The sequence below is a fragment of the Schistocerca gregaria genome, chromosome 1 (assembly GCF_023897955.1).
Source record: "Schistocerca gregaria isolate iqSchGreg1 chromosome 1, iqSchGreg1.2, whole genome shotgun sequence".
In the NCBI taxonomy this organism is placed as follows: domain Eukaryota; kingdom Metazoa; phylum Arthropoda; class Insecta; order Orthoptera; family Acrididae; genus Schistocerca; species Schistocerca gregaria.
Window position 1 is genome coordinate 515,494,848 of NC_064920.1, and position 439,910 is coordinate 515,934,757.

Genomic DNA, 439,910 nt, shown 5'->3' on the forward strand with positions numbered 1-439,910 from the left:
CATGTTCTGAGGCATCAAGGGACCACAAATTTAGTATTGGAGGGCAGTGTGGAAGATAAAAATCACAGACGGAGACCAAGAGATGAATCCACTAAGCAGATTCAGAAGGATGTAGGTTGCTGTAGCTACTTGGAGATGAAGAAGCTTGCACTGGATAGAATACCATGGAGAGCTGCATCAAACCAGTCTCTGGACTGAAGATCACAACAACAACAACAACAAGGGCTTATTGCACAGTGAACTTCTACACTGAGCATGAATATGTAGATCTGCAATATTTAAGTGAAGAGAAATAACGAATCTGTTGATTAAATCAGAAACTGGATCAGCTATTTTCCAGACGCCATATTTAACTGGCTTTCCAAACCCGCTTCAGACCTTAATATGTAAACGTGGCAGCGAAAAACTTTTCTCGAAATTCGATTTTCGTCTTTCTGAAGATGTGTCGCATGTAAATGTAGTGCATGCTTACATGAGCTCCCTGAACCGGATTTCGTAAACCGTTCTACCAATACCACTTTCTGGTTGGTCACAGTAGGCTTAGACAAGCCTTAATCATGAGAGGGAAGCCTAACATTGTGGTCCAGAACCACTCGGAAGTGACGTCAAAATGAAGTATATGCAAAGTCGCTGCACACATGTCGACTGATCGAGATCCTTGGTCGAATAGAGTTAGCGGGAAAACCATCTGCTATTTTCTTCTCAGTTCACTTCTGTACTGTCCGTTTATTGTGCTAGGTGTTGTTGTAGCCAGCGAACAGAATGTGTCATATATTTGAAACCATCTTTGGGGAAGCTCTGAAAGATTTCAGAGTTTTGGAGGACGGCCAGATTACAGGCTATTGTAATTTGTTAGAGGAGGTAATAAGAAATTTGTTTTATGTTGTCCGCTAAAATTGGCTGGCAGAAGCATGCGACTGTAGAGACCCTCAGAAGTTCAGAAAATAACTTTTCTCTGCTGCCAGTTGCGGTTTTATTTTCATATATTTTTTATATATCGCTTTCTGGGATCTGATTCCAATTTTTAAGTGTTTGTTTTATAGTGTATTATGCAATATTTTTCGATGTGGCATGCTGCATTGTTCCATTGTTATGTTACCTTTATTGTAACATATACATGTGGAATATTGTAATTAACGATCGCTATTTAGGGGGCCGCGCGTTGTGGCCGCACAGTTGGAGGCGCCATGTCACGGATTGCGTGGCCCCTCCTGCCGGAGGTTCGAGTCTTCCCTTGGGCATGGGTGTGTGTGTTGCTCTCTGCATAAGTTAGTTTAAGTGGTGTGTAAGTCTAGGGACCGTTGACCTCAGCAGTTCGCTCCCTTAGGAATTCACACATACGCTATTTAGGAAGTTAATGCCAGCTTTGTTCCAAAATTCGCCGTTTGTGTGTTTGTGATCTGTGTATTACAGTTAAAGAAACTGAACATTACATCAGTTCTCACACAAACATCATCTCGAGTAAATGGCATAACTTAGAAGAAACACACATGAAAATGGGACTCTGCTCTCAGGAACCATTGTGCAAAAGCAAAATAGAAAGCAATCATATTTGCAGCCAATAAGATTGCCAGAGTGTGGGCATCCATATATTACATAGATGAATCCTGTATTTTCCCAGGAATTTTACATAGTTCTTTCTAATCGCAGTATGAGTTCCAGTGGACAGTTGCACAAATCCATTATTACTGTTTTCTTAGTGCTGTCACCACAGTCTAACATAACAGTCGTGACACTCACTGCTGTAAAAGTTATCATCGTTTGACAGCACAAGAGCGCTCCAAGTGGCGGGAAAGGAGATCTTCAGATGCGTCTAAGCATAGTGTTTGTTGTGCAGCACTTTCCTACGTAATTTACGAAATATTTGAATGGTTTTTTTGCCTCCAAGAATTTGTGTAATGTCAGAAGACATAGATGTTTCTAAAAATGATTCTAAAATACGCGCAAGTTGGGATACAAATCATGAATCCAGTGGTAAGTTGCAACACATTCGTGAAAAAACACTTGTGATATTGGATAGAACTGCAGATTACCACGTTGATATCAACGGCATATAAACACACAGATTCACACATAAGAAGCACAGATATGGATCTCTGTGCAAAACGGATCACGCTTCATTTATCATTCCGTAAGCCTACTGGTTTTACTCATTGTCCGCTGTTGCCACAAGTACGATCTTCATCTTTATATTATCCTAAGTGGGACAAGTAAGGCTTACTTCACATCTACCCAGCAGCCGACAAGCGGGCATTCTTCCCGGGCCGACACAAAAGCCGTGTCTCTTCACACTCGCCCGACAGCAGCATGGCATGCCGTGCCGCGCCCTCCTTCCGCCAGCAGTTGCTTTCAGATTACAAATGGAGGCCGACCAGTTATTAGCGTTGCTCGTCGTGTACAGACGTTTGAAGAGAAGAAGAAGGTTGCATTGGGTTCATCTACTCAGTGTGAGAAGAGACGAAGTGGGTTCATTCTTAGTTCTTTTCGAGGAATTAAGGGGAGATGAAGATAATTTTTTAAATTATTTTCGGGTGAGTTTACGCACTTTTGACGATCTACATGATCGAATGAAGAGTTCCATTCAGCGTCGCAACACGTCTTTGACATTGTTAAGGCATGTGATGCTTTGCACAATTTTGTTCTTAAAAACGAAGGCTACAACTATGAGGATACTCTTTTCATAACTGGACTTGAAAGTATAACAAGAAGTGAACGTGCACGTGGGAGGATTTCTGCCAATAATGTACGAAAAATCATGACAGACTATTTTATGACACCTGAAGGATCTGTGACATGGCAATTATCTAAAATTTAATGTGACAGTGATTGAAAGAAAATGTTGTCGATGAAGGATGTATGAAATGACAATTTTATGTACCACTGATTATAGAAAATGTTGTGGATTTAGCATAAAAAATAGAGATATATACGTACCATAGTTGTCTCTATCCTTGTCACAAATCCGTTCAAAACCTTCGTTCAATACTTTGCAGACTTCGATCCATGCATTCCTGGTTTGTATTCTGTTCTTATAACTACTTAAAGTCTTGTCTCATAAAACTGGTCGATCCTGCACTAATGTTATCAGAATTTTGACATCCATTTCCACCATGGCACACTAGAAATATTCAGAACAGGCTGAACCACCAGAACAAAGCAAAACGCAACTGATCGGCAGACGACAATAGATATGAAGCCCTCTGTTGCTTGCCCCACTACACGCGCTGGGTGTTCCCAAGACAGCCGGCACCAGGCTGACACAGTGGGGGCCGCCGGCATCCCACGGCATCGGTCCGGATTAGATTACATTAGATTAGATTAATACTTGTTCCATAGATCATGAATACGACACTTCGTAATGATGTGGAACGTGTCAGGTTAATAAAAGATGTCTGTACAAGAAATTACATTACACAAAAAATTGCATGACACTAATGATTAAGGTTTTTTTTTACTTAGTTTATATCTAAAAATTCAGCCAATGAGTAGAAGGAGTTGTCATCTAGAAATTCTTTTAATTTATTTTTAAATGTTAGTTGGCTATCTGTCAGGCTTTTGATGCTGTTTGGTAGGTGCCCAAAGACTTTTGTGGCAGCATAATTTACCCCTTTCTGTGCCAAAGTCAGATTTAACCCTGCATAGTGAAGATCATCCTTTCTCCTGGTGTTATAGGTATGCACACTGCTATTACTTTTGAATTGGGTTGGATTATTATCAACAAATTTCATAAGGGAATATATATACTGTGAGGTAAATGTGAGGATCCCTAGATCCTTAAATAGATGTCTGCAGGATGACCGAGGGTGGGCTCCAGCAATTATTCTGATTACACGTTTTTGTGCAATGAATACTTTTCTACTCAACGATGAATTACCCCAGAATATGATGCCATACGAAAGCAGTGAATGAAAGTAGGCATAGTAAGCTAATTTACTGAGATTCTTATCACCAAAATTTGCAATAACCCTAATAGCATACGTAGCTGAACTCAGACGTTTCAGCAGACCATCAATGTGTTGCTTCCAGTTTAACCTCTCATCAATCGACACACATAAAAATTTTGAAAATTCTACCTTAGCTACAGACTTCTGTTCAAATTCTATATTTATTACTGGAGTTGTGCCATCTACTGTATGGAACTGTATATACTGTGTTTTATCAAAATTTAAAGAGAGTCCGTTTGCTGAGAACCACTTAATAATTTTGTGAAAAACATCATTTACAATTACATCACTTAGTTCTTGGTTTTTGGATGTTATTACTATACTTGTATCATCAGCAAAAAGAACTAACTTTGCATCTTCATCAATGTGGAATGGTAAGTCATTAATGTATATCAAGAACAGTAAAGGACCTAAGACCGAACCCTGTGGGACCCCGTGCTTGATAGCACCCCAGTTTGAGGAATCAGCTGTTGTTTTAACATTACACGAACCACTTATTTCAACTTTCTGCATTCTTCCAGTTAAGTATGAATTAAACCATTTGTGCACTGCCCCACTCAAACCATAATGATTTAGCTTATCTAAAAGAATTCCATGATTTACACAATCAAAGGCCTTTGAGAGATCACAAAAAATACCAATGGGTGATGTCCGGTTATTCAGAGCATTTAATATTTGATCAGTGAAAGCATATATAGCATTTTCTGTTGAAAAGCCTTTCTGAAAACCAAACTGACATTTTGTTAGTACTTTATTTTTACAAATATGGGAGGCTACTCTTGAACACATTACTTTCTCAAAAATTTTTGATAGAGCTGTCGTCCAGCAGGCCACGTCGTCTATCGGGTAGGTGTGAAACGTCCAGTAAGCTCTTCACCCCCACAACTGGGTAGCCAGTGTCGGCTGCCGGCTGCCAGGTATATGTGAAACAAGCCTAACTTCCAGATACTGGGAGAAATATACTGTGAGTGTAAACCCCAAGTCCTCAAGCCAGAAGTGCTGCCATATGCTAACTTTGCTCTTAGAGATTCATCATCCAATGACATATGCACTACTTTAACAATATCGGAGAAATGCTGGAACATATTGTCACTTATCTCACATTTTATTTGTATGCCTTCCACATACCTCTGTAATGTATGCACTGATGGAAACATAAAACATTCTGACAAAACCTGTCTGCTTGTGTGCTGTAATACAATAAATTTACAGTAAACAGCTTATTTTCGTCTTTCCACCTTGCAGATGGCATGCTAATCTGGCTTAACAAGAAGTCAAGGGCATCTTTTTTTTAAATATCGGAATCCTATAGTTTTCAAAATTTGTTTGTCCTTCTTCACTTTATCCTTCTGATACAGTTTCTGTTGCTGTCTGTACTTAAAATGATAAGCACTTTCCTTGTCCTGTAGCAGTTTCGCATGACGTGTAGCAATATGCACATTCTGATACTCCACACGCTTTTTCTAGGCACAAATAACTGTGCTTAATGTTACCACTTTATCGCCGAAGCATATTGGTGCTGACGATTCAGATGAATCTGACACTAATATATGGAGAGTTGAACTGGCTGCTTCTGTGCAATAGGAGCATTTTACAGCTTTAGGCCGATTGTCAAACCTTTGTGGCAGCTTCCTCTTCATCGTCAGTTTTAGTAGCTTATTCCAAATGTCAAACAACGTGGTTAACTGCACTCCATAATTTTTTTTAATAAGATCTTCTCATTTGCTATTCACTACCCATTTTCTGCTCCTAAAACGAAACATTAATCATCAATATACATGTACTTCGCAAGTGAAATCTCACCATACAGTTTAGTAACATGATAGTATAAACCTCTAACGGTCCTTAGGAAACCTAAAAAAGATGTGGTATCTTCTTCGTGTTGTTGCTATAATTTATTGCACTGCGCTACGCTTCCATTTGTAAAAGCCATTGTAAAAAAAAAAACTCAATATAAACAACTGCTATTCGCTTCCGCTTTCACGATCGCGCCGATCTCAGCAGTTTAACTTACTGGATGCTTGGAACGCTTCTGGCGCAGTAGGCAACAAAATTGAGAAGTGTCGCGACTGTTATGGTAGACTGTGCTGTCACTGAGTTGACTTTTAACTCGATTCGACCACAGATCTCGATCAGTCGACAAGTGTGCACCGCGTTTGCGTATATGTCATTTTGACGTCACTTCCGAATGGTTCTGGACCACAGTGGAGTGTATGTGTCTGTTAGGTCAACACCAAGGTCACAAGGCCTAACACCTCTCTGCCAATAGGTGAGTGACCTACCGGTGGCAGCGCGACCTAGATGCCTGTAGAAATGCTATGTGGAGCTATGTAAACAACTGTTTTGGAGCTGTACGTTAGTAACTTGAATTCCCTTGTGAAATTGTTTGCTTTTCTGCTCTTTGAAGTGTATACTGCCTGTAGCAGTTCCGAAGTGATCATCGCCATGGTGAATAAGTGTTGTGTTCCTGGTTGTGACGGTAATTACGACGAGAAGAAGAAGGTTCACATTTTTAAATTTCCAGCCGATGAGAATACGCAAAGGAAATAGTTATCTGCAATAAAAAGAGAGAATTTCGTTCCTAGCAAGCATACTGTGGTGAGTACCTTTCATTTTAAGCCGTACCTATCAACAAAGGTATATGACAGTTGAAATTTGAGAATCAGTACAAGTTTGAGCGACATGCGTATAGTATATTACTTTTTACTTTGTAGGTCTGCCATTTGCACTTCTGCGAAGATGATTTATTGTGGGAAACACAAGCAGTGGACTGGAAAACTGGGGCCACGTTAACCGCACCACTAAGCAAGCCACAACTCCAACAAAACGCAATCCCATGCAAATTTCCTAACTGCCCTTCATATATTTTCAAAGTGATGCCAAAAATCATAGAATGTCCTTCTGAAAAACAGTATAAAAGGGAAGCTGCTGCACTGAGAGCATCTGTAGAGGACAGTATTAAATATCTAGTAGAATATAATAAGAGGTTTTCCTTCAGTTCGCTTCAAGAACTGATCAAGAAGCTTGATTGTGTTACTTGTAGTGAGAAGCGGTCAATAGCAGTGAAAGATTCATGTGTACTGTTTTTTTATGTAGTCATTGAAAGAACACCACATCATATTTTGTAAATAATTATTAATTGGGAACTCAGTGTACACATATATGCTAAGGGTTATGAAATCACTTCCAAGAAAGTTGAAAAAACTGTAAGTAATATCCATGATCTAGACAATATTATAATATTTGTTGAAATTTTAGTGTGTTAAAAAGAAGAAAAATATCTTCAAGAAATCATTGTTGAGTTGTTATATAACTTAAAATGTGAGGGGAAAACTAAACTTTCTATGGAATTCATAAGAATCCAGTTTCAGTTAAGCTTTTCGCCTCCTGAGAGACATAGGTTTCCTCCTCATGTTTTTGCTTCTTCGTTATTTTTTATGTGAATCCATGCTTACAGATTCATATGAAGCACTGGAAATATTAGTCTGCCTCATTCTAATGCTATTAGAAATATCTGTTCCAATACTGATGTTGATCCTAACAATCCAAACTTTCTAGCTCACATTAGGGAGAAAGTATCAAATCTGAATCATCATGATCTTTTTGTGATACTCATGTTAGAAAAAAATACACATTAAGCCAGCCATGGAGTACAAAGGAGGAGATTTAGTTGGTATGGGACCTGATACCACTACCCTTGCAACAGCTGCTCATGTGTTTATGGTGCATGGTGTAATTTCATCATTTAAAGATGTTGTCCACATCTTGCCGGTAAATAAAATGATTGCTGACCAGTTGTTAAAAGTAATAAAAAAAACGTATTGTTCTGACAATAACTCAATTAATAGAAAATCTGTTAGTAATCTTGCATATCCACCACAAATTAGTATTGCTTACCCACACCCTTCAGATCATTCCAGTAACCTTGTTTTATGTTATAGACCCAGTACACATTTATAAATGCATCAGATATAGCTGGGTGAATTTGAAACATGGACTTCCGACATTTTGCTTCCTCAGCTTCGAAAACACGTCTGTGTGAAAGCAAGCTTCATTTTCTGCAGTTAGGCTCATATTTGACATTGTAATGAACAAATTATTGAAATTTGGGTATGGTTTAAGTATGAAAGCTCTGTGGCTCTCTTCATTAGGAAAACAAAAACTAAAGCTTGTATGTCAAATTTTCAATGACACCATCAAGTGTAGTTTACTGGAGTTGGGTAATACAAATAACATTAAAAATTGTGAAGGAACTGCTGAATTTTTTAAAATAATAAGCACATGGGGGAAAATTGTGAATGTTAAGTCCCCTTTCAAAGGCTTTAGACTTAGAGAGGAAATGGAAAAATCTCTAACAAGCCACAAGGATGATGAGAAATGTAAATTTCTAGAAAATTTTCTAAATTGGCTGGACAACTAGAGCTCCATGGATTCGTCAAGTGGTAAGCTCACAAAGGAAACACACTCTGCACTCAAGCATACAATATATGCATCATTGGAACTGAGAATGTATTGCCCATCAGAACATAAAATGTTATACACGGCGCCTCAAAAATTTCAGACTGATGCCTTGGAAGCCAGGTTTGGATTGTGTGACAGCTATCTGGATCCCAGTACCATGTGTCAATGAGGCAAATATTTGAAGCAGATAAACAGCTGAGGTTATCAACATATTAGAGTTATCTGTAGAAAGTAGCTCAGCTAAGAAATTTGTAATTAGATCTCTACGTAGCTGTGATCAGTCTCAATGTCTTGATATTGCTTGTGACATCTCAGCATCAGGTATTTGTAAGTTAAGTGTTAGTCAATATTGCTACTCACCATATAGTGGAAATGCTGAGTCGTGATAGGCACAACAAAAAGATCCACACATTTATAGCTTTTGGCCATTCAGACCTTTGTCAGCTACACACACACACACACAGTCTCAGATAACTGAAACCAAACTGCAAGCAGCAGAATCAGTGCTTGATGGGAGTGACGACTGGGTGGGGGTAAGCAGGAGGCTGGGGTGGTGAGGGGGAGGGATAGTATGGTGGGGGTGGCAGACAGTGAAATACTGCAGTTTTGACGACAGGCAGGAGGGGAGGGGGTGGGAAAGTAGCGGCAAGGAGAGAAATAAAAAGAAATTAAAAGACTGGGTGTGGTGGTGAAATGACGGCTGTGTAGTGCTGGAATGGGAACAGGGATGGGGCCGGATGGGTTAGGACAGTGACTTACGAAGGTTGAGACCAGGAGAGTTATGGGAATGCAGGATGTATTGCAGGGACAGTTCCGAACTGCACAATTCAGAAAATCTGGTGTTGGTGCGAAGGATCCATATGGCAGAGGCTGTGAAGCAGTCATTGAGATGAGGGATATTATATTTGTCAGCTTGTTCAGCAATACGGTGTTCCTCCTGTTTTTTGGGCACAGTTTGTTGGTGGCCATTCATGTGGACAGACAGCTTGTTGATTGTCATGCCTACATAGAATGCAGCACAGTGGTTGCAGCTTATCTTGTAGACCACATGACTGGCTTCACAGGTAGACCCAACTTTCATGGGATAGGTGATGTTAGTGACTGTACTGGAATAAGTGGTGGTGGGAGAATGTATTGGACAGGTCTTGCATCTAGGTCTATTACAGAGGTATGAGCCATGAGGTAAGGGATTCGGAGCTGGGGTTATGTAAAGATGGAAAGTATATTGTGAATTTTAGGTGGATGTCAGAATACCACAGTAGAAGGGGTGGGAAGTATAGTGGGCAGGAGATTCAGGCAATACGAGAGGTAATCGAAATCCTGGTGAAGAATCTAATTCAGTTGCTCCAGTCCTGGATGGTACTGAGTTACAAGGGGAAAGCTGTGGCCAGACTGTGGGACTTTGGTAGGTGGTGGGAGACTGAAAAGATACGACACAGGAGATTTGTTTTTGTAGAAGGTTGGGAAGCTAATTACGGTCAGTGAAGGCTTCAGTGAGACCTCCGGTATATTTAGAGAGGGACTGCTCATCACTGCAGATGCGATGACCCTGGGTGGCTAGGCTGTATGGAAGGGACTTCTTCATATGGAATGGGTAGCTGCTGTAAAAGTGGAGATATTGCTGGTGGTTAGTTGGTTTGATATGGATGGAGGTACTGATGTAGCCATCTCTGAGGGAGAAGTCAATATCTAGGGAAGTAGCTTGTTGGGTTGTGTAGGAACAGGAGTAGCAAATGGGAGAGAAGTTATTGAGGTTCTGGAGGAATGTGGATAGGGTGTCCTCACCTTCAGTTCAGATAGCAAAGACGTCAACAATGAATCTGAACCAGTTGAGGGGTTTAGGATTCTAGGTTTTTAGGAAGGATTCCTCTAGATGTCCCATGAATAGGTTAGCATAGGATGGTGCCATGCGGGTTCCCATAGCTGTACCACAGATTTGTTTGTAGGTAATGCCTTCAAAGTAGAAGTAATTGTGGGTGAGGATATAGTTGGTCATGGAGACTAGGAAAGAGGTTGTTGGTTTGGAGTCCATAGGGCGTCTGGCAAGGTAGTGTTCGATAGCAGTAAGGCCATGGGCATTAGGAATGTTAGTGTACACGGAGGTGGCATCAACAGTGATGAACAGGTCAGTGTGTCGTAAAGGTACAGGAACTGTGGATAGTCAGTGGAGGAAATGGTTGGCATCTTTTATATAGGAGAATAGATTCCAGGTAATAGGTTGAAGGTGTTGGTCTACGAGAGCAGAGATTCTCTCAGTTGGGGCACAGTAGCCTGCCACAATGGGTCATCCTGGGTGGTTGGGTTTATGGACCTTATGAAGCACGTAGAAGGTGGGGGGTGCGGTGAGTGGAAGGGGTAAGTAGAGAGATGGACTCTGGGGAGAAATTCTGGGATGGACCTAAGGATTTGAGTAGTGACTGGAGATCCTGCTGGATTACTGGAATGGGGTCACTGTGGCAGGGTTTATAGGTGGAAGTATCTGATAGCTGACAGAGTCCTTCCACCAGGTAATCCTTGTGATTCAAAACAATGGTGGTGGAGCCTCTGTAGGTAGGATTATAAGGTCAGGATCAGTTTTTAGATGGTGGACTGCAGTTCTTTCTGTGGATGTAAGGTTAGTTTGTATGTTGAGAGATCATGGTCAGGCAAGTTTCGAGGTTAAGAAACTGTGGAAAGTTAACAGGAGGTGGTGTGGAGGCAGTGGGAGCGGATCACGGTTGGATAGAGGAGTGAACTGATTTAGGCAAGGTTCAATATTGGTATTTGGTTGAGTGTGGCTGGTCGGGTTGGTGGCGAAAAAATGTTTCCACTGTAGGGACCAGGAGAAGGAGAAAAGGTCTTTAACAAGTCCTGCATGATTGAATTTGGGAGTGGGGCAAAAGGTGAGGCCTTCGTAAACGACTGATATTTCTGTGGGACTAAGGCTTCTGGAGGAAAGCCTGTTTAGGTTCTGGGTTCTGTGTGGTGGTGGGAGGGAGTTTCAGAGGGTGGGGTAAGTGTAGTAGGTCTGCGAGACAGGATTTGTCAGCTATGAGGGGACTTGGGGGAGGTTTAGAGGTTGTTGTAGAGTTTGTGGGCAGTGGTACTCCGAGGCCGGAATAGGAAGTGAGCAGGATGGAGACCTTTTTGATGTGGGAGAGAAGGTACTGCAAGCAGGATCGGGTGTGATTGACGCAGTTTTGCAGGTCTATGTTGATGAGGGCTAGGGAATGGTGGAATCAGAACAGCTGGAGGCCATTGTGGAAGAACAGGTGACAGTTGGAGATGGGTAAATTGATGGTAAGGCCATTTGGGGGCATTCCATGAGCCAAGCAACAATGCATGGACAGCATATGGAACTGTGCTGTGGCTAGGGATACGGAAAATTTTCCGTATTGACACAGATTGGAGGAGCAAGGATCCATGGTGGAGGAAAAAATGCGTAAAAATATGTAAATAATGTAGAAAGACATCTAAAAATTTTTTGAAAAGTACACCCAAACTATTGGGAAAAATCACGAAAAGAATGAAACGGATAAAGTACGAGAAAACAAGATGAAATCAGAGCAAATAGATAAATAGTGAAATGCGAAAACCAACTGAAATTGGCGTGAAGACATATTGCGATCAAAGAAAAAATAAATGAAATGATTGTAAAGTGGGTTGCGGGTCTGTGTGTGGATAAGTGGGAAGAAGGGGGCAGCAGACGTGATTAGATTAGGTGAAGTTAGTAGGTGCGAACTGGAATAGAGAGGAGAAGGAGTGAAATACGAGTTCATGTGCGACAGGAAGGTACAGGTCGTTGTGGAAGAAGGGGTGGCAACCAGAGATGGGTAATTTGATGGTAAGGCCATTATGGGGGATTTCATGAGCCAAGCAACAACGCAGGAAGAGTTTGTGGGACTGGGATCTGGCTAGGGATAAGGTAATTTTTCTGTATTGACGCAGATGGAAGGAGCATGGATCCACGGTGGTACAAAAAACGCGAAAATTACGCTAAAAAATAGACTTACTTCCGAAAATTTACGCAAAAATACACCCAAATACGCGTGAAAAATCACAGAAAGGACGAAATGGGTGCACGGGGGGAAAAAACGAGATGAAATCTGATGAGGACGACGATAGCGGAAGGCGACGACTCACTAAAATTGGCGAGAAGTCACAAGGATGAAAATAGAGAATAACTAACAATTAATAAATATGTGAATATTACTGTGGGTGCAGGTTTGAGGATGGATAAGCATGAATAAGAGGACGGCAGATTTGACTGGATGAGGTGGATTTAGTGGGTGCGAACAGAGATAGACTGATGAAAGGGGGGGGGGGGGGGAGGAGGGTTTCGTAGGTAGAGATACAAGATCGTATGACATCAGAAAGGTGCGGGAGATCACACGCAAAAATACGGGAACTGACGCAGGGAGTGTGATTAGTTTCAAAGTATAGGATTAATTATATCGGTGGGAGTAATGTGGGACAAAAGATGCTGCACCAACAATCAGCATGGTCTCGAGGCCGCCTTTTGGGCGCGGCCGAGACGGTTGATACAGTTGGCGCGTAAGTAGAGTGTGCAGAACCGTTTGTAAGGCAACAAGAGAAACACAGGACAGAAAAGAAAGAAGGATGAACTTCGAGTATAGCAATTCAAGAGAAAATAGTGACACAGGAAAACAGCACAGAGTTAGGATGGAAGTAAACCCGCCAGGCAAAAATCAAGCAATGGAAAATCCAGGATGGAATGTAACAATATTAGGGAAGGAAAGTTGCTACTGGATTATCCATTGTTTGATTAAGTGTTAGGAAATGTGATTTGGAATTTATCGGTCCAGAATTACCAGTGCATTCATTGGTGGATACTGTTGCTACAGCACAATAAAGAAGGTAAAGTGTGCTAACTGTGCTGAGTTTCTAATAATAGATAAGCACCTGGCACGTTGTGTTGAGCACTAACTAATTACAGATCTGTATAGAGGTGGCTTACGATATTCACAGAAAATGCCATTAATGATAGTAATGTATTCCTTTTGTTTAATGCGAAAACTACTATGAACACTGTGATTCCTTTGTCAGGCTTCAAAATCAATGGCAAACATCATGAAAATTAATTCTTGATTGTGTTATGGCCAATGATGGTTTTGCAGTAGATGTCTGTGACAAACATGCAGCACATGAATTGTGTAGACCTGCTGTTTGGACAGTTATTAATATTTTGATTAATAACTGTTGTAAAATGGAAAATGACCAGATGTGTAGGTCATTAAACAAAAGGAAACTTAAACTGTGGTGGAAGGACATATTTTAAACAAAGGAGTATAAATAAATGTACATAATTTTCACTAGTAGTTATCCACCTTTGTTAACTTCACTAAGCAAGTTTCGGTACTAACTGCAGCACATATAAGCTCTCCCTGTACGTATTTATTTATTCAGCTCAGATGTTACAAAATTTTCACCATTTTCAATATAGAGAGAATATACTTAGTGCCTACTATGTTACTGTAATGAGTATTACTTAGTGGAGTGTATGGTGGTGAGTGAGCTGTTAGGTGTTAAGAGAAAGGACTGATAAGTGTATCTAGTCCTAACTGTTTATCATGTTCCTCCTATTACATATTTTCAATGTGTTTTAAAAATATTGTTGTACTTGTTATTCACATACCTGTGACTCATGTCTCTGATGTAAGATAGTCTTATTTTAAATACTGTGCAAATGTCAAATACTTAGTGTGGAAGCAGGATGGTGTGGGTGTGCAGTTAGGTGCTAAGAGAAGGGGGAGATAAGTGTCATTAGTCATAATTTCTCCCCTTGTTCATCTTATAATTTTTAATGTGTTTTGAAAATATTTGTTTTCTGATATCCAATAGGTCATTTAACAGTTTTCTAATTTCTATAGTTCTTTGAGTGCTGCTTTCCTTAAGAAAGAGGTGTGTGCTGTAGCTGACACTTCTTATCCAATTTGTTTGACTCTTATCATTGATGTCACGTGATGTGGTTTCAGATAGTATGCAAATGTCAAGTAGCATGGGTGTGGGATGGTGTGAGTTGTTAGGTGGTAAGAGGAATGGAAGATAAGTGCATCTAGTCATAATTTCTTGTCTTATTCTCGCTATTGTTTTCACTGTGGAATATTTGGTTTCTGATGTCCACTAGGTTATTCACAAGATGACGTTATAGTTGTGTTGTGAGGCCTTGCCGCTTAGGTGGCGTTGGTTAGTCTACGCTTCCCTCGAAAGTACGCCGTGACGTTACAACTATTTCATAAAATACTCACCAGAGGAGCTATTTCGTCGTTCATCGCAGATCGTCATGAACTGCCGAAATTTAGTTTAAAGCTGTTTGCAATGATTGCTATTGTACTTGATGATGAGGAACAGTGAGAAAAAAAGTCTGAGTTAGAAAAAATGTTAAAAACTCACGACAGTGAAGGAGAGTTTCACACTCATTACAAGGCATTAATGTGGAATTAGATTCTGAGCTCTTTGACGGCTGTATTTATGGTACTGCACTTTGGCTTCCATTTGGCGCCTGGAAGGAAGCTTCTGAACTAGGGGAGCTGATTCATATGCTTGTCTGTGGTCCTTTCCAAAAGCTCAAGTCTGGATATCGCTACTTTGTTTTATACATACCTCAGAAAAATTTAGCAAAACACCTCGGTTCCGAGAACCTGTACAGAACACTGGAGTAGAGATCAATATAAACATCATTTCCACCCTTTTTTATTGCTCATGAAAACCACACATTGCATGTTGTGTCACAATACAGCGAGACCTTCTGAGGTGACGGTCCAGATTGCTGTATACAGCGGTACCTCTAACAACCAGCAGTACTTCCTCTTGCAATGATACATGCCTGTATTCGTCGTGACATACTATCCAGAAGTTCATCAAGGCACTGTTGGTCCAGTTTGTCCCACTTCTCAACGGCGATTCGAAGTAGATCCCTCAGAGTGATTGGTAAGTCACGTCGTCCATAAACAACCCTTTTCAGTCCATCCTAGGCATATTCGATAGTGTTTATGTCTGGAGAACATGCTGGCCACTCTTATCCAGCGATGTAGTTATCATGAAGGAAGTCATTCACAAGATGTGCACGATGGGGACGTGTATTGTCGTCCATGAAGACGATTGCCTCGCCAATATGCTGCCGATATGGTTGCACTATTGGTTGGAGGATGGCATTCACGTATCGTACAGCCATTACGGCGACTCTATGTCCGAACATCGCTCTGGTTCACTCTGAGATTCCTGCACACTTTCCTTGTTTAGAGCCCTTCCTAGCTTATGCGATCGAACCCCAGTATTGATCATCTAGGCATGACTGAACTACAGACAAGACGATCCGTGTACTCCTTCATGATGGAATGATTGTAAATGATCGGCTGTCGGTCGCCTCCATCTAATAGGTGCTGTTCATGCGTGGTTGTTTACAACTTTGGGCGGTTTAGGGGCATCTCTGAAGAGTCAAAGAGACTGTGTTTGTGATACAATATCCACAGTCAATGTCTGTCTTCAAGAGTTCTGGGAATTGATGTGAAGCAAAACTTTTTTTTATGTGTATGTAAAGAAATTGCTGCGGGACACTTTGTCAAGAAAATCAGAAGTTCCTATAAACTAACGCAATGTATATTTGAAACAAAGGCTGCTAGGTGTACAATAAAACAATAAACAACAGTAAACAGAAAAGAGAGATTCTTCAGAAGGACGACATAATCCAAAGCATCACTATTCCATACATTCCACAGCAAATGAATACAATGAAAGAGATAATCGTACTCCTGTTGAAACAGCAGGGCTATGATGCATGCTCATGGAAACGTTACTCATTCGTTTTGAGCTGGAGTGACAAATTCTGTACATACATCCTGAAACGAATTCAGCCCTCCAGACGGTAGGGAGATATCCACAAGAAATATGGTATCGAAACAAGCCTGGTTTGAAGCATCTACGTATAATAGGTTCTAAATGTTATAGTTACAATCCAAAACGATTAGGGGTGAAATTCTATTGAAAAGAAGTAAAAGAGTTTTTGATTGGCTATGACCATTATGATGATTGTTGGATCTGGTGTGAAGAAATTCGTTAGACTGTGTGATTTTTGAAGAGCAAATTATGCGAAAGGAAAGTACATTAGTTCCTGTGGCTGTTGTTCTCCCTCGTCGGAAGTCTCTTAGAGTCATCAGACGAAATTGAGAGCAAAGTGAAATTTAGGTTTCCATGAGAAAATAAGTTGTGTAGATATGGTGAGTTAAGCGATAAAACTGTAGAGAAATTAGAACAAAATGAGTTTATGGTTATGATGATTTACAAGATGGAACTGTTGAGTAATTAAAATTATCTGATGATGAAAGGAAGAGGCCACAAATGCATGAACAAAAAATATAAAAAGACCTCAACACTACATAATACAGTTAATGACCTTTAAAGGCTCAGAATGTTATTGTGATGTTGTAAATTTTAGTCAGCAAGACAGTTGGAAAGCAGCAATTTGCATTTGCATAATAAAACAAGCGTTCAGTGCATAGTGCTGTGGAATGTGGAAAAAACCGCAAACTGGCGTTCATAAGAAGAAGAACAACATCAAAAATTCAACAGGAGCGTAACATGTAAGAAATTACCCACGCAACATGCCACTCACGATATCTTGCAGAAAGTAAAGGCGAAACGCGTATGGCACTAAAATTGTGTTTTATTCAGTTGCTGTCAGACGGTCCATACGTAAAAAATTATCAACATACCGTAATATTACACGCACCTGAGGAAGACAGGACTACAAAAATTGAAGATTCCGGAGGAGTTTTAGGGACTTGACAGTCTACCTCAGGTTTTCTTTGCCTGTAATTTGGTACTCGTGTGACTTGGCTGAGTCAGTGCCAACTTCAGTTCCAATTTCTACTACAGGAGCTGAAGTTTAGCAGCTAGTGAAGCAAAATGAGATATTGTTTAGATCAAGAGACTTTTATCTGAACTTTTCCAGCTAAAGGATTTCAATCCTTGCCTATGAGTGCACAATGAAGTGCTGTTTGATTCACACACAATCCAAAATTTCACCAACTGGAAAACCATATTCGTTTTAGATACTTCTCTGTTTGAGAGTTGGTTTCAGCTAGAGAAATTTGTATTTAGGTAGCAAACACAGAAACTCTGCTTGTGGATTTATTAACAAAATCTCGTTGGGAGAATTTCCTTCAGCTTGAAAGGCATTGGTGTACTAGGAGATGCCTGCATCTACAATTGAAATGTAAGAGAGGAAGTCCATGGTCCTATTTCATAAGATTAACAGAAGTATAAGAGCTTTCAGAAGACGACAAATATAATTAAAATGTATATAGTAATGGACACATACACAGAAAAAAAGAAGCTACACAATATAAAGTGAATGAAGAATAGCACAATTTCAAACATGCAGAACATTTACTAATAATGCAATTGTGCTATCCATCATTTTTTCCATTTTAATTATATCATTTTATTCTTATTATTATTATACAAATGTTGTCTCAGGTCTCAACATTTGCCATTGTAAATCGCTCGCAAACAAACATTATGAAATATTTCTTAGGACACGAAGGAATTTTTTGTTGTTAGTTCCTCAATTGCGATACTTAACGTTAAGAAAATTGATGTGGTGTGATGGACAGCGTGAAAACATTCTGAAGTTATGATGCTGTGCTGTGATGTAATGTGACAGTCTATATTGATTGGCCTGAATATGGTAATTTAGATTTTACCACCATGGAACGATAACTGCTTGTACATTCTGGGACACAGTACATATCTACCAACTAAAAATATTATTTAATGAATACTAATACACATTTCCTATAGTTAACAAACTACTCTCTGTTAACATGTCACTTCAGTTCTATTTATTTTGTCACTTCACATTCTCATTTATCGTTCATTTCTATAATAACAAATCAGCACGAAAACTCCTGTTTCGACGTCTCCAGAATGGGTTTTGGTTCACTATTTTTATTTTCCCGAACACATAACTGGGAGATATCAGGCCATTTTCATAGTGTGGTCATTCAATCGATGTTAACATAAAGTGTAGTGCTAATGCTTAGGAATTACTCTGACCATCGACGTTAAAAAGGTGACGATGAAGTTCTGGCATGTGTGAATCCACCTATGTGTTCAATCTCTGGTTAGCAACCTGTTAACCTCTATTCTCGGAATAGTGCAAGAAACTCGTTGTGAAAATCCGGAAAAATGCCTAACCGGAGAAAAACTCGAGATAACTTAACCGGATATTCCTGGCTGGTTAGCGAGCTTCACTGCGAAAGAACAGCAGTGATAGTGACAGATGCAGCCAGCAGTGACGAGATTTTGGCTGAACTGTTCTTGAGGATGAGGAAGGAAAAGGAAGAGTAACAATCTCGATTCCGAATTTATATCAAGATTTTGCTTATCAAAGGAAGCTGCACTTCGCCTTGTCAGTCTTTTACATTAGGAACTGTAGCATATGACAGACAGGTGAGATTTTTTCTCTGTTTCCTTAAATAATATTGTTTATTTGTAGTAATATGCGTTCAATTTCAGTACTACGTGAATTCTGTCATTCGATTTACGTAAATCAGGCACAAGTAAATGACGATTCATAGAAAAATAGTCTTTATTTTTAATTATTCCTGTTTTCTGATGTAATTAAAATTCAATAAACAAGTGTATATGGATTAATACATTTTTATTCTGAAATCATTTGAATTAATTTTTCTTTTCTGATACGAATTTTGAGCTTTATATTGCTTTCTCAACTAATACAGTTCTTTCTCCGTTCTCTGGTTCTCGTTAAGGTACTTTTGAAGCACCACCATCTGCAACTCAGCTAATTCTTTCACATTATATATGTGATATTTTTACTCTGATATTTTTACTCTGCAAATAAACTGACAGTTCTAATCTGAATGGCAAGAAAAGAAAGAAGAACACAGTGAAGGTGCCAGGACTCTGGTTACTTTCCCTCCCCCACCCAGATTACATACAGGTGCTAGAGATGATTGCACAACCCAAAATTCTATATGAAACAGTTTCTCAACCATTTATGGTGAGATACAATAACAACAGCCTCCAGTTTGGTATCTGCCATGGGTACATTTCCACCCCAAGACTATAGAGAAGATAATGGATGCTTATTGTAAATATTGCATCATATTCTTAATATAAACCACCAATATAATTAATAATCATCACACCACAGAAACATGAATTATATAGGCTCAAGAATTGCAAAAGTGGATGCATGAAAAGTGTTCAATAATTTAGCAAGGGTATTTTCTGTATAACACTCATCGCTGCTGTAATAAGTGAATCATTCTAAGACGAAAATACAACAGCAAGTTAGCCAGTAATACCTTTCAGAGTTTTTAGTCAAATCATTCTCAATGATGTCTATGTTATCACAGTTTGTTGGAGAGACTATAAAGACCAAGTACTTCACAAAGCTGACCGCATTCCACAGTTACTTCTATTTATGTGCCCACTTACAATCCACCATCTACCCTACAGCTACATTTGATGGGATACTATAGCACAGAAATGTTCCATCTGAATTGAACTGGCCGTGGCGTCCTTCTGTGACGATAATCGTTTATTCTTGGAACTTGCATAACATATATTGGGGCCATCAATCTACAGCCCCTGCTACCTTTTCTGTGCTCAATATTTACATGTTGCTTTCTTTAAATGATAATAATCGTACATCTATTGTACCCGCTCTGTCGATCTATGTGAAATTGTTTGTGAATGGAAACAGTAGCATATTTTTTCGTATACTTTACTCGGAAATCTAGAAAGATATCTTACTGGTCAAATAACAAATGGTAAATCATTTACATAAATTCAAGATAGGAATTTATATGTATATGTAAGCTACCCATTTAGTTAAATGTTTACCACTAATATTTTCACTGAATGAGACTGCAACAGTTTTCATGTTTTCTACTATACTCTTGAACACATTCACAGTATCTACCAGCTTCAAGGTACCCTCAAATGAAAAGTTTTGCGACCTGAAACGTTTATCACTCATATTTGACACACTATTTCTGTAGACGACGACAACGTAAATCTAAATATAAAATGACATACACGAAAATACCCAGAGTGCTCTTCAGTCATTGCCAACTTAAGTTGACATGAACGCTATTCTAGGTATAACTAACTAAGGAATAAAATGGCGGTGCACAACGCTTACTCCAAGGAACCAGAGGTTAGTCGATTCCATAGACCATGCCTGTTCCGCTAGCCCTGGATTTATCCCGAGATTCTACAACTGGCCCTGTATAGACTAGAACTTAGATAACATAGACTGCGCATTACATTATTACACTGAAACCATGTGGCGGTATGCCACATAATGTGAAAAAATACCGTAATATTAAAGAATTTTATCGCAGAAAAATCGAATAGACTGAATGATCTGTGATTGTTATTGTAATCTCTGTTCCTTTTGATAATGGATCTCGGACTTCCCTTTTGTTTCTTGGTGACATAAGAAGCCATTTTGAGATGAGGCACAAAAACATGTAAGTTTCATGTAATATTTAGACTAAATGTTATCAAATATTACTTTAAAGTGTCACTAATGTCTTACTGTAACAGATACTATGCTCATAAAGTGAGTGACTTAAATCATTTATGCAAATTTCGTAGGGGAACATTGGTGCAGAGGTCAACACCATTGTTGTAAATGATAACGAGGTAGAGTCGTAATAATTGTTTTAATATTTGCTAATTTTGACAAATATTAACATAAAAGTAAATCTTGGAGATTTCTCTTGATTAGAGGTTCTTCTTATGAAACGGTAATTGTAGTCAGTTTTTCTAATATTGAACCATATTCATATAACATGATATCAGTAATTTTTTTTATCCATGCTTAACGGAAATCGCCAGAACCTCCTCAGCACTGAAGTTTCACAAAAGTAAAACAAATTATTATTTATAAAGCTGTCTATCTGGAAGACTGTTTGTTGGTGGTGTCTTTGCTATAAAAACAGCATGTCGCTCAAACAAGAGAAGTACCATAACAGAGTTAATGACATGAATAATTTTTCAATTGTGAAACAGGCAGAATAACACAAACTCATTCCAACTTTACATAACAAACAAATACCAACAATACATACATAAAAAGAACCACTAAAATAGTGCCCAACATGTGAGCATGAACCACCGATTTATATAAATATTTCAATTGTGGAGGTACTTAAAGCAAAGAAGGGTAAAATAAACTGTTTCACATTCCACTTCCATTAAAATCGTACAAGCAACCTACCCATGTGTCAGAAGTGGCTGCACTAACCTATACTTGGGCTGCAGCTTTGAGGAAAATAACCAGAACAATAAACCAAAAACTACAAAAGGTAGGAGTACAGTTGCAAGTGCTGCTGGCTGGTGGACGAAAAGACGAAAAGCAGGAGGAGAGGCACTCTGCATAGTGATACATTTTAAAATGTCTACATATTTTAATGAATTTGCATTTGCATATTTTTACAGTCAAGTCAAAACGATTCATTTACTAAAATCAGTAATGACAGTGTTCAATTGGGTGTCTGACATAGACAGTTCAGTGCAGTGCATATTTCATACGAATTTGTTTGCCACATTAGTGTAATGTAATTTAAAGTCAAGAGTGCACAAAGTTAACTTCAGAGCATAGATCACAAGACAATTTTGCAGTATTTTTGATAATTGATGATTCAGTATAAATAAAACTTGCACTGCAGTTGCAGAAAGTTCTGTATAGGTGTACTAGCTCAACTCATTTACAGAGTTAAGTTTTGAGTGAATTTGAAGAATTTTAGTTAAGGATAGTATTACATAACTAAAAGATAGTGAATTTAGGAAAAATTTTCTAATTTTTATGTGTGTCTCTTTTGGTATATTGTGACACAATTTCACTTATAGTGTCTGTTATATTTCTTGTGTTTTTGTGCATGTCTTGTGAACGTTGTCATTGAATAAGCATGAGTAAGGCATGTAGAGAGAAAAGTACTGAGAGTGAGGCTTCATCTGATGCAGAAGTGGACGATAATGTCCATAAGCTCCAAATAACAGACCCATCGTAGAATACCTAATCGCAAATTCCTCAAAAGGAACCAGAACAGGAACCAACATCTCACGATTTTACTGCAAACACTGAACAAGCTCAAGTAAGCACACATGTTCATGAAATTAGGCCAGAAACGATGACTGATGTCGCAGCATCAGCTGATGGTGCATCAGTAACAGCAGGTCCTAGGCCTAATTTTCTTGCAATGTTGTTAGCACTATTAGATATTCAGGATAGACAGCGCGAACAAGCACTTTTATGTAAGGTAAAAGACGTGTTACAATCAGAACGTAGCAAACGTGAGGAAAGGGACAGGGTACTAGCCAAAGCCCTTGAGAAAAGAGAGAAAGCTGAAGCCCTGGCAAGGGAGAAAAGAGAGAAAGAGCGTGATGCCTTTCTTGTTCAAATATTTAACGACCTTTTAGAAGAACGAAATAAGGCTGTCTTGTCATATAACAACAAGTTTCGGAACTTATAGAACAAAACAAAAATGTTAAAGAAAAATCAATGACCTTGACGACAGAGTAAATAATCTTGACAATGCCCATGACGTGCTCGAAGGGCAAGTAAAGATTATCAGCTGAACAGTTGATGACGCCACATAAGACTTGGATTAACGCATCGACGAGCGTACCTCTGAAGCCGTGGGCCGGTTGCTGGTCGATGTGCCCATCACATAACGTGTTGCTGTAGAGCAACACCTGAAACTCGATTCATTGCAGTAAAGAGAGTAATAAGGCAACTTTCCAATTAATATGCGCCGTGATGAGAAATTTGTCTGGAGAGTTGCCAAAGCCAGACTCCACCGACTTTTACGGGCATTGTTGGTACCGTGGATTCAGGCGTACCAACCGTTGCCCAAGTAAAACTTTAGGAATTGTTGATAAAACGTAGACAGTTTCAGTCATACAATGATGAGAAAAAGGCTGTGCATCCTGTCGTCATTATAAAAAGTTTAAAAACGTTTTGCTTCTCGCTTTGACACAGAGGCAAAAGATTTAGTTTGTCACATGCGTTATAACAGAAGATGCAGCGCTGTGGACGCTAGAATCGGCTGAACAGTGCGCGTCTTTTTCTGATTTTGAAAACAAATTTCTTCCAAGGTTCTGCTCCCAAGCTGTACATGAACGTTGAAGACAACAGGTCTACAACACTGAACTGTTCAACCCCCACTAGGGGAATTTAAGAAAGTATTTTCAGAAATATCTTAATAAGACGCTCTATTGGGATGAAGCGATGTTGGCAAGAGATGTATTGAGAATTCTTAAAGGAAAACTACTCACTGACATCGAGAAAACTCGTGCATGTCCCAGACATGGAGATAGAACAATTTATGTCGAAACTAGATTCTTTGGATTTAATCCAAGAAGATATACGTAAAAACGAATATGGCAATGTGGGGTGCAATCAAAACAACGATAAAGCACGACAGTCGAATAGTAGCAACCCCAGAATGAACGAGTTTGCGAAGGATAACGATTCTTCGAATGATGGAGCGTACAATAAAAGGCAGGCGGAGTGTAACCAGCAACCGAGTATCAGTAATTGGCATCCTAGCCATGCGGAAGGAAACCAATATTAATCTTGTACTTACTCACCGACTAAAAACGGCGATAAACACTACGGCCGTAAAAGGAGAGATTAAGGAGGGGGTAATACCAACTTCTCACAGAAAGATATGCGCACTTCCAATGACCCGCTGGCAACACCGAGGGCCAGCAAACTGGCAGGCATAAAGTCAAGTGAACTTGATGTGCTGAAGCAATACTGATAAACTGACAAAGACTTTTGCCTTATATGAAGGCCTATTTCAATAGTGGTACAAGTCCATTTGTGTTCATTCTGAGATACAGGATCCTTAAGTTAAATGAGTGCTGAAAAATCTGCAGTTGAGATACCAGAAATATTCAAGCATATGGCTTCTTGCTAGAGATGAACCTTTCTTTCAGTTTGTTTCGACCATTAATTTCAGAAGCATCATAGACAGAAAAGTGGAGGTAATGGACTTGTACCACTATTGATGTAAGCCCTTCATATATGAAACTTGTAGAACTTGTTATGGGCTTGAACCTTAAGTTACAAAACATGTCATGTACATCCTTAAGCAGCGAATATGAAAAACCTTCTACAATAATTTGTACTATAACCAATTTGTACATGAACTTTATCCTTTTGTTTTGATGTAAATACTGTTTTATCATAATTGTTGTATATATGGATGTTTAAATGTCTGTCATTCGAAAAATCATTAAATACCACAGGAAAGTAAACAGTTCGAAGATTCTGAGCGGGGTTGTTTTCGACGCGTTTTTTCCCATGCACCTGTAACCCGAATGGGAGAGTATAAGTCTTTTGTTATTAGGTTATAGGTTATTCCAAGCTGTTCGCCTTCATGTGCAGACACAGGTCAAAGAGTATGTTAAACACAAGCCCAGACAATATAAATGTAAAGCTGAAAATACATTATAAAGAAATACTGTTGGTGTAAGTTAAAGTGCAGTTACAAGTGTGACTGATGACTTTAAAAATCATGTGAAGTGATAGGGTCTAGTAGTGAATGAGACACTAGAAATATTTGGGTACATCCTCACTAGGGGGCCCATGGGACAGTACGCCACAAATGACAAAAAATAATATTGAAGAATTTCGCAAATTTAACAAAACTGACATTGTAACAAAATAAATACTATTGTAGAAGATCGAAAGATATGTAATCAACTGATATGTGATTGTTATGTAATCTGTGTTCCTTTTGATAAAGGATCTCGGACTTCCCTTTTGTTTCTCGGTTGTGTAAGAAGCCGGATGTTTCATGTAATATTTAGTCTAAATATAATCAAATATTACTTAAAACTGTCGATAATGTTTTATTCTAACTGATCCTATACTCATGAAGTGAGTGACTTACATAATTTACGCATATTATATAGGGAAAAGTTGGTGCAGGGGTCAACGCCATTGTTATAAATGATAATGGCCCAGCGATGCAATAAATATTTTTAATATTTGCTAATTTTGAGAAATAATAACAATAAATGTAAATGTAGGAGATTTCTCTTGATTAGAGGTTCTTCTTTTGAAGCAGTAATAGTAGCCCATCTTTTTAAATTTGAACCATACTTAAAAACGTGATTTCAGTAAATTTTTTTGATCCCCACTTAATGGAAATTGCGAGAATCTCCCCAGCATTGCAAGATCACAAAAGTAAAACAAATTATTATTTATACAGCTGTATATCTGGAAGAGTGTTTGTTGGTGGTGTCTTTTACTATAAAAGCAGCTTCTCAAGCAAACTAACTGTGAGAAGAACCATAACAAAGTCAATGACATAAATAATTTTTCAGTTGTGAAGCAGGCAGAATATCACATACTAACTTTAACTTTACATAACAAACAAATACCAACAATGCATATGTAAAAAGAACCACCACAACCAACATCTAAGTCACGTGAGTTGGGGCAGGAAGTTTGCCGAAGTCTAGTTTCTGCTATTGCAGTTGCTTTGTATATGTGTTAGCACACAACTTCTGGAATACGTTCAATTTATCGCAAGTGTAGTATTTTCATTTACAGTTCTGTATTGCAAGGTGAGATCTTGTGCAGCATTTGGTTGCACCAAAACATGTGTGAAAGGAACCAATATTTCGCTCCATAGGTACATTTCTTTTAACAATACAAATATCTTATGAACACTTTTGTAAGGCTGACTTAGTATATTTCCAGCGTGGAGTATTTATTTGTGTCTAAATATAAGATAAGAATCATTATACTGTATATCATTCTTGTGAAGATACGTGTTTTACATAGTCTCAAAATTGATCACGGTTTTCCCAGTGATAAAGTACAGAAAAATATTTGGACCCTTGCTCTGGAAATAAAAAATTTTTAAACAACCAACCACGCAGTGCTGTAGAGAAAACTTTCACCGGAAAGTTTTGATGCTGAGACCGGTATAGGAATGAAACTCAAACCACATGTTGTACCATCAATTTTTTATAAACCTCCATGCTTAGCACCAAAAAAAAGAGGAAACCACCAACTCAGAGAAATGCGCAAGAGGCATCCGCTAGTTCACAAAATGATGTGTAAGATGCATTTTATTTGTACTATTATCAAAATGACTAAAGAAAGTGGTTGTGCACACGTTTGGTTGACTTAAATCTATAATTTCTTTCCAACTGAAATTACATTTAGCTCAATATTGGTTTAGTTTGTATAAAAACACTGACTAGTGTTGCTGAGGAAGATTTGTTGTTATTAGAGAATTGATAGGGTACTAAGATCAAAGCATTTGATTTATTTATTTTTCTTTGTTTCCATGTCATTACATTATGTACGGTATGTGTACTTGTGATATAAGACATATCAACTCGATCCAGTATCTTAAAATGCATAGAGTACATGTTACAATATAAAACTTAAAATTATTGATAATGGTAGTATATAGCATAGATTTTTCTCTTGATTGATATGTAGGTCTTAAAGCTATTATTATATTCCTTAAGTACAGATCAGACAGCCAAACACATATGATGCATAATTTTTTTCCATTAAATAATCCTTTGGCTCTTTCTAGAATACCTTTTCACTCATACTGCCCTGTAGACTCTTAAAAATTGTACAACTGGGTACCAAGGACTTTTCTCAGCAGCTCTCAGTTTGTGTGGCATACTTTCCAGTTGACCTTTATTTCATTTCGTATGAATGAACACATATCTTTTTTATGGTGTTACACTGGCTTTGATTCACAAAATTGTTCTCTTTATGTACATGGTAATTTCAATATTTTTAGATTATGGTAGGCAGTTCTGCATGAGATTTTTTTTATTGAAGATGGTCTTAATGGTCTTTTTTCGCAATTCATAAACTCTTTTAGTATTATTGCTGCTGGGATTTTCCCAAGCAGTGATATACTACTGTAAGTATGGTTCAAAAAGAGCATGATGTACTATGCACAGAAATGGTTTGTTAGCATAATGTGCAAGCTGTTTAAGGACAGTGTAAGTAGCTGACTGTGCGGTAAGTTTTAAAACTGTAGTTGATAGCAGTAAACTGTTAAATTTGTGTTCAAAACCAGTGTAGAAAATTTTGTCATTGTATTGCTTTTTTTTTAGTCGTGTGACTGATGGCCATCAACTAAAATGGTCAGGAACATTCAGGAAATCCTATATATGGGATTATGCGAAGGAAGCAGTAATTGTGTCTCCCAATAAAGTAACTAATCTTGGGGAAGTTGCTAAGAGTAGACTTGAAGTGGCAAAGAAAAAGATACGTTTAGAGAGACATAAATGCCATTGTTTAACAAAGTCAGTACTGGTGAAGCACTGCTGTCAGAATTAAAACAGAAGCAGATGACCACTGGAAGAACAGCTCACATGTTGGAGGTAAACTAATATTTATAAATTCTGAGCCTTATTACTCATACAGCACTGCAAAGTTAAGAAGTCTACAAAGTAAATTAGTAGTGTTAACAGTGATAACTGTTTTGTGTGTTGTACATTTAATCTTTCAAACGCAAGTGTTGGATCTTAAGGGCACTGGTATGCACCTACCATACTCTTGATTTTACTACAAATAATTTGTCCATTTTTCTACTTTTGTGCAAATATATTATTCAATCGTTAGTAAAAGTTGTTCCTTTTTTTTGTTGAATCTTCTCCCATCAGTTGTTATCCATCTTTTGAGAAGCTTTAATGGAGAACATGGAAAGGAGTATCTGGAAGAGCTACATAAATTTGAAATTACTCTCAACTTTTTTTGGTGGTGGTTAAAAACAGTCTTTGTTGTAATTTTAGTTTTTTATTTTTCTACTACGCATTTCGCCTTATTTAGGAATCTTCAGGTTATCTTAATTTGGTATTTCTTGGAAGGATCCTTTAGTCAGTGTAGCCAAAGGGTATCGTCAAATATATCAGGCAACATCGCCTTCGTTAAACTCAGTAAAAACTTTTCTAGATGGACGCGAGTGACATCAAAAACTGCATAATGCATTCCCGTTCACAGGAGCGAGTAACTGTTTATTCCGTTACTCGCTCCTGTGAATGGGAACGCGTTATTTTGTGGAACTACAAAAATTACAGTTGCAGAGGGATTGTATTTGGGGACAAAACTGACGAAACGCCATATTAATTGGCACAAAGAACCTGTGAAGGTTAAATTTGCTGCACAGACATTTAGGTGTTTCCAGTGCCCTTACATACTGTGGCAAACATTTGGGTCTCTCCCAGTTTCTGGGTTGTGATGCAATGGAGAAATCTGTCACGTTGATGAATAATTTACTTGACATGTTAAACAGTAGGAAGCTATTTTGCAAGGGATTCAAAGGAGGTATGGTCCCAATTACATTCAGTGATGTACGCAAATATGTAAAAGAAGCGAAAGATGGGGTGTTTACATTTTAAAAAACCTGTGGAGGTTCTTTACTGGTGCATTGCACAAGAAACATTGAGTTTCTAGGCATGATCATTAGTCTGTAGTCATCCTTAGCTGTGTATGAGGATATTACAGATTGATTTGCGCCAGGAATTACATTGTTGTTGACTCACAAACTTAGTGAAAACCACTTGGAAGTATTTTTCAGTGCTGTGAGGAGTCATGGGGGGGGCGAATAATAAACCCACAGTTCGGAAATTTGAATCTACATTCAAGAGACTTCTGGGTCATGTCCATATTCGCACACCTACAAGTTCAAATTGTTCTACCATTGATGCTACCACAATTCTCAGTGTAACATTATCTACTGTCAAAATGAGAATGTTAAATGCAGTGTGTTGCCTACTGTTCCAGGACTGGCATTAATAAATTATGACCATGGTTATATATTACATCCAGCTTCCCTCACGTTATATGTGAATGATGTTGTTGAATATATTGTTGGATTTGTGGCCAGGAAACCTGTCAAAAAAGTGCGATATTAGCCAATTGGCACCATATTCCAATGTTTCAGGTTAAGGGCTGTTGAACATAAAGAACGGAGGTGGCTTGTCTCTTGCATCGGATGATGATTCTTCTGTTTATAAAATGGGCGAGAGGGTAAGAGGCAAACATCAATTTTAAATGTGAAAAGCGCCTTGAATAAACTGATCACAGCAGGAGTTAAAGAATGATAGTTTTCCTCAGTTGAATGAACATCTCAATTTGTCCATCCCTCGACAATCATATCCACCAGTTAAAAAAAAATGTACTCACTTAAAATAACGCTGCATCATGAAGTGAGACTCTGCAGCGAGAGACTTCATGTTGCTCGGATCAGGATTGTATAAGAATCAGTGATTGTGTGTTTTCAGAATGGGTGTATGTGCTGATAGTGACAGAAGTCTGACCCCTACAGACAAACTATAGTTTTTGTTTTTGTGTGAAATAAATCAATTTTAAAACTGACTTAAAGTATTTGTCTTTCTTCACTGAAGTTGTTTCTTACTAACTTACTTTGTTACAATGTTTATTTCTATTGTCTTTGTTGCAATTATTTCTTGTCACTTTCCTTGTTGCAATTATTTCATTTCACTTTCTTTGTTGCAGTTACTTCATTTCAATTTCATTGTTGCAGATATTTCTCACACTTTGTTGTAATTTTGTGTCAGTTCTTTGTCATGGTTCTTTATTGGAGGTTTCTGTATTGTAGTTGTTGAGTGCTAATTTGTTTACTAAAGAGGCTTCTAAGGAATCCGAGACCGTCCAGTGGGTTTGTATTTTCGTGAGGAATTTGCCAGCTGACGGAGTTGCAGTGTGTTTTGGGAAAATTACTCTTTGAAATGTCTTCTGATTGGGACCACAGGAAAGTGAAGTGTGCTGACTATTTACATATCCACATACAAGACAAACAAGAAAACAGACTTTGTTCAGGTTTGGAATAAGTGTTCTCATTTGAAGACTGTTTCAAAGGGAAGATGTTTCCAGATACGACTTTTTGTGTTCTAAATGTTTTGACAGAATAACAACACTGATAGCACCTAAAAAAGGTGAAGCCTCCCAGGGTGCAGATGATGATTTTGCATAAATAGAGGAAGCATTAAATACTCTGAATCTGTTATCTACAGAGGTAGGTGTTAGTCCTGTCATGGTCAGTGAGGTTGAGCCACAAACTCTATGTGTCAAGAAAGTGCAGAGAAATTACTAAAGCTATGGATGAATACACTACAGCAAAACTGACCACACTCTTCAAAGTAGAAATTCCATCTTCAAAAGAAAATGAACCAAAGCACTTTTCACAAATATCAATATAGCTGTTGAATATTGTGCATCCTACAGTGAAAAGAGGCAAGTTTTAACTATTATTTCACAGATATTTTCAAAGACAACATTTTGAACCACGTTTCATCAGTATCAAAGTACATGGCAGACCAATCAAGAAATGTGAGATCTGTGAAAGGAGTCTTTGGATGACCAGATCTATACTATGGTCACCCTCCAGAAGTAGCTCAAGTTCAGATAGTGCAGTCATTTTATCTGGAAGATAAATTGCACTGTTCTCGCCAGAGTGCCAACAAAAAATGCAATACAACTGTAACAGTTGAAGGTCAAAAAGTTGAGAAAGTGAAGAGGCAGATGACTTGCAGTATTAAAGAAACTTTTGCAATTTATAAAAGCAACTACACAACTTCACGTATTGGAAGATGAAAATTTTATGCACTACAACCTAAGTGAGTAGTTCCACACCCACATAGAGATGTCTGTTTATTTGTGTACTGTGTAAATTTTGAACTATGTGTGGTAACTTTCAACAACCTACTGGAGTACATGCCATACGACACATTGGTTGCGTGTGTGAAGTTATTAGTAGTCTTTGACGTAAATTGAGAAACTTGTTGTTTCAAAAATGTGGTGACTGTCCTGGAAAGGGAGGACTGTCTTTATACGCTTGGCCTGGAAGACATAGCAGATAACTCTGCAGAAATTACATATGAGACATGGGAGGTAAACAAACTATTTAAGAAAACTTTTGCCTTTGACAGTTTCATTGAAGAACTTGGAAAATGGTTAGTGAAATCAGTAGCACACCAGCATCTGAAGAAATTGCAACAACAACACATTGCAGAAGTTAAAGAGCGTGTACATGCTGATGAAATATGTTTAGTACTTAGCTGTAATTTTGCTGAGAATTTGTCTATGGTTCTCCCACAAGAAGTACAAGGGTATGGTTGGAGTAATGACCAGGTTTCAATTTCTACAGGAGGGACATATTTTCAAAACGAGACAACAAGTGTTGCAGTTATAAGTGATGACACAGGACATAACTCAGCACATGCTTAGCTAGCGATTCGCGATATTCTTCAACTGCAAAGGTGCTAATAGTCATTTTAAAAATCGTTACCAGCTGTTTGAACTGGGTAAGCCGCTTCTGCCAACTGACTGGGTATACGGTGCTACTGGTCATGGCAAGAGGCCTTGTGATGGTGTAGAAGGCCTGCTGAAGCACTGTGCTACAAAACATAATATTTCCAGACCAAATACAGCTGCGATTCTTTTGTCAAAAGAGGAAATCGAAGAATTCCATAAGCAGAAAAAATAAGAAAGTTCCAAACAAATTACTCCTGTGAAAAGAATTCAGACGACACATTTTTGGACTCAAAGTGATGGGTGAACACACATTTCACACAGGAGCAAGAAAGAAGAAATTTCATTCGTTCGGCCAACACCTCAGAAAGAGCAGGATAATTTTCAGATTCAAAAACCTGAGAAGGAGGTTGTTTGTGGTGTGTTTGTGTGTGTGTGTGTGTGTGTGTGTGTGTGTGTGTGTGTGTGTGTGTGTGTGTGTGTGTGTGACACCGACTGGTGGCTTCCAGAGATTATAGATACCAGTTATGAGTTAAATGAAATTTTAGTGAACTTTATGCTCACACATGGACCAGCTGATGGGTATAGGTTTCCAGCTGAAGTACAGCAACAGCGCCATCAATGCTCATTTCCTGTTGACAATGTTTTGAATATTCTAAGTGCTCCAGTTCCTGTTGGTTCAGCAGAAAGGCTTCAACAAGGAAAGGATAACTCTATAGCAAAGGAAGATATTGAAGCAGTGGAACATGTTTTTACTTCATTGACTGGCTGATTTCAGTACAAAACAGAGTGCACAGAAGTTGTATAAATTGAAACCTTTAAGTCTTTGGACCTTTCACATATATATTGGACCCATTTAAAATCCTAGAATAATGAGTCTCTTACTCATCTTTCAAAACTACAATTATGTTAAATAAGGCTAGTTTTTGATTTTAATGAGCCCCTTATGAGATAATGTGGTAATAAAACAGGTTTACGTATGGAAAAAATTTCAGTTGTCTATAAAACCTGTTCAACCTGAAAGTTGAAGCTCTCCTTTTCAAGGAATGTAAAACTATATGGCACTAATGAACAGAAAAAGTCAAAATTTTATAGTTTGGCATTTTCGAAAACAAAATTTTTTTCCATAAATTAGGAAAAGTTCAGAACGCTATAGTAAAAGAACTTAGACACAGGGTAACTGTGTTGCGGAATGTCTCCATTCAACAATTTCCTTTCGAACAAATATTTGGAAAGAAATCTCTGTTTATCCGATTATGCACGCTCTAACATCTCAAAATCAGAGATTCTATCACAGTCTAACAAAACAGTCGCGACACTCACTGCTGTCAAAATCGTTACGGTTTGACAGATCGAGCGACACTAGTGCTCCAAGCGGCGAGTAAGGTGAACGTCAGACGCGTCGTAAGCATAACGTTTATTTTGCATCCATTTCCTCCGTAATTTACGAAAAATTTGCATTATTTTGTTGCCTCCAAGCGTTTGTGAAGTATCACAAGGCATATATGTTTCTAAAAATGATTCTAAAATAAGCACAAGTATGGACAAAAACCATGAATCGAGTGCAAGCTACAACACATTCGTGAAGAAACACTTGTGACGTTGGACAGAATTACAGCTTACCAGGTTGATATAAAAAGAATATAAACACACATATTCACACGTAAGAAGCACAGACATGTACCCTTACCTTCAAAAGCGATCAACATCTCTTTTATTGTTCTGTAGGCGTGTAATCTTTGTCATTGCTGCCTGTTGCCACAAGTACGACCTTCCTCTTTATATTATTCTAAGTGGGACAAGCAACTCTGAAATAGTGGGAGAAATATGTTTGAAACATTACAATGAGCTGATTACATTTGGGATGTCAAACAGTGTGGATACTGCATTCCACACGGGTTTATTATTTTCTGTGTTCATGAACTGATTTTGATCCAAATGTAGCAAACAAAACCTAATATTATTATACAGGTAAATTGGGTCTTTTTTCGTAAGGTCTTCTTGTCTGCCATTAACTAACACTAATCATTAATACACATGTAGTTTACTAGTGAATCCTGGCGATACAGCTTAGTAATATGATGGTATGTACCTTTCAGGATCCTTAGGAAACCTTTAAAGACAGCTGTGGTGTCTTCTTCCTGTTGTTGCTGCAATTTATTGGGCTACAAACGCTCCCGCTTGCAAAAACCATTGTAGAAATGAAAATAAACACCCATTATTCGCTGTCACGATCGCGCCGAACTCACAATTTAAGTTACTGGTCGCTTGGGGCGCTGCTGGAGCGGTAGGCAACAAGACAGAGGCGAAGTGTCGCGACTGTTATGTTAGACTGTGGTTTCTATTCTGATTAAATCTGTATCGTACTACTTGATCTTGTGTTTTATCACTGATCTCCCAAAAGAAAGAATCTTTATCAACAGTAGTGTCTGATGAAACTTCCCCTTGCCCCAACTGTGGTTCACTTGCTGTGGAGTTATTCGTTTGTTTGTTATCAGTTTCAGAGTCACTATTGTCGAGCCTTCTATCGGATAATGCACCAGTGATGTCTAGCAACGCTTTCTAGAAGGCGTTGTCTCTGGACTACACATTAACGCTGAACAACGATAATAAACTCTTCCATTACGGCAAAGAGCGTAAAACAATCTCTGTCTGATAAGACTGAGCTATTTCAATTCCATTGAAGTTATTAAATAAAACTGTTCACAACAGCAAACTTAAGAGTACTATATCCCTATTTTTGTACCGTTGGTAGGTGTGATATGGTTTTACTGTTCGCTGCTAGGCAGAGCGAAACGACGACGCGCTGACATTTCATCGTGCTTAAACACACCTCCATTTGTCGTTGATGCCACGATACGTTCCATTAACATCCATCGTATATCGAAGTTATAGTTCTAATTAAGTTCTTTCAAATTTTTCAGTGTCGAAAAACCGTATCAACTTTTGAAGCAGGCGCATGCGCAATGTGTTCATCGTTCTAGCAAGTGCGAAACATGGGTGTGTGACAGATAGTATCGATTTTATTGTCTACTAGTAAAGTCGTTGAAGCTGCATTTACTGTAATTTATTGCCCTGTTTAGTAAAATCTTTGATATTATTCATGTGGTGTTTACATTGATCGAAGTCATATCAAAATGTAAAAATTAAAACTCATGTTTAAAAATGTTGTACGTTTGAAAAATCTGGTGCCACTCGTTTCTAGAATAACCGGAATGTCTAAGAGAGTGGCCAATGACGGGAATGGACATAACCTCCCAGGTCCCAAAATGTCAAGACGCGATGACATTGTTGCCAAAAATGAATCATCGACTAATGAGATTTGCAATACCAACGGAAGTGTCAGTCAGAAGTTCATTGTTCTCCCTACACCAACGAAATCGGAAAATGATAGTCGGGAATACAGGTAACGTTTTACGGATTCTGTAAGTGACATATGTGTATTCGGAAGCCACTGTTGCTACGGTTTAAATGACAGGTTAGAAAGGCGTCCTTGCACACGAATGAAATTGTGATTTCGGGTTTTTTATCCATTGACTAACCATGAATTGACTGTTTTTGAGTACGCTTTCCAATTGTAACATTCAGTTAATGTAGTGTAACTGCCACATCATCAAGTTCGATGATTATTCGAGCAGATTCGTGAATTCTAACACACACAGAGACACACAGCAGTATTTATAATTTTCATCTCTCCCTTGTCACAATACACAGTATTTATTTTTGATCTTATGTGCCCTGTATTAACTTAACCGTATATAGGTGTACGTGTGTTACAATGTGTCTTTATTTTACCATGTGAAGAATTTATGAAATGGCATAGTTCTCCATTTAGGAAACGGTTTGGATGTTGTATATTCATTAACTTAGAAGTTTCTTTCATTCCTGATGTGGTAGCACTTCCACATATTACGAGCATGCGAACTAATGGCTGTACAATGTTATACGGTGCTACAGAAAGCCTTGTATGTCTGGTAGTTGATACTGCGTGAGTAATAAAATACTCTGAACGTATTCTCATTGTAAACATCATTGGTGTCGCATGCAGGACACAAACTTTAATGGAGAGAAATATTTGTGACAGCACCTCTAGAATTTGACCACAAATGAACAATGCCTTGGTGACAACTATTAGGCGATCCCATGTGAAACAGCCTGAATGTTTTTTAAATTTTATTCTTCATTTAAAGTATGTCATAGTTTCCTGAATTTGCAGAAGTTAAATTTTTCTGCGATGGAAAAATAATGTCACAATATTTGTTGAGGAAATACATACAGTGTTGACACTGCTAAAGGTGTGGATGGAGTAAAAGAATATTAGATTTTATTTTGAAACTATTTAAATTTAGTTTACAGCCATTATTGATTCAGTGGTCAAGTTTAAAAAACAGAAGCTTATCTTTCATCATTAGGGAAGTGTCCCATTCCACCCATATGCTTCGACCCTTGATTTATTTTGTTTTTCATTGATATGTGTGTCTAGTTCTGTAGGACCAAATTGAGGAATAAATTTCTATGTCATGGAATGTGTCAGTACATGAAATTACAACATAAAAGTGTAAGAGAGAAAATAAAATGTTTATGAACCCAAAAACATCAAGCCATAAGTTTAATTAAATCCAATCAGCACTGTAATGTAAGAATCAGCTTGATTTTTCAAGGAACTCCTCAGCAGAATAGGAAAAGTGACCCATGAGATAACTCTTCAGTTTCGATTTGAAAGTACATGGGTCACTGCTAAGATTTTTGAATTCTTTGGTATCTTACTGAAAATGGATGCAGCAGTATGCTGCACACCTTTCTGCACAAGACTTAAGGAAGTGCGATCCAGATGCAGATTGGATTTCTTCCAAGTATTAACTGAGTGAAAGCTGATAATGGTTGGAAATAAGCTGATATTGTGAACAAGAAAGGACAGTAAAGAATATGTATATTGAGAGCCCAATGTGAAAATACCTAGACTAGTGAACAGGGGTCAACAAGAGGTTCGCGAACTTGTACCACTTATTGCCTGAAGTGCCAGTTTTTGAGTCAAATATATTCTTTTAGAATGGGTCGAGTTACCCCAAAATATAATAGCATATGACGTAAGTGAACGAAAGTAAGCAAAGTTGACTAATTTTTGTGTTGAATGATCTCTTACTTCAGATACCGTTTGAATAGCAAAAATGGCAGCATTAACAAGATTCTGAATGTGGGCTTTCCATGATAATTTACTATCTCTCTGAACACCTAGAAAATTGAGCTGCTCTGTTTCACTGATCAAATGCTCATTCTGTGTAATTAAAATGTCGGGTTTTGTTGAATAGTTTGTTACAAACTGTAAAAACTGAATCTTACTGTGATTTAGCACTAGTTTATTTTCTACAAGCTGTGAACTTATGTCATGAGCTGCACTATTTGAAACAGAGCCAGTGTTGGTCACAATATTCTTTACTACCAAGCTAGTGTCATCAGCAGACAGAAATATTTTAGAATTACCTGTAATACTATAGGGCATATCATTAACATAATAAGGAGGAGGAGTGGCCCCATCACTGATCCATGGAACCCCCCCTCCCCCCCCCCCCCCCCCCCCATTTAACTGTACCTCACTCAGACCCCACATTACAGTCATTCTCAACACTGTGAATAATGACCTTTTGGTGAATGTTGTTGAAGTAAGAGGTGAACCAGTTGTGAGCTACTCCCCATATTCCTTAATGGTCCAACTTCTGGAGCAATATTTTTTGATCAACACAATCAAAAGCCTCAGTTAAACCAAAAAATATCGTTAGTTTTCAAAACCTTTTGTTTAGTCCATCCAGTACGTCACAGGGAAATGAGAATATAGCATTTTCAGTTGTTAAAACGCTTATAAATCCAAACTGTACCTTTGATAGCAAATTATGTGATATTAAATGATCCATTATCCTTACATCATAGCCTTTTCAATAACTTTAGAAAACACTGGTGGCATAGAAATAGGGCTAAAATTGTCTACAATATCCCTTTCTCCATTTTTATAAAATGGCTTTACTACTGAGTATTTTAATCGTTCAGTAAACGAATCATCCTTAAAGGAAAAATTATAAATACAGCTAAGTACAGGGCTAACATGTGCAGCACAGTACTTTTAATATTCTGCTTGGCACTCCATCAGATCCATGACAGTCCTTAATTTTCAGTTATTTAATTATTGACTCAATCTTCCCCTTGTCAGAATCACAGAGGAGTGTTTCAGACATCAGTATTGGAAAGGTGTTTTCTAGGATAGTTAAGTTTTTTATTTAATTCAAGAGCAATGCTCAGAACCTTATTGGTAAATACAGTACTATATCTTACTTATCATAACAGACATATTTTTACTACGAACTGACTATATCATCGACCTTGTGTTGCTGACCAACACTGTCTTCACAACTGGCCATATGGTTTTAAATTTATCCTGTGAATTAGGTATTCTATTTGCACACCACATATTCTTTGCCTTCGTAATAACATTTTTCAGCACCTTACAATACTGTTTGTAATGGGCTGCTGTACCTTGATTGTGACTACGTCAAACATTTTGAATAATTCTCACTTTGTTCTACATGATATCCTTATCCAACTAGTCAGCCATCCAGGCTGTCTTTTACTGCTAGTACCCTGTTTAGAATGTTCTAATGGAAACCAATTCTCAAAGGACATGGGAAATGTTTTAAGGAAAGCATTATATTTGTCATCTGTTTTATCAGCACTATAAACATCCTGCCACTCTTGTTTCTTAATGAGGTTTAAAAAACTCTCTGATGCCATTGCATTAGCTTTCCTGTATAGCTTGTAACATATGTGACATTTGTTTGAGTACAAAAGCCTTTTAGTGTTAAAATTTGTGCATCAAGGTCTGAAAGGCCATTCATGCTTTTACTAACAGAATGCCCTTCTAGTGATTAAGAATGAATAAAAATATTGTCTGTGCCTGTGCTACTGTTCCCAGCACATCTGTTGGAAAAAACACAGTCTGCATCAGATCATATGAGTTTAGGAAACCTTCCAACATCCTCATTCTTGCACAGTCATACATAAAATTAATATTGAAGTGATCACATATAACTGATTTTTGGTATTTCCTATAAAGTGAACTAAGAACCCTCTCTAGCTTTAGCAGAAATGCTATGATTTCTTAGTTAGTGGACCTATGAACAACAATTATAAGCTTAGTTTCACTAAATTCAACTGCTTATGCACAATATTCAAATATCCGTTCAGTGCAGTGCCATGGTATATCTATGTACGCAAACATTTTATGTATGAGGGGCACTTGAAAAGTCGGTGCAAAGTCCGAGAGATGGCACCACCGGCATGTATTGAGGTCATGTTTAGATAGTAGCATCTTTGGAAAGAACACACACCAAGTTTCAGCCACATTGGTATATTTCTTAGTGTTTGGCATTTGTGTGAATCAAAGAAGTTGAGTGACTGTCAAAAAATTGACGAAAAAGAATTTCATGTGGTGATTAAACATTACTTTATGAAAGGCAAAACATGTCAGGAGACTAAAGAGAAGCTTGATAAACATTATGGTGACTCTGCACCTTCCATTAGAACAGTTTATAAGTGGCTTCAAATTTTTTGGAGTGGCCTTATGGGCACAAGTGATGCTGAACGTTCTCAACTCCCTGTGGAGGTTTTGACTCCAGAAATCATTGATAAAATCAGTTATGGTGATGGATGACAGAAGAGTTAAGGTGCATGATATTGCTAGTGTTGTGGGCATCTAAAATGAATGGGTACATAATATTTTGCCTTAACACTTGGACATGAGAAAGCTATCCGCGAGATGGGTTTCGTGTTTGCTCACGCTTGACCAAAAATGGAATCGTGTGAAGTGTTGCAAGATTGGTTTGCAGCTGTTCAGGAAGAATCCGCAGGGCTTTAAGTGTCGTTTCGTCACTGTGGATGAAACATAGATACATTATTATACTCCTGAGACCAAACAACAATCTAAACAATGGGTTACCAAGGGAGAATATACACCAAAAAAGGCGAGGACCAGTCCTTTGATTGGAAAGGTTATGGCAACTGTCTTTTGGGATTCGCAAGGGATAATCTATCTGGAAAAGGGTAAAACTATTACAGGTGAATATTATTCATCATTATTGGATTGTGTGAAAACCGAGCTGCAAGAGAAACACTGGCAATCAGACCGCAAAAAAGTCCTTTTCCATCATGACAGTGCACCAGCACACACTTCAGCATTTGTGGTTGCAAAATTATTGGAAATACGATTCCAACTCATTTCACATCCCCCCCCCCCCCCTCCCTTATTCTCCAAACTTGGCTCCCTTGGACTCCTATTTGTTCCCCAATTTGAAGAAATGGCTGGCGGGACAAAGATTTTATTCAAACGAGGAGATGATTGCAGCCACTAATAGTTATTTTGCAGACTTGGACAATTCCTATTATTCGGAAGGGATCAACAAATTAGAACAGGATTGGACAAATTGTATGTCTAAAAGGAGACTACGTCAAAAAATAAAAAAGTTTACCCCAAACAGGTAAGTAGTTTTTATTTTTGCAAGGACTTTTCAAATGCCCCTCGTACATGGCCGCTCCACTACTCCACAAGGAACCCCTTGGCGTCATCAGTATGTGGCAACGCCTACGTCTAGTTTATATAAAATGGTGACGATGTCACCACTACATACTCATACCAACAAATGAGAACAAAAATAAAAGTGTCACAAAATGTCTCACTCCAACAATAAAATTAAAGTAATGGACAACTGCAGCGGGAAATAGGGGGTTTGTGCTGGGGAAATGTAAAATATATAACAACACAAAATACTGCACCATCCACACCGCCGCCATCCTCCTCCCCCCCCCCCCCCCAAAAAAAGGAAATTCGGAACTTACCACATAATGCTACAGTCACAATACCAACAGGAATCGTACAATTCACCCGACATTTATAGCACAAATGAAGCCCATGATACAAAAAAACCCAACATCTGCAGTTCCAAAAACCGGAATCTGATGTATCCTTTGACCAATGAAGCTCAAACAAATTCCTCAATACCAAAAGACCAACACCTACAACTCTGAAAAGTGGAATCACACATTTTTCTTGAATTATATAGCTCAAACGCAACTCTTGATACAGAAAAACCAGTACCTATAACTCTGAAAAGGGGAATCGAACATTTCCTTTGACCTACACAGCTTGAACACAGCTCTTGAAATGTATAGGCTAACCAGTAATTGAAAATCACAATGACAAACCTTACACACCTACCATACATAACTCACAAAACACAACCGAAAACACAATAATTCGAAAACCCAAAAACCCCATATTCACTAGATCAATTAAAATGCAACTGAAATTCTAGAAGTACGAAACAGACGCAACATTACATTTACTATAGAATGAAACGAAAACAAAAATTACTTAGCAACAAAAGACACCAAAGCCTCCAACAAAATCACTTAGGTCCCTCCCCCTCAAAAGAAAAAAAAATGGGGCAATAACTCACTGAACACAAAGCAAGTACTTCAAGATCCACATTACAGCACTCTTCCCTGCAGGTCTGGGGGTTAGAATAGGCTCGAGGTATCCCTGCCTGTCGTAAGAGGCGACTAAAAGGAGTGTCTCACTTTTTGCCACAGTAAGTTCAGGTTCCATTTTATACTTTGACCCTTCACTTTCCAAATTCTACTAAAATGCGGGCCTTACAGGGAATGCCGCCCTAGGTGGTGCATGAGTTATCTATAGTGCCCTTAGATTTGATATCCTGAACCTTTCGTCATGGCTTTGCATCTCCACCTGCAATTCAACTATTTGCGCGAGGACACTTCCGGGGTATCTCATCTTCCATTGTCTCCTGTCCTCTTTCGCAACCATGGCAATTTTACTTCTCTGTGCTCAGTATCCAGCATGGTAGCCAGTGCGTTGTGGTGGGGCTGTCGTGTACCCATTTGGTGGTAGCTCCCTGACAACACAGGGATCACACTGCTGAGCACTGAGCTGTAAACTCCCCACGAATGCCAAGGAGTAGATGCCTGTATTCCTGGGGCATCAGGACTCTCGGAAACAGCCATCGTGCCCTGATCAGAGTGGGTGGCACCAGGGCGGATGACCTGCAATGAAGCGGACTAAGTCATCTCTAGCTGGTGACTGTACGGCGCCAGCAGTCTCTAAGAAGGGTAAGATCGAGTACAATGCTAACAGATATGACCCTGAATCGTTTTCATCCCTCACAACACCATGGGAGGAACATAGGGTTACAGAAAGAAGAGAGCCATAGTATTTAGTTTGTAGCAGAATGGACGGGGTCTCCTTTCTACCAATGAAGCCTCAATTTTTTGTTGAACATCTTGAGAATAAGCCTTGGGGAAGTGACAGTACTGTCCAAAATGAGAAGCAGTGGTCTTCATTCAGACAGGATCCTCAGCCCAATCCTGGGCGTTACTTTCTTATGACTGGCTGGGTGATATTCCTGTTTCCACCACTCCCCGTAATTATTTTCCATCGCGACCTGCTCTTGTAGTCTGAAGACGAGTTCTGCGCCAATCTAGAACAGCGGGGTGTTCATTTCATCTGGCGCGTTTACAGGGGACCCAAAGATACCAGGATTGCTACCAATGCCTTCATCTTGGCCTTTGAGGGTGATTCATTGCCTGAAAAAGTCAAGGTGATGGTTTACCACTGTGATGTTAAACCATACGTCCCACCCTTTATATGGTGCTTTAAGTGCTGGAAATTTGGGCATGTCTTCCTGCTGCACATCCAGCACCACATGTCGAGACAGCGGACATCCACTGCATCCAGGTACTCCATGTGCGCCTGCTCCCAGTTCTGTCAACTGTGGAGAGCAGCACTTGCCGTGCTCGCCAGAGTGCACAGTACTCCAAAAGGAGCGGAAAATCGTGGAGTACAAGACACTGGACCGGTTGACTTACCAAGAGGCTAAACATAAATTTGAACGATTAAATCCCATTCGGTTGATGTCCACATATGCTGCAGCTACATTACCATTGCCATCACAAGTACCAGTTGTACAATACGACACGAACAGTGGGCCCTCTGGGCCTCCAGAATACGTCCACCCCCTTGGTGGTTGGGGGGAAAATCTCCTTTCATTGCTCCCAAAGTACCTACTTTGGGAACAAGCCCCCCCCCCCCCCCCCAAATGCAGGGGACATCGGTCCCCTTCCCCCAGCTCTTCCGGCTCCTCTAATGCGGAAGGGGTCCCTTGGGACCCTCTCTCCCAAGGTTTCCACTAATGCCACAGCGTACACTCGCCAGTGGCTAAAGGAGCCAAAAGCTGCTGTACAAAGAGCTTCATGGTCTTCCTCTGTGCCTGAAGCTATTTTGAAGAAGCCCTTTCAGCAAGCCCCTAAAGAGAAGTGAGAGGTCAAGCAAACAAAGAAGTTTGCTAAGAAAAAGGACACTCTGGCGGTCCCAACACCACCACTCCCTACCAATTCTGCACCTGCAGATGAGGTGGAGGTCTCAGTGTCCCCTGAGGACCTGGATCTCACTGATGCCTAATCCAGAATAGGAATTGGATACAAATACTCAGTCAGTGGCAGCAGGTGACCCTGAGGCGTAACCTGACTCCTTGTGTGCTTCATGCCGTCCCAGCCTCACAATAACCTCATCCTCCAGTGGAATTGCTGCAGTTTTTTCCACCACTTAGCTGAGCTAGTGCAACTGCTTTCTGCATTGCTCTCCAGGAAACCTGGTTCCTGGCAATGCGGACCCCTGCCCTCCGCAGCTATAGGGGATATTACAAGAACTGTAGTGACTATAAGAGTGTCAGGTGGAGTTTGTGTCTATGTTCTGAACTCAGTATACAGTGAACCTGTGCCCCTTCAAACCCATCTTGAAGCTGTGGCTGTCAGGATAAGGACAACACAGGTGCAACGTATGTCTTCCTCCAAATGGTGCAGTACCCCTGAATGCATTGGCTGCACTGATTTATCAACTCCCTAAACTTTTCCTACTTTTGGGAGATTTTAACGCCCATAACCCCTTGTGGGGTGGCCAGGGCTTACTGGCTGGGGTAGAGATGTCGAAACTTTCCTGTCTTAAATCAACCTCTGCCTCTTAAATAGTGGCCCCTCACACATTTCAGTGTGGCTCACAGCACATACTCAGCCATTGATTTATCCCTCTGCAGCCCAGGACTCTGCCCATCTGTCCACTGGAGAGCCCACAATGACTTGTGTGGTAGTGACCACTTTCCCCTTCTTCATGTCACTCCCCAGTGCCATTCCTCTGGACGTCTACCACAATGGGCTTTAAACAAGGTAGACTGGGAAGCTTTCACCTCTACTGTCTCCATTAAATCTCCCCCACATGGTGCTATCGATGTTGTAGGGTGCCCCTGACAAAAGTCAGTACCTTGGCAGTGGAAATCACTGAGGCCATTGAAGAGTGTTCGCAAGCTCTACAGTGACATAAGCAGCACCCTTCCCTAGAGCACCTAATAGCTTTTAAACAGCTCCTTGCCTGCGTTCGCCAGCTTATATAAAGACGGAAACAGGAATGTTGGGAGAGGTATGACTCGACCATCGGGTGCCATATGCCACCTTCCCAAGTCTGGACAAAGATCAGATGTGTTTGTGGGTACCAGACCCCGACAGGTGACACTGTCATTAACATCAATGGCATGTTATGTACCGATGCAAATGCAATTGCTGAGCACTTTTCTGAGCACTATGTTCAAGCCTCTGTGTCTGAGAATTATCCCCCAGCATTTTGCACCCTCAAAACGGTGGATGGAAAGGAAAGCCCTCTCGTTCACTGAACGTCACAGTTAACCTTATAATGCTCCATTTACAGCTCCTCAGCATCCTTGCACATTGCCCCAACACAGCTCCTGGGCTGGATCAGATCCGCAGTCAGATGATCAAACATCTCTCATCCAACTACAAGCGTCATCTCCTTGTCATCTTCAACCAGATGCAATGGCATCTTCCCATCACAATGGCGGGAGAGCACCATCATTGTGGTGCTTAAACCCGGTAAAAACCCACTTGATGTGGATAGCTATCAGCCTCACCAACGTTCTTTGTAAGCTGTTAGAATGTTTGGTGAGTTGGCAGATGCATTGGGTGCTGGAGTCACATGGCCTACTGGCTCCATACCAGGGTGGTTTCCCCCACGGTCACTCTACCACTGATAATCTAGTTTCCCTCGAGTCTGCCATCCGAACAGATTTTTCCAGACGTCAACACCAGGTAGCCTCTTTTTCTTTTTCCTTTTTTTTTTTTAATTAAATTTACAAAAAGCTTACGACACGACCTGGTGATATCATATCCTTTCCACATTATATGAGTGGGGTCACTGGGGCCTGCTCCCAATTTTTTTCTAAAATTTCCTCTTGCTCCATACTTCCCTAGTTGGGGCATCCCGCAGTTCCCCTCATATCCAGGAGAATGGGGTCCCGCAGGACTCTCTATTGAGTGTATCTCTATTTTTAATGACCATTAACGGTCTAGCAGCAGCTGTCGGGCCGTCCATCTCACCTTCTCTGTATGCAGATGACTTCTGCATTTCATACTGCTCCTCCAGTACTAGTGTTGCTGAGCGGTGCCTACAGAAAGCCATCCCCAAGGCACAGTCATGGGCTCTAGCCCACGGCTTCCAGTTTTCAGTCGGAAAGTCATGTGTCATGGACTTCTGTCGGTGTTGTACCATTCATCCAGAACCTGGACATTACCTTAATGACTATCCACTCACTGTATTGGAGACATACCTATTCTTAGGGCTGGTTTTTGACACCCAATTGAATTGGCTTCCTCACCTTTGTCAGCTGAAGCGGAAGTGCTGGCAGCACCTCAATGCCCTCCGCTGCCAGAGCAACACCAACTGGGATGCAGATCGCTCTACGCTGCTGCAGCTCTACAGAGGCCTTGTTCAATCCCACCTTGACTATGGGACTCCGGTTAACAGTTTTGTGGCGCTGTCAGCATTGCATTTACTTGACCCAGTACACCACTGTGGCATTTGACTGGCAGCGGGAGCTTTTAGGACGAGACCAGTGACCAGTGTCCTGGTGGAGGCCGGAGTCCCTCCATTGAAGGTTAGGGGTGTACAACTGAATGCCAGTTATGTTGCACACATTCATAGTTCTCCTGAGCATTCTAATTCCCATCTCCTTTTCCCACCCACGGCAGTTTATCTCCTACATCAGAGGCCAAGGTCAACGCTTACGATTGCGGGTCGCGTCCGATCTCTTCTGTCTGAAATGGAGTCCTTGCCATTACCATCTGTACTTGAGGTCCATCCACATACACCTCCATGGTGTACACCTAGGCCAAAGTTTTGCCTCGACCTTTCACATGGTCCTAATGACTCAGTTAACCCCGCAACTCTCTGTTGTCATTTCCTGTTGATTCTTGATGTGTACCAGGACCATGAAGTGGTTTGCACCGACACCTCGACGGCTGATGGACATGGTGGTTTCGTGTATGTTCATGGAGGACATATTGAACAGCATTCCTTGCCACATGACTGTAGAGCTAACGGCCATTTCTAGTGCTCTTGAGCGCGTCCACTCATGCCTTGGCAAGTCGTTTCTTCTCTGTACTGACTCCTTGAGCAGCCTACAAGATATCAATGAGTGCTACCCTGTCCATCCAGGAGTCCATCTATGCCCTGGAATGGTCCACTCATTCTGTGTTGTTTGTGTGGCCCCAAGGCCACGTCGGAATCCCAGGAAATGAACTTGCCAACAGGCTGGCCAAACAGGGTACACAGAAATTGCTTCTGGAGATCAGCATCCCCTTAACTGACCTGCGATCATTATTATGCTGCAAGGTTTTTCAGCTTTGGGAGACTGAATAGCATAATCTCAATATGCACAACAAACTTTATGCTATTAAGGAGACTCCGAATGTGTGGAAGTCCTCCATGTCGGCCTCTCACAGGAACTCTGTGGTTCTTTGCTGGCTCTGCATTGGGCATACTTTGCTAACACATGGCTATCTTCTCTGTCACGACTACCCCCGTCGGTGTCACTGTTGACTCACATATGACTGTCATCCATATTTTTCTGGATTGCCCACTTTTAGCCCCTCTGTGGCGGACTTTTAACCTTCAAGCACCCTACCTTCGGTTGGGTGACAGTGCCTCAACCGCAGATTTAGTTTTATATTTTATTTGGGGGAGGGGGGGGGGGGGGTTCTCGTACCATCTAAGCGTGGCATTTAGCTATCTCTCCAAGGCTGACACCCTCCCTCCATTTTAACTCTGTTGCACTTTCTTTGCATTTGTTTGTCTTGTTCTTCTTTTCCCTACATGTGTTCATCTCGCCTTGCCTTTTTGTGGTGGGCATGTTAATGTGTTGCAGAGTGACTGGCTCATCCTCTTTTTATTATTGTGATCAGCCAGCCCAGACCATCTGCTCTATGGTTTTAATACCTTCTGCATTTCCTTGTGGTATGTTTTTCCCATTTTTTGCTTGTTCCATTCGTTTTCATTTTAGTTGTGGTTACCCATTCCTTTTCCCCCTTTTACTTTCTCAAACGTACTTTGGCTGTTTTTGTACCTTGAGTCTTGCTGGTGTCTGGAAAAAGGGACTGATGACTCTGTGCTTTTGTCCCTTTATACCCCAAACCAACCAACCAACCAAACAAACAAACAAACATTACAGCACTGACTACCTAGATTCGAATAATCCAATGTTACCATAGTGATACATATCAACATCCATCACCATCAAACACAACAAGACATCTACAAACATGAATCAACTCAAAAGCACCGCGCTGTAGTGACGTCACACACTACAGCACTATTACGTCATGGGTTAAAGTAGACAAGAAGAAAAGGTGCTTCCAATGACCCCATCTTTTCAGAAGAACTTGAGCTTTCAAGGAAAGAAGAAATATTTAGTATGTAGCTAGACTGTCAAAACAGTTATGTATTTAGTGGGAAATCTAGTCTTGTCAGTTTTTAAGCTATTTAGGTTAGTATAATTAGAATCTTAGTGGTTTACATTAATATTGGCTTATTGTTTATTCAAAGATTGAGGAAAACAATGTCAGCAGAGTGAATGTGAAAACTTCGAGAGAAGTTGCAGAAAGATATCAGCAAATGCAACACGCATAAAGAAAAGAAAGAGAATGAGATTAAAGAAGATTGGAAAACATGAAGATAAAGACATCCTTGTATGAAAAATATTTACTTTGGGATTATAAGAAGGAAGCTGAAAGAAAAAGAAAATAGAGGCTTAAGCTAAAATCTGTACCAAATCAAAATAAGTGAGAGTCTTGTGCTTCCCAGATCATATAAATGTGTTTAATGCTTCAGCAGATCTGTTTCTCGGGTAAAGATAGTAATAATAATAATAACAACATAACTTCTAGTTGTTTTTCTTTTTCTTTTTTTTGTCTTCAGGTGAAGACTGGTTTGATGCAACTCTCCATGCTATTCCATCCTATGTGAGCCTCTTCATCTATTGCAACATATATCTTTTTGAATCTGCCTAGTGTATTCATCTCGTGATCTTCCTTTATGATCTCCCCCCAGCCCCCCACCCCCCAACACACACACACACACACACACACACACACACACACACACACACACACACCCTTCAGAATGTGTGCTATCTGCCGATTCCTTCTTTTGGTCCAGTTTTGCCCCAAATTTCTTCTCTCCCCAGTTATATTCAGTACTTCCTCATTACTTATGTGATCAACCCGTCTAATCTTCACTATTCTTCAGTAGCACCACATTTTGTAAGCTTCTAATTCTTTTTTTTTTAATCTAAGCACTTTATTGCCCATGTTTCACTTCCATACAGTTCTACACTCCAGACAAATACATACTGAAGACTTCATTATACTTTAAATCTATATTAGATGTTAACAGATTTCTCTTCTTCAGAAATTATATCTTTGCCATTGCCAGTCTACATTTTATATCTTCTCTACTTTGGCCATTACCAGTTATTTTGCTGCCAAAATATCAAAACTCATCTACTACTTAAGGTGCCTCATTTTCTAATCTGATTCACTTAGCATCACCTGATATAATTTTATTACATCCATTAACCTTGTTTTGCTCTTGTTGATGTTCTTATTATATTCTCCTTTCAAGAAAATATCTATTGCATTCAGCTGCTCTTCTAATTCCTTTACTCTCTCTGTCAGAATTACAATGTCCCACCTCAAAGTTTTTATTTATTCTCCCTGAAATTGAATACCTACTCCACATTTTTCTTTGATTTCCTTTACTGCATGTTCAGTGTGCAGATTGAACATCATCAGGGATAGGCTGTGACCTTGTCTCACTCCCTTCTCAGTCACTGCTTCCTTTTCGTGCCCCTTGACTCTTATCACTGCTGTCTGGTTTCTGTACAAGTTGTAAATAGCCATTCACTCACTGTATTTTATCCCTGCTACCTTCAAAATTTCAAAGAGCGTATTCCAGTCAACATTGTCAAAAGCCTTCCCTGAGATTGCAAATGCTATAAATGTTGGTTTGCCTCAACTTAACCTATCTTCTAAGATAAATCATAGGGTCAGTATTGCCTCGTGTGTTCCTATATTTCTTCAGAATACAAACTGATATTCTTTGAGGCCTGCTTCTACTGGTTTATCAATTCTTTGTGTTAGTATCTTGCAACCATGACTTATTAAACTGATGGTTTGGTAATTTTCACACCTGCCAGCAACTGGAATTGGAATTACCACATTCTTTGTGAAGTCTGAGGGCATTTTGCCTCTCTCATACATCTTGCGCACCAGATGGAACAGTTTTGTCATGGATGGCTCTCCGACGGATATCGGTAGTTTTGATAGAAGTTGTCTGCTTCCGAGATCTTCTTTTGAATTAGGTCTTTTGAATTAGGTCCTTCGGTGTTCTGTCAAATTATTCTCGCAATATCATATCTACTGTCTCATCTTCATTTACATCCACTTCCCTTTCTGTAATATTGCTTTCAAGGTGATCTACCTTGTATAGACCCTCTATATACTTTTCCATCTTTCAGCTTTCCCTTCTTTGCTTAGGACTGGTTTACTACCTGAGCTCTTGATATTCATACAGGTGCTTTGCTTTTCCCCAAAGGCCTCATTAATTTTCCTGTAGGCAGTATCTATCTTTCCCGTACTGAAATTTGCTTCTAAATCCTTGAATTTGTCCTCTAGCTATTCCTGCATAGCAATTTTGCATTTCTTGCCAATCTCATTTTTTGGACATCTTTATTCCCTTTCACCTGCTTCATTTGCTGCATTTTTAAATTTTCCCCTTTCATCAGTTAAATTCAGTATGCGTTGTGTTATCCAAGAATTCCTACTAGGTATTGTCTCTTTTTATCTATTTTATACTCTGCTGCCTTCACTATTTCATCTCTTAAAGGTACCCATTCATCTTCTACTGTATTCGTTTCCCCTGTTCTAGTCAACCATTGCCTGATGCTCCCTCTGAAGCTCTTAACAACCTCTACTTCTTTCAACTTACCCAAGTCCCATCTCTTTAATTTCCTAACTTTTGCAATTTCTTTAGTTTTAATCTAAAGTTCATAACCAAGGAATTTTGGTCAGAGTCCATATCTGCTCCTGGAAATGTATTACAATTTAAAATCTGGTTCCTAACTTTCTATTTAACCATTATTCTGAATCCTTCCAATGTCTCCAGGTCTCTGCCACATATTCAACCTTCTTTTATTATTCTTAAACCAAGTGTTAGGGGTGATTAAATTATGCTCTGTGCTAAACTTCATCAGGTGGCTGCCTCTTTCATTCCTTTCCCCCTGTCCATAGTCACCTACTATTTTTTCCTTTTCCTACTATCCAATTCCAGTTCCCTATCATAATGAAATTTTAATCTCTTTTTAACTATCTGAATAATTTCTTTTACTTCTTCATACATTTCTTCAATCTCTTCATCATCTGCGGAGGTAGTGTAAACTTGTTTTGCTGTGGTAGGCATGGGCTTTGTGTCTCTCTTGGCTATGATAATGCATTCACTATGCTGTTCATAGTAGCTTACCTGCATTCCTGTTTTCTTATTCATTAGTAAACCCACTCCTGCATGACCCCTGGTTGTATTGTGCTGTATTGTATTGTCTTGTATTCACCTTACGGGAAGTGCTGTTCTTCCTGCCATCGAACTTCGCTAATTGCCACTATATCTGACTTCAACCTATCACTTTTCCTTTTTAAATTTTCTAACCTGCCTGCCCAGTTAAGGGCTGTAACATTCCATGCAACAATCTGTAGAATGCCAGTTTTGTTTCCCCTGATGATATCATCCTGAGCAGTCCACGCCCAGAGATATGAATGGGGTACTATTTTACCTCTGGAATATTTTTCCCTAGAGGATACCATCATCATTTAACCATACAGTACAGCTGTGTGTCTTTGGGAAAAATTACGGCTATAATTTCCCCTTGCTTTCAGCCATTCACAGTATCGGTACAGCAAGGCCATTTTGGTTGATGTTCCAAGGACAGATCAGTCAATCATGCAGACTATTTTCCTGCAACTACTGAAAAAGCTGCTGCCCTTCTTCAGGAACCATACATTTGTTTGGCCTCTCAACAGATATCCTCTGTTGTGGTTGTACCTATAGTTTGGCTATCTGTTCCTTCTAATAATACTTTATGTATATATAAACTTATAGCAGTAATTAAAAATATTGTTTGGGAAAATTTTCCTAAAGAAACAAAGCAAATTTTCTGTGTAAACAAACAAACTTCATCTTGTGGACTTATAGATGATGATCTGCCCGAAAATACAAAAATTTTTCACGAATGATAAAATCTGCAATTATCTTTGAGAGTAAAGGAAATATTCCAGATATGGGAATACAGTTTTTGAACTTAGACCCAGTTTATATTTTCTCATCTGTACAGATTCGAAAATGAGTAGTTAACAATCATATCTTGATAATGTGCAGACAAAATTTCAAACAAGTTACAGGGTCAGAACTAGCTGTGGAAAAGATCAAGGTTGCAATTCTGGAAAACCTGGAATCCTCAGGGAATTACATTCTATCTGAAAAAAACAGGGAATTTCATAAAATCTCAGGGAATGATGCATTTTAACATGATATTGAAATGGAATTTTATTGAGTTTTATAAATCACAAATTGTAAAATACATAAATCTAAAAGTGTGCTAATTAAATGAATATTATTCCATATAAATTATTGATGATTAAAAACTGTGGTTAAACTGCTGCATATGGCTGGTATATGGCCCAGTCGAGAGGAAAGAAAAGTTGGTATTGTTGTATTGCGCCCTCTCCCGTATTGTCTCACCATAAATATATCAGAAGCTTCTTGAAACTATCTTGATCCTCACATCTGGAATTCTCAGGGATTTTTTTCCAAGTTTGAATAGCCATCATGAAGATCATGCCAGGAAATTTTTCTGGTGAAGTTTCAATTGCAAGAAAGTAATAAGCTGAGCACAGGTATGCTGCAATTGCCCAGAGAGCTTTTGAAGAAAACAGAGAAATACAGATTATCTGTGTGAGAACTGTAAGACACTCAGCAAAGATGAAGTTAATGAGAAGGATGTGTCATATATTAAGTGTGAATAAGTTCTTTCTGTTCTTCTGAATCCATGCATCAGCCATGTTGTGAACACCTTAAAGTATGAGTTTTCAGGAATTCAAGCATTTTTGAAAGTGGATGAGTAATCAGCTGCATAGCCTATTTTAGTGGTTGATTTTTTTAAAGTGGGATACTATAACTTAAAGTAACATTGTATTGAAACTTACGTTACTTTACAATAACAAAACTTTCCTACAAGATTATTTAAATAGAATTGATATAATAAAATTTCTTTTAACTGATAAAAACAGATTGTACTTTGTGAGGCTCCCACCCGTGATAATTCCTAGTCAGACTGGTGAAGATCTTAATTGCAATTTTTATAAATAAGTATTAATAATGTAACATTTATTGATATTTCATCATGTAGAGAATTCTTGTAACAGTGTGAACTCAATGTTTTCAAAAAACAATATTTGCAAAATGTTGGTGAACTTTCAATACTATGTCCCATGACTAAGTTTTTACAACTCACTTTTTGAACTTGTGATATTTAGATTTAAAGGGAGGTTAAAACAACTATTCATGCTATCACCATCCAATTTTTAATGTATTTCTGTGTATAATTTTTGTTTCATTAACTTTTCACTTTTGAAAAATGTAGTGCAACTATCCCACCTGTGACAGTGGACTCCCCCTTTGTTTTATGTTGTCAATTGAGCCAACGTGTTCAAATACAAAAAGTAAAAATATGAAGGAAATTGTGGGCTGTAGAGACTTTGAGTGTAAACAAAGAACATTAAATTATCCCTGCCCATCACTTCCCAATGACCATCCCCCAAAGCATTTTATTTAAACCATTTCTGTACTTGTGCAGCGTAGTAATATGGTGTATCAGTCTTTATTGGGGGAAAGAAAAAAAATCCTACTAGAGGACCATTGAGAATTTAACCCATTAATCCATATATGACTTTTTTGTTGATTTTTTCCATTTCTTATTATTACATTGTTTGTTACATTGGAAAAGAAACATTTACAGGGAAAAAAACACAATTTCACTTGTATAATTATTATACAGGATGGTCCATTGATACTGACCAGGCCAACTATCTCATGAAATAAGCATCAAATGAAAAAACTACAAAGAACGAAACTCGTCTAGCTTGAAGGGGGAAACCAGATGGCGCTATGGTTGGCCCACTAGATGGCACTGCCATAGGCCAAACGGATATCAACTGCATTTTAAAAAAATAGGAACCCCCATTTTTTTATTACATATTCGTGTAGTACGTAAAGAAATATGAATGTTTTAGTTTTAGTTTTTCACTTTGTGATAGATGGCACTGTAATAGTCACAAACATATAGGTACGTGGTATCACGTAACATTCTGCCAATGCGTATGGTATTTGCTTCGTGGTACATTACACGTGTTAAAAAGGACCGTTTACCAATTGCAGAAATGGTCGATATTGTGTTGATATATGGCTATTGTGATCAAAATGCCCAACGGGCATGTGCTATGTATGCTGCTCGGTATCCTGGACGACATCATCCAAGTGTCCGGACTGTTCGCCAGAGAGTTACGTTATTTAAGAAAACAGGAGGTGTTCAGCCACATGTGAAACGTCAACCATGACCTGCAACAAATGATGATGCCCAAGTAGGTGTTTTAGCTGCTGTCGCGGCTAATCCGCACATCAGTAGCAGACAAATTGCACGAGAATCAGGAATCTCAAAAACGTCGGTGTTGTGAATGCTACATCAACATCGATTGCACCCGTACCATATTTCTATGCACCAGGAATCATGTACAGTTCTGCCACTGGGCACAAGAGAAATTACAGGACGATGACAGATTTTTTGCTCGCATTCTATTTAGCGACGAAGCATCATTCACCAACAACTGTAACGTAAACCGGCATAATATGCGCTATTGGTCAACAGAAAATCCACGATGGCTGCGACAAATTTAACATCAGCGACCTTGGCGGGTTAATGTACGAGGGTCAGTCAAAAAGTAATGCCTCCTATTTTTTTTTCTACGTTTAATTGTCAGGAAATTTAAATGCAATTACCTAGGTTGAAAACCACAACATTGAGGATCATTTTGTCATTTTTCAATGTAATCTCCGCCCATCTCTACAGTTTTGGTCCATCTTTGAACAAGGGCATGTATCCCAGCACGGTAAAAATCACAGCTCTGCTTCCTAAGCCATTGACGCATGTTTTGACGGCCTCCTCATCTTCAAAATGAATCCCACGATGAGCTTCTTTTAGTGGCCCGAACAGATGGAAGTCTGATGGTGCCAGGTCAGGGCTGTATGGGGGATGAGGCAAAACTTCCCATCCAATTTTGACAATCTCGTCAGAGGTGTGACGACTGGTGTGTGGTCTTGCATTGTCATGCAAAAGAAGAACATCTGCCATTGATTTTGTTGGGCGAACTCGCTGAAGACGTGCTTTAAGTTTTTTGAGGGTTGTGACGTATTGAACAGAATTTATTGTGCATCCCTGCTCCAAAAAATCAACCAGAATCACACCCTCTGTATCCCAGAAAACTGTTGCCATAACTTTCCCTGCCGATCACACAGTTTTGAATTTTTTCTTCCTCGGCGAGCTTGTGTGACGCCACTCCATTGACTGCCTCTTTGATTCGGGTTCAAAAAAATGCACCCATGTTTCGTCCCCGGTCACAATTTTTTTCAGAAACTCATCTCCCTCCAAACGGAAGCGCTGCAAGTGTTGGGAGGCTATTGTTTTCCTTGCCTCTTTATTCTGATCGGTTAACATTCTTGGAACCCACCGTGCACAAACTTTTGAGTACCCCAATTGTTTAATAATCGTGATCACACTGCCGTTACTAAGAGAAATAATGCGACACACTTCATCTGCAGTCACCCGACGGTCACCACGAATGATGTCATCAACTTGCTGAATGTTGTGTGGAGTCACTGCACTCACCGGCCTGCCGCTCCGCTTTTCGTCAGTCAACGGTGTTTGCCCTTCAGCTTCCTTACAACGACGAACCCATCGTCTAACAGTGCTGACATCCACTGTCACAACACCATACACCTTCTTCAGTCTTTCATGAATGCGTATGGGCGTTTCACCTTCTGCATTCAAGAATTCAATCACACAACGCTGTCTCAAACGAACATCGATGTCGGCCATCTTACAAACTTCTGCTGTGCTGCCACCTGTTGACACAGAAAGTTACTACTGCAGTGGATTGCAAAAGAAGGTTTGAGGAATGGCGCCAAATTCAAATTTTTCACTTAACTTAATTTTTTTAAGTAGAAAAAAAATGGGAGGCATTACTTTTTGACCGACCCTCGTATATTGCGGCATTATGGGAGGAAGGATAATTGGTTCGCATTTTATCAATGGCAATCTAAATGGTGCAATGTATGTTTATTCCCTACATAATGTTCTACTGATGTTACAACAAGATGTTTCACTGCATGACAGAATGGTGATGTACTTCCAACATGATGGATGTCCGGCACATAGCTCGCATGCGGTTGAAGCGGTATTGAATAGCATATTTCATGACAGGTGGATTGGTCGTTGAAGCACCATACCACGGCCCACAAGTTCACCGGATCTGATGTCTCCTTATTTCTTTCTGTGGGGAAAGTTGAAGGATATTTGCTATTGTGATGCACCGACAATGCCTGACAACATGCGTCAGCACGTTGTCAATGCATTTGCGAACGTTACGGAAGGCAAACTACTCACTGTTGAGAGGAATGTCATTACACGTATTGCCAAATGCATTTGGTTGACGGACATCATTTTGAGCATTTATTGCATTAATGTGGTATTTACAGGTAATCACACTGTAACAGCATGTGTTCTCAGAAATGATAAGTTCACAAAGGTACATGTATTACATTGGAACAACTGAAGTAAATTGTTCAAACGTACCTACGTTCTGTATTTTAATTTATAAAACCTGCCTGTTAGCAACTGTTCATCTAAAATTGTGAGCCATATGTTTGTGACTATTACAGTGCCATCTATCACAAAGTGAAAAAAGTGGTCCAACTAAAACATTCGTATTTCTTTACGTACTACACAAATATGTAATAAAAATGGGGGTTCCTGTATAAAAAAATGTAGTTGATATCTGTTTAGCGTATGGCAGCACCATGTAGCAGGTCTTCAAGCTAGACAAGTTTTGTTCTTTGTAGTTTTTTTCGTTTGACGCTTATTTCGTGAGATATTTGGCCCGGTCACGATCAGTGGACCACCCTGTATACGGTATATAATGGTAAGCACTACTGAGAGCAAAACATACATTTATATGAAATGGTTATACATTTATGTGCTGAAAGAAATGAACTAAACATTACTACAAATTAAAAATCAGAAACAAAAATAACAAATTATTTGGCATGATAAGCAGCAAAACATCTGTCACAGCCACACTACATTTGTTACACTGCCTAAGTGCTGATGTCTTACAGCTTATTCCAACATGTCTTGTTTTGAGTTCCTGTATTTCCACACACAGGTGCTTCATTCCATCCAACAGGAGCTCATCTGCTACAGAACTTGAGCAAGGGGTTCGTCCAGGTCCTTTTGGTGGTGTCGTGTACCTCTTTATGTATACTGTCACAATTTCTCTCCGAAAATTTAAATGAGAGACTGTTTCTCCATATGTGCAGTAGAGTACCTAGGCATTGTGTACAGTGACATCCAGTAACCAACTGAAAAGAACCCAGTACCATTTCCTGTTATCATTATTTATCTTGTACTGATTCAAATTTTGATCCATTCAGTTGTTTCCACCCCTTTGTTTGCTGTATTCTGTCAGAATGGAGGTTTATGGAACTGCAACATGTTCCTCACAAACAATTTAGGTATGATGCCATTTACACAGAAATGGGCCGTTGCCCTTTTGTGTTGCAGAATGAATAGTCCTCATTCCACCTTTGTGTTGCCCTCCTATGGGAGAGGGCTATTTTAGGGGATACAATTTTCTGTCAGAGTCCCAGTGCCTTCAGAATATTACAGAATTCCAACAGCAGTGCTTAGTGTCACCTTTATGTAACACTGAACTTGTAGCCGATGTCCTTATGATACAAATAATAGTGATAAATTTAAATAAATGGCGTGTGGTTGTTGGTGTATTAGGGAACTGTCCTTAGCTTTTGAACTCGAAAGATAAAATGTTTTATACTTACTCTAAATGCAGGGTGTATTAGATTCAAGCTAAAATAAAAATTTTAAATTGAGTTGACTGTTGGTCCCATTAATGAACCAGTTCTCACAACTGCTTACACAGAAATGGAGGAACAGACGTTCAGTTGTTAAGTAAGCATAACAAGATTACAGAAGTTCATCATTGTCCAGAAATCGCTAAAAGTCTAAGGTGAAATTAAATTGAAACAGTGCATGTCTCCCCATCTTTTTCTATTCCTGTTTTTAGACCTTCTACATCCGTTCATGAACGGGGGGGGGGGGGGGGGGGGGGGGGAATTAATGTGAATAAAGGCAGACAAGCATAAATGAAAGCAGACAACAGAATACCAGAAGAGTGACTTTTTAAACCCTATAGGAATAATATTGTAATGACTCTGAATATTCATATAGAGTTGAAACAGAAAGGTGTGCCAATGCGTCACTAACCTATTAGAAGGTTACTCTGTGTTACTGTAATGATCGATGGAGGTTAGTGAACTGCTGATCCAAAGAGCAGTTCAGTAAGATGCATATACCACATTCACAGCGGATGATGAGCTGCTAAACTAGTTATTTGTGTAACAATTATCCTTTTTTAAAATAATTAAATGTTTCTTTTTAACAGGAGTATAATTGACTACTTATTTACGTTCTAACCTATTTTTGTGATTGTCAAGATATATATGTGTAAGCTTCCGTTTAAAAAAAGTTTCTGACACCAGTCAGAAATTTGTAATTAAAAATATATCACTTTTTCAAACCAACAGCGCAGCACATGGAATCAGTACTAAAAATAAGAATAGTCTTTACAAGGATTTAAAGTCACGTACTCTTGTACAAAAAGATGTGCATTATTCAGGAACACACATTTTCAACATCTTGCCAGCAGCCATAAAAAGCATAACATCCAACGAAATCCAGTTTAAGAGAAGCCTAAAGGATTTATTGGTGGCCAACTCCTTCTACTCCATTGATGAATTTCTCAGTAGAGCCAACTGATTTTGTGTGTGTGTGTGTGTGTATAAAAACAAAGATGATGTAACTTACCAAACGAAAGCGTTGGTATGTTGATAGAGACACAAACACACACACAAAATTCAAGCTTTTGCAACCCGTGGTTGCTTCATCAGGAAAGAGGGAAGGAGGGGGAAAGACGAAAGGATGTGGGTTTTAAGGGAGAGGGTAAGGAGTCATTCCAATCCCGGGAGCGGAAAGACTTACCTTAGGGGGAAAAAAGGACACACACACACACACACACACACACACACACACACACACACACACACACATATCCATCCGTACGTATACAGACACAGGCAGACATATTTAAAGCCAAAGAGTAAGGGCAGAGATGTCAGTAGAGGCGGAAGTACAGAGGCAAAGATGTTGTTGAATGACAGGTGACGTATGAGCGGTGGCAACTTGAAATTAGCGGAGGTGGAGACCTGGTGGGTAATGGGAAGAGAGGATATATTGAAGGGCAAGTTCTCATCTTCGGAGTTCTGATAGGTTGGTGTTGGTGGGAAGTATCCAGATAACCTGAACGGTGTAACACTGTGCCAAGATGCGCTGGCTGTGCACCGAGGCATGTTTAGCCAGAGGGTGATCCTCATTACCAACAAACACTGTCTACCTGTGTCCATTCATGCGAATGGACAGTTTGTTGGTGGTCATTCCCACATATAAAGCTTCACAGTGTAGGCAGGTCAGTTGGGTGCTTTCACACGTGGCTCTGCCTTTGATCGTGTACACCTTCCGGGTTACAGGACTGGAGTAGGTGGTGGTGGGAGGGTGCATGGGACAGGTTTTACACCGGGGACAGTTACAAGGGTAGGAGCCAGAGGGTAGGGAAGGTGGTTTGGGTATTTCATAGGGATGAACCAAGAGGTTATGAAGGTTAGGTGGACGGCTGAAAGACACTCTTGGTGGAGTGGGGAGGATTTCATGAAGGATGGATCTCATTTCAGGGCAAGATATGAGGAAGTCGTATCCCTGATGGAGAGCCACATTCAGAGTCTGATCCAGTCCCGAAAAGTATCCTGTCACAAGTGGGGCACTTTTGGGGTTCTTCTGTGGGAGGTTCTGGGTTAGAGGGAATGAGGAAGTGGCTCTGGTTATTTGCTTCTGTACCAGGTTGGGAAGGTAGTTGCGGGATGCGAAAGCTCTTTTCAGGCTGTTGGTGTAATGGTTCAGGGATTCAGGACTGGAGCAGATTCAGTGCAGAGGTTGCATCAGTTACGTTTGGCGCGAAATAGCATTTAGTCATAGTGGCGTGCTGGACCCCACAGCATTGTGTGTACACTGTCAAAGCATTTTATCAAAATGTCAAAATGGTACTTCATACAAGCTAGCATGTTATGCATTCCGAAACCACTTCTACATCAATCAGGATTGGCCGATGCCATTTGCCTGCGTGATGAAAAAGTGGGTTAAGAACATTGAGGAGATGACGTCAACGATAAGGAGAAAACTGGGAGCAAAAAGTTGTGCACATACTTGAAAACATCAAACGTGTAAGAGGTGCCATTGAGTGAAGCCCTCATCGCTCAACTCGCTGGCACAGCACTACACTTGGGATTTCAAACAGAATGGTAAGAATAATTTTACACAAAGATTTGCACTGTCACCCCCACAAAATCTAAATGGTCAGGCCCCTAAGGAAACAGATTATGTGAGCTGAAGCCACTTCTGCTTAGAATTTTTGTATATGATTAATCAACGCGAGGATATTGTAAACTGTTTGTAGATGAGTGAGGAAGCTCACTTCCATCTCTCCAGTATTGTGAACAAGCAGAACTTTTGATTTTGGACTCACGTTAATTCTAGAGAACTTCATCACCAACCATTCCACTCCACAAAAGTTACTGTATGGTGCGCCGTGTCTTTATTAGGGATCGTAGGGCCATACTTTTCCAAGATGGCCTTGGCAATGCTGTAACAGTGACTTCGCGGAGATACACAGATGTGCTGGAAAACTTTTTTACTCCACAACTGGCACACTACATAGTGAACGATGAGGCATTTTTTCAGCAGGACGGAGGAACCTCCCACATTGCTTGAGTAAGCATAAATATTGTCAAATGTTTCTTTCCAAATCACGTGAGCTCCTGAAATGGGGATACTGCATGGGCCTCTCATTCACCTCACAAGATGTGATTTTTTCTTGTTGGGTTATCTGAAAAGCAAAGTTTTCCAGTATAACCCTCTTTGAACAATTGAAGTGCTAAAAGAGCGGATCAGTCAAGAAGTTGTTCAAGTCCCATTGGCAGTGCTGCACAATGTGATGAGTCACTTCAAGGTCTGGCTGGAGGAGTGTGTGCGTCTAAATGGATGCCATCTTATTGGAGTTATCTTCAAAATATAAATGATGTTTTACTGTTACAGAAAATGCTTTTTCTAGTATTTTAAGGTTATTAAATTTAAAAAAATTAAAGAATTTTCTAAAATCGCTCTTTATTATGCCTCACCCTGTAGTTGGAGGAGTCAAGACTATTAGCAGAGACATTGTGCCAGGTATTCACTGTTATTCATAACGACAGTGGTGATAAGGTCAGGATCATTTTTGACACTGTGTATGACTGTTCTTTCTTCTGTTGAATGGATGGTGCTTTTAGGAAGGAACCTGGGGAAGGATGGTGAGGTTAAGTTGGAGGCCAGAAAGCCGTGGAAAGTGACCAGGGGGTGGTTAGGTGGGAGGAGGGAGGATCACTGAGATCAACTGAGAGAGGCAGGGTTCAATGTTGGGATTAGGTTGACTTTAGTTGAAAGGATTGGTTACTAAGAAGTATTTTCATCTTAGGGATTGGGAGAAGGGGAGTAGGTTTTTCACAAGTCCGATATGGTTAAACTTGGGTGTAGAACTAAAGGAGAGGCCTTTGGATAGTGCTGAAAATACTGTGGGCCTGAAGATTTTGGTGGTAAGGCTAACAATGGTGTTCTGAGATTGTTTTGGCTCAGGATTTAGTGATGTGCTGGAAAGGAGGTTTGGGGGATGTGGCAAGTTGAGGTGGTCAGCTAGGCAAGGTTTATGTGCTGCGAGGGGTTGATGAGGTGGAACACTATGGGTAGGGTAGGGGTTAGATAGAGGTGCCCCAAGGTGGCATTGGGAAGCTAGCTCGCTGGATAACTTATGCCCTTCCCAGTGTTGGAGTGCAAGGGCTTCAGTTTCGGAAATGTGGTGTATTTAGTTAAGTTTTGGACAGAACAATATCTCGAGAAGGGAGTGGAAGTGTTTCTGGAATGCCTGTGGTATGGAGTGGTGGTTCTGCAGTACCATGTTTGTAAGGGACAGAGACTTGGGAGGTCCATTGTGGCAGGATGATGTAGGGGAAACGGGCACTGATGTAGAAAAGGGCAAATGAAATCATTGGGTGATTGTGAAGGGAGCTGAATAACAAGAAGAGATGCATAAAATATGTACAGATATGCAAAAATGTGCACAAATATGTAAAAATGCACACAAATACATACAAAAAGTGGGAAAGAAGGATGGAACAAATGGATATGGAAGAATGTGTGTTGGGCTAAGGGAAGAGGAGAGGGAGATTGTTTAGTTTCAGATGTTCACATGACACAGGTAAGTGTGTACAATAACACACAAAAATACAAGACAATGAGGGAATAATTGTGATCATAGGAATAATTATAATATAATATAATATATGGTAATGACACCCAGTGGCCTACCCATAAAAAATCCTTTCCCTGGATCCAACCCCTCCTTTCATAGTGACCTTCACCTTTTCATATTCCGCCAGTCCCTCTCCCTCACAAACCTGGTACTACAAAAACACATCTTTATGGTACAGGCATCCTAGAAACATGTCTGCTCTCTCCACAAGATATTGCTACTGTGCAGTCCCTAGTACATACGTCACATACGTGAAACTGAGTCCCTTCTTCTCTAGTACCTGGAAGAGTAATCCAGATACCATCTCCATAAGTTATCCAGCCAGCTGACATCCCATTGCCGCCTTGGGGCACCAATACCCAACCCCTATACTACCCACACTGTTCCTCCTCATCAGCCTGTCATAGCATCCAGAATTGCTTAGCTGACCTATTCAACTTGCCACAGTCCCCAAACTTCCTTTCCAGCACATCACTAAATCTTAAATCAAAACACTCTGAGAACACTATTAATACTACCTCTCCCAACATCTTTCAGTCTCCAAACCGTCTACCTCATTCCTCATACGCCTCACTAACTATATCATTTAGTGGTGCCAGAAGGCACACATGATAGACTGTTGTGATTGGCAAGCTTTTGGAGCCAGTGGCTCCTTCTTCAGGCAGAAGGGTTGAAGGGGAAGGAAGAATGGTGAAGTAAAAGGAATGGAGAGGTCTAGAAAATGGGATAGGTTTTGGGGAATTCACCCAGAATTATGGGTCAGGGGAGACTTACATATGGCATGAGAAGGAAAGACTGATTTCTTTTATGAATAATTGATTGTTTACTGACTATATCTTAACACACAACTACTACTCCTTTGAAGGGAAGGAAGGTGGCAATTTTTGGCACAGCCATTGGCACCCACATAACACCCTCCTATGGCAACATGTTTATGGGCCCTCTAGAGGAAACCTTTCAAGCTTCCCAAAGCCCCGTACCCCTGGGCTGGATCAAGCACATTGATGTACTTTCATGATCTGGAATCACGTCCAGGACACCCTACCCACATTCCTTCACAATATGAACACCTTCTCTCCCATCCACTTCACTTGGTCCTCCTCAGTCCTGGGTGTCACATTCCTGGATATTGATCTCTGATGGATCCACCAACTAAGCTGTCCGCATTAAACCCATCAATACCCGCTTTTCAATAGCCATCATCCTGTCTTCACAAAACAGAGTTCTCCTTTACAGCGTGGCCACATGGGGACGGTGTATCTGCAGTGACAGGTGCTCCCTTTCCCAGTATGCTTAAGATCTAACAAAGGCCTTCAGAGACTGGCTCTGTCCCCCAGATGTAGTCTGCAAACACATTTCCTGTGCCGTATCCCCTCACATACCAATCTTCTCAGTATCCAGAAGAACAATTACAAAGGAGCAACTCCTTTTGTTACCCGATACCACCCAGGACCGGAAAAGCTGAAACACATCCTCTGTCATGGCATTGATTGTCTATAACAATGCCCTGAAATTAGGGACATCTTACCCAGTATCCTTCCCACTCCCCCTAAGACGTGTTCCATTGGCCACACTACCTCCACAACATCCTAATCTGCCCCATGCCACTCCCTATACCAAACTTGCCATAGGGCTCATGTCCCTGTGAAGGATTCAGGCACAAGACCTGCCCAATCCACCTACCCAACACATATTAAATCAGTCCTGTCACAATCTTATCCTAGTTCATCAGACATCGGGCCATCTGTGAGAGCAGTCATGTCATATACCAGCTCTTCAGCAGCCATTGCTCAGCTTTTGCTATTGGTATGAGTAGCAACCAGCTCTCCACCAATATGAATGGCCAAACTGTGGCCAGCGCAACAAAGTGGCCCAACCTGTGGTTCTATATGTAGCTGTACATAATATGCTTGATTTCAATGGCTACTTCACAATCTGGACAATCTGGATCCTCCCTCCACCACCAGCTTTTCTGAACTGTGCAGATGGGAGTTGTTCTCATGACACATTCTCCGTTCCTGAAATCATCCTGGCTTCAACTTAATGGTAACCTACTGACCTCACACCCTCAACCCATTTCCACCCCCTATGTCCTATCACCTCCTCACAATTTGCCTCCCCTCATCCCCGTTGTGCGCTGTTCTTTGCTGTCCACCCACCAGTCTTTCCCCTTCTCTTATCCTCTCCTTCCTGCTCCCCATTTCTCCCCACCTCCTCTCATCCCCGTAAAGCCTCCTTTTGCTGCATCCGGCAGCTCTGTTCTGCCACCTGTAGTCGCTGCATGTTCCGCCAGACAGTGCTGATTCCTCTTCCTCCACTCGTACTCTGCTTTCCTTCCATTTCTCCACCCCACTCTGGAGTTTGCTTCCGTTCTGTTTATTTCAGTTGCATCTGACTGGAGATAGTGGTTAAGTGTGTGTGTGTGTGTGTGTGTGTGTGTGTGTGTGTGTGTGTGTTTCTTTCTGAAGAAAGTTTCGGTTGAAAGCTTATTTGTAACAGTCTTTTCATTGTGTCTATCTGCTATTGAACCTGTAATCTTTACAGTGAGTAACAATCTATTCTTTTCATAAACCTTTAGGAAACTCTTTCTTGCGGATGCTCCACAGAGATTGATGAAATGAAAAATTTTATCGCTTTTCATACAGTAAACCTTCAGCATCCGAAATTATGCTTTAGTTTATTACTTTTCTACTACCAACTCTATTCGCAACACAGTTTGCAGACAATATCCGCATTACCACAAAATTTACCTGCAAAAGTGCTTCCTTGTACAGCACGTTTTCAGAAGATATGAAATCATAAATGTTTATATGTGTGAAAAACTGCCTTCTCCTAAAAATGGCATGCAATAGAATTTCATCAGGCATGACTTTTACTAGTTAATCTATTCCCAACACACGTTGCAGACAGTATCTGGATATACCACTGAATGTACGCGCAAAATTATGTCATCGTAGGACACACAGTTCAAGAGCTACGACATCACAAGCATTGAGATATATGAAAAACTTGCTCTTGCTTAAAATGGAGCACAAATTTTTCAGATGGGCTACATCTAGTTTTTCATAAAGAGAGTACTTATTCACTTCCAACAAACTTTAAGCATAATTCCAACCCCATTTCTAAACTTTTTCTCACTTACATGCTTAATGTGAGATATTTAACACATTAACTCATTTATAAAGCAATCAAACCCTTGGAGCTGTTTTATATGTGGGAATCAGTTTCAATAAAGAATCAGGGGTTTACTGGTAAAATACTAAACCATTAATTATATAAAAATGCAGCTTCGTTAGCAGAAAGTTTTGAGTGACAGTCAGATGACTTGGAAAATTTGCAAGCTATAGCAAACAGTGATATTTCATCATGCTCTAAAGATCAGTGTTTATTAACATATGTAGAATCATTTATATTTACCTACAACATATCCTGCAGACAAGCGTGAAACGCATGACATAGGGTATGTAGCATAGTACCACATGTTCGGGTTTCTTTCCAATCTAGCCACCTACAAATTCTGTGGAAAATAACTTTTAAAATGCCACTTTGCATACTGTAACTAATGTAATTTTGTCTTCATGGTCATTACAGGAGTAATACATAGAGAGCTGAACAATGTCTAAAGTTTTTTCACTTAGTACAGGTTTGTGAAATTTTATAATAAGGGTTTTTTTTTGGGGGGGGGGGGGGATTATTTGCATGTACCTTCAAGAATCTATCAATTCAAGTTTTCAAAATTTCTGTAAATGTCATCAAACAAATCTGAAACCATTTGTGCTGCCCTTCTTTGTATATGTTCAGTATCCCAAGTTAGTTCTATTTAGTTTGGATGCCACACCCTTGAGCAATGTTTCTAAGGCAAAACACACAAGTGATATGAAGGCAGCCTCCTTTGTATTTTTCTAGTTTTCTGACATTGAACCGTAGTTTGCCACCTGACTTACCTACCCCCGAGCATATGTGATCTTTCCTTTTATATCCCCACAAACTGTTACACCTTGATATATGTAAGAGGTGACTGTAATTGTACTCATTGGTTTCATTGTCACAGGATATTACCTTTTTGCATTTGTAATGTGTGTAATTTTATATTTATGTGCATTTAAAGCAAATCACCAATCTTTACATCACTTTGAAATCTTATCAAGATCTGGCCAGATATTTTTGCAGCTGTTTGAGACAGTACTTCATTATAGATAACTGCATCATCTGCAAACAGTCTGAGGTAGCTGTTGATACTGACTAGCAGATCATTAATATACAACATGAACAAGAAGCGTCCCAACATGCTTCCCTGGAATTCACCTGATCTTAGTTCTACTTTCGCTGCTGACTCTCCATCAAAGATAGTATTGTGTCCTCCCCACCTATAAATTGTCAACTCAGTCAGAAATTTTGATGGATACCCCACATAACCATATTTTTGTTAATAATTTTTGTGTGGTACAGAGTCAAAAGCTTTTAGAAAGTCAAGAAATAATCTTTCTCATACATAGGCCAATTAATTATAATATTTCAGTTTGTCTGGGAAGTTACACCAGAAGTAATGTTACCTACACATACACATACATGCATTCGGTGTAACCACAAACAGTTGTTGAGTTCCTTACATAAGAAACAATGGAAAAATTGAATGGAATAATAAGAGTATTATGAAAAGGACAGATAGCTTCTCACGAAATAGAGGAGATGGTGAGTCGCAGATAGGCAAAACAAAAAGACTACTATACGTTTGAGCCTTCAGCCCAAAAGGCCTACTTCTAAAGTATCATCCAATCACAACTCATACACACATGACCACTGTCTCTGGCAACTGTGTGTTTCCTACCTTAGATGATCTTTTGGCCAAAAGTTTAGATGTATAGCAGTCTTTATGTTGTGCCTGTCTACGTCAACGTCTCACGTATATGATGGGTAGTTATCTACGCTTTTCATAATATTGATTATGAACATAAAATATTCTGGGATTGGAAATTTGTAGTATTTCAGTACAAATATTGCTAACCCAACAATATCTTTTACTATTACTAGAGTTGATAACTCACCTTACACGAGAGAAGAATATAGAAGAAGCATAAATTTAAATGAATTCCCTGCTTGTTGTGGCTTCATTATAATTGTCAACTTTTGCTATAAAACAATTTGAACCAATTTTTCCATTCGTATTTGAAAGGTAATAATTAAAAGAATTGCTTACATGAAATTTCATGTTGCTATCATCTGTAGAAATGCTGGTATTAGTTCTCTCAGTTAGGGAATTTGAATTTTGCAACTGGTTGCATTCTCTCCTGTTTGTTAACAGTTTCACATAGGAATTTAATTCCAATACATCTCACACATACTATTGGATTTTTAAACTTGCCTTAGTGAGATACAGCACTACTTTATTGTGAAACTACTTAAAAAATCATTGCTCTTTATATAGATTTCCTTCAGATTATTAGGCACTGGATGCCTTGGTGTTATAAAAGGTGGCTTAAAGGCTTTCATAATTCCACACGCTATACATATTTATTTTTTGGGGGAAATTATTGCAAGAAATAGAAAATCTGTCTCATGGAGGATCTCCTTTTTTGCAGAGGATATCACTACTGCAATTATGTCAGAATGTGCAATGGGCAATTCTTTGTTTGGTTGCTTTTATGGACACTTCTGAATAATGGCTTACTGTCTGTGGGAGAGTGGGGAATGGACAAGCTGTGTTCAGATTTAAATGCAGGAAAATGCAAAGCAGTTTGTCTTGGGAAGCTACTGAAGCTTCAAAAACTAATTCTGAAATAAAGGAGGTATTGTGAGATGGACTGTATTATTCTTCTTGTGTCCAAAGCAGCTTTATGCACGGGTCAAAAAACATTGCTCTAAAAATAAGGCCACTAGACAGAAATGCTACAAATATTATCTAGTGCAGTTGGGTACTACAAACTTTGATTTTTCACACATAGGAGATAATTTAGAACAATAAAAATGTAGTCATCTTTCTGCTTGTGAAAGTTCCTCACGAACCTATGTGCCAGAATGGAATATGAGCCTGGATCTGTGCCTTTCAGGGGACAATGTAAGATCGTTCTGGACTTTTAAAAACTGTTATCCAAGAAGAATGAGACTATGTTCACATTACATATTATTCATGTATAGAACTGCATATAGTAAATAATAAAATCCTCATGCAGAGATATAGGGAATTTGATTTTTTTTGTATGTGAGAGTTTGAATATTCATAGTTTTGGTGAATTAAGGAAAGAGAATTTAAAAAAAAAAAAAAAAATGTTGTGAACTGCACTGAAATAAATTGTACATACTAGTGAAAGAAAGAGAGGAAATAAATTTTTGTTTCATTGTTATACATGAGATCAATTTGTATATGGCTGTGGGGCACTAAAGACATGATTATTGTACTAAAGATGTCAGTTGTTTTATTATGCCTGTTTTTTTAAACTTAAGCACTTAAAATAAACCATATACTGCTCGACATGCCATATTGCAAGTTGTCATTCTGCTGGACACTGAGGCTTATAAAAATTAGGTAGTTGATAGAGATGTGGATGTTAGAAGTGAGAAAAGTGTATGCTTGAACCATGCATACTTTCATTACTACTGTATTGTTGAAGTAAAAATGCAGGGTGTTTTTCCCGATAGACTAAAATATGCCATTGTAAAACCATTGCATAAAAAGGGGGATACGTCGGGTGTCAACAACTATCGCCCAATTTCTCTTCTGACAGCTCTATAAAATTTTTTTGAGAAAGTAATGTATTCAAGAGTAGCTTCCCATATATGTAAAAATAAAGTACTAACAAAATGTCAGTTTGGTTTTCAGAAAGGCTTTTCCACAGAAAATGCTACATACGCTTTCACTGATCAAATATTAAATGCTCTGAATAACCGGACATCACCCATTGGTATTTTTTGTGATCTCTCAAAGGCCTTTGACTGTGTAAATCATGGCATTCTTTTAGATAAGCTAAATCATTATGGTTTGAGGGGGGGCAGTGCACAAATGGTTTAATTCATACTTAACTGGAAGAATGCAGAAAGTTGAAATAAGTGGTTCATGTAATGTTAATACAACAGCTGATTCCTCAAACTGGGGGGGGGGGGGGGGGGGGGGGGGCTATCAAGCATGGGGTCCCACAGGGTTCGGTCTTAGGTCCTTTACTGTTCTTGATATACATTAATGACTTACCATTCCATATTGATGAGAATGCAAAGTTAGTTCTTTTTGCTGATGATACAAGTATAGTAATAACATCCAAAAACCAAGAACTAAGTGATGTAATTGTAAATGATGTTTCTCACAAAATTATTAAGTGGTTCTCAGCAAACGGACTCTCTTTAAATTTTGATAAAACGCAGTATATACAGTTCCGTACAGTAAATGGCACAACTCCAGTAATAAATATAGACTTTGAACAGAAGTCTGTAGCTAAGGTAGAATTTTCAAAATTTTTAGGTGTGTCCATTGATGAGAGGTTAAACTGGAAGCAACACATTGATGGTCTGCTGAAACGTCTGAGTTCGGCTACGTATGCTATTAGGGTTATTGCAAATTTTGGTGATAAGAATCTCAGTAAATTAGCTTACTATGCCTACTTTCATTCACTGCTTTCGTATGGTATCATATTCTGGGGTAATTCATCGTTGAGTAGAAAAGTATTCATTGCTCAAAAAAGTGTGATCAGAATAATTGCTGGAGCCCACCCTCGGTCATCCTGCAGACATCTATTTAAGGATCTAGGGATCCTCACAGTAACCTCACAGTATATATATTCGCTTATGAAATTTGTTGTTAACAATCCAGCCCAGTTCAAAAGTAATAGCAGTGTGCATAGCTATAACACCAGGAGAAAGGATGATCTTCACTATGCAGGGTTAAATCTGACTTTGGCACAGAAGGGGGTAAATTATGCTGCCACAAAAGTCTTTGGTCACCTACCAAACAGCATCAAAAGCCTGACAGATAGTCAACCAACATTTAAAAATAAATTAAAAGAATTTCTAGATGACAACTCCTTCTACTCATTGGCTGAATTTTTAGATATAAATTAAGGGAGGGAAAAAAACTAACTTAAGCATTAGTGTCATGCAATATTTTGTGTAATGTAATATCTTGTACAGACATCTTTCATTAACCGGACACGTTCCACATCATTACGAAGTGCCTTATTCATGATCTATGGAACAAGTATTAATCTAATCTAATCATTTAGAAGAGTATCAGTTAAAAAGCGAGGAACGGAAAATTATGATCAAGCAGTAGACTCGTCACAAGAAGTGAGGATTGCCTTGCTTGAGTTAAATGTTTATCCATGGATTGACAGTGAAGTGTGTCTGTGGGAGTGCAGGACATATGTTGCTTTATTTTATTTGCTGTACTTAGTTGATATTGAAACTGCTTACAAGTTGAAAGAACTTCTGTTATAATAAGACATTTTTGTTTTTAAGAACTTGTCTATGTAAATATGAAACAGGTAATTTTTCATGAACTGCACATCCCACAATTCTGATGAACAGCTTAGTACAACAGAGGAAGTAGTTGTCATTTATCTTTTCTCTCTTTATTTTTCAAAGTAGTTGTAAGATTTTATTATTTTGTTTATAAGTACAAATATAATATATGACCTTAATGGTAATGGGTAGTACTGCCCACAAAATTGGTTTGAGAGTTACTTCTCTCTGTTAATTTAGACTTACTTTGTGTAAATATGTGTGTGTGTGTGTGTGTGTGTGTGTGTGTGTGTGTGTGTGTACAAGTAATGAGTCATAGCATCATTTTAACTGTCACTATACATGCTTTGTATTTTTTGTTTGTTTCCATTATACCTAAGGAATATTCTTTTGCAGAGTTATTAAACTGAAGAATGGTGTGACAGCCCTATTAATCTCCGATGTAGAGAATTTAACGACACTTGACCAGGAACCGATTAATGAGGGTAATGTGTATAACAGTTTCAAAAATATTAGAGAAGTAGTATAGACTACCATATTACTTATATGTTCATATAAGCTCAATAAAAGAGGTGAGAAATGAACAAATCCTCACTATATGGACTTCCCCAAGTGTAATATTTATAACAATAGAGGACTGTCTAGGAATCAGGAAGTTCTTAATTTAACAATTTAACAAGGTATTTGCCAATCTAACCTGACAAATAGGGACTCCTATTTCAAATGATGTTAATACTCATTCAGAATAACATTTACACTCTCAATGGTTTCTCTTAATTTTTCCTCAGAGCTGCCTCATTTAACAATGTAATAGTGCTTTTATAGTGGAAAAACAAACAAAAAACAGAGATCAGTGGTTTAGGAGGACTATTATACACTTGCTTAGGTCTAACAAACCTCATCATATCGGCTACACACAACTATTAATAAAGGAAATCATGTTCATTGTGTTGGGTCCAGAAAGTTTTGATACTTAGAATATTGCTTCTTACCCATTCCTAAAACATCAAGAATAACATCTGTATGCCGCATGAGCCAACTTTGACACTAATAAGATGCCTATTATGATGGCAAAAGCTTCAAGACATTGGATTCTTAAAACTGATATTCAGCATCCCTCGTTCATTACCCACTGTGTGCAAATTATTGGTTCCCTTAGGAGTTTGGACAATATTAGTGCATTTTCACTGAAGCAGACATTGTTTGAACTCCTACAGGAATATTATTTGCAAGTCAGGGGATAATGGGCAAGCGATGCATTGCACTGTGCAATAAGTTGAAAATTTGAGTTGGTCAGGGACTGTGTCCGGATGGCCAGTGGTTGAGGCAACTGCTCATGAGAAATGGTAAATCCAGATTTAAGTCCTAGTCCAACACAAATTTTCAGCTTTAGCCATTGTGTTAACACAATACCCAGTCACAAATTCCCACCCATCCCTTCCCTTTCTTTCCCCAATCTCTGTTATATAAATGTATGCATCAGCCTTACCATCATTAGTGGTGCCTGCTCTGTCGGACATGTCCGACATGTGATGAAAGTAAAAAAATTTATCGCTGACTACAGTCTTGCTGATCGTGCTGTAAAACTTGAGTAGCAGGCATGATGTTTCAATTATTACTTGTTTACTAGTAGTTGTTTTCCCAGGACAGTTGGAGACGACAGTATCCACAAATACCACAGAATCTTCCTGCAAAATTATATTATTGTACAACTCACAGTTCGGGAGATATGAAGTCATAAACATTTACATGTGTGAAACACTAGCTTCTGCTTAAAATTCAACTTCAACATCAGGCATGGCATTTTAAGTACTTCTTTACTCCTAACTCTATTTGCAAAACACTTTGCAGACAGCATCTACATATGTCACTGAATGTGCTTGCAAAATTATATAATTGTATGACACACAGATCAGGAGATATGACATAATAAACATTGAGATGCATGGAAAACTAACTTTTAATTAAAATGGATTGCAAATTACCCAGACTATATTCATCTGGTGCTTGATAATTAGAGTACTTAGTTAGTTCCAACAAACTTGGAGCATAATTTCAACACTACCCTAAACTTTTTGGTGCTTACTTTCTTAAAGTCAGATATTTTAACACATTACTCATTTGTAAAGTGATCAGACATTTGGAGCAGTTTTATACATGGGAGTTTGATTCTTTAAAGAACCAGTTTACTGGTATACCCTAAAATTATTCTGACCGATTGTTCTTTATATCTGTTCTGTGTGTACTTCTTTCTTTGTGTTTTTAAACAGGAGGTAGCTATGTTATGGTAGTTTCAGTTTGTGGATAACTGTAAGATTCTCTCTCTCTGAACACAGTGTCATGATTTAGTAGTATTTCACATTGTTCTATCCTTTGTGACTGTTCTTTGAATGTCGTCAGCATCTTGACGTACTAATAAAGAATAATGGTATAGTCTTTCATTTGGAAACAGTTACAGTTCATCTACTTCTTAAGAAAGTAAGGCTATTTTATCATAATGCTGAGTGACTACTTTACTTTTAGCAAATGATGACTATATTAAAAGTTCTTAACATTTGGATTTTGTTTTGTGTTGTGGGTGTTACCAATGTTTTTAACATTTGTCATATGTGCTGATAGACTTATTGTAGAAATATGAACAATGTTATGACTTTCTACATGCTTGCATTTTTGTAATTTTGAGAAGCTCTTCTGTTATTATTATATGTCATGGAAGTACTGGAAAAGTCGGTTTAAATACTTTGTCTGTCACTTTCAGAGTTTTGAATTCCTCCTCGTTCATTAGCAAGGCATAACTGCCATGGAGGTAAGATACAGGGATATGAATTTGGGAGGAATGCTTGTAAATGAGATAGAGGGATAGGAATTTAGGAGGAATGAGGAGAGGGCCACAGTTAGTACAGAAACTAAGTTAAGTGCTACGGAAATTAGAAGGAAGCAAAGCAGGAAATGGAAGTCATAAGAATAGACATTACAATTGGAATGTGCTGAATCAGGATTGTTGCAAAAATGTAGATGAAATGTTAGCTCTTACTGAATTTTGTGATAGCCAGCTATGTTTCCTTGCTGTTTATCATTTGTGTTTGCATTTTTTCCTTCTTAGATTTCTGTATGCTGTTAATGCTAATGATTCATGTGTAATAGTTGGTATTTTTCAACTTTTATCACTGAAGTTTATTAAATTTATTAAAGTTTATTATTCTCCTGCTGAGTCATTCATGAGTCTTCAGATAGTGGAGCATGTAAAGCTGAGGTTAAGGGAGAACTTTTAGCTAGGATTTCATTTGACATAGCTTTAGTATAATGGCATATAATAATTACTCTGTTGTACAGATGAAACTGTGGAAAACCAATCTCATGATGAATCTGATTTTTCATCTGAAGAATCTGAAAATGAAGGCAACTCTTCTGGAAGTTTGTCAGATGGTGAAGGCAGTGAAGTGGAGTCTCTGAAACAAGAGGAAAAATTGGTGAGAAAAAGGGTTACATTTTACAGTTTTAACTATGAATTAGATAATCCCAAGAAAATGGAAATGCTCTAATGAGCCAAATCATTATGACCTCTACCCACAACAAGATTGAATGACACCTGGTGGTCTTGCAGGCACGGGACAGTAAAGAAAGTATATGAGTGGCACGGAGACAAATGAGGAATCATTATAGTGACTATACGTGCTGCAAATGGGGAAATCAGCTGTCATAAACAATGATAATAAATAGTGGATTGTTGTGGGCCAGCACCTGCGAATGAGCAAATGAGGATCATGTACGGGTGTGAGCATCAGTGGAAAGTGGTTGAAGGGCAGTGCAACCACTAGTAGGTGACAAAGTGTTGAGTGTCCACACTTCATCACAAAATGGAAAAAAATGGACTAGCTCACACACTCTGTAAAGCAGAACAGGTTGTGTCCTGTGACAAATCTGCTAACAGAGTACAATGATAGTGCAGGAACAAGTGTTTTAGAGCACATTGTTGAACATGGGACTCCACGGCAAATAATCTGTAAATATTTCTGTGTTCACTCAGTGACACTGTCAATTGTGACAACAGTGGACATGAAATCGTTGAGACTGGTAGTGTGGATTAATGGAAACATGCCATTTGGTTATGGTGTCTTCCCGCAAGACAGCTGTCCCTGGCACAAGGCCAGTATCATGATACAGTGGTTTGAGGTTCATGATAGTGAATTCACACGATGCCTTGGCCACCACCATTCACCTGATCTGAACTTGATAAAACATATCTGGGACACCACTGAGTGCCAGCTCCACACCCATGAATCACCGGCCTATAATTATGGAAATTGTGTGCTATGTGGGTGGATTTCTGATGGCACATACCTCTGGAAACCTACCAAAGACTTGTCAAATCTGTGGCATGCATTCCTAGGTGGACCAAATCTCTATTGAGCAGGTGGTCTTAATGCTTTGGCTTGTTGGTGTATAATTGTTTGATTGTCTTGCTTTAGCTCATTGGTGTATAATTGTCTGATTGTGCAGAAGTTGACTGTACATTAATCAGAAACACCGTGAGACATATTGACATCTGTTTGTCTGTGACTGTGACAGAAATGTAGCTGTTGGCTTCAACCAGTCATTTAAAATTATTAATTCACATGTTTACTTGTTTATGTGGTCATAGCACCATGCGTTGCAGACTTTTGTTCATTGGCAGATCTAAAAAATAAAATAAAAAAAAATAGGTTGGATTTTATTTTATACTACACTGATTAACAAGAAATGAGAAGAAGAAAAGGATACAAAACTTCATGAATTGTGAGCATATGCAATGTTATTGCAGTGATTACAAAATTAAATAAAACTGAAAAGGAACTTATCAGTATGAACCCACTTATCAGTGTGATATTGCATCACCTCTAATCTGTATGCATGCATAGATTCATTTGGGAGGTGTCATAAGGTGTTGCATCCTTTTCTGAGGCGAGCTGGCCCACAACTGTTTTAACATGTCCTTGATGTCCTGGATGCTAACACAGGGTCTGTATTGATATTTGAGCGGGTGCCACACATTTGAACAAGGGTGGATTTGGGGATATTGATGGCTGTGGGAATACATCAAAATCACTGTCACATTCGAATGATCCACAAATCTGCATAGTAGACAGCTGGTCAAATGGAAATTCACGTTGAGACCCATTTCAGACTTTATCAGGTGCTGATAATGCTGTATCATGTGAGTTTGTGGCACCTTTGTGACCTTCATAGTGTTCACTCAATATCTGACACTGTTCTTACTCCCTATATATCCTTCCAGGCCTGGTAACAATGCTACACACAAACAACACTAACACACTCTGGTGGTGCCTGTTCTACCTGTCACAGAGAATTGCAACTCTAATCATTTACCTACCCACTGATGATGTGTAAGTGTATGAAGGTACAGTGACATACATCTGTGTCTTATGGGTGCTTCACTTTTTTATCAGCCATTGTGTATATAGGATGCGGCAAATAAAAGTGACCTGGAGAACAGAGTTCTAGGGTACTAAGAAGCACAGCAGAGAAAAGGAAATACAGCAGTAATCTGACTATAGCAGATGTTGAAAGTGGCCACCATTCATATCTTGGCACTTCTAGTCCCTGGTCAGCAAGCTGCTGAAGGCAGATGGAAGCTGGGCTGCTGGAATTGCTGCTCTCTCATGTGAAATGTTCTGCAGTTTTTGAAGAGTATGAGGGTTGTTCTATACTCCATACTTGAGGGCTTCCTACACAAAGTAATCACACACTGACAGATCAGGTGGCTTGGGTGGATGTCTATGGCTGCAACCAGACTGTCTTCCGCCAACCACTCTGTGTGAATGTGCTCCAAGGTTTGGCTGGTTGTACAGGTAGTTGCTCCATCCTGTTGGAAATGACTGTAGGTCTCTTCCTCCTCTGTTAATGTTCCCACAAATGGTTTCAAAATGTTGGCAATATAACATGCTAAAGTCACCGTCTGATGAAAGAAGATGGGACCTCCAATATGGTGTGCAGGCACTGCACACCAGTCTTCTGATCATAAAACAGTATTTCGTGGAAGTTATGCAGATTCTACACTGCCCAGAATCTGTGATTTTGTGAGTTGACATAGCCACTCAGGTGAAACAAGGCTTCATCAGACATAATGAATGTGTTTTGGCTTGTTCAAAACAGATCCTGTCTGATGCCATTTGCGTGTCACTCTTTGCTGACACCTTGTCACCATTAACATCTCAGCAAACAGCTGACCCGACTGCCCCATGTCTTTATCACTTCCCACGAGTACGTGCTGCTCCACTGAGAGTACCATCGCCCCCTGTGCACTGCTTCACTCACACGGACACAGCCTGCACTACACTCTGAACCAGTGTGGATCATGTGGTAGGTGTACATGTGGTGGCGCATCACAGGGTATGGTTGTATGCGCGCACTCATGTCAAATCGCATCCATCTGGGCCACTGCAGACACGATTTGTATAACAGTAATTGAAATTCCTACATGGATCAGTATGTAAAATAAGGGATTAGCAACACCTGTAGTGGACTGATGAGTGGAGCATAGAAACAGTATTCAGTCTAGATTTCAAGTTCTTGTTTTTTTTTCCGCACTGTGGGATTTGGGGGTGTATGTGGTTGTGTGTGTGTGGTTGTATGTGCTATTACTATCAAAGCAGCAAGAGTGTGAAAGCTAGTGTGAAGTGTATACTCTACACATCAATCCACTGTAGGTGAGTGGTTGCTTTTCCCTTATTCTATGTAGGTATGTTATGTGTTAGAGTTTAGCATAATAAGGCACAAAAGATGAGCAAAAGTTCTTAATGCATCATTCTTTATCCTTATATGCAATTAAAACATGTTAATTGTTAATGCTATTGACTGGTTGTAGCCTGCACATGCTGGTGTATACATTCATTTTTGTAATACTAGTATCACTGTAGTGTGAAATGTAAAGATCAAACACATAGAAAACAAGTTTTTATTCTTGTCCAAACATTATGAGAGTGGATTGAAATAGAGGATGGAAATCAAAAATAAAAAGTCTGAACAGGTGAATTGATTAGGTGTAGTGATGTAACCTATGTTATGATAGATGAAAGTAATAGCAAAAATGTTACAACTCTTAATTTACTGTGTTGAGCAACATCTAGGCTGAAACACATTAGGTACAACATTCTCATGAGAGACAGAATGTTAGAGAAGGAAGACAAAGATTAAAGGGTTTTTCCAATCAAAAGGAAAGAACTGATTGAATGTCGTAAGAGTATGGTTACTGTGAGTTTTGTCTCAGAAAATGAAATGAATTGAGGATGGAGTCATGTGAGCAGTTACACTGTTATTGAATAATTTATTTACTTTCAATTGTTATTGTAGAGATTGTTGAGTTTCAGATTTGTGTTGGATTTACTGGCCTCCCAGAAGAGGAGTATGTGTTTTTGGGATACTCTTGTTTGGGATTTATGTAGCATTAAGCCCATTTTGCATGATAAACTTTCTTGTTCCAATTGACTTCTTGAGACAAGTAAGTGTAGTGAAATGTCCCTAACTTTTTATTCCTGTACCGAGTCTCATCTGTTTTGAGTGGTCATTTTTGTTTACACCTCAGCACCAAAATTGCAGGTGTTGTGAGAGCTGTCTATTATGCAGTTTGACTTCAGATTGGTGAAAGTGAAGCTATCAGGGACTACCCTTTTCATGAAAAAGTCAAAATATAGGTACAAAATGCAGGAACAACCACTGATAATAGAATTTATTTATGACTGTAGCAGAATTAATAGTTGAAGCTCTTGTATAAATGAAAGAATAGGAAAGTGTCATCTGATAGTAGGACTAGTAGTAGCTGTAGCAGTAGTATATGACAGTGGATCACTTGTACAAAGATATGTCATGGTATTACAGTTTAAGAACAAGAACTGTAATTCATATATACAGGAAGTTATATACTTGCAGGTTTAATTTGACAAGGGTGGAACAGGTCATCGTCTGTGATCTTATAGTAGGAATCACCCTGACATTTGCCTGAAATAATTTAGAGAAACCATGCAAAACCTACACTAGGATGGCTGGATGCCAGTTAGAGTCTCTATCCTTGTGCATACAAGGCCAGTCTATTTAACAGTACAATATAATTCAGATTGTCCCTTGTGCACAGTAATGTTTTCCAAATAAGTTAGTTAATACTGTAAAATGACTGATATTATTATTATTATTATTATTATAATTTAGCCATGTTACATTTTTATCAAATTCCTGCTCTCTTATTATCTAAGTAATCCTTCACAGTATGCAATGAAAATTGCTTGACATGTACATTTAAATGCCTTTTTAAGTAATATCATTTTAGTAAGCTCTTTAACCTGCTCACTAGGTAATTTATTTTACAGTTATTTGCTTTATAGAAAATATTGTATGGTGTCATTTCATTTTATTTTATTTTAGCAAATGTAAATTCAGTGTAGAGCTTATTCTGCAGTCTTGGATAATGTAAAGAGTTTTTTGGTGCAATAATTATTAAGGTTGTTTTCGATGTGCATAATTGTTTAGTAAATGTACTTATTTGGTGTAGTGAAAATCCGTAGTGTTTTGAAGAGCTCTTCATAATGAGCCAGACTACTGTTCCTTGTTATTATTCGTATGGTCCTGTTCTGCAGTTTGAAAACTGTATTCATATTTTATGTGTTTGTTCCCCTGAAATTAATAGTGTAGATTGAAAAGCACTGGCTGTTACAAATTGATTACAGTATTCTAAGGGTGTAACATACTGATTATATTTTGTTTGCAAATATGGTTTGGGTATCACATCTTCAACTGAAACTCAGTATTAATTTTTGGAAATTTTGTGCTTGTTATGCAATCTCTAAAAGCAATATCAACATTTATAACATTGCCTTTTACCCTCTTCAAACTAAAAATCGTGGCATTTGTTTCTTCATGTTCAGTGCAACTTTATGGCGTGTTGACCAATTGTTAACATTTTCAAGGATTTCATTTGCTTTCTCTACAAGGATTTGTTTTGTTTTTTTCAATGATTATAATATTAATGTCATCAGCAAAGACAATTTTTTCCCTTTCACAAACACTGTTGGGAAAGCTATTGATGTGTATCAGGAACAGCACTGGTCATTATAGACTACTGGGAGGAGATCTTGTATTTCCATATTTTCACCGTAATAAGTGTTTCCTTGCAGGTTTAGCCTTGTTAGAGGTTTGTGTTCTCTCTACATTTTGTATGCCATTTGCTAGATGTGTTCAAATGCTCCATTAGCTACACCTATCATATCCAGTGATTCTAGCTTACTTAATAGTATCTTATGATCAGAAATATTGAAAGCCATAGAAAGCTCTAAGAATATGCCTGTGACACAATCACCCTTGTCAAGAGCATCACGTCTGGTTCTGTACTTCTGCCACTTCGACTCAAACTGTAGGATATATTAATTCAAATGGTCTATTAACGTGTTGATCATAATTGAGTCTTTTAGTTTTGAGTATGATGACAGAAGAGAAATGGACCTGTAGTTTCCTACATTGTGTGCCTTATCTTCCTATAGTAGCAGCACAGCTCTTCCCTGTTTTAAATGCTGTGAAAAGTTCCCCTATGTGAATGACTCATTGGTGATGTTTGTTAAGGTGACTGGTATGCCTTGTTTTATCACACAGACTGATACCTCATCTAAAGCAACTGACTTTATTTTGATTTAATACAGTTTTTTTGACCTTATGTTCTGTGGTTAGTAATAAAATTATTGTACTTTGTGCATAATTATTTACACATGATATATTTGTTTTGAGGTTTTTGTTATAATCTCTCTCTAATACTTGTAAATTGCTCATTCACGAAGTTTGCCAGAGTGTGAGGATCATTTGTTACTTTATCCCACTACCTTACCTGTAAGCTATTGTACTGTAGTCTGTCTCCCCCAGTTTCCATTTTAATGACATCCCAGATTACTTTGCTTTTATTCTCTGCATTATACAGGGTGTCCCTCCTGGCACATTTTCCATTGCGTTTCACCAGATATTTGCAGTGTCATTTTTTCAGTGGGGAATACTTGAATAAGTAATTCACAGTTTGAGTCGAAGTGGCAGAAGTACAGAATCAGTTATAGTAAAACTTACAATTCTTGCTGCTCTTGACAAAAGTGAGTGTGCCAAAGGCACATTCTTAGGTCTTTCTACGGCTTTTGGTACTGCTCATAACATGTTTCAAGTGGCACCCAGTGTCAACGGAAAGCATCGGTTTTGTTTTTCATAACAAGCAAATTGATTTTCAAAGCAGAATGTTATGTGCCCATGTGAGAGGGCAGTTCCAAATTAGTTTATTTATTTTAGTTTATTTTAGTTTATTTATTTTAGCTTATCAATATGTATTAACAGTGAAAGTGAGGCATGAAGTGAAAGCACTGCCTCTGCCCGCACTGACTGCTACCACAATGCAGCAGTACTGCACAGTTGCTGCTGGAGTACTGGCTTGATTGGTTGATGTATGCAGGGGACAAAACAACAGTGGTCTTAACATACTGTTGCCTGTGCCAAAACTAAGTTAATTGCCTGGCTTCTCTCCTTGTATTTCTAGTAAAGCCAGGCGGCCTTTTACTAGTTCTGTATTCAGTAATTAATGACCTGAATATCCAGTATCTCTTTAGCCTCCAATGTGAACAGTTACAAGATTAAAGATGGTGCTGTTGCAGCCCACTCACCTTATAGTCTGCCCTTAAGAGATTCCTCTCTCTGTATCCATTGTGTGCTGTTAAAGTTCCTATTTGTTTCTGTCTCGGGTTCTTTGGCCGACATTCATCTGATGTTTTGCCAGCACGAGTGGCTTTCATTGTCAAAGCTTCACCCTCCATTGCCGGTGGTGAACTGGAGCCGAGCTCGCAACCGCAGACTATATGTACCTGGCGCACCAACATCCGAGGGCTTCTCCGTGGTCATTTCTGGTGCTGTTCTCCTCTTGCTACCTGCGACGGTCATTTGCTGCAGTACGGGAAGCCAGGACCGGTTTACCTTAAAAGCTTTCTTCTCTCTTGTTGAAGCTATTCCCATATTTGTGTATTTCTACAGTTTCTCTGAACAAGCGGGTGTGATAGTGCTTCTCTACAGCGAGAACTTCCATGTCGCTGAATTTATTACATGGTCGGTCTCACTCAGCATGGCCAATTTCTCCACCTGCTCCAACCTGCAATGTCACTTATGTTCTTTGATCCTAGTGTTGATTGGTTGTCCAGTCATTCCGACATAAACTTTATGTGATCGGTATATTCCCGACATTGCAAGTGAGTCCCTTTTTTATCCTTTGCCGATCTAAGACAGTCTTTGATCTTCCTTGTCAGTTTGAAAATTGTCTTTATGCTGTGTTTGTGCAATACATGGCCGATTCTGTCCGTCACTCTGGGAATGTATGGCAGAAAGGCTGTAAACGACATTTCTTTCTCTGACTTCTTACTTCGCTGACTGTTTGGCTCTGTTACACTTCTAATATAATTTGTGGAGCCACCATTGCTCCTCAGAACACTTACCAGGTGTTGCATTTCACGTTTGAGGTGCTGCAGCCCACATATTCATCCTGCTCACGTTATGTGTGCATGAATCATGCCTCTTTTCTGGCTTGGGTGGCGGTTTGATAGTTTGTGCAGGTATCGGTCTGTGTGTGTTGGTTTTCAGTACACGCTGTGTCCCAGGTTATTGCCATCCCTTGTTACCATCACATCTAGAAATGGTAGTTTTTTGTCCTTTTCTGCTTCCATGGTAAATTTTATGTTGCCGTGGATGCTGTTCAAGTGTCTTAAGAAGTCACCAGGCTGTTCTTCACCACGGCTCCACACAATGAAAGTTCCATCGACATATCTGTACCACACCTTAGGTCTAAAAGTCGCCGAATCCAGTGCCTGTGCTTCGAAATGTTCCATGAAGTAGTTGGCCACCTCTGGAGTAAGAGGACTATCCATGGCAACGCCTTCCAGCTGTTCATAGAAATTGCCATTCCACATGAAATAGCTCATGGTAAGACAGGCATGGAAGAGCTTTGTGATGTCTTGCGGGAAAATGGGACTGATGTGATCCAGAGTGGCACTTTCGTGAACAAAGAAACAATATCAAAGCGGACCAGGATGTTGTTTGGTGCAAATTTTAGTTTCTTCAGCTTCTGAAGAAAATGTCCTGAGTCCTTTATGTATGTGTTGGTCTTCCCCATGTGTGGCAGGAGCAGAGAGGCCAAGTGTTTTTCCAGTTTATACGTCAGTGAGCCAGGAGCGCTAACAATCAGTCTTAGTGGAACTTAGTTCTTATGAATCTTAGGTAATCCATACAGCCAAGGTGTTAGGGCTTCTGTGTTGTGCAGGTTTCTCTGTATGTCTGCCGGTGGAGAAGACACTTTGATTAACCGATTAGAAACAATATCAAAGCGGACCAGGATGTTGTTTGGTGCAAATTTTAGTTTCTTCAGCTTCTCAAGAAAATGTCCTGAGTCCTTTATGTATGTGTTGGTCTTCCCCATGTGTGGCAGGAGCAGAGAGGCCAAGTGTTTTGCCAGTTTATACGTCAGTGATCCAGGAGCGCTAACAATCAGTCTTAGTGGAACTTAGTTCTTATGAATCTTAGGTAATCCATACAGCCAAGGTGTTAGGGCTTCTGTGTTGTGCAGATTTCTCTGTATGTCTGCCGGTGGAGAAGACACTTTTATTAACTGATTTGTATTCTGTGTGATACACTGCGTCTGATCTGTGCTTAGTTTTTGGCACGTCGTCAAATGTAATAGGTGTCGGATCTTTTGCTTATAATCTTCGGTCCTCATTATGACAGTCGCATTCCCCTTATCGGTAGGCAGTACCAATGTACTCTTGTTGGCATTAAGATTCTTAATAGCTTGTACCGCTTCTTTCTTCAGATTTCAAGCTGGTGGTTTAGCTCGGTGCAGTATCCTGGCTGTTTCAGTGTATATTTCCTCTGCCCTTTCACAATGAAGGGTATGAATGGCTGCTTCGGTGTTAGCAATGATGTCCTTCATAGGTATAGTTCTCCGGATGATTGCAAAATTCCCTCCTTTTTGAAGAACAGACACTTCCTCTTCGGTCAGTTGTCGTTCAGTGAGGTTGATCACTGTGCGTGACAAGTCGGGAATTGCTTTGTCAGTTTGCTTCCGGCATCTTTCAAACTTTTTCTTCTGTCACTCAGTGCAGCGCTCGAGTTCATTCTACATGCTCCTGTGAGTGATGCTGTCGATCTTTTCCCAGTCGTCTCAGTGCATTCTGCTACTTAGTTCATAGAACATGTCCAGAAGTTCCTGATCCGTTCTTGCCAAGTCTCTCCGTGTTGTATGAATTCACTCATGAAGAAAAGTTCGTTCCAGTCTGTCATAGATATGATATGTGCTTGGGTGGTGGTGAATAGGTGCTTACATTTCAAGGATTTTGGTGTAGCATCTTCATCTCTGCACCGTGAAAGGAAGGCGAGAGAGGACATCAATCGTGGTTTCTTCTTCCATCGTTGGTCAAGACGTCAATACGGTCTGCAAATCTCCTCCCTGTAGAGGCATAATACAAAACTGTTAAGGCTTTCGTGGCCACTTGTTGACAAACTTGCCTAATTGCTTCTGTCTCGGGTTCTTCGGCTGACGTTCGTCTGATGATTTTAATGACATTTCGCCAGCATGAGTGGCTCACCCTCCATTGTCGGTGATGAACTGGAGTCGACTCGCAGCCGCAGACTATATGTACTTGGCACACCAATGTCCGAGGGCTTCCCCATGGTCATTTCTGGTGCGGTTCTTCTCTTCCTACCTGCGACGGTTGTTTGCTGCAGTACGGGAAGCCAGGATCTGTTTACCGTAAGGCTTTCTTCTTTCTTGTTGGAACTTTTCCCTGTTTGTGTATTTCTACCACTGCTCGGAACAAGCTGGTGTGATAGTGCTTCTCTACAGCCAGAACTTCCATGTCGGTGAATATTATTAAGTGGTAGGTCTCACGCACCGCATGCTCTGTGACGGCTGATTTCTCCATCTGCCCAACCTGCAATGTCGCTTATGTTATTTGATCCTGGCATTCAGTGATGGACATAACTGGCTGTATATTTCACAAACATGGCATTAAGACAATTTGCAAACCGACAAGGAAGATCAAAGAATGTCTCAGATTGGCAAAGGATATAAGGGACCCATTTGCAATGTGGGAATATACCGCTTACCATGCACATGTGGAAGAGTTCACGTCGGAATGACTGGAAGATCAATCAGTTTCCAGTTCATCACCAGCAATGGAGGGTGAAGCTTTGAGAATGCCTGCCACTCGTGCTGGTGAAACATCAGTAAATTCATCAGACGAACATCGGCCGAAGAACCTGACACAGAAGCAAATAGGCAGTTTGTCAACAAGTGGCCACGAAAGCCTTAACAATTTTGTGTTAAAGTTCCAACAGACAGTCATATGTCGCCTGTTCAAAGCCCAGGATTATAGAACTTAATTAAGATGTGGCTTTGGCGGCACTAGCTTGTCACACTTCTATTTTTTGATCTAATATTCTGCATGCTCCTCCTATTCCAACTACATAGTTTTGTTCTTACCATCACCTAAGTGATAGGACAGGTTCTGGCCCGACAAATGGAGTCATTATACCTGTCCTGGTGGTTCCTGAGTGATCAGGGACCCGCAGCTGATTCTCTGTTGTATTCCTCTAGCCTCATAAGGGCTTTGTGGCATTCTGCAGTGGTCCTTGCTCTCGTTACAAGACTGATAGTGATTTCAAAGCTATCTAAATGAATGTAGGTGCTACAGTCCTTGCAGCGTCTGCACAAATTCTCCTCAACGCACACTGTATAGCAGATATTTCTGCCTACAGAGGTTGCTGTCGCTAGTCTAGGTTGTAACCTGTATACCAAGACCCCAGCACCTTTGTCTGATTTTGGTCCATCGGTAAACTAGACTGTATTTCCTGAGCATTATCAAAGTTCATTCTTCCACTGCTCCCTACTGCCAGTTATTACATTGAAAGGTTTACTGAAGCAACTGGAAATTGTTGTACAGTCAGTTGTCATTTGCCCGACTGCTCTTATATTTACCACATCCACTATATTGGTATGAGATTCTAGATTTTCTAAAGGTTTCCAGCTATTTCCAGTTTTTAACCTGTATGCCCTTGCTGCTGCATCCATTGTAACCCAAAGATGTAAAGGGAGACATGTCCAACATGGTCTCCATTCAAAGCTCAACAATGAAAAGGAGGTAGCCTACCAGAATCCAAAAGGGCACAAATAGGTTCGCCACCTACTCGAGAACAAGTATAAGGCAGTGGGTGTGATGATTGAGCAGCGACACATCAGGGTTCAAAGGCTCGACTCTGGAGTCGCTGCCCAGCTGGGCGGCATTTATTGACTCTGGGTGTCCGCGGCTGAATGCAAGTACGAACTAAATGTCCTGTTCAACTGTATCTGAAACAAAGCCACGATTCCCCTGTAGCAAACTCAGCTGATGTTGGTAGTCCAGAGTTCCCCTCGGTGGCATCCACGGGCTGAATTTTAACTTCACGGTGTCTATCGTCCGAGAGCAGCAATGCGGATATTGCTACAGCGGCGGCACAAAGTTCTTCCCAAGTGGAGGAACGACCACAAAAAACAAAATGTGACCTATCCGCCGCTTTCATTCCCCTCAGGACAATTGAAACTAACTCCCGTTCTGGCAAGTTGACTAACAAGGCTAAACAGGCTGTCTTAACCCTTTCCACATATTGATGCAACTCCTCCCTATCTTGCTGCAGCTGTCGAATATAGCGACACGTGAGCTGTTTACGAACTCCCGTGGTCAATCTTTTGCTGATCACAAGCTCCCTCAACTACTGCAATGAAAACTTTTCTGCCATAGCCCTGGATACCAGTGTCCTCAATTCGCTTCTAGTTAAAGGATACACTAGAGACAAAATTACCTGATGCGAAACATCAAATGCATCAGCGTGTTGCTCAGAGTGAACCAACACCCTTTCAATCTGCTCAAGTCGGTCTATAGCTAATTCAGTAATGTCTCGAAACAGATGCACCAGGGATTAGGCACTTTAGCAAATGCCCCGGCTAACCCCTAGGAGGACATAAGGTTGTTATTCCTGGGTTCGCTAGTGCACCGCCTGGAAGATAACAAATCCTGCTTTCCCGTCCTCTTTCCATCAAGCTCTAAACACATGACCTTAAACTGCAATTTATTAACCAAAGACCCCAAATCAGCCGTTGATTCCTTATCACGATCCTCTAACTTTGATGCCCTTAAATCAAATATCTGGTTGGTTAAATGTGTCATCTGTGCGTGCACCCTGTCTAACTGACTGCCACTAGGTTGAGTGCCCTCTAAAACCCCGATGTTGTCCTCAAGACGCCTAACAGCTTTAAACAAAAACTCAGCGGCTGCCTTTGTCTCACCCACAACATCTGGTGTGATGTCAACCGGCTGAAGAACAGTAGCACGCAAGCGGGCTGCTAAGTCCGGAACACTACTCTCAATATGCTGGTGTCTTATTGCCAGCTCATAAGTGAGGTGGTCCTTCTTCAGTTGGCTGATCCTGGGGCACTGCCTAACCGCCATTGCAGTGTTGATCACCTAAAACAGAACACAATACCGAAGGCAGAAATCATTCAACACTAACAGAGTTAAACAAATCAAATAGACAGTAACTGAAATGGTGATAATACAATCGTAACCATGCCCTGCTATCAGTTGAAACCTAGTATTCAAGGAAGGCAGGATTCGGTTATGATTGTGGACGGGGCTGTAATCAGTTACTATTGGTTTCCTTTTTGCAATTACACAAATTTATTTTAAACGGTAATTCCAGACTTAGCATTAATACAGATATCACACGTTATTAATGAAAGAATAAACAACTGTGTAATTAACAGTGCTTAAAAATTTACCAAATTAGCATAAAATACAGACACAGCAAATAATGTTTTAAAAACAAGCTAATGTGATCTCAATTAGAATTTTAAGGCAAGTAAACATAGTCATGGCTGAAGGCCTTTAATGCCAAGAATGACAATTATGAAAAATTTAACAAACACACTGTAAAACAGCAATACAATAGCAAAGGTTAATTTAAAAAAACAGACAACTGATCACCATACGGGTGAGACAAAATGATCGTAAATTTGGTTGCACAACCATTTAAACCTGCTGTAATGCCAAGAATAGCAATTATATAAAAATTTTTAGAAACATGCAATAAAACAGCAAATACAGTAATACGACACAAGTGCCAGTCACAGAAGATGCACCAAGAATCGACCTCTGAGTAGGTCTGGCAAAAAACACTTTCGTGAGCGATGAGATAGACTGCCAAGAGTTGCATTCACTTCACACAATGGTTACTCAGATTAGTGGCAGTCTAACAAATGACTAATGATAACCTTGCTGAGGCTACCTGATGTCCAATAAACCAAATGCAAGATGTAAAAATATGTCAAAGCTGGAACTGGCAGTCAGGACTCTGTCCACAGAATACTGTGCTTAGAGGGCCTGGAACGAGAAAGGAATCACTACAACCGGAGTAGAAGAATCGTCAACCAACCTACAATCAAGAAAGCTGTCAAAACTACATGCCTCACCGGACAGCAGTGGCAAGGTGAGGAAATGTACACTGCCATTACATACAGTAGCCCTTAGGGCATGTAACTGGGGCATTAGCGCCCACGAGGCAGGAAAAATACCGCTGGTTGAACTGAACAAACTGAACACAATAAATAGTAATTAGAAGTCCAGGGAAGCTAATCAGATCTGCCTTCTCCAAGCACTCCACTGCTCTTCGCCTCAGCAACACTACAGGCAGCAACACGAACCCATCACTGGAGTATCGAAAGATGTCACAGTGGTGGAGGTTTCTCTACTTGAATCCGAATTCTCTCAGCTTACAGCTTACAGGATCTGGTTTATGATGAGGTCGTGCACCGTCATGACCACAAGCCTTTGACACAGCAGTCCATGCACACTGCCAGCGGTCCCAATGTGTTATCACACTGCACGTACCTGGCTCCTCCTGAGTCCCCAACCTATTTGCACACTGTCACTACTTGGAAGAACCACAACATCACCCCAGAGATAGGGCCACAGTTACTACATATCACCGAGCGAGGTGGCGCAGTGGTTATCACACTGAACTCTCTTTCGGGAGGACGACGGTTCAATCCCATCTCCAGCCATCCTGATTTAGGTTTTCCATGATTTCCCTAAATCGTTTTAGGCAAATGCCGGGATGATTCCTTTGAAAGGGCACGGCCGATTTCCTTCCCAATCATTCCCTAACCCGAGCTTGCGCTCCGTCTCTAATGACCTCGTTGTCGACGGGACATTAAATACTAACCACCACCACCACCACCACCACCACTACATATCAATAACCACTGCTGCTGCCACTAGTGGACAGGCAACACTTGCAAAACCAAGTGGCACCAGTCAACACGAAAAGAAGACAAACAACCACAACCATGTCAACTAAACGATATGGTCTGGCCTCCAACAGAGGACGGAAACCTACAAAAAGCACCAATGTGAGCCACAGTATGGCTTAGTGTCCTTGACGGAAGTAACCTATAGTATTTAACTCTTTGATGAGTTCGCTGACCACTAGGTTTCACAGTAGTGATGACAGAATCCCTCCTTGTGGACAGCCTCTGGGGGTGTCGATCACTATTTTCTCATTCAGTGTGGTAGCTTCTGTCTTTTCTTTACTCAGTATGGTCTAATCGACCTACTGCAGATCTATCCACAGATTTGAACGTTGTATTGCTAAAAGCCCCTTCGGTATCTGGGAAAGTGCAGAGAGCAATTTCCTGAAACTGTAGTGCTTTTTCCATCTTATGAACATGTTGATAAAGTGCTGTATCACATGATTGCCTGATTGATGTGCATGTTGATTTACAAATAAAGGAACCTCTGTCAACCTCACTTCTGCAACATGTGCATTAACTAGTTTTCCTTATGTCTTTAATAGAAAGGAGAACTAACTGATCAGTCTCATATCCTTCGTCCTGGTATGATCAGTTCTCAGAAGGTAGGTTTGCTGCTTCTATTCGGGATTTCTAGGTTACAATTTATCATTCAAGAAGGTAAGCACCTCTGTTATTGGTATCGCTGCTTCTCCATGCCCGATTATGGGCACTGGCATCACAACCAATCAACAGTTGTTCATTCAGCTTTGAACAGCTGTCTACCAGTCTCCTCACTTCCTGGAAGGAGGTGAACTGTCCATATAGTGCTTCCCTCCCTTTGCTGGTTCATCCAGATGGTTGCTAATCCTTGGAACAAAATTTCACTTTCAGAATGAATGAAATTCTATTCTTGACGTAAATGCGTGTTCTAAAGTTTTTGAGATTTCCAGCACTAATCAACTTACATCCAGTTCCTCTGAGGCTTGAAATGCCTCCTTTATATAAATAGGGTTTCTGGCCCCCTTTATATAAATATGGTTTCTTGGGTCAGGGCCACATGTTCCTTCTTTGTTCCCAGAAGGCAACGCAGCTGAAGTTTATCTGTAACACTTGCAGCTGCTGCCTTGCCACCATTGTCCTTTTTTGTGATTGTAACCTGTGAGATATGTAAGTAGTTTGGGTTCCTGTTCTTGCTTTGCCCTCAAGGATTCTTCACCAACTTCTGCAACAAGAGTTTGGCCGTCCGATAAACCCTCTTGTGTGATTATACTCCATTCCTCATCGAGACCTTCTGGCTTTGCACCCATTCTGTCTTGAACAGAGTCGTTGGAGGAGTGTACGTAAGAAGTAGTGTTTCCCAAATTAATATCGTTGCGGTCTTGAAGAGCTAGGGCAGTTTTGCCTCCTCCCAGGGAGATATCTTGGACACCATCTTCTTAAGCCAATCCACTGTTTTTCATTCCCTCACAGACAAAGATTAGAGCATCTTTGTCCAAATAGACCCTCGTGAATTTGGGACATGGACTTGTGTCTTGCCTCAATCTTCTCAAAGGCGGCTATCTGAACAATCTCCACCTGCTGCGAGGTGATGTTGGTCAGTGGATATCCCTGTTGGATAACTGCCATTCTGAAAACCAAGACTGCAGTACTATATCTCTGTTTCCCTGTTTCTTGCCTGGGATTTTTCTCAATCCATTTATCCTGCTCATTGTGAGGTAGAAGGTGTCTCCCTTAGACAGTATTTTTTAGGCGATCTTAGGTTTGAGACCTTTAAATTTCCTCCATTTCTGTTTAGGAAGCAGTTCTTTGCCTTCCTTTTCTTAGAGGAATTTTCTCCTTCAAACCTCAAGATTTTATCTTGACCTGATCCAACTTTTCAGTGATGATTCCAGCTCTAGGACTGAACTACTGCCCAGTCCACTTGTGGAGACAGCTTCCATTGTTTCCAAATCCGATACTGGGATATTTGAGATCTTATCATGTTCCTCAGTTTTTTTGCTTTGTTCTGTATTCTCCATTTTGGTCCCACAAGAATTGAAGATTTATTGGATTGACACTACATAGCCCCACATGGTGCAAAGCTAATTGAATACCTGCTGGCAAAAATGTTGTAACTATCAAAAAGCCAAGTTTTCAGGAGAGGAGAAAAACAAGGAAACTAGTGAATTGTTTGCAAATGCTTATTCTGCCATTGATAATCTGTTTGAGTCCAGTAGTTATTAATGTACAATAATTGCGACAGTGTGTGGTTTTAAAATCAAGTTATGAGAAGTGATCATTGGATGTATTTGCAAACACATTGTAACTCTGAAGTAAGTAGCACATTTTTGTTGGTTACAGCTTTGTGCCACTGAAAGCCCTTAATACTATTTCTTGGTTTTCCTCTGTATACAAATAATGAAATAGAAACCATATTTGCAATTTGCATTATTTGTTGTTAGAGCTTCCCATTATTTAACAGAATTCACTGAATGCTAGAAATATTGTTGCAAAAGAATGTTTTGCAATGATTAAGCGTTACTTTGTCACTTCACTTTATCCTTAGATGCTCTTAAAAGGTTCAGTACTTTTCAGGAATCTTTAGGTTCTCGTAAAAGGTTCAGTGCTTTTCAGGAGTATATCTACACATGTCTAGCAGATTAGCTCTCTTTTCCACAGATATAGGCAGTGGGTCTCCATGCAGTCTGGGTAGACTATTCATGCTGATTAGCACAGGTGGAACTGTAGTAGTGTTTTTACATCTACAAAAAGTTTGGCCAAGTTTGCGGAGTACTAAGGTAGCTGTGGCTCTTGCAGTTCTGAAATAGCATTCTAGAGTCTGAGGATACCTTCATCCAAACATAATATTTTATTTTGCATTTTGAATCTTTGCAGATTTGCTTTTCTGTAGTACTCAGATCAATGAAATCTTCTGGCTGCTTGTAACGGACCAAAAACAAGTTGTCTTGTCTTGCAGTTGCTATTACCTGGAACCATTCAAATGGCTTATACATAAGGTGGGTCTTCTTCTTTCTCTCAATTAAAGCAAAATCTCGATCACAAGGCAAAGAGCTGTGCCCTGTGATTAGAAATTTTTGCTCCACAGATGTGAAGTACCTGTACAGCAAGAACAAACATGTTTTATGGAACATAGTACTTTATAGAGCAACACATAAAATACAGTGAAGTACAGGTTGTGTGTACCACTGAACACATTGACTGGGCAACAGTAATACAGGTTTCAAAATAGGCCGAGCACACATCTGCAATCACTTAAATAATAACTGCTTCTTTGGCAGCTTACAAGAGTGAGCCATGGGGACTGACCCAGGTGACCTCTATAAGTGGGCATGTGAACTGTATGGACTGCTATCTCTGAAATTGCACATGGGACGAGTGAAGGTGCATCACTACTCCCTTCTAGGAGGTGGGAAAACCACATACTTACATATAAACACTAGGCACAGAAAAATACGTGGTGCAGAAAAAAATGGATGGCACAGAAAAAAATGCATGATACAGAAAAAAGCACTGGTATCGAAAAAACAGAAACTGTGAAAAAAAAGAGGGGGGGAGGGGGGGTTACTGATCTCACAAGGCTCTGAGAATATGAGTCCCAGAAAACACCAGTGCCACGCTGACATCCATTTCATTGCTCGACGACGGCAGCTGCTGCTAAGTGAGGTGGGCGGTCACCAGCAAGTAGGGGTGGAAGTGATGAAGGGACTGGTTGGTGAGTCTTCCGTGCTCTCCTGAGGAGTAAGGCAGGACCAGGGACTGCATCTCCATTGCAATATCCTCGCCGAGGTCAGCGGTTGGTGATGGAGGCCAAACCTATGTACTCAGTGGATGACTGAAAATATTTAGATTGCACTTGAGACCCACAGACTAAAAAACAGGAAGTAACAATCAGAGATTCGGTGGAAGAACCCAAAACAACGATATTGTTGAGGTAATTGATTTTTGAGGTTTTCAGCTGTTCCATAAAAACAGTGAAAAATTGCGGGTACATTAGCGATGCCAAAAAGCAAGCGTTGATATTGGTATAGGGTGGAAGATGTAGTGAAAATGAGAAGGCGCCTGGTGACCTCATCCAAGGGGGTCTGGCGGTACACTTTTGACAAATCAATCTTGGAAAAAAAGTGACTGCTTGATAATTTCATGAGCAACTTGTCAGGGCGGGGCAAAGGGTGCGTATCAATCATGGACTGTGCATTAATCTTGACACTGAAGGTGCTGCTGAGATGAAGCTTACCCATCAGCTTCTTGATGACGACCAGTGGTGTAGCCCATTCATTGTAAGAAATATGCCGAAGGACATCGAGCAACGTCAAACGATCTAATTTGGCCTTAACAGATTTGCCCAATGGGACAGGCACTTGCGGTGGCCGAAGAAAATGAAGGCGAGCAGACACTTTCATGATAATATGTATAATGGCAGCTGAGCTTGGATAAATCTGCAGCCCAAACTTTGTCAGATTGGTTTGGGCATTTCTGACAATGGTAAAATTCTACATGCATCACGATGACATGCGTTGTGTCACAGTAATAAGTTGAGAGAAGGTTGAATGTATCATCAGAAGATTGGCTGGTTCATGCAAAGGTGCAAGTTGGCACAACAACTGATAGATGTGTGGCAGAAGACAGGGAAGAAAGAAAGCCTCACACTGGTTTGCATCGCCAATGTGAAAAATCTGGAAATGTTGGCATAACTATGTTTGTAGGAGTCCCAATCTTCAGCTGATACGCCATATGCTGGAAAAGAGTATGGTTGCACTAATGGGAGGGTAACCTGCCACATACACACAGATGTCACTTGATTAAGTGTGTTGAGAAGAACCTGCTGCTGTTCTGTGAAAACTTGCTGCTGGGCAATGATTCGTTGGAGTACTTCTTCCATCAAGATGTTTGGCAGCTGACTGAACAGTGACACTAACATGCAGAGAAAACTTAACCCTCACTAGTTGCCAAGTTTGCTATAGCAAGAACAAACACATTACTTTATAGACCAACACATAAGATACAATGAAGTACAGGTTGTGCATAGTACTGAACACATTGACTGGAAAACAGTAATACAGGTTACAGAACAGGCTGAACACTGGTTTTCTATCGCTTAAGTAATACTGTTTCTTTGACGTCTCACTTGTTTGCTGGGCTGACCCAGGTGGCCTCTAAACCCGGCCTCTGAACTTTATGATCTCTGAAATCATGCACTTCATAAGTGAAGGTACATCAACTTCAAGTTGATACAAAACAGTTGTTTTTCAGTTATTCTGATCTTTACATCGATTTCAACACACCAATAAATTTCTTTCTTCACCCAAGTTTAGTACTGAAAATTCAGATGTCATATACTTCAGGTGGCAAAAGGTAATTTCTGCTGATCCCCAGCTGGCTATATTTCCAGGCCATACACACATCCTCACCTTGCTGTCACCAACATTATGTGTTGCTTGATTGTAGGTTGACAGCTGTTGTTTATAGCATACTGCAGAATGGTAGAACATTACACCTGCTGGACGTCTGTGCAAACAGCATAGGGTTTTTTTCATTTTAACCTTCACTGTGTCATTTTGCAGCATTGAGTACACTGCTTCTGTTCAAAGATGGTGCAGTTTGCTCTCTTCTTTAATTTTCTTACCTTCTGTTTCATTTTCACAGTTAATCAACTGCAAGAACAGTCTGTCATATCTACTTGAGTCTGAATGTGGTAATCCAAAGTGTAAATTATATTCTCATCTGAAAATAACTTTGTTCTGTCGTTCACTGCATTGTACAGTAGGATTCTCTCCTTTAAAGAGTTGGTGAAGTTTAGTAACAGTCAAATCAGCAGAGATTTCCATTATTATGTCTCGAGTAGTGGCTTTCTTGTTTTGGTAACTTCTTCGTGGTTTCTTATCAAACCCTTCACATCATCCTACAATTTGTGAGAAAGATTCTCATGCTCACCCCTTCTGTCTTCAAAGGGCATGTCACATTTCATCTTCCCAGGAGCATTTGCAGATAAGTGATTCTATATACCAAGCACAAAGTTTTTTTGATATACAAGAATGTGTTTTTGCATTTCTTCTCAAAAGGTCCTTAAATGTACAGTGTCTACATGAAATCGACTCCTTAGTATCCCCATTTTCGATATCTGCTATTTCAGTGCATGATAAATATAAGTGTGTCATTTGTGCATTATAGCCTAAATGTGTTTTGTTGTCTTTCAAGCCTAGTGTTCTACATCGGTATTTAAAATTTCAGATAGCAATCTGTAAAAAGAGCAAGACATATTTATAAGTAAATTTACTTGTAATACAGGTGCAATAAAGGATCTGATTAAAGCATTAAAATATAATATATGCAATTATAGTTATGAATCTCTTGTTAAACACACAAATTTTGTCAGTTGGCTTACAATGTTTTTGCACCCACCTGCTCAGCAGGGACTTCCCCAGGCACTGCTCTGTTTAATTATTATTATTATTGTGGGTGAAACATGATAGCTCCAAATTCTGTTTGTGTTTCTTCTCATTCCTTATCCATTTATTCTACTTAATTTTGTGTTTCTGTTCGCTGTTTATATCTTTGCAATTACTCCATCTTAGCAACACACAACTCCCTTCCTCCATTGTTACAATATTTCTGCACCTGAGTGACCTGCAGCGAAATTACAACAAAAGAAAAAGGGCACTAAGTGTACATGTTGGCCGACATAACTTCATACACCCCTCACTCTTACCGGATACACCGTTTATATGTCAAAACTCAGCATTCTAGAAAAGTGTGGGCTACAACATTTTTACCAGAAGGTATTTAATTACTCAGGGAAGTTGCCCCTGAGGCTCCATTCATATTAGAGATGGGCAAAGTTGTTCTTTTCAGAGATCGGATCAGAAGTGTTCACTCCCTGAAATGAACTAGCTCTTTTTCATGACTCACCACTCATTCACAATAGAAAATAAATGGAAGGCACACTGCCCTTTAAACTTGGTTTATTCCAGTACTATACCTGTAGTTTGATCTTATTTGATCCTATTTTGAAGTAACACATATAATGAGTAAGAAGTTTGTATTGTTCATTGAAATTTCCACGATGTGACAAAGTTTCTGTTTATTGATTTATTTTGCAATATTTGGTTTTTTGCGTGATCGGAAAATGTTGTAACTTGAGATTTAAATTAACAATATATTTGGTTATAATGTATTAAAATTTCATTAACCTCGTACAAATACATCGCAAGCCATATATTTTTAAAGTGAACGTTTCCTTCCGAAGACGCCTAAAATCGCAAAATCCGTACTAGAATAAGAAAAAAATATATATAAATTACACTGTAAGACTAAAGTGCTGCTTATAGCCTTACGCAGAATAAAACAAGGAAAATATTGGTGTATCACATTTTGCAATACGTTTATCGGTTCGCTTGTAATTAAAGCGTAAATTCGAGTGTCCATAATAAAAATCCTGTAGTAAGAGGAGTCGTCAGAAACCTAATCTGATCAGTTTAAACAAGAAAAAATAAAATAAAAACAAATGATGTATACATAACATAATAATGTAATATACATAGCGGTATTACTACGAAGAACAATATCCAGTAGAGACGAACTCCGATGCAGAGGTGCTGAGTCAAGCAGGTTGAGCCGCGAGCTGTATTACTGCGTGAGCTAAGACCGCAGAGACCAGAGTGACACCTGAGTTGCTCTGCTCAACACTCTGGTTAGAGTCGAGAACGGTAGGATGAGTCTTGAGCGTGAAGTTCCGAGGGTGGGGGGAGCGGTGAACGGCCACCAGTCACCCACTCCGAGACAATTCATCCATTCTCTTGTGAGCAGGTTGTTACAAGTAGTTCTTATGTTCTTCGCTAGGAGGCTCTCTGTCCTGTTGCTCGCATCAACTGCTCAGAGGGCAGGACGTGCGACAGAAACGATCGCCGACGGAGTGCAATGCTAAGTTAAGGTGTGCCAGACACTGCACGCGGCGGAGGAAGCACAGAGACGGCACGTGGCATATGTGAAACACAAAATCCAATGGGGCACTGCACAATGCAGGCAGCCAAGGTAAAAGCAGGGCAGAGGCCAGCGCTGGCTGTGTTATGTGGTGTGCAGTGTGCTCTGACCAGCAGAGGCCCCGCTGATATGCTCTCTCTCTCTCTCTCTCTCTCTCCTCTCTCTCTCTCTCTCTCTCTCTCTCTCTCTCTCTCTCTCTCTCTCTCTCTCTCTCTCTCTCTCTCTCTCTGCTGTGGGAAACGTTTGGAGCTACCGTTATTTTTTTCTGAATCACTGATTGTTCACTCCTTTGAAAGATTCAGCTCTATGAATCAGTTCAGGAGCGGATCCCCCATCTCTAATTCATATCATACCTTTCCATGTCCCATGCACTCATTGGTGTGGTAGTTTCACACTTAGGGTTGGGTACCTGGGGAATTGGGGAAGGAATATGGGTGTGGATGTAGGAGAAATTGGGCATTGATCCACCAAAGTTCTCTCCAGCCCCAAGGCCAGTACTTCGGCAAGACAGTGTCCCTCGGAGAGGGGAGTTCTGGTCATTTTTCGTAATTTATTGTCCCTTTTAATTCTTATCAATAAAAACATTGCACTAAACTACTTTAGGAGCACTCTTGTCAAATAGACACATACAATTCTGTTTAAAAGTAATTTTGTTTTAAATGGGTAACAAATAGAGACTTTCTGTTGACAGCAGGCATCACTTGAAAGAGGTTATGAGCATTATTTGTTTTGGCTGATTAGATACACATTGCAAAAACAAAATTCCAATTATCTGCCAAAAACATCAGAGAAAATGCACCTGATGACTCATAGGGGTGACACCCAGTATGTTAGTTGATCATTGAATGACTGTTTTGCAGCAGTCAGGACCTCCCATAAATATTTATGTACCTGTAGCAAAAAATAGAAATAAAAATTAAGACCTCTGGCTCATTATGACTTTCTCCATGGAACTGTGAAGACTTTTTAATAGTCTAGGTCAATACAGTTCAATTCAGTTCGAAGTATAGCTTTGCTGGATGGAGTTCTTTATGTATGCAGCCATTGGGATAGTGAAAGACGGAACCTCTGCATCCTGCAGAAAATGTGAGCCTAAATGGTGTACTGCAAAGTGCCTAGTGATTCATAGGCAGAAGGTACACTTCAAGAATATCGAGTTAATCACATCAAACAATTGGCAGAATGCATCCTGAGCCAGAAAGCTCAACCAGCAATGGAAAGGCTTACATATTTGATGCTGCACATCACTCCTTCCGTCCCAAGGGAACTTATGTAAGTTGACATTGTGGGGAGTCCCCAGTAGATTGAGTTGGAGCTCAATTTCTGTTTGTGATACTAGACATATTTACAAAATACATTAACACTGGAAGGACCTTTTTCGAACTTTGCACTTGTTTTCTGAGCAAACTGTAAACTGGATTGACTTGATATTTTGTGACTTTTCATCAATTATATGAAATATTAACCACCACTTCTTGGAGTGTCCTATTTTTAATAGGGTGTGAAATATGAAGCTATTCTACATAAGACGGTAGGGCCAACTTGGCCCTTCACAACATTTCTCTGTATTTTCAGGCTACTTGTTTGCAGTACTGCATATGGAATCACATCAACTGTAGTCCCTTTGTTGTTCAGATACGCATCAACAATGCCATTCAATGCAATGCTTATTTGTGGTTAGCTGAAGCAAGGATTTCAGTTATTGCCTGTTATGACGGTACCTGATAGCAATTCCTGCAGTCACGAGCTATGAGTACAGGCAGTCATGAGCTATGAGTACAAGAAGCACCTAACAGTTGCCGAAATACTAGAAGAACTGAGAAAAATAGAAGATGAAAGCTCAGGTGAAGAATTTCAGTTTTTTAACAGCAATCAGGACAATGAAGAAAGTGTTGTGGTTCCAGTATCTGCAGATGAAGAATGTGATTTGTGCAACAAAAATGATGTAAACGTGGTTCAGAATAGTTTTCCACCAAATTTGGGGAAAAAATGAAGCTTCTACATCCAACAAGCCTTCTGATGTGCCAAGTTCTAGCTCTATAAGATCAGCAACCCAGAGAAGAGTTATCTGCCCCAAAGTCAGTCAAAAACTGATACAGGCCAACAAAAACCTTCCGAGGAAAGAGAGACAGCAAAAGATGGGAAGGTGTGGAAAATTGTACCAGTGGGTTCTAATGCAGGTCAGTAATATTTCTGCTCTTTGTGAACAGTTTTAGTTTGTAAAATTACAATAAAGGCTAACACAAGAAAAAACTTGTACAATAAATAGTAGTAATAGCAATTTAGTGTGCTATTGTGTAACAAAATAGGATATTGTACTATACAAGAACAGATGCACTCATATAATATCGGTGCATTACACATAAAAATTCAGTAATTTTTCATATGTTTTTCAGGTCACCTGCAAAATCATAATATTTTGCAGGACATCCCAGGACCAACACCACACACTAAAAGGAAAATTCAAAATGGGAAACTTCTTAGTGCTTGCTGATTAGTTTTCAGTGCCTCCATGGTGTGCCACATCAGGCAGTGCACTTGTCATCGAACCCAAGACAATACCTGGACAGTAGACATCGAAAAATTGGATACGTTTTTTGCCATAATGTGTGCAAGAGGAGTATATGGTGCAAAGAATTATCTTCTCAAAAGCCTATGGTCAATGGTATGGGGATTCTGCGTTTTTCAAACAAACAATGGGGTGAAACAGAGTTATCAAAATAATGAAATGTATCAGGTTTGACACCAAGACCACTAGACCTGAACACCTCATAACTGACAAATTTGCTCTTGTGTCAGATATTTGGAATGCTTTATAGAAAACAGTTCATCATTCTATAAAGCAGAACATTATCTTACAATTGATGAACAACTTTTGCCATGTAAAACAAGATGCCCATTCACACAGTACATTGCAGGCAAGCTAGACAAGTTTGGTATAAAATGCTGGTTACTTGTATGTGTTTGTAGTAAATACATATTGAGTGGATTCCCTTACATTAGTGCTGATTCCCTTCAACTAGCTGACCAAGACGTAGATGGAAATGTTATACTTTGGCTTGTGGAGCCATACTTAGACAAAAGTTTGAATGTCACTTTGCTAACCTTGCAAACTGACTGAGTGCAGCAGCCACAATTTTAGTAGGTACTTGGAATCATAATTGAAGGGAGGTACCTCCTAATGCAAAGACGGGAAAACAACCAGTTCACTCGGCTATTGTGTATAAAAATGATGATGGAACAACCTAACAGTTTATCAAGGGAAAATTAATAAGAATGTTTTTTATTGAGTTCACTTCACTCTCATGTATCTCTGTCCAAAAGCCTGAACTACACCCCTGAAACAGTGCGGTTTTACAGTGAAAAAAATTTGCGGTTGACATTGTGAATCAAATGGCAAGGATGTAATCCACAAAAGATGGTACAAGACATTGGTCAATACACGTATTTTACAACACTCTTGATTTTTCTGACATAAATTCCTGGGTGTTGTGTAAGAAAGTGACTGGTAGGTGACTTATCAGGCAGAAGTATATTTTTGATTTGTGTGAAGAGCTTTGGGCGCCGTATGCATCAGCAAGAAATAAAGAGCTGGACCAGGAGCATGCAGACACTAAAGACAGACTACAAAGGGCAACAAAGGGAGAGAAGTGTAAAAGACGTACCTCATGCAAAGGAAATCATACTGCTACTGTTTGTTCAGGCTGTGAGAAAACAGTATGTGACACACACACACACACACACACACACACCATGGAAATGCAACTCACACACACATGACTGCTGTTTCTAGCAGTTGTGGTCCTGTGTGTGTGTGGACTGCGTTTGCGTGAGTCTGCGTTTCTGTGTTACCTATTTTTGAGGAAGGCCTTGTTGGCCAAAAGCACACTTTCCAACAGTTTTTTTGTTGTGCCTGTCTGTGACTCAGCATGTCCACTATATGGTGCGTAGCAACTATCCTTTTCAAAATATTGTTACATTCCATCTTGGGTTTTCTCTACATAATGTATTTATTTTGTTAATAAAAATCAACAAAAACTATATAAGTGTGTTACATTCAATTACCTGTCACAATCTGACCATACAAACAAAGACAAACTGACTTTACAAGCAATAAAAAAGCATAGGTCCAATTTGACCATAGTGGTCCTTATAGGTAGTAGCTTGCATGCAGTCCTTTAAGTTTTTATTTCTACCCAATGAGAACCACTTGGAGTATAATAGGTTTTGATTATGATGTGTTCCAGCAATATCTGTCACTCTGCTGTTATGTGTGCCAACGCTTACCATACGCGTATCTTGCGGTCGCCGTTCTTGAAATTATTTGCTGTAGTGGACCTACTATGCTGTGCCAATAGATTATGATGTGTGACTACTTCACCTTTTGCAATGGGCGGATGCTGGAAGAGAGCTGCAATCTATTCAGGCCAATAAATGGCATAAACAGTTTTATGACAACTAGTATGTATTATTATTACAATGTTTCCACTGTACAATTTCATTTAAAATTGCAGGGATACAGATCGCTCATAACTTGTAGCTCACAATAGATCATAACATGTACTGCTGTGCTCATTTGACATTACAAAATGATTTTTCTGATTTATATTCTCAACTGTTCTGGTGTTGACATTATTGCCCATGCCCTTTGCTCCACGGCTTACAAGGCACCGCCAAGCTACGACACCAAACAATAAGTGGACCTACAACAGGTGGAGACACACACACACACTGCCGCGTCCTGTTGATGTTCTGAGCTGGTGTGCACCAAATCTGCACATGTGGCAGACCAGTGTGTCCAAACTGGGATTTTTCGGTTTCCACGAACTTCTTTTGTCAGGCTAAGTAGTTAGAAATGGAACATTCTATTCTGCAGAATTGACATGTTACACTACACAGTTCAGCAGTTGTTCTTGTGAGATGCCTATGACGTTACACCAAGACATTCAGGAACCCCAAATGTGTCTTACCTGACAACAGCCCACAGTGTGTTTCATGTGCTTGGATCACTGAGATGTGGCAGTGAGGAGTCACTATCGACAGGATAAGTGTGTATCATGCTGTGGCAAACCCAGTCAAGTGTTGTTTCAGAGAAGTTGGGAGACTAATAAGAATTCACTGCTCGACTAAGCATACAAGATGGCTTGAATACTTTCTGCAGTTTGAGGAAGTTATGAATAGTAAAATGCATGGCTTCTTGGGTTATGCACTGGCTGAACTCGTGCTAGAGAGGCCAGTAATCACGGCAGTGAGAGGGGCAGCGCAGTTACCCCATTCCCCCGAAGACAATTTGCAGTGAAAGTTGTCAGTTGCCTTGAGAAGAATTAAATGAAAAGAAGCATTAAGGTCACACTGTCTAATAATACACATCTCTTGGCTAGCAACCTTCAGTTTTTTATTTTTTCTGGTTAAACATTACTCGCTTTCTCTAGACGAGGCTGTATTTAGATTTTAATTATGTTTGATGTATGTATTTTCTTTTTTTTAAAGTTTTGGTCCGTGTTCTACAACAAGGTGGCACCTCACCAAGTCGTGCACAATTGTGAATGCCTGCCATAAAATGCTATGATAGGCTACCTTGCTTTTGTGTGTCTACCGGGGTCATGGATTTTCTCTGCCTCGTGATGGCTGGGTGTTGTGTGCTGTCCTTAGGTTAGTTAGGTTTAAGTAGTTCTAATTTCTAGGGGACTGATGACCATAGATGTTAAGTCTCATAGTGCTCAGAGCCGTTTGAACCATTTTGTGTGTCTACCTTCAGTACATAGGTGGTTATAATTACACTAATTATATTCTGAGCACTGCAGTGTGGGTTGTATACATCACAGTACGCTGAAACATCATAGGTGTGTTCATTAATCAGTGTGCACATGGAGTATGCTGAGAAAAATAATAGTTCTGCTGTCTGCCACCAGGTGAAAATATGGCACTGGAAGCAGTCAGAATGTGGCATGGCTGCAGAAAAAGGGGAGGAACGATCAAATACATAATAACAGTGGTCCTGACACACTTCATAGGATATGGTCACAAGTTGCAACATGTGTTCAGTGTTGTCTCCTGACTCGGCATCATACTGCATCCATTACACAGTATGTTGCCAATCAACAAACAGCATACTAACATCAGTATTTCACATTCTGACTTCTTATAATGCCATATTTTCACCTGGTGGCAGAAATTGGACCTGCAAATTTTCAGACCAATATCCTTAACATTGGTTTGCAGCAAAATTCTTGAGCGTATTCTGAGTTTGAATATAATAAATTTCCTAGAGAATCCGTGAATGAGCATGGCTTTAGAAAGAAACACTTGTGCAAAACCAAGCTTGCTGTTTTCTCACACACTGTGAACTATGGATGAAGGGCAACAGGCAGATTCCATATTTCTAGATTTCCAAAAAGCATTTGACACGGTACCCCCTACAGACTGTTAAACCCAGTATGTTTTCCTCAATGGTGAGTGTTCATTGCAGACAAGGGTAACAACAGAGGTGCCCCAGGGAAGTGTGATAGGACCATTGCTATTTTCTATACACATACTCGTAAATGATCTGGCAGACAGGGTGGGCAGCAATCTACGGGTTTTCACTGATGATGGTGTGCTGTACAGGAAAGTGTTGAAGATAAGTGACTGTAGGATGATACAATATGTCCTAGACAAAATTTCTAGTTGCTGTGATGAATGGCAGCTGGCTCTAAATGTAGAAAAAATGTAAGTTAATGTGGATGAGTAGAAAAAACATACTCGTAATGTTCGGATACGGCATTAGTAGTTTCCTGCTTGACACAGTCATATCGTTGAAATATCTGGACTTAACTTTGCGAAGTGATACGAAATGGAACTAGCATGTGAGGACAGTGGTAGGGAAGAAGAATGGCCAACTTCGATTTATTGAAAGAATTTTAGGAAAGTGTGGTAAATCTGTAAAAGAGATCACATATCGGATGCTAGTGCGACCTATTCTTGAGTACTGCTTGAGTGTGTGGCATCCACATCAGCTCAGATTGAAAGAAGACGCCTAAGCAGTTCGGAGGCAGGCTGCTAGATTTGTTATTGGTGGGTTTGACCAGTAAGCAAGTGTCACAGATATGCTTCGGGAACTCATTTGGGAGTCCCTGGAGGGAGGAAGACATTTATTTTGGACACTACTGTGAAAGTTTAGAGAACCGGCATTTGAAGCTGACTGCAGAACGATCCTACTGCTGCCAAGATACATTTCACATAGGAGCCACAAAGATAAGATACGAGAAATTACGGCTCATGTGGAGGCATATAGACAGTCGACTAGTAGTGTTATAGTGTACCTTCCACCAAGCATCATGCAGTGGCTTGCATACTATATATGTAAATGTAGATGTAGATATAGGTGTGAAGTCTGGACAGTAGTATATGGTAATCTTCCACCACAGACTTCTCATGGAAACAAGATGTTGTGTGAAGCCATTTAACAGCTGATACTGACTTGCATCATACTATTCTTTGTATGTTTTCAATCTCTTATGTGAATAAAAAAAAAGTACAACAGATTGCTTAGCGCCTGGTTGACAATGTCAACATACTTGATAAACTTGCCAAGTCAGGTGGCAGGAGAATTAAAACAACCATATAAGATCTAATGATGGCTAGTTTGCTAGACAAAACTAGTAATCCATCCAAATAAACAAGATTTTGTGTGCAATCTTGACTTCATGCGTTTGCAGACACTAATATAAATCAGAAAAAATTACAAAAGATTGCATATCTCCTCATTGAAAATGTCTACAAACTCCTGTAACAACTTGCCCAGCTGTTCCTTTGATTTTTTCATCCTCTGAGGCCAGCTAAGATTCAATTTTCAATGAACACTACCTCTAGTACTTTGCCCAGTCTCTGTAAACCAAAGCCTGATAATCTATGAATTTAGAAAACTCATTGTTACACTCCTGGAGGATGTTTGAAAACAAATTTTTGGCCCCTTCTAAAGCTCTTGGCTGCTGATCAAGTTTTACTGATAACTGAACTAATTTTGAACTATGAACATCTAATGGTAATCATAGTTTCTTACTACTTTGAGCTTGTAGCTTGTAACTTGGAACTTTTCTCTTTTAATTTCTTATCCAGCTTATCTTCATTTTTGCACTCTGTGCGGCAGTCGTGGCCAGTTACTGACCCAACGTACCCTGTGTCGTGTCAATGGCAACATCTGAATGTGGAGCAGTACCTGGTTTCTGTAGATTTGAATATGCAAGTGCTGGCATCAAGGCACATGTGCTGAATCCCTTGTCATCCATGTGCTGGAACAGAGTAGCATTGCCCTGTGTTGGCAGTGGCTTCAGTGTCCGCAGCTGCTGTGATGGTGGTGTCAGTGCTCGTCTCGTGGCTGGGGAGTGTGCAGGCCCAGCTGTAATGTTGCCAGCCAGTGCTTTGTCAGCTGCTAGGACATTGGGGTGGCTCATCTCCCCTTCCGTGTGGGCTGCTGACCTCCCACCATGCGGTATTTGCCACCACATAGGGGCAATGTTCTGCGGCAGTGGTGTAGATCACCTCACCTCACCTCATAGGGCATCTGTTCATTCTCCTTCCTCTTTGACAGGCCCATCTGCCCTGCTCCATAAACGGCCCCTTATGGCTGAGAAGTTTCAATAAGCAATGGAAAATAATAATAATAATAATAATAATAATAATAATAATAATAATAATAATAATAATAATTACTCTTGCTAAAAATGTCGATTGAATCTAGCAAGTCGCTCGCCGCCTACAGTATGTGGCTTGCAGGAATAGGACAGTACTACCATCATCAGTACTGTATTGGCCAAGGGTGACCAATGACAACTGAGGTGAACTTTCAATAATTAGGATAGAAAACACATGACCGTAGAGGATTTGGTGACTGTGAAACATAGTCGAGTCTTATCACAGTTTTACCACATCTGTAGTGACTGGTCTGTAGCTGATGAATTATATGATAAAAACTAGGGAAATCACTGCCTATAACCATTTTCCTTTCAGTCAGTGTGCTGTTCCTGAACATGGAGACTTCTTCACTTGGCAAGTGTTTAATTGCCTAATTGACAAATTAATTTAAAGAACAGGAACAGTGGGGAAGCTACAGAACAGTGATAGTCATAAATGGTATAAAATTTTGTTAAGGTGCCGCCTTGCTGCAGGACGAGGACTTAGACTAAAAAATACAAACATCAAATGTAGTGAAAATCTAAACAGGACCAGTTACTAGAGAGAGTGAGATATCTTTAATGAAAACAAATTGGGAAACTGAGAGTTGCTAGCCATGATTTGCGTGTCATTAGCACAGATTTGAGGGCTGAATAACAGGAATTACTCCAATGCGATCAGTGGAGTCGTGATGCTGAATACTTGTGGTGAAAAACAGTCTGATTGCGTGAAAGCAGTTACCATAGTTGCTGCACTTTTCCTAATAAGAAGCATACTGACCAAACCTTCGATCTTAACAGGAGCCTGCTCCCAGGGTGGTGGAAGTCAAGAGTTGCACATCAAAATGGTGGTAACTGCCGCATTACTGTCTGTGAAGTATACTCGTCCGAGATTGTTAACTGATGGGGGTTGGAAAGTGACTCTTCATGCTATTTGGGAACTTGGGTGCTGTATTGTCGTGTGTATATGCAGTTAACAAATGGGTCCCCACAGCCAATGTGACTGGGGAAGGAAATGAACCATTGCTGTGGCCTCACCCTGGTGCTCAGCTTGATCTCTTTGACTCATAGGTTGGAATATCTATTTGGGTGTAAATGACATGATTGAGGAAGAAACTGATAAGCTTCTACCATTGCATGGCTGCACTTAAATTCAAACATAACGACCAGGAACTTCTACAGAATTTCATCCTTTTCTGTATTTCCTACAGTAAACAAATGGAAAGCATGTAAATTATTTTGGCCTCATAATGGATCTAGGAGATGTGTTATTTTCTACCGGATTTGTCTATACCAAATTGTGAATGTTTTCTTATATTCTTTGTCAGAAACTTTTTAAATTGTAATTTGCCTTATTTTTTGTTAATTTACTTACATTTATGAGAGTGAAAGCATATTGATTACTATTAGTAAATGTGACAAAGAATATCAAAGAGACTGATTACAAGTGGAAGCTTTTGTGTTGTGTAAAATGTCTTTGATGCTGGAGACGTGTTTGACTGTAGTCAGTTGGCAGCCGGCAGTGAACTCGCGGTGTGTGTTGACGGTTGAACAATGTGCAGGTCGCCGTCATAATAATTTGGAAGTGAATTAAAAAAAAATATGTTATTACTTTTTATATATAAGTTTTAAGAAGAAACCACATTTGAAGCACCAAAAAATGAGGCAAACGCATTGAACCAGGACATTTCTGCAGCCAACAAAACTGCATAGTGGAATCGTACTTCCACTAGACAACTGAAGCCAAGACAAATATCGCCTTGTAAACATTTTACGGAAAATGTAATGTCACGAAATATGCCAAATTTAAGTAAATGAAAATAGTGACCATATTTCAACTGTGGTCCTCAGCCGGGATAGCATATTTCAGCCTCTCCATTCAATGGTCCTCCATGCAAGCAACCCATCAGTGATGCCGCTTGGCTGGGGAAAATTCTAATTTTATAAATTGATTAATTAAGGTTTATTGATTTTCAATTAATTAACTATCTGGTCTGAGATTGTTACCAATAATCTCAAAATTTTGTAGGCAATGTTAATTTTTGTTTGGAATTAGGAAATTAATTTTATTTGGCTGTATTTCTTCATGATACAACTGGTGTGGCCAGCGATTGTGGCAGTGCAATGCATGTCGTATGCCCTCTGAAAGTCTCTGTGCTATAGTATGATGTTCTATACTTTGATCACATTTTTCATGCCCCAGTCACTACGACACCATCCTGTAATGTGCCATGATACCCAATTGATGTATCCCAAGAATCACCAGTAACACTTCAGTTGAAGACAATGTGCTCAGACACTGACACTGAATAACACTCAATGTAATTTATTGTCAGCAGTCATATGCAGGAATATTGTTCACAGAATTTTGATCATTTTCAGAGTAACAGGTTTTAGCTGTTCTTGAAAGTTAATTTTCTCATCTAGAAGAATGCCTAGATACCTGCAACAGGGATTCCATGAAGCTTCAGTGATGCATATCTGGTGAAAGAAAATCTTCCTACGTGGGGTTTAATGTATGGCTATAGCCAGTTCGTTGCCCATGCAGCACCACTGCATTTGAATGAACTTGTAATTCATCTTCTTCTCAAGCCTTGCTCTGGAGTCTGCAGACACTATTACTAGGATATCATCCACAAATTAAACATCATCTTCAGCATTACCTGTTCTTCTAACAGATGTAAGTGAGGTTCAACATTTAAGATCTGAGGGAACAATGGTCCACTTATGGAACATTGAGGACTGCTAATGGAAATATTTTTGATTACCTTGCTGTAACCCACATACCAGAGGGGGCAGGTATGTCTACTCCAGTTACTGATACAACTCTTGTACAGACCTACAACTCTCAAAGCAGTTCAAACATCACAGACTACAAAAAATTGTTGAGTGCACGTGGAATGTCAGTTATGAGTGCGGTCACATATTTCAGACTTGAATTTTCTACAATCTGAAGAGCTCTGTTGTTGTTGTTGTTGTTGTTGTTGTTGTGGTCGTGGTTTTCAGTCCTGAGAGTGGTTTGATGCAGCTCTCCATGCTACTCTATCATGTGCAAGCTTCTTCATCTCCCAGTACCTACTGCAACCTACATCCTTTTGAATCTGCTTAGTGTATTCATCTCTTGGTCTCCCTCTACGATTTTTACCCTCCATGCTGCCCTCCAATACTAAATTGGTGATCCCTTGATGCCTTAGAACATGTCCTACCAACCAATCCCTTCCTCTAATCAAGTTGTGCCACAAACTCCTCTTCTCCGCAATTCTATTCAATACCTCCTTGTTGGTTATGTGATCTACCCATCTAATCTTCAGCATTCTTCTGTAGCACCACATTTTGAAAGCTTCTATTCTCTTCTTCTCCAGACTATTTATAGTCCATGTTTCACTTCCATACATGGCTACACTCCATACAAATACTTTCAGAAATGGCTTCCTGACGCTTAAATCTATACTCAATGTGAACAAATTTTTCTTCTTCAGAAACACTTTCCTTGCCATTGCCAGTCTACATTTTATATCCTCTCTACCTCGACCATCATCAGTTATTTTGCTCCCCATATAGCAAAACTCCTTTACTACTTCAGATGTCTCAGTTCCTAATCTAATTTCCTCAGAATCACCCGACTTAATTCGAATACATTCCATTATCCTCATTTTGCTTTTGTTGATGTTCATCTTACATCCTCCTTTCAAGACACTATCCATTCTGTTCAGCTGCTCTTCCAGGTCCTTTGCTGTCTCTGACAGAATTACTATGTCATCGGAGATCCACAAAGTTTTTATTTCTTATTAGTTTTTAATATCTACTCCAAATTTTTCTTTTGTTTGCTTTACTGCTTGCTCAATATACGGATTGAATAACATCGGGGAGAGACTACAACCCTGTCTCACTCCCTTCCCAACCACTGCTTCCCTTTCATGCAGCTCGACCCTTATAACTGTCGTCTGGTTTCTGTACAAATTGTAAATAACCTTTTGCTCCCTTTATTTTATCCCTGCCACCTTCAGAATTTGAAAGAGAGTATTCCAGACAACGTTGTCAAAAGCTTTCTCTAAGTCTACAAGTGCTAGAAATGTAGGTTTGCCTTTCCTTTATCTATTCTCTAAGATGAGTCATAGGGTCAGTATTGCCTCATGTGTTCCAACATTACTACGGAATCCAAACTGATCTTCCCTGAGGTCGGCTTCAACCAGTTTTTCCATTCGTCTGTAAAGAATATGTGTTAGTATTTTGCAGCCATGGATTATTAAACTGATAGTTCGGTAATTTTCACATCTGTCAATGCCAGCTTTCTTTGAAGTTGGAATTATTATATTCTTCTTGAAGTCTGATGGTATTTCGCCTGTCTCATACATCTTGCTCACCAGATGGTAGAGTTTTGTCAGGACTGGCTCTCCCAAGGCTGTCAGTAGTTCTAATGGAATGTTGTCTACTCCCGGGGCCTTGTTCATATCACCCATTTCATCTTCATCTACATCCTCTCCCATTTCCATAATATTGTCCTCAACTACATCGCCCCTTGTATAGACCATCTGTATACTCGTTTCACCTTCCTGCTTTCCCTTCTTTGCTTAGAACTGGGTTTCCATCTGAGCTCTTGATATTCATACAAGTGGTTCTCCAAAGGTCTCTTTAATTTTCCTGTAGGCAGTATCTATCTCGCCCCCTAGTGAGATAAGCCTCCACACCCTTACATTTGTCCTCTAGCTATCTCTGCTTAGCCATTTTGCATTTCCTGTCGATCTCATTTTTGAGACGTTTGTATTCCTTTTTGCCTGCTTCATTTACTGCATTTTTATATTTTCTCCTTTCATCAGTTAAATTCAATATTTCTTCGGTTACCCAAGGATTTCTGCTAGCCCTCGTCTTTTTACCTACTTCATCCTCTGCTGCCTTCACTACTTCATTCATCAAAGCTACCCATTCTTCTTCTACTGTATTTCTTTCCCCATTCCTGTCAATCGTTCCCTTATGCTCTCCCTGAAATCCTGTACAACCTCTGGTTTAGTCAGCTTATCCGGGCCCCATCTCCTTAAATTCCCACCATTTTGTAGTTTCTTAAAGTTTTAATCTACAGTTCATAACCAATACATTGTGGTCAGAGTCCACATCTGCCCCTGGAAATGTATTACAATTTAAAACCTGGTTCCTAAATCTCTGTCTTACCATGATATATTCTATCTGAAACCTGTCAGTATCTCCAGGCTTCTTCCATGTATACAGCCTTCTTTTATGATTCTTGAACCAAGTGTTAGCTATGATTAAGTTATGCTCTGTGCAAATTCTACCAGGCGGCTTCCTCTTTCATTTCTTACCCCCCCCCCCCCCCCCCCCCCCAAAAAAAATCCATATTCACCCACTACATTTCCTTCTCTACCTTTCCCTTCTATCGAATTCCAGTCACCCATGAATATTAAATTTTCGTCTCCCTTCACTATCTGAATAATTTCTTTTATCTCATCATACATTTCATCAATTTCTTCATGTGCAGAGCTATTTGGCATATAAACTTGTACTAATGTAGTAGGCGTTGGCCTCGTGTCTATCTTGGTCACAATAATGCGTTTACTATGCTGTTTGTAGTTGCTTACTCGTACTCCTATTTTTTTAAATTCATTATTAAACCTAGTCCTGCATTACCCCTATTTAATTTTGTGTTTATAACCCTGTATTCACCTGACCAAAAGTCTTGTTCCTCCTGCCACCGAACTTCACTAATTCCCAATATATCTAACTTTAACCTATCCATTTCCATTTTTAAATTTTCTAATCTAGTTGCCCAATTAAGGGATCTGACGTTCCACGGTCCGATCCGTAGAATGCCAGTTTTCTTTCTCCTGATAACGACATCCTCTTGAGTAGTCCCCACCCGGATATCCGAATGGGGGACTATTTTACCTCCAGAATATTTTACCCAAGAGGATGCCATCATCATTTAACCATACAGTAAAGCTGAATGCCCTTGGGAAAAATTACGGCTGTAGCTTCCACTTGCTTTCAGCCATTTGCAGTACCAGCACTCCAAGGCTGTTTTTGTTAGTGTTACAAGGCCAGATCAGTCAATCATCCAGATTGTTGCCCCTACAACTACTGAAATGCTGCTGCCCCTCTTCAGGAACCACATGTTTGTCTTGCCTCTCAACAGAAACCCCTCCGATGTGGTTGCACCTACGGTACGGCTATCTGTATCGCTGAGCCACGCAAGCCTCCCCACCAATGGCAAAGTCCATGGTTCATGGACTGTGTTGCCTAGAGACCTCAGTTTTATGAACCAATTTTGGCACTTCAAGAGCTCAAAGGAGACACTCCTGGACGTTGGCCAAGATGTTTAATAGGCAAATGTGTCAATAACTCTTTGATGCTGGGTCTTTACCTTTTCCTTTTGTAATCACTACTGCCTGAGCTATGAGATAGAAATGAGAATTTTTGACCAATAGGCTATTTATACCAAAATGTACACAAGCCAAGTACTTATTAAAACAGTATTGACTTCTGGCTACAAGGACAGTAAGAAAAGGAATCAATGAAGCTTTACAGTTCATTGCTTGCTGTGTTTTAAAAATAATAATGTATGATTCGTATGTAAGTAGATGCAAATAATTACAAATGTTGCATACTAACTATTGTTTGATGAAAAGTATATTCAGTATGGTTGTAATTAAACATTGATTACTTGAGCCAGTCCAGGTGGAAAGCTATATACTGTATGGGTACCCAGCTTTATAGGAATGATGTTCAGACTGTGTGATACAGTGTTTGTGTTGTTAGTGGTATTAGTGTCATGACTTGCCATTAGGCACCAGTATTGGTGCTGTGACGGGGTTGAAACACAATCATAAATAAGTGTGCATTACACTTGCAGACAGACTTCATGGGTCTCAACAGTGTGAGAAGGGCTTTATTCGTAAAACCATTTTATCAAAACAGCAGCCAGTTGTGCCACAAATTGTTGAAGATGTTAGTTTTTCTGTGGCTGTGGCAGTGGCAGTGTCAATCTTCAAACAGTCCACGATCTGTGTCATGAAAGTGAACATTCCAAGGTCCACTGTTGTTTCGGGCAGCAGTAGAGTAATCTCTAGTGCAATTCCGTTTATGCAGATGGTCGTCACATTGAGCAATGTTTGGAACCTAGAAAGTAAACATGGTATGCAATTAACATATGTTCCCATCCAGTGTTGAAATGAAAGTGTGTTTCTTTTAATGGTCTGTTCATTATTTCTCTTCTGCATGCTCTTACAAGTGTTCCCACAAAGTTTCATTGTCCTATGATCACTTGTTTGTCATGGAGGCCCTCTCAAGTAGCAGAAGTTTGATTGTAACCACCCTGTATATAATGTTCTTTTGTGGCAGCAATATTTATTCATGTTTGTGTTGCATGCATTGTTTATTACAATTTCTCATGTTTTTCAATTTATTGCAGGCTGCTGTTGGTTTGTGTGTTGGAGTTGGCAGCTTTAGTGATCCAGACGAGATTCCTGGCCTTGCGCATTTTCTGGAGCACATGGTTTTTATGGGCAGTGAGAAATATCCTACAGAAAACAGCTTTGATGAGTTCATAAAGGTCAGTGTGTCTTTAAGTAATTGGTGGAATAAATGCTCATTTTACATATAAAGCGATGAATATGAAAACATACTGTGTACAATCAACATAAAGATGATAAGTGCATGAAAATATTTTGTATGTGTATGATGTGAAATAAAATTGGTTTACACAATATGTGGAGCTCCTACTTCGTGGTTGAATGAAGGAATTTTAAGTTTTGGCCAGGTGGGTTTCAGTTCATTTATTTTTTGAAGTGTCATTAGCAGCTTTTGTTTATTCGTTTCAGTCTCTTGGTGAGGTGCCACCCTGATTCACACATCATATCTTTTATTTCAAAAGTACATGGTTGAAGTATCCACTTCGCTAACTGATTATAAGTTTTCCATGTTTGTTGTACATCATTATAGTGAATGCCAGACTAGCTTCTTCAATAAGGCCATCACTAACTCTTTCTTGCACCTCTCTCCAACTAAGCAAAGCACTCTATTTCAGATAAGTTCACTATCAACAAGCCAGTTCATAACCTCCCTTCCTTCCAGTTGTGTGTTACAGGCCACTGAGAATTTTTCAAAAATCAATGGAGTGTGATGTATCTGGCTAAAATGCAAATGTTTTTCATTTAATTGTAGAACTTAATCTTCCAGGCAAAAGAAAATCACAATGTCAACATGTACTCAGCCTGCTGACTGTGCTAGAGAATTGTGCAGCTATTGCTGGAAAATTAAAGAAGGTAGTCATAGTTACTTCCGCAATGAGCAAAACTGTGTAAATTTTTGTGATTTATTGGCAGTTCTGAGACATAATGATATATTCTTGTAAAGGTTCCATTTAATGCAGGTGTCTACGGTGGTGAATCTATCACTGCCACAAACTTACAAAAAACTTTTAGTTTCCGTGTTTCAAAGGTTGTGTAATTTGTTATCAATAGCCTCTCAGCACTCTTGTCAGTAAATTTCGAAATAAATATGAGGATAATAGCTTATACATCTTTACTCTGCAAACCACTGTGAAGTGCACATGAGTCTCTATTTTCTGTCATACCAGTTATTACGACTTTTTCCCCTTCCAGTCACATAAGGAGCACTGGCAGAATGATTTTTTAAAAGCCCCTATGCCTACTGTTGTTTACATGCCCCTGTGCATACCATCCCCCATTTTTCCTAACTGGTACGAGTACCATACACTTGAACCATATGCTAGGATGGTTTGGATGAGTGTTTTGTAACCAATCTACTTTGCACTCTGATTACGTTTGTCTAGTATTCTGTCAATGACCTGGATCAGACTCTTAATGTGGCTCTCCAGCAGGGATACGACTCCCTAAAATCCTGCCCCGAAATGAGATCCATCCTTCATGAAATCCTCCCCACTCCACCAAGTGTCTTTCCGCCGTCCACCTAACCTTCGTAACCTCTTGGTTCATCCCTATGAAATCCCCAAACCACCTTCCCTACCCTCTGGTTCCTACCCTTGCAACCGCCCCCGGTGTAAAACCTGTCCTATGCACCCTCCCACCACCACCTACTCCAGTCCTGTAACCCGGAAGGTGTACACGACCAAAGGGAGAGCCACGTGTGAAAGCACCCACGTGATTTACCAACTGACCTGCCTACACTGTGACGCTTTCTATGTGGGAATGACCAGCAACAAACTGTCCATTCGCATGAATGGACACAGACAGACAGTGTTTGTTGGTAATGAGGATCACCCTGTGGCTAAACATGCCTTGGTGCACGGCCAGCACATCTTGGCACAGTGTTACACCGTCAGAGTTATCTGGATACTTCCCACCAACACCAACCTATCCGAACTCCGGAGATGGGAACTCGCCCTTCAGTATATCCTCTCTTCTCGATATCCGCCAGGCCTCAACCTCCGCTAATTTCAAGTTGCCACCGCTCATACCTCACCTGTCTTTCAACAACTTCTTTGCCTCTGTACTTCTGCCTTGACTGACATCTCTGCCCTTACTCTTTGCCTTTAAATATGTCTGCTTGTGTCTGTGTATGTGCGGATGGATATGTGCGTGTGTGCGAGTGTACACCTGTCCTTTTTTCCCCCTAAGGGAAGTCTTTCTGCTCCCGGGATTGGCATGACTCCTTACCCTCTCCCTTAAAACCCACATCCTTTCCTCTTTCCCTCTCTTTCCTTTTTTCCCTCTCCTTCCCTCTTTCCTGAAGAAGCAACCATCGGTTGCGAAAGCTAGTAATTCTGTGTGTGTGTGTTTGTGTGTTTTGTTCATTGTGCCTGTCTGCCGGCGCTTTCCCGCTTGGTAAGTCTTGGAATCTTTGAGTGTAACTTGTGCTTTTTTTCCAACCATTTGGCACAGTTCCCTCCTCCCCCAAAGGCTAATTCTGCTCTAAATTCAATATACAATCTGATAGGGGTTCCGTAAAGACCTGGAGCTTTGTTGATTTTAGCAGTTGCAATTGTTTATCAATGTCACTGACACTAGTCTGTGTATCACATCGTTTTGCTATGGTGCATGAATTAAATTGGGACAGTGCTCCTGAATTTTCCTTTGTAAAGAAATGTTTGAAAACATAGTTGAGTATTTTTACTTTTGCGTTTCTACCATCAATTTCAGCTCCTGTTTCGTCCATGAGTGGAGTGAATGGACACTATGTCTGATACCAGTAAAACCTTTACATATTATCATAATTTCTATAGGTTTTGGGAAAGCTGCTCTACAGAGCTAAATGGTTTGAGTTTCTTATTCATATATGAAAATATTTCTTTATTTAGTTTGCTGAGTGTATAAATAATTTTGCTTGTGTGTTCTTTGTACTTTGGTAATTATTGTTGCTACAGATGCCTGGTGAATACTGATTACCGGTAAGCTTCAGTGTGGACATCCTTAAATCGCTTAGGTCTATTTACTGCTGTTAGATCCAATATATTTCCATCATGATTTGGCTTCTAAAATATCTGCTCTAGGAAGTTTTTGGAGAAGGCATCTAGTAAAGATTTGCAGGAGGCCTTGCCTTGCCTTGCCTTGCCTTGCCTTGCCTTGCCCACCACTTCAAAACTGTAGTTTTCGAAATTGATTGTTAGGTAGTGATGAGTGTATGGTTGGGGTGTATGCACTACTGAATTTTGCTTTTCTCTTAAGATATCAGGATAAATTCATGGGCAAATCCCAAAATTTATAAATGCCCTGACATTTATACATTTTAAAGATTAATTGACAATTGGCACATATAACAAATGTAAGCTGATATTTTTTTTATTGGAAAAGGTGTTTTGGAACACTGCTGCCTCAGTGACTGGGTAACTAAGTTGCATAAGCTGCTTGAGAGTTAGGGGAGAGTTATTAGGGGAAATAAACTGGACTGTAAACATAACTTTTTCCATATTGAATGAGGTCAGTTCTTGGGGTGGCACATAATAATAATAATAATAATAATAATAAAAGAAAAGAAAATTACTCTCAAGCTTAAAAGTAATTTTTGGACTAAAGTGTAGTTTATATTGAATATATAGGTAGTATTTTTACTTATACTACACTACTACAATAAATAAATAAATAAAAAGCTGTTCTCATTCACTCTACCTAACTCAGGCACTTTTTCAAATTCTTAGGGCACTTGATACACTTCTTGATATGTCATATGGTATAATATTTTGGGGTAACTCTTCAAGTCAAACAAAAGTTTTCAGAGTCCAAAAGCGTGTAATACGTATTATTTGTGGAGTAAACTCACGGACGTCTTGTAGAAACCTCTTCAAAGAACTGGGTACACCAACTACTGCCTCTCAGTATATTTACTCCTAATGAAATTTGTCCTAAATAATATATCTCTTTTTCCAACAAACAGCTCAGTTCATACATACAATACCAGGAACAAAAATGATCTGCACAAGGACTTAAAAGCACTTACCTTAGTTCAAAAAGGGGTCCACTACTCAGGAACACTCATTTTCAATAATTTGCCAGCAAACATAAAAAATTTAGTTACAAATAGAGGTCAGTTTAAAAGGAGCCTGAAAGACTTACTAGTGGCCAACTCCTTCTACTCCATTGACGAATTTTTTAATAGAAACAAATGATGTGTTGTATATATTTATACTATTAGTATTGTTATTTCAGCTTAAAAAAATAAAAAAAAAAATAAAAAGAAGGTGACATGTTCCACATCCACGAGGATCTCCTCAACACGGATCTATGGAACGAAAAACTAATCTAATCTAATCTAATATGCTTTTCCATTTTTTTGGAATGTGACTGTTTGTATTCCGTAAAACAATATTTACAAGGTACTATTTTCCTTTTTAAATTGAAAAAGTTCCAAACTGATCCTCTTTTCTTAACCATCTTGCAACTGGTCAATAGCATGTTGTCTATAACACTGTAAATAACACAGATGAGGTTATATAGCTTTTCACTCAGCCACATAGATTTGAATGACTGTCTGATGGTTAGACTGGTGTTGCCAATTCCAGATAGCTAAGTAACCCTCAGAATGGCACAAATTACCTGAAATTATCAGCCACTCATTCAAAATTTCATCTACTATATACTTGCAATAATAGCAATAGCTCTAATATTTACTTAGAATAACTGGAATTAGAGCAAAAAAAAGTTTATCCATAATGATTTTAGTTAGGGATTTGTCACGCACTGATTCTGATTCCACAATTCCATGAATACAGATTGTCTAGGAATCTACTTATATTGGAATTATCTGATTCCAGTGTCTTGGGCATCAATTCTTTGTTATTAAATCTTTTTTATGTTAGTGTTGCTATTTTATCTTCACAGCAGTGCAGTTACACGAACGTAGATGAAGAAAGGGACAGAATAGAGAACTATAGTTTGTCTCAAATGCCACTATATCTTACGAACACCCCCCCCCCCCCCCCCACCGCACCCTCCCCACTGAAAATAGTTAAACATTTACAAATACATTTATCATGAAAAACATATAGCTAGCAGCTATTTAATACATTCAGTAATAATTTTGTCATCAGTAGTTGTTCTTCAATAATATTTAGATATTTACGAAGAATTATAAAGTGTGTTACATTATAAAGCAATGACGTAAGGACAGTGTTTGTCATACCAGCTTATCACTACACAGCTGGTCAATGCTGTGTGTGTGCGTGTGCGTGTGTGTGTGTGTGTGTGTGTGTGTGTGTGTGTGTTTGTGTGTGTGTGTGTGTGTGAGAGAGAGAGAGAGAGAGAGAGAGAGAGAGAGAGAGAGAGAGTGAAGTGTAGAACTGGTAAAAATAATGACATTATAGATGATAAACAGCTGTCAGAAACTTACACCCTTTCTTGGTACCGCAAACTGGAATGCTAGTAAAAGAAGAAGAAGAAGGCTATTGACAGTTTCATCCCATTCCCCTATTTTAATTAGCAGAAAAATACTGAAAAAATGGCTTTTTTTATATAAATGTCATGATTTTGGACAAACTTTTAAAAAAGTACTTTTTTAGTAAATGTTGAGATTTTTGGCGTTTAAAACTATTTTGGGCATATGCCCATTTATAGATGTCTGCTGACATCACTAATACTGAGTTCTGCCAAAACAATCTCACATGCAGCTTGAATTTCTATTTATGTGATTTTCTTGTCTATTGCAACAAAAACACCGCCTCTACCCCTGTTTCCTTAATGCATGAGCAATACAAAACCATGACATACTCATAAGCAGTGGTGCAAAAGTAAATTCTCTTACCGATGATATGGCATTATGTTCCTTTCACAAGATTAGATAGTTTTGATAACATTTGAGTATAAAGTAGATGAGGGTGATGATGTGTGTGTGATGTCAATATGTAATTAGTGGCTGCTTGATAGCATTGCTTGGCTTGGGATGAAGAAATTGAGTCACTAAATAAAGTCCTGAAAAAACTAAAAATGGAAAAAACTCTGAATAAAAGTCAAGCAGTCATCAACCTTAAGATCACTCAGTACTCTTCAATGTGTAATTGGACATGACCCTATCGAAGGTGATATACCCTTGTCTTACCATAACCTGAAAATTGAGTTATCCAACCAATTATAGGCAATGTACAGTTCACATTAACCATGATGCAATATCGAATTTTTTGTGTGCACGCACATAGCATCACTAGATGTGGAAGTACAGTAGTGTTGTATGACAGAAAGAAATACTGGAACTAGCTGGATATTGAACTCCAAACCTAGGATATACTCAATGACCAGTCAGTGCTAACAATAATATAAAATATAAGAACAATTTAGATATTGGAAGTATATCATACTGGCTCTGTAAAACCAACATTTCGAAGAGAGTTGGACAAGTTGTGCAATTACCCCTCTGGCAGTTTGCTTATGAGGCAGTTTTAACACAAATGTTTGGATATGCATGCTACTTTTAATGTCATTATCTGCAGTCTTAGACAGCATACGAGCCACATTATGGATTGCCCTCTCACCATCAAACTCGTACTTTTATTGAGTTATACATTAACTGTAATCGTGTCAGAATCTTGAGTACTTGAAAGCCCACAGTGCCCCGCGACAGTAAAGTCAGTTCGTGTCAGTGGGCAGTACATTGTGCTGCATTGTGAGTAACATAGACCCTTCAATCACAGTATCTGGCAATTTGTTTCACAAAATTCCTGCATACACTGGTACCTAGCTGTGTGATACCCCTTCCGCAGGTTTTATAGACAGAGAAAGCAGCTTAGAATGGTAAGGTCTTCTTTCCGTTTTGAGTACATGGGCACTACATAGCTGGAAAACCAACTAAGGAGTCATAATCAAGAAGAGTTCACATCTTCACCTTGTGCTCTTGATTTGGGTTTTATTTAATTTTTGTAAATCACTGTGGGTGAATGCAGGAATGGTACCTTAAACTGTCCATAACTGTTTCGTCTTCTCTCATCACTGCTGCTCTAACCAAAATTGATGAGATGCTTAACTCTACAATTACTTACTTAGGTAATCTGTGCAGTTATTGCATGTGAAAGTCCAGTACAACTCATGTCCTCCAAGTGCACTTGAGATTGCATGTTTCCATAGGTTGATCTTGTAGGTTTATTTAATTATTTAAATTTTCTGCCTGTGGCCATTAAGCTGGTGACTTTTGCAGATGTCGTATGTAGTAATAAATTAAACAATGGAAAATCCAGGATGGAATGTAACAATATTGTGAAAAGGAAAGTTACCACTCACCATATAGCGGAGATGCTGAGTCGCAGATAGACATAGCAAAAAGACTGTCACAAATACAGCCTTTGGCCAATAAGGCCTTTTTCAAAATTTGTCAACAAAGAAACACATACACACTCATGCAAACATAACTCACACACACATGTGACTGTAGTGTCAGGCAACTGAGCCACTTTACATACTGTGCATTGACACACAATTTCACTTCGTACTTTGAGTTTCATGCAAACTTTGCACAGCCTATAGGGAATTGGATCGATATGTTTTGAGAGTGGGCCCAGTATTGCAGTTGGAGTTGAAGAGGTGTTTCACCTAGTGATGATCTTCCAGCCTTTTCGTAGTCCGGCAGTTGGATATTATTTGTTCAGCAATCAACGTATGTTTCCTTCCTCTGACTGTGTATTGTTTTTCTCGCTTGTTTCAGTGAGTTGGGCTCGTCAAAGTACAGCAAGTGGTTAATATATTATGGGTTGCAACAGGTGTCCTTTGGCTTTTTTGTGAGGAAAGTTTTTCACTCCCCGTGGGGCACCTTTGTTTCACAAGTTTACAAAGTATATATATATTCCTGACATTGTATCAGTGTGGGGCAATTTCTATTGTGTAGTCTCTGAAAACAACTCAAGGGACAATATATTACATGTTGCAACAGAGTTCCTGTAGCTTACAATTCACTAAGTGAATACCAACAGTTATTTACTAGGAAAGTCTTCAACTCCTGTGAAACAGCTGTTGTCAGTGCATTAGTATCATGTTTGTACATAATATTCCTTATATGTTTGACGTGCTTATTTACAGTGAATTTTACAACACTTGTACGTGTGTGTGTGTGTGTGTGTGTGTGTGTGTGTGTGTGCGTGTGTGAGTGATGTAACACCACTTACCATAGTGAAACAAAAATGATACAGTGTTATAAAGCATAAGATTCAAACATGCCAACATAGTCTTAGTTATCTAAATTTAATAAATGCTTTACTAGCAATCATGGCATTTGGAAATTTATTCAGGGTCCAGTTTTCAAAGTGTGTGTCAGCTTGTTGAACCATATCTGCCCATTAATATAAAGGAATGTTGTCAGTTACCTTTAATTTTGTTCTCTGCCTGAAGTAATCATCCTTATTCCTAGTTTCATAATTATGTAGCAAACCCAGTACTTGATCTATCTAAACAACACCCTAGAACCAAACCACCTTCATTGTTTGGATGGCGTTATGACCTCAAAGAAGGGATGGATTACCGCTGAGCTGAACAGGGATTTCATGACGTGGTGCTGGACCTTAATCCATGTGTTGTGCTGTTTTCTGTAATACCTAAATTCTCTGGAGGTCTGCCAGACAATCTCACTGTTGAATACTGTAATTAAGAGATGGATAAATTGTTCCCTACTATACAATTTGTAAGATTTGATTTGAAACTGTTTTTACCTATTGACTTATCAGATACAAGCTACTGCTGATTTTCTTGCATACAGAATTAATGTAGCTAACCCAGCAAAGATTTTTCTTCAGGTATGGTCTGGAAGAACAGTAGATGTCCCACCAGCTTAAAATTATCATTATATACCAGGTATAACTGTGGTGGTCATTCGAGATTTCAGTGAAGAGTAATCGGTGAACATAATCTTGATTATAGTTTCTCTTGTACTTTAATCTAAAATAACCCTTGGACTCTGGAACAGTGACAGTGACCCTGTGTAAAGACCCAAATATACCCTACACTGTCACAAGAACTTGTTTTGCTTGGGTCACAAATAATCGTGGGACTTTGAATGTTTAGTCAGATAGAATTTCGGTGGTTGTGGAGTACTCAAAAAACAGCAGAAGGTGGCCCTGGATTAAAAGCAGTGACACTCCAGACTCAGTGAAAACAGTAGCTATGGGCCTGTTCCTGTAAGCACCCGTGACCCCCTTTATCGCTTCATGATAGATAGCATCAGTGATCCACAAGCATGTAGCCTTGTTGTTCCTTGTGCTGTGCATTTTTTTAATGGAAAAGCAGCTGCATCAGAGTTTTATAAAACTGTAGCAGATGTATTCTGCTGTGTGTACGAATTTTTTTTCCAATGAGATCTGTGTGTCAGGGATCGGCGTTTCAAATCTAGTTAGAGTGAAACCACTTCTTTTTATTTTTTGATTCATATTCCCTGGATCTCTAATGCAGTTGTGTCACTTCAGTTTGGAATGAGTCAGCACATACATTATAATAGTTATAATATTTAAAAAGCTATAGTAACAACTGCTGACAAAAATTCTTATATCTCATTTACATTATAAAAGTTAAAGCTAAATATAGTCACTTTTTGAAGACTATTATCATTAGAGAAATGGCAGCAAGGAATAAGATAGATCCCTTTTGGACTCAGTACATGTGCATTGGACCCCCATTCAGCATTTTGAAATGGCTTTTCTGACAGCCATTGAGGATAAAGATGAAACCAGTTGCAGATTGTGACACACTTTAAGATGAAAGTATTGAGGCCAGGGTTGACAGGCCTTTATAGTGGGTGGTGGAAATGGGTTGACAGGGGTCAGGGGGCCAGTAGGTGACCACCCTGAGCAGCCACATTGATACCTGGTAGTTGTCTTATGTATTGCCGTGAAAACATCATTGTTAAAACATTCATTTATTTCTCAACAAACTACAATAGTCGTGGCAGTGCTCAGAGAAGCCAACACTCCCAAGATGTAAGTTGTGTACGGCCGGTGAAGAGGTGTGGCTGTCAACAGGTGGCCTGGCAGCTTGCAGTGGCAGACGGCTGATGGAATCCTAGTGGCAGCAATTCTGTAGGATTGTTGACTCCAGGAGTGGGTGATAGTTCACATTGCAGGCTAGAGCTGCCTGGCTGCTCAGGCTGTGGTGCAGAATCATGTCATGGTCTCAGTGTCCTGCACAAAATGGCTCCTCACAATAGCAGTATCTGCGCATGGGAGCAGAGGCGGAAAGCAAGAAATTTGCCTGCACAGGCAATGGTGGCTGTGCAGCTGCATCACCCTGGGCTCAAACTGTAGGCATGCAATGTAGGAGGCTGGCAGTGGCTGAGGTAGGCCCCCAGGGGGCCCAACAGTTGGTGGCTGTTAAATCAACAGAATCATACTCAACATGAAAGATACGACTGCAGCTAGCAGTGGCAGAGTCCAGAGGTGGTACATAATTTGTTGAACCAAGTAGACTTGTACTGTCGTAGATCCCCCCCTTAGGAACCGGAGGCCGGCAACTGCAACTTCTCTGTCTCGAAATGAATTGTATTTGTATGGGCTTGGCTTTTTACCCCTGTGGGTCCGAGGTTAGAATAGGCCCGAAGCATTCCTGCCTGTTGTAAGAGGCGGCTAAAAGGAGTTTCACACATTTTGGCCTTTATGTGATGGTCCCCTGTAGGGTTTGACCTACATTCTTCAAAATTTTCTCGAAGAGCGAGCCTTACGTGGTGCATTGTGTCCATCATGCATTGTGATCTTTAGCATACTTGCTCGCTGTCACATTGCAGTCCTGCCCATTTTCTGTCTCTTGGGCGAGGACACCTTTGTGGGTGTGTTTTCCACCATGCACTATACAGTGTCGCTTTCTGCATCGAGGATGACCATGGACTTCTGCATTTCACACGTGATATCCGGCACCATAGTCAGTCTGTTGTGGTGGGGCCACCATGTATCCTGTTGGTTGTGGCCCTCTGACCTCACAGGGATTGCTCTGCTGATGCCTGCTCCGTTAACTCCCCACATATGCCAAGGGGTAGATGCCCATCCCACTGGACCATCGACCGAGCGAGGTGGTGCAGTGGTTACACACTGGACTCGCATTCGGGAGGACGATGGTTCAATCCCGTGTCTGGCCATCGTGATTTAGGTTTTCCGTGATTCCCCTAAATCGTTTCAGGCAAATGCCGGGATGGTTCCTTTGAAAGGGCACGGCCGATTTCCTTCCCAATCCTTCCCTAACCTGAGCTTGCGCTCCGTCTCAATGACCTCGTTGTCGACAGGACGTTAAACACTACCCACCACCACCACCACCACCACCACCACCACCACCAGAGCATTGGGACTCCCGGCAATGGCCATACTGCCAGGTTGCCTATGCTGCGGGTGAGTGGCGCCTGTGGGGTGGCCCCTGGTTGGAGTGGATTGCATAAGGGTGGTTACCATGTGATGAAGTGTAGTACATCATCACTTGCTGGTGGTGAAAAAAACACCAGCAGTCTCTAAGTGTTCACGAGATTAATTAAATGCACAGAAGTATGACCCCAAATCGTTCCCCTCCCTGGCAACTCCATGGGAGGAACATCAGGCTAAGGATGGCAGCTTATCTTATTCGCCCCGGTACCTGTATGTTCGAGAGCTGATGGGGAATCTTTCATGACGATGAAGCCTCAGTTTTGGTTGAGCATTGAGAGAACAAGTTAGGGGAGGTATCATATTTCACAGGGACCTTCTTTTGCAGTCTGACGATGGGCTACGCACAAATTTAGTGTGATGAGGTGTATATTTTGTCCGACGTGTCCACTGGGGTCTGAGGGATAATCAGGTTGCCACCGGTGACTTCATCTTGGCTTTCGATGGTGATACATTGTCCGAGAAGGTCAAGGTGATGGTGTACCACTGTGATGTAACTTGATACGTGGCTTTAAGTGCTGGAAGTTCGGTCATATGTCTTCCTGCTGTACTTACAGCTTCACATGTCGAGATTGCGGATTCCCGTCACTTCCCAATACTCCATGTGCCCTGCCTCCCATCTGTGTCAACTGTGGAGAGCACAGTTGGCCGTGCTTGCCAGGCTGCAGGACTTTCCAGAAAGAAAGGAAAATAATGGAAAACAAGACCTCAGACCGATTGACCTTCACTGAGGCTAAGAGAAAATTTGAATGCCTGCATCCTGTGCATATGACATCGTCTTACTCGGCTGCTACAACAGTTCTGGCACCATCAGCTCTGCCATCCCTAGTCACCTCTCAGAGCTGGAAGACTACACCTGCCCCCTTGATGGTGGGCGGCATTTCCCTCCCTGTTGCTCTTGCACCATGTCCATCCCCACTTCTAAGCCGGAGAAGCATAAGTCTTCCTAGGCTTCTCTTTCTAGGAAGGGATCCCTTGGGTCACTCCCTTCCCAAGTTTCTGCTAGTGGGAAATCGACACTTTCCAGCGGCTGAAGAGCCCAAACGCAGCTGGTCGTAAGGCTTCACGCTCATCCTCAGTCCTGGTGACTGAGCCAGTGAAGTCCTCCCAGCCAGGGAAACCGAAGGAGCAGTGAGAGAAATCCAAAAAGAAAACCCCTAAGACCGCTACCTACAGGCTCTGTGTCTGAGGATGGGGTGGAGATTTTGGCGTCCGCTGAGGACCTAGATCTCCCCAGACCCTCAGACACAATGCTTATATACTGCTCAGGATGACGTCATTTTCCAGTGGAATTGTGGCGGTTTTTTCCACCGACTGGCTGAGCTATGGCAACTGGTTAGCTTTACACCTGCTATCTGCATTGCCCTCTAGGAAACATGGCTCCCAGCAATGCGGACCCCTGCCTTTCGCAGCTATAAGGGATATTACAGGAACCATAGCGACTATAATCGAGTGTCAGTTGTAGTTTGCGTTTATGTCCTAAACTCAGTCTGTAGTGAACCTATGCCTCTTCAAACCCCTCTTGAAACTGTGGCTGTCAGAATAAGGATGATGCAGGAAATAACTGTCTGCCATGTATATCTTCCTCGTCCAGATGGTGCAGTACCCCTGAATGTATTAGCTGCACCGATTGATCAACTCCCTAAACCTTTCCTACTTTTGGGAGATTTTAACGCCCATAACCCCTTGTGGGGTGACACTGTGCTTACTGGCCGAGGCAGAGATGTCGAAACTGTACTGTCTCAGTTCGACCTCTGCCTCTTAGATACTGGGGCCGCCACACATTGCAGTGTGGCTCATGGTAGTTACTCGGCCATTGATTTATCACTTTGCAGGCCAGGACTTCTCCCATCTATCCACTGGAGAGCACACGACAACATGTGTGGTAGTCACCACTTCTCCATCTTCCTGTCATTGCCCCAGCATCAGACCCATGAATGCCTGCCCAGATGGGCTTGAAACAAGACAACTGGAAAACTTTCACCTCTGCTGTCACTGTTGAATCTCCTCCACACGGTAACATAGATGTGATGGTTGAGCATGTGACTACAACAATTGCTTCTGCGGCAGGCCTATTATCTACCAATGCAAACACAATTGCCAAGCACTTTGCTGGAGCCTCTGCATTGAAGAATTCTTCTCCCCAGCCTTTCGCACTCTCAAATGACGGCTGGAAGGGAACATCTTCTGATTCACTACATGTCACAGTGAATCCTATAACGCCCCATTTACAGAGTGGGAGCTCCTATGTGCCCTTGCTCATTGCCCGGACACAGCTCCTGGGCCTGATCCGCTACACAGCCAGATGATTAAACATCTCTCATCTGACTACAAGCGACATCTCCTCATCATCTTCAACTGGATCTGGAGTGATGGCGTCTTTTCATTGCAATGGTGGGAGAGCACCGTCAATCTGGTAAAAACCCGCTTGATGTGGATAGCTATTGGCCCATCAGCCTCACCAACGTTCTTTGTAAGCTGCTGGAATGCATGTTGTGTTGGTGGTTTGGTTGGGTCCTGGAGTCGCATAGCCTATTGGTTCCATGTTAGGGGGGCTTCTGCCAGGGTTGCTCTTCCATTGATAATCTAGTTTCCCTCGAGTCTGCCATCCGAACAGCCTTTTCCAGATGCTAACACCTGGTTGCCGTGTTTTTTGATTTACGAAAAGCAATGACACGACCTGGTGACATCATATCCTTGCCACATTGTGTGAGTGAGGTCTCCGGGGCCCACTTCCGATTGTTATCCGAAAATTCCTGTTACTCCATACTTTTTGTGTCTCACGTTGGTGCCTGCCATAGTTCCATCTATATCCAGGAGAGTCGAGTCCCACAGGGCTCTGTATTGAGCGTGTCTATTTTTAGTGGCAATTAATGATCTAGCAGTAGCTGTCGGGCCCTCCGTCTCACCCTCTCTGTATGCAGATGACTTCTGCATTTCATGCTGCTGTTCCAGCACTGGTGTTACTGAGTGTTGCCTGCAGGGAGCAATCCACAAGGCACAGTCATGGGCTCTAGCCCACAGCTTCCAGTTTTCATCTGTAAAGTCATTGTGTCATGCACTTCTGTCGTCGTCGTACGTTCATCCGGACCCAGAACTTTACGTTCATGACCGGCCACTCACTGTAGTTGAGACATATCAATTCTTAGGAATGGTTTTGAACGCTCGATTGACTAGGCTTCCTCATCTTTGTTAGCTTAAGCAAAAGTGCTGGCAGCACCTCAATGCCCTCTGTTGCCTGAGCAACACCAATTGGGTTGCAGATCGCTGTACGCTGCTGCATCTCTACAGAGCCCTTGTTGAATCATGAATTGACTCTGGGATTGTGGTGTATGGTTCGGCAGCAGTGTTGCATTTACTTGACCCTGTTATATAGCACACATTTGTAGTTCTCCTATGCATCCGAATTACCGTCTCCTTTTCCCACCCGCAGCAGTCCATCTCCTGCATCAGTGGCCCAGGTCGGGGCTAATGATTGCGGTTTGCGTGCGATCGCTTGTGTCTGAACTGGAGTCCTTGCCTATACCACCTCTCCTCGAGGTCTGAATATGTACACCCCCATGGTGTACGCCTCGGCCACAGCTTCGTCCGGGCCTTTCATGTGGCCCTAAGGATTCCGTTAACCCTGCGGCTCTCTGCTGTCATTTTCTCTCGCTTCTTTACGTGTTGCGGGGCTGTGAAGTGGTTTACACCGACGGCTTGATGACTGACGCTCGCTTTGGCTAGGCCTATGTTCACGGCGGCCATATTGATCAGCATTCCTTACCTGATGGCGGCAATGTATTCACTGCAGAGCTGGTGACCATTTCTCGTGCACTTCAGTATCTCCGTTCATGCCCTGGAGAGTCTTTTCTTTTATGTACTGACTCCTTGAGCAGCCTGAAAACTAATGACCAGTGCTATCCTCGTCACCCTTTGGTAACGCCCATCCAGTAGTCCATCTATGCCCGGGAACGGTCCAGTCGTTCAGTGGTGTTCATCTGGACCCCTGGTCACGTAGGAATCCCAGCAAATGAACTTGCTGACAGGCTGCCCAAAAAGGCTACACGGAAACCACATCTGGGGGTGAGCATACCCTTGCACCGCAAGGTTTTTCAGCTTCGGGAGACGGAATGGCAAAATCTCAGTATGCACAACAAACTGTGACAACAAACTGTGAGCCATTAAGGGGTCTATGAATGTGAGGAAGTCCTCGATGAGGGCCTCTCGCAGGGACTCCGTGGTACTCTGCCAGCTCCGCATTGGCCATGCCTGGGCAACCCACGGCTACCTCGTGCGCCATGAAGACCCACCTTAGCATCGGTGCGGTGCCTGGTTGACAGTGGCCCATATTCTTCTGCTCTGCCCTTCTTTGACTGCCCCCCCCCCCCCCCCAACTTCATCTTCGTTTGCCAGACTCGTTATCATTGATTTTAGCGGACAATGCCTCATCAGCTGATTTTGTTTTACATTTCATGCATGAGGCTGGGTTTTGTCATTCGATTTGAGTTTTCGTGCATGCCCTTTGTCCTTCATTGTTTTACTCTCTTCTAACTGTTTCTCGCATCTCTCTGTTGTTTTCTTGTCCTCTTTTGTTCCTTTTAATGTTCCTTGCCTTTCCTTTGTTCTTGTGGTCCTCCTTTCTTTGTGTTTCATGTTATATGTCTCGTCTGTTTTATTCTCACACTTGTGTCATTGTTTTATTAGAAACAGGGACCGATGACCTCGTAGTTTGGTCCCTTTCCCCCTCTTTTAAACCAGCCAGCCTCTTCCCTCTTTTGCCAAAGTATCAGTTCTTATCACATAAGCCACAACAGATTGACAGGATGTGCATGAAGCAGTCAAGTTGGCCTTTCTGCTGTGTCAATGCTAATATGCCTTTGGTCTCTCTGTTTGGTTGTAGCATGTAATCACTCCCTCAGTGGCAGTACTTAACCATATCAGCAGGCAGCCCCTCATATAACTTCACGTGGCCAGGCTGAACTGTTCTCTTCAAGGCCTCTTGTGTTTGCCATTGGCAGTATCTCACTTTTACCCAACTGTGCCAAGTAACTACAGCATAAGACACCTCTGTTCTTCAAGAGATCCAGCCTAAGGGATCGTGGCTCATGACACTTCTGCAAACTCTCGATATAAACTTATAACTTGGCAGTTACGTGAAGCACATTTAGTTTTCCCTGCACTAGTTCAGCTTAAACGACAATGTCCATTGGCTGTACTTCTAACCTAACAACTAATTCCCACATAATCCAATGGACTTCCTTTGCTCTCCTACAGAAACATCTCTCCTCTGAACTATCCCTTACAGACTAGTAAATTTTCATCACCAAACTCTTAATTGTCTACAAATTCTTTAGGAGTCACTTAACAGTAAATTCCTTCTATGCTTAGCATTTCTCCTTGTTTAGCAGGTGGCTTCTTGTCTATTATTACTCAGCTAACCATTACTTGCTTCAGGTAACCCAGTCCACTGGTAGTTGATGGTTAATTTTCTGCATGAGGTGGATGCAAGCATGCATGAGCTGGATACAAGCTTACAGGAAGCAAGATCAGAAACTCAGCAATATTGGAAACACAGCAGTATCAGAAACTGAGGTAGTCACGATCATAATGTTTCTGCAGTGCCTATCATGGTGCTGCCATATATGCTGGAACATTTGCTCAATGATAATACGAACCTTCTGTGATAATGTTATAAGCTCATCGAATGAATGAAGGAGGTGTGGTGTTTGGGTGTCATTTAAATGGGTAAACTGGATTTCCAGCATATCTAATGGTTTTTCTGGCCAGTAAAACAAGGGTTGTGTCAGGTTCGTTATGGTTGTTCCAGTAATGGTAGCTGGGAGATGGAATGTCGTACCTGCTATACCATTGACTAATATTCCACTATTCTGTAATTCCATCCTTGTCATTCCTTTGGATCGACCATCTTTACAAAAGTTCACTAACTCTGGCACAAATATGATATAAAACCAGTGCATACAAATCCTTTGAAAGTATGAGAATGAAGTCAGGACATCCCTGTGGCATCCTACCACATCTGCTATACCCATGAATAACTGCATGTCACATATTCGTTTGCTAGCCTGGACTGCCCTGGTTGGACATATCGTAATCATCTTCCCTTTGGCTTCAACAGAGCGCATCTGGTGACATCAATACGTAGTTATCCCTCTCATTGAAGACTGACAATGCCACATGTATTTCCACCTGTAAAAATTTCTTATTGGTTTCTCAATTCACTGCGTAGGGGTGGGTTGTGAAACATTGTTAATGCACATTCACTATTATCACAGGAAACTGAACCAATACATAGAGTCTGGTTCCAATAGTACCAATCTCAACTGTTGCCATATGCTAAAATAATGACAAATTATCTGCCATTGGTTTTACTGTATGCAGCAGCTCTGGCATTAATTCTTGCTGCACCCTTGCAGGCCAGTTAGAAAGAACATTAGTTATATACCAGGGATTGTAGCAGCCTTGCTATGGCCACTCTCACATCTAGGAAGTTCAGTCAAGCTTGTACCGTATCCAAATCCCAATCAGTTGCTCCTGTAGTTGCCTTCATATATTCTGTTAGTTCTGTAGTAAATTAGTAAATTATTGTACTGCCCTGATGTTATACAATAGACCTTACTGCAGACTTTCCAAGTGTGTAGTGTACAACTCCACAGTTGCTCTGTTGGTATCTGCTACCCCCTGCACCAGCATGTGCCAATGTGTTATTTAATTCCTGGATGTTGTCACCATCTGATGTACTAAACACTGTCCTCAGTGACTTTTAACCTGCATTGAGCCATTCCCTCTTCCATCGTAACGATGTATGTGATCCTGAATTCATCTCTTAGTGCAGCTGGTTCCATAACTGCTCTTGTATGGTGGTAAAAAACATGCTAAAAATCTCACTCATAGGAGATGACCATAGGAGTCATCATTGGGGGGGGGGGGGGGGGGGGGGGGGGGCATTTAAAAGTAATTTCTTGGAGTTTCTTGAATAACTCAAAAACCATAGTTTCTAACAAAAAAGTTTCCCAATACAAAATTAAACTATCTTAAATTTTCTACAAAATAGGTCTTATTCATTTTGTTCTCTAAGACCATCCAAGGTTGGTGTGGGTAAGTTTGATGGAACGGGACTGCTCATTTTCAAGTCTAGAACAGTAACCTGCTGTAATGTTTCCATGTTGCAGGGGATGGAAAAATCACTGCACCTTGCTGCTGTCTTGTCATTGACAGCGTATTGTAAACCTGTGTAATCGCTTGTAATCACTTGGTGGTGAATTATGAATGGCCAAAAGCTTGCTACACTTCTCTCACCATCGATTGTGTTACCGTAAATTGCATGAATCTCTTCCATTGAGGAATTGGGGCCACTTGTAGAATTGGCTGCACTGAGTGGAGCCACTTACCACAAATCCACAGTATATCACCGAAGGTGAGTGTGGATAAATTTGATGGAATGGGACTGCTCATTTTCAGGTCCAGATAGGTAATGGTAGCTTGCATTATTTTGGAATATTTGAAGTTCCATAACATCTATGTGAGTATTTGTTTTGCAAAGGAAGGCAATTTAAGCCTCTGGGCCTCTTCAGATGCTGGGAGAGCTGAGGCTGGGTTGATGCATGTGATACCCTTCATTCTGGGAAAAGTATTCCAGCCAGGAGACAATGAAACTGAAATTGTAATTACGTGTTGACAGCATGTTACTTCTGGGTTAAGGTTTTTGGTGTGGTAGACAGCTGACATCTCCAGCTGTTGAACTTTTTTGTGTATTACCTCACTTAACATCTGCAAAAAAGAACTCATTTAATAAACTGAAAAAACTCCACTACATAAACATGAATTAAGTGAAGTTAATTCATCCACTCATATAAGAGAACTGGGCAGAAAATGCTGGGGAGGTATAGGCTGTCTGCAAAATAAAAAGCTAGGAGCACTTGTGGCGGGGAGTTGCCATTCCTGGAAGAGCACTACATCTACATATATAACTACATCTATATGAATACTCAGCAAATCACAATTAAGTGCCTGGCAGAGGGTTCATCGAGCCAATTTCACAATAATTCTCTATCGTGTACAGCGCATGGAAAAAATGAACACCTTTTGGTGCGAACTCTGATTTCCCTTATTTTATTATAGTGATGGTTTCTCCCTTTGTAGGTCGGTGTCAGCAAAATATTTTCACATTCAGAGGTGAAAGTTGGTGATTGAAATTTCTTAAGAAGATTCCATTGCAATGAAAAAGACCTTTGTTTTAATGATGTCCACCCCAAATCCTGTATCATTTCAGGGACACTCTCTCCCCTATTCATGATCATGCAATAGAGCTGCCATACAAGATGACTATGAATCAATTTCCACTCTAGCAGTGTAGAACAATGTGCATAGATTACGTCCGTATGTGTTTCCTGCATTAGTGCATTAGAAGCTAGTATCTGTTAATGCACTTTGTGAAAAGTAAACACCTCCCAGAAATGTTTGCTCATGCATTGCCAGTGATGTATAATGAGCAATGTGGAAGGTCAGTATAACTTTGTGAAACACCCAAAAGCTACTTCTTGTGGTGTAGTGGGGTAGATAGAGCGGAAATTGCCTGCTTGCTCTTTAGTTTGGAGACTCATGAAGGAGGGAGCAGCATGGCCACAACTTCGTGGCCTGCCTCCCCTCGCACCCCCAGCACACAATTTGTATCTTAATATGGCTACTGCACTTAGACATAGTACAAATATTCAACATTTGTTTTAACCCCTTCATTTAACAGTAATCACTAGTTTTATACCCATAAAACTATTTTTATCTGTGATTTTTCCATGCATAGACTTGAACATGATCAGTCCCATTCCATCAGGCATATTCATGCCCACCTTGGAAGGTATTCTGTGGATGTGTGGTAATTGGCTCTACTTAAATAAATGCAGCCTATTCTACAAGTGCCAGCGATTCTTTACTGGGAGATATTTGCACAGTCTACCAGTAACACAATTAATGGTAAGAGAAGTGCAGTAATTTTCTGCTTATCCAGTAAATCACCACCAAGTGACTACAACACAATTACACAGGTTTACAATACATTGTCAACAATTGACTGGAGCAAGGTGCTGTGATTTTTCCATCCCCTGCAATGTGGAAACCATTAGTCCTAGAGAAAAACTGAATTGAACTACTTTTATAGGAAATTTAATTTTAGTTTAATTTTGTTCTTAGAAACATTTTTGATAGAAGCCGCAGTTTTTGAGTTATTTAAGAAAAACATAAAGAAGTGACCTTTAAATGCCCTTCCGTCCCCGTGCTCACACTGCATCGGTTGGGATTTTTAGTATGTTGTTCATTACACTCATACCATGTACAAAAATTTGCGACTACGCAGTCCCCCCCCCCCCCCCCCCCCAATTAGCTCATCCAGAGTGACAAGAATAGCACCGGATGTGGGAACTACCTCTGAATCTTTCTCCTGCTCTAAAAAGTTTTTGTGGACTGTCGTGTCTGAGAATTGTCTATGTACTTTAGTAAATTCCTATTCCGAGAAATCTTCAATCTGTTTTAGATCCTTATTTACACCTCTAAATTACTCATTAATTTTGTTTTGCATTAAGTCATCCGTTAATCACTTCTGGCAGTAACTCCTCTGCTAAAGATGAAACAGCATACTGTAATCATATCTTGCTGTTCATTTTTACAATTCAACCTTATTTGCTTTTAGCTTAGTAATTAAATCAGCACTTGACTTATAACTAGTTTCCTACTGTGTCAACTGCAACAGTGTGTATCACTCTTCATAAAAAAAAAAAAATGCTTTTCACACATAAAAATTTTATTTACTCCACATCATAAATCACCACCAAAAATGATAAAAATAAAAATAAAGATAAAAATTCAAATTGGGGTTAACACAGTCCAACTAACAATGCCTGATTAGCTCACTGCATTACAGATTGCGCCACTGGGTTACTATTGGTGGAGGTGTGGCTGGATCACTACACTGGGTTACTATTGATGGAGGTGTGGCTGATGCTGCTGTTCCCCAACACTGCAGAGAATGAAACAATTGTAGTCCTGTATATCATGGCTGCCAATTTTCTAACTCATAGACTTTATAAAATCTTTTTTTACATAATTGTTGTTGATTTATTTAATGAGTACTCATCAACAATTTAGTTGTTCTTAAATCTCATGAAATGCACTGCTGCTAATGGCTTGTGTACTGTGCCACAATTTATTCTGTTAACTTGGATCTCAGTGATAGTGCCAGATGCCACTTCAGTGGTGGCTTTTGAAGCCCAGTTGGGGCAGTTAGTGCAAACGAGTAATCTGCGCCAGGTGGTGAGACACTAGCTAGAAGCTATCGATAAGGGAAGGTGAAAGGAGCTTCCTTGGCTCAACCTCCCCCACTCAAACAAAAAACCGCATCCCCCAACTCTTTACTTCACGCTCTTTCTTGAAATTTTGTAAGTCGACTTTCATGGCATAATTTGCATCTATCTTTAGGAATCTAACAATTTCTGTTTTTTTGACATTGCTACGAGACTTTCTTGTGAATCAATAAACATATGACCATTTATGCCACCCTTCTTTGTATAGTTTCGATGTCCCCTGTTAATCCTGTTTGGTTGGTCCCAAACATGAACTGTATCAGATGAGTTCAAACACAGTGAACCCTCACCTCAATTACTAGTCAGTTTCATCTAGTTGTATGAATGAATTGATACTTTGCCATAATCTAATGTTTCTTCATGGCGTAATACAGAACTTATTTCGTAATAGCATTGTGTCATTTTTTCTCCATACAGATACGTGGAGGATCTACCAACGCAACAACTGAAACTGAAACTACAACATTTTATTTTGACTGCCATGAAAGACATCTTTCTGCCGTTATTGACAGATTTGTTCAGTTCTTCATTTCACCTCTCCTACAAAGAGAGGCCATGACACGTGAAAGAGAAGCAATAGATTCAGGTAGGTATGAAGTAATTTTGTCTGTGACATTTTATTATACATTTAAAAAAAACTATAAAATTGCAGTAAGACAGAATTACAGGTTAGAACTTAACTCATCAGGTGAAGTTCTGTTCGAAGACACCTAAAAAAGGAGAATCTTTTTTATCTTTTGGAACTGTTAGTTCCTTCTTTGTGGAGGAAAGAAAAAATGGCTAGAAAGTAGGGGCAGATTACTTTGACCCTAGCTAGTGAGGATAAGATGAGATGAGAGGAAGAGGAAGGGGGTAATACCTGAGATTGTATGACATGAAAGATAGTACATTGATAAGCACTGAGACAGCTTCAGTACAGAGATGGTAGAAGGACACAGTGAGTAGTGAAGATAGATTTGTAATGAGATTGAATATTTTTTATTTTTTTATTTTTGGAAATGTCATCTGAACACCTGATTTCAGAGTGAATCAGCATTTTTTTTTTTTTTTTAGTTTAAAAATTGTCCTTTATCTGTCTTCAGCAGCACTTAAATTTATTTGTTGAAAAAAATGAGCAACCAGGTGCACAAAATGCATTTTATTTCTCTACCTAACATCCTTCTTCAGAAGACTGCACAGAAAAATATTGCACAAAGAAGTACAAGCTAGATAAGAATATTTACATTTAAGAAAGAAAAGTTAACAATTGAAGCTAAAGAGATGGCACATACTTAGAATTATCACATTATTAGCAAGTGTGAAAAACAAGAAGTTGTATGCAGCATATTACTGTTGTCCTAAAAAAATTCAATATAGTAATGAAATGTGTTTATGCAAAGAGAGTTCATACGTGCTTACATATGGGTCACAGAACATGTTCAAATACGGTATAAGGAAACCAAACAGCAAAAGCAGTCATCATCCAGAAATGGATCAATAAATAACATGCATATCTTGAGGTTGGTCTCAGATTGGGAGTAAAAGCGTGATAAAATAATGAAACAAAAACTTACACAAATGTAGTAGCCTTAAAACATAAGTGAAAATGTAAGTGTGCATAAAAAGTGCATTAACTAATGTATAAAATCCTTATGACACATAAAATAAGTTAATACAAACAACATCTGGCACTATGGGTGGGAAGTTTAGGAGGTAATCGCTGGAACAAGTGTAGTGATAGTAGTCAACTAGCAGGGAACCAATAGGCAAAAACAAAGTGCAAAGCATATCATGGGGTTGGAATTGTAGCTGGATTAACGGAGAAACAATTCTCAATCAGTAGCTAATTACAGAGGAAAGGAAGTAACTGGTACCAGAATATCAGCAGGTTGCAGACACAATTCATGAAACAATTGAAAGTAGTGACATTTGGTTTAGAACACATCGCTGAACTCGTGTAGATAGGTCAATAGCATGCTCACAGGAAATAGGGCCGCACAAACATCGTGTGGGATGCTTCAAGGAGCCAGAAGCAATAACTGGAGTAACTAGACAAATGGTTCCTAATCAGTAGCCAAAACAAAGGATAAAAAATAACTGCACGAGAAAAGAAAAGTGGACATAGCCGTATGAAGCTGTTATAGTGAAATATATGGGGCAGTCAAAAAATTTCCATGCAAAGGCCGTACAGACCAGAATGAGTATGCCAGTTGGGCAAAATTGCTGCCAGCATTGAGACAATCATCCTGTCAATGCATAAGGTTGAAGACACCTGTTTTTTAAAACACTATGTCCTGTTGCCTGCAGAAGTCTGTAACTGCGTGCTACACATTGTCATCTGACTGGAATTGTCGACCCTTCAATGCCTTTCTTAGGGGACCGAATGCATGAATATCATAAGGGAAGAAATCAAGACTATAGCTTGGTTGCTGGAGTGTCTCCTACTTGAATTGATGTAACTTCTGTGGTACAACATTTACAATATGTTTTCAATATGGGGATGTGGAGTATCGTGAAGCTGCGGCACTCCTTACCACAGTTTTTCCAGTTTTCAACCAACATGCTGCCTTTTACACATTCTTCATTCTGTGATGGATGTGTAGTTGTGTTTCCTTCAGCATCCAAGAAAAGAAAAACAGTACATTAGTCTTATTTGTATGCATTTCATAATAACATTGCCGTAGTTCACATTTCTGCATTTATGGCACACACCAACACAAAGACGTAAATGCCACATTAATCCCGTGCCTACATCTCGTTGGTAATATACCTGCATCAAAATCGCACTATGTTGGACGCCTGTAGCAAAAATGAATCATCACCTTTTGCACTTTGTTTTCGTCTACAGGTTCCCTGATAGCATGTTATTGATCTCAGTGCACTTGTTTCAGTGATTAGTTCCGAATCTTCCCATCCCTAGTGCCATATGTTATTTTGTATTAACGTACTTTATTCAACATTAAGATTTTAAATATTAGTGAATATGCTCTTTATATATTTTTGTTTATGAATATGCTCTTTATATATTTTTGTTTGTTTTTTTAGCAACTACTGTTGCATAAGTTTTTATTTTATTATTTTATCATACTTTTACCCCCACTCTGAGACCAATCTTAAGATATGCACGTCTTTAGCTTATTAGCTCCAGTTCTGGCATGATGTCTGCACGTATTGTTTGGTTTCCTTGTACTTACGAGCTCTTTTTACATTAACACATTTTACTATTGTATTAAGTCCGCCTCCGAAGTGTAGTGGTAGTGTTTCCACCTACCACGCAAGGGGCCTGGGTTTGATTCCCGGCAGGGGACAGGGCGTTGTGTGTCCATCATCATCATTGACCCGCAAGTCGCTGAAATGGCGTCAACTAAAAAGGACTTGCAATATGCCGGGCGAACTCTCCCGCCTGGGACCTCCCGGCCAACAATGCCATATGATCATTTAATTTTTTTTCCTCATTGTATTAAATTTTGTTCTTGTATTTTTTTTTGGGGCTACTGTTATATGCCGAATACACCTGCTAATTTTTGATGCTCTATAATAATGCGATAATTCTCAGTATGTATCATTTACCTCGAATTGTTGAAATGTTCTTTCTTAAATTTTAAAATTTTTTCTAGTTTGTACTTGTTAGTGGTATATTTTTATGTACAGCCTTCTGAAGAAGGGCGCTTCTTTTTATTATATAACTTTCTCCTTCATGTTCATACGTCAGGTACATGCCAGTTTTTTTGCTTGAAACACAGAAAAATGTAAAACTGAGGGTTTCAGTATATGTTGAAATGTTATTTTCTCTGAGTGTGGTGTAATGCGTTGGTTATGGGATCATTCACACTGGACTGAAGATGAACAGTGTGAGGAGGTATCAGACACATTTCTCCAAAAGGTTGTGACCTACTTAAGGTAGACCAAATGTGAAATTTCAGTTTATCCGTGTATGAGGTTGTTCATAAAACTTGTTTTTCTTCTACTGAAATATTAATTGATTCTTTGCATAACTGAAGACTTGGAAGTGCATAAAATTGTAACAACTGAGATCAATGTTGGGAATTATATGGAATGCAATGGCTGACTATTATGTTTAGGCTGTTATTAATTGGTAATCAGTGCAGGTACATTTACTGTTTCAGAATTTCAGATGGCTGCACCACGAGACTCAGTTCGCAAAGAACAGTTTCTCTGTAGTCTTGCCAAAGAAGGTTATCCTGCAAGAAAATTTACATGGGGTAATATGAAAACGCTAAGAGATGATGTAGATGATAATGTCTTATATGAAAGATTGCATGCTTTCCGAAAAAGGCATTACTCCGCTCACCGGATGACTGTTGCTATACAGGTGCGTTCTTAGCATTACAGAATCAGCTCTCCTTTTTGTATTTGGTATCAGTTGTCTGTAGACTGAAGATGGCATATTTTCAGGCTCGTCTGCCTATGACAACACTGGAGGACATGGTTTGTGATAATTTCCTGGCTATTCAATGCAACAATGAACCTCCAAATGACTTCTCGGAGTATGTCAATTCTTTTGACACTGATGTATTTCACAAACTATATAGAATGTTGCCTGTGAAAGAGCTTATTCAGGTAAATATATTACGCTGTTTTGAGTAAGATTGTGGCACACCTAAGCTGGTTGGGAAGGCCTTTGTACCGCCATAGGCAGCCTTCTAATCAATTCCAATTATAGATTCTGTGTCAGTACAGTAACTGTTTATGCACTTTTGGACATAAACAAATTTATCCAGTTTCATTATTGTGGTTTCTGTGTGATATGCAAATTGCATAATATTAGTTTAACCAGTGTCCACCTGAGAACAAAGTCATTTGCTTCATAATCACCTTCAGTTAGGATGCAGACAACAACCCTCACTGTGGGGTAGTTGCTCGTATGAAATCCAGTCATCAAAACAGCTCAGATTTTAGCTAATATTCCAGTTTTTGGGAATATCACTGTCCTTCCTACACTAGATCGCGTGTTTTATCGGTCTTATGGGTCATGCTTCATTTTTTATCTTCCAGTGTTCATTTCTTCTTCTACATTCATTTAATTAATTGCAAATTTTTTCTCTTTCCCCACTCTTAACATTTCTGAGTTTGTATTTTGTTTCAGTTAATGCTATTTCTGTCCATTGTTTGTTCTATTTCCTTAGCTTCCCTCCTTCTCCTCCTTCGCCTTTTTTATGGTTTGCATGTCCAATGTTCTCATTCCTTTCTGTTTGCCTCATTCCCCAAACTTCTAACTCCTCAAGTTTTGTATCTTATCCATGAGTGTATTATCCTTCCTTTCTTTCCTGTGTTCTTGGGTAATTTCCTTCACTAATTGTTCTATAGATTTTTTCCCTCTAACACTTTTAGAAGATGGATGAATCCTAGTTTTTTTTAAAAAATCTGCCACTCTGTTACTATCTGGTAAGTAATATGATTTCTTTAGCCTTAGGTTGTAGTGTTATTTTTTGGTAGCACTTCTCTTTACAGGAGCAGTAATATCTGCATTAAATATCTCGTCATTATGGTCTTCTTTTGACAGTTCCCTGCCAATTTATGACAATAATTTATGATTTATGTGTGCCTGCATATGCTTCCACCACACTTTTACACCCCAAAGTCACATTTGGGAAGAGCAGGATTCAGTATCTGTGCATTTGGTATTACAACTAATGTTAGATCAAGCCTCTTTCAGATGAACTTACGCTTAGTAAGATCAATTACTGTGGACACGGACACCTATTTAGCTACTGAAACGTGAGTTTTTCTTAATTTCTCTAAATAATTTTGAGTGAACAGCAGGCTAGTTCTGGAAACACTGTGGCCTGTTTCCTGACCTTATAATATGTGCTCCACCTCTAATGTCTTCCTCATTTTATGGAATATTAAATCTTATTCTTTCCTTTTTCCTTTTAATTTTGAGTTTCACATTTTTCACATTTGGCATTTATTTTTGATTTGAATTGTTGTATTCGCTCTTGTTACCTTGCCTCCTTTTTCATATTTTACTTCAGTTCTATTTTATATCCCACTATTCAGCCATGTTTTTGCAGGTTGTTCTTGAAATAACTCATTGCATTCAGTGTAACTATTTCATGCTTCAGATTGGTTTGTATCTCTAAATGTTCCATGGACCCCTTTTATTCTGCATAAATTCACAGCAACATATTTGCCAGGAGTGTAATGTTCACTGAGAATTTGAGAACCGATTTGCTGCTTTGTTTGTGGATTTTTTTTTATATTGAATCAGTTTTGTAGTAGCAATGACGAAGTTGTTTTTAGACTCCTTTCATAAGAATGCACTACCAGTGAGAGCACAAAAGTTTTCTTTTTCATGTGTGTGGAAATATCTGTGTGTGATGGATTTCCTTGGAGCAAGGTAGGTGTTGTACCTAGGTGAATGATGAAAGCTTTATTTGGGATTCAATTAGTGCTGAACAAATGATTCAGCTAGATCTCTGATCTAGCCATCATAATGCAGTGTTGTTGTTGTTATTGTTGTTGGTGGTGGTTTTCAGCCCTAAGCCTGGTTTGATGCTGTCCTACCAGCTAGTCTGCCCTGTGCAAATCTCATCATCACCTCTGCTACTCCACTGCAACCTATATACATTTGAAGTGTACAATTTTTACCCCTCCCCCCAAGTTCTCTTCAATACCAAATTGACAATTTTTAACGCCTCAGTGTGTATCCTATTAATTGACAATTCTTTAACGCCTCAGTGTATATCCTATTAATTGATCCCTTCTTTTAATCAAGTTGTGCCATAAATTTCTTTTCTTCCAAGTTGATTTGGTACCTCCTCATTAGTTATGCACTCTATCAATCTAATCTTCAGCATTATTCTGTAGCACCATACTTTCTTAAACTTAAATTTGTATTCTTTGATAAAAAAATTCCTTTTTGTCAGAAATGCTTTCCTTGCCATAACCAGGGTGCATTTTTTTATCCTTTAAACTTTGGCCACCATTACTTATTTTGCTGTCTAAATAGCAGAACTCATCTACTAGTTTTAGTGTCCCATTTCCTGATCTGATTCATTCAGTATTCCGATTTTGTTGCTCTTGTTTTACTTTCGTTGATGTTAATCTTACATCCTGTTTCCAAGACACTATGCATTTTGTTAAACAGTTCTTCCAAGTCCTTTGTTGTCTCTTACAGAATTACAGTGCCTCATACAGGATTACAACATCTCTGCAAACATCAATATTATTATTTCTTCTTCCTGAACTTTCAATCCTTTCCCAAATTTTTCTTTAGCTTTGCTTTACTGCTTGCTTCCATGTATGCAATCTTCTTACATGATTCTTAAATGCAAAGATCAAATTATTCTATGGACATAGTTCTACGATGCAGGTTCCTCTTTCATTCCTTTCTCTTACTATTTTCCTTTCTCTTCCTTTTTCTACTGTTGCATTCTGGTGGTCCATCGCAATTAAATTAAAATGTTTGAATAATTTCTTTTATCTCACCAAACAGGGTGATTGCAATTAAAGCTCCATTTTCCAAATGCTATAAAAAAAGAACCACAGTTCAGAATGTTGTTGAACCGGAACAGAATGTTATGGTAGAAGGGAGAAATGTTTAACAAAAGTTATTAGTTAAGGCCATCAACCATGCCAAGGTCCTGAGGCCAAAAGCTTCATGAAAAGCAACAATGAGATCGGTATTTAATTTTCGTGAGACTGGCACATGACATGTTCACATTCAGAATGCATTGTGCAACTTGTGCCTTCATTTGAACTATGTTTGTAATTGGAGCACTGAACACAGCATTTTTCATATAACTGCACAGCCAAAAGTCACATGGATTAAGATCAGGTGATCTGGACAGACAGACTGTGGGAAAATGGTGGCTGATAATTGTAGCATTTCCAAAACGCCTTTAAGTAGCTGCTTTCAACGGCTGTGCAATGTGTGGAGGAGCTTCATATTGCATGAAAATGGTCCCACCCACACTTCCAACCTGTTAGTGTTGGAATGAAACTGGCGAGCGAAAGACTTCCATAGCATTTAACAGTTATGGTACAGGTAACAAGGCCTGCAGGACCCATCTTCTCAAAAAACTATGGCCGTATCATAAATGATACCATCAGCCCGCATCACACAGTCACCTTTGCAGAATGAAATAGTACCAGTTGATGTTTGTATGAATTTTCCATTGTCTGTCTTTTGCAATTCTGCATATTGACTTATTCTTAGAGATGGGAATAGGTTTCGTCTGTTCACAGAATGTTTCCTTGTCATTTATTGTCCACTTCCATGTGAACAAGAAATTCCAGTGCATATGTTTGCTGGCAAATCAGCTGGAAGCAACTCCTGAAAATGGGTAATTTTGTGCGAGTAGTGATGCAGGATGTATCATAGGATTTTGTATGCTGTGCTCACAGGCATGTCCAAAGTTTGGTCAATTTCCCATGCAATGCATTTGTGCACACCACTGCTTGGCTCCTGCAATGCTGTGGCTCCATTTTCTACTGCCATTGAATCAGTTGTTTTCTTCTATCTGCCACATTGCACCTCAGAAGAGCCTGTCTTTTTTTTTAAATTTTTGATCATTTTCTCTAGACTCTTGGCAGACATACCCTTAAGTACCTTGAACTTGGACAGAGCTACTGATGCACATTCACCATTCTTGTAAAAGAGCTTTATTTCTGTTTAATGATGCACTACAGTTTCATGCCAAGTGTAATAAGCTGGAAATCTGAGCCGAGTCCCGGTCCTGCACAAATTTTCATATGTTTGTGCAGGTGATGTTTATTACTGTTAAGTTAAATTTGAGGAATAAATTTCAAGCAGCTTTATCAGCAGCTCGTAGTCCTGCATTGAGACAGTCATGCCAAGCATCTCAGAGGCAAATGGAGGGACAGCTATGCACCCCATGTCTCTTATTTTGCTTTTCCTACCACTTACAGTACCATTTAGTGGTAAAATTGTTTCCATATCATTTCTCCCTTCTTTGATAATATTCTGGTCAAATGTAATATTGAACACAATTCTTTTTCTACTGCATTTTGAAACTGGAACTTTAATTATAGTCATCTTGTACGTTCTTTCAATCTCTGTGAATGTTGGCTTCGTGTCTTCTCTTGGCTACCTAATATTGCGTACCATAAGAGAGTTGTGACACAATGCAAAGTGCTGTTAATTTTATGGTGAAGTTACAAAATCTGATAATTTTTTTGTTGTGCTCAATGTTGTTTCTAATTGCATTAAAACCAGAAGCTAAACACACAGATTATCGCAGTGCACAGACGCCTTGGGAACATGATTGAATATTTATTTTATGGGTGGTGAAATGTTTTATGTTTCCTTCAACTACCATTTTGAATTTGGGCATTTCACAGTGTGCACTTCCATCTTCTTTTGGCAACAAGGCTCAGCAGTTTTTTTGTAGTACTTCATAAAAATGTCACTGTACATACAGATCCCAGGGAACAGAATTTGGAAAAGATTGGACACAATTTCCTGAAGCTAATTTTTTCCAACTTAGGTTGTTCCATAAGTAATCTTGAAGCTTCTGGTAAATCCATCACTACTATGGAAATAACTCTTCTCTTCCCACCAAACACAGTGCCCACCACTGGTACAGATTTTTCAATTACAGAAAGTAGGCAGCCAATGAGCTTAACATGTTTATGTTTTGTGTTTGTTATCCGGCCTTAGTGAACAATCCAAAATGTTTGTGAAATCTGCTGCCATGCAGGGGATTGAAATCATACACTTCATAAGTCAGATTTATTTTGCAGTTTGTACTTCCTGCCAACATTTTATTCCAGCGATGGAAGAATAAATATTCTGACAATTGTATGTAGATCACAGTTGTAGTAACACATAAGCTTTCAATGTTTTAGGTAGACCTTACTTGGGCGTTTCCACCAATGTTGGCAAAATATCGCAGCAAGCCGCACCATTATCTTAGCTGGGTCCTTGGACATGAAGGGAAAGGCGGTTTATTTGCATTGTTACGTAAAAGGTATTTTATTCAATGTTGCACATTCACCTTCTTTGAAAAGTTTTAGTTTGGTTTGTGGTGTAATTATGTGTATGTTTCAGATTATGGGCCACTGATATCTACTGTGGGAATGATGAAAGTGGTGGTGCAGAAAATTCAATGTACTCATTGTTTACCATAAGTATTGTACTCACAGCAGTGGGGTATAAAAATATTGATCAGGTAAAATGATTTTATCTTTTTTCACACTTATGTTACAGAATTTTAAGAGAAGTTGGCATATGTTAACCATATAGTTTATTATAATGTAAATATGCAATAAGTGCACCAGTGCAACACATCAAACAGAGACAATTGTGAAATAAAATTTATAAAAGACATATCTGTTCTCATGGGGGTCAAGGGAGTGAATGTGCTTTCAGGTGGAGTGTGATTAAAATCACCATCTGGTCATCAGCTTTAAGTAAAGTACATAAAGCAGATATTGGGATGGGGGGGGGGGGGGGGGAGACGTTAATTTTGCTTCCCATCCTTGTCCTGTCTGAACTTGGGGCTTCATCTGAAAGGGGCACAATTTTAATGGGACTTAAATCTGTAATCTTGCTTTAAGCAGGGTAAGTTTTCTTTCTGTATATCCATCATATGCCTTTCTCAGCCCATAGTATTCTCTTTGGCCAAAGTGCACATACAGTGTTCATGGATCTTCCATTGCTTGCTGCTGTTGGCAAATTTTTTTGTCATTTGTCGTAGCCAAACAGGTGATAGTATTTGGTACCCAGTGATAATCACTCAGTCTCATAGTCTTGACTGTCACAAATATTTGGCTGTTTTTTTCTGAATATGCCTCTATTTCTGAGGTAGTGGTTAGGTTGTAACCTGGTAGCACAGCTTAAATATCTGAGAGTGAATGAGCAGCAGTGAAACTTTTAATCTGTGTTGTAATAAATATGTGGCTATTTTTTTTGTGAATATGTCACGGTTTCTGAGGTAATGGTTAGGTTGGGACCTAGTAGGACTGCTTAAATGTCTGGGAATGGAATGACCAGCAATGAAATGTATAGTCTTCCTTGTCACAAACATTTGGCTGTTTTCTCTGAACATATCATGATTTATGAGCTTGTGGCTAGGTTGGGACCTAACAATACAGCTTAAATTGCTGCAGGTGAAACAAAGTAATACCTATTTTCTGTTATGAAGTTTAGGATCGTTTGAACAAGCAATGTGATTGCTTACCCATATCTGACTCGTGGTTTGTCGTGATCAGTTTCACTAATCATCACACAAATCATTACCAACAGCAGTATGCAACGGATAAGCTGCAGACACCATAGTGCATTTTACCAATTTTTTTAATGCAGTGGATAACAACAATATTTTAGGTATGTTCTCTATATTGGTGATTATTAACTAAGTAATCATCCATTTTCCTAACACTGAGCATATTATTTCCTCAGGAACCCACTGTTACTATTTACAGGTGGACCTGTAACATCACAGTTCTTAAGGAATCATTAAATCCGCATTGCTCATGTTTGATGGGTTGCCGTTTATCCTTTAAAAGGAATCCACATAATTAATTGTGATGTTTTTCCTGTGTTGTTCAACAAAGCTGGATGTTTTCTTTTTTAAAATTATGTATAACAACTTCAGATTACAGGCTGTTGACCTGAGGCTTAAGTATACGGTTAGAAACAATTTCGTAGAGCAAATTGCTGAGTCTGTGAATGTGAGTCTCTTCCACGTTGTTCAGACTGTCCAAAGTTAATGATTTTCTACATCATTCATATTGATGTATCTCTTTCTAAAATCTTTAAGAATGTCTTTCTCCCAAATATTGTAAGATCTTCCTTAGGTCTTTGGTCCATTACAGTAATTTTGAAATATTTAGTAAGACTTCTTTTTAGAGCTTTTCACTTCATATGACAACACCACTGCAGTTTTTTGGGCTGCCCGACAAAATGATTTAACAGTACATTTATATGGGATGAGAAATTCCGCCTTAAACAAGACTCCGTTTTTCTGTTTTCTTTCACCCATATATGTTTCAGCACTTATGTGCTATCTTCAGTGGGTTTAATTTTTTTATTTTTAATTTTTAACTGTCACATATTAACATTTTTGTTGTTTATAACATTATGTCAAAGTTCCAATTATACCTTAATTGGCAAAAAGCAGATGTATGCATCAGTTAACATACCTTACATGATGCTATTGTCCATTTATTTTGGTAGCTATTCTGCTACACAATATATCTGCACCAATATATTACTTTGTACTGTTTTAGTAAAAATGGTGCATATGTTATGCAATTTGCTAGTTCTGTATAGTTCAATATTCAGAGTCTCTTATTTGGAATACAAAGACCAGATTTCTTACTTTATGCACATGATTTCTGCCTTATGTTTTGTCTGCTGTGCGGCTGGTGACATGTTGTTTACAGTTATGGGTACGTAGTTATGTACCGTTTTATAAGCCAAACATAGTTTGCTGACTTTTATGTTGAGTACGGTTTTATGACGTCTGGTGTCTTGCATAAGACGGAATTTCTCATCCCATTTTTGTAGCAAGCATGGACATAACAAGAAGAATTGCACCACAAGGTCATTAGTAAATTTATACATTTTTGTAATTTTGTGCTTTATATGACTGATACATTATTGGACAAGCACTCCTTATCATCCTGCACTACAATCTCGTGCATTGCCTACACACACACACACACACACACACACACACACACACACACACACTCTGATTGAATTTTCTCAGTTTGAGAGAGCTGAAGACACACACACACACACACACACACACACACACACACACACACACACACACCACACACTGATTGAATTTTCTCAGTTTGAGAGAGCTGAAGGGTCATCTGTTTAATTGTTGGAAACCATGCAACAGCCAAGATTGCATAATTTTTTTAATTTATTTTTTATTTAAGACTATCGATTTCAATAAACTATGCTGTCACCTTCAGGTTATAAAATCTTTTGTTGTAAAACATGTTCATTTCACACTGACCTCATGCACAAGATGTCAGGTGGATAAAAATAGCACATTATGAAAGGTTTGTTATTGCTAAAATATTTAAAAACGTAAAGCACCATATGCAGCAGGCTATGTTCATATATGATTTGCGACAATAATGTAATTAGACTGTTCTTCTTTGCAAGATGTGGCAACCCTGCAGGCTTGCGTAGGCACAATATCTTTGTTGTTGGTCTATAATCTGCTTCTAGTCCAAGCGGCTCATCGATGAAACTGCTCAGTCATGAATTGTGCTGTAGTAAGTTAACATGTGTGTGTGTCTCTCGTCATGGAAATGGAACCGCATAATATTGTGCAACGGTATGCCATTTCTCTTTGCGTTAAATTGGGTGAAAGTACGACAACAACTTATGGTAAGCTTCAGAAGGCTTTTGGAGAGGAAGTTATGTCAAGAGCTTAAGTTTTTCATTGGCATAAAATGTTTAGTGAAGGCAGAACGAGTGTTGTAGATGATGACCACAGTGGACAACCATCAACCTCACGGACGGATGTCAACTTGGCCAGGATGCGTGAACTCTTATGATCTGATCGAAGATTATCCGTGGAAATGATTGCAGAAGAACTGAACATCAATCGAGAAGTGATTCATCTAATAATAACGGAAGATCTTGATATGAGAAAGATTTGTGCGAAAATGGTCCCCAAAAATCTCACACCACAGCAGCGAGAAACACGGATAAATTTGGTGGCCGGTTTGTTAGAGCAAACGGAAATCAATCCAGAATTGTTGAGCCGTGTTATCTCTGGTGATGAAAGTTGTTTTTTTCAGTACAATCTAGAGACAAAACGCCAAAGTTCGCAATGGTGCTCAAAGGGCTCACCCAGACCAAAAAAAAGCATGCATGTCAAAGTAAAAATTAAATGCATGCTTGTGTGCTTCTTTGATTCCGAGGGAATTGTTCATAAATAGTGGTGCCTCCTTGACAAACAGTTTACCAATATTACTACAAAGAAATTTTAAAAAGGCTTTGTAAAAGAGTTCTTCATGTCTGTGCCAACATTGCTGATAATTGGATTCTGCATCATGATAATGTGCCATCCCATACTGCTCTGTCAGTACAGCAATTTTTAACCTCAAAACAAATTTCAGTACTACTACAGCCACCTTATTCCCAGATATCGCTCTGTACGACTTTTTTCTATTTCCAAGAGTCAAAACGGCAGTTAAGGGACACCATTTTCCAACAACACAAGATGTACAAAAGCTGTGATGAGAGTCTTGGAGGATATTACAAATGATGAGCTCCAGAAATGTTACTATCAATGGCAGAAGCGGTAGAAAAAGTGTGTGCAATGAAAAGGGAACTGCTTTGAAGGAGACAACAATAAACTTGACTAAAACGGTAAGTAACATTTTTTTTTCACATCAGTCTCATTACTTTATTGTCGCACATCATACATATTGCTCACAGTTCCTTGTTGCATCATACAAACATTGCACACTACAGTACAACTGTTTACATATGCTGGACATATTCTAAACAGTGTGAAAAAAAATAATTAAAAAGTGTCTTATATGATCTTGGCTGTTGAAGGTCACACACACACACACACACACACACACACACACACACACACACACACTCACTCACTCACTCACTCAAACGTAGGTGTGCGCCTGTCTGTCTGCATCAGTGGCAATACCTCAAAGTAGGAAAGTAGGGGAGGTGGTGACGTATACCAGATACACAACCTTATAGGTTTCAGTATGTTCATGTCTAATTCATATAGTAGAGACTAATCAATGAACACCCATTACACCACTACCTCTCTTCATATATTGAGTCCATCAGTTAGTGCGTCTCTTCCTTTATATTTATACAGATGGAGCAAAGAATGTTCAACTGTAAAAAGACATCTGTTGTTGTCTAATGTTGTATTTTGTTGCATCAGTACTCCACTTGAATGAAATTTAGTGTCTTTATGACATGATGACCTACATAAAAGGACACAAATATTGAGAGATCCTAAATAATTACTATATTGTTAGTAACTGTGAACTCCAGCCGCCCAATCAACCAATCAAAACTTTCCTGGAACTTTAGGGTGGCAAGAATAAACACCATAACACAATAATAAGATGTGCAGGAGATTTTTAGAAGTGTCCCAAACATGAACAAATGCAAATCCATTTTGGGAGCCACCATATTAACAAAGATGTGTGATAGTGCAGAATTACAATTTGCTTACTTTTGAAAGCTAGGTAGCAATGTTAAAAATAAAAGCACAGCTATATTACATCCTAACAAAGAACCAAATTCCCTTTTTTTTACGTGCTTTATATTTACAATACATGAAAAACTGATAACAGGGACGTGAAAAACTGACATTTTGCAACAAATGCAAAAAGAATGTGAATTCTGTCCCAGAATGCGAAAACACAAAATTACTTAATATATTCTGTGGCATAGTGAATTGTACCCAGATGAACTATTTTATGGAAATAGTTTTAAACAGCTTTATCTTCTGCATATAAATATAAAAAATGTAACCAGTTTTTGGATACTGGTATTGCATGTCATCTGGCGAAGCCAGGTTTGGGAAGATAATAGACATAAGACCATGTTTACAAAGTAAAAAGTACATGAAGGTAACAATGTAGTGCTGTGCCTAGTGCTCTGGAACCACATCAGTTGTGGGCAATAGAATGGCATGCATAACATAAATGCTGCTCAGCTGTGAGACTTAGCATCTTAGAACAAAGAACCAAATGCATCTGTCTGCTAGTTAAAATTCAAAAGTTGGTATAATGTGGATACATTTAACATGGCAATTTTAGGTTGTGGCTGTTATGAACTGTGGTAGCACCAGTAGAACTTGGGCCTAAAGTACCTCGTTCACAACACTGCCAACCTCACCAAACAGTTGCGTGGTAGCCATTGTGTGTTTTGCATTGCCCATTATTTTCTTACCATATTTTGAAATGAAAGAAGAGACTAATCCTGATCCATCATGGGACTACAACCCTCACAACAGCAGAAACGGCCAGTGATCACTTTCAACCTTTGGCCATGTTTTTCTTGTGCTTTCGCAAAAACATACAGAGAAGTCATAAAGGTTTTATTGCTGCCGAATAAACATCAACAAGCAAACCAAATGTCAGAACACTTCCATCGCAAGCGGTGTGTGTGTAAATGTACGCCCTTTCAGTGAACCAACACCTGTGATGAACATGCACAGTACTGCCACAGTGAAGTATGTAAGGGTGCACATGGCACCTCATTGTCAGTCTTGCAACTCATTCTGAGGATGGCTGGATGAAACAGAAATGAACACTTATTACAATAGCACCCTTCTTATGCACAGTGAGAGTTTGATATATTCCTGGAGAACATGATAGCAAGTGTTTGTATAAGGGGGGGGGGGGGGGGGAGAGGGGGAGAGCGAGAGAGAGAGAGAGAGAGAGAGAGAGAGAGAGAGAGAGAGAGAGAGAGAGAGGAGGGAGGGGGGGGATGCGTTGCTTTAGCTATCTTTATTCCATGTCTGTATGAGATATAAAATGTAACATTGACTCCGAAAATCACTCTCTCACACTCAATCGTGTGCACACATATCAACAGCACAATTCTTCACTGCTCGCAGAGTATGTACAGTCACTTTTCTGTGGCAGACGTAAATAGGGGGTGTTTTGATGTATGGTTACTCAATATACCAGTGGTGATTGGGGCTGAACTACCACATTAACAACACTGCCAATCTCATCTAACAATTGTGCTCTGCCTATTACCGAATAATTTATATGCTCTGCTTTGTTTGAGTTGTGCTTGCTGGTTGTTTCCTTTTCTTATTTTGAAATGAGTGCAGAGAGCAATCTTGCTCTGTCATGAGGTTCATATATGACTCACACAACAACAGAAGGAATCGGCAATCCATATGTCCATTATTACATCAGTTCTGCCTTTCCAGGAGCACAGAACATGGCCGTAGGCTGCCAGCCATGTGAAACAGAGGCATGGGTTGTTCTCCCACTCCACTCTTCTCCCCTCGACAGCCAGAACTCCTCGTTTGTTTTACGTTTGCGGCTGACTGCCAGAAAAGTGCCCACTACAACATGAGTACTAGTACCGGAAATAATAGAGCATGTATAAATGATTCGAACTTGTAATCTGGATTTTGTGAAGCAAATTTAATCAAATTACTGACATTTAAAACAAAAGGCACTATACTCACCAAAAGCAGCAACTCTATGATTTTGGGATGACAGCTTTCAAATATTTATTAGGAACGGTATTGGAAATCCATTCCTTGTTGGCAAATAAATCTGTCACTCTCAAATTGAAATCTTCAAAGTTAAACACAAATGACTTTTCACAGGATAGCATTCCTAAGGCACTCAGTCGTTCTTCTTTCATCAGGTTTCACAGGAACGTTTTAATTCTCTTGAGAACGAAAAGAATCACTCGGCATCTAATGTCATCAAGATAGGCGTTGTTATTAGCAGTTCCAAAACTTTTAACAGTCTCGTTGAATGAGTCGCAAAGGTCATCCTCTAGAATCAGCGAAAGAAACGAAACTGTGCCAGAAACTTCTGTCAACTCAAGCTAACATAGAAGTCTTGAAGCTCACCCTTCTATTTTCTTTTTTCCAGAAATGTATATGTGTCTGTAATTTCAAGGTATTTGTGCGGAAAATTGGAGGTGTGTTTGTCAAACAAATTTACATCAAATAAGTTTGCTACAATCAGGTGTCCAGTGAACTGAAAACATAGTTTTGTTTCAGAAAGGATGGCAATGCACGCTTCCAAAGCATCTCTTTGTTTTTATGCCCATAAAAAATCAAATGCTTCTTGCCAGGCATCGTTTCGTCATTTTTGAAACTAATGTTGTTAAGGATTGAGTCAATGTCATCTCTGAAGTTTCACGTTGCCACTCTCTGAAGTTTCACGTTACCACTTCGAAGTTCTGGATGTCTTGTTTTGCTTTGGTCGGTTCGGTTATCTTCTTTTGAAGCTGATTAAAAAGTATGTGTGCATGAGGAATTATCTTATGGAAAAATAATAGCAGAAAATGAATTCGTTATCATACAGTCTTTGTATGAACCAGCTTTTTCAATAGTAGAAGATAGTTTTATGCTCTCACTTGTTTCAGTGACTTCCATAAAAGCAATAGGATCTTCCCTGTTTTCAAAAACATCTTTTACCACTCCAGACACACACACACACACACACACACACACACACACACACACACACACACACACACGGGCCAAGCTTTCTTGAATAATGCTATGCAGCACCTTTGATGTTTGTGGCGAGTAGAAAAAGAATGAAGAAATACCTGAAAGATGTACAAAAAATATTCGGGCTTTGTGATTAACAGAGGCTGCCATAGATATAATAAGGTAGAACTGAAGCTTATAACAGTGGATGTAGTTTTCATTTGGGCATTTGACTTTAATTAGTTTCTGAACCCGATTCGACTTGTCACTTGTAATGTTTGCACTGTCGTAACTATGAGCTATTAGTTTTGCTCCGTCATCTCTAATTGTTTAATTTCTTTCGGAGTACTCTCGGCTATAGTAGGAACATTCTGAATTCCTGGATTAACAAAGTTTAAAATCCGTCAGTAGGTTTCCCTCAGCATTATAATGCAAAACAACCACCAATTAAAATTCGCAAGTCACATCTGTGATGATTGCAACATAATCAGCATGTTTTATCTCTTTATGATCTTCATCACGGTACACTTCCAATGTGCATTGCAGTAGTTCGTTCTGAACAGTCTTAGGAATGCCTTTGAACACTGATGCTTGACTAAGATGAATGTGAAGATCTTTATCCTGTTCCACACTCAAGTGAATCAGTGAAAGGCATCAGATTCATGGTAGCCCCTGAGAGCCAGTTCCAAAACACCACAGAATTGAAAACAGTTTACAATTAAATTCAATACATATCTCTTCTTTTCTACACATTTATTGTGGCTGTCAGTTGTTTGCCTATTTAGCGAATCTAATTTCTGCTGAATGTTGGTTTGGGCTAGAAATGAAAGGCCAAGCGCATTATTCATGTGTCGCTTTGACATTTCATGTAATTTAATTTTAGCCCATATGTGCCCAATATCAGTTATTTGGTCTTACCCCAATGAACATCTTCCCCAAATAACACACAAGGAAAACAAAAAACAACATTGATTTCTTCACAGCTACAAATCCATTTGTTGTTTGGTAAATTTCTGGATTGATCTTAAGGCATAGATTTTTTGTTTGCTGCTGCAGATTTAGAATCTGGATTGATTTCTTCACAGCTACAAATCCATTTGTTGTTTGGTAAATTTCTGGATTGATCTTAAGGCATAGATTTTTTGTTTGCTGCTGCAGATTTAGAATCTGGAGTGGCCTACCTAGTGTTTTTATCTGAATTTTTTCACTTAGAGTCCTGTCACTAAATGGTGTTTTTAATAACTCATTTACTTTGTTCACGTTTGCTATTTTCACAATCAACTAAATTTTCCCTTACATATAACACTGTGCACACAGCTATATAAGGTCAAGTACCTGTATACCGAAGCCTCTTCTTTAGTCTTTTTTTCCCTCTTGTTTATCCCGGCTTCTTGAGATCTCTTGTGAAGAGAGACGATACAACAAGTTCTGTAGTGGTGTAGGACAATTAATGAAGTTACACAACAGTTAATAATTTAACTTTTGAAAATGCCAGTTCATTGGCATTTATGGAAAGAAAAACACTCTCATACTCTCATGCGGTCAAGAAACTTCATGTAAAATTTTGTCTGTGTAATGGGCCTGACTACATCACAAATCATTCTAATGCTAAAACAGATTTAGATTACAGTCGACTCGTGCCTGGACAATGACGTCACGAATCGACACTTGCTTGGAATGAACGAAATACCTGTTCTGAAAAATACTGTCAGTTGAATAATTTACTGATTTTTATTAAAAAATTGGGGCCTCTTGCATTGCTATACCTGACCTTACATACATTTGTACAGAACTGTATTACACGAACGTAACAAGTATAAACAGAAGTACTACACTGTTCTTTGAAAAACAGATGCTCAACATGTAGTGAATACGTTAGATTTTTTGTTCTGTTCCTATAGCCCTGCTGTTGTGAAATATACCAATATTGAAACAGTGCACCTTAGTTTCAAAATCTAAGTGCATAATTATATTAAAATTGTACATAACTATTTATAACAATAATTAAGTTTATTATTTATGTATTTAATTTAATTAAGCATTAATTTGCATTTAGCAATGCTTTAGCATTAACTTGCAGAAATATTATAGAACTATGTTACAAGAAGTTTGTGGCCCGATGTATTCTAACATGTTCGCTACATGGCAGAGTGTGCTTCTAATAGGTCCTGCACTTTACTGCTCTCTAGCAGCCACCATAAGGAGTGTGTAGAAACGGATGGCCCACTCTTTCACACAGTGCTTATGAGAGAGGCAGTGCCAATCTGCAGTTGGCTCCAAGGTTTGGAAAACCACTGCGAGTGCGCATGCGTCAAAATGTGACTTTTCAAATGAGAAAATACATACTCCGAAACAGTGTTCTACATGCAATCCATGTAGATTTCTCTTTCTTTTTTTTTTTTTTCATACAACTGGTGCCATGGCACAGCAGCACTGCCTCAGAAGCTGCTGCTGAGTATTTGTGAGGCTGCATGCAAAGTTGCCAAGGAAATGCACCATATTCAGCAACAAAATACAGTGCTCACGCAAGCGTCTGCCAACAGCAAAATGTGCAACGGGTTTAGTAAGACTATGCAATGCTTCATAACAGCAAATTGCCTCTGATGAGTGTGACGTCACAACTGCTTACCGTAGATTCATTTGAGCAGTTGCGAGCTAGTTCATGCGCATGCTCAGTTGAGTCGCGTATGAGTAGTACCTTCTCCTGCTTTTTTGCCAGAATGCTACCCTGGTAAGGGTCAGTTATACAGTCCTAGGTTAGCAGCTGCTAAAGTTCTATTGTGGGAGCAGTGCGGAAAACGCGTTGTACGAACATGTAATAACGCCTAAACGGAGAAAAAATGCGGAATAACTAAAACAGTAATTGTGGCAGGGTTAGTCATGTTAACTGGAGAATAAGTTTTAACCCTGGCAGGAATAGTCACAGAATTAGTGATGACAAGACTGTTATAATGAGGAAGGAGAAGAAACGGGGACATCACACAAATTATGGAAGAATATGAGGACTCCAAATTTATATAAAAATTTCGTACTACTGCTTCAGAAGCTAGAGCATATGAATGAAATGTGAAACTATTTCTTAACATGAAACTTTTTGCTTGTAGTAGGACTAATAGGCATTTGATATTGGTACTTCGTGATTATATTCTGTCGTGTTATAAAAATGACCATTTGTGCCAAAACAGTGTCGTTTATTCAGTGTGTGTTACAATTGCTGCAATATTAGGCAGACCTATTTCGTGACAAAATACACGTAATGAGATCGAGAAACCACACCAGTCTTGGGTTCTATTCGTATTAATAGCATTTTCAGTATTAGACAACATTTGGTTTTCTCATGTAGCAAAACATTTGACGAACTTTGATGAGCTAATAGATTTTTACCCAAAAGGAAAGCACGCCATGTAAAGCTGTACTCTAAGGTTAGTGAGAAAAACAATGCAAGGACTTAAGGATTGAAGAAATCTGTACTGTCTTGCTTGTCTATTGTTTTATGTATCCTATATTTAATTTTATGTCACACAAAACATAACGTTATTAGCTAACAGGCAATAAAGAGTGCAAATTTTCTGAAGAGTTACTGTAGCAAAACTTTTGACAAACTATGGTGAGGTGATAGTTCTTTCGCAGAAAGGAAAGCACACCATGTAAAGCTGCAGCAAGATTAGAGAGAAAAATCGCTAGGACCTAAGGATTGAAGAAATGTGTACTGTCTTGCCTGCCTCTTGTCTTTACTGGTTTTAGGTACCCTATATTTAATTTTATGTCGCACAGAAGAGCAAGCTATTAGCTAATAGGCAAAAAAGGTCCAAATTTTCTGAAGAGTTCTTGTTCTCCCGGTTACAAAGAATCCCTTCCAGTATTAATTGCATTTATTTTTATTTTTTTATTTTTTAGAGGGGCAGGATGTCAAACTGGCCTACTGGGAGTGGGAGAGGCTCTACAGGACATTTTAATTTCCACTGTCCTGAAATAGTTTGATGGCATGCATTGCAAAATATACACGTTTGAGTTCCCACAGAGCCCAGTACATTGACGTGCGATATAAGAATGTTGTTTGAAGAGGCGCATTGCACGTCGGCACACTAAAGACCAAATAACATGTCTTACATTTCCTCGAAGATATATGTCTTATATATTAGACTATTAAGAAGGATGTACGCTACAAAATGAGCTTATTTTTGAAAAGTATTTTTTTAGCGTTTGACGTGCGCAGAGCAGTCTGAGTTATAGTGGGGTGTTGGTTAGGCTCCACGTGACCCGTGTTTACATTTAGTGATTTTTCTATTTCTTCTTAGTTAACTGCTCTCACGTCAAATGAAAACAAGACGGATTTCTGTGGCTGGGAGCTATCAAGTGAATTAAAATACATTCACATAATTACGGAAGGCTAAAATTGTTATAGTTTGAGATTTTATTTTATTTCCACCTTTCTGACAGTCAAGCATTAACCGCCTTGCAGAACAATAAAGTTATTATTGTCGGTTTGCTAAAGAAATTTGACCTTTATTAAGCTTTCCTGCTGAGGCAGCAAATTTGATACAAAGTGTTTAATTCCACACTATTGACTAGTTTCAACTGTTCGCTGTATTTCAAGTGCACTTTTTCATCTTCTAGCATGTAAGTCATTATGCCTTAATGAAGAACCAAACATGAGATAATACAGTACTGGTACTCCAAGAAAATTTACGTCCCGAAAACCATACCTAAAAGCTTAATATCAGGTCGAGGCCAACGTTATTGGGAATCTGGACATACAAATGTGCACTTTAAGGCGAATTAAGCATTGTAGTATGGTTATCGAAATTCCGACGCTAATGGAGTATCCTCTGAAGTCGTTTTTCTTTTATGACATAATGTAAGAAAGATCTTTTAATGTTTTACACGTACGAACATACTGGCTTCCTACGTCACCGTAGTTGTGCAAACGCGGTGACGACCATTTTCTGGCGCTCTCTGGCAACTGCTGAAATGAATCTATTTCTGACAAGTCGCGGGAAAATATTGCGAATTGTGGTTCGAAAAGCGTTATTTTCAAAGTAGATTTTCTTTTACGCAAGGTGAACTATGTGCAAGAATGTACGATGAATTTCTTAAATCACAGAGCGTTTGCTCTCATTTAAAAATCAAGTCTGTGATGAGAAGCCATTTAGAATAATTTTGAGCCCAGAAGATCAGAGATTTACGTCGATATTAAAAATTTTACATCTACTTGATTACTCTGCAATTCACATTCAAGTGCTTGGCAGAGGGTTCATGGAACCGCAATCGTACTATCTCTCTACCATTCCACTCCTGAACAGCGCACGGGAAAAACGAACACCCAAACCTTTCTGTTCGAGCTCTGATTTCTCTTATTTTATTTTGATGATCATTCCTACCTATGTAGGTTGGGCTCAACAAAATATTTTCGCATTCGGAAGAGAAAGTTAGTGACTGAAATTTCGTAAATAGATCTCGCCGCGCCGAAAAATGTGTTTGCTTTAATGACTTCCATCCCAACTCGCGTATCATATCTGCCACACTCTTTCCCCTATTACGTGATAATACAAAACAAGCTGCCCTTTTTTGCACCCTTTCGATGTACTCCGTCAATCCCACCTTGCAAGGATCCCACACCATGCAGCAATATTCTAACAGAGGACGAACGAGTGTAGTGTAAGCTGTCTCTTTAGTGGACTTGTTGCATCTTCTAAGTGTCCTGCCAATGAAACGCAACCTTTGGCTCGCCTTTCCCACAATATTATCTAAGTGCTCTTTCCAACTGAAGTTGTTCGTAATTTTAACACCCAGGTACTTGTTGGATTGACATCCTTGAGAATTGTACTATTTATCAAGTAATTGAATTCTAACAGATTTCTTTTGGAACTCATTTGGATCACCTCACACTTTTCATTATTTAGTGTCAACTGCCACCTGCCACACCATACAGCAATCTTTTCTAAATCACTTTGCAACTGATGCTGGTCTTCGGATGACCTTACTAGACGGTAAATTACAGCATCATCTGGGAACAACCTAAGTGAACTGCTCAGATTGTCACCCAGGTCATTTATATAGATCAGGAAGAGCAGAGGTCCCAGGACACTTCCCTGGGGAACACCTGATATCACTTCAGTTTTACTCGATGATTTGCCGTATATTACTACGAACTGCGACCTTCCTACAGTATTGGCGTATTTGTATGATGTATGTGTAATATACACTAAACAGATCAACATTCTATGTGAAAGCTTAGCTTCTCTTGTAGCTTATTAATCTTAGAGACAAATATTATATACGAAAGGTTTGCTTTTCTTGTAGGAACACTATGGATAGTAACTTAAACCATCAAGTTTTCCTGTTGGTGGAATTCAAATGTATACTTAAGTAATATGAAAATTTGCAGCGTACATGTTGCTGCATATCAAAGATCTTTCCAAAACTTGTTTTTTGCGCTTGAGTTTTGTTTTCTAAAGTGCCGATAAATTCTACGCTGCTTAACATGGAAAAAGTGTATTTTCACCCGGGAGAAAACGTATTTTTAACCGGGAGATCCAGGGAAAATCCGGGAATTTTTTTCCTTGTCCACGTATACACCTTGCTGTGACGCAGTTATTCTTGTCTAGTGCATCAAGTACTGCTTTTATAAGCTGTTAAATGGCTGCTTCTGTACTTCTGCAAGTAGAGAAACCAAACTGTGCTTCACTGAGGAGATTATATTTATTCAAAGAATTCAGCTATATTAGGAGAAGGATGCATTGCTACTCACTACTGAGTTTTGGACAGCTGCAATGTTGTGTCAGTCTGCAGCTCAACATGAAACAATGGTGAGCCCAGGTTGGAATATCAACAATTATGAAAATGATAGTTTGTTACTCACCGTAAAGACGACACATTGAGTTGCAGACAAGCACAGTGAAAATACTGTTACACACTAAATTTTTGCCCAGGAAAAAGCATACACATAGTCACACAATTCATTAAACTGGCTTTCACAATGAGTTGTATTATTTTTGACAATGACAACAACTGAGAAATGGGCCTACAGTTTTCTATATACTATGCCTCACCTTTCTTCAGTAGAGGCACTATTGCTGTGTGTTCCAGATAGTCTGGAAAGTTACCTGAGCTGAAAGACTCATTTATTTTTTATATTAATGAGGCTTTTATACAGCTTATGCATTTTTAACTACAAAGATTGGCTTTCATCTGTACCTTCTAACTTCTTACTTTTTAATTTTGGTGCTGTTTTCTTGAGTTCACAGTGTGGTCGGTAACATATCATTATATTTGCCTTATTTTTTTTTTCTGGAACATCATTTGGTTTTGGGAATTAATGATGTAGTTTCTTTGGTATACCTGAAAAATATTCATTCCAAAAATTTGTTAGTTTCTGTTAATCATTTATTGCAATATCTATGTCTTTTATTTGTAAGTTTACTTTTGTTACCTTCTTTTTTGTTTTACACCTTTCCAGACTACTTTGCTTTCATTCTCAGCGTTAAATTGTGCCATGACACTTCAGCTACTCAAATTAAACTCAGAAAATGAGTACAGAGTGTAATTTATTTAATATTAAAATTATATTTATCTAGTATGTTACAAACCCTCATAATAAAATATTCATAGAGTACATAATATAATTAGGTTCCACAGTAGGAACACTTTATGGCATAGAAGCCATTACAGAAAGATAGTTCATGATGCTTCAATGCCACTTAAATTCAAAAGCAACACCACACAGCTTTCCTATGATATATTTCCAGACGCATAAGTTACCTGACATTTCACATCAGTAATACCAACCATTAATACTAACAGGGCACATATGGCTCCTAAACAAGCCCAGCTCACAATTATTTCAACAAAAATTTTACTATGAACCTTTTATGTACTCCCAGTTGTTATATGTCCAAGCTATGTGGGCCTCGTTCCTCTCTGAAGGAAATGATTCGAGATCTCTGTAGACTTAACTACAGTCATCACTGCAAATTCCCACGTCAAACGCAGAAAACTGACTGCAGTAGCTCAACTTGTTAAACAAATATTTCATTACATCCTGCCCCTCACACAACCCACTTTTTATTGTTTTGGCTGCCACTGCCATCCTCCCAGTGGCGCACAACATGCAGCCTATTGAGTGCTACGTATTATTGATTAGCAAAGACATGCCAGCTGGCTCAAAATATTCTGCAACAAGGCACACTTTGTGTAAAACTTTCGGTAATAATTTAAAAGCTCAGGCTCACTATGAGTATTTCTTATGGAACTGAGATATTTCTTATACATGCTATTATTTCTTTATTGGGTGTTGCTATTGATGTAGAAACTTTTGCAAATGACTGCTCCAAAGTTTAAGTATTGTACAGAACTTAGAGAATTTTGCATCCACATTGTTTTTTGTGTACAGCTTTGGTTTAACAGTGCCGTTAAAAATTTTGAATTTTGTGTTTTTCAATATTTTGTTGATTAGCTTATCGAATATGGCTTTTAGTTTCATTTAGTGGCAGGGATAATCAGTGTGTCCAAGATATTTTACATTTACAACACAGTGTTTCCTGTATTTATTTGTAACATGATCATCAATCACTGATGCTGAGGTTTTTGTTACCTGTCTTGCCCTGTTGACTAACTGTGGCCAACTGTGATTAGCCAAAACCATGAAGAATGTTAATGTGACTACAGCTGGTTTCAGATATGATATTTGTTGATATTTATGTCTGCATAAGATTATCTTGTTCTTGGGTTTTTAAACTTTGTTCAAAAACTCTCAGTTAATTTATTCAAAATGTGTCTGTGTTGTCACTAGGTGATTGGTACACACTGAGAAATATTTCTTCTTTTGTAAATTCCAATACCTGTCAGTTCAGTAGCTGATGTATTAAAATGCTTGTTGTCATTAACTGTGGTAAGGTCATGTCTGAGTTTGTACTGTGTTCCCTTCATGGTATTTAGACAAGGTTATCCATCTTTAAATGTAACATCCAACATGGCCGCCAATGTAGAAGTGTGTGATTCTAAGTTGAGAAATAGTTACAATTATGTGGTAAAAAGGGAGTTTGTAAGAATTGTAATGCTGAAATAACAATGTTAAAAGAACAAATTTCAAACTTACAATTCATAGTTAGTGCTTTAAGAAGCATTATTGATTCACTCAAGAAAGAAAATCGGGATCTACGATCGAAGCCAACACTAAATGAAGTGATATAATTCAAGAGTAATAAATTGTCTGAATGAATAAAAGTTCATATAAAGATAGTTTTCCAAATGCCAAAATAACAACAAACTCTGCTAAAACTGTCACATTTTCCCATAAAAACAAATATCATGTTTTGCAACAAGTAATTGTGATAACGACTCTCCAAATGAAACTTCCTGGCAGATTAAAACTGTGTGCCCGACCAAGACTCGAACTCGGGACCTTTGCCTTTCGCGGGCAAGTGCTCTACCATCTGAGCTACCCAAGCACGACTCACGCCCCGTCCTCACAGCTTTACTTCTGCCAGTACCTCTGCTGTGAGGACCGGGTATGAGACGTGCTTCGGTAGCTCAGATGGTAGAGCACTTGCTTGCGAAAGGCAAAGGTCCCGAGTTCGAGTCTCGGTCGTGGACACTGTTTTAATCTCCCATAGATAGAGATGATCTAATGGCTATTTGTGCAACATACTACCTGCTCCTAATTATAAATTGCCCTACCAGAGCTACAAGTGTATTCAACACCACTATTGATATGATACTGATAAAACAAGGAAAGCCATGAATATGAACTTAAGTAAACAAACAGAAACAATAAAAGTAAGAAGAACCTTCAGCCATCAAAATATTGAATACTTTGGAATTTACTAAAGAAGGTAACATGGACTGAAATATACAGTTACGAAAACACGGATGCGAAGTTCAATATATTTATGGATATATCTACACATTATTTTAACATCTCATTTCTAGCTAAAAATCAAGTGTACTAGGCTAAACAGAAAAATATGCTGGTTGAGAACAGATATAAAGAAGTCGTGCTGAAAAATGAAGATTATATGAGATCCCCAAGTCTTCCATGGTATCCAATGAATTCCTTTCATGTTTCAGGAATTATGAAATGATAGTTAAATAAGCTAAAGTAATGGCAAATGACTGCTATATGAATAACTCCAATAACAAAATGAGAGCTGTATGGATTATAGTGAACCAGCGAACTGATATTGTTTCTCCTCAAATTTCCAATATTAAATTGCATTGTAATAGCAAAGAAATTAATGATCCTAAAGAAATAGCAAATGTGTTCAATACTTATTTTAGCAACATGACTGAGCAATTAATTGCTGAAATCAAACCTTGCAATAAAAACTGCCCAGTATCATCTATAAATACCAACATAAATCCTAATTCACTGTTTCTCTTTCCAACAACCCAAAAAGAAGTCCTGTCAATTATCAGAACTTTAAAAGTGAATCATTCCACTGGTATAGATGGCACCCCAGACAGCCTTATTAAAAATGTGGAGATCTCATTATTGGACCATTACTTCACCTTTGTAATAGTTCATTTCAAACTGGAATTTTCCCATCATGCCTCTAAACAGCTAAGCTCAAACCACTTCTCAAAAAAAAGGTAAAAAGGATTAAGTGAAGTGGCTAACTACACGCCCATTGCTCTACTATCTGTATTCTCAAAATTCATAGAAAAAAATTTTCATAGAAGAGTACCAGTAGTAGATTTTCTGGAAGAACACAAAATACTATCCACAGCACAACATGGTTTCAGGATAGACCAATCAACTGATACAGCAATTTTTGAACTATTAAGGGAAGTACTTCAGAAACTAGATAATGGAGAAAATGTCATTGGAATATATCTAGAGCTCTCTGAGGCTTTTGATATCATAGATCACACAAACCTATTGCCTAGGCTTGGCAACATGGGGATTAGAGGAACATCTAACAGCTGGATAAAATCATACCTAAGCAGTCGAAAGCAAGTGGTTGAAGTGCAGCATCAAAATTTCATCAAACTCACTCAACACTATTCAGATTATGAAACCCCCCAAATATGGAGTGCCACAAGGTTCAGTTCTGGGACTTTTCTATTTCCGTTACATGAGAATGACCTAAACACATTCTGCGAGAACATTATCCAGTTTGCGGATGATACAAGTGTGCTAGTGAATGGGAAATGCTTCAGATGTCTACAACAGAGACACTGAACAATATTGAAAACTGGTTTAGTCACAACAAATTGGTAATAAATGTGAGTAAGACAGTGTCACTAAATTTTTATAGTGTGAAAGAAGGTGAGAAAACTGTTGAGATTTCTGACAAAGACCTTCAGAATGTAGACAACATAAGTTCTTGGGAGTATGGTTCCAAGATAATCTTAAAAGGGGAATGCATATCGAAAAAGTCTGTAACAAATTAAGCACTCACAACTGAAATATGGAATTATTTTATGGGGTAACTCTTCTCTTAGGCAAAAGTTCTTTATGCTTCAAAAAATAATTATAAGAATAATGGAGGTGGTAAAATGGAATAAAACCTGTAGACTACTCTTTAAAAAGCTAGAAATCCTCCCACTTCCATGTATATATGTGTATGAGAACCGTGTTTGTGAAAAAATATTCAATGGAAAATCCCACTCTCTTCCAGAAAAATGGAAATATCCACTCCTATAACACCATGCAAAAAGGAAACTTTCATTTAGAGCCCACCAACATCACCGTGATTAAAAAATAAAAACCCTGTATTATGGGAAAGTACAGTACATGCTCTTTCAGCTTTAAAATATCTACTCTTTATTTTTGTACAATATTTGGTCTATATATTGTAACTCAGTTATCATTTAATGTAAATAATGAAATTAATGCAAACTTAACATTATATTTTGTTACACATTGACTTGTCCTACATCAAAATGTACTATTTGTGTACTATATGATTACCAGGACCAGTAATACTGTACTCTACTCTACTCTAATTCTAAAGAAGTCTTACAATATGTTGTGAATCACAGTAGAGCAGCGATTAGCAGTCTAACAGCACTTTATTTCATAGTCACAGAACATACAATACAACATGTCCAAGAAACAATGTCCTAAGAGTAAACAAACAGTCTCTCACTTACGCGAAGTACATCACTCTGTTACATCCTAGCCCACCCTGGTCGACCTCCAAGGGTACGGCCAGCTGCACAGGACGACTAATGATGTGGTCTTCTGGTGTCCGGGGTATTATCGTCCTTACTCTGCCGTCTCTTCCTGGTAGTGCCTTTTCTATCCTGGCCTTCTTCCACATGTCGCGGACGAAGGTCCTCTTGGGTCAGTACAATGTTGCCAGAGTGAAAGGGGATGACTTGTCCCGATGGGCGTTTAACTTCATGGTAGTTTCGGAGCTCCAATAGGTATTCTTTAATCCAACAGTTCCAAAAACTGTTACAGAGTTGCTGTCTCAGTCAGAATTACTTGTTCGCTGAAGTCTCTGGTCCCGTCGGAATAGTCATAAGTTTTTCTCCCATCAGAAAATGGGAAGGTGTGAGTGCATCAGAATCCTCTCCTGGTGTGATGGGCCTGGAGTTCACCGCGGCTTCAGTATTGATGAAGGTGGTGTTCATTTCCTCAGTGAGCTTTGCGAGTCCCAATACCTTCCGTAGGCAACGCTTTATAGTGCCCACCATTCTTTCCCACCATCCTCCCCACCAAGCCGCCCGGGAGACAATGAATTTCCAAGTAATACCGTGGTGGGCAAGGAACTGATAAGTTTTTGTGGTGGTTAATGCTTACCAAAGTTGGGCTAGTTCCATATTTGTGGCATGAAATGTTTTTGCGTTATCTGTATATATCGTATGTGGTAGACCGCGTTTTCCGGCGAATCGCTGAAGTGCCATAAGAAATTTGTCCATTGACAAGTCTGTACAGAGTTTGAAGTGTACATCTCGTGTGGTAGCAGATGTGGAAAGAGTGATATATGACCTTTGTGTTTCCTTCCCCACTTTGATGAATAGTGAGCCAGCAAAGTCTGATGTTTTGGCAGTCAGGTGGCAGTGGTGCTTCAATCTGTTGCCCTCGTGGATTCTTCAATATCTTGCATGCGAGGCATGAGTGCATGAGTGTTGGATTCTTTTGATGGCCTGACGAGCTCTAAGGATCCAGAATTTGGTCGCAGTTTGGATAGTACAGAACGAACACCAAAGCGATGGAGGCGGATGTGTGTCTCTCGAATAACCAATTGTGTGAAGTAGTGGGAACTGTCAAGGGGTACAGGATGTTTTTATTCCCTATTTAGGCTAGTGCACTCCAGTCGACCTTCTAGACGTATCAGTCCATCTTGTATGAAAGGATTGTGTTGTGCAATTTTTGACTCTCTTGGCAGTGGTAAGTTATTATGAAGTGCATTTAATTTGCTGGGGAAGGAATCTCTCTGACCCACTCGAATCCAATACATTTTGGCAGCTGATAATTTGGTGGCTGTAAGTTCTCCCGAAGATTTATTCTTGTGATGAATGTTGTGTAGGAAGTGGAGAGTCCAGCTGTGATACAAATGAACTACCAGCATGAGCTGAATTTAAATAAATTCAGAAGGCTGGTTGGCGTAGATATCGACAAAACTTGGTTATGGGTTTTCTTTGTCTTTTCTTTGGGAGGAATTTGTTCCATCGTTGGAGTATCGTTTGGCCAGCATTCAGGAGGACGTGTAAGCCAAGGCGGCCCATGCCACCAAATATCCAGAGAATTAATTTGGTAGCCGAGGAGTCCACGTGAGAGGTGGTCAGCAGGATTGTCTGGTCCTGAGCAGTGTTTCCATTGCATGGGAGTTGTGTGCATTGGTATCTCAGTTACATGATAACAAAAGAAGGTCTTCCATCTGTTAGGAACACAGTGAATCCAACTTAGTGTTATTGTAGAATCCGTCCACAATATCTCGTGGGCAATGCGGCATAAGTAACACAATAGTCTGCTCCCAACTACTGCCGCTAAAAGTTTGAGTTGAGACATCTACATCTACAACTACACTCCGCAAGACACCCAACATTGTGTGGCGGAGGGCACTTTACGTGCCACTGTCATTACCTCCCTTTCCTGTTCCAGTCGCGTATGGCTCACGGGAAGAACGACTGTCTGAAAGCCTCCGTGCGCACTCTAATCTCTCTAATTTTACATTCGTGATCTTCTCGGGAAGTATAAGTGGGGGGAAGCAATATATTTGATACCTAATCCAGAAACGCACCCTCTCGAAACCTGACGAGCAAGCTACACCGCGATGCAGAGCGCCTCTCTTGCAGAGTCTGCCACTTGAGTTTGCTAAACATCTCTGTAACGCTATCACGGTTACCAAATAACCCTGTGACGAAACGCGCCGCTCTTCTTCTCTATCTCCTCCGTAGCCCGATCTGGTACGGATCCCACACTGATGAGCAATACTCAAGTATAGGTCGGAAAAGTGTTTTGTAAGCCACCTCCTTTATTGATGGACTACATTTTCTAAGGACTCTCCCAATGAATCTCAACCTGGTACCCGCCTTACCAACAATTAATTTTATATGATCATTCCATTTCAAATCGTTCCGCATGCATACTCCCAGATATTTTACAGAAGTAACTGCTACCAGTGTTTGTTCCGCTATCATATAATCATACAATAAAGGATCCTTCTTTCTATGTATTCGCAATACATTACATTTGTCTATGTTAAGGGTCAGTTGCCACTCCCTGCACCAAGTGCCTATCCGCTGCAGATCTTCCTGCATTTCGCTACAATTTTCTAATGCTGCAAATTCTTTGTATAGTAAAGCATCATCCGCAAAAAGCCGCATGGAACTTCTGACACTATCTGCTAGGTCATTTATATATATTGTGAAAAGCAATGGTCCCATAACACTCCCCTGTGGCACACCAGAGGTTACTTTAACGTCTGTAGACGTCTCTCCATTGAGAACAACATGCTGTGTTCTTTTTGCTAAAAACTCTTCAATCCAGCCACACGGCTGGTCTGATATTCCGTAGGCTCTTACTTTGTTTATCAGGCGACAGTTCGGAACTGTATCGAACGCCTTCCGGAAGTCAAGGAAAATAGCATCTACCTGGGAGCCTGTATCTAATATTTTCTGGGTCTCATGAACAAATAAAGTGAGTTGGATCTCACCGATCGCTGTTTCCGGAATCCATGTTGATTCCTACAGAGTAGATTGTGGGTTTCCAAAAACGACATGATACTCGAGCAAAAAACATGTCCAAAAATTCTACAACAGATCGACGTCAGAGATATAGGTCTATAGTTTTGCGCTCCTGCTCGATGACCCTTCTTGAAGAGTGGGACTACCTGTGCTCTTTTCCAATCATTTGGAACCTTCCGTTCCTCTAGAGACTTGCGGTACACGGCTGTTAGAAGGAGGGCAAGTTCTTTCGCGTACTGTGTGTAGAATCGAATTGGCATCCCGTCAGGTCCAATGGACTTTCCTCTGTTGAGTGATTCCAGTTGCTTTTCTATTCGTTGGACCCTTATGTCACCTTCTTAATAGGAACAAGTCTGTTGTTGCTACAGGCTAAATGGGTTACGATGTCATCTATGAATGTAAAAAGCTGCTCCATATGCCTTTTCCAAAGCATCACAGAGTACGTGCAGCTGAGAGTCTCTTCCACAAGTTGTAGCTATCCATCTAGGGACACATATATGTGACAATGAAGGTAAGCTAGATATCCAGGTGTGCCATCTTGCCCCTAAGTCCCAGGGCATAAGTTCATCCCAGCCATTTCCTCAACACCATGTGTCCTGCAATAGCAATTTCCCAACAAGAGAAACAGGGGAAAACAGTCCGCGTGAGTCATAGAATTTAGGTGTACATTGTAAAAGGAGTCGTTTGGTGGCTGGCTCTTCTGATGACCTTTTGATGATTTCGCTAGGATCGATACAGAAGCAGTCACTTGCTGTGTTCCAGTCTATGCCTAAAACTTGAATCTGGGTGTGGAGTTCTCGCCCTTCTGCTCTCCAGATGATTTCGAGTTGTTCACAGTTGGTAGGCCATTTTGATAAGGGGAGACTGATGAATTTCATTAGGGTTACAAGTTCATAGTATACAGTTATCACCAAATTATCACCTTGTACTGAGATCACAAAGTCGTCCATGTATGCAGTCTTGTTTATAAGTGGCGCTACTGTGGGAAATGCTGTCATACAGTTATTTGAAATTTCTCTTAGTGTTGCAGAAAGTAAAAATGGGGGCCGCAGGTCAGGCTGAAAGGGAGTTTGTTAAAACGGTATTCTGTTAGTTCGTCCATCGTTTGAAGATTTCCTGTTTGATTCTGGCTAATTTTGAACGAGAAGAATCTGGTCAAGTCTTTGTCCTTTTCGTTCAAGGTTAATTGAAGGAAAGCTTGTGTGTTGTCCGAGACGATAGCCATAGAATATAGTCTGAAACGCAGTAAAATTTCCAGAATCTCTGGTAATTGGTTCCCTCCTACTTTTAATACCTTATTCAGAGAAGGTGCATTGTTTTCGTGAGAGGAGGCGTCAAAGACTATTCTCCACTTAGTGGTTCTATATTTTTCCTTCCTCACTGCATGATGAGGGAGATAAAATAGCTCCTTTCCGAAGAGTGGGGTAGGAGTGACCTCTACTTGCCTCTTCGTAATGTATTCTAGCATGAGATTGAAATACATTTGCTTAAAGGTCTCTTGACATCGAAATCTTTCCCTAAGGTTCTTGAATCGTTTTTCCTCGAAAGCACTGTATGTTGTCTTTTGGGAATTGTAACCACTGCTTGATGATCCTTTACAGAGAAAGATGCTCTAAACTCTTCAAGAAGTCTGATCGGCAGTAATCCCTATAGTTTCCAAGTCCCAAAAGCGTCTGAAATCATTGTCTGAGTGCAGGGGGGATCGGTCAGTCTGAGCAAAATTTACCACGGTTGCATGCACACAAGCTTGTGACTTGTTACCACTGAGTATCTGGCCAAACAGAGAAGGAACTAACTCTAAGGTTTCAGAGATGGGTATGGGCGAATTGTGCTTCACTATCTTCCAATAAAAATCGCCTCCTACAAGAATCTCCATAGGAAGATCTCATGTTGAATCGGTTTTCGGATCTGCTAGCGTAATCTTAAGAGCATCTGGTAAACTCTTTATATGTTGTGGAACCAAAGGCTGGCGAGAAAGTGCTTTTGAAGGCATTAAGTGGCACTGAAGAATTCTGCCAAAGCCCCTTCATATTAAACTGAACAAGCCTGCGGTGGCATGGGCGTGTAGGGTATGATTCAAAGGAACAAACGGTTAGTTCTTGTCGGTCTGCCGTTTGCAGTTTCAGATCATCAATCAGTGATTTTGCTATGAAGCTGGACTGACTATCTGCGTCCAGTAGACATCACGTTGTCCTGCTCAATCCTGTAGGTCCTGAGACACATACTTCAGCTGTCTGAAGGTACGTGTATCCCTGGGGAGCGACAGATACCTTTCTCATGGAAGTAAAGTATGTCTGACCTGCAGGACTCCTAATATCCTTTTGTTCCTCACAAATGGACTTATGATGCAGTCTTTTACAGTTAACACACCAGGCCTTTTCTTTCTTTTTGCAATTTGACACTTTGTGCCCATGTTGAAGACAAAGAAAGCATCTGTTTGCTAGTTTCAATTTATCTATTCAGTCATTAACGTGCACAATCTTCTTGCAGTCTTGCGCCCAATGACCGCAAGATTCGCAAAACACAGAATTATTCCTTCACACTGGTATCCTTCGCAGTTGATCTTTTAGATTTCTCGTGTACGTGAAGTGTGGATGCTGTGGGAAGATTACTAGAAGTGATGGAAAATTCACCGCGTATCTCCTGCATGGTAAGGGCCCCATCGACTTCCTCGTTCAGAAACTCCATCAGTTGCAAACTGTCCCCTTCAGGTATTCCCATACATTTGGCGTGAATTATCCAGCGGCGGCATATGTCGTCCGGAAAAGTGGGTAAAATTTCAGCGAGAGGACTCGACCGTATCCGTTCACGTCTTCCCCAACTGCCCGGAGAGTTTGAATACGTTGCTGGCTTTCAGTGAATGATGAATTAAGTTCCTCTGGAGTAGACAGCTGAATTGGTTTTATGGCTTCGAGATGTGAGCTTGAATTATTCGATCTTTGTTGCCATAACGCGCTCGGAGAATCCTCTTTGTTTCTGCGTATGTCTCGGCCTTCACCGCAATACCGTCTACTAAATCCTTTGGTACTCCCGAGAGATAGCCACTAAGAAAGATGTGTTTTTAAATTGTAGTTACTGTCGGATCATTGTCAATGGACTGCTCAAACTGCTCCCAGAATCGTGCTCATGTCTCGATGTCGCCTGAATAACGCTCAAGCTCGATTGGCGGAAGTTTCACTGAAGCTGTGGGAACACTAATTGTTACAGATTGTACTGGCAGATTGTCGGGAATATTTATGTCTGCCGCTGATTTCGCTAGCTGTTTCTCTATTTCGTGAGACAATCAAGAAATTGTGAGTTTCGCGGTGTCTGTATAATCTTTGGATTTAAGAACATCATCTTCATATTCGTCATCGTCTAACAACTCGTGAATATCCTCATCTAATTTAACGAGGCGGTTCAGAATGCTTCCCAATCTGTCATTGTAATATTTATAATCCGCGATTTCCGATGTGTCTGACAACCTTGCAGCTTCCGTTACGAGACGTGTAATGTTTGCTCTTTATCTCATACGTTTTCTCTTTAGAGAGTGTAATTGTGCTTCTGGTTTGTGGTCTGGCATGTCCATTCCGTCCGATTACTCCAAAGTTTAAAGCAGTGTCGGCTAGCGATCAGCTGGTCCTAGTAACGCTTTATCTTTGGATCGCTAGTCAAAGTAGTTCAATTGATGGTTGCTAGATGGTAACATGAGTAATAAACAACCTACAGGCGTAGTGTAGGATCTGATAATTCATTAAAGCGCTAATCGAACAGCTGTAATAGCAGTACAGGGCAGCAATAATGTAATCAGTTGCCTTTACAAATGGCAATACAAAACATGTCTCATGATAATTCAGTGGGACTTAACTGTATACAGGTGGTTGTCATCAAAGAGCTTGTTGGGTGGTGTGACAACCCACTGCAATAAGCCCCCTCGTAGTATAGCCGCGTGATGTGCATCTAGAATTTGTGGTTCACAACGGCAATCGTGGAAATTGTCTCCCGGGTTTTGGCACCAAATTCCTATGTTGTGAATCACTGTAGAGCAGTGATTAGCAAACAACACTTTATTTCATAGTCACAGAACATACAATACAACATGTCAAAGATACACTGTCCTAAGAGTAAACAAACAGTCTCTCACTTGCCCAAAGTACATCACTCTGTGACACAATAATAGTTGTTCTCTCATATGGTGGAATTGTTATATTTTACATTTCTGAATATTTACACCAGTATTTATGCAAAATATGGTACACCTTAAAGCTTTTCATTTCAACTATAAATTGCTGTATTTTCTTTGTTATTGACTGAAAGCTTTGATGAAGGATTGTTAAATCTGCATGAATTGCATTATTACTTGCATTTATGACTTCTTTCTGAAATTATGATGCCTAATAAGAAAGTGTTTTTCTGTGATGGAATCTTACCTTTTGTGAGCTAACTGGAGACGTTTCTCCACATTTAGGGACATTTTTAAATAAGGGCACATCTTTTCTTGATTGACTCTGAAAAACCCTAGTCTTGCTACAGGCGTTGGACTGCCAGGTGTAGAAGTATGAAACCAGAATTACCCTACAGATGGTGCTAGTCATCAGTGTAGGGCCCATAAGACTGCGACTGCAGCAGCGTCTGCTTCCTGTAATATCTGACAACAAATGTCAACACACAGTAAACCAAGTTCCATATGTTGGTGTCTGTTTCAAACTCGTAAACATACTGAGTTTTGTGCCTAAAAACTCTTTTGATTTGTGGACAGCATTGGTTTCCTGTTATCATTTGAAGAAAACTGCTGCAGAATCACATCGAATGCTTGTCGGAGCTTTCGGCGAACATGCTCATGGGAAAACACAGTGTTTTGAATGGTTCAAAAAATTCAAAAGTGGTGGTTTTGACGTGAGATACGACAAGTGCGGGAAACCACCGAAAAAGATCAAAGACAATGAATTGCAGGCCTTATTGGATGAAGATAATATTCAGGCGGAACGGGAACTTGTAGAGCAATTGAATGTCATGCAGAAAGCCATTTCTCTTTGGGGTTGAAAGCTGTGGGAAAGGTGCAGAAAGTGGGAGAATGGTTTCCACATGAACAGAACGAAAGGTACTAAGCAAATCGAAAGAAATGCTAAGGTATGTGGCTTATTCTCCAGACTTGGCTCCATCGGATTATCATCTGTTTGCATCACTGGGCCACACTATTGCTGACTAATGCTTCAATTGATATGAAAATGTACAAAAATGGCTCGGTGATCGGTTTGCTTCAAAAGAAGAACTGTTTTTTTTTTGCATGGTGTTCATAACTTGCAGGAGAGATGGGAGAAATGTATAAATAGCAATGGAGATTATTTTGAATAAAACATTGTTTATCAGTTTCAAACAACAGACATGTAATTATTCAATCAAATTCTGTTTTCATACTTCTACACCTGGTATATGTGGACTGAGAAAAAATTCCGTGGAAAAGAAGACTTATACAGTATTACATCTTTTTGGAGAATTGATGCTGTTGAGTTGATGGTAAAATTAAACTGCAATAAGAAGTGAACTAAAACATCAATTTAACTTCCTCTTTTCATTCTTAAGTTCCATAGGGGTTCTCAGAGTGTGCTTTTGGACTGTTGAGTAACACACGGCTCAATATTTGAATGTGCACCACTAAGTGTGTGACAGATGAAAAGTGTTTGCTTGACTAGTATTTGAAGGAGAATTTTTGTTGTATATAAATTTTTAGGAAAGAGGGAGAGGAGCAGGGAAGGGGTGGGTGGTGGGATGGAAGGTGTGTGTGTGTGTGTGTGTGTGTGTGTGTGTGTGTGTGTGTGTGTGTGGGCACGCACGCGCTACTCCATAAGGTAATCTTTGACAACTTACAACTTACTTCTGTTACTGGATGTAGCTGTGTAGATGTACATGTGAACGCTACAATCATTATTAATTTGCCAAGACATTCATTACTTGTTTGTCTTTTAATGAGACAAATAATTAACATTAATAATTGTTTCTCTTTCTGTGGCCAGTGGTCTTTTAATGAGGTGTGTGTTACACTAGGAATCATGTTTATTATTAACTGTGTGTTGTGCAAGTTGTACAAAAATCAGGCAGATAGACCAAAGTACTTTTTACATCAATAATTTTAGACGAGTAGTGGTTGATCAACAATGCAGTTATTACTTCTCTTAATGAAATATTATTGTTTAATCTGACTCATTCAGAGTCTCTTTCTCATTATTTTGCACAATCAAACAGAATCATACAAAAATAAGACCTAACTGTGTAACCGTTATTTGAATATCTAGTAAAATAAATGTCTATAGCCTGATTAAAATGATTTGTTTGTTGACATCTTGCCGCTATAGTGTTGCCATATCAGTTACCGGCTACAGTTTGATTATAGATGACACACAAACATGGCAGGTCACTTCATAAATGTTGTTACTTTAAGTGCAATGCACAGCATTGTTGGAAGTGGCCACTGTGAGGTATGATGGGAACACGAGATGCTCTTTTGATAACTGATTTCCAAGACTGAACTTAACCATACTTTATTTTTGGTAGCCCTGAATTTAAACTTGTGTCCTAACTTTACCACAACCACATGATATACTATCTGAGTAAATGGTGGACAACAATCTGCAGTAGATCTACACGAGATGCTGCATTACCAACTGATCAGGAGTCCTGGTTACATAGTATAGGCAACACGAGTAAATAAAAAAAGTGAATATGACGATGAAAATGATGTGATGAAGTATTAGAAATAAAAACATTACATTTAAACTAACGTATTGAATAAAAATAATAATCAAAGTTGTTTTGGTAAGCTTTAGAAATAAAAACTTTCAAAGCAAGTGATGAGATTTGAATCCATGACCTTCTGTATTACAGGAATATATCTCAACCACTAAGCTACACCACTGCCCTATGTTACATTGCTATGTTTTTGTCTTTTCAGAACCAGTTGCAGTGATGATTTTCTGTCTTCAGAAAGTTTGGTGTCACTTACAAAGCATATTTGATGTAATAATAATAATAATAATAATAATAATAATAATAATAATAATTATTATTATTATATTGTGATGCCGTATCTTGTTGTGTGTGAAAATATCCAGCAGTGTTTGATTAGTGCTGTATATGGAGGGTATGTAGTTTGTTAGCCTCATTGTGTGTTTTCATTATGTCTGATGAAATGCGAAATAAAGGGCGGGCCCATGAATTGGGCTCCAGAATTCCGAACACATCAAGGAAGAAAGCGGGACAAGAAATTGGAAGTGTGCTGACAAATTGCTGTGGCAGTTTGGCAATGATGAACAGTTTAGCCGTGATGTGGATGATACTATTAAACTGGCTCAAACACATGAATTTTCAATCTTCAAGTTATTTTTATCAGACTATAATATATGTGTAAATTATCAGTCACTTATAAATCTAAATGAACCAGTCTTTGAAAGTTTCTTTCTAGTAATTTAGACCGAGAATCAAACATGACACAAAATCTTGAAGCCCTAACCACATTTATATTTTCAAATATAATCAGAACCAGAATGTTATTGTCTCATAACATACATGTCAAATCACCGATGTATTGTACAGGACACTCATCAATCTTACAACTATAATAGGTTGTACTTGGAATACAACTTTTACTAGAACTATTACTTTTATCCTGCTCAAATGGTCAGATCATCATTAAAAAGTTGATCATTAGAGTCATAGCATTTTTGTAGCAGAGTGCTATATAATTTTCCTTTTCTGAATCAGTTTCAATCTTCGGAAAATTTGTCTATTTTAACTTCTTGTATATTTTTATTCCCATATATTGTGGGGTCCACAAGTAAAGATTAAGTCTGTATGTAGGAAGCATGAAACTTCTTTGTTTATAGTTTCATATCCATGATGGAAGTTATTTGGAGCAAACAATTCTGGATTATTATTTGTGAAAAGAATAATTTCATATAAATATAGTGAGGGAACACTTAGTATATTTATGTTTCTTAATAGTGGCCGACAAGATTCTCTGGACTTTGGACTACATGTGTTCATTATAATTTTTTTCTGTAAAGTTGATATTTTTGTCTGATCACTTCCATTTCCTCAAATGACAATACCATGTCTCACTATTTCCTCAAAGTAGCTATGGTAGGCTATCTTTTTCATGTCTATGCAGTGACATTGGTTGAGATTGAGATAGAAAATACCAGGCTGCTCATTTTATTTTTTAAATAGTCTATACTTGAGGACCATGACAGATTTCTGTCCAGCTGCATTCCTAAGAATTTAACACATTCTGCTTTGTTTGGTTCCGGGCATAATTTGAATATCATTTATTTTTGACTGTTTTGTCTTAAACTGCGTAAGCTGTGTTTCTGGAATATTTAGTTTTAGGTCATTTAGATGGAACCACACATCCAGGTTTTTGGGAGTCTTTGGCATTTTTGGGAATTTCTTCTGCATTTTTATTTTCTATCAATACTGATGTGTCATCAGTGCATAAAACTGATTGATGATTTATATTTATGGATAAGTCATGTATGTAAAAGAGAACTGTATTGGGCCTAGAATTGATCCTTGTGGTACCTCTTAGGAGACAGTTCTCCATTTCAAGGAACATTTTCCTTTGTCTGGTGTTGTGACTATCCTTTGCTGCCTTTTTCTCAAATATGGCTTACACCACTGTAAGGCACTGCCTATAACTCCGTACTTTTGTATTTTATGTAATAATAGTGTTTCACACAGTTGAACACTTAAGATAAGTTACAGAAGATTACTGCAGCTTTTTGTGATTTATCTAAGGAGTAATTAACTTTATTTGTACATTCAGTAATTGTATAAATTGTACTTTTGCATTTTTGAGGTTACATTAAATTTGTTACAAAAATTTTGAATCTGGATTGCAACGATCATTTAAAATATTTTAGAAAACACGGGAAGAAGGGAAATTGGATGGTAGTTTCCCATATCTTCTTGAGAGTCTTCTTAAAATAATGATTTCACTTCTGCATATTGTAGAACATTAGGAAAGTAGCCTTCTTCAAGCGATTTATTAATTATTTCAGACAGTGGGTGTGCGATTATATTTGAAGCTACTTTGATTAACTAGAGGGCAACTCTAATGACAGGTTCACAGCTGCCTTCTTCTCAAATAAAAAATGAAGGTGACTTAAAACTTAGAAGACAGAAGTTAATACACTGAAAGTACAACAAGTGATTAGCCTTCTGGTGGGGGGTGTATCTGTGTGTCATCAGGGTATGTCCAATTTCAGCTCTCTTAGGACAACTTGATGCAACTGGATTGGAAGAATCCCAGCTCATCAATAAGGAATGTTACTGGGGTGCACTCTGTTGTGCTTATCCTACAGTTCTGGGGTGTAGCTGGCAAGGAGCTGTTAGCTGTGTTATGAAAGAGATGGAGCTTATTTAGCATACTTTTTGTGACTGTGCATGATACTCAACGTGCATGTCAGATACTTTAATATTTTGTGTATTACTTGTGAATTCTGGCAGTGGATGACTTAGCTGTAGTTGTCATACAAAATGTGACAACACAATTGCATACAATCTTCACACAGCAATATTAGTTCTTGTAAATAGAGAACAGGCACTTGAAATCATAAGCAGCTTACATTGAAGAAGATTAAATATGGCTTCCAACTAAGTACTGAGCTCTCATTTCCTGAATTTTTTGTACAGAGCTAAAATTTTATGCTGCTCATTGCTTTGCTTCACATGATTATTTATTTAAGCATATTTTATATTTATCATGTCGGAGGTATTTTATTTTACTTTCGTCTATGTTGATGCTACTGTGATCTGATTTTGATATTTAAATTTTGAATGTGCTTTGAAGTCAGATGATGGATACATATCTTTTATCACAGGTCTTGAATGTAACATTTGGTTACATAGAGCTACTCAAGAGAAAGGGTGCTTCATTCAGTATTTATGAGGAACTTAAGGCTTCCGAGGATATGGATTTTCGATTTGCAGGAGAAGTCAATGCATCTGAATATGTTGAACGCCTTGTTGAAGCAATGCATTATTATAAACCTGAGGATTACCTGACAGGCACTGAGCTCTACTTTGAATACGATCCAAAGGTCTGTGTATATGTCCAGTTGCCTTGTGCGATATGTGATTATAAATGAGAATTTTGTTTTACTTATGTTCTGTATTACATGTTTATGTTTGGTTTGTTTAATCGTAATTGAGGCTCATGCTTTAAATACAAAGGTACAAGTTAATAAAACTTCTTACTGTGAAACATGCACACAGTCTCTCTGTCTCATATTTTCCCTTCCTGTAAGCCCAACGAAAAATGAATTGTTGCGCTAGTTGGAATGGGAATATATGGGAAGACAAGGTGTAATGAAGAGGATATGGATAGAGTAAGAATTAGAGAGACCTCCCTCATGTTGCGCATATGAATGGAGGGAGGAGGTGGGGTCAAGTAGAGCAAACTAAACAGAGGCCATTAAGAAAACAATGTTGAGGATCCAAGGTGATAACATATAAGTTATCCAAAGAATTTTGTAGGATGAGAATATAGAAGTATCAAATATAAATAAAGTGAATGAAAGGAAAGAGTGTGAAGCATAAGGGATCTGTTTCTGAATGAATTATGGAAAGTAATGCATGTCTTAGAAGACTTTTGCAACATCTTCAGCATGTGGAGAGAGAAATTGCTTATCTTTGCATATAGCAGAGGTACTGGCAGAAGTAAAGCTGTGAGGACGCGGCGTGAGTCGTGCTTGGGTAGCTCAGTTGGTAGAGCACTTGCCCACGAAAGGCAAAGATCCCGAGTTCGAGTCCAGTCCGGCACACAGTTTTAATCTGCCAGGAAGTTTCAGCACTATGGTTGTCGGTACCCTCATACAAACATCCCTTGGCCCATCACTGCCCCAATGTGTTGAATATGTCTTTCTGTTTGTCTCCACCTCACATCAGAGGCGTTCACATGTAAGCTTCGCTTTGGAGCACACAAACGTCATCGTGATTTAGTCATACAGTAAGCATGGCGTCACAGTATTCGTTTAAAGAACAATGAGATATGGTTTTTGTTTATGGGCTACCTGACAGTAATGCTCATGAATCCCGACGGTTGTGTGAGGAACAATACCTAACAAGAAGCCACCCAAAACTGCAAACATTTACAGCAATTCACCGGTGACCTGGCAAAACAGGCTCATTAGCGGGATATCTTGGTGATACTGGAAGACTTCGAACACAACGGGATGCTGCATTTGAAGATACTGTTCCCTAGTGCTTCAAGGAAGCACCTACGACAAGTATTCAAGCAATTGCACATGACATGGGAGTCACTCATCAGTTAGTCTGGGAGGTTTTGAGGGACGACGGCCAGCATCCACTTAGTTCACATCCTGTCCAAGACCTAAATCCTGTGGTGGACTATGAACACAGGGTAGGGTTTTGCCAGTGGTTTCTGAAATGTGTTGCACGATATCCTGACTTCCCCACCATTGTGTTGTTTACCAATGAGTGCATCTTCCATCAGGATGGCCTTTACAATGGTCAAAACATTCATTACTGGGCAAGGGGAAGTCCTCACATCACATATGTCCATGGACACCAGGAACGACTTTTGCTCAACATTTGTGCAGGCACTGTGGGTGACCATCTGATTGGGCCGGTCCGTCTACCTCCTTCACTTACAGGTGCAAATTACTTTCACGTTTTGCAAGAAACTCTACCCAGCCCGCTGGAAGATGTTCCCCTGAACATATGGCTATACATGTGGTTGCAGCATGATGGGGCACCATCACATAACAGTTGTGCTGTGCAGCTGGGTTATTGGCAGAGGTGCTCATAGGTCATGGCCCAGCGATCGCCAGACCTCATGCCATCAGACTTTTTCCTTCCAGGTTCTAATTCACACGCCAGGATGTAAACCACGTAGAAACAAACGGGAATTAATGGATCACATTCAGCATGCCACCAATCCCATCAGGGCAAATCTTTGAAAGAGTTCAGCAAAACACCGTTCAATGTTTCAGAGCTTGTGCTGCATCAGAGGGTTGCCATTTCGAGCACCTGCTTTAAGTACACAATGTCCTAGCTACAGAAAAAGCCCTTTTCAGGGCCAACACTATTTGTAAAAGACTTTCTGTGTGCAAACTATCAGCTGTTGACGGGTTTGTTCCTGGTACTTCTTATCACGAAACTGCAATGGATGTGTCGGGATGCCAGCAGGTTTGCACCAAGAGTGGAAGGCTGGTGCACTACCACCGAGCCTGTGGGTCACCTTGTATACATCACAGCCTCCTGCAGGCAAAGCATTCTCGGCCATGCATTGTCCAGAGCATCCGGCAACAGGGCAATCCTGCGGCCAATTGGAGCATGTAGGGCCAAGTTTCTGTACTTTAAAAATAGTGTGTTGTCGACCTACACAACATTAGTAATTTTGGTTCCTACTGGCATCAGCTGTCTAGGGTTAAAATTTCATCACACAAATTTTCTCCACGCTGTATATGAATTTATTAAACAGACGGAGGACAGTGTCCAGGAAGGCAGCTAACTGACCTGAAGTGAAGTGATTAGAGAGAAGGTATTGAGGTTTTGGTGCAATGAAACAGGCTGTCTTAGCTGTAATATTCTAAAGATATTGTCACTGATTCTGTTAACCAGATGAGATGTGTAGGATAGTTAGGAAGACTTCTTCCTACATCACACCAACATAATGAATTTGTCATGTTGACCTAGCATATAATGAATTTGTTATCTTGACCTGATATGAAGTAGACTTTGAAATGGAATTAAGTACAGTCAAATGTTAGATGTGCAGCCAGTGGTTTGAGAATGAATGCACTGTTTCAAAACTTGTCACTATTAAAGATTATGTGCAACTCTGACAGGAAAGTAAATAAATAATAAAAACAGAGTGATAGCTTGAAAGCTAGTATCATATCTTGGCTGTTGCACATGCAACAGCTTAAGCAACTGGCATGTTGTTGGCTTTTTTCATTTTCATTTATTGAAATTGTTGTACCTTTCCTAATTCACAGTCATTTCTCTTAGTATTGATATTTTAACATATAAGTAGCTACACGCACAGCAAACTTTAGTTTTTAAATTAGATACTCAAAAACTACAGTTTACAAAGATGATTAATGTAATTTCTTATTGTTGCATTTCAAAATTTAATTAACTTTTCAATATCAGAACAAGGATGTTTGGTTTCCAGGAAGCGTATTTACTTGACAGTGAAAACCTTGATTATAAATTTTCAAAGGAAAAATCTGAAAAGTTAATCCACATTTTTCTGTGTTTTAATTTTAGGCAATAGAAGACTGTATAAGGCTGATGAGCCCAGATACAGTTAATGTACTAATACTGACAACAGATAGCTCAATTAATTTTGATAAAGAAGAACCATGGTTTAAAGCACGATATCGTTGTGACGGTGAGTGTATCATTGTAGAAAATTTTAGTGTCTCTACAATTCCGTATGGGGAAGTTGTGATATACACTCCTGGAAATGGAAAAAAGAACACATTGACACCGGTGTGTCAGACCCACCATGCTTGCTCCGGACACTGCGAGAGGGCTGTACAAGCAATGATCACACGCACGGCACAGCGGACACACCAGGAACTGCGGTGTTGGCCGTCGAATGGTGCTAGCTGCGCAGCATTTGTGCACCGCCGCCGTCAGTGTCAGCCAGTGTGCCGTGGCATACGGAGCTCCATCGCAGTCTTTAACACTGGTAGCATGCCGCGACAGCGTGGACGTGAACCGTATGTGCAGTAGACGAACTTTGAGCGAGGGCGTATAGTGGGCATGCGCGAGGCCGGGTGGACGTGCCGCCGAATTGCTCAACACGTGGGGCGTGAGGTCTCCACAGTACATCGATGTTGTCGCCAGTGGTCGGCGGAAGGTGCACGTGCCCGTCGACCTGGGACCGGACCGCAGCGACGCACGGATGCACGCCAAGACCGTAGGATCCTACGCAGTGCCGTAGGGGACCGCACCGCCACTTCCCAGCAAATTAGGGACACTGTTGCTCCTGGGGTATCGGCGAGGACCATTCGCAACCGTCTCCATGAAGTTGGGCTACGGTCCCGCACACCGTTAGGCCGTCTCCCGCTCATGCCCCAACATCGTGCAGCCCGCCTCCAGTGGTGTCGCGACAGGCGTGAATGGAGGGACGAATGGAGACGTGTCGTCTTCAGCGATGAGAGTAGCTTCTGCCTTGGTGCCAATGATGGTCGTATGCGTGTTTGGCACCGTGCAGGTGAGCGCCACAATCAGGACTGCATACGACCGAGGCACACAGGGCCAACACCCGGCATCATGGTGTGCGGAACGATCTCCTACACTGGCCGTACACCTCTGGTGATTGTCGAGGGGACACTGAATAGTGCACGGTACATCCAAACCGTCATCGAACCCATCGTTCTACCATTCCTAGACTGGCAAGGGAACTTGCTATTCCAACAGGACAATGCCCGTCCGCATGTATCCCGTGCCACCCAACGTGCTCTAGAAGGTGTAAGTCAACTACCCTGGCCAGCAAGATCTCCGGATGTGTCCCCCATTGAGCATGTTTGGGACTGGATGAAGCGTCGTCTCACGCGGTCTGCACGTCCAGCACGAACGCTGGTCCAACTGAGGCGCCAGGTGGAAATGCCATGGCAAGCCGTTCCACAGGACTACATCCAGCATCTCTACGATCGTCTCCATGGGAGAATAGCAGCCTGCATTGCTGCGAAAGGTGGATATACACTGTACTAGTGCCGACATTGTGCATGCTCTGTTGCCTGTGTCTATGTGCCTGTGGTTCTGTCAGTGTGATCATGTGATGTATCTGACCCCAGGAATGTGTCAATAAAGTTTCCCCTTCCTGGGACAATGAATTCACGGTGTTCTTATTTCAATTTCCAGGAGTGTACAAGAGTTTTATGCTGATTGATGTTATCATATTACTGGAGCTATATGGGCTTATTATTTCTGCAGCGTGTTGCCACAGCTGTTTTTGTTTAACCGTAGAGGAACCAGCTATCACAATTCTGTGGTCTAGTGCATGAACCTGTTAACCCAAAGTATTTTACTTCCGAAATATTTAATAAAGTGAAAACTGATAATATTTTGCTGCTGTTGCTCTGGTGTTTGTTGATGGTACGTTGCTCCTCCATCCAGACTAATTTTTGATGTTGTTCAGATATCAATTGACACAGATTCCACACTGCCTTCAATTAAGCTACACTGATTAGTAGGTGATATTGGTGGAGAATGGTTAGACATGTTCTAAGTATATTACCTTTCTTTGCATTATGCCATTTCTGGATTGTGTAAAAATGCAATTCAGTTTTTTCTTGAATATGCAGTGCCGCATTTTCCTGATAAGTGGTGGATAATCATGATGCTTGGATACTTTTGTATTCTCATAATGTTGTTAACAGTGTCTTTCTTCCTAAATATTAGATGTGTTGTTGTGGTCTTCAGTCCAATCTTCATATTTTCAACTGACATTGACTCAATCTGGGCCATCTGTTTTAATGGAAAGGCTGTTTCTTTTTTCATGTTTCTACTAATTTTTGCCAACCTTCTGGTGTATATACAGCAGGTATTTTTGTTTTCTTTTTCTCTGCAACACAAAAGTCACAGTTACAAGATAAGAATGTATGCCCAGGCATTTTCCATTGTATGAAGTATATCGATACATAAACAACAAAGTACCAAAAGGATACCAAATTCACATTTTGTTTAGGCTTCCACGTGAATCTGACAAAGTGATTGCCATAAGTGTTTGGCTTCTTTTGGTCCTTCTCATTGTTTGAGGTATGTATGTAAATGCGACAGTACTTCCTGTGATCCTCATCCGGCAATATTCTCGGATCACATATGCCCGTGGGATTGTTCTTTAGAGTTGTGGACTCAAAAGATTTTGTGTCCACAATTTCCTGGCATAAAATGTGATACTTGTGAGAATGTGTAGAGTTGTAGGCTTTGCTGTGTATCAAAAGCAGCTTCCTCAAAATCATTTTTCATTTGCATTTGGGCTTTTTCAGCTTTTTGAAGGTGCAGCCTTTCTTTACTCTGAGGATGGTCCTTTCCTCTAGAGACATTTATAGCAAGTCACACAGTTTACAAGTGTCTGAACTGAGTTTGCTGAAATGTAAATTAAATTCTGTTCTGAATATGCATGTGAAGAAGGTTGATATTCTTGGTTCTTGTGAATTACCACTGGTTTCTTGCACAAGAAAAGGCTTAGCTGCAAATACACACAACCACTAGTGGCCTCTGGGGGTGAGACTGAAAACTGATATAACTCCATTATTTAGCAAATGATGACAGATGGCGTTAGCAGTCAGTTGCATTAACTCAGTTTTTTGATGTGGGTCACAAGGTTTATACACTGGCCACAGAATTGTATTCTTATTCAAAGGATGTTAACTTATGATTGATTTTAAATTAATTTTCTTTTTGGTCCTTTAAAAATTTCGAACATTTTGTCCTTTTTTTAAAATTTAAGCAGATCCATTTCGCTTTTGGTACTGAGTAATTTTGTATGAGCTTGGTATTAAAATTTATTCAAATTTTATCAATTGCCATTTTTAAACGTCAAATCATTTTTATGAAAACTTTCTGTCGAAACTTAATTTCTTTGTTGTATTTATGTCAAGCAGCAGAATTGAAACTTAACTATTGATATTTTGTACTAAGATGAATGAATGATTAACTGATTGCTTACTAATTCTGTTTAAGATATTCCAACTGAGTGGATAGAAAACTGGAAGAACCAGGAACCACACACAAGTTTTGACCTACCAGAACCCAACATGTTTCTGCCAACAGACTTTGAGATTGTGGAACATAACGACCCAGTTCCAGGTGCTCCAGTACGCATACGAGCAGATGACTGGACAGAGGTGTGGTACAGACCGGATGACAAGTTCAATAAGCCTCTCACGTACATATATTGCAGTGTTTCTTCACCTATGGCATCAATCTCAGCTTGCAAGTTAGTACTCATCAACAATACGTAATCATTTTTTGTGGCAGAATTATTGAACTGTCTGAACCCTGAACGTGTGTGAACAAAGAATATTTAGTCATTAACTGCTGAAGAAAGGCCCCCTCCAGACTTCTCCATACATTACAGTCTGGGTCAAATGCATCCCTAGTTCTCCTGGACATTTTGTAAAGTAATCCACCTCCCTTTCATTAGATTGTGCCTCGGTCTATTTCTGTCATTTGAAATCCAGCAGATTACTTCCTTGGCTCATTGACAGTCCAGGGGCTTTGCATAATGCACCTCATCGATTTGTTTCAGTTTCATTATAGTCATAATTACATCTTGTCTTATGCTAAAATTCCTTTGATTTTCTTTTATATAAATGAGGCAGAAAAGCACATACTGGCTAAAAACAGTCATTATGCCTAGCCTGGTGAAAATGGGCTTACAGTGGTCCAGTCTTTAGCTAGAGGATCTACATATACATTTATACTCTGCAAGCCGCCCAACGGTGTGTGGCGGAGGGAGCCAATTGTAACCAATCTCGGTTGTTGAGTGTAACCTCCGCCCATAATAATTCACAGGAACTATCCACTACTACTTCACTACAGGATAAACTACTGCTGACAGTGACAAACACGCCACCACCGGTTGCATGCAATCTATCCTTTCTAAACACCATCTGTGCCTTTGTAAAAATTTCGGCAGAATTTATCTCTGGCTTCAGCCAGCTTTCTGTACCTATAACAATTTCAGCTTCAGTGCTTTCTATCAGCGCTTGAAGTTCCGGTACATTACCAATGCAGCTTCGACAGTTTACAATTACAATACCGATTGCTGCTTGGTCCCCGCATGTCCTGACCTTGCCCCGCACCTTTTAAGGCTGTAGCCCTTTCTGTACTTGCCCGAGGCCATCTAACCTAAAAAAGCCGCCCAGTCCACGCCACACAACCCCTGCTACCTGTGTAGCCGCTTGCTGCGTGTAGTGGACTCCTGACCTATCCAGCGGAACCCGAAACCCCACCACCCTATGGCGCAAGTCGAGGAATCTGCAGCCCACACGGTCGCAGAACCGTCGCAGCCTCTGATTCAGACCCTCCACTCGGCTCTGTACCAAAGGTCCGCAGTCAGTCCTGTCGATGATGCTGCAGATGGTGAGCTCTGCTTTCATCCCGCTAGCGAGACTGGCAGTCTTCACCAAATCAGATAGCTGCCGGAAGCCAGAGAGGATTTCCTCCGATCCATAGCCAACACTGCCTGAAGCTGGGAGCGAAGGGATGCCAACTCAGCCTGCATCCGAACACAGCAGTTGCAGTCCCAGGATATGATCCTGATGGCTTTTTTTGGTAATAGCAACATGCATTTATTGTTTACCCTGCTTCCTTATCCATTTTTTTCTCATCTCTCTTAGTTATTCTCATCATCCAACTCTCCATTGATTGCTAAACAGTGCTGAGAACCTGTGTGTTATTTGCTTTAAGACTCTATTCTTGCTGCCATTAAGTCAGAACTGGTAAGGCTCTGTGCTGTAAATGTTTTTTTGACAGATTAGTAATTTAGTTTTGACAACCGTATTTATATACCAAAAACTTTCAAGCCCCTTTGTACTCTTTTGATAATTTGGTTTGCTGTCCAAAGAGTTGTTGTCTTCTACTGCCCTCAATACAGTAAACTCATAAACTGATTATGCAGTTTTCTCTTAAATATGTTTGTTATACAGTGAAACGTAACATTTACATTTTTTTACTTTATTTATTACCAGCCATGGCTGGACAGACTGCATCACAAATACAATGTTTACCAACTAACATTTATACAACACCATATACAAAATTTATATTACAAATAAAAGAAAATATTTATGCAGTGCACAAAAACACATAGAACATAGAGAAAATAAATATAACTAAACAGGAAAGTAGAAGTTCATAGCAGCAAATGAAAATACCATAAAGCAAAATGTTTACAAAACCATGTCGCTCACACACATAAAGTTTCGTTTTGGCAAAATATGTATTTTAAGTAAAACACAAAATTAAATGCACAGTTAACTGAGAACATAAAAAGAAGATTGAATTTAGGCAAAATTATAAATAAAACATAACAATATTTATTATTTTGTCCATTCACTAGAACCACTGTTGATAAACTCTTCCAAGGAATATAGTGGATGTTGTTTCAAGTCCTAAGCAATTTTTTTCTGAAATAATTCAGGTGGTAGGGATTTCACTTCTGGAGGCAGTTGATTGTACATTTTTAGGGCGACTGTTGGAAACCTGTCTTGTGTGCTTGATAGGCGACACCTTGGCACTTCTATGTTCTTCTTACACAGCGAATGTCATGATTATGTATTTCTTGTCTTATGCTAAAATTCCTTTGATTTTCTTTTATATAAATGAGGCAGAAAAACACATACTGGCTAAAAACAGTCATTATGCCTAGCGTGGTGAAAATGGGCTTACAGTGGTCCAGTCTTTTGCTAGAGGATATGATCCTGATGGCTTTTTTATTTGTAATAGCAACACATCTTTGCAGCCTGAGGAGTGTCCCCACAACAACAATCCATAGCTAATGTGGCTGTGGAAGACTGCATGGTAGACTATTGTGAGAAACTGGTCAGTTATCACCCTCTTCAGCTTCCTCAGGAGATATATCACACAAGAAAGTTTGGTGCATACATATGCAGTGTGATCATTCATGGAGAGTTTGCTGTCAATCTTCAAGCCCAGTAATCTGACAGTCTCCATGTTTTCTTGCTATTCAATGTTGGTTAGACTGCATATCAAATGTTGGGTTTTTTCTGCATTGATCGTCATTTTATTTATGATGAACCGTTCTTTTATTTCTTCAAACATTGAATTTGATGCACCAAGAGATTCTGCGGCTGTATGTCCTTTGGCAATAAGGGTAGTGTCATCTGCAAACTGCAACATTTGTCTATTACAGCTTGTATCATTGACATATATGGGGAACAGTAGAGGTCCTAAGACTGCTCCTTGGGACACTCCATGTTCCAGTTTTTGTTCAAGAGAAGTTGCTCTGTGCACTGATACTATCTGCTTTGGTTTTCCAAATAAGATTGGAGTGTTGATAGAACAACACTTCCAACACCATAGCATCTTAACTTGGCTATTAGTGTTGTGTGTGAGATGCAGTCAAAGGCTTTGCTGAGGTCACAGAGTGTCAGTGCCACTCTCTCTCTCTCTCTCTCTCTTTTCAAAACTCTGTCGAATTGTTTTTAATAAGTCCAGTGTGGCTGTCACTGTTGATCTCCCTTTGCGGAATGCGTGCTGTGTGTTTTCCTCAAAGTAATTCAGTATCTGGCAGTGCATCACAGACTCAGTAACTTTGGCTAGTACTGGCACCACTGAGATTGGTCTGAAGCTGGACACCTCGCATGGATCCCCCTTCTTATATATTGGTACTGTGCATGCCAGTTTAAGGAAGTCTGGGAAGACACCAGAAGATAGACATTTGTTTTTACTATGGCTAGTGGCTGAGCTAATTCTGCAATAATTTTCTTTAGCGATGTGCAGGACATGCCATAGATGTCTGCACTTTCTGAGTGTTTGTAGGAGTTCACAATTTTTATCGTGTTTTCAGGCTGTACTTCCTTCCAGTTTTTAATACTGCAACTGTCTGCATTTCTTATGTTTGCAGTCGGATCTAGGTCAGAGTGTGTAATTTCACTCACTGTCTTTTCCACTATTCTGACAAAATATTCATTGAAGTCATCAGGGCTACATGAATTCAATCATTTAGTAATCGCGAAAGCGTTACGGAGATGATAGATAAACTCCAGTGGAAGACTCTGCAAGAGAGACACTCAGTAGCTCGGTACAGCCTTTTGTTGAAGTTTCGAGAACATACCTTCACCGAGGAGTAAAGCAGTGTGTTGCTCCCTCTTACGTATATCTCGTGAAGAGACCATGAGGATAAAATCAGAAAGATTAGGGCCCACTCAGAGACATAACGACAATCATTCTTTCCACGAACAATACGAGATGGGAATGGAAGAGAGAACCGAGAGAGGTACTCAAGGTTCCCTCCACCACACACCGTCAGGTGACTTGCGGAGTATGGATGTAGATGTAGGTGTAGAATTTCATCTCTTTTTGTTGATAGGTGTACATTATGTCAGCACAACTGAAAAAACATGATCATATTTTGTCTTGTTCATTTACTTAGTGTTTTTAATAAAATTTTCTTCAACCTCCTCATGTACTGCCAAAGATATATTTGAGTAATTTTGATTATTTCAGCATATTTTCCCTTGCTCCTCGTGTTTTTTGCTTGAACTCTTGTATTCCCTTAATGACCTACGGTAAATTATGCTGTTTGCCTTATTAATTTTATTAAATAGTTGTCCTCTTTATATTTGCCTGTGTAGTATCTGTTTTAGAAGATACTGAACTTGTTGCTTAGTTTGAGCTGGTATGTGCCCTGAATATTAAATAAATTTTCATAATCTGTATTCCTCATTTCCTGTCTCATGTTTATTTGTTTTTAGGTTTATATCTACTTTTACTTTGGATCTTAATAGCTCCTGATAACTTGAAATTTTGAAGAGATCGAGTACTGTCACATCCTGTACAATTTCTTCATTGTTCAATAAACTATGTTCTGCTTCAGTTTCAATTCCAGCTGGTCATTTACAGATTACTTGGAGATGTATTTAATTTACATTGGAGCAATGAGAAGTTAGAACAATTTATTGAGAAGTAATTGTGCGGTTCTTGAAATTTATGTATTTTATTTACCCTTGTGTCAATGGCATTGCCACAGTGGTAACATTACTTCCTGTCAGATCACGAAACTTAAGCACTGTTGGGCTGGGATAGCACTTGGATAGATGACCATCCAGTCTGCCGAACGCTGTTGGCAAGTGGGGTGCACTTAGCCCTTGTGAGGCAAACTGAGCAGTTACTTGATCAAGAAGTAGTGGCTCAGGTCTCGTAAACTGGCATATGGCTGGGAGAGCAGTTTCCTGACCACATGCCCTCCATATCCACACCCAGTGATGCCTGTGGGGTGAGGGTTACACGGCAGCTGGTTGGTACTGTGGGGCCTTAATGGCCTATTCAGGTGCAGTTTAGTTTAGTTTATCACACCTGTACATCAGGGTGAATAAATTACAGTGATCGGTTACTTCTCTATTTGTATAGCATCAATTTGTGATAGTGGAAGAAAATTGCAAATCATTTCTTACACTTTCCATTATAACTATTAAATTTTCACAAAGATAGAAAAATAATTGCAACCCAATGAGTGTTATTTCTGTAGAACTTTGAAGGAAAAGAGTGAAGTATGGACTGTTGTAGAACAAAAGACATTCATTCATAATAAAGAGGAAAAATTGGACAGTGACTGTCGTACTCTTTTGTACCATTCTGTGCATAGTACGAAGAATGAGGTGTAATGTGTATGGGAACATAACTATTTCGTATTAAAACTATCTCCCTCTGTGGATCACAGTATTGTACTGTAGTGACCATTTATGGGCATATTAATGTGAGTCTGAGTGGTGTATTGCAGCTGTGCTGACAGCTGGTGAGCATGGAATGTCGTCACAATAATAACTCTATGAGGCTGATGAAATGTTATGAGGCAAGCTAGCTTATTGAAATAGCGAACTCAGTAGCACTGCAAAGACTAATGCAGCAAGGGGCAGGGCACAGTTCCACCCGTATAATGACAGTGGTGTTTTAGGATATGTGACTGATAGTGGTGCATATGCATAAGTGCACCACTACCAACGATAAGTACTAGAAATTTTTGTAATGGAATTATTCTTAGTCTTGCAGCTCTACCTGGACGATAGCGCTGTACTGGATGAGGCACATGGATTTGCTTGCCAGTAGATGTCACTGATTCAAGGGTATGGCACACCAACAGCTCTATGCACTAAGTCCCTCCCCGTACTTAGCTCCATGTTGCAGCAGATCTCACCAGGTCATCTCCAGCAGCGTAGCTGATTCTTCTTTAGGAAGTAGCGAGTTGCACCCCATGCTCATTAGACATCGTCCACCATCACCAAATCGGTATCTTAGCGTGATGGGCAACCACTGCCGTGATGCACAGCTGGGCATCCCTCAGGGTCATAACAAATAAGTAATCATCGAGTATATGATGGTGGTGCAGGGGCTGCATGGATGGCTTACATAATGAGGCCACCAGTGCTCAGTTGAGCTACTGTGTCAGCATCATTGAGCATGCAGTCAGACAGCCTAGCAGAATTCACCTGTCAGGTGGGCACTGATCTGGTGTATCAAGCAGCGCATATACGGCAATAAAGGACTTGTTACATTTGCCGCTGCCTTTCTGTGGAGCCTTATAGGCTCCCACATTGCCTCCGCCACCCACTTTGTTCCGTCCTGGCTCATAGTTGCTGCATCGTGCACTGGGCACTATAAAGGGTGAGTCAAAAAGTACTGAACAACATTGAATTGTTACAGAAATTTATTGAGCTAATTTCCAGAATCTGTAGATGTGCCAATTTTTAGCAAACAGACCTTAAGTTTGAGTCATGTAGTGCCTCAGTACCCCATTTCGCCACAAGGAGTGCTAAAATAGTGCACAGTTAAAATGACCACTTTCATTGCTGCAGAGCTTGCTCGCTGAGTGTTTTGGTTTCAGGAAATGAACTTTGCAACAACTGTTTGGGGTAAATTTCACACTGAATACGATAAAGAACCTCCAAGCAGGCCTATAATTAATTCTTGGCACAAGAACTTTGTTGAGATGGGTTGTTCACTCTGACATGTTAAGTCACCAGGTTGCTTCCATATTGGTAATTATGTCGAACAGGTCAGGGAGAGCTTTGCTTGCAGACCACAAACATCAACATTATGTGCGATTTGTGAGACTGGCATTCCACAAAAGACTGTTGTCGATAACTGCATAGACATTTGTGCATCAAACCATACAGATTCACAATGGCACAGCACATTAGTGATTCAGATACAGTTTCTTTTGGGGAATACTGTGCAGAAATGTTGCATCGGATAGAAGACAATGAGACATTCTTGAACACAATAATCTTCAGCAGAGTGTTGATATTTCATGTCAGTGGCATGGTGAACACCCACAACTGCAGAATATGGGTCAGCAAAAATACACATGCAACACTGGAACATGTTCGTGACATGCTCCTAGCTCCTAGCAATTTGAAAGTGTACAGCACTTCCTTCTTCGTGAGGAAAACTGTCATTGTTATTATGAATCTGGATATGCTGGAAAACTTTTTAATTCCACAGATTGGTGAAGATGACTGGGATGGGATGGTTTACTATCAGCAAGACGGTGCACTATCTCATTTCCTCATGGAAGTTCGAGGTTTTCTCGATAATCATTTCCTGGGTTGGTGGATTGGCCATGAAGGGCGCTGGATTTCTGTCTTTGGGGTTTCATTGAAGACCTTGTATGTGTTCCTCCCCTACCAAACTATTTAGCTGAAAAATTGGAACAGCATGACTTCTGGACCATGACCTACGGTGTCAGCAGGTGCACTGAGAGATGAACCATTTGGTTATGTTTTGAAGGGAGTAATAGACATGGAAGCGAGACATGACTCTCATTGTGACTAGAAGGTTACCTTGTTTAGGTAGCAATAGCCAACTGGCTTATCTGAATGTCAGGGTAGTCACTGAGAGCAGTTGTCGGTGTGTATAAGGTGGATGCAATGTAATGTGCTTAGACCTACTGTGCCGTACATGTAGTCAGTCCATCTAACCTCCATAAATGTCTTTCGTATGGTAATTTTGCAGGTTGCCCAGTATGTGGCATACGGATTAATTAGTGAAGTTCTTTTGGAGTTGTAATTTATTTTTGTATTGTAGCGTGTAATGGAGAATTAGTGTTGCAATAGCAAAGTCAGAGAAACGAGGTTTGTTGGAGCCAGAAGTATACGGATATTGTTATAAAAGGTAGTGCAACTGACAGCAGAAAATACACAGGTACATGAACAGTTGACAGCTGGGGATGAAAGGTTGGCATTGCCTCAGGTACCGCAGCATTAGGTGGATCTGCTGCCACAGGATTGATTGCTCCTTTTCTGGGAAATCATCTGGGAGTTTTTCGTCATTCTTAGATGTCATTAATACATTGGCAGAGATGCGTGGTGGGACTGATTGTCAGTTGTTGCAAACACCAAAATTGTGACTATTAGGAGAAGGGAAAAACATAAGTAAGGTTTATGGAGACATTAAATAATTCAACAGGTTTTGAACAGTTGGAGAAAAGGCTTCTGCAAAGAAAAGAAAGTAAAACAGAACGGTATGAGATATTTTCATGAGCAGTTGAGCACTATTATCAGGAGGCATGAGTAAAGTATGAAAGATTTTGCAGACAGGCTAAGGAAATGTAGTGAACACAAGTATGAGTTAGGATAGAGTGAAGCAGCAAATGCAATTTTGTTGCAAAACGCAAAGCAGAGCCACAGGAAAATAAAGGAAATTGGATGTACCAGCAGCAGAATTTTGGTAAGGACACGAAGGCAGACCAAGAGGCGGTAAGCAATCGGTAAATGACCTAAAGATGTTCCTGTTAAAATTAGGTGCAATGAATATGTGTACACAGGTGGATTGCACAGTGATAGGTGTTGAAAGAGGTAAAGAGTGCAGGATTTTGTTGGACTCAGGGGCACAGGTGTTGGTTGCCAGTGTAGACTTAATGGGTCAAAGGCAACACAACCCACCACTCTGTATGTTACATGTAGATTAATATAATGGTTTATATACAAGAAAATTTACTTAACTGGGATAGAGACCATGTTCTGTGGTGCAAGCTCATCCATAATAGTCCTTTTGCAGACAGTATCGGTAATCTTGTTATTAGAAACTTTATTCCGCTGCTGGTGAGATACAAGCCCCCCAATAGTCACCAATCTGGTCACTATGTACTGTAATAACCTGAGTGAGTCAGTGAGCCTTCTGGTCAGCGGCAGCAGCAGCCTAGATACGCGCTACTGAGAGGACGTTGGCAGCCAGTTGCTTGTTAGTGTGTCTCTGGCCTCTCCTTTGATAGGTGCACTTGATCCTGCATCTACTATCTATCTTCATGCTACATCTATGCCGACCGGTGTGCTGGCAACAACTTCTGCCATCACAGAAGCTGTTGCCAGTGTAGAACTGTTACGAGAGGTATGTAGCATGTTGTCCAAACCAGTTAAACCACGGAAAATTGCAGTATGGCTTGATTTGTATGGTTGTGTGCCAGGTGGCACTAGGAAGTCGCTGTAGTTGAATGTGGAGTCTGCTCTACCTGTGGTTATATTATATGCTGTAGAGCCTCTGGAGGAGAACAGTATTCTGGATCCAGCAAGTTGTTTTATTAACCCTTCAAGCCGGTAGTTTCCGGGCGCATGCCTAGCTTACTGGCGGTAGTTTATAAGGCTGCCTGGCCCCAGAATGCAGTGTTTCAGTGAAATTGCTCTAGGATGGGAATTACTTGTTCAAATGTTACCAAAATTTCAGGAATTGGTATTAATACATATTTATTACGATTAAAACATACATTGTCACTTAAAATGAATTTTGAGTGTGGTATATTTTGAAACAATCTTCGAAACAAAGTCCTACACCACAGTCCTTGCACCAGAACAATGTCTCCTTATGTTTCCCTGTCTTCCTGCAGCAGACTGCACATCTCTTTGTAGGCTTACTCTTCTCTGTGGGTGGGATCTTCTGAATAAAATGTCTTGTTGCAAGCCGTTCAGGCACAGGAGTTTTTGAAGGTCGCCCTCATCGAGGTGAAGTTATTCTTTCCCTGAATTTCCAGCAATTGTGCTATTAGCAGAAGCCTGAAATTTAGACGTGTTTCTTCCATTGTTTTTTCGCTAGCATTGTAAACACAAAAGAATTTGTGCACTGCAACATTCATCAGCCTTCTAAACATTTTTATATACCACTTCACACCTTTCTTCCTTTCCATGAGAAAAGGTTGTAGTTTCTGATCCTTCAAATCTACATAAAACTATTGTACGCTTTTATGCACTGAGGCTTTCTTATCTCGTTGCCCCTTTTGGTTGCCATAACAACTGCATCATTATGAAATATAGAAATAAAGGCAACCTGCTTTTTATCCATCCATTTTATTACCATTATGCCATATGAATGATACGCTACGAATTCACCTTTCTTCAGTTTTGCACGTCTCAAGGCTTCAGGTATATTCTTCCTATTCAGTCGAAGTGTGCCAGCTACATTCATACCTCTTTCTTATTCTTATTCTTATTGTTTCCTTCAGGGAGTGGCACAAAAGGATGCTATTATAATAATTGTCCATCCAGAGCGTATGGCCTAAGTTGAAAAGAGGCTCAACAAGCTCCACTAGAATCTGACTGGTTTTCAGGGTATCTGCAGAAAGAAATTTCGTTTCTATTTCTTTGGAACTTCCTGCATAAATAATAAATTGTCATATATAACTTGTGGAAGATTCACAGATCTCATAGGACTTTATGCCAAACTTCGCTGATTTTAGAGGCAGATAGGTTTTTATTGCCAGCCTTCCTTTCCATAACGTTAGAGATTCATCAACAGAAATGTTTTCTCCGATGTTGCACGTATTTATAAACGTATCATTCAAGTGCTGAATGACGGAACCCAACTTGAACAATCTCTTATTGCCTTCAAATGTATTCCGTTCTTCATTGTTTACAAAGTGAAGGAATCTGCAAAGTAGCTCAAACCTGTCTTGTTGCATACTCCAGTAAAAAATCGGCGTGTTCAAAAGCGGATGCTTGCTGAAATACGACTTTATGGATGGTTTCTGAATAATTCCCATCAACATCTGCAGTGTGAAAGACACACAAAGCTCAACTTTGTCAGTATCTACCCAGTTACGTAGCCTAGAATGAGGTTGTAGAACAGTCTGTTTTTGTATATAATCTGCAGCATAATGGTTAGTTTCACACACGATTGTTTCTACGATAGTTTCCCTGAAATACAGCTTGAATGCTTCAGCTGCAGAATTTACCTGTATCACAGGTCCACATTTACCAACGAATGGTGTTTTCAGAGAGACATAAGAGCTGTCAACTTCTTGCCATTTCCAGTCTTCTTTATTCCATGCGCGTTTCACTGGTGCACTTTGTTCGATGTTATCATCACTATCTGCCGTTTCTTCTCCACTTCTTTTGGGTGTTTCTTCCAAACAGTCAAAATCACTTCCATCGTCAACATCTAGATCACTCCCACTGTCATTTATACTGTCTAAACCGTTCGTCATTTCTTTGAGAATTGCGAGAATTTTCTCTGAAGTGAGACCACGCGAAGTGTTTGGCTGCGTCGTTTTGCATTTGAGACTGTCGCTCGGACTGTAAGATACAACACGTTATTTCTCCCGACTGCCTCACTTCATGACAAAGACTTTTAAGCAGAGCAGCACAGATATGTCTGTAGTTAGCTGACGAAGTAGTATCGGCTCTTCTCAGCAGATGGCAGATCAATACAGTTTTACCTACAAGACTGCAACTGGCAAGTACGTGGTCGGGATGCCGCCAGTGCGGACATTCGCAGCACGCGAGTACGTACTCTGGCTTTCGGCTTGAGGGGTTAAGAGAAATGTTGTATGCACACAAGAGAGAGATTGAGGGAGAGGGGTAACCATTAAGGTAGATAACTTTCACACTGAAGAAGTGAAGGAAGGAGACGTTGATAGTGAGTTTAGACATACTGTTTGAGGATGAGAGGTGCACAAGGAGTGTGAACCACAAATAGCTGCAAGTTGCCATTAACACTGCATTATGTAGGAAATTGGAGCAACTAAAGGGAGTGGAGGCAGAGTGGATGGAATAATTGCTGTTCAAATTTGAGGATTTATTTTTTCCTCGGTCTGTTGCCAGCAACACCTGTGACTCTACATGCAACACCAACATGGAACGAGTCACATGTGTGATAGCATGTGCCTTGCTAGGTATTTGCAATCAATTATGGAAAATTTTACTAACCAGCAGTTAGCTGATGTGATAATAGAAGAGAGTAGTAGTTCATGGTATGCAGGAATTGTGCTCATACCAAAAAAGTCTACGTTTAGGGTTCTAGACCATACAGGTTCAGCTGTGATTATTGTCACCTGAATGGCAAGACTGTAACAGATGCACACCCCATCCCCAACGTTACTGAAAAGATAAATAACTTGGGATAATGTGTGTCCTCATCGATCATGGATTTTGAAGAGTGATTGCCATCAATTGGAGGTTGTTTCTGAAGACCCATTGAAGACAGCATTTTCGGTACCATGGGGACACTTTCATTGAAGAGAATATTGATTAGATTGAAAAATGTGCCTGCAACATTTCAGAGATTATTAGACAATGTGTTGAAGGTTTGAAATTGCATCACAGAGTCTAGCTTACATAGACAATATTGTCATATTCTCAAATGTTATGGAACAGCATTGACAATGTGTGAAGGAAGTGTTTTAAGAGATTGAAGGCTGCATGTCGAACTTGAGAAGTACCATTTTGCATTAGAAGAGCTAGGCTGTTTAGGCCATGTAACTGGTAAAGTTGTGAGGATATACCTGAGGCTAGTGTAATTTGTATGAGAGTCCCACTGCCTTAAAGTCAATTAAGGAACTGCAATCTTCTTTGGGAATCTCAGAGTACAACAGGAAATTCGTGAAAGGGTTTGATGACATAGCATGACCATTTGTGCAGTTACAAAGAACAGGTGTGAAATTCATGTGGACAGAGCAGTGCCAGGATGTTTTTGAAGAATTTAGAGAGAGTTTTGCCATCAGCCTGGTTCTAGTGTTCCATACTTTCAGAAGGAGTTTATCCTTTTATGTGACCCATCTAATCGTGCTTTGGGCTGTGTTTTGAGCCATGAGATTAATGGTGAAGAGCATTGTGTAGCCTACGTGTCAAGAGAGCCAAATGCAGCAGAGAAGAACTGTTCAACAACAGAGGAAATGTTTAGTCTTATTAATGGTGTCACATATGTTAGGTATTATCTTTATGGGAAAAATTTTGCATGTGACTGACCATGCTGCTTTGAACTGATTGTTGGGGCTGACAATATGAGCCCAGAGACATAGTGAGTTCAACTGTGAAGTAGTACACAAGCCGGGAAGAAGAATGGGATGCAGATGCATTAAGTAGGAAGGTAGCGTTGGTGAAAGTTCTGGGTCATGATCTTGCTGAGTGGCGTGCCGTGAAGGGCACTGACAGTGACTTAAATAATACTCGACACAATCACAGTTTAGTACACATGATGGATTTTTGGGCAACGAAGTGAGGGTAGTATTGCAGGTAGTAGTACCAATGAACTTTAGGGAGGAGACTTTAAAGGAAGCACGTGACCATGTTATCTGGTCATGGCAGCAAGAGAGGGGAAGAAAACCAATGTGCACTCTGTGTGGATACCGGGGGGAGTCATTCCAGATGTGGAAAGGATCCTTCCGGATGCTATGAAGGGTACAGGGTGCACCCATCTGCAGGTGGTCGCTCATGTTGGCACCAATGATGTGTGTCGCTATGGATTGGAGGAAATCCACTCTGGCTTCCAGCGGCTATCTGATTTGGTGAAGACTGCCAATCTCGCTAGCGGGATGAAAGCAGAGCTCACCATCTGCAGCATCGTCGACAGGACTGACTGTGGACCTTTGGTACAGAGCCGAGTGGAGGGTCTGAATCAGAGGCTGAGACGGCTGTGCGACCGTGTGGGCTGCAGATTCCTTGACTTGCGCCATAGGGTGGTGGGGTTTCGGGTTCCGCTGGATAGGTCAGGAGTCCACTACATGCAGCAAGCGGCTACATGGGTAGCAGGGGCTGTGTGGCATGGACTGGGCGGTTTTTTAGGTTAGATGGCCTCGGGCAAGTACAGAAAGGGCTACAGCCTTAAAAGGTGCGGGGCAAAGTCAGGACATGCGGGGACCAAGCAGCAATCAGTATTGTAATTGTAAACTGTCGAAGCTGCATTGGTAAAGTACCGGAACTTCAAGCACTGATAGAAAGCACCAAAGCTGAAATCGTTATAGGTACAGAAAGCTGGTTGTAGCTAGAGATAAATTCTGCCGAAATTTTTACAAAGGCACAGACGGTGTTTAGAAAGGATAGATTTCATGCAACCGGTGGTGGCGTGTTTGTCGCTGTTAGCAGTGGTTTATCCTGTAGTGAAGTAGTAGTGGATAGTTCCTGTGAAATATTATGGGTGGAGGTTACACTCAACAACTGAGCTAGGTTAATAATTGGCTCCTTTTACCGACCTTCCGACTCAGCAGCATTAGTGGCAGAACAACTGAAAGAAAATTTGGAATACATTTCACATAAATTTTCTCAGCATATTATAGTCTTAGGTGGAGATTTCAATTTACCAGATATAGACTGGGACACTCAGATGTTTAGGACGGGTGGTAGGGACAGAGCATCGAGTGACATTATACTGAGAGCACTATCTGAATATTACCTCAAGCAATTAAACAGAGAACCGACTCACGGAGATAACATCTTGGACCTACTGATACCAAACAGACCCGAACTTTTCGACTCTGTAACTGCAGAATAGGGAATCACTGATCATAAGGCTGAAATGGAAGTTAATAGGAATATAAAAAAGGGGAGGAAGGTTTATCTGTTTAGCAAGAGTAATAGAAGGCAGATTTCAGACTACCTAACAGATCAAAATGAAAATTTCTGTTGCAACACTGACAATTTTGAGTGTTTATGAAAAAAGTTTAAGGCAATTGTAAAATGCGTTTTAGACAGGTACGTACCGAGTAAAACTGTGAGGGACGGGAAAAACCCGCCGTGGGTCAACAATAAAGTTAGGAAACTACTGCGAAAGCAAAAAGAGCTTCACTCCAAGTTTAAACGCAGCCAAAACCTCTCAGACGAACAGAACCTAAACGATGTCAAAGTTAGCGTAAGGAGGGCTATGCGTGAAGCTTTCAGTGAATTCGAAAATAAAATTCTATGTACCCACTTGACAGAAAATCCTAGGAAGTTCTGGTCTGACGTTAAATCAGTAAGTGGCTCGAAACAACATATCCAGACACTCCGGGATGATGATGGCATTGAAACAGAGGATGACACGCATAAAGCTGAAATACTAAACATCTTTTTCCAAAGCTGTTTCACAGAGGAAGACCGCACTGCAGTTCCTTCTCTAAATCCTCGCACAAATGAAAAAATGGCTGACATCAAAATAAGTGTCCAAGGCAAAACCTCTATAAAAAACATCAGTGTCATGAGGAGAACAGTCGCTAGCGGGGAACCAATGAGGAATCTGCGGCACCTCAGTTATATAAGGCTAAGTGGGGCTCTGTCTGGGTAGACTTCCTTCCCTAACTGTTCGTGGGAATTCCATGAAGTGTAGATCTGATTTTTCTACTTCCAGAGGTTTGGGTGATCTGTTGAGCAGCATTAATACCAAAAGTCCTAAGAGGCTTTGTGTGGCCGGTCCACGTTGGTCATCTCTGAAGGTCAGGGGCAGTATCCACAGTACCGGACCACATCCTGTGGTAGATAATATCATTGTTATGATGAATCATTTGGATGATTCTATTGAAAAATGTCGCCATTCTATGTCCATAAAGCTCTGGAGAGGCTTTCAGGGCAACTCAATTCTATCAAGAGGCTGTGCAGTGGTACTCTTCTGCTTGAGAGTATGAAAGCTCCTTAAGTACAGAAGCTAATGAATGCCAATCTGCTTGGTCAGTATCCCATCAACAGTGAGCTGCAGATGGGGTTAAATAGCATTAAAGGAGTTGAAACATACTGAAACATTATGGATATGGGTACAAAAGAACTGCAACAGCAACGGGAAAATGTAAGGTTGACTAAAGTCCAGAACGTTCTGAAAAGCATTGATAGTGATTTTCAGAAGTCAGTGTCTTTCATCCTGACATTCAGTGTACTGAAGTTGGCTGAGTATATTGCAGAAGGAGGGTTTCTCTGCATGAAGGTTAATCCTTATATCCCAAAGTCAAGCACTGCTTCAACTGCCAACACTTCAGTCACACCAATATGGGCTGTAGTGATCGGCCTACATGTGGAAGATTTCGCGCTGTGGCTCATGAACAAGGTTTCCAATGGATGGCCTGCCAGTGTGTGTTAATTACTTCCAGGCCCATCCGGTTTGCAGCAGGCGCTGTCTGATCATTGCTGAAGAAAAGAAGATTCAGAGAATAAGTCACCCAGCATGTCTCAACTCTGAAATGAAGAAGGAATGTAATGCTGATCAGTTACCAAGTTTCGTGAAATCTTTCGCCTCGATGTTGAATCAACATGTCCAGAAAATCAGTGTTAGCACTCAAATTATGATGGCTGAGCAGGGGACATCTTGCTGCGCTTGTAAATGCAGCTTCCAGCCTGTGGCACTGGTCCTGCAACACAGCCCTCCTCTTGCTACAACATTAATAATTACTAGGCCTTGCCACTGTCCCCGAAAGCCAAGCAAGGGACGAAGACCAACAGTCCAAATAATCCGCTCTGAAGTGGACCCTGTGACCTTGGTTCTGTGTGAAGATTCTTGAGTATGAACATCCCATTGCTGGTATGGATGTCGACATTTTTCTGAGAGAACCAGCGAATTCCTCAAGTGAACCAGCCTGTGCTTTAGTCTCCTGGCCATGGTTGAATGACGGGGAAAGGCAGGGGTAAACATCACCTTTAAGATGGCTTTCATACTTCAGTGGAATTTGCAAGGGTTCAGGATGCATATGTACTGGCTCAGGATACGTCACTGTGTATATGTAATTTCAAATCATCTGATGCCCCTGAGCTATGTGGCTATTTTCTCCAAAAAAAAAAAAAAAAAAAAAAAAAAAAAGAAAGAAAGAAAGAAAAGGGAGGACAAACTTAATGGAGAGAGAACTAAAGGAGAAAGGAGAAGTCACTCCTTGCTCCTCTGCCTCATGACTAGCCTGCAGGCAGCTGCAATATCCATGTATATATGTCATCTGTTGACTGTATGTTCCTTTACCTTCCCCACACAACATGCTCAGTGGAATGGCTCTCCATGGCCTCCTTACTTAGCTCCCAAACCTTTTCATCCCCTGTGGTGATACTAATGTGTACAGTACGATTCGGTTCTCTAGAGCTCCCTGTCTGTGAGGTAGACCAGTTGAGAGGCTTCTCCTGTCCTCACATGCATAGTTGCTAAATAGGGGATAGAGAACTCACTTCTGCACTGTAACAGGTACGTTCTGTGTTATCAATGTCTTGTTTTGCTCTCCATTCCTCACCCATACAGCTTAGTGGGAATGGTCTATGACCTGTATGGCAGTGATCACTTTCTGATCTGGATTCACCTGCCATACAGTGTTGTGCCTGACAGAAAATCACCACAATGGGTGCTCAGTAGAGCAGACTGGACACTTTACAGATGCCTTGCTGAGTTTGAACATCATGAATGTGTCCAGGAATGGGTGGATCATAAGATCCAAATGATCCACCACACCACGGAAACATCCATTCTGCAGTTTTCTGGGCAACTGAAGAGGCTGCCTGTCCCTTGATGGAGTAATGACTGTCCTTTGCGGTCAGCTTGGTGTAGGTTCAAGTGCTGTCCAACTGCAGAGAACCTCACTGCCTTTTGGCTAACAAGGGCTAAATGGCACTGAATGATTTGAGAAAGTGAGATCATGGTAACAGTTCCTGACAACCATGAACCTTTCTACAAAGAGTACTGTTGTATGGGAAACCACCTGGAGGATTTCTGGGACAGCAGGGTGGTGCCCAGTGGCTGCTTTAGGTGTTGAATAGTAGTCCCCAAACTGGCCCATGATACATTACCCCGACTATGGCACCCTGTTTTGCCAACGTTACTGTCATTGCCAGTAAGGATCCAGCTTTCTTGTGCCACAAAGTGGCTGCTGAGAGGAGCTGTTGGGACTTTCGGTCCACTACTGATGAAGAGTACAATTGCCCCTTTTCCATGTGGAGCTGAATTCCACATTGTCAGTGGCATGTGGCACGTTCCCTGATCAGAGTAGAATCCGTTATAATAGGCCACAGTACCTCACAGGACAAAGCAAAGAAATCTTCCTCACCCTTTTTAACCTCATTTGGGGATGCAGGTCACCTTATTGACTCATGGTGAGAGAAAAATTTTAATTCCACTTTTAAAACCCAGGGAAGACCTCAGGTGCCGAAGTAATTACTGTAGGTTGCCCTCACCAGCTGCATGGGGAAAACCTTGGAGTGGACGGTCAACTGCTGCCTTGTCTGGATCGTAGAATCCAGGCAGCTCCTTAGTCACTTGCAGTGTGGGTTCAGCAGGTATTGCTCCACCTCTGTTAACCTGGCCTTTCTGGACGTGGCTATACAACAGGCTTTACTGCACCAGCATCACCTTCTGGCCATATTTTTTGACGTTGAGTAGGCCTGTGATACAACTTGGGGGCATCTTATCCTCTGGCAGCTTCACGAATGGGAGTTTTGTGGATAACTTTCCACTTTTATTCGGTCCTTCCTCTAGCTATTTTCAGTACGGAGTCAGTGATGTCTTCCCTGATTGCTTTGAGTAGGAGAATGGCGTCACTCAAGGTAGTGTTTTTAGTGTAACAGTCTTTGCCCTTGGTATTAATAGCATGACTAATATCAGTAGTAAAATGTCCTGTCTAGTGTTCCTTGTTTGTGGATGGCTCCTTTGTCTTTTGTCCTTTTTCAAGCCTTGCAACAAAATATCAACTGCAAATGACTCTTCAGTGGTTGGATGAATATGCCGAAAATAGGGGTTTCTAGTTTTCAACTGAAAAGTCTTGTGTGCTATTTTTAACTGTTCCCATTCTGGTTTAAACTTTAGGTTGAGGACAAGGGACACTGTCTTTCATTGCAAGACATAGTGAGGTTTCTGGGCCTTAAGGACCTTAATGTTGCTCAAAGCAATGAGTATTTAAAATCTAACATTGGAAAATCCAGGATGGAATGTAACAACATTTGAGAAGGAAAGTTGCTACTCACCATATAGTGGAGATGCTGAGTCGCAGATAGGCACAACAAAAAAACTCGCACAATTAAAGCTTTTGGCCAATAAGGCCTTTGTCAACAATAGATAGGCAGACAGTATTTAAAATCTCTCAGTTACAATTAATGGGGGGAGGGGTAGGGAGGCAGATAGAACATGTCTGATCCAGTTTTACAAATCCTTTGTACGATCTCGACTGGATTATGGATGCCCAATTTATGGTTCTGCAAGACTGTCTTATTTAAAGATGTTTGACATGATGCACCATGAAGGGATTTGGCTAGCCACTGGGGTATTCCAAACAAGCCCCAATCTGGGCCTCTGCACAGAGGCCACTGAGCCGCCATTCCACATCATATTGTGGCATACTTATATAACGCTGCCAATGCCATACATGCCTGATACTATGCCGTAGCTCAGCCTCCAGTGGAAAGACTTTTTGTAATTGTCAGCGAGCAATGAGGCCCTGTGGGATTCATAAGAAGGAATGCTTTTCGGAGATGGGTGTTGGAGCAGATGTCCACCTTGGCTCCTCAAGAGAGCCTGTGTTTTTCACTATTTTAGACAGGCTTCACAGTTTTACAATGGTGTGCACTGACGGCACTAAACATTGGGACTCCCTTGGCTGTTCTGTCATGTTCCCCAACTGTGTCATCAGTATTTGCCTCCCCATTCCTGAAGGCACTGGAGCAGATGCTGTTTGCTCAGGGCACACAGTTTCTCATCTACTCGAATTAATTTGGTACACTAAAATCAATGCAGAACCTGTGTGCAATTGAGAAGTTGTAGCAGCTGATTCATGACCAACTGTACTTCCTCCAACATAGGTGTCATTCTTCTAGGTGCCAGTGCATGTGGGGATTCAGGGAATTGAAGAAGATGATTGGAGGAGGCCTGCAGCAGACATAATGTGACACTTTGTGCTATTCCCCTGTGGGCTGTCATTTCTGTGTTAAGTCAGAGGTACAAGCAGTTGTGGGAGGAGGAATGATTGGTAGTGACTAACAGTAAGCTGTGAAGTCAAGTATCCAGCTGTGGTGTTCCTCCTGCCAGTCACTCACGTAGAATGAAGTAGTCCATACATAATTCCAATTCAGGCACTGTCACCTTGCACATGGCTTTAGTCTGGTGAAAGGACCCCACACTCCCGATTCTGTGAGGCCTATAGTGTGCACAAATCACTGTACGCCATATTTTAATTGAATGCATTCTGTTATGATGACAGGGCAGAAGTGAGTCTTGGTGGGGATCTGCCCTCCATTTTAGCTGATATGAGTTCAAGTGTGGTCAAAGTTTTAAGGTTATAGGATGTGTCTGGACTCTGGCATAAGCTTTTAGGCTGGAGGTTTAATGTGCTACAGAGTGACTGGTTCATTCTCTTTCTTCCTATGATCATCCAGCCATGGGCGTCTGCTATGTTGTTTTAAAGTTGTTCTATCATTTTCTCCTTTTAATCTTGACATGATAACCTCTTTTCATGCTTTTGTGTGGGTCCTCACATGGTTTGTCATAGTTTTGTTACCTTTATTGTCAGTTGTTCTTTTCTAGTCCTGTTTAGTGTATTTTGCTGCTGCTCATGTCTTACTATTGTCACTTGGGTGTGAAACACCTGTAGTGTGCCCAAACCATCTAACTGTGCTACTGTGCTTATTTTAGCTGCAGGGAAATGCTAAGTTACGTATCATAATGTATTTGATGAACTATCAGATGCCAACTTTTGTCATAAGTCTGTTGCCATAAGCTTTTGAAGTGTGACTTGTCATTCCCTGCTGTTCATTGGCTGATGAGAGATGCTGATGAGTTAAGGTAGTTAGCAAGTAGAAAGCACCTTACTTTTGGGAGGTGCTTTATGGTCTGTGCAAATCGGAGTTGCTCTGATCAAGTTCTGTTGGCTGGGTGGACTGCTAATGGACTCTTATACCTGCTGGGGTAGAAGTCTGTCTTTTGGTATTGCGGGTGAAGGACATGGAGAGAATACGATTTGCAAGAAGTCAAAGAAATGTCTCTAGAGAAAACTAATGTTGAAATTTATATTTACCAGTTGGTATTGCCCTGATGGACTCTGAGAGAGAGACACATTCTCTTGCCTGACCGGAATACATGCAGATTTAGTCAGTTTCTCATCAGTTAGAATTGTATATTATATGCAATACATCAGGTTCAAACTATCCTGACAGGTTATTCCAGTGGATACATTGAACAACAGAAATCTCTTTCAGTACTTTTAGATGCAAAAGGAGAAGTAGTCCACTTAGAAGAGCTGATTCATGGTTAAGGAGCATCAATTAGTGTACCGTGACCAATAAATATATTGAAAGTACTTTGAAGAAATAACCTACGAAAATTCTGCAGGTCGACTAACAAATTGTATTACCTGTTAGCATATATCAGCAACAGGAAAGTAGGAAGAATTGTGACTAATACACATAACTTGATGTTGTAACCTCGTGCTGCAGTGAACTGCTGTGGATATGCCGGCAAGCTGCAGATGCTTCATGGAAATCAACTGTAGTGGGCTGATGTTGAAACTGCCATGGTATAGCAGGTGGTAGGTAACTAGTGGCACTATAGAGCGTGTGTCGAGTTAAACTGCTGCCGAGGGGTCCGTCCTCTGCTGAAAAGTTGGCCCACTTCTTCTCAAAACCTGATGTAACTCTCCGGCATTGCAATTACAAATGTGTGTATGTGACTGATGTCTACTAATCCATTAACACCCACAGTGTTTTGATGGCTGACTCTCTTGCTATGTACAATCAAAATTCATATCTTCCTATTATAAAAATAATTTCTTCTTTTTCTAATTACAGACAAAACAAACATCTTCTACTTTAATATTTTACTGATTAGAATCCAACCACACAGCATGTGCTTTGCTAGACTTTCTGTTGTTGACTTTGATTGCCCTGAGCAATGACATATCTTCTTTCTTAATTTTTTAAAAAGGGGAAAAAATTCTGTTATCTTCTTTTCCATACTTTCTTCACACCTTCTTTCCTTTTACATCCTGTCACATCCTCAACTGAAATGTTTCTTTCTGCTTTTACTATTTTGGTGGTAGGTGTTCCTAGGTAAAACAGTTCATTGCTTGATCTGTAGAATTTTTGTAATTTAAATTCATCAAAGGACTTGCAATATGTTTATCAGTTGCTATAATTCTTGGGCTTAAAAGATCCTGCTAATCAGTACTCCTTTAACCATGGATCAGATCTTCCCAGTAGACTCTTCTCCTTCTGTGATGAAAGGTGCTGAAAGAGAATTCTCTTTTCCAATGTATCCACTGGAATAACACGCCAAGATAGTTTGAACTTGATGTATTACCAATCATATACAGTTCAAGACAAATACAGATCAACTGTATCTGCTTGTATTCCAGTGAGACAAGAGAATGTATATCAGTGAGAGTCCATCCAGGAAATAATAATTGGTAAAAATACATTTCAACACCATTTGTTATCTGGCAAGTACTTCTTTGACGTTGTGGAGATCAAATTCTCTCCATGCCATTCATCTGTGTCACCAATGAGCAGACAACTCCACCCAATGGGTATAAGCACCTGTTCGAGGCCTGTCTCATAGATGGAACAGAATTGGTAAAACTCTGATCTGCACTCACCATTAAACACCTCCCGAAAGTGGGGTGCTTCCTACTTACTAACTACCTTAACTCGCGGACATCTTTCATTGGCCAGTAAAGAGAAGGGAAATGGGACATATCATTTCCAGAATAACGTGCCACACTTCACTTTAAAAAGCTTCATTATTGCATATTCTCTGTTTATTTGCAAAGATTCTCTGTCTGCATCATTATTCACAATGTGAATAGAAACTTTTTGTGCTACATTCCACATTATGACCTCAATGTTTTAAATTACCATGTCCAAAGGTTCAATCTAATTTTTTTTTTAATAATGGCAATTAAAATTTTTGATTGGCCTTTCAAGTATGTGGCAATAATGGCATTTAACTAGCCTTGTAATAATAATTAACAGTCAATATAAGTTTTGCTGTAATAGTTCTTTGCATTTCCTAGCTATGTAATGTTGGAGTTGTTTGTGAAGATCTTCAACCGACATGTTGCAGAAGATTTGTATCCTGCTGAAGTGGTGGGAATGAAAACAGTTATTACTGCAAAGCCACGAGGAATTGTTATCAAAATTGATGGATACAGCCATAAATTGCATGTAAGTATTTACTACAATCCTTTAATCGAATGTGAACTTGCAGGATTAGTGTAATCTATTTTGTGTTGGAATCGCACACATTTTATGGTACAGCACAAGAAAAGCTCTATAGTAAATTACTAATTCACACCTCACCGATAGATCTGTACCTACAGATTGGAAAATTGCGCAGGTCGCACCAGTGTTCAAGAAGGGTAGTAGGAGTAATCCATTTAACTACAGACCTATATCATTGACGTCGGTTTGCAGTAGGGTTTTGGAGCATATACTGTATTCAAACATTATGAATCACCTCGAAGGGAACGATCTATTGACACGTAATCAGCATGGCTTCAGAAAACATCGCTCTTGTGCAACGCAGCTAGCTCTTTATTCGCACGAAGTAATGGCCGCTATCGACAGGGGATCTCAAGTTGATTCCGTATTTCTAGATTTCCGGAAAGCTTTTGACACCGTTCCTCACAAGCGACTTCTAATCAAGCTGCGGAGCTATGGGGTATCGTCTCAGTTGTGCGACTGGATTCGTGATTTCCTGTCAGGAAGGTCGCAGTTCATAGTAATAGACGGCAAATCATCGAGTAAAACTGAAGTGATATCAGGTGTTCCCCAGGGAAGCGTCCTGGGACCTCTACTGTTCCTGATCTATATAAATGACCTGGGTGACATACTGAGCAGTTCTCTTAGGTTGTTCGCAGATGATGCTGTAATTTACCGTCTAGTAAGGTCATCCGAAGACCAGTATCAGCTGCAAAGCGATTTAGAAAAGATTGCTGTATGGTGTGTCAGGTGGCAGTTGACGCTAAATAACGAAAAGTGTGAGATAATCCACATGAGTTCCAAAAGAAATCCGTTGGAATTCGATTACTCGATAAATAGTACAATTCTCAAGGCTGTCAATTCAACTAAGTACCTGGGTGTTAAAATTACGAACAACTTCAGTTGGAAGGACCACATAGATAATATTGTCGGGAAGGCGAGCCAAAGGTTGCGTTTCATTGGCAGGACACTTAGAAGATGCAACAAGTCCACTAAAGAGACAGCTTACACTACACTCGTTCGTCCTCTGTTAGAATATTGCTGCGCGGTGTGGGATCCTTACCAGGTGGGATTGACGGAGGACATCGAGAGGGTGCAAAGAAGGGCAGCTCGTTTTGTATTATCGCGTTATAGGGGAGAGAGTGTGGCAGATATGATACACGAGTTGGGATGGAAGTCATTACAGCATAGACGTTTTTCGTCGCGGCGAGAGCTTTTTACGAAATTTCAGTCACCAACTTTCTCTTCCGAATGCGAAAATATTTTGTTGAGCCCAACCTACATAGGTAGGAATGATCATCAAAATAAAATAAGAGAAATCAGAGCTCGAACAGAAAGGTTTAGGTGTTCGTTTTTCCCGCTCGCTGTTCGGGAGTGGAATAGTAGAGAGATAGTATGATTGTGGTTCGATGAACCCTCTGCCAAGCACTTAAATGTGAATTGCAGAGTAGTCATGTAGATGTAGATGTAGTGATTTGGGCCAGGCAAATTCCCAGCGGGCAAGACATTTGTAAGTGAGCATTTGCTTAGAAATTTGACCAAAGCAGTCTTAAGGGCCCAAAATCAGGGCATTTATGAAAAAGTACTTTTTAAAGTTTTTACTGCTAGACTGTGTAATTTACCAGTTAAAGTAAGGGATGAGATGATACTCCCGGTATTAAAAGTTAGTAAATGGACATAATAGCATTCATTGCCTTTATTACCAAGAACATTAGGAAACGAGAGATAAGCATGGTTGGTGTTTTTTTTTACTAGCATTCCAACTTGCTGTACTAAGAAAGGGCACGTGTTGCTGACAGCTGCTTGTCATTTATAATGTCCTTTTTCTGTCTACCAGTTCTTCTCTCTCTCTCTCTCTCTCTCTCTCTCTCTCTCTCTCTCTCTCTCTCTCTCTCTCTCTAACATGCGGTCCCCCCAACCCCCCCACCCCCCCACCCACCCATCACACACACTCTGTGCGTTGAACAGCTGTGTAGTGATAGGTAGTGCAGGGAGAAAAAGTGACCTTAGGTCATTGTTTGTAATGCAACACACTTCATAATCCATGTCAATCTCTGAATATTACTGAAGAATGATTATTGATAACAAAATTATTACGGAATGAATTAAACAGTTGGGATGTGTTTCTTCATGATAAATGTGTTCTTAAATGTTAAACTGTTTTCAGTAATGATAGACTATAGTTTTCTGTTGTGCTGATTTCTTTATCTACTTCCATGTGACTGCATTGCTGTGAAGAGAAAACTGATCTCATTAAAGATGTAAAAAGTTATCTTTCTTGTCCAATTTGTTTCCCCATATTACTCTACCATAACTATCAAGCAGCTGTTTCAACTTGGTTACTCAACCACTAAAGAAGCAGTGTTGCTAAACACCTTTTCCAGTACAAAATATCAGCTTACTTTTTTTTTTTATAAGTGCCACTTATCAATTAATCTTTAGAATGCATAAATGCCTCTGCACTTATGAATTTTGGGCGTTTGCCCAGGTATTTTACACCACTACCCACACCTATTCAAATGATTGATTTCATTGAAATTTTGTCCAACTTAAGGAGCTAGTTTAAGTCCAGACTCAGTTGCACACTAATATCCCACAACAGTTTAGTATTAAATGCAGCAGTCATATTATTTCATCTGTTTCTGTTATAGATATTTTACTGTATCTTAGTAGAATTACTTCATTAATAGACGTTACTTCTTGCATCGAGATATTTATGAAGAGGTTTGTGATGTCAAGAGAGACAAAGTTGCCATTTGTAGGTATTAGTACATCTTTGATTTTTTGTGTTTGAACAACATAAAAATAAAATAAGGAAAATAAAATAAAATAAAAAATTCACAGAATGTTATGACAAGCCAACCACAAGCTAACATCCATAAACAGGCAGTGTTGAGTCAGTGCTACATAGAGTAAACAAACTACCTTAAAGCCAAGAAAACATGCAATAGGAAATAAACACAGTGAAACAGATCCAGTTATCAATAATTATACTGCTTCCATGGTTGACACAACTCTAGAGAAAGTTAAGAACAAACCAGACACCACATAAGAAGAAGATAGAAACAAATATATATCTAGCATCCTATACATTGGCACTCTATCACAGAAGAACCCAAATATTTTCAAAAACCCCAAAGTAAAAATCGGGTTTTCCACATCTAATAAACTATAATGAAAGCTAATACATAACATGTAGTGTGACCATGACCTATACTCAGACTTTAGATTATACAGGTTAGGCGGCTGGTAGTGGGGCGGGATAGCGGAAAAGGAGAGACATAGAGAGGAGTAGAGAGAAATAAATAAAAATAAATGAAAAATAAAATAAATAAATAAATAAAAGTCTGGGTGTGGTGGTGGAATGATGGCTGTGTAGTGCTGAAATGGGAGCAGGGAAGGGGCTGGATGGGCGAGGACACAAATAACGAAGGTTGAGGCTCAAATGGTTCAAATGGCACTGAGGACTATGGGACTTAACATCTGCTTAAACCTAACTAACCTAAGGACGTCACACACATCCATGCCTGAGGCAGGATTGGAACCAGCGACCATAGCAGCAGCTTGTTCCGGACTGAAGTTCCTAGAACCTCTCGGCCACTACAGCGGGCAAAGTTGAGGCCAGGAGGGTTACGGGAACATAGGACGTACTGCAGGGAAAGTCCCCACCTGCGCAATTCAGAAAAGCTGGTGTTGTTGGGAAGGATCCATACGGCACCAGCTGTGAAGCAGTTATTGAAATGAAGAATATCGTGTTTGGCTGCATGTTCAGCAACAGGGTGGTCCACTTGTTTCTTGGCCACAGTTTATCGGTGGCTATTCGTGTGGACATACAACTTGCTGGTTGTCATGCCTACATAGAATGCAGCACAGTGGTTGCAGCTTAGCTTGTAGGCCACATGACTGGTTTCACAGGTAGCCCTGCTTTTGATGGAGTAAGTGATGTTAGTGACTGGACTGGAGTAGGTGGTGGTCGGAGGATGTACGGGACAGGTATTGCATCTAGGTCTATTACAGGGGTACGAGCCCTGAGGTAAGGGATTGAGAGCCGAGGTTGTACACAACCTTCTCCTTTGAAGGTGTTGTTGTTGTTGTTGTTGTTGTTGTTGTTGTTGTTGTTGTCTTCAGTCCTGAGACTGGTTTGATGCAGCTCTCCATGCTACTCTATCCTGCGCTCAAAAGAGGAAAGGCCGCTGGTCCTGATGGGATACCAGTTCGATTTTACACAGAGTACGTGAAGGAACTTGCCCCCCTTCTTGCAGTGGTGTACCGTAGGTCTCTAGAAGAGCGAAGCGTTCCAAACGATTGGAAAAGGGCACAGGTCATCCCCGTTTTCGAGAAGGGACGTCGAACAGATGTGCAGAACTATAGACCTATATCTCTAACGTCTATCAGTTGTAAAATTTTGGAACACGTATTATGTTTGAGTATAATGTCTTTTCTGGAGGCTAGAAATCTACTCTCTAGGAATCAGCATGGGTTTCGAAAAAGACGGTCGTGTGAAACCCAGCTCGCGCTATTCGTCCACGAGACTCAGAGGGCCTTAGACACGGGTTCACAGGTAGATGCCGTGTTTCTTGTCTTCCGCAAGGCGTTTGACACAGTTCCCCACAGTCGTTTAATGAACAAAGTAAGAGCATACGGACTATCAGATCAATTGTGTGATTGGATTGAGGAGTTCCTAGATAACAGAACGCAGCATGTCATTCTCAATGGAGAGAAGTCTTCCGAAGTAAGAGTGATTTCAGATGTGCCGCAGGGGAGTGTCATAGGACCGTTGCTATTCACAATATACATAAATGACCTGGTGGATGACATCGGAAGTTCACTGAGGCTTTTTGCAGATGATGCTGTGGTGTATCGAGAGATTGCAACAATGGAAAATTGTACTGAAATGCAGGAGGATCTGCAGCGAATTGACGCATGGTGCACGGAATGGCAATTGAATCTCAATGTAGATAAGTGTATTGTGATGCGAATACATAGAAAGATAGGTCCCTTATCATTTAGCTACAAAATAGCAGGTCAGCAACTGGAAGCAATTAATTCCATAAATTATCTGGGAGTACGCATTAGGAGTGATTTAAAATGGAATGATCATATAAAGTTGATCGTCGGTAAAGCAGATGCCAGACTGAGATTCATTGGAAGAATCCTAAGGAAATGCAATCCGACAACAAAGGAAGTAGGTTACAGTACGCTTGTTCGCCCACTGCTTGAATACTGCTCAGCAGTGTGGGATCCCCACCAGATAGGGTTGATAGAAGAGATAGAGAAGATCCAACGGAGAGCAGCGCTCTTCGTTACAGGATCATTTAGTAATCGCGAAAGCGTTACTGAGATGATAGATAAACTCCAGTGGAAGACTCTGCAGGAGAGACGCTCAGTAGCTTGGTACGGGCTTTTGTTAAAGTTTCGAGAACATACCTTCACCGAAGAGTCAAGCAGTATATTGCTCCCTCCTACGTATATCTCGCGAAGAGACCATGAGGATAAAATCAGAGAGATTAGAGCCCACACAGAAGCATACCGACAATCCTTCTTTCCACGTACAATACGGGACTAGAATAGAAGGGAGAACCGATAGAGGTACTCAGGGTACCCTCTGCCACACACCGTCAGGTGGCTTGCGGAGTATGGATGTAGATGTAGATGTAGATGTAGATGTAGATGCAAGCTTCTTCATCTCCCAGTACCTATTGCAACCTATATCCTTCTGAATCTGCTTAGTGTATTCTTCTCTTGGTCTCCCTCTACGATTTTTACCCTCCACGCTGTCCTCCAATGCTAAATTTGTGATCCCTTGAGGCCTCAAAACATGTCCTACTAACCGATCCCTTCTTCTAGTCAAGTTGTGCCACAAACTTCTCTTCTCCCCAATCCTATTCAATACCTCCTCATTTGTTACGTGATCTATCCACCTTATCTTCAGCATTCTTCTGTAGCACCACATTTCGAAAGCTTCTATTCTCTTCTTGTCCTAACTAGTTATCGTCCATGTTTCACTTCCATACATGGCTACACTCCAAACAAATACTTTCAGAAACGACTTCCTGATACATAAATCTATATTCGATGTTAACAAATTTCTCTTCTTCAGAAACGCTTTCCTGGCCATTGCCAGTCTACATTTTATATCCTCTCTACTTCGACCATCATCAGTTATTTTACTTCCTAAATAGCAAAACTCCTTTACTACTTTAAGTGTCTCATTTCCTAATCTAATTCCCTTAGCATCACCCGATTTAATTTGATTACATTCCATTATCCTCGTTTTGCTTTTGTTGATGTTCATCTTATATCCTCCTTTCAAGACACTGTCCATTCCGTTCAACTGCTCTTCCAAGTCCTTTGCCGTCTCATTGGCAAACCTCAAAGTTTTTCCTTCTTCTCCATGAATTTTAATACCTACTCCAAATTTTTCTTTTGTTTCCTTTACTGCTTGCTCAATATACAGATTGAATAACATCGGGGAGAGGCTACAACCCTGTTTCACTCCTTTCCCAACCACTGCTTCCCTTTCATGCCCCTCGACTCTAATAACTGCCATCTGGTTTCTGTACAAATTGTAAATAGCCTTTCGCTCCCTCTATTTTATCCCTGCCACTTTCAGAATTTTAAAGAGAGTATTCCAGTCAACATTGTCAAAAGCTTTCTCTAAGTCTACAAATGCTAGAAACGTAGGTTTGCCTTTTCTTAATCTTTCTTCTAAGATAAGTCGTAAGGTCAGTATTGCCTCACGTGTTCCAACATTTCTATGGAATCCAAACTGATCCCCCCCCCCCCCCCCCCCCCCCCCCAAGGTCCGCATCTACCAGTTTTTCCATTCGTCTGTAAAGAATTCGCGTTAGTATTTTGCAGCTGTGACTTATTAAACTGATAGCTCGGTAATTTTCACATCTGTCAGCACCTGCTTTCTTTGGGATTGGAATTATTATATTCTTCTTGAAGTCTGAGGGTATTTCGCCTGTCTCATACATATTGCTTACCAGCTGGTAGAGTTTTGTCATGACTGGCTTTCCCAAGGTCATCAGTAGTTCTAATGGAATGTTGTCCACTCCGGGAGCCTTGTTTCGACTCAGGTCTTTCAGTGCTCTGTCAAAATCTTCACGCGGTATCTTATCTCCCATTTCGTCTTCATCTACATCCTGTTACATTTCCATAATATTGTCCTCAAGTACATCGCCCTTGTATAAACCTTCTATATACTCCTTCCACCTTTATGCCTTCCCTTCTTTGCTTAGAACTGGGTTTCCATCTGAGCTCTTGATATTCATTCACGTGGCTCTCTTCTCTCCAATGGTCTCTTTAATTTTCCTGTAGGCAGTATCTATTTTACCCCTAGTGAGATAAGCTTCTACATCCTTACATTTGTCCTCTAGCCATCCCTGCTTAGCCATTTTGCACTTCCTGTCGATCTTATTTTTGAAACGTTTGTATTCCTTTTTGCCTGCTTCATTTACTGCATTTTTATATTTTCTCCTTTCATCAATTAAATTCAATATTTCTTCTGTTACCCAAGGATTTCTAGCAGCCCTCGTCTTTTTACCTACTTTATCCTCTGCTGCCTTCACTACTTCATCCCTCAGAGCTACCCATTCTTCTTCTACTGTGTTTCTTTCCCCCATTCCTGTCAATTGTTCCCTTATTCTCTCCTTGAAACTCTGTACAACCTCTGGTTCTTTCAGCTTATCCAGATCCCATGTCCTTAAATTCCCACCTTTTTGCAGTTTCTTCAGTTTTAACCTACAGGTCATAACCAATAGATTGTGGTCAGAGTCCACATCTGCCCCTGGAAATGTCCTACAATTTAAAACCTGATTCCTAAATCTCTGTCTTACTATTATATAATATATCTGATACCTTTTAGTATTGAAGGTATTACTTACAAACAAATCCATGGTACCACTGTGGGCCCCCACGTGGCACCATCGTATGCCAACCTATTCATGAACCATTTAGAGGAACCCTTCCTCTTAAAACTTAGAATCCTAAACCTCTCACCTCGTTCAGATTCATTGATGACACCTTTGCTATATGGATTGAAGGTGAGGACACCCTATCCACATTCCTCCAGAACCTCAACAACTTGTCCCCCATTTCCTCACCTGGTCGTACTCAACCCAACAAGCCACCTTCCTAGATATTGACCTCCACGTGGAAGATGGCTACATCAGTACCTCCGTCCATATCAAACCTACTAACCACCGACAATATCTCCACTTTGACAGCTGCCACCCGTTCCATGCTAAGAAATTCCTTCTGTACAGCCTAGCCACTCGAGGTTCAAAAAATGGTTCAAATGGCTCTGAGCACTATGGGACTTAACATCTGTGGTCATCAGTCCCCTAGAACTTAGAACTACGTAAACCTAACTAACCTAAGGACATCACACACATCCATGCCCGAGGCAGGATTCGAACCTGCGACCGTAGCAGTCGCGCGATTCCAGACTGAGCGCCTAGAACCGCGAGACCACCGCGGCCGACCCACCTCAGGTTGTCACATCTGCAGTGACGAGTGGTCTGTCTCGAAATATACCGAGGGTCTCACTGAAGCCTCCACTGACCTTAATTATCCTTCCATCTGTGGACAGAAACAAATCTCCCATGCCTTATCTTTCCAGTCTTCCGCCACCTCCCAAAGCCCCACCGTCAGGCCTCAGAGGAGCATTTCTTTCGTAACTTAAACCACCCAGGACTAGAGCAACTGAATTACATTCTCCACCAGGGTTTCAATTACCTCTCATCATGTCCTGAAGGGAAATGCCCTGCCCACTATCCGTCCCACCCCTCTCACAGTGGTATTCCACTGTCCACTGAACCTGCACAATATACTCATCCATCCTTACACAACCCCGGCTCCGAATCCCTTACCTCATGTCTCATACCCCTGTAACAGATGAAAGACCTGTCCCATATATCCTCCCATCACCATCTACTCCAGTCCAGTCACTAACATCACCTATCCCATGAAAGGCAGGGCTACTTGTGAAGCCAGTCACTTGTGAAGCCAGTCATGTGGTCTACAAGCTAAGCATCAACCACTGTGCTGCATTCTATGAAGGCATGACAACCAACAAGCTGTCTGTCTGCATGAATGGCCACAGACAAACTGTGGTCAAGAAACAAGTGGACCACCCTGTTGCTGAAACCACTGCCAAACATGATATCCTTCATTTCAATGCCTGCTTCAAAGCCTGTGCCATATGGATCCTTTCCACCAACACCAGCTTTTCTTAAATGCGCAGGTGGGAACTTTCCCTGCAATACATCCTACGTTTCTGTTACCCTCCTGGCCTCAACTTTCATTAGTCGCTGTCCTCACCCATTCAGCCATCTTTCCACCACCACACCCAGCCTTTATTTATTTCTTTTTATTTATTTCTCTCTATTCTTCTCTATGTCTCTCCTTTGCCACTATTGCCCCTCCTCCCCACCTCTCCCGTGCCCGCTGCCCAACCTGCAGCACTTCACTGTTCGCCATCTCCACTATGCTATCCCTCCCTCACCCTGTCGCCACTCACGTCATGCACTGGCGCTTCTGCTCACAGTGTGGTTTCAGTTACCTGAGACTGCAGTTTGTGTGTGTGTGTGTGTGTGTGTGTGTGTGTGTGTGTGTGTGTGTGTGTGTGTTTGCTGTTGACAAAGGCCATTGGCCGAAAGCTTTAAGTGCGAAAATCTTTTTGTTGTGCCTGTCTACGACTCAGCATCTCTGCTATGTGGTGATTAGCAACTTTCCTTCTCATAATATTGTTACATTCCATCCTGGATTTTCCATTGTTTGATTTTCAACATTTTTGTCATTTATATTTGGGTGGATTGTGTTGTGATAGTGCCACGACATTTAACAGTGCCGCCACGACAGTACGCACAAACGGCGATAGAGGCGCTCCGCAAATCGGATGAGCGCGGGAGCGCCACCTAGCTACGAACGGCACCGGCCGCATGTCACGGCACAGCAGTCGAATACGAGAGACTGAGTTGTAATCATGTGGTCAGCTATTGTTTCTAAGAGAGTGCGTGAAATTCCATGCAATTATTGTGATTAAAGGTTATAACACTTTTTGGCGACGAGGTCGGGATATTTTCACCGCGTTGTTGATTTGCGTGTTCGTGACGGGGCAGACATGGAACAGCTTATGCAAGCGCTCATTGAACAACAAACACAGCTGACGGCAGCGATTCAGGCGTTGTCGACGTCGCTTACTCATCGTCTGTCTTCCTCTTCTCCGCCTCCATTCCCTCCTTACGACGAGGCCGCTGAAGACTGGGAGAATTATGAGAAGCGTTTGCGGCAACACTTCTTGGCTTTCGGCGTTGTCGACGCTCCTATGTGTAAGTCGTTATTTCTATCTTGGATTTCCCCTCGAGTCTATCAGCTGCTATCTCAGTTAGCCCCTCTGCGGGAACCAGCCTCCCTGTCCTTCCAAGAAATGTGTGACTTATTGTCAGCCTATTATCGAAAAAACACCCACGTCGTTGCCGCCCGCGTGGCGTTCTACCAGTGTCGTAAACAGCCCCATCAATCTTACCGGGCTTGGGCGGCGGAACTACACGGCCTGAGTAGGAAATGTCAGTTTGTCACGGACACTCATCACGAGTCTTATGCTGATTCAATGGTTAGGGATGCGATTCTACGGCTTGCTCCTGATAAAGAAGTTCGGCAACGTGCCCTACAACTGCCAAACCCGTCGTTGTCGGAAGTTCTAAGCATCGCTCAATCCTTTGAAGTGTCTCACGCTGCTGGCGCGCAAATAGACGCGTGGTGTGATGTAGGCGCTGTACAGTCAACTCTCGACAAGGACAATTTGCCTGTTGCACAGGAGAACGAAGATGTGGCGGCGGTTCACTCGCGTAAACAACGTCGCGTTGGGCCGTAACGCTCGCAGCGAAACCAGCAACCACAGAAGCCGGTTCGTTCCGCGCTTCCTTCTTGCCCCCGTTGTTTCGTACAGCACGAGAGGGCAGCGTGACCAAAACGTTGGGCTACGTGTAATTCATGTAGGAAAAAAGGCCACATTGCTTCTGTGTGTCAGTCCCATAAAGTTCCTGTCGACGAGGACGAGGCGTCGGACATGGATGTTCACTGTGTGCTTTCTCAAACAAATAAGTTGTTTGTTACTGTTTGTGTTCTGAATAAAGACATCCGCATGCAAGTGGACACTGGCTCTGCAGTAACTCTCATTAATTCTCGCACGTATTTGGCGTTGGGCTCCCCTCCTTTGTCTCCAGTTACGCGCAATCTGAGGACTCATAATCAGCAAAAAATTCCTATCATGGGCCAGTTTGATGCTTCCACTGCCTACAAGTCTGTTGTTCGGCCCCTCACGTTTTATGTGGTGGATCATGCGGGCACTGAAAACCTGTTCGGTGATGATGCTTTCCAGTTGTTCGGGTTCTCCATTGATGATGATGTGCACCTCATATCTGAGGACATTCCGTATCAACAGCTGGATGGATTGTGTTGTGAATTTTCGTCCGTGTTCTCTGCTGGTCTGGGTTGTGCCAAGGATTTTGCAGCCCACATTACTCTTAAACCTACGGCTCGCCCTAAGTTTTTCCGGGCACGCCCTATTCCGGTGGCGTTGCGTGCACCTGTCAAGGCTGAGCTAGACAGGTTAACAGCTTCAGGGATTCTCCTTCCGGTTACCTCCAGCGAATGGGCATCGCCGATCGTGGTGGTTTCTAAACCAAACGGGAGTCTGCGATTGTGTGGTGACTTTAAAGCCACTGTCAACGCTCAGAGCCTCATTGACACTTATCCTCTTCCTCGTCCTGAGGAGTTGTTTACCAAGCTCGCTGGGGGCCAGTTCTTTTCCAAACTTGACTTATCGGAGGCGTACCATCAGTTGCCGTTGGACGCTCCTTCCAAGGAATTTCTCGTTATCAACACTCCTTGTGGGTTGTATCAGTACCAGCGATTACCATTTGGCGTCGCTAGCGCACCGGCCATCTTTCAGCGGTTTTTGGAACAGCTCACGGCTTCCGTTCCCGGCTGCATAAACTATCTGGATGACATTGTTGTCACGGGAGCCTGCACTGCGGAGCACCTTCGTAATTTACGTTCACTGTTTCGGGTTCTGCATTCGGCAGGGTTGAGGTGCAATCTGGACAAGTCACAGTTCTTCCAACCCTCCATTGAGTATCTTGGTTTCCACTTGTCCCGTGAGGGCATACGCCCTCTCCGTAAGCACGTTGCGGCCATTAACGCTCTACCCCGGCCGTCTACGGTCAAAGAAATTCAAGCGTTTCTCGGCAAGATTGCTTATTATCACAAATTCATTCCATCCGCAGCAGCGGTAGCTTATCCTCTGCATCAGCTGTTACGCAAAAACGTCCCCTTCTGTTGGTCCGACGGGTGTGAGCAGGCTTTTGTCCACCTGAAGGCTCATTTGCAGTCGGCGCCTTGTCTTGCCACATTCCGTCCAGGTCAGCACTTGGTTCTGGCGACTGACGCGTCACAGTATGGTCTAGGGGCGGTTCTCGCCCATCGGTATGAGGATGGGTCGGAACGACCCATTGCCTATGCTTCCAAGACCCTCAACGAGGCGCAACGGCGTTACTCTCAAATCGAAAAGGAGGCGCTCGCTATCATTTATGCTCTAAAAAAGTTCAGCGTTTTTTTGTATGGTTCTAAGTTTCACCTCATCACCGACCACAAACCGCTGGTCTCTCTGTTCAGCCCCTCGGCATCACTTCCGGATAAGGCAGCTCACCGCCTGCAACGTTGGGCCTTATACTTGTCTCGTTTTCATTATGAGATTCACTATCGCCCCACGGCCCAGCACGCCAACGCTGATGCATTGTCGCGATTGCCGATGGGCCCCGACCCTGTTTTCGATCGTGATGAACTCCTCTGTTTCCACATTGATGAGGAAGAACGTCGTGCGGTCGAGGGCTTTCCACTTACAGGTTCGCAGGTCGCGTCAGCTACTGCGCGGGACCCGGTCCTGCGTCGGGTGATCGGTTTTGTTCAACGAGGTTGGCCGGACAGGACCAGGGGCCGGGCATCGGATCCCCTTCGCAACTACCATGCCTTGCGCCTTCGTCTGTCTGTTCGTGATGGTGTTGTTCTTCTGGCCACGGATGGCGCATCTCCACGGGTCGTGGTGCCAGCCTCTCTTCGCAAAGATGTTCTCAAACTGTTGCACGGAGGCCATTGGGGTATTTCTCGGACTAAGTCCCTGGCCCGCAGGCACGTTTATTGGCCCGGCATTGATTCGGACATCGCCCATATGGTTGCTGCATGTGGCCAGTGTGCTCAACAACTGGCGGCACCTCGTACAATGCCCTCTCCGTGGCCTGATCCAGCTCAGCCATGGGAACGGGTGCACGCCGACTTTGCTGGCCCCTTCCTCGGTACTTATTGGCTACTGTTGATTGACGCCTTCTCGAAGTTTCCATTTCTTGTTAGATGTCCGTCGCCCACCACTGTGGCGACGACGCTGGCTTTGTCCAAAATCTTTGCGCTAGAAGGTCTTCCATCCACGATCGTCACGGACAATGGCCCTCAGTTCTCTTCGCAGGCCTTCCGTGATTTTTGTACTGGACAAGGGATTCATCATGTTACCGCACCTCCCTTCCATCCGCAATCGAATGGGGAGGTCGAGCGCCTTGTCCGCACTTTCAAATGCCAGATGAAGAAATTCCTTAGTGATTTTTCCACAGATGACGCCCTGCTGCAATTTCTGAGTTCTTATCGCTTCACGCCTCTGGGTGATCGCAGCCCTGCTGAACTCTTGCATGGCCGCCAACCGCGCACTCTACTGCACCTGCTTCACCCTGTCAGGCCTTGTACTGTGTCCCCTAGTGCGGGAAAATACTCGGTGGGCGCCGACGTGTGGGCACGAGGGTATGGATCTCGCCCTAAATGGATTCCAGGGGTGGTCAAGGCTCTTCGCGGCCGCCGGCTTTGTGAAATCCGTACGGGCGACGGCACGGTTGTTCGCCATTACGACCAGATGCGCCCACGAGTGGTGGCCACGCCTGTGCCACCACCCCATCCTTCGCCTCCACCAGCTCGAGACGCCGGTCCTGTCGCTGCTGCCGATCTACCATCCGTGTTGATGCAGCCGCCGTCGCTGCCGCTTCCAAGTACTCCGGAACCGGCCCCAGTCGCGACGCCGCCTTCTCCGGGACCCATCTCACTGGAGCACACTCCCAGGTCAATGACACCTATGGATGCTGCTCTGGAGTTTTCACCCATCATCTCATCCAGGAGGCACGTTCCACGCACGAGCTTCCGTCCTGGACATTTTCGACCATACTCCCGTGTCTCTGCGCGGGATCTCCTCGGGGCCTCACAAGAGGCCATGGATGTCTCTGCGCTGTCCATGTCTCCAAGGAAGTGAGTGTTTATTTTTTTCAAGGGGGGAAAAGTGTTGTGATAGTGCCACGACATTTAACAGTGCCGCCACGACAGTACGCACAAACGGCGATAGAGGCGCTCCGCAAATCGGATGAGCGCGGGAGCGCCACCTAGCTACGAACGGCACCGGCCGCATGTCACGGCACAGCAGTCGAATACGAGAGACTGAGTTGTAATCATGTGGTCAGCTATTGTTTCTAAGAGAGTGTGTGAAATTCCACGCAATTATTGTGATTAAAGGTTATAACAGATTGTATATATTGAAAAATATGCAGCTTATCAAACAGTGGAAAATCCAGTATGTAGCTTAGTGGCTGCAGCTTAGCTTGTACATCATATGAATGGTTTCACAGGTAGTCCTGTTCTTGTACAAGGTTGGGAGGATAGTTACAGTCTGTGAAGACCTTGGTGAGACTCTGTATATTTTGAAAGGGACTACCCGTCACCAAAGATGCGACAGCCAAGGGTGCCTAGACTGTATCAAGAGACTTCTTGGTATGGAATGAGTGGCAGCTGTTGAAATGGAGGTAGGTTTGATATGGATGGAGATTCTGATGTGGCTGTCTTTGCGGTGGAGGTCAAAATCAAGGAACGTGGTTTGTTTGAAGTGAAGGTCAACATCAAAGAAGATAGCTTGTTGGGTTGAGTAGGACCAGGTGAAGTGAATGGGGGAGAACCTGTTGAGGTTCTGGAGGAACGTAGATAGGGTATCCTTACCCTTAATCAAGATCATGGAGATATCATAAGTGAATCTCAACCAAGTGAGGGGTTTGAGATTCTGGGTATTTAGGAAGGATTCCTGACCCATGAATAGGTTGGCTTGCAACGGTGCCAAGAGAGTGCCTGTAGCTGTACCTCAGATTTGTTTGTAGGCAGTGCATTCAAAGGAGAAGTAATTGTGGATGTGGATATAATTGGTCATGGAGACTTGGAAAGAGGTTGTAGGTTTGGAATTCGTTGGGCATTGGTAAAGGTGGTGTACAGTAGAGGGAAGGCTATGGGCATAAGGAATGTTAGTGTGAAAGGAGGTGGAATCAATAGTGATGAGGAGGGCACCATGTGGTAAAGGAACAGTAACTGTGGAGAGTCAGTGGAGGAAATAATTGGTACCTTTTATACAGAAGGATAGGCTGTGGGTAATAGGATGAAGGTGTTGGTCTACAAAACCAAAGATTCTCTCAGTGGGGGCAAAGTAACCAGCCACAGAGGGGCATCCTGGGAGGTTGGGTTTATGGTCTTTAAGTGAGATTGAGAAGGTAGGAGTGCATGGAGTGGAGGGATGGGCCGAAGGATTTGAGGAGAGATTCTTTGGGATTTCTGGAATGGGATCACTGTGGCAAGGTTTGTAGATGGATGAATCTGGCAGAGTCCTTCTGCCAAGTAGTCTTTGTGTTCAAAACAACAGTGATGGAGCCTTTGTCAGCAGCTAGGATTATAAGGTTGGGAATGGTTTTTAGGTGGTGGATTTCAATGCTTTCTGTGAATGTAAGGTTGGTTTGCATGCTGAAGAATTTGGGGAATGATGGTGAGGCAAGGTTCAAGGTTAAGAAATTCTGGAAAGATTACAGCGAGTGGTTTGGGTCAGTGTGGGTGGATCACAGTTGGATGGAGGGGTGAATTGAGTCAGGCAGGGTTCAGCATTGGTCTCTGATTGGTAGGGCTGGTGATGAAAAAGTGAATCCACTGAAGGGACCAGGAGAAGGTCCTTTAACATGTCCTGCATGATTGAATTTGTGTGTGTGTGTGTGTGGGGGGGGGGGGGCAAAAGGTGAGACCATTGGAAAGGACTGATACTTCTGTGGGGCTAAGGCTTCTGGAGGAAAGGTTCATTACTGTGTTTTGTGTCTTAGGTTCTGGATTCTGTACAGTGGTTGGAGGGAGTTTTTAAGGATGGGATAAATATAGTAGCTTTGTGAGATATGGTTTGTCAGTTATGAAGGGATGTGGGAGAGGTTTGGAGGTAGCTGTAGAGGTGGTGGATAGTGGGAGTCTAAGGTGGGAGTAGAAAGTGAGCAGGTTAGAGAGTTTTTTGAGGTGATGTTCTGCATGTTGCTCTAGTTTGTGGAGGGCAAGAGCTTCAATGTGTAATATCAGATCCAGGAATTTGGGATTGAATATCGGGAGAATTGTTTGGATTGAGAGGAGGTATTTCAAGGTGGTTTGGGCATGATTGATATGGTTTTGCAGGACTATGTCGATGAGGGTGAAGAATCGGGGGAATCAAAACAGCTGGAGGCCATTGTGGAAGGACAGGTGACAGTTGGAGATGGGTAATTTGATGGTAAGGCCATTTAGGGGCTTTTCATGAGTCTAGCAACAATGCAGGGACAGTATGTGGAAGTGTGTTCTGGCTAGGGACAAGGAAAATTTTCTGTATTGATGAAGGTGGGAGGAGCAAGGATCCATAGTGGAGGATAAAAATGCGTAAAAATACGTAAATAATGTAGAAAGACATCAAAAATATATGCAAAATTACACCCAAACACTTGGGAAAAATCATGAAGAGAATGAAACGGATGAAGTACGGGAAAGCAAGATGAAATCGGAGCGAATAGGTCAACAGTGAAATGCGAAAACCAACTGAAATTGGCATGAAGACACATTGCGATCAAAGAAAAAATAAATAAAAAGATTGTAAAGTGGGTTGCAGGTCTTTGTGTAGATAAGTGGGAAGAAGGGGGCAGCAGATGTGATTAGATTAGGTGAAGTTAGTAGGTGCAAACTGGAATAGAGAGGCGAAGGAGTGAAATACGAGTTCTTGTGGGACAGGTAGGTACAGGAAATAACACATGAAACTATGCAAAACTGATCAATCTGAAGGTCTAGGAATAGTGATATAGGTGGGATTAATGTGAGATGAGAAATACTGCACCAACAATCAGCAAGGTCTTGTAGCCATGTGTTGTGAGTGGCCGAGACAGTTGATACACTGTGGCTCGAAGTAGAGCGAGCAGTGTGGTTTTTAAGGTGACATATGAAACGTGGGAAAGAAGAGAAAGAAGGATGGACACTGAATGTAGTAATGCATGGGAAAAAAGGAAAACAGCAGTGAATAAAAGAAAAGCTGTTAGCCATAATCAAACACTGGAAAATCCAGGACTGTAACATATTGTGTAAAAATTTGAAGCAAATCAGTGACGCATGTTCAGAGATTTTTAGTTACTACATTGAATGACAATGTATTTTTATATAATAGTGTAGGTTATATTATCCATGTATTACACAACATCTGTGTTGCTCATGTGTTCTACTGTCATATACTCAACTTTCATTACTTCACAGTTTTTGTCTTTTCTTATCTTTTTCTGTTTCTCCCAGTACTCCCCCCCCCCCCCCCCCCCCCCCCCCCTCTCTCTCTCTCTCTCTCTCTCTCTCTCTCTCTCTCTCTCACACACACACACACACACACACACACACACACACACACTACTATTCACTGAACAATCCTCAGATTTCAATTTTTTCCACATTGACTACGTAATACAATCTGATTGTATCAACTTTGTTTTGCAGACATCAGTAACTTGTTTTAAAAACTCTGTTTAATTTATCAAATGCATTCAGTATCACTTCTCACATCCACTTGAAGATTTTTTTAATCTGGCTTTTATGATGAATTGTTTCATTGTTGAAATTTAGAGTAGAACAGATATTTATTATTTGAGCTACATGTCCTTTTCAGTACAGAAAAATATTTCCATTAAATCATTTTTAGTAAAAAAAACTAATTTTTGCACAAAAAAATTATAGGGGAGGAAGATTCAACAAACATCTGTAACTTTATTTTCATTTGGTAGCATTTATATTTGGTAAAGTTGCATCTATTTGTGGTGAAATTTAATATAACTTTTTTTTGTGTGTAAATGATGTGACATCCAAATTTGAAAGGTTGTCCTGTTAGGCGCCTGAAGATGAAGACTTAGTACTTTGAAATTTACTGTTAAAAAAAAGAAAAGTGTTGATTGGGGATCTCTTTAATTGAAATGTTCGCTTTTGTAAAAACTTCAACAGTTTTTTAATAGTCTTTGTTTGTTCTCTCCGTTTGGCTGCATTTAAGCTTTCAACAAATGATTGTTTCTGTTTGTTTTCCCACCAGTGTGTTGAGTGGTCACCTGAGTTAAGGTCTTTTTCAACAGTATTTTCTTTTCTCACCTAACGTGATAATTACAAAATCTGCAGAATATTGTTTTCTACCTTGTATGAGCATTCATAGCTATATGACCCATAGTTGAGAATGCTATAGTTAGAAATGACAAAAGTACTTAGCATAGAAATAAAATAAGAAATACACTAGGCACTTGCTAATTTGACCACTCCTTACACATATGAGTTTGTCAGACTGTTGACAGTGTCTTAAATTTATTGTAAACACATAGGGATTATACTTCATTAAATCCAAAGATACATTCATTTTTGTAGAAAACTTAGTCCTTGAATGCGTACATGTACAGTAGTATCACTCACTACGAAATATGTCCCAAATTTTTAGTTGTCTCAATGATGACATGCAACAGCCAGTATGTTCTGTTGCACAATGCCTTTACAAGCATTGAATTGGTACTGCATGTACACATTTGTTGCATAACACTTCAGGAAAATGCCTGCAGCTTCAGCACTAGCAGTGTGACGCACCTTCATGTTCTCTCTTCTTGTGTCCTCTTCTTCGTCACTTTCATCGTAACTTTTCTATACACTTTTGATTATTCTTTTTCTGTTAACGAGTGGTTATAAATAGTTGCCGGTTCAGCAGTGCACTCAGTGGCATTGGCTTTTAGCAGTGGCATTGGATTTTAGCGAAGAACCTTAGTTCAGTTTTTCTCTAATTGTGAGTTTCTGTTTGAGGTCTAGCATGAAGAGTTTTATTTTAGAAGCCATAATACTGAACTATGAAGAAAGCCACAGTTTCAGATATAGTGCAGTATTGTTTAACATTATAACTAACACACACTATTATTTATACATGAGAATTCGCTATTGTATGCACCATTTCTGCTTAAGCAACTAGAGACTGGATGTGTGCTGCATTACCGTGAAGCTAGACTACTGAGAGCTGGATTAGTGAAAGTCTAGTGTAACTCTGTTGTTGCTGTAGGGGAAGATTTTCAACATGGTTGAAATATGTTGACAGGTTTTATTTTCTTGCCAATATGGTGTAGAGTGTGGCCACCATAAACTGGCAGTAGGCCACAGTTGTAAACAAACTAGAATTATGATGCCCCCCCCCCCCCCTCTCTCTCTCTCTCTCTCTCTCTCTCTCTCTCTCTCTCTCTCTCTCTCTCTCTCTCTCTCATAGTAGCAGCCTGCAGCAGTATTCTCCCTTTCTGCAAAAGCAGAAATGACACATGCCCATAGGGATTGCCAGTCCCTTTTAATGTTGCAAGGGTCATAATTGAACTCTGTGATGAACCAGGACTAATCGTGTCTCATCATTCATTTCAAGATAAGAAAAGATAAAATGAACAGTGCACAACAAAAAGTATTCGGTAACACTTACCATGCAGTTGCTTGCTGAAGTTGCTAGTGTAGTAAATGAGAGGTAGTGCAGGACTGATCTCTATCAGCATTTGACGCAACCACAGTTCAAAACTCCCTCCACCTAAAACTTCAATGTTAAATGTGTCCACATTATACCAACTTTACAACTTTATCTAGCAGACAGATACACACTTTTCTTTATTCTAAGATGCAGGGCTCCATATCCAAGTCCTATGTGAGTCTTAAACCTACTGCTGCATGCCAGCCTTGTATATGGAGTAAAGCCCCAGAGCGAAGCTATTTCGGTACATTACAGCAATGTGGACATGAGCCAGCCACAAAGAAAACATTTTGCTTCTGAGACTGGGTCAGAACAAAACACAACATCAGTGTTTCTGGTGAGCCACACAGCAGACTTCAGCAGAATGTAGTGGGTCAGAACAACAAAACAGGATCACACCATCTTTGTTATGTGCTGAAAGAGCTTTTATGAACCAGTTCTGTACTATACCAAACTCGTTAAGAAAGCAAGGTGTAAGGAAAACCACTGGTACCTTCATAATGGCAAGCCGTATGCAGTCAGATGAGTGACATCAGGTAAATGGTAGTCACTACTTTGCTCCATAAACTACCCCAGGAGTTTAGCCCAGTTTTTGTCTCAGTAGGTGCCATGGTTTGTTTACTTAGGTGTTGTGCATGGTCACTGGCTGGGTGCAGATGAGTAAGTGTGCCCCTTCCCTACTCCCTCATTATTACTACTTCTCTCCTTCCTACCACTCCTCTCGGCTTTGCTGTCAGTGCTGCCACCACTTCTTGCCACTAGCCTAGCAGCTGCCAACTAGAGGCAGGGATGTATGAGGAATGGTTTGTTTGGATCTGATTTTCAGAGACTGTAGATGCAACGGCTATAGAGAGCAGTCATGTGTGCATTAATTGTGTCTGAGTGATTGTGTGAATGTGCGATGTGCTCTCATTTTCTGACAAGAGCTATGGCTGAAAATTTAGTTGCGACAGTGTGTCTTTTCTATGTACCTGTCTGTGGCTCAGCAATCATCTCTAATATTCTCATTATTATTGATTCTCAGAGTATTTGAACAAATTATCTGTTGCATGGATTGATCACCATGGTCTCATTTCATCATCATGATGCCTGTGGCTCATGAATAGCTGGCCACCCGAGTGGATTTCTGCGATGGGCCAAAATCGCAGGCTGTTTCTATGGGTATGTGTAATGGATTGGGCCTGCTGATTGGAAGTTTTTGGTTCCCACTAATGTGCAGGCTTTACCTGTCAGATCTACTCTTACTGCTCTTACTGATCTGCCTGCAGGCCGGATCTGTTTGTGTGTGATGTAATGCAATGGATTTTCATGTTTTACCTGTGGACCCAGGACTGTGGTACTCTCAGCAGGCCAGAAGCCATTTACGATGGATTTCAGGAATTGTGACTGTCTCACTGCAAGTACATTGTACAGTTTGGAGTTTTATAGACATTTTATTTGTTCTAGAAATTTTGGCACTTCAAAATTAGTTAGAAAGTATGGACAATAAGAAGAAGAAAGTTGTGTCAGTCGCTGGCAGTTCGTACGCTATGCACTGATATATTTCTAAAGAAAAATCACAAAATACCTGTAAAATAATGAATATATCCCAATGGGTAATAACCGACAATGACAAACACAGTGGGACCAACATTTTATTGGTGGTCACCTACAGTATTGGTTTACACAATTCTTCCTTGCCTTATCCTTTTCTTTCAAGAGACCTACTTTTTTGTGAGGTTATTTCTGAAATCAGTGAAGGTATTTTAAATCTGTCTTATGACTTCAAGGCATTGTGAGTTTCTGTCACCAAATGGGTTTCATTTTAGTCAAATAAAATAATATCAGTGGTCTTAATGAAACACACATACCATTTGGCTTGCTTAATCCATCTAAAAACAGTTCATTCAAAAGATGTTGACATTAGCACATAAGATTTTTGCTCGGGAACACCATCTATTTTCATGGTTTTTTTATATATATATATTTTCTTGTTTGCACTATTGTTGCTTGTACTGTAGCTGCAAAGACAGATTGTCAATGTATGTCTTAACTTACCCTGAGATCTCAAAATTTTTCGGGGCAAAATGATGAAACTTGTCTGGAAATCAGGGAATTTCACTTGGGGAAACTTGGGGCAACCCTGATGGTGATTACACTTGATTCCCTGATTGCAGCGAAGTGATATCTGGCACAAGTCTGTTGTAGATTCCTTGCATACTATGGACAACAGCCACTACTGGAAGAGATGGCGACCCCGCCATAATCACGTCACAAAGTTCAGCACCACAATCTGCCTCTTTCGCAGATGGGAGAACTTAGAATTCTTTCCCACTAGGATCAGGACATCTCAGCATTTCTCACATTCCTGCAGACTGAGTAGGACCTACATGGATGGCAGGCCAGTATCATCGAACCTCATGGCGACACGGCAGCCATCATCACTGTACGACGGGTGACAAACTAGGGTGGTGAGCAGAAGGGGACAGAGCACCTCCCAAGATGGATGTGTAAGTGCAGTACACACACCACCATCACTCGCCGCCATTAATTCATAGATAAAGCCAATGCAGGGAGCACTGCAAGCGGCATACCACCAGTGCAGCAACTGGCTGGAACATAGTGTGTGGTGTCAGGTGTTTTGAGCGAGCTGAAGGTCGCGTATGACATGATTCCTCAGTGGGCATTGACATACAATGCCAACCACAAGTCAAGACGCTATCTGCATTTTTATGGAAATAAATGGCTATCAACGATCACAGGTCACTACCATCTTTCTGAGGAAAACTGACAAGGAGCGAACTGGGAGTGTGTCTTCTGACACAGAACCAATCTTCTTACGCTCTCCCAATAGTCGTCTCTTGCAAAGTTTTTCTCAGGGGAAGTGGTCATGCTTCCTATGTTGCAGCATCTGCATCAGAAGACTGTAAGAAACATTTTGTACAGAGCTATACCAGTTATGACAATTCTGGGGTGAGTCACCGAAAAGCTTTGTTTCTCACACAAGTATGTTTTGGTGGTGACCATGTCCAGAACAAGACAGTGAGTTCAGAGTAACTTTTTGCAAAGCCTAGTACCTGAATTTAAGACGAATTATGGTAAAGTTTATTTTCTACTCATAGATTGTAATGTTTGTAATTTGTCTAGGCACAAAGTGCCTTGTGATGGATTTGTTCCCATAATACATTTCACTTGCAATATGATCATGCAAAAGAGATCTTATTTAAGTGTCATTGGGTTTCAGTGTGATAAAGTAATATGTAATTATGATGTATATTGTGTGGTGTATAAGGCTTATTGTGATAGAAAAGGAAACTGCACAAATATGGTGCAAAAATGAGCAGCCACTATAGCGGACATGGCATCAGCTCTAACAAAACAGGTTGAATTATTAAAAGAACAGAATGAGCAAATGCCACTGGCAGTATTGGTCCACGGATCTTGTAGCTGCTATTCTTATTTACCTTTTTTCTGGCAAAACATTTGAGGATGTCATTATTTTTATTCAGAGCGTGTTATCCACAGCCATCTTATGCAACAGGTCTGCACAAACATCACTCTAGATGGCCAAATTGAGCTTGTCAGGTGATGCTAAGATATACATCATGTTCCGTGAGGTTTTGGGTAAAGTAAACACATTAACAGAGTTGGCAAATGGTTTAAAGCAACGGTGTAGAAAACAAAATAGTGCTTGTTTCTTTTGAGAGAAGTTAAGTACTTGGAAACAACTGCCAAATGAGACTGTTGAAGCATTTTCGGACAGGACATGCAAGTTGAATGCCCAAACTTATGAGTTGACTTACAAACCGGCGGCTGATGCAGTTTGATTGAGAGAGGCTGAGGATAGGGTGTGGTATGTGCTTGTAAGAGGGATTTCTCCAGAATTTTCTCCCAGAGAGAAAATGGAAAATCCATAAGATGTAACAGCAGCACTGCAGGTAGCTCATTATCTGCAAGATAGATAATGCTACTAAGTCTCTGAAGATCAGGAAATGTTTGTGTCAAACAGAGAATATTAACGCTGCAGAAGAAAGGGTCACTTTAAAGCACGGTGTTGCCAACTGTAATGTTTTAATTGTCAATGGATTGGTCATAAGGAACAAGAGCATAATTCAAAGAAACCGGGTAACTATAATGGGAAAAAGAAATCATTAAACAACAAAGGGAATCTTCTTTCCATCGCTAAGTGTTTCCGTTAAATAAAAACGTATTCAGCGTGCATGCGGAGACAGATTGTTTGTTGGTGGCTTGTTTGAAAGGGAAACAATGAGAATTTTAGGTAGATTCGATGGCACACATATTAGTTGCCAATCTGGAACTCGTGGATAAGAGTAGACTACAAGAGTCAAGCTGTAGGTTGCTCACAATAGGCGGCAATGCAATTCATTCAATCAGGACAACATGTCTTCGTTTTAAAATAGGAAACACAAGGTTTCATGAGCAAATCGAAGTGTTGCCACCTGTGGGACAAGGTGTCACTGCGATACTTGGGTTAGATTTTGTGGTTAGGCATTGAGCTAGAATCAACCTTGGGCAATGGACAATTAAACTCGATGGTAGGTTATTTCTGTTGGGTATAACAGTTGCAAATGTTTCTACATCACAAGATGCATCCACTGCAAAAGTGGCATTGAATTAAATGTTTACAAGTGCATTAAAAGCTCTTTTGCATGACATAGTACCAGCAGGTACAGTAAAACTAATCTGGGTTCCAGTAAATAGCAACAGTCCACAGGGTATAGTATGTTTGGTAGAACCACTGACAAGTAATGACCTGCTTGATAAGCAACATTGTTTTGTACATAGATGTATAGTGCATAAAAGCGATATTAATGGTCAGGTTATGGTGCCGATAAGTCTGGATAATTTTGGGGGAGATGAAGTGAATCTTCCAAAGGGGTTGCTAGTAGCCTTGTTAGAGGTTCTCGAAAAGAAAGATATTGAGGGTTCTGGGGTACAAGGTACAACAGAGCGAACTGTCGGCATACTGCATTGCAAGAAAAAGTTAAACACCTTCAGGGTGAAGATGGGTCATCAATGGAATCCGTGTTAATACAATATAAAGATTTGTTCAATCCTCAGGAAGTGTTACCTGCTTCACCAAACAGCATGGAATACCAACAGGCAACCATCCCCTAGAATTTAGAAAACAGTATTTCCTACCTAAGCATTTACAGCCTTTAGTATAGGAAATGGTGAATTGTCAGTTATCAGATGGGATTATAGAAAGTAGTGACGTCCATGGTCGGCAAATATCGTGATTGTGGGTATTAAGTCAACAGAAGGAACAAAGAAATGCCAGTTTTGTTACAAATATGGATTCTTAAATGAAAAAACAGCAACAGATGTGTACCCGATTCCTAATATTACTGACACATTAGATAATTTTGGTTAGTGCAAGTTCTTTTTAACCATAGATTTAAGAAGTGGATATCATCAAATAGAGGTACACCCTGTGGTTAGACCTAAAACACAATTCACAACAACTTCTGGTCACTACCAACATTGCAGGATCCTTTTTGGGCTGAAAAACGCACCAGCTACATTTCAGTGTTTATTAGATGGAGTCCTCAGAAGTTTAAAACCAAACAAATGCATGGTGTATCTTGTCAATATAATTATATTTGCAAAAATCCCAGCAGAGTATGTTCAACATTTGGAGATGATATTTGACATGGTGAGAAAGGCTCAACTTACGCTTAACACTGATAAATGTCACTTTGCACAACCACACGTAAACCATTTGGAACATATAATATGTCAAGATTGAGTGAGAACTGATGCACACCTTACGTCAGCAATACATGACATTCTGGCCCCTCAAACAATTAAACAATTACAATATTTCTCTGGATTAGCAAACTACTATAGAAAATTCGTGAAGGGGTTTGCTGAAATGGGACACCCACTAAAGAAATTAGTGTGGAAAGTTATTACATTTAGCTGGACAACTGAGTGTCAGACAGTATTTCAAAATTTAAAAGTTATATTAACTTCAGATCTAGTTATGATTTTTCCATATTTCACTAAAGAATTCTTATTGTCATGTGATGATAGTGGTACAGCTTTGTGAATGGTTTTAGGGCAAATAATTGTTTGGAGAGAACACCCAGGTGCATAAGCATCTCGCCAGCTTAATAAGACCAAACGAAATTATTCTACCAACTAAAAGGAGATGTTAGCATTAATATACAGTATTTCTAATTTTAGATATTCACAGTGATTACTGATCACGCAGCTTTAAAATGGCTACTAGCTCTAAAAGACCCTTCAAGTTGTCTAACTAGGTGCACTTGGAAACTAAGTGAATTTCAATACCATGTGAGTTACATACCGGGTGTTAAACACACAAATGCAGACCCACTTAGTAGGAAGATTGGGCTATTGCAAGTCTCTGGATTTAATCTAAGAGATCTGAAGAAAGCACAAGCAAAGGTTGTCAAGTTCATTGCAAACAGCCACAGTTTATCATACAAGATGTGGTTTTGTATAGGTCAGCCAAGTGTGGACTGCATGTTGTAGTTCCAGCAGCTGTGTGGACAGAAGTACTACAGCAAGCACACAGTCATATGTTATTGGGTCATGGGGGGTAAGAGAACAATGGATAAAATAGTAGCAGAAAGGTCCTGCTTTAGACTTAGATGTGCTGATGTTCAACAGTATGTCAACAGTGTTCCGTGTGCATCATGTGTTTATTTATGTCATCAAAAGATACAATTACAAAGACTAAAGGTCCAGATGATAGGAGCAGATATTTTGGGTCCGTTTTACAGGAGTGAATCATAAAAAGTATATATTAACAGTTATTGATCACTTCTCAAGGTATCTGGTAAGATCAGAAAGCAAGCACACAGTAGCTCACACTATGGTAAATCATTGGATTCTTAAATATGGGGTGCCACAAATGATTATTACAGACCAGGAGACAAGTTACATATCCAATCTCATTAAGCAGTTGTGTCGCTTACTGAACGTGAAGAAATTACAGGCAAGTCCATTCCACCCACGGACAAATGGTTATACAAAAAGAGTTCATTGAATTATATCTAAGAGCCTAAGCATTACGTGAATTCTCAACACCTAGACTGAGACATATATTTAGATTTTGTAATTTGTTCCCATAATTTAAAAACTCATACAGGAGCAGGGTTATCACAATACAAGGTCATATATAGATGAAAAATATCTTCTCCATTTGATGTGATTCAGCCGAAGTAGGGAAAAGAAGGTGTACACATCAAGGTATTTGCAAAAACTCTAAAGCAAGTTTGGCAAAAGATAAAATGGGCTAACACAAAAGAGCTAGAATGTCAAGAATGTGTGGGGTTAAGTAAGAGGAATTTACAACAGTTTTGGGTAGGTCAGTGGGCATTATTGCAAACTGGGCATTATTGCAAATCCTTACGCTCTCAAGGGTAAGACAAAAAAGTTTTTGATGAAGTTTCAGGGTCCTTACCAGGTGGTTGAGGTAAAGTTGTCTGTAAATGTAAGTTATAATTTCCTAGATGAACTTCAGTAGTCACCTTTTCAAGGGCCATAGATTTCTTTCCTCAAGTACCAGCAGAGGTAGCATATAGTAGAATTAAAAAGCAAAAGAGTAAAGAAATGCTGGTCGGGGTGGCCGAACGGTTCTAGGCGCTACAGTCTGGAACCGCGTGATCGCTACGGTTGCAGGTTCGAATCCTGCCTCGGGCATGGATGTGTGTGATGTCCTTAGGTTAGTTAGGTTTAAGTAGTTCTAAGTTCTAGGAGACTGATGACCACAGAAGTGAAGTCCCATAGTGCTCAGAGCCATTTTAACCAGTACAGAAATACCACAGGCTGGGCCATACAGGTTGAGGTCAAGTAATATATAGTTGTGGATGTGGAGATGCATAGGTAACAGTAGGATTTTTTCCTTTGTTTTCATTGATTGATGCAATTTACATAGGAATATAGGTAATTTTATTCTATTCCCAGTTTTTTCTAAGGAGGAAGGGAGTACATTCAAATTATTTCTTCTAGGTGAAGGCGAGAGTGACGCCTATATGAAGTATAGCGGGTGTTATGAATTTGCTCATCATTAGAGCAGAAGGAATTGTCAGTCAGCTATTACAGACTGGAGTTTTGTTCATGCAGCAGCCAGATGAAGTCCTCATGAATCACAGGTGGTTGTTGAGACTGACATTCAACATGTGGGAGGTAATGGACAAAGTGAGGAGACTGCAAGATATATCTTTAGAAGTACTAAAGGAAATGGAATGCAGCACCATGATAGGGGATATGCGAAATGAATGTTATAAACTTAGTTTCTCCTATAAGAAGCTGAGAACAGTTGCGGCAAGCGACAGGTACAGTACCATATTCTCTTGTACAGAAGAACAGGGGACAGCTAAATGCCGGTGGGAAACTACTAAAAACAGTGTTAGGTGCAGCAGATAGTGATGATATTTCAAGTTTGAATAGGACAATAGGCCAAGTGCAAGAAGTAGCGAGGCATACAGAAACAGTAATGGATTGGCATATGATGCAAATTATATGTATGGAGCAAGGATTGTCAAACATAACTAAAGCATTGCATAAATTAACAGTGGAATTACAACAGTATGCTAATGACACAATTATTACCATAAATAAGAATTAGGTATAATATCGCCTCGTCTGAAAACAACAAAGTAGGCACAGCTAAGCTAATGAGAAACTTAGCAAACAATGTAAGTGATGCTAGAATAGAACTAGAGAAAATTCAAGAAGCTATCCACCATATGTGCACATAAACAATGAAGCACTGCAATGCTAGCACCTTACATTTTTTGCAACAGCTATTGCATGTGAAAAAGGATTATTTATTACATGTCTTCACATGTTCCATAGTTAGTTGTTAAGTTAACAATATTATGAAAAGGAAAGTTGCTATTAACCATATACCAGAGACACTGAGTCGCAGATGGGCACAATAAAAAGACTGTCACAAAATAAACGTTCAGCCACACACACACACACACACACACAGACGCGATCACACAAATGCAACTCAGATGTACATGACTGCAGTCTCTTGCAGCTGAAGTCACACTGGAAGCAGTAGCAGCAGCAGTGCATGATGAGAGTGGCAACTGGGTGGGGATAAGGAGGAGGGAGGCTGGGGCGGGGAAGGGGAGGGATAGCAGGGTATTTGTTGGGGACAGTGAAATGCTGCTGAGGACCACGCAGGGACGAGGTGAAGAGAGGGTAGGGCAGCTAGGGGTAGTCAGGAGGTTAGAAAGAGGGCAGGGGAGAGGTGGGAGAGGGGGGCTAGCTGAAAAGGAGAGAAGTAAAAAGACTGGGTGCATTGGTGGAATGAGGGCTGTGTAGTGCTGGAATTGGAACAGGGAAGGGGCTAAAAGGGTGAGGATAAACACCAACGGAGCTTGAGGCCAGAAGGATTAAGGGAAGTAGGATATATTGCAGGGAGAGTTCCCACTTGCGCAGTTCAGAAAAGCTAGTGTTGGTAGGAAAGATCCATATGGCGCAGGCCTTGAAACAGTCATTGAAATAAAGGATGTCGTGTTGGGCATCATGCTCAGCAACAGGGTGGTTCACTTGTTACTTGGCCACAGTTTGGAGCTGGCCATTCATGCAGACAGAAGCTTGTTGGTTGTCATGCCCACATCGAATGCAGCACAGTGGTTGCAGCTTAGCTTGTAGATCACATGACTGGTTTCACCGGTAGCCCTGCCTTTGACAGGATAGGTGATGTTTGCGAGTGGACTGGAGGAGGTGGTGGTCGGAGGATGTATGGGACAGATCTTGCATCTGGGTCTACTACAAGGATATGAGCTATGAGGTAAGGGGTTGAGAGCAGCAGTTGTGTAGGAATGGAGGAGCATATTGCGTAGCTTCGGTGGACGGCGGAATACCATTGTGGGAGGGGAGGGAAGAATAGTTGGCAGGGCATTTCTCATTTCAGGGCACAACGAGAGGTAGTTTTCCTACTCCACTCTCGTCATGAACATCACTTATCCCATCAAAGGCAGGGCTACATGTGAAACAATTCATGTTATCTACAAGCTAAACTGCAACCATTGTGCTGCATTCTATGTATTAATGAAATTATCACTATTTGTCTTGCACAGGTAGATCAAACAGATAACCAGTTGTGTGAAGTACAGTTAACTTTGGGAATTAAGGGTGCACCAAAATGTAAGAAGGTATTTAAGAAGCCACAAACAAATTTTCTTTGTGTCGGAAATTGTTGGATTTATTCTGTATACAAGTCACAAATAGTAATAGTGAACTGTAATAAAAACAAGACTTTTATAGGAATGACAAGAGTAGAATTACAGCTTACTGGTATTTAATCAACGGCACCTTCATCTACCAACAGCCATCATGGGCACTACAGTAATTACTAATGTGAAACTGACATTGTATTGGCCAGAAATTCCCTTCAGCTTATCTATTCAGAGTAATCAGTTTCTAAACTACACACTAGATGCTACAGTACTTCTTTGATTAATGAAGAAAAAGAACAAGCTGCTGTCGATCAAATATTGACACATGTTCACTGAGGGTGAAGGCAGAACACAATTGTCATCAGTGTAGCAAGCACTAGTATAATCACAGTACTAGCAGTAATTTGTGCAGTTTATCTTTTCCTTGGGAGTGAAATAATGAAAGCAGGCATAAATCCCACACATGAAATCCCTCTAGAATTGGTTGTATCAGAAAGGAGAACAGAAATTGTTAGATAGCATAAGTTGATAAAGAATTCTATAAGTGGAATAAGATTATTATATTAAAGGTTAAGTTTTCAAGACGAATTTGTTTTAGGGAAGAGGGGTATGTTGTATGCCAACCTCATATGAGGCAGTAAAAATTTTTAAAGTTCCAGATTGAAGCTCTTGCTACATTTCACTATCGAGACTGAGCCGGAGCAAAGCACAACATCGGCATTTTTGGTGAGCCTGGCATCAGACTTCAGCAGGATGTAATGGGTCAGAGTAGCCTAACAGGGTCACATCACTGTCGTTACGTAACAAAAAGAAAGCTAATGTGTAAGCAACAAATGGTGCCAAGAGCTTTTACAAACCAGTTTTGTAGTATAACAAACTCTTTAAGGAAGCAAAACAGAAGGAAACCCACTGATACCTTCATAATAGCAAGTCCTATGCAATCATGGTGAATGACATCAGATAAACATTGATCACTACTTCGCTTCATAAATACCTCAGCCGTTTAGCTCGAAATTCAGATGGTCAGCTGGATCAGTGGTGTATATGTCATTCACACTTGATTCCTTGATTACAGTGAAGTGACATCTGGCACAAGTCTGTTGTAGATTTCATGCATACTATGGACAATGATAGCCACTACTGGGAGAGAAAAGAGAACAGGTAGTCCCAGTCTTCAAGAAGGGTCGTCAAGCAGATGAGCAAAACTATAGACCTATATCTCTGACGTCGATCTGTTGTAGTGTTTTGCTCGCGTATCATGTCGTTTTTGGAAACCCAGAATCTACTCTGTAGGAATCAACATGGCTTCCGGAAACAGCGATCGGTGAGATCCAACTCACTTTATTTGTTCATGAGACCCAGAAAATATTAGATACAGGCTCCCAGGTAGATGCTATTTTCCTTGACTTCCGGAAGGCGTTCGATACAGTTCCGAACTGTCGCCTGATAAACAAAGTAAGAGCCTACGGAATATCAGACCAGCCGTGTGGCTGGATTGAAGAGTTTTTAGCAAAAAGAACACAGCATGTTGTTCTCAATGGAGAGACGTCTACAGACGTTAAAGTAACCTCTGGTGTGCCACAGGGGAGTGTTATGGGACCATTGCTTTTCACAATATATATAAATGACCGAGCAGATAGTGTCAGAAGTTGCATGCGGCTTTTCGCGGATGATGCTTTACTATACAAAGAAGTTGCAGCATTAGAAAATTGTAGTGAAATGCAGGAAGATCTGCAGCGGATAGGCACTTGGTGCAGGGAGTGGCAACTGACCCTTAACATAGACAAATGTAATGTATTGCGAATACATAGAAAGAAGGATCCTTTATTGTATGATTATATGATAGCGGAACAAACACTGGTAGCAGTTACTTCTGTAAAATATCTGGGAGTATGCATGCGGAACGATTTGAAATGGAATGATCATATAAAATTAATTGTTGGTAAGGCGGGTACCAGGTTGAGATTCATTGGGAGAGTCCTTAGAAAATGTAGTCCATCAATAAAGGAGGTGGCTTACAAAACACTTTTCCGACCTATACTTGAGTATTGCTCATCAGTGTGGGATCCGTACCAGATCGGGCTACGGAGGAGATAGAGAAGAAGAGCGGCGCGTTTCGTCACAGGGTTATTTGGTAACCGTGATAGCGTTACAGAGATGTTAAGCAAACTCAAGTGGCAGACTCTGCAAGAGAGGTACTCTCCATCGCGGTGTAGCTTGCTCGCCAGGTTTCGAGAGGGTGCGTTTCTGGATGAGGTATTAAATATATTGCTTCCCCCTACTTATACCTCCCGAGGAGATCACGAATGTAAAATTAGAGAGATTAGAGCGCGCACGGAGGCTTTCAGACAGTCGTTCTTCCCTCGAACCATATGCGACTGGAACAGGAAAGGGAGGTAATGACAGTGGCACGTAAAGTGCCCTCTGCCACACACTGTTGGGTGGCTTGTGGAGTATAAATGTAGATGTAGATGTAGATGGCTACCTCGCCATACTTGCCAGTTGCAAGGTTCAGCACCGCGGTCTGCCTCTGTCACAGATGGGGGAGGACATGGAGATCTTTCCTTCCGACCAGGATCAGGATGCCAGCATTCTGGCAGACTGAATATTGGCTACCTCGATGGCAGGCCAATGTCATTGAACTTCACAGCAACTGTCATCGCAGTATGACGGATGATCAGCAAGGGTGGTGAGCAGGAGGGGACAGAGCATCTCCCAATATGGCATGTGTAAGTTCAATACACATACCGTTGTCACTCATTGTCACAGTGCTGCAGGTACAGCTGGTGCTGGGGCCAGAGCAAAGGGCAAGCCACCAGTGCAATAACCGGCTCGAACAAAGTGTGCGGTGTCAAGTGCCTTGAGCAAGTGGAAGGCTGCTTACGACACAGTTCCTCAGTGGACATTGACAGATGATGCCAACCATGAATCGAGATGCGATGGAAATAAATGACAACCAGTGACCACAGGTCACTATCATCCTTCCAGGGAAAACAGGCAAGGAGTGAACTGAGAGAGTTCCTCCTGATAGAGCACCAACTTGTCTTACACCTTTCCAGTAGTCTCTTCTTATAGTACTATTTTCCTGACCGCTAATGGCGAGGCAGCAGGGCATCAAGTGCAGTGATATGTCCTTGCATTCATCCACTTTTTGTTTCGTTTACAAATTCGTACGCACATTATCTTTCCAAACTGGACTTTGCTAGGTGATGTGCAATATCATTTATTGAAAATTGGTAACATTTTCAATATTTATAATAACACTATTTCAAACTACCTCTTATAAAGCAGAATTCACTTGTATATTCGCATTGATAGCAATGAGTAAATTTTTCAGGTCCTCAGACATTGCTAGAAACTTTTCAGGCCCGTTCCACCCTACAGTTAGCGTCTATCCACCACATGAGATGATCTTTGTGTGTCTTTAACAATGGTTGTTGTGTATGGTGCATGAGGGACATGGCACATCATAAACTGAGGTGACGGGAGTCATGGGATAGCAATATGCAGATACACAGATGGTGGTAGTATCGGTTGTACAATTTATAAAAGGGCAGTGCATTGTCAGAGCTGCCATTTGTAGTCAAGTGACTCATGTGAAAAGATTTCCAATGTGATTATGGCCCACATGACGGGAATTAATGTGGAGTGGTAGTTGGAGTCAGTCGCGTGGGACATTTGATTTTGGAGTAGAGAAGTCAGTATTCTAAAATCCTCAGTGTCAAGTGTGTTCCATGATACAAATTTGAGACATTACTTCTCATGATGGCTGATGCACTTAACAATTGAAAGCAATGGCGTTTGCATAGAGATGTCAGTGCTAACAGACAAGCAGCAATGTGTAAAATAAGCACAGAAATCAATGTGTGATGTGTGACAGATGTATCCATTGTGACTGTGCAGCAAAATTTGGCGTTAATCAGTTATGCAAGCAGAGTATGGCTCAGACCACCCAAAGCCATGGACCCAAGTTGTTAATAAGGCACTGTGCAAGCCAGTGGTATCTCCATAATGTGTGGACTATGTCAACATGGAATGAAGTTGATCCACTGGCCCAACTGAACTGATTGTTCAGTGGAAATAGTTATTTCCAGCTACTTGGAAACCATTTGCATCCATTCATGTACTTCATGATCCCAAACAGCGATGGAATATTTATCGATGACATTGCACCGTGTCACTGAGCCAGAGTTTTTCTCTGAAGAAACGATTTAGGTTCCATTCTATACTCTTGAGTGGCCTACTTGCATACAGAGCCACACTAATTAATGAAGATGACAATAAATAACATATTGGAAGAGGCATGCAAGCTGGTTCGGAGATATTCCAAAAAGGTAACAACTACAATAAATTTTAAGTAGTTAGTACCTCTTAATCAAAGGGAGTAGGTTGTCACTTGTGGTGGAGGCTTTGAACAGATGAACACTGAATGGTTCACAGTACTTTGTTCAGCATCATCTGGCAGCGTGGGGAAACTTGCTTCAGTGACATGCTTGGCGGTAAAGGGTTGTCACAATGGTCAGGAATAGAATGATAATAAACCTGGCTGATACTCCTGACACACACTGTGCTTCTCTGCACTATTTACATCACGCTGCACATAGTATTACAGGTGCTAATACTGGTGGATAAACTGGGTGTCAGTATGAGATTTTGTGCAGACACAGTCAGGGGAAGCCCCTCTAGGGAGCACAGGTTGGGATGGTGACTTGGAAGATGTTGTAGCACCCCTCTCATTAACCAAACGATGATGAAACATTGACACTGGACACCAGTGAAAAATCTGTTGTCACACACACTTTGGTGGGGTGTGGCAGCCGATGAAGTGGGCCAAGTGGTATTGCTTGAGACAAGCTGCTGAAAGAGTGGTTGGGGAGTGTTGCTTCATTGAAGCAACAGAAGAGACTGCAGAAGTGATAGTTTAGCATGTGTGGCGACCGGAAAACAGGCCAGTCTTAAGTTCTACCTCCGATGGAAATAGCCGACGAGGGTGCTAGGGATATGCAGCGCTACCTTGGCTGGCAGGCGCATCACTTATCACTGGTTTTCAGTCAGTGCAGTGTGTCATCTGCTGCTAGAGGTGGATTCAAATGAAAGGAGTTGGTACAAAACTCCCTCCTTCTGAGAGCAAAACACGGATGCCGACTGCACAGAGGGGTGTTTATAACTAGCTGAGGATGCTTGCAGGGGGCCATGCACTGGTTATCACTGCTGTGCCATGCTTATGCTGTGGTTTCTGGTGAGAGTAAGGGAATCGGCAGGTCTTGCGTGCGGCATTGGGAGCATGTGAAATGGCATCTCTGCTCCAGTGGTGAAAGCAGGTGCAGATGTTAGCAGAGGTGGTGATGACACTGTGTCGAGAGTGGCAGCCACCTGTGGGAGCAGGACAATGTTGGTGTCGGCTGGGGGCTGTGAATAGGGCAGTATGGTTTTGACATCAGGTTCCCAGGCACTGGGGGATGTGTCAGGTGCATAGTCGGTTGGCAGTGGGCCAGAGGTAGTGTCAGCTAGCAGTGTATTGGACACAGCGTCAGGGGTGGCATTAGCCGGTAGCATGTTGGGAACAGCTCAGGGTACAGTGTTAGCCTGCACTGTATCTAGGTGGTGGTGGTGGTGGTGGTGGTGTGACTGGGCCAATGGTAGGTGGTGCTCTGCTCATTGGTTGTAGGTGGCTCTAGGATGTAAGCTGGCTTGAGCCTGTCTATGGAGACAGTTGTTGTGGCCATGTTTAGACGTATGGAGACCATCTTGTCCTTATGTTGCAAAACCAAGTGTGGGGTCAAATACTGAGGGTGGAGTGGCGGCTGGTACGCTTCCATGTGAAGCACCATGTATACCTGAAGCAGGACGTGTTTTTATGCTGTGAGGCCACAGTGGATGAATGTATGATGCTCAGCATGCTATTGCCGAAGTGTTGGTCTCAGTTGACCATGAAGTTTTCATACTACTGTGCGAAACTTGAGACTCTGCTTTTGGGAGGAAGTTGTGTTACTTCCAAAAAATTGCTGGGAATGGCGATGGCTGTCCATGTAACTGCTTGCTGGCAGAAGTTTCCAGGTTGGTTCTGCATGCAATCCACAATCCTAGAGGTACTGGGTGTAGGGCAGCAGACCATGCTGTTAGCCACAGGGTCACAGCTGGTGGTATGGTAAAAATTGGAGCCACAGGTGGCTGTCAGAGGTCAGAAGAGGGCCAAGATGACCTGGCACCAGCGAACTATAGTGATGTTGCGAGGACATCCAAAGTGGGACACTCAGGTCTGGACAAAGGCTGCAGCCACAGTTTTGGCTGAAATGTCGGGGATGAGGGTCGCTTCTGGCCAATGCATAAATCTCTCAATAATTGTCAGCAGGTATCAACACCCATTGGGGGAGGGTAGTGGGCTGACAATGTCGAGGTGTACATGTGTGAACTGGAGTTCTGTGTGTGTGTGTGTGGGGGGGGGTGTACGGTTGGAGCTCGATAGCAGGATATGGACCTTAGCTGGAGGTTGAGACCAGAGTCAGCATTCTGAAGGGTGTGGGCCAGGTATGGGCCACCCTCGTAAGCAGTAGCCAGACCATTGCAGTCTAAGGGTTGGGTAATAGCGCAGGAGGGATTAAGGCTATCTGTTACAGTGGTATTGATGCTTGAAACATGCCAGTTGTCGGTAGCGAGTTGTGAGATACACTCATGTAGTCTAAACTGTCCGTCTGTCATGTGTTCTATGTTTTTTTCTGCAAAACCCAGAGGTGAAGGGGCATTAGTCTGTAAAGACATCTCTTGACTGAAGATCGGAAATAGTGGACATGTTTGTGGACTACAAGCAACTCATGTCATATACTCCCCAGTGAAGTTGTGGATTAGAGCACAAAAATAAGGTGAGCAGTTACCAGATGTTCTGCATGCATCTGGTTTGCATCTGCCACTTTTGTGAGGGGGCCACTAGAATGAGGCTAAGCCAAAAGGATTGCATTCATGAGGTCTCATTTTGTTTTTTTGGAGCTCCCCATCATGGCCTGGGTCCAAGGGATCACATTTTTTTATTACCACGTAGTGCTGTATACTAAGGGGATCGTGGATGGCATCCTCAAGATGGCTCCGGAAAAAGTTGACCAAGCCGATGAAATGCCAGAGGCCCCTGAAAGTAGTAGGGTGTGGAAAGTTCGCTACTGCCTGTACTCTCTTGGGGAGGGGACAGGAACTCGAAGTGGAGACTTACGTGTCCAAGGAATTGGACACTTTACACTGAAAAGGCATTTTGCCATGTTGAGGATCATTCCAGTTCTGCAGGTGAGAAATTTTCTCATAAGTGTTTTTGGTGTTCAGTAGGGTCCCTGGAGTAGATGAGTATACCATCTGGGTGAGCAAAACATCCCCGTGTGCCCAGAGGAGGTTGTCCAAAAATCTCTGCTATGTTTGTGTGGCATTGTGGAGGCCAAACTTCAAGAAATGCTTTCTCAAACAGGCTGAAAAGTGTGATTGTGGCTGTTTTATCAATGCCCTCTGGGGTGACTGGGATTTGTGTGTAGGCTTTGGTGCAGTCTTTCTTACAGATAGCAGATCCTGAGATGGTGTCATTGTAGGTGCCAAGGAGTGGGATGGGATAGTGGTCAGGGATGGTGCAGGCATTGAGTTTACAGTAAATGCTGTAAGGGTGCCAGGAACTGTCCCCCTTGGGGCAAGGTGAAGAACTGAAACCCAGGGGCTTTTGGAATGGTGAAGTTTGTTAGTGATGAGCAACTTTTCGAACTACTTTAGTGTGATTTTGTGCTTGTGTTGTGTGGAGGGAGGGGGGGGGGGGGGGCATGACAGAAAACCTGGGGGTCAGGTGTTGTGGCAGTGTAATGCAGAGTGCCTTGCTGAATGTTCTGGAGGGCAAAGGGCGGCTGGTTGAGGAGGGGGAATTCGACAGGGAACTGAGCTTATAGGCTGAAGTCGTCAGCTGTTTCACAGCAAAACACAGGAGCTGCAATGGACTGACTTATTGGAGGTGCTGTCGACTAAACGACACTTTTCTACATTGGCCAGTACACTGTAATGACCGAGGAAGTGTGTGCCCAGAATGGGGTTGGTAATGTCTGTGACTATGAAGTTCCATAGGAGTCCACACTGAAGGCTTAAATCAAATGAGCAGGTATGCATGCCTCTAGATGTCTAGGTTGTTGGAAATGGTGAGGAGGGTAGAGGGAGGACTGGGATGTAGGAGTAATTTGCGGGGAAATATGCATAAATCAGAGTTGTTGTCCATGAGGTAGTGGAGAGGGGAATTAGCATTATTCAAATTCTGTATGAACAGGTACTGTGAAGTGATAGAGCAACTTGGTGCACCTGTTGCTGGTCGTTGCCGGAGTTTGGGGACTTGGTGCACGGTCTGCAGTTGGTGGTGGTCTCGCCAAATGTCTGGTGGTACCAACAAGCATAGTTCACAGTGGTTGTCAGGGGTATGATTAGAACACAGGAGCTTGGGGTTGGGATGAGAGGAATGGTTGAATAGCCAGCTAGAACCATGGGGAGGGTAGCCAGCATTCCATGCTGCAGCCATGGTATGGAAGGAGTTTCAAAACGGCCAGGGATGGAATGAAGTAAACTCGGCTGGTTCTTCTAGCACTTCCCCACACTATTTACACTACAATGCACACAGTATTCATGGTCTTAATACCAGAGGGATGAAACTTGCATCTGGCATGAGGCTTGGTAGAGTCGCAGTCAAGGGAAGCCCTTTGAGGGCATATGGCTGAGGGAGACAGAAAAACACTGACAATGGATGATGGTGCAAAATCCTGCTGTCCACACATACTCCAGCTGTGTGTGGCAGGCGATTACTGGAGCAACGTGGTGTTGTGCAAGATGAGTTGCTGAGAGTGCGGCAGGCATGTGTTGTGTTGTTGAGTGAAGGTTCAATGTGCATGGTGTCCATAAAGTGTGGCATTCTAAGCTCTACCTCTGGCAGAAGTGACCAACGAGGGTGCTGGGGCATGTGGTGGTACCTTGGCTGGCAGGCGCTTTGCTGATCATTGGTTTTTGGTCAGTGCTGCTGATTGTCTGCTGCTATAGATGGAGGGGAATGGAAGGAGTTGCCAAAACGTGATTGGTTTGAAGAACTTTCTGGACAATTCTAGTGAATGATTTGGCCCTTCAAATCACCCGATATGAATCCCATCTAATATTTATGGAACATAATCGAGAGGTCTGTTTGTGCATGACATCCTGTACTGGTAACACTTCTAAAATTATGGATGGCTGTAGAGGCAGCATGGCTCAGTATTTCCGCAGGGGACTTCCAACAACTTGTTGAGTCCGTGTCACATCAAGTTTCCGCACTAAGCTGGGCAAAAAGAAGTTGGACACGATATTAGTAGATTCCCATGACTTTTGTCACCTCAGTGTACTCCATTGACAGTGGAAATACTGGGTGGTCCATTGATAGTGACTGGGCCAAATATCTCATGAAATAAGCATCAAACGAAGCTGTGAGGAGGGGGTGTGAGTCCTGCTTGGGTAGCTCAGTTGGTAGAGCACTTGTCTGCGAAAGGCAAACATTCCGAGTTCAAGTCTCGGTCCGGCACACAGTTTTAATCTGATGGAAGTTTCATATCAGTGCACACTCCGCTGCAGAGTGAAAATCTCATTATGGATCAAACGAAAAAACTACGAAGAACGAAACTCGTCTAACTTGAAGGGGGAAACCAGATAACGCTATGGTTGGCCCGCTAGCTGGCACTGCCATAGGTCAAATGGATATCAACTGCATTGGTTTAAATAGGAACCCCCATTTTTTATTACATATTTGTGTAGTACATAAATATGAATGTTTTAGTTGGACCACTTTTTTCACTTTGTGATAGATGGCGCCATGCAGTGAACACGCGTTAGTTGGTGAATGACATGAGTAATCTGGCATGGTACTTTGTCTTCAACATTACATATTTTGCTAGAGGTGACATTAATACTTTGCAAATGAATAGAAGTACGTTGAGTGACAGAAGAAGTGAAACACCCACAAACATGGTTGGATGTCAATGTAACTTCATACATATACACATCATCAGTAGGTATGTAAATGATTGTAGAATTGGAATTCTCTGTGGCAAGTAAAAGGACCATCGTAGTACATCTGATCTATCCGTGTTGAGTGTTATTACCAAGCTTGGTAGTTTGGTAGTGTGTGTAAGGGTCATGGACATCGCCAGATGTTGAATGATCTATGTGAAGGATACATAGATGTCAAGTACTTGTGTGAGACAGTATTATCGACACATGAAAGAGTTTAAAGGAGACCTCATTGGGGGGGGGGGGGTCTACATTTGGAGGTTTTTTTTTTTTTTAAAAAAAACTGGGCAATATCCAGATTTGTTGCATATTCAGATGTGACAGTGGCCTGATGTTGGACTATATGGGAATGTGAGGCCAGACGTACTGTTGTCAAGGTTCCAGGTGACCATATCTAACCACCACAAGGGTGAATTGCCGTATTGTGTAATGAGCACATGTAACCCCTTCACATATGCATCTGCCATCCAAGAACAAGTAACGGACTTTCTGCAGCATTCTGTACCAGTGACTGGAGACTAGCAACAGCTGGACTAGGGAATTACATTCTTATGCATAGGCCACAATTAACACCACAACAGAAATGGCTACATTTGGAGTGGTGCCATGACCAGAAAGCTGGGACTATTGGCAAATGGCTCCACATTTGTTGGAGAATAAGAGACTCTTACACCATCTGAGAGACTCTTACATAATCTGAGAGACTCTTACATCATCTTAGTTACTCTTGCCATTTGTTGGTGTTGTATGCAAAACTGTAGACTTTGTCCCTTGGCAACATGTGTATGTAATTGTAATTGAAACTGTTATGGATACTGTGGATAAATGTGTGAGCTGGAGTTATTATATTGAATTCCTTTGAAATATTAGTAGTAGCACCATTTGGTGCCAAAACCTAGTGTTATCAGAAGAGATTGTGTGTTATTACTGTTGATGGAGATCATTTTGAGACTTAAATCTCGAAATACCGTCATGCCATGTCACGTTCAGTTCATACAGATAAGTCTTGGCATTTGCTGTGCTCCGCTCACTGACGTTACTGGCTATAGTTCGTGTATGTGGTTTTACGTAGTACATGCTTGTTGGTGGCAGAGCAATATTGTGCATTTGCCATATTATTCAAACAATATAAAGGGGACTGCTAATTCATTAGCAGAGTGCAGCACCATCTGTTAGCAAACGATGAACTTTCCTAAGGGTGAACACTGCACAGATGCACCATCTCTTAATGACAGGGGATATCTCATTAGGTGGTGACTGTACAGACACACCCTATTGGCACTAAACAAAAACATGCCATTTTGGAGACTGGAGCTACGATCCTGCCCAAACTAAGGCACAAGTGGACAATTCTAAGAGTTGAATGCTACACATTCAATGTTTCTATGCCAGCAGAGGAAGTCAGACACTGTCAGGAGTTCCTACAGGAAACTTTAGATGAACTGATCACACTCAGTGAATCAATACAGGATTTTCTGGATGACACGGAGTGCGAGACTGACACAGAAGCTTTTGAAGACTACACCAACAAATGCAATCACACCACCTGGAAGGTGAAAGGCCTTTTAGGAGGAACACATTCACGGGATAGAAGTACAATTGATACATATTTGCCAACCTCAGCAGCTTGCCAACATGCCTATGTGGACATCAGGATAAGACTGTTGGGTAGAGCACGAAGTCTGTTTAGATGACATACCGATCAGTGGGCCTGATTCCCTCTTTGGTGAGTCAGTGCTCAAATACTCCACTTCCATCTGAAAAACCTGCACTTCTCTGGTCAAGAACACAGGCCTGTATGCTGTAGGGTCGTAAAAAGGGTGCAGGGGTTTTGAATGGTCCTGGCAGTGTAATCCTGTTACAGTTAAAATATGCATTGTCAGCTCTTCCAGAAACCTTTAAAAAATTTTGGGGGCTGAGGCAATGCCATATGGGAGCTGCTCGTACTTACACACTCCAAAAGGCAAATTAATGACAACACTGTTCTGTGAGTCCTCATTTAAGGGTAATTGGCAGTAAGCATTAGTGAGGTCGATCTTGGGGTAGTATTCCCCTCTAGCAGGTTTGCTGAGAAGGTCTTCTGGCTGGGTGAGAGCGTAAGTTTACACCTGTGATGGAGCATTAATTGTAGCCTTCAAATCTCTACGCAATTGGAGAGAAACACTGGGCTTTCAGTGATGACTAGTGGAATGGGCCATGTGCTAGATTTCAGCAGCTCAATAACTTCAGCAGTCTGGAGACAATCTAGCCCTTCACAACAGCATGTAAGATAACAAGAATTGGACTGGTCAAGTAAAACACTACATAGTGATCAACTGAAGGGTGATGTGCACCTGAAAGTCTGTAGCACTCCCAAAATCTGGCTGAAATACAGATGAAAATGCAGTGCAGGTATTGTACAGTTCTTGGAAAGGAACTAGTTTATGACCATGACTTCATCAGAAATAGAAAACCCAAACAATATAAAGGTGTCACGGCCAAAAATGTTGGTGGCTGGTGAGTTGCTGATTACAAATAACTTGATCAGCCACATAATGCTTTGAATAGACTGCAGTGATCAAGAACTACTCACAAAGTGGAGTAGAACCCCTTTGGCCAGCAGATGCCATGAGGGTGGAAACAACGTGTGTAAGCCCAGTTGTGCATATGTTGCCTGATTTATCAAAAAACTGGTGGTCCCTTTGTCCACATGGAGATGGTATTCTGGTGGGAAATGCAAAGTATGAGAAACAATTTCCATGGTAAAGGGATGGTCTGAAGGGGCTACTGAATACAGCACAAGTGCGGTGTCCTAGCATACTCATGGAACAGGATGGGAGTGTGTTGCATGGCTTTGACACACTGAGTGAAGATGCCCGTCTTTGCCATATGCATGCAAGCCACCCAAAGATCAGGACAGTTTGCTCAGGAGTGAGTGAAAAACAGTGCAGGCATAAAGGGAGTGACACACCTGACCATTGACAAAGGTGACTGGAGGCTCGGATGACTGGCCAACATAAAGATGTTGGACAATTACAGATTACAATGTTCCTGCAACTTGTTAGTTGTAACCTAAGCATTGGTTAGAGAATAACCACAAAATACTGCCCTCAAACACTAGATTACTGCTTAGTGAAACACCTTTTTCAGGTTCCGATACAAAGGGGGTTGCTGAGAATTGATTACAACACAGTTTCAATAGAGATTAGGAATATGCACTTAGTACATGGATAGGGGGGCTTTGGATAATTAAAAAACGCATAGAATGATGTCCAAAAATATATGTGACATTGTTTACTTTGAGTTTGTATAAAATCCAAGCTATATGTTATGTAGCTCACATTTCAGTGCGTGATGATTAATTATTTTCTAGTTGTATTCTGTATCACGCAATTAATTTTATAGTATAAGCAAGGGAATAATGTTTACTATTCTTAACCCAATAAAAAAGTTATTTGCTCAGCAGTGTAGCTTTTGGTATCACAGTTTGCATTCTAAGAGCACAATATTATCCATTAGGAGCTCAGGGTTTTCAGAATATGACTACAAAACTGCTACTAAAGACACAGTAAAAAACAAAATTCTTAGTATACATGTAATCTCTTCAAGTTTAAGTCACAGATTACATATGCTCAATATGGCTACTGATTGTGATGTGAAATATGACAGTATGCTGTATTAACTCTTCCCTTATGTGTTCCAATATGTTGTGACATCTCTAGTCACAATGGATTTTTTTCTCTATTACAGTCAGTAGGAGAGGACACATGTTATTTTTCATGAGGCATTGAGTAAAGATGCATGCAGCCAGCATAGAGGAGCTAGTTGTCATGGCCAGTGAGATGGTCATTGCAGTGGTTGTGTTCCATCGAGAGCTGAGAGAAAGGGAAGTAGCTTATGTGAATATTGTTTGGTAGTTGCTAGAGTGCTTGTTCTACTTGGGAAAGAACGAAGATTGCACGGATAAGAAAATTATTTAATAGATATCAATTTGTATTTGTAACTAAATCTGAATACAAAATAGCCATAAGGAAAAGTCTCTTTAAACAAAAGCTTTTGCTGGATGTGTGAGATTAAAATTAATAAACAGATGAATGTATAAATGAAATGCGTGTACGGCATTATTGGCTGGGAGACTCAATCTGGATTACTCTGCCACCTGGCACAAGTCTTCTTTATTTGATGCCACTTCCGCAACTTCACATCCATGATGATGAAATGATGATGAGGACAACACACACACACCCAGTTCTGAGTGAAGAAAATCCTGAGGTATCTGGGTATCTTATCTGTGCCCCCATTATTGAGATTCAGTAAAGCTAACCACAGTACCACAACTGCTGGCATTGAATGCAGTATGAAGGTGACAAATTCTGGCTGAAGTTACATAATAGTTAGTCTGAAAACGTAATAGTTAGTCCGAAAACTGCAATTGTAATGCACATAGATCTTGAACAGCCACAGTTCCATGGTCGCAAGGTGTAAGATATTTAAGAAATTTTGTTAATTTGTATTGTGATATGCTAAAACAGTATGTAAAAGTAGTTTGCTGATGTTGCTGTAATTATTGCACTTAAAGGTATCCATGAGTATTAGTATGCGAAAGTGCCACAGTTCACATCCATGTAACAAGCCTACATGGAAAGGTGTTTCCAGAAATGTGCTCGTTTCTCCAAGAGCATATTAATGGACAATTGAACAGGAAAGATAGTATGCTGATGTTGGGGGCTGATTCAGAAGAATACTACATACAGCTGGTTTCTCAGTGCAGTTGCCTTATAATTTGAAATCACATGTGTGACTGGCACATGTTGTAATTATGAGTTTCAGGAGTAATCCAAGTGCATTGGAACTGTTAACTGTATCTTCAGTTTACTGCGAAGAACTTAAATTGTCATGGTGTATATCTATACTTACATCCACAATCGTTGTGTGCAGATGTTCCATATTACATAACTTTAGAGGGGCAAATATATGATGTTTATGTAATGCCATAAGAGAAATTGCATGGAGCTGGACTGGGTGACAATGTATTTGCATTTTTTAATCAGGAGAATCTGTCAAATGGAGCATTATTGCGCAGAACGGGAAGCAGTAGTGCAGAAAATTGGTTTTATGATTACTCTTACAATGAGTAGCAAGCCTTTTTAATACTTACATTGTTTTTGTAGATTATTTGCTGCTCTGATTGCCATCTCGATAATGTCTAGGGTATGATTTTCAGGTCTTGGCTTTGGGATGTTAGTTATTTCCACTTATCACATGGCAAACAATCAACTTCAAGTCCTTCCATTTTGCACTTTTTTGCTAAAGACAGTCTTTCACATTATAAGATTATAAGTTGTTTCAGATTTTTCTTGAAAATCACAATTTGGAATATAGAAGATGTATATAGCACAGATCTAATTCACACTACCATATGCAACTCTAAAAACATTATATATTCTGCCCCAGTTCCAAACGAAGACTTGGTTACTCCGTTTCCAAAACAAGACTTGCCCAATCTACCTTCAAGACAAGAATAATTTCTTTGAAAGTGAATCCAAGACACTTTCTGGTATGAAACACCAGTGATATACTTGTATTTTACAGAATTATTTATAAAATAAAATAAATTTATGTTACTGAACATAATTTTGAAATGGAATCTTCATAAAGTGTGTGATGCATGTCACATTCCAAAAACGACCTTGTACTTTCTTCCTTGTGAATGTTTTTATGGATACTTGTAACAGTTTATCATTCAATTGATTGTCAAATGTTATTAGAATACTATATAACCAAATATTGCATAATGCACACTCATTGTCAGTTACAGTCAAATGAAAGAAATGGAATTTATAGGATAATTAACTTCTTTAAATTCAGAGATTAAATGAGTACTCCAAAATATTACAGAAAATGTAAAAAGCATGAAATATTTATAAATACTATTGTACTATCAATTAGTCCCATACGCTCCCTTTCTGAACATCGGATTTGTATTTTCAGATAAAACATAGCTGGAAAAAAAGAATTAAATTGCAAATTTTGTCAATCAGGATAGGTATTGTAATAAACCACTGATCAAAGCTCCTTGTAAAGTAGGTTCGTTCTATCATGACTCAGTGAAGATGAGAATAATTCAGCAATTGCCAGTAACAATACTTAATATAGTTTCACATCATGTCATTTGCATAGAATACACTATATCACTCTCTGCAGTATCTGCAACATACAACTCTCACAATTTGTCCCCTTGGTGGGGGGGGGGGATTTTGGTGTACATATCTTACACGTATTCCAGGTTCTCTGCAGGTTGTGTTTCCACAGTGCACAAACATACACTATCACTTAATTTGGTGTGCCATCCATTAGCTGTAGCATCTCATTGAACTTCTGTGTGGTATATTGTGTGAAATCTCCAAACAGGCACAGTTGTTTCATGTTTTGGCAGATTCAAAGACATACAATGTTCCAGTCAATACCATCTTTGCTATGGTCTGACTCTGATGCTTCCTTTGCCTCCTCCCGTATGCCTGTGGGCACACGCGCACTCCCACACACATACACACACACACCTGTAGTGACCTGTGGGTATTTGCTGCAATTACAGTACAGTGGGAATTATGATTCAAAATGTGGACAGGTCCGGAACTGATTAATTACAAATCTTTTTGCTTTCTCTCATCTTGTTGCAGTCATATTCCGAAGAATCAGATGTATTTATGAATGATGACTCAGTTTATACTGTATGTTGCTATAACTTGTAGTAAATTGTAGGAGTGTTGCTTTAAACATTTAGCGTCTCTAAAATTTTAACAACTTGTATATATATACTTCTGTGAAAGCAGCTAATATTGGAACTGATTGCGCGCAATCTCGCATCATATGAGGATATGCTGAATGAATCAGTTTGTGACACCATGCTGGAAGAACTGAAGAAAGCATACTTCAACGAATTTGTCAAGCCTTCAGCATTGAACAGGTAAGTAGATTAATTTTATTCAATAAAAAAAAAGTCTTAGTCTCGTTTTGAAAAGCTGCCACTTCTATAATTATAACAGTGTACATGTTTTTCTTTTATGGCATTGCCATCATTGATGTTGAATTTATGGCGCACTGGAAACCCAAAATCTCTCCTCTTAAATGAGTATGCTACCTCAGCATTCATATTTTTTTATCGTTTCCTTTCAGTAATAATAGACAAGTGATTTGTGTTGATAAATCTCAAATTAATGTAGTCTATAAAGCTATCCTGTACACATTTATCATATTATTTATTGAAAGTTGAGGATAATGTGATACAGTGAATATTAGTATGGCACAGGGAATGGGGATCCGTAGAAATTTATCCAAGTGGAAGAAATGTTATAAAAATTTATATTTTTATGCAAGTGATTCAATGAATTTGATAATATGTCTTACCTCAGAAATAAATTCAACTGCAAATACACAAAATGTATTGTATGCCAAAAAGATGATAGTTTAAACTAAGAACTTTTCGTAGGTAGATTAGATTGATACCTAAATGATTCATACCTAAAAGATGAGCATACTTAATTAGTACATGCAAAGTACTTCTTTTTATATTATCAGTAAGAATATTGATGCCACCTCTTTATCTGAAATTGCATGCCCATAGGATCAAAACCAGCATAACCAGTGAGTAGGGAAATCAAGGTAGAAAAATGTTCACATTATATATTTTTGCTCGTTTACTGTAAATGTAATGCCAAAACAGTGTATTGAGGAAGTTTTGTTGGTTACTAAGAAAAATAACCCACAAAAATGGCACTAAAATGTATTGCCATATTAAAACTGTGCTGTACTGGGACTGAAATGCAAAACACCGCCTTTTGCAGGCAGCGCCCATACATCAGGTTTTCACAGTGTGATAGATTAATGATGTGCAATCAGGTATTCTACTGTATTGTTCTTTCCATTTTATGCACAGTATTTTGATAATCGACCCAGCCTTCTTCTTCAGGTGCCATGAGCTTTACTATCATGTATACTCACAGAACGTGAAGAAGACAACTGGACTGGTTGTTGAAATATAGTTCATAAACTGAAAACAACTTGGCAGAACATCTGGATTCTGAACTTATGCCTTTGCTGGCACAACTCTTGACCTGCCCTAACAGTTACAGTCCTGCCAGTGCCTCTCTTCTACTTCCCAAACTCTTAAGCTGTGAGGATATATGTTGAGTTGTGCCTGGCTAGGTCAGAATCATGCTTTCTATTTTTTAAAGTTCACTGGTATAATTTATTAATGTGTTTTGAAAGCTACATTTTTTGGTTTGTTTGGGTAAAGTATACCCTGAGATAGCTTTTGATAGAATGTGGAAAACCTCTCAGTGCAACTCAAATTGGCCAGTACAGTTCTGGTAGTGGGTGCCAAAATCTGTTCAGTAGCATGTTGGAATGATTCCTTTCTGTATCCTAACCTTCGTTATTGAAGCACTTGGAGACCAGCAAGTCAGATATTTAGCTTTTCCGGTATAGATTAAGTCTTAAATTATTTGAAAGTTGTTGTGTACTTGTATAGTTTAATTTTTAAATTCACTGCATGTTTTTGTAAACACATCAAAAAAAGTTTAGCATCATCTTGGTTCCGAGAGTTTCGGAACCTGTACAGAAAATTGGAGGAGGAGGAGATTAGTGTTTAACACCCCATCAGCATTTTGGTCATTAGAGATGGAGGACAAGCTCGGATTAGGGAAGGATGGATAAGGAAATCGGCTGTGCCCTTTCAAAGGAACCATCCAGACATTTGCCTGAAGTGATTTAGGAAAATGACAGAAAACCTAAATTGGGATGGCCGTATTTGGGTTTGAACCATCATTGTCCCGAATGTGAGTCCAGTGTCAGAAAATTGGAATAGAGATAAACATAAACATCACATCTGCCATTTTTATTTGCTCATGAAAACCACACATTGCTTGTTGTACCACCATACAGCGAGGCCTTCAGAGGTGGTGGTCCAGATTGCTGTACACACTGGTATTTCTAATACCCAGTTGCATTGATGCATGCCTATATTCGTTGTGGCATACTATCCACAAGTTTGTCAAGTCAGTGTTGGTCCAAATTGCCCCACTCCTCAACGGCAATTCGGTGTAGATCCCTCAGAGTGGTTGGTAGGTCACATTGTCTATAAACAGCCCTTTTCAATCTATCCCAGGCATGTTCAATAGGATTCATGTCTGGAGAACATGGTAGCTGCTGTAGTGGAGCGACGTCATTATCCTGAAGAAAGTCATTCACAATATGTGCACAATGGGGCGTGAATTGTTACCCATGAAGACAAATTCCTTGCCAATATGGTTGCACTATGGGTCAGAGGATGGCATTCGCATATGTAGAGCCATTACGGTGCCTTCCATGACCACCAGCAGCATATGTAGGCCCCACATAATGCCACTCCAAAACAGCAGGGAACCTCCACCTTGCTGCACTCGCTGGACAGTATGTCTAAGGCATTTAGCCTGGCCGGTTTGCCTCCAAACACATCTCCAACGATTGCTTGGTTGAAGGCATATGCGACACTCATCGGTGAAGAGAATGTGATGCCCATCTGAGCAGTCCACTTGGCATGTTGTTGGACCCATCTGTACCGCACTGCATGGTGTCATGGTTGCAAAGATGGATCTCACCATATACATTGGGACTGAAGTTGTGCATCATGCAGCATATTGCGCACAGTTTGAGTCATAACACTATGTCCTGTGGCTGCACAAAAAGCATTATTCAACATAGCAGCATTTCTCTCAGGGTTCCTATGAGCAAAAATCCATATGCAGTGGTCATCCACTGCAATAGTAGCCCTTGGGCGGCTTGAACAAGGCATGTCTCTCTGTATCTCTTCCATGACCGAACAACATTGCTTTGGTTTACTCTGAGACGCCTGGGCTCTTCCCTTTGTTAAGAGCCCTTCCTGGCACAAAGTAACTCGATCAAACCGTGTTATTGACTGTCTAGGCATGGTTGAACTACAGACACATGATCCGTGTACCTCCTTTCTCGTGGAATAACTGGAACTGATCGGCTGTCGGACACCCTCTGTCTAATAGGTGCTGCTCATGCATGGTTGTTTAGTGACATATCTGAACAGTCAAAGAGACTGTGTCTGGGATACAATATCCACAGTCACCAAACTTTCTTCAGGAACCAGGGTTTTGCAAAACTTTTTTTGGTGTGTGTATTTGAGACATGTAGTATTGCATTTTCGTAACGGTATTGTGTACATTCGCGCAGTCTGTCATGCAATAGTCATTTGTTTGTTTATTTTGAATTGGTAGTAACCACTGATCAGCTCAATGGTGAAGTACCAAGAGATTAGCAAGTCACATGTTTAACTTTTTCTGTTTGTTTTCATAGTTTAATTCGTAAGTTAGTAGTAGTAGGGTGGGTATGGTGTGCGTATGCTGTATGTGAGCACTGGGGGGTCTGGCCACAATTTGCAAATAACTGAAGATATTAATAGCCCTGGTCAGCCATCTGCAGGTTTCTGCCTCAGAATATAACAGCAGCAGAGAAAGTGGTACATCGCATGAGACACCTCAGGTGACACTTGTCTCGCCCTTGGACTCTACACCTAAGGCATCTTGTAGTGTACTCGACTCAGGGAATCTGCACTCACTGCAGGGTAAATGGCAGATTGTTACATGGTGGTGATGCTTGAGGTTAGGCATCTGGCCTTGCCTATCTACTTTGTGAATGCACTGGTGGCCACTATTTCAACAGAGTTCAATCAGGCACATGGGAGGAGCGATTTGTTAGCTATGAGGTCAAGTGTTAGGTGCATTATGGAGCCTCTTAGGGAAATAGCATCTGGAGCTGGAATGACTTCCAGTATGCACTTGGTGTGTCTGCTGGGGGGTAGAGCATATCAGACGTGCTGAGGAGGTCCTGCCTATGGCAATCCAGGGTGCGGGGAGCAGAGGGCAAAAGTCTGCTAGCTGTTGCTCATGTTGGCAACAATGACACATATTATTGCTTGGGTTCTGAGGCCATCAGCAGTTCTTACAGGAGGCTAGCTGGGGAGGTGCTGAAGACTGCCGATGTCGCTTGTGGGGTGCAAGCAGAGCTCACAGTTTGAAGCATCATATCCAGAACTGATTGTGGTTCTTTGGTTTGGAGCTGAATAGAGGGTGTCAATCTGTGGCTTTCTGCGACCATCAGGTCTGTGACAGAATTCCTGAACTTAGTGCCCTCCAGGAAACTACCATAGTTACTCTAATCTAAGCTGCACTTTTTTCCCGTTTTTGTAATTCAAAAAACCGCCTGTGGCTTAGAATGGAGTGCAAAGTAAGTGGAAGTTATGAAAAATGTTGGTAGGTGCCACCACAACCAACTTCTGCTGTCGAATATGTGTAGCGCTACACAGGCATGCTTTGCAGGCACAAAGATAAATACTGGCTCCAAAACCTCTGCGTCAGTAAATAAATTTAAAAAAAGGTAGAAGACGAGCTTTTTCTTCCTCACCGAGTTTCAAACACTGCTTATTCATACGTTATCCAACGAAGTAAATAGAAATTCCGCATTGTTCACCTTCGAATGTAGCAGCCTTTCAAATATTCGTAGCAAAAAAATTAAATTTCTTTACACAAAAATACCAACAATGCACAAGGCTTTAGGATTGCTGCACGAGTTGATACGTTGGGGCTCATTAAGATTTCACATAGCGGCACCTATTGCTTCGTGGAATTTTGTGAAGTGCTTGTTGGTGTTAATGAACCATAATGAAAATCTTTCATTATAGTGCCAAATTCAAGAGGGGAGTTATTTCTTTTGCGGAACAAAGTTCTAATTGTGCTGCAAGTCTGCGATACGGGATTAATGAGAAAACGTCAGGCGATGGCGACTGCAGAGGGAGAAATTATTTTAATGTTCATGTAGCAGAAAAGCATTTAGTGGGCCAAAGTGTGGCCAATATCATGCACTAGAAGTTATGTTAAATGGATTTGTTAAGTAACAGCATCAGAAATTCCTGCCTGTGAACGCCGAAATTTTAAAAATTAAGGCAGCTGAAATTGCTAGAGAGCGAAGAACCGAAAATTTTAATGCTAGTCACAGCTGGATTGGTCTGTTAGAATCCTAAGGAAATGCAATCCGAAAACAAAGGAAGTAGGTTACAGTACACTTGTTCGACAGCTGCTTGAATACTGCTCACCGGTGTGCGATCCGTACCAGATAGGGTTGATAGAAGAGATAGAGAAGATCCTATGGAGAGCAGCGTGCTTCGTTACAGGATAATTTAGTAATCGTGAAAGGGTTACTGAGATGATAGATAAACTCCAGTGGAAGACTCAGCAGGAGAGACACTCAGTAGCTCGGTACAGGCTTTTGTTAAAGTTTCGAGAACATACCTTAACCGAAGAGTCAAGCAATATATTGCTCCCTCCTATGTATATCTCGCGAAGAGACCATGAGGATAAAATCAGAGAGATTAGAGCCCACACAGAAGCATACCAACAATCCTTCTTTCCACGAACAATACGAGACTGGAATAGAAGGGAGAACTGATAGAGGTACTCAGGGTACCCTCTGCCACACACCGTCAGGTGGCTTGCGGAGTATGGATGTAGATGTGGATGTAGAAGGTGCCAAAAAATTATGAAGAAAAACTTCTTGAATTTCAGAGCTTCATAATTAGGCGGCGCACAGAAAAGCAATACCTCCTTGGTCAGATAGGAAATGCTGACCAGACTTCCGTATATTTTGACGTGCCGTCAAATTATACGGTTGACGCCAAAGGAAAGAAAGACATAAGTGTTCTTAAATCAGGGGCTGAAAAACAGCGGATGTCCATCATTCTTGCTTGCACCGCAAAAAAATGGTTCTGAGCACTATGGGACTTAACTTCTGAGGTCATCAGTCCCCTAGAAAGTAGAACAAACCTAACTAACCTAAGGACATCTCACACATCCATGCCCAAGGCAAGATTCGAACCTGCTACCATTTTGGTCACGCAGCTCCAGACCATAGCTCCTAGAACCGCTCGGCCACTCCGGCTAGCACTTGCACAGCAGTCGGACATAAATTACTCCCATTCATACTTTTCATGCGAAAGACTTTACCGAAATCGGAAATGTTTCCAAAAACTGTAATTGTACGAGCGAACGAAACTGGGCTGTTTTCGGAGGACATGGTGGTGGAATGGATTCGGTTTCACAAGGCATACAACACCTGCGGTAAAACTAAAATTAGAGGAAAGCAAAACGGACTTAGCAGTAATTCCAGGTGGGATGACGCCAATTCTGAAACAATTTTTGACATTTGTTTGAATAAACAATTTAAGGACAAGCTTAAACGCATGTAGACTGGCTTTCCAAAAGCGACAGAGTTTGTCGCAAGTGTGCCATTGGATTTATGATGCATGGAAGTGTGTTACAAATCAGACTGTGCAACAAGCATTTAAAAAATGTTTGATATCCAATGCACTAGATGGTACGGAGGACGATGCTCTGTATGAGGAAATGAGCAACAAAGAATTGAGTGATAGTGATTCAGAATCATGACTGATATTTTAAACATTTCGTATAAGATGTATTACAAACCTAATAAAATTTTGTTTTAAATTTCAGCTTTTAATTTCGAAGTTATTTTTATTCTTATTTTATAAGTGTCGCTACTCTGCATTGCACAGGACAGCAAAGTGTGGAGAGCTGTATCAAACCAGTCTACGGACTGAAGACAACAACAACAACACACACTGATTTGAAGTCACTACTAAAAATCTACTACGAAAATCCGACTGGCAAGACTGTTTGGGATGTATGTCAATATGGCCAACTCTTAAGTTTTGAATTATTTTCCTGCTTGTGACAAGAGATGGTTGCTAATAGGAACTATTATGAATTATGAATCACATGCAGTATTCTCCTCACCATAAGAATAATACGAGTGTAAACATTCTGCCATGTATTTTTTCGTGTTTGCTGCTGTCTCATTTAAATCCTGCCTGCCTAATAAACTACGAAACTAATGAGACAACAGCAAACATGGAAGAATATACATATCATGTCATGTTTATAATCGTACTATTCTCATGCTGAATAGTGATACAGTCAGAAATGAAGCATGGTAACTGACTAGATTTTTAAATCTAAGATGACTCTAATTTCTGTGCAGAATTTAATGTACTAAAGAGGCATCTGCAAAGATTTTCAAACGGAGACAAATTATCGCTAAACTGTCGTTCAGAACATCTTCTATCATATGCAGCCTATTGTTTGGTTCTTGTTGATCATTATCAAAAAAAGCAGCAGTGTAAGTAACAACAAATAGAAGTATCTTGCCATTGGTTCGCTAATTAGACAATTCCTCTTTTTTATTGTAAGCGGCAGTAGCACGCACGAAAGCAAGCCAATGCCGCGAGCGGCGACAGTTCGTAAACACTCATTATCAGAATGCAACAAACAATGCATGACACAGTACAATAATGCATTTTCAGCTTAGTGTGACGTAAATACCCATAACAAAGAGAATGGTACTTATCAGATCAAAGCAAAATAAGCAATCGATTCTAACCAGACGAAGTTCGTGAAAAAGGAAGGGTACCCGTATAAGTCTCATGTTACAATGGACCAACTTTGCTTCGATTTGGAGGTGCGGTCTAAAACTTTCCCCTTGAATGTCGAGTCTCAGATGTCAGGTGCGTCTTAGATTCGGGAAATTTTTTCCCCTTGATTTTTAGTCTCATTAGATTCGAGTAAATATGGTAGTCTCGCTCAGATTATTCTCAGGACCTAAATCTAGCTAAAACATGAAATAGAAGCCCTTGAAAAAAGAAACAAGGCATGACAAGTATATAGAAAGGACAGATAGATGCCATGTGAGGAAGAGTGTTCACTGCTGTTGACATTAATGTTGTGTCTATTTAGGTCAAACTTGTGTCCCACTGTGAAAATGTCTGAACACAAGTAGCAGCGTATGTGAACTCAGCTCAATTATTGGATGTTTTTACCAGCCATTTCTTTCTCCGTAACAGTTATAGGATCATTCAAGGAAAGTCTCTGGTCCGAATACAGAAATAACCAGTATTAGTTTGAGGCAGCTTTAACCTAAGCTGAAGCTGTTAAGTGTACAGACTGGGATATCTATGGATTCACTGCAGGTACGAGTAGATTGTCTTCTGAGGTACTATTGAACGTGTTTTCGAAAAACAGCCTGGAACTTGTTAGCCAACCAACTTGCAATGGAAATATTTTATACTTGTATTTACAATCTGGCCTGACATTATTGACAGTGTCAGTACAGAGACAGGGATTAGTGCTCATGATGTCATCATAGTGACAATGCTTATTAAAGTTAATAAATCTATCAAGAAGGCCAGGAGAATATTTATGCTCAAAGATGAAGATGAAGATGATGATGATGATGGTGTTTGATTTGTGGGGCTCTCAACAGTGCGGGCATCAGTGCCTGTACACATTCCCAATCTATACACACTCCAATCTAGCCACCTTCATGAATGATGATAGAATGATGAGGACAACAGAAACACTCAGTCCCTAGGCAGAGAAAATCCCCAACCTGGGCGGGACCCCGTGATCCAGAGGTAGCAACACTAGCCACTAGACCATGAGCTACAGACTTGGTTAGAAGAAGCAGATAAGCAGTTGTTAGCATGCCACTTTGACGATGAATGGACATTGTTTAGTTCCAGAATGATGGTTGTAGAGGAATTACAGCAAAGTCTAAACTGGTTGAAAATAGGTCTGTGAGATGTATGTGTCAAGTTAGTGGATGAAGGATGGAAAATACTATCTGTGGTTTAAAAAGCAAACTTAGAAAATTCTGAGGAGACAGAGATTGTTGCACTCTTAGTGCAAAAAAGAACATGCAGATGTCAACAGGCAAAAGTTAGTAGTTATTTGTGTGCCCATAAGAAGATCAATGTGTGAAGCATACAACTTGCACCATCATACCATAGCAAAAGGTCTTGGCGAGAACCTGAGAAAATTCTGGTCATATGAAAAATAAATAAGCCATTTGACAGATTCTATCCAGTCACTCATCGACCAGTCTGTTGTGGCAATAGAAGACACAAAAGGGAAGCTGAAGCTGTAAATTTCACATTTAATAAATCATTAATGCAGGAGGGTTGTACAAACATACCTTTATTTGACTGTCACACAGCCTCCCACATGGAGGACATAGAATTAGGAATCCCTGATCTAGAGAAGCAAGTGAAAGAGTTGAAAGCAGATAAGTTGTCCAGATGGAATCTCAATTCAGTTTTACAGAGCGTTGGCCACTTACATAGCTTGCACTTATCATGAATATCTTGCCCAGTGCAAATTCCCAAGTGACTGTAGAACAGCACAGGTGACTCCTGTATGTAAGAAAGATAAAAGAATAGACCAGGATAATTACAGACCAATATCCTTAACATCAGTTTGTGCTGCGTAATTCTTGAACACATTCTGAGTCGGAATGTAATAAATTTACTTGAGATGGAAAAGCCTCTATCCGCATATCAGTATGGATTTAGAAATCCTCACTCATGCAAAACTAAGCTTGCCCTTTTCTCATATTGTATCCTACAAACCATGGATGAAGTGCATCTGGCGGATTCCATATATCTAAAATTCTGGAAAGCGTTGGACGCAGTACCCAACTGCAGACTGTTGCCGAATGTGCAAGCACATGGATTAGGTTTTCAGATATATGAGTATCTCAAAGACATTTTAAGTAATAGAACCCAGTACTATGTCCTCAATGGTGAGTGCTCTTTAGAGACAAGGGTATTGTCAGGTGTACCCCATGGAAGTGTGATGGAACCACTCTTATTCTCTATATACATTAATGATCTGATAGATGGGATGAGTAACAATTTTCTCTTGTTTACTGATGACGCTGTGATGTTAGGAAGGTGTCATCATTGAGTGACTGTAGGAGAATTCAAGATACCATAGACAGAATTTCCAGTTAGTGTAATGAATAGTAGCATGCTCTAAATGTAGAAAAAACGAAAGTTACTGCAGATGGTTAGGAAAACCAAATCTGTAATGTTTGAATACAGCATTAGTAGTGTGCTGCATGACACAGTTTCATCAGTTAAATACCTATGTTTGATGCTGTAGAGCAATGTGAAATGTAATGAACTCGTCAGGTTGGTGGTAGGTAAGCTGAATGCTTGTCTTTATTTTATTGGGAGAATTTCAGGAAAGCACAATTCATCTATGAAGCAGGCAGCATATGGAACCCTAGTTTGAGTCATTCTTGAGTATTGCTCAAGTAGGATTAAAGAAAGACATCATAGCAATTCAGAGACATACTGCTAGATTTGTTACCAGTGGGTCCAATCAGCATGTAGGTATTACGGGGATGCTTTGTGTACTCAGATTGGAATCCCCAAATGGAAGACTGCACTCTTTTCGTGAGTCAATGTTGTCAATGTTGCAGAAATTTAGAGAACCAACATATGGAACCCAATTGCAGAACAATTCTACTGCTGCCAACATACATTTTGCATAAGTAGCTCAAAGATAATATGAGAGAAATTAGGGCTTGTATGGAGGCTTATAGAAAGTTGTTTTTCCTCAGCCTAATTGTGAGTGAAACAGGAAAGGACATGACTAGTAATGTACATGGTACCCTCTGCCATCTATACAGTGGTTTGCGGAGTATGTGTTAGATGTAGATCTAGACACTGATATATCATCTATCTATGTGGCCCTGCATCATTTACTAAGCAGTGCCGTGAGACGACTGAACTATTAGTAAAGTACTGATGTACAGCAGAATGTTTACCTTCCACAGTGGGCGAGTGGTCGACTCTACCCCAGTGTTGCCACCATGCTATCTTGATGGATGCCAATGTTTTGAAAATTTCTGATTACATTTAAATGAAATATTTTGTACTGCATTTTTGTCATATATTTTCGGAATAAACAAAATGAATTGAGTATTGCGATATCCAAAATATGAAAGAATAATTTCATGTTGCAGACTTCCTTGTACTTTTCTCTGTTTTGATGAGCATGTCTCTTCAGATGACTTATCTCACTGATTTGTTTTTATCAGTTACCAGATTTAGTTTCAATTTTGGGTCATTAGTCTTGTGATCTCATTTTGATGATAGAATCATTTCAGCATTGTGGAATGTTGACAAATCGAAACTTACATTGCATTTCAGAATGATTAGTTTTCTGGTTTTAATGATTGCAATGTTATTTCTCCTTTCTTGTCCATTAGTGACATTTCATTGATGTTTGCATTTGTTGCTCTGGCATACAGCCAACAATACAGCTCTAGCCTTGTATGCAAGTTATTGATGATCAAAGTATGTTCTTTGTAGTATACAATTATTCTAGTGGATAGAAATTACAAAATTTTAGGCTAATTATCTTGCTCTTTCCTGCAATATATTAATTTCTTTTCAGATGACCATACATGAATTGTGGTTCATCTCTACAGAGTTTTTCAAAGAGGCAGAAAGTTTCTTTTGCATATGTTCTATAATTGGCTGTAGTTTCAACAAACAATCCCTATTTTGAGGCAAGGTGTTATTATGAAACTCAACAGTAGAAGATAGAAAATAATTCACAAAAGAATCTTCATCTTCTGAATCCATCTCTGTTCATGAACATAATGACTCTTCAGAATCACCATCATCTGTATTATCTCAGGCCCTTTTTATATGCCAGGACAGTTAATAAACAGCACTGTAATTTAACGAACTTTATATTCTATCATAGCTGAGCAATAATCAGGTATATGTCTCAAAACTTTTTTAGCAGTCAGTTCCACCATGGGTAGCAGTTAGCCACAGGCAAAGGAGTAGTAGTAAAACACTCTTGTTACTTATTCTGACTGGAGCAGTTCATCTAGATGTGTTGCAAGGAACTTCTGACATATTTTTACTCCGCCTACTGAATTCGAACCAGCCATATATGATAGGTAGGATGTTCTGATTTCTACTTGAAATTGGCAACTGAGTGTATATAACAGCAGGCCACAAACTACTTGATGAGAACTTATGTTGAAGCAGAGCAGTTCAGTAAAATTGTCATTTACATTATAAGGCTTTCAGCAAGAGCACCATGAAGGCATTTTCAGAAAATTCATCAAACTTTAATGTCATGGTGGTAATGATAACATTACAAGCAGAGCACCCACTCATTTGGAGGGGCACTCGTGAAAAGGCTACTCATGGTCTTCTTAGGGAAATCATCTGACTTCCAGGTAAATGATCTGGGTAAATCCAGAAATCCGAAAACACAACTACTAATAGCCTCCAAATGCAGTCAAAAGACCTGCAGTCATGCAGAGTAAATATTGATGCTATGTATAAGAAAGCAAATCACTACTTCCCATAAAGAAGACACATTAAGTTGCAGATGTTACAATTGAAAGACACTTACACAAAGCATTTGGCCAAAGCCTTCATCAGCAAAAGAGAAACACCCATCATTCATACACACAAGCAAGCAAATAACCACCAACTCTGACAGCTCGGGCCAGAATGAAACTACCATGTAGGATGCAAGCAGCAATTTGGAGGGGCTGGGGAAGGGGGAGGGATAGCTGTGTACAAGTGGGGGGAGAGATGAAGCTGTCTGACACAGTGTGCAGGAACTAGAATACCAACAGGCACAGCATCAGGTTGTTGTGGGACAGGGAGGTGGGGAAAAAAAGCAACAAAAAAGGGGTGGAGCAGGCAAAGATGGGCGGATACGCTGACAGAGGGTAGCAAACAAAGAGTATGAGAGATAAGAATGGGGAGGAGATGATAGAATAGAGGGGGTGGAAACTGTTGTGTGGAGGGTGCAGGGTCAGTATGTTACTGTAGGTTGAGGCCAGGATAATTATGGGAGTGGAGAACTCCAATCTGTGCATTTCAGAAAAGCTCTTGGTGGAGGGGTAGATCCAGATGGCTTGGGTAGTGAAGCAGCCATTGAAATCAAGCATTGTGTCACAGGGTGGTCTACTTTGCTCTGAACTGCAGTTTGGCAGTGGCTGTTTTTCCTGGTGAACAGCTGGTTGGTAGTCATGCCAATATAAAAAAAAACTATGAGATGATTGCAGCAGAGCTGATAAATGATGTGGTTACTTTCACAGGTGGCCTGGCCACTTATGGGAGACGATAAACTTGTGACAAGAGTGGAATAGTACGTGCTGGGTGGGTGTATTAGGCAGGCCTTGCACATGGGTGTTCCACAGGGATATGATCGTTGTGGCAAGGGATTGGAATTGGGAGTGGCATAGGGATGGACTAGGATGTTGTGGAGGTTGGGTGGGCGAGGGAACACCACTTTAGGAAGGGGGTTGTGGGAGGGGGAGGATCTCAGGTAGGATGGCCCTCATTTCAGGGCATTATGATGAGTAATCAGAGCCCAATATGGGGTGGTACTGGGTGATAAAGGGGCAGTCCTTTGTGGCTGGTTCTTGGGGGTGATACGAGGATTAGGGATGTGAGGGGAAATGTCACGGGAGATCTGTCTGCAGACTAGTTCTGTGGATAGCACCTGTCTTGAAGGCCTTGGTGAGACTCTCAGCATTCTGAGCAAGGGAGTTCTTGTCACTGCATATACACTGTCCCCAGGTGGCTAGGGTGTATGAGAGGATTTTTTGGTGTCAAGAGATGACAGCTGTTGAAATGCAGATGGTCAGTGGGTTTAACGTTAACAGAGGTGCAGATGGAGCCATCAGAGAGGAGGAGGTCAGTGTCTAGGAATGTGGCATGCTCTGTTAGGATCAGGTGAATTGGGTGGGAGAGAAGGTGTTGAGGTTGTGAAGGGAACAAAGATAGGGTGTCTTGGCCCTGAGCCCAGATCATGATGATATCATCAATGAACCAGAACCAGATTTGGTCTTTGTCACTTTGGGAGGCTAGGAAGGTGTCCTCTAGATGGGTCCCATAAACAGGTTGGCGTAGGAGGGTCCCATGTGAGTGCCCATGGCTGTGCTGTGGCATTAGTTATAATGATGAATCAGCAGTGAGTTAAGGCTGCCTGTGGATGGGAAAAGTGAATTACTATTAATAATAGAAATAAAACAGTTTTCTGTGTCAGTCACTTATTTATTTTGTCACATAATCTTCAGGTGGAGCATTGTATTTGAAGAGCACAGAAGCCTTTCCACAGCAGCAGACTGAGGACTGTATTGGTTATGTTGCATCTTTGCTGATGTTAAAAACTTTTTTGGTACAACACTTTTAAAGTTAAAAAAAGAAACTCAAATTTGTGAGAGTAAATTGTACTTGCAGGGGCACTAGAGTCATAAAATGCCTGCATGCTGCTACTTGTTGTATGACCTCTCCACTGTACATTATGTTTACACTGTCATGTCGGAGATGTTATACATGTTAGATATATGCTGCTTACTTGGGATACAAAGGTAGTTGAAAGGTGTAGTATCTGGAGATTGGTTATGTCCTACTCTACATCACAATTCTGTTACTGAATTAATTGGTTACATACATAAACATGTTTTCCTTTTATTTTAAAAGTATGAGTGGACTTCAAAAGAATTAGGACATGTACACTATTCAGTAATTGTATTAGATCATTATAATACAGAAATGTGTTCTTCCTGTATTTAAAAAAAAATATGAATCAGCTTCAACAGTGTATGGATATGTGCACAAGCAATTATTATATTAAATGGTTGTATATAAAAAAAGATTCCAACAGACATACACACATATTTTAGGTTGAAGATACTGGAAAATGAATCGGGATGGTTAGGTAAATTGCTTTGCATTGAAATTGTAAATTATGAGAATGCTTTAAGTATTTTGTGAAAGATTTAGAAAAGGTTAGTTGAGTATGTTTCATTATTGTCATCCAGTAGAGTTTCCTTGAGTTTGTTTCAGTGGCTATAGATTTCAAGTTGTTCATACAGAGGCATCTTGTGTCTTCAGTGTTTGTAGTATTATAAGATTGCTTTGTGTACTGCCAGATGAATGTCTTGTCTCTTTTATGTGAGAGGGTATTGCAGATTTATATTGTGTGTTGTGTCAGAAAGTGTTGTGTTCTTTGAATCTAATATGGAAGTTACAGTTTGTCTGACCTATGTACTGAGCTGGGCATTTACAACACATGATTTTATATATTGCGGAGGATGAAAATTAATTTTGATTATTTTTTAGATTATGAGGCAGCCTGTGGAAAATTTTATTATTTCTCTAGAATGTAATTCTTATATTATGTTATTTGAAGGTATTGACAGTTATTTGGGAGACATTGCTGTTGAAGGAAATGCATGTTATTAGTATATTTTCTTGGGTCTTGATGGTTATGTTGTTCATTTTCTGTTTTAGATAACAGCCAAAGAATTGAGAGCAGTGTATTTTAGTATCATGGAATTGTATATTTGATGGACAGTTTTTGTTGCTTATTCCTTGGTTGTTCAATTGTTGGTAGTGTTTCAAATAAAGTAGCATACTAGAATATCTTACATCTGGTTGCTGTGGATTATTGCAATTGGAAGAAAGTAACCACCAAAGTTATGACCCCAATGTTATACGTTGTAAATATTAAACATTGTAAATGAAGTGCCCCCCTACAATAGAATCACCGAAACAACCCTACAAACAACTGCAACATAACTTAAAATGGAACAACTCATAGCATCAACTACGTTGCAACACATGGACACTAACATCATTTGTCAAGATGCAAGTTCGATGAATCATCTGGGATGTGTCAAGCTTCCACCATATGGACCCAACTGCCCAAAGACTTTGGTTCATGCACGTTGAGGATATTTTCCTACAGCACTGCCTTTGAAATGCCTATATGTCTATCACACCAATGCAATATAGATGCATAACAGCAAACAAGTCGGCCATAGAAACCTATGCAGAACAGAGACACACTGGACTTGGGTCTTTCATTCGAGCCTGTGTGGACATTCATAGTCGCAAATGTCACTGGCCCCATATCGGTGCCGACTTTGGTCACATTTCCACCTGTTGCCAGAACTAGAAAAATTAATCGACTGTGCTCGCAACAGGATGACCGACCAATTGAAGGCTTTTCACTCATTGGGAATGGATACTACATCATACAAAGATGACATAGAGACACTCTTATCAGACACCACACTTGCATGGTGCTGGCCAGCCCTTTGCAACTCTCCCAAGATGACTGACACTGGACAAATTCTTGGGAGCATTGCTTGTGTTTGAAGAGCTCCGAGGAAAGCAGGTATTGTAGACAGATCTGATAGCCTGTGGACATCTTCCTTACACATGATGAGAAAGAGAGATGGATCATGTATGTAAAGACTATAGAGCACTCAACACGTGAACAATAACTGACATAATCCAATGCCAGACATAACAGACTTTAACAGTGCTATTGTCCATGGTCAGTTGTTCAGTGTAGTTGACAATGCAAAAGCCTGTTTGCAAGTTACCATAGCAGTGACAGATGTACCAAAAGCCACGGTAACATCACCTTTTGGGTTTTTTCAGTACAAATTTATGCCCTTCGGACTGAGGAACACTGGAGAGATGACAGCATTTTATGCACGGGATATTACAAGGTCTGCCAGTTTTCTACTGTTATATGGACGATATTTTTACATTTTCAACAGTAGCCAAAAAAATGTTCCCTATTTGGGGACAATATTTATTCCTGATAACTGTTTATTCCGCAAACAAGAAGTGACTTCTTAGGATATTGGACGGTCTGACACCATTGCCGGGATAGGTCAAGGTAGTACAAAATATGCCCATACCAGCAATGTACAAGGGATTACATAAATTTTTAAGTACGGTAAAATTTTATCGAAGGTATCTTCCAGGTCCAGCAAGGCAGCAGGAACTGCTCACTGCTTTGCTCATAGTCAAACACATGACCGACAATTGGAAATTACCTTGGTTACCCACTACCGAAGCCACATATTTCACAGTCAAGTGTTGTGTGGCGCAGCGGCACCATTGGCTTATCCAAGAATTACAGCTGCCTTGGTCATCATGGTGGACACAAGTCAAAAAGCCACAGGAGCAGCCTTGCAACAAAAGATGAACATCCAATGGCAACTACTTGCCTGTTATTCACATAACCACACTCCAAAAAAAAAGAAAAAAAAAAAAAAAAAAGAAATGAAATGCTTTTGATTGAGAATTGTTGGCAATCTATGCAGCCATTAAATACCTTCTGTCATCAATAGAGAGCAGTCATTTCACACTTTACTCAACATAGACCACTAATGTCATGCTTCCAACGTGCCACAGATCACAGCTCGCCATGATGGCACTGACAGGCAATTGTGTAGCACAATATACAACCAATGTTCAGCTTATTTCCAGCTAGGATGTCATCCTCATCACGGATTATCTTTCCCGTAATTGCACTAGTCTGACAGCAGTACCATGGGTAAAGATAGTGACAGTACTAAACGACTTGCTCACAAGTGAAAATATGGCCCTACAGATACGATGCATTCCTGCCCCATGTGGCTATATAAGCATTTGGTGTGATATATTGTGAGGATTGCAGCGACATTACATTCCCACAGAATCTAGACATAGGGTTTCCCAAGCACTACATAATTTGGCTCACCCAAGCAGACATGTTATGGCCAAATTAGTGGCAATCAAAGTGGAGTGGCCGGGAATACAGAAGTATTGCAGAACCTGGACACACAGGTGCCTTGAGTGCCAACACAGTAAAGTTAGTCAAGGTGCTTTAACAGCAGTTATGCAGTTTCCAAGACCCGTGGTCAGACTTTGCCACATAAACATTGAGCACCATGGGACTGTTATCACATCCGGATGGCCATCGTTATCTGGTTACAATCATAGATTGATTCACGAGATGGCAGGAAGCCTGTGCCATACATCTCAGCAGAGATGGTGGTGGAGGCATTAGTGATGTTCAAGATGTGGTATTCCTCACTTGATTAAAAGGATCACAGATGGCAGTTCAAATCACAGCTTTTTGTGAAAATACTACAGCTATGTGACTGCAGTAATATGTGCACTATGAGCTATCACCCTGAGAGTAACAGGGTGATGGAAAGGCTGCATCGTACAATAAATTCTGCACTGATGTGTTTTTCATCTACATAGATGAAGACAGTACCACTGGTATTACTGGGTGTGCACATGGTGATTGAGGAGGATTTACAAAGCTCACCAACTCAGGTGGTCTACAAAAATCTCTTGAAAGCACCATGGGGGGACATGCACGTGACAAGAGTTCAGACCCCAGTACCAGAAGTAACGGAGTTCACACGGCAGCTCAGCATATATGCGAGACATTTGTGGGAAAGCCCATCAGTTGGACACAGAGAAAGATGGCCTTTCATTGACAAGGACCTGTGTACTACATCAGATGTCTCATTCTGAGACCACATACGCCTGGCTCTGAGACCATACAGTTCAGCCCCCATCGTGCAAACTGTATATTGGACCATACAATGTTCTTTTGATGCACACAAGCACCTTCATAATTCACCAGAATGGTAGACCCCATAGACCGGTTAATGTTGGTATGTCTAGACATGGGTTGTTATGAGGGCTGGGGGTCAACTCCAGCAGCAGTACCCCAACATTGCCAGGGAATCAGGGCTAATGAAGGTTTGGAGGTGACAGCTGTTGTGGTGACACTGGTAGTGCATTGTAGCATCAAGGGATCTGTACATTAGATGAACAGTTTTTGTTGTTTACTCCTTGTTCAGTTAGTGCTAGTGTATTATACAAAGTAGCATATTAGATTATCTCATGTCTGATTATTCTGGCTTATCTTAATTGTAAGAAAGTAACTACCAAAAGAGAATTAGCAAATGAGAGAGTATCTTTTATTGAGTGTCTACTTTCAAACACAAAGGTATCCTGTAGGAGCTTGTTGAGTGTCTGTAGACTTTGATACCCAGGATAATTTATTGAGTTTGAGGTTGGTCTTGTGGAGCCATCTTTTTTGTGACCTTTTAATTGAGATCATAGGCATGCTGCTGTTGGATTCAGCTTATACAGTGGTGGTTTCCGTTTTCAGCAGGTTGGATGTTAGTATTTTTTTAGGAGGAGCTTAACTTCAGTTTGGAATTGTTTGACATAGAACAGAACATAAAGGAATCATTGATCTATTTCAGTTTTCAGATTCATTAGTGAACTTGGAAAATGTTTGTCTTATTCAATATTCAGATAAATACTACTGTTTATGTATTATATAATTATACAGCTCATTGGGAGTAATGTAATTAAAAATTATAATTTTCATACTTCACCATGCCCTACCAATGAAACTTAAACATTGAGCGTATAATGCTCTCATCTGACTGATATTTTTCTGTAGATGTAAAGTCTGTATGAACTATTACTATAAAGAATATATGATACATACTAGTATAGAATGATGTAGACAACTAGGGAAACATATCATTTGTGGAGATCAAACATGGGTAGTCAGCTATCTGTAAGAGGCAGTAACAGCAGTGTGAATGTCCTCATCTAGAAATGACCATAAAATGTGAAGAAATGTAACAAGAGAAAAAATGTTAATAACTGGAATCAGGCAGCACGTAACAGATGATGGCGAAGGGCGTATACAGGGTGCAGTGCTTAAACCCAGACAAATGAAACTTTTTGTTAAAAACAAATTTATTAAAACAAAATACAAATGAAAATGAAAATCCTTTTTCCATATAAATAATGGTATCTCTCAAAAGTAACATTACTTGATGTAACCCCCTTCCGCCCTCAGTGACCTGTCGAATCTTGTACTGAAGTACTGAAGTGAACACACACACACACACACACACACACACACACACACACACACACACACACACACACACACACTCTCACTTTAAAAACAGCACTGTCCATATTCGTTAACGATGTTTTGATAGTGGTGGGTAGAGATGCAACATTAGGGCACCTCGTCTTATTGGTAGCTCTTTCGAATACGCTCCAAACGTAGTAATTGAGAGGGCTCAATTGACCAGAACATCTCAACATTATTAGAGAGCCAGTGGTGGACAAAATGGCTTGTATGAGGTCCTACTCTGCCATCCAACGAATTGTTTGCTTGCTGACATTCAGTACTGATGCTAATTTCTTCAGCGATTGCCCCAAAATCAGCACCTGAACCTTTTCAATGGCTACCGCAGTTCGTGACAAGTGTTTCTGTGAATGAGGATTCCTCACCGGGTCAGTGGAACCTTCCCCAGACTTCTCTGAAGCATTATACTTGGCCACAATATTGTAAGCAGTTCCTCTCTGATACTTGAAGAATTGAATTATTTCAGTGGGTGAATGCCCAGCGTGAAGAGTTGCGATAATCGCCACTCTTTGGTTGTGCTCTGCACTTGTCCATAATATCTCAGCCATTTTGAGGTTCCAACTGTTTACTAGATGCCTATGGCTTTCAAGAATGCCAATCATGACCTCCACCAAAACTATTATATGGTGGTAAATTCAAATTGGAATTTGTCTGGATTTAAGTGCCGCACCCTGTGTAGGAACAACCAGAGCGTTACCTCTGTTGTTATGCCACAAGAAGACATAGTGAAATATGTGGAAAGCGCAGTGGATAACTAACATGTGTAGTTATTATGTGGTAATTTTATTATTAAAAATTATGTGCACAAATATGCACAATTTATTGGCAGTAACTAGGTCAGAATAGTTAGTTAATTAGCACAACTGGTTAATATAAGTAGTAAGAAAAGCATTCTCCTACATGTAAAGTGTGTGAAGAACATCTCTTTTTATTTTCTTTAATGAAATTAATAAACAGAATAAATATAAGAATTTTAAGTTTTTTGAGAAAATTGTTTTAATTTTGTGAATATCTAAAATTTTGTCCTGCAGGGATCTGCGATTTTCTGTTCTGGTGCATAATTATTGGACTAATCTTGAAAAATATACAGCAGCAGACAGTGTGACATTTCTCAAATTAAAAGATTTTGTCTCAGAAATGTTAAACAATCTGTATGTTCAAGTACTTATCCAAGGTAATTACAGTGAAAAACAAGCACTAGACATCAGTGACGTATTGATATCTTCTCTACCATGCAAAATTCCTGTTCCAGGAAATGCTATACGGGTAAGGTATTCATATCTGTTTGGTTTTTATGTGGTTTCCTGCATGACTATAATCTTTTTTATTACATTTCAGTGATTATAATATGATCCACATTCAGTTAAATTATGAGCTCGATTTTTTATATAGTTTTCCCCATATAATCATGTACCTTTAAAAAAAATATTGGCATGTGTGGTATGTGGAGTCATCTTATAACAGGTTATTTACTTCAGTGTTCAATACAACAAACAGTAGCTTAAATTAGTCATTTAAGATTTACTTATGTAATAAGCACAATTAAGTTGTTCTACACTGACATTTAGAGAGTAAGATTTAAATGTACTGATCATCAGACCAGATTTACAGTAGGTTTCAGCACTTCATGGCAGACAGAAACTGATACATTGCCCTAAGATAAATGAGAGTTGCAGGGACTAGCAGTTGACCCTGATTGTAAATAAGCGCAGTCTGTTGTGCATAAATATACTAAGAGATCTGTTAATGTCTAATAGTGTGCTTCTGGATGATGCTCTGCCATATTTCCATTTTATGCACATTATTTTGACAATCAACCCAGCCATTTTCTTCAGTCCTTTTTTTAGAGTTTTGCTTTTGACAACCAACCCAGCCATTTTCTTCAAGTCCTTTTTTAAAGTTTTGCTGTCACTTGTATTCACTGCCTGGGTTGGTCATCAGAATATTGTGCATAAAATGGAAACAATAGTCCACAGCATTAGTCAGTCATGTCAAGGAAACTGGTGAAATCACTTCATTAATGTTTGACTACATTGTTGTCAATAAAGCAATGAAAACAGTAACAACCATAAAATACCTAGCCGTAACAGTCCAGAGTGGCATGAAGTAAATGATCACTTACTAGTAGAAACAACAGATGCCAGTGTGAGATTCCTAGGATGAATCTTGAGGAAATATAATTCATCAACAAAAACACCTGTAAAATTAATTGTGCTGCTGTCTGGAACACTTACCTCTTTCCATTCATAGCAAAAATAGGGAATATCCAATAAAGAGAGGCCCATTTCATCACAGAATCAAGTAGTAAGTGCTAGAGCATTATGAAGATGCTCAACAAACACCTGTGGTATATGTCACAAAAGAGGTGTTGTGCATCACAGAGAGGTTTACTGTTTAATATTTTGAAAACATATGTTCTGAGAATACTCGGGCAACAAATAACTCCTTCAACAATCATCTTGCAAAATGTTTTATCAAGTCCTCATTCCTGTACATAATTTCTGAATGGTGCAGGAAATCCTAGAGGTATTAGAAGTGTCCTCATCCTCACACCATAAAATGGGTTGCAGTATACAGTCATACAGTTCAGTTGTTGTTTTTGTGGTCTTCAGTCCTGAGACTGGTTTGATGCAGCTCTCCATGCTACTCTATACTGTGCAAGCTTCTTCATCTCCCAGTACCTACCGCAACCTACATCCTTCTGAATGGTCAATGTAAATAAAATACAGATATACAGCAAAGACACTTTACTCCCTTTATTGCAAGTGACAAATACTTCAGTCAGGACCAATTTGAGTACATGTTTCCACACAAGTGAATTATCATTTGTAACCCCCCCCCCCCCCCCCCTTTCCACTTTTCCTTTCCTCCATACACTTTAACCCATGTGACTTTTTACTACTTAGTGTAATACATACACTACACAAATCTTACACTTTAACAGCTCTAGCAACCCTCTAAGCTTGATGCCCCAAGTGGACACTCATGATTGTGGTGCTTCTTGTATAGAAATCTTACAGTTGTGGTGCCTTTTTACCCCTCTCAGCTTAGCACCCAAAGCAATGTCTTGTATCACTTATGCCTTAAACCAGCCCTGACATCAGCTCAAAGTGGGTGTGTTTCTTTCTACTGTTGCGGTCGATGTTCCATTTGAAATAATTAATTCGTATCTAATACTAACAGTCACAAGGAGTATTTCATGAAGTCATGTATGAAACTGTTGAAAGAAGGTGGAATTGTCACCTCTAAATAGTGGTAATTATATGAGATAGGTATCAGTAATCCATAGTAGTCTACAGAATTAGTTTTTGCAGTTGATCCTCTTCCTTAACAGATACTTTAAACCTTTCCTTATGTGGGTCCTTTATATTGTAATGTGTGGAGTATGATGAATAGAAGAGTGATTAAATACTCATGATATTCTTGTGTTGAACAGTTACACTTAAACACATTCAACAGAAATGCAAACTTATGTATTAGTGATATTATGTGACAATTTTGACTATCATATAGTTTAAGGCCTGCACTATATGTATGAAATATGTTCATTAGTTAATTTGAGAATGACTTGTTTCAGTCCCTGAAGATTCTTCTTCTTGATGGGATTTGCAGATCATGATGAATGAATGATTGAATGAACGAATGACTGAATCTGTATTGTTTGTAATTATTGTCAAATATACAGAGAATACTTATGTTGTCTTTTGACTACTTAGGCCCGTGTCCGTGAAGTAGCTGTGGGAAAATTTTCATGTGCAGTTCCATCCTTTAATGATGATGACACAAACAGTATTGTCACTAATTACTATCAACTTGGACCTATTGATTTAAAATCATCCTGTCTTCTGGAAATTATCGTGGTAAGACAGACATGCCAGAGCCTATTTAACATTTGGTTTAATGTTGTTATAGCGTCTTTAATTGCTACATTGTATTTCAGATGCTTATGCAGGAGCCATTATTCAACATTCTTCGCACAAAGAAACAGTTAGGATATGATGTTTCTTGCTCATATCTGGACACATTTGGGATGCTAGGCTTCTGTATATCTGTTTATTTCCAAGCATACAAATTCACGTAAGATAAATTTATTTCAGACTTCATATATAAATATTTTGTGTGTGTGTGTGTGTGTGTGTGTGTGTGTGTGTGTGTGTGTGTGTGTGTGTGTGTGAATGGCCATTTTGATGCAATAAATCTTTATTTTTTTTCAATGCTTTGATTTTTGTGATGTTTGATTGTAAATTAACAATAATTCCTCTGAAACTCTGAATAAATATAATTTATTTTTTTCTAATGGATAACAAAACTGAAAGTTTGTTTATAAGCAGACTGTTAGATGGAAGATATAAAGACTTACATGCCCCATAGTAAATGCATTAACTCTTACATATGTGTATATGACAGTGAGAAATAATGTAACTTCTGAATTGTTTCTTATCGTAAGAGACAATCTTGGTAATGATTATGATTTAAGCAGAAAGAACATAGTTCAAGGAAATAATACTAACAGATACCTGTGCAATTTCCATGACTTGGATTTAAGATGGACATAGCAGGGAAGGAAAAAAAGTGAAATCAGCAATGAAAGGCTGGTAATAGTCAATCTTTGACAATCTGCAAAGTGATTTGTCCAGTTTTCAAAATCATATCTCATGTGGGACAAAAAATTATTATTGCGTACATTTTACTTCATTGTGTTAAACTAATTAAAAAATATCCCAACTGAATCCAAAGAGTATAATCTCTCTCTCTCTCTCTCTCTCTCTCTCTCTCTCTCTCTCTCTCTCTCTCACACACACACACACACACACACACACACACACACACACACACACACACACACACTTTCCCCTTCCTCTCATAAACCACCATTCGTGATTCAAAAAAGTCTTTAGGCAAGTACACAAAGAGACAATTGAGGGTTGCTCCTTGTATGAGCAGTATTTGTTTGGGCTGATTCCTGCTAAATAAATGTAAACTCCAGCTAAATAAATATAAATTACAAATATCTGCTGCAACACCAGAGAAAATGCACCCAATGACTCGTAGGAGGATCCTCCCATATATGACTTCTGTAAGAGCAGGATTTAGCTTTAATTAGTTTTGTTGCACATTTCTTCAAAGAAAGTCTGTTTCTGTGCTGTTAAGATATTCCAGAAAAAGCATAAATCAAGGAAAATATAATGACAGTGTATTAAGAAAAACAGTGGTCAAGTGGGGGGGGGGGGGGGGGGGAGGAAACACTGATAAAAGTAATGACAGTGATGTTTGAAATGGGGAATTGATTCGGAAGTAGAGGTTAGATGAATTAGTGTAAGATGAAGGTCCATCATTAATGAGAAGCAAGTGGATGCCTCAGCAAAAGTCTCTCTATAGGACTCTGGGTCCATTGTGGTAGCAGGAAAAATCAAAATTGCATTCGTGCGGAAACAAGTATCAAGATTACAGCTATTGAGTTGCAAACCATGTGCTAAGGCAAGGAATTGTTTTTATCAGTACATACCATTGCTGACAGCTTAGTGGTTATTATACTGACCTAAAAAGCTGAACAGTAATTGCAAGTCATATGATATGTGCGATTCTTTATCCCACAGTTGTTTCTTCCTTTGGTGGAATAGATTTTATCAGTGAAAGTCATAAACATATGAATCAAATGGAAAATAAATGGGTGAGGGAGGAGCATATCTCTGGATTCACAGTAATAGTTTGAGTAACTTCAGTAATACACTCATTTTATTAGTGTTCCCATTAAAACTCAGAATGAAGAGAGATTGTCTTGAAAGAAATTTCAAGTAGGTGTACAAGTACTAGTGGAAATCATTCAGTGTGTGATGGGAAGTTACCTTTCACTGATATTATAAGCTGATGTGATCTACGAGGAACTGCCAACAGTTAAATATTGTCCCATTTCAACAAATTAAGTAACATTATATCACGCAAAATTACAGTTTAACTGAGTAAAATGTTGTTGAAAACCATGGTATTGTACTTGAGTCATTTAAATTGCAAAATCAAGACAATCGTATTTCCGTTTTTGCTCAAACTTAACAATTTCACAGATCCAACTCCAGTATTGTACATGCCAAATAAATCCGTAAAGTGATTTACAACTCATAAGGTTTCACTTGATTTAAACCATGCACTTTCTAATAAGAACTACTGACATTCTTCATAATGCTTGCTACCAGCATAAGCCAGTTTTCATCCTATTCCACATTCACAAGAACCATTTCACTTAGGATCTGTGGGAGGGATTTCAACATCTTTTTAAATATGTATTTTATATTCTTGTATAACCAAACAACTATCACTCTCTTCGAAACATACAATAAAACAAGTTCAAAGGTAATTGCATATTCCTATTTTCATTTTTACCACCAGATTCATACTCAGTCACAGCACTTGGTAATACAAAGAATCAAAGAAATGGTTCTGATAAATTGAATGATGAAAAAACTGTTTCATTGTTATGTAGCATTTAGTTATTAAAAGTAGCTAAAGGGAAGCTGATTTTGTTTCTGCACTGGCAGTTACAAAAAAGAATGATTGCTAATATTTATGGAGGCTGGCTTTTGATTCATAATGATGAAGAATGATAGACAAAAGATTCTACATAATTACATTCATAGCATTAAAAAAAATTACATTAAAATGCCTTGTAACTTTCTTTCAGTTGAAAGGAGAGGCAGATTATATGTCTGACATGCCTTCTTTTCTCATACCTACCAATGAACAATCAACTAATATCAAGTCATGATCCAGATGTGCTGATAATGAGTGTAACAATCTATCTGCAAACAATGTAGTAGCCTCAGCATGCACAGGCTGCTTAATTTATTGCTTCCAGATACTGTGTTAGACTCAATATGAGCAATTTGTATCAGGAGTTGAAATGATTTGATGGTTCATTGGTGGGTACGTTAAACTTTGACAACAAACAAATACAATTTCAACTACATTAGACATTAAAGAGTGCTATTGTACACCCCTATGCAATCTTCTTTCATAAAAAGCTGAAAATGTTTCTTAAATCACTATTATAATGCTATTTAATTCTCCATATTAATAGCTCTAGTTTTATTTTAGGGTTGTCATTTTCCATTTTTGACTGTCAAATCTGGATTGTAAGATGCTGTTAGCTGATTTTAACTGACATGTTAATTTCAGGTGTACACACAACATACCAACATAACAAAGTAAGAACAGTAATATTACATCTATAATCGCACAATAGAATACCCGAAAGTTAATTGTCTGTATTGTAAATACATTTCCATTTTATAGACTGTCCAAGTGCTATGTATGGCTTTATCGTACATATTTGTGACAACTTATAGTGTAAGCTGTATCAGTTGATTGTTATACAGTGGAGACTCAATTAACTGGACTAATTGTTGTCATAAGTAATTCGGATAATCAAAATCTGTGTAGTTCAATATATAAATAAAAGCAATGTCTGTATTATTAACTCTCAAAAGATAACCTGTGTTGCCCACTTATGATCATCATTTACATGCATTGTAATATGGTATTCTTTGTAGGGTTAATGGATAATGTTAAGTGTTTATTCAAAACAACAAAAACAAATTAAACTTATTAAAATAGGCAAGAACCATTTTTTGTTAAGAGTCTAGAGATCCATTTTCATATGTATGTAAACATTTTCTTGAAATAGCTAAAATACTCCAACCTTAATCATGGAATACCTAACAAAAGTCCCATAGGACAGTCACTGTAGTTAAATTTTGTTTAAAATATGTTGCAGTTGTCATTCCACATGAACAATTTTTGCTCTTCATTTGCTATGCCACAAATTCATTTGAACTGTAGTTTTTGGATTAATTTGAAAGCTCTTTCCATGGCTTGAAATACTTCTACATGAGATGGTCCAGCATCACTTTCTGTAATGCCTGCTGTTTGTTTGCATGCAATATGTTTTCAACAATTTCGTCATCTGACATGATATGAAAGCCTTGATCATTACTATAACAAAATATCCACTCTGTCATACAATAAACATCACATTTCTGGAATATTTGTATGTTTGTCCTTAACTCATTTATATCCTTCATAACAGAATCTTCCATATTGGTTATTGAATTATTGTGCACTCGTTTTAATATTCTGTTCTGAGCTTTGTTCAGAGTCATTCTTTCAGTTGAATCCCATACATTTACAACCATGTAACAACACTCCTTTAAATTCATTTTCTTGAAAGATGACAAAATGACTTCTTCATTATCTTCATCAACAGGTAACAATCTACATAAAAATTGTTTTCTATCAAGTGGTTTTAATGTTTCAGTAACACTTTCATCCATTGGTTGTTGTAAGGCTGTCACATTAGGAGCCAAAAAATTTACTGTAAATATTCAATTTTTCTCTCTTGAAAATTTCAGCTGATGGGTGGGTTGGCACTTTCTCCAGTAAAACCTGAACTTTTCCTTGCTTACCAATTTCATTTTGAAAGTTTTCTGTTGCAGGTATAACTGCGTTGCCATGCCAGTTAATGAATAAGTCAGTCTTCATCCATGTGCTACTTTGGTTTTTATAAATTAAGGGAAACCTGGTATAGTGAAGCATCTGAGGTTTTTGATTTTCTGATGAGGAACAAAGACACTTTATGGGCCCCAGTAATGTTTGCACAGATAATATTTTTCCTCACTCATTACTACTTTCGTCTAGTTTCATCTCACTGAGAAGCTAATGATTTTGATGACAATGATTGCCATGCAATCCGATTTCATCAACGTTGTAAATGAATTCCAAGTAATGGTCGTTTTAATATGAACCTTTTCTAAAACCATCTTTAAAAGAATTTGCTGCATATATGTCAGCCGACATTCACCTTGTGCTTCAATTTCTTGAATTCTTTGATGAGATTTAAATCTGTGCAACCATCTGTTATTTGCTGCAAACAATTCATTGTTACCTTTTTTTTATTTGACTGTAATGCCTTTTCACATTCAAAGGACCATATATTGATTACCCAGTTGATCGTATTTGTAAAAACAAACAACACAAAGCTTCTTACGAAAGTTCATTTCACAGTTTTTTCTAACTTCTCCATGTTTACTTCCATCTTCACAGGTGTACTTCAAAATTCAGTCTGTATTCTTCTTAGTATTACTTATTGTAGAAGTACCTATACCATATTTATCAGCTATCTTACAACAGGTTTCTCCTTATTTTAGTGAAAATGCGATAACACCACTCTTTTGTGCTTTGAAATTTTTAAGCACAGACACGATGTGGCACAGTGTTTTCCAACTATCTAACTCGAACAATAATGAAACATGTGGGCCATGAATCGCTATTGTCATCACGACATTGCCGTATGTGCACACTCCTTAAATTACCACCTCTTTGCTGTTTTTACCATTTTAATCTACAGTTTATAACCAATACATTGTGGTCAGGGTCCACATCTGCCTCTGGAAATGTCTTACAATTTAAAACCAGGTTCCTAAATCTCTGTCTTACCATTATATAATCTATCTGAAACCTGTCAGTATCTCCAGGCTTCTTCCATGTATACAACCTTCTTTTATGATTCTTGAACCAAGTGTTAGCTATAATTAAGTTATGCTCTGTGCAAAATTCCACAAGGGGGCTTCCTCCCTTACTCCCATCCCATATTCACCCACTACATTTCTTTCTCTTCCTTTTCCTACTATCGAATTCCAATCCCCCATGACTATTAAATTTTCGTCTCCCTTCACTATCTGAATAATTTCTTTTATCTCATCATACATTTCACCAATCTCTTTGTCAACTGCAGAGCTAGTCTGCATATAAATTTGTACAAATGTGGTAGGCGTGGTCTTCGTATCTATCGTGACCACAATAATGTGTTCGCTATGTTGTTTGTAGTAGCTTACCTGCATTCGTATTTTTTTATTCATTATTAACCCTACTCCTGCATTACCCCTATTTGATTTTGTATTTATAACCCTGTATTCACCTGACCAAAAGTCTCGTTCCTCCTGCCACCGATCTTCACCAATTCCCACTATATCTAACTTTAACGTATCAATTTCCATTTTTAAATTTTCTAACCCACCTGCCCGATTAAGAGAGCTGACATTCCACACTCCAATCTGTAGAATGCCAGTTTTCTTTCTCCTGATTTGGCATATATTGCACAAATCCACAATCGCCCCTAAATGGAACCATTTGATCATCTGATGTGGCACTAATTTTAGGTGGCATTACTTGCCTGGACTGTCCTATAAATACACTGCCGGGGGATGGGGAAATAGTACACCCTTTTAGGAGTTTCCATTTCACAAACGATGTATTGATGTAACAGTACATATAGAGTGCATGAAATGATTGCATTTACACAATAATAGCAAGTACGGTTCTCAGGTACCAGTTACAGACCCATGCTGAAACATCCATATTAATAAGTGATGTAGCCTCCATGGGGTTGCAATGCAGGGGCTGACATTGGCATCCAGTTGATCGTACAGGTGGAAAATACTGTCCTGGGATATGTTATGCCATGCCTACTCAACGTCTGGTCTAGGGGTAGTGTCTTTGATTCATGATCAAAACATCATTGGTCCCTGGTTCGAATCCCAACTCTGCTTAAATTTTGATTAACAATCGGCCTTGGCGGCTGAAGACTTCTGGCATAAGAAGTCACTTTCATTCTACCAATGGCCTTGTCAAAGATGGCAGACGAGCGGACAGAGGTTCAGGGCACTCTCTTGTCCTAGGGGTGGGAAACTGTCCATAAAGGCAGATGAATCCGCAATGATCAACGGCATGAGGATGGAGAAGGCAAAGGAAAACACTGCATTAAAGACACGTAACATGTATCCACAGGACATGTGGCCTGTAATTGAAGAGTCATGATGATCCCTCCATTGGTAAAATATTTCGGAATTATCCTCCAATCGGATCTCCGGGATGGGACTGCCAAGGGGGAGGTTACCAAGAGAAAAAGATTGAATATTCAACAGGAGGATACTGTTCTATGAGTCAGGGCTTGGAGTGTCAGAAGCTTAAATATGGTAGGTAAACTAGAAGATCTGAAAAGGGAAATGCAAAGGCTCAATCTAGATATAGTAGGAGTCAGTGAAGTGAAGTGGAAAGAACACAAGGATTTAAGGTCAGATCAGTATAGGGTAATATCAACAGCAGCAGAAAACGGTACAACAGGAGTAGGATTCCTTATGAGCAGGAAGGTAGAGCAGAGTGTGTGGTACTGCAAAAAGTTCAGTGACAGGGTTGTTTTTCTCATAATGAACAGCAAGCCAACACTGACAACGATAGTTCAGGTATACATGCTGACGTCACACTCTGAAATTGAAGAGATAGAGAAAGTTTATGAGGATACTGAAAGGGTAATACAGTATGTAAAGGAGGATGAAAATCTAATTATGTTATGGGAGACTGGAATGCGGTTTTAGGGGAAGGAGTAGAAGAGAAGGTTACAGGAGAATGTGAGCTTGGGACAAAGAATGACAGAGGAGAAAGACTAATTGAGTCCTGTAACAAGTTTCGGCTGGAAATAGCGAATACCCTGTTCAAGTATCACAAGAGAAGGAGATATACTTGGAAAAGGCGAGATGATAGGGGAAGATTTCAGTTAGATTACGTCGTGGTCGGACAGAGATTCCGAAACCAGATACTGGATTGTAAGGCATACCCAGGAACAGATATAGACTCAGGTCACAATATAGTAGTGATGAAGAGTAGGCTGAAGTTTAAGACATTAGTCAGGAAGAATCAGTACGCAAAGAAGTGGGATACAGAAGTACTGAGGAATGATTGGGATGCTTGGAAGTTCTCTAAGGCTTTAAATACAGCAATAAGGAATAGCTCAGTAGGCAGTACAGTTGGAGAGGAATGGACATCTCTAAAAAGGGCCATCACAGAAGTTGGTAAGGGAAACATGGGTGCAAAAAAGTTAACTGCAAAGAAACCATGAATAACAGAAGAAATACTTCAGTTGATTGATGAAAGGAGTAAGTACAAAAATGTTCCAGAAAACTCAGTAATACAGAAATACAAGTCACTGAGGAATGAAATAAATAGAAAATGCAGGGAAGGTAAGACAAAATGGCAGCAGGATAAATGTGAAGACATTGAAAAAGAAATGATTTTCGTAAGGACAGACTCAGCATACAGGAAAGTCAAAACAACCTTTGGTGACATTAAAAGCATGGGTGGTAACATTAAGACTGCAACGGGAATTCCACTGTTAAATGACGAGGAGAGAGGGGATAGGTGGAAAGAATACATTGAAAGCCTCCATGAGGGGGAAGATGTGTCTGATGTGATAGAAGAAGAAACAGGATTTGATTTAGAAGAGATATGGGATCCAGTATTAGAATTGGAATTTAAAAGAGCTTTGAAGGACTTAAGATCAAATAAGGCAGGCAGCATAGATAACATTATCAGAATTTCTAAAATCATTTGGGGAAGTGGCAACAAAATGACTATTCACATTGGTGTGTAGAATGTATGAGTCTGGCGACATACCATCTGAGTTTTGGAAAAGCATCATCCACACAATTCCGACGATGGCAAGAGCTGACAAGTGCGCGAATTATCGCACAATCAGCTTAACAGCTCATGTATCCAAATTGCTTACAGGAATAATGTACAGAAGAATGGAAAAGAAAATTGAGGATGTCTGAACATTTACGCGTCCCATCGTTTCTCTGTATTTAATGTGTAATCTTTGCTAATCATGTATGTACAGGGTAGCCTAGGTATAATTTAAAAGTGAAACCAATCTCTCTCACTGTCTGGTATTGTATGAAGCAGCACAGTGTTTATGATACTGGTCTCAGATTTGGGAGGAATAAGGATTAGATTCCAGTCTGATCATCCAGGTTTAGCTCTTTTGAAAGTGAACACTAAGTTTTTTTTAAAAAAGACCACAGCCTTTTTCCTTCCTCCGTTTCAATCTTTGTTTTTGTAAAAAATTAAAAATAATTAAATTACAGCCCTCATGTCTTAAAACCACATTGTATGAATATATTAAACAAGTGTTTTGTCTTGAGCTAGATATTGAAATGATAATATGGTGGTCATGTTTTAATGTAATTTTGCCCCAATCTTACTAGAATAAAATTGTGTTTATTTTCAGTTCTATTCGTGTTGCTGAAGAAATAGAATCATTTCTGAATGGTTTTATGAAGCATCTGAAGAAACTAAAGATAAATGATTTTGAGAAAGCACAAGATGCAGTTATAGTGCAAAAGCAGTGTGTTGATTTACTTGCTTATAGTCGTCTCTAATGACCCATTTATCAATATGACTTTAAGGCCTAATATTTTCCCTCTTCTTCATATTATGTACAGTGCACAACAAACTACCAATATTACAATAGGTACTATTCTCTGAAAGAATAAGTCATTCCCCAGTGAGACAAAAAGTAATTGGCATGGTTTAAACATCATTTAAATTCATAGAGGAATCACTGGATTCCAGCAAAATATGCACATCACAGATGACTATATCCACTATCTTCTAAATGTTATAACAAGTCAGATATGCATGACACCTTACACATCATTTGTGTTCACCACATTTCTGTTGCGGTAATAGCTACTTTCAACTGCAGAGGTTTTTATATTGCCACATGTCAATTTGTTTGCCATAAGTTACTGATGAAATCAAGATAAACAACTGAAAACATTGCGTCATTTTTCAGCATGATTGATAATGCCAGTACTCACACACCATGTGAGACAGTTGAGAATTTGATGGGAAATAACATTGACATAATTTCTCAACATCTGTATTCATGTGATTATTACCAAACGACTTCATTTTGCTCCCTTATGTTGAAAATATTATCAATAATAATAATAATAATGTGGATAGTAATTTTCATTGCTTCCTTTGAAAACTATGTTTTTCATAGTTCACATCAGAATGAAAAATGTTTCCTGAACTGATTTGATTGCATGCAAAAGTCTATAAAGTTTAAACATGGGTATTTCGAGAAACAATAAAATGATTTGCATCAAAAAATTCTTTTCAATCTTTGTTTTTGTAAAAAATTAAAAATAGTTAAATTACAGCCCCCATATCTTAAAACCACATTGTATGAATATATTAAACATGTGTTTTGTCTTGAGCTAGATATTGAAATGAGAATACAGTGGTCATGTAATTTTGCCGATTTCATTAGAATAAAATTGTGTTTACTTTCAGTTCTACTCATATTGCTGAAGAAATAGAATCATTTCTGAATGGTTTTATGAAGCATCTGAAGAAACTAAAGCTAAATGACTTTGAGAAAGTACGAGATGCGGTTATAGTGCAAAAGCAGTGTGTTGATTTACAGCTAAGAGATGAAGTTGAGCGAAACTGGTTTGAGATAGCATCCGGAGATTTCCTATTCAATCGTTGGTGTAAAGAGGTATGTAGTGTTTATAATTATATAACAAACAGTTTGTAACACAAAGTAAGCAACAGTATAAAAATTTACCACTGGTTTCTCTCATCGACTGCTCACATTTTTTATACCTCCAAGTGTTAAAGACACTGTTTTTTGCTGTATCATAACTTCTTCCCTATGTGTGCAAATTTTCCTCTCTCTTGTTAATTATATCATTTATCCTATATCATGCAAAAGTAGTACACTACTAGTCATTAAAAGTCCTACACCACCAAGGTGATGTGCTACAGACGCAAAATTTAACCAACAGGAAGAAGATGCTGTGATATGCAAATGATTAACTTTTCATAGCATTCATGCAAGGTTAGTGCCAGTGGCAACACCTACAACGCGCTGACATGAGGAAAAGTTTCCAACCGAAACTTTACAACCGATTTCTCATACACAAACAGCAGTTGACTGGCGATGCCTGGTAAATGTTGTTGTGATGCCTCATGTAAGGAGGAGAAATGCGCACCATCACGTTTCCAACTTTGATAGAAGTCGGATTGTAGCCTATTGCAATTGCGGTTTATTGTATCGTGACATTGCTGCTCGCGTTGGTCGAGATCCAATGACTGTTAGCATAATATGGAATCAGTGGGTTCAGGAGGGTAATACGGAATGCCATGCTGGCTCCCAACGGCCTCGTATCACTAGCTGTTGAGATGACAGGCATCTTATCCACATGGCTGTAACAGATCGTGCAGCCATGTCTTGAACCCTGAGTCAACAGATGGGGACATTTGCAAGACAACAACCATCTGCATGAACAGTTCGACGACGTTTGCAGCAGCATGGACTATCAGCTCGGAGACCATGGCTGCAGTTACCCTTGACACTGCATCACAGACAGGAGCGCCTGCGATGGCGTACTCAATGATGAACCTGGGTGCATGAATGGCAAAACATCACTTTTTCGGATGAATCCAGGTTCTGTTTACAGTATCATGATTGTCGCATCCATGTTTGGCGACATTGCGGTGATTGCACATTGGAAGCGTGTATTCGTCATCGCCATACTGGCGCATCACCAGGTGTGATGTTATGGGGTGCCATTGGTTACACGTCTCAGTCACCTCTTGTTCGCATTGACGGCAGTTTGAACAGTGGACGTTACATTTCAGATGTGTTATGACCCGTGGCTCTACCCTTCATTCGATCCCTGCTAAACTCTACATTTCAGCAGGATAATGCACAACCACATGTTGCAGGTCCCGTATGGGCCTTTCTGGATACAGAAAATATTTGCCTGCTGCCTTGGCCAGCACATTCTCCAGATCTCTCACCAATTGAAAACGTCTGGTCAATGGTGACCGAGCAACTGGCTCGTCACAATATGCCAGTCACTACTCTTGATGAACTGTGGTATTGTGTTGAAGCTGCCTGGGCAGCTGTACCTGTACATGCCATCTAGACTCTGTTTGACTCAATGCCCAGGCGTGTCAATGCCGTTATTACGGCCAGAGGTGGTTGTTCTGGGTACTGATTTCTCAGGATCTGTGCATCCAAATTTCGTGAAAATGTAATCACATGTCAGTCCTAGTATAATATATTTGTCCATTGAATACCCGTTTATCATCTGCATTTCTTCTTGGTGTAGCAATTTTAATGACCAGTAGTGTATATTGTTGCGATAGGACCATATAACAATCTTATTGACTTTGTTTTAGGGCATTATATTAACAGTGATACATTTGGAAAAGGGTTTATTTTGAATAGATATGCCGTATTTCCATAAGAAAGAAATTTTTGTGTGCACAGTTTCAGAGTATCTAAGGTGTACGAACATTGATAATGTTCTTGCTGGAGTATTATGTGACATCAAATAGTGTAATCAAAAGTGTATACACATAACAGTCCATCAAATGTGTTAACCTTTTTTTGTAATGGTGAAGCTTACTTCTTGTTCTCTCACAATAAAGTAACAAAGAAGAAAGCAACAAACTATGCAAAAACAGTCTCTATCATGTCTTCCAGTTTACTAAGTTCTTCTGCCATTGCATTCTTATTTTACATGAGCTTCAATATTATGTTCTTCTTCCTTGTCTCCTCCTCCTCCTCCTCTCTCTCTCTCTCTCTCTCTCTCTCTCTCTCTCTCTCTCTCTCTCTCTCTCTGACACACACAGTGATATGTAAATACATTCTGTGTAACTAAGTTCATGAATTATTTTTTTATGAATTCTAGGCATTGCACATCATTAGAAAATCACTATAAATATTGTCCTGATCTCTGACCAGGGCAATATTAATGTTCCATTAGTTGTCACAATAGCAAGATTGTCCTGATGAACACATATTTGTTGTGTTGCTCTCAAATTTCAACCCACATTTTATTTACTTATTTTCTTAGCAATCATAAAGAAACACTACCAGTTGTATTTGTACTAAGTAAGTTTTATGGTACTAAGAATACTAGTGCCAAGACTTTCAAATCATATTTTCTATAATGCTATGTTAGTGGTTTAATGTGCAGCAAATAAAGGTACTCTTTAGGGAAATGACAGCAAAAGGTGAGAAGAATGGCCTTTTGCACTCAACTTTTTATGCTTGGAAGCCTCATTCAATGTGTTGAGAAGGATATTCTCGGTGATATTGAAAGAATAAGGTGCAACCAACGACAGACCATGGCGCACCTTGGGACAAATTATGCCTGTTACCTGGGCTGTGAGATCATAATAGAATGATTGTAGTGACTGGAAAAAAAAGTTTAGAAAACAGTGTTGCTCATGGAATTTCAACAAGGTTCACAGTCTGAAGCAGTGACTGAGAACTGATCACAGCCTCTTGGGTCTGAGTGGAACACTGAGACTAGAGACTTAAAAGGTGCTGTCGCAAACTTGGCTGTGACTTCCTAGACTTGCACCATTTGAGTGCGAGCTGTAGGTATCCTTAAATGTCTCATGGATGCACAGCATATTAGAGGCTTCTTTCCAGCTATCTGACTGCATGTGAGGCTAATACAAAGGATCTTTTGATTAGGTGGCTCTCCACCCAGTCAAGATAATGATAGCTGTTGAAGTCCCTGAAGTATTAATGTGAAAAATGTCTCCCACTGATGACACTATCAAAATCCTAGTGATAAACTTCCAAAACATTCACAATGAAGTGTCAGAGTTGGAAACACTCCAAAAAATAGTAGAATTGAGGAAACCAATTTGCAGTAGCCACCAGAACGATTGCAGGAGGCGCACATCGGCATGGCGCGTCACAGACAGTAATTGCCGCAAGTAAAGTCCCGTCCACCAGAGGGCACGCGAGAATTTGGTCACGCCCTCTGCCGGCGGAACAACAACAACAACTCAGGCAGCACGGGCCATTCCCTGTCAGTTCACATCGGGTAGGTCTAGCAGACAGTTCCCGGTCTACACTAGGTGAAGTGCGACGGAAACGTGAATCGTGTTACTACACCAATCTCATGAGACCTGCAGCAGCAGAAACTTATAGTTCCCATACCTTCACCGTCATCTTTACAGCACTTCATGTTTGCATTTTGTTTCAGGTTCACATAGTTTCCTTTCATGTGTGATCATTCATCAGGGGCTTTAATTTTCTTTGCTTTCATTTCTTGTGGTTGCTGGAATTATTTTATTTGCTGTTTGTTGTGTGATGCTCAACAGTCTTAAAAGCAAGTTATGAGTAGAAACATAGAGAAAAATATTTGTGTGCTACATATCTATTTCTAGGAAGAAAAATGTACAAATTAGTAGTAGCAATAATAATAATAATAATAATAATAATAATAATAATAACGCCCATGTAAAAGTTGGGAAGGAAATATATGGATAAGAAGGGGAAGCTAAAAAAATAATGAAAGGTGAAAACTGAGGACAAAAACACCGTTTGAGTAAATGATAACAAAAATAGATTCATTTGCTGAGAATTCGATACATCATCACACTCATAGTCATATCACAGAAAGATATATCAGTTATTCAGCAAATTATACAGCACTGTCAAGGATGTGGGTCTTTTACAAGACAGTCATACTTTGTTATTTACTGTTCAGCCCAACGTGGGCCCTCTCTGTGGTCAGTTATTTGACCATAAGTTGTCAGCCTGTGGCCAACCATAAAATGTAATAACAGGTTAATTATAAACTAAGCAGTCTGCTTCTCACAGTGAAAACCAATAGGCAACCAATAAGCTCTCGATGCATGACTGAATGGAGCATTGTGTGTCACATTTAACTCAAAATATCATTTGTTTGAGAACTCTGACAAAACACAGGTTTGGAGGAAATGCAAATACATTATGTGATCACAAGTATCCGGACACCTGGCTGAAAATGACTTACAAGATTATGATGACCTCCATCAGTAATTCGAGGATTCAGTATGGTGTTGGCCCACCCTTAGGCTTGATGGACAGTTTCCACTCTCAGAGGCATGTGTTCAGTCAGGTGCTGCAAGGTTTCTACATCTACATCTACATCTACATGACTACTCTGCAATTCACATTAAAGTGCTTGGCAGAGGGTTCATCGAACCACAATCATACTATCTCTCTACCATTCCACTCCCGAACAGTGCGCAGGAAAAATGAACACATAAACCTTTCTGTTCGAGCTCTGATTTCCCTTATTTTATTTTGATGATCATTCCTACCTATGTAGGTTGGGCTCAACAAAATATTTTCGCATCCGGAAAAGAAAGTTGGTGACTGAAATTTCGTAAATAGATCTCGCCGCGACGAAAAACGTCTTTGTTTTAATGACTTCCATTCCAACTCGCGTATCATATCTGCCTCACTCTCCCCCCTATTATGTGATAATACAAAACATGGTGCCCTTTTTTGCACCCTTTCGATGTCCTCCGTCAATCCCACCTGGTAAGGATCCCACACCGTGCAGCAAAATTCAGAGGGCGAACGAGTGTAGTGTAAGCTGTCTCTTTAGTGGACTTGTTGCATCTTCTAAGTGTCCTGCCAATGAAACGCAACCTTTGGCTCGCCTTCCCCACGATATAATCTATGTGGTCTTTCCAACTGAAGTTGTTCGTAATTGTAACACCCAGGTACTTAGTTGAATTGACAGCCTTGAGAATTGTACTATTTATCAAGTAATCGAGTTCCAATGGATTTTTTTTGGAACTCATGTGGATTATCTCACACTTTTCGTTATTTAGCGTCAACTGCCACCTGCCACACCATACAGTAATCTTTTCTAAATTGCTTTGCAACTGATACTGGTTTTTGGATGATCTTACTAGACAGTAAATTACAGCATCATCTGCGAATGACCTAAGAGAAATGCTCATATTGTCAACCAGGTCATTTATCTACATCAGGAACAGCAGAGGTCCCAGGATGCTTCCCTGGGGAACACCTGATATCACTTCAGTTTTACTCGATGATTTGCCGTCATTTACTACGAACTGCGACCTTCCTGACAGGAAATCACGAATCCCGTTGCACAACTGAGATGATACCCCATAGGCCCGCAGCTTGATTAGAAGTCGCTTGTGAGGAACAGTGTCAAAAGCTTTCTGGAAATCCAGAAATACGGAATCAACCTGAGATCCCCTGTTGATTGCGGCCATTACTATGTGCGAATAAAGAGCTAGCTGTGTTGGGGAATGGCAGCCCATTCTTCAGAGGATGCTTCACTGATGAGAGGTATTGATGCCGGTCGGTGATGCCTGGCACGAAGTTGGCATTCCAAAACATCCCAAAGGTGTTCCATAGGATTCAGGTCAGGACTCTGCGCAGGCCAGTCCATTACATGGATGTTATTGTCTCGGCGGATGCTTGGCACATGAAGTGTATCAGGCTGCAAAAATCTGGCCATTCTCAAATGACATTTCCTTCGAATATGACCTGGCAACCTTACCTTCCCTGGGTACACCATGGGAGGAGGGCCAGGCTTGCTGTCTTGGGATGTAACCATTTCCCCTTTACCTCGACTGTACTAGGACAGATGGGGACACATTCACCACCACTAAGCCATTGTTTTTCCTGGAAAATATCGGTGGCAAGTGTGGTGAAGTGGAGTCTCTTAGTAAGATGCAGTCTGGCTCCCTGTTAGTCAAAGCTTCTTTAGTCAAAGCTTCTTCTGTCACCAGATCTGCAGCTCTTTGTGCCTGTGATCATCTTGGCAATGCTCTGGTGTCTGTCACTCCTCAGCAACCTCTGAACACAGTCTAGGGAGTAATTTTTCATAGGGACCTCATCCTGCAAACTGATGAGGAACTCCAGACTAATCTGGAGCGGTGTGGCGTTCATTTTACTCTATGTGTGCAGAAAGGTCGCCAAGACAACTGCACTGATACTGGCACCTTTATTCTGGCTTTCAAGGGGGATACCCTCCTAGAGAACGTCAAGGTTATGTGCTACAGATGTGACGTAAAGCTGTACATATGCAGTGCTTTCGATGCTTGCGTTTTGGGCATATGTCTTCCCACTGTGTGGTAGGCCCTTCGTGTAGTGACTGTAGCCACCCACTCTATGACGAAACCCCTGTGTTCTGCTGCTTGTGTGTGTCAGTTGTCCTGACCACCACTCCTCTTGCTCACCGGATTGCCCAGTTTACAAGAGAGAAAAGAAGATCCAATAATATGAGTCTCTGGATCGCCTGACTTATGCTGAGGCTTGCTAGAAGCGTGAGAGACTCCATCCAGTGTCACTATATTCAACTTTTGCTTCTGTTACTTCCTTTCTTCCTCCTCCTCCTCCCTCATCATTACCTCAGCCCCGTCCCACTCTTTCCTCCACTTCTCCTGCAGTTCCCACAACCTCCTGTCAGGGAGCCACTCCCCCTCCCTGGCCAAAGAAGTGCCTCCCTTCTTTGGCATCTGCTGGTGATCGGGCTTCCTTCTGGGAACCCTTTCCCTGACCAGAAGACTGTCACCACCACTTGGCCATGAGGGGCACCATCTGTGTGCCCGAAGATCACTCGCTCTCTTTCAGTTCCAGAACTTGCAGAAGCCCGCACTACCCCTGTGCGCTGCCCTCCTACACTCAGAAAGAAAAGAAGAAGAGACATAAATCCCAAGACAAGGCATCCCCAGTGCCCCCAGATGTGTCATCTCCCGGCCTGCAATCTGAGTCTGACATCTTATTTATGGGTGTCACCCCATCCTTGTCGGTGGCAAGTACTCACCAAGTGACCTGACCTCCTTCTTGGCTGTTTCATGTCTACCAAGTGACCTGACCTCCTTCTTGGCTGTTTCATGTCTACCTTTGACTCATGCCACAAGATCATCCAGTGGAATTGCAACGGATACTATCATTAACCATCAGAAATGCAACATCTTGTCTCCTCTTATTCTGCATTCTGTCTCATTCTTCAAGAATGACCACTCTCCACCTTTTTGTGGTTATCTGGCATTCTGTTGGAACCGCGCTGGCCTTGGGGCAGCATCTGGTTGGGTTTGCACTTTGGTTCACTCTGATGTCAGTAGTGACTGGATACCCCTATGTACCACATTGGAAGCGATAGTGGTTCGAGTGCAAACGACTTCGGCAATCACCATTTGCAATGTCTACCTACCTCCAGGGAGGCCACTTCCTTAAGTTGCACTGTCTACCTTAATCCAGCAACTCCCGTCCCCGTTTCTCCTCCTGGAGGACTTCTGTGACCGCCATCCACTGGGGGAGAGTCACATCAACGGGTAGTGGTATCCTAATTGACCTACTTATCACGCACCTCAATTTGTGTCTCCTCAGTGATGGTTTCCTTAGCCATTTCAGTGCCGCTCATAGCACCTTCTCTGCTATTGATCTCATGATCTCCTCCCCTGCCCTCATGGCTTCCCTACATTGGTCATCCCATGATGACCTTTGTGACAGTGACCACTTTCCAGTAATTCTATTGTCCCCCTGCTGCCACCAGTCAGATAGGCCCCCACGTTGAGCATTCCGCAGGGCCAATTGGCCTCCTGTGATCTTCGACACCTCCCTTTCGAATTCCATTGATGTAGTCATGCAAGGCATCTCTGCCACTATTCTTCATGCTGCTGGCACTGCTGTCCCCCTATCCAGAAGTCCCCCCTCATTGTCGGCCAGTAATGTGGTGGACCAATGGTGTCGCAGTCACTGTACAGGAACGCCGACGGGCACTTTAGCTATTTAAGCGACACCCTTCACAGACCAACCTCCTAACTTTTAAGGGTCTCTGTGCTATGGCTCGTTACTTTATTATGTGGAGTAAAAAGGAATGCTGGGAGCGCTGTGTTTCCTCCGTAGGGATATATGCCTCTTCATCGCTGGTTTTGCTCAAAATGCCGTAGCCTTCTGAGCCCCCAGCGACAGTTAACTGAACCTCCACAATGCTCTGTGCACTGATCCTTTGGTCCTCGCAGAACACCTTGTGACACACTTTGTGACGGCATTGTCATCCTCTTCCTACCCTACTACCTTTCTCCGTCAGAAATGCAGAGTTGAACAGACCCCCTCTGTTTCATCCCAAATCACGTTGAGCCCTATAAAGCACTCTTCACTGAATGGGAATTGGTGCAGGTTCTTAGCTCTTTAGGAGAGACAGTCCCAGGGCCAGATTCCATCCACAACCAGATGATCCAACACTTGAACATTCCCCAGAGGCAACAGCTCCTCAGGGTCTTCAGCCACATTTGGCTCATGGGTGCTTTTCCATCAAAAAGGTGAGACAGTATAGTTATCCCTGTCCTTAAGCCCTGGTAAAACCCAATGTCTCTCGACAGCTACTGCCCAGTTAGCCTTATGAATGTATTTGTAAACTGCTCGAAAGGATATTATGTTGGGTACTTGAATCTCAGGGCCTTTCCTCCCCATATCAGTGTGGCTTCCAGGCAGGGTGATCTTCAACCAACCACTCACTCTGTTTGGAATCAGTCCTCCGACAGGCGTTTACTCACTGCCGGCATCTTGGCGTGGTCTTCTCTGGCCTACGTAAGGCAAATGACATGGCTTGGCACCACCACATTTTAGTTACCCTACATGACTGGGGCTTCCGTGGTCCCCTTCTGATTTTTATCCATGAATTTTTATGTTGCTGGCTTTTCCGGTTCTTGGGTCTTATTTTTGATAACAAGATGACATGGCTACTCCACATTCCCCACCTAAAGACTACATGCATGCAGAAGCTTAATGCTCTGCCTCCTGTACCACACATCTTGGGATGCAGACCATTACACTCTTCTCCATGTTTACCATGCTCTGGTCTTGTCCAGATTAGATTATGGTAGTCAAGTTTTTGGCTCAGCAGCTCCTTCCACTCTGAAACTCCATGATCCTGTCCATTATTGTGGGGTGTGTCTGGCTTCTGGTGCCTTTCGTACTAGTCCTGTTTATTCCCCATCTACACATCCGACAGAGCCAACTCCTTGTTTCTTACACAATCACCATTCGTCAGTTCCCTGACCATCCTGTGTACACTGTGCTCTTCACCAATGAGGGATATCTCCGTCCTAACACCCGCCCACAGGTGGGATTGCCGATTGGTATGCATCTCACTTTCCCCCTGTCGTGATCTCCATCTCCACTCACTGTACTGCATCCTGTGTCTTTCCTCCCATCCCCCCCCCCCCCATCCTGGATGGTGCCTAGACCACGGATTAGGACTGATCTATTTCAGGCTCCTAAGGTCTCTGTCGCTCCTATGGTTTCTGACGCCTTGTCTGTGCCATCCTTGCAGAGTTCCAGGGTTCACCATCTTTTTACACTGATGGTTCTAAGACTATTGATAAGGTGGGATATGCTTTCAAGTTTCCTACTGGCTACAAGCACCATGTATTGCCGAGATCATGTAGTGTGTTCACAGCAGAACTTCAAGCCATTCACAGGCCCCTCCTTTTTGTTTCTCAGGCCTCTCTCCACAGTGTTTAAATTTGTTCAGACTCCATCAGCAGCCTGCAGTCTATTGACCGATGTTTCTCTCATCACCCTTTGGCCTCTGCTCTCCATGACCTTCTTTTTGCCCTTGAATGTGATGCTTGTTCAGTCGTCTTTCTGTGGGTCCTAAGACATGTGGGCATCCGAGGGAATGAATTGGCTGACCGTTTGGCTAGAGAAGCAGATACTTACCCTCATTTCCTTCTGTGATTCCTGCTGCACCTAACAGTGGAATGCCATCTGGAGCACTACTCCTCATAGTAATAAACTCTGCACAATCAAGGTGTCTACTGCAGTTTGGTGCTCTTCTTTCTGCCTCTCTCAGAAAGAGTCCACTGTTTTATGCCATTTATGCATTGGTAGCAAATGGCTCACCCATGGTTTCCTCCTTGTAATGACCCACCTCCACAATGTGGTTGTGGAGCCAGACTGACAATATCTCACATATTGTTGGAATGACCCCTTCTTTTGGCCTTCATGTTAAGTATAGTCTTCCTGATTCCTTAAATCTAATTTAAACAGACAATCCACAGGTGGTTGAACTGGTCCTTGGTTTCCTTCGTGAAAGTGGTTTTTATTTCCAGATGTAAGGTTCTCATTTAGTCTTGGAGCAGGGGCAGGTTGGTTGTGGTTGGGACTTCTTTAAGCCTTCTTGGTCTGTGACCCCATGACTGCCCCCCCCCCCCCCCCCTCCCAGGTTTTAGATTTGGTCTCACCTTCTATGCCTTTGCTGTGTGGGTTTTTATGTTCATTATTTTATAATTCGACTCCCCAGACTGGTTCTGTCCACTTTCAGCAGACACTCTTTCTTCTGTAACTCACTTCGGAATTACAGGACTGATGACCTCTCCGTTTGGCCCCATGACCCCCTCTCAATCAGTCAGTCAGTTTAATTTCTTATGAGTCTCGTAAATCTTGGGTATTATACACACCCTTTCCTTTGCTGGTTGTTGGTTTTGTTAATATTACTGTGGTATCCTGGTTGTTATGAATGACCCGTCATGCAATGGGTAAAACTTTCTCATTGCCTTTCCATGCTTGTCACTTCTCCTTTGACTTTTAACCAATACTACATCTCCCAATCCGTACGATATAGGCGTGCCTTTCTCTCATCTCTTTTTCCATTTTTCTGCTTCTCTAGCCATCTCTTCTGTAATATTCTTCGTTGAAGATGATTGGAGGGCATAGTTTTCTTCTGGCCACTTAACCCATTTCAAGAAGAGTTCCCCGTCTACTTGTTGTACTATGACCTCTACCTGTGACACCTTAGTGACCCAGGTGTAGTATTTCATTGAACACTAGTTCCAATTCACTTACTAATTCTGTCCACTTTGAGTGTTTAGTTGCACAGTAAGAATGGAATAAAGATCCCAGTTCATGTATAGTCCATCCTGATGGATTACTTTGTGGATGGTAGTGTGAAATCAAAATATGGTTTACATTCTCCCATGCGAAAAACTCTTTGAAGTTGTTAGATGTAAATTGGCTGCCATTGTCCATTGAGAAGCTCTTTGGTTTACCAACTATTTATAAAATAGTGGTCTCAGATATTATTTACTACACTATTGGTTGTAGCTTTTCTCAGCTCATCAGCACCTTCCACTTTTAAACTTCGTGACCCTGTCCGTCATTGTGGGGTGCATCTGGCTATTGGTGCCTTTCACACTAGTCCTGTTAATTCCCCCTCTACACATCTGACGGAGCCAACTCCTTATTTCTTATCAAGGCATTGGCATATGCTCTACTGTCTGTTGCAAAACATTTTCCTGAAATATGCAGCATCTCAAGCTGTAGTCGGATGCGTCTGCTGATTGGTGGAATAGTAGTGTGAAGTCTGGGTGAAATAATGTTGATGAATTTGCTAAAAATTTTCTTTATATTGGTATACTCCTTGGTACATTGTTCATCCCAATTCCAAGATATGTTTGCTTTTAATAATTTCAATAAGTATGGTGCATTCAGTACTGCATATGGAACAAATTTTGTGTAAAATCTTACCATTCCCAAATATGATTCTAGTTGTCTTCTCTTTGAAGGTTCAGGACAAAGTTTAATAGCATCTAGTCTATGTGGATCCAGTTTGTTTCCTGTCATACTCACTATATGTCCCAAAATGTCACCTCATTCCTGCCAAATTGTGATTTTTTATAGTTTAATCATAATTCTTTGCGATGTTAGTCTGCTGAAAATATCATATAGTGTTTGTAAGTGTTTATTCAATGTGGTAAGTATAACAACAAAGTCACCAACATAAATTAAAATCTTATCTCATAAGCCATGATTAGTGGTGTTGCCTTATGCTCTTATGAGCACTGCCATTGAACTGTTCATTCCAAAAGGTAATGCCCAAAACTCATATGGTTGTCCTTCAAATAGAAAAGCTGTTTACTTTCTATAGTCTTTATGAAGCCATATTTGCCAATATCCAGCAGTAGAATCTGTTGCGCTGATGTATCTTGTCCCTGTAAATTTGGTTAACATTTCAGCTATTGTAGGTGGTCTGTGCCTTTCATGTTTAATTATTTTATTAACACCTCTTGCATCTAATACTAGATTCACTGTTCCATTGGGTTTTTTTTTACTACAAGTAAGAGGTTATTGTAATAACTATCAGAAGATTCAGTGGTCGTCTTGTCAGTTTCCTTTTGAACTAACATTTTGATAGAAACAGGTACTGGATATGGTGTTATGTAGAATGGATTGTGTGGCTTAATCTTTAGGGTACAAACACAGTGTCTCATTGAAAAAACGTATGTGTGACTGCTTGATAAAGAAGCCATCTGCTCTTTCTTGTTTGTGTTGAGTTTACTGATCTGCTTATGTTGTTAACTGTGCTCTCTTGATTTGTCAGTAGGTTTTAATCATGTAATTTTCTGTCATCATCATTGACTACAGTAGCTTCTACTACTAATGCAAGAGTCACCTCTTAAGTAGTCACTGGATCAAACTATAATGTGACTGTGTTTCCGTCTTGTCTGTATGGGAATCATATAGTGCTCATTTGAAAACGTAATGTGGCCTTGTATTCTGTAAACCAGTCTATTCCATTACATTTATATTTATGTATTATATTTAACCCTATGACCACAAGCATTGGGTTCTGAAATGTATATCCACTCACTCCAAATATAGTCAATAATTCTTCATGAATTGGTTTACTTGTGATTCCTGTTATCCCTGTGATTTTAACTCTTGTCAGTGACAGCCTTGGAAACATAAGTAAAAGTAGCTTTGTTATAAAAACCCGTAGTCTACTATACAAATATTGCTGCCAGAATCTTACTGCTGTATGCCTAACTACTCCAATGAGTTTTGGTCAAACATGTTGCTTAATAGAGTGTCTGTTAATGAATTTCCATTATCATATCTTATTGAAGTAGCAGTATTATTGTTAAATATTGTACCTTGGCATTCTGTATCATTGTTACCATTTCTCTGCCTTTGTCCTGCTCTGCTATTGCCTTGACCACTGGACCCTCTGTACACAATATTTGCATTATTTTCTCTTGCTCACAGTTGTCCTGTGTCGTAACACCCGTTAATCATGTTGTGTTGTTGCTGTTGTTCTTTGATTGCTATCGCTCTGATTGTCACTCAGTGGTGTCTGTCTGTTCAAAATATTCTAAATATTCTAATAAAGTTCAAGTCACCTCCAGGTCAGCAGTTTTCAGGCGGTGGTATGCCCACCACTGATGAAACGCAAGGACATGCCAGGTGGTATGTGTACAAGTAAACAAAACACATAGTATTACAAGAAAATTACTCTTTTATGTTACTTTCTTTGTAAAGTAAAATAATCGAAGGCTGATTTATAAAAGTATCTTCTACATAATGTTAGAAAATGGGTTTGCCACAGAATATTGTTATTGATTGTACGCAGGACTCATTTGTAGTGTCTTTACCTTGTACACAATCTGATTACACTCTGTGTTTATCGACTGGTGAGCATTTGTCAGAGGACCTCATCTATTGCCTGGCCATTGAAAGCCCCATCTGCACTTCACCAGTATTCTCTTACCCGAGTAGCTGCTTCCTCAGTGTAATGAGTGCCTGTTCTATCGAGGGGAATGCTACAGTTATCCACCTGATAGCACAGGTCCAGAAATCTGCACCCTAGACCATCACAGAATCGATGGAGTCTCTGCTTGAGACCTTGACTCCAAACAACAGGACCGTGATCAGTTTTGGGTATGATGCTGCAAGTTGTAAGCTCTGCTTTCATCCCACTAGTGAGACAAGCAGTCTTCATCACTTACGCCAGCCACCTGTATGAATTGAGAATTGCATCAAAGTCCAAGTGATGGGTGTCATTGGCGCCAACATGAGCCACAGCTTGCATATACCTAATCCCTGCATCCTTAGTAGCCACAGGCAGGGCCCTCTCACATCTTGCACAAGGCCCCCCAGCAGTCATCTACATCTACCTCTTCAAGACTATTTTGTAATTCACACTCAAGTACCCAGCAGAGGATTCATCAAACCAATTTCACACTATTTCTCTACTGTGGAAAATCCAGGATGGTATGCAACAACATTATGAAGAGGATAGTTGCTACTCACCAGGATAGCGAAGAGTCGCAGAGAGGCATAGTGAAAAGAAAGACTGTCAGAAAATGAACTTCCAGCCAACAAGCCTTCATTCGAGATAGAACATACACACGCACACTTGTGCCTACACAACTCACACACACTGTGCAAACACAGCTCACCCACACATCACTACAATCTCTGGCTACTGAGGTCACAATGCGAGCCACAGTGCAAGATGGGACAAACAACTGGATAGTGGGAGTAGGGAGGAATCTGGGGTTAGGAGGGGGAGGGTTGGCAGGTAGGGGTGGGGGAGCTTACGGGGATGAGGTGGGGAGAGAGTAGGACAACTACGTGCAGTCGGGAGGTTAGACGGAGGGCAAGGGTACTTTGGAACACAACTCTTCTAATGAACAAGTGCTCATAATTTTTAAGGTATGCATTTTAGAGCACATGTTTACTGGACATTTCTTTCTTGTTTTGATCCATTTTATCACTTCCCAAAATATGGAAAGCAAAGAGCTTGTAGTAGAAGAGATTTGCTTCACAGTATCGAAGATGAAAATTGCTCTTAGCTGTTAAGGTACGCATTTTCGACCCTATGTTTACTGCAACTTTTTTGCTTCTAGTATTGTGTTCTTTCAACTGTATGCATTTACATCATTAATTATGATACACCCTCTGTATTCTACTTTCCCATAATCCTCCTAGCTTCAACCTACAATAGTCTTTGTCCTTACCCTCTAGCCCTTTCCCTGTTCCCATTCCAGCACTTCACATTCCCTTGTTCCACCAATGCATTCATAGTCTTTTAACCTCTCTTCTTTTCTGCTAACCTTCTCCCATCCTCTGTCTAACCTCCTGACTACACCTAGTTGCCCTACTCTCACTCCACCTCGTACCTGTATGCTCCCACAAGCAGACTTTACCATCCCCCACCCCTGTCCTGCTATCCCTTCCCCCTTTTTGCCCCAGCCTCCCCCGTGCCCCCGGAACTCGATTGTGTGTCCCATCTTGCACTGTTGCTCGCATTGTGGCCTCAGCAGCCAGGGACGGTAGTGGCGTGTGTGTGAGTTTGTGCGTGCGTGTGAGTGTGTGTGTGTAAGAGTTGTGTATGCGTAAGTGTGTGTGTGTGTGTGTGTGTGTGTGTGTGTGTGTGTGTGTGTGTGTGTGTTTTCTATCTCCTGTGAAGGCCTTGATGGCTGAAAGCTCATTTTCTGACAGTCTTTTTTGTTGTTGTGCCTATTTGTAACTCAGCATCTCTGCTATGTAGTGAATAGCAACTATCCTATTCATAATATTGTTATGTTTCTACTGTTCCACTCTTGAATAGTGCACAGAAAACAACCACTTAAATCACTCTATGCGAGCTCTGATTTCTCTTATTTTATTACAGTGATCATTTTTTCCTACTGAGGTCAGCATCAACTCACTTCCGGAGGTGAAATTTGGAGATTGAAATTCCATGAAAAGATCCCAGTGCATGGAAAAACTCATTTCTGTTAATCATTGCTATCCCAACCTGTATGTCACATCTGTGACTCTCTCTCTCTCTCTCTCTCTCTCTCTCTCTCTCTCTCTCTCTCTCACCCACTTCCTCTCTCCTCTCCTTCTCCCTCTCACCCTCTCCCTCCCTACCCCTCTCCGTCTCCCGCTCTCCCCCTCCCTCCCTCCCCCTCTCCGTCTCCCGCTCTCCCCCTCCCTCCCTCCCTCCCCCTCTCCGTCTCCCGCTCTCCCCCTCCCCCCCTCTCCCCCTCCCTCCCTCTCCCCCCTCCCTCCCTCCCCCTCCCGCTTCCCCCTCCCTCCCACCCCTCTTCGTCTTCCGCTCTCCCCCTCCCTCCCTCCCCCTCTTCGTCTCCCGCTCTCCCCCTCCCTCCCTCCCCCTCTCCGTCTCCCGCTCTCCCCCTCCGTCCCTTCCTCTTCTTAATTATAATGGTAATGGATACCCTGGCTGCAGCAGTATGTAAAATAAGGGAAAGGCAACCACTCAGCTTGAGCAGGTCGATGCTCGGAGCACAGTAACACTTAACAGAAAGCAGCATTCACACTAGCTTTCAAGTGCTGCTCTTTTTCCAGCAATAGTACACACACTCACCCATGCAACCACACTGATACCCAAGCCACGCTCCTGTAGACATGGCAATACTTCACTACCAGCATGTAATGTTGCTGGGCAATTGAGAGCATTTGTTTGATCTTCTCCATCCCCTGTGGTGTGATAGTCTCTGCTCACCCTGAGAAACCATTGTCACAATTATGTGACCTATTCTTATTTTCCATTCTGCATTTGGTACATTTTGTGCTGCATGCTCATCTTTGTGGTTCATGCCAGTGTTGTCCAGTACAGATATGAAGTTGAGGCCATTGAGTCACATGAAATTATTATTACCACATATCATACATATATATTTTCTTCTTCTATACATTTACGTATTAAACCTCCCTCCATGGTTTCAGTCTGTATGTTATCATCTCGGGTCATGGTAATCGTCAGCATATCTGCCTAGTAAGCAAGAAGACCCGAGTTCAAGTCCCAGCCACAGCACAAATTTTAAGTCATTTCTTCAGCTTTCATTGTTATCGTAGATAAATTAAAGACTTAAATGTCTTAGGGAAGATTTAATTTAAGATCTATATGATCACATGTAGTAGAGCACTTCCCCATTACGTCCAATGCTAGGGTGCTATTCCAGTGTCGGAGAGCCCTGGTAATAGTGACAATATAAGGGGAGATGTGAATTGGAATTTGTGATGTGGAGAGTACTTGACTTGGGTAGTTCACACAGCTATGATGACCATAATGTTGCGGTGGTGTAATGGTCAGCATATCTGCCTAGTAAGCTAATAGACCTGGGATCAAGTCCAGGCTGCAGCACAAATTTTAATTCACTTTTTCAGCTTCCTATGCAACCCAGAAGAATTGCCATCTCTTTGTCATTGCCACTACATAAAAATAATCAAGTTTTTCTTTTGCTAATACACTCCTGGAAATTGAAATAAGAACACCGTGAATTCATTGTCCCAGGAAGGGGAAACTTTATTGACACATTCCTGGGGTCAGATACATCACATGATCACACTGACAGAACCACAGGCACATAGACACAGGCAACAGAGCATGCACAATGTCGGCACTAGTACAGTGTATATCCACCTTTCGCAGCAATGCAGGCTGCTATTCTCCCATGGAGACGATCGTAGAGATGCTGGATGTAGTCCTGTGGAACGGCTTGCCATGCCATTTCCACCTGGCGTCTCAGTTGGACCAGCGTTCTTGCTGGACTTGCAGACCGCGTGAGACGACGCTTCATCCAGTCCCAAACATGCTCAATGGGGTACAGATCCGGAGATCTTGCTGGCCAGGGTAGTTGACTTACACCTTCTAGAGCACGTTGGGTGGCACGGGATACATGCGGACGTGCATTGTCCTGTTGGAACAGCAAGTTCCCTTGCCGGTCTAGGAATGGTAGAACGATGGGTTCGATGACGGTTTGGATGTACCGTGCACTATTCAGTGTCCCCTTGACGATCACCAGAGGTGTACGGCCAGTGTAGGAAATCGCTCCCCACACCATGATGTTGGGTGTTGGCCCTGTGTGCCTCGGTCGTATGCAGTCCTGATTGTGGCGCTCACCTGCACGGCGCCAAACACGCATACGACCATCATTGGCACCAAGGCAGAAGTGACTCTCATCGCTGAAGATGACACATCTCCATTCGTCCCTCCATTCACGCCTGTCGCGACACCACTGGAGTCGGGCAGCACGATGTTGGGGCGTGAGCGGAAGACGGCCTAACGGTGTGCGTGACCGTAGCCCAGCTTCATGGAGACGGTTGCGAATGGTCCTCGCCGATACCCCAGGAGCAACAGTGTCCCTAATTTGCTGGGAAGTGGCGGTGCGGTCCACTACGGCACTGCGTAGGGTCCTACGGTCTTGGAGTGCATCCGTGCGTCGCTGCGGTCCGGTCCCAGGTCGATGGGCACGTGCACCTTCCGCCGACCACTGGCGACATCATCGATGTACTGTGGAGACCTCACGCACCACGTGTTGAGCAATTCGGCGGTACGTCCACCCGGCCTCCGTCATGCCCACTATACACCCTCGCTCAAAGTCCGTCAACTGCACATACGGTTCACGTCCACGCTGTCGTGGCATGCTACCAGTGTTAAAGACTGCGATGGAACTCCGTATGCCACGCAAACTGGCTGACACTGACGGCGGCGGTGCACAAATGCTGCGCAGCTAGCGCCATTCGACGGCTAACACCGCGGTTCCTGGTGTGTCCGCTGTGCCGTGCGTGTGATCATTGCTTGTACAGCCCTCTCGCAGTGTCCGGAGCAAGTATGGTGGGTTTGACACACCGGTGTCAATGTGTTCTTTTTTCCATTTCCAGGAGTGTATATAACATATTTTGGTAAAATCAATGTTACATGATATGTAACAGAGCAAATTGATTGGTCTTATTACTTTTTGTGATAGCTTTCACCAATTAACCCAGAAAAACAATTACCAACAATTTATTGTTGAAAGGAACAGCATCTTTAAGGCTTCGTGGATCTTCTCCAGGGTGTATACGACCCTGGACAACTGGGAGATCCGGTAAAAACCTGGTAATTTTTTCATCCGGGAGAAAACCGGGAAAAACCAGGGAATTTTTTTAGAACTCCAGAAATTTTTCATTGTTTTAGTTTTCAGTTAAATTTTTGTAATTTTGAATGGTAAGAAACGATACTCTAACAAAGGATATTACTGTATCCCACTACTGCAGAATAATACTTCAACAATAAGACATAAACGAGAGAAAAAAACGAAAATAACTTAAATTGCGAAGGAAATGCGCCGTATACAACAACGACACACAGTGCACATGCACGCATCTGCCAAGAGCAAAATGTGTCAAAGGCTTTAGGAAGACTATGCAATACTTCAGAAAAAAAACCTCCGATGAGTGTGAAGTCACAACTGTTTACATTAGATTTGTTTTAGCAGTTACGAGCGGGCTCATGCGCATGCGCAGTTGAGTCGCATTTGAGTAGTAGATTCTCCCGCTTCTGGCTACACGCTACAGGAATGTGGCTGTTGGCTGTACAAGCAGTCGGAGCAAGCAGGTAGATGCTACCGGGAAAAGGAGGCGCCAATTTCATATTCTTGAGGAAAAAAAATTTGTTTCACAAAGCGCCTAGCATCCAGCGCGCATTGGCCTATCGATTATTCATATGATTTTGAAACTCATCCCTGTTGTTTTTTGGGCACATTTTTAGTTGATTTCTGAATGAATCATAAATTGATTTCTGAATGAAGTGCATAATGTACTTGATGTCTCTGTCATGTGAATCCTTGTCACATCTAGAAATAAACTTCCCGCAGACAAAAGGGGACAGGCTATACGAGCTAGGTGGAGTAAAGGCAAACGGATGAATGCCAATCGCTGTCTGATTATAAGGTTGATTGGGTTTTGCGAATGATCAGTGCTGTTATAAGTACTAGTGAAATCCATAGATTCAGACTACCAGAATGTAGATAAATGACTAATAGGAATAACAGGTGAGAAAGATTACGTATTATCTTCTCGGTGTATCCAAGAAAATGAAATTTTGACAGAAAATTTTAGGCCAGATCACTACACTAGTAAGGACCAGTTGTACAGTCCCCAGCTAGCAGCCGCTTAAGTTCTATTCTGGAAGTAATGCGGAAAACGTGTTGTACGAACATGTAACAACACCTAACCGGAGAATAATCGTGGGATAACTCCACCTGTGATTCTGACAGGGCTAGTGAAGTTAATTGGCGAACAAATTTTGACAATGGCAGGAACAGCTACAGAATTGGTGATGAGAAGATCGTTTGTTAGAATGAGAAAGGAGAAGAAACGGGGACATCACACAAATTATGGAAGAATATGACGATTCAAAATCTATGTAAAAGTTTCGTTATACTACTTTGGATCTCATGCTCGAGAAATTGGTACATATGAATGAAATGTGAAACTATTTCCTAGCATAAATCTTTTTGCTTGTTGTAGGCCTAATAGACATTTGATGTTGGTACTTCGTGAGTTATATACTGTCGCATTATAATAATGACCATTGGTGCCAAAACAGTCTCGTTTATTTGGTATGTGTTACAAAATTGCTGCAATATTAGAAAGGCCTATTTTGTTTTATCTAGCAGACAGTGGCAGAAGAGACAGAATCAGATCGAGAAACCACGCCAGTCTTGTGTATTATTTGTATTAACATCTTTTTCACATTAGGTTTCGACATGTTGATTTTTCATGTAGCGAAACGTTTGACGAACTTTGATGAGGTAATAGATTCTTTCGCAGAAAGGAAAGCATGCCATGTAAAGCTGTAGCAAGATTAGAGAGAAAAACTTTCTTGCCTGTCTTTTGTCTTTATTGGTTTCATGTATGCTATATCTAACTAGTCCATCAAATCAGCCATCACACACTAATGTGTTATCAAGTAGGCCTATATCAAATCCCCCATGCCAGATAAATTATGCCGGAAGTGAAATAAAAATGTCTGCCACCCGAGCCTCAAACAGAACCAAAAATATACCACAGAGAAGTAATGATTTTTTATGGCCTGCCACAAGGAAGTCCAGCCACTACCGAAACATAACACCATCACCACACCAAATATGAGGACCAGTGAAAGGCAAACCACCATGTGTGCATCCAGTTGGGCCCGAGACACCACGCATCTTCCCTCTTGCTGTGAAAAATCAATATTATTCATGCACATAAATATTAGGTCTCTGAAATATAAAACTGATGAACTTGGTGCTGTATTGAATGGAAACAATAGAATAGTATTATGTATTAATGAACAATGGTTAAGAGAAGAAGAGATAAAACTGTATGTACCACCATGTTTTAATTTAATTACAAGTTACTGCTGACCCAATGAAGGTTATGGGGGTTCCTCAATAGATAGAAGTGACAACCAAGGGTTAATATATACTGTGCTTGATGTTAGGAACATATGTGTTAAAGGCATTCTTGAAGCGGCTGTAATGCTACTACCAACATTAAAACTCACAGTTATTTCAATATACCATTCTCCTGATAGTGACGCCGATCAATTTGTAGAGTGTTTAGATAAACTTATTCACCGTACAGAAAAATATACCAAACAGAAGACAGTAATTTTAGGAAATTTAAATTTTGATGTAAGGGAAAAACACACCAAAATAATAATTTGCTTAACATGCTAAGATCCCACAATCTCTTCTGTGCAAATTATAGTCCCACGAGACAACATTCTTGTCTCGACATTTTTTCACAAATATACATAGAGATGATTTTGAATTGGGACTCCTTAATGTCGACCATTTGACAGATCACAAAGGTATATGGGTAAAACTAACAATTAATGAAACAATGGGGGATTGTGTGCCAACCCAGTATGTCAGGTTATTCAATGATAAAAGCATAAATAGCTTGAGGCATAAGCTGAAGGTACTAAACTGGAATAATATAATATATGCTTCCAACAATGTTGAGGAGGCTTGTAGCAGGTTTGTTAGTACTATATCTGAAATTTTCAATACCTCCTGTCCAATGGTTACCAAACGAAACAAAACTATGGCAAGAAAGCATGATAGAACTACTTCACATAGGTGGTTCACTCCATATTTACAGAAGCTAAGATTAATGGTTTTGATATGCTATGATAAGGTAAAAAATGGTGGTGTTGACAATGCAACGTATGTTAGCCTCAAGAGACACTATAGATCACAAATCAGATAAGCAAAATGTAGAGGAAATGATATCTTCATTAAAAACTCCAATTAGAAGTGTAAGGCTGTGTGGAGGGTCATTAAAGCAGAATTATGTACAGGTAGTCGTAGTGTAAAAGTTAAAACTGATGTTAATGTCACCCCAGATGAATTTAATCTCTTTTTTATCAATGCAGCAAACCCTAATCCCTCATCTCCTCATAAGAAGAGTTCAAAATCAAATTCACAATCCACTTATATAAACCAGTTTTTACAAAACTTTGCTGATACAGTGCCAACCTGTAATTGGGGATATGTGGAAATAAGTGATGTAATTAAATCAGTGGCAAAGTTAAGTGACTCCAGATCAGAAGATATTTATGGCCTCTCAAATTTCGTGATGAAGAAAATAATCAACTTGTTATCATTCCCTTTCAGCCCACTCATAAACTGAATATTTGACAGTGATATTTTTCCAGAATGTCTAAAGAAGACAGTAGTAATTCCATTACACGAAAAGGGTGATAAAAACTGCACTAATAATTATCGTCCAATTTCTCTGATACCTATTTTTTTCAAAAATAATTGAATATTGTATACAAAAGCAAATTAACATGCATTTGTCAAAAAACAATGTACTGACTAAGTCTCAATATGGTTTTAGGGCCCAGTTATCAACAATTAATCCTGTTGAAAATGTTGTTTCTAATGTGCAATCTTCTTTTGAATCCAAATTATCTGCTGAAGCCACACTAGTGGACTTAAGCTAAGCATTTGATTCTGTAAACCACGCAATACTGCTGGAGAAACTATGGTGTTATGGCATTAGGGATCTGGAACTCTCCCTCATTAAATCATATCTCAGTAACAGAAAGGAAACTGTAAGCTACAGCAGTCAAAAGTCACAGTTATTGAATGTCACTAGAGGTACCCCAAGGATCAGTGCTTGGGCCATTACTGTTTATAACATTTATAAATGACCTGCCCAGCAATATGCCATGAAAATCTGTGCTTTACGCAGATGATACAACTTTCATCAATTCAGGGAAGGACATAAATAAACTGAAGGAGCAAAGTAAAGATTTTCTCAGATTATCCAATATGTGGTTCAAAGCCAATGAGTTAGCTATTAACTATGAAAAGACTGTAAATGTATCCTTCAGCTTATCCAATGCTGATATTGAGTACACATCTACCAAACTTCTTGGCATATATTTAGATATGAAATTAACCTTGCAGAGCGACATAGACAACATATCTCGAAAGCTTTTGCAAGTTTTCTATCTACTGAAAAAATTACACACCTGTGTTTCTGAAAGCCTGCTGATTAATTCCTATTATGCATTCTTTCATTGCTATATTAGCTATGGTATTCTTCTATGGGGTAATTCTCCATGGTCCAGGAAACTTTTTATTTGGCAGAAGAAAGCCATCAGTAGCATCTCTGGGATTACCAAAAATAACATATCATGTAGGTCATACTTCAAAGAATTGCAGATAATGACAGTCCCTTCTATTTTTATATACAGCTGCCTTTTGTATATAAAAGAAAACTTCAACAGTTGCAACCTTAGGCAGTCCTTTCATAATCATAACACTTGTCAAACATTTAAGATAGACATACCAACAACTCGACTCAAGAAAACACAAGACAGTTATAAATACATGGGAATAAGGCTTTTCAATACATTACCTGTGCAGGCACATTGTGTCTCTCTTAATATATTTAAAAGTAAGACTAAAAAATGGCTGAAAGATAAAGCTTTTTACAGTGTTAAAGAATTTGAAAACACTTCGAAAATAGACCTGACTTACGAAACAACTTGCAGCTCTGTTTGTACCTCTTCCTAAGCTTTTTTTGTCTCTGTAGTTCCACATTTAACTGTTAAACATGTGGAGAAATTCTTATGTATGAAATGTATTCTTCTATTATGCACATTCTTTAAAATGCACACTTTAGTTTTGTGGGATATCTTTATGTATCAAATGTATTCCTTTATTATGTATGTTCTTCTAAAATGTATACTTTAGCTTTGCGTGATATCTCACAATAGTTATATTTCTTAATATGTAAATTGTACATTACTCATGACAACATCGATTGCATGTAAATGCTTAAAGATGGATAAATAAATAAATAAATAAAATAAATATATTTAATTTTATGTCACACAAAACAGCAATAAAGAGGGGAAATTTTCTGAAGAGATCATGTTCTCCAAATTACAAGTAATCCCATCCGCTATTAATTGCGAGATTCTTTTTTAAAGAGGGTTAGGCTGTCAAACCGGCCGACTGGGAGCAGGAGAGGCACCACAGGACATTTCAATTTCCATTGTCCTGAATTTAATTTGATGGCATTCATTACAAAATATACACGTTTCAGTTCCAAAGAGCGAAATACAGTGACATGCGATAGAGGAATGCTGTATGAAGATGCGTGGCACTGCACTTTGGCACACCTGAGAACAAATAGCATGTCTTACATTTCCTTGAACACACATGTTTTACGTTTCAGGCTTTTCAGAAATATTAGTGCTACAGGATGAAAATAATTTATTTTTATTTCTTTTATTTATATTTTTATTTATTTTTTATTTTTTTATTTTTTAGTATTGACCCGATTAGCAAATATTGTAGATTTGGGGCAGATGCGGACAGCAGTCTGAGTTATAGTGGGTAGTCACCACGTGATCCGTGTTTACATTTAGTGATTTTGCTGTTTCCCCTTCTCACGTCAAATGAAAACAAAACTGATATCTGTGGCCGGGAGCTATCAAGTGAATTAAAATACATTCACATAATTAACCTTTTCCACAGAGGCAGACAATGTATTTGAAACGAAATGTTTAATTCCACAGTACTGGCTAGTTTCAACTGTTCGCTGCATTTCAAGTGCACTTTTTCATCTTCTAGAACATACGGCATTACACCATAATAAAGAACCAAATGTGATGTAACACAGTACTGGTGCTCCAAGAAAATTTACATCCCAAAAACCACACTGAAAATCTAAGTATCAGGTCGAAGTCTACTTTATTGGGAATCTGGAATATGAATGTGGACTTTAAATGTACACATTTTAGTATGGTTCACGAAATTCTGATGCTCGTGGAGTATCCTGTGACGCCTTGTTTCTTTTATGACACATTGTATGATCTTTCTATGTTTTACACGTATGTACATACGGGCTTCCTACAGCATGGTAGCTGTGCAAGTGTGGTGTCACCTGTTATTTGTGCTGTTTGGCAACTGCTGAAATGAACCAATTTGTAACACTGAGTCAACAGAGCGACAAGCAACCACGACACTGGAGCCGCACACAAGTTTTTTAACAGGTCGCGGGAAAATATTGCGAATGGTAGTTTGAAAAGCTTTACTTTCAAAGTAAATATCCTTTTTCGTAAGTTGAACTATGTGCGAGAATGTACCATGAATTTCTTAAATCACAGAGGATTTGACTCTCATTTAAAAATCAACTCTCTGATGAAGAGCCATTTAGAAGAATTTTGAACCCTGAAGATCAGACATTTATTTCATTATTAAAAATTTTACTGGCACATTTGTGTGATATATCTTAAAGTGTAACACATGCAAAAAAATTTCAACATTATATGCGAAAGCTTAGCTTCTCTTGCAGCTTATTAACCTTAGAGACCAATATTATATGTGAAAGCTTTGCTTTTCTTGTAGCAACATACATATATTAATTAAAACTATTAACTTTCCCCGTTTGTGTGTTCGGACTACTTAACAGTGATGCTACTGTTGGCTGACTACATCACGTGTCCTATGCTCTGGATAGCCGGTGTCATCAGCTGGTGAGATCACGTGACATGAGCCATGACTGGCTTACAAAAGCGCATCTCAACCTCGATTTCACTGATTCAGAAAGTTACATGCAGCGTTTGGTGAAATTCGAGTGTATACTTTCGTAATACGAAAATACGCAGCGAACATGTTGCTGCACATCCAAAATATTTCCAAAATGTGTCTATTTCCCTGTTTTCGTTTTCTAAATTACCAGGAAATTCTACGCCCATGTATAAAACCATAACCATTCAAAGGACTGATAAGTTTTCCAGTTCCCTGTTCTCCCCCTCAACATTCGTGTCCTATGCTGCAGGTACAACTGTGGTCAGATTATTATTATTATTATTATTATTATTATTATTATTATTATTATTATACAGCGTATGGTGGAGAACTAAATTGTTATAAATGAAGAATTTACATATTTTAAATAATGGTCCATTGTAACAAATTACAGCCAAACTAGATGTTACTAAAAATTACCTGTGACTGCATTGGAAACAGGAGTAAATTCGTATGATTTATATTTTCAAAACGTTACCTCATTCATACAACTACTTTAGTAGTGCCTCTTTTCTTGCCATGCTAGCACTGCATCCATTGAGGAAATCTGCTCTATCTACAGGCTTTTATTTATTTATTTATTATTTATTTGTCCCATGGATCAAATCAGTACAATGGCTTGTACAACTGATATGGGATAAGTCAATACAAATATACAGTTTACAGGAGTCTAAAACAGTAAACAAGAACACAGAAGAATGATTATTTTACATTACCTACAAATTATGTTACTTAAAGTTACAGTTTTACAGAGAGTTGTTACATGATGTGACGAAATTGACTTAACAACATTCAGCTTTGATACATTATCATGCACTAAGACAATTTTGATTCCAAATATTTCTGGATGGTATAAAAGCAGTCTTTTATTAAAAGAGATTTCACCGTCTGTTTGAATTTATTTATTTCTTAGCTGTCTTGTATAAAAGTTGGAAGATGGTTGTATAATTTTATTCCCATGCACTTGACACCATCACTGTACAGTATTGTTGAGTGAGGAAGTATTCTTAGAGAGGTTTTTGATCTTGTGTCATAATCATGGTAATCCATATTTTTGCTAAATTTGTTGATACTTTTTTTTGGTAAAGAATAATAATTCTAGTATGTATTTGCATGGGAGAGGCAAAATACACTCCTGGAAATTGAAATAAGAACACCGTGAATTCATTGTCCCAGGAAGGGGAAACTTTATTGACACATTCCTGGGGGTCAGATACATCACATGATCACACTGACAGAACCACAGGCACACATAGACACAGGCAACAGAGCATGCACAATGTCGGCACTAGTACAGTGTATATCCACCTTTCGCAGTAATGCAGGCTGCTATTCTCCCATGGAGACGATCGTAGAGATGCTGCGTAGGATCCTACAGTCTTGGCGTGCATCTGTGCGTCGCTGCGGTCCGGTCCCAGGTCGAAGGGCACGTGCACCTTCCGCCGACCACTGGCGACATCATCGATGTACTGTGGAGACCTCACGCCCCACGTGTTGAGCAATTCGGCGGTACGTCCACCCGGCCTCCCTCATGCCCACTATATGCCCTTGCTCAAAGTCCATCAACTGCACATACGGTTCACGTCCACGCTGTTGCGGCATGCTACCAGTGTTAAAGACTGCGATGGAGCTCCGTATGCCACGGCAAACTGGCTGACACTGACGGCGGCGGTGCACAAATGCTGCGCAGCTAGCGCCATTCGACAGCCAACACCGCGGTTCCTGGTGTGTCTGCTGTGCCGTGCGTGTAATCATTGCTTGTACAGCCCTCTCGCAGTGTCCGGAGCAAGTATGGTGGGTCTGACACACCGGTGTCAATGTGTTCTTTTTTCCATTTCCAGGAGTGTATTTAGTTTCTTAAATAATGGTTTACAAGTTTCTCTTTGTTTTATGAACATAATTGTTCTGACTGTCTTCTTTTGGAGTTTAATTGATTCAGAATTTTGGCTCCAGAAGATGATGCCGTAGTTAAGTACAGAGTGAAAGAGTGCATAGTGCATTGTGGTTAGGGTACTTGTGTTAGTGACGTTCCTTATTGATCTAATCATAAAGCATACTTTACTAAGTTTAGTGCTGGTAACGTCAATGTGCCTTTTCCATGTGAGCGTATCAGTAATAGTGACCCCCAAAAATTTTATTTAATTTTCAAGTTTAACATTATTTTTTTCCAGTGATATAGTTGGTAGTAACGGATTTCTGTTTTGGGCAGTGTGGAAGGTTATTCCAATTGTCTTTTTTGCATTAAGAAGCAGCCTGTTACTTTGAAGCCATCGACTTATTTGATCTGTGGTCCCATCTATATTAGATTGGAGAATTTGTTCAGGTGCAGATATGAGTACAGAGGTGTCATCAGCAAACAAAAGGGTTTTTGTGTCTGGTAGACTGTGAGGAAGGTCATTTATGTAAAGTAAGAACAGCAAGGGGCCCAGGACGGAGCCTTGGGGAATGCCTTGCTTTATGGTATGTATGGAGGAATGTACAGTGCTAGCTGTACCTGAGAGCTTAGTTTCGTTTAATTCGACATACTGCTGTCGATCTTCCAGATAGCTTTTAAACCAGTCATAGGCGTTTCCTCTTATTCCATAGCAATGCATCTTATGCAAAAGTGTACTATGTTTAACCATGTCGAAGGCCTTTGTTAGATCTAGGAAGATACCTATGGCTGGGAGTTTTTTGTCCACAAGCTCCAGTGCATGATCTAGAAATTCTTGTATTGCGTCATTTGTAGCTTTCTTACTTTGGAAGCCGAACTGAGCAGGTGACAGGATATTTTCTTTGTCTAGAAAGGACATGATTCTGGTGGCCATTATGTACTCAAATACTTTACTAAATGTTGAAAAGCAGTGCAATGGGTCGATAATTACTGGGATCCTCTTTGCTTCCTTTTTTGTGGACACATATAATTTTTGCAATTTTGAGCATACCAGGAAATGTACCATTCAGGAATGAGAAGTTTATTATGTGGGCTAGGGGTTTACTGATAAAGTTACTGCAATTATGAAGGAGGAAGCATGGAATTTGATCTTGTCCAGCAGATGATGTTTTTTTTAAAAAATTGCTGTGAAGTGTCTTTTCTATTTCAATTTCAGATGTGGGCCTTAAAAATATTCTCAGAGCATACGTTTGGTTCTAGTTGTAAGGGGCACTTATTTTTAAGATGGTTAGCCAGGTTTTCTATTGTTTCTGTAAAGTAGTTATTGAATTCCTCTGCTGTTTCTTTCCCACTGGAGACTAATTTTCCATTTATTTTAAAGGTAATATCACTTTGTAGTTGTTTTCCTCTATTAGTATTCATATTACTAAGTTGCCACATGCTTTTGCTCTTATTTGATGACAATTTGAGGTTATCATCATTCCGTAGCTTTTAGGCTGCATTTACTACTTTCCTTAATATCTTTTTATATAGAGTAAAGTATGACTTAAATGCTTCACTACTGCCTAGTTTGGATTTGCTAATGTAAAAAAGTTCTCTTTTTCTTTGTGATGATCTAATGCTTCCTTGCTGTCTACTGTTTGAGCATCTTATACATTTTGCCAGTTTTCATTTTGTATATCAAAGAGGAAAGTATGCACGTGGGTTTTATTTGAAGTTTCTCCTCTGTACAGTGATTTTATTGTATTCGTGATTGTTATTTTGCAACCAGACCTGCATAATTAATGCATTGTGGTCTGAAAACCCTAGTTTGATGTAGGATACAGTACAATTTATATTGCTTGCTGCTTGATTCAGACAAGTGGTACTGTGATTTGTTATCCTGGTTGTAGTGTTGACCGTTAGGTCTAGGTTGTAGCTGTTCATAAAATTTTTAATGCTTAGATGGCTAGAGTTTTCTGAGAGAAAATCTATATTATAGTCACCGCATATTAGAACACTATATGATTTTCTTTTACTTAGATTTTCTATTACTGGTGCTCGATTTTTGTAGAAAGTCCCTATGTTACCAGAGGGTGACCTGTAAAGTGCTGTTATATAAACATTTAGATCTGTAAGCTCTACACCTGGTAGTTCTATATCTTTTTCAGTACTATACGAATTGCAAATATCAAGAGGTGTAGCAGTAATGTTGTCTTTTACAAATATGCAACTACCTCCACCTTTGTAAGATGTTCTTGAGAAGTGACCTACGAGTTTAAAATTTGGTATCACAACACTTCATATTTCAAAAGACCTCATGAAATGTTCATTAATGCATAATATCTGTGTATGTGACAGTTCACTCGAACTTGATAACAAAATTTCTAATTCATTAAGTTTGGTTTTGAGCCCTTGTACGTTATGGATGTATACTTTTAGATCAAGAATTGTTTTGTTTAATTTTTTTGTAGATTGGTGAGGAGGTTCAGACTTTACCTTATTTACTACAGTTTGCTGATGGAGTCCTTTGCAAGTTTTATGGTGTATCTTTAATTTGTTTGATGATGCTATCTTTAACTTGTTTGATGATGCTAAGTTTTTTCTTTCCTCAAAGGGGGATAGAAAAAAAAACCTCCTTCTTGGGTATATTCTGCCTTGATCTTAAATTAACACTTACAGGTGTAGCTGCTGCAGTCCTTTGTGGATCTTCTGATGTCTCCTCTTTCCTGCTTTCTTTGTTCTTGTCGAATTTACTTTCCTCATTTTTGCCTGTAAGTCCTTCAGGAAGCTGATAGACAGATGTATTTCGTAATAGTCTTTCTTTAATTATTTCACTGATGTGATCACACATAACACTTTTTCTGTCGTAATTAAGGTGCATTCCGTGTTTGGTGTGCAGATTTCAATGTAGTTTACTTATGTCCAGTACATCACACTTTGCGTATCCTGCACACAATTTCTTAATTTTGATGTTAGTTTTCCTAATTTCTTTATTAACACACAATCTTTAAATTAGGTCATGTCTATGAGGCACAATGGCTACTATTGTGTTCCTAGATTTATTCACTTCTAGAAAGTTCTGTAGCGTTTTAATGCAGGCATTGGCTTCATTTTTGGCTATGTCATTCGAACCCACTATACATACTATAAAATCATTATCCTGTATTGTGTTCATCTGAAGAAGTGTCTATGACATTGTGTGTTCCCGCTCCAGGTTTCACTATGCTAGTCACTGCCGTTTCTCGATTTTTCTCTCGGAGCATGCTTGATAGATTTCTGCCATGGCTGTCGGCAAGCAAGAGAATACAACACTTTTTCCTTATTGATACGTGTTTGCCCTTCCCACTGTTTCCAAGTGTACTGTTGGTGTCCGAATTACAGGTCTTTACAACATCAAGATCGGCTGTACACTCGTTATGACACAAGACATCATATTTGTTTTTATCTAAGAAAGCAACACTTTTAACAGTTTTCGTGATTTGCGATCGAACTTTTTGCGACACTGCTATCCATTCGGATGATTTCTCACATGTATCTTGTTTCACTTCACACGAATTTTCCAGCATTTGCACTTCGCCGATTTCTTTCTTCAGTGCAGCTATTTCCCTTTTTAAATTATTGACTATGAATTGTAGGCTTGAAATTTGTTCGTTTAGGGTTGTAATTTCAGCTTTACAAGTTTCACAAGTTTTCTTTTTAACTACATAACTATAACTATTTCTCGTGTTAAAATTTCCGACTGCCACACTCGTGCCAGCTTGCTCAAAATTAAGAAATAATTTACGAAAGAAAAGACCTAAGAAATTATTGAAGATCTATAAATTTCTGCATGCTTCCAAAAAGTAATAAATTGTACTTTACAGTCTTTATGATTTTACATAAAGTTAAAGTTTTTTCTGGGACTGTAAATGATACTTAGCTGTGTTTCTTAGTTTTCAAGAAAAGTTAAAACACTGTATTAATAAAATCTACCTATCATGTAATTTGGAAAACACTGTTAAGATACATAAAAACCTCTCTTACAGTGATGCTCCAAGTGCAGTATATTCAGATATGTAAATTTGTCTGTCGGATTAGCAAATGCCCCACTACCTTCAGGAGCCGGCCTGAGTGGCTGTGCGGTTCTAGGCATTTCAATCTGGAACCGCATGACCGCTACGGTCGCAGGTTCGAATCCTGCCTCAGGCATGGATGTGTGTGATGTCCTTAGGTTAGTTAGGTTTAAGTAGTTCTAAATTCTAGGGGACTGATGACCTCAGATGTTAAGTCCCATAGTGCTCAGAGCCATTTGAACCATTTTTGAACTACTTTCAGGAAGCTGGAAGAAGATTGTATACTGTTGAATTTATTAAAAACTGTAGTGGCCGGGATGGGGGGATTAACTTGCTAGTGGGATTGTCTGCAGTGAAAGAATGTTTGTCATACAAAATTGTGATAGTCTGTTAGTAATATGTTACTTTAGAAGTAGGGTGAACAGTAAAAATAATTCCTGTCTGCATGAAATGTATCTCCTCAGTTGTTGAAGAGTAACCATGATATAGTGCTTTGCAAGCCATTGTCTTCTCACCCATAGACAATTATTAGAGTAAGAAGATTTGTTCCATTGTGATTCTCGCAGTATTGTTCACCACTGTTTCACGTTAGTGTTTTTGTAGTTGTAGTGGTCCAAGACGTCAAGGTGCCTTAAACCTCAGTGTACTAACAAAGAAAAATTATACTTAAATTGTCATTTTCTGTGCTTTAGTCTACAAGTCCAAATAATTAATGTTGGTCTTAGAATTAGTAATTGGAATTTCCTTTCTGTAACATGTTTTAATGTAAGTGTTATATGCTGTTTATGTGAACAGATTTCATGCATATTTAATGCATTTTCTTGTTTGCAGATTGAATATCTTCAGCAAATCCAGTTTCCAGACGTTATACACTGGTTTGAGAGGACTGTAGTGTCTGGTAGCAGCAGAAGACTTTCTATTCAGGTAAAGAGACTGAAAATCAATGATTTCCACTTCATTTGGCATTATCTTGCCTATCCTTCTATTTAACTTGAGTTACAATTATAATATCTGAAGGGTAAAATGGAAGAGGGAAGATCAGAAAGTAATGCATAATAATTTCATTAGCAAAAAGGTTTAATAGGTAACAAAACAAAATGAATCCATACAAACTAATGTATTTTACCTACTTTTCTACATAGTCAACAACATTCTCCTCACATTTCTCCCATTGTAGCACCATTTTCAATGTAAACTATTTGTTGAAGTCTGGTTGGAGTATAGCCATCTCACATCTGCATCTGTTTCAAAGCATTGGCCGACCAGGCATTTCTTCATGGGACCAAACAGATGAAACCCGAAGGATACAAGGTCCAGAATATATGGTGGATCTTGGAGCACCTCGCACCCAAATATGTCAGTTTTCTCACAAATAGGAATAGCAACATGGGGGTGTACGTCAGCATTAATGGTGTCATGTTTGTCACAAAGGGCATTGCACAACTTAACCAAAGTTTTAATGCAGGCTGCAGCATTGACAGGAGTCCCGTGTTCAGTGAAGTTCGCTAGTAATATTCCACGCATATCCCAGAACACTGTCATAAGCACATTCCAAGCATACTGACCCACTTTGAATTTTTTTTGTACTAGGCAACCAGCGTGTTTCCACGTCATAGAGCCGTGTAGTGGTATGCCCACAACTCATCACCAGTGATGATTCTTTTCAGAAAGCCATGCATTTCTGTGGCATAACACAGTACGTTATCCATTGTTTGTGCCATTGTTTGCAAGCCCTTGCGGTTGTCTGTCAGCTTATTAGGAACCTAGTGAGCACTAACTTTACAAAATTTCAACATGTCATGAACAGTATAGTACACTACACCATAGGAAATGTTGAACTGCTTTGATAAAAATAGATCTATGGATAGCTCTAACAATTTCAGGGTTGCAGCTGTTACCAGCCACCTGGAACATGGTGAAGCACTAAGGTTTATGTGGCTGTCTTAGAAGAATGCACAGCAGCCGGAGCCATTGTTACAGTCTGTACAGTCATCCATGTACACACTATGCATGTCACTGTGTGTTTCAGACAGTTTATGCCATTTGGCCCACAAATATCAAACTGCACTTCGTTGCCCTTCACAAGTTGATTACAGTAACAAGTGCACTATATTTGTTTTTGTAGTTCAGGTTTCTCTTGCTAGATCTGCACATGCAAACAAAATGCACTGTGCAGTGCAAACTTCAAACTATATTGTCATCAAACTTCAACATTCCGGCTGCAATACCAGGGGAGGGAAAAAACAAAAAAAAATATGTGCATTACTTTCTGATCCTCCCTCATAAATATTGTGTTAGTAGGGAGCAGAAAATTTACTACAATCTGTATGTAATTGAAGCGCTGGTCTATTTCATTGGAGGATACCACAATTGAACTATAGTTGGTAGACTACATGAGCTGTTGTCTATTTTTTTTTTTTTTTTAATGACAGGGTGGAATAGTCTTATTGTTGAATGGTTGAACAGCCACATCTAGTCAAACTTAGAAAATCCAGAGAGAAAGTTGATACCATTTAATATGCATAATTTTATGGGTTTTAGTGCATAAAGTACTCAGTGTTGAATGTTGTTTTTAATTAAACAGCTGTATAGAGGGACTGTAACACAGTAGTAAAGAGTACTGCACGCCATAGATGAAGAGAATGATGAAGTGGCATATTTTAGACATAAACATTTCTTAAACTGGATAAGAAAATGAGTAAACTGCACAGAGAAACTAAAAGGAGAAGAAAATGAGTAGAGTAGTCGGCGGTGGAGAAGAATGGGGAAAAGGTAGAGAAAGTGAAAAGATTTCAAATCAAATAGCTCTGAGCACTACGGGACTTAACATCTGAGGTCATCAGGTGAAAAGATAAAAGAAGACAGAGAGTACAGTTTATTGTAAATATTTAGAGAACTTGAATCCTAGGAACACACACACACACACACACACACACACACACACACACACACACACACACACACATATATATATATATATATATATATATATATATATATATATATATATATATATATATATCTGCTTGTGTCTGTGTATGTGCGGATGGATATGTGTGTGTGTGTGTGTGTGTGTGTGTGTGTGTGTGTGTGTGTGTGTGTGAGTGAGTGTACACCTGTCCTTTTTTTCCCCTAAGGGAAGTCTTTCCGCTCCCGGGATTGGAATGACTCCTTACCCTCTCCCTTAAAACCCACACCCTTTCATTTTTCCCTCTCCTTCCTTCCTTCCTGACGAAGCAACTGCCAGTTGCGAAAGCTCGTAATTCTGTGTGTGTGTTTGTGTGTTTTGTTCATGTGCCTGTCTGCCGGCGCTTTCCCGCTTGGTAAGTCTTGGAATCTTTGTTTTTAATATAAAGATTCCAAGACTTACCAAGCGGGCGATGGTTGCTTCTTCAGGAAGGAGAGGGAAAGACGAAAGGATGTGGGTTATATATATATAAGTTCTTTAAGATGTTAAAAAATCAGTATATTATTGTGGAATCAAATTATTATATTAATCTGTAGGGACAACTGGTCTTACAGGAAAAACCGAATCATTGAAATCAAAATAAAAGATGTAGAAAATTTGTGTCAGAAACAGTTGCTCTTGTCAAATTGTATTGCTTAGTTCTTACCAGTTTGGCTGTTTCTTTATGAGACTACTTAACTACGTTTAAAGAGAACTTGAGAAAGGACACATTAGGAGATTTAGTTTTGATGTAATTAAATTTTTATAATGAAAATCTAATAAGTCCAGTAATGTTTGATAATGAACAACAAGCTCTACAACAAAGCAGGCTGGATACTGGGAAGTGGATACAAGGGAGGAATAACCAGAAGAATAGGAACCATATGGCAAGATATGTAGGGTTCAGAAAAACATTGGCAAATGCTATAGGATTTAAGCAGAATGATACAGTGGTTGGATGTGTGATGATTATTCCAGTTATTCCGGGGAGGAAGATGCATGGAGTGTCCCATATTTCATAAAAGTCACTACTCTTATAGATTAGATTAGATTAATACTTGTTCCAAAGACCATGAATACGACACTTCCTAATGATGTGGAACGTGTCAGATTAATAAAAGATATCTGTACAAGATATTACATTACACAAAATATTGCATGACACTTTTTTCCCCTTAATTTATATCTAAAAATTCAGCCAATGAGTAGAAGGAGTTGTCATCTAGAAATTCTTTTAATTTATTTTTAAATGTTAGTTGGCTATCTGTCAGGCTTTTGATGCTGTTTGGTAGGTGACCAAAGACTTTTGTGGCAGCATAATTTACCCCTTTCTGTGCCAAAGTCAGATTTAACCCTGCATAGTGAAGATAATCCTTTCTCCAGGTGTTATAGCTATGCACTGTGCTATTACTTTTGAACTCGGTTGGATTATTAACAACAAATTTCATAAGTGAATATATATACGGTGAGGTTACTGTGAGGATCCCTAGATCTTTAAACAGATGTCTGCAGATTGAGTAACATGAGTTATTTTTAGAATGGTCTGTAGCTTTAGATTTGAGTTAGGTGGCATGAATAACCTGCTGGAGGAACAGTTTGGTGCAGTAATTACATAACAATGCTGTCCGTGTCCCTGTCTCTGTTTTTTATTTCTTTCTTACCTTAACTAAAAGCCAATAGTGACTTTGCTAAATTCCAAAAAGGATGTTGGAGGGTTGTTATGGCATTTTCAGTTTATTTTGTAATATATAAACTTTTTATAAATTTCCAATGTGTAAGTTCCTTTTCTTGATTGTAAAATTATGGATACTGCATTGTATATTTTTCTTTTGTAATTTTAGTTAAAAGTGCAATGCAATGCAAATAGATAAAAAAGCTCTTGGGTTCTGACATGGGTGACAGTGTTGAAATACCATGACATCTTCACATGTGTCATACCCATTATCTTCTATTCGCCAGAAGATGGGTATGACACTTTTCAAAATGCAGAAGTATTACAACACTGCCATGTGGCTGAACACCTGAATGTATATAGTAGGCAGCAGCCTAGACTATGACTACGTAATGACAATGGGCAGTTAGTTGAAAATTATGTTTGTAACTTAACATTTTAAGTCTTCTGTAATAACTTTATTACAGGTCCTACAGCTGAATATTTTTTAATAAAGCCTTATCTTAATTTTGGCACATATATTGTTTTCAGTCATAACTGAACTTTGAATAGTCACTTCTAGATGATTTTTATTATTGTTTTTTCAATATTGAATAGGAGTGGCTTATGGTAACAGGGTTGCCACAAATTATGGGAATCAGGGAATATCAGGGAATTTCAAACGTTTCAGGTAAATAAGAGATATTTAAAATAAAAAAATAAAATAAAAAAAGGACACTGGAAAAATCTTGTTTTTGTCTCAGTAAATGAAATGGTTTGTTTACTGAGATGGTATGCTTCGTCGCTGGCTGGGTGCAGCCAGGTATGCACGCCACTTGCATACTCCCTCATTCTTACTGCTTCTCCCCTTCCTACCACTCCCCTCAGCTTGCAATCAGTGCTGCCACCACTACTTGCCACTAGCCTAGCAGCTTCCGATGAGAGGCAGGGAGGCGTGAGGAGTGGTTTGTTTGGATCTGATTCTCAAAGATTGTTGATGCAGCTGCCAGAAATGATGGTTATGTGAGCATGACTTGTGTCTGAGTGATTGTGTGAATGTGTATGTGCGCTCTCATTTTCTGACATAGGCTATGCCTGAAAATTTAGTTGTGAGTGGGTGATTGTTTTTGCTACATGCCTACCTGTGGCTCAGCAATCATCTGTATGGTGAGGTGCTACATATTTTCATTTTTATTGATTCTCAGAGTATTTGCACAAGTTATCTGTTATGGATTGATCACTTCGGTCTCATTTTATCAGCATGGCATCTGTGCCACATGAATAGCTGGCCACAAGAGTGAACTTCCACGGCGGGCCAAAACCATAGGCCATTTCTGTGCGTATCTCTAACAGATCTGAAGCCCGTCATGTGCAGGCCCTACCTGTTGGATCTAGTCTCATCCATCTGCCTGCAGGCAAGGTCAGTTTCTGTGTGGCATAATGTGGCAGAGTTTCATGGGTTATCCATGGATCCAGGACTGTGGTGCTCCTCGGCAGGTGATGGATTTCAGGAATTGCGACTGTCTCACAAGTACATTGTGCAGTACAGCGTTTTATAGACATTTTATTTATTCTAGTACACTTTGGCACTTTGAAAGTAGTTGATATATTAGAAAGTATGAACAATAAGAAGAAGAAAATTGTAGCAGTTACTGGCAGTTCGTACACTATGTACTCATCTGTTTCTCGAAAGAAAAATAGACATAATACAGTGGGCAATAACCAACAGTAGAGAACATAATAGAACCAACATTTTACTGATGGTCACCTATAGTATTGGTTTACACAACTCTTCCCCCCATGATACATTTCTTTCAAAGAGGCCTCCTTTTTTCTGAGTTTTTTTTTCTTTTTAGATCTGTCTTCTGACTTCAAGGAAATGCGTATTTTTGTCACCAAATGTGTTTCATTTTATTGAAGTAAAATAACAACAGTGGTCTTATTGAAACACATGTACAATTTGGCTTGCTTTCTCCATATAAAAACTGTTCATTACAAAATATGTTAATGTTAGTGCTTAAGATTTTTGCTTATACGGGGGAGAAATACAGAAGTACTTAAATTTTTTGTCAACTTCTAACGCTTTCGACAACAAGAAGCAATGTGTAGCTGGTTTACAAAATTCACACCTCTCTCACATCAGTTGACTTGCTTGGGATGCTCAGCCGATCTTCTCGGGATAGTCGGCCATGTTGATCTCCAAAAACTATTTCTCTATGCATGAAACAAGTGGATACTCGCAGAATATGTTCAGTTTAGTCTTGGTATATTTCAACTTCCACAAAGATCAAATTCACCATTTCTCCCATAAATATTCAAAGGTTTGCAAGTCAACCCATTCTTCTCGCATTAGACTCAATTAAATAAATTTACAATAACATTGATTTAACAACCACATAATTTATGAACATATCTTGCTTCTAGCAAGTCCTACACATGAATTACTTAAAAGTCTAATTTCATTTCTTCATTTGTTCTTAACAGTCATCACAATCACTAAAAGCACATGATAATAATTAAACACTCCTTGTTCTTCTCTACACATACACTGGAACTCTATGGATTGTACAGCAGGTACTGTCGGCCGCCGTATCCACAATTTGCTCATGACTGTTTTTAGACCTGCACACACAAACATGCAGTGTGCAGTAGGTCGGATTTGTCTCTCTCACACTTCTATTTAAAATATCCTGTGTTCGAGAAGGAGGAAGACCAAGTGGTTCTATAATTTATGCAGAAATTCTTGAAGCACTACATACCCCCCACTCTCGATCAAACACGTGATATTTTATATACAATCATTATGTACATTTATATTACAACAATAACAATTCATATTTCAACAGTATACATTGTTCTTTTCATGTCCGTAAATACCTGTTTTCTTAGTATTTACCTATTCCTTATTTTTTTTCATTTTACTTTAATTTTAAAACGTGAACGTTTCAATCAATGTTGAGTTCGTTTTCTTATATCTAGGAATTGTGAGGACTAAACCTTTAGTTTCCAATCATAATCTCCATGTGTTCGTGACACTTGAGTACTTTATTCTTTATTCTAATTCCTTGTACTGTTTTTTCCTTAGTACGTACTAGTATTATTATTTGTAGTGGTTTGTAGTCTGGAGGAACTCTGGGCAACTGAAAGTGTTCTTTTCAACACTTGTAAATTCACATAAAACATAATAATGCTAGTGATATATAGAATTCAAACTTACCAGAATAATTCCTATTAAATGTGTGACTTCTTTCATGATACTGTCCTTTTCCCCTAGGATGAGTACCTGTACCTTACATGTGGGTTGCCCCTATGAGTTCAATTCCTCCTTCGGTTCTGGTAGGCCTTCTATAAAACATTCCTATTCATCAGGCCATAGGTCGTCCTATCTCTATGTAGGTACGTCTGCTCTATATCCTTAGCAAATGCTGGGTGCACCCCTGTACCCCCGTTATCCTTTATGAGTAGGCCTCATGTTTCGTTGCCCTAGTATATATCTTCATGTACACTACAATTAAATCTATTTTACACTTCACTGTCACTTCTTAGTACCTCATTTAATACCCTAGAGTCCTCCTCTACTTTTCAACTTCTATAACCTTAGTAGATACTGTGTCTACACATATTATTCTACTCATGGTAGATATTATGTCTACCAGTCCCAGTATCCTACTATTCATCAATTTATCGGAGTATTCTCTACACTGACTTTTCGTAAACAAGCATCACAATTAACTCCAATCTGGCTTGCATTGTCCTTTATTACTCATACTTCCTGCTTATGTATACTTGTAAGATCGTCATAGTTTTTCTACACTTATGTACACATGTGATATGGAATCTTCCTTGTTCTTACATATAATAGCTTTTCATGTAAATAGGTGATGTAGAACCATCATAACAAAAACAATGTGTGCATCTTTCTAGACGTACATATATCTTCTCCCCTAAAACCCTTGGCGGTTCTTACATCTTTTTAATCTGTGACTTCGTTGTTTGTGTATTCGTATTTCTTTGTGTGTATGCGTAAGTGTGTTTGTGTGTTCTGATTCTTCGACCTTCTTATGTGACAATAAGTTGTAGGTTATTGGAAACAACGGAGACCAGTAAGAACTTCTGTGGTAGAAGTATATGAATATGGATAGAGGGAAAAAATAGGTAGGTCCTCAAAAAAGAAGTAAGAAAGGAAAAAATAGAAATGTTTGTTAAGATCGAAGAAGAGAGAGGAGACAGCCTCAAAGACAGGAAACCCTTCCCCACTCCCTCTTCCCCAGGATGCCTACCTAGCAGGTACTTGAGTGAGAAGCTGGAGGAGATATGGTGTTAAATTGTCTCCTGCAGAATGGACATTCCCACCTTCACTCTTGTGGTCCCTGAAGAAAATCCTAGCAACCCTATGGAAATGGCAAATGGTGAAGAATCAGCCACACTTGTTGGCGAGGGTTGTTTGAAAGGTGTGATGTGTGTTCTGTATTAGCCATGATTTATCTGTTGGTGTAAATCATGTTCTTATTTACTCTAACCACCCCCTTTCAAAATCAATACAAACCTTCCCATCTACATCACATCTCGTAAAAGGAATAAAATATTCTATAAAAAATAGAAAGTCCATACACTACAGTCTAACGGTTGTTCAATTAGTTACATGATATTACCTTTTTCCACAAATATAATATTATATTCTGTTCATTTTGTCTAGAGATCACTGTATATCCGTGATTCTCTTAAATTGTTTTTTATTTTGTTGTCATATCCAGTTTTCTCAGTACTAAAATTATAGGATAGCTTAAGAATTCGAGAATAGTTTAAGATTTGAAGGGAATTTGGTGCAGGAAAGTATTTTGGAAGAAAAACCGAAAACAACTCGGGATCCGACGGTCGTCACTCCGCCCGTTATATCTCTGGGGGTTATACAACATTATGTCCTTTACATTGTACTTTCCTTGTTCTGATCCAGTTATAGGATCCACTAAAAATAATGTCATGGGATGGATTATCGTTTGTATTCGGTAAGGTTCTTCATATTTTTGCAAGAATTTGTGTGTCTCTTTTTGTAGGGTAGAGCTCTGAAGATGCTGTTTTACGAGGACTAGGTTATTGACTTTGTACTGCAGTTCTACAGCTTTTTCATTATGCCAACTCACTCTTTGTTGTGCTTTTTGTACAAAATTTTTTGGAACTATTTCCTGATTAAGTTCGTAATCGACAATAGGTTGTTCAGGACAATTAAAACATTTAATAAGAGGTTCTCTTACAAAGGGTTTGCCTATTGCTTGTAAAGGTGTTACTCCAGTTGATAAATGTGGTAATTCATTTAAAATAAGTTCAACGTGTTTAATTTTCGTTGTCCATAAAGTAAGTTTTTGATGGCAGTAGGCGCAGCATAATTTCCCAATTTCTATCTTAACTCTATCACACGGATTTGAGGACGGGTTATAGTTGGATATTAATACTTGACGAATATCTTCCCAAACTAGAAATTATTTAAATTCATTACTGGCAAATTGTGGTTCATTATCTGTGAGAAATCGTTTTAGTTTTCTTACCTTCAGAAAGTACTGTTTTAAACAGTGTATAACCATCTGTGTATTTGCTCTTTTGATAGGATGTAACCTAACATATTTTGATCAGTATTCTATGATAACCAAAATGTATGACACTCCTCCCTTTCTTTTCAGAACTGGTGTAAATAAATCTGGTGTTGTACGATCGTGTAATGACTTAGGAATAATTGTATATATTTTGTATTTAACATGAGTGGTACTCTCTTTCACCTTCTGACAGATTTCACAGGTCCTTATTAAAGATGCTACTTTATGTCCTAGCTTCTTAAAATCATAGAACTTATTTATAAGAGCTATATACTTTTTTATTCCGAGGTGTCCATGCCCCATATGAACATATCACACAATTTTATCTTCCATTAACTTCGGAATACATATGCATCAACATTGTGATGTTATACTGTCTCTCCAAAACAAATTATGCCCTATAATTTTCCACTTCCCTGCTTGATTAGGAGGTAAGGAATTTCTGACATGCATAACAAAAGCACACTCGGGACCATCCGACCGCCGTCTCATCCTCAGTTGGGGATGCGGATAGGAGGGGCGTGTGGTCAGCACACTGCTCTCCCGGTCGTTATGATGGTTTTCTTTGACCGGAGCCACTACTATTCGGTTGAGTAGCTCCTCAATTGGCATCATGAGGCTGAGTGCACCCCGAAAAATGGCAACAGCGCATGGCGGCTGGATGGTCACCCATCCAAGTGCTGACCACGCCCGACAGCGCTTAACTTCGGTGATCTCACGGGAACCGGAGTATCCAGTACGGCAAGGCCGTTGCCTAAGCATAACAAATATTTCTGTACAATAGGGATCGTGATGGATGTTTTCTTTTATTATTTGAGCTATCTCTTATACCCGGGTGTAAGACTATTCTACTGTCATAAAATTAATTGCAAAAATTATGCCAGGTCCTTCTGTACTTTTTAATTCTTCCATTCGTACGGGTAATCTAGACAAACCATCCGGTACAATATTCTCAGAAACTATTATGTATTGTATCCTAATATCATATTCCCGGAGGAAAAGCATCCAGCGCATTAATCTACTATGTAATAACTGACTATTCATTAAAAAAGATAGAGCTTGATGATCTGTATAGACCTGGAGTTCTGACCCACATACTAGTGTTTGAAATTTCTGGGTACTCCATAAATTGCTAACAGTATCTGTTCAGTAGCTGTATAGTTTAATTCATGTTTATTAAGACTATGGCTAGCAAAAGCTATGGATCTGTGATTTATATATCTAGACCCCACTGTCCTTGAAAAAGCTCTGCTGTGATACCATAATCAGACGCATCGGTTGAAATTTTAAATGGCTTGTCCATATTCAGATGATGGAATATGGGTGATTCTACCAGTGATCTTTTTACGTTTTTGAATGCATCATTTGCGTCTTTATCCCAAACCCACAGCATTCTCTTTCTTAACAAACATAAAATTCTTGGGTCATTCAGTTCATGACCACGTATATACCATGTATAGTATCCAGCCATTCCTATAAATCCCTTAAATTGTCTTATGTTTCTAGGGGGTGGACATTCCTTAATAGCTTTTATGTGCTCAGGGTCCGGTCTAATCCCCTGCACCCCTACAATATGCTCTAAAAACTTAAGCTCTTGTCACGAAAAGTGCGATTTAGACAAATTCACTGTAATACTTTTTTACTTGATTTTTTTCAAGGTTAGACAATGTTCTTCCCAGGTAGCTGAGATTATGAGGATATCATCTACGTATATTATTAAATCCTTTAATAAATCTCTTCCTAATGCCTCATCCGGAGTACGAATAGATACGGATAGTGAGATATTTAGTCCGAACGGTAATTCATTGAAATGATATGATTTACCATCAAACAGAAATGCTGTATACTTCCTTGATTCAGGATATGGCCTAATTTTGCCAATATTCCGTCATCAGGTCAATCGTGCTAAAAAGCTTGCTTTCTCAAATTTGGATAACAATTCATCGATGTTAACTGGTCTGTCTCATTCTGTCTCTTTATGCTTATTCAATGGACGTGTGTCTAGCACTAATCACACATCTCTTGATGCTAGAACTATGTTCTATTATATTGTTGCTAATCATTGTGTGTATTTTGTCCTTAACTGCTTCTTTCAAACTCACCGGTATTGGGTATGGCGTACAGAAAAATGGAATGTAATTTTTGTTTTTAAAGTTACATATGTAATGCTGATATTACTGGGACGATTGGAAAATACTACTTCATATTCCATTAGAATTTTATATAAATCTTGGTTTTGTTCACTGGTTAATATTAGAGATTCGTTAACTTTATTTTGTATGTCAGCTTGATGTGATACATAATTCACATTATCGATCTCTGGTGACAATCGTGCTGTAATGGTTAATCGTAACATTCAGTTGTTTGTCTTACAATGTAATTATCGGTTACAAACAGTATCCAATATCTATTTCATCTTTACCAAAGCAAAGATTTTCCTGAAAATTCAATATGACATTAAATTCTAATAGCCAGTTTAGGCCAAATAAAACATTCCTATTAATATTTTTTACTATTAAAAGTGTTTGACGTAATCTGATATTTTCGATGTGGTAGTTCACTTGGGTTTCATGTTTCACAACATTACTTTTCATTCTGCTTATGCCAACTATGTAAACTCCAGTTACTGGTAACAGCGGTAAGTTAGGTTTAGTCTATAACGTGTTAAACAACATGCTAGAAATGAGTGACACCCCTCTCCCTAAGTCTATGAATATGGTAACTTCAGAAGTCTCCATGGTTCCTGCAATTACTGGCTATGGATTATTGGTAGTCTCACTTGATTCTTCCAGTAACAACCACCCTTTTGTACGTATTTTGTGTGTGAAATTAACATACTTATTATGAACCAGGGCCTCCTAGTGTATCTCTATGACCTGGGCCCTGGCCATGGATCCAGGTTGCACTGCATTTTCCTCATTATTAGTAATCACTGGTTGGTTACCAAATTGAGGTACTATGTTACTATGTTGTGCTCTATTATTACTTGGCACAAATTCCTGCGAAGTTACTTTACCTAAGTTCAAAGGTGGATGCTTCTTCTGATAATTATCGTTGCCATTATTTCTGTTGCACTGGTGTACTCCAGCTAAGTTTATCTCATGTCTTTTAAAATTATTATTACCATTCCTTCTGTAATTCTGATTTTCACTTTGGTGTGTTCTCTCGCTGCAGTCTTCATTTAAGGCATTAAGTGTGTCCACAAAGGACAACAATTCTTCTACTGTTTTCCACTCACTATCTTTCCTCGTGTAAATGGGTAATCGTCTTATTAAAATTCTCTCTAACCCCCCTTCTTCCATTGGAATATCTAAGTGCTTCACCCATGTTAAATGCCAGACAAAATACTTTCTCATTGTTCCCCACACATTATTGTAATACTTCGCGTCCCACAGATCTAATATCAGTTTTTCCTGCGCACTAGCGGACCAATATTTTTCGTTAAATTTATCCTGCATGTCTCCCCAAGAAGTAAAGTTCTCAATATTTACAGTACCACACTCTCAGGCTTCCCCTAAAAGGTACCCAACAGCAAATTCAATCGTCTTCAAATCTTCCCAGTTCTTCGGCAAAGCTTGGTTAAATCTTTTCGGAAAGTGAGTAGGATGTACTTTCCCATCCTGCTTAAACTTAGGGAATTGCCTAGGTAACTCTGAATTGGCTCCCCATTGTAAATCCGTCATTACCTCACTAGTCAATACCACATTAGGAGAAGTCACCCTATTATCTACTTGGATAAGTTTGAATTCTTTCCATAGTTCATCCATACCTCTCTTGGTATTACTAAGTTCCAAAGAAAAAATGGGAGATATGTTATCGGATGTTACTCTCGCGGCATTTTTTCGTTCTATAATCTCTTCTACCTGTTCCTCCAGACTACTTATATTTATTATGTCCGAAGTTGCTAGTTTCTCCTTAAAGTTTCTATGTTATCTACTTGAGTGTTAATGCCTGCAATTTTCGATTGGACTATTGGTATTAACTTATCCTGCTTTTCAACAGTTTCTTTCCAGACTCTACAGTGTTACATTTGTCTTCAGTATCAGATTTTAACTTCTTTGCCAAATCCTGAAGTTCTGTCTCTGTCTCTGATTAAAGTCAGTGAATAGTTGATTTATGTGACTGCTTAAAGAACTAGTTAGTTCACCTTTCAAATCTGTCTTGAGATATTCTACTTTAGAAGTTAAAGCATCGAATTCAGACTTCAAATTTCCCATACCTTCACATAAAGTACTAAAGTCTTTACTTTGTGAATCTACCTTAGCACTTAATAATTCTAAAGTTTCATTCTGAACATCCAATTTATTATTTAATTGAGTATTCACTGAATCTGTCTTAAGACTTTGAGAATTTAAAGCTGCATTTAGTTCCTTTCTTAAAGCCACTGAATCTGCACTTTGGGCTTTGATTAAATGTACTAATTCAGACCAGTCTGGCACTTCCTTACTCACTTTAATAGCCATGGCTGCTTCTGAAGTTTCCCCAATTCTCTATGTATTATTCATATTCGTATTAGTTTTAGATCTAGTAATCATTTAACAAATTAACTCTAAGTATAATAAATACACCAATAAAAGTCACTCTACCCTTTGTATCCCTTCTCGCTAAGGTACTAAAGTTCTGTTTTGCACTCACCCAGTGTAGGATTCTCACAACGTAGTTAAGTGGATGTGATGGCAAGTCAGCACCGTTGAACAGCAAGCCAGCGGCATCAGACATTGGTGTTGATGTCGGCTTCGATAGGCAGCTGTGGAAGCAGGTCAACACCGGTGAACCACAACTGGTGCCCGTAGGGTCGGATATTGTATTCGCGTCGGTGTCGCCGCGATGTGCGTGACAGTTCTTTACTCCTCCCGGGTGAATTATTCTCGTCGTATCTCTTCTTAGTATAAGTCGGCCACGTCGATCTCCACAAAACTTCTCCGAAGAATAAAGCTGGTTAAGGGAATTTGATTTGTCAGTCTCTCTCTCTCTCTCTCTCTCTCTGTCCCCTCATGAAATTAGTGCATACTCGCAGAATACTTTTAGTTTAGTCTTGGTATATTTCAACTTCCCCAAAGAACAAATTCACCATTTCTCACATAAATATTCGAAAGTTTGCAAGTCAACTGATTTGTCTCGCATTAGACTCAACGAAATACATTTATAATAGCGTTGGTTTAACAACCACATAATTTATGAACATGTCTTGCTTCTAGCAAGTCCAACACATGAATTACTTAAGAGTCAAATTTCATTTTTTCATTTTTCCTTAACAATCATCACAGTCACTAAAAGGCACAGAATAATACATAAACACTCCTTGTTCTTCTCAACACATACACTGGAACTCTATGGATCATACAGCAGATACTTGTCGGCTGCCGTTCAGCTGCCGCATCCAAAATCTGCTTGTGACTGTTTTTAGATCTGCACACACAAACGTGCAGGGCGCAGTAGGTCGGATTTGTCTCTCTCACACTTCTATTTAAAATATTGTGTGTTCAAGACAGAGGAAGACCAAGTGGTTCTAGAATTTATGCAGAAATTCTCAGAGCACTACAAACTTATGTCTTTACTTATCCTTCAGATCTCAGAATTTATCAGAGAAAAATGCTAAAACTTGTCTGGAAATTAGGAAAATGTCAGGGACTCTCACTTGGAGGAACTTGGAGCAAGCCTGGCTAAGCTCAGAGTAGCTAGATTAGAGTTACATTATGAGTCTGTGTAGTTGAAAATAAAATGTTTCATTATTATGAGGGCATGCTGAAAAGTAATGCCTCTAAATTATTTGTGTGATAACTCTTAAAACCTTTTAAATCAAACAAATGTCACTAACATTCTACATCTTTATTCTTTATGTCTACATATTTGCAGGCCTCTTCTGTTAGAGGGCTCCGAATTGTTACATGTAACATGATGGTGTGTAGCATAACTATACCAATGTGTGAGAAACAGTGTGCTGTAATTGAGTTTCAAATTCAAAAAGTTTGTCCACACATGGAGCACCCTCTCCCTTAGTATGGTGATGCCAGGCCACTCACAAGAGTTGCAACATCTGGTGGTACAAGCCAATGTCATATGTTCACTGTAATCGGTCATCCTCCATACAGTCCTGAATTGGCCCCACCTGGTTTTCATATGTTTCCTAAACTTAAAGAACACATTTGAGGACTTCACTTTGATAATGTTGAAGGAGTGCCAGTAAAGCTGAGGTGCTGTTTCTGTCAGCAAAGTCAGACATTCTACAGTGGCAGTATCAACAGACTTGCTGTCCTTTTACTTTGATTGTAATGTATATCTGCACTGATTTTCACATTTTGCTCCTTTTCTCTGCAATAACACTTCCTTATTTGTCATATGTAATGATTGTTACTGAGTGTAGTTTTCTATGATTTATTAATATTCATCACACTGTCCTATATATCACTTGTTAAATCAGATTGGTTGCTTACAAGTGATTAATTAATTTGCTAAGACAATAGCTTAAATCTCAGCGCGTGTCACATGCATTTACAATGAAGCAGAGAACTGTTCTATTATGCAAGGAATTTTTTATTCAATAAACTTTCACAGTCAATTCTTAGAAACAAATGACTGATTACTTTTGAATACATTGTGTGAGTGAATAGTGATCAATGTGTTACAAATATTTACTATCAAAAACAGTCTTGATCACAATTTACATATTATTTATGGTGACCAGTTTGGACCTCTACTGTGGCCATCTTCAGACCAAAGAGTAAGAACCTCCTTCAGGTGGTAAAACACTAGTAGTAGTGTTTTACCACCTGAAGGAGGTTCTTACTCTTTGGTCTGAAGATGACCACAGTAGTGGTTGAAACCAGTCACCGTAAATAATAAATGAATTGTGATCAAGACTGTTTTCAATAGTAAATTACTGATCTTTTTTTATAAGTAATTTATAGTTATTTTAATCTGTGGAACCTTGCTTTGCAACTGAGCTTTGGTTGTATTCAGTAACTTTTGAATGATCAAGTCACTTGTATCTTCTGTGAAACATAATATTGTCTGTTGACTTGTTTTCATTATATTCTGAAGGTGCAAAATTTCTATATTTATTTGTTCTGTTTTAATTATTGCTCAGAGATTTTATGCCCAAATACTGCTTGAAGGAGATCCATTTTTCTGAATTGAAATCAACATAAGACAAGAAAGATAGTTCATTTTGGAAAAAGTATTTTATTTTGCTATTATCACTATCAAGAAGTGAATTGCTTTTGCGACTCTACAAATTTAAAATAAGATGACATATTCCATATTAGCCAGAATTGAACAAATTCTAAAGATACAGTAAAAAAGTCTTAGTTTGAGTCAGTCTAGGATTGCTTCAAAATGCACAGATACATCCTCTTTCAGCTGCATTCATAATGTGGCACCATACAGCAGTACTAGATAATAATGTTGTAAATGTGGCTCCATGATTGGTTGTAGAGCCACCTTAACGTACATGAACACAAAAGATGTAGCTGGATGAGTGTGTTATCCACGTACACTCATGAGCAACTGAATTAGACATCTAGTTAATAGTGTGTAGCATACTTTTTTGGAAATCACAAAACTGATTTCATGAATCATCAAAAGTGTTGAGAAAGCATCCTGACCTATGACTGCTTCATCACTGTTCACAGGTGTCAGATACTGGTCAGAGCTGATCACCAATGAAACGTATCTCCCTCAATGGCATCTGCAGATAAGTTCAATAAAATTGTGGCCAGAAGAACTGAGGGGGGGGGGGGGGGGGGGGGGGAAATCATCCCAAAAAAAGTCCTGATGTTCTCAAACGGTTTAGGATCAATGGGGTGGTGCATTGCCATGCAGATTGTATAGGTTGTTGTATGTGAAAAAATAGATGCATACAGTTGTAGGTTCCTGTATCATGTGCATGTGAGAAATGATGGCAGAGACATTCAAGGTCTCATTTCATCCCTTGTGCACATCTGTTACTAATAACATCACCGCTACCTGAATGGTGTTTCCAAACTCAATGCATCACCTCAAGAGGCTTTTGGCATACTCTGCCTTTGATTCATCTGTCCTTGAGAATACTTCTCATGCTTTGAGTGTGTGAGGGTGGTTTTCCTGTACACATGCTAATTTATACTGATGTATGGGGTGCAGGCACCTGAATCCCCAATAGTGAGAAAATGCTTCTCAGTTATCTGGCTATTTAACTATTGTTGATGCTGCTGCTTTTGTGCTGCACTGAATTGGTTAGCAGTTTGCTGTATTTTGCCCTGTCTATCTGCTTTTATATAATCTGTGACATCAGCAACACGCCAATGATTGCTCTGGTACCAAGATATTCATAGTGTCTTGCCATGATGAAATGCATTCATATTCCTTGACTTCTCCATCCTGCACTCAGTCATCATGCTGATGGCCAATACAAGGTCTGACAACATACCTACTATTCCACACATTGCATCAGTTGCTCATGAGGCTACATCCTAACATCTCTTCTAATGGATTACATTTTCCATACTGCTACAGATATTGTGGCATCAATTTTCTTTTTAAACCTGTACCTGCTTATTGAGAAACAGTAATGAGCAAAATTTTGAGGAAACATTTTGTGTATCATTACAAATTGATGTGAAGACACATAATTATGCAAAAGATAAGTGTTAAATATTTTCAGATACACTTTTAAGTTATATTTCATTGTAAGTCTTTTTTTTTTTTCAGGTGGTGGGATGTAAGGATGCCCGAAAAGGTAGGTTAAATGCTTCTTTAGTAATCTGAGTAAGAAAATTCTTGAAAATACGTGTTACTATTTGTGATTGGTGAAGAAGAACACTTACAGATTTTTTTACATCTCATCTTATTTCTACAGCATTTTTGGCCTGTTGCCATTTCAGTGCTTTGTGGTGGATCAGTGTGCCCCTAACCCTTATTTTATATCATTGTACCAGGATGACATCATTGGGAAGTGAAGTGAAGGTTTTTTTGTGATCAAGAATCAGTTGAGGAGGTGCAGCAATCTTATTTATTTAAATCTTTCAGTATAAGATTGGATGAGCAAATAATTTTCAGTCCCTGCGACCGGATGCAATTTTGGAACACCAGATGTCTAAAGAGCAAACCCTGTGCCAGACATCAGAATTTGCCCCAGCCCGATCAGTGTATCATTGGTAACAACGATGGCTTGAACCCTGTAACTGATGAGGCTGGAAGACATAAGGAAGGCACAGATGTCCCTGTTCAAAAACAGAGACCTTAATAGCTAACATCATCTATTAAATGTTTTAAATTCTTTCTCTCCCAAACCAGCAGCACGACTGGCTGTCAACATTCATATTTAAAACACACCAATTACTAACATGTAATTAATGAACAATTTAGGACTTGATCAGCAATGACAGTGAATTGAACGCTTCAAGAAATTAAAATTCCTATATCAAGGAATAGTGAATGTCAAGGCAGAAAAAGCACTTCAACTGGTCAGAGAAACACAGCCACCTACTGATATTGATGAACAATGACAACCATACCTGTAGCAGAGTTACTTACCTACATAACTCAGATATTACCGAGTACTCAGTAGTAATGGTTGGAATGAATTATTAGGCACCAGCAGCAGCTTACTAAGCTACAGCCAAGCTAATTCTCGGCCTACAGCACTCATTTCATATCAGTAACTTTGTTAACAGTACTTGGCATATACACCTTGGGAAAAACCTAAAAATTTTTTCATCTTGGGAAAAAAACCGGGAATTTTTTAGAAGTCTGGGATTATTTCATTGCTCTAGTTTTGAGTGAATTTTTGTAATTTTGATGGTTAAGAACTTAAACTCAAACAAAGAATTTCTTTTTAGCTCACTGCTGCAGAATAATACTGCTATAGTAAAATGCAAATGAGAAAAAACACCAGTATAAAACTTAAGTTGCAGAGAAAATGCACCATTTACAACAACAAAACGCAGTGCATATACAAGAGTCTGCTGACAGCAAAATGTGTCAAAGGTTTTGAGATGAAGCCAACCGATTTTGATGAGAGTGCCATCACAACTGTTTAAATTAGATTCGTTTAAGCAGTTGCCAACAGGCCTATGCTGCAGTCACATGTGAGAAGTGCATTCTCCTACTTCTCGCTACTTGAAGCTTGGCTGTTAGGAGCACAAGCAATAGCTCCAAACAGGCAGATGCTACCCAGAAAAATTGTTCTTGCATGCCCAAGCTGCGAGATTTGAACATGCGCAGAGGAGTCAAAGTTGTAGAGGAGAGTAGTCTCCATATGACGTGCATTTAGGTTTAGTGATTATGCTGTTCTCTCTTCATTTACAGCTCTCAAGTCAAATGAAAACAAAATGGATTTCTGTGGCTGGGAGCAATGAAATGAATTAAAATACATTCACATAGTTACAAAGACTAAAATATGTTCTTAGTTTCAGTTTCCTGATTTTATTTTATTTGCACATTATTGGCAAACAAGCAGTAATCGCTTTGCAGGCTGATGAAGTTATTTTCATCAGTTTGCTAAAGAAATTTGACTTTTATCTTTTCTGCAGAGGAAGTCAATTTATTTGAAATGAATTGTTTCATCCCACACTGTTAGCAAGTTTCAACTGTGTACTGAATTTAAAGTGCATGTTTTCATCTTCTTGCACTTTTGACGTTATGTCATAATAAAGCATCAGGTGTCAGATAATGTAGTAATTGTACTCCAAGTAAACTGACATTCCCGAAAACGACTTGGAAAAGCTTTAGCAGAGTTTTATGTAAACGTTCTCAAGTCTTTGTGTGGGTAAAGGCCCTTGTCTTTACCAGTGTTCACATGTGCCAATCTGCATGTTCCCGGGTAGGGGATTTTGGTAATTATGTATGGTCCTGTGTATAGTAATTGCCACTTATGGTTCAGTTTTCGAATTTTTGGGGATTTGGGATGTGTTCTATGTAACACCTTTGTCCTGTGTAAAACTGTTTTGTATGTTTCAACTTTCTGTCATCAATTCTTTCCTATATTTAGCCCATATTTCAGGGTTGATTACTGCTTGTTGTACTTTATCATCCAGTGATCTTGGGTAAAGGTTTTTCCCGTTCGTCTATCTGATTGCAATTGAACAATAGCTCATTTGTTGTAAATCCAGCTGATGTATGGAGAATGTTGTTAACAACTTGTAAGAAAGGAATGACATATTCAAACCACTTGGTATGTTTACGAGGTCTGTAGGTCCTCACAAACCTGTTGAATTCCTTAAACACACTTTCTATAAGGGGGGGGGGGGGGGGGGGGTCTTTGGGATGAAATTTGGATACTAAAATGTGTTTGATTTGCTTGAGATCTACAAACTCCTTCCATTTATGTCCCATAAAATATGAGGCATTATCTGATAATTTCTGGTTTTCCTAATCTTGCCAAATATTCCTCTTTAATTACTCTTATAATGGAACTGCCTGTAACTTTTTGTACAGCATACAGTTTTATGTATTTAGTGAAAATATCATACAGGCCTACTATATATTTTACTTCCCCTTTACCTCTGGAATAGGGTCCAGCCACATCTAACAATACCTTTTCAAGAGGCTTCTTAGCCACAATGGGATGTATTTCTGTCTGTTTGGAGATGTTAGAATGTTTTGCTTTCTGGCAAACAATACACTTTCTTACCACCTGTAGTACTCTTCACCTTTCATCTAAGGTTAGGGAAATAACAATATTTAGCTATTTTATGAGTGCATTTTGCAGTGCCATAATGGCGCCAAGTATTGTGTGTTTATAAGGTAAACTCATTCACACATTTGTCTGGCAAACACACACACACCATTTCTCGTGTTCAGGAGGTTTCCTATGGAACAAGAACCTTTGTGTATAGTGAAAAACCTTTTTGACTTTTCATCGCCATTATGTGCAAGTTGTGCTCTTACCTTACTTGAGCATGTGTCTTCTGCTGTAATTGTTCCATGTTTGCACATGTGAACATAGTATGGTCGGAGTGTTTTGTCCGCCATCAACGTAGCTCTTATTTCACCTTCCTGCTCTAAAAGGTTGTTGAATTCCTCTAAGCCTTGTGGTAGTTGAGAAAGAGCATCAGCTATTATGTTTTGATTTCCTTGTATGTATACTATTTTAAAGTCGAATGAGATTTCCTTCTTCTTCTTCTACCATTTGGAAAAGGCATGCACCCAGACTGTGAGAAGATGCGTTGATGCAGAAACAAAAATCTTTCCTCATGTCTGGTTGAGATTAAATATTAGCATTTAATAGGGCTCGCTTGATGTTTTCAACATCGGTTTGACATTGCTTGTGCCATACCCAAGGTCTGCTTTTCTTGAGAAGATTGAGTAGACCATCACTGTTCATAAGTTGGTTAGGGATGATTTTCCTGAAAAATGACACTAGGCCTAAGTAGGCCTTAATTGTTTCTTGTTTTGCAGAATAGGGCAATTCCTAAGAGCATCAAGTTTTTTAGGATCTGGCATTATGCCTTGCGAAGAGATTATGTGTCCTAAAAATTTTACCTTTTGTCGTTCAAAATTAGATTTCTTGAAATTTGCTGTTACTCCATATTCGGAAAAACGGCTCAATACTTGTTCAATTAATCTTAAATGTTCTACCCAAGTGGGTGTAGCGACTAAAAGGTCATCCACATATACTGTTACCTTACTCAAAAGTTCAGGCCATAGTGCGCTGTCAAATGCAGAAATAAATACACCTGCACTTCGTTCAATCCTAACGGTAATATTTGAAATTCGAAGCTCCTGCCCCCACATACAAAGGTGGTATACTTCCAACTTTCTTCATGTAGTTTTATTTGCCAATATGAAAACCGGAGTTAGATTATAGCAAGGAATTAAGCATTATGGCATTTCATAAGCTGTTCCTCTAAATTGTTTGGACATGTTCGGACTGGTACAATAATCTTACTAACGTCACGTGTGTCGAGGACCAACTTCCAATATGTTGACCCCTGGCATTTGGTTACACCAATTAGTGTCCTTAGAGGCTCTCAACTGGAATTCTCTTTGTCTCTGCGTTTTATTCAGCATATGTGTGTTACTTTGGTGGCCGAATTCCACTGTCTGTGTGTTGTTCAGTTGTCGGTTATTGTTTTGTGTTTGCCAAGCGATCGACTGATTTTTGCCGTTAGCATGTGTCTGTACATATTGTACAGCCTGGCCAAATGCTACTCATCCATTGTAATTGTGTTTGCTAATTTTTGCCCATTTCTTTTATATCCACCTTTGTATTTACGTCTTTCTCCATTTCCATTGTGATTACCATTACCATTACCATACGTCTGTGTGGGGTAAGGTTGCCATCTGTGTTGTTCTATGAATCCATTGTTTACTTGTTGGTCCATAAATCTCTGTGTTGCTATCAGCATATTAACAGGTTTCAGTTGTACTGGTCTCTCTTCATATATTAAATCTGTAGAGTCCAGTACAGATAGAAAGTATTCGGTGACGTGTTTCCTTAATATGGGCAGGATGACAGCTCTTTAAAATTTTCAGCACATCTACTTAAGATGCCGGCTTTGTCCAGTATCTGATTTTATTCAAATATTTTTCAAAAGAGCCCCTTAAGCTTCTGTACTTTCTATTGAATGGAGCTGGGTTGGATACTTCATGTCTGAGCCTCTCTTGTACGGCCTCAGACCAATACTTGTTCTTGAAATGATCTCTCAAACTGTTTGTATTAGTGGCAACATTCCACCATGCCCATAGTCCATAGCTGAACATCACCCTGTGTGTATCCAACAGCAAATCTAATTTTCTGGGCTTCGGTCCAGTTACAAGATAAAACATTTTGAAATGCTGTGATAAAGAACACAGGGTGTGAAAGTTTCATATCAGCGCACACTCCACTGCAGAGTGAAAATCTCATTCTGGAAACATCCCCCAGGCTGTGGCTAAGCCATGTCTCCGCAGTATCCTTTCTTTCAGGAGTGCTAGTTCTGCAAGTTTCGCAGAAGAGCTTCTGTAAAGTTTGGAAGGTAGGAGACGGATACTGGCAGAAGTAAAGCTGTGAGTACCGGACGTGAGTCGTGCTTCGGTAGCTCAGTTGGTAGAGCACTTGCCCGCGAAAGGCAAAGGTCCCGAGTTCGAGTCTCGGTCGGGCACACAGTTTTAATCTACCAGGAAGTTTCATATCAACGCACACTCCGCTGCAGAGTGAAAATCTCATTCTGTGAACACAGGGTGTGTTCTTTTTCCTTTAGAAGTAAATATCAGAAATTGTTGATGCCTAGGTAATCCCTCATGTGCAAGTAATTTTGACAAGCATGTCTTGCTGTCAGTGGTAGGCATGTTTATGTTTGCTTGTGGTGTACTGCATGGCAACTGCACTTGCTCGACAGGTGCAACTGCTGGCAAGTGTTATTGCATTGTTCAACTTTCGGTATTTTCCTTCAGTGGGCCAACCCCGTATTGTGGGTAACCAGTGAACGTATCTAACTTCTCTAAAAGCATAGGTTTGTTTTCTGTCATATGTTGTTTTGGAGGTTTAATAACACTACCTCGCAACCTTTCCTCTGCTTTCTTTAAACCCAAGTCCATTTTATCCAGAAGTTGACTTTCTTTCTCTAAAAGCTTCTTCTACAGTATCTACATAAATTTTGCATTCTGACAGTACCTTTTCAGCAAGGGTCCTGCCCTTATCCAGCATCCCGGCTTCAGATTTTTTAGTTATTTCCTTTACATCTGCACATGACTTATCTCTCTGTTTTTTGGCAAATTCTGACTCTAAACTTAACTGATCTGCTCTTAGACTCAACTTGTGTATTCCTGTAGGTAGGTTGTTGCATTTGTCTTGCAGGTTGCTGACTGCATTTGTCACATTTTTTACCGACGCATTCACATGGGATTGCATATCCTGAATTTGGGAGTATGCTTCACTGAGGTTTTGCCACTCACTTGCAAGTTGTTCCTGTTTACAATCTACTGAGGTTACCTTTTCTGTTAAAATATTTATGTTGTGGGACAAGTCGGTAATTATTTCTTGTTTTAGTTGTTTATCTTCCTGGATAGTTAACTTCCCAGATAGTTTGTCAGATAAGTCAGTGTGTATATTTTTGCTCACCTCACTGAACTGTTGACTAATACTATTCTTGAAATCGTTAAATGCCTGATTTTACTGTGTAAGCTGTTGCCCTATATTTTCCTGATATTTTGTGAACTGCTATGTTACACTCTTAAGCTGTTGTGTTACACTTTCTTGAAATTCCTGTTGTATTGTAAGCTGTTGTGTTATTAGTTGCACGAGTTGTGTGAAATTGTGGTTGGTACTAGTAACTGTTTCCTGCTCTTGCATTCACGACATACTGAGCAAATAGTCAGAGGAAGTTTCGCTGTCACATGCTTCAGTTTCACTATTTGGTAAAATGTTTCCTGGTGAGAACTAGAAATTGCCCATTGAGTATCATAAAAGTGACATCTTGATAAGTTATATCACCAGTGTCATCATTTTTTTAATAATGGAATGCCAAGCTGGTTGTTTTGGTAGCCATTGGCCAGTTCACGAATTGGCACATTACTTTCAACTGTTGGCAAGCTCGGATTTATGCCAGCTTGGCATATTGAATTTTGTAATGAATTTTCAACAGTGGCCATTTCCTTTGACTCCATTGTTGAAAAGTTTTTAACAAAATTATGAAAAGAAAAAAAAAAAAACAACCAAAAATGGATTTTTGTTTGTATCCGTATCTTTCAATTAGATCAGTTTTATGTGTGTTTTCATTAATGAACCTGAGTTTTCTCTGATCGTACAGAATTTGCAAGAATTATTTTGCACCGTATTGTTGATTTTTGTCTTTTTTAGAGAAATGCACTTTCTGTGAAGGATATTAATGAGAAGGAAAAGAGATTATTTACTGTGAGAGAGATGGCACCAAGTCCGGCCATGTAAGCATACAGCGTAGCAGCTCCCTACCTTAACTGCTGAAATCTGCATTCCTGGCGTGTCTTGATTGTAGGCATTATTTAATTTTTAATTTGCTCCTTCAAGTTGCTAATAGTTCCAATCTCATGGACTTGTAACTAATGCAACAAAGGCCTCGTTAGTTTCTTGTAATGATAAAATGGATTGGAAACCTGAATAAAAATTTACTGCTTAAATAATTAAAAGGAAAATTTTGAAAGAATAATTGAAAAAACAAAATTGGAAGTACTCATATTCTGGCTGAACTTTAATGGCACTAATATAAACAGACCTTCAATTTTGAATATGTATCTTCAGCATTTAACTTTCGTAAATTTATGTACATCCTCTTTTGTTACCACTTTTGTGTGTGGAGATTGGTATGACAATACTGGTTCCAGATCGCCCCTCCTCTGCTCACGTGGTCATTTTGATGCAGGATTCTTAGCGTGTCACGGAATAATGAACAGAAAATGACTGTGTGAATAACCTTTACTATCTTGATGATACTTTTTTACTGTACAATTGAAATACATCCATCCGCTATCGCATATAGAGACAAACAGCTGAATCTAAAGGAATTAAAAAATTGAAGAGCATCTCTCTCCTTGTTTTGTGTCTTATATGTATAAAATGAAAAGAATGAGAGGAAGAAAGAAAATAATAATATGATTCTTCACACCTTCCGAACAAAATGCTGGACTGCTGCACATGGTCAGGTGATGCCCCACTACACATGAATTTCAAAACAGAAATGGGACAAAAGGTGTACGAGCAGAGCAAACACCAAGTGTGAACTTCCTTCATCATTGCAGCTGTGCATGCACAGTAACTCCTGTATTCTGTCGCTCTCTGGCAACTGCTCAAACAAACCTGTTTCTAACAGGTTATGGGAAAATATTGCAAATGGTGATTTGAGAAGTATTACTATCAAAGTAAATTTCCTTTTGTGCAATGTCAGTGTTGTTACATGGGAGGATGTGTGATGATTTTTTAAAATCACAAAGCATTTGTCTCTCATTCAAAACTTAACACTTTGAGAACCAGCCCCTTAGAAAAATTTTGGGCCCTGAAGACCAGACATTTAAATCATCATTGAAAATTTGTGTTGGATATGTCTTAAAGGGAAACACAAGCAAAAAAGATCAATATTGTACATGAAAGCTTAGCTTTTCTTGTAGCTATACCCTATGTATATAAATTTAAAGCATGAACTTTTCGTATTTGTGTGTTCGTGCTGCTTAATAGTGAGTTTGCTATTGGCTGACAGCATGACATGTCCTATGCTCTTGACATCTGCTGTCATTTTCTGGTGGCATTTCCTATGCTGTCATTTTTTCGTGAGATAACGTGAGGTGAGCTGAGTTTTGTTTTGTAAAGTGCCGGTCTATAAAACTTTTACCATTCAAAGGATTGATAAGTTTTACCATTTTGAAGGAAAGTTTACTGTTACTGAACACAGAGAAAGTTTATTTTCATCTGGGAAAATGTGTAGTTTTAACTGGGGAATCCGGGAAAAGTCATGCAGTTGGTTTCCTTGTCCATGTATGCACCCTGCAGTGAAGTAACTTACACCTAAGGCTGTAGTCATTTATTGAAAGATATCACTGAGAGTTGTCTGTCAATAATCCTTATATCCAAAGTCAGTATTATAATCGATCAGATGAATGATTGGTGTTGACAATTCAGGTGGGCAGATGGAAGTGTTGCTGGACATGGCTTATGGCAACTCATGCCCCATTGGTGCTGCTACTAGCATTCTCTAGGGGGGGAAGGGGGCGAAAGGGGGGGGGGGGGGACTCAACAACAAGCAGGTAACATTTGTATGCCTGATTTTACTTACAGTTATTTATATATTTGCAATACATATACTAAAGGGAAAAATGCCACTTTGATTGCTGTCAGAATCTGCTTTAGAATGGTCTTCTTGTGACTACTCGAGCTATCAGTGCTTCTTTCCAGATGTATAAATAGCTTTTCAATGGATTCCTCCACAACACCTGCATTTTTGGGTGCCTTTCTGATGACACTTGCAATGCTGTTCACAATTTTCATCCAGGTCCTGCTTCTCACTTGCCCAACAACTTCCAGAAGTAGTTTCTCTTTTGATATGGTCAGTTCTATGGCACTGAAGTGCCACAATATTGAGTAATTCACTGTTCTTCAAATTTGCTTTAAGATCCAATTTTCAGCCACTGAATAAGTTTGTCTTCCTTTATTGCTGAAGTTCGTGTCTTATCATGAACAGTGGAATAATATGGAGCATTATCCATGACATTCACAGATGATCTAGTCTGATTTCTCATAAGCAGTGTCTTTAACTACTCTTAAAAAACTACACAGTTCATCTCTTCATGATAATAAACTTCCTTTCTCGAACAAAAAATTAACAGCCAACTTAACACAAAACTGTCCTATGTGCCTGCACATAAAACAAAAATAACATATGCACTACTGTTGTCCACTTGGGCATTCCATCATTCCAACCTCTATGTAATGGATGGCTGATAGTAATCCAAGTTTCATCTAACCACACTGTACTTTCCAATCTCACACTAATGATCCTACACAGAAATTTGCTATACCATGCAACAACATGTGCCCATTCCATTAAGATTTTACATCTGTTAGACACTGAATTGCTGAAACATCTGTCTTTGAGAGCTGTAAGCAATGATAATTTGCTTCCTTTTTAAAAAAAATTGTCTTTCCAATAAAACACAAACAGTTTAGTTAGTGTGGTATGTTCCTTTCTCGTGTAATAGAAATATATACAACAGCAAACAGCATCTTTCTAGAAATCGTCTAACACTATCACTTTTTTTTTCCTCAGATGCTTTTTTCCTGCGACTGCAGCATTGTTATGCCACTCCCATCACAGTTTGTATTGTACTGTTATATTTCCCTATTGTTTCAGCAGTATGGTTGCTTAATTTCAAAGCTGTTGCTGCCCTCTTAATGACATGAGCAACAGGAAATAAGGATTCACCTATCCCTGTTTCTTTCTGAAAAATAATTCTTCATCAAACACACAGATTCGTGGGTCTGCATGTGTAGCATTCTTTTCTTCCTCTGTTTCATTTCATGTGTCGGGCTGGCACTATTTATTGCCCTTTTCATTGTTTGATATGAAACGGAAGAAACTAAACACTAAAATCCACAAAAACAAAATAAACTATAAACCAAACTTCTATTTAGACAAACTATAGCACTGGTTACAAATCAGAGTCACTGGTATGTTTCAGAGAGGCATGTGCATCACATAATGTTTCTTGTGCTACCTGCTCAAGCACAGTCTGCTATTGGTTGGATTACAGCAACTAGGCAATAGAAGAACACTATTGAGCTGTTAATACCTAGGAGTCATCTCCCAGACTATGGACATAGCTTAGATATAACCTCAATATACCTTTATAAAGCCACAGGCTTTGGCCTAGTGGATACTAACAGTGCCATAAAATTGTGTGGCAATAGCCTTGCTAGTAATAAACACACTAATATCCGCTTATCATTTGGTATAAGCAGATCCAGTCTAGGTACAGGCTTTTGCAGTATAAAGCTCAGGCTACCCTCTGATCAAGCAGGTGAACTGTGACAAAGCACATACATTATTCTTAACAATTGTTCATAATTCCCAAACACATGAGGGCAGTATGTTCTGATCATCACAAAGGCAACCACTTAAAATACAAACACAGATGTATGTTTACTAAACACAGCCACAAGATTAAGAAACAAAACAGGCAGTGAGAATACTCGAGACAGACAGTGAGCAACTTAATGCCACAAGTCAAAATTGATAGGCAGATTTGTTTTTGAATAATGGCGAGAATAATGGCGAGATACACAATGAGAATACTCGAGGCAGACACTGACCATCACAAGGCAACAGCATAACTAGATGTGCACATGTTCATTCAATACTCACAGCCAACAAGATCAAGACAGATTCATAAAACATAGCCAGCTGAAACCCAATGCTCACTCAGATACATCTTTCATGAACCAACTGTCCTCAGCCAATCCAAACAGGGACACATGTGACCGAGTGACAGTTCTAACAGAAGTGGCTCAACTGATTTTAGTTTTGCCAGTCACATTCAGTTACAGTTGCTTAACACTTCATAGTACCACAAGTGGCACTAATTGACCATTTCCTCCCAAATAACACATGGGTTTCATTCCATATCACCGAACTTACAATGTGAATGGTACAAGCATTGATATAGGAAATCAGTACAAGAATTCAATCAGTTCCGCAACTCAACAATCTCAAAACACTGTTGATAGCGCAAAGCATCAGACAGATTATTGATCCCTAATCTTCCAGATGTTTTGCACATAAATCTCCAAAATTACCAACCACATGTCACTGCAGAAACACTCTCAAAATCAAATTTCTCTAGACGAGGTGCCTAAACCAACTGGGAAAACACACACACACACACACACACACACACACACTACACACCACGCCACTGCAAAACTGACAGCTATAAATATCTGATCTGCCAAGCAGTTTGCATATGAAAAGAAAACACAAATGTTTCTAACTATGAACCACCATCATCGTAGAAGCACTCAGAAGTGAGCCAAAATCAATTTCTGAGGATGTGATACCATATTGACTAAGAGTACACATGCACACTAAAGCCACCATGAAACCATGCAGACGTCAACTTGCCTGTTCTCCCAATGGGAAACAAACTCTAAACTACAGTTGGTAGAATGTAACAACTTTAGCCAATTCTTTCATAATTTGCAGTGAGTAACCACACCATTGGACAACTGAGCAAAATACTTGAGGCTCTTCCACTTCTTAAGAGAATACTGAATAGTATACAGTTTTATTCTGCTACACATGATGGTGCAATGGAAACCTGTCATATCATCTGTGTACCCGACAGCATGCCTGAATGATTCAAGGAGCCAAATGTTTCACCACAACTGTTAGAGGAGGCCCTACCGCATGTCATGAAAGAGAAGATCTCTCTGCAGCCGCTATCCTATCTACAGCCATTACAAGCCTCAAGTTGTGAAAACAGCCACCAGGCAGTGCTACTTCATGATGGATTGCTGCTCACCATATGTGGAGACATTTTGAAAATCCTCAAAAGGCAAGACCATTTGTCTCATCCAATATCTGATTCTCCTGGTTGCAAACATGACCATTCTTGTAACCCTCACTTCAGAGCACAGCATTTATTGAACATAAATAATTTCCATAACAACAACGTAAATTGTCTGTCCCTGAACCAAGTATTCATCAGGGCCACAAACAGAAATTGTTCTAAGATCATTCTAGAGTTGGTTGTGGCATTAATGCAGTATCCCACGGGGTACACCTATCGTTATGACAGAGACTTCTGGATCTACCCTGTACTTACCCCAAATGTGCTCACACACATAGGCACCCACAAGAAAAGGCTACATCTGCTTCATGTTTTGGGGCAGACACAAGAGATCCAGAAGCTTCTTGTGAATGCGCCCATGAAGAATTTCCACTCGACTTCAACCATTGACAGCCATGCACCTGGAAGCTAGGAAAGTGCTCAGCACTGAAGTCAATTTTGCAGATCCAATATCATTCAGTACTTGCTCTTTAAAGGTGCGAATGAACTATTCTACCAGTCGATTTGAGACTGGATGTAAGAACAGTGTAATAATGTGTTTAATACCATTCTGGATGTGAAACCTTTAGGAATAGCCCGCTTTGGATTGGTTTTCTATCCAACACTAATGGTGTTGCTCACAGTCTGTTGGAAATGAAGACAAAATTTATTGTGCCCCTGTATCAGGCCCAGTATTTACATTATCAAACAAGCTTTGCAGAATCTTGCATCTGCTGTCAGATTTAAAACTGTGTGGTCATATGACAATCCATTGCGTTCCCCAAACCCAAGTTTAAACAGTGCTACAAATTGCATAAGAAGCTTGTTACTCAAGGTACCAACGAGCTAATGGTATGCACTGCATGATGATGAAGATGTGAAGATGGAATATGCATCAAGGTTGAATGTATTGTTGACTGACAGATTTGTCACAAATGACTCTATTCGAGACACCTGGTTTTAAGTGACTGTTAGTCACACAAGTCCTAGAAGTGACATGTCATAGTGGCTGTCTGCTAACAATTTTGAATTTTGATTGCACTACACTCAGCAAGGGAGTGCCCACACAGGTTTATCACTGAGATAAAGACACCAATAACAAAAAGAACAGTTACTGGAGTGTTTTTTATGGTTGCATGTAACAAAATTTTAAGTAGTGTCAGCATCTGATGATGATTATTAGAAATTTTATTAATTTGCGTACGCTGGGGCCACTGGCTGGTGTTCATTGTGCTGTGGGATACCACCACTATGTAACTTCGATGTGAACAATCACATCATCATCCTTGTAATGTGGACATTGCCATTTGGCATCTAAGCAATTTGGAAACAAAGTGTACCACCGCAAAAGATGCAGGGATTTCAGAGAACAAAACCGGGTGGCCACTTCTGAATGAAACTTGTTTACCATTTTGGAGTTTGTGACGAAAACTCGCTGTACTGTATCATGTCGGCTCTGGGCTACTTGTGATGTTGCTACCATGTGAATTTTCTTGGGAAAATGATGAGACAGTAAAGACATACGTCAGACAATGGTAACACTGATGGACTGAACAGAGGGATAACTTTTGAACTAAGGAATATAATTGAGGATTTGTAGACAGCAAAAAGGCCTATTAGTTGTTTGGACATTTAATCTAACTTGCCTGGAAATGCTGCACAAGGGGTTATTCATGTACTTCCCAGTCCCGTTGATCCTTGTTAAATGACTGAAGCTGCTGCTGTTTATTCTGTTGTAGTTTTAGCCTTTTTGTTGATTTAGCCATTGCTGCTGTTGTTTCTGTTTCAGCTTTAGATGATGTTGTTGTTGTTTGAGCTGTTGCTGTGAAAGCTCAAAAATCTGGTGTCCATTATTGCACTTGGTGGACCAAAGTTGCATTAGTCTCATTACAAATGTGACTCTCACTTCAGCTCACAAAATTTATTGAACTAAATTACTTTTATAACAATAATATCAACTGTCAGTCTGTGAATCAAATAGTAATGGTTCTTAGTAAAATATCCATCTTGCAGGAGGAGAGTCTGACACATGGGCTACCGATTTTGATTAGTTGATTAGTTTTTGCAAGGACATTTTATATTGAAAATGGAGAGACATGTTTCGGATTTTGCCAGACACTCCCTAGTTTTTGAAAAATTTGAGGTCAATGTTAATGACAGCAAATCATATTTTCAATGCCATACATCCAAAGATCATTTAAAAACAAACATTTTTTATTAATATGATAATGGGTCTGATGTTAATAACGTTTGAGTTACTAACATTTTTGTGTTTTCATGCTGTAGCTTAGGTACCCATCATACATTGTATGTAGCAGACTGAGGTCTTCAGTTAAGCGGCCAAGACATTTGACTGCCAAACCACTGAGTTAAGCGGCCAAGACATTTGACTGCCAAACCACTGATCCATTTTCAATTGTGGTTGTAGCATTTCTTTTATTGTTTTTTTTTTCATTGCATCTGATAATTGCAATACTTTTCTTTGCCTCTTTTTTCTTTGTAAAATATCAGGAGGTGTTATTAGAAATCAAATAATTATATATTTAATGTATCGACAATTATTTTCTTCATGATAAATAGCACAAAAATACACCTTAGGTTTGTTACTTCATAATCCTAACTCATTGCCTATTCATGAGCATCCTCTTAATCGGTTGGGTGAAACTTATCATAAGCAAAACATAAATATTTCTCACATCATGCACAATGCATGAATGAAATCACACCGCATTTACATGTTTTCCAGTACATTGTTTGTGGGAAAACCTATCTAATTCAAGTTGCTAAAAATAGATGTATCAGACATCAATACAATGTCTACCAAAGTATCAAAGCACATTTTGAAACTGGTGTGGAAACTGGTTACGGACCTACACACATATTTTAATAGGATCTTACCTAACTTGTAATTCTCTGCACTTCTGTGATGTCACGTGGTTTTGAAGTCGTACGATGAAATTCCTTATCTGTCAAGTAAACATCACGCAGCTGACAGAGATATATTCCTGTGGTATTGCTTTCGCAGTGCAGGTTGTTTGAGCATCATTATTTACTGAAATTCCTATGTGATGTATCATGTATCATCATGAAAATAACTGTAAATTCCTTATATATCCTTATTTGATTATTAATCACAACCCATGATGTGTAGCAGCAGCCGCTGAGCCACATGATGCACAGCAGAACAGCAGCAGCAGCAGCAGCACTTGTCTGATAAACAGTAAACTAATTTATTCCTCCCTCCCCCGCCTGCTTCTACAAAGAAGTGAACTGTACATGTGTATTTTACAGTGTAGACTAGTGCTTAGAAAATTAATCTTAAGTTTAAATCAGTGCAGTCTAGTTTGAATAATTACCTCGTCAGTAACTTTTTGGCAAACAGATTTTCTAATTACAGGTATCTGTAAACACATCAACTTCAGTAGAGAAATTTATTTCTGTTTAATAGCTTGCGGTCTCAGAGTACAGTGAGAAATCTGTACAGCAACTTTTAGTGTTACTTTAGTCTCTTTTGGTATATTTTCAAACTCAGTAGTGCCATTTGAGACCTTACATCTTTTATATACATTATGGTATGGCTAGGTACAGTGCTTGTTGTGAGCGGACACAAAGAGAGTTGGCTGCTGTCTGTAATCAGCTGGAAGCTGCATTGGCTAACATCGACAAGCTTCTAGCTAATGCTTGATGTTGTGGTGATGTCGGGGTGCCAGTGACGAGACCTGCAACAGCTTTAGTGCCACTGGAATCCCCTGGTGACCTGAACGTTTCTGAGGTTACCGATACGCATCATCTGACTGGCCCGTCCTCTCTCCAGAGTGGGTGGCAGACATTGATGGGTTTGTGTGTCACAGGGTGGAAGACGAAAGAGGGAGCAGGCCATGCAGCTATCTCCTTACATCCTAGCACCAGATACGAGGTGCTACCCAGTGTTGATAACTCTGAGCCAGCATGGGATGCCTCTCCTGTTGGGCCTGTGGTCGATTTTCCTGCTCAGTCAAGACAAGTACAGACAGGGGGTATGCTAGTCATTGGGAGCTCCGTTGTTAGGTGGGTAATGGAGCCCCTCAGGGAGATAGCAGGCAAGGTGGGAAAGAATTCCAGTGTTCACTCAGTATGTTTGCAGGGTGGTCTCATCCGTGATGTGGAGGAGGCCCTGCCGGTGGCTGCCGAGTGCACTGGGTGCAACTGGCTGCAAGTAGTGGCACATGTCGGCATGAATGATGCCTGCTACTTGGGTTCTGAGGCCGTCTTTGGCTCCTTTCAGTGGCTGGCTGATTTGGTAAAGGCAATTAGCAATGCATGTGGTATGCAGGCTAAGCTGTCTATTTGTAGCATCGTATTCAGGCTTGATCATGGTCCTCTCGTTTGGACCATAGTGGAAAGTCTAAACCAGAGGCTCAGATGGCTCTGCGACAGTATCGGATGCGAATTTCTTGACCTCTGCTATTGGGTGCAGAATTTTAGGGGTCCCCTTAATTGGTCAGGCACGCACTACACACAGGAAGCAGCTGCTAGGGTAGCGGAGTAGGTGTGGCGTGCACATGGGGCTTCTTTAGGATAGAGGACCCCTCCCTTGGGAGCAGAAACGATTTGCCTGTTAAATCAGCCACAGTGACCTTAGATACTCTTAGTCCTCGCAGATCAGAGATAGAAAAGATAATGTGATTTTAGCAAACTGCAGGAGCATCCAAGGAAAGGTCCCAAAATTAGTTTCGCTTACTAAAGGTCACAACACACAGATATTATTGGGAGAACGCTGGTTGAAACCAGATGTCATTGATAACGAAATCCTGAGTTCAGACTATAATCTTTATCGTAAGGATAGGTTAGTCACAAATGGTGGCAGCGTGCTTATTGCAGTAAAAAATTCGTTAAAATCTTGTGAGGTTATCTCGGATTCTGAATGTGAATTAATCTGCGTTAAATTGAGTATCAAGTAACGGTCAAAAATGGTGATTGAATGATTTAATAGAACACCTGGGTCAGGATCTGTAGTTGTATAGAGTGCTTCAGACAGAATTTGCAGAATATCATTCGTAATTCTCCTGATCGTGCCGTTGTAATAGAGAGTGATTTCAACTTTCCAGGCAGTGTTATACCGTCAAAACTGGTTCCAGAATGTCAGAAATGAAATTCTTTCCGATGGGGAGCTAAATTTAGTTATTGATTCCGTAGGTTGCTGTTTGACCACAAATGCGGTCCCTAATATAGTTGTATTATTAGAATTTTTAATGGCTGGTTTTGCTTTGTAGATCCTGTATCCACCTGACTTTAATGCATTTTCATCCAGATACCTTGTTTCTTGAAGTGCTAATATAAGTATGTTGTGTTGACTGAGAATGTCTGTTAGGTGTTTTAGTTTTACAACTTTCATAAGTGTGTTGATGTTCAGAGTCCCCAGTAGATGTTTTTTCTTGGGTCTTATCTTTGAAGAAGTACTAGGAAGCTCTGACTCTTCCCTACATGATGTTCTAGGCTCTCCAGAATCCAAAGGCCTAGTTGCCGCACTGTGAATAGCAATGGAAGAATGGTTACTTCCTGGAGTAGTTTTCCTTTCGAAAAATACCATCATGTCTTAGGTTAAAGTTTGGTTTGGGGAAAGGTATGTGAACCTTTCGATGATAAAAATTTAAGCATTTAGCTTATTATTATAAGTGAGACTGCCGCTAACATTTGGGACAGATGCCTTTTGTAACCGCCCGTTGTGGGAACAGACACTACACTCTAGGGCTTTTATACAAAAGCCTGCCTCTTCCGCCAGTTCCACCATTCCGATGACCTTCATCGCCACGTTCACTGCCACATATTATATTAATAAAAATGTATGTTTTCGACACTCTTTTGATGTACAGCATGGCAAACAAAATTTTCTGTCATCAACTTTGACATCAATTATTTCACAACCTTGATAATGTGTAGCAAAAAGCCATAATAAATTTCTCTTTATATTCAATGTAGTACATTCTTCCTAAACTTAATTAAAATCAGTGACACACATGTTAGACCCTCCCCTTGCCATATACAAACAGAAGTTATTTTAAGATTATTCCAGATAAGAAGAATAAAATCAACAAGACTTAGCCAAATAATGCATTTTTTTGCGGTCTGAGTTTCATAAAGGCAAGAGGTAATGAAAACAGAGTTCATTATTCGTCATGCTGAACAAACAGTAAACAACTGTGGCATTGCAAAGTCCACTTGTAGAGCCTAATCAGCAAACAGTAACTGACACAGAGATTGCCACTTGGTGGCCCTATATTTCGCTTGCTACAGAAACTCTTTATGATCTGCCTGTGACGTTGGCCTTATTCCCACTGTACGCATCATCACTGGACATGTGTTATATTACATATATCAAAACATTTGTATCATTCATCTGCACAACCAGCAGGTTTACTAAAACCAACTTCATAATTTTTTTGAAATTCTAGATTTACATTAAGATACCTTGTTAAAAATTATTGGAAAGACAAATCTGAGATCTGTGTTAATTTAGCATTACAAAACTAGTCTCAGGTTCAGTATTGGCTATTCTAACAACTTATTTATTTTACAACCTGTCCACTTCAGAAGTAACCAATCAGGCTTGTGTACCCAGTTTTCATGGCTGCTAATAGGCCAATAGTGTTTGTGACAGTGTACAGTGAGATCAGTTGCTGTGTGATATACTCTGCTGTGTGATATGCTCTAGTCTTCTAGTCTGGAGGAAGAGTCTTTGATGCTGACAACTCAGTAGTGTTGTTTCGTTGCCCCATGATTGCAGGCGTGGTTGAGCAGACAGAAAGAACCACTTTTCAATTTGTTTCTTTGTGATGTTTTTAGTGTTTATTCTCTGCACCAATGTAGTGCAATTATTGGTGTAAGCCCAACAAAGCATGCTGGACAGCCAGGCTCATGAATTTGTGTGCTTGGTGAGGAACCACTTTGACAAAGAAAAGGAAAAAGTTGATCCAAAATAGTATGTTGCCCAGATTCTAAAGAGGAAAATAAGCAAAAATATTTGTCCTAAGAATAAGGAAGAAAAGTGCAATCTAAATTGTGACAAGAATCACACAAGGCTGCAAGCACCAGTAAAAAGGTAACAGAGGAAGAAGCAACTAGCAGCTTTGGACAGTTTTTAGAAACACACTATTCATCATCATAACTGTTATACGAGAAGGGAACTTCCTTCACTACCAGAAGTGCTTTTGTCACTTCAGAAAAGTGATTTTAAATTGCAACAAATTTTCATTGTGTACAGTGCTCAAAGACAAAGACTTCAGTTATTTTGTGTTTGACAGACATAATATATTAATAATGGCTGGAAAGGACAGTTGTTTGTTCATAGTGCTGCAGATTTATGTGCAGAATCGTGAATGTGATATTTAAAAGTATTGTGCAGCTAGATAAAACTTGGGTTAAGGCTAGCCAGTCATTATGTGGAGGCCGGAGTGATGGAATTCCTGAGAGGACAATAGCAGTGCCTGTTGGAAAATGAGGGTGAATTACTGTTTTACATCCAAGTATGTTGGATAGTTTTGTGCCAAACTGCCTGTTGTTGTTTGGTCCCAAAAATACAGGTGATTATCACGAATAGGTAAACATTAGTTTTCCAGAAGTGGTTTAAAACATTGCTTCTGGCATCAGACAAGGCAATATATGATTATCATGGATAATGTAATTTGAATAGTATGAGTAATGTAATTTGTTTCTTTATTTATTTATTTGTCCAAAATCATTTTAGTATGTTGTTTGCACATGTGTTATAGGACAGTGGTAAACCTAGTTAATTTACAATACAGTAGTCATTTTGACTACATTGTTGACATAATCAAAATGCTTAATAATATAGGTTGGTGTTCTACATTGCTTCTACATGTGATAATAGCAGTTATTAAGTGAGATGTGATGATAAGTACAATGTAAACTATATTATTAATTGACAATTAATAAAATTTGGTAAATGAGGTTTACTTGTTACTATGTTTCATAAATTCAGTTCAAGCAAGACCTGTTTTGACTTTATTTTAAATGCATTTAATGTTGGTATGCTTTTTAGGTAATAAGGCAAATGGTTATATAACATAGCTCCAGTCTGATACACTCCTCTTTTGCATAAGTTTGTATTTACTGTGTTCATGAGTAGGTTCATCTGCTGCCTAGTTTCATATGTGTGTATATCATACTTATGTCTGAAGAGATTTTCCTTCTTTAAGATGCTCCCTTTCATAAAAAATAGTATTTCATATATATACAAGCAAGGCAGCAACAATATTTTGAGACTTTTTAGGGTTTACAGAAATCCTTACATTTAGATTTTTTTATCACCCTGATAATCTTCTTCTGTAGTTTAAATGTTTTTATAGAATTTATGGAATTCCCCCAAAATATTATTCTATTCGTAAGTAGTGACTGTGTATTACAGTGGTACATTGTCGGCACTGATGAACAGCTGGTATTCTGAGTGAAGATCCTATTAGCATATGGTAGTGAATTCAGTCTCTTATTTAAATTGTTTAGGTGGACCTCCCACTTCAGATTTGCCTGAACATGAATGCCTAAAAACTTTGTGTGGCTGACATTTGACACATTATTTCCTTTGATAGTGAAAATAGGGTTTGCAGGATGGAGGTTTTGTGTGGTGTGGAAGTTAACTGCCACAGTTTTTTTCAGAATTTATTGTCCCTGAAGCAGTGCATTAAGGTATGCATAACTGATATTGCAGCCTCCTGCATATTTCCCTCATTCTGTGATTTAATTAGAATGTTAGTGTCATCTGCAAAGAATACAGCGGTGCCATCATGTGTTTTGCTAGCCAAGTCATTTCTATTCAGCAGAAACAGGATAGGTCCCAGAAATGATCCTTATGGGACTCCATATTTGAGTTTTTCCTCATCACTGTAAAAAGTAGAAATTTTTTGTGTTTCATTATCTTTGTGTGTTATTTCTATAATCTGCTGACAATTACTGGGGTACAGTTAAGTTGTTAATTGTAAGACACCAACTTTGGCGACAAGAGAAGACTTCATTCATGAAAAATATGAGATGTGGACAGGAGAGAATATTTGAAGAAGTTGTAGAGTTAGTTAATACGTTTGCATTTGTTGTGAAGTACACCAAATAACTTTGTTATTAAAGCATACTAGAGACTAAATAGTTCTTTACAGTTTATTTAGTGTATGCATTACAGCAAGTAACTGTAAATAAAATCAGTCCTACAAATACAAATTGCATGTCACCAAGATATTTCTTCTTGCCATAGGGAATGTGAGTAGTAGCGAATGGCACAGGCAGCTGTAAGCCGAGTCCAGCAGTATTGCCATCTGGTCATGTGAACTGCCAATGCCAATAATTTCTCTCACAGATTATGATTTCACTGTTTCTCATAAAGTAGTAATTTGGTTAGTTATACCATATCTCTAAAACAGACTCGAGAGATGGACAAGAAAATATAGGAAATGATACAGCTCAAGAGGAGGGTTAAATTCATCTCTTTCTTCCAGATTTGCCAAATGTGATTTTACGCTGGAATTTCTACTTTCTTGTGAAAAACAGTTGTGAAACTCTTACATAATTATGATTTTGAATATGTTAATAGGAAGCCCAGGATGGACTAAAACCAGGACTTTTTTTGCCTGGAAGTTTAAATATTTAACAGTCTTTTTCAGTGTGCCTGTCTGCAACTCAACGTTTTCAGAATATATTAAAAAGTCAGCATAGCACATGTGTAGCTGTATAAAGCAGATTTTCCTGTGAAAATATATTTGTTCATATTGGAAATTAATCTTAATAATTGCTTGTGGCAATAGGTTGACTGCTAAAACTAGTATAAAGTTTGATACTAAAAACATGAACAAGTTTAATAATGATGTTAAGAAATTGTAGAAGGCTTCTGCAATTACAGTGGGGGAGAATACAGTTATTGGACCTGACATTTGTTCCATTATTATTAGTGCTGTTTCCCTTTTCTTCTTTTCTCCATATTCACAGTTTTCATAAGCATATAGTAGATTAGCCAATTGCTCCTATTGAGTACCATCCATATTTATGTTTCCTTGATACCTCTTAATCAGTTAAGGCAAAAATCCAGGTTGATTCCTTTGAAAAGGGCAGAATAGATTTTTTTTTTTTTTCTGATTTCCAGTTCAAGCTTGCATTACGTCTGGACCTGATTCTTCTTATCCAGTATTTTGAAAATTTACTACTTCCATCTTTCAGATAAGAATCTCCCGGCTGTTATACTGTAAGACGCAAACAACAGAATTTCCAAATATAGTCACAAACATACAAACAATCCAGATACTAATACAAGCAGTTGCTGACAAAAAGGACGAAAAGGACAGGCATTGAGGATGGAGGCAGACATGGTGACGGTGATCCTCGCCGTGATATGAGGGCACTCCAACAGGTGACTAGGTGGGCATCATGAAGCAGATGAAGGATGGTACATGACTGGTGACCATGTAACATCTTGGCCAGACTCCAATCCCCACAAGTGTAAACCTGTAGAAACTCAAGAAATATGTCAGGGTATTGTCTGTGGAGGAGTCTGCGACATACTTCTTCTTTTGAACCTTGAAAGTGTGGACGAGATGTTCTGCCTCACCGTTAAATTTGGGGTGAAAAGGAGGAGCAGTCACATGGTGAATGCCTTGATGGGTTCAAAAACTGTGGAAGGCATGAGGCACTAACTGTGGCCCGTTATCTGTTACACACACACACACACACACACACACACACACACACACACAAACACATTGCTGTAGGCAGAGCTTGTGTAGTGTGCATATCTACTACTAGGCGTGTATAACAACTCATTGCCAGTACAGTGCTGCCTGTTTTGTTCATCTGCAGTGATTTTTTTTGGGAGCACTGTTTTGTTCTTGTATCATTTTTTATGATGGGAAGTTTAAGTGAACAATATGCAGCTGTGAAATTTTATTTTATGCTCAGTAAAAATATTGCTGAAAGTGTTTTAATGTTGAAAACAGCTTGCCAAGGTGACACTATGGGAAAAACTCAAGTGTACAAATGATTTGCTTTATTTTAAAATGACGACATGTCAATTGATGACAAACCTCATTCTGGATGTCCATCAACTGCCCAAATCGATGAAAATATTGAAAACATTTATGAGCTTGTGTTCACAGACTGTCAGCAGACAATTGATCAACTATCAGTGAATCGTGGGTTATTTTGTTTGTCAAAAAAGATCCGATTTGTGGCAAACAGGAGACTGATTCTTCCACTACTACAAGGCATGTGCACAGACAGCCATCTCTGTTAGACAGTTGTTGGCTAAAAATGGCAGGGTTCTGCTGCCCCACACAAGTTATTCACCTGACTTGTGTCCATGTGACTTTTTCTTCTCTCCATGCATGAAAAGGGACATGAAAGGGCACTGATTTGACAGCATTGAAGAAATCAAGAAAGAAATAAGGGAGGAGTTGTCAGCCATTTCTAAAGATGACTACAAAAAAATGTTTTGGACAGTGGAAGCACCAGTGGGGCAAGTATATTAATTATAATGGAGAGTACTTGGGATAAGGTTGTTTAGTAAACAGTTTGAAAATATATCACTTTTAAAAAAAATTTTTTTTTTTTTTTGGTGCCCCCTCATGTAAGACAATCCTTCGATAGAAAAATTTTAGAGCGCTCCTGAATCATAGTGACAGTGACATAAAAGGACAGGGGTAATGTATGGAAACAAGGGAAAGCATCAACAACCAACAACCAGGAAGAATTTAGGGAGAGCCCCATGTAATCAACATGGACTCATTTCCACAGACAGTGCAGTGCAGCCCATGAAGAGAGCATTGCCCACTGCGCCACCTATTGGGTAGGGTGATGTCAGGCCAACACATGTCAAGAGGCCAGTAATGTGCAAAGTGAGACCGCCTGATATTCACGAAGCATTTCCCGCCATAAGGCGGCTTGGATCACAACCTTTGGTGGCAGACCATACATAGCTAAGAGAACAACATTGCCAATGACTGGAGGGCAGTAAAAGATGTCAAAATATGTATGCAATGTATCAGAAGCCCTGCATAGTAGGATGTTTGGCCAACCTGTCATGAAAAAATAGGAAACTTCAAGCAAAACCAGATTTACAGTGACAGCAGCTGCAATGCAGGGAACCCATATAGCAAACACTTCCACTGTATGAAGTGAAATCCTTATCAGAATTGGGATCCAGTCGCATATGAAGTTCTGCAGCGCATTGACAGTAAGATGTGCGGTAGACTAAAAATGTATTTAATAATTATAGTGAGACAGAAATGAGGTGCAATGCTGAAAGTGAGGCAATGTGCTGCTTTGTCGGGCAACAAAGTAGAAGGATTAAACAACAAAACCAAGGGCTTGTGGCCAGTGATTAGGTGGAACATAGACCAATATAAGAACACATTAAACTTTTTGAAGGCTTAGATGATAGCAAGTGCTTCCTTTTCAACTTGTGAGTACTGCTGAATGGAGTTGAGCATTTTTGACATATAAGTTATTGGACATTCGGAACCATTGTCATACGAGTGTGTGAAATAACCCCGAATCCATATTGAGAGGCGTCTGTAGGCAAAACGAGGTGGTGTACAGGATGGAAAGTAGCCAAACAAGAAGCAGCATGCAATTTACATCTCAAAAGTGTGAACACACACTGAAAAGGAATATTTTTGTGGAGCAACTCAAGCAAGAGAAGAGCCATTGTGGCCACACCCAGAATAAATTAGTGGTGGTAGGCATTAGCTAAAATTGCTTGGAGTTCTTTGACATTTATAGAGTGACACAGAGCTGTGAACGCAGTGACATGATGATGTAAAAGTTTAATACTGTCCTGAGAAATCTCAAACTCCAAATATACAATGGATGTCTGAACAAAATATGTCTTGGCCAAGTTGCATTTCAACCCTACAGTTTGTAAGACTGTGAACAAGGTGAGTCAGTTACATAAATGCTCTTCCATGGATGCAATTGTCATGACAATGTCATTGAGATAGTTAATGCACCATGGAGCAGACATCGTCAGTTGTTTCAAAAAATGCTGAAAATTCCCTGGGGCTGATATTGGTACAACCCAAAGGGTGTGTTAATCACAAAGGAGTTATAAAGAATCCTTATCCAACAAAACCTGTAAGTAGACTTCGGATAAATCATATGTGGTAGCTGATCAAGCTGTTAACATTACTATGTCATCTTTACGCCATATAATTGTCACTACTATAACATGTAAATAAGATTTATAGCACCAAGATTATAGTCAAAGGTTTCAATTCTTTTATTGCTTAAATGCTTTTATGTGCATGACATGTTTCACATACCTGTGTTACTTGCACTTATTCGCAAATAATGTTCCAATACATATAACAGGATTTATCACTTCAAACCTCACTGGTTAATTAATGAGTGAGTAGAATAAGTAATTGCACTGTGTTGTATTGATTCTGAATTGAGGCAAAATTACACAACTTAGAGTTGGCCATGTGTTAATGTCACATACAAAGCTGTATATTTACCTACTAAAATGTACTTTAAACAATGTCAGTGACTAGCTAGCCTTTCATATTTGTGTATGCAGCAAATATTATTGAGAGGTTTGTTACTGTTTGTTTATGGGCAGGCAACTTCATTGTATATTAAGATAACCAGGTACTGCAAAGATGTAACAACTTCCAAAGAAAATAAATTTCTCCTAACCTTTACTATTCTATCGGACACTGAGTCAAACAATCACCTGCTTGTAACAGGAATGTCTTTGGCCAAGGCAATTTGACACTTAGCCAACTGTCATTCAGTCAAGATGGTGTACCCAGTAATGAAACAAAGCAGTAGTCTCTGCCAGAAATATAGACTCTTAAACAATGTGTCTAATAGTGTATTTTAATATGACAGTATGCTATCTTAGGCCATTTATAACAATTGTAAGTAAGCATTACAAATATGGATTGTTATATGATTTTATCACTTTTTATGTATTTCAGTGTTATTGCCTAATCTGCTTTCAGAAAACACTTGATAATGGCACTTTGAAGCCATCATGATTGTGTAAGTGTAAATGTAATACTGTAAATAAATAACAGTCTAATCACGGTACTGACTTTAAAGAAATATACAGGGTGTTACAAAAAGTTACAGCCAAAGTTTCAGGAAACATTCCTCACACACACAGAAAGAAAAAACGTTATGTGGACATGTGTCCGGAAACACTTACTTTCCATGTTACAGCTCATTTTATTACTTCTCTTCAAATCACATTAATCATGGAATGGAAACACACAGCAACAGAAGGTACCAGCATGACTTCAAACACTTTTATCGCAGTCGTCCACAATACGAGCACGAAGAGTCTCTACATTTGGTACCGGTGTTGCGTAGACAAGAGCTTTCAAATGCCCCCATAAATGAAAGTTAAGAGGGTTGAGGTCAGGAGAGCGTGGAGGCCATGGAATTGGTCTGCCTCTACCAATCCATCGGTCACCAAATCTGTTGTTGAGAAGCATACGAACACTTCGACTGAAATGTGCCGGAGCTCCATCGTGCATGAACCACATGTTGTGTCATACTTGTAAAGGCACATGTTCTAGCAGCACAGGTAGAGTATACCGTATGAAATCATGATAATGCGGTCCATTGAGCGTAGGTGGAACAACATGGGTCCCAATCAAGACATCTCCAACAATGCCTGCCCAAATGTTCACAGAAAATCTTTGTTGATGATGTGATTACACAATTGCTTGCGGATTCTTGTCAGCCCACACATGTTTATTGTGAAAATTTACAATTTGATCACATTGGAATGAAGCCTCATCCGTAAAGAGAACATTTGCATTGAAATGAGGATTGACACATTGTTGGATGAACCATTCACAGAAGTGTACTCGTGGAGGCCAATCAGCTGCTGATAGTGCCTGCACATGCTGTACATGGTACGTAAACAACTGGTTCTCCCATAGCACTCTCCATACAGTGACGTGGTCAATGTTACCTTGTACAGCGGCAACTTCTCTGACGCTGACGTTAGGGTTATCGTCAACTGCACGAAGAATTGCCTCGTCCATTGCAGGTCTCCTCGTCGTTCTAGGTCTTCCCCAGTCACGAGTCATAGGCTGGAATGCTCCGTGCTCCCTAAGACACCGACCAATTGCTTCGAACGTCTTCCTGTCGGGACACCTTCGTTCTGGAAATCTGTCTCGATACAAATGTACCGCGCCACGGCTATTGCCCCGTGCTAATCCATACATCAAATGGGCATCTGCCAACTTCGCATTTGTAAACATTGCACTGACTGCAAAACCACGTTCGTGACGAACACTAACCTGTTGATGCTACATACTGATGTGCTTGGTGCTAGTACTGTAGGCCAATGAGTCGCATATCAACACGAGCATTGAAGTCAATATTACCTTCCTTCAATTGGGCCAACTGGCGGTGAATCGAGGAAGTACAGTACATACTGATGAAACTAAAATGAGCTCTAACGTGGAAATTAAGCGTTTCCTGAAAGTTTGGCCGTACCTTTTTGTAACCCCCTGTATTATGAACGTGGCCCTGCATTATGAAAAAATTATTCAGATAAATCATTTGTGAAGATGAACTGACCCTGGCAGGTTTAGCCAATAACTTGTCTGGGCAAACACCAGGTATCTATGATAGATTGAGCATTAACTGAAACTTTAAAAGTTACTGCAGAGGTGTAGCTGACCATTTGGTTTTTTTAACAATCAAGAGGGTAGTTGATCAATCAATGGATGGAAGAGGGTGTATGACACCGACGCCATCAGCCTGTGCAATTCTGATTTCACTTGATCACACAAAGTCACAGGAATAGGGAGCACATGGAGAAAAGTGCAGCCAAGTTGTAGGTTTCAGGGTATTGTGGGCTGCAAAATTGGAGGCAGAGCGTAACCCATCTGCGAAAAGAGATGAGAACTGAGAACACAGACAATCCAACTGATTGTAAGGGGCTTGGTTGGAAACGATGCACACTGTATCCAAAATGGAAAAAACCAAAACCATTTGAAGCATCCATTCTGAACAAATTTGCTGTACCAGCATCATTCACTACCAAAAAATTCAAGGAACAAACCGGGAGGCATAAATAGTCCCAAAATTGGAATGTGTTGCTTGTTGTAACTCACCAAATGTCGAGTAACCCTCAAGCTGAAGATCCCAAACCCACATAAGTTTGTGAGTTCAGTAAAATCATGTGTCCACTTGTAGTCTCAGCTCTTTGTCCATCACTCATATTTGATAAGCAGTTTGTTATGAATCGTACGTACTGAAGACACACAATTAAAACCCATGTCCATGACCACAGGAGGTGGCTGGAAACGACACACAGATGTTTTATGTCCTTTTTTCCTAAAGTTGTTGTAAGTTTGTCCTCAGTCACCAGCACTTAGGGCATGCTGTTCTGCCACGTTGCACGAAATAGTGTGGGCAAGATGGGAGCACAGAGTGCTGCCCTTGCTATGGTTGTTGTCGCTGTCCAGTGCGGTACAAAGGCCACTTTTGTATGGCTGCCACATAGTCGGCCTCCCCCCACCCATCCATCCCCCCTCACTGCCACCTGAGAACTGACTGCCTCTAAGCAACCAGGAACAGGAGCTAACACAGCATTTTTGCACCAGGCCTTAATTTGATTACCAGCAGGACAAGATATTTTGAAAGACTGAGCAACATTTAGCACTGAGCCAAAAATGGATCTCACTCTGCAGTGCATGTTGATGCTGCCCCTTGTCAAGAGCGAACCCAATGATGACACCATGGACCATAGAATCAGCATAGGAATCACAATGAACATCAGTAACAATCTGACATTTGTGACTAAGGCCACGGAGTTTGTCAGCCAAAGGCTGTTAGGATTGCTAGACTACATCTACATCTACATCTACATCCATACTCCGCAAGCCACCTGACGGTGTGTGGCAGAGGGTACCCTGAGTACCTCTATCGGTTCTCCCTTCTATTCCAGTCTCGTATTGTTCGTGGAAAGAAGGATTGTCGGTATGCTTTTGTGTGGGCTCTAATCTCTCTGATTTTATCCTCATGGTCTCTTCGCGAGATATATGTAGGAGGGAGCAATATACTGCTTGACTCTTCAGTGAAGGTATGTTCTCGAAGCTTTAACAAAAGCCCGTACTGAGCTACTGAGCATCTCTCCTGCAGAGTCTTCCACTGGAGTTTATCTATCATCTCCGTAACGCTTTCGCGAATACTAAATGATCCTGTAACGAAGCGCGCTGCTCTCTGTTGGATCTTCTCTATCTCTTCTATCAAACCTATCTGGTACGGATCCCACACTGTTGAGCAGTATTCAAGCAGTGGGCGAACAAACGTACTGTAACCTACTTCCTTTGTTTTCGGATTGCATTTCCTTAGGATTCTTCCAATGAATCTCAGTCTGGCATCTGCTTTACCAACGATCAACTTTATATGATCATTCCATTTTAAATCACTCCTAATGCGTACTCCCAGATAATTTATGGAATTAACTGCTTCCAGTTGCTGACCTGTAGCTAAATTATTAGGGATCTATCTTTCTGTGTATTCGCAGCACATTACACTAGTCTACATTGAGATTCAATTGCTATTCCCTGCACCGTGCGTCAATTCACTGCAGATCCTCCTGCATTTCAGTACAATTTTCCATTGTTACAACCTCTCCATATACCACAGCATCATTCGCAAAAAGCCTCAGTGAACTTCCAATGTCATCCACAAGGTCATTTATGTATATTGTGAATAGTAACGATCCTATGACACTCCCCTGCGGCACACCTGAAATCACTCTTACTTCGGAAGACTTCTCTCCATTGAGAATGACATGCTGCGCTCTGTTATCTAGGAACTCCTCAATCCAATCACACAATTGGTCTGATAGTCCGTATGCTCTTACTTTGTTCATTAAACGACTTTGGGGAACTGTGTCAAATGCCTTGCGGAAGTCAAGAAACACGGCATCTACCTGTGAACCTGTGTCTATGGCCCTCTGAGTCTCGTGGACGAATAGCGCGAGCTGAGTTTCACATGACCATATTTTTTGAAACCCATGCTGATTCCTACAGACTAGATTTCTAGTGTCTCCAGAAAAGTCATTATACTCAAACATAATATGTGTTCCAAAATTCTACAACTGATCAATGTTAGAGATATAGGTCTATAGTTCTGCACATCTGTTCGACGCCCCTTCTTGAAAACGGGGTGACCTGTGCCCTTTTCCAATCCTTTGGAACGCTTCACTCTTCTAGAGACCTACGGTACAAAATTGCTCAACAAAAACTGTTTTATGCCTTTTTGGAAGAGAATATTGAATAATTAAATAAGTACTAGAGGAGGAAACAGGTGATAGCCAGAAAAGTGTCTTTTAATAACTAAGCAATCTGAATACAAAAACAATATTATGAAAAGGATAGTTGCTACTCACCATATAGCAGAGAAGCTGAGTTGCAGATAGGCACCACAAAGTCCTTGTTGGCCGAAAACATTCTGTGAGAGTCATTTTGTTGTACCTATCTGTAATTCAGCATCTCCACTATATGGTGTGCAACAACTATCCTTTTCATAATATTGTAGCTTTCTATCCTGGATTTTGCATTGTTTGAATATAAAAAAATTCATTATTTGTAACGTTGTGTGATAAAGATTGTGTTACATCCACACTGAATGTAACTTCAGGAAGTAGTGGTTTAATATATCTCATAATAAATTTTGAGATTACTTTTGTTCTTTACCCAATTCCATTGAATTAGTTTTTTAGCAAAACTATTATGAACTATGACAGAACAACATAACTACAGAACGTATTGTGGGACTTATATAACCATTCTTTATATACTTGTCATTTGCATTTCATAATTTTATTCACAAAAAACTTGGTTTTAAAATCTGTATTTTAAAACTGTGACACACAGTATTACAGTGAATCATGACAGTTGGAGCCATCTTGAGATGAATTACAATTTCTTAAACTAATAAAAAAAATAGTTATAAGAGCAACCATTTATGGAGCACTGTACACAGAATCTGTATCTTTCAAAAGTTGTGACTCATTTTATGAATGCTGAGCAATTTAAAGAATTAGGTAACAGGGTATAATACATGTAGATAAAGGAGGGCATCACAAATGGTCATAAGTTTGTTTAACCCATCGGAGAGCATTGCGGAAATGTTGAAAAACGTAAATTGGCAGATACCTGAAAAAATAAATAAACTATCATGTGACAGCCCACTTACAAAATTTCGGTAGCCAGTTTAAGTGATGTCATGACACCCTACCTTTGGGACAACGAAGACAAGGTCAGACTAATAACAGCATGCACAGAGGCATTTAAGCAGTCATTCTTCCCACACTTCATATGTGACTCGAATGGTAAGAAAGCCTTAAATGTGCTACAGGGAAATAACCACAGACATGCACTTTATAATGGTTTCTGGAGTATGTACATTGATGAAAAAATGACGAAAGGCACAAAAACTACAAAGAGAATTTTCCTCTCCTATTTCATCTTCTTATTGTGTTCTCCCTCTCCTTTATCATTTTTAATCTGTTATAAAAGTATTGCCATGTACTTTATATATTAAATGAGCATATGGCTCTAATTTTTACTGAACGTCTTCAGTTTCTAATCTAGACTCTGTTTTTAATTTGTGTGTGTGTGTGTGTGTGTGTGTGTACATTTGCATGATGTAATGAGCAATTTTCCATTTAATCATGAAGAAATGAGAACTAAAGTTGTGAGATAATGCAAAAATAATTCCAGGACACAAATAACACAAATTTCCAATATAAATAGAAACGTTGAGTGTTGCCAATGTTTAACCAATTTGTATTCCTCATGCTATACCACATGTGACATTTGGTAGTCTTGTAACACTATAATTCCAAGCACAGTCTGTTTAGTTTCATGGTTGTAATGTAGCTTTTTTATTTTATTACAATCGTATTGACCAACTAGGATCATGTTAACAACTTCAGTTCCTCTTCTTCCTTTGTTGTTGTTTTCCTATTTTTCCAGTATTTCCTCATTTTCTCCCTATGAAGTCTCTTCCTTTCTTCTGTCCATGTTGTTCCTGTTTTTTTTATTTCTTCTGCTTTTAAAGCCTTCCAAATTCAGTATTTTATTTTTAAAATGTTTTTTTTTTTCCCTACTATTTATGATTCTTTGATATTGTTTCTTTCTAGATCTTTCCTTACTTCTGTAATCCATGCTATTGTCTATTCCTTCTTCCAGAAATATAGGAGTATTTGTTTTGTTAGTCTATTTCCATCCAATCGGTAGAGGTGTCGGAAGAAGGTTAATCTTCGTTTGGCCATTACTTCAGATATTTTCTGTATATTTTTGTAGATCTCCTCATTACTTATTATTTCCCAACCATCTGCAGGTTTTATTACATCCAGTATTTTTATAATAATCCTTCTTTCCAGTTCCTCTAATGAAAATAAATGCTGAAAGGCATAATCAGTCTTAAATGATGATGATGATGATGAGTACCTCTAGTTTGTCCATCTTATAGTTCATATCCATGTAAATATTCTGGTTGTACCACTGTGGTGTAGTGTTTTAGTTTTGTTTTTCTAGATATATGTTTCTTGTTGTAAATATTTTTGGTTAAAGCAAATGCTCTTTCTATTTTGTTAATTCTTACATCTATTGCAGATTTTACTAATCCATTCTGTTGGATAGTTACTCCAAGATATTTAAATTTATTTATTTGCTCTATTTTAGCTATTTGTATTTCCATGAATTTTGGCACGTTTTTAATATTTGTCATGAATTTTGTTTTTCCAACTGAAATTTTGAGACCATATCTGTTTGATATTTTTTCCAGAAGTTTTATTTGAATGAATGCTTCTGTCAGGTTTTCTGAAAGTATCGCAAAATCATCTGCAAAAGCCAAGCAGTTTATCTTAATTCCATTTGTTTTCCTTCCCAGAGTTATTGGTTCAATTTTGTGTGTTTTTTTTTTTTTTTTTTTTTTTGCTCCAAATTCCAGATCCTCACAATTTTTTTCTAGAGAACAATTAAAGAGTAAATTGTCTAACACCAGTTTTTATTTCAAATGGCTGAGATACTACTCCCATAAATTGTAGTTTAGATATAAATTGTACTTTAGATATTGTACCTGTTAATGTTTCATAAATTATATTTGCTAATTTTGATTTAACACCAAATTCTCTAATCTTTTTCTGTGCACATAATCAAATGGTTTCCTGAAATCAATAAATGACACTATTATTGGTTTGCTATGGCGAATTATTGACGTTAAGTTAAAAATTTGTTCTGCACATGATCTTCACTTTCGAAAACCACCATGATATTCCCCCAGTATCTATCACTCTGTTCAGGAAAATTTTTGATAATGTTTTGTACGCCACTCACTCTGTTCAGGAAAATTTTTGATAATATTTTGTACGCCACTGGCAGAAGTGACACTCCACTGTAATTATTAACGTTTTGTTAGTCTCCTTTTTTATCTCAAAAAGAGGGTGTACATCCTTTATGGTTCTTGGTTCTGACCACTTCAATAATTCTGCTGTAATGGAGTCTTCACAACTCACTTTATTGTTTTTCAGTGTTTTGATGGCTTCATGAATTTCTAACTCTGTTAGTGGGAAATCTTCCTCAAGATTTTGAGGTCTCACTGGAAATTCTAATTGATCTGTTGGAACTGGACAGGTTAACAGCTTTTCAAAAAATTTTGCTAATATTACACAATTTTCTTTGTTATTTAATCCCATTTTCATCTTTGAAAAAAGTACTTGGTGCTTGATATCCTTTAAATATGTGTTTAAAAGTTTCAATAAGCTGAGAATTTTAAAAGTTTTTTTTATTTTCCGGATTATTTTTTATTTTTGTTTTCTTTGTTGTCTGGATTGTTCAAGGTCTTCCTCTTCTTTAGAACATCTCCATTTTCTCCATTTTTCAGCTCATTGTATTACAGGGTGTATACGACCCGGGACAACTGGGAGATCTTAGAAAACCCGGGAATTTTTTCATCCGGGAGAAAACCGGAAAAAACCCGAGAATTTTTTAGAATTCCGTGAATTTTTCATTGTTCTAGCTTTCAGTTAAGTTTTTATAATTTTGACTGGTAAGAATTGGCTCTCCAGCAAAGAATATTACTATATCCTGCAACTGGAGAACGATACTGCAGTAATGAAATATAAACCAGAGAAAAAACATAAAACTCTGGCAAAGGAAATGCGCAATTTGCAACAAAACACCGGACACGCACAAGCATTTGCAAATAGCAAAACTATGTCAAAGGCCGTAGGGCGAAGACTCTGTAATTCTTCGTAACAATAAACTGCTTGCTATAAGCATTACGTCACAACTGTTCACATTCGGTTCGTTTGACCAGTCACCAGCAGGCTGATGCCCATGCACACTTGACCCCTGTATGAGCAGTACCTTCTCCGCTTCCCGCTGCTTGAAGTGTGGCTGTTAGCTGTATAGGCAGCAGCAGCAAGCAGCCAGATGCTAACGAAAAAAAAAAATTTCTTGCGAGCCCGAACTGCCAGATTCGCTCATGCGCAGAGTTGTCTGAGTTGTAGTGTGGAGAGGTTAGTCTCTACGTGCCCCGTGTTTACGTTAAGTGATTTCACTGCTTCTCTTCGTTTATAGCTCCCACGTCAAATGAAAACACAACGGATTTCTATAAGTGAATTAAAATACATTCACATAATTACGGAGGGCAAAAATATATTTTTAGTTTCAGTTTTCTGATTTTATTTTATTTCCAAATTATTAGCAGTCAAGCATTAATCGCCATGCAGAACAATGAAGTTATTTTTGCAAGTTTGCTAAAGAAATTTGGCTTTATTAATCTTTCACCTGAGGCAATCATTTTATTTGAAACGAAGTGTTTCATTCCACAGTATTGGTTAGTTCCAACTGTTCGCTGAATTTCAAGTGCACGTTATCATCTGCTGCCATGTGTGGCATTATGCCATAATAAAGAAACAAAAATTAGCTCATAGAGTACTGGCACTCCAAGAAAATTTACATCTCAAAAACCACACTGAAAAACTTAATCTCATATAGGACCTACTTCATTGTGAATCTGGAAAAAACCAATTTACACTTCAAGCCGAATTATGCATTTTAGCATGGTTTATGAAATTGCGATTCTCTTGGGAGTTTCCTCTGATGCCCTGTTGCTTTTATATTATAATGTAAGCTCTCTTAGTGCTTTATACATGCCGCCCGGTGTGGCCGAGCAGTTCTAGGAGCTACAGTCTGGAACCGCACGACAGCTACGGTAGCAGTTTCGAATCCAGCCTCAGGCATGGGTGTGTGTGATGTCCTTAGGTTAGTTAGGTTTAAGTAGTTCTAAGTTCTAGGGGACTGATGACCTCAAAAGTTAAATCCCATAGTGCTCAGAGCCATTTGAACCATTGGCTTTATACATATTTACATGTGGGCTTCCTACGCCACTGCAGCTGCTCGCGCGCAATAATGCATGTTTTCTGGCGCTCTCTGGACAGTCTCCAGATAGTATTGCGAAAGGTGGTTCGAAAAGCGTTACTTTCAAAGTAAATTTCTTTTTAAAGCTTAGATTTTCTTGTAGCTATCCTGTGTACATTAATTTAAACTGTTAACTTTTTCTCTTTATGTGTTCGCGCTACGTAACCAGGGATCTTGCTATTGGCTGACTATAACAAGTGTCTTACGCTCTGAATATCTGCTGTCATGGGCTGACGAGATCACGTGGCATGAGATACTGTATGATCGGCTTACGAAAGGACATCGCAACCTCGGTTTAAACGCTGGGGAAAGTAACGCGCTGAGTTTGGTGCAGTTCGAATATATAAATTTTGTAATACAAAAATATGCAGCGTATGTTGCTGCAAATCAAAGGTCTTTCCAAAACTTCTTTCCCTTGTCTTTTTTTCCTGGGAAGTTCTATGCAAGTGTATAAAACGTCAATCATTCAAAGAATTGATAAGTTTTACAGGTCCGAGGGAAAATTTACGGATAATCTACTGTCACTTAGCACGGAAAAAGCATATTTTTTAAACGGGATATCAGGGAAAAATACAGGATTTTTTTTCCTTTTTCCCGTGTACACCCTGTATTAGTGCTCCTTCACACTCCTCATTCCATGTCTCGTTTTTATTCTTGGCCATTCCTAAAGTTTTCTCTGCTGCTTGAGTTATTTGCATCTTGAGTTCACGCCAATCACCTTCTTTACTTGTCTCAATTTCTTCTCTAAATTTTTGAATATTTTCTTTTGTAATATTAGCTGTAGTGGTGTTACATCTGATCACTTTCTTGGTTGCCTTTTTCGTTTTAGATGGGAGAAATTTCATTTTTGTCTTAGAGAGACAATGATCTGAATCGAATTCCCCGTTTCTGACTATTTTAACATTCATAATTTTGTGATCTACCTTTTAGATATGGCTACGTTTTCCAGTTGAAATTCTCCTAGGTTTGGATTTTGATGTCTCCCAAGTTTTGGAGTAAAAATGATTACAAATTGTGAGCTCCCATTCTTCACAACACTACTGCCACCTACATCACGGCCACAAGTATTTACTTTATTTATTTATTTATTTTTTGTTCCTACTGCTTTTGATGCCAGTTGGGAGCTCACTTGAGCACCTGTTGCCAACTCGTTTTAATTTATCGTCAAAAGGGGAGGAAAAGGAAAAAAGATAGTGAGTCTGTGTGTTCTGGTAGCAGTAGTAGTGTGTGGACATAAACCAGAAGTGGATTCTTGTTTTGTAACTGATTTTGCTTAATATTGTGCACAGTTGATGAAAAATTTTGTGTGTATGTGTGTGGGTGCATTTGGTGCCTCAGTGTGTGCATGTATGCATGTGTGTATTCAAATCACTTCTGTTAATAAGTAATGTCATTATTTTCATCAATTTATAGAGAAGTGAAAATTAATTTTAAGACTGAAATGGCTAATTTGTTACAGGAAAACAAGGAGGACACAAGAAAGTAGATAACGCCTCTCGTACACTTGCACATAAGGAAGATGTAGAGAATGTTATGAGAGACATTACTGCTTACAGGGAAAACCTGTTTCTTCATCCAGTCATTAATATAAAGTTGTGATCTTTTTGATATGGTTTATTTTCTGTTTATAAATATGCTGTATTTATATAACAATATTAATAAATTTTATGTCAGTTTTTTACAATCTGTGTTGAGTTTTTGAAAATTCCTTCTTCCCGTTTCCTTTGAAACACACACACAAAATGTGATGTTGTAGATCTGAGGATGAACTTTCCTGTATGACATAAAAATGTCTGAACGTACGTTCAATGTTACATTTGTGTTCTGCCTACCACAAATCATAGGAAAAAAATTGCAAAAAGAGAGAGAGTAAACAATGTTAAAACTTAACAATGGAGCACACTAGGATTACAAGCCTGATCAAATCCCAGTCCAAGGTACAGTTTTAACTTCACAAAAAGTGTACTCGCAGAGAGTAAAAATAATTCCAAATTGTGAGCTCCTATTCTTCATGACACTATTGCCATCTATATCATGGTCACCAGCAGCACTTTAACCTATTTACACTCTTGATTGTCTTGAGTAACAGTGAATAAGCCATCAACTGGAGACAGACTCATATTTATTAAATGATTTTGAAGTGTGAGACTGGTTCTTAGGGCCAGCCATTAATGCAATTCAGTTCTTACAGCAGCAATTAATGCAGTCTTATGTTTTTTCCTGGTTATGATTAGCTGAGAAACAGAAAATGTGATACATCTTATTTTGGTTTAACCATAAAATATATGTCATTTAATAAATATTGGAACACTGTATGGGACAAAAATGCAATATAAACATGCCCGTACCAAAAAGAGATATGTGCAAAAAGAAAGATGAACATAGATCTGTATTTTATTGTTTTCTTAGGCCAATATCAAAATTTTGAATCTTAAACTATATTTCTCTTCCCATCTGTGATTCCGGGTGAATGCGGGTCAGGCAGTTTTGTGTATTTGTGCAAAAGTTTTTTACGATATATCTACTGGAAGAGTACGCAGTTTCTTTCATTTCTAAATTACTCATCTTGGAATTGAGACCTGCATACACTGCAGCCTGAAATCTTCGCATGTAACGGCGACATTGTTTATGATTGTGTTATGCTACATCTTTTTCACAGTGATGAATGGTGCTTACTTTTCTTCAAGAAAGAAGAGATAAATATCACTCTGTTCAAAGGAGACTTAATATATCAATTTGTTTAGACTGTTTCAGTGGTGATCGTAGTGGGAGACTGTGGAGGTGCGAACTTAGATGTGTGGATTGCTGCTGGTGAAAGTATCCAGAAAATATCAAAGTAATCCACATTATTTGCACCTCCTTATGGTGCCAGTACTTAAATAACAGTATAAAATATTTGCAGAAGACCAATGTGAGACTCATATTCAGTAAATGTTCCTCAATTACAAGACTGTATGTGATGATCACAAATAGCAGTCTGTTGCTTCTGTTGTTCCTCACTATGTTTTGACCATCCAGGAGGGACAATGCTACCATGCTGAGAATTAAGGAAATAACACATGTTGCTTCTACTTTGTTGGCTTATTTTAATACTGAGAAAAGCATTAATTTTTTTTTTCTAAGTTGTCTGCGGACAAGAAAGCTTCATCAGTAGTGCGAGGTTTGGCAAAAAAATTATGTGACTACTTGATTTCTAAGGAACTATTTGTTCTTGTAAATTTATGTGGGACAGTTTTACGTTTTGAACTGTGTCCTTTATGCTGTCTCAATGTACTCAATCAACACAGGGTCAGTCGATAAGCAAGTAATTACAGTAGTGTTCTTCTGCTGATAGAAATGGGAATGGTGCTTCACATTTATGTGTGTACCACGCATGTTCAATTAATAGTGCTCTGCTTCAAGCTAGAACCTGTTTGAGGCTACAAACATTTGAATTATTTCCTTCGGCTTCTTAAAAAACTTCTGCTGTGCTGTTTTCTTTGCAGTAGTGCCATCATTATCTGCGAAGCTCTAGAACATTTCTGCAGTAAACTCAGCCACTTATTTGAGGTGATTGATTTTAATGAAATTTCTCACAGCAGAATAACAGTTTTGAGGTAAAAAAGGGATAATGTACATGTTAACTTTTTAGTGCAAGTTGTCTCTTTCCTTTTCTGTCGGATCATGTCTGACACAATATATAGTGTAATAACCTTTGTAATAAAAATCAATGAGAGTTTGTTTTTCCAAATCCAAGTCAGTCATTTTTATTTGGTTTTAAAAGCCTACAACTGTAAAATAATCATTCTATTTTAATTATTGAAACATTAACTGCTGCCAGTCTTAAAACTTTAATTTATCTCATGAATACTGCATTTAGTGAATTAAGTCCCATTGAAAAACTTGTTTTTGATTTATCATCGCAGTTAATGACTTAAACACAAAGCTTACTCGTATATGTGACATGGTGCAACATTCTGGAACCTTCACTCTAATGCAAACACATGGAATTTTTTATCTCTAGTTATTGAGTGTCTTCGAGGTACTGGGAAGTATGAAAGTAAATTTATCTCCTGATGCTGAGTATTCTCCTATGTAGAGACTCACACATGCAAACAATCACATACATAGTTATTGAAAGTACTTAACAAAAGAGTTTCAATAACAAATAAACTAGTCACACAGAGATGATGTGGTCAGATTTAGCACTCATCACACTGATCTCCCAAAGACACCAGTAATGGTTTTCACTGGTAACTTCAGCATAACTTGGGGCAGTGCACATGCTTTATTTCATCAAAATCCAATCATAAAAATAAAAGATGTCATAATTTAAAGCTTTTCTAAAATTTTCTTGTCTTTCTCACTGTTTGAATGTGCTAATCTCTGAAACTACTAGATGAATTTTCATGACTTTTCCACACATAACTCGAGTATAGCTTTGGGCACCGTATAGGCTTTATTTCATAAAAATGAGATCACAGAAAAAATATATCCATACACATTATAAAAATGTGTGTAAATATGTATGTTCCACATCTCTCCCAAAACCACAGACTGATTTCAACCAAACTATGTACACATATTACTTACTGTCCTGAAAGAATCACTGTGGGTTTGCGAACCACCAACCTATCAGAGGGATGTAGGTAAAGTAGAAATGTACACTGCGACGTGCAAATACCCAAATTTCATTCATTCAGTATGTGAGAAAAACAGCCCTTTGTCAATGCCAACAAACATTATGTATCATTTTAAACCTTTACAAAACTTTTTCTTACTGACACCCCTTATAAATGATTAAAGGAACAAAATGTATCACTTACTACATTTTTGCTGCTCATTTTTGCATTAGGTCTGTTTTTAGGTATTACTATTTTACTAATAACTCTATTCATGACACGTTTTGCAGGCAGAGTTCATATATATCACTGAATGTACCTAAAAATTGTATCATTGTATGACACATAGCTCAGGACATATGATGTTATACACACAGAGATGTGTGAAATTTATTATTACTAACTAGCTGAAATGATTTCAATGAAATTTTGGTGGGATGGGATAGTTTTAAACCCGAGTAAGAACTTAGGCTACTTTAGAAAGTGAGTAGGACAAGTTACTTTATGATATGAAGAATGTTACGTGAATTAAGGAAAAATATTTACTCTCTGAAAATGCTTTTATTCGTTTATAAGTGCTGTGTGATATGATTCACATTAATGAATACAATGCTTATACCATCTTCATTGTGTTTAATCAAAACTTCCTCACTATTTGTTGCATAATGTACACATTGCATAATGTATAGCTATGATGCGCACTATCCAGTATTTGAGAATGATAGCACTTAGTGTCTTGCAACAAACTTTACACACAATTTTAAACCTTTATGAAACTTTTTCTCACTTACAACCCCCACAAAATGATGATAGGAGAAAAGCTTATGACTTAACAACCTTTTTTACTGGCCATGCAGTAATACTGTCGCATCAGGCATGATGTTTACATTTATTACTTCTTTACTACAAACTTTATTTGCAACACATTTGCGAGATAATGACCACATATGCCATTGAATATACCTACAAAATTATATATTTGTACTACATAGAGAAGGGGAGGAGGAGATGGGCAGGGAGAGAGGGGAAGAAGATATGGACAGAGAGAGGGGGGAGGAGGAACTAGAGAAAGAGAGAAGGGAGTAGCAGATCGACAGAGAGAAGGGAAGAAAGAGATAGATGAATAGAGGCCCAGAGGAGATGTATGGAGAGGGGGAAGGAGGATTTAGAATACTAGAACTGAAATATGTACACATACCCAGGCAACACCAGGTACTCAGCTAGTTAAGCATAAACTCAAACATGCTATTCATCTTTTAGACAGTTGATGTGCACATATCAAAAACTTGAAACACTTATAAACAAACCAAACACAGAGATATATATCATCAACAGATAGTACACTACTCTGCAAAACTTAAGGATGAGATTGATAAAGTAAAGTATCATATTAATAACTGGTTGGAGATAAATGAAAGTGCTGGAGCATGTTGCCAGATATTTCCAGTCATGCACAGAAAGTTGGCGTGAGGTCAGTGTGATGATAACGCCAAATGGGGTTCGCCCCACAGTGCGAGAGCTGTTGATGAAATGGGAAGAAACCGTGTCTGTCTATCAGTGAGCAATTACAGTAAGCTGTGGAAATATTCTTCATTACAACACGGTGCAGAGACAAAATCTGAATGACTTCACACAGGGAAGAATCATTGGGAAACTGGAAAAGGATGAAGTGTAATGAGTGTAGCGCAGGAGTTTGATGTAGCTCTGAGCATTGTTTCACATGCATGGGGAATGTTCCGAACCATAGGTACTGCTACCTGAAGGAGAGGACTTGGTCTTACAGTCACATTTAACAGGATGACAAGGCATACAATCTCGTGCTGTATAGTGGCATGGTGACCGCATGGGGTTGGTTTCTTTGCCTGATGACCGGTGTGTTGTGTTCCATTGACACCTGCACATGGATGGCACTGTTTGCGTTGGTGCCAAGACCATAGGGACTCGAACGATGAGGAGTGGGGTCACATGCTCTTCTTGAATGAGAGCAGAGTACTGTTTCCTGACCTATTCTCATATGGCAAGAAGTGGAGAAACATAGTGCACCCAGGAAAATTCTCGAACATTATCGTTTTTGTGGTCCATTTGTTGCGTTGTGTGAAGGCATAACATTGTGTGAGCATACTGACTTCCAAATCTTTGAATACAGTACACTCGCCACTCAGCATTATTGTGACAATGTACTTATTTCACTTGTCTGTCATTTTAGCATCGCATTTGGCTCTGATTTCATGATCAACCATGTGGCCAGCATGAGAACACATTGCATAACATGCAGTTGTATCTGTGGTGGTAACACAACCTAGAAAGAACTATGTCCTGCCTTTTGTAATGTCCTGGGGACAATAAAAAATCACAGTGACCTCAGCACAATTATTGTCTTTCAATGAAAGTGTCAGTTCTGTTCGTCTCATTCCATATTTCTTTCTGATGCCTTGTATACTATAGTGTAGCACTTCTTTCTGTGTGGTCCATCTTCCATCAAGCTATGTTCCTTGGCAGTAACACATCAATGTCGATGGTACTCTCTCAATCTACGAGGCTTTTTAGAAATGTAAAGAATGTATATTGCTGATGTAATAACCAAAAGGTTTACTTTTTCTACTCTCCAACATAGTAATTTTGGCTAACTTAAGAACATCATTGAAACATATGAATAAATTCATTGAGCCTCTTCTGATTTGCCATTTAGCATTTTGTTTTAATTTTTTTAATGCTGGGAGATGAAGAAGCTTGCACAGGATAGAGTAGCATGGAGAGCTGCATCAAACCAGTCTCAGGACTGAAGACAACAACAACAACAATATGTATCTAAACCTTCGGACAAATCCATATCATGAGCTTTATTTCATCAAGAAGTACTGGAACGTTTTGTACTGTACATCCAAATTGGTGTCCTGTGTTGTGAATCATCAAGGGGCTTTTCATTTTGTGTGAAAATTGCTGTGCCTGTCACTAAGTGCACTGGCTTGGCAGTAGGGGTGCTGTTTGGTTCTGTCATGCTTGCTTCCAGAATCAGCTGGACCCCTTGCAGCATTTCTCACCTGGGCCAATTTTTTTGTACATAGCACTCATGTCCAGCACCTCACCAAGAACCATAATCTGCTCATTGGCCTCAATTTTTACAATAGACAGTGCACTCCAACCAACTGTGTTTGAGAATGGCCCGCAACTTTATAGCCTCATCATTTAAACAGTTGTGCCAGCACAACAGCTCAAGACACCTGATCACTGTCTCCTTTGTAATTCTGAATGCTAAGCAGATGCAAATGTGGAAGGTTATGCAAACATCGACAGCTGAGGAAACACTCATTGACAGCTGAGGAAACACTCATTGCTTCCCTGCTACCTTGGCCACATTAATGTAAGTTCAGCCCCATATATTATTCGACCTGCTGTGCACAACACATTGAGCCCAAAGTTCCAGACTGTACACACCCAAAGCCTGCTGTGCACAAATCAACTCACTCACAGAAGCAGCAGTGGTACAGTCTCTGCCCCCGGCCACAGCAGCTCACAGGAAGACTGACAGAGTGATGATGATGGTTGTCATTTGAAATGGAACCCTGCCCACCATACTGACAACTCCAGGCACTTTCTGTTTTGCATATGAGCTTGAGACATGCATTGCAGGCCCGTCCCATGAATCTACAACACCACCAGTTGACTTCACCTCCAACATCTTTTTGCAGGAGGTTATGGGTGATACTTGTTGCCCCATCTGTCCTGGTTCCACTCCTTCAATTGTTATACCAATGTCCCAATACTGATTTGTAGACAGAGACTTGGGCAGTGTAAGAGTCTGTGCCTTCAGGTAACATTTATGCAAGGTGTCAGTGGTGAGTACACTGGGCATGCTCTTAGCAAGCCGTTGCTAGCATTTTTTGATTTATGTCTAGGAAGTTTAAAATCCTGCTTGGCTTGCCAAGCTGTAATTTGCTGTCTGTTAATGAAGCTACTGATAATGCACCACAGTAGTACCAATACACCAATGCAGAATTATTTTGTTGGACTGCACTTTTTGGAATTTTTTGTTGGTACTAAGGACTTGGCTCATGGTGCCCTTGGTGAGTTATGGTCTTCAATTTTCTACTGATTGTCGTTGGCACTCTACTCACTGGTTGGACCACCTATAGTTCTGGCATCTTATGGTACCTTGGTTTCACTGCATGAACTTGTGACTTCTACAGCTTTGCTGCTACCATGACCAACAGAAAAGTTTGTCTCTAATGAAACATCCATTAACCCTGAAAAGCTACTTTCTTAGATTCCACCGTCTCAAAGTAGGTTATGATCGTAGCTTATATTGTGCATTGGCTTCTGGTAGAGTTTGCTTGCTTAGAATCATATTTTTACCTTGTGGTTTTTCAACACATTTTCGATATTTTGTCCTATATTTCAAATATTTAGGATTCTAGGTGAACACATAATTTCCCTTCTACAGTATAGTTTGTAGCCATTTTCTTTAATATTTTCTCATCTGTGGAGGGATGGGAGTCATTGCCTACCACAATCTGTTAAACTTCCTGATTACTGTTGCGTATTTTCTTTTCCAAAAGGTATTTTGATTGTCCTGTGTTGCCCTGTTGTGATAGATCTTATTTTAGTTCAGCAATAATGTACATGGGCGATCAAAAAGTTTTGCACAGTCGTCTCTAATTTTTTTATCTTTTTACAGGAGGAGAGTGAAATTTTTTTGTGAACATTTAGCTATAAGTTGGTATATAAAAGTATTTTCTTTTATTGACAGGTGAGTCATAATGGACCATGAAGTAGATGTCAGGTTGTGACAACGGTCTGTGATGGAGTTCCTCTTCAAGACTGGGGATGACTGTGCCACATTGATTCACAGGAAGATGCTCCCTATTTATGGGGAGGATGCAGTGGATCACAGTAGTATCCAGTGGTGTTGCAGAGGTTTAAAGAAGGTGATTTCTCTTTACTGGACAATCCATGAAGCGGTTGACCATCGACGGCACTGAGTGATATGAATAAGGAGACCATTGATCAAATCATCCAAAATGACAGATGTGTGACGACACAACAGCCTGATGAAATGATTCATTTGTCATTGGGTAGTATGGTATCACTAGTACAGTCACTAGTGTACAGAAAAATCTGTGCACGTTGGGTGCCTAGTTTATTGACAAGAGAAATGAAAACAATGAGGAAGAATGTGTGCAAGGGTCTCACGAAGACCTTTACGGAAGAGTGGAAACAGTGTTTTGACGGCGTCATTATCTAGGATGAAACATGGTTGTTTTTGTCCAAACCCGAGAGCAAAACCCAATCCATCAAGTGGCATCATCCAGGTTCCCCTTGGAAGAAGAAACCAAGACTTTCACAAACAGCAGAAATAAAGGTGATGACCTCCTTCTTCTGGGATCAGTGTGGTGCCATTTTCATTGATTTTTTTGGCACTGGCTCCACAATTAACTGGGATCATTACGATTTGTCATTGGACAATCTGTGACGTGCCATCAATATGCACAGACCACAGCTTCAGGGTCAGTTCATCAGACTGCATCATGACAATGCCAAACCCCATACAGCCCTTATGACACAGGAGAAAATCAGGAAAATGAGCTGGAAAATTGTTCCTCATCCTCCCTACAGCCCGGACTTGACTCCATCTGATTTTTACCTCTTTGGTCGTCTGAAGGCCCACCTGTGCGGTAAAACATTTGATAGTGAGAAAGACCTTATTTCCTGTATCAAGCAGTGGTGTAAAAGTCAGTTCCCAGAATTTTACCAAGTGCAGTTACATCATGGAAAGAACATTGGACCAGATGTTTCACAGCTGATGGAGATTACATTGAGTAGGCTTAATGTGTAGCTAAATGCTCCAAGTATGTTCACAAAAAATTTCCTTCTCCTCCTGCAAAGAATAAAAAAATTAGAGGCGACTATGCAACTCTTTTTCAACAATCTTTTTATATGTCATTTAATAAGTATTGGAACACTGTCTGGGACAAATATGTGACAAACATGCACACACCCAAAAGAGATATATTCCAAAAAGAAAGATGAACATATCTCGGTATTCTAATGTTTCATAAACTGATATAAAATTTTTCACTCTTCAACTATCTGTTGCTTATCATCCCTGATTCTGGGTGGAAGTACTGTGTGTATGTCAGAGAACAATATAGACATTTGTATAAAAGTTTTTACAATATATCTTCTGGAAAGGGAGATAGTCTTTATCTTTTCTAAACTGCTCATTATACCTGGATACACCGTGGTCTGCGAACTTTGGATATAATGACATTATTTATCATTGTATTGTACTGCATTCTTTGTCATAGAGATGGACAGTGCATCATTTTTATCAAGAAAGAAGAGATAAATATCACTCTATTCAAAGGAAGTTAATCGCTTTAGACATGATAATTGTAGCAAGAGACTGTAGAGGTGTGAACTTAGACACGTGAGTCACTGCTGGTGAAAGTACCCACCAGCCACACGCCTCAAAACAATCCACATTATTCATATCTCCTTATGGTACCAGTACTTAAATACCAGTATAACTGGTGACTGTAAAAAGGGCGGTGCCAGGTATAGATAACTGAAATAATTAAAATATATACAACATGTTATAATTTTCCATTGTATTAATTATATTTTGGTTTCTCTGATACATGAAACGAATAATGTAGCCAAGAAAAAAGAGAGGAAGGATCACGAAAGAAAGATATTAGTGGACAGAGAATAAAATTTGTATGGGAACTATCACAAAAAATGGTGAAACCCAATGAGAAGGTAGGGAATAGTATCTTACAGCTTGCACGGCTATACTTGGTAGTGCCTCACTCATCTGCAATAGTAGTAGTACCTCTCCCGTCCCATCCTAAAACTTGGAGCAATTTAAATTGTAGTAAAATAGTGTATCTACTAAAAATAATTTTTTGGCTGGTAAAAGTGTAAGAGCGGCAACAGCGAGTTGCAGTATGTGTTTGGGACACGTCACAGGATAATTTAGAAATTTTTCTCAGAGTAATTAAGAAAGGGATATTCATTTTAAAATTTTGCAGTTAGTAAATCAAAAGGACAGAAATGGGTATAGCAAATAAAACCATTGTTGGCAATCCAGTAATTAAGGTAGAAGCACAAAATGTGGCCACCTAACGTGACGACAAATTATAGTGAGCGTGAAATGTCATTGGGTCAGATGACGACTGTGAGTATTATTTAAGGTCAACTGTGATCAAGGATAGCAATGTTTTGATTAATGATGTGACTTAAATTATGGCAGATGAAATAAATTCGCAAATATCAAAAGGAAGGCTTTTTCCACATGGGGCTAGTGAAAGCCGCAGAAGTGCAGATTCTAGAATATTTAAAATTTCTGCATCCGGCAAAATAAATCTGAATGTGATTAATATGAATTAGTAGGTGTCCAGAATAATACCCCAACATCAACTCAACTTATTCAAGGAATGACAAAAGTCTTAACGATTTTTAGGAATGGACAAGCACTCGGTTAAATGAACGAACACTAAACTTTAATGATCTAACATGAAAATTTAATAATGTAACACAAAAAGTTGAAGATTCTTCAAACCAACAAACACAAACATTTAATGCTTTTAGTAATCATGTGAGATAAAAATCTGAGGAGCTTTTAAATGAACAGATACAAAAATTTGATGAGCTATGGAAAAAAGTTGTGCATTGACATGTCAAATAAGCTAGGTAAAATGGTAATGGATGTTGACAAGGTGCAGGAGGAAATGGCAGATAAGCTGAAAAATGTGAGTGATGCACAGACTGAAATGCAGGGACCCACCCAGAAATTAATAAAAGTGTAAAGAAGATGCAAGGTACTGTTATCAAGTTGCAAACTATGTGTAGAGTTGGCTGAGGAAGTACAGGAATACAGTAGGTACCTAGTACACAGCCTTTGTATATGGGGTCAGATGCTATGAATTTTGCGTCTTGCCTTTTGGCTTAAATGTGAGCCCAGGTGTCTTCATTTCAATGTGAGACAAAGTTTCAGGTCCAAAGATAGTTAATAAGTCACTGTTTATGTGGATGACTTGATAATAGCAATGCCTATCTTGGAAGAGCATTTATAACTTTTTGGACAAGTACAATTCTCAGAACATGGTGTTACAGCAAATTTTGAGAAGGAAAAGATCAAATTCTTAGGACACATTACGTGAGCCCAGATCCAGGGGAACTAGATGCAATCAGATATTTTCCCGTCTCAGAAGTGTGTCTCTTTAGAAAATTCATTCTTGACGAGTCACTGAACACCAATGCCTTATTAAACTTGTTACTGCAGAATGATCCATGGATATGGCCAGTCAATTACAAACCAACTTCGAAAGCATAAAAGGAACTACTCAATTCAAACCCTGTTGCATCACACAGACATGTCACAAAAGTTTTGTTTCAGCACTAATCCATCTCCACAGGGTCTGGGCGCAAACTTATACCAGATGACTGAGACAGATGGATAACACACACCTAAGATAATTAGTTTTTCAAGCAGAAATCTTACTGACTTTGAGCAATCATATTCAGTAATAGAGCTCGAAGCTCTCTCGACAAAATGTAGTCTTTTAAGAAATTTGAGTACTATTAGTGGGGAAAACACAGCAATGTCTACTGTGACCGCTAAGCACTTTCTTTTCTCTTGATGTGCAAATTTCAGCACAAAAGAATTGCCAAGTGGTGTCTTTACTTGCAGAAATTCAGATTCAAGGTAGTGCACCAAAGGTAAACAAAACATGATTGCTGATGCCCAGCTGAGGCTACTTCAAAAGGTTAAAAGAATTTTTAGAACTCATTGAACAGAATTCTGAAATCCATGTCCTACATATGCAAGACAAAACACACCAATCGTATTATGTAAAAATGTGCAATAGTCTGAAGCAATTGCAAGAAGAAGGTGTGTTAACCACAGCGCCATTGTGGCACAGTGTTACCACAATTGCGTGGAATATCTCAGTACGCTTCATGGCCAACCCACACTTCCACCGAGCTCCACTTATCCACAGTTCCTATCCATTTCCTCCATGCTTGCCACTCTGAGATTCCCACAGGAGGTCGGACGTACTTGTGGATGTACACTGAAGAAGGTGCTCCCATTGCCCATCTATGCGAATCAATGATATGAATTCATGGTGTCTGTTCTTTCAGATATGTCTGAAAGAACAGACACCACATGGAATCCGCAGCTGTGATACCTTATATGGAAATTGAAGTCAGAGTGGGGAGGAGAGGGGGGGGGGAGGGAAGATATAACCGGGGTGTCTATGACCCGGGACAACCGGGAGATACGGGAAAAACCCGGGAATTTTTCATTGTTTTAGTTTTCAGTTAAATTTTTGTAATTTGTCTAGCAAGAACCAATGCTCTAACAAAGAATATTACTGTTTCTCGCTACTCCAGAATAATAGGTGGTGGTGGTTAGTGTTTAACATCCTGTCAACAATGAGGTCATTAGAGACGGAGCGCAAGCTCGGGTTAGGGAAGGAGTGGGAAGGAAATCGGCCATGCCCTTTCAAAGGAACCATCCCGCCATTTGCCTGAAACGATTTAGGGAAATCACGGAAAACCTAAATCAGGATGGCCGGAGATGGGATTGAACCGTCGTCCTCCCGAATGCGAGTCCAGTGTGCTAACCACTGCGCCACCTTGTTCGGTCCCAGAATAATACTGCAGCAATAAAAAACGAACGTTAGAAAAAGAAAAAACTAAAATAAAATATAAGTTGCAAAGGAAATGCACCATATACAACAACAAAACACAGTGCTCATACAAGCATCTGCCAACAGCAAAATGTGTTAAAGGGTTTAGGAAGACTATGCAATGTTTCATAACAACAGATTGCCTCCAGTGAGCGTGATGTCACAATTGTTTACATTAGAATCGTTTGAGTGGTTATGCGCATGTGTGTATTAGTAGCTTCTCCTGCAGTTAGCTGTATAAGCAATAGCAGCAAGCAGCCAGATGCTATCCGGAAGAATTTTACTGGTGCGCGTAAGCAGCCAGATTCACGTATGCGCAACAGGCCCGGAACTAGGAGGCCGGAGCATCAGCACCTGGCGCAGGAAAAGGGGGGGGGGGGGGGGATGGCACCAAATTCGTGTTATTGAGAAAAAAGACCTTGTTTCACAAAGTGCATAGCATCCAGCACACTTGGCCTATAGATTACTCATATGATTTTGAACGCATCCCTATTGCTTTTCGAACAAATTCTAAGTTGATTTCTGAAAGAATAGTTAAGTTGATTTTTGAATGCATGCAAGGTGTAGGTAATGTCTCTGCCAGGGAAATCCCTGTCACATCTAGAAATAAACATTCCTGCAGACAAAAGGGGATGGGTCTATACGAGCTGAGTGGAATAGAGCCGAACGGGTGAATGCCAATCGCTGTGTTTGTGGTTCACTCGGTTTGAAAGTGATCAGCGTTGTTATAACTATTAGCGAATTCCATAGACTCAGACTACCAGAGAGGAAATAAATGACTAACAGGAATAACAGGCAACAAAGATTGCGTTTTGTCTCCTCCGTGTATCCTAAAAATGAAATTTTGACAGAAAATTTTTGACCATACCGCTACACTACTAAGGGTCAGTTATACAGTCCCTGGCTAACAGCTGCTAAAGTTCTATTCTGGGAGAAGCAGGGAAAACGCATTGTACGAATGTGTAATAACGCTTAATCAGAGAATAAATGTGGGATAACTAAACCGGTGATTGTGACAGGGTTAGTGAAGTTAACCAGAGAATAAGTTTTGACACTGGCAGGAATAGTTACAAAATTAGTGATGACAAGATTGATTGTTAGAACGAGGAAGGAGAAGAAACGGGGAATCACACAAATTGCGGAAGAATATGACAATTCCAAATTTATATAAAAATTTCATACTACTGCTTCTCGATCTCATGCTTCAGAAGCTAGAGTGTATGAATGAAATGTGAAACTATTTCCTAACATAAAACTTTTTGCTTGTATTAGGCCTAATAGGCATTTGATACTAGTACTTCGTGAATTATATTCCGCCTTGTTATAAAAATGAACATTTGTGCCAAAACAGTCTCGTGCATTTGGCATGTGTAGCAATTGCTGCAATATTAGGCAGGCCTATTTCGTTTTGTCTAGCAGTGACAAAACACACGTAATCAGATCGAGAAATCATGCCAGTCTTGGGTACTATTAGTATTAACAGCTTTTCTAGTATTAGACAATGACTTTTTTTTCATGTAGCAAAACGTTGACGAACTTTGATGAAGTAATAGATTCTTTCCCAGAAAGGAAAGTATGCCATATAAAGCTGTGGCAAGATTAGAGAGAAAAAAAAGCTAGGACCTAAGGATTGAAGAAATGTGTACTGTTTTGCTTGTCTCTTGTCTTTACTCGTTTTATGTGTCCTGTATTTAATTTTATGCCACACAAAACGCCAAGTTATTAGCTAATACACAGTAAAGACTGCAAATTTTCTGAAGAGTGCTGTTTCTGTATGTTATAAATAATCTCACCCAATATTAATTGCGAGAAATTTTTAAAGAGGAGCAGAATGTCAAACCAGCCGACTGGTAGCAGGAGAGGCACCAGAGGACATTTTAATTTCCACTGGCGTGAATATAGTTTGATGGCACCCATTACAAAATATTACATGTTTGAATTCCACAGAGTGAAATACAAAGATGTGCGATGGAAGAATGCTATGTGAAGAGTTGTGGCACTGCACTTTGGCACACTTAAGACCAAATAACATGTCTTACGTTCCCTCGAACATATATGTTTTATGTATCAGGTTCTTCAGAAAGATGTGAGCTAGAAAATGAAGATATTTTTGAAAAGTCTATTTAGTAAATTTTTGCCACACTAACTCAAACGCTCAAGGGAGGGGGAGCGCCACTATCTAGTATTGGCCGGGTTTGGAAATATCATCGATCCGGACTTGATGCCCAGAGCAGTCTGAGTTGTAGTGGAGATGTGGTAGTCTCCACGTGACCCGTGTTTACGTTAAGTGATTTTGCTGTTTCCTCTTCGTTTATTGCTCTCAATTCAAATGAAAACAAAATGTATTTCTGCGGAAGGGAGCTATCAAGTGAATTAAAATACATTCACATAATTACAGAAGGTTCAAATATATAATTAGTTTCAGATTTTATTCTGTTTCCGCCTTTCTGACAGTCAAGCATTAATCGCCTTGCAGAACAATTAAGTTATTTTTGTCAATTTGTTAAGGGAATTTGACTTTTATTAATCTTTTCTGCTGAGGCAGTCAATTTATTTGAAATGAAGTGTTTAATTCCACACTGTTGGCTAGTTTCAACTGTTTGCTGCATTTCAAGTTCACGTTTTCATCTTCTAGCACGTATAGCATTATGTCTTAATAACGAACCTAACATGAGATAATACAGTACTGGTACTCCACGAAAATTTACATCTGAATCTGGACATACGAAGGTGCACTTTAAGCCGAGTGATGCATTTTAGTATGGTTCACAAAATTCCTATGCTCTTGGAGTATCCTCTTATGTCTTGTTTCTTTTATGACATAATGTAAGATCTTTTAATGTTTCCTGCGTCATCGTAGCTGCTCAAGTGTGGCGCTTTCTGGCAACTGCTGAAACAAATCTATTTCTAACAGGTCACGGGAAAATATTTCGAATGGTTGTTTGGAAAGCGTTACTGTCAAAGTAAATTTCCTTTTATGCAAGATTAACTCTGTGCGCGAATGTCCGATGAATTTCTTAAATCACAGAGCATTTGACTCTCATTCAAAAATCAAATCTTTGAGGATGACCATTTAGAATATTTTCGAGCCCAGAAGATCAGACATTTATGTTGTCATTAAAAATTTTACTGGTGCATTTGTGTGATGTATCTTAAAATGGAACATGCGCAAAAAAGATCAACATTATGTGTGAAAGCATAGCTTCTCTTGCAGCTTATTAATCTTAGAGACCAATATTATACGTAAAAGCTTTTCTTTTCTTGTAGCAACTCTATGTATATTAATTTAAACCATTACCTTTCCCTATTTGTGTGTTCGCACTACTTAACAGTGATGTTGCTATTGGCTGACTACATCACGTGTCCTACGCTCTGAATATCCGCTGTCATCTGCTGGCGAGATCACGTGACATGAGCTACATCTGGCGTACAAAGGCGCATCGCAATCTCGATCTCAGTCCTTCGGAAAGTTACATGCGGTGTTTGGTGGAATTCGAATTTATACTTTCGTAATACGAAATATGCAGTTCACATGTTGCTGCACATCATACATCTTTCCAAAACGTATTTTTTCCTCTGAGTTTCGTTTTCTAAAGTGCTGGGAAATTCTACGTCAGTGTATAAAACCACAAAAATTGAAAGGATTGATACAGTATACTGTTACTTAACACGGAAAAGGGGTATTTTCATCTGGGAGATAGTGTATTTTTAACCGGGAAAATCGGGAATTTTTTTTCCTCATCCATGTATACACCCTGTATAACTGGTGTCAGCTGCATCAAGACATTATGCAGAATCAGTGGTGATGAGTGAAAATGAGTACCAGACTGGGATTTGAACCCAGGATCTCTTGGTTAATAAGCTGGTACGTTAACCACTGCACCATCCAGGACACAATGTTACCACAACTGCACGGACTATCTCGGCATGCCTCATGCCCGACAAGACACTAACACCTAGCACCACTTATCTGGAGTCCCTGTCCATTTTCTCCATGCTTGCTACTCTGAGATTCCCACAGGAAGTAGGATGTACTTGTGAACCGCACTGAAGAAGGTGGGTCCATTGCTCATCTAGGTGAATTGATGATATGAATGCATGGCGTCTGTTCTTTCAAACATGTGGGGTAGGGGTGAGCAGGTGATGGAAAGAGAAAGGAAAGGAAAGGGGAGGGATTATTGATGTCAGCTGCATCAGGAAATTATGTGGAATTTACGTGTAAGCATGTACTGCTACTTCCCCAACATTCGGTGCTGAATTATCCAATTAGTTCAAAAATGTATTACTTGTCAGAAGACCAAACACTTCAACAAATCAAAATTAATTGAACTGCATCCAATAGTTCCCTCAAAACCTTTAGACTTAGTTTCATTGGATGCTACTGAGGATTATCCAAAAGGAAAAGAGATGTTAAGTATGTAACTGCCTTAGATCATGTTTTTTTCAAGTGTGTTAAGTTATATGCAATGAGGACAGTGAATGCCAGTTCCATTGTTAGCAGAATTATAGACAACTATCTTCTGAGAGTAGGAAAGCCACAGATACTGTTAACTGACAATGCATCCCACTTCAGAGGTAATGGCTGGAAGGAATTCATAGCCATAAATAAAATAATATATGTACTGGTACCATGATTCCAATCTGAAACAAGCCCAATAAAAATATGTTTAACCTTCCTTTGTTAATGTGTCATTATTTTACACAAGTGGTAATGTGTGGACCAATCGATCCCCATGATGTGTTAATGCTGCTACATATGTATAATATTAATAACTAAGTTATTTAATATAAAATAACATAAAGGAAGCTGTATACATTGTGAAATTGAATCACTTAATGCTTATTTGAACAAATAATACATTTTATTACATTAGAAAACAGGCAATACCTACAGTTACATTTACGCAATAAAAACAGAACATTCAGTGATTCAACAGCAGTCTTTCCATGACTCATTACAGTTACCATTCAGACACTGATCACAGACTGTAAGCAAATGTTTCATGCATATATGTTTTCTACACTGATGAGAAGTAAGTCAAGTTTTTATGCCTTATTTCTAGGTCAGTTGACACACCTTCTTTTTGCAGCTGCACTTCTTCTTTTGCTGGTTTGTCATTGTCAGCAGATGTTGATGTACTCATTTTTGTTTTTTGCTGCCTTTTGACAAATTTCTGTGGGTAAGTGAACCATTATTGCCCTCTTCTTTAGCCAGTATTGCACGAAACTGAATTCAATTTCCCAAAGTAAATCCTTCCCTGCCATTTTCTTTTCAGGTTTACTGCTTCTAAATATTGCAAGGCTAGTAATTCCAGCTAGATCAATTATGCAAAAGAATATCATCAGAGGCCATCTATTGCACTTTCATGCAGTTGAGTATGTGGCACACAACTTGTCCTCTGTATCAACATACTATTTAGTGTTGTTGTAGAATGTGACTAATTTTTGTTTCTTGTTTTCACTGGAGATAGGGTCTACTGACGTATCTTCAAGATTTATAGGAGAAATTAATAGTACATCTGTATTTTTCTTTGGGGCATATGAGAGAAAAGTGAAGACATTTTGTAGCCAAACATTGTGGTTTTTACATCTCTCTTCTTAGCCATAAATTGGGAAGGAACCTCTTGCTTATTCATCTTCAGCATGCTGACATATGTCGGGTTTTCCCTGAACAATTTGTGGACAAGAGGAATACTAGAAAACCAGTTATTTCCAGTTATGTTCAAACCTGTGCCAAGCAGTGTTTCTGCCACTCTCATAACCACATCAGCTGTAGAGGTGTACAACTTGTATGGAACATCATTTTGATTTCCATTGTACATCCCCATGGAAATAATGTACCAAGGTTTCACGTGTGTCACATAGAAGATTTTGAGGCCATAATAGTTCAGTGTTCTTGCCAAATATTGTCAGAAGTTACTGTGACGGCTGAATGGAATGACCTGCTCATTTATTGTCGAATATTCAGAAGGTACATAGTTGGCTCTGTAGTTGTGTATGAGATATACAAATGTAAACTGGACCGGTTCCAGTTTGTCTTGTTAAAGTTGTGTTCAAGTCTTTATGCCATCAAACTGCACACACCCTAGAAGAAATTGGAAATGTTTCAAAGTGATTGTTACTGCATTTCCATTCTCTCTACATTCCACAAGTTGGGTAAGTTTTGGTGACATGAGCGAATGAATCCTTCTAAAATCAGAAGTCCAATGGCAGCTTTTAGTTCATTATCATTAGGCAAATATGCAGTCCTGTGACAACCCTAATAAGTTTGGTATCTGTTAGTGCAGAGAAACCGTCACTGGGAGATTTACGCGTCTTTGCTGATTCCTTTATTCCAGGAAGATGAGTCATGATGTTTCTCCTTCTAGCTGTAACCACTGATTGGCATGAACCTTCCTCCAATTTGTCTTCTCTTTACCTCTGAAAAAATTAGACTGGTTTGAGTCTGCACCATCTGAATCACCAGACTGCTCACTAGTGGTACTACACTCTGGCTCGATGCAATAGTCTGATACTGAAACAGAAGACAATCCATCTAGAGTTGCATTTTCATCTGAAACCTCCTCAATGAAGCCTGGACTACATGGCAACCCGGCCCCACAGCGCGTGGACCGTCCATGACGGAACCTCGCAGACATTGCGACTGACAGCTTCCCAGCTGCCGGTGCAGCAGGCTTCGGCAGCTGACCTCACGACGACTGGACTCCATAGTCATGACCATACTGGGGCGACGAGTTCATCCCAACCACTAGGCATCCTGGCTTCAGCAGAGCGCTGGTGGCCTGAGGCTCACAAGTGTGATCAGCGGTGCATGTTGCGCGCATTGTTGGAGAATCTACACAGCAGCAGCCATGCGGAGGGATCCGCAGGGCTGGGCAGCAACGACGAGGGAGAAATTGTAAAGAAAGTTCAATAAATAATTGTAAAACTCCACACCATCTCAGTCTTTGGTGCAGCCACTGTGACTGCTGCTAACAAGTGGTGCCAGAAGTCGTAACAAGTGGTGTCAGTCGCACCCACCACACGACTTTGACTAGCACCGTGTGGAGCAACCGAGAAACACCGAATAGGGTGAGTCCAGCAACTGTCTTCTCTCTATGTTTTCCGTGTATCTAGGCGTTTTGAGGGTAACATTAAGAAATGTTAGAGTGTCAGTTGAAAGGCCTAGCAGCCCTATAGACTTATCACAGTTTTGTGGGAATGATAGTCACATTAACTTAGTACCATCTAAATGTGTACTGTGTGGACTAACAGGTCATGTGGCTCCTTGCAATAAATTTGTACCAAGCACTTGTCATGTGTGTGGCTTCTATGGTCATGTAACGGGGCAATGTGGTAAGTCTAGATGGCTTGCCATTAGACGTGCTAGGAATTAACTTGCTTCTGGGTAATACAATTTTATTTTTGTGAGGTGAGGTATACCACATAGAAAATGCCAGAGACATGTGCAACTGGGACAAGTGAGGCCATAGTCACATTGACAGAGCAAGTTAAGAAGCTGACTGAAGAAAATAAGTTTCAAAGGCAGCACATGCAGAGGATGGAGCCACAATTGTTGCAAAATACTCAATCTGGCTCAGGAAGCAATAGTGTAGAATGGATGGGTACTGTCTTTTCTGGTGTGGCAGATTGTTCAGTGGCTATTTTGATACCTTCCTTATCGAGTAAAACATCAGAGGATGTGAATGTTTTCAAGAGTGACGTATGTAGTACGGCTAGACTGTGTGGCTGGTCAGATGAAATGTGTTTGCAAATGGCGAGGTTATGGTTAGTAGGTGATGCAAAGACTTATGTGGCATACCACAAAGGGTTAAAGGATGCTACTACGTTCACAGAGTTGGCTGGCCTCATTGTCACTGCCCAGCCCTGCAGATCCCTCCACCTGGCTGCTGCTGTGTAGATTCTCTGACAAGACGCGCAACGCGCGCTGCTGATCACACTCAGGAGCCTCAGGCCATCAGTTCTCCGCTGATGCCAGGATCCCCTGTGGTTGAGATAAACTTGTCGCCGCTCGGCACCCCAGTAGGGGCACGCCCACGGAGCTGCGTCGCCGTGAGGCCAGCTGCAAGTGCCTGCTGTACTGGTGGCTGGGAAACCATCATCCGCAATGTCCGCGAGGTTCCGTTATGGACGGACTGTCAGTCCCCGGTGGCGCCTGTGAGCAAGACTGCGCTGCAGCCGGTCCTGCTAGAAGTTCTCATTGTAGTTAGTCAGCCATGGTGCTGACGGAACTCGGTCTGACCTCCAGAGCAGAAGTTGACATCTGGTGGCGAACAGATAACTCCTGCGAGCTGGAATAGACTTCCGGAATCATCACCTACGAAGATTGAACATTTGGACGTGGAGCACATCCGTCCTTTGGTCCAAACTGCTTCCTAATGGCTTCTGTCTGTTGCTGCCTGAGCTCCACTATTTATATCCAGCAGGAGGACGTTTTTTACCCTCGGTGGTAGCTTTTTGTTATTACTCCCGCAGTATATTGCAGTGTAACTTAGCGTGCTGGCCTCACTTCCCCTTACTCAGCACTCTCCAGGCTTCACTCGGTGCTCGGTCTGTGTGCATCCTTGCGTCAGGCTGTTGGTAGACTGCTGCTGTCAGCAAGGCTATCTGTGCATGGTTGCTTTGCCACGCCTTGGTCGCCGGTGGGCCTCTGTTTTGCCATTCTCCACTGTGTGAAGCAACGTTTACTACATGTGGCAGCAACACTGCCTCCTCCTAAAAATTAAATTCGTCCCAAAATTTACCCTATATGTTAACTCTAATTCTATCCTATATTCTACTTCTTCCCTATATACATCCAGGTTGCCCTCACTCATGCCCTACTGGTAATAAATTCTACAGGAATCTCATGGAGTGGTCTTGCATTAACATGCTGAATCCTCCATTTTAATAAGACATATATCACACCGATAAGTACAATCAACACGGTAATAGTACTGGTTGAAATATCAATGGTCACTATGCTATGTTTCCGCCTGGTATGATACTCCTCCATCTGCCTTAATAATTGCTGCATTGAAATTTGACCTTTCTCTGAATCTACTAGGTTATCTATTGTTTGCAATAGTGTAGCATCCAAGGTGTTGTTAATATACGTCAAATTTTCTCCTGGAGCGATGCTGAATGACATGTCTGGCCAGTACAATGTCAGATGAGTATCTGTAACCTTAGTGTCTCCTGTGACTGTCGCTGGTAAGCCGAAAAGATCCCCTACTATTTCACAATTTGTCCCGTTGATTAGCAAACCACTGTCCTGTAATTCCATCTCCGTGGTTGCTGTCCAATTCCCATTGTCATAACACTTGGCTGATATACTCCCCGTAGCGAATACTGAATACAACCAATGCCTCCCAACTTGCTGAAAATGTGGCATAGGCTTCACTATTGATCTCTGACACTCCGAAGCTTCTGCTTCTGCCCTAAATAACTGTATCTCACACAACCCCTTGCCCATGAAAACAACCCGTGATGGACAAATGGAAACTGACTCTGTTAGACATCTACTCATCTCTAAACTCAACATAGTAGCATGAGTATCCCCCTCCTTAGAAATTAATAAAACCTCCTGTGTTCTGAACTGTATGCCTTTCCCCATGCGTTCTCATCTGACTGGATAAGGATGCACTGTGTAGCAGTGACACTGTCTCCCCACACTAGTTACTGGAAATCTAATCTCTATATACATCTTACCTAGATATGTTCTTACCTTAATCCTAGGCATATGATAAAAAAGTGACATACCCGCTTCAATTATCGGCGCTACTTACTCTACCCCATTTGGACACTCTCCCTCTTTCTGCTTCAGATTCCGTCTGAATTTTTCTGGTGACATCAACATCACACTCACCTGCCCATGCAATGTGCAATGTACTGCCTCTTGCAATTCATCCATCCTCACTCGTGCATCACCAATGCTGTTAACCAGTTCCCACAGCAATTTAGCCATTTCCAGCTTCCTTTCCACTATATCCAATTGCATTTGTACCTGTTCTAGATCTGTATTCAATAGTTTCTGTGTTTGTTCTATATATGCTCATAACCCTGTAGACATCCCACGCACTACGCATGTCACATTCAACAACTCTGTACCTAATCCCCGTATCTCTGTTTTCTATGCTTTCCTCCCTGTCACAAATAACCGTTAAAGAATTGTTCAAACCCTCAAAATTGTCTCTATCCACTGTTCCAAAAATTGTTTTCAGCAACTTCCCACCTGCATTCACCAGCCTCTCTTTACTCTCTTTTTCCTCCTTGGAATCATGCTCACAACTTGGCACAGTTGTTTCCTTATTTCCTTACATGACCTATCCAAAGCCTTGTACTCTTCTTGCACGTTCCATAATATTCCGTTCTTACATGCAACTGTTTCCACATTCGATACCACCTCCTGTAGCTGCCGCATCTCGTTCCTTACCTGCAGGATGTTGAGTGCCACCTGAAGCATCCACTTGTAATTCGTGAGGACCACATTTGGCTGTTTCCCAAACAACTCCCAACTTCACAACAGCATATGCTGTACCTGGCCAGCTTGTGTCAGCTGCCAGAGGACTATGCCCCAAACTATCCACTTGTACCCCATCCTATGTCACCTACAGAATGGAGAGAGAAGGAAGAAACTCCCATCACTACCCCTTAATACCAATAAAATAACCCTAGTCCGTGCACAAAATAAGACACATATGATAATTACTGCTAACTACACATCCGTTGAATGCAACTTACACTTAATACCCGGTTTACTGTCTGTTTATGGCGCTTCTTTTCGCTTTCTGCCAGAAGGAGAAGTACATATACACGGATCTACTACCCCCTGAAATGGCTTAACTCTACTAATATGAACTTCCGTTGTCTTGGTAGGCAATTGTAATTTTACATTGAGAGATGATGTCATTTCCACTACCTAGTACGGTCCCTGGAACTTGATAGTGAACTTCTTGGTTCTCCCTTTTGGAACATACGGATTAGCTAGTAGCACCCATTGGCCTACTCTGTACTCTGGCAACTTCCTCTTTCTACCTCCCATCCATTCTTGTCGTTCCAATGCTTTTGTGTTAGCTCGTCTAACTCTAACTCTGTCATATTTCCTTAATGGTTTTCGCAAATTGCCTTACATGCTCGCCCTCCGCTCCCAGCCTTGGACGAAGCATGTCAAAAGGTGATGGCATCTTCCACCCATACACCACTTCATATGGCAACAATCCTGTCAACGTATGTACCTTACTATTATATGCACTGGTTACAAATTGCAAGTACACATCCCAGTCGGTGTGCTGACTATTTACATAGTGACTCAACATCTTAGCGATCGTGCGATGCACTCTCTCCATTCGTCCGTTTGCTTGTGGATGGAATGGATTAGCCTGCAGTTGCTTCATCAGATCAGACGTGAAATTAGTATGTTGATCCGAGATTAAGGACTGAGGTATCCTATACCTGAGTAACCAATTATTAACTAAAGCTTGTGCCACCGTACTTGTTTCTGATCTGGTAATGCGAACATGACTAAATACCTAGAAAAGTGGTCAATGACTGTTAACACGTACTTATTCCCTGCTGCACTCCTATTAAATGGGCATAATACATCAATTCCGATTTGTTGGAAAGGTCTATCTGCCTCTGGTAATCTTTGAAGCTGAATCTTTTCATGGCTCAAGTCCGCATGCTGTGAACATGGCACACAATTCCTGAAGTACTCGTCCACGTCTTGACGTTGTGTCCTGAACCAAAACTTCCCTGCTCTCCGCATATCCGTAGCTCTTCTCCCGCCATGTCCTGAAAGAAAATGGTCATGCACCTGTTGCAAAACTTCAGATCGTAATGCTGCTGGTACGACGATGCGGGGGCCGCATTTTGTCGACCTGCAAAGTAACCAGTTCTGTACTAGGAACTGCAGTTGCTCTCTGAACAATTGGCAATCACTATCCACGGCTTGTGCCCTTTTCCACTCATCTTCAGTCACCCCTGTTACTTGTAATACTGCCACTTTCCTGCTCAATCATGTTTCACACCTGTCTTGTGTATCACCTCATAATCGAACTCTCTGAGTTTCAGTGCCCACTCACTAGCCTACTCGCTGGGTCTTTCAGACCTAATAACCATTTCAGAGCTGAATGATCCGTCACAATCGTAAATCTTCTACCGTACAGATAACATTGAAAGGACAAAATCCTGTATATTACCGCTAACAATTCCTTCTCCCTCGTGGAGTAATTTTGTTCCGCCTTGTTAAGTTTACGAGACGCAAATGCAATTGAATGTTCTTTGCCACAATTTCTTGCCCAAGTACAATCCCAAGAGCATGATTAGACGCATCACATTGTAGTATAAACTCCTTCGAAATGTCTGGAAACTTCAAAACTGGATCTGATGTCAGTATCCGTTTCAACTCTTGAAATGCTTTCTCGCACTCTGACGTCCACTGGAAGGTAACACCTTTCCTTAGCAACTTAGTAAGTGGCCTTGCTATTTCTGTGAACCCCTGTACGAATTTTCGATAATAGCTCGCTAGAGCAATATACGATTGCAGTTGTTTAACTGTTTGCGAAACATGAAAATCTTGTACTGCAGAAATGAGATGAGGATCTGTCCGTACCCTGTCCTGACTGATAACATGCCCGAGATAATTAACTTGTGCTTGCGCAAAATGACATTTGTCCAAACCTAATGTTAGCTGTGCTGCCTCTAATCTTTTAAACACCTCCTCTAACTGTTCCACATGCTGCTCTATGTCTCTTGATAAAACTATAATGTCATCCAGATACATCATGCACTTTTTTTGTTTCAACCCACAAAGGACTCCATCCAACAACCTCTGAAATGTTGCTGGAGCGTTTTTTGTCCAAACGGCATTCTTTTATACTCGAAGTTACCACAATGCATCATAAATGCTGTTTTTGACCTGCCTTCCAGAAATACTTCAATCTGGTGATAACTGCTTCGCAAATCCACAGTGGAGAAAAATTTACACTGTCCTAGGTTGTCTAATGTTTCTGTGATATTTGGAATCAGATATATGTCTGCCACTGTCCATTCATTCAAATGTCTGTACTCGCAACAAAAGTGAAATTTTTTCAACCCATCCGATGTCTTCTTCGGAACTAGGTTCACGCTACTAGACCAAGGACTATTACTGTACTGGATTATCCCATCTTCCAGTTGCTGCTCTATTAATTGGTTCTAATTGTTTCGGTAGTCTGTATGGCTTACAATACACCGGAGCGTGACTCCCTGTCGGAATACGATTCTGTATTATCGGTGTAGCAGGTAATGTACCCTGTGCTTCAAACAATGCTTTATACTTTAGTAATAATGCTTCCATACCTGAACGATCATTTCCTCTCCAATGATTTACCTTGTCACAAAGTGCAGACATGCTGACGGTTTGCTTTACATCATAGTCTAGCCTCGAACTATCGATCTGATCGACATAATCAAGCCCGAAGATATCTAAACTCACCGGAACCATAAACTGCCCGTTTATGTCTGTTACCTGTGATACACTCCTACGAATAAAGCAATGCTTTTCGTCTAAAACCTCATTACTCAATAGTGGCTCTACCAAGAATAACCTCTGCTATGGCACATCAACATCCACCGGTACCCAGATCAACTTCCCTGAACCTGTTCGTACTTTGTCACACGAAATCACCTTTAATGCACTTGTACGCAGTTTAGTTGCTATCACCTTAGCTATTGGTGCACCTTGCATCTCTGAAGCATTTGCAACGGCTGTACACATTGAGTTCAGCATATGTTGCGAAAGGTCAATTTTGGCGTGATGTTTGATCAGAAAATCCAACCCAAGTATCACTGAAAATTCCTGACCCACAATTGACAACACCTCCATTTCTTCCTGGAACCACATGTTCCCTATCTTAAACTTGTGCTGTGCTGTCCCTAGTGCATCTAATTTTTTATCACCTACTGCGCACAATCTGTATCTCGGAGTTCCAATCCTTTCTTGCCCATGAGGTCCACACTGACAATTGATACATGCGCTCCAGTATCCACTAAAACTCTTCACCACTTATTTTTTATCCAATCCATTAAACTACAATCTGTCTCTTCATGCACTCTCTGGGTGCGTCTTTTTACTGGGAATGCCTCCTGACGGCAGGAATACTACCTTTTTCGATTAACAGTTTTTTACCTGCTGTATCATTAAACAGTTTTTTGGCTTTACACTGCCTTGCCTTATGCCCTATTTTCTGACAATTGAAACACTGCAGTTCCTGACATTGTCCATTAAAATGACCTTGCTTCCCACAATGGTAACGCTCTTTGTAAGATGCAAATATTTTCTTGTCATTGCGACTTCTAGTGTCACTATCCACTTCCTGCAAATGTGTAGCTACGCGCAGTGCTGCTGCTAAGTCACTTGGATTTTCCATCCATATCCGGCGTGAAAAATCTGGCGAGACCCCTGCAAAAGTGTGTCTAAAGCTATATTCTCTGCTTCTTTCAATAGAACTTCATTTGCACTCGCATCTTGCTTTAACTCATACATTTGCGTATTTGTTCTTCTAATTCTGTCTGAAAATTTTTCTACTATTTCACCCATATTTTGTAACATCCTCCCCTATTTTTCTCTAAATAAATCTGGCACTGTTTTGTTTCCTAAACTTTTGCAATAATCCCTCAGCCAACTCTGTGAAAGTAGTAGCATCCATTAACCCTTCGTGTTATGCCACATAAGCCTTTGCGTCACCTATTAACCATAACCTCGTCATTTGCAAACACATTTCATCTGACCAGCCACACAGTCTAGCCATACTACGTACGTCACCCATGAAAACATTCACATCTTCTGATGTTTTACCCGATAAGGAAGGTATCAAATTAGCCACTGAACAATCTGCCACACCAGAAAAGACAGTACCCTTCCATTCTACACTATTGCTTCCTGAGCCTGATTGAGTATTTTGCAACAATTGTGGCTCCATCCTCTGCATGTGCTGCTTTTGAAACTTATTTTCTTCAGTCAACTTCTTAACTTGCTCTGTCAATGTGACTATGGCCTCACTTGTCCCAGTTGCACATGTCTCTGGCATTTTCCGTGTGGTATACCTCACCTCACAAAAATAAAATTGTATTACCCAGAAGCAAGTTAATTCCTAGCACGTCTAACGGCAAGCCATCTAGACTTACCACATTGCCCCGTTACATGACCATAGAAGCCACACACATCACAAGTGCTTGGTACAAATTTATTGCAAGGATCGATGTGACCTGTTAGTCCACACAGTAGACATTTAGGTGGTACTAAGTTAACATGACTACCATTCCCATGAAACTGTGATAAGTCTACAGGGCTGCTAGGCCTTTCAACTGACACTCTAACATTTCTTAATGTTACCCTCGACATGTCTAGCTACACAGAAAACATAGAGAGAAGGCAGTTGCTGGACTCACCCTATTCAGTGTTTCTCTGCTGGTCCACACAGGGCTAGTCAAAGTCGTGTGGTGGGTGCACCTGACACCACTTGTTACGACTTATGGCACCACTTGTTAGCAGCAGACACAGTGGCTGCGCCAAAGACTGAGACAGCATGGAGTTTTACAATTATTTATTGAACTTTCTTTACAATTTCTCCCTCGTCGTTGCTGCCCAGCCCTGCGGATCCTTCCGCCTGGCTGCTGCTGTGTAGATTCTCCGACAATGCATACAACGCGTGCTGCTGATCACACTCGGGAGCCTCAGGTCACCAGTGCTCTGCTGAAGCCAGGATACCCTGTGGTTGAGATGAACTTGTCACCCCAGTACGGGGACGCCCACGGAGCCACCCTGTCGTGAGCGCAGCCGCCGACGCCTGCTGCACCGGCGGCTGGGAAGCCGTCAGTCGCGATATCTGTAAGGTCTCGTCATGGGCGGACCATGCACTGTGGGGCCAGGTTGCTGTGAAGTCCGGGCGTCAGTCCCCAGCAGCACCTATGACCAAGACCGCGCTGCAGCCGGTCCTGCTGGAAGTTCTCGTTGTAGTTAGTTAGCCATGGTGCCGACCGAACCCGGGCCGACCTCCAAAGCTGAAGTTGACATCTGGTGGCAAATGGATGACTCCTGCGAGCTGGAGCAGGCTTCTGGAATCATCAGATATGAAGATTGAATATTCGAACACGGACCACCTCAGATCAGAACTGCTTCCTAATGGCTTCGGTCTGTTGTTGCCTGCGCTCCACTATTTATATCCGGCAGGAGGACGTTTTTTACCCTCGGTGGTAGCTTTTTGTTATTACTCCCGCAGTATATTGCAGCATAACTTAGCATGCTGGCCTCATTTCCCCCTACTCTGCACTCTCCATGCTTCGCTCGGCGCTCAGTCTGTGTGCTTTCTTGCGCCAGCCCATTGGTAGACTGCTGCTGTCAGCAAAGGTATCTGTGCATGCTTACTTCACAACGCTTCAGTTCCCGGCTTGCCTCTGTTTTGCCATTCTCCACTGCGTGAATCAACACTTACTAAATGTGGCCGCAACAGTGAGTTATGGTGAAATGGAACACGGAAGATGGGCGATGTGGCTGATGCGGATGCCTGTATTTAACGTGACGCAGCATGATATGGGGTAATAGTGATCATCGAATTTCACGCAAGTGACTGTCAGTTATGACGTAAGGGTCACCACTGATGCGAGATTAGGTGTTCTCACTTAATTGCAACATAAAAACACACCGCAACTCATGCAACTGCTTTACTACCAAAATAACACCAAAGAACGTCCATCGTAGAGAAAACAGAGAAGAGAAAACATAGGTGAGGGAGTGCACCAAAGATAATAATTACAAATGGCGATCACTCATACATAGCATTACACTGCACGTCACACTGCGCTTCACCACTCCCAAGTACAAGATATTCTGGCGTCACCACTGAATACTGATCATTACATAACCATCAAGAACACTGTGATAACCTGGATGTCGCAGTCTGAGACGAAAAGGTCCCTTGCACATAGCATTACACTGCACGTAACACTGCACTTCACCATTCTCAAGCACAAGATATTCTGGCATCAACACTGAATATTGATCATTACACAACCATCAAGAACACTCTGATAACCTGGCTCTCCCATTCCGAGATGAAAAGGTTGGAAACGCTACTCCGCACAGAAGAGCTAGGCGATCACACGTCATCACAGCTACTGCGCCAACTGCATACATTAGGGAGCACCGTGGTCAGTGATGACATTTTGCGGAATATTTGGCTATTACGCCTGCCACCCGACTTGCAGAAAATATTGACACTGTGTGCTGGCAATCTGGATGCACTCGCGCAAACCACAGATCGCAGAACGGAAATGTATCCATCCGCCTGCTTCGCAGCAGTTTTCTCACAGCCTCAGGCAGATAACACTCTTGCCACACTACAATCACAGGTTGCTGAACTCACCTCTCAAGTAGCTGCATTACAGACCCAGACTACCAGCTGCCAATCTTGTCACCACCGCTCACCATGTAAGCATAGCCACTCATCTTCGTCAGCAAGAATCTGCTGGTATCACCGAAAGTATGGTTCTGAGGCACACAAGTGTAAGCTGCCGTGTGTATGGGGAAACTTAGCCAGAAGTCTGTGATGACGGCCATTGGCTCTCCAGAAAGCAGTCATCGACTGTTTGTAATGGAACATAGCACAACGTTATAGTATTTGGTACACGTGGGTGCTGACATGTCAGTCTATCCATCTGCCTGTCTCCCATGTCGCAAATGTGATGACTGCCACCTTTTCACGGTCAATGGTTCCACAGTAACAATGTATGGTTGTGTCTCATTAGTTTTGAACTTGGGCCTGTGGCACAAATTTGAATGGTAATCTGTCATAGCAGATGTGACGCACCCCATACTTGGAGCAGATTTTTTATCATTTTATTGGCTCCCGCCTGACCTCCATCACCAACACCTTCTTGATACTACTACCAACCTAGCAAGCCAAGGTCAAGTGTGTCGTGTGGAAGACACAGCAGTATGGGTGGTTTCTGGTGATTCTTTGTTTATAGAGCTCCTCGGATAGTTCCCTGAGATCACATGCCAGACTCCCACACTAGCACCTGTGCAGCACTCAACAGAGCAGGAATTCTCGTACACGCTAGCACAAGGAATCTGCCGCCCATCGAGCAGTAGTTGGTCATTTCCTCTACACATGGTACCAAAGAAGAATAATGGATGGCATCCATGTGGCGACTACAGACAGCTCAACGCCAGAACCATTCCAGATCATTATCCAGTCCTGCATATCTAATATTTTAGTTTCAATGTCCACAGCAAGCGAATCTTTTCTACATTGGACTTAGTTTGTGTGTTTTACCAGATACCTGTGGCACCTGACTACATTGCTAAGACTGATGCCTGCTCGCCGTTCGGTCTCTGAATTTACCCAAATGCCTTTTGGACTTTGTAATGCTGACCAAACGTTTCAATGGTTCATGGATGAAGTGACACATGACTTAGACTTCTGTTATGTGTGTATTGACGATGTTTTGGTCATGTCAAATTCAGAGGCAGAACACCTATCGCACTTACAACAGATCTTCAGTAGTTTATGTGCACGTGGCCTTCTCGTCAACCCGTCTAAGTGCATTTTTGGAGCAGCTGAAGTACAGTTTCTATGCTAGACTATCAACACTCAAGGCATATGGCCATCACAGGAGAAAGCAGACGCTATACTCAATTTTCCCCAGCCTACGATGGTCAAAGAATTATGTAGATTTCTTGGGATAACCAATTTTTACGGTCGATTCGTTTGCAATCATGCCTTTCTAGCTGCAGCACTGAATAAGTTCTTGCAAGGTTCACAGAAGCCGAAAGACAAACTCCAGTGGGATAGTGATGCTGAGTTGGCATTTAACAAGCTGAGGACTGCCATCGCAGAAGCTACACTGTTAGCACACCCAGTTCCGCAGACGCCTCTCACCCTGATGGTCGACGCATCTGCAACTGCAATCGGTGCTGCACTGCAACAGCAAATAGATGGGCACTGGCAGCACTCAGCCTTTTTCAGTAAAAAGCTATCGCCATTTCAGCAGAATTGGTCCACACATGATCGCCAACTGTTTGCTGCATATGCTGCTATTAAGAAATTTTGTCACATGTTGGAAGGACAGCAGTTCACTCTCATCACAGACCATAAGTCACTAACATATGCTTGCCGCCAGCATCCTGAGAGGGCATTGCCACATCAGCTGCGAGACCTCGGCTTTATCAGACAGCTCACCACCAATACTGTCCACGTTGAAGGAGAACTAAATGTACCAGGTGATGCACTCTCCAGGATTGAAGCAATCACTGAAGCAGTTGATTTTGAAGCTTTGGCCTAGCGCAAGAATCTGATAGTGAGCTCCAAGATTTATTGATGCAACCATCATGCGTACAACTTTGTCGTATTACACTGCCACTGTCAACTGTGCCGCTGTATTCTGATGTTGCCACCAACAAACCAAGACCTTTTGTAGCTATTTACTTTCGTCAACAGGCAATCGCCTCTGTACATAACTTGTCGCACCCTGGAATATGAACCACTACCAACATGATGAAGTGAGCTTTATTCTGGCCAAACATGAACAAAGATTGCAAGCAATATGTGCGACAATGTGTGGCCTGTCAACGGAATAAAGTTAGCTGGCATGTTAGGTCACCTCTTGGCACATTTCTTCCTCCAAATCAGAGATTTGATCATGTCCACCTAGACCTAGTAGGACCTCTCCCACCATTGGAAGGATACACCTACTGCCTTACAGCCATTGATAGTTTTACACATCGGCCCGAGGTGTTTCCAATTGCTGACATCATTGCTGAAACTGTCGCGACTGCATTCTTCAGGGGATGGATCGCCCATTTTGGAATGCTGTTACGAATCACAACAGGCAGTTTAAGTTGTATTTGTTCAAAGCAGTCTCTAACCTACTGGGTACAAGGCACATTAGAACTACAGCTTACCACCTGTCAGCAAATGGTTTAATTAAACGCATGCACCGCCAACTGAAAGTGTCACTTTGATGTCATGACACAGCGGTGGACAGAGACATAGCCCATTGTCCTCCTGGGTCTCCGTGTGTCGCTGAAAGAACACCACGACTGCAGGACTTGTTTATGGCCAGCTGATACAACTTCCCGGCGAGGTCTTTGCTAATGTGCCAGATTATGGCATTTACATTTCAGATTTTGTACAAAAGCTGCATATACAAATCCGGCAACTACGCCCCATTGCTCCAAGGCATCAGCAGTCCCGTCACCCATTTGTGTTTGAAAGCTATGGGAATGCCACTATGTCTTCTTACGGCATGATGCAGTACGCAAGCCACTGCAGCCATCCTATGACAGACCTTATTGTGTCATCAGTAGGGATGACAGGGCAGTCATAGTCAATGTGATGGGTACACCAACCATAGTCTCCATTGACAGGCTCAAACCAGCTTTCCACACTCCCTACATTGGTACAGACACATCTATCCACACTACAGACATGACTGAAACTCCAGCCACTCCACTGCACATCACAGTTCAGCCTCAATGGACGTCTGGGGCTACATCTAATGCACCATCAGCAGCTTGTGCATGACCCATTGTAACCTGGTCTGGATGACATGTCTGTTTCAACACAAAGTACCGTTGGGGAGAGTGGTGAAGTGCAGTGTTACATGCAGTGTAATGCTATGTGCGAGTGATTGCCATTTGTAATTATTATCTTTGGTGCAGTCTCTGGCCTATGTTTTCTCGATGATGGATGTTCTTTGGTGTTATTTTGGTAGTAAAGCAGTTGTATGAGTTGCGGTGTGTTTTTATGTTGCAACTAAGTGAGTACATCTAGTTTCGCAACAAATACAAGTGTTCAAGACACAGTTACACATGATCATGGTTTACATGGATGTCCTTCCATGAACATTTCTTTTGATACAACTTTTGTAGCAAAGTATTTGCATATAATCATTTTATAGTACACGGGAGCTGTATCCCAAGGTATAAATTAAGTACACTGAAGGACTATCACTACAGGTACTTTTAAGCAAATGACATTTATAAAATTGTCACAATAATGTTAGAATTTTATCTTTAGAGCTGAAAACATGGATTAAATAGTTGGTCACAAAAAACAAAGAGTGTGTAGAGAATTGGCTCAATCATTGTGTGATCTGCCAACCTTGCATTTCAGCACAAGATGATAAATGCATCTTTCCATTCCTTAACGTAATTCCCTGTAGGTCGACCACCTCCTGGTAGAATAGAGAGAGGCTTGGCTAAGCATAGTTATGCTTATGTGTGTTGGAGACATTGGAGTGAGGTGTTCTGTTTCTTTCTTTAGCAATCTGGAATTACAAATGCTTGCTTTAAATCAGATGATGGTAGTAATTCATGGTTACCATCAGATTGCATACATGTGTATTGTTTTCTCAGTCCTAACATGTAACATATTTTGCAAATTATTCATGTAAATTAAGATTATATAATGAGTTTTAAAAGTTGATGAGAGTACTAGTTTATCATAAAAGTTGTAAACATAAATGATTTGTTAATGATGAGAATTAATGTGAAATAACTTGTCATGTAAATGTTGCATTATGAATTTTGAAGCCAAAAATGACTTCTTAAATGTTATTCACTTTTATTTAAATATTGTTATGCAAACACTGAAAACGATGTAATGAATTCATGTATAAACTTGTATATAAGAAAAAGGCTTTAGACCTTGCATATGAGGTAATATTAAAATGACATTTATGTATCGTTATAAGTACCAAGTTAATGTCATGTTTTAATTCTTTTTGTAAGTCATGTAAAATTATACGCACTTGTGCAAAGACAGATAAGAAAGAGTGTATATGAACAGGATGTTTAACATATTGAAATGAAAAGGGATTTCAAGAAAAACTGTCCACATATGTGTTTAGCATGTGTTGAATGAGGTATACAGACTCATGTGAAGCAGCAATCAAACTTGCATGTGCCTACAAGGATGATAAAAAGTGGTGGGGACGACTAAGAATGTAATATGTATAATAGCAACTAATTAATAAGTGCTGCTTAAATAACTGCAAATTTTTTTGAAAGAATAACTGAAAAAAATGGGAGGTACACATATCCTAAGCGGACTTTAACTGGCATTAACATCAACAGACCCTCAATATTCAACACACATATTCAGCAACCCCCTCATGAACCATGGCTTTGCCGTTGGTGGGGAGGCTTGCATGCCTTAACGATACAGATAGCCATACCGTAGGTGCAACCACAATGGAGGAGTATCTGTTGAGAGGCCAGACAAACATGTGATTCCTGAAAAGGGGCAACAACCTTTTCAGTAGTTGAGGGGCAACAGTCTGGATGATCGATTGACCTGACCTTGTAACACTAACCAAAACGGCCTTGCTGTGCTGGTACTGCGAACGGCTGAAAGCATGGGGAAGCTACAGCTGAATTTTTCCCGAGGGCATGCAGCTTGACTCCATGATTAAATGATGATGGTATCCTCTTGGGTACAATATTCCAGATGTAAAATTGTCCCCCATTTGGATCTCCGGGCAGGGACTACTAATAAGGGCGTAGTTATCAGCAAAGAAAACTGGCGTTCTACGGATCGAAGCATGGAATGTCAGATTCCTTAATCGGGCAGGTAGGTTAGAAAATTTAAAAAGGGAAATGGATAGGTTGAAGTTAGGTATAGTGGGAATCAGTGAAGTTTGGTGGCAGGAGGAACAAGGCTTCTGGTCAGGTGAATACAGGGTTATTATTACAAAATCAAATAGGGGTAATGCAGGAGTAGGTTTAAGAATGAATAGGAAAATAGGAATGTGGGTAAGCTACTACAAACAGCATAGTGAACACATTATTGTGGCCAAGATAGATATGATGCCCACATCTACCACAGTGGTATAAGTTTATACGCTAACTAGCTCTGCAGATGATGTAGAGATTGATGTAATGTATGATGAGATAAAATAAATTATTCAGATAGTGAAGGGAGACGAAAATTTAATAGCCATGGGTGACTGTAACTCGATAGTAGGAAAAGGAAGAGAAGGAAACGTAATAAGTGGATATGGAATGGGAGTAAGGAATGAAAGAGGAAGCCGCCTGGTAGAATTATGCACAGAGCATAACTTAATCATAGCTAACACCTGGTTCATGTATCATAAAAGAAGGATGTATAAATGGAAGAAGCCTGCAAATACTGGAACGTCTCAGGTAGATTATATAATGGTAAGACAGAGATCCAGGAACCAGGTTTTAAATTGTAAGACATTTCCAGGGGCAGATGTGGACTCTGACCACAATCTATTGGTTATGAACTGTAAATTAAAACTGAAGAAACTGCTAAAAGGTGGGAATTTGAGGAGATGGGACCTGGATAAACTGACAGAAACAGAGGTTGTAGAGGGCTTCAGGGAGAGCATTAGGGAACGATTGACAAGATTGAGGGAAAGAAATACAGTAAAAGAAGAATGGGTAGCTTTGAGGAATGAAAGAGTGAAGGCAGCAGAGGATGAAGTAGGTAAAAAGATGAGGGCTAGTAGAAATCCTTGGGTAACAGAAGAGATATTGAATTTAATTGATGACAGGAGAAAATATAAAAATGCAGTAAATGAAGTAGGCAAAAAGGAATACAAATGTCTCAAAAATGAGATCGACAGGAACTGCAAAATGGCTAAGCAAGGATGGCTAGAAAACAAATGTAAGGATGTAGAGGCGCATATCACTAGGGGTAGATAGATACTGCTTACAGGAAAATTAAAGAGACCTGTGGAGAAAAGAGAACCACTTACATCAACATCAAGAGCTCAGATGGAAACCCAGTTCTAAGCAAAGAAGGGAAAGCAGAAAGGTGGAAGGAGTATATAGAGGGTCTATACAAGGGCAATGTTCTTTAGGACATTATTATAGAAATGGAAGAGAATGTAGATGAAGCTGAAATAGGAGAAGAGTTTGACAGAGCACTGAAAGACCTAAGCTGAAACAAGGCCCCCTGGGAGTAGACGACATTCCATTAAAACTACTGACAGCCTTGGGAGAGCCAGGCCTAACAAAACTCTACCATCTGGTGAGCAAATGTATGAAACAGGTGATATACCCTCAGACTTCAAGAAGAATATAATAATTCCAATCCCAAAGAAAGCAGTTGTTGACAGATGTGAAAATTACTGAACTATCAGTTTAATAAGCCACGGCTGCAAAATACTAAAAATGAATCCTTTGCAAACAAATGGAAAAACTGGTAGAAGCTGACCTCGGGGAAGATCAGCTTGGATTTCATAGAAATATTGGAACATGTGAGGCACTACTGACCCTACGACTTATCTTAGAAAACAGATTAAGGACAGGCATTTGTAGACTTAGAGAAAGCCTTTGACTATGTTGACTGGAATACTCTCTTTCAAATTCTGAAGGTGGCAGGGGTAAAATACAGGGAGCGAAAGTTATTTACAATTTGTACAGAAACCAACTGGCAGTTATAAGAGTCGAGGAGCATGAAAGGGAAGCAGTGGTTGGGAAGGGAGTAAGACAGTGTTGTATCCAATCCCCAATGTTATTCAATCTGTATATTGAGCAAGCAGTGAAGGAAACAAAAGAAAAATTCAGAGTAGGAATTACAATCCATGGAGAAGAAATAAAAACTTTGAGGTTCACCAACTACATTGTAATTCTGTCAGAGACAGCAAAGGACTTGGAAGAGCAACTGAACGAAATAGACAGTGTCTTGAAAGGAGGATATAAGATGAACATCAACAAAAGCAAAATGAGGATAATGGAATGTAGTCAAATTAAATTGGGTGATGCTGTAAGAATTAGATTAGGAAATAACACAATTAAAGTAGTAAAGGAGTTTTGCTATTTGGGGAGCACTATAACTGATGATGGCCGGAGTAGGGAGGATATAAAATGTAGACTGGTAATGGCAAGGAAAGCTTTTCTGAAGAAGAGATATTGTTAACATTGAGTAAAGATTGAAGTGTCAGGAAGTCGTTTCTGAAAGTATTTATATGGATTGTAGCCATGTATGGAAGTGAAACATGGACAATAAATAGTTTAGACAAGAAGCTTTCGAAATGTGGTGCTACAGAAGAATGCTGAAGATTAGGTGGGTAGATCACATACCTAATGAGGAGGTATTGAATAGAATTGGAGATAAGAGAAATTTATGGCACAACTTGACTAGAAGAAGGAATTGGTTCGTAAGGCATATTCTGAGGCATCAAGGGATCACCAATTTAGTATTGGAGGGCAGCATGGAGGGTAAAAATCGAAGAGGGAGACCAAGAGATGAATACACTAAACAGATTCAGAAGGATGTAGGTTGCAGTAGGTACTGGGAGATGAGGAAGCTTGCACAATATAGAGTAGCATGGAGAGCTGTATCAAATCAGTCTCTGGACTGAAGACCACAACAACAACATATTCAGAATTTAAATTTATGTACTTCATTTTCTTGTTACTGCCATTGTGCATAGAGCTTGGTGAGACAATACTGGTTCCGGATTGCCTCTCTTCTGCTCACTCAAATTATTCTTGTCTGCTTCCATCCTCTTGATGCAGTATTCTCGGTGCGCTGCAGAGAGTTGAACAGACATCATGAATGTACGAATAAATTTTGCTTTCTTGTTCACTTTCTATGAGACTTTTTAATGTACAATTGAAGTACACATTTTTTAAGAATATTAACTCAACAGAACTTGTCATACGTCCACCCACTACCACTTACAGAGACAGACAGATGAATATATAGAAATTCATCAGTTGAAGAGCATATCTCTAATTGTTTTGTTTGTGACCCAATAGTACCACTGTTACAAACTAACTTATTATTTTATATACATATCTTATTGTATAAAAAGAAAATAACAAAAGGTAGGAATAATAATAATAATAATAAGAAGAAGAAGAAGAATAATAGGCCCCCGGTATGTTCTGCCAGTCATAAAAGGTGACAAAAAGAACAAACCACTAATAGGGCTAACCCCCCTTTTGGTGTGATTAGTTGGTTCAGCACTGAACTAATGAAGCCTCGGACAAGCGCTGTCATGGTCTGGGACGACGCTTGAACCCTATGCCCGTCCACAATGGTAACGACACTGCTAGCCACATGGAAAATGATTTAAATCCAAATAGAGGTGTTTTGCAGGATATGCTTCCTGCAACCACTCTAGAAAGAAAACAAAAACAGAGGATGAGATGGTCAGATGAAGTTAACTGACACCTCATGTTCTGTTATTACCACGCAACAAACTTAGGAACCAACACAACTGGATACAGATCACAACTATACACAACATTTATTACCAGATACCCAGAAATAAAATTTTTAACTGAACAACGACTAGCTGTTCAGATCCGTGTGTAAAAAAAAAAAAAAAAAAAAAAAAAAAAAGGATAGCCCAGTCAAAATTAGAAAACATCAAACAACAAGTACAACAAATACTGGAACAAAATAATGTGCATTCAGAAAAAGAAGAAAATACAGTAATGGACTCAAACATCCCAGAGCAAACAAACAAAGAACAACACACATCAATTAAACAATCAGAGGAAAACGAAATCTGAAGACAGCCACCAGAACAAGCACAAATAGAACATGAAGTGACACACATGTTAGATATAGAAGAAAAATTTCAGATGACATACATAGAATACAAAGACACAAATACAGACATTAGATCATTCTTCCATAGACCACCAAATAACCCAAAAGTTGAAACAACAATAACAACTATCAACACAATCATACACAACAAAATAAATGAAAATACTACTATGGAAGAGTTACAACTACTGGTTTATGTAGGAGCACTCACTACCCTAAATATACACACTAGGCAGAGATCAGAACCAACCAACACACAGAAGAGACACACAAAACCAGCATGGCAACACAGGCTACAGATCAGAATAGAAAAACTGAGAAAAGACATCGGACAGCTAACACAATTTATAAGAAATGAAATATCAGACAAAAAATGAAAAAGGTTAGGTAAAATCTCACAACAAGAAGCGATAGAGCAATTAGATGAAAAGAAGCAGAAATTACAAGCATTGGCCAAACGACTTACAAGATACAAAAAAAAAAAAAAAAAAAAAAAAAAAAAAAAAAAAAAAAAAAAAAAAATGAAAATAGAAGGAAACAAAACCAAACATTCAACACAAACCAAAAGAAATTTTACCAGACAATAGATAACACACACATTAAAATAGACAATCCACCAAACATAACAAACATGGATCACTTCTGGAGCAACATATGGTCAAACCCGGTACAACATAACCGGCATGCATGGTGGATACAAGCAGAAACAGACACATACAAGATGATACCACAAATTCCTGAAGTGATAATTTTGCAACATGAAGTCACCCGAGCAATTAACTGTACACACAATTGGAAAGCCCCTAGAAAAGATAAAATTGCAAATTTCAGGCTAAAGAAGTTCACCTCAACACATTCACATCTAACTAAATTATTTAACAGTTACATTGCAGACCCATATGCATTCCCTGATACACTTACACATGGAATAACTTATCTGAAACCTAAAGATCAAGCAGACACAGTAAACCCAGCAAAATATTGCCCCATAACATGCCTACCAACAATATATAAAATATTAACTTCAGTCATTACACAGAAATTAGTGACACATACAACACAGAACAAAATTATAAATGAAGAACGAAAAGGCTGTTGCAAAGGAGCATAAGGATGTAAAGAGCAACTGATAATAGATGCAGAGGTGACATATCAAGCTAAAACTAAACAAAGGTTGCTACACTACACATACATTGATTACCAAAGTGCTATCGATAGTGTACCCCACTCATGGTTACTACCAATATTGGAAATATACAAAGTACATCCTAAATTGATACAGTTCCTAAACATAGTAATGAAAAATTGGAAAACGACATTCAATATCCAAATAAATTCAAATAATATCACATCACAGCCAATACAGATTAAGTGTGGAATATACCAAGGAGACTCATTAAGTCCTTTTTGGTTCTGCCTCGCTCTGAACTCACTATCCAACATGCTAAATAATACAAACTATGGATACAATATTACTGGAACATACCAACACAAAATCACACATTTGCTATACATGGATGATCTAAAAATACTGGCAGCAACAAATCAACAACTCAACCAATTACTAAAGATAATGGAAATATTCAGCAATGACATAAACATGGCTTTTGAAACAGACAAATGTAAGAAAAATAGCATAGTCAAGGGAAACACACTAAACAAGAAGATTACGTATTGGATAACCACAGCGACTGCATAGAAGCGATGGAAAAACCAGTTGCCTATAAATATCTAGGATACAGACAAAAATAGGAATAGATAATACAAATATTTAAGAAGAACTAAAAGAAAAATATAAACAAAGACTAACAAAAATACTGAAAACAGAATTGACAGCAAGAAACAAGACAAAAGCTATAAATACTTATGCTATACCAATACTGACCTACTCATTTGGAGTAGTGAAACGGAGTAACAGAGACCTAGAAGCACTCAATACACTTACATGATCACAATGCCGCAAATATAGAATACATCAGAAACATTCAGCAACAGAAAGATCCACATTAAGCAGAAATGAAGGAGGAAGGGGATTTATTGACATAAAAAACCTACATTATGGACAGGTAGACAATTTAAGAAAATTCTTTATAGAACTAGCAAAAACTAGTAAAATACACAAAGCAATCACTCATATAAATACATTGGTTACACCATCGCAATTTCATATCCACTTCTACAACCCTATAGATCACATAACATCAACAGATACGAAGAAAGTAAATTGAAAAAAGAAAACACTACATGGCAAGCACCCGTATCATCTAACACAGCCACACATCAATCAAGACGCATCCAACACATGGCTAAGAAAAGGCAATATATACAGTGAGACGAGAGGATTCATGATTTCAATACAGGATCAAACAATAAACACAAGATATTACAGCAAGAATATTATTAAAGATCCCAATACCACAACAGATAAATGCAGACTTTGCAAACAACAAATACATCTACATCTACATCTACATGACTACTCTGCAATTCACATTTAAGTGCTTGGCAGAGGGTTCATCGAACCACAATCATACTATCTCTCTACTATTCCACTCCCAAACAGTGAGCGGGAAAAACGAACACCTAAACCTTTCTGTTCGAGTTCTGATTTCTCTTATTTTATTTTGATGATCATTCCTACCTATGTAGGTTGGGCTCAACAAAATATTTTCGCATTCGGAAGAGAAAGTTGGTGACTGAAATTTCGTAAAAAGGTCTCGCCGCAATGAAAAACGTCTATGCAGTAATGACTTCCAGCCCAACTCGTGTATCATATCTGCCACACTCTCTCCCCTATAACGTGATAATACAAAACGAGCTGCCCTTTTTTGCACCCTTTCGATGTCCTCCGTCAATCCCACCTGGTAAGGATCCCACACCGCGCAGCAATATTCTAACAGAGGACGAACGAGTGTAGTGTAAGCTGTCTCTTTAGTGGACTTTTTGCATCTTCTAAGTGTCCTGCCAATGAAACGCAACCTTTGGCTCCTTCCCGACAATATTATCTATGTGGTCCTTCCAACTGAAGTTGTTCGTAATTTTAACACCCAGGTACTTAGTTGAATTGACAGCCTTGAGAATTGTACTATTTATAGAGTAATCGAATTCCAACGGATTTCTTTTGGAACTCATGTGGATCATCTCACACTTTTCGTTATTTAGCTCTGTCTTACACTGCCCAAGTTTTACAGTTAGGTCAGATTTAACTTTGTTTGCTATATGTCTGAAGTTCATCCAAACTGTTTGTTGTCATTAACAATTAATTTGTTGTTTGTAAACCACATGTTTGCTTCTTCTGTGGCTACTGTGACTCTCTCCAGTAAGTCAGTTTCATTTGTAACTTTCTGAAAAGACATGAGGGGCCAGAGCATGAATGGTATTGCTCTTCTTGGTAACATTTGTGTATGTACTTTGAACATACTGAAAAATTTAAAGTTAATAAGACTCACTATGGTGGGCAACACAAAAAGTATTTGTATGCTCATTTAAATGTCACAAAACTTCGTTAGATGTTCATTAATGACAACCCTGACTTATAAGATACTGTCAAGTACCATTTCTAGTATTCTTACTTTCATGAAAACTTTGGGTACTTGTTCGGCCAACCATAGGTTGATGTATGCAGTCAATGTGAAAGCCTAAACACAAAATTGAAGGATAAATCCTTGAATGATAATTCTAAATGTATAGCAGCTGCAGAAATCATTGTACACAAGAAGAGGGCCAAAAGTTTTTATATTAGTATGAAAGAAGCATCTCAAAATGATGATGAAGAAACCGCCACTTTATGTTTTGATTATATGCAAAAGTTGCCGCTCCGGAATATTCCTGTTTGGGAATTTTTTTTTTTACATGCGGCAGTTATTGGTTAATGTTTTTAGTATGGTATCCATGATTTGGAAAGCAACAAGTCCAAAAGCTACCTTTATCATGAGGATGAAGGTAACAAGTCTCCAGATGATGTGTGCAGTTTTTTATTGAATTACATAGAGACCGAAATATGCTGTAGAGTAGAGAGACAGACTCTTTTTAGTGTTGGTCCAGCAGGACAGAACAAGAACCACACAGTTGTTAAGTTTTTGATGAACCTCTGTGACAAAGGGCGATTTGACAGTATCACCCACTACTTCCCTGTTTGTGGTTACTCTTATTCAGCATGTGACAGAGACTGGGGCTATAAAGGGTATTGTGAAAAAAAGTTTATCAAGTTTATACGCCAGAGCAATATATGGAGCTTATACTGAAAGCCAGTAAAACAAATCATTTTACTGTGCACAAAGTTTTGTTCCAAGATATCAGAAGTTTCTAAACATGATGGCTTCATGCATACAAAAAGCTTACAAACTCAGATGAAACTTCTATTAGAGATGTTCCTAAACACCAAAAGAAGGATTTAAAGATATCCACATACAAAAAATTTTGTTACAACCGTAATACACTTGGAAAAGTGAAAGTAAAGCCACATATTGATGGAATCATAACAGAGCCTGCTCCTGACTTACCAGCCACTTTTGACTACACTTCAGGTAAAGTTAATTTTATAAATAATATATTAGGCAACATACACAAAAATTACTGTTAGGTGTAACTATTTTCCTTCATCCACATGTTTACTTAAAATATTGTAGTACAGTCTGAAATAATATATTTTTTGGCCATTCTCTGTTTGTGTTTAGGTCTTCATTATTTTTTCCGGTTCCTATCAATATCCAGACACTACGAGACATAAATGCCCTAAGACCTTACCTGGTGGGGTATGAAACATTTTGTGACAGCATTTTACATTGGCCTACTACAGAATCAGAATGTGCTGTGGAATTTGTTTATGAGGATTGAGTAACTCCTACCGTGATGATTGAAATAGTTGATTATTTCATCTGTGTATTAGCAATGTAGTCTCAATATTATTAAAAATTCTGTGCTTTCCCAAACATAGTAGTTTTACTTGCTCTACTCGTTTACTGCAGAAACCAGTTAAGTAAAATATTTTTCATTCCATTGACAGAAATGTTAAATAACCAAAAATATTTTTTTTTTCAGAAAAAAGTACCGAAATCACTAGCGAAACATCTGGTATCATGGTAGACAGTTTTTTGTGTTTTCCCAAAATGGACAAAGTTAGAGCTTGACTGGTTTCTGAAATAAATGATTCAGTTCATGAAGCTCATCTTCAGCGACATGATCCTTTGTGAAATCTTCAATGCGTTGACAACTGGTTTCCATATCAGCGGCCCAAAGAATGTGTTTCAACTCATCACTTGCACTTATTTAGTGGGGATACTAGCCGTACATCTGACATCTGCCAGCAAGGTAAGTTTCTTGCCACTTCTATGCCGTTGTCGAGCAGAGAAAATTCATGTTTTTACGACATTGTTGACCACAAAAAATTCATGTTACCTGAAGTATTGTCATTTTTAGTTCATCACATGCACACCTACTTATCTCACAAGCGCACTTAACACTTTGCAGGCAGGTTCTGTATCTTTTTTGTGCTTTCTTTTTGAGTGTCTTTCATACCATTGCATTACACAAAAATATTAGTGTCCTTTCCACATACTATACACATAACAAAAAAATGAATAAAAGTACAACTTCAAAAATAAACTTATCCTATTCATTTGCTGACATGCCATTATCATTGCTTATGTACATTAAGTCTGATTGTCAATTTGTTTAGCACATTTTGTTAAATTATAATTGTGTTACATTCTTCAATTCCAGTTATATGAGTACACTTTTTAGATTCTTTACATAACATTCATACACTAATATATTCGTTTTTTCTTTATATCATAAATTGACATACATGTCATTTCAGTTTACAGTGACTTCTTGTCGGAGCGTATTTATCAAGTTAAAAGAATCAAAGAATTAAACAGTAGTTGCTACAACAGATTATACGTTCTGCTTAAATAACTACGTGTGGGCCTTGCCTCTCTAGCATTCTCCAGGAAGGAGCTACATACTACAGGGTTGAAGAAATTTCACAGAAAGGCATTTATGTGCTCAGTAATGTCTTGTTACTAGACTTAATTGTGATCCCAAGAACAAAATAGTTTGTTGTTTATAAACATAATGCAAACCTGATGATACCAATCGTATTGAATACTTATTCAGTATTTAAAGTGCACTTCAGTATTTATTAGTTATGTTCATTGTGTAAAGGATAACCATTTCATATACTGAGGTATATAGAGTTGTATCATCAATACTGTATGTTTTGTACAACGAGCATAAAACAGTGTTTATATAAGTAGCAAACATGTATAAAAATTCCAATGTAAATCAGGTGCTTGTCGCTTTCATGAGTAATTGACGCTCACAGTAGTTAGGTTTTGACCGCTGATTATTTGGTAGTACTCCACCTTAGTTCAGGATTGCGATACGTGACGTACTGGGACTGTATTTTTCAGCACATATTTTCACACTATATTTTCACACTATCACATTCATACATATCATAAACTTAACAACTATATTTATTTGCGGTGCAGTCCTTTCTTATGTTTATGTGGTACCTAACACTCGACAAGCATTTATCTTTCTTCACTTTAGGACATGTCTATCCACCATTCCCTGGAAGAAAAAAACTTAATACTAACTTAAAAATTAAATCTTTATAGATAAGTGTACAGTGGCTCGATGGTCACTAATAACTCTTTCATATATTCAGCCATGCATTCATTTACTTCAATGTACATTCATGCTATCAGAAACTCATTTAATGTGTGTATCTCTACTTACCTTGTACATCCGAAAGATAAGGTGTATTAGAGGCATGATGCAACCTGTTATTCAGTTTTCCAGTCATAGTGTACTCACTTGTTTACCTGCAGCAAAGGTTTTCTAGTCCTTTTTTTACAATCGGTGTATGTACTTTCAATACTTAAATTTGTAAATATATAATGTACATAGCAGTGTAACTATAGTAAATATCTCATAGTTTAGGATCCCTTTCCGTGTATATAATCTCATAGCTTATCCTTGTTTGTGTGTATTGTGTAGATAGTCATAGTTGTAGTATAGACTCTCCCTTAATTTTCAAAGTCCCTGTTTATGCAATAGGCTTTAAAAATGGTAGTGCAGGCTGTAGTAGCTCATAGGGTTTGTTTGTTTTAGGTGCTCCAACACTTTCAGCTGTGCCTTTCGCACATGTGTTTTCGATTTGTTGACTAGCTTTCTCTCCAATGCGCATGTGCTGCGTTGCTCTGTTATCACTAACATCGTGGCGAGTTGTATATTGCATTGCACACTACTGTGCATTTCACAAGTTCGTTTATTAATTTACAACTGGGCTACGCACAAGGCAAAGTGTTGTGATTAAAGTATCATCATCTATAGACACATAAAACCAAAGTTCTTCCTTGTTACATCCACTCACCTTATCATTTACACATTTTACATATAAGAAAGAATGAAAAAAAATTCCTTATCAACTAACAACATAAATTCTGGAATGTGATTTTCCAGCAGCCTAAATCTAATATTATTATACATATGTACAACTTAAGAGTGTATATCTACCTTTATTGTATCTGATAAAGGAGGTCTTGATTAAGTTCATGTCCCCACTCCCCTCCAAGGTCCCAGAACCGGGGCCTACCATGACCGACTCAAGTTATCTGGCGTTGTGGTGGCAACGATCTCTAGGTTACGCGTAACTTTCACAATGTTGACAATTGGTGTTTGGTTACGCTAATTACTGTCCTGAGAGGCTCTGGACTAAAATTCTCTTTGCCTTTGGTTGTCAAGTTCCACTGTTGGTGCATTCTTCAGTTGCCTCTTGTTGTTTTGCATTTACCAAGTGATTGGCTGATTATTGCCAGTAGCTTGTGTCTGTAAATACTGTACAGGCTGGTCATATGCTACTTGCCCACTGTAATTGTTTTTGCTAAATTTTTGCCCATTTCCTTTATATCCACCTTAGTATATATGGCATTCTCTACGAGGGCTGCTATATATATTTCTGGCCTAGGCAACACTAAGTGTTGCCAGGTGCAATCTGACATTTCCATTGGAAAGTTTGACATTTTTTAGCACAAATGTACTCAGAACTTTTTGACTTACAACAATTTTTTTTTCTTTTACAGGGACTTGAAGAAATCAATTTGGCACAAAAATGGAATTAACTCGTGAACATTTTCGTGCGATCATTTTTCACAACTTTCGACGTGGATTATCACGACAAGAGTGCATCGATGAACTTAAATCTTTGTATGGCGATGAAGCACCATCCTATAGCACTGTGAAAAACTGGTACAAGGAATTCAATCATGGCCGACGCTCGCTCAAAGACGAATTCCGTGAAGGTTGTCCAAAAACAGCCGTTGTGCCAGAAAACATCGATGCCGTACGTGAACTGATAATGCAAGACCGTCATGTGACATACCGTGAGATAGAGGCATGCCTAGGCATTTCTCCCACCAGCATACATTCGATATTGCATGAACACCTGGCCGTAAAAAAGGTTTGTTCTCGTTGGATCCCGCACAATTTGACAATCGCTCAAAAGAAAGCTCGTGTGGATTGGTGTAAAGAAATGCTGAAAAAATACGATCGCGGTGCTTAAAAAGACGTTTATAAGATCGTCACAGGTGACGAATCATGGATCTATGCGTATGAGCCCGAAACAAAACAGCAATCGACCGTGTGGGTCTTCCAAGACGAGCCAAATCCAACGAAAGTTGTTCGTGGAAGAAGCACTTCGAAGCAAATGGTCGCCTGTTTCTTCGGCAAAACTGGTCATGTGGCGACTGTTCCGCTTGAGCAACGTAGGACGGTCAATTCTGAGTGGTACACCACCATTTGTTTGCCTGAAGTCTTCGGAGAAATTCGAAAAATGAAAAAGAGAAGACGAATCATTGTGCACCATGACAATGCGAGCTGTCACACATCGGCTCAAACCAGCGCCTTTTTGACCGGCCAAAACGTCGAAGTGATGGGTCATCCGCCGTACAGCCCTGACTTGGCACCCAATGACTTCTTTTTATTCCCACACATCAAGAAAAAAATGCGTGGTCAACGATTTTCGTCGCCAGAAGATGCTGTTGCAGCATTCAAAAACCATGTTTTGGAGGTGTCTCAATCGGAGTGGAAAAAGTGCTTCGAAAATTGGTTTGAGCGAATGCAGAAGTGTATAAATCTTGATGGAGAATATTTTGAAAAACAATAAACCATTTTCGTTGATAAATATTCGTATTTTCATTATTAGGCCAGAAATATATATAGCAGCCCTCGTATTGCTGTTTTGATTAACATTACCATTACCTTAGGTCTGTGTGGGGTAAGGTTGCCACCCGTGTTGTACTACGAATCCATTGTGTAGTTGTTGGTCCATAAATCTCTGTGTCACTATGGGCATATTAAGAGGCTTAGGTTGTACTGATCTCTCTTCGTACATTAAATCTATTGAGTCCAGTACAGATAGAAAGTATTCAGTGTCATGTTCCGGGATGGTAATGAGTGTATCCCTAATGTGGGCAGGAAGTTGGCTCTTTAAAATTTTCCGCATGTCTACTTGAGATACCGGGTTCGTCCAGTATCTGGTTTTATTCAAATATTTTTCAAAATAGCCCCTTAAGCTTTCATACTTGCTATTGAACAGAGCTGGGTTGAATACTTCACATCTGAATCTGTCTTGTACAGCCTCAGACCAATACTTATCCAGAAATGCTCCTCTCTCAAACTGTTCATAATTGTGGCTACATTCGGCCATGTCTGTAGCCCATAGCAAAACATCAACCTGCACGTATCCAACAACAAATCTAATTTTCTGAGCTTCTGTCCAGCTACAAGGTAAAACATTTTGAAATGCTCTGATAAAGATCACAGGATTTGTTCTTTACCCTTCAGAAGTAAATATCAGAAGTTATTGATGCCTAAGTAATCCCTCATCTGCAAGTAATGTTGACAATCATGCCACGCTGTCACTGACAAGTGTGTTTATGTGCGCTTGCACATAGCAAATGCACTTGCTCAACAGGTGCAACTGCCGGCAAGTGGTGTTGTACTGTGCAACATTCAGTATTGTCCTTTGACGGCTAACCCCATATTGTGGGTAATGGGTGAAGGTATCTAACTTCTCTAAATGCATAGGTTTGTTTTCTCTCATATGTTGTTTTGGAATGCCCATAGTTTTAGCAACACTGCCTCATAACCTTTTGTCTGCTTCCTTTAAACCTGAGTCTATTGTAGATAGAAGCTGACTTCCCTTCTCTTTTAGAGCTTCTTCTACAGTATCTACATAAATTTTCCATTCTGACACTACCTTTTCAGCAAGTGTGCTGCCCTTATCCAGCATCCTGGATTCAGTTATTTCCTTTACATCTGCGCATAACTTAGGTGTCTGTTTTTTGGCAAATTCTTACTCTAAACTTAACAGATCTACTCTTAGACTCAACTTGTGTATTTCTGTAGGTAGGTTTTACCATATGTCTTGGAGTTTGCTGACCGCGTCGTCATGTTTTTTACCAATGCACCCACTTGGGATTGGATCTTCTGAATTTGAGAATATGCTTCACTAAGATTTTGTAACTCATCTGCATGTTGTTCCTTTTTACAATCTACGGATGTTACTTTTTCTGTTGATATATTTATATTGCACGACATGTTGGTAATTGTTGCTTGTTTTAGTTGTTTACCGAGCTCTGTGAACTTACCAGATAGTTCATCAGATAATTCAGTGTGTATATTTTGGCTCACCTCACTGAACTGCTGACAAATACTATTCTTGAAATTGTTAAATGCCTGAGTTTGCTGTGCAAACTGTTCTCCTATATTTTCATGAAATTCCTGTTGTTTTGTAAGCTGTTAGTGTTATTACTTGCATGAGTTGTGTCAAATTGTGAGTGTCACTAGTATTTACATTTTTTAACTGTTCCCTGCTATTGAATTTGCAGCATAGTGAGAAAATAGTCAGAGGAAGTCTCACTGTTGCGCACTTCTGTTTCACTATTTGGAAAAATGTTTCCTGGTGGGAACTAAGAAATTGTCTCATCGAGTGTCATAAAAGTGAGATCATGATTAGCTATATCACCTGTGCCATCATTTTTTAATTGTCGGTCGCCAACCTGGTTGTTTTGGCCAGTCCACTAGATAATGCGGTACTTTCAGCTGTTGCCAAGTTTGGAAAACCGACATCTGGGCATATTGCATTTTCAAAAATGGTTCAAATGGCTCTGAGCACTATGGGACTTAACAGCTGTGGTCATCAGTCCCCTAGAACTTAGAACTACTTAAACCTAACTAACCTAAGGACATCACACAACACCCAGCCATCACGAGGCAGAGAAAATCCCTGACCCCGCTGGGAATCGAACCCGGGAACCCGTGCGTGGGAAGCGAGGACTATTGCATTTTGTAATGAGTTTTTAATAATGGCCATTTCTGTAGACTCCATTGTGAGCAGTGTTTGACAGAATTATGAAAAGAAAAAAATATATAAACCTGAAATTTTGTTTGTATTGGTACTTTTTCATTAAAACAGATTTATATGCGGAACCTGATTATTCTGTGATACAGTCTTACAGAATTTGAATGAATTATTTTGCACTCTAATGTCGATTTTACACAAATTTTTGTTTTTCCTACAGAAATGCACTTTGCTTAAAGGATATTAATTGGAAGGATAAGAGATTATTTATTGCGAGAGAGACGGTGCCAAGCGTGGGCATATAAGTGTTAAGCATAGCACTTTCCTACCTTAACCTCTGAAATCCGCATTCCTGGTGAGTCTCGTTCATAGGCAGAACTTAATTTTAATTTGTTCCTTTAAGGATGGAAAGGCTGTGTGTGTGCGCTGTGTGCAGTGCAGGAGGAATTGGCTGTGGTTTGCAAGCAGCTGAGCATGCTGTTGGACACGGTCAGCCACCTTCAGGCTACTGCCTTGGGGTGCAGCGATGGCGGAAGGTCTGGCGCGTCACTTGAGACACCTCAGGTGTCGCTTGCTGTGTCTGCTGAGGCACCTTCTAGAGTACCCGGCGCATTGGGGCCACCCTCACCTCAGGGTGAGTGGTGGACTGCAACGCGTTCGCGTCGCTCGAGGTGGATGGTCAATGTGGTGGCTGTCCGGCTGGCCTCGCCCGTTCATCCTGTCAGTGGGCAGGGGGCCGCGCCTTCAGCAGGACCCAAGCAGGCACATGGGGCCAAAGGTTTGCTGCTTATTGGGAGCTCCAACGTTAGGCGGGTGATGGAGCCCCTAAGGGGAATAGCGTACAGGTCTGGAAAGAATTCCAATGTGCTCTTGGTTTGTGTGCTGGGGGGGGGGCTCATCCAAGATGTGGAAGTGGCCTTGCCTGCGGCTGGGTCCTTTGGTTTGGAGCGGAGTGGAGGGTGTCAATCAGAGGCTTCGTCGATTCTGTGACGGTCTTGGTTGCAGATTTATAGACTTGCGCTATTGGGTGGGGAATTGTATTATGCCCCTGGATAGGTCAGGGGTGCAGTACACAAAGGAAGCGGCTACTCGGGTAGCAGAGTACTTGTGGTATGCACATGGGAGTTTTTTAGGCTAGGCAGTAGTGTGAGGTGTCCTGATGAACACTCATCAGCTGATGTGCAGGCAGGCAAATGAGGACACGCCAAGTGTAAGGAAACTTCAGCTATCAAGATATTAGCAGTAAATTTTCAGAGTGTTGAGAATAAAGTTCCTGAATTTACTGCCCTCCAGGAAGCATGTGGCATGCAAATTAGTCTCGGGACTGAGACCTGGCTGAACCCTGAGATAGGAAGTTCTGAAATATTTAGTGAGGGATGGAATGTGTATCGGAAAGACAGATTAGACACAATTGGAGGTGATGTCTTCATTGCAGTTGACAAAAATATTGTGTCTACTGAGGTAAAAGTAGAGTGTGATTGTGAAGTTATCTGGACATGTTTGACAGGGCTATGAGAAATAAAGTTAATTGTTTGGTGTTATTACCAGCCACCAGGTTCACCGTGACAGTTCTAGGATCATTCAAAGGGAGTCTACACTCTATATCACAGAAGTACCCAGATCATGCTACATTAGTTGGAGGTGACTTCAACCTACCTAATATAGACTGGGATGTCTATGGGTTCATGGTACAGACAAGACATTGTGTGAATTACTTTTGAACACATTATCCAAAAACTGTCTTGAGCAGCTAAATCAACAGCCAACACGTAATGGAAATATTTTAGGTCTGGTAGCCATGAACAGACCAGACCTCATCGACAGTGTCAGTGTTGAGACAGGGATTAGTGATCATGATGTTGTCATTACGACTACGGTTATGAAAGTTAAAAAGTTGGTCAAGGAGGCCAGGAGACTATTCTTACTAGAAAGAGCAGATAAGCAGTTGTTAGCATCCCACTTAGTAAATGAATCGACTTCATTTACTTCTGCTATGAAGGACGTGGAAGAATTATGGACAAATTTTAAACACATTGTAAATCATGCATTGGAGAAGTATGTGCCAAAAAAAGTGGGTTACGGATGGAAAAGACCCACCGTGGTTTAACAGCGCAATTCGGAGAATGTTGAGAATGAGGACAGGCAAAAGTTAGTAGAGATTCGTGCTGCTGTAAAAATAGTGATGCACGAAGCATACAACCACTACCACCATCATACCTCAGCAAAAGATCTTGCAGAAAACCCAAGAAAATTCTTGTCTTATGTAAAATAGGTAAGTGGGTCGAAGGCCTCCATTGAGTCACTCACTGATCAGTCTGGCCTGGAAACGGAAGACAGCAAAACGAAAGCTGAAATTTTAAATTTAGCATTTGATAAGTATTTCACGCCAGGAGGATTGTACTAACATACCGCCGTTTGAGTCTTGTACAGATTCCTGTGTGGAGGACATAGTGATAGACATTCCTGGGGCTGTGAAGCAGCTGAATGGGTTGAAAATAAATAAATCGCCAGGTCCTGATGGGATTCCAATTCGGTTTTACAGAGGGTACTCTTTTGCATTGGCTCCTTACTTAGCTTGCATTTATCTTGAATCTCTTTGCCCAACACAAAGTTCTGAGTGACTGGAAAAAAGCACAGGTGATGCCTGTATATAAGAAGGGTAGAAGGACGGATCTTCAAAATTACAGACCAATATCCTTAACATCGGTTTGTTGCAGAATTCTCGAACATATTCTCAGTTCGAATATAATGAATTTCCTTGAGACAGAGAAGTGGCTGTCCATGCATCAGCACGGCTTTAGAAAGCAACTCGCCCTTTTTTCGCATGACATCTTGCGAACCATGGATGGAGGGTATCAGACGGATGCCATATTCCTTTACTTCCAGAAATCATTTGACGTAGTGCCTCACTGCAGACTCCTAACTAAGGTACGAGTATATGGGATTGGTTCCCAAATATGTGAGTGGCTTGAAGACTTCTTAAGTAATAAAACCCAGTACGTTGTCCTTGATGGTGAGTGTTCATCAGAGGTGAGGGTATCATCTGGAGTACCGCAGGGAAGTGTGGTAGGTCTGCTGTTGTTTTCTATGTACATAAATGATCTTTTGGATAGGGTGGATAGCAATGTGTGGCTGTTTGCTGATGATACTGTGGTGTACAGGAAGGTGTCGTTGTTGAGAGACTGTAAGAGGATACAAGATGAGTTGGACAGGATTTGTGATTGGTGTAAAGAATGGCAGCAAACTCTAAATATAGATAAATGTAAATTAATGCAGATGAATAGGAAAAAGAATCTCGTAATGTTTGAATACTCCATTAGTAGTGTAGCGCTTGACACAGTCATGTCGATTAAATATTTGGGCATAACATTGCAGAGCGATATGAAGTGGGACAAACATGTAATGGCAGTTGTGGGAAAGGCAGATAGTTGGTAGAATTTTGGGGAAATGTGGTTCATCTGTAAAGGAGACTGCTTATAAAACACTAATACGACATATTCTTGAGTGCTGCTCGAGCATTTGGGATCCCCATCAGGTCGCATTGAGGGAGAACATAGAAGCAATTCAGAGGTGGGCTGCTAGATTTGTTACTGGTAGGTTTGACCATCGCGTGAGTGTTACAGAAATGCTTCAGGAACTCGAGTGGGGGTCTCTGAAGGAAAGGAGGCATTCTTTTCATGAATCGCTACTGAGGAAATTTAGAGAACCAGCATTTGAGGTTGACTGCAGTACAATTTTACTGCTGCCAACTTATATTTCACAGAAAGACCACAAAGATAAGATAAGAGAGATTAGGGCTCGTACAGAGGCATATAGGCAGTCATTTTTCACTCATTCTGTTTGGGAGTGGAACAGGGAGAGAAGATGCTAGTCGTGGTAAGAGGTACCCTCCGCCAAGCACCATATGGTGCATTGCGGAATATCTATGTAGATGTAGATGTAGAAGTTGTTAATAGTTCCAATCTCATGGATATGAAACAAATGCAACAAAGACCTCATTAGTGTCTTGTAATGATAAAATGGATCATTTATCCCCCCCCCCCCCCAAAAAAAAAGAAAAAAAAACTCACCAATTGATAGGTCTGTTCATATTCCATTTGGCGTCATCCTTTGAATGGTTCACATTGAATAGTGTCAGGGGAACTAACAAGTAATATATATAATAGAAACTAATTAATAGATGCTGCTTAAATAATTGAAAAAAAGAAATTTTGAAAGAATAATTGAAAAAAAATTGGAAGGTACACATGTCCTGAGTAAAGTTTAACTGGCATTAATATCAACAGATCCTCAATATTCAATATGTATATTCTACATTTAAATTTACATACTTCTTTTTCTTGTTACTGCCGTTGTGTGTAGAGCTTGATATGACAATACTGGTTCCGGACTACCCCTCTTCTGCTAAGGCAACTCTTCTGCTAAGGCAAATTATTCTTGTCTGCTTCGATCCTCTTTATGCAGGGTTCTCAGCACACCACGGAGAGTTGAACAGACAGGTATGGTCATCGTGAATGTAATACACATCTTTTAAGAATACGAACTTGACGGAACTCATCATACGTCCACCTGCTACCACTTATAGGGACAGACAGATTAATGTATAAAAATTCATCAGTTGAAGAGAGTATCTCTACTTATTTTGTTTGTGATCCAATAGTATCACTGATACAAAATAACTTATTATTTTATATATATATCTCTCATATGTATTTAAAAGAAAAGAATGACAGGAAAGGGAAAAAATATGATTCTCCACTATGAAAATGTTCTATGTGCCCTTTTTAGTGGCATTGTACACTGCACTTTGCTACGAACGAGGAGTCAAAGCAAGTAATTTATGGACTTACCTGGAATATGGTGAACTCTCAACATGATGCCGATGATATGGGATGGCCTTTTGGACACTGACATATCTGATGGATGAAGTGGTCTATATAACCACGGTCAGAACTTTATAGTTCCTCCATCATGGCTTCAAACTTTTTAATCTCTCTCTCTCTCTCTCTCTCTCTCTCTCTCTCTCTCTCTCTCTCTCTCTCTCTCTCTCTCTCTCTCTCACACACACACACACACACACACACACACACACACACATTTACATGATTTACATGATTTACATGCTTTTATCCTACAGAGCTACCCTCTGGACGCTAAAACAATGTGCAGCTCGATATTGTCTACAAAGTTATAGCCCTGAGGCTGAACTGTTCTCCTTAGCTGCAATGATGGTACTGCAAGGGATGCATACAACAAACACTGCTTAACATGTGAAGATGTGGACATGCAAAGTATGGGTGGCTTCTTGTTGACTCATGATCTCTCAGAAACTGAAACCTTAAGTTTTGTAAATATCTTGTAAATTAATTATAATAAAGCTGACATATGCAGGGCATCTTAAACTTGGCCACAAGTAAACGGATTTGATCCCCAGCCAGGCCAATAAGTAGTTAAGTAGGACTTCCATATGAAATCTGATTATTTATTTTATGTATGTTTGTAAAATGCACTGCTGCTGTACACTGTCATCCTGTAATCATGGACAATGCCAATATACAGTAGGGGACAATATATAGTAGGGGAGCAGTTGTAACAGATAATATTTTGGTCTAGTCATAAAGTAAACGTCACTTAATAAATAACTGTTCTGGAAAAGATGCAGTACATACATGCCTGCACGAAAAAGAGATATGCATGAAAAGAAAGATGAACATGTACCTTTTTCTAATGTTCCATAAGCCAAATAAAATTTTTCACTCTTTGACTATCTGTCTCTTTCTGTCCATGATCTGGGTGGATGTGTTGTGTGTATGTCAGACAATAATATATATATATATATATATATATATATATATATATATATATATATATATATATATATATATATATATAAAACAGAAAGAAACTTCCACATGGGAAAAATATATTAAAAATAAAGATTCCAAGACTTACCAAGCGGGAAAGCGCCGGCAGACAGGCACATGAACAAAACACACAAACACACACACAGAATTACGAGCTTTCGCAACTGGCAGTTGCTTCGTCAGGAAGGAAGGAAGGAGAGGGAAAAATGAAAGGGTGTGGGTTTTAAGGGAGAGGGTAAGGAGTCATTCCAATCCCGGGAGCGGAAAGACTTCCCTTAGGGGAAAAAAAGGACAGGTGTACACTCGCACACACACACACATATCCATCCGCACATACACAGACACAAGCAGACATATTTAAAGGCAAAGAGTTAAGGGCAGAGATGTCAGTCGAGGCGGAAGTACAGAGGCAAAGAAGTTGTTGAAAGACAGGTGAGGTATGAGCGGCGGCAACTTGAAATTAGCGGAGGTTGAGGCCTGGCGGATATCGAGAAGAGAGGATATACTGAAGGGCGAGTTCCCATCTCCGGAGTTCGGATAGGTTGGTGTTGGTGGGAAGTATCCAGATAACTCGGACGGTGTAACACTGTGCCAAGATGTGCTGGCCGTGCATCAAGGCATGTTTAGCCACAGGGTGATCCTCATTACCAACAAACACTGTCTGTCTGTGTCCATTCATGCGAATGGACAGTTTGTTGCTGGTCATTCCCACATAGAAAGCATCACAGTGCAGGCAGGTCAGTTGGTAAATCACGTGGGTGCTTTCACATGTGGCTCTCCCTTTGATTGTGTACACCTTCCGGGTTACAGGACTGGAGTAGGTGGTGGTGGGAGGGTGCATAGGACAGGTTTTACACCGGGGGCGGTTGCAAGGGTGCAAGGGTGGCTCCTACCCTTGCAACCGCCCCCAGTGTAAAACCTGTCCTATGCACCCTCCCACCACCACCTACTCCAGTCCTGTAACCCGGAAGGTGTACACAATCAAAGGGAGAGCCACATGTGAAAGCACCCACGTGATTTACCAACTGACCTGCCTGCACTGTGATGCTTTCTATGTGGGAATGACCAGCAACAAACTGTCCATTCGCATGAATGGACACAGACAGACAGTGTTTGTTGGTAATGAGGATCACCCTGTGGCTAAACATGCCTTGATGCACGGCCAGCACATCTTGGCACAGTGTTACACCGTCCGAGTTATCTGGATACTTCCCACCAACACCAACCTATCCGAACTCCGGAGATGGGAACTCGCCCTTCAGTATATCCTCTCTTCTCGATATCCGCCAGGCCTCAACCTCCGCTAATTTCAAGTTGCCGCCGCTCATACCTCACCTGTCTTTCAACAACTTCTTTGCCTCTGTACTTCCGCCTCGACTGACATCTCTGCCCTTAACTCTTTGCCTTTAAATATGTCTGCTTGTGTCTGTGTATGTGCGGATGGATATGTGTGTGTGTGTGCGAGTGTACACCTGTCCTTTTTTTCCCCTAAGGGAAGTCTTTCCGCTCCCGGGATTGGAATGACTCCTTACCCTCTCCCTTAAAACCCACACCCTTTCATTTTTCCCTCTCCTTCCTTCCTTCCTGACGAAGCAACTGCCAGTTGCGAAAGCTCGTAATTCTGTGTGTGTGTTTGTGTGTTTTGTTCATGTGCCTGTCTGCCGGCGCTTTCCCGCTTGGTAAGTCTTGGAATCTTTATTTTTAATATATATATATATATATATATATATATATATATATATATATATATATATATATATATATATATATATTTGTGTAAAAGTTTTTACATTATACCTTCTGGAAAGGCTTGCAGTATCTTTCCTTTCTATATTGATCATCCTGAAAGTCATACCTGGATACACCAGAGCTTGCAATCTTCAGAGATAACAGCAACATTAGTTATGATTGTATTGTAGCGCATTCTTCATCACACAGAAGGATAGCGCACCATGTTTTTGAAGATAGAAGGGTAAATATCACTCTGTCCAAAGAAGAGTTAATATATCAATCAATTTAGACTGTTACCATGATAATTGTAGTATGAGGCTGTGGAGATGTGAACTTAGATGCATGAGTAGCTCCTGGTGAAAGTATCTGCCAGCGACACACCTCAAAATAATACACATTATTCGCATCTCCTTATGGTGCCAGTGCTTAAATCCTAGTATACTGTGTATCACTGATCAGTGTGTGGTTGTTAGTTAACTTTGGAGTAACATGAAGTTGCAGGAATTGTAATGTTTCTCATTGTCTCTTTCTTATGAATAACTAGTTAACATTTTTGCTGTTTTGATGTTCAGTTACAAATACTGTTCTATTGCGTAGACTGTTATGTCTTTAGTAATTAGTTTGATTGATCAAACTTGAATAAATGATTATGTTTCATAAATACTTGAAGTTGACACACATTTGTAAGTTTTTAAAAGATGCACAGCAGTTGTTCATACAAGAAGACAACAGCATGTTTACAAGAGCCAATGTTATGTATTGCCATATTTTAACATCAATCATTTCTGTGGTGGAAATGTGTGTAGTGCATCTATTTATAAAGCAAGAATACCATTGAATTTTGTGCTCTTGTTTGAGACCAAGTGCTATCAAATAAAGCTTATGCACTACCTGATTCTTCAATGGATACTACTTCAGTCAAAATTCCCATCAAAATGCATTCTGTAATAGCATGAGATGTGTGTACAAACAAATAAGCATGGAAAAATTTTGAAGACTCAATTGATATGTAATGTGCCAGATTTGTGGATCATCCCATTGATTTGTTTTGTGTGACATTTTATTTTACTTTAATGTTGCATTATTTTATCCCCCTGACTCTCTCCCCTACCATCTTGTAAAATTTCCACCTACCTCCTCCCTGGCTGCCACTGATGCTCTACCAGAACCAGTTATTCTAAAAGGCAGACTGGGCAAATCTACAACCATGAGTGATCATGGTTGTTTGTTTCTGTTGTTGGTGTGTGACATACAGCTTTACATAAATGCTGTGCAGCCTCACTGGTGAAAATGAAAAAGATTTTACAAATGGAACTGTGATTGAACAGATCTGTGTTAGATGTCTTTGCAAAACATGAAATAAATAATTGATGTAACTGTAAAGCACTAATAATGGTAAACAACTCCAAGTATTTATGTTTAAAGAAAAATGTATAATTTATTGTATTTCCTGTGGTCTACAAGTGGTGTCCTTGGTCCTGGGTTTGAACCTGGCCACTGTTTAAATTTTTAACAATAATCACCAGTAATGGTGCCCGATGATTTCCGGCATAAGAAGTCACACTCGTTTTGCCAGTGGCCTTGTCAAAGAGGGCAGAGGAGCATACAGAGGTTCATTGCAATCACTTGTCCTTGGGGTGAGAAACTGCTCACAAAAGATGGAAGAACCAGTGATGATCAACAGCATGAGGATGTAGGAGGCAATGGAAATCACCACATTAAGGACATATAATGTGCATTTATGGGACATGTGACCTGTAAGTGAAAAAAAGTGTCATGTTGATATCTCCAGTGGAAAAAGATTCTGGTCTAGTTCCCCTGTTCTGTGGTAGGGGCCTGCTAAATAGGAGGTGACAATGAGTAAAAGATTGAATGATAAATGAATGGATAACATCTAACAGCTGGGTGTCCAATGTCAGAAGCTTGAACACTCTAGGGAAGATAGAAAATCTGAAAAGGATAATGCAGAGGCTCAGTCTGAATATAGTGGGGGTCAGTGAAGAATAATGGAAAGATGACAAATATTTCTGATCGGGCAAGTTTATGGTAATATTAACAGCAGCAGAAAATGTTATAACAGGAATGGGAAGGGTGGGCAGAGAGTGAGCTACTATGAAAAGTTAAGTGGTAGAGTTGTTCTCATCAGAATCAATGGCAAACCAACACCAACAACAATAGTTTAGGTATACATGTTGATTTTGCAAGTAGATGATGAAGAGATAGGGAAAGTATGTGAGGATATTAATGGGTAATTCAGTATTTAAAGGGAGATGAAAATCTAACAGTCTTGGGGGATTGAAATGCAATTGTAGGGTAGGGAGTAGAAGAAAGGCTTATGGGAGATTGTGTACTTAGTAGCAGGAATGAGAGAGGAGAAACACTGAGTTCTACAATAAATACCAGTCAGTAATGGCAAATTCTCTGTTCAATAATCACAAGAGAAGGAGGTATACTTGGCAAAGGTTGGGAGATAACAGGAAAATTTCATTCAGATTATGTGATGATGTGCAAGGAAGTAGGATATGGGAGTATTGAAGGATGAAGAGAGATGCTTGATGGTCTCTGAGGCTATAGATATTGCAGTAATGAATAGCACAGTTGGCAGTTCAGCTGAAGAACAATGGACATGTTTATAAAAAGGGCAGTTACATATGTGGGAATGAAAACCAGAGGTACAAGGAAGGTAACTGTGAAGAAACCATGGATAACAGAAGAGATACATCAGTTAATTAGTGGAAGAAGGAAGTACAAAAATGCACAGGGAAATTAAGGTATACAGAAATACAAGTCACTTAGAGATGAAATAACAGGAAGTGCCGGAAAGCTAAGGCAAAACAGCTACATGAGTAATGTGAAGAAATCAAAAAAAGAAATGATTGTTGGAATGACAAGATTCATAATATAGAAAAGCCAAAACAGCCTTTGGTGAAATTACAGGTAAGAGTGGTAACATTAAGTGTGTGATAGGAATTCCACTGTTAAATGCAGAGGAGAGAGTGGATAGGTGGAAAGAGTACATTGAAGGCCTTTACAAGGGGGATGACCTACCTGTTGATAGGATAGCAGGAGAAACAGGAGTTGACAAGGAAGAGAGAGGGGATAATGTATCAGAATCAGAATTTAAAAGAGCTTGGATGACTTAAGATCAAGTAAGGCAGAAGGGATAGGTAACATTCCATCAAAATTTCTAAAATCATTGGGGGATGTGGCAACAAAAGGCTACTCATGTTGGGGTGTAGAATGTATGAGACTGGCAATATACCATCAGACTTTCGGAAAAACATCATTCACACAGTTCTGAAGGTTGCAAGAGCTGAGAATTAACACACAATCAGCTTAACAGCATCCAAATTGCTGACGAGAATAATATACAGAAGAATGGAAATTGAATGCCAGACTTCCTCAAACCTAAATTGTCTTTAACAGAGCCAAGAAGCACTCGAATCTTAGCTGGCAGACAAACAACACATCTGATCTCATATTTCTTCAAAAGTCTACCTATCTTGTCCAGCTAAGATTTGAGCACTTCTTGGCTCTGTTAAAGATGATTAGGTTTGAGGAAGTCTGGCATTTGCAAAATACCATGTGAGTGTGGGAAAATTTACATTGACCAAACTATTTGTACCATCAACAACTATTGTATTGAACATCATCGCCATACATGATTATTACAACCAGATAAATCTGTGGTGGCTGAGAATTGCCTTACAGAGGGACACAGGATGCTATACAATAAGATGCAAGTAGCTGCAAATGCTTCTCGGTACGGGGATTGTGCTTTAAAAGAATCTGTCTAAATTCAGACTGACAGATAATATCATTAATCATGATAATGGATACCCACTAAGTAAAATGTGGACTCCTGTTTTATCAGATATGAAGAAACAACAGCATCTGAATTGGCCAGCTATGAATCTCTGTGTCCCTCTAACTGTCACTGTCTCTTGACTCACAGCTGCAGTCTACTTTGTTCTGTCCTACTATTAATGTCTCTGCTCACTGTCACTGCTTCTCTCTTGCTCACCCATAGTGCTAGGTACTGTCTCATTCATTCCTTCTCACTGCTGCTGTCTCTTCTCACTGTCACTATCTATCACTTCCTTGTGTTGTCATAGACTCTGTCTCTCATTATCACTGACTCTCAATCACTTTTACTTCCTTCTTATCCCTATTCCTCTCCCAATGGTACTACCTCCTTCCCTCTCTTTTTAGCACTTTTCTGTCACTGTCATCTATGTTCCACTGACACTGTGCCCCTCTCTTTCTCTCACATTGCCATTGCCTCCTTTGCTCTTTCTATACCACAACCATTGTCTGCTGTATTCCTGTTTGTATTACTTTTCCACCTATTCCCCACTGTCACTGTCTAATTATCTCTCAGTATAAAAAAAAAAAAATAATGAATATTCGCACACCATAATCTTTTGAAAAATTTTTATAACTGCTGAGGAAGTTAGAATGAAGCA

At 39.9% G+C, this 439,910-nt stretch overlaps 1 protein-coding gene across 2 annotated transcripts; it reads left to right on the forward strand.

Annotated features, from left to right (window-relative positions):
• The first annotated feature begins 34,703 nt into the window (after positions 1-34,703).
• Positions 34,704-377,308, forward strand: LOC126354548 (nardilysin-like). Of its 2 annotated transcripts, none has more exons than XM_050004292.1 (21): positions 34,704-35,119; positions 70,858-70,946; positions 73,795-73,931; positions 112,883-113,023; positions 135,022-135,190; positions 138,711-138,916; positions 139,000-139,164; positions 144,418-144,539; positions 144,620-144,740; positions 177,728-177,946; positions 181,143-181,266; positions 184,572-184,827; positions 207,763-207,913; positions 254,869-255,005; positions 275,802-276,036; positions 278,487-278,630; positions 278,711-278,847; positions 288,955-289,162; positions 321,859-321,951; positions 339,902-339,929; positions 377,084-377,308. In XM_050004292.1, exons 1-21 carry the CDS (start codon positions 34,869-34,871, stop codon positions 377,221-377,223), a joined length of 3,273 nt encoding a protein of 1,090 aa, XP_049860249.1. In that variant the 5' UTR covers positions 34,704-34,868; the 3' UTR covers positions 377,224-377,308. The 2 variants fall into 2 exon arrangements, with proteins under 2 accessions (XP_049860249.1, XP_049860257.1); XM_050004300.1 differs by having other exon boundaries at positions 254,872-255,005.
• The last annotated feature ends 62,602 nt before the right edge of the window (positions 377,309-439,910 follow it).

What these genes read in the sequence shown, in the direction of transcription:
- LOC126354548 (XM_050004292.1), top strand. Translation starts at nt 34,869, where the DNA reads ATGTTTAAAAATGTTGTACGTTTGAAAAATCTGGTGCCACTCGTTTCT. An exon ending in AGCACGATATCGTTGTGACG is followed by an intron (nt 181,267 to 184,571) that starts GTGAGTGTATCA and finishes ATTCTGTTTAAG; the next exon opens with ATATTCCAACTGAGTGGATA. An exon ending in TCAATCGTTGGTGTAAAGAG is followed by an intron (nt 289,163 to 321,858) that starts GTATGTAGTGTT and finishes TCTTGTTTGCAG; the next exon opens with ATTGAATATCTTCAGCAAAT.